The following is a 576,716-nucleotide window of genomic DNA, read 5'->3' as shown; positions in this document are numbered from 1 at the left end:
GACTCACTCTTGAATTCAAACGCTCTACCATATTGGGTTTAAGTCCACTCAGTAACTTGAAAATTCTTTGGTTATACGCCACATTTTGTGGGTATGCATGCAGTTGTGGAGTCTTATTATTAATTGTTTACTGTTGCATCTGAAAAGAAGCAGCAATTTTACCTTGTAAAGGAAAAAGGGCTAGATTCTCCACTCATTCATAATCAGTGGATGGAACACCTGCCGTTAGTAATATTATGTATATTGCCATTTAAACAAAACAATGGTATACTTGTGTGCACACACAAAAGCCTACGGAAAGGTGGAACATTTTAGGAATAGATGGTCATTTGCAAGAACAAGCCCAACCCTTTTTGATTAACATCAATTACAGTTTGCAGACTGAAGTAAACAGTGATCCTAACTGATCTAGCACGCAGCCCCTTTTTGTTAAATAGTAATGCTACAATTACTGTCGGGTAATTCAAATGTGCTGTATATGTATATACTACAACAAAATCACTTCCCAATAAAACCTTAATCCCTGAACTCTTTGACCCCCCTTTGAGAACTGTAGTAACTTTACTGGCCTAAAATAAAATAATAAATGTTTTGTTAATACAAAATATGATTTAAAAATGTTAATGGACAGTGTTTCTTGCCATGATATATAAATATACTACGGGTTCATTGAAAAGCATTATTCCAGGTGTAAATTGATATTGATATCCTTAAAGGAATCCTTCAGTGCATCCACTCATGAAAACATGACCACCACAGTACAAGCAGCATAACCTGTTTTATTATGGCAATAGATATGTCCAGCCCTTTGAGGGTTGCAATAATAACTACTGTCTATAGCAAATCTGCAGATGTAACATTGTCTTTAGATATATGTTAAAAATGACGTGAGCTAGAAGTTTGGGTTTGTGTATTTCTCTTTCTATCACATTCAATAGAAGGGTACCAGAAATCTTCAATGTATATTTTATATGAAAGAGAAAAATTATATATTCCATTGTGCACAGAATTATGAGGACAATAGCTTACACTATACCAGAGGCATGCTAGCTACTCTACAGAAAGTCAGAGATTTTTGGGGAGGTGACACAAATTGTGAAAAAATTGATCGTAAATAATCTTGGACTAAAATGTAGATTAAAAATGGACCTTGCTATAGAAGATCTTGTAGGTTCAAATATTCTGGCATGTACTTTACATGTATAATAAAAGGATAGACTTGTTTATCATACAACTGCACAGAATAATTTTGCAGATGAAAACATTTTACTTAGTATTTCAAATGACCAAAGCGGATTTTCAGGGGTGTTAGTGTCTTGGACCACCATTGCAGTTCTGCAGGAATTGGTGGGACATGTTTTCCTGCTTCATTAGTTCCACACTTCTGTGCAAATCCTAGTACATTGGGGCAGGAAATTGGTGGACTTAGCATCCACTTGCAGTGATCTCCCTGGTTTCTGGGCGGTCTCCCCTCCAAGCGAGTTTGATGGAGTCCTCCCACCGGCAGGGACAGAAGACAACTGGGTACTGTCCGTTGGTGTGCACCGACGTGCAACGCCCACAAGAGTCCTCCCGCCTGCTGCATTGCCAGTTTGGTCCGGGCGGTCCTCAGCTCCAGCAGTGGAAAAGACTGCCGCATGGAGGCAGGTCTTACCTCAACGGTAAGTATGAAGACCTGCAAAAAAAAAGTTAGTCCACTTTTTTTTTGCAGGGATTTAGGTGAATGGGGCCCCCTGAAGGATTTCTGGTGTTTTCTTTTTAATATTTAGAATTTTTTTTTATTTTATCAGTTTTCCGCCCCCCCCCTCCCTGGGTCCTGGGTACTTTGCCAAGGATTGCATTTGCAGCCGAGAATGGGAGCTGCCACCGGGTGGTCTTTCCCAGATTTTTTCATGAACCATCCGCCCAAAGTACTGTCAGGATCTTAGCGGTTCTTTGGACGGTACTTCGGCAGAACTTAGCTTTCGCCAATTTCAAGCCCATTGTTTCTTTAAAAAAAAGTTATATGAATGTTCCTTTGATCTCCATTCACACTAATGACAGCAGGGATGGGGGAAGGGGAGGAGGGAGAGTAGGAATAGCGATATTGCAAGCAATGCAAAATCGAGGACAGTCTTAAAAAAAAAAAAATGCCAGAAAAATATTCAGTTAGTAAGACTGGAGATGAGAAGCCCAAATTTCAGCTTGGATATCCCAAGGATTATGTAGAACTTCAGCAATCTCGACTTCCTTTGAGCTTTCAATTAAGGTTTCAAGACCTATCCTCCACACTTAAAAACACTGCTGGAATAATTCAATTTGCAATACTCCAGTTAATATAATTTGCCTATTATCATTCATTTTGCCTTTCAGTACACCAACATTGTTGAATATTAATTTTAAGAAAAAAAGAAACTGGGTTCCATCAGCATCAGTCTTATTTTTCATAAGTATACTCTCATTTAATAATCATTGTTTAGACAAAGTGATTCTGTTGATTTCACTAAAAGACTACTTTAGATGTGAACGCCTGAGCTAAGGGTTGATATTTTGTGCAAATAAAACTTTGTATTATACGACTTAATCCCTCAATGCTTCTAGAATCATAGAAATTTACAGCATGGACGGAGGCCATTTGGCCCATCATGTCTGTTGCCGGCCAAAAAAGAGCTATCCAGTCTAATCCCACTTTCCAGCTCATGGTCCGTAGCCCTGTCAGTTATGGAATTTCAAGTGCATAGCCAAGTACTTTTTAAATACCATGGGGGTTTCTGCCTCTACCACCCTTTCAGACAGTGAGTTCCAGACCCCCCACCACTCTCTGGATGCAAAAAGTTCTCCTTAACTCTCCTTTAAATCTATGCCCTCTGATTATTGGCATCTCTGCAAGGGTTAATAGGTCCTTCCTAACCACTTTATCTCGGCCCTTCATAATTTTATACCTCTCAATTAAGTCTCCGCTGAGCCGCCTCTGTTCTAAAGAAAACAACCCCAGTTTATCCAATCTTTCCTCATGGCTAAATCGTAAATATCCTCTCTACCCTCTCTAGTGCAATTTTCTAGTATACAGATCAGAAGATAGTGAAGATAGAAATTCTCCCCCTCTCCACTTTTGTGTTCGCATCTTCTGAAGCATTTAGTTCGTACTTGGGTATGGTTCTAATATAGTTCACTAATCTTCGTGTGTGAGCGTAGGGGTAAGTGATAGGTTATCTGACTGTAGAGGTGACATAACCACACTGTCTGAAGTTTACATAAGCAATGACCACTGGACAGTGATCAGGAGGGAGAACTCTGGCTTTTTTTTTTGTCTCCCTGGCTAATTTTGTTTCTCCTAGCCAAGGATTCTAAGGTCAGTTCAAGGCTGCCAAGGACACTTGGCGATCTCCAACCAATGTCTTTCCTGTTAATTAATTACAGACTAATGATCTGATGTGATACCTTTCTAACCAGTGAATGTAATGTATTTGGACTTCCAGAAGGCATTTGACAAGGTGCCACATAAAAGATTATTGCACAAGATAAAAGTTCACGGGGTTGGGGGTAATATATTAGTATGGATAAAGGATTGGCTAACTAACAGAAAACAGTGTCAGGATAAATGGTTCATTCTCTGGTTGGCAATCAGTAACTAGTGGGGTGCCGCAGGGATCAGTGCTGGGACCCCAACTATTTACAATCTATATTAATGACTTGGAAGAAGGGACCGAGTAACGTAGCCAAGTTTGCTGACAATACAAAGATGGGAGGAAAAGCAATGTGTGAGGAGGACATGAAAAATCTGCAAAAGGACATCGACAGGCTAAGTGAGTGGGCAAAAATTTGGCAGATGGAGTATAATGTTGGAAAATATGAGGTCATGCACTTTGGCAGAAAAAAATCAGAGCAAATTTTTATTTAAATAGAGAAAGATTGCAAAGTGCTGCAGTACAGTGGGACCTGGGGATACTTGTGCATGAAATGTAAAAGGATAGTATGCAGCTACAGCAAGTGATCAGGAAGGCCAATGGAATCTTGGCCTTTATTGCAAAGGGGATGGAGTATAAAAGCAGGGACATCTTGCTACAGTTGTACAGGGTATTGGTGAAGCCACACCTGGAATACTGCGTACAGTTTTGGTTTCCATATTTACGAAAGGATATACTTGCTTTGGAGACTGTAATGTCTGTAAGCTTGTAATGTTTGTAGCTCCACACTGTGGATGTGGACGTATTGTGTACTGCAACTACAGAGTTAATAATAAACAGAACCAGGCATGTTCCGGAGGCTTCCGACAGAGCTGCCTGCCATGTTAGAAGCTGTGTGTGTGCGCTGTGCTGTGAATATATCACATTTGGTGATGAGATGGGATTTTTCGGATGATTTAAAGCTGAAATTTTGTTGAAGGATTCAGCCAGCCGACAGCGATGTTGGAAGCTTCTGTCTTTGGAAAAAGTGACAAAATCCGAGGTAAAATAACGCAAACTGTGTGAACGGCTAGAATTTAAAATGGCAGCACCCGTAGGTGTAATGAGACATTTGGGTGAATATAGACACGACCGGGAACGTTTTAAAGCGTTCGGCTAGAATTGTATTTCACTACAAATAACATAATCGAAGTTCCAGACGGTGCAGTCCAGAATCAGGCGATACTGGAACGGAAGCAAGCTATTTTCTTATCTGCAGCTGGACCTGAATTGTTTGAAACTCTTGTAAATCTGCTTGTGCCTGATGAGCCAAAGGACACACCGCTTAAAGAGATTTTACTGAAGCTGGAGCATCACTATAACCCCAAACCATTAGAAATTGCTGAAAGCTATTGTTTCGGGATACGGAATCAAAAGCTGATGAAAGTATCAAGGATTACATTGGAGCATTAAAAAAAACTAACTAATCACTGTAACTTCGGAAACTTTCAAAACCGAGCATTGCGGGATCGTTTTGTTTGTGGGGTGAAAAATGATGCGATCAGAAGGAAGTTATTGACGACAGATGACTTGACTTTTGAGATCGCTTGTCAGACAGCGAGGTTGATGGACATGGCCAAACAATATTCCTGAGAATTTCATAATAGTTACGGTCGTCAGTCAACCGAGGTGAATCGCCTGCAGGTTCAAAGTAAAAGACAGTGGGGGCCCAAAGTCTCAAACTGGAAATTCTAACAGAGCATCGAAGTCGTGCTATAGGTGCCTGGGACATCACATCGCTCAAAGTTGTCCATACGTGAAGGCAGAGTGTTTTTTCTGCTTTTTAAGCTATGAGTCCAGCGTTCAAAGCTCAATAGAAATCCCCAGAGACTACATAGCATGGAAGAACAACAACAGGACTAGGAGATGTTTGAGTTACACATCATCAGGAGCACGAGGTTAACGGACAGCGATTCGGAAAGTATCAAAACCCACATAGATGTTGCGGGATTCAAGATATGAATGGAAATCGACACGGGTGCATCCGTGAGTGTAGTACCGGAGTCGCTATACAAATTGCGTGATTTTCCATAGGAGAAAGCCAAGATAGAGCTGCGAGGCTACTCGGGAGAGAAAATTCCTGTGGTCGGTCATCTCTCCGTACCGGTGAAATATAAGGATCAATTTCAGAACTTGCCTCTAATAGTAATGAAAGGAGACAAGCCTGCCCTACTAGGAAGAAATTGGTTGATATCACTGAAGCTGGATTGGAGTGAGATTTTCCATGTGGAAGAGAGATTTTCATCAACGGATGAGGTTATCAAGAAGTATCCGAAGATGTTCTGTGAAACGGGCAGTCCAATCCAAGGCTTCAAGGCGAGTGTCAGGGTACAGAAGGACGCTAGATCGGTTTACTACAAGCCATGTTCTGTACCATATGCACTCAAAGAGAAAGCTGAGCAAGAACTCAAAAGACTAGAGAGTGAGAACATTATTTGTAAGATAGATCGATGTAATTGGGCTACACCCATTGTTGTTGTACATAAGTCCGACGGTCAGGTAAGATTATGTGGTGATTATAAAGTAACCGTAAACCAGGTTCTAGAGGGTAATCTCCCCAAAACATTGCCGAATATAGAAGATTTGTTCACAATACTGACAGGTGGTCAGATCTTCTCAAAACTTGATCTTACGAATGCCTACTTACAGCTTGAACTAGATGAGGAGTCCAAGTCATGTTTGACCATAAATACGCATCTAGGCCTATATCAATTTAATAGGCTACCATTTGGTATGTCTTCCACCCCTGCCAAGGGGTGATGAATCAGATTTTGCAAGGTATTGAAGGGGTAGTATGTTATTTGGATGATGTACTAATTTCAGCACCAAATAGGCAAATTCTTCATAACATATTGAATGAAGTCCTCAAACGGCAAGAGAAAATCAGATAAGTCTGAGTCCGAGTTAGGAAAACAAACAGCCTGAAGTTAGTGAGTTCAAATGAAAATCAAGGAAATTCCGTGGAGGAAAACATTCAAGATGAGCCTCGAATGAGTGTTAATTTGACACCATGTTTGGAAGGTTCTGTTCGCAAGCAAAGGTATCCTCTTCAAAACAGAAAGCAAGTAGTTAAGTTAAATTTGTAAATATGGAAAAAATAAGTCTATATCCTGTTACGTATAAACATGCAAGTTATGTATGATGTTTGTTATAACTTCTTCATTAAGAAGGGAGAAGTGTAATGTCTGTAAGCTTGTAATGTTTGCAGCTCTACACTGTGGATGTGGACGTATTGTGTACTGCAACTATAGAGTTAATAATAAACAGAACCAGGCATGTTCTGGAGGCTTCTGACAGAGCTGCCTGCATGTTAGAAGCTGTGCTCTGTGAATATATCACCGAGGCAGTTCAGAGAAGGTTCACTGGTAGATTCTGGAGATGAGGGGGTTGACTTATGAGGAAAGGTTGAGTAGGTTGGGCCTCTACTCATTGGAATTCAGAAGAATGAGAAGTGATCTTATCGAAATGTATAAGATTATGAGGGGGCTTGACTTGGTGGATGCAGAGAGGATGTTTCCACTGATAGGGGAGACTAGAACTAGAGGGCATAATCTTAGAATAAGGGGCCGCCCATTTAAAACAGAGATGAGGAGAAATTTCTTCTCTGAGGGTTGTAAATCTGTGGAATTCACTGCCTCAGAGAGCTGTGGAAGCTGGGACATTGAATAAATTTAAGACAGAAATAGATAGTTTCTTAAACAATAAGGGAATAAGGGGTTATGGGGAGCGATCGGGGAAGTGGACCCGAGTCCATGATCGGATCAGCCATGATCGTATTAAATGGTGGAGCAGGCTGGACGGGCCGTATGGCCTATTCCTGCTCCTATTTCTTCTGTTCATATGTTCTAATCTATATACTTTCGTATTGCACTAGGTAATGTATTTGGCCTATGAGCCATTGGCAGAGCCCATAGAAAGATTTATGTTTCAAGTTAAAATTTGAAATAATGCTACACCTTTTTCCAAAATGTGCTTTCTTCTATTGCATCTTCTATGTGGAAGCAAACTCATGTATGGAAAAATGCACCTCTAATTGAGTCTCGACTACCATTACACATTAAAAGAAATATGCATAAATAGCTTTGGAGATTAGGACCAAATTGTTCATAATGAAGAAAACTGTTGCTGATTTGCAGCTGGTGTGCAGACTGGTGAATTTCTACAGTTCATATTGCACGTTTTATAAAAAAACTTTACATTTTAGTTTGCACTGTTACTTTTTTTTTCTTATTTTTAGTTGTATTCACTGATAATTTTTGCAGCATGTCTTTTGAATGTTCTCCCCCTAATAGTCTTAAAAATGATAGCTTGACATAATATTTAGCTCAACAAATTAGGAAACGACTGATTAGTGTTTTATTTATGATTAAAGGGGAGGACCAACCTGGATTACAATGGTCCTTCACTAATATGGGTTTGTAGTACCCAACAAAATCTTACACTTACAACATGTGACTTGCTTTTTAAAAAAAAATATTGACTTTGCATGGATTTGAATGAACATAATCTTGTCATTTAATTATCTGTTACATTTATGGCAGCAATTTACTTACCTTCTGAATTTTTATATTTCAGTCTTGTACTCATTAAATTATTTAAACTGATTTGAATGAGGTGAGTGCAGTTGTGCCAGTTTATTGCAATTTAATGTTATAGCCATGTTGTTTTCTTCCTGTGGTAGAATAACTAATTTGTTTTTGAGTGCTTGGAAGTTTGATAGTTATTGTACATTACAACAGTTTCCTTGTGGTGGGTTTGCTACCTTCCACTGACCCTTAACCGCCATCTGGTATGAATTCAGAGTACTTCTGTCATCTGCAGCTAATTACTGTCACCTGCACATTGCGTTCACCGCAATACTTTGATATTGTGTTAATTACTAAAATGAGTAATTTATCAGCTTGTTTACATGTACTAGTTTTTTTAAAAAGGGTTAAAACACAAGTTTAAAATTTAAAATCTGCTGCATAGCAACAGCGTACATATCAATTCTTGATTTCATCTTGAACCTAGGGTTTTGGACATCGTCCCCAGGAAGCAGGTTAAAGAATGTAATTTTCCTTGAGTAATTTTTTTTAACGCATACGAGTTGCACTATTCTTATGTACGTCTGGTAAACTTCAGCAAGGGCAGGGGCTACAAGTCCATGTACGTATTGTATTAATATATTTTGGCCCTAATTTCAAGAAACTGAGGACTATCCTGATTTATGATTTAAATTGTCCCCAGTGGCACTTGCACAGCTGACAATCGAGAACTGGAAAGATGTGTATACAGAAGAGTTTACAAAATGAAGCCAGCTGTGTTTCCCTACATACTGTGGCTTCCTGACATGCATCATTAAACCTTATTAGCTACTTCCTTTTGCAGAGATTCTTGTAGACTCGAACCCTGCATATTAGCAGTTTCTGTCTCTCCAACTGGAAATTATTTCCTTTATTGTAGAGTGTCACCCGCTATAGTTTCTGATGTGTAGTAATTGGTACTTTGGAGTATAATCATAGTGAAATACCACTCCATGCATTTCTTTATTTGAAAATTAATACAGACCTCTTTACTTTATCTGTCAATCTGTGCAACTTTTCCCATAAGTCCAAATGTTAGGATTTCATATAAGCCATTAAGTATGAAATTGATCATCAAATGTTTCATCGGAGCAAGAGTAACGTACACCAAAAATAACAAAACAAAGTTGAAATTAAACTATTTTTTAAGTAAATGAATTTGGAATAATAAACTGACCTTTAAATGAGTTGACATAAAGGACTAATATTGGGAAACGAGCAATAAACTTTCATCAATTTATAATGTGTGGGATAGATTATTAAAGTTAGGATTTGAAAATAATCACATAGTTTAGATGGTAGTGATTTTTTTGAAGTCATGAGAGGAATTGCACAGTGTGAACACAAGATACTTACAGTCCTGTAATATGTAATTTGTATGATCGGTCTACAATTATAGACTAGTTATAAATAAGTAAAGAAAAGTTATGGGGTCAGCTACAAATGTCAAGTTGTTATTGCTCTCCTAGTTCAGAATTACCAATCTTCAGTTACAATTATGCAGACTGTGTTACTCTGAACTAAATGTTATTGCAGGCAGCCATACTGAAATGCATACTGAAGTGTAACGTTTTTACTTTTGAAGCCAGCACAATGTTTGAATTTATTTCTTGTATATCTTAATGGTAAAGGTGAATGTGTACTCTCATGTGAAAACTTCAGCTTTAAGGTGCTTGTGACTGTGAATAACATAGACACTGGAATTAGAGAACCTGCCTGCATCTATCATGGTTTTTTTTTTGCCATATTTCTATTCTACTGGGTGGTCTAGTAAATACTTCTTAGAATTTATAATTTTCCAGGCAATAGGAATTTAGCAGAATAAGTGATTCAGGCATTTCAGGTTTGAGTGCATTATTTGGGGGTATTCTGGAGGTGTCATTAGGCTCTTTACTCGTGGTTAAAATAGAAGCTTGTTTCTCTTTCAAGTAATCTGCACAATTTAATATAGTGGTACTGAAGTACATGATAGATGTGGCAAGTAGGATTCTGTCTTTTGTTTAGTGCCTATCCTTGACCAGATAACAATGTAATTGTTCCATTTAATCTGGTTGCATTGATTTGAAGACATGAACAGATTTCAATAAAATGAGAAACCAAGGTTCACACCATAGTAATCGATAAAGAAAGGGCATTTTGTAGAAGACTATTATTGCTTGAGGGTGTATGTGAGATTATTACCTTTAGTTCAGAACCTGATTATACAGTATAATGTAGCGATGAACATTCTGGTTTTGGAATGTGTAAAATTCAATTCTTTATGAAGCTTCATCCTGATTGCTTCATGTTGATACACTAGCTCATGTAGAAATTTATCTTCCCACCATTTTACTTCTAGGAGATATTAAAAGAAATTCACTCACAATAACAACTATATCTCTAAAGGTAAAGGGGCCAATTTCAACCGAAGCTGCCAGTCGGGAAACTGACGGGATTAGGTGCAACGCTGGTTGTACACCCTGCCCGATTGAAGTCAATGAAGAGCAATATTGTGTGGAATGTAAAACCAGCATTCCACTTGATCCCGTGGATTTTGCGCCTGATGAGTTAGGTTCAAATTACCCCCAAAGACCCACTTCTAAAATATGGAGTAAGTTAGTGAAAATGGAAATATTTAATTACTCCTCTTCCCACTGCATGACTTCAAAAACAAACTGCAAATTTAGTACTCACTGAGGAATGTTAACGTTGGAATTTTTGATCATTTTTGGACTATCCGGCAGTGACTATTTTGTATTGTGGGCTTCGAACTAGATCGACACTGCTCAAACTCAATTAGCAGCCAGCAGAGAGAATAGACTTTCATCCCATCTGTTTCTGCTTTGTTTCAGTTGAACCCAGTTCCAGAGATGAAAAGGCTGCACGTAACCTAATGTACCATCTTTCCTCTTCTGTGTATTTCAAAACATTTTCTCATTCTTTTTGAAAAACTAAAAAGGCATCGAGTTTTTGCTGTGTCACGAGCTAGAGAAAAAGTGGCGTGGTTGCTAACTCCTGGATGATGAGGGAAACTTGTGGAGTAATAGGTGAAATAGTAGTATGCACGCATGCGGAACATTTGGTTTCTTTGCAAATTGTTGACATGATTTACAGAATAAGGCACAGATACACCAGAATCTAAAGCGCTTGAATTGAACAAAATTTGAGTCTTCAAGTTTGCAATATTTATGGCTCAGAATTTAATTTTGATGCTCACTTAAGATAAGATTATAAAATTGCATTAACTTCTAGCATAAAGATGTAATGTTGAGACACAAAATAAAAATGCCCAGTCTCTGCAATAAATAATGCTATCAATGTTTCATTAACTAGCCTGACCAAATGTAAAATGCCAAACTGAAACTCCAAGCAAAAAGTTAATGTAGTGCAGTAAAGCTAGTGTCCTTTTAACTTTGCATTTTCCCATGCACTACAGTGTATCTGATTACAGCCAGGGTTTCAGGAAATGGTAGCCAGTGTTCAAATGTAATTAGTGCTACATTAACATGGGTTATTGTGTATATAGTACATTTTGTTCACAGGCAGTTTTGTTTTTATTTTATTTAATATGGTGTTTTACTGTATTTTTGTCAGATTATCATTGTTGCCTATTAATTAAGTGCTGACATGAGTATGGCTTGTCATGGAAGCCTCCATTTACGTTTTGTGTTCAATTCTTTCTTGCTTTTGATGAACCAATTACAAATCAGATGTTTTCGTAGTGTGTAGATTGAAAGTGATGGTTACACTGTGTGGGAAAGGGAAAATTGTTATGCAACACTTATTTACCAAGAATTGTTTTTCTTTGTTGTAATAGAGCAGAACTTACCATATTTATGAGGTGGCAGTTCATTGGAGCCGTGACTTTTTCCAAGGGAACAGTAGTATTCTTTGCTGAATTTTCTGTATAGAGTTTCACAGTTTTTTCCGCTGTTATGATGCAGGGGTGAACAGTCTCAGTCAGTAGTTATGCATATTGTGAGACAGTGATTCTTTATTTTATTACAAAAAAAGACCAACTTTAGACGGCCAGATTAAATCATTCCTTTCACTTTTAATGGGATTTAGATGAATAGAGCAAAATATGCACTTTGCATTCATTGATAGCATCTTTAGGTTGAGGTAATTGAGTCTTTTTTCCTTGACTGAATGAATAATGACTTCATCTGATCTGCAGTGAGGCCTGAAACTTAGACTGCCATTGTGAATCCAAAAAGATCTGGTCTTTGAAACGTGCTCTGCTTCTCTGGCTTAATTTTTCTTCTTTTTAATCCCAAAACCTATTTTTCTCGATAATTCAAGCATAAACCACATATTAGTAGAAACTGTGGAAATTGCAAGATATTTGCCTTAGTTGTGTTACTTTTGTGTCGCTGATAAATCAGTTTGCTGTCGTCTACAGAATCTTAGTTCTCGGAGGAAGAGAAAGGCAAGCCTTCAGAATGTTTGAATTCTTCACAAATATTTGGGTGTTTCTATAATGAAGGGAAACATTTGTGTTTGTGTTTGTTTCCCATTTTACAGTGTCATAAGGTTTTTGAAAAGAACTGCTGGAAAGTAGTAAGAGGAATTCTGTTGTGATGCCCCTTTACCTTACGGATTTTATTGACTGATGCATTCAACAATGAACAGGGAAAATAGACAATGTGAGGCACCAGAACTTTTGAAACCGATTCAATGATCAGCAAAATCTTAAATGAATTGGACAAAAACAAGTTGCTGAATCTGTATTAAAGGGCAGTGTAGATATAATTATGATGAATAATTTGGAAAAATTAACTTTTTTTCTGGTTGTGCAGTGCAATTGAAGGGAGGAATTGGAGAGTAAAGCCTTTCCGAATGATTTTTTTCCTCATTTGTGATGTCATTGTGGATAACAAGAAAATGAGCAGAATTATTTCTTTAAAAATGTAATTTCAATTAACAGTTAATTATATGAATCCTCTTGAATGCAACCACCAACATATAAATAATTTTTAAGACTATAAAAAACTCCAGGAAGGCATAATCAGGTTAGTGGAATAGGCAGAGACAGGTGGGAGATGGGGACAGGAGAAGGCCATTTAAATTCCCAAGCCTGTTCCGCCATTCATTTATATCATGGCTGATTGATCTGTGACCTAATTCCATATAACACCTTTGCCCCATATCCCTTAATACCTTTTGGTTAGCAGAAATCGATCAATCTCAAATTTAAAATTAACAATTGACCCAGCATCAGCTGGCATTTGGAGAAGAGAATTCCAAACTTCTACCACCCTTTGCAAGTAGAAGTGTTTCCTAACTTTACTGTTGAAAGGCCTGGCTCTAATTTTTAAGTTATGTCCCCTAGTCCTAGATTCCCCAACCAGCGGAAATATCCGTTCCCCTTAATATCTTGAAAACTTCGATCAAATCGCTCCTTAATCATCTTAACTCCAGAGAATACAACCCTAGTTTGTGTATTCCTTCTTCATAATTTAACCCTTGGAGTCCAGGTATCCTAGTAAATCTTCACTGGACTCCTTCCAAAACAAATATATCTTTCCTAAGGTGATATTTAATGTGGATAAATGTGATAGTTTTTCCTCCCAATATGTATCACTATCATGGGAATATAAACTCGATGGAAAGACTTTGAAGGGTGTGGAGGAACAGAGACCTAGAGGTCCAAATATATAATTCCCTGAAAATGCGGGTGCAGGTAGATAAAGCCATTAAAAAAAAAAGCCAACAGCTTATTGGGCTTTATAAATAGGGCAGAATACAAGAGTAAGGAAGTAATGATAAATTGGTACAAAGCATTGATTAGGCCACACTTTTGAATAGTGTCTGGCATTTTGATCACCTTGTTACAGAAAAAACATTAAAGCTATAGAGAGCGTTGAGAATAGATTCACCAGGATGATGTCAGGGATGGGAAACTATAGATAGAAGGGAGACTGTGATTATTTCCACTGGCACAGGGAGCGCGAAGCAGCGACTTAATAGAGGTTTTGAAAATTATGAAGGGATTTGATAGAATGAATGGAGAAAAGCTATTTCCTCTGGTTGGGGACTAAGTGACAAGGGGTCATCGATTTGAAATTGTCACAGAATGAGAGGAGAGATTTTGCAGAGGATTGTTGGAGCATGGGATGCATTGCAACAGGGAATAGTTGAAATAGGGACTAACTTTTATGAAAAAATTAAATAAATATTTGAAGAAGAGGAGATTATACGGCTATGAGGAGAGTGCGGGCAGTGGGTTTCATTTTGGACTCCCATGAGCTGGCACAGGTTGAAATGGTTTCCTTCTGTGAGGTAAATGATGTCTATGGCTTTTCTGTTGAAATGATTGAGTTTTCTATTTTCTTTTTACCTCTATTCCTTTAGTCATCAAATTACTAATTTCCTAATTGCAAAAAGAAAACCTCTCTTGCTCATTCATATTAAACCTATACATAATGGCCCAAAATTTGCAGTGGGTAATAACGGTGAACTAACAGCGTTCAGTGTTATTACACCTTTGAAACTGATCACAACTTCAGGATGTAACGCATGCGCATCTAAACGCAGAAATCCTGAAGTTGCAGCCGGTCATTCAATGCTTCTACGCTGACTGCGGGATTGAGAGATCTTTGTGGGTAGCTTTCTTCAGGGCCAGCAGTGAATGCCTTTGCTTCACCGCTGACAGCATATTCCAGGCCAATGTATCAGTAACATTTTGGGCAATAGATTCTACGAAATTTTTACCATGGAAACTTGGGACGTATGTGTATTTTTGGATATATATATGGGAAATAGAAGTGCTACAGTTTAAACTTTGCTGCCAATTAATGAATATATGGTGAACTATTAAAAAGATTGAACATTTTGCAGCTGCCTCTTTTATACCCAGGCCACACTGGGAATGTGATTTTATTTTTGACAGTGACGCTGATCATACCACATGACTTAATCACACATTAATTATTGTCAGCTTTGAGTGGGATATAAATCATACTGTATGTTAGGCCACTTTTCCATCATTTAAAAAAAAAAGTGTACTCATTTTTTGTTGTCATCGCTCCCTGCTCAATAAAAAGTCACCCTTCACCCCTCTGTCCTTGCAAACTACCACCCCCTCTCCAAACTCCCTTTCCTCTCCAAAGTCCTTAAATATGTGGGCCTCCCAAATATGTGCCCGTGTTTCCCAGAACTCCATGGTGGAACCTCTCCAATCAGATATCCGCTCCTGCCTGTTAGAAACGAGAGATACCTTAAAATATATGGTTATGCGACTAATACTGTGACGCGAAGAATGCTGTGTTTACATGATGGTGTTGGATCTGGAGACAGCAAGACTCCTTAGACTAGAGGGATGCATAGAAGTGCTAACGTTTTGGTTCATTACTGATAATAGCATTCTGCACAATGACAGCCATATACAATTACCGGGTATCTGTTGTTTTCAAGTTATGACTTCAACTTTGTTTATGTCTCTTTAATTTAACCAACTAAGCCCTATATTATTAGTAACCAGTTATAATGCTATGGTAGGAATTGGAGTTAGTTTAACAACTGCTTGTGAAAATAAGTAAAAGTTAACGTGTTCTAGAAAGACTTAGAATGGAAGGAAGGTAGGGAAGTTAACATAAGCAATATCTCAGAATGGATTAGTTTGCTAGTTCATAAAGACAGGTAACGATCGATGGTTGAAAGAGTACTGGGCAAGGCCTTGTATTAATGGTACCCGAGATGATGGGGACCAGGAAGAATAAGACATGAATTCCAATGAAAAAAAATCCTGAAAAAAAATATAAACCGGAAAGACGTGGACAAGATTAGGAGACATCTTTAGGGAGGGCGTTGTTTCAACAATCGAGACAAAGAACTCTAAGCCCCATTGGGTACTGAGTTTTATAGAGAACCTCTATAGGCCAAAAGGTCTTGCCCACCCCTAAAATTAGAATAAAAGCAACCTCCTGGGGGCTTGTCCTCACAGACGGAGGAGGAGAGGTATAAGCTGTCGACGAAAGGAGGAGCAGCTACTCCGAGAACTGCTCACCTGTACCAACCGTCTGTCCATTCGGATCGGTATCAGCTACTTGTCACGGTCGTATTTTTTGCTGCAAAGCTAATGTGTTATATTCCATCTTAAACTCTGATTAAACGCAAGTTACCCACCATATTGGTTTGCACTCGAACTTGATTATTTAAAGTGGCCAGAGATAGCCATAGCCATAGCACTGAAACGGCTTTATTCAAAGTCACAAATGTCATCCTCGGTGATTGTGATTGTGACTGTGCTGCACTCCACTATCCATCCTCATTGGTCTCCACCTTGCTGCAGCCTTCAATATGATCAACCACACCATCCTCCTCCAATGCTACTCCTCAGTTGTCCAACTGAGTAGGAGTACCCTTGCCTGGTTCCAATCTGACCTATCCAACGTAGTCAGAGAATCTCCTGCAAATGCATTTTTTTCTGCTACCGTACCGTTGCCTCTGGAGTCACCCTCCTATATCTTACCTACATGCTGCCCATTGGCGCCATCACCCGAAGACGTGCATAATTTTTCACCTGTACTCTGATGACACCCAGCTCTACCTCACCACCACCCCTCGTGGCCCGTCCACTGCCTGTTTATCAGCTATCTTGGCTGACATCCAGTCCTAGATGAGCTGTAATTTCTTTCAGTTAAAAGTTGAGAAGATCAAAGCCATTGTCTTCAGCCCTCATCACTGATTCCACCCCCTTCTTTGGCCATTATCTCAGGTTGAACCAGACGGTTTGCAATTTCAGTGTCCTATATAACTCTGCTGAGTTTCTGATCCCATATCCTTTCCATCACACACACCAACTAATTCCACCTATGTAGCATCTCCTGGCTCTGCCGTTGCCTCAGCCTAACCTGCTGCTGAAACCCTCATCAATGTTTTTTTTAACCTCCAGTCTCGACTATTCTAATGTTCTCCTGGCTGGCCTCCCATCTTCCATCCTCCATAAACTTCAGCTCATCTAAAACTCTGCTGCCCATTTCCTAACTCGCACCAAATCCCGTTCACCTGTCACCCAGGTGCTCGCCGACTTCCATGGTTCCAATCCACCATCGTCTCATATTTAAAATCTTCATCCTTGTGTTTAAATTCCCCGATGGCCTTTCCCCTCCCTATCTTCAGCCTTACAACCTTCCAGCTGCTCTGCGTTCCCTCAACTCTGACCTTTTGTGCATCCAACACTCCATTTACCCCACCATTGTTGGCTGTGCCTTCAGCCATATCGGCCCTAAACTCTGGAAGTTCTTCCCTGCCTCATCACCCCTCTCTCCTTTTAAGATGCTCAATAAAATCTATTTGATCAAGCTATTAGTAACTCTTCTTAATATCTCCTTCTTTAGCTCAATCAATATTTACCTGATTACGTTCCTGTGAACTGCCTTGGGATATTTTCTGATGTTAAAGGTGCTATATAAGTGCAAGTTGTTTTGTAAAAATCAAAAGTTCAAACTGTAGATATGTGACTTTAATGGTCTTGCTCCAATTTTTGAGCACAACCATTTTCCCTGACCTAAATACAAATCTGGGGTAGAAAATGGGTAGCAATTGGCTCCTATCATTATTGGAGCACATGTAAGTTTTAATATTTTTTAACTAAGTGATGTTGCAAACTTGTGAGGAATGCAAACTGCATCATAAAAATGACAATTGTGATAAATATTTTCAAAAGGCAAAGCTTTTTTCAAGTTTTTTAATGCAACCTGATTAATTTGTGCTAAATTATTTTTATTTCTTATAGGTCGGATTGCTGGACCTGGAGCTAAATCGACTGACAAAGGCTTTGTTTTTAGCTCTAGTTGTGCTTTCGGTGGTTATGGTAGCTTTGCAAGGATTCGTAGGCCCTTGGTATCGTTACCTATTCCGGTTCATCCTATTATTTTCCTATATCATCCCCATCAGGTAAGATATTTTTTTAAATGCTGCCCAAAGCCACTGAATGTGAATGTTGAAATTCATACCTAGTTCTAATTGTGAAGGAAACTGATCTTTATCTTGAAACTGTCGCAGCAGAGGCAGGAAAATGTGATGGTCCCAGAAGAATCATACTGCTGTGAACAGCCTGTCTACTTGCTCTATTCCTGCCATTCATTTATTACTGCGGTTTTAGTTTCACAGTACTAACAAGTAACATAAAGCAGTTATTGGAATAATTGGCAAACAATGCATTGAGAAGAAAAGTTGTAATTCCCTAATAATTCTAATGTAAAATCCTGTTCTGCTATGTGCCCTGCTCATCTCAGGTTCCTTATTTTAATAGTCTTTTTTATTCTTGCCAGCTGCGTTAATGTATATTTTTAAAAGCAATTTGAATTATTTTTCATGTGCTCCTGACATTCTTGTCTCGCTCCCATTTCTTATAACTTAGTCACGGATGGAATTGCTTTAAATGTTTGACTTCATCTTGTTTTAATTTACCTTGGATCATCTGTATTTTAAAAAAAAATGTACTGACTATGAAAATTGAAGTGCTGACACAGGTTGATATTACTAACAACATTGGACTCGGGCCTTAAGGCAAAGCTTGAATAAGTTGAAAGTGTTAACTTCTCTCTCTCCTGCTTGTTTGTACAGTTTGCGGGTGAACCTTGACATGGGAAAAGCAGCCTATGGTTGGATGATCATGAGAGATGATAATATTCCAGGCACAGTGGTCCGGACAAGCACAATACCAGAAGAACTGGGACGTTTAGTTTATTTATTAACAGATAAGACAGGTAATGTTGATGTCCTCTCCTGAGCTCATGACATATTTCTGATGTTTTGTATGTTTCTAACTTTGCATGAAAGATGTTATTGCATTGTTCTAAAATGCTGTCTGACATTTTGAATGATATTGATGAAGTTCAGTGAGGTGAAACAGTTGGTAATTTTGTGTTGTGGACAAATTGATGTGTGCACCAAAAAATACATTATTAGCTTTACATCTTACAAATTTCCCTTAAAGGAATTTTTAAATGCATTTAAACTGTTTGTGGCAGATTTACCAAATCTGAGCTCAATATATATTTTTTTTAATGAGAGGTACAATGGGCTCAATTTTCCCAGGTCATTTGCGCCATTTTTTCGGCGTGCGTCGTTTTTTCTGGCGGAAATATTTAATTCAAAGTTTCCCCCTGGAATCTGTGCCGGTGTAACTGTTTTAGTTACAATTTTTCTAGGTTGGTTTTTTTGATGTCATATTTGATGTTCCTTCATGTCTGAACCATTTTTCACATTTTGCCCAAATTTTTTTAATCCTAGGTCAGCATATCTGGCCACTCCGAAAAACCTTCTGTTGAGCTAACAGAAAGTAGCGCACATTGAAAAATAGGCGCTGAAAGACGCCATTGTTTTTCATCAAACTTTTTGGAAGGAGTCGCTAACACTTGAAATATCCATAATAAAGTTCAACTTTTTTTTACCTTTTCAATGGAAGTTTCTTTGATTTCTGAGGTTTTTATTTTTTTTTTACTCGTACGCCACCACCGAACGTCTTCAAGCAGGGCTGGAGAGGGGAGGGTGTGGGGGAATTGGAAGGCTTCTGCACTGAGCCCGGAGAGGGAGGTGTCAATCAGAACGCTGCTGCACTGAGCCCGGGCGGGGAGGTGGCGACCGGAAGGCTGCTGCACTAGGCACAAGACTGCAATGAGTTTGGGGGAAGAGGGGAGAAGTCACAAGACTGCAGTGAGTTTGGGGGAGGGAGGGGAGAAACCACAAGACTGTAATGAGTTGGGGCGCTGCAGCTCCGATTTTTCCAATGCCCTCACACACCACTCAACGTTGTCACACACACAACTGGCTCTTTAAAAATGGCCGATTGCCAACCTGGATTGCGCATGCGCGTTCATTGAAATTACGTCAAAAACGTCATTATTTTTCCCGCGCAGGCGCAGAAGGTGCGGCATCGTTTTTTCGGCGCAGACAGCAGGCTCCACCCCCAGAGGCGACTGGACACGCTGTAAGGCGCCAAATTTGAATTATACATCGGGAAAACTTTGGCAAAACATTTCTGGTGCATTTCAGGCCTAGAAAAATGGGCGTAACTCTGGCAAAACGCCAGAAAACAGACTTAGGCAAAATTGAGCCCCATATGTAGAAACATAGAAATTTACAGCACAGAAGGAGGCCAATTTGGCCCATCGTGTCCATGCCGGCCGACAAAGAGCCACACGGCCCTTGGTCAGCAGCCCTAAAGGTTACATATAAACCTATGAACAATGACGGAAGGGCAAAGAGCACCTAGCCCAACCAGTCCGCCTCACACAACTGCGACACCCCTTATAGTGAAACATTCTACACTCCACCCCAACCGAAGCCATGTGATCTCCTGGAAGAGGCAAAAACCAGATTAAAAACGCAGGCCAATTTAGGGAGAAAAAAATCTGTGAAAATTCCTCTCCGACCCATCCAGGCGATCAAAACTAGTCCAGAAGATCACCCTGGCCTTATTCGATTCCTCACAGTACTTACCATTATATCTGCGCCATCCAACAAAAGGTCATCCAGTCTAATCCCAATTACCATCTCTCGGTCCGTAACCCTGCAGGTTACGGCACTTTAAGTGCCCATCCAACCAGCTCTTAAAAGTGGTGAGGGTTTCTGCATCCACCACTCTTCCGGGCAGCAAGTTCCAGATCCCCACAACCCTCTGTGTAAAGAAGCCCCCCGCTAACTACCCTCTAAACCTTCAACCAACCACCTTAAAACTATGCCCCCTCGTAATAGACCCCCTCCACCAATAGAAATAGGCCCTTACTAGCCGCTATGTCCAGACCTCTCAATATTTTGTACACCTCAATGAGGTCTCCTCTCAACCTCCTCTGTTCCAAGGAGAACAAACCCAGCCTATCCAATCTGTCCTTATAACTAAGATTCTCCATTCCAGGCAGCATCCTAGTAAATCTCCTCTGCAACCCCTCTAGTGCAGTCACGTCCTTCCTATAATACGGCAACCAGAACTGCACGCAGTACTCCAGCTGTGGCCTAACCAAAGTATTATACAATTTAAGCATAACCTCCCTGCTCTTGTATTCTATGCCTTGGCCAATAAAGGCAAGCATTCCATATGCCTTCTTAACCACCTTACCCATCTGGCCTGTTACTTTCAGGGATCTGTGGACAAGCACTCCAAGGTCCCTTTGTTCATCTACACTTTTAAGTGGCCTCCCGCTTAATGTGTATACCCTTTCCTTATTAGCCCTCCCAAAGTGCATCACCTCACACTTCTCTGAATTAAATTCCATTTGCCACTGCTCTGCCCACCTGACCAGTAAATTGATATCCTCCTGCAGCCCATGACTTTCCTCTTCATTATCAACCGCACAGCCAATTTTAGTGTTGTCTGCAAACTTCTTAATCATACTCCCTATATTCAAATCTAAATCGTTGATATATACCACAAAAAGCAAGGGACCCAGTACTGAGCCCTGCGGAACCCCACTGGAAACATCCTTCCAGTCACACGAACATCCATCAATCATTACCCTTTGCTTCCTACCTCCAAGCCAATTTTGGATCCAACTTTGCCCTGTATCCCATGGGCTTTAACCTTCATGACCAGTCTATTATGTGGGTCCTTATCAAAAGCTTTGCTAAAGTCCATATATACTACATCGTATGCGCGACCCTCTTGGTTACCTCCTCAAAAAATTCAATCAGGTTCGTCAAACACAATCTTCCCTTAACAAATTCACACTGACTATCCCTCATTAATCCTTGCCTTTCCAAATGTAGATTTATCCTGTCTTTCAGGATTTTTTCCAGTAATTTTCCCACCACTGTGGTTAGGCTGACAGGCCTGTAATTACTCGGCCTATCCCTTTCTCCCTTCTTAAACAAGGGTACTACATTAGCAGTCCTGCAATCCTCCAGCACCATGCCCAGATCCAAAGAGGACTGGAAAATGATGGTCAAGGCCTCTGCTATTTCCTCTCTTACTTCGCTCAACAGCCTGGGATGCATTTCATCTGGGCGTGGGGACTTAACTACTTTCAAAGCTGCTAAGCTTCTTAATACTTCCTCTCTCTCTATATTTATTTCATCCAGAATATCACACTCCTCCTCGATAGCAGTATCTGCATTGCCCCCTTCCTTTGTGAAAACAGATGCAAAGAATTTGTTAAGAACCTCATCAACATCTTCCGCCTCCACACAAAGATTACCCTCATGGTCTCTAATGGGCCCTACCCTTTCTTTAGTTACCCTTTTACTCTTAATAAATATATATATCTATATATATATATATATATATATATATATAGCAGTTTCCTTCATTTTACTAGCCAAGAATTTCTCGTGCTCTCTCTGTGCATTCCTAATATCCTTTTTAATTTTGCCTCTTAACTTTCTACATTCCTTTAAAGATTCTATAGTATTTAGCTGTTGGTATATGACATAAGTATCCTCCCCTGTAAGTCCCTAGACATCCAAGGGGCTCTAGAATTATTATTCCCAATCTTTTTCTTTAAGGGCACATGTTTATCCTGCGCCTTCCAGATCTCCTCCTTGAATGCCTCCCACTGTTCCAACACTGATTTACCCACAAGTAGCTGTTTCCAGTCCACTATGGCCAAATCACTCCTTTACTTAGCAAAATTAGCTTTTCCCCAATTCAGGACTTTTATTCCAGGTCTATCCTTGAACTTAACCATAACCAACTTGAATCTGACTGAATTATGGTCGCTGGCACCCAAGTGCTCTCCCACTAATACCCCTTCAACCTGCCTAGCTTTATTCCCCAAAACTAAATCGCTCTCATGTTGGGCTAGCTACATACTGACTAAAAAAGTTTTCTTGAATGCATTTCAAGAATTCTGCACCCTCTATACCCTTCACACTAAATTTGTCCCAATCAATATTTGGATAGTTAAAATCCCCTACTATTACTACCCTATAGTTTTTGGACTTCACAGCAATTTGCCTACATATTTGCTCCTCTATCTCCCTCCCACTGTTTGGGGGTCTATAATACACCTCCAAAAGTGTGATCGCCCCTTTTTTATTTTTCAATTCGACCCATATGGCCTCATTTGATAATCCCTCCTCACTGTTGTAATAGTTTCTTTAATCAGTACCATGGCACCCCCCCTCCCTTTTTTTTTTTTACCCCCCTCTCTATGGCCCCAAGTTTCCACATGATTTGCTCCTGATTTTTAGGAGCAACTGGTGTAGAACGGAGTATCTTAGAAATCGGAATTCTCGTCATTTAGTTTGCTCCAGTTCTAGTCAATTAGAACAGTTTCACTTTGGAACAGAATTTTATTTTCAAAAGGGGGCATGTCCGGCCACTTACGCCTGTTTTCAAAGTTTCGTCAGTGAAAACTTACTCCAAACTAACTTAGAATGGAGTAAGTGAAGATTTTTGTACGCTCGAAAAAACCTTGTCTACACTTTAGAAAATCAGGCGTAGGTTACAAATCAGGCGTAGAGAATGGGGGTGGGGGGGTTTAAAGGGAAGTTTACAAACATTAAACACTTCAGTTTTACAAATAAAGAGCCATCATCAATAATAAATAATAAATAAATACATCAATAAATCAACCAAAAAAAATTAAGAAATAATTTTTCTTTTAAAAATCAATAAATAAGACATTTTCTACTTACCGACTGCAGCACCGGGAGCCCTCCAACAGCGTGCTGGGATACCCCCCCCAGTGAGTCTCTGTTAGTGTCTCTATCTCTCTGTCTGTGTGTGTCTCTCATTCTCTGTCTGTCGGTGTCTGTGTTTCTGACAGCGAGAGGGGGGAAGCAGATGGGGAAGAAGGGGGGGAGAAGGGGAGAAAGGAGATGGGGGGGGGGGGGAAGGAGAAGGGGGGTGGGGAAAGGAGATGGGTGAGGGAGGCTGAACGGGCAGGGCCCGTCCCCAGCACCAGATTTACAGGTAGGTGGCGTTGGGTCGGGGGGGGTGGTGGGAGGGAGGGAGGGAGGTCGGTTCGGGTCGGGGAGAGGGAGGTCAGGTCGGGGGGAGGGAGGTCAGGTCGGATCCAGTCCGGGGGGGGGAGCAGGAGTCGGAGCGGGGGTCCGGTCCGGTCTGGAGGCGGGAAGCGGGAGTCGAGTCGGGTCGGGAGGAAGCAGGAGCTGGCCGTGGGAGGAGCCTAATTCACGCAGCCCCAGTGAGGCCATTCGGCCAGGGCTAGGGGCTGCGTGTTTCGGGCGCCTGGAGCTACTGAACATGCGCGCCCACTGTAGCACGCATGTGCAGAGGTCCCGGCACTGTTTACAGCGCAGGGACCTGGCTCCGCCCCCTACAGTTCCTGCTGCGCCGCGCCGAGGGCCGGAAAATCTGGAGGTTTTTTTTTAGGCGCACTTTGTGGCGCGAAAAACGGGCGTCCAGGTCGGGACTGCGCCATTCTAGGCGCGGCTCAAAACTTCGGCCCTATATCTTGTCTAAAAATCCTATAATCAGGAATATTGATCTGCCAAACCTGCCCCTTTTTCAACCATGTTTCTGTAATGGCTATAATGTCATACTCCCAAGTGTCTTACCTATGCTCTCAGCTCATCCGCATTATTCGCTATACTCCTTGCATTAAAGTATATACCATTTAGCACAGGAAGACCTGCTTGCTTACTACTTACTAAGCCTTGTTTCCTCTCTCAACAGATTCGCTTTCTAGATTCTTGCTATCCAATTTCTGCTTTACTTCCTTCCTTCTTGAATTTGTTCTCGGGTTCCCATCTCCCTGCCAAGCAAGTTTAAACTCTCCCCAACAGCACTAGCAAAGCTCCCCGCGAGGATATTGGTCCTGGCGCTGTTGATGTGCAACCCGTCTGGTTTGTACAGGTCCCATCTCCCCCAGAAGTGGTCCCAATGCCTCCAGAATTTAAAGCCCTTCCTCCTACACCAATTTTCCAGCCACATGTTCATCCTCTCTATCCTATTCTTGTACTCATTAGCATGTGGCACCGGTAGTAACCCGGAGATTACCACCTTTTGAGGTCCTACCCTTTAATTTTCTTCCTAGCTCCCTGAATTCTGCCTGTAGAACCTCACCCCCCTTTTTACCTATGGTGTTGGTCCCGATATGGACCACGGCCTCTAGCTGTTCACACTCTCTTTCTCCCCCACCACCCCCCACCCCAGAATGCCCTGCGTCCGCTCTGTGACACCCTTGACCCTGGCACCAGGGAGGCACAAAACCATTCAGGAGTCACGTCTACAGCCGCAGAAATGCCTGTCTGTTCCCCTAACTATAGAATCCCCTATCACTAGGGCTCTTTTTTGTTCTTCATCCCTCCCCCCTGTGCAGCTGAGCCACCCGTGGTCCCTTGGAATTGGCTCTGGCTGCACTCCCCAGAGGCACCATCGTCCGTACCGATACTCAAAAGTGAATATCAGTTTGAAAGCGAGATGGACTCACAGGGAGACTCCTGCACTACCTGCCTCGCACACTTACTACGTCTGGTGGTCACCCACTTCCCCTCTACCTGTATGCCTTTAAGCTGCGGGGTAACCACCTCCTGAAACATGCTATCCACGTAGCTCTCAGCCTCGCGGATGCGCTGTATTGACTCCACCTGCTGCTCCAGCTCCGAAACAGGGAGCTTGAGCAGTTGAAGCTGGAGACACCTCCTGCACACATGGTTGTCTAGGCTGTGCGAAGCATCCAGGACTTCCCACATGCCGCAGGATGTGCACTCCATGGGACTGAGCTGCCCTGCCATCCCTCTAGTTAGACTTATCTAGTTTAAAATCAAATTTAGAAGAAAGGTAGTTACCAACTCACCTCACCGATCTCTGTGGCCTCCTGAACGCACCGACCTCTGCGCCCCCCCCCCCCCGAGCTCACCGACCTCTGCGGCCCCCCGGAACACTCACCCAGAACTCCCGACCTCTCCCGCTCTCTGTGTAATTAGAAATGTTACATGGTGATGGCCTTTGTTTTAACTGTCTTGTGACTGTTTTAAGATCACATCTGAACAGCCAGTAAACCACAATGCTTTTTAAAGTGTTTAAAAATTTGTCTTAAAGTATACACTTTTTCCTCATTCCTATTAACATTAACTACTGCAAATAAAATCTTACTGCTTTTTTAATTACTGGTATTTAGTGTAGTTTATTATGGGTACAATCCTGTGTACCTTTTTATTTAACAGTTGTGTAAAAGTAAACTGTCTCTCTTGGCATTCTCCACTAAACACATTGATGCACTCATCGATGTCCCCAGATGAGCAGCAATCCCAACGACCCCATCCTACTCTCTCGCTGACCTTCCTGTCCCACCTGCTTGCTGGGGACTAACCTCACCAACCTCCTTCCCACCCCACACTCTGTCTTTACACCCCAGGACTCTGGCAGCTGATCGGCAATCACTACCCATCTCCGCATTGCCCTCTACCAATGTCTGTTCACTTAAAAACCAGGAACTTGCCATTTGCAATCTTGTAGTGGATAATTGCATTGACATCTTGGCTTTGACAAGAATTTGTGTCTCAGGTGGTGACACCCTGCCCCTTACTGAAGCATCTTGCCTGGCTACACTTTCCACTACCTGTTCAGCCCATGAGGGCAGTGTGGCACTTTCCACTAAATCACACATTTTTCTTGCTCCTACTGCTCTGGCACCTTCTCTTTCAAGTATCTCATTTTGTTCCACCCCTCTTGCATTTCCTTTAAAACCTTTATTGTCTACTACTTTAAGTTTCTCCTCATGGCCTCTCTACCACTGTAGTCTCGATCACTTACACAGCCAACTCTGATCACTTCCTTGTATTGCTCACAAAATATACCCCCTAACAACCCTATGTTATTCTGTGTCTTCCCCTGGAAAGAACTGTTTCCCCACCCCTTCCCCCACCAATGTCACTTGCAAACTGCTCTGCAATTCTCTACTGCCTTATCTTTGGCCCTCCATTCACAACAATATCGCTGCAGCTGTCTGTTTGTTCAACCACTCTCTCACCTCCACCTTTGATAACCAGCAAAATCTTCAGTGTCATTTAGCCTGGTTGTTTCCCTGGTTTGCCTCCCATTTCTGCTTCAAATCCAAAGTCTCTCTGCCACCAGATCTGGCTGGACCACATCAAGCTCTTTCGGGACTCATTCTCCTTTGCCAACAGTGCCTACAACTCTAAAACCATTCTGCACATCAAAGATAACACCTGCTTCTGTTCTGCCCTACCAGCCACGCACCTTTTCTTGGCCCCCATACCAGCTGACATTGTAAGTGGATTCCTCTCCTCAGGTACACTTCCTCCTCCTTTTCAAATCCACTGTCATCAACCCTTCCTCAAATAACTCACTCTCAACCCCTCTGTCATTGCTAATTAGCAACCCATCTCCAACCTTATTTTCCTTTTCAAAGTTCTTGAACAAGGCGCCATCTCCCACATACCATGCAAATCTTTTTTGAATATTTGTTTTCGTGATTTTGGCATTACTGATGATGCTGACAATGCCAAATGCTGCGGTTATCGAAGAGGCATAAGGCACCATAGTCACAGTCACAATAAATGTTCTTTTGGACACCTCCTGTAATTCCTTATTTGAATCTTTCCACTCAGGTTTGCAACCCTGCTACAGCATCAAAATGGCTCTAATCAAAGTCAGAAATATTTACTGAGACAATGGTACATTATCACTCTTTTTGGCCTCTCTGCAGCTTTTGACATGATCAGCTACACTACCCTCCCCAACGAATCTCCTCGACATGGTTCCACTCTTATCTATCTGATTGTAGCCAGAGCATCTCCAGCAATGGCTTCTCTCTGCACCCCTGCACCGTGACCTTGAATATCTCCTAAGGATCAATTATTGGCCCTTCTTCCTTTTCATCTACATGCAGCCCCTTGTCGCCATCAACTGTTAACATGGCAATTAGCTTCCACATGTCCACTTGACACCCAGCTCCAGCTCTCTCGACCCCACCACCACTGCCTCTGTATTGTCATCCAATTGTGATGAGCTGCAATTTTCTTCAATTAAACATTGAAGTAGAGCGAAGACATATTCCATCTCCCTCCCCAGCCATAGTCTCAGGCTGAACCAGTCAGATGAAATCTTGTCGTCCAATTCAACCCTGAGGTGATCTTCAGAACACATCCTCTATCACAAAGACTACTTACATCCACCTCCGTAACATCGCCCACCTCCATCGCTACCTCAGCTTATCTACTGCTGACACCTTTATCCCAGCCCTTTCTCCAAGACTGGACTGTTCCAACCTTTTCCACCCTCTGTATACTTCAACTCATCCAAAACTCTGGTGTCTGTATCCTATCCTGCACCAAGCCCCTCTTGCTTATCACTCCTATACTCGCTGATCTCTGTTAGCTTCTACTCCTGCCCACCCCCCAGCCATGGCTCAGATTTAAAATTCACATCCTTATGTTTAAATCTCTTCATGGCCTCACCAATCTCTGTAACCTCCCCAAGCCCTATAACTCCAACTCCCCAACTCTCCATTCCTCTGACTCTGGTCTCTTGTGCATCCCCCTCCACCATCCCCAAATTAGCAACCGTGCCTTCAGCTGTCTAGGCCCCACTATCTGGAATTACCTCCTTCGACCCCTCCACCTCTCTCCTCCTTTCAGACCCTTCATAGGACCAAGCTTTTGGTCACCCCTACTAATCGCTTCTCCTTTGGCTCAGCATCCATTTTTTGATTACACTTCTGTGCAGCACTTTGGGTGCATTTCTGTATTGGAGGTGTTATATAAATACAAGGGCCTAGAAATTCGTCTCTGGCGGTGGTCCAAAACAGGCGGTATCAGATCGCCCATTGTACACAGCGCCTGGTATTCAGTTACATTGACTGCAACGGAACTGAACATCAGGCGCTGCTTCTAACTGGCAGCTGATCTGATACCGCCCGTTTTGCACAACCGCTCGAGACGAATTTCTGGGCCAAGTTGTTCTGCTATTTGTGAGTTGTTATCATCTCCTGTGTCGTCAATCCAAATATTTTCTTTTGTGATAGCATCTGTTCCTTTGATGATAAAGAAATCTTATTTATTTGTACTATAATTATTTCCCAGTTAATGTATTAATTTTCCTGCAGAATGTTTCTCAGGGCAGGTATTAAATTGCAGCACATTTTTTTTAGTGTTGTCTACGTCTTGTTCTAGTTGGTCAAGAGGGAAAGTCTGGAAACTTCTGTTTGAATTTCATGCAGCAGTGCATTTTCTACCTTGTTTATTGACCAAAATGTATGTTGGTTAGAGCAAACACCTGTTAAATGGTGTTTTGCATTATGGTTTTCTTAAGCTTCAGAACAGAAATCACCTTTAGTAACTATATGGAACTTAAGTTGTTGGGTTTGAGGAACGTTGCAATCGATCTTAATTGCAAGGTAGTCCATTGTATGACTGCAAATTGGGTTTATGCTTCATCAGTAAGCATTCTGACAAGAAGCGTCCATCACTTTGGCTTGCTCATTTGCCACGACAGAATAGAAAATGAAGTGTCCCAATAATTACATTATAGTTTCCTTATTGTAGGACAAGAAAGCAATGTGGTATAATTAGGTTTGATTGGAGAGCATGTTTCCGGTAAGATCTGAAATTAATGACGTTGCTATAGTGACACATCTGCAACCACCAGTGCGTGAAACATAAAGTAATTCATTTGACAAGAGAAGACATCTGTTAACTGTGAGGGTGCAGAGCATATTGACACTGACCTGAAATACTAGACGTTATGTGATAAATGAATAAATGGTGCTGAAACAAGAGGACAGATAATTTGTACTTAATCTGCAAGTAGAGCTTTAATCTTCCCACTGCTTGCTTTTGATAATGCTATTGTTTAAGAACAATACAGTGGAGAGCTCATAACTTCTAAATGGTATCTGTGGATGAACCCTAATGATGCAATAAATTAATCCCAGTGTCAATGGAATTTATCTCTATTATATTATGAAGTCGTTAGTGGTACAAACAGCTGGAACAACTTTTTGATAAATAGATATTGTAAGCAATAATTATACCTTGGTCTATTGAAAATGGACATTCTTTTACAGGTGGCAGCACAGAAATGTGCTTCATATACAACATTTAAAGTGTTTTATCTTGATAAATAACTAACATCAAGGGAATTCTAATGGAAAGGCTAAACTGCATGTTGGTGTAGTGATCAGTTAAGTGATTCATTGACTTGATGTTCAATGCTATATTTAAGTCATTTTCAGTCAAATGATTAATATGGGTTCAGTTCATTAAATAAATGTGATGGTTAGTACATATGAAAATGTCACAGGAAAAGACCAGCTGGTCCATCTAACCTGTCCCATACAGTTGTGATGCCTTATACATCATGATACAGACAGTCCCTAAACAGGATAAACAGTGACTGCTCTGTATGAGAATTAATTATCAAACTTAAAACTCTACAGTATGATGTGTACAGCATTAATATAATAATTCACCAAGTTGATCTTTTGCTACCCTTTAATGTGGTTGATCTTGTAATAGTTTTTCCTTTTGCCCAAAATTGCATTGATTTGTATTGTTGTGACTTACATAGTACGTGATTGTAATTACAAGTTTAAAGATGAACACTTATTGAACTGTTGCCTGATACCAAATTGCTCTTTTGTGGAATAATGTAAACCATGTAGCCAAGAAATTGTAGGGATGAGCTCACTCACAAAATTCCCTCCCAAAAACTTGGCCTGCAAGATAAAATTAAACCTATCCTTCACGATTCCCTAGTTAGCAGCTTTATACTGCATTGGAAAATAAACTTGACAGTGCAACTTGGTTGATACAGCAAACATTGGTGAATTGGAATTCTTAATGCATACCTTCAAGTATTCTGTGCTTCCATTCTCACCTTCAGTCAGAAGGTTGTGGACTCAAGTCCCACTCCAGGGACTTCAGCATATAACCTAGGCTAACATTTAATTGTAGCTGTGAGGAAGTGCTATCTTGTCAGAGATACCATCTTTAACATGAAATGTTAAACTGAGGCCATGCCTGTTCAGCTGGACACCAATTCTTCAATATTGCCAAAAGATCTTAAGGGGAGTTCTCCTGGAGTCCTGGCCAACATTTATCTCTCAATCAAAACAGATTCTGTTCTGACGAAAGGTTATTGACCTGAAGCGATAACCCTATGTATCTCCTTCCACAGATGCTGCTTGACCTGCTGAGTGTTTCCAGCATTTTCTGCTTTTTTTTTAACTAGTCAATTATCTGTGTGCAAATTGGCTGCTGCATGATCCTTCATAACAGTGACTACACTTCAAAATAATTGATTGACTGAAGTGTTTAGTGGTGTCCTGGGGGCATGAAAGGTGCTATATAAACAGCAGTTCATTTATTTATCAACAGCATGACTTCCTGTATGATCTGCAACAGAGATTCTGGAGTTTCTTTTGTTAACTGTACAGATTTTTCTTGGGCCCTTTTTTAAGATTGCACATCTGAACTCAGTAATATGCTCTGAGGGAAGTTGCAAGTGCAACTTTACCATCTTGTAGCACATCATATTGGCTTTGTAATGGAGTGGTCACCACTGTGTGCCAGATGTAGGCTAAAGACTTTGCATTTAGAGCAGGAGGAAATTTCCTGTAATAGCTTTGGGAATACAACAGAAATCCATCTTCGATACACTCCTCATAGAAAGGAGCAGGGGCTTCAGTACTATGGCTCGCTTTTGTTTGTTGACTCAATCGGAAGGGCTGGTAATTGCTAGGAAGTCTTCCAAGAGGAGGAAATCTAGTAACTACCTATGACTGAGGCATAATATTCAGATGTGCAAGCAAATATTTTAGAAAGGGTTGGGTCATTAATGCATGCAATTATTGCTATGGCTTTTTTCATCGTAAATTGTACTTGCCCTCATGTTTAACAGCATATTAGAATAGGTGTATGCATTTGGAAAATATTCAGTGGAGGATCTTTTTTTTAAACTGACCCGTTAGTATGTATTCATAATAGAATCTGAAGCCTAACTTTCTTTCATACTTAAATTAAAAGTGTATTGTTACAAATTTGGATCTGCCATAGATATCATCGTGGTTCATTGGCTCTTCTAAACAAATTTGAGAATCTTACTTTTATTTGAATTAACTCTCACTTCCTGTATCTACTTATTCAGTAGCATGACAGAGCATGTAACAGTGGCATTCCCTTGTGACCTAGGCTAGATATTTGTGTCTTTCGCACATGCTTCTTCAATCTCTCCAAAGGCGTGTCAAGCATACACTTGGTGAGGCGGTGCCAGATACAAATGTTAAGCTGCCTTATTTCACGTACAGAACAGCTGTTATCATCGAACTCCCTTAATTCAACCTGCACAATTTATCTTCGTGAAATAAAGAAGAATGAAAGTTTAGTTTATTGCAGTGCTTTCACAGTCTCAATGCCCCAAAACGTTTCACAGCCAATAAATTACTTGTTTGAGGTGTAGTCACTGTTGTTACAAAGACAAATGCAAGAACCAATTTGCACACAGCAGGGTTCCTTAAATAGTAGTGAGATAAATCATCAATTAATCTGTTTTTGCTAATGTTGTTTGAGGGTTAAGTTTAGCCAGAATACTGGGAAAACGCCCATGCTCCTCATTGAGTAGTGCCATGGAATCTTTTGCATCCTCTATTCACTAAGGAGGACACAAACAACCTTCCGGATATAAAAGGGGTCAGAGGGTCTAGTAAGGAGGAGGAACTGAGGGAAATCCTTATTAGTCGGGAAATTGTGTTGGGAAAATTGATGGGATTGAAGGCAAATAAATCCCCAGGGTCTGATGGACTGCATCCCAGATACTTAAGGAGGTAGCCTTGGAAATAGCGGATGCATTGACAGTCATTTTCCAACATTCCATTGACTCTGGATCAGTTCCTATGGAGTGGAGGGTAGCCAATGTAACCCCACTTTTTAAAAAAGGAGGGAGAGAGAAAACAGGGAATTATAGACCGGTAAGCCTGACATCGGTAGTGGGTAAAATGATGGAATCAATTATTAAGGATGTCACAGCAGTGCATTTGGAAAGAGGTGACATGATAGGTCCAAGTCAGCATGGATTTGTGAAAGGGAAATCATGCTTGACAAATCTTCTGGAATTTTTTGAGGATGTTTCCAGTAGAGTGGACAAGGGAGAACCAGTTGATGTGGTATATTTGGACTTTCAGAAGGCTTTCGACAAGGTCCCAAACAAGAGATTAATGTGCAAAGTTAAAGCACATGGGATTGGGGGTAGTGTGCTGACATGGATTGAGAACTGGTTGTCAGACAGGAAGCAAAGAGTAGGAGTAAATGGGTACTTTTCAGAATGGCAGGCAGTGACTAGTGGGGTACCGCAAAGTTCTGTGCTGGGGCCCCAGCTGTTTACACTGTACATTAATGATTTAGACGAGGGGATTACATGTAGTATCTCCAAATTTGCAGATGACACTAAGTTGGGTGGCAGTGTGAGCTGCGAGGAGGATGCTATGAGGCTGCAGAGCGACTTGGATAGGTTAGGTGAGTGGGCAAATGCATGGCAGATGAAGTATAATGTGGATAAATGTGAGGTTATCCACTTTGGTGGTAAAAAGAGAGACAGACTATTATCTGAATGGTGACAGATTAGGTAAAGGGGAGGTGCAACGAGACCTGGGTGTCATGGTACATCAGTCATTGAAGGTTGGCATGCAGGTACAGCAGGCGGTTAAGAAAGCAAATGGCATGTTGGCCTTCATAGCGAGGGGATTTGAGTACAGGGGCAGGGAGGTGTTGCTACAGTTGTACAGGGCCTTAGTGAGGCCACATCTAGAGTATTGTGTACAGTTTTGGTCTCCTAACCTGAGGAAGGACATTCTTGCTATTGAGGGAGTGCAGCGAAGGTTCACCAGACTGATTCCCGGTATGGCGGGACTGACCTATCAAGAAAGACTGGATCAACTGGGCTTGTAATCACTGGAGTTCAGAAGAATGAGAGGGGATCTCATAGAAACTTTTAAAATTCTGACGGGGTTAGACAGGTTAGATGCAGGAAGAATGTTCCCAATGTTGGGGAAGTCCAGAACCAGGGGACACAGTCTAAGGATAAGGGGTAAGCCATTTAGGACCGAGATGAGAAGAAACTTCTTCACCCAGAGAGTGGTGAACCTGTGGAATTCTCTACCACAGAAAGTTGTTGAGGCCAATTCACTAAATATATTCAAAAAGGAGTTAGATGAAGTCCTTACTTCTAGGGGGATCAAGGGGTATGGCGAGAAAGCAGGAATGGGGTACTGAAGTTGCATGTTCAGCCATGAACTCATTGAATGGCGGTGCAGGCTCGAAGGGCCGAATAGCCTACTCCTGCACCTATTTTCTATGTTTCTAAGCAGATGGTGCCTTGGTTTAACAGCTTATCCAACAATACGGTAGTCCTGCCATGCTCTACTAAAGTATTGCCCTAGATTATGCGCTGAAGTCCTGAAGTGGGCTTGAACCCATGACATTCTGACTTCGAGGCGACAGTGCTATTACTGAACAAGGATCAAAGGACTTCCCAAATCAATGGGTGTGAGATGTTTTTTTGATTGTGTAGACAACTACATGACTTGCTTATTGTTTAGCCTTTTAGGAAAACAAATTCCATTTAGTAAATTAACTAACCTTTAAAAAAAATAAAACACCCAAAATTAAAAGTAGTTATTTTTTCAAGTCCTCTGAGTAATAATTTTACAAATGTGACACATGCTTGCGAGAATAGATCAACATAGAGTTCATATTCAAAATGTAGTTATTTAGTTAGCATTTGATATTCAGCAATTCACTTGTTTTTAGTATCTTGCACTCATTCATGTTTTTACATATGAACTGCTATAGTCTTAAAATGATGGATTGATAAAAAGATGACTAAATACAAATGCATTGTTCATTTATTTAATAGAATCTCTGAATAGAAAAGCCATTGACTTGTCATTGCTTTGTTGTATTAAAATGTTATGACCGTTATCCCTAGTTTTTACTAGTTTATCAGAGTGGAAGCTAATTCTTTCCTGCAGAGAAAGCAGGGAAATGGTGTGACAAGATGAAATAAAATTATGAAATCACTGTCCTGCTGTTGTGCACCTCCTAGCAACTGGTTAGAGAGACACTGGTAGGTTCCTGGGATTAATTTGCTTGAATCTTTTTCTATTCAAATGGGAGTGTGAAGCAGACCTAAAGAATTACCGGAGGAGGAGGGAATTCTTAAAAACAAATGTGGCAGCGGGAAGCTGCAGTATTTATTTTCTGCTTGTATTTCTCCTCTTTCATCATTTTATTTCATCTTGATGCTTATGGGAAATTCTTAACTCTTGACACTTCAGGGACCTGCTGCCGATTGTAGTCATGACAGCTAGTAAACCCTCAAATAAAACAGCCAATTAATTAGATATTTTAATCACGTGGCCTTGGTCCTCACTTTGATTGACGGGGGTGTTTATTTACAAGCTATTTTGGTGACCAAAGTTGAAATAGTGAAGATTTGAACTCTGTGCTTTGGTTTACAATAACCGCTCCCCACCTCACTCCCATCAGAAAAAAAGGGAAAGAAAATTAATGACTTGAGAAGGACATTTTAAACGTAGGGTGCTATAATAAATTTATTTTTAACCACTCTTAAGATTATCACACCAGATCTGTGAACATTACTGCTGCTATTCATATTTAGTAATGCCTCTTCTATCGAGTGTAGATGTGTTTCACTTACTTTCCAGAATAGAAGATCTTTTGTTTTTATCTCGGCTTTATGAAAATATTGTCTGCTGTGTTGCAGCTGCTGCCACCCAAGAGAGGCGATGTCTGCCCAGCTTTTCTGACTTAGGGACTCATTCCCTTTGTCCACTTCTAGCTTTCTTCAATAATTCTACTTTACTAATCTTGGTTCATTCAAGGATCATTTCAGTCATTCAGTATATCATTTGAAGTTGAATATGTTTGTCTATAAGCATTATGGAAAGCAAGTTAAATATTAAAGCAGTATATTGATAAATCCTTATTTGTTAAACAAATTCATATTTGAGTTGTAGGTTTAAAAATTGACATTCATAATGAAAACAACTGGAGCTGGTGTACATTATTCCAAGCAGTTATTAATATAAGTGTATGACTGTTCAAGTTTAAGTGTGAGTTCCTCATTGAAATGTAATATGATTCTGCTGGTAAATTTAGACAATTGTTGTACCTATACTCTTTTCTCTGCTGTGCTTATTGTAGGAACTCTTACACAGAATGAGATGATTTTCAAGCGTCTCCACTTGGGCACTGTGTCTTATGGGACAGATACAATGGATGAAATTCAAAACCATATCATTGGCTCCTATACGCAGGTATATATTTCAAATCTTCATTTAAAGCAAATTATTTCAATTGTGTATTTAAACGTGTATAGAAATGATAGTTTTAATGGAGTTGTAGTTTATTTAAATTGAATGGAAAGTATCTGAAATTCTATTGCAGCATTTGCAAATTTTGTTGATCAAGATTCTGTAGAATGTTTTAATCCACTGAAAGCAAAACACAAGCCTTCCCAACGGTCCATAGGTAACATCCCTGTTTGTGAGCCATATAACCCAAGAAGGTCGTCAGTTTAGTGCCCAGTCCCAGTTAGCTGATCACAATTGTGGTACAACACGCCTGGGTTAGGGAAGGGATAAGTTGACTTAGGCAATATCTTCTGGACACAGTGTGTGTGGACTTTGCTGTAATACCAACCACCGACACATACTGTCTAGATTCATAAGAACATAAGAAATAGGAGCAGGGCGTAGGCCATTCGGCCTGTCAAACCTGCTCCGCCATTCATTAAGACCACTGCTCATCTGATCTTGGCCTCAACTCCACCTCCCTGCCCATTCCCCATAACCCTTGACTCCTCTTTCGTTCAAAAATCTGTATCTTCACCTTAAATATGTTCAATGACCCAACCTCCACAGCTCTCTGGGGTAGAGAATTCCAAAGATTCACAACCCTCTGAGAGAAGAAATTCCTCCTCACTTCCATTTTAAATGGACGACCCCTTATTCTGATACTATGCCCCCTAGTTCGAGATTGACCCACGAGGGGAAACATCCTCTCTGCATCTACCATATCCAGCCCCCTCAGAATTTTATACGGTTCAATAAGATCTACACCTACAAGTATAAAAAATGGTCATTTGTGCAATATACCAGAGGGTGCCCAGTGGCTTTAGAACTGTACCCCAGTAAGAGTGAGTATCTTCGAGAGGGGGAAAAAAAAAAACGATGTAACTTAAAGTTACAGGTGAGCTGAAATAAACCTGCAAAAAAATCAGGTGGTATAAGCAGGTAATAGTTTTCTGCTTTCAAATCTCTCTGAATCATATACATAATTGTGCTGTGTTTTGATGTGTGTTTAACATAGTTATTTAGTAGTAACTATAGTCTTATTCATCACTGGTTGTGTTGCATGGTACAATTATTTATTAAATTATATTTACATCATAAATACCTTGCAATACTGTTGGCATAGTTAAAAGTCTTTGCCAAGTCTTTGCTGCTAATGTGAATGGAAATAGCTGCTGTGCATACAGACAATGTTCCCTTTGAGCTGTGAGACCGCACAGCAATCTGGAGGTCCCGTGCAGGCTGCTTCGTGGCTTTTAAACGGAAAATCCGTGCATGCGCGGAAATTTGAATGGACAACACAGCCCATTAAAGGGGCCATACAGCCCCTCCCCCAAAAAATTAGCGGGAATATTGCATACAAGTATACCCGGTTGCTTGTGGCCACAGAAGTATAGAAATAGTGCAGGGAATGGATGACTTTTCACTTTTCACTTTTCAACAAGTGAGAAATTATATTCCAGGTTTTTGAAATAATTTGCAGAGTTGTAAAGCTTGGCTTTTATCATGTGATCTTTTATTTCCATTGAAAAAAAAATACAGCAAATAAATACAGCAAAAGTATTTAACTCGCATTCACTGAGATTTTTTTGAGTGGTGAGTTAGATGGTGATGTATAGACTGTTGTAGGAAGGCCTATGGTTTGTGTGGGCATGGGTAGCTTATATGTTTGTATATGGATTTTGAATGTTCATTCAGATCTAAACAAACAAATGTGTAAATTCATACCAATTTGAATTCAGATTATTAATACATCTAGTTACTGTGGGCTCAAAATTGGCCAGGAGTTAGTTTTTTTTGAAGCAACTTGATTTTTCTGGAGTATCTTAAAAATCCCCATTTTGCACATTCAATTTGCACAAATGTAAGTGAGTTAGTTAGGATTTTTTTAGTTTCGTTTTTTTTTCCCAAAAGGGGGCGTTACCAGCCACCTACACCCGTTTTGGCCATTTAGGCCACTTTGGGCAGCTAATAGTTACTCCAAACTAACTTAGACCAGCGTATGTGGCCATTTGTGGCCGCACAGAAAACCCTTGCGGAGAGTTAAGAAATCAGCGCAGGTAGGTACTTCGGAGACCATTCGGCCAGAGATAGGGGCGGGAAGGGAAGCGGAGAGGACCTTGCAAAGCACTAAACAAAGCACAACGAGTAGTAAGCATTCAAGAAGACACAAAAACATTCAAGAAGAAATAAAAAAATAAAACTAAGTCCTACCTTCATATCAAAACTCAGCCCGGGAAGTCAGCGGGCCAGCCGGTGCGGGAGACCACACGGCCGGGGATAGGTGTGGGACGACTGGGAGAGCACAGGGAACTGCCCGCCGACATTGAAGCAGGCACAGGCTGACTGCAGGAATCAACCTCACGGACAGCGAGCCGGCCAGTGCGGGAGCCCACCACTCGGCCAGGAATAGGTGCGGGATGACCAGGAGAGCACAGGGAACTGCCCGCCAACGTCGAAGCAGACACAGGCTGGCTGTAGGAATCAACCTCACAGACAGCGGGCCGGCCGGTGCGGGAGGCCACTCTGCCGGCGATAGGGGCAGGACGTGCACACAGAGGTGCTGGGGGCGCGTGGAGCTACTGCGCATGTGGAGACTTGCCGGCACTGTTTCTGGCGCAGGGCCCTAGCTCCGCCCCCGAATCGACTGGCTACGCTGCGCCAAGCCCCGAGAGATGCAACACAGCAGCCAGAATCAGAGGACATTTTTTCGGCGCCCTTTTCATCCTACAAAAGCGCACAACTCCGGTGAGTGCACCAAAAATCTGCAGGGGCCAATTTTGAGCCCTGTAACTGCAGCTTGAAGATTTCTTCAAATGTATCACTGGAATCTGAAATTACATTGTTGTCAAAGAATAGCAATGGTCCAAAAAGTGGAATTCCAGTTCCAGTTACAAAATCTAAATTTTCTGTCTCCTTGTAATGTTCATGATGTATTCCTACAGATAGGACAGATACTTGCTTGTTTGAGAAGATTTCAGAATTTTTGCTGCTAGCTAAATGATACACACTGGAACTACATACAAGGTTCATGTATTATTATATGTGGCTATAGAACTAAGAGACTGATGTATGGCTGTATAATTTTTTAGCTATAGATATTTTGTAAAAAAATAAAAATTCCAAATGCTGGTGCTTCTGCCTTGATATTTTAAAATATAACTTAATATAACTGCAAAAAAAAGACGCATTGTTTTAAGGATCTTTGCGGTGAAAATTGATCCGGTTTTATGAAATTATTTTTGTTCTGGCCTCCCAATTTCACTCCTTCTCTCAAAAAAAAATGATACTGTCATTATTTTGACTTTCCCAGATGAAATTAACTTCCAAAAGAAAGTTGTGTGGAATTCCCAAGTGAAATTTGATGAATCTGGTGAAATCTGTCGACGTTTTTTTGTTTACATCTTCTAATTTTAGGACAGCGAGACAGATGAATGAACAAGGCTATCATTAATTGGGATGAGAATTAAAAGACCATCTGGAAAAGCTAGTTACAATCTGATTAAAGAATCTTAGTGAGATTTATAGCAAGGAATGTTACAAGCCAATTACAGCCAATACTACCATCCTAGTCAGACTGATGACCAAATACAGTATATTGTATACATTCTTTAGCAGGCTAAATCTTAATGCAACAATTCTGATGGACTGGACTGTGAGAAGGTACTGTTGTGGCTCCTTTCAGCCCTTGAGAAAGGGAAAAGAGAAGTTGGCTATATGATGTAAAGGCGTGAAGCGTTCTGTGGAGGGGGAGAGAGAAATGTAGAAGGCACAGCACTGTTGTAGTTACTAACTTCTCATTGTAACTGATTATTATTAAACGCATTCTGTTCTATAGACATAACCATGTTTGGAGCTTTTTCTGGAAGAAGCTGTTATCCATTGCTTACTTATCCTGGTCTTAACATTAGCTTTCACTGCATTAAAATTAGACAGTAAGCCTCAATTAAACATGTTGCATAAATCTACTCAGATTTAAAAATAGTCGTTAAGTAGACTTATGAATCAGATTTTACAGTTGGTCTATTATTTAGTAAGTAGTATTCTACAAGTGTCCCGATTGAATAATATCTACTAAGTACTATGATATGGGTCACCTACTTGGTGACTATGTGAATGTTCGACCACATCTCATTGTGCTGTTATTCCACTGATGCAGGTAGCTATATTAAAACATTTGTGTACCTGCATGAGATAAATAGTATATCATGGTAGACCACCTAGAATATCTCACCAGTAGCCTGACCTACATAATAGATACATTAGTTGTGGATTAAGAAGTGACAATAATGTGAATTTTGTGTTCCTACAAAAACATCACTGGCAAAACTGATGAGCATATAGTGAAACCCAAGAAAGACTGAGATGTTCGTACATTCAGTAAGAAATTGCTGTGCCAATTTTTTTCTGAAATTGTCAATATAGTATAATTTAAGAACAAGATGTCAATGACTATTTATAATTTACTACTTCTGTTTATGTCCAACTTCAGTCTCTATTTATCACGAGAGTACTGCCTCCAAGTGTCATTTACTAAATAAAGAGCGCTAGCACTGCTGCTGCTGTCTTCAATATAATTTTGTATAATAAATTGCCCAAGTGACTTCCACGTTAACCCAAGGTCAATTTGCGATACAGTCTTGTCTTCAGGATTTTATGAAATAGAATATTGCATTGTATTCTGATTGCATTCTTAATTTTGTACAGACTTGATCTTGCTAAACTGTTCCCAAATGAATCTGGACTTGTTAGTGTAGTGTGTACTAATTTGGAAAGAAAAACTAACAAAAGATGACTTTTGAAAGATGACTTACCCCAGAAAATGCACACTTGCATTTATAAAGTGTCTTTCATGTCCTCGAGACATCCAAAATGCTTCAAAACTGATTAAGTACTTTGAAGTGTAGTCACTATTATAATGTAGGCTGGCAATCAATTTGCTCAAAGCAAGGTGTCACAAACAGCAGTGAGATAACTGACTAGACAATCTGTTTTAGTGATGTTGCTTGAAGGACAAATGTTGGCTAGAACACTGGGAGAACTCTCCTGCTCCTCTTCAAGTAGTACCATGGGATCTTCTACATTCACATGGTTTTGGTTTAATATCTCATCCAAAGGACAGTAGCTCTAACAGTACATCACTCCCTCAATATAGCACTGGAGTGTCAGATTATCTTAAGTATCTGGAATGGGGCTTGAATCCATGACATTCTGACATGAAGCAATGTAGCATTTCTGCATAGAAATCCAACAAGATTAAGTTCTGTGGTTTATTCTAAAAACACTGTAAATTAAGAGTCTATGGGCCCGAGATTGGTCAAACCTAAGTTCCGCCCATGTACTGTCGAAAGGACCACTAAGATCCTGATGGTACTTTGGGCGGAAGTTTGGTGGAAAAATGTGCAAAAAAACTGTCTGGTGGAAAAAATGGGCCTTACACGCCGATTCTGGACGACAGCGGGCAGTAGGTCAGATTCTGGGGGGCAAATGTGGTCCTCGGCAAAATAACGCTGCGGATAGAGTTGGAGCATCGGGAGGGAGGGGGGGGGGGAAAAAAATTCAAAAAATGAAAAAAATGTCCAACTTCTTCAGAGGACTCTCTCCACCAAAATCACTGCAAAAGAAATGAAGAAAACAAGTGCACTAACCTTTTCTTGCAGGTCTTCATACTTACCGCTCAAGTAAGACCTGCCTCCACGCAGCAGTCTCTTCTGCTGCTGGAGTGGAGGACTGCCCAGACCAATCTGGGGAATGAGCGGGCAGGAGGACTTGTCGGCATTGCACGCCGGCACTCACCAGCGGACGCTCCCCAGCAGTCTTCTCTCCCCGCCAGCGTGAGAACCTCACCAAACTCGCTCGGAGGGGAGAGTGTCCAGAAACCAGGAAGACCGTCGAGAAAACTTGGCGGCAGCCAGTGGTAAGTCCACCAAACTTGGGCCCTGTATCTTTTCTAAAAGGTTACTATATGGAACTGTACAGAAATTGCTTTTGCATGTCTTATGTGAAAATAAGTGTGCTTTGAGATCTAAAGATATCCTGCAGTGTTCAAAAGTGCTAAACATCATAAACTATTCGTTAAGTGGTGCTGCCACCAAGGAGTATTCAATATTTCTAGTAGCTATCGGAAAAGATAGCTGTTGCTTTGCGATTGCTCCACCCCTCAACTAAAATTCAGTGTAGAGGAAGAATAGGGGCACTAGGAAAAAGTGCTGACTTTTTACTTTTCTATCCAGGGTCCCATTTAAGATGCTGGTATGTGTGTGCCATGTGTGTTGTGGTTTGGTGGGGAAGTATTGTTGTCCTTAGTGACCCTTGAAATACATGAATTGCACTGGCTAATTTCAAGACAATAAGAAGCCAACATCAAATTTACTAGAGCTGGCCTCCACTGCATCAAAGTGAGCACCTCTCGTTACTTACAAAATAACATGATGTCTGTTCTTATTGACCTCAATAGTGGCACCTTAACAGAAAGTGAGCAATGTCATTAAATTCAGGTCTTGGATATATAGAGGAGCAAAATCGCCTGGTACAAAGGGGTCCGAAGGCATGCTGAAACCAAGAGAAAGACCAGTGGAGTTCTCCTTGTACACCCTGACCAATATTTATCTCTGAACCAACTGGTCATTTATCTCATTGCTGTTTATAGGACCTTGCTGTGCACAAATTGGATGCTGTTTGTCTACATTATCAATAGTGATTATACTTTAAAAGTACTTCATTGGCTGTGAAGCACTATAGGACTTCTACTCATTTGGGTCAAGTTTCGGCCTGAGTTGCTCCTATTTTTTTTGGAGCAACTAGTTTAGAATGGAGTATCTTAGAAATTGTAATTCTCGGCATTTAGTTTGCTCCAGTTCTAGTGAGTTCAAACAGTTTCATTTTAGAACAGATTTTTTTTTTCCAAAAGGGGGCGTGTCCGGCCACTTAAGCCTGTTTTGCAAGTTTTGGCAGCGAAAACTTACTCCAAACTAACTTAGAATGGAGTTAGTGTAGATTTTTGTAAACTCAGAAAAACCTTGCCTACACTTAGAAATCAGATGTAGGGAACGAGAGATTGGTGGGGTGGGGGAGGAAAGTTTACAAACATGAAACACGTCACTTTTACAAATAAAGAGCCATCAATAATAAATGATAAATAAATCAACCAATAAATCAATCAAAAATTAAATTAATAATTTTTTTTTTAATTAAAAAATAAATAAAAAAAGTTTCTACTCACCGACTGCAGCACCGGGAGCCCTCTAACAGCGTGCTGGGCTGGCCCCCCCAATGTCTCTCTGTCAGTCTCTCTCTCTCTCTCTCTCTCTCTCTCTCTCTCTCTGTCAGTGTCTCTCTGTCTGTCAGTGTCTCTGTGTTTCTGACAGCGAGAGGTGGGGAGGAGAGGAGGCGGGGGGAGCGGAGCAGGAGCGGACCTGAATGGGAGGGAGCGGCAGGCAGCGGACCTGAACGGTGGGGGGGAGCCGGAGCCGGAGCTGAAGCTCAAGACGAGGGAGGTCCAGTCCGATCTTCGCTGCCCCACTGAGCCCATTCGGCCAGGGCTAAGGGCAGCGTGCTTCGGGCTCCTCCCACGCAGCCTCGGCGGTCTGGAGCTACTGCACATGCACGCACACTCTTGCGTGCATGTGCAGAGGTCCCGGCACTGTTTTCAGCACCGGGACCTGGTTCCGCCCCCCACAACTTGTGCTGCGCTGCGCCAAGGGCCTGGAACGTTCCAGCAGCGGGGAGAATACCGAGGTAAGTTTTAGGCGCGGTTTTTGTTCTAAAAAGTCGGCGCAGCTCATGGAGTTGCGCCGTTCTAAGCGTGGGGGCAAACTTGGGCCCATTGGAAGGACTGGAATGCAAGTGGTGATTTTCTTGCAGGGAGAAACACTAATTCCATTTGCAATAAAGCAGTTTTGTTTCATTCTTGCGTAAAGATCCAGAAAAACCTGCATCTTAAAAGTCTTATCGCTCTAGGTTCAGCATCATTGCAACAGGAGAAGGCCATTCACCCTCTTGAACCTGTTCTCCCATTCAATTAGATCAGAGCTGATCTGTATCTTAACTCCATAAAGCAGATAGCATTTGTTCCATATCCCTTGATACCTTGACCATACAAAAATCTATCAATCTAAGTCTTGAAAATATTAAATGAACCAGCATCCAAAGCCTTTTGGGGGAGTGAGTTCCAGATTTCAACTACCCTTAGTGGGGGAAAAGTGCTTCTTGATTTCATTCCTAAATGACCTAGCTCTAATTTTAAGATAATGCCCTCTTGTTCTGGATTCCTCTGCTATCAAATGCCATTATCATTTTAAAGATATTGGTTCAATCACCCCTTAACCTGCTAAACTCAAGGCAATACAAGCTAAGTTTATTCACATTGTCCTCATAATTTAACCCTTTAAGCCCTGGTATTGTTTTGATAAATCTGCACTGTATCCTTTCCCAGGCCAGTATATCTTTCCTGAGCATTGGTGTCCAGACTGAATGCAATTCTCCAGATGGGGTCTGACCAAGGCTTTGTCCAACTGAAGCATCACTTCCTCACTTTTGTGTTGCAGTCCCCTTGAAATAATGACCAATAATCCATTAGCCCTTTGGATTGCTTTTTTGTACCTGTGCACTAGCTTTTAGCGAATATTGTACATCTAATCACCTTTCTCCTCCACAGCTCCTAGACTCTCACAATTAAGAAAATAGTCCAATTCATCTTTCTCGGATTCAAAGTGGATGACCTCACCCATTGAACTGCTTCCGCCATAGTTTTGCCCACTCACTTAGTCTATGTCCATTTGCAACTTTGTGCTCCCATCCACATGCTGTGCCCCCTAACTTGGTGTCATCTGCAAACTTGGATTATACAATTCTTTATTCTTTCATCCAAGTCATTAATACATATGGTGAAAAGCTGAGGCCCAAGTTTGATCACAGTGAATTCACCAACATTTTATTGTTCCTTGCTGTCTCTACATGTAAGCTGCGTGCTTCGGGCCCCTCCCACACAGTTCGGCGCCTGGAGCTATTGCACTTGCGTGCCCACTGTAGCGCGCATGTGCAGAGGTCCCGGCACTGTTTTCAGCGCAGGGACCTGGCTCCGCCCCCTATAGCTCGTGCTGGCTGCGCCGAGGGCCAGAGGACCTGCAAGTAGGTGGAGAATACCGAGGATTTTTTTAGGCGCACTTTGTGGCGCGAAAAACGGGCGCCCAGCTCGGAGGGGCGCCCTTTTTTTTCTTGTGGAAACTTGGGCCCATTATTCTGTGTCTCCAGGCATGAAAGCCTGATGGAACTTCTCCCGTCTTTACCTGTCCATTAACTGCTCAAGAAATATATTTTTCACTGCTAATTAGGACAGACTTGTAATACTATTCTATCTACTTTTGCATTAATGGGCCCAAGTTTCGGGCCGAGCCTAGAACGGCGCAGCCCCGCCCTGGACACCCGTTTTTTGCGCCACAAAGTGCGCCTAAAAAATACTTACCTATTCTCCGGCTCCCTGCAGGTCCTCTGGAGCTGGGCGTGGCGCAGCACGAGCTGTGGGGGGGCGGAGCCAGGTCCGTGCTCTGAAAACAGTGCAGGGACCTCTGCACATGTGCGCTACAGTGGGCGCGCATATGCAGTAGCTCCAGGCGCCCAACACTGTGTGGGAGGGGCCCGAAGCACGCAGCCCCTAGCCCTGGCTGAATGGCCTCACTGGGGCTGCGTGGATAAGGCTGCATCCCACGCCCAGCTCCTGCTTCCTCCCCACCGGACCTGACCTGACTCGACTCTCATTCCCCCCCCAACCCGTCCCGACTCGACTCTCATTCCCCCCCCAACCCGTCCCGACCCGCGCTCCCTCCCCCCCGTCCCGACCTCTGCCCCCCGCCCCGGACCCGACGCCACCTACCTGTAAATCCGGTGCTGGGGGTGAATCCAGTCCAAAGTCTTGGCCCGTTCAGCCTCCCTCTCCTTTCTCTCTTCCTCTCCCTCCCTCCCTTCTTCCTCTCCCTCCCTCCCTTCTTCCTCTCCCTCCGTCCGTTCTTCCTCCGTCCGTTCTTCCTGCCCCCTCCCTCCTCCCCCTTCTTCCTTCCTCCTCCCTCCCTCCTCCCCCTTCTTCCTTCCCCCTCCCTCCCTCCTCCCCCTTCTTCCTTCCCCCTCCCTCTTCTTCCTTCCCCCTCCCTCCCTCCTCCCCCTTCTTCCTTCCCCCTCCCTCCCTCCTCCCCCTTCTTCCTTCCCCCTCCCTCCCTCCTCCCCCTTCCCTCCTCCCCCTTCCCTCCCACCCTCCCCCCACCTTCTCCCTTCTCCCCCTCCCCCACCCTCCCTTCTCTCCTTCTATCCCTCCCTTCTTTCCCTCCCTTCTCTCCCCCCTTCTCTCCCCCCTTCTCTCCCCCCTTCTCTCCCCCCTTCCCTCCCCCCTTCCCTCCCCCCTTCCCTCCCCCCTTCCCTCCCCCCTTCCCTCCCCCCTTCCCTCCCCCCTTCCCTCCCCCCTTCCCTCCCCCCTTCCCTCCCCCCTTCCCTCCCCCCTTCCCTCCCCCCTTCCCTCCCCCCTTCCCTCCCCCCTTCCCTCCCCCCTTCCTTCCCCCCTTCCTTCCCTCCCCCCTTCCTTCCCTCCCCCCTTCCTTCCCTCCCCCCTTCCTTCCCTCCCCCCTTCCTTCCCTCCCCCCTTCCCTCCCCCCTTCCCTCCCCCCTTCCCTCCCCCCTTCCCTCCCCCCTTCCCTCCCCCCTTCCCTCCCCCCTTCCCTCCCCCCTTCTCCTAAACTAACTTAGGGCAGTGTATGTGTCCACTTTTGTCCGCACAGAAATATCTTACTTAGTTAAGGAATCGTTGCAAGTAACTACATTTCAAGCACCAAACAAAGCACAAGCAGGAATAACAATTCAATAAAAAATAAAGAAGTGAAGTAAAGAATTAAATTAACAAATAAAAGTACTGCATCAAATCCTACCTTAAACTGAACTATGCAGCGGCTGGAATCGGTTCAGCTAGGGCAAGGTGCGGGACACTGGCAAACCCTTCGGCCAGGGCAAGAATCGGGAGAGCGCAGCATACCGGGGCTGCAGGAGGGAGGGATATCAACGCGGCAGGCTGTGGGGAGGGGGCGAGTATAAACGGAGAGCATGACAGGCTGTGGGGGAGGGGGGAAGAGTGTAAACGGAGAGCACGACAGGCTGTGGGGGTGGGGGGGGGGAAAAGAGTATTTAACGGAGAACACGACAGGTTATTTGGGGGGAGATTGGGAGGGTATAAATGGAGAACGTGGCGGGTGGGAGGGAGGGAGAAGGCTGAACTTTGCGGGGTGGGGGGGGGAGGGCAGCGGGGGTGCTGACGAGGAGCAACAGAAGTCACATGACTGAAGGGAGGAGGGAATAAAAGACCTTTGGGTTTCTTACCTTATTTTGGGAGTGAGAAGAGCTGGGCTGTGCTGCCATTTTGCACTTTCTTTAATCTTTGAAAGTTTTAATTTTATTTTAAGGATAGGTGCATCAATCTGAATGCCGTGGATTATTCAATGGTTATGTGCCACTGTGCTACGTAGGAGAGAATTGATTAGAGCTCATCGCATCAGGAACATCAGAGCCCATAGGCTGCTGGGCAGGAGGCATTACACACCTCACAGATTTCGAGTCAGGTGTTCCGACCTGGACCTGAGTGAGGTAGATTGTGTCAGAAGGTTGCGTTTCCGCAAAGAAGTTGCCCGTGAGATCTGAGATTTGGTGAGACTGCAGTTGCAGCCGAGAATCAGCAGGTGGACTGCCTTGTCTGTTGAAGTGAAGGTTACAGCTGCACTTTCCTTCTATGCCTCGGGATCGTTTCAAGGTACAACCGGAGATGTGTCCGCCATCTCTCAAGGTGCAATACAGGTCTCCATTCGCCAGGTCACGGCTGCACTATATGCACGGAGAAATGACTTAATCAAGTTCCCAATGACCGCACAAGCAATGCGTGACAGGGCTGTGGGCTTCTGCAGGATTGCAGGCTTCCCAAAGGTACAGGGGCTGTATTGATTGTACCCACATCGCCTTGCGAGCACCTGTGGAGGATGCCGCACAGTTCAGGAATAGAAAAGGTTTCCACTCCATTAATGTGCAGCTCGTGTGTGACAACATGCAGCGCATCATGTCAGTCGATGCAAGATACCCTGGCAGCACCCATGATGCGTTCATCCTACGCGACAGCATTATATCTGACATGTTTGAGCAGCAGCCAGAAGGGCACAGCTGGCTACTGGGAGACAAAGGGTACGGCCTCGCCATCTGGCTCATGACGCCCCTACGCGTAACCCGGACAGAAGCTGACCATCAATACAACATGGCGCACATTACAACGCGCAGCATCATAGAGAGGACCATTGGCATCTTGAAACAGCGTTTCCGATGCCTGGACCATTCCGGAGGCCACTTGCAATACTCTCCTCAGATTGTCGGTCACTTTACTGTTGCATGCTGCATAACTTAGCCATCATGAGGCAGCAGGAGCTGGTAGTGGAAGAAGGCGGCCTGATGATAATGAAGTGGAAGATGCAGGTGACGAGCAGGAGGAGGAGGAGCTGGAGGAGGATGATGACGAGGATCAGGAGATCATGCAAGTTCCTGAGGCCGGAGCACGACATCGGAGGAGGGCGGACCATCGTGCTCCTTTAACAGTTGCTCGAGCCTTGCGCCAGCAGCTCATCCGTGATCGCTTTATTGATGCCTGAGGGCTCAGCGATAACTATTCCACTTTGACATGTTTATTTTTTACAGCTGTTCCTAAATGTGTTGTGTTAATGGAACATGATTCAGTTTCAATGTAAAAAATATTTTATTGAAAATTTTAGAATGTACTTCACTAGTGCAATAAAATAATTTTTTTTTATCAAACTGTACTTTAATACTCTAAGATCACTTAAAAACTTTAAAATTACTTATAAACTTGTAAAGTTACAAAAGTTGCAAAACAATTTCAATGTGAAAAATCTTATACTCTAAAATCACTTAAACTTCAAGATCACTTTTTAGGTGCGAAATTAAATAATTTGCAAAATGTGAACATTTACACTCGAGATCACTTAAAAATCCTAAGATCACTTGTAAGTTGTAAAGTTACAAAACTTACAAAACAATTTCCATTAGAAAAAACTTACACTGTAAGATCACTTAAAAACTTTAAGGTCACTTTAGTCTTGTAAAGTTACATCACTTACAAAACAATTTACATTTGAAAACAGTTACAAGAGTAAAATCAACAAAAACAACAGCAGCAAAGAAAGGCTGCACCCATCTCAGATCCACATCTTGGTGAATGTGCACTGTTTCATGGGTGGGGTGGGAGGGCTTACGGTTTGGATCTCTGCAGAGACTAGTGCGGGGATTGCCGTGGGAGTGGCAGTGGGCTGGCCTGGCTGTGTTCCCTTATTGCAGCAGCTACCTCCCTGATGGCCTGTGCCGTCGTTCCCGCTGCCTCTGAAATTCCCTCCCAGATGGTCTGTGCTGTCGTTTCCACTGCCTCTGAAATTTCCTCCTTCATGTCCTGTGACAGTATTGCTATTTCTGCCGTCAGTGTCGTTATCTCATCACCCCACTCACGGTGTTCACGAGTGATCGGGTAAGCTCATTGGTCTCCACACCCAATGCCATCACTTGAGCCACATCTGTTGCACCTTCCAGCATGGTACATTTCTCCTTGGCCTCGCCCTGGATCTGTATAGCGGAATCCCTCCAGTCTGAGGCGCAGGCTGGGACGGTGTGGCCATGGGTGTTAAGGCTGCATTCCACCAGCATTGGGAGTTGCAGGCTGGGACAGTGGGGTCCTGGGTGTTCCATGCTGCATTCCAGCAGGAATGGGACCCAGAACCTCGGACGGCGAGACACTAATTGTTCCATACTGCATTCCAGCAGGAGTGGACCCAGAACCTCGGGCGGTGGGCTTCTGGTTGTTCCATACTGCATTCCAGCAGCACTGGAACCCGCAACCTCTGGACTTTTGAAAGCATCCAATGTCGGACCAAAACTTAAACCACTATGCAGGGACTGGGATGAGCTGAAACCACAATGTCGGACCAGACCCTAAAGCACTATGCAGGGACTGGGTTGAGCTGAAACCATGGAATGTCGAAACAGACCCTAAAGCACTATGCAAGGACTGGGACGAGCTGAAACCACAGAAAGTCGAACCAGACCCTAAAGCACTATGCAAGGACTGGGACGAGCTGAAACCATGGAATGTCGAAGCAGACCCCAAACCACTATGCAGGGACTGGGCTGGGCTCAAACCACGGAATGACAAATCAGAAATCATGGAAGTGCTTGGCAACACAAGGTCAAGATTCTCCCCTTCATACTTCTCCATGGCCACCCCCTCACCCCTACAAAGTTGGTCCGGCTCGCCCGCGTCTGAATCATCTTCTGTATCTTCAGGATTGGCATCAGGTTCTGCAAAATATAACAAAACAGTCAAATGGTTAGCAGCAGAGGAGGGGGCAGGATGGGTGGCATGAGTAGGCTCACACGTAGCAGGCCAGGCAGCAGGTTGATTTGAAGGGCCACGAGTAATTTTCAGTACCTATACCTCTCCCTCGTGTGTGAGCCCAGCTTGTGCATTTCTGATTGCTTTTCTCCAGCTAGGCCCCATCAAAGCAGCGACACTCTGTTCCAAGGGTGTCACTGGGTGCAGATTTGGCGGGCCACCTCCTGTTCGAGTTGCTTTGCTTTTGTTGTGGGCCAATTTTCTCTGTAAAGATGAAAACATAACTTGTTAGAGAGGGTGTCTTTCTGCTGGGTGGGACCTATACAGGTGGTCACATTTACAGATGCAATTCCATTGACAAATGAAAATATTACTTACACTAACTGCTTGACCAAGATCCTGCCATTTCTTTTTACACTGCCTTCCATTTCTCTTGGTATTCACCACTGCGCAGTTATCTTCAAATTTGTTCCGGCATTTATTCATTTCTTTGGGTGGCACTTTTGTGCGACCTCTGTTGCTCATATCCAGCTCCTGCCATCTTTCCTCGATTACATTCACTAGTACCTCCACTTCTTGATGCGTGAAATTCTTTGTTCTTGGAGCACGGTGTTGTATTGCTCCATTGAATTGACACTCAGTGATTTTTTTCAAAACGCAAAGTCTTTATTTTGCTTGCAGCAATGAATGATTCTCACCTATGCAGCACTCCTTGTGGAGATTTAGCAGCTCATTTCTTGCAGAGTACTCCAAACAACACTCATAGCTTTCAGAACATCAAACAGGCATCCAAAACTCAGTCCGAGATTCTCCCTTTAAAAATGGGCAATTGCCAATGTTATTGCCCCACTGAGCATGCGCGAACTCTGCAACACGCATGCGTGTGCTGCCGGTGCTCTCAGGCACTCCGATCAGGCTCCGCCCCCCCTGCCAGCTCTGCGCGGCTAGCGCAGATCTAGCTCCGCCCCCCCCCCCCCACCGTGTTCTGTGCCACGCCACCTCGACAGACGGCCCGAGAATCGGCCGTAACTGCTTTACAATGTCGACAGGAGGCTCGGAGGTGCGCCGAAAAAACCGAAGGGCCAAATTTGGGCCCAAAGAGTTTTCACTTTTTTTTCATCTCTTTTGAAAGCAAAAATTTGTAGGGATACAGAATAATAAACCTGTAGTAGTTTACTGCTGTATTTTGATGAGGATTTAGGTATAAACATGTGATATACCCATAGCTCTTGCTGTTAAAAGAACATCTGATGCAGACTATGCATGTAATATAATTAATTCTAATATAATATAATTGCCAGTCAGTTAGCATGGTTTGGCGTTTTTGATTTGCCATTGATTTCATCCACCTGAGTTTTTTTATATAAATATGGTAGTCTAATAGGTCTACAGTAATGCAACACTCAAATCTATTGTAAATTGATTATATTTCCCTACTGGAAACATTTTGTGACACAGGGCATAATCTTTAATGGAATTTGTGTGAAATTAAATTATACCAGCATCAATACACATAACATAAAGCAGAATGAGAAAAATCAGCTTAATTTATTTGCTGTTAGAGTAGCATCGGCATTGGAAGAATACAAATGCTGCCTTATCCCAGAAACTGAAGAGCTGTCAGATGAGTAAAAAGTTAAACCTTTTATTAGGCAACACTGTAATTTGATGGGCAGAAAGTTCACGGTTCAGTGATTTAGCACACCCAGGCAACAAGAGACTGGTTAAAATGGAATGAGGTAAGGTCAGCTTAAAGTTAACAGAAAAGTGGTTGATAGAGATGGTGGGATCAGGGGTGTATGTCATTTCACATCCTGGCCTGAAGGCCTTCACTGGGTAGGAGGTTAATAATGGAAAATGATCTGCTTCACTGGAGGAGATAAATTCTGTCAGAAGCAGCTGGATCTTATTGGAGTTTTAGCTTATATACATGACTGTGCGGAGTTGGTGCTTGTAAAAAGACGCAGCATGACTCCCAACGATCTAATGTGACACAGGAGTTATGGAGGATGTGTCATTTATGCTATTTTTGCTTGTTGTGTACTATATATCGAGAAGAGAGATAAAATGATTTTTAAGTTTCTGTCAAATAAGGATGTTTATGTCTACAATTTATGTAGAATTTTCACTGACTTTTTTTATTTGCATATAATGCTACTTTTAAAAAAAAAAGAATAATCCCTTTCTGTACTTTCCAACTAATTGTAATTCTCCTTCAATGGAGGATGGTTTTGGGCTGTAAATTTTGCTCTGGCTGTTGGTGAGTTGTCATGCGCTGAGTGTCTCTGCTGTTTTTATTTTCCATTCCCTCCCCAAACTGCACAGCTGGTCTGAAGTTGCTCTGTACATCAGCTCAACCAACCAGTAGAACTTGCTCAAAGTTTGTAGGCAAATTTAAACTGAGGTTGCTCTCCTGGTCTAATATAGCTACCAATCTTTGGTTTAATCTTTATATAATATGTTATAGCACTCTTGCAATTATATTTATCCTAATTGCTTTTAAACCATGGCTGTTGTCCAACCCTGGCTGCCAATCACATTTTTAAATCTAATTTGAGAAGGTGTCCCTTACTCCATTATCAATAGAAATATTTTGTCCATTTAAGATAAAGTGAGAGAAAGAAAAGCAATGAAATGGGACAAGAGCATTCTTAAAAAAAAAGGTAAGATGCTGATTTGATGCATGTTGTACTTGCAAGTTCAAGATTTAGCAGTATGACACTCCAGCATGCTTACAATGTACGAGAGTTTTGGCAGTTCCGTTGTGCTGTTGATGAGCTTTTGAACGTTGGAAGATAGATGGAAAATAGTGCTCAGTATTCATCTTGAGGGAGAGATGCGTTTTGTTTTTAAAAATGTACTTGTGCCTTGAGCTGGTTGTGTATACCCGTACTATGGTTAATGTAGAATTGGGGATTGACGAGGTCTTTGTTTTTGAGGTAATCTAATATGAAAGAGAGAAAAATAATCATGTGTTGTATAGTCTTATGTATTCAGTTAATAATGTGTCAAAATACAGTATGCACATTTCACAGCATTCTATCAAAATAAGGTCATGTTAATCTAGCGCAGTTACACATCTTGGACTCGGTGTTTTCTAATCAATCTAATCCATCTCTTGCCTTTCGTGCAGGGACATTTTGACCTTTGCCGACAAAGTCCTAAATTTGGGTAGAGGTTAACAATGTTTTTGTCACTAGGATAAGTGTGAAATGTGTGTACTCTAGCCATTTGTTCTGTGAAAAATGCCCATTGGTACTAATTTTGTCATAACAGACCTGGGTTATATTTACAGAGAGCTGTATAACACCAAGGCCTGTTACAGGTCTGTTAGTATTGGTGGTGTTTATGGTGGGAGCAACATGACATAAATTAAGAGATGCAGATAACATTGGCACACATTTTCTCCTCCCGAAACCTTATTGGTACCAATATGCTAAATAAACCTTGCGCCAACACTGCAATGGGATTGTATTGTCTGAACGATGATGGGAAATGTGATTACGTGCATTTTTTTTTTCCTCTTAAGGGAACTAGTTCACACAGTCATTCGACAGGAAGTAGTGCCAGTACTACCCCATCTAGCAAAACCACTTCATCTGCTCCAAAAGTTCGCAAGTCTGTCCACAGTCGCATACATGAAGCTGTAAAAGCCATTGCTCTGTGTCACAATGTTACACCCGTCTATGAATCACGTGCAGGGGTGAATGGAGAAACAGAATATGCCGAGGCTGACCAGGATTTCAGTGATGAAAACCGCACATACCAAGCCTCCAGTCCCGATGAGGTCAGTTTCTGCATTACTTAGATCATTTATATTTCTGAAGTTGGGAAAATTATGTGATATTGCAAATGTCTGCAATTTCAAATATTTGAATGGATCTGCATTCTTCACTACTGCAGGCCTTGTCTTTTTTTGTTAAGATAGGAAACAAATTGAATTAAATTGTGACCGGATTACACACTGCAGGCCTTTGCGTTGTGTTTTCTCAGTGGATTCAAAGGAGAAACAAAAAAAGGCCTTTTCATAATTTTAAGGACCCATATTGATGCAGTGTACACTGAAATTACATGCATTGAAGTCCAAGGGGAAACATCTAAGTGGATCATTATTTAACTTATTGAATATTTTTGTACTTGGAATGATAGATGATGCCAGTGTTTCACAATCACTGAAGAACCATTCTAAAAGCATATTTTATTGAAAAAACTGCTTTCACTATTGTGCCCTGGAGCTTAATTTAGCAAAATTGTTCGGTTGATGTCTCCCTCTTAAATCATTGAGTATTGGCCAAATGAGGGTTTTCTCAGTAAGCAACATTATCTCAACAGAGAAACCATTGGTACCCATTTTATTTTCAGTGTTGACTGAAGAACAACTAACAATCTGCATGAGCCTGAGGTGCAACTAAATCCTTTCAGTATTGTAAACCTAGCTGTAGGTTTATGCACAATACCTTCCAGCTGGCATCAATTTACATTTTGATTTTTCTGTGACTTTTTAAGTCAGGCAAAGCTTTGCTACTTTGCAATGTAAGTTTGAATTATATGTTAAGTGCATTTTCTGTTTGGTATTTTTGTGAAAGAAAAACTTGCATTTATAAAGCACCTTCCACGACCACAGGACATCCCAAAGCGCTTTACAGCCAATGAAGTGTAGTCACTGTTGTAATGTAGGAAATGCAGCAGCCAATTTGCACACAGCAAGGTCCCACAAACGGGAATTTTTTTTTTTAGCAATGTTGGTTGAGGGATAAATAGTGACCAGGATACTAGAGAGAACTCCACTGCTCCTCTTCGAAATAGTACATGGGCTCTTTTATGCCCACCTAAGAGAGCAGATGGGATCTTGGTTTAATGTCTCATCTGAAAAACGGCACCACTCCCTAGCAATAATTTGAAATTATGCCCCCTGAAGGAAAAAAATAGCTTGTCCTAAATAAATTGTAACTGTGCCTTTTGCTCCCTGAATCACAAACTAAAACCTACATAACAATTGGCTTTTTCTTAACTCTCCTACTTTCATTCTTTTTTTCTAGTGTTACCTTCACATGGTTCTTTTATTTGTACTTTTCTAATTTATTTTCTCTTCAGTTTTCCTGATCATTTTAATTAGGTTTTCCTTTTCTCTCAGCTTTTATTTCATCTTTTGTTTTCCCAGTTGTACAAAATTTCAATTTCAATATTCTTTTTATGCTTTAATTTGTGTGTGTTTATTTTTTAAACAATATTCTTCCCTCTTGCCCTGTCCCAAGACCACAGTGAACGACAGGATGAGATTTCTGTCAGTAAGCAGTTTCTTAATGAGTTGTCCAGCAGTGATGACTACTTACTGAAAATTTCAGTTGAGAGAATTTCTTGCCATTGCAGGGAGCAAGAATAGCAAAGTCAGAAATGGGATTATGTTTGAGGTCTATTGCAGACAGGGGACATATAGAAAAGATCAAAGTTAATGTAGCAGGAGTAAAGGTGTATGCCAGATTAACATTATTGCAAGTAATATATCTGATGGCCCCCATGTGTATAATACTGTTATGATTTATGAGCTGTGGGATAGGAGGATGCTAGGATTTTTGTGTGCAGTTCTAGCTTTCAGCTTTGACATCAATTTTAACTTGTTCCAGGATACTTTGATCACCTTGTTTTGAAACCTCAGTTATCATATGAAAACCCATGAGTAAGAAAATGTAATGTTAACACTAACAACCTAACTGCATTGTTATGAGGGTAAGCATGAAAACTGTGATCTGGTAAACAAGTAGAAATAGTTATATCTGTGATCTATCAACATAGAACACTTTTTTTTCCAACCTGTGCATAAGGATAAAATTAGAAATATTTTATTCTTGTGCAGCTTTTTTCTCATTTGCATTTTACGTTCAAACATTAACATTCATAAAGACCAGAGCTAGAAATATTTGTCTATTAATATAAACCCAATTTAGATTATGCAAGCTTTTGAAAAACACAACCATTTAGCAAAAATTGAGTGTACATGAATGCTACATTTTTATAATTTAAAGCTTATGTGCTTATTGGTTCAACAAAAATAATGTTTTCAGCATGAACTATAGAAATTAGTTTAACGCACTAATTATGTAATTTGTGAATTTGGAGTCACATCTCTGGCCTAGCTTATGTTTGTCTTATTTCCTAATGTAAAATCTTGCTGTTTTGTATTTCTGATGTGATCAATATTTCATTTTGTTGTCTGAGTGCAGGAGCTGTAGTAGTACGGTGTTTCGAATTGAGCACACAATGTCTCCAAATAAGCTACTATAGGCATTGACAAAACAATATTATAGTCAAGCTTGATGGTCTTAAATATATACCCATTGAGCAGAATCCATCATTTTCTTCAGATACAGAAAGGTACACTGACCTAATGTAAAGGACAAGCATAAAAGGAGATAAACTAAGTGGATAGGCTGATGAAGTGCAAAGGTCACAAGCCCAGTAATACAAGGGCATGCTTTGAACAGTGCCTCTGAAGACCTTTGAACCTTTTTGGTCAGAGGGGAATGATTGGTCATGGTCTTTAATGACTTGGTTATTCTCATAAACTAGCTATTTATTTTGTGAGGAGTGATCTAAGGTTTTCCATGTTGCCAATAACTTAGATGTGTTATTAGATTTTTTTTAAAAAGCATGTGTTTTTTTTAAATGTAAATAGTGTGTACATAATGGTCATATTTGTGATGAGTTAGCAATTTTAGCAATGGCTATTGCTTGCATGGTTCTATGAATAAGACTGTAGATTCTGTTTTTTTCTAAAGTATAATACACTTTACACACATTAAAAATGAAGTTGCTCTTTAATATGGGGTGTGCTTTATTTAATACATATAGTGATAACAGAAACAAGACCAGTCACTTGTTTTGCGTTGATATATTTGTCACACAGAAATCATTGCCAATTGCATCGAATATCCCAGGAAAATAAAGGTTGAACAGACTTTCTATAATGCTGTAGCCGTTTTGAAAACTAATTCTAATAAAGATATTTGTATCCCCATACATTTTGAAATATTGTCAAAAGCGCAATATTTTTGACTCAAAAATAATAACCTAAAAAGAATTTTCTGTACACATTTTACAGCTGAAAAATATACTTATCCATCAGTGATTTTAGCTACTTGAACAATAGCTGGCACAGGGTTCACATTAAAACTAATATACTGCTGCTCCGTTGCTGTAAAAGCAGTATTTAACTGTAAATCATCAAAGTATTGAGGCTCATTGTAACTAAGGAGGTGGTAATGCAAATGTTGTACTAATATTTGTCTCAAAATATCTTGGGATAGATATTTGATAGACTACTGTTGGCACTTGTAATGAAATTATGTTGACAAAATTCATCTTTCAGTAATAATTACTGGTGTAAAATTTAAATCAAGCACAGCTGTTTTCTCATGACATCGTGTATAAAATGAATGAATTATTGAAAAACATTTTTTGTCCTTGTGCCCACACAGGGTTAGCTGGCACGAAATTGAAAAGGGACTTTAGGCACTACGCAATAGTTTGAATTATAAATAGTCCCAATATTAGTTGCAAATAATAAGGATTTAAATGTTGTATATGTTTTACAACTGTGTATCAAAGTAGATGCATAACCGCCTTACATTTGCCAATTAATATATAGACTTAGACTTTAATGTGTTATCCTAGCACCATGAGTTATTGATACTGACAAAAATATGAATTTTAGTTCTATTCCATATTGTAATGGATTTAGAATATTTTTTATAAATCATTCAGCACACCCTACCACTTTACTGTCCTTTGGAACAACATAAACTGATTTTTGCAGAGCTGCAATAAAGTCGCCATCTAGTGTCTTCTGGGGAACAGGAACTGCTGTGAAATGTTTAGTAATTAATGAGTTAATAAAATTAACATTTTTGATGTTGAAGCTAATGTTGCAGATGTCAAGAACCTGAAAGTTTAAATGCCAACTGGTATCTGAAAATGTGTGTAATTTTTTTAAAACATTGCATGAATGAGCAACTGTTAACCTTAAATTATGATTTCCATATCATACATAATAAGCTAAATTCTACAGATGGTTAACGGAAAATACATATTGGGTTGTTTTGAAGACTTTTATGCAAATGTTTCAAACTACTTAAATAACTTCAGAGTAATTTCACTCCTAATTATTTGAAATTCAAAATTTAATTTCCAAATTACATTTAGAATTGGGTTTTTTTTGCAATATCTTGTATAATAAGTACAGTGTTATTTATATTAAAGCCTGGATTTTTTTTTGCATTTTCTTTCACTTTGATATCTGAGTAACAGCCCACCTTACTCAGTTATTGATTTTAAATCTTGTAGCACTGAGAAGAGTTGTGTAGAATTACAATGAAGTAGCAGCACTTTACATATAATTTATGAAGCAATGTTTTAAGGAACCCTGGACAATACTTGGAAAGTGGGTGGTGAAGATGCCAGCTATTCTGCTGGGAATCATTATTGTAAAATGAATTTGCAGGGTCCACAATAGCTCAGTGAGTTTATCCAGTGAATAGCTGGACCAGACAAACGGCGCAAGCCTCAGATCTGATTCCCTGAGCTGATTGCAATCTGAGTAGGGGTAGGGCATGCGACACTTGACCCGTGCATTAGGGAGTTGAGAATTGACCAGGGTTTCCAATCTTGATCGCTATCCAGTGAAACCTGTCGGATGTGCTCATGTGGAGGTTGGGGGAAGAAGTGATCAGGCTCGGCTTCGATGACTGTGTGCCGCCAATTAGCCTGCCAACACTTGCTGTCAAGGTTCACATGTTTAATGGTTAGTTGAGCAAGATACCATAGGATAAGCAGCTCCAAAAAGCAGTTCATGCCTTCAGGTTGGGAGGGATAACGTTAGTTAGGTGGAGAAAAACGAATTTACTGATGTTCTTGTCTTCATTTTATTAATATGTTTAATCAATTTAAATTTTTCAGATTAATTTTTTCTCTAATAATTGATCCAGAATTGACTTATACTCTTTCTGCTGATTATTAAAAATATAATAGTGGGTTTGAAATCGGCTCATTGGGAATTTGTTCCTAATAAATATCTGGGCCCATTTTAAAGGAGCACTTTTTTGCAAAAAAAAAGTTTAGAATAATTCTCTATTTGGTGTAGAGCACAGCACCATTTATGTCCTAACAATACCATGTGCAAGTGACACATTGATGTGTTTTAATGCAGATTGCATTCACAGTTTACTGAAAGCTTTTTCAGGAAAATAATGTCACTGAACCAGAACTCTTGGGGTGAGGTGGGGGGGAGGGAGAGAGAGCGAGAGCACAATCAAATATTTGCAATGCACAACTGATCAATTGCCTTCTGAGAGTAAAATATTAATATTTTGTGGAAAGCTGAACTGTTCTAATGTAAGGGTCTCATGAAATGGGGCTTCCTATGTGAGGAAATAAAATTGCCTTGTTAACTCTGCTTCATAGTGTTTAAAGCTCACTTTGTCAGACTGTTGTCACAAATATTTTCAGTCGAGTATCCCGCATTTGGGGACATCGCAGGCGTCAGCACACCCGAAGTGCAATGGGCTAGCCTCGTCCTGGGAAAACCACCTTCTTGATCATGGTTACTCCCCTGCCAGGTCAGACTGTTGCCACATCAAATCCCAGTTTCCCACAGCTGACTGAAATTTGAAGCCATCACCGACACTTGTGACGTTTCATTGTTCGAAGTCAAGCCAGCAGATGGACTGCCTCATAACTAGAACAAACTTACACAAGTCATCTGAGCTCCATATCAAGCACGTCTCCTGTCAATTCAACACACAGCCCCTTTGCCATTGATGTCATGCAGGAAATCCACAGCTAAGACACGAGTTACAGAGGGGGATGAGGGATTAAAGTGAAATAAAAGTCAAAAGTAATTTTCTTTAACATATTGTGTGTCAATATATGAACACGTTACTTAGCTACAACAAATTTTAATAGAATTATAAAAGGCGTAGTCATGAGAAGATAATAAACATGATGAAATCGGCACAGTTTATAAATGACCTCTAAATAAAAGATAATGATCTACCTCACAGAGGTCACCAGATACACCAAAGATAAAACATACAATGAGATTTCTGTGTATAATTGTTAGAGGGCATTTCTATTATGCTTGCATATATTTAGGTAAACATATTTATAAAAATTGGAAGCAAAGGGAAATGGAACTTGTGTTTTAAAAAAAAAAAAATCTTTTGTTACCAAATAACAGTTGTTCACAAAACATCTTCAGGAGTCATGTTTACATTGATCTCATCTCATGTTTACACGTCAGTATATCTTTAATCCTTTGCCACGTACATACCTGTTATGTTTTACTTTCAAAGACACATTTTTAAAACAAACAAGAATTTGGGTAATGGCAAATAATGATATCTATTCAAAGGAATGTTTCGCACTAAGGCTTTGTAATCACCTTAGCCCAGAGTATTTCTTCTTGAAAGTATAAATGGCCAAGTTCCAACCATCGTTCTGTTGCCGCATGCGATCGCTGCAAGGAGCGGACATCAGTGCTGCATTATCGGACTATACTTAGACTACTACCAGTTGGCAGGGAAGTATCTTCCCCAAAAAGTTTAGGGCCATTCTTCATGCATGGTTAGTAGGCTGTGGCCAAAAAAAAACCTGCAAAAGAATTTCACCCCTAGTAAATTACTCCTGTTTAGTGCTAATCTTAAGCAGCATATGGGGTGTCGAGAATAAAAAATAGCTCACCTAAAAGTATGCAATATACAATTTCACAACAGCACCCCAATATAGATAGATGTATCATCACTGAGATATGGTAGACCCGTTTCCATGACCCTTCTAGAAATGGTGCTGCTTCTGACTGCCTCAATAATAGTGAAAGCATATAAATCATTACTTTTATAGAACACTACTTCCTTAACACAGATTTTGATTGGCTCCTATTTGTCATTAGAATCATAAAATATTACAGTAGAAACTGACCATTTGGTGTATCAAATTCACGTGTTTTTCTCCATATAAGCCATCTAGTCTAATATCACTCTTCTGCTTGCTGCCCATACCTTTCATATTCCTATTTTTCAAGCAATAATCTAATTCCTCCAAGTATTTTTATGAATATTACTTTAATAGTTAATGGCAAAGAATTCCACAATTTTAGCCACTCTCAAAGGAAATCTTTTTCTAACCTCACTTTTAATTCTCTTTGTGATCATGTTAAATTTATACCGCCTTGTTACTATCTCACCAATCAGTGAAAACAATCTATCACTAAATATTTTATTACCCTTCATAGTCTTCGGGAAGAGTGACCATAATAGGATAGAATTTTACATTAAATTTGAAATTGATTCAGTTAAATCCGAAACTAGGGTCTTAAATCTAAACAAAGGAAACTACGTAGGTATGAGGGGAGAGTTGGCTAAGGTAGATTGGGAAACTACATTAAAAGGTATGACGGTAGATGAGCAATGGCTAGCATTTAAAGAATGAATACATAATTTACAACAAACATACATTCCTTTAAGGCACAAAAACCCCATGGGAAAAGTGGTCTAACCGTGGCTAACAAGAGAAGTTATAGATAGTATTAGATGAAAGGAAGAGGCTTATAATGTTGCCAAAATGAGCAGTAAGCCTAAGGATTGGGAGCATTTTAGTATTCCGGAAAGGACCAAGAAATTGATAAAGAAAGGGAAAATAGAATAAATTAGCGAGACACACAAAAACAGACTGTAAAAGCTTCTATACCTATGTAAAAAGGAAAAGATTCCCTAAAGGCTGAGACAGGAGAAATGATAATCGGGAATAAAGAAATGGCAGAGAAATTAAACAAATACTTTGTGTCTGTCTTCACGGAAGAAGACATGAAAAATTTCCTGGAAATAGTGGAGAATGAGGAACTGAGAGAAATTCGTACTAGTAAAAAAAAAAATAGTACTGGAGAAATTAATGGGATTGAAAGACGATAAATCCCCTGGACCTGATGACCTACATCCTAGGGTTCTAGAACCGTTGCCGCAGATTAGAAGGTAGCTCATGTAACCCCGCTGTATAAGAAATGAGGGAGAGAGAAAATGGGGAACTGCAGACCAGTTAGCCTGACATCAGTAGTAGGGAAAATGCTAGAATCTATTATTAAGGATGCGGTAACAGGGCACTTAGAAAATAATACAGGTGTGACGTCCGAAATCCGGAAACCTCGAGACTGAGGCTGTTCCGGATTCCGGGTATTTCCAGATTTCAGAACGTTTTTGTCTGGGCCGAGGTAAGGGGGGGTGGGGGAAGGTCGAGTGGCCGAGGTAAGGGTGTGAGGTTGAGCTGCTGAGAGCCAGGACAAGGTCGGGCCTCAGGACTGGGGCGAGGTCAGTCCGCCGAGGTAAGTGGGGGGGAGGCGGTAGGGTCGCCAAGGGCCAGGACGGGCTTGGGCCGCCGAGGTAAGGGAGAAAGGCTGGGGTGAGATCGGGCCGGCGTGGTTGGGCCGGAGCGAAATCGGGCCACTGGGGTGAGATCGGGCCGCCGGGGTGAGTTCAGGTTGGGCCACCGAGGTAAGGGGGGACAGGCAAAGTATGGCCGATAAGGGGGGGAGGTGATGTCGGGTCGTCAAGGTTGGGGGGGGGGGGAGTTCAGGCCGCCAAGGCGGGTGAAGTCCGGATTTCGGAATGTTTTCTGGTTTCCGGATGACCCCGCCACGGATCGGTCTGAATTTCGGAACTCCGGATTTCCAACTTTCAACCTGTGATCGGATTGGGCAGAGTCAACATGGATTTATGAAAGGGAAATTATGTCGAGTTTTTTAAAGTTGTAACTAGTAGAATAGACAAGGGTGTGGTGTATTTGGATTTTCAGAAGGCATTAGATTAAGATGCCACACGAGGTTATTGAACAAAATTAGGGCTCATGGGATTGGGAGTAATAATAATAGCATGGATTGAGGATTGGTTAACGGACAGAAAACAGAATAGGAATAAATGGGTCATTTTCTGGTTGGCAGGCTGTAACTAGTGGGGTGCTGCGAGGATCGGTTCTTGGGGCCCCAGCTCTTCACAATCTATAATGATTTAGATGAGGGGACCAAATGTAATATATCCAAGTTTGCTGATGATACAAAGCTGGGTGGGAATGTAAATTGTGAGGAGGATGCAAAGAGACTTCAAGGGGATATAGACAGGCTAAGTGAGTGGACAAGAACATGGCAAGTGGAATGTAATGTGGAGAAATGTGAAGATATCCACTTTGGTGGGAAAAATAGAAAAGCAGAGTATTTTTTAAACGGTGAGAGATTGGGAAATGTTGATGTTCAGAGGGACCTGGGTACCCTCACTGAATCACTGAAAGTTAACATGCCGGTACGAAGAGCAATTAAGACAGCAAATGGTATGTTGGCCTTTATTACAAGAGTAAAGATATCTTACTGCAGTTATATAGGGCTTTGGTGAGACCGCACCTGGAGTATTGTGTACAGTGTTGGTCTCCTTACATAAGGAAGGATATACTTGCCATTGAAAGATTCACCAGACTGATTCCTGGGATAGGGGTGGGGGGCTGTCCTGTGAGGAGAGATTGAGTAGACTAGGCCTATATTTTGTAGAGTTTAGAAGATTGAAATGTGATCTCATTGAAACATACAAAATTCTTACAGGGCTATGCAGGGAGGATGTTTCCTCTGGCTGAGGAGTCTAGAACCAGGGGTCACAATCTCAGAATAAGAGGTCGGCCATTTAGGACTGAGATGAGGAGAAATTTCTTCACTCAGAACGTTGTGAATCTTTAAAATTCTGTACCTCAGACGCTGTGGAGGCTCAGTCTTTGAGTACATTCAAGACAGAGATCGCTAGATTTTTGGATATTAAGAGAATCAAGGAATATGGGGATAGTGCAGGAAAGTGGAGTTGAGGTAGATCAGCCATGATCTCATTGAATGGTGAAGCAGGCTCGAGGGGCCGAATGGCCTACTCCTCCTAATTTGTATGTTCTATAGTCTCAAACACCTCCAACAGGTCACCCGAAGCCTTCTCTGCAGTATAAAGTCTTGGCTTTTCAACTCTCTTAATAACTACTCCCACTTCCAAGGTAACGAAGTGGTGAATCTACACTGCACCTTTTACATTGCTCTACATCCTTCCTATAATGGGATACCTAGAACTGTAAATAATACTCTCGTTGAAGCTTAATGTAGGCCGTGGGCAAATTGTATATTATCTCTTTTTTGTATTTTGTGCCTCTATATACAAAACCCTTTTTTGAGATATATCAACTTGTGTTGCTAGTTTTAAAGACCTGTGTATTTGCATGCAAGGTCCCTCTGCTCTGCTACGTTCTTACAATTATGGTCTGTTTCTTTCCCCTATTACTTCAAAAATGTATTGCTTCATATTTCTCTAGATTGAACAAACCTGCCATTGATGTTCATCCTATTTTCTTGCCAATCTTCTGGTGGTTTTTCACAATTCGTATCAGTTTTCCAAATCCCCAGTTTGGTGTGATCAGCAAATTTAGCTATACTTCCTCAACTCTGAAGTCATCATCATGTGTTTATATACATAAGTAAGAGCAGTCTCAATGCACATTCCTATGAAACACCACTCAGCACATCTTTCTTGTCCAAGAAACTTCCTCCCCACCCCACGGGTCCTAACCACCCACCCAAACAAACTGTTTGTGCCTCTGGACTTTTGTCTTTTGTGAATCTTCCCATCCCTTCACCTTACCATGACGACTATGCCTTCAGCCAACTAGGCCCCACACTCTGGAATTCCCTCCCTAACCCTCTCCCCCCTTTAAAACCTTCCAAAAGCCCACATGTATTTGATTTGCATCCTTTTTATTATCTGTTTAAATACTTTCCATTACTGATCTGTTTGCCAATTTCTCCATTTAATCAAGGAAATGCTCCTCTTTGTCATCATATAAATTGTTTTTCTCTATTCAAGCATCCTTGTCCTTTACTTTTCTCTTCCCTTTTTCTGTTCACACTTCACTCTTCTCTCCAAATTCTCTCTCTGTGTTGTGCCATCTTCCAGAGAGCCTCACCCATCTAATCCTGGTACCCACCTCCAACAGTTGATGCTGGCTGGCATCTTCCTGCACATTTTTTGGCTTTAACAAAGACAGGACTTAAAAGTTCACTACATCAATAAAAGAAGTACAGTTTTGGTCTCAATTGCCTTGCCTTGGAGGGAGTGCAACGAAGATTCATCAGACTGATTCCTGGAATGAAAAGATTGTTGTATGAGGAGAGATTGAGGAGACGAGGCCTATATTCCCTCGAATTCAGAAGAATGAGAAGTGATCTCATTGAAACGTACAGAATTCTTACAGGGCTTGACAGAGTAGATGCTGGGAGGATGTTTCCCCTGGCTGAATCTAGAACCAGGACTCTCAGTCTCAGAATAAGGGGTCAACCATTTAGGACTGGGATGAGAAATTTCTTCACACACACGGTTGTGAATCTTTGGAATTCTCTACCCCAGAGGGCTGTGGATGCTCAGTCGTTGAGTACATTCAAAATAGCGATGGATAGATATTTGGATATTAAGGAAATCAAGGGATATGGGGATAGTGCGGGGGAGGTGGAAGATAAGCCATAATCTTATTGAATGGCGGAGCAGGCTCAAAGGGCCGAATGGCCAACTCCTGATCCTATATCTTATGTTCTTACAGTAAGAAAAGTGTAGTGACAGCTATACAAAAGGAAAAAGAGTGGATGGTAAACAAAAGTGAGAGCATGCAAACACATATATGAGTGCCAAAACAGCAGTGAAACTGTTCTTGAAAGATACAATTATTGCCATTGAAGATCAACTATATTATGTTTTTTTGTTATAATGTACCTGTCATCATAAAACACTACATTCACTGACTTATTACTAATGACGTCATGGAGACCCGCCAGGGTACAGTAGCCTAGTGGTTATGGTAGCAGCGTAGAATTCAAAAATCCCAATGTGGCAAGTTGTGCATTTGAATTCAGTAAATCTGATAATTCATCAGCTTAATACCAGGGAAAATGACCACAAAGGCTGATGGGTTTGTTCATTAATGCCCTTCAGTCAAGGATCTGCCATCTTTATCTGGTCTGTCCTAGATGTGATTCCAGCTCTTCAGGGCGACATGTGATGGACACCCCAAGAAGAAAACTAAATAAAATATTAAATGAATTAATGTGGCATCATATATAAATATGACTTGCACTTAATTGTGGTATTCTTGACTAGCTTATTTGATGTAAATGGAAATCTCCAAATTTTGATCAGCAACCTATACTCATTTGTGAAATAATTAACTATCTTGTCTTGTTTAAAATGAATATTGCAAATATATATATATATGTATGGCCATTTGTACTGTGTATATTTCTGCTAAGGTAACTTATGATTAGAAATAGTGCACATTTATCAATTCTTACCACATAACAAATTAAAATTCCTTAGTGATACTTTGTTTCATTTCAGCAAAAAGAGATTAGATTTACTGTGATTAGTTTAAAACAATATTGCTCCCAAATAAAATCTCATTGTTTCCTTTATCCCTGTAAATATGGTTGTTTTTAGTAAATGTTGGGTTAAATGTTCTGTGTCCCATGTATGTTAACTGGACAATTTTGGATTAAAGTGGAATGCTGCAGCATCTTCGGACAGGTACGACAGGCCAAGATAACTGCAGTGAAAGCTGCTAATTCAGGCAGGCTGTTAAACCAAGCAGAGCTTCAATAATAAACAGATGTGAGTCACCAAATATAGCATGCTTTACTCTTTAGTACAATGGGGCATAAAATTAAATGATAGTGTATTAGCAGAGATACAATTTACAGGTCAAGTTGTAATAGTAACCTTTCACAGAGCAAATTGGAAATGAATCTTTGAGTATTGAATCATTTGCAGCCGACAACATCCTGTGCAAAAGTTATTCTACCACAAAAAATTAGAGTATTGTAATTACAATGATTTTGATGACTAACTTTTAAATGCAAGAATGTGTGTACAAAAATTATTTAAACCTACCCAGTAAGCAAAGTTATATAAAAAAAAAATACAGATCCAAGGACCTTCATCTTGATTGATGTGGCACAAAAATGCTACTTTAGATCTTGGAGAATGATTAAATTATCAGAAAGAAAAGCTTAAAATTCTAACCTTGTCATATTTAGCTGCTGTTTGCAAAAATGCTGCTTTAGGAGGAAGGACACATAAAGTGGACCATTCATAAAGTTAATCGCATTAGCTCAGACATGTTAAGTAGCAAACGGTTTTAAGCATGCTTTTCAGTTTTAATTTTGATAAATACGTTTTGTTGTATTGGAAATCTGAGCCCAGTTCTGGTATTTTGATAGGCTACTAATCAATCTTACTCAATAACCTGCTTATGTTTTTGGGTAAACATATTCTGTGAATTCGCACTAATGTGGCCAAAACCATGCTTTTTAACAAGTGATCTGAGAACATTTCCTTTTCTGTTCTTGTTCTGAACTGATAAATATGTTAAGTGTTCTGTTGTAGGTAAAAATGCTACTTCAGGTGTTTCAGCATAATGGCCCCAAGTTTCGACATGATTTGCTCCTGATTTTTAGGAGCAACTGGTGTAGAACGGAGTATCTTAGAAATCGGAATTCTCAACATTTAGTTTGCTCCAGTTCTAGTCAGTTAGAACAGTTGCACTTTGGAACAGAATTTTTTTTTCAAAAGGGGGCGTGTCCAGCCACTTACGCCTGTTTTCAAAGTTTCGTCAGTGAAAACTTACTCCAAACTAACTTAGAATGGAGTAAGTGAAGATTTTTGTACGCTCGAAAAAACCTTGTCTACACTTTAGAAAATCAGGCGTAGGTTACAAATTAGGCGTAGGGAACGAGGTGGGGGGGGGGGAAGGGAAGTCATTAAATTCTTAAATCAATCCTTAGTTATACTTATACAAATATTATACAAATAAATCCAACCTGAATAAAAATTTATAAGCAAAGAAAAGATCAAATAAACCATGTTCCGACCTATGTGAAATAGCATCAACCTTCGAGCTGCTGTGCTTCAGGCAGGCCTTTCATGTTGGAGACAGTCAGCGGTGTGGCGTTAGAGTCTCGACGGCAGCGGCAGCAAGCTTCGAGCTGAGCTGCAGTGCTTGAGGCAGGCCTTCATTCTCTTCGTGGCTGGCCGCGAAGAAGCAACACCGGACGGACCCGAGGCCATTCGGCCATGAGATATCAGTGGCTGGCCGGCAGCTGAAGAATCGGCAGCGGACCGATGTGAGGCCATTCGGCCATAGGATATCAGCGGCGTCAGTGGCTGGCCGGCAGCCGAAGAATCAACTCCTGACACACGCAGCTCTTTATGGTGCTTGAGGCCAGTCAGCCGCGCTTTAGGGGCAGCGTCAGTGGCTCGACGGCAGCCGAAGATACAGCAGCAGCCTTCGAGCTGTGAGGGGGACTGAGGCCATTTGGACAGGGAGAGGCAGCCACATCGACAGTTTTATATTTAAATTTGCAGAATGGGTGCCATCAATTCACTGCATTGGAGAGAATTGATTAGAGCTCACCGCACCAGGAACGTCGTAGCCCGTAGATTGATGGGCAGGAGACCTTACCCACGTCGACAATATCGAACCAGGCGCTCGTACCTGGACATGAGCGAGGCTGATTGTTTGAAAAGGCTGCGTTTTCGCAGAGAAGTTGTCACTGAGATCTGTGATATGGTGAGAGCAGATTTGCAGCCCAGAAGCAGAAGGACAACTGCCTTGTCTGTTGAAGTGAAGGTAACAGCTGCACTTTCTTTCTATGCCTCGGGATCGTTTCAGGCTACTGGAGATGTGTGTGCCATCACTCAACGTGCAATACATGCCTGCGTTTACCAGGTCACAGCTGCACTTTATACGCGAAGGAATGACTTCATCAATTTCCCAATGACCGCACAAGCGATCCATGAGAGGGCTGTGGGTTTCTACAGGATTGCCGGCTTCCCAAAAGTACAGGGCTGCATTGATTGTACCCACATAGCCTTGCGAGCACCTGTGGAGGAATCTGAGCAATACCGAAATAGGAAAGGTTTCCACTCTATCACTGTGCAGCTCGTGTGTGACGACAAGCAGCGCATCATGTCAGTCGATGCGAGATACCCTGGCAGCACCCACGATGCGTTCATCCTACGCGACAGCGTTCTATCTGACATGTTTGAGCAGCAGCCAGAAGGGCAGAGCTGGCTACTGGGAGACAAAGGGTACGGCCTGACCACCTGGCTCATGACGCCCATACGCGTGACACGGACAGAAGCTGACCGTTAATACAACATGGCGCACATTGCGACTCGCAGCATCATTGAGAGGACCATTGGCATATTGAAACAGCGATTCCGATGCCTGGACCATTCCGGAGGACAGTTGCTATACCCTCCTCAGATTGTCGGTCACTTCACTGTTGTGTGCTGCATGCTCCATAACTTAGCCATCATGAGGCAGCAGGAGCTGGTAGTGGAACCCGAAGACTGATGTGAGGGTCCAGTGCATGAAGATAGTATTACGGAAGACCAGGATGTGGATGATAACGACAATTAGGAAAGCATGCAAGTGCCTGATGCCGGAGCACGAGGTCGGAGGAGGGCCGTCCATCGTGCCCCTTTAACGATTGCTCGAGACTTGCGCCAGCAGTTCATCCGTGAACGCTTCAACTACTGATGCCTGAGGGCTCTGCGACCACTTTTGCATATGGACATGTTTATTCTTTGCAGTTGTTCCTACGTTGTGTTGTGTTAATGGAACATGAAACAGTTTTAATGAAAAAATATTTTATTGAAAAGTTAACGTCACTCTAATAAAATATTTGTTGTATCAAACTATACTTTTTAATATGACTTGAAGAATACTTATAAACTTGTAAAGTTACAAAACACTTTCTATGTGAAAAATTTTACATTCTTAAGATCACTTACACTTCAAGATCACTTTTTAGATGCAAAATTAAATAAGATACAAAAAAATGTGACCATTTACACTATCAGATCACTTAAAAACCATAAGATCACTTATGTTGTAAAGTTACAAAACTTACAAAACAATTTCAATTTGAAAAACGCTACTACAACTACATCAAGAACAAGAGCAAAAGCAGCAAAGAAAGGCTGCAACCATGTCTCATCCATATCTCAGTGAATGTTCACTTCCTCATGGGGATGTCATTTGATTGGCTGGGCTGTGTGCCCTTATTGCAGCAGCTACCTCAACCAGGCCCTCCCTGACGCCTGTGCCGACACTTGCATGCCCCCCCTGACGGACTGTGCCGTCGATTGCACTCCCTCCCTAAGTTCCCGTGTCATTACTGCTATTTCTCCCGTCAGGACCGACAACTCTTCATCTACTGCACTGACGCCACCGATGAGTGATCGGGTAAGCTCATTGATCTCCATACCCAATGCCACAACCTGAGTCGCATCTGTTGCACGCTGCATCTCAGGAGAGCGTGTCGCCAATCTCCTCCTCTGCCTTGTGGCACCGCTACACTGGGAGGCGCGGACACGGACGGTGGGACGCTCGGTGTTCCAGACAGCTGAACTGGAGGGAGAGGCTCGGGCTGGAATGGTAGGATGCTCTGTGTTGCAGACGGCAGTACTAGAGAGAGATGCTCGGGCTGGAACGGTAGGACGCTTGGTGTTCCAGACGACAGCACTCGAATGCGAGCCGTGGGCTGGGATGTTGGAAGAATGGGTGTAAACTGCTCAATGATATCAGCAGCAACACTGGGACCCGAACCATCGGAATCAAAACCATAGGTGGAAGCAGAACCTATGCGAGAGGGAAGCGCAGGCTGGGACGGTAGTGCACTGACTGTAGAATGCTGCATTATACCAGCAGCACCACTGGGACCCGCAACATCGGAAGTGAAACCATGGAAGGTGGAACCAAGACCTATGCTAGGGGTTGAAACTCTGATGCCCCTTGATGGGGGCTCATAAACATTAAATTGGAAGCTTTCCCCTGCAGACGTTTCACTCATCACTGCCATCATCCAGTCTGGATCGTCCGCAGCTGGGTGTACTGGTTCCTGTTCTGCACCCTCAGGGTTGGCAGCAGCAGCATCGTCATCATCATCATCATGTTCTGCAAAATACATCAGAACAGTCAAATGCTTAACAGCAAGGGAGGGGGCCGGGTGGGTGGCATGAGTACTCTCACACATAGCAGGCCAGGCAGCAGGTTGATTTAAAGGGCCACGATGCATTTTCAGGACTTGCCCTCTTCCTCGCGTGCGGGCCCAGCTTGTGTTGTACTGATTGCTTTTCTCCATGTACCACTCATCATAGCAGCTACCCTCTGTTCCAAGGGTGTCAGTGGATGCAGATTGGGCATGCCTCCTCCTGTCCGAGTTGCCTCTCTTTTGTTGTGGGCCAATTTCTTCTGCAAAGAGTAAAATATAACTTTTTACAGAGTGTGTCAGTCTGCAAGGTGGGACAAACAGATAGCCAGGTTACAATTACGATTAAATTAAAAATGGGAAATATTACTTACACTAACTACTTGACCAAGGTCGTGCCATTTCTTTTTACACTGACTTCCAGATCTCCTGGTATGCACCACTGCGCAGTAATCTTCTGCAACTTGGTTCCAGCGTTTCTTCATTTCTTTTGGTGGCACTTTTATGCGACCTCTGTTGCTGGTATCTAGCTCCTGCCCTCTCTGCTCAATTACGTTGACTAATATCTCCACTTCCTCATGCAAGAAATTCTTTGTTCTTGGTGGACGTTGATCCATTGCAAAGTTGAATTGGCACTCTTATTTCTCCAAACACACAGTCCTTAATTTGCATGCACCAATGCAGCACCGGTTCTGCAAGTTTAGCAGTGAAAAGCTGAACTCACTGATTTCAGCAGGTGATTTATTCAGCAGTGCTGCTAAAAGCACTCCCTCACACACAGAAATATCAAAAAAAATTAAATTACAAGCCTTTGCAGGGGTCCAAGAAACAAACCTTCACTTTTTCTGCAGTCCTTTTAAAAATGGCCGAGTGCCAATGTTTGTGTGAGACTATGCATGCGCGCACGCTCCAACGCGCACGCGCAGGGTTGCCGGCACCACGAAGGCTAATTTAAATTGTACCCGCCCCCTGCTACTTAGAAAATAGGCGCGAGTGTTAGGCTCCACCCCCTGCTGCGAAGAGCGCTCCGCACCAAGCAGACATCGAGCTCCAGAATATCGGACTTTTTTTTAAGCGCAGTTTTCGGCGCGAAAAATAGGCACTCAGCTCGGAGGTGTGCCATTTTCGCCGCGCGACGAAACTTGGGGCCAATGAGTCTGAAAAGGATAAACTTATTTTTAGTTCTTCGTACTTCTGATATAAAACAATAATTGATTCCTTTCGTATTGAAAGCGGTTTCTTATAGTTTGGTTATATCATTTTTTAAGTCAAATATTCGTTTGTGTTGTCTTACTCTTTTGTAAATTCACTACTTGTTTATTTTGTATTATCTTCACTTGGATGATGTGCTTTCTGACATTTGACCTTGAGTTTAGATATCACCTTTGACTTTTGTATGGCAGTCTTCAGTGCATTGGACAGAGAATTGTGATTGACTTTGGATCTTTCTTTAGGTGGCTCTTGTACAGTGGACACAGAGTGTGGGTCTGACATTGGTGAGCAGAGATCTCTCATCTATGCAGCTGAAGACCCCTGGTGGACAAATCCTTCCATTCATTGTTCTACAGGTTTTCCCTTTCACATCTGAAAGCAAAAGAATGGGCATCATTGTCAGGGTGAGTTTCATAAATAAGTGTAGACAAAAATAGATCCCAACATTTTATAAAACTGTTTCATCATCTAAATTGGAAATATTTATTGAGTATATGTTATTTCCTATAAAACTACATTGAGATAAAGCTCATTTGCAGCTTTTGGTTAACACAACAAATCATCAGTACCCTTTTCTAACTATTATCACACGTCAAAGATGTGGTGTGTCTACAGCTGCTACAGCTGCATAACTAAAAGTAATAGACATTTGAGAGTCTGCCATAGCTTATAAATAACCTGTGTTGATGAATTGCTGTCGTTTTGCTTTTATAGCTTGTAATATTGTCAAAATCCTTTGAAGTGTTGCAGTCGCGCAGAATTGTAAATCTTTTTTTACAGTAAAATTGTCTAAATATTTGAACATGACTGAAGTAAACATCGATAATGTCAAACTTTTATACCAGCCATCTCTCTTTCCCCCCCCCCCCCCCAGCCCCAGCCCCAGTTTTTCCCTTGTCTCCAGAATGTGCTATTTCATGTTGGTGCAGGTAGCTTTCTGGTACATTACCCAAGTGAACATTCTTCAAATCTGAACCTAAATAGTGAATATCAGCAAGCTATTTGTGGGGATATTAAATCCAAACCCAGTCCCAACATTCCCTGATGTTCCCACACATTTACTTACCAGCAGCAATTACTGGATAGTGAACAGGAACCCTGGTATACAGTAATGAGAGTTCTTGATTTGATTACTGAGTCTTACTTGGATATTAGGCCAGTAAAGATACATTCCATCATAAAGAATGCAAGGTCTACTTATGAGAGTGGTGGGTGACAATCAACCTGAACACAATATCCTGCATAAAAGCCAAAGATGTAACTGGCATTAATGTTCCCTCTAATTTTTTTTCCCTGCGCAGACCCTTTGTGGCTGTACATGTGCGGTATCTCTTTCAGCGGTAGCATCTGGCGACCGAGCGACCTGCGCGGGACCTCATGATCGGTGCACTTCAGCGCACCTTAACGGGAACATTGCCTGACATCATAGGAAATAACAAAGGATCAAAATGCTGATTGAGAACTAGCCCACCTCCAAAACATCAGTATCCGTTGACTACGCAGTAGCAACTAAGCTTTCTGGTTTAGAATTCAAGACTGGAAGTAATGAGAACAAGGTTACTTTTTATGGAGCCATATGCAGCAATAGATGAGGAAGCATTGAGCAAAGGCAAGGTTCTGCTTTAGAAGGGAAGACAGGAGATCATCACTGGTCGGATCTGAGAAGCATTAGTGGAGGACCAGGAGATCCACCATGGTCAGTAAATGGCCGAGGAAGAGGAGGGAAATAAAAGTGATAGTTACTCTTTTTTTTTTTGAGAGATTCTGAATTTACTTTTATATTTTACTTTGACATTTAGGATGATTCTTCAGGGGAAATCACATTCTATATGAAAGGAGCTGATGTGGCAATGTCAAGCATCGTACAGTACAATGATTGGCTAGAAGAGGAGGTAAGAACTAATTAAACAATTAGACATTGTAGAAATTAGCGCAAACTGGGTGTAGGGAACAATCCTTGCGCCTGAAGAGGTGCAGTCAATTTTGGGCCTTGGGTTCACTTAAATGAGACCGGTGAGGTGTAGACACCTAAGCATCTTCCAGCAGCTAGCCAGCAAAGAGGCGTACAATTTTGGGCCACTGTCACCAGCAGTAGCCCTCGTTAAAGGGGATTCGATCGGTGGGGGATGGGAGCTGGTTGGAGTTGACCAGTGAAGGGATTGCGATCAGGAAGGGGATAGGGGCGACATCCGGGAATGGGAGAGTGATCAGGAAGGGGGCGATCGGATGGTAGGGTTGAGTGGTGTCTTGTAGCGGCCCGCAATTTTAATGTGGATTTGGGAGCAGCAGCCCTGCTCTTCCCGGCTCCATATTAAGGTAAGTATTTTATTTACAAGCTTACCTTTTTGGTAGAAGCCTACAGCAGCCCCTTTAAGGACCCTTGTTAGGCCACAAATAAACCTGGTATTCCTAAACGCAGCCAGCCCGATGCCAGCTGTGTTCAGGACAGCCCTGTTTTGCACAGGGTCCCGAAACAGTCATACAGCCCCTTTATTTGCATATTCCTGTTTTCAGGCATGGGTCCTGGACGCCTACTTTTTTGTCTATACTAATGATTGTTGACTGGGGGGGGTGGGGGGGCTGTGCTGTGTGGCGGGGTCAGGTTGGTGGAGGACATTTGTCTTACAAATGTTTAGTGTAAGGCCCATGCTTTCGTACGCATCAGTAAAGGTGTTGACTATGACTTGGAGTTCAGTCTCTGAATGTGCGCAGACGCAAGCGTCGTCCACGTACTTTCGTTCAGCGACAGAGGTTGGGACGGTCTTGGATCTGGCCTGAAGATGACGAAGGTTGCACAGGTTCCTACTGGTTCTGTAGTTTAGTTCCACTCCAGTGGAGAGCTTGTTGAGTGTGAGGTGGAGCATTGCTGCGAGGAAGATCGAGAAGAGGGTTAGCTCGGCCATCGACAACGTGGACCATTTTCTATACCTCGGGAGCCTATTATCAGCAAGGGCAGACATTGACGACGAGGTTCAACACTGCCTCCAGTGCACCAGTGCAGCCTTCGGCAGCCTGAGGAAAAGAGTGTTCAAAGATCAGGCCCTCAAATCTGCCACCAAGCTCATGGTCTTACAGGGCTGTAGTGATACCCACCCTCCTGTATGGCTGAGATGTGGACCATATACAGCAGACACCTCAAATCGCTGGAGAAATACCACCAATGATGTCTCCCAAGATCCTGCAAATCCCCTGGGAGGACAGACGCACCACCGTTAGTGTCCTCGATCAGACCAACGTCCTCAGCATCGAAGCACCGACCACATTCGACCAGCTCCGTTGGGTGGGCCACATTGTTCGCATGCCTGACACAAGGCTTCCAAAGCAAGCGCTCTACTCGCAACTCCTATATGGCAAGCGAGCCCAAGATGGACAGAGGAAATGCTTCAAGGACACCCTCAAAGCCTCCTTGATAAAATGCAACATCCCCACCGGCACCTGGAAATCCCTTGCCTAAGTGGAGGAAGTGCATCCGGGAGAGCGCTAAGCACCTCGAGTCTCGTCGCCGAGTGCATGCAGAAAACAAGCGGAAGGAGCGTACGGCAAACCAGTCCCACCCACCCTTTTCTTCAACGACTGTCTATCCCACCTATGACAGAGACTGTAATTCCCATATTGGACTATACAATCACCTAAGAACTCACTTTTAGAGTGGAAGCAAGTCTTCCTCGATTTCGAGGGACTGCCTATGATTATGAATATGATCGGGTGGCGCATATCCGGCTCAAAATGAACGCGCGCTTCCTGCTCACCATATTGGAGGCTTAGGCGCCCGTGTAGGCCTGAAAAATGGGCATGATGTCATCAAATTTATGGCCATTGATTCCTTTGCTCTGTTTCATAACTTAAAAGAAACATATTCAGAAGAGAGTACAGAATTAGAAAAAGATATTCAGACTTTGATCCTTGCACAGACCATGAACAATTTACATTATTATGGCTCAATAGGGCAATCACAGTGCATATATTCTCAGTAGTTTGCTATTGGAAATATTCTTCAGTCTACAGGTGCTGTCGGACAGTTTGTTTCAGTCAGTGGCATGCTGTCGAGATCCATTAAAATTTCATAGCCATATTAATTTTAATATCCCCTAGTTTGATTAGCTAGCAATTACGAGGTCATATCACTGAAATACCCTATAGCAAAATAAATCGAAAGAGCAGGTTATTGCCGGTCTTTTACATAAAAATAAACAAAATTGATGGGCAGGAAAAGACAAGCTGGTCCATCAAGCCTGCCCCACACCCATGATGACCGCACCAACATGACGAAACACTTCCCCCATAAAGCCCATCAACTGCTCCTTCAGTTCCCTTTCAATCTAGCTGCTGCTACCCTACTTCCATTTTTGACCCCATTCTTACCGGCATTTTCTTTATCCTTTCCTTTACTAGGAATGGAAATAATACATTTAAGTGCAAATATTCAGATTTGCAACATGCATGGGATAATGTAGTCTATACTGACTGTTCTTTGAACAAAGATAGGTATTTACGCAACATATGCTTGTCACCTCGAGGCTCTAGAAAAATCTATAGTATTTATGATTAAACAACTCTCTTCATCATTACCTTCACAGTGTGGGAACATGGCTAGAGAAGGACTACGGACACTTGTTGTGGCCAAAAAATCCCTAACAGAAGAACAGTACCAGGATTTTGAGGTATAATTGTATATACTGCTGCAGCAAACATTTTCAAATAGATCTCGATCATCAGACTCGTAATAAAATAACCTCTGTAGTTCCAGTTACTCAGAGGAGATTTTCTTGAGCCCACTTTGAAAATGAGATGTACTTAAAGCAGAAGTTTTTTTTCTCTCTACATTAACAGCCTAAAGTCTTTCCTATGTGTATGTTTTCCTTCAGACTTTTAATACTACAAGCCCATGATCCAGAACAGAAAGCTACTGAAGTTCTTTTTCAGGTTCCTGGATATCAGAACAGTACCCTTGGACAGTTTGTCAAGTGTGGGTCACCCACAAGCTTTGAGTGGAGAATACAATGATCATTTTTGTGATCTGATGGTCTAGAAAGGGTAGCTTATTGGACCTTCTGGACCATTAATATCATCCAGTCAGCAGGACTTTCTGATCTAGATGAATGGTATGATATTGACACAGTGGCCCCAGAACTTCTGACTAAAGACTTGACTCTTGAAGATGATGCTCGAATGTTAGAAGTTAATAGTTTTACTACTAGCGACATTAACATAGATAAGCATTGTTTTGGAAATAATTAAGCACTTAAAAATAGATGGAGCAGCAGGGCCGGACGATATCCACCCGAGGGTCTTCCGGATGATGGGACATGTGCTGTGCGAGCCTCTGGCCTGTATTTTTAATAATAACTTTTATTTATATAGCGCTTTTAACGTAGTGAAACGTCCCAAGACGCTTCACAGCAGTGTTAGAGACAAACACATCAGTTTGACACCAAACCACAGAAGAAATTAAGGCAGATAATCAAAAGCTTGTTTAAAGAGGTAGGTTTTCATGAGCTTCTTAAATGATGAAAGAGAGGTAGAGAGGCATAGAGGTTTAGGGAGGGAATTCCAGAGCTTAGGGCCCATGCAGCTGAAGGCACGTCCACCGATGGTTGAGCAGTTATAATGAGGGATGTTCAAGAGGCTAGAATTTGAGGAGCGCAGACATCTTGTGGGATTGTGAGGTTGAAACAGATTACAGAGATAGGGAGGGGCAAGTCCATGGAGCGATTTGTAAACAAGAATGAGAATTTTGAAATTGAGGCGTTGTTTAACTGAGGTCAGAAAGCACAGGGGTGATGGGTGATCTTGACTTGGTGCAGGTTAGTACACGAGCTGCTGAGTTTTGGATGACTTCAAGTTTAATGTAGTGTGGAATATGGAAGGCCGGCCAGGAGTGAGTTGGAGTAGTCAAGTCTAAAGGTAACAAAGCCATGATAATAGCTCACTGCACTCTGGAACCGTTCCTACAGATTGGAAGGAGGTTAATGTAGTCCCCATTTTTAAAAAAGGTGGCAAGGCAGACCTGGGTAACTACAGGCCCATAATTTAACATCAGTAATAGGGAAGATACTTGAAAGAATCATAAGGGATGCAAAATATGAATACATGGATAGGGTGGGACATATTTGGGGCACCCAGCGTGGCTTCATAAAAAAGAAGTTATTTTTCACAAATCTAATTGTATTTTTTGAAGAAGTTACAAAGTTGGTGGATGAGGGGAGCCCAGTAGACATTGTTTACTTAGATTCCCAAAAAGCTTTTGACAAGGTAACGCAAGGAGGCTTCTCTATAAGATCGAAGCCTCTGGTATTAGTGGAAATATAGTGAGCTGGATACAGAACTGGCAGGACGCAGGCAGAGAGTAGTTATCGATGGATTTGGAGACCAATCACCAGTGGTGTCCCGCAGAGATCAGTGTTGGGACCATTGCGTTTTACTATTTTTATTAATGATCTGGATTCGGGGGTTGGTGGCACAATTTGCAAATTTGTAGATGATATCAAGATCTGTGCGAGTGCTAGAACTGTAGAAGAGGCTCGCCTGATTCAGGCAGATCTTAAATGTGTTGGGAGACTGGGCTCATGACCGGAAAATGATGTATAACTTAGATAAGTGCAGTGTTATGTATGCGGTCAGGGCAAATGTTCAACATTCATACACCCTCCAGGGAAAGGCATTAAAGATGGTGGAGATAGAAAAAGATTTGGGCATTCTAGTGCATACATCCTTAAAAGTACGCAAGCAATGCCGTGCAGCGATAGCTAGAGCAAATAGGGTGTTGGTGTCTATCCATAAGGCAATTGAGTATAAGACGAGGCACACTGTTTTGTCCTTGTACAAGACCTTAGTCAGGCTGCACTTGGAATACTGTGTCCAGTTTTGGTCTCCTCACATGATGGGTGATATTGAGGCTCTGGAAAGGGTGCAGAAGAGGCCACTAGACTAATTACAATTCTAAAGCATTTTAGTTATCAAGATAGGTTAAAAGATTTGGGACAATATCTTAGAGTAGCATAGACTTATGGGGAATATGATTGAGGTTTATAAGATGATAAAGGGAACGGACAGTTGTCCAGCTGACCGTTTATTTCAACTAAACGATCAGGTTTGGGCAGAACCAAGGGACACAAATTTAAGTTGTATAAGGCTAGATCTAGGTTAGATGTCAGGACGTGTTTCTTTTCTCAGAGAATAGTAGACCTCTGGAACAAGCTGCCCTCTCATGTGGTGGATACAGATTCACTGAACTCCTTGAGGCAAAAGCTGGATTTGTTTCTGGCTGTGGCAGAGATTACTTCTTATAGAAGGTAGGTACTGCACGGAATTTAATAGCCAGAGTGATCTGGACTAGCTTCGATCGCTGAGATGGGTCGGAGAGGAATTTCCCAGATTTTTTTCCCAAATTGGCCTGGTTTTTTAAATCTTTTTTTGTCTCTTCCAGGAGATCACATGGTCACAAGGTTTCAGGTGGGGAGGAGTGTCTAAATTGTAATACACAATTGTGTGGGACAGGCTCACTGGACCAGATGGTCTTTACCTGCTTATTTCATTACTAATCTCATCATCCAATGTCATCTCCACCTGTTCTATCACCCTGGTAAATAGTGAAGTAAAGTAATTATTTAATATCTGCCATCTATCTATTGCTACCTGTGGTATTATCTTGTCCATTCCTTAGTGGCCCTATTCCCATCCCGACCTTCCTTTTTTTATTTACGTGCTTGTAAAATATTTTGCTATTTTGTTTTATGTTCCTTGATTTAATTTCCCACATTACAACAGTGACTACAATTCAATAAATACTTAATTAGCTGTAAAGCGCTTTGAGACATCTGGTGATTGTGAAAGGCGCTATATAAATGCAAGTCTTTTTTTTTATTTCATCGTTTCTCTTTGCCTTCCTAATTGTTTTTTGACTTCTCTCCTAATCTCTTTGTATTCTCCCTTATCATGCTCTCACCTGCTGTCCATGTACTTAATGTATGCCTCTTCTTACGCTCAATTTATCCCTTTTGGCTTTATTCATCCATGGTGTCTCATGTTCGTTTGTTCTTGTTTTTCAGCAGAATATATTTTTCCTGGACTCTGTTGAGCATCATTTTAAATGTTTCCCATTGCTGTTCTACGTCACTGTTGCCAATATTGTTGTCCATTTTATTATGTCTCATGTTCAGGTTTGAATTATTTCACTAACGTTTGTACTGTTGATGGTCTTTCTTTAAAACATTTATTCTGTCTCTGTAACCTCCTCCACCCCTACAACCCTCCAACATATATTTGCGTTCTTCCAATTCTGGCCTCCTGCGCATGCCCGATTTTAATCATGCCACCAATGAAAGCCGTGCCTTCAGCTACCTAGGCCCTAAGCTCTGGAATTCCCTCCCTAAACTCTGGAATTCCCTCCCTAAACCCCTCCGCTTTTCTCCTTCTTTAAGACGCTCCTTATTTTGGACCAAATTTTGGTCATCTGTCCTAATGGCCCAGATTTTGCAGTCAGCTGTGAAGGGACAGCACATGCCACTGACCTCAAAATGCTGGCCACAAAGATTTAGCGGACACTAGAGCATCTATTTTCCCTGTTTCAAAGTGACTTTGAATCTGGTGCCATCTATCGGGATTCTGTGGCGTCCAGCAACAGTGAAGTCATGAAGCAGGCTGATCAGGATTGAAGAATTCTCTCAGACAGCAAACCAGGAAGTAAAAAGCACAGATTACAATTTACTTTTTAATCATTTTGCAGAAAGCGAAACAAAGATTGAGACATGCACATGGGATTAAGGTGGAAGTTGAAATATCAAATTTAAAACAAAATAAAAATTATTTATTATTTTAAAAATCATGGAATTTTTAAATGTGAGGGAATGACACTCCACATTTGTAAAATTAATTTCTCCGGGCCAGGGAGGTTGTTCAGCAATTATGATTTAGTACACGGTTTAAAAACTCAGTGGCACATCATTCAACAAGGCTTAATATTTTTAATAGTTTTTACCGCGAGAATAGCGTGTAAAAAATTTAATTTCACATCAAATCACAAATTCTGCATTTTACACAGTAATGACGATGAGCGCAGTCAGTTTCGTTGTCATTACAACCGTAAATTCGGACCAGTATCACCTTATGCGGCTCGGTGTCAAATGTTGTTTAATAACGCTCCCGTGAAGCACTGTGGAAAATTTTACTATGTTAAATGTGCCAGATAAATTCAAGTTGTTTTTCTTCTCGTGGTAAAGGTGGCAGTGGGTTATGAACGCATCAATAGTAAACCACGTAATTCGATGTAGTGTGGCCAAACCAGGTGTGGTGGCAAGTCCCTTCCTTCAATTAGTGAACCAGCTGAGTTTTTACGATGATTCGGCAACTTTCATGGTCATTTTTGTCTGGTACCAGTCCACAAATTAACATATTTGTTGAATTCTGTTTCACAATGTTCTATTATGTGATGTGAATTGATAACCTCTGGGTTGCTCATCCAGCACATTAACAGGGAGTTACCATTCTCCTACAGGGGTGGCCCCTTAAGACTAATTTCAATTTAGCACATTTCCATGTGGAAAATATGTACACTCTTTCCAGGTTCTCTTTAATATTACTTGAAGTATTCTCAGCTACTGAGCATGCCTCCAAGAACTCGGGACTAACCCGAAGTGAACTTGTAAGCTGCAAGGGAAGGATGAGTCAAGTGATGCATGACCTCAAAAACTTAAAAACTATTGAACTAATCCTGTGATACATGAAGAATAACCATTAAAGCATGAAGACAATCTATCTTTTACTTGTGTCGGAAATTAGCAGCTGAATTAGATACATTAATGTAAGCATAGGGAATTTGCCTGCAATAATTTTGTATCTACAAATCCCCCACCACCAGGGCAGATTTAATTCTGTCCTACAGCAAAATAAAATGATTTATTGCCATGTAATTAACCATGGGATTACTGACCTATAATGTGTTTCAGCAGGTTAAGATGTTTAGTGCAGAAGGAGTCACATGTTATGTCTTTTTAAATATTTGAAATCAAATTTTGGAACAATTAGACGTGCAGCAAAGTTAGAAAAAAATGAACTTTTCATTATGTCAAATATGTCACTGCTAGAAACTGGCAATCCTCACCTCTTGTTCAATGAAGTTTTTTACCATCATATGGTCATTAGAAACATGGACAAAGTCTGGCTATTGCAACTTGTAGTGAACTAGTCTAGAATGATAACCATAAAGTCTGATTTCACTTGATCTCTATAAACACCAAACACAGGCTCAAGCCGAATTACTTGTAATAGTGCTGGGACTGTTGTTGGTATTTCATATATAGATGCCTTCTGAGACGGATTTGAATTTACTTTATTTCCAATGGAATGTGTATGAACTCTGTCTTCCCACTGCAACAGATTTTCCCAGTAATATTTTCTGCCACTAATGAGATGTTAGCTTTTCTATGTAGAAGTCTGTTATGTTCACACTACTGTGATTCAGATCACATCAGTGGGCTTTTAATGGAATCTGAACTGGCTATTAAAACAGGCTATTAGTCATACCTCTATTAACTTTGACCCATTTAGTGTACTCAAAACTATTGGACATGTTCACAGTGAGAACAGAGCAAGTCACAGCATGTTTTGGGTACTGTGCACCAGAAAAGCTATGTGGAATTTCCCTGAGTTTTCTGCTTTTGATCAAAACTAAATCCATTTAAATCTTTGTCACTTATTTAAATCCTGTAAATAGAGGATCATCTTGTTGACAACTAAGTTTAGAATGACATAGTTTGGCCCCTATTTTCCCCAGGATTGGGGGCCGATTTTTTGGCACCCAGCGATCTTTCTGGCATGGATGGATATTTCAAAGTTTACCCAATATTTGGGCGCCGGCGCCAACTAACAGCACCAGAATTTTTGGCGCCATATATTCTGGCGCTGGTGTACGGTATAAAGCTGATTGACCAGAAGCGGTGCATATTCAGGCCACTTCCCCAACAACGTTTTTTTTTTTAAAACCTCGCACAGACACATTGAATACTGTTTGGAAAAAAACATACCTACACTTAACGAAATTGGCGCTGGCCCGCTCCTATCCCTGGCCGAAGGTCCGCCATGGCTTTTTCTAACAAATTACTGCAGTTAAAAATAATTCAGCTGAAATAAATCTTATTTTTAAGGCTCCTCCTTGGTTGAGAAAACTGCAGGCAAATTAAACACACATCTTCCCCACTCGCCTTATTCCTCGAAGTTCCAACTGGATACAAATCGCCAAAGATAATCCAAGGTCAAAAATGCAGAGTAGCCTTCTAATAAACGGCAGGCAAAATCACCATATCAAGAGGAGGCATCCTTCAGCAAACATATAGGGCAGCCTTTTCCTTCGCCGATAAACTCTTCAACGCAGCCAACTTGTCCCGCTGATATCCATGGCCGATGGTCCTCCACGCAAGACAGTGCAACACACTCCAGGCACATTGGAAAGGATCAGTGAATTATATTAAAGACTGGACATTTAATTTTCTTTTAAAATAATCCCCCTTAACTTTTCAATGTTTTAATAGTGTTGCAATGCTTAGGTAGACCTGAATAAACAATAATACATTTGAAGGGATATTTAATTAGCATAAAAATGTTTTTATCCACTAGATTATGGTCTGATCAACCTCATAAGTATGTTTCATGCCCTTGTATTGAAGCCTACCGCCACTCTTGCTTTAGCCCATCTGTTGAAACCCTAATGTGTGCCTTTTTCATTTCCCAATTCAACTATTGCAATGTTCTTCGAGCTGGGCTTGCAACCTCCACCTTCCTTAAACTTTAGCTCATCCAACTCTGCTGCATATATCTTATCCCACATCAAGTCCTGCTGATCCATCACCCCTGTACACGCCGACCTACATTGGCTCCTGGTCCACCAACAGCTCCAATTTAAAATTCTCAGCCCTATGTTTAAATTCCTTCATGACCTCTGCCACCCTAACACTCTAACCTCCTCCAGCCCTAAAATCCCCCCCCGAACTCTACATTCTTCACTCCCCTGACCCCACCATTGGCAGTCGTGCCTTCAATCGTCTAGGCCCCACATTCTGGAATTTACTCACTAAACTTCTCCGCCTCCCTCTCCTTCTGTAAGACCCTCCAAAACCCATCTCTTTGACCAGGATTTTGGTCACCCCTCCTAATAGTTCCTTTCTTGGCTGGTCTGATTACACTTGTGAAGCACCTTGAGACATTTTTCAATGTTAAAGGTGTAGACTTGTTCAGGATCACTGATACATGTACCATGGTCCTGCATTGCATGTATCAATGATCCAGAACAAGGCAGGATCCATGAACACCTTAGTACTGGAATCTGCCCCTGTTTCATTTAAACTTATAGGTTAGAAGGAATGAGACCATTTGACATGTTGAATCTGTGACATTATCCAAAAATATTTTATAGTGCTGAATTAAAAAAATAATGTGCAGGAGTCAGGTTAAAAGTCTAAAATAAATATGTTTATTAAACATTTGCACAGCACAGTTGTACTTAGCTTAACTTATCTTTTACTTTAATAACTTTATTAAATTTCATGTCAAACTTTTAAATGAACAACCAAACAAACAAACAAACAAGCCATCTACCCTCGCCCTTAACGCTGTGCGCCAATCCTGCCCCAGTTGATGCCGCTACCCCTGCGCGTGCCTGTTGTTGCAGACTTCTGCTTCCTCGCCCTCGCCCCCCCCCCTCACCCCAAGGTTTATTCTGGGGTTTTTTCCGACGGGCCATTTCTTGTTGGGTTATGACAGGGGCAGAGCTAACATGTGGAAGGCCCGGGTTCCTCTTCGGAATCATCCTCAGCCTGTGGATCAACCCCTGACTTTTGACTTGGGGTTAGAACGTTCCTGACAGCAATGACAGCTTAGGTGTGTGCCCCCTTATTGCTACTACTACCTCTGTCATCTGTCCCGAAAGTCTTACCATCTCTACTGACAGTCCTGCAATTTCTCCCCTCACCTCACCTATTCCTCCAGCCAGTGTTGCTACTTCATCTCTCAGCCCCGTTAATTCTACCCTCACCCCACTGAAGGTTTCCAGGAGCAATCTCAATTGTTGGATGTTCTTCCCACTCAGTCCCACGAGATGTCCTATGTTCTCTGTATCCTGTGTTTCTGCTTCAGCTCTCCCTTCCACCCTCCTCTGACGTCTCACAGGTGTGGCTTACTGCAACACACTGGGACCCGCAACCTCAGATGGCACACCAAGAAATGCCCTGTCGGTTGATTCGCTCAGGAAAGGGCTTGGAATCCTTGAGGGGTTCACCATCTCCAAATCCAGTGTAACCATCTCATTATTGAAGTCTTCCTGCTGCCCTTCATTCTCCTGATGTAGAATATCTGGAATGGTAGTTTCCTGAACGTGCTCTTCTTCTACTTCAGGTGCACCTTCTGTCTCCTCCTGATGCGCAACGTCTGCAAATCCTAACAGGGATGCTTGGTTAGCAGCATTGAGGAAGGAGAAGCGTAGGCAGCACATGCAGTACGTAACACTTAGCCAACCCAGACTGCAATTCACCGGGCTTACCCTCGGGAAACTGGGCCCAGCTTCCACGTTGATGGTTGGTCTTCTCCTGTAAGATTTAATCATATACGCTATCCTCTGCTCCACGGCTGTTAGTTGCAGTTTATTTGCCGGACCTCCTCCAGTTTGTAACCGTTCCTGGTTGATCTGTGACACCATCTTCTGCAAAGATGAAAATGGAACTTTTTAAAGAGAGGGTCCTTCTAAACACACACACACGAATCACATTTACAGATGTTGTTGCAGTGTATAAATATAAATATAGTTAAAAACGTAAATAAATTTAAATTATTACACAGTCACTGCTTGTCTGATGTCCTGCCACTTCTTTTTGAGCTGTGCACTGCTTCTCGGGGTAATGGACATTGCATTAAACTCTACTGCGACCTGGTCTCAAACTTTTGCGAGTACAGAGGGTTCAAGTTTCTTTTTACCGAAGCTCCCCTTGTTTTCAAGAACTTTCCATCCACTCTCAATTATGTCTACCAGGGGCTCAACTTCTTCCGCGAGAAATCGCTTGGCCCTTACAGCTTCCCCTTCTCCGTTTCTGATCCTTTCGCCTTCTCTGCGCCCTTCCCTTGCATCCATCTTTTGATTGAAGCTATATTTCCTACCTGCAAATTCATCTCTGCCACCAATGGATTTCACTGGTGATCTAGGCAGACTCTACACGTGCTGATTTTTTTTTTTTTTACAGTGCTTGCGCAGAAGGGTTTTTTCTGCGCATGCGCAGAGTTTTTTTTAAAGCACATGCATAGTGCATTTTAGGCGCGCACTGTTAGCTCTGCCCCCCCCCCCCCCAAGATGGACTCGAGTAGCGCGGCGCTACATTTAGCGTTTGTTTCAGGGAAACTAGTGGGGTTTTTTTCGGTGGTGAGAAAAACATGTGTACAGGTAAGTGGATGCCAGAAATCTTCATTGGGGAAAATAGGGGCCAAATGCTTAAAAATAAGTGGCTTATGCAACTTTTTATTGTACTTTACCTAAAGTGAAAAATTTAGACTTTTTCAGTAAGATTCCTGTTATATCTATGTGTGTAATTATGAAGAGTGACATTTATCTATAATTTATTGAAAATGGTACACCAGTACTTCAGATGTCTAATTCAAAATTCTGACATTTAATTCAAGAGGTAGAATTTTGTTTTCATCAAGGTGGAGGATGCTGGTGATGAGGAATGAAAACTTTCCATTTCTGGCACAGAGACATTCCCAGGCCCGGTATAGCGCAGCTGGTGCAGAATAAAGCTTCCTCTACTCTGCCCCAAGAATGTTCCTCAGTCCTAACCTCTTAACCCACTGAATCAGTGTGGCAATTTTTCTAATTGTTCTTATCAATCGTTGTCAATCCTATCTGAATGTCTTTGCCCATTAGTAGTGTGAAATTACAGGCAGTTTTGTTCTGTAAACACATTCTCACTAGGAACGAGATGATCAGCCCAAACTGATTTCACACAGTACCATACAGAAGGGGTGGATTTGAACAGGGTCCAGAGGTGAAAGGTTCACTGTGCCACCCAGTCCCCCCATCCGCAGCTCCGTAATTGACCTTCCTATAAACAAACTTTGATTCTCGCAGCGTGATCTATAACTGATGGAAGTGCCATTTCTCCTCCATTCACCTCGGACTCGTTTGCCAATTACCTTACGTCTGTGTCCTTTGGTTACCAACCCTTCAACCAGTGAAACCAGTTTTTCCTTATTTACTCTAACAAAACCCTTCATGATTTTAAATGTGTCTATTAGATCTCCCCTTAACCTTCTCTGCTCTAAGAACAATCCCAGCTTCTCTAGTCTCTCCATGTAACACATTCCCAGTATGATTCCAATAAATATACTATGGACCCTCTCCAAGACCTTGACCACCTTCCTAAAGTGAGGTACCTAGAATTGGACCCACTACTCCAGCTAATGCCTAAGCAGTGATTTATAGCGATTTAGCATAACTTCCTTACTTTTGTATTCTATTCAGAATGCCAAGAATGCTGTATGATTTTTTTTTTATCAGCCTTATCGACAGAAGATTCCTCTTCTGCAGCCAGGCCAATGTGCCAAGCAAATATGTAAGTGGAATTACGATGGGATTATGTCAGGTCTGCTAGCTGCCATTTGAGTATTGGATAGTTATATTGTGTACACACCAATCAGGAAGCATCTTTTCTGTTATAAACTTGTCCATGTCAAGTTGTGCTTAATCAAATATGTACAAGGCACTGTGCGGGTTGGTGTCACACTAAGAATTTCTCTGCCCAATCTCAGCAATATTTTCCGCTGCAACTTTTATCCGTACAGTCAGTTTAAAAATACTTCCTTGTACTTCTTACAGAACCGATATAATCAAGCAAAGCTAAGTGTTCATGATCGCTCACTAAAAGTGGCAGCTGTTGTGGAGAGTCTTGAACGAGAAATGGAACTTCTCTGTCTCACTGGAGTGGAGGATCAGCTACAAGCAGATGTGAGGCCAACACTAGAGATGTTGAGAAATGCTGGAATAAAGGTCAGAATTGAGTTGTCTATTACAATTTTGATCGGTCATAATTTATTACTAATTTAAGGGTATTGCACTGAAAAACATCAAAGGATATAAATAAAGTGGCAGGGTACTTACCACAGTTCTCCACCACGCAATATTCCCCACCCATGTCCTGTCCTACACTAAATATCAATTGTCCATCATCCCCTTCCTTACTGGCACACATTGGCTCTGTTACCCGCATGTTACATTTTTAAACTCCTTGTCCTCATCTTCAAATCCCTCTGATCTCTTCTAGCTTGAAATGCTGGCACACGCTTAGATGCTCTGACATTTTGTGCATCCTACCGGTCATTGCCTCACCATTGGTGGCTGAACTTTCAGCCATCTTGGCTCCACTCTCTGGAACTCCCTAATAAAAACCCTATTGATTCTTCACTTCTCAATCCTGCTTTAAAAGACTTCTCAAAATCTATCTTTTTGAACCGAATCTTTTGGTCACCCCTCCTAATCTATCCTTCATTGCTTATCTCCCCATCCATTTCAGTTGTGTAGAACCTTGGGCCTTTTTTTTGTTAAAGGCAAGTATATAAGTGCAAGTTTCTTCTGTTGTAGCCATAGTACAACATAACCGTGAAGTGATCAAGTGAAGTATACTGTGGAACATTATAGGCGATATAAGTAAAGTTGATCGTGATAAATCAGGTACGCTGATTTTTACCATTTATTATGTAAATTAAGGTAGACTCTTTAATTGAAGTCATAATTGAAAAACATTGCATATGTTCTGATTGATGGAGGGCCAAAACTGAAGCACACTTAATGAGAAAGATGTGTATTCAATAGTACCTATTCAATTTTAAATTGAAGTAAAATGCATACATAAGAACATAAGAAATAGGAGCAGGAATAGGCCATACGGCCCCTCGAGCCTGCTCCGCCCTTCAATAAGATCATGGCTGACCTGATCATGGAGTCGGCTCCACTTCCCCGCCCGCTCCCCTTATCCCCTTATCGTTTAAAAACTGTCTATTTCTGTCTTAAATTTATTCAGTGCCCCAGCTTCCACAGCCAGCTCTCTGAGGCAGCGAATTCCACAGATTTACAACCTTCTGAGAGATGAAATTTCTCCTCATCTCTGTTTTAAATGGATGGCCCCTTATTCTAAGATCATGCCCTCTTGTTCTAGTCTCCCCCATCAATGGAAACATCCTCTCTGCATCCACCTTGTTAAGCTCCCGCATAATCATATGTTTCGATGAGATCATCTCTCATTCTTCTGAATTCCAATGAGTAGAGGCCCAACCTACTCAACCTTTCCTCATAAGTGAACCCTCTCATCTCCGGAATCAGCTTAGTGAACCTTCTCTGAACTGCCTCCAAAGCAAGTATATCATTTCGTAAATATGGAAAACAAAACTGCAAGCAGTATTCCAGGTTTGGCCTCATTAATACCTTATATAGCTGTAGCAAGACTTCCCTGCTTTTATACTCCATCTCCTTTACAATAAAGACCAAGATACCATTGGCCTTCCTGATCACTTGCTGTACTTGCATGCTATCCTTTTGTGTTTCATGCACAAGGACCCCCAGGTCCCGCTGTAATGCGGCACTTTGCAATCTTTCTCCATTTAAATAATAACTTGCTTTTTGATTTTTTTTCTGCCAAAGTGCATAACCTCACACTTTGCAACTTTATACTCCATCTGCCAAATTTTTGACCACTCACTTAGCCTGTCTATGTCCTTTTGCAGATTTTTTGTGTCCTCCTCACACATTGCTTTTCCTCCCATCTTTGTATCATCAGCTACGTTACACATAGAAACATAGAAAAGAGGTGCAGGAGTAGGCCATTCGGCCCTTCTAGCCTGCACCGCCATTCAATGAGTTCATGGCTGAACATGCAACTTCAGTACCCCATTCCTGCTTTCTCGCCATACCCCTTGATACCCCTAGTAGTAAGGACTTCATCTAACTCCTTTTTGAATATATTTAGTGAATTGGCCTCAACAACTTTCTGTGGTAGAGAATTCCACAGGTTCACCACTCTCTGGGTGAAGAAGTTTCTCCTCATCTCGATCCTAAATGGCTTACCCCTTATCCTTCGACTATGACCCCTGGTTCTGGACTTCCCCAACATTGGGAACATTCTTCCAGCATCTAACCTGTCTAAACCCATCAGAATTTTAAATGTTTCTATGAGGTCCCCTCTCATTCTTCTGAACTCCAGTGAATACAAGCCCAGTTGATCCAGTCTTTCTTGATAGGTCAGTCCCGCCATCCCGAGAATCAGTCTGGTGAACCTTCGCTGCACTCCCTCAATAGCAAGAATGTCCTTCCTCAGGTTAGGAGACCAAAACTGTACACAATACTCCAGGTGTGGCCTCACCAAGGCCCTGTACAACTGTAGCAACACCTCCCTGCCCCTGTATTCAAATCCCTTCGCTATGAAGGCCAACATGCCATTTGCTTTCTTAACCGCCTGCTGTACCTGCATGCCAACCTTCAATGACTGATGTACCATGACACCCAGGTCTCGTTGCACCTCCCCTTTTCCTAATCTGTCACTATTCAGATAATAGTCTGTCTCTCTGTTTTTACCACCAAAGTGGATAACCTCACATTTATCCACATTATACTTCATCTGCCATGCATTTGCCCACTCATCTAACCTATCCAAGTCGCTCTGCAGCCTCATAGCATCCTCCTCGCAGCTCACACTGCCACCCAACTTAGTGTCATCTGCAAATTTGGAGATACTACATTTAATCGTCTAAATCATTAATGTACAGTGTAAATAGCTGGGGTCCCAGCACAGAACCTTGCGGTACCCCACTAGTCACTGCCTGCCATTCTGAAAAGTCCTCATTTACTCCTACTCTTTGCTTCCAGTCTGACAACCAGTTCTCAATCCATGTCAGCACACTACCCCCAATCCCATGTGCTTTAACTTTGCACATTAATCTCTCATGTGGGACCTTGTCGAAAGCCTTCTGAAAGTCCAAATATACCACATCAACTGGTTCTCCCTTGTCCACTCTACTGGAAACATCCTCAAGAAATTCCAGAAGATTTGTCAAGCATGATTTCCCTTTCACAAATCCATGCTGACTTGGACCTATCATGTCACCTCTTTCCAAATGCGCTGCTATAACATCCTTAATAATTGATTCCATCATTTTACCCACTACCGATGTCAGGCTGACCGGTCTATAATTCCCTGTTTTCTCTCCCTCCTTTTTTAAAAAGTGGGGTTACATTGGCTACCCTGCACTCGATAGGAATTGATCCAGAGTCAGTGGAATGTTGGGAAATGACTGTCAATGCATCCGCTATTTCCAAGGCCACCTCCTTAAGTACTCTGGGATGCAGTCCAGCAGGCCTTGGGGATTTATCGGCCTTCAATCCCATCAATTTCCCCAACACAATTTCCCGACTAATAAAGATTTCCCTCAGTTCCTCCTCCTTACTAGACCCTCTGACCCCTTTTATATCCGGAAGGGTGTTTGTGTCCTCCTTAGTGAATACCGAACCAAAGTACTTGTTCAATTGGTCCGCCATTTCTTTGTTCCCTGTTGTGACTTCCCCTGATTCTGACTGCAGGGTACCTACGTTTGTCTTTACTAACCTTTTTCTCTTTACATATCCATAGAAACTTTTGCAATCCATCTTAATGTTCCCTGCAAGCTTCTTCTCGTACTCCATTTTCCCTGCCCTAATCAAACCCTTTGTCCTCCTCTGCTGAGTTCTAAATTTCTCCCAGTCCCCAGGTTCGCTGCTATTTCTGGCCAATTTGTATGCCACTTCCTTGGCTTTAATACTATCCCTGATTTCCCTTGATAGCCACGGTTGAGCCACCTTCCCTTTTTTATTTTTACGCCAGACAGGAGTGTACAATTGTTGTAATTCATCCATGCGGTCTCTAAATGTCTGCCATTGCCCATCCACAGTCAACCCCTTAAGTATCATTCGCCAATCTATCCTAGCCAATTCACGCCTCATACCTTCAAAGTTACCGTTCTTTAAGTTCTGGACCATGGTCTCTGAATTAACTGTTTCATTCTCCATTCTAATGTAGAATTCCACCATATTATGGTCACTCTTCCCCAAGGGGCCTCGCACAACGAGATTGCTAATTAATCCTCTCTCATTACACAACACCCAGTCTAAGATGGCCTCCCCCCTAGTTGGTTCCTCGACATATTGGTCTAGAAAACCATCCCTTATGCACTCCAGGAAATCCTCCTCCACCGTATTGCTTCCAGTTTGGCTAGCCCAATCTATGTGCATATTAAAGTCACCCATTATAACTGCTGCACCTTTATTGCATGCACCCCTAATTTCCTGTTTGATGCCCTCCCGAACATCACTACTACTGTTTGGAGGTCTGTACACAACTCCCACTAACTTTTTTTGCCCTTTGGTGTTCTGCAGCTCTACCCATATAGATTCCACATCATCCAAGCTAATGTCCTTCCTAACTATTGCATTAATCTCCTCTTTAACCAGCAATGCTACCCCACCTCCTTTTCCTTTTATTCTATCCTTCCTGAATGTTGAATACCCCTGGATGTTGAGTTTCCAGCCCTGATCATCCTGGAGCCACGTCTCTGTAATCCCAATCACATCATATTTGTTAACATCTATTTGCACAGTTAATTCATCCACCTTATTACGGATACTCCTTGCATTAAGACACAAAGCCTTCAGGCTTGTTTTTTTAACACCCTTAGTCCTTTTAGAATTTTGTTGTACAGTAGCCCTTTTTGTTCTTTGCCTTGGGTTTCTCTGCCCTCCACTTTTCCTCATCTCCTTTCTGTCTTTTGCTTTTGTCTCCTTTTTGTTTCCCTCTGTCTCCCTGCATTGGTTCCCATCCCCCTGCCATATTAGTTTAACTCCTCCCCAACAGCACTAGCAAAAACTCCCCCTAGGACATTGGTTCCGGTCCTGCCCAGGTGCAGACCGTCCGGTTTGTACTGGTCCCACCTCCCCCAGAACCGGTTCCAATGCCCCAGGAATTTGAATCCCTCCCTGCTGCACCACTGCTCAAGCCACGTATTCATCTGCGCTATCCTGCGATTCCTACTCTGACTATCACGTGGCACTGGTAGCAATCCCGAGATTACTACTTTTGAGGTCCTACTTTTTAATTTAGCTCCTAGCTCCTTAAATTCGTTTCGTAGGACCTCATCCCTTTTTTTTAACCTATGTCGTTGGTACCAATGTGCACCATGACAACTGGCTGTTCTCCCTCCCTTTTTAGAATGTCCTGCACCCGCTCCGAGACATCCTTGACCCTTGCACCAGGGAGGCAACATACCATCCTGGAGTCTCAGTTGCGGCCGCAGAAACGCCTATCTATTCCCCTTACAATTGAATCCCCTATCACTATCGCTCTCCCACTCTTTTTCCTGCCCTCCTGTGCAACAGAGCCAGCCACGGTGCCATGAACTTGGCTGCTGCTGCCCTCCCCTGATGAGTCATCCCCCCCAACAGTACCCAAAGCAGTGTATCTGTTTTGCAGGGGGATGATCACAGGGGACCCCTGCACTACCTTCCTTGCACTGCTCTTCCTGCTGGTCTTCCATTCTCTATCTGGCTGTGGACCCTTCACCTGCGATAAGACCAACTCGCTACACGTGCTACTCACGTCATTCTCAGCATCGTGGATGCTCCAGAGTGAATCCACCCTCAGCTCCAACTCCGCAACGCGGTCCGTCAGGAGCTGGAGGCGGATACACTTCCCGCACACGTAGTCGTCAGGAACACTGGTGTCGTCCCTGAGTTCCCACATGGTACAGGAGGAGCATAACACGTGACCGAGCTGTCCTGCCATGACTTAACCCTTTGATAAGCAACAACAATGCTAAAGTTTACTCACTGTTATAGAAGAGAAAAAAGAAAAACTACTCACCAATCACCAGCCAATCACTTACCCCCTTGGCTGTGACGTCACCTTTCTGTTTCTTTCTACTTCTTTTTTGCCTTCTCCCTGTAGCTGCACCGGCTATGCCTTTTATAGGCCTCTCCACGCACCTCCTCGACGCTGCTCCTGACTGCCGCCGCATTGGGCCTTTATAGGCCTCTCACCGACCCCGGAACTCACGCCTCTCCACGCACCTCCACACGCTGCTCCCGACTGCCGCCGCGTTGGGCCTTTATAGGCCTCTCGCCGACCCCGGAACTCACGCCTCTCCACGCACCTCCACACGCACCTCTACACTCAGTCCCTTCTTCCAAGTCATTAATATAGATTGTAAATAGTTGGGGTCCCAGCACTGATCCCTGCGGCACTGGTTGCCAACCAGAGAATGAACCATTTATCCCAACTCTCTGTTTTCAGTTAGTTAGCCAATCCTCTATCCATGCTAATATATTACCCTCAACCCCGTGAACTTTTATCTTGTGCAGTAACCTTTTAAGTGGCACCTTGTCAAATGCCTTCTGGAAGTCCAAATGCACCGCATCCACTGGTTCCCTTTATCCACTCTGTTCGTTACATCCTCAAAGAATTCCAGCAAATTTGTCAAACATGACTTCCCCTATAGCAGTTTTCTGTATGAGGAAAGTGGGTCTAATTTGAGCAAGGATTAATTTGTTGTTTTGTAGGGTGAACTAAACAGTAAATATGTTATGTTTTATGTATGTTTATAAAAATAACATTGAATGTGGTATTAATCACTAGAAAAGTATTTGCAAAGTGTGTTCTTGATCATTTTTGCCGTGTTCATTTTGAAATAAATTGTGATATATTATGCTTGAGCAATTTTTCTGTATAGATATGTCCTTATTTGAATCCTCTCAATACTATAGTGTCTCCTACCAGGGCGATCTGGTAGGAGACACTATAGTATTGAGAGGATTCAACATTTATGACTTGATGTAGATTAGCTGAGAACTGGCACTCCCAATACATCATCTGTGGAAATGCCTTTGGATGCTCTGTGCCCTTGAAGCACAGTTTGCAGAAAACTGCCTGTCTTGTGTCCACCAGTCCATCAAATCATGTTGCATCTTACCAACTTTTTGAATGTTCCAAGATCTTTGTTATGACCTGGAAGAGTTTAAAAAATGATCTATTTCTCGACACTTTTTAAAAAAAAAAACTTTCTTTTTCCCCATTTTCATTCAATCAGAACTGTTACATCACTTACTAGAAACAGCAGTAAAATGTAAAATACGGACTGGAGTTGAACTGTTTGACTTTCTGCCCCGCCACACACAGATGTAACATGCAATTCCTCAGAATCCCAATTCAATTCGGCTTTTAAATGGGACTTTTCCAGTCTGATTCAGTCTCTTGGCCCTCAATTAGAGCACGTATCCTGTTTCAGTTGTAATCACCTCATATGCAGTTTAATGGGAGCTTTGCTTGGAATTGTTTTCCAGATATGGATGTTGACAGGAGATAAACTGGAAACGGCTACTTGCATCGCAAAAAGCTCACATCTAGTGTCCAGGAATCAGGATGTCCACATTTTCCGGCCGGTAAGTACAACTGACTCAAATTGAGAATCTTTCAGATGTTCTGGTGAAAGCTTTTCAAAGTTTTATAAACATCCTCTTCCACATGTGTAGTAATAAACACCTTTTGCAAGCTGGCCTAACATACTCAATGTGACAAAACATTTGGTTTAAAAAGGTGCAGTTGGGATTGTTTTAGCAACACACATTGTAAAGTGGAAAAGGTTTTGTAAATGAGATAATGGCTGAATTTTCTTGTATACAGATGGTTAATCACTTTGTTAATGCAGTGAAACATACTTCAGTGAATAGACCACATAAACTAATAGCCCATTTAATGAATGAAATTTCCGCACAAATCTTGCCCTTAAAATCTCCGTGTTTTCCAGAAGGTGTAGGTGAATTCAATAGCCTGTTGAAAAGAATTGGATGGTTTGTTGCCTTCTGCAGCTGAATAGAGCCATCGGGCCCCACCTTGAAAGTACAGATTATGTTGTATTTCAAACACCTTATCTGTCAGCTGTGATTTTTCCCATGTCTTTTGCTGCCCTTGCCATCTCAAACTAGTGGAGCAGTCTTCACAACTGGGCTGAACCAAGCTAGCACACTTCGTCACTTGTTTATGTGATCCTGTTGGTTTGACCAATATACATCCTATCACATTGTAACCCATAGAAAAACTTCATGCACTTAGTTCCTTTCAGTATTAGGCAAATTGAAAACTGGAATGTAATGCTCGTTCACATTGAACTATTGACTGGAAATCTGAATAATATTAGAAAATGCCCTACAACGTAATCAAACCCATGTCCAAACCTATTTCTAACTTTATCCTTATATCTTTCTTTAAATTATGAAATTTCCAAAAATGGACGAGTATTTAGCGTAAAACATTCACTGAAAATTAACCTGCAAACAGTATAAAAAGAGCATGAAATTGTTTAACATTAAAATTTATCTTTACAGATGCAATTTTTTTGAAAACCTGGTCAAATTAGTTTAACTTTACCTTGGCAGGATTACTTTTTGTGATATTTTGACTGTTACTTTAAAAGGAGATTTCCACAAGTGTGCATTTTTCGTGAGCTAATGAGTCTAGTTACACAAAAGTGTATCTCCACAATTCTCTGCATTTGTCCTGTAAATTAATTTTTTTTCTATTCCTGATAGATGCTTAAATGCTATTTGGAACTGTTAAGTATTGTTTTCTATGTGAGGTAATGTGAAAAAAGTCAAATGTGTTTGGTTAAAAAAAGGCCATGCAATGGCTGAGCAATGTTATCCGGAGAGAAGCTGAGCCACACAGATTAAGACTCACACCCCAACAAGGATTCAATGCTTTCATTGGGAGAGGAGGAAAGTGAGAGGGAAAAAAAAGTCAATGCACGAATAAAAATCTGAATTAAATCTTCTATCCACTGGAGGGTAGCAGTGAGTCAGCTCTTGCAAAACTGGAGAAATCCTAAAACTATATGTGGATGGTGTAAGAGCCTGAGGGCACGTGCTTATTTAATATCCTCAACAAGCTTATTTTACGTGAGTGACAACTGAAAATAAGATTTCATTTGAGGAAATAACATTTTTCTGTTGCCCACATCATCAGATTGCATTAATGAAACACAGTTTAATTATAAAAGTTCATTGAATCAACTACATTTACTCTAGGTTGTGAAATACTCACTACAGTCAATGAAGATGATCTGCATCTTTATAGTGAAGTAATTTCTGTAGTTATATTTCTCAATAATTTGATCTAAGTTGATTCTTTATTACTAGATATGCTTCTCTGTCTGCCCAGAATACAATGGGCTAGACTTTCCACTTTCTGGCTCAGGCCGAAAAAAATGGGCCTTGTTCCAGCGATGTGGGACCTATCGCCTGTGATGATCGCCGGCTCAAGGCCCATTTTTTTTTTGCGATTTTCCACTCGGCCTTAGCCTAGCGATTTCATTTCTCGGCGATCTCCTAATCGCCCAAAGAAAACGGAAGTGAATGGAAAAAAAAGCTTCCCTAGCAACGCATTACTACGCATGCGCAGTTTGATTTTTTTTTTCGGGTTGATGCTTTTTCCTGCGTTTTGAGAGGTCAAGGGTCTTCACACATGCACAGAAGCTCTGAGTGGGTCTGAGAGAGAGAGAGAGAGAGAGAGAGGGAGAGGAGAAAGGAATTGGGTCAGAAAGTCTTATCCAAATTACAGATAAATTTAAAGAATGGAGGGAGGTGCAGGAAAGAGAAGGGCCAAACCCTTCAGCGAAGAGGCAAATGAGGCCCTCGTAAATGCAGTAAGCTCCAGGTGGGAGGATCTGACACAGGGTGGGCAGGGGAAACTTCCACCCTGTGCATATATCAGGATTTGGTCCGAAATAGCCGACGTAGTCACATCGGCCTCCAATGAAACGCGCACACCGGACCAGTACCGCAAACGGTGAAACAACCTACTGGCAGCTGCAAGAGTAAGTTGATATTTATATTTATGTATTATTTAATGATCTAAATAGTAACTAGAATCTGCAATGTTATTGGGTTACATTTAAACATAACTAAATTTTATGCAACCCAGTTAAATGTTGCAGTGCGAAATATGCAATGTAATGCTAATTTGTAATAGAGCATTTAAATCTGTCAGTCTTAAATGTCTTCAATGTCTTAAATTGCCTGATCCATTTGCTTATGCCATGCAATGTTATCGTATCATTTACAGAAGATGATTTCAATGAATAATCGGGAGCAGCGGAAGACGGGTGGGGGTGCTGCCATGATGCACACACTAAGCCAGTATGAGGAGCTCGCGGTGTCCCTGGTGGGGCCAGAAAGCCGTTCGGTCACATCTTGTGGTGTGGTCGAACCCACCCTTGAGACATGTGAGTAATGAAAAATGTGCATTGTGCAATGTGTGAATCATTAGCAAATATTGAAAATATCGTAGTTACGCATGTAATGTTATGCAATTATAATATAATCTGATATATAATTGTGATGTACTATAAATATTCGAATGAGGTTATGTTAAACCTTGTGATCACTTGTGCATATGGGGTAATGGAAAGCATTGCAATGTTTTCAGTTGGATAAAAATTGTAATATGATTTGAATTGTTAAACATTGTTTATCAAATTAAAGGTCAAGTGGCCGTCGAGTCGATGGAATCCACTACCACCACCACTGAAACTTCGCTGAGATCGCAGGAGACTGAGGAGGAAGGGGAGCCACTGCGGACTCCTGCTGCTGTGGTATATCAGCAGGAGGAGGAGGAGGAGGAGATTGACGAGACGGAAGAAGAGGAAGAGATATTTGTGGTGGGGGGGGAACAGCCTGCGGCCATCTAGTTGAGATGGAAGAAGCACCGGGACCAAGCGATGTGCAGGTGGCGAAGCCAGGGCGCGTCATATTGCAAACGCCGACCCCACGGAGGTCTGGTCAGCGTGGCGAGCAATCGCCTGCCTTGGAGAGCCAGACGGAGAGCTTGATTTCCCTGTGCAGGCCACAGCGACCTTATCCAGGGGTTCGCGGGATTCTCTGCGAACTAGAGCCAGTTTCCAGCATCCTGGAGCGAGTTCTGCCAGAACTTCACGAATTGATCTTCTGAGCAGTCACAGACTGCTCGGGTGACGTTGGAGGCGATTCGGCAGCAGACAGCCGCAACCAATGCCTCAGGCTTCGCTTCCTCTCCGTCACCTCCACCACAGCAGGAAGTCTTGACATCCCACTCTGCACGACGTCTTGGTGTCTGTTTGCGTAGACCAAAACGGGCGAGTGGGGTGCGAACACGGTGGGATAGGATCTGGAGGGAAACGTGGCCGCAGGTAGGGAGGGGGGAGTGCTTCTCTATAGTTCACCTGTTTTAAAATGTTCACTTGTTATTACCAATTTATTACACTCTTGTTATTGTTATTGTTACTAAATTGGCCAATTGTATTCAATAGTTAAATGTTCACTTGTTATCATTACTTAACTGTTCCCTTTCCATTCTTTCTGAAATGGTCACTTGTTGGCATGACTGAAATGGTCACTTGTTGGCATGACTGAAATGGTCACTTGTTGGCATGACTGAAATGGTCACTTGTTGGCATGACTGAACTGGTCACTTGTTGGCATGACTGTAATGGTCACTTGTTATCATGACTGTAATGGTCACTTGTTATGACTGAAATGGTCACTTGTTATGACTGAAATGGTCACTTGTTAGCGTGACTGAAATGGTCACTTGTTATCATTACTTAAATGGCCAGTTGTTCTGTAAAATGTTCATTTCTTCTTGTAACGTTTTGGGGATTTTGAGGGAAGGGTGGGTTGGTGAGAGGGTTGCAGGGAGGGTGTTATTGATTAGTTCCTTGTTAATAAAAAAAACATTTCTACAACTTTTGAACCTTCTCTCTTACTTACATAAGTTTTACAACATACAGTTCTTTATGCAGATTTGTTTGTTTATTCTGTTACCCCCACGGAATATCATTAAATAACTTCACTATGTTAAAGCTATTTAATAAATAATTCCAATATATGCGTAAATAAGGTGATAATACCTATTTATATTCCCTGTCCCAAATTTCTGAGTACAATTTGCATCAATTTTACTCTCTAAATAACTCAGAACAATTCTCCACCATTCCGCAGCGGCTAAAAATGGTGTCCGTAGTGCCCATTTCCCTCTCTAAGGCCCTGGAAAAGCAACTATTTTTGAGCACTCTTTTGGGCCTTGCATCGACCCAGCGAAGTGCGTGCTAAGTGCTGAAACTTGGGATGGGTCTTGTGTGGGTGATCATCTCAGCGATCAAAGTGGAAACTTGGGGGCCTATTTTTCCAGCGATATTTTGGGCCTAGTTTCCACTTTTTGCTCAAAATGGGCGATAGAGATCCATTTTGGGCCATAGATGGGCCTGAGATAGGCGATGTGAAGTGGAAAGTCTAGCCCAATTGGGTATTGTTGTTCTGTTATGTGCCGATATGCACATTATCTTTACTGAGAGTGTCAATGAGAGGTTTGTCCTTGCAGGTAATGAATCGTGGCGAAGCTCATTTGGAGTTGAATGCTTTCAGGAGGAAACATGACTGTACACTGGTTATATCAGGAGATTCTTTGGAGGTAATGGCTTACAGCTTCCTTGTACAAAGACTATACTGAACCCTTAGTATATTAGTGTAATAATGAATTCTTGAGTTAGTACTTGTTTTTTTTTCTCCATTTAAATAATAACTTGCTCTTTGATTTTTTTTCTGCCAAAGTGCATAACCTTACACTTTCCAACATTATATTCCATCTGCCAAATGTTTGCCCACTCACTTAGCCTGTCTATGTCCTTTTGCAGGTTTTTTGTGTCCTCCTCACACATTGCTTTTCCTCCCATCTTTGTATCGTCGGCAAACTTGGCTACGTTACCCTCAGTCCCTTCTTCCAAGTCGTTAATATAGATTGTAAATAGTTGGGGTACCAGCACTGATCCCATTGGCACCCTACTAGTTACTGTTTGCCAACCCGAGAATGAACCATTTATCCAGACTCTCTCTCTTCTGTTAGTTAGCCAATCCTCTATCCATGCTACTATATTACCCCCAACCCCGTGAACTTTTATATTGTGCAGTAACCGTTTATGTGGTACCTTGTCAAATGCCTTCTGGAAGTCCAAATACACCACATCCACTGGTTCCCCTTTATCCACCCTGTTCGTTACATCCTCAAAGTATGATGTGGTCTTTCACAGACTTGTCCATCAGGAATCATTCGCTTCCTCTCTGGTGTCCTCTTGCACATAGTTCAGTATCAGCAGCCCACATTTTCTGTTTCAGCACTCATGGTACATATCAAGAGCACATGTTGGGAAATTCCACACCCAAGCCTGTGTTTTACAATGCTTAATTTTAATTTTTCTGATATGCGCTAGAAGAGCTGCAGGTCAGTATCTCTAATAAAAGTTGTCAGAAACGCTGCTGACATATATTTGACATTGCATAAAAGGTGTGTACATTGTTCTCGAGCTGCTTTCATTTATATCTTAGGTTTGCCTGAAATATTATGAGCATGAATTTGTGGAACTCGCATGCCAGTGTCCAGCTGTTGTCTGCTGCAGATGTTCTCCCACACAAAAGGCTCAAATTGTGAAGTTGTTGCAACAGCATACAGGCAAGCGCACATGTGCAATAGGTAAGCAGGAATCATTCTTGACTCTTCGCTTTTAAACTGTGGAGCAAAATACAAATTCATGACTCAATGTCTTTGTACAGGACCCAGTCAACGAAAATCAGTGCATTCGTCAAAACTTTGCTTGCCTGATGTACAGTTAGGAATTACTTTCTTTGGTGGGATATTGTGCTATTTTTCCTTTTGATTCATGCCCATTGAATAAGAATATAATTAGAATAGTGCTACAGTTAATCTGTAATAATCTTTGCCATCTAGTCAGGTAAAGTATTAAATTCAATAATCAAACCTTTGGAGAACTGGGACCATGAACGTGGGAGGTTTATGTTTACCAACTGTGGCAAACTTATCAAAAATAAATCATTCCTTCCCTTTTATCAAAATTAAAACCAATATAATAACCAGTTCTTTATAGTTTGTATCACTTAGCAATAATGTGCCCATTAGCAATTTCTGCCACTAACATCTCTGCTAGAAAATATTCAACTACATCAGTAATTGGGTTTAGAAGCAACAAGATAGCGGGTTCATCCTTATTTTCAAATAATGTGTGAATTTTGGTTGGTGCACCTAAGTTGTGCTTTTTTCCCCTTTTGTTGTTCGTGCAGATGTAATTTGTTAATCCACTGGGTGGCGATGCTGCTGCAGTACAGGACAAGTGATCGCGAGCACATCCGCAATTTAATCATTATCCATTAAAGGAGCACTGTACAGTGTGCTTGGGAATTTGTTTTAAAGAGTTTATGATAGTTTTTTTTTAAACGTCAAAATCTCGTCATCTGTTTAATTTGAAAATTGACCAACAATTAATGATGCAAAAGCAAAATACTGCTAAGCTGGAAATCCGAAATAAAATCAGAAAATGCTAGAAATACTCAGCTGGTCAGACAGCATCTGTGGCGAAAGAAACAGAGTTAACCTGGCCAGCAACTTGACCGTTTCGGTTTTGAGATTCAAGATTAAGCCTACATGTGAACAAAAAAAAAATGTTGTTTCACTTTTGAAACAGTTTAGCTCTTTCCTTCAGAATAGTTTGATGTTTGTTTAATTATTTTTTTTATTAATAAGCAGCTAAGTGAAAGATTTACTTTATTGATGAATTATTTTACAGGTGATGGAGGTAATGACGTCAGCATGATCCAAGCAGCAGACTGTGGGATTGGAATTGTCGGAAAAGTAATGATCTTTTGTGTTTATACTTGTGACACACAATGTTTCACGTACAACTGAGCTTATTAAATCATAGGTCGTAGATGGAACAAAGAAGTGTGATGAATTTTTACAAATATACATAACCAGTATCTGTTGTGCATCCTGTTTATCACAGAACTAAGTTAAAAGTGTCAAATGTAATTTGAATGGAAATGATATAAACATGGCTATGTTAAACAGAAGGTTAAGGTCCCAATCTTCACCGATGTCTATCTTGATACCTTATCACACTGTAAATTTTACTGAGAACAACTACATAGAATTATATACAATTTGCAGGACAGAAACAGGCCATTCGGCTTTTATGCTGGTGTTTATGTTCCACACAAGCTACCTCCCACTGTATTTACTTCTTCTCACCCTATCATCATATCCTTCTATTCCTTTCGCCCTCGTGTTTATCTAGCTTCTCCTGAACTGCATCTAAGCTATTTGCCTCAATTACTCCATGTGGTAGCGAGTTTCACATTCTAACTAATTTCTGGGTAAAGAAGTTCTTCCTGAATTTTTTATAAGATTTATTATCTTATATGGCCCCTAGTTTTGGTCTCCCCAACAAGTGGAAACATTTTCTTTACATCTATCCTATCAAACCCCTCCGTAATTTTAAAAACCTCTATCTGGTCACCACTCAGCCTTCTGTTTTCTACAGGAACGAACTCTAGCATGTTCAATCTTTCCTGATGGTTATAACCTCTCAATTCTGGTATTATCTTTGTGAATCTTTTTTGCGCCTTCTCCTGTGTCTCTATCCTTTTTATAATTGTCTTCCAAATGACATCTTAAGTGCATCATCAGACTGCAATTTGCATATTTAAAAAGGTCGGTCACCTGAAGCAGGCAGACCCCCTGGCCATTCAGTGGTAGGCCCCCTTTCAGGATGGTGCCAGCCGGATTGGGAGCGGGAAATTTTCCCCATGATCTTTGGGCTGCTTCCGCCCAGTGGAGCCACTGAAGATCTTCCCCCATGTTGTCGCCGCTCACATCTAGGGGGAAAAAATGGTCGTTACTGAAGGGTTTCTAGTGTCCACGTAACTGCAACCAAGCATGGACTTGGCACCCACAGCTTGGAAAGAAGAGTATTGGGAGTGCAGAATGGATGTTTGCACCTTTAGAAGTTACTTTGAGATGGTTGTTGTTTTAAAATTATATACTGTATAAAAGAAAAGTTCGATTACATTTTACGACTGTTATCAGCAGGTGTTGTCGATGTTCTGCATTACCCATAAAGGCCCCAAAATTTCTGCCGCCCCGCTTCTCCACCCACCATTTGCCCTGGTCCTAGACTCTGTTCCAGATCCTACAGTCATTTTCACAGAGGGGCATGAAGCAGGTTCCGGTGCCATTTCCAGCATTCCCTGGGCTTCTGCCCTGCAAAGATCCAGGAATTTGGCAATGGCTCTCTTAATGCTCCATCGGGACATAGACAATTCGGACAACAAGCTTTAAAACAGTTGCGATTTTAAAGTTTCCATTTGCTTACTTGGGAATCGTGCATGTGTGCTTTGTGTTGGAAATGGAACTGCCGGGATTTCTGACATGAAGTCACCCCACCTCTGATAATGATAACCGCACTAAGGCTTTAGGTGCAAGAAGTGTCTTCCCATACAACTGGTGGCATCTCACCATGTTGAAAAAAGGGGCGGAAACCAAGTAGAACAAGGTCTTGCTCCAAATCTGGCCCACCCACCTAGTTTGCGCAGCCACAGTGCCCTTTCAGGCTCAGGAATTTCTATTACACTGAGGAGTTAACAACTGTGGCATCGTTACTGCCTGTAAAATAACTTGAAGATGATTGCTGTGCAATTCTTGGCTCAAAATGTATTCTATATTTACCAGAGAAAGCCACACGAGTACATTTTGCTCTCTACCAATGTTATCAAATAAGTCATAGAATCATAAAAATTTACAGCACAGAAGGAGGCCATTAAACCCATTGTATCTGTGTCAGCCAATAAAGAGCTACCCAACCTGATCCCACTTTCCAGCTCTTGGTCTATAGCCATATATGTTACACCATGTCAAGTGCCGATCCAAGTACTTTTTAAATGAGATGAGGATTTCTCCCTCTACCACCCTTTCAGGCAGTTAATTTCTGGATTATAAAACTTCTCAACTCCTCTTTAATCCTTCTACCAATTATTTTAAATCTATGCCCCCTTTTTATTGACCGCTCTGTTAAGGGAAATAGGTCCTTCCTAGTCACCCTATCCAGGCCCCTCATAATTTTATACACCGAATTATAAATCTCCCCTCAGCTTCCTCTGCTCTAAAGAAAACAACCCCAGCCTATCCAATCTTTCCTCATCACTAAAATTCTCCAGTCCTGGCAACATCCTCATAAATCTCCTCTGTACCCTCTCCAGTGCAATCACATCTTTACTGAAATGTGGTGACCAGAACTGCATGCAGTACTCTAGCTGTGGCCTAACTAATGTTTTATACAGTTCAGGCATAACCTCCTGCTCTTATATTCTATGCCTCTGCTAGTAAATAAAAAATATCCCGTATGTCTTCTTAACCACTTATCTACCTGTCCTGCTACCTTCAGGCATCTATGGACATGCATGCCAAGGTCCCTCTGTTCCTCTGCACCTCAGTGTCCTCACATTTATTGTGTATTTCCTTGCCTTATTAGCCCTCCCCGAATGCAATACCTCACACTTCTTCAGATTGAATTTCTTTTGCCACTTTTCTGCCCACCTGACCAGCCCATTGATATCTTCCTGCAGTCCACAGCTTTCTTCCTCACTAGCAACCACACAGCCAATTTGTGTATCAGCTGCAAACTTCTTATTCATGTTCCCTACATTCAAGTCAGAGTGAGCATAAAGCAGAGGAATACAAAGAAATCACAGCAATTTTAACAGTGAAATGTTTTAATTTAAAGAATGTAAACTTTGCAAAAATAGTCAAGATTTTCTTCTAATAGAGTATAGCATGATTTCCTTATTGCAAATGTTTACTTGCTAGTGATAGAGCAGCTTTTTAATTAATATGTTTTGTTACTTTATAGCTTTATTTTTTTTTAATCTAGGAAGGTAAACAGGCATCTTTGGCAGCAGATTTTTCCATTACTCAGTTTAAGCACATCGGCAGACTACTGATGGTGCACGGTCGCAACAGTTACAAGCGATCAGCTGCACTTGGCCAGTTTGTCATCCACCGGGGCCTTATCATCTCCACTATGCAGGTAATTGCATGCTTGCTTTCTTTAAAGGGCTGAGGCCCACAGTGGACGATAACACAACAATTGAAACAAGTGAAATAGAAGAGGAAGTAAATTAGGAGGTGGTGAATAGATGGTGCAAAGCTTGGGTTTTAACAGCTTAAAGATTAAAGAAAGAAAGACTGCAGGGAGTAGAACATAAGAAATAGGAGCAGGAGAAGGTAATTCGGCCAGTTGAGCCTTCTCTGCCATTCAATAAGATCATGACTGATCATCGACCTCAACTCCACTTTCCTGCCAGATCCTCATATCCTTTGATTCCATTTGAGTCCAGAAATCTGTTGATCTCAGCCTTGAATATACTCCATGATTCACCACCCTCTGAGTGAAGAAGTTCCTCCTCATCTCGGTGCTAAATGGCCGACCTCTTATCAGTTGTAGGTTTTCCAGCCAGGGGAAACAGCCTCTCGGCATCTACACTGTCAAACCCTCAATGTTTCAATCACCTCTCATTCTTCTAAACTCCAGCGAGTAGACCCATTCAACTCCATAAATAATGTTCCATAATGGAACTCCTGGGAAAGAGAGAGTCCAAGCTGTTCAATGAGTCTTGACTTCAACATCATATAAATGTAGGTATGAGGAAGAGTATATATGAGGACTTATCTGCAGCTTAAAGGAGCAACAGAAGAGAAAAGTTCAGAGGAACACTAAGAACTGTGGTATCGATTAAAGAGTTAAGAAAGGATGTGATTGAAACATAGAATAGAAACATAGAAAAACATAGTATGAGAGAGGTTAAATGCTAGAGGTGGAAGAGGGATCACTTAAAAGATGACAAATCTTTTCTTGCATCTTGCCCAGGAATGTGAAAGAGGTATCAGAAGAGCTTTCCCAGATACAAGAGCTACATTCTGTTCTGGGACTGATTTAAACTTTGCAGAGAGTAGAGAGTTCCTGATGGGGTAAAGAAAGTATTTTGTATGAAAGGAAACCAAAAATCTTGGCAGATTTAGCAATGAAGGAGATGGGAACAATGTTCCCTTTTTAAGCTGCGCGACTGTGCAGCGCTCCAGGAGTCCCGTGCAGCCAGTGGGCCGGCTTTTAAATTGGAAAAAAAACATGCATGGAACATTTTATGGGAGTTCTATTTGAGGTCAGAGGGCATAGTGAGGCTGAGAAATCAGACTGATGGCTCCACCCTTTGTCATTCTTCATCTAATGTTGTAGGAATAAAGGGTTGAGATTTAAGTTTATTTCAATGCAAAATGCCTAATTTGGCTCTTGAATCTTCCTACAGAAATAGATTGCATTAGACTCATTCAACTGTTGGCAAGACATGAAGGGCTATTTGCAAGGCAGTTTGAGGTGCAACTAAAATATTCTAGACGTCTTCTGTATATCAAGGATAACAGTTAATGTTAACAGTTAAGTTAAATCATCAACAATACAATAACTCGGCTTCATAATTGCATGAACTCTGTTTTAACATAGCATAACTCGGTTCAAATTTACAGTTCAGTTCCATCTTCCTCTGTGCTAGTTCTGCCAGGTTGTGAGGAAATTGAATTTCCGACCGGAAACAATGGTGGAAGCAAAATACATATAGCTTTTAAAGGAAGAGGATAAATATTTGAAATATATTTTTTTTAATGGTATGGGGTAAGAGTAGGGATAATGAATACCTTTTTGAAAGCCAGTGCAGCTACCTTGAGCCAAATGATTATCTTCTGTGCTGAAAAATTCTACGATTTTGGATACATATTATAGGCCAGTGGAATTGTCTGACCCAAAAAAAACAGTGGCAATTATGGTTTCGGCTACAACTTTCAAGGTGATTGATAATTTGAGAGTGAACTGTGTCCATAAACTACAGATGTAAGGGTAGTACTTGGAAAATTGCTTCCTATGTGCACCCTATTCCTATGAAAAATGATCCCACTTTTCCTTTCAAGGAGAAGGAAAGATGTATTGGAAGATTGAAGAGATGATTTAGGACACAGCTAAACACAAAGGCAAATACTTTTGAGAAAGATGGCCCATTGGGGTCAGAGATTTTATTGGAATACAGGAAGATGATGATTCAACATACCTGGCAGGGTCAAGCCTTGATGTTGGTTCTAATGAAAAAATGGAATGGAGCAATAGAGGGAAGCTTCTTAACAAGGTCATCAAGATTAGAGTTGAAGGGGGAAAATATGAACCACGAAGATCTGATTTATCTTTGGGAGAGCAAGTGTCTCAATCATGAATACAGCTTAGGGTTTGAAAGAAGGAATCATTTAAGTTATGAGTGTCAGTTTTGGCAATGAGTGGAAGGAGTGGCTGATGGAAGGGCAGAAAGAAAACTTGCTTTTAGCAGCTTTCATAGTGGATATATAAGAGGATATGAGCAGAGATGAAGTTGTCTTGGGATGCCTCAGACTGATTAAGATGCCAGATGCAATAAGTAGAATTTTTATGAGACAGCAGATTGAACCAAAGTACAATGTCAGATCTGACAGTAGTGAGGTATGAAACCTTCCATCAATTATTTCACTGGCACAGATAGAAGGATGAAACAACCAGCAGGGAAGAGTGACCAAGAATTTTAAAGGACAGCAAAATTCTAAAAGGACAAAGGGTGTTAAAAAAACAAGCCTGAAGGCTTTGTGTCTTAATGCAAGGAGTATCCGCAATAAGGTGGATGAATTAACTGTGCAAATAGATGTTAACAAATATAATGTGATTGGGATTACGGAGACGTGGCTCCAGGATGATCAGGGCTGGGAACTCAACATCCAGGGGTATTCAACATTCAGGAAGGATAGAATAAAAGGAAAAGGAGGTGGGGTAGCATTGCTGGTTAAAGAGGAGATTAATGCAATAGTTAGGAAAGACATTAGCTTGGATGATGTGGAATCTATATGGGTAGAGCTGCAGAACACCAAAGGGCAAAAAACGTTAGTGGGAGTTGTGTACAGACCTCCAAACAGTAGTAGTGATGTTGGGGAGGGTATCAAACAGGAAATTAGGGATGCATGCAATAAAGGTGCAGCAGTTATAATGGGTGACTTTAATATGCACATAGATTGGGCTAACCAAACTGGAAGCAATACGGTGGAGGAGGATTTCCTGGAGTGCATAAGGGATGGTTTTCGAGACCAATATGTCGAGGAACCAACTAGGGGGGAGGCCATCTTAGACTGGGTGTTGTGTAATGAGAGAGGATTAATTAGCAATCTCATTGTGCGAGGCCCCTTGGGGAAGAGTGACCATAATATGGTGGAATTCTGCATTAGGATGGAGAATGAAAGAGTTAATTCAGAGACCATGGTCCAGAACTTAAAGAAGGGTAACTTTGAAGGTATGAGGCGTGAATTGGCTAGGATAGATTGGCGAATGATACTTAAGGGGTTGACTGTGGATGGGCAATGGCAGACATTTAGAGACCGCATGGATGAACTACAACAATTGTACATTCCTGTCTGGCGTAAAAATAAAAAAGGGAAGGTGGCTCAACCGTGGCTATCTAGGGAAATCAGGAATAGTATTAAAACCAAGGAAGTGGCATACAAATTGGCCAGAAATAGCAGCGAACCCGGGGACTGGGAGAAATTTAGAACTCAGCAGAGGAGGACAAAGGGTTTGATTAGGGCAGGGAAAATGGAGTACGAGAAGAAGCTTGCAGGGAACATTAAGGCGGATTGCAAAAGTTTCTATAGATATGTAAAGAGAAAAAGGTTAGTAAAGACAAACGTAGGTCCCCTGCAGTTAGAATCAGGGGAAGTCATAACGGGGAACAAAGAAATGGCAGACCAATTGAACAAGTACTTTGGTTCGGTATTCACTAAGGAGGACACAAACAACCTTCCGGATATAAAAGGGGTCAGAGGGTCTAGTAAGGAGGAGGAACTGAGGGAAATCTTTATTAGTCGGGAAATTGTGTTGGGGAAATTGATGGGATTGAAGGCCGATAAATCCCCAGGGCCTGATGGACTGCATCCCAGAGTACTTAAGGAGGTGGCCTTGGAAATAGCAGATGCATTGACAGTCATTTTCCAACATTTCATTGACTCTGGATCAGTTCCTATCGAGTGGAGGGTAGCCAATGTAACCCCACTTTTTTAAAAAAAGGAGGGAGAGAGAAAACAGGGAATTATAGACCGGTCAGCCTGACCTCAGTAGTGGGTAAAATGATGGAATCAATTATTAAGGATGTCATAGCAGCGCATTTGGAAAAAGGTGACATGATAGGTCCAAGTCAGCATGGATTTGTGAAAGAGAAATCATGCTTGACAAATCTTCTGGAATTTTTTGAGGATGTTTCCAGTAAAGTGGACAAGGGAGAACCAGTTGATGTGGTATATTTGAACTTTCAGAAGGCTTTCGACAAGGTCCCACACAAGAGATTAATGTGCAAAGTTAAAGCACATGGGATTGGGGGTAGTGTGCTGACGTGGATTGAGAACTGGTTGGCAGACAGGAAGCAAAGAGTAGGAGTAAATGGGTACTTTTCAGAATGGCAGGCAGTGACTAGTGGGGTACCGCAAGGTTCTGTGCTGGGGCCCCAGCTGTTTACATTGTACATTAATGATTTAGACGAGGGGATTAAATGTAGTATCTCCAAATTTGTGGATGACACTAAGTTGGGTGGCAGTGTGAGCTGCGAGGAGGATGCTATGAGGCTGCAGAGCAACTTGGATAGGTTAGGTGAGTGGGCAAATGCATGGCAGATGAAGTATAATGTGGATAAATGTGAGGTTATCCACTTTGGTGGTAAAAACAGAGAGACAGACTATTATCTGAATGGTGACAGATTAGGAAAAGGGGAGGTGCAACGAGACCTGGGTGTCATGATACATCAGTCATTGAAGGTTGGCATGCAGGTACAGCAGGCGGTTAAGAAAGCAAATGGCATGTTGGCCTTCATAGCGAGGGGATTTGAGTCCAGGGGCAGGGAGGTGTTGCTACAGTTGTACAGGGCCTTGGTGAGGCCACACCTGGAGTATTGTGTACAGTTTTGGTCTCCTAACTTGAGGAAGGACATTCTTGCTATTGAGGGAGTGCAGCGAAGATTCACCAGACTGATTCCTGGGATGGCAGGACTGACCTATCATGAAATACTGGATCAACTGGGCTTGTATTCACTGGAGTTCAGAAGAATGAGGGGACCTCATAGAAACGTTTAAAATTCTGACGGGTTTAGACAGGTTAGATGCAGGAAGAATGTTCCCAATGTTGGGGAAGTCCAGAACCAGGGGTCACAGTCTAAGAATAAGGGGTACGCCATTTAGGATCGAGATGAGGAGAAACTTCTTCACCCAGAGAGTGGTGAACCTGTGGAATTCTCTACCACAGAAAGTAGTTGAGGCCAATTCACTAAATATATTCAAAAGGGAGTTAGATGAAGTCCTTACTACTCGGGGGATCAAGGGGTATGGCGAGAAAGCAGGAAGGGGGTACTGAAGTTGCATGTTCAGCCATGAACTCATTGAATGGCGGTGCAGGCTAGAAGGGCTGAATGGCCTACTCCTGCACCTATTTTCTATGTTTCTATGACTGTGGTCATAAGAGCCCACCAACAAACAGATGCAGTGTAAGGATTAAGAGCAGAGGTAAGGGAGATCTCTATTAGATTATCTTCATTACTTGATTCTTGAGGGATATGGGTAGGGTGATTAACAAGCTTCTCGGCCTTTTGGCTAAGATCATGCGTAACTGACCTGACAGGGGAGTAGCCACCATGACCTCCGGGTGGTTCTCCCTGGATCAGGAAGGTATATGCTTGCTTTTTTGGAAACAGGAGGTGGGTGGGGTGGCTTGACCCATCCACCTCCACGGAGGTGTGTGGGGGACCTGACCCATCCACCTCCATGGCACGAACCTGGTATTGCAGTACTTCCAGGAACGGTGCAGTGGCTCTCGGCCTTTTGGCTAAGAGCATTGGCGCAGAGTGATCCTTGGCGTGTGCAAGGTGACCTCTGGCGTTTGTGATTTGACAAAGAATTGGAACGATTGGCTACGAATTTCAAAAAAAAAACAAGCTGTTTGAGATCACTGAAGAAAGGAAAGGACTCTGAACAGTAGTAAAGAAAAACAGAACCATGATGATAAATTCAGGTCACCAAGAATGCTGATCTAAACTGACAATTAAGTGCATTACAGAGGGAATGTTGCATTGTACAGAACAGAAGTACCATCTTTCAAATGGGATGTTAAACCAGGGCCATGCCTATCTACTCAAATGGTTGTAAAGATTCCATGGTGCTTTTTTTGAAGAATGTGAATTCCTCTTGGTACTCTGGCCAACAATTCCCTCCTCAACCACTACTACCAAAAACACAATATCTGGCACCTTGCTGTTTCTCGGAACTTTCGTGCAAAATTGGTTCCTGTGTCTATCTACAATACAGTGACCGCACTTCAAAAGTAATCCATTGGTTGTAATACACTTATGGAACATCCTGAGGACATGGTATGGCATGGACCTACACAAGTGCAAATTATTTTTCTTTCAGTAGAGGGAAAGCTAGAATTGATTTTGATTTTGTGTGACAAATACATGATCAAGGTTCGAACAGCTACTGATTCAGGTGAGGTGAGGGGGAAGAGTTTTACCGACAGGAGATCAAAGTCAGGTACTGCAAGGGAGCAGCAGCGATGGCTGGATGAACAGAAAGTATAAAAGGGAAACTGAAAAGAGGAAGTTAAACTTAAAGGTGAAACTAGACAACCAGGCAGCTGAGAGCAAACCCTACCAAATATGTCATGGGAAAGGTGGAACCATACTCTCCTCTATGCTGCCGAGCTTTGCATGGTCCACACTCGGCTATCAAGCAAAAAACGTTGTTGCTGTCGCTTCAGCCAGTTGAAAGCCCTTTCTCATGACGGCAGAAAAACTACGGAAACATTGTGAAACTGATTTGATACACAAAGGGACATTTTGTACCTTTTTTAAAAAAAATTACAAGGCTCCATTTTAATTGTGAATGAGGCAAAATGTACATATTTGCAAATGAACCTAAAATAACTGACTTTCTGTATCTTTGCATTTTTCGATTGACGTTACTGTATGTCACTAGCCAAAATAAAGGTGCATTGAGTGCACCTGTAATGCAGCCTTCACCATCCTTTACATGTAAACATGTCTAGATTTAATTTGTGTCCAGCTGATTAACTTTGTAGGGGCTAGAATCCATATTCATTTTGAAGATTGCATCACTTAGTTTGTGCCTTAGTTACAAGTGGGGACTTAGCATATGGGAAGTTACTTCCTTGGTTACAATTGGCTGATACAATTAACCCCTGAAATGTTGCTGGCTGTATCTATTTTCTATCTATTCAGGATTTATTGGTGAATACATTTGTTTTTTATAATGGCTTTTAAATGGACTGGAAATACACAAATTATACATAACCAGATTATAACTCTGCTTTGATTATCTTGTCATTTATCGCCTTGCTGTTTGTGAGTTCTTACTGTGTGCAAATTAGCTGTCATGTTTGGTTGTATAACAACGTGACTACACTTCAAAACTAATTCACTGGCTTTTCATATTTCTCTCCTGATGGTTCACTGGATAAAAAATGTCACATTATGCTTACTGAACCATACAGACCAGTGTTGTACCCCTTTATTTTCAACAGCCATTTGAGGACTGTGGTAACATTTTTGAACCAAAATAAAATGAGATGCCAGATTTAGATTTTTATCACCCGTAGCCTGTTTTGATCAGCAATCTCCTTTATGGACCTGCTGCATGCTACTGAACCAGATGTCATGATGTGATACATGGAGCCAGCTCAAGATCAAACTGCCTGGCAGCCTGCTGTGTGCAATTTCACCATGATGTGATGTTCCCAGGTCCCAACCCCTGAATTATTCTCCGAAGGATTTACACAGAACAAAATGGCAGTACGAGTGACTCACCGAGCTCACCCGACACAGGAAGAAATAAAAACACACAAGTGTAAAAACATCTGTTGTCATTCTGAGCCACATGCCAAAACGTGAGCAACAGCACACAAAGGTCAGGATTCCCTACAATTTCCCCTCACTCCGATGGGTAAGATACCTACTCTCTGCTCAGTACCTCTCCGCGGAAGACTGATGAAACTTGCTTCCCATCTCCATTGTGGCACAGTGCCTTTGTACAACAACTTGATGTAGTGCTGCATGCACTGCAGTGGCCAGTATTACTTGTAACTTTAAACTGAATATCTACCATTTCCAGTAATAACCCCTTCTCCCCGCACCTTTAATCATTTATAAATTTAAAGATAATATTTTGAAGCACCAGTCCTTCAAAACTGAGGACATGATTTGACACTATATAAATTCCTTTTTTTTTTGAATGACATCCTATGAGTTTGCAAAAGAGATGTCAAATGAGAGTATGAGCCTGAATATTTGAATGTTGTAATGAAATTGAACATTTCGTAACATTTCTATACATAATCTGAAGCTGTTTCCAACACAACCTTTTAAAGTGCATTTGAATTCTGTCGTTCATTGAGTAATTTCTTGATCTTTTACTAGTGGTTTTGCTTTTGTTCTCTTCCTTAGGCTGTATTTTCATCAGTGTTCTATTTTGCATCTGTTCCCTTGTATCAGGGTTTCCTCATGGTAGGGTAAGTGGCATTTTCTAACTCCAAAAATATCATTTTCTAGTATTGCCGATATATAAAGCTTCACCTTGTCTTTTCTTGAGTGCCATCAAAACCATGTTCTGTTGTTAATTTGATGACTTTTTGCTTTCTGTTCTATTAGGTATGCTACCATCTACACAATGTTTCCTGTTTTTTCTCTGGTGTTAGACCAGGACGTAAAGCCAGAAACAGCAATACTGTATCCAGAGCTTTACAAAGACCTCACAAAGGTGTGTGATATGTTTGAAGATTTGTACACATTAAATGAACACATGAAGATTCAACAAACACCATTTTGGAATAATTTCCATTGCATATCTGTGTAGGCAGTGTGCCAAATGAGAGACCATGCTAATTTTTTAACCAACATGAAAATGGTTTTAAGTGTGTTTTCCAATTGATATTCATTGGACAAAGTGCATTGAAAGAACCTGTTGAGTTGTTGATTGACATAATGGCAAATGACTGCTGTACTTCCATTATTATCCTCTTATTGTAAAATATAACTTAGTTATAATGTGCAAGTTAAAGTTAGTTTGTGCAAATTTGCATAATCTAAGACACACACACAGATGCTTTTCACCTGCTGTTGCTGGAGTACTTGGCATGCAACTTTTCCCCAACAGTTATCGTGGATAATAGGTTTCAAAAGTTTATAGTGGTTTACATATTTATGCATTTTCTTGCTCCGATTTTGCAGAAACATGGACGGTCCTCATGATGGTGAACTGGCAGCGTTCGCCATCATTTCACCTTTGAAACTGACCGAAAGTTCAGGATTTAGGGTACCCCACCCCACCTCAGCCAGCAAACAGTGAAATCACTGATCTGACGAAAATGTCTCCTTTTCCGAACAAATAGCACTGTTAGGAACCCCATAAAAAGTTAGACCCATTCAAATGAGGTGTACATAGATTTTTTTAACAGCGATCTGAGTAATAACTACTGATAAACAACCATTCTAGCCCTGAAAAACAAATGTTATATTGGTGGTTTATCAAATTTCTCCATTAAGTTAAATTATTATTTAAAATTAATTTAATTTTTTAACATTTTCATGGTATTTCAGTTTCTACCTTAACCCAGTGTATGTAATAAATCTTTATTTCGCTCTCTGTAGAAAAAAATGTTAGTTTCTGATTATTAGTGCTTTCTATTCCTGGTTCTCGATCAATGAGAATTCTACATTTTGATTGGCTGCTTAGACAGCTTGTTGGCATCTCACGCTATGGGATTCTCCACTATATTCCATTGATTTCAGCCGCACGTCAGAAAAGCTGAACTTCCCGTCAGCGGCGAACGTATTTGCTTCACCGCTGACCGCAGATTATGAGCTATGTTTTCTTGTTGAAGTTATAAACATTTTGCAATTGCATGCTGTGTAATTGATCGTATTTTTTATATTGCACATTTAAAGTCTTGTTGCCTTCATATATGTAGACATTGACATTCACCTTAAAACTGTTTGATGGATAAAATGGTAATACTGGAAAGGGTTAAACAAAGAACAAGGTGATTTTCTTTATTCTAATTCACAAAGCCATGTGCTCCAGTTCTCGGCTTACATATAAGAAATAGGAGCAGGAGCACGAGTAGGCCATTTGGCCCCTTGAGCCTGCTCTGCCATTTAATAAGATCATGGTTGATCTGATCTTGGGCTCAGCTCCACTTCCCTGCCCACTCCCCATCACCCTTCACTCCCTTATCGTTCAAAAATTTGTCTATTTCCAACTTAAATTTATTCAATGACCCAGCCTCCACAGCTCTCTGGGGCAGAAAATTCCAAAGATTTACAACCCTCAGAAGAAATTCCTTCTCCTCTCAGTTCTAAATGGACGACCTCTTATTAAACTATGCCCCCTAGTTCTAGATTCCTCCATGAGTAGAAATATCCTCTCTGCATCTACCTTGTCGAGGCCCCTCAGTATCTTATATGCTTCAGTATGATCACCTCTCATTCTTCTAAACTCCAATGAGTATAGACTCAACCTTTCTTCATGTCAACCCCTTTATCTCAGGAATCAATGTAGTGAACCTTCTCTGAACTGCCTCCAATGCAAGTACATCGTTCCTTAAATAAGGAGACCAAAACTGTAAGCAGTACTCTAGGTGTAACCTCACCAATACTGTGTACAGTTGTAGCAGGACTTACCTGCTTTTATACTCCATTCCCCTTGCAATAAAGGCCAATATTCCATTTGCCTTCCTGATTACTTGCTGTACCTGCATACTAACCTTTTGTGTTTCATGCACAAGGACCCCCAGGTCCCCTCTGTACTGCAGCATTTTGTAATCTCTCTCCATTTAAATAATAATTTGCTTTTTTATTTTTCCTGCCAAAGTGGATAAACTCACATTTTCCCACATTATACTCCATCTGCCAAATGTTTGCCCAGTCACTTAGCCCGTCTATATCCCTTGCATTTTCTTTGTGTCCTTCTCATAACTTGCTTTCCCACCCATCTTTGTATCATCAGCAAACTTGGTGACATTACACTCAGTCCCTTCATCCAAGTCATTAATATAGATTGTAAATAGTTGAGGCCCCAGCACCGATCCCTGTGGCACTCCACTAGTTACCGTTTGGCAACCGGAAAATGACCCATTTATCCCGACTCTCTGTTTTCTGTTAGTTAGCCAATCCTCTATCCATGCTAATATATTACTCCCAACCCCGTGAACTTTTATCTTGTGCAGTAACCTCTTATGTGGCACCTTATCGAATGCCTTCTGGAAATCCAAATACACCACATCCATTGGTTCCCCCTTATCCCACCCTGCTTGTTATATCCTCAAAGAACTCCAGCAAATTTGTCAAACATGATTTCCCTTTCATAAAACCCATGCTGACTCTGCTTGACTGTATTATGATTTTCTAAATGTCCTGCTACTGCTTCCTTAATAATGGACTCCAGAATTTTCCCAACGATAGATGTTAGGCTAACTGGTTTATGGTTTTCTGCTTTCTGTGTCTATCCTTTTTTAAATAGGGGCATTACATTTGCAGTTTTCCAATCCACTGGGACCTCCAGACTCCAGGAAATTTTGGTAGATTGCAACCAATGCATCCACTATCTCTGCAACCACTTCTTTTAAGACCCTAGGATGCAGGCCATCAGGTTCAGGAGGCTTGTCCACCTTTAGTGCCATTATTTTACCAAGTATTTTTTCTGTAGTGATCGTGATTGCGGGCTTTACTTTTCTCGTGGTCCATGTCAAAACCCACTCCCATTAGCAAGTCTTTACTTCCTGCAAACTCGAGTCTGACTTCATACACTCATAAGAGAATGTAGTGTTCCCCAGGACATCAGATTAGTTAACACTCCAGCAAACCATGTGACTTAGGTTATAAATTATGAATCAGAGTTCTTAAACGATTAATTCATATAGCAGAATTCTCAATGTTCCAGAATTTCTAACCTTTACCTCCTCAGACAAACAAAAATAGAAAAAATGTTATTTACTGACTCTCTTATTAATACTAAACCTGAACCAACATCCATAACACAGAACTACTTTGTGCATGCAGTCTCTCTGACCACGCCACCTCCACACAGGCTCTAGTGCAGTGGTAAATGAAGAACTGATTATAGCTATCTGAAATATGCTTTCCATTCCCTTTGAAGTTCAAGCAGGAACAATGAAAAACAAATATGAATCTTTCATAATTGTCTATCTCTTATCAAACAACTGAGATTTAAAACTCAGAATACCAGCGGCCCAGAGTCTGTACTATCTGGTGTATTAGTCGGTTCAGACTGAATAGTGCAGCTCCATAACCGGGATCAAGTTGAACTGGTCTAATGCTTGAATAGATTGAAAGTCCATTGAACAGTTATCTGACTTGGCTACTTTCAGAACAAAGCAAGCAGGTAAGTATGGTTGCAATTAATCCTTTGGCACACTTGAGAGCCCTTTCATCATAGCCAGTTTGGCTGTAGGAGCACATAGTCTGGCTTACTAAATGCACAGTCCCAAGGCCAAATTATATTAGAATCTGTTTTGAACCTCAGATATTTTAAAGAGAAAAAAAAAATGCATTGTAGATAAAATGCTCCACTAGAAGTAGATGCTTTTGAGAATCTATACCTTTTAATACTAAAGAAGGACTTTTATCAACAAAATATAATCCGTTTTCTAATAATTCAGTTAAATAACGTACTGTATGTTTAGCAGATTCTGCTTATCATTTGCTGAGTGAAATGTACACAAATACTTTGTAGATGTTGGTGGATAGCATGCCTTTTGTGAAACTTGGAAAATATATTTATTACTCGAATTAATTTAAAATATTCTTAATCTCATCTCCGCTTCCCCCTTCCACCCACACACAACTTGAAAGTGGTTGAGACCAATATTCCCATTAATTTTTTTTTGGGTGCGTAGCCCATTCAAATACCATGCCTGTGTGGTTTTCCCTTGAAAAGCTGCCTGCGCGGGATGTCAGCTTCAAGGCAACATGAGTTGAGACTGCATTTTGTACTCCATCAATTCACCGCCAACTATCTTCTACAAATCTCAGAGATCTTTATGCACACTCCTCATTTTTCCTTTGCATTTTTTATATTTTGAGTTATGAGACAGCTACTTATTAAGAGCTGATGCAGGATTCTGAAATTTTATTTTTTCCTGATTTTTTTTTTTGTCCTGCTTTCCCCAATCCTCTCCAGAAAACAATGTCATGTTTGGGTACCATTCCATTGGTGCTGACAGCTCTCCGGTTCCTCATCCAATTGGCCATTTTTAAAGTGAGCCTTGGCGGTGAATGTCAGAAGGTTATTTGACAGGGAGTGGCATTGCACATTTTCACTTTCCAGCGTGGGCGGGTCACCAAAGAGTAATCAAAAGTGGAAATTCTGCTGATAGGAATTGAGCTCATCCAGTACTCAGCTGCCCATTCACCCATCACCCCTATGCTTGCTGACCTAGATTGGCTCCTGGTCCAGCAACGCCTCAATTTTAAAATTCTCATCCTTGTTTTCAAATCCCTCCCTATCTCTCTAACCTCCTCCCACTGTACAATCCTCTGAGATCTCTGCATTCCTCCAGTTCTAGCCTCTTGCGCATCCCTGATTTTAATCGCTCCACCATTGGTGGCCTTGCTTTCAGCTGCCAAAGCCCTATGCCCTGGAATTTCCTCTCTAAACCTCTCTCCTTTAAAATGCTCCTTCAAACATACCTCTTTGGTCACCTGTTCTATTATTTCCTTGTGTGACTGGGTGTCAGATTTTGTTTGATAAAGCTCCTGTGAAGCACCTTGGGACATTTTACTTTATTAAAGGCACTATGTAAATGTAAGTTGTTGATATTCCTCCTCCCTAATCTGGCGACACTCCTATCATTTCCTAATCTGAGATGCACTAATTATTACAGACCATGAATTGAACCTGGTACCTTATGTGTCTGCAATGGCACTACATCAGGCAGTGTATCTAGTCTCTGAACTAACAGGCAGCACACACACACACCGTAAAGAACTGTGTATTAGATCATTGCAGTCATAATGCTGGAAAGGATGTTTCCTCTGGCTGGGGAGTCTAGAATTAGGGGTCACAGTCTCAGAATAAGGTCAGCCATTTAGGACTGAGATGAGTAGAAATTTCTTGACTCAAAGGGTTGTGAATCTTTGGAATTCTCTACCCCTGAGAGCTGTGGATGCTCAGTCGTTAAGTATATTCAAGACAGTGGGGGGGGTTTGGATATTAAGGGAATCGAGGGATATGGCGATAGTGCAGGAAAGTGGAGTTGAAGTAGATCAGCCATGATCTTATTGAATGGTGGAGCAGATTCAAGGGGCCGAATGGCCTACTCCTGCTCCTATTTCTTATGTTATAACATTTATCCAAAAATAAGCACAGTAGTGATTGAATAATTTAAAATATTTTTTTTTTATCAGGGGCGTTCATTGTCCTTCAAGACATTCCTTATTTGGGTTCTAATAAGCATATACCAAGGTATGTCACAAATTTTACATTCTGCGGTAAGAATTTCTGGCTCTTGTAGTTGATAATGGAACAAACTAATATGAGGTCTGAATTTGTTTATAAATCCATATTTAAACAGTTGTGTGTTGATCTTTAATTGGACTCATTCAGATTGCAGTCCAGTTTGGTGACTAGCGCTGTGACTTATAGTTAGGGCTAGTGTGTTGTTACTTGAAATCGCCATTCCATAATTTTCGAATGATGAAACAAAATATTTCCTTAAGATAAAAAATTACCAAAAATGTGCAGAAGATTCCTAGAAAGTGTAGGTCCTACCTTTGATACCATAGACTTCCAGTAATGTTGCCTTTAAGAAGCCTGAATTCACATTGTTTTCCACATAACTCGTCCTTGGATTGAACAGACTGTACTTAGCCCCTAGAACAAATTAAGAAGGGTGCATCTTTAAAACCGCTCATATTTAAAATTAAGGAATGCCTACCATTCAAGTAGCTAATTATGCATCCAAGGGTAGTGTCTGCTCTGAATCTGTCTTTGCTGTGAGAAGCAGGTTTTTTATATCATTAAATGAACAACATTTACATGCTGGCAAAGGGTGAGACCATTTTTAGCACTTTCAGAAAGAACAAAAACATAAAACTCTAAAGAAGTAACTAACCCACTAATTAGAGTATAAAGTCTTTTATTTTGCCAACCTTAAACCGAGGTCCCATCTGCCCCCTCAAGTGGACGTACCAAGGCATTATTTCGAAGAACAGGGGAGTTCTCCCTGGTCGCCTGGCCAATATTTATCCCTCAACCAACATCATTAAAACAGATTATCTGGTCATTATCACATTGCTGTTGGTGGGAGGTTGCTATACACAAATAGGCTGCCACGTTGCCCACATTACAACAGTGACTACACTCCAAAAAGTACGTCATTGATTGTAAAGCGTTTTGGGACGTCCAGTATTCGTGAAAGGTGCTCTGTAAATGCAAGTCTATCTTTCTTTAATTACAATTGCAGAATACTAGATAATAGGATCTTCACAAAGCTAACTACAGCTCCACTTTCTGTAGGCTGCGTGATGAGACTGACGAGCCAAATTACACATTACAGGCTGCTCTACAGCAGGCAGGATCAACTTGCACATTCCAAACAAACTTTTGGGTATGTCTCGTCCTCCAAGGGGACAAATCAGAAATCTGGTGTTGCAAATAAACGCAACCAATAAATGTAGCCTAGTAAAACTGGTATAGTCAATTTACCCAGCAATACCTCCCATTAGCTAATTATTCAGTGACATTGTAAACAATAGTATAAAATCCAATAGTTAGACACTTAGGGGTGATGTGGAAATGAATTATATAAAGACCCTGCATTAAGAAGGAAGATAAAATAAAACTCAACTGCACACATTGAAGTAAAACAAATTTTAAAAACTTCACTTGGAGCCCTCTATTATAAGTTGACTTCATTTAAACTGGAAATTCCCATATTCAGACAACAGACGACCAGATATTGAGTCCGAATATAATAGCAGTAGCTCTCCTTGTTCGAAATCAGGGGTTCAAAATGTATAAAACTGACATGAAGAATGCTATGTTTAAATCGTTGTTTTGAACTGGAGATGAAATGTCTCTTCAGACTAGAGAGGGTGCTTAGAAATGCTAATGTCTTGGTTTCCTGTGGATGGCATGGCTTCTTTGTACTATATACATTCTCCTTGTTGCTAAGCGATTATCTGTTTTTAAGTTAAGACTTGAACCTTGTTTATGTATTTTATGTATAATAAACTAACTTCAATCCCCTATTTTAACAGAACACTTATAGTTCTGTGGTAGGAGTTAACGTAAACATTTGCTATATCATTAAAGAGGTAACACTCTGGAGCAGGTTTCTGGCTTGGGCCTCGTGAGATCAAAGGGAGGATAGGGACGAAAGAGATAAGACACAAATTTCAAAGGAAGAAACCCTGAGAAAGTATTCACAGAAAAGAAATATGGACAAGATCATGAGACGTCTTTAGGGCAGGACTTAACACGAGAATCGAAATAAAGAACTTGATACGGCATTGAATAGCAAGTTTTTAAGGAAACCTCTATATGTCAAAAGGTCTTATCAATATCCCATGTCAGGCCCACCCCTAAAAAGAGAATAAAAATAGCCTGTTCAAGTTTGTCCTCTCAAACGGTGTGAGGGGAGAGCGAAACAGAAATTGGGCTGGTTGAACACTCTTCAAGAGTGATTCCCATGCTTTACCGAAGGAAGCTCGAAATGAAGAGAAAGAGGCTGCAAGCCAGAGAACTGTTTACGTGCGCCAGCTGTTTGTCCGATCGGATCGGTATCCGCTACTTGTCACGGTCGTATGTTTTTGCTGTATAACTAACTGAGTCCATGATCAGATCAGCCATGATCTTATTAAATGGCGGAGCAGCTCAAGGGGCCAAATGGTGGTCTTCTGCTCCTATTTCTTATGTTCTAATGTGTTATATTCCGTCTTAAACTCTGATTAAACACAATATACCCACCAGATTGGTTTACAGTCGATCCTGATTATTAAAGTGACCAGAGATAGCCTTAACATGGCTATTTCTAACAACTTCAATAATCTAATTATCTTGTACATACACATTTAAAAATAATTCCCTGAAACTACGATATTGTATCTGTAGTAAAGATCTGTTAAGCAGATTCTGAGAGAGTGAGATTGCAATTAAGCTTAATTTGAAAATATAATGCTGCATTTCCTTTTTTTTTTAAAAAAAACCAAACGATTGATCCACAATTAGAACCTGTTCATTCAACAGATACATTTTGAATTAGTTTTCTGTTTTATTTGTTCCACTCTCCCTTTTAGGCCAGAACTTACCTCCGAATCATTCCCCATCTGACAATGATATGCATCTAGTCCCTGCCAAAACTACTTTGAGATCATCCACTTACATCCTTGATATATTGTGATTTCAGGCACTATTGATATTCCTAATTGCATGAAAATTAAAGTATGTAACAAGTAAATCTTGCTCATGTCCTGTCACTCAGGAAAAATAGCAATTGTGACTGATGCATTTGATTTATTTCAGGTGGCATTTTAATATATGGGGCATTGGTGCTGTTTGAGTCTGAGTTTGTACATGTCGTAGCAATTTCCTTCACCGCCCTCATCTTGACTGAGTTGCTGATGGTTGCACTTACTATCCGAACCTGGCATTGGCTTATGGTTGTGGGGGAGTTCCTCAGTCTTGGCTGCTATGTGGCCTCCCTTGCTTTTCTCAATGAGTACTTTGGTAAGTTGGTGCAGAGTTTGTCATTTCCTTCTCAAGAGAAACCAAAAGTTCACATCTATTTTACATGTATGGAATATATTTTTGTTCTGGTAATGAGTAGAAAATGTTACTTGTTGGCATATATTAACTATACAGCAATGGGTACATTTCTTTATAACTTAAGTGGATCTGAGAAGGGTTTTGAAGCTAAGAACTCAAAACGCCTTTCAGATACTGTGGTATTAGGTCTAAGATTGTAATGTTTTTATTTCTTTACAAATTGTACGTATGCTTGAGGCACGATTCTCTCAAGCTGACTTTTTTTTAATTTTTCTATATTAATTTTGTTTCTGTAACATCTGCATTCAAAATATTTTTTAATACTAAAGGAGGACTTTATCAGCAAAATGTAGTCAGTTTTTTTGTCTTTTAGTTAAATAAGCTGTACTGTACATTTAGCTAATTCTGCTTAACATTTGCTGTGTGAAATGTACATATACAAAGGGGAGGAGTTTAGAGTTACTGTGAAAGGGTGTTTTTGGTAGGTAGTGGGTGGGGGGTTGGCGGGAGGAGGTAATAAATTACTAATGAGGTCAAGCGCAGGAGTTTTACTGGCATTGCAGGTGTATCACAGTTTATGGAAGAAGATCGCTTCAGGATGCCGCGTGTTCCCACTGTAGGTGCCCCTTACAGTTGCTCCAGTTTGCTTCTTTCCCATTCATCAGCTGTTTCCTAGTGCATCTGCTGATGGGATTTTGTAAGCTAATCCTTTCTGTTTTGTAACATTCATCTGGGGCTTTGCACTGGGAGTAGGAGGTAAGTGTGAGGAAGCCTTCCCAAGTAAAGATCTTATCTCCCCTTTAAACACCTCTGGCATGGACTGGTTGGGCCGAATGGCCTGTTTCTGTGCAGTAAATATTATGTTACCTCATTTGATTCTAGATTTATGGCCTTCTGGGATACTGCATTCCACATTCCCACAATGTTTGCGTGAACACTTTGTTTTCTCTGAATTTGCTTTTAACCATCCTGGTTTGAATTTTAAGGTTGTCCTCTTGTTCAGGATTTCCCTGCTAGATGGAAGAGTCTTTATCTTCTTTAAAAGTGCTTGGTAAATACAAGTTGTTATCCTGTCAATTCCCAGTATTATTAAGTATATTAGGGGTGTGACACCCAGTTCATTTTATTGCTAGAACAATAAATTCACCATTAACTGCTTGTCAAATGCTAAGAAGTATAGATAAGATTAGTTAACTTAAAAGGAACTAGAGGGCACAAAAAAGTTGGCAAATCTCAAGGAGCCTCAAGGTCAGAAGAATTATGTTCCTTTCCACCTCACTTTTCCTGCCTCGTCCAAACACACTGGCCCAGAATTTGCAGTGGGTAATGATGGAGAACTAACAGTGTTCACCATTAGCTCCTCTCTGAAACTGACCACATTTTCAAGATGTGGTGCATTCACATCTACACCCGTACATCCTGAAGTTGCGGTCAGTCATTCACTGCTTCGACTCTGGCTGCGCTGTGTAACCCCCCCCAGCCGTCAATCACAGAAACTGACGGAAACTTGGGTAATATCGCTGGTAAGTACTCCATTAAATGTTAAACCTTCTTGGAATAGGTGTAACTGGGGTTTTAACTGTGTATTGACTACTAAACAAACATCTGGCCCAGAATGTTTTTATTTGTGGAATGACAAATGTCTCCATTATGATCAAAAATTTCAATTTTTAGTTTATTCATGATATTTCAGGTTCTGCTTTATCCCCATGTGAGGGTTCCAATATTTGTTTCACACTCTACCATTTTTTTTTTAAATTCTTGGTTTCCTGTCTTGAAAATTCTGCAATGTGATTGGCTGCTTAGACAGCTTGTTGACATCACAGCAGCATCGCACTAGGGAATTCCCATTACAGAGCACTGAAACCAATTGAACGTCAAAAAAGGCAAACTTCTCACCACAGATTGTGAGATCTCTGGACAGCTTTCTTCGGGGCCAGTCACAAGCGTCTTTGCTTCATTGCTTACAGCAAATTATGGGCCATATTAGTAGATTATGTGGAATTAACTACTATCATAAGCACTTAATTCTTTTTTTTAAATGCTGGTTAACTATCTGTGCTAAGAACATCAGGTTGATTTTATCATGAATAGATGCATTATTAATAAGACATTATTTGGAAATACATGATTCTGGTCCTAGGCATTTATAAAGATTGTCTAGGGAATACATCCAGTCAGTAGTAAGTAATGTAGATTGTAAAGTTAACTTCCTGGTTAATAATTTAAGTAACTGTTGTAAAACTATCTTAAAAGAAAGAAAAGGCATAATTGGATGGTCTGTCTTGCTGGACACTAGGCTCCCATGGTTGAAATTCATTACCAAGTAAATTAAGTTTCACTTGATCCTTTTCAAGGACCAGAGGTAATTTCAGAGTTTTACCTATGGCAATTCTGCGCTCCAAATCTAATAAACTGGGGAAAGTTGATGATGGGTATTAAGGGTTATGGAACCAAGGCGGGTAAATAGTTAAGATACAGATCATCCATGATCTAATTGAATGGTTGAACAGGCTCAAGGGACTGAATGGCCTCCTCCTGTTCCTATGACACACATTTTAGGAGTGGTCTTTCTCTTCCTGTGTTTCATTGCAGTCTGATAACCTTATTAGAGCATCTTATTTTCTCTTTTATCCACTAAATTTAATTTTATATATTTTGTTAGTAATACAACAGTGAAATCTCTTCACATCTAAATGGGTATACATGCCCATCAAATGAGTAGCTGCTGTCCAAATTAATGTGCTTCAAAACACTGGCTTGTTGAATGTCTACTGCCCCAATTTTAGATGTTAAGGATCAGTATGTGCCCTGAAGAACTGACTCTTTTTCCATGAGGTAGATACTGATGTCTGACATTTGCACATTTTAAACATTATTGTACTTTGGTTATCAAACAAAAAATTGAAGATGATAATGTATTTATTTTGTTCTCAAATTGGTCACCAGGTGGAGCACTCCATCTCTGGGAAGGGCAATGGTGGGGAGTAGGCTTGCCAACTTTTCCGGATTGCCTGGGAGTTTCTTGGAATTGAGGATTGATCTCCCAAGTACTCCTGTGAGCATCCCAGGAGAAAGGTTTCGAGCTCATCTGTATCTGGAATTGCGCAGTTTGTTCTTTCCTGGCTCCTTCCCAACTCAGTGCAGCTATTCCCACAGCCCACAGTGCGTCTGTGCATGCGCAGTCGCTCTATGAATCCAATAGAGGGATCTCAGCGGTGTGGAGTATTGTGGGAATCCACTGCCATCATTGCAGTCTCACTTGTTGGTATCCGATAGTCATGTGATCAGACTGTCACATGATCAAATCTCCAGGAATTCATCCAACAAGAATTAGCAGCCCTAGTATGGAGGGAGGAAGAGAGGGAACCTTACTGGGGAAAGCATCCTGCCTGACCACCTTGTGGCATAATCAGTGTGACCAAAGTGTCTGCAACATCTCCTAACTTGAAAAGTCACTGTCTGGAGGTGAGGAGGAATAAATCTGTAAAATAATTAAAAGCTACAATTCAGTTTCATTTGTAAAGAAATCTCAATTTACAGGCTATATAGAATCATGATTGCACTAACGACTGTATTATCTTTTTGTGCTTATTTATTAAGTGTTTTACTTGATATGATATAAGTTGTGCTTGCAAATGTCAGCCATTTTGCTCCCTTTTAAAATTGCATTCACAATAGATGAAACTCATAAAGCCCTATGTTTCATAATATAATGGAGTAAACTTCCTGCTTTTACAGATGTCGCCTTTATCACCACTGTGACCTTCCTGTGGAAAGTGTCAGCAATTACCCTCGTCAGTTGTCTTCCACTTTATATTCTCAAGTACTTGAAGCGCAAATTCTCTCCACCCAGTTACTCCAAACTTACCTCGTAGTGCAAATGTTTTGTTCAATAAGTGACACTTTTGCCATCGCTGCGGAGGGGTATAATCATCCCTAAAAACACTTCACAGGGAAACTGAAGTCTTGTGAAAATGGTCTGTTGACCAAACAGCCAAAAAAAAAGCAATGAAATGCTGCGCATACTGTGTGAAGCATTGAAAGAAAATAACAGCACTTCTAAATAACAGGTACTGAAAAGAACCTCCTGAAATGAAGGAATGTCTTCAAACTTTTCACAGTACTGATGGAGTCAGGGAGAAAATGGAAATAATTTGTCTATCTATCTTTTTTACTTTTTCCCCTTTTTTTTCTTGCTAATTTATGTAAAGATTCAAATATATTTCTGTTTAAACATTTGTTGTTGTACTTTTTCCTGCATAACAATTCTGTAACTAGTTGCAGAATTGTCCGTGAAGTACTAGTTAGCACAATAGTCCAAATTGTGTCGTATAAAAGCTCACTTATTGATGACCTTGTGCATAAAGCAACAAATTAGCACTATATATTTATTAATATTTCAGCTACCTTTAAGTGCTCTCCACTTTAGCATTTGCTATTAACTTGTCTATATTTCCCTGTCTCTAAATTGTAGCTGCGTTTGTGAAGCAAATATGCACTAACAGGGATATGCACAGCAGGCTTTCAACATACCACATCGTCATTAGCATATTGCTGTCTACCTCCCCTTTATTTTCTCCCCAGTATTATCTACTTGTATTTATTTTTGGAGATTTACCTTATGAGCAACCTGAATTTTATGTGAGGCCTTCTACTTAACAAGTTTTGACCTTTTTTTGCAAATAGCCTAAGAACATGCATTATTGTATCATTAAAAATTCCATTTCTACTTTGCTTAGCCAGACCCAAGTCTTCATTCCATTGTGGACTCTAGTCTTGAGAGAATTTAGAAGTTTTTTTTCCCTGAGGGCTTGTGTTATACAATAAACATAATCCAAAAAGCAACTGTAAGGAAAAAAACTTTCTTCAAATCATTGCAAGAACATAATTCCAATTATTCTGGGGCATTGTGCTCCTGGATTGACTCCTTTAGAGTCTATATAATAAAGTGGAGTACAGCAGAAGATGTGGTATTTTTACAAAGAGGATCGACCATTTTTCATGCCAGCAGTTTCCTGGATCCAGCACTGATTTAGAATTTACTGCACTCACTTGAAATTCCGTTTAGAAAGTATATGAAAATCAAATGTCTTGCGTTGTTTAGTAAAGAATCAAAGTACTTCATATAATGGTCTCTGACTTGTGGAAATTAATTTTTATATTCATAACCTATTAAAAAGAAATCCTTTATTGCATTCATATTCTTAGTTAACTAGCATTCTGATTTATCCAATGTATGTATCGAGTAATATGCCTAAAGGGAGTCATACAAGCAAAATCATTGATAGGTTATAATGCTGTTCCTGCCAGTTGTTTTAATTAAACATTTGAACTCTAGGTTCCACGTGATTATACTAAAGTGTGTCCATTTAAAATAGCTTCCCATGGCTGTCCTTAAGAGACATTGTTCTGATGGTGAAAGGAAGTCGTATACCATTTTTGTAAATAGCCTTCAAATAATGGATGCCTGACATCAGATTCCGATTGTTGTTCTATGCTGCAGCTGTGAAGTAGTAATGAAATGAGTAACGGTGAAATGTGCTCTAATGGTCACCTTGATTAAGCAACCATCTGGATTAAGTAACTATCTATTGCCGCACCACACCTATTAATAGAAATGGATATGTTAGCAATATAACGTAAATGGAGCCTGCATCAGGGTCTAGCTACCACCCTCAAACACAGCCACGGTAATTGTTTTCATTAACATACTGTTGTGGTTAAGCCATTGAGTGTCACTGTATATCCTCTGGATTCAAAAGTTTTAAGGAACCACTTGAGTTAAATGGTGAAGGTGACCACTTTATTCAGATTCTACTGTATTGTTAAATCAAACTGGAGCTCCCTCTGCACAATAAAGTGAATTTACATTTTCACAGTAACTTGTCTGTCTCATTTTTCTGATCTTTAGAGATGTGATGGGCTCATATATCACCGTTGATCCATCTATCGCATGTATACATATTTTGAGCAAAGTTATTTAGAAGCATGTTATTTCAGATGTATGTATTTAGAAAACCAAAAGTTTCTGGTTGCTCTAAAATGAATAGATAACTCTCTGTTATTCAGGTTTGTCTTTTTTTCATTTTTGTTCATCTGATGATAGGCCAAAATGGACAAAAGTATGTTTTCACAGTAAAACATTTCATATCTATTTTGCATAAAATGTCTAATGTAGTCTTAATTTGCTCAAATTTTTATAGTTTTTATCTTGGATGTTGAGTGCTAATTTAAGTTTCATTTGCCTTTCTAGTAATGCACTAGGATGTATTGCTTAAGAAAATTGATAAAAGTTCAGGGGCACTTTTTTTTGCATGCTTAACGCCCATTTTACCGCTGAAATGACGTATAACGCCCATATTGGCACAATATGGAAACTGACGGGCATTTTTAGGAAGCTTATCGCCGAGCGTTACTTTCCCCATGTGCTTAACGCCGGGGAAAAATATTACCACCCGCCCACTTTTTTGGGGCGCAATCATCAGAATGGGCAAAATCAACGGCCATAATGTCACCCAGCATTACTTTCCGCACGGAATTAATGCCGAGATTCAATAATACCGCCTGCCCAGATTTTTGTTGTAAAAATCACATTTGGCGAAACCAACGCCCAGGAGATCGCCCACTGTCACTTTCACCACCTCGCGCACACATCGCCCACAATATCGCTCGCCCAAAAAACCGCCCAGAAAAAGTGGAACTGTTCTGAACGAATGCCAGCGGTGTGGCTGGCATTTTTAAAGTCCCACTCTTACATGAGGAGCTGATATGATTTGCCTGAACTGCTATATGTGTGCAGCTCAGACATCAATGGTGCCCATCAGCTTGGTGCCAGTTAAAGTTTATGTTGATTGATGTTAAGTTGTATTTAACCCTTTCATATTAAGGAATCACCAGTGTGTACCAGCTATCTGAGATAATGCACAACAAGGTTATGTTCAATAACAAGAATTTTATACCAACATTGGTCTGAAATCATAAGTACCACAGCCAATAACACCCAACCCATGCCCACACCCCACTTTTACCACCAATGACATCAGTCAAATGTTCAACATGTCCACCAACACAGAATACAAAGGCAAAGCAGGAGGGTGGTCCCCAGCCCCCATACATTTCAACAAATTGCATACACCCAGATGGAGATATAACACAGTCATCACCTGCGGACATGCACCTCACTTTTCTTAAACCCCCCCCCTTCTCTCCACCTCTACCTCCTCCCCTCCTCGCTTCACGGCACCTGGCCGAGGAGCTAATTAGGCAGTGCCTCATTGGGGGGAGGGGGCGGGGTGAAGGCAGATGCGGTTGTTGCACGGGTACGGGAGCGGGGGTTGCCGAGGGGGCAACATTCTCTGATGCAGAAGAGGGATCTTGGTCCTTCCTCTCATCTGTCTTTCACAGTGGTGGTGGGGTGGAGTGCCGCGCTTTGGGACAATTGGGAGGCCATCGCATCCAGGGCCTCCACCATCCGTGGAATGTACTTGGTCATGGTGGCCAGCTGTCTGGATATGCCTCCCAATGCTTTGATGAGCTGGTCACCAATGTCTACAGTCCTCCTGGACAACTGTACCATCTCTCCGCTGTTATGCGCTCGTGAAACAGACCTGCCACATCCACGAGACCTCCGCTGGGTCGGTGCCGTCCTGGGGACAAATGGGTGCCCTGTGGTGAGGTGCTTGAGGCCGGTACCTCCAGAGTGCAGGTGGGAATGACCAGAGGACCACTAGATGGCCTTAGGATGGAATGGCTTCTGGAGCGTGGCGATGCAGATTCCTCGAAGTCAGCGCTCTCATCCGTGGAGAACAGATCCAGCGGATTGACGGGCGAGCATCGGAGCTCCTCAGCACCAGATTTTGGATCGTCCGGAGAGTCGGGCCCCGCGCCCCCATCTTCTGGCCTCTGTGGTCTGGCCTTGGGATGTGCTGCTGGATGAGCTGCAAAACACAAATTCGGTTATTAGAGGAGAAGGGGGTGCTAGGGTCACAAGGTGAGTCCAGCGCTACACACAGCATGTGCACAACAAAAGCATCACCGCTCTCAAAATCATCGCAGACATCATATTTCATGACTATCAACACATTTGCATTCCAATGATTTTCATTAGGCCATCATTATTTCTATGACAATTTTAGAAATCATCTATCATATATGATTGTTCGGATATGAGTGGGCGTGGCATCTATTGACTTTACATCATGCAATGGTATACACTTAACTCAGGGTCACTTCAGCGTCTGCAGATACGTCAGTGGCTGTCCAGGGTGCTTCCCCACGAGTGTGAGCACCCACTCCTCCATCTCAGTGATGTCGCTGGGGACTGGTGGCCCCCCCACCCATTCGCTCTGCCCGGATCTCATCGTCAATAGCTTCTTCTGTAAAAGGTGACAGAACGACAGGGCATGAGATTATTGCATGATATCATTGCTAGGTACTGTCACAGTGATACAACACATAACCGACAGATGTAATCATGATTATTATGATAATTATCATTCTTTACCTAAAGACGTACACTGTGACTGCAGGCTTTGAGTAAAACATTCCTGGTAAAAGTGAAAGACCTCTCATCTGATGATAGTCACTCATGACTGTTACAAATCCAATTCTATAAATACATAAGTACATGTAAATCAATGTAATACTTACTCTTGCGGATCCCACAAGGTCGTTCCATCATTTGCGGCATTGGTTGCCCTCACGAACCTTGTTGGTCGACGACGAGACCACCTCTGTTATCTCGGTCCATATTTTCTGGTATCCCTTTGGGGTGGGCTGCCCTCACTGTCAAATCACCCCAGTGTAATTCGACCTCATGCAGGAGGGAGGCATTTGCCTTGTCCGAGAACCTCCTGGCTTTTTTGCGCCCTCCAATGTGCTCCTCTCACAGCTCACTGCTCTCTCTAGCATCAGTCTCCACGGCGTGCTGTGATGCCTCCGCCTCCTCCTCCTCCTCCTCTCCATTTATAGGCAAAATCTGGGCAAATATGTGGCTGGTAACAGTTAATTTTTATTTGCCTACTTGCTGTGAAGCTCTAAAGTCTCCCTCCTTCCTTCCAAAGTAGCTACACCACACCCAGACACGCCTTCAGTCCCTCTGAGCTCCCTCCCTCTTTCTATCTCCTCTTCTGTGCATGTCATGATGACCCTTGACCACCTGAATCGCAGGAATCAAGCGTTGCCATGCCGTTGCTAAGGACGGCCACACTTTACAGCAAATTTAACGCTACCGGACATTTTATATCGCTCGCGGTAACGCTCATTTTCAAAAATGGAGACTATTTTCTATGTTTCTATCAAAAAGGATTTAGATGTAGTCCTTACTACGAAGGGGAGAAAGCAGGAATGGGGTACTGAAGTTGCATGTTCAGCCATTAACTCATTGAATGGCGGTGCAGGCTCGAAGGGCCGAATGGCCTACTCCTGCACCTATTTTCTATGTTTCTATGTCTAAGTGCTTTGAGAATGGGTGAGAAGCCGGCGATCTGAAAACCCTTTTTTAACGCCCACACTGGAACCACGAAAGTATATTGTATTAAAAGTATTGGCACTGGAAAAATAATTATTCTTTTTTTATTAATTAGCCACCCAAATCTATTGCATTAACAATGATTTGTTTCTAATGTCATGTTGCTTACCTTGCATTGGGTGGAATGAATGTCCTTTGTTTACTTAAAGTACTAAAAGTGGCATCAAAACACAGATGCAATGAAGATGAACGTGGAGTGTATTCACTGATACAAATACTTAAATTTCATCTTGTATCAATTCTCTTCAGCACAGGTCTTGATAAATCTTCAATCTTGACAATCACGTTAGTGTACAGCACATTAGAATCAATTTTCAATTCCCTCCATGGCCACACCCTTCTCTATCTGTACCATCCTCCAACCTTGCAACCCTTCAAGATCACTGCGCTCCTCCTATTCTGGCCTCTTGTGCATCCCCAATTTTAAACACTGCACCACTGGCGGCCGGGCCTTCAGCTGCCTAAGGCCCTAAATTCTGGAATTCCCTCCCTAAACCTCTCCGATTGTCTACTTCTCCTTTAAGACGCTCCTTAAAACCTACCTCTTTGTCCAAGCTTTTGATTACCTGTCCTAATACCTTATGTGGCTCGGTGTCAAATGTTGTTTGATAACTCTGCTGTGGGACATTTTTTTCCTATGCTAAAGGCACTCTACCATTGCAAGTTGTTGGTGGTTATCATGACACTGCCTTAAATGTAATGACTTCCATTTCTTCTTTCACCTGAAAGCTTTTTGTTCAGCGTTCGTATTTTCTCACTGCATTTTCACCACAGTGAGGAAGATGGAAGTAGGCTAGATCGTCCAACCACTATAGGAAGTCTACTTGCTACTAATACAAAAGCAAAATACTGTGGTTGCTGGAAATCTGAAATAAAAACAGAAAATGCTGGAAATACTCAGCAGGTCAGGCAGCATCTGTGGAGAGAGAAACAGAGTTAATGTTTCAGGTCAATGACCATTCATCAGAACAATGAATGATACCTGGGGGTTCTGTGCTCACCTATTAATTATTTAAGCAAGTGTAGAGGCAGGGGAAGAGAATGGAAGAACAAAAGGGAAGGTCTGTAATAGGGTGGAAGGCTCGAGAGATTACATTATATATTTTTTCAGACGGCAGCTATTGCTGCTGATTCTGCTATTCCCATTTCCACCTCCTGTAAACCCATCCTTTGTTTCTTTACTTTTCCTATTACCATTATCCCTTTTGTCATTCAATCTCTTCTTACTATCACAGACCTTTCCTTTTGTTCTTTTCTCCCCTCCCACCCTTTCCCAGCCTCTGCTTAAAACCTGTTACACCTCCAACTTTGTCCAGTTCTGAAGAATGGTCATTGACCTGAAATGTTCACTGTTTCTCTCTCCACAGAGGCTGCCTGACCTGCTGTGTATTTACAGCATGTTTTTTAAATTCTGCTTGCTACTAACATCAGAGATGAAATGATTGTGAATATGCACTGGTATCACAATTTCAGATACATCCGAAGACTTAAGTTTGTCAGTCCATCTGGTGGCGTGTAACTGATGTATGCTGCCACTAGGAAGCAGTCCGAGGACATTGCCAAATTATATGCAACAATTCTGCATTGTCTATGTTACATTCATATTAAAGTGATGCAACTGAGTACTGTATACAATGGGTAAGTGTGACCTTAGCTCCTTTATTTAAACTCGTGTTGGTACAGCATGGGAGGCCTGCTTATATACAGTGCTCCCAAGGGATGCTGGGATCCCTTGGGACTCCAACAAGTAGGCCCTCTAGTGGTGGTATGATACAAGTTACCAAGGGTTACATAGATAACATCACTGCCTCCTAAGGTCAATAGTACACTTATATAGAGGGTGAGATGATCTGGAGCTTTTCACTCCCTTGTCGATCATCTGGGTACAATTGCAGGTGGTGAATTGGTTGGTTCTTTGCTGGGCAGCTGGCCTTGCCGAGCTGCTGGGGATGGTGAGTTCAGCTTTGTGGTCAACCATGATGCCGGTTGCCAGTTGTGTGTGTGTGTTGGAGGGTCGAATTTGGTGGTGTCCTCTTCAGGTTGCTCGTGGCTGTTTGTGAATCGCAATTTGGTTTGGTCCAAATGATTTCTGCACATTAGTCCACTGGCCAGTTTGACCTGAAACCCCTACTCCCTTCTTTGGCTATGACAGTGCCAGCAAGCCATTTGGGACCATGTCCATAGTTGAGTACAAATACAGGGTCATTGACTTCAATATCACGTGACAAATTTGCACGATCATTGTCATGCTTTGTTGATGCTGCCTGCTCTCAATGTGATCATGGAGATCAGGGTGAACAAGAGAGAGCCTTGTTTTGAGCGCCCTTTTCATGAGCAGCTCGGCTGGGGGAACCCTGGTGAGCAAGTGGCGCTTGGTGCGGTATCTGAGCAGGACATGGGACGGGCGGGTCTGCAGGGAGCCTTCTGACACACGTTTCAAGCTTTGCTTGATGGTTTGGACTGGCCATTGGATGAGGGCTTGAACGGGGCAGATGTGACGTGCTTGATTCTATTGCGGGTCATGAATTCCTTGAATTCAGCAGTGGTGAAACACGGCCCATTGTCGCTGACAAGGACATCAGGCAGACCATGCGTGGCAAACATGGCTCATAGGCTTTCGATGGTGGTAGAGGACGTACTTACAGACATTATCACACATTCAATCCATTTTGAATAAGCATCCATAACAACCAAAAACATTTTGCCGAGAAATGGGCGCGCAAAATCAACGTGGATCCTAGACCACTGTTTGGAGGTCCATGACCACAAACTCTCTGGGTGCATTGCTCAGTTGAGAGCAAGTGTTGCACTGGCGCACGCATGACTCTTAAGTCTGAGTCGATGCCAGGCCACCACACATGGGATCTGGCTATAGCTTTCATCATTACTATGCCTGGGTGGGTACTGTGTAGGTCGTGTATGAACGTTTCCCTGCCTTTCTTAGGCAAAACCACGCGATTACTCCCCAAAAGACAGTCTGCCTGTATGGACGTTTCGTCTTTGCGCCGCTGGAATGGCTTGATCTCTTCATGCTTTGACGCTGGACCAGCTCCCATGGAGGACACACTTTTTTTTAACCAGGGACAGTAAAGGGTCTTGGCTGGTCCAGGTCCTGATCTGGCGGGCCGTACCGGGTGACTTTTCATTTTCGAATGCATCCATCACCAAGAACAAGTCCGCTGGCTGTGCCATTTCCACCCCGGTGGTAGGCAATGGTAGCCGACTGAGAGCATCAGCGCAGTTTTCTGTGCCTGGTCTGTGGCGGATTACATAGTTATATGCAGACAGCATGAGCGCCCATCTTTGGATGCGGGCAGAGGCATTGGTGTTAATCCCTTTGCTCTCTGAGAATAGCGTTATGAGCAGCTTAAGGTCAGTTTCTAGCTCAAACTTGAGACCAAACAGATATTGATGCATTTTTTTCACCCCGTAAATGCATGCCAGAGCTTCTTTTTCAATCATGCTGTAAGCCCTTTTGTCCTTGGACAAACTCCTGGATGCACAGGCGACCGGTTGCAATGTTCCCAATTCGTTAAACTGTTGTAACACACGCCCGACCCCATATGATGACGCATCGCAAGCTAGCACTAATCGTTTACATGGGTTATACAGAACAAGCAGTTTGTTGGAACATAACAGATTTCTGGCTTTCTCAAAAGCAGCCTCTTGTGATTTCCCCCATACCTAGTCGTCTCCCTTGCGCAGTCGCACATGTAGGGGTTCTTGCAAGCTGCTTAACCCGGGTAGGAAATTACCAAAATAGTTCAGGAGTCCCAGGAATGACCGCAGCTCCGTCACATTCTGTATTGTCGGCGCGTTCTTGATGGCATCCGTCTTGGCGTCGCTGGGTCTGATGCCATCTGCCGCGATTCTTCTCCCGAAGGACTCGACCTCTGGCGCCAGGAAAACACACTTCGTGCATTTCAACCTGAGTCCCACATGATCTAGCCAACTTAGAAACCTCTTCCAGGTTCTGCAAGTGTTCGATGGTGTCCTAACCTGTGACCAGTATATCGTCCTGGAAATCCACGGTGCGCGGAACCAACTTTAGCAGGCTCTCCATATTCCATTGGAAAATTGCCGTGGCCGATCGAAACCCAAACGGGCAACTATTGTAGATGAATAGACATTTGTGTGTGTTGATGCAGGTGAGGCCTTTCGAAGATTCCTCCAGCTCCTCCATCATGTAGGCCAAGGTCAGGTCCAACTTGGTGAACGTCTTCCCTCCTGCCAGGGTCGCAAATAGGTGGTCTCTCTTGGGTAGCGGGTACTGGTCCTGTAGCGAAAAATGATTCTTCGTTACTTTATAGTCCCCACAAATTCGGACCGTGCTGTTGCCTTTGAGAACCGGAACAATCAGACTGGCCCACTTGTTGGAACTCCACCGGCGCGATGATGCCTTCTCGCTGCAGCCTGTCCAGCTCGATCTCCACGTTCTCTCGCATCATATATGGTACCGTCTGTGCCTTGTGGTGGATGGGCCATGTACCGGGAACCAAGTGAATCTGCACCTTCACCCTCGAGAAACTTCCAATGCCTGGCTCAAACAACGATGGGAACTTGCTCAGAACCTGGGCACATGAGGTGTTGTCGACAGACGAGAGCGCTCGGATGTTGTCCGAGTTCCAGCAGATTTTTCCCAGGCAGCTTCTGCCGAACAGTGAGGGGCCATCTCCTGGTACAATCCATAGTGGGAGTTCATGCATTGCTCCATCATAGGAGACTTTTACTTCTGCGCAGCCAATAACAGGGATCAGCTCTTTGGTGTAAGTTCTTAGCTTGGTATGAATGGGGCTAAGCTTGGGCCTGTGTGCTTTGTTGCACCACAGCCTGTCGAAGGCCTTTTTGCTCATGATGGACTGACTCGCATCCGTGTCCAGTTCCACGGATACTGGAATTCCATTCAGTTCAACTTTTAACATGATCAGTGGACATTTTGTGGTGAAGGTATGTACCTCGTACACTTCTGCCTCCTCGGTTCGAGTCTCTGGTTCAACCTGATCCACCATGGATCGATCCTTCTCTGCAACGTGGTGGTTTGCAGGGTTTGGAGTTCGTCTGCACATTCGCTGGAGATGTCCCATTGTTCCACAGTCTTTGCACGCATAATGTTTGAAGCGGCATTGATGGGCTCGATCACCTTCGCAGCGCCAACAAGGTATTAACTGCCTCACATTAATGATTGATGGCGGACTCTGAGTCATCTGACTCTGAGCCAGCAGTCATGCAACTGCTGGCATGTACGTTCTGCCATATGCATTCCTGCCTGAAAACAATGTTACTTTGTGTACAGTACTAACCGAAACCTCTTTATGCTGTGAAATGTGTTTGGTGTTATCGCTGGTGGACATAAATGCTTGGGCTATCGTTATGGCTTTGCTCAGATTCAGTGTTTCAACAGTAAATAGTTTGCGAAGGATAACCTCATGGCCAATGCCAAGCACAAAACAGTCTCTTAGCATTTGCTCAAAAACTCCATCGAATTCGCAATGTCCTGCAAGGCACCTTAGTTCAGCGAGGTAGCTCACCACTTCCTGGCCTTCAGACCGTTGACACGTGGAGAATTGATACCTTGCCATTAAAACGCTTTCCTTCGGATTTAGGTGCTCCCGGACCAGCGTGCACAGTTCTTCATAGGATTTGTTTGTTGGTTTCACCGGAGCTAGAAGACTCTTCATGAAACCATAGGTCGTTGCCCTGCAGACAGTTAGGAGGATCGCCCTTCGTTTGGCAGCATTCTCATCCCCTTCCAGCTCATTGGTCACGAAGTATTAGTCGAGTCGCTCCATGAAGGCCTCCCAATCATTCCCTTCTGAGAATTTCTCCAGGATACCAACAGTTCTTTGCATCTTCACGTGGTTGTTCGTTATCTCGTCGCCAATTGTTACGCTCATATTAAAGTGATGCAACTGAGTACTGTATACAATGAGTAAGTGTGACCTTAGCTCCTTTATTTAAACTCGAGTGTTGGTACAGCCTGGGAGGCCTGCTTATATACAGTGCTCCCAAGGGATGCTGAGATCTCGCGACTCCAACAGGTGGGCCCTCTGGTGGTGGTATGATACAGGTTGCCAAGGGTCACATACATAATATCCTGCATTGCATCTCCGCCACTTGTGCTTCCCATTTCCTTCCATCCACCTTTCTCCTGAAGGTGCTAAGTCCTTTGCCATATCCAGGAGCTCTCCAGCACTTTGCTCCAGTGGCCATTATTCATGAGAGCACATGGATAGACTAATTATGGGGGAGGGAGGTAACTGTCACAGCTAAACCCAATCTTGTCCTTGCCTGATGACCATGCTTCAGAAGAGGGGGAGAGGTGTTACTGGATAAAAGTCACAAACAGGAGCCCATGTCAACTTTTCCCTTCCTAATCCAGAAGCACAAATTAAGCATCTCTACTGCCATTCAGCTAAAAAATCATCTAATTCAGCACAAACCTGGAACCTTCCTCAGTTTACAGCACGGTTACTAGCTAACTGAACAGGCTGAGCCATGCTTCCAATCATTTGCCCTCTTTTAAACAGCCCATTTTTGTAAACCTAACTGGTACAATAATAATACTGGTTCAGTACTTTCATTTGGATTATTCACATTGCAAATGTGTTGGTTTTATTGTTCATTTGCCCCCCATCCTCTATCAATGTTTTCTGCACAGATATTTGTGTTGGCTGTCTTCTGCTGGATCGTAGATTTTGACCTTCCCTCTGACATAAGATCAGGAGTGGCCCTATTTAGCAATTCTACAATGTTCAGCTTTATTCACAACTTCTCCAGTAATGGAATAGCCTACAGCAGGATCCAGACAACATCCAGGCTTGAGATGACAAGTGGCAGTTAAAATGTTCACCACATAATATGCCAGACAATTATCATATTGAACAAGAAAAGACCCAACCATCTTTCCATGCTCTCCAACAGTACTGCAATCTGACCGCCCACTAGCAAAGGCCAGTCATAACAATACTATGGCTGCAAGAGCAAGGCAGAGTCTGGGTACTCTGCGAAGTGGCTTAATCCTTCTCCATCATCCACAAGGTTCAAATGAGAAGAATGATAGAATGTTGACTATTCACCTAAATGGCTGCAGCTCCAACAAGGCTCAAGAAGCTCGGCGCTTGCCAGCAAAAAGCAGTTAGCTCCATCGGTGCACCGCCACTGAGCCTAATATCCATTCCCTATGCAACCACTGCACTGTGGCTACAGTACATACTATCTACAGATGTCCTACCCCAACTCACTAGGTTTTCTTCGACAGCACCTCACAGCTGGGATGTGGGAGCCCATAAAAACACTCACTGCCATATAGGATTAACCATCCAATTGGCTGATATAAAGATGGTTATAGCCATTGTTAATCAACCTGTGAATTATTCCACTCCTTCGCACTATTCTCTCCAAGGGAAACACTCCAAGAGTGTGATGTGCAAACGGCAGCAACTGGTAAACTATTAGGACCACCATTGCATTCATTTTTTTTAAATTAAACTTATTTTTAGCATTCTACATTTACCTTGCAATGTTGTATATTTTCCTGCTTAACAATTGAGCCATGAAATTTATGATGTAATTTAACTCCAGTAGGTTTTACAGACAAAGCATCAAATTTGTGGGTACATTTTCAAAAGGTCTGTAGGGAGAATTGCTGATCAGATGTAGACTAGTCATTAGAATGTAATTCATTCCCCAAAGGTCTGCAAAGTCTAGGTTCCAAATTGATGTAAAATGTATTTGCATAGAATTCTGGTGATGGGTCAGCAGTAAAATGATCCTTGTACTAACAATGATGATTGAACGGTTTGGTGTTTTGTTTTGAAAATCATATTTTAAATATATTTAAGTTATAAGTTTAAATAAAATTAAGGTTTGTTATGCTTATGGTTAACCTTATAAAACAAAAGTGGTAAACCGTAACACTAAAGTACTAAAACTTCACTAAAAACAAATGCGCTCTAGTAGTGACATAACATCATAAAATACATGGTGCTTGCTAATAGAGAATATTGACCAAATTACAATATATAGTTTAGAAATACAATTGTTCTTGACTAAAGTACTCACTAAAGCCTTCACTATTATTGGAGACAATCAACTGTGGCTAGAGCAAGCCTCAAAAAGCTGGTTAACTTATTTGTTTTGGAGGTTGAAGCAGAACTAGAGTTTTTCTCCCACTCCTTTGGATTTTGCCCCTCTCTTTATAGAATTCAGTCAGATTCTACCTTGGCTAACCACTGACAAACCCTTGATATCTCTACAAACCTAATAGGTGAAAAGGAACTACAAAATATTCATTCCATCTCAAATATCAAATGGTTACTGTGATAACCTGGTATCTAAAACCGTAAGAATAAACAGTTCATGTTAACCCTGGTTTATATGTTCCTATGTTCATTACTAATGATTCAAAATAGGTGACAGGAACTAGCCAGTCACTCCTTTGGTTCAAGTTCAACTCAAGTTTCCCCTTTGGCTGCTAAATTCTGGTAACTTCAACCCAGTAGGGTTCCCAGTTCCAGAATCCATTAGCCCAGACCGGTAGTAAATTTAGCGGGGGTTCCCAGTCTGCAACTTCGGCGGAAGATCTGTGTAAACAATGTAGGAATGGCGTAAATAGCCACCTGTCATTCTCTGGAATTTCCACCAAAGTTATGGCAGGAGATCAGGAGGATCCCCATAAACATTATGGCAGGAATGTGTCCCTTAATTTGGCAATCAATTGAAAATCTTATTAAATGACTTGTGTGGGAAATGGTTGAGGAGAGAGTAGAAGAAACTTGACTTTGCAGCTAACTATACTTAAACTGACGTCAGAGTATTAATGCTGGCCCTGTGTGCCAAAAATGGATTTAGAGGTACAAATATTCCTCACCCTGAACATACAAAAAAAATTAGAAATTTCAGTTTATCACTTTACCAACTGAAAACTATCTAGAAATAACATAATAAAACAAGCATTTTGAAGACTACATTGTGCAATGGTCATTTTCACCACTTAATCAAATCCATTGTAACAGCCAAAAGGACGACAAGTCTTTTGGGATCAAGGTTTCCTGGTAAGGTCCAGCTTAAAGAACAATATCTGTGGCATGCAGATTCATTTGTGCTCCAATTCCAAGTGTGAATTATTGTCAGCTATGGGTTTAACAGTGGCCTAATGCTTTCTACCCAAGAGTGTACGCATTGTTTAATTGTGGAAATTTATAGAACCACTTCTCATAGTCAAAAAATGCAGCTGGGTCCAACTATTAACTCCATCATGTGTCATCTATATGAAATGTGATCTAAAGGTGTAGGCAAACCCTGCCTGTGTACTCACCACTTTCAAACTGAACATGAAACTTTGGATCATAAAGAATTTTGGTCATACAGGAATTTATAGCGAAAACAGGCCTGAAGCAAGTTTGTGACTAGAAATGCCATTTCTTCCAGAGATGTCTTCATTTAGGAACAGGAGTAGACCATTCAATCCCTCAAGCCTGTTCTGCCATTCAGTGAGATCATGGCTGATCTGTATCTTAACTCCATCCATCTGCCTTGGTTCCATATACCTTTATATAAGAACATAATAAATAGGAGCAGGAGTGGCCATTCGGCCCCTTGAGCCTGCTCCACCATTCAATGAGATCATGGCTGATCTTCTACCTCAACTCCATTTCCCTGCACTAACCCCATCTCCCTTGATTCCCTTAATATCCAAAAATGTATCGATCTCTGTCTTGAATATACTCAATGACTGAGCCTCCTCAGCCATCTGAGGTACAGAATTTCAAAGATTCACAACCTTCTGAGTGAAGAAATTTCTCTTCATCTCAGTCTTGAATGGCCGACCTCTTATTCTGAGACTGTTACTCCTGGATCTAGAATCCCCAGCCAGGGGAAACATACTCCCCTCATCTACCCTGTCAAGCCCTGTAAGAATTTTGTATGTTTCAATGATATCACCTCTCATTCCTCTAAACTCTAAAGCATATAGGCCTAGTCTACTCAATCGTTCCTCATAGGACAATCCTCCCATCCCAGGAATCAGTCTGGTGAAACTTCATTGCAGTCCCTCTGTGGCAAGTATATCTGTCCTTGGGTAAGGAAACCAAAACTGTACACAATGTTCCAAGTGTGGTCTCACCAGGGCCTTATACAATTGCAGTAAAACATCTTTACTCATACTCAAATCCTTTTTGTCATAAAGGCCACAATACCATTTGATTTCTTAATTGCTTGCTATACCTGCATGTTAACTTTCAGCGATTCATGCACAAAGACACTCAGGTCCCTTTGAACACCAACATTTCCCAATCTCACCATTCAAAAAATACTCTGCTTTTTTATTTTTCCCACCAAAGTGTATAACTTTACATTTCTCCACTTTATATTCCATTTGCCATGTTCTTGCCCACTCACTCAGCCTGTCTATATTCCCTTGAAGTCTCTTTGCATCCTCCTCACAACTTCCATTTCCACCTAGTTTTGTATCAAACTTGGATATATGTTACATTTGGTCCCCTCATCCAAGTCATTAATGTAGATTGTGAACAGCTGAGGACCAGCCACTGATCCTTGCAGTATCCCATTAGTTACAGTCTGCCAACTCAAAAATGACCTGTTTATTCCAACTCTCTGTTTTCTGTCCATTAACCAATCCTCAATCCATGCTAGTATATTATCCCAAATCCCATGAGCCCTAATTTTGTTTAATAATCTTGTGTGGCACCTTACTAAATGCCTTCTGAAAATCCAAATACACAACATCCACTGGTTCTCCCTTATCTATTCTGCTAGTTACAACCTCAAAAAACTCTAAACATGATTTCCCTTTCAGAAATCCATGTTGACTCTGCTCAATATTATTTTCTAAGTGCCCTGTTACCACGTCCTTAATAATAGATTCGAGCATTTCCCTACTACTGATGTCAGGCTAACTGGTCTGTCGTTCCCCATTTTCTTTCTCCTTTCTTAAACAGTGGGGTTACATTTGGTACCTTCCAATCCGTGGGAACTGTTCCAGAACCTTATAAATTTTGGAAGTTGACAACCAATGCATCCACTATCTCTATAGACGTCTCTTTCAAAACCCACGGATGTAGGCCATTAGCTCCAGGGGATTTATCAGCATTCAGTCCCATTAATTTCTGCAGTACTATTTTTTTTTAGCTAATATGAATTTCTTTCAGTTCCACATTCTCGCTAGACCCTTAGTTCTCTACTATTTCCGGGAGATTTTTTTGCATCTTCCATGAAGACAGGAACAAAGTATTTAGAATCATAGAAATGTACAGCACGGAAGGAGGCCATTTCGGCCCATCATGTCCGTGCCGGCGACAAAGAGCAATCCAGCCTAATCCCACTTTCCAGCACTGGCCCATAGCCCTGTAGGTTACAGCATTCCAAGTGCCCATCCAGGTACTTATTAAATGTGGTGAGGGTTTACATAAGAACATAAGAAATAGGAGCCCCTCATGCCTACTCTGCCAGTCAATAGGATAATGGCTGATCCGCTCAGGGACTCAGGTCCATTTCCCTGCCCGCTCTCCATAACCTATTATTCCTTTATTGTTTAAGAAACTGTCTATTTCTGTCTTAAATTTATTCAAAGTCCCAGCTTCCACAGCTCTCTGAGGCAGCAACTTCTACAGATCCACAACCCTCTGAGAGAAGAAATTTCTCCTCATCTCAGTTTTAAATGGGTGGCCCCTGATTCTAAGATTATGCCCTCCAGTTCAAGTCTCCCCTATCAGTGTAAACATCCTCTCTGCATCCACCTTGTCAAGCCCCATCATAAACTTATACATTTCGAAAAGATCACCTCTCATTCTTTTGAATTCCATGAGTAGAGGCCTAACCTACTCAACCTTTCCTCATAAGTCAACCCCCTCATATCTCGAATCAACCTTGTGAACCTTTTCTGAACTACTCTAAAGCAAGTATATCCTTTCGTAAATATGGAAACCAAAACTGCACGCAGTATTCCAGGTGTGGTCTCACCAATACCGTGTACAACTGTAGCAAGACTTCCCTGCTTTTATACTCCCTCCCCTTTGTAATAAAGGCCAAAATTCCATTGACCTTCCTGATCACTTGCTGTACCTGCATACTAACCTTTTGTGTTTCATGCACCAGGACCCCCAGGTCCCATTGTACTGCAGCACTTTGCAATCTTTTTCAAATTAAATAATAACTTGCTCTTTGATTTTTTTTTCTGCCAAAGTGCATGAACTCACACTTTCCAACATTGTACTCCATCTGCCAAATTTTTGCCCACTTACTTAGCCTGTCTATGTCCTTTTGCAGATTTTGTGTGTCCTCCTCACACATTGCTTTTCCTCCCATCTTTGTATCGTCGGCAAACTTGGCTACGTTACACTCAGTCCCTTCCTCCAAGTCGTTAATATAGATTGTAAATAGTTGGGGTCCCAGCACTGCTCCCTGTGGCACCTCACTGGTTACTGATTGCCAACCCAAGAATGAATCATTTATCCCTACTCTCTGTTTTCGTTTCATTAGCCAATCCTCTATCCATGCTAATGTAAGTTTCTACCTCAGCACCCTTTCAGGCAGTGAGTTCCAGACCACCGCCCTCTGGGTCAAGAAATTTCTCCTCAAATCCCCTCTAAACCTCCTACCAATTACTTTAAATCTATGCCCCCTGGTTGTTGACCCCTCTGCTAAGCAAAATTTGGTCAGGCAAAGCCAGCATAGATTTATGAAGGGGAAGTGATGTTTGACAAATTTGCTGGAATTCTTTGAGGATGTAACGAACAGGGTGGATAAAGGGGAACCAGTGTATGTGGTGTATTTGGACTTCCAGAAGGCATTTGACAAGGTGCCACACAAAAGGTTACTGCACAAGATAAAAGTTCATTGGATTGGGAGTAATATATAAAAGTTCATTGGGTTGGGATAGAAGATTGGCTGCCAAACAAAAAACAGCGAGTCGGGATAAATGGTTCATTCTCTGGTTGGCAATCAGTAACGAGTGGGGTGCTGCAGGGATCAGTGCTGGGACCCTAACTATTTACAATTTATATTGACTTGGAAGAGGGGACTGAGTGTACCGTAGCCAAGTTTGCTGATGATACAAAGATGGAGGGGAGGGTAATGTGTGAGGAGGACATAAAGAGGCTGCAGGAGGACATAGCCAGGCTAAGTGAGTGAGCAAGAATTTGGCAGATGGAATATAATGTTGGAAAATGTGAGGTCATGCACTTTGGCAGAAAAAAAAATCAAAGAGCAAGTTATTATGTAATTGGAGAAAGATTGCAAAGTGCTGCAGTACAGCGGAACCTGGGGGTACTTGTGCATGAAACACAAAAGGATAGTATGCATGTACAGCAAGTGATCAGGAAGGCCAATGGAATCTTGGCTTTTATTGCAAAGGGGATGGAGTATAAAAGCAGGGAAGACTTGTTACAGCTGTACAGGGTATTGGTGAGGCCACACCTGGAATACTGCGTGCAGTTTTGGTTTCTATATTTACGCAAGGATATACTTGCTGTGGAGGCAGTTCAGAGAAGGTTCACTCGGTTGATCCGGGGATGAGGAAAGGTTAAGTAGGTTGGGCCTCTACTCATTGGAATTCAGAAGAATGAGAGGTGATCTTATAGAAACGTATAAGATTATGAGGAGGCTTGACAAGCTGGATGCAGAGAGGATGTTTCCACTGATGGGGTAGACTAGAACTAGAGGGCATGATCTTAGAATAAGGGGCCGCCCATTTGGAACTGAGATGAGGAGAAATTTCTTCTCTGAGGAAGACGCTGCCTCAGAGAGCTGTGGAAGCTGAGACATGAAATAAATTAAGACAGAAATAAGTTTCTTAAACGATAAGGGGTTATGGGGAGCGGGCAGGGAAGTGGAGCTGAGTCCATGATCAGATCAGCCATGATCTTATTGAATGGCGGAGCAGGCTTGAGGGGCCTTATGGCCTACTCCTGCTCCTATTTCTTATGTTAAATAGATACTTCCTATCCACTCTATCTAGGCTCCTCATTATTTTATACACCTCAGTATCATCATCATAGGCAGTCCCTCGGAATCGAGGAAAATTCTTAAAATGAGTCCTTAGGTGGCTGAACAGTCCAATATGAGAACCACAGTCCCTGTCACAGGTGGGATAGATAGTCGTTGAGGGTAAGGGAGGGTGGGACAGATTTGCTGCATGCACTTTCCGCTGCCTGCGCTTGATTTCTGCATGCTCTCGGCGATGAGACTCGAGGTGCTCAGCGCCCTCCCGGATGCACTTCCTCCACTTAGTGCGGTCTTTGGCCAGGGACTACCAGGTGTCAGTTGGGATGTTACACTTTATCAGGGACGCTTTGAGAGTGTCTTTGTAACGTTTCCTCTGTCCATCTTTGATTCGTTTGCCGTGAAGGAGTTCCGAGTAGAGGGCTTGCTTTGGGAGTCTCGTGTCTGGCATGCGAACAATGTGGCCTGCCCAGCGGAGCTGATCAAGTGTGGTCAGTGCTTCAATGCTGGGGATGTTGGGCTAGTCAAGGCCGCTCATGGTGGTGTGTTTGTCCTCCCAGGGGATTTGTAGGATCTTGCGGAGACATCGTTGGTGGTATTACTCCAGCGGCTTGAGGTGTCTACTCTACATAGTCCATGTCTCTGAGCCATACAGGAGGGCGGATAGTACTACAGCCCTGTATACCATGAGCTTGGTGGCAGATTTGAGGGCCTGGTCTTCAAACACTCTTTTCCTCAGGCGGCCGAAGACTGCACTGGCACACTGGAGGCGGTGTTTAATCTCATCATCAATGTCTGCTCTTGTTGATAAGAGGCTCCCGAGGTATGGGAATTCGTCCACGTTGTCCAGGGCCACGCCATGGATCTTGATGATTGGGGGACAGTGCTGTGTGGTGAGGACAGGCTGGTGGAGGACCTTTGTCTTACGGATGTTTAGCATAAGGTCCATGCTTTCATACGCCTCAGTAAATACATCGACTATGTCCTGGAGTTCGGCCTCTGTGTGCGCAGACGCAGGCGTCGTCCGCGTACTGTAGCTTGACGACAGAGGTTGGGCTGGTCTTGGACCTGGCCTGGAGACGGTGAATGTTGAACAGGTTCCCACTGGTTCTGTACTTTAGTTCCACTCCAGCGGGGAGCTTGTTGACTGTGAGGTGGAGCATGGCAGCGAGGAAGATTGAGAAGAGGGTTGGAGCAATGACGCAGCCCTGTTTGACCCCGGTCCAGACATGGATTGGGTCTGTGATGGATCCATTGGTAAGGATCATGGCCTGCATGTCATTGTGGAGCAGGTGGAGAATGTTGACAAACTTTTGGGGGCATCCGAAATGGAGGAGAACGCTCCATAGACCCTCGCGGTTGACAGTGTCAAAGGCCTTTGTAAGGTCGAAGAAGGCTATGTTTAAGGGCTGGTGCTGCTCCCTGCATTTTTCCTGCAGCTGTTGCGCTGCAAAAATCATGTCTGTGTGCCCCGTAGAGGACGAAATCTACACTATGACTCCAGGAGGAGCTCCTCGACCACAGGGAGAAGTTGGTTGAGGAGCACTCTAGCGACGACTTTCCCAGTGGCTGATAGCAGGGAGATTCCTCTGTAGTTGCCGCAGTCGAATTTGTCCCTTTTTTTTTAAAAGATGGTCACGATCACTGCATCTCTGAGATCTCCCGGCATGCTCTCCTCCATCCAGATGAGAGAGACGAGGTTATGTATCCGCGCCAACAGTGCCTCTCCGCCATACTTCAGTGCCTCAGCAGGGATTCCATCCGCACCCATAGCCTTGTTGTTCTTAAGCTGTCTTATGGCTTTTTCTACCTCGTGCAGTGTTGGGGTTTTAGTGAGGTGGTGGCGGGTAGCATGCTGCGGGATGGAGTCTTGATTGAGGAGATCTTTGAAGTTTTCCTTTCAGCGTGCCCTGACTGCCTCGGTGTCCTTGATGAGTGTTTCTCTGTTCTTCGCCAGCATTGGGATGGGGTCTTGGAAGTTTGGACTATAGGTAGCCTTGACTGCGATGAAGAATCCTTGCACATCATGGCTGTCGGCCAGCTGCTGTATCTCCTATGCTTTCTCCATCCACCACCTGTTCTTTAGGTCACGGGTTTTTTGTTGGACCTCAGCCTTGAGATGCCTGTAATGCTGCTTTGCTGCTCCCGAGTTGGGTTGTTGCTTAAAGCTCAGAAATGCCCTACGCTTGCGATCTATTAGCTCTTGGATCTCCTGATCATTCTCATCAAACCAGTCCTGGTGTTTCCTGGTTGAGTGAGCGTCTCTTTGCAGGCACTGGTTAGGGAAGCCTGGTGGGCAGACCAAGCACTATGGGCATTCTGCGTCTCAGGATCATATGCACTTCCTTCTCACTGAGGCCAGCATCGAAGCACTGCCCATGCTCTATCAACTTTGTTGGGCAGGCCACGTCATCCGCATGTCCAACACGAGACTCCTAAAACAAGCACCTACTCGGCGCTCCAACACGGCAAGCGAGCCCCAGGTGGGCAGAGGAAATGCTTCAAGGACACCCTCAAAGCCTCCTTGGAAAAAGTGCAACATCTCCACCGACACCTGGAAAACCCTCGCCCGAGACCGCCTAAAGTGGAGGAAAAGCATCCAGAAAGGTGCCGAACACCTCGAGTCTATTCCGAGAGCAAGCGGAAAGAGCGCACGACAATCCAAGCACCCCACCCACCCGTTCCTTCAACCACCGTCTGTCCAACCAGTGACAGAGACTGTAGGTCCCACACAGGACTCCATCGGTCACATGGGAACTCATTTTTAGTGCCAGGGACTGCCAAAGAAGACTCTAAGGTCCCTTTGTCCCTTCTCAGTGTCCTACCATTTAATTATTTTTGCCCTTACCTTGTTAGCCCTCCCCAAATGCATTACCTCACACTTCTCTGCAAGGGACCCACATTTACTTTCGCTAATCTTTTCCTTTTTACATACCTATAGAAGCTTTTACAGTCTGTTTTTATGTCTCTCGCTAGTTTACTCTCATTCTTTTTTCCCTTTCTTTATCAATTTCTTGGTCCTCCTTTGTTGAATTCTAAAATCCTCCCAATCCCCAGGTTTACTGCTCTTTATGGCAACAGTATAAGTTCTTTGATCTAATCCTATCTTTAACGTCTCTTGTTAGCCACGGTTGGACCACTTGAAAATGCCAACATGAAAATGACCCATTTTTCCCAAGTCTCTGTTTTCTGTTAGTTAGCCAATCCTCTATCCATGCTAATATATTACACTCAACCCCATGAGCTCTTACCTTGTGCAATAACCTTTTATGTGGCACCTTATCGAATACCTTCTGAAAATCCAAATACACAACATCTACTGGTTCCCCTTTATCCACCCTGCTCATTACATCTTCAAAGAACTCCAGAAAATTTGTAAAACATGATTTCCCTTTCATAAAACCATGCTGACTCTGCTTGACTGTATTATGATTTTCTAAATGTTCTGCTACTACTTCCTTATTAATGAACTCCAACATTTGCCAATGAGAGATGTTAGGCTAACTGGTCTATAGCTTCCTGCTTTCTGTCTCGCTCCTTTCTTAAATAGGGGCATTACAATTGTGGTTTTCCAATCTGCTGGGACCTCTCCAGTATCCAGGGAATTTTGGTAGATTACAACCAATGCATCCACTATCTCTGCAGTCACTTCTTTAAGACCCTAGGATGCAGGTCATCAGGTACAGGTGACTTGTCCACTTTTAGTCCCATTAGTTTGCCTAGTACTTTATCTCTAGTGATTGCGATTGTTTTAGGTTCCCCCTTCCCAATAGCCCTTTGATTATAAATTATTGGGATGCTTTTAGTGTCTTCTACTGTGAAGACCAATATAAAATATTTGTTCAAAGTCTCTGTCATTTCCCTGTTTCCTGTTATTAATTGCCCAGTCTCATCCTTTAAGGGACCAATGTTTATTTTAGCTACTTTCTTCCTTTTTATATACTTATAGAAGCTCTTATTGTCTGTTTTTATATTTCTTGCTAGATTACTATCGTAAACTATCTTCTCTCTATTATTTTTTTAGTTGTCCTTTGCTGGTTTCTAAAAATTTCCCAAACCTCTGGCCTTCCACTATTCTTCACAACATTGTATGCCTTTGTTTTCAATTTGATACCATCCTTTACTTATTTAGTTAGCCACGGATGGTTCATCCTTCTCTTAGAGTCTTTCTTTCTCATTGGAATATATCTTTGCTGAGAGTTGTGAAATATCTCCTTCAATGTTTGCCACTGCTCATCTACTGTCTTACCCTTTAATCTATTTTCCTAATCCACTTTAGCCAACTCTGCCTTCATACCTTTGTAATTGCCTTTATTTAAGTTCAGGACACTAGTTTGACATGTAGCTTTCTTACCCTCAAACTGAATTTGAAATTCTACTATGCTATGATCACTCTTCCCAAGAAGATGCTTTACTATGAGATCATTAATTAATCCAATCTCATTACACTTTACCAGATCTAAAATAGTATGCTCCCTGGTTGGTTCCACAGTGTATTGTTCTCAAAAACCATCCCGAATACACTCTATGAACTCTTCCTCAAGGCTACCTTTGCCAATTTGATTTGTCCAATCAATATGAAGATTAAAATCACTCATGATTATTGCCGTGCCTTTCTTACAAGCTGCCATTATTTCTTGATTTCTACTCTCTGCTACAGTGTAGCCAATGTTAGGGGGCCTATAGATTACGTCCACCAGTGACTTCTTTCCCTTATTATTTCTTATCTCCACCCAAACTGATTTTACATCTTGATCTTCTGAGCCAATATAATTTCTCACTACTACACTGATCTCATCCTTTATCAACAGAGCTACCCCACCTCCTTTTCCTTTCTGCCTATCCTTCCGAAATGGCAAATACCCCTCAATATTCAGTTCCCAGCCTTATTCACCTTGCAACCACGTCTCTGTAATGATTATCAGATCATACCCATGTATTTCTATTTATGCCATTAACTCATCTATCTTGTTATGAATGGTGCCTGCAGTCAGATGAAGAGCTTTTAATTTGATCTTTTTACCATTTTTCCCTACTCTGATCCCATTTTCTGATGCTTGTTTATACGCTCTGTCCCTTCCTGTCACACTCTGGTTATCATTACGCCTATTGCTACCCTGCACTATTGCCTTCTCCTTTCTTTTTTACTTCATAAATTTCTGCTCACCTTATCACTCTCCCCCCACCCCACTATTTAGCTTAAAGCCTTAACTACAGCCCGAGTTATGTGATTCGTCAGGACACTGGTCCCAGCCTGGTTCAAGTGAAGCCCGTCCCAATGGAACAGCTCCCTCGTATCCCAGTACTGGTGCCAGTGCCCCATGAATCGAAACCCATTTCTCCCACACCAACCTTTGAGCCACGTGTTCATCTCTCTGATCTTATTTACTCTATGCAAATTTGCTCGTGGCTCAGGTAGAAATCCAGAGATTATTACCCTTGTGCTTCTGCTTTTTAATTTAGCCCCTAGCTGCTCATACTCCCTCAGCAGAACCTCTTTCTTTGTCCTACCTATGTCGTTGGTACCTATGTGGACCATGACAACTGGATCTTTCCCCTCCCACTCCAAGTTTGTCCCCAGCCCTGAGGAGATGTCCTTAACCCTGGCACCAGGCAGCCAACACAACCTTTGGGACTCGCACTCTTGGCTGCAGAGAACCTTATCTAACCCCCAATCATACTGTCCCCTACCACTACAACATTTCTTTTTACTCCCCCCACTTGAATGGTCCCCTGTACCACAGTGCCATGGTCAGTTTGCTCATCCTCCCTGCAGTCCCTGCCCTCGTCAACACAGGGAGCAAGAACCTTGTACCTGTTGGACAAGTGCAAGGGCTGTGGCTCCTCCATCACTACATCCTGGTCCTCATACCTGCCTCACTCATAGTCACAACCTCCTGTCCCTGACCACGGACCAAGTTTGAATTATTTAACCTAAGGGGTATGGCTCTCTCTTGGAACAAAGTGTCCAGGTAACTCTACCCCTCCCTGATATGTCGCTCGGATAACTCGGAGCCGAAGTTCCTCGTGCAGCCAACACTTACTGCAGATGTGGTCACTGTGGATCACACTGGTGTCCACCAGTTCCCACATGCTGCAGCTGCAACACATCGCCCGCCCTGCCATCTCTCATGTATTATTTAATTAATTAAGTTTTCAAGTTTGGAAATTTAAATTATCTATGTTTAGTTTTTAATCCCAGCTCTTAATTTAAAGCAAGCCCAAGTTTAGAAAAAAGAGAGAAATACTGAACAACCAATCACTTATGTGCTTTCCTGTGACGTCACACTTTGAGTTATTTTTATTTCTCTCCTCTCACAGGTCCAATGGCGGTTCTCCAGGCTCACTTCTTTATTCCCATGCTCTGGTCTGATCTTGCGCTTCTTTATCCCCACGCTCTGGTCTGGTCTCGCGCTTCTTTATTCCCACGCTCTGGTCTGGTCTCGCGCTTCTTTGTCCCCACACTCTGGTCTGGTCTCGCGCTTCTTTATCCCATGCTCTGGTCTGGTCTCGCGCTTCTTTATCCCCACGCTCTGGTCTGGTCTCGCGCTTCTTTATTCCCACGCTCTGGTCTGGTCTCGCGCTTCTTTGTCCCCACACTCTGGTCTGGTCTCGCGCTTCTTTATCCCATGCTCTGGTCTGGTCTCGCGCTTCTTTGTCCCCACGCTCTGGTCTGGTCTCGCGCTTCTTTATCCCATGCTCTGGTCTGGTCTCGCGCTTCTTTGTCCCCACGCTCTGGTCTGGTCTCGCGCTTCTTTGTCCCCACACTCTGGTCTGATCTCGCGCTTCTTTATCCCCACGCTCTGGTCTGGTCTCGTGCTCTTTTATCTCCGGCTGCTGGTCCAGATCTCGCGCTCTTTTATCTCTGGCTGCTGGTCTAAACTGAGGTGTTCAGGTGGACATAACAGATCTCAATGGTACTATTCAAAGAAGAACAGGGAGTTAAGAACATAAGAACATAAGAAATAGGAGCAGGAGTAGGCCATACGGCCCCTCGAGCCTGGTCTGCCATTTAATAAGATCATGGCTGATCTGATCATGGACTCAGCTCCACTTCCCACCCACTCCCCATAACCCCTTATCCCCTTATTGTTTGAGAAACTCTCTATTTCTGTCTTAAATTTATTCAATGTCCCAGCTTCCACAGCTCTCTGAGGCAGCAAATTCCACAGATTTACAACCCTCTGAGAGAAGAAATTTCTCCTCATCACTGTTTTAAATGGGCGGCCCCTTATTCTAAGATTATGCCCTCTAGTTCTAGTCTCCCCCATCAGTGGAAACATGTTCTTTGCATCACCTTGTCAAGCCCCCTCATAATCTTATACGATTCGATAAGGTCACCTCTCATTTTTTTGAATTCCAATGAGTAGAGGCCCAACCTACTCAACCTTTCCTCATAGGTCAACCCTCTCATCCCCGGAAACAACCTAGTGAACCTTCACTGAACTGCCTCCAAAGCATGTATATCCTTTAGTAAATATAGAAACCAAAACTGCACGCAGTCTTCTAGTAACCTGGTCGACATTCGTCCCTCAACCAATGCCCATGAAAAATTCACTCATTTGCAGTTTCTCGGACCTTGTTAGTAAATTGGATGCAACAGTAACTGCATTTCCAAAGAAAATGGTTCTGAAGTGCTTTGGACATATTGAAGGTGTGATCAGGCTATAGAAATGCAATTCTTCCATTTCTTTCCTGAGCCTGCTGGATTTCAAACCTTTTGTAATAAATAATTGTTCTTGGCTCTGATTTCTCCTGTGACGATTGAATTCTTGTTGGGAATTTTGACAATATACATATTTTTTATTCTTGGGATGTGGGCATCGTTGGCAGGGCCAGCATTTATTGCCCATCCTTAATTTCCCTTGAGAAGATGGTGGTGAGCTGCCTTCTTGAAGCACTGCAATCATTGTTTTCCCACAGTGCTGTTCGGGAGGGAGTTCCAAGATTTTGACCCAGCGACGATGAGGGAACGGCGATATACTTCCAAGTCAGGATGTTGTGTGACTTGGAGGAGAACATGGAGGTGGTGGTGTTCCCATGCGTCTGCTGCCCTTGTCCTTCTAGATGGTAAAGGTCATGGGTTTTGGAGGTGCTGCCGAAGAAGCCTTGGTGAGTTGCTGCAGTGCATCTTGTAGATGGTACACACTGCAGCCACGGTACGTCAGTGATGGAAGGAGTGAATGTTTAAGGTGGTGGATGGGGTGCCAATCAAGTGGGCTGCTTTGTCCTGGATGGTGTTGAGCTTCTTGAGTGTTTTTGGAGCTGCACCCATCCAGGCAAGTGGAAAGCATTCTATCAGACTCCTGACTTATGCCTTGTAGATGGTAGAAAGGCTTTTGGGAGTCAGGAGGTGAGATACCCACCACAGAATACCCAGCCTCCGACCTGCTCTTGTTGCCACAATATTTATGTGGCTGGTCCAGTTAAGTTTCTGGTCAATGGTGACCTCCAGGATGTTGATGGTGGGGGATTCAGCAATGGTAATGCCGTTGAATGTCAAGGGGTGTTGGTTAGACTCTCGCTTGTTGGACATAGTCATTGCCTGGCACTTGTGTGGCGCGAATGTTACTTGCCACTTATCAGCCCAAGCCTGAATGTCATCCAGGTCTTGATGCATGCATGCATGGACTGTTCCATTATCTGAGGAATTGCGAATGGCACTGAACATATCATCATCATCATAGGCACCTCTGGGCTCTGACCTCTCCGCTTCTCCGTGTCTCGTCCATTCTCTCCTCTCCACTTCCGATCACCAGATCTCGCTGGTTCCAATCTCCGGACCTCGCAAATTGTTGGGGGCAGGACAGGTTAACAAAGCAGATAAAAAAGCATATGGGATCATGGGTTTTATAAATAAAGGGACAGAATTTAAAAGCTAGGAAGTTAAGCTAAACCAGTATAAAACACTAGTTTGGCCTCAGCTGGAGCATTGTGTCCAATTCTGGGCATCAAAGTTTAGCAAGGGCATGAAGGCTTTGGAGATGGTACAGAAGAGATTTACTAGCGGCGTGGAGCGGAGGTCGGAATTGGCGAGGTCTGGAGGTCGGGTCTGGCGAGGTCCGGAGGTCGGGACCGGCACTGAATATTGTGCAGTCATCAGCGAACATCCCCACTTCTGACCTTATGGTGTCGGGAAGGTAATTGATGAAACAGCTAAAGATGGTTGGGTCTAGGACACAACCCTGAGGAACTCCTGCAGTGATGTTCTGGGGCTGTGATGATTGACCTCCAGCCACCACAACCACCGTCCGTTGTGTTAGGTATGACTCCAGTCAGTGGAGAGTTTTCCCATTGATTCCCATTGTCTTCAGTTTTACTAGGGCTCCTTGGTGCCACACTCGGTCAAAGGCTGCCTTGATGTCAAGGGCAGTCACTCTCAACTCACCTCTGGAATTCAGCTCTTTTGTCCTTGTTTGGACCAAGGCTGTAATGAGGTCTGGAGCCGAGTGGTCCTGGCGGAACCCAAACTGAGCATCGGTGAGCAGGTTGTTGGTGAGTAAGTGCCGCTTTATAGCACTGTTGACAACACCTTCCATCACTTTGCTGATGATTGAGATTAGACTGATGGGGCGGTAATTGGCTGGATTGGATTTGTCCTGCTTTTTGTGGACAGGACATACCTGGGCAGTTTTTCACATTGTCGAATAGATGCTAATGTTGTAGTTGTACTGGAACAGCTTGGCTAAAGGCACGGCTAGTTCTGGAGCACAAGTCTTCAGCACAACAGGGATGTTGTCAGGGCCTATAGATTTTGCTGTATCCAGTGAGCTCAGCTGTTGTTTGACGTAACATGGAGTGAATCGAATTCGCTGAAGATTGGCTTCTGTGATGGTGGGAATATCAGGAGGAGGCCGATATAGATCATCCACTTGGCACTTCTGGCTGAAAATAGCTGTAAAAGCTTCAGCCTTGTCTTTTGCACTCATGTGCTGGGCTCCGCCATCTTTGAGGATGGGGATATTCATGGAGCCTCCTCCTCCCTTTAGTTGTTTAATGATTCACCACCATTCACGACAGGATGTGGCAGGACTACAGAGCTTTAATCTGATCTGTCGATTGTGGGATCGTTTAGCCCTGTCTATAACATGATGCTTCTGATTTTTAGCATGCAGTGTAGTCCTGTGTTGCAGCTTCCCCAGGTTGGCACCTCATTTTTAGGGATGCCTGGTACTGCTCCTGGCATGCTCTTCTACACTTTTCATTGCACCAGGGATGATTTCCAGGTTTGATAGTAATGGTAGAGTGAGGGATATGCCGGGCCATGAGGTTATAGATTGTGGTGGAATACTGCTGCTGATGGCCCACAGTGCCTCATGGATGCCCAGTTTTGAGCTGCTGGATCTGTTCTGAATCTATCCCATTTAGCAAAGTGGTAGTGCCACACACCACGATGGAGGGTGTCCCCAGTGTGAAGACAGGACTTTGTCTCCACAATGACTGTGCGGTGGTCGCTGCTATCAATATTGTCATGGACAGATGCATCTGCGACAGGAAGGTTGGTGAGGATGAAGTCAAGTAGGTTTTCCCTCGTGTTGGTTCTCTCTCCACCTGCTGCAGGCCCAGTCTGGCAGCTATGTCCTTCAGGAGCCAGTCGTGATAATGGACATTGAAGTCCCTCATCCAGAGTACATTTTGTGCCCTTGCTGCTCTCAGTGCTTCTTCCAAGTGATGTTCAACATGGAGGAGTACTGATTCATCAGCTGAGGGAGAGCGGTAGGTGGTAATCAGCCGGAGGTTTCCTCGTCCATGCTTGACTTGAAGGCATGAGACTTCATCGGGTCCGGAGTCATTATTAAGGACTCCCAGGGTCACTCCCTCCTGCCTATATAACACTGTGCCACCACATCTGGTGGGTCTGTCCTGCCAGTGGGACAGGACATACCCAGGGGAATGGTGATGGAGGAGTCTGGAACATTGGCTGAAAGGTATGATTCTGTGAATAGGACTATGTCAGGCTGTTGCTTGACTAGTCTTTGGGAGAGCTCACCCATTTTTGCACAGGTCCCGAGATGTGGTGAGAAGGACTTTGCAGGGTTGACTGGGCTGGGTGTGTTGTTGTGTCCGTAGCCAGTGCCGAGGTTGATGCCATGTGGTCCTTCCGGTTTTATTATTCTTATTGTTTTTTGTCGCGGTTGTGTACAACTGAGAGGCTTGCTAGGCTATTTCAGAGAGCAGTTAAGTGTGAACCACATTGCTGTGGGTCTGGAGTCGCATATAGGTCAGACTGGGTAAGGATGGCAGATTTCCTTCCCTGAAGGACACGAGTGAACCAGTTGGGTTTTTAACGACAATTGGGTAGTTTCATGGTCACCATTACTGATACTAGCTTTTTTATTCCAGATTTATTTAATTAACTGAACTTAAATTCCCCCGGTGCCGTGGTGGTATTTGAACTCATGTCTCTAGATCATTAGTCCAGGCCTCTGGATTACTAGTCCAGTGATGTTACCATTATGCTACTGTCCCCTTAAAGTTATTGAAGCCTGCTTATAAAATGTTGAAGACGCATAGATTTTGAGATTATTGGTTCTTGCTAATGTAACTGTTTTATATATGTAAACACGTAATTACCATGTCTAACCACCAGAGGGCTTATCCCGTGGAGTCCCAAGGAGTCCCACAATCCCTTGGGAGCACCTGTATATAAGGAGGCCTCACAGACTGAAGAGGCACTTTGAGATCTGTAATGAAGGACTATGATCACACTTTGAGCTTGCAGTATCTAGTCTGACTCCTTATCCAAGACATAACAACTGACAACGAGATACAGATGACGAACCCCAATGCAACAATGCAGAGAACTGTGGGCATCCTGGAGAAATTTTCGGAGGGAGATGATTGGGAAACCTTTGTGGAGTGACTTGATCAACACTTCGTGGCCAACGAGCTGGAAGGAGAAGCGAACGCTGCCAAACAAAGGGCGATCCTCCTCACCGTTTGCGGGGCACCAACATATGGCCTCATGAAAAACCTGCTCGCTCCTGAAAAACCCACAGACGATGAGTTGTGCACACTGGTCCAGGAGCATCTAAACGTAAAGGAAAGCGTTCTGATGGCGAGGTATCGGTTCTACATGTACAAGAGGCCTGAAGGCCAGGAAGTGGCGAGTTACGTCGCCGAGCAAAGGCACCTTGCAGGACATTGCGAATTTGAAGGACACTTGGAGCATATGCTCAGGGACTTCTTTGTACTTGGCATTGTCCATGAGGTAATACTATGCAAACTTTTGACTGTAGAGACCCCAACCTTGAGTAAAGCCATAGCGATAGCCCAGGCGTTTATCTCCACCAGTGACAAAACCAAACAAATTTCCCAGCACACTGGTGCTGCTGCAAGTACTGTGAACAAAGTAATGTTGCTTTCGAATCGAAATATACATGGCAGGACCTATACGCTTGTAGCTGCACGTCCGCAGATGACTCAGAGTCCGCCATCAAGGGTGGTGAATAAAAGGCAATTAACACCTTGCTGGCGCTGCAGGGGTGATCATCGATTCCATTCATGCCGCTTCAAAGGATACGTTTTCAAGGGCTGTGGAACAATGGGACATCTCCAATGTATGTGCAGGCGAGCTGCAAATCCTGCTAATTCTGCAAACCATCATATTGCAGAGGAGGACAGATCCACGGTGGATCATGATGAACCAGAGTCTCAGACCGAGGAGGCAGAGGTATATGGGATGCACACATTTACCACAAAGTGTCCCCCGATAATGCTGAAGGTTGAATTAAATGGACTCCTGGTGTCCATGGAGCTGGCCACGGGCGCAAGCCAGTCCATAATGAGTAAAAAAACTTTCGCTAAGTTGTGGTGCAATAAAGCTTTAAGGCCAGCCCTGACTCCCATTCGTACCAAACTTAGAACGTACACAAAGGAACTGATTCCCATAATTGGCAGTGCTACCATAAAGGTTTCCTACGATGGAGCGGTGCACGATTTACCACTCTGGGTGGTACCAGGTGATGGCCCCTCGCTGTTCGGCAGCAGCTGGCTTGGAAAGATACGCTGGAACTGGGATGACGTCTGAGCGCTTTCGTCCGTCGACGATACCTCATGTGCCCAGGTCCTAAGCAAGTTCCCCTCGCTGTTCGAACCAGGCATCGGGAAGTTCTAGTGAGCAAAAGTGCAGATCCATTGATTCTGGGGGTGCGACCCATCCATCACAAGGCGAGAGCGGTACCTTATATGATGAGAGAGAGGGTGGAGATCGAGCTGGACAGGCTGCAACGAGAGGGCTTCATTTCGCCGATCGAATTCAACAAGTGGGCCAGTCCTATTGTTCCAGTCCTCAAAGGAGACAGCACTGTCAGAATCTGTGGTGATTACAAAGTAACTGTCAATCATTTCTCACTGCAGGTTCAATATTCGCTACCAAAGGCAGATGACCTATTTGCGATGTTGGCAAGAGGGAAAAGGTTCACAAAGCTGGACTTGACCTTGGTCTACATGATGGAGGAATCTTTGAAAGGCCTCACCTGTATCAACACGCACAAAGGTCTTTTCATTTACAACAGATGCCCCTTTGGGATTCGATCGGCCGCGGCAATATTCCAGAGGAACATGGAAAGCTTGCTGAAGTCGGTCCCGTGCACCGTGGTCTTCCAGGACGACATCTTGGTTACAGGTCGGGACACCGTCGAGCACCTGCAGAACCTGGAGGAGGTTCTTTGTCGGCTTAATCGTGTGGGGCTCAGGCTAAAATGCTCGAAGTGGAGTTCCTGGGGAGAAGAATCGCGGTGGATGGCATCAGGCCCACTGATTCGAAAACGGAGGCAATCAAGAACGCAGCAAGACCACAAAACATGACCGAGCTGCATTCGTTTCTAGGACTCCTGAACTATTTTGTTAACTTCTTACCGAGTCTTAGCACCCCTGCACTCTTTACTGCGTAAAGGAGATGAATGGGTATGGAGTAAAAGCCAAGAAAATCCCTTTGAGAAAGCTAGGAAGCTGTTATGTTCAAACAAATTGCTCGTGTTGTATGATCCATGTAAATGTTTGGTACTAGCATGTGATGCATCATCATTCAGGGTCGGGTGTGTATTGCAGCAAGCTAATGAATTTGGGAAATTGCAACCGGTTGCTTATGCATCTAGAAGTCTGTCTAAGACCGAGAGAGCCTACAGCATGATCGAAAAAGAAGCGTTAGCATGTGTTTACGGGGTAAAGAAAATGCATCAATATCTGTTTGGGCTCAAATTTGAATTGGAAACTGACCATAAGCCGCTTATATCCCTCTTTTCTGAAAATAAGGGGATAAATACGAATGCATCGGCCTGCATCCAGAGATGGGCGCTCACGTTGTCTGCATACAACTATGCCGTCCGCCACAGGCCAGGCACAGAAAACTGTGCTGATGCTCTCAGTAGGTTACCATTGTCCACCATCAGGGTGGAGATGGCACAGCCTGCAGATCTAGTTATAGTAATGGAAGCATTCGAGAGTGAGCAATCACCTGTTATTGCCTGACAGATTAGAATCTGGATGAGCCAGGACCCCTTACTGTCCTTAGTAAAAAAACTGTGTGCTCCACAGGAGTTGGTCTAGTGTCCCTAGAGATGCAGGAAGAAATAACGCCGTACCAGCGGTGCAGAGATGAAATGTCTATGCAGGCAGACTGCCTCCTATGGGGTAATCGGGTAGTTGTGCCAAAAAAGGTGAAGGACACTTTCATTAGTGATCTCCACAGCACCCACCCAGGCATTTTAATGAGGAAAGCAATAGCCAGATCCTATGTGTGGTGGCTCGGTATCGATGCAGACTTAGAGTCCTGTGTGCAAAATTTAATACATGTTCCCAGTTAAGCAATGCATCCAGGGAGGTGCCACTAAGTTTATGGTCTTGGCCCTCCAAACCGTGGTCTAGGGTTCATGTTGACTATGCAGGCCCATTCTTGGGAAAAATGTTTTTAGTGGTTGTAGATGCGTACCCCAAGTGGATTGAATGTGTGATAATGTCGGCAAGCACGCCCGCTGCCGCCATTGAAAGCCTATGGGCCATGTTTGCCACGCTTGGTCTGCCTGATGTCCTTGTAAGTGACAATGGGCTGTGCTTTACCAGTGCCGAATTCAAGGAATTCACAACTCGCAATGGGGTCAAACATGTCACGTCTGCCCCGTTTAAGCCAGCGTCCAACGGTCAGGCAGGATGAGCAGTTCAAACAATCAAGTAGAGCTTGAAAAGGGTAACTGAAGGCTCACTGCAGACTCGCTTATCCCGAGTCCTGTTTAGTTACCGCACAAGACCCCACTCATTCACCGTGGTCCCTCCCGCTGAATTGCTCATGAAAAGGGCACTTAAGACAAGGCTCTTGTTAGTCCACCCTGATCTGCACGAACAGGTAGAGAGCAGGTGGCTGCAACAGATTACATATCATGATCGCGCAAATGTGTCACGCGAAATTGAAGTAAATGATCCTGTATTTGTGTTGAACTATGGACAAGGTCCCAAGTGGATTTCTGGCACTGTTTTGGCCAAAGAGGGGAGTAGGGTGTTTGTGGTCAAACTCGCAAATGGACTCACCTGCAGAAAACACTTGGACCAAACCAAACTCAGATTTACGGACTATCCAGAACAACCCACTATAGACTATCTTTTTCGACCCTCCAACACACTCACAGGTGGCAACCAACCCAGCGGTTGACCACGAATCAAAACCCATCACCCCCAGCAGTCCAGCAAGAGCAGTTGCGCAGCAGCCCAGCGAAGGCCCAACAAACGACTCACCAACACCAGCATTTGCACCGAGGCGACCAACCAGGGAAAGGAAGGCCTCAGATCGACTCACATTGTAAATAGTTACACTATTGACTTTGGGGGAGGGGGTGGGGCCGGATGGTGGTGGGGGGGGAGGGGGGCGGAGTGTTGTTATGTATGTAAACCCATAATTACCATGTCTAACCCCTGGAGTCCCAAGGGGACCCACAATCCCTTGGGAGCGAGCACCTGTATAGAAGGAGGCCTCACAGGCTGGAGAGGCACTCTGAGATCTGTAATAAAGAACTACAGTCACACCTTACTTTGAGCTTGCAGTATTTAGTCTGACTCCTTATCCAAGACATAACGGTAACCTACAAGTATTCAGCCTCGAGAGTCTATTAAATTCTAACCTTGCGCCGAATGCTAGTTTTCACCACTGTAAATGTATTTTAAACATTTCACATTTTACAGGCAGTGACTTATGTAATTTGAGTTGCAAACCTAGTGAATCTGGATAAATAAATAGTTTTTTTTTAACGCCTTGTTGGCCTGCTCATTTTGGGTTTTTTTTTCTTCCCTCAATTCTCCTGAACATATGTGGCCTGCAGCTGAAATGGTGAGTAACTGACCTGTTTCCAGTCCTCTGACAGTTCCACTCTGAGGGTTATGTATGAGTGGCCTGACAATGGCTCTCTCCTTCTAAATTTCCCATCTCCTCCATAGGGGAGGTACTGGTATCTCAGTTCATGTCTGCTGTCTCCCCACAGTTGTGCAGCTTGAGGTGCAGAACTCAAAAGAGTTAAGAATGGATCCCACCCATTCAATAATGAAAAAGATTATTTTACTGCTAAAATGATTGAGTTGATATAAACGGTGATAATAGAAAATTAATTGAGGTTCAATTAAAATTATTCACTGATTCGGTACTTGCATAGAATTGACTACAACATGCAGCTTCCCGTCATCCTTAAAGTACTGGAATATTCATGCTACTGAAGCAGAACGACAACAGCTTCGGCAGATAGTAGCGCATTAGTGCCAAGTGTCCAATCATATTGGAATATTGACATACATCAGCTAGGTGTGAAAGAGATACAAATGAATATTTGGTTTCTCTACGTTACAACAGTGACTACACTTCAAAAAGTACTTAATTGGCTGTAAAGTGCTTTGGAACGTTCCAAGGGCATTAAAGGCGCTATATAAATGCAAGACTTTCTTTCCTTACTAATGTTAACTTGGGGAAATTATTCTAACTTCTCTTAACCCTACCATCTGAAAATAGTTAATTTGGTTTCAAATAAATAAATTGATGGTGTTTCTTATTATTTCTACTCTGATATAAACATTTTTGCAGGGCTACGAGAAGTGGGACTAGCTGAAGTGTTCTTGCAGAGAGCTGGCACCGGCTTGATGGGCCGAATGGCCTCTTCTGTGCTGTAACCATTCTATGATTCTATATTATCTGTAATCAATCAGAAATAATCTGTGTTGCTATGTAATGAATTAAGTGCACTGTGCTTGTTGTTTTGTGGATGGTTGAAGTTTAAGATGCCAAGGCTATCTGAGGTTGTCCTTTTCACTTTAATGCCACATTATTGTTCTCCTTTAGCAAATGCCAAAAAACTAGTCTTAATCTCACATCCCTACAGCAAAACTGGTTTTATTTACATCACTTTTGCAGCTATCCACATCATGCATAATTCGTTAGGGCCATGGAGGGGTCGCTTGCCCCAGGCTGCTTCTAATGCAGCTGTTGATTTTTAATTGGAAAACCACGGCTATCGCCAAGGTTGGAAATGTTTGGAGAGAAGGCGAGGTCAATTGCTAAGTTATGAGGCCAAGCTTGGTTTTAAAACCCTAAAGATTGTACAAGGAAAGAAAGACTGGCTGCATGGAAGGTGCCTGAAGATATGCTGTGGCAACTCACAAATCTATTTCTTCCTCCTTTCAATAGCTGACTCCGCTCTGTAGCTCTCCCGGATGGCATGATTGAGATTAAGAATTTGGGAAATCCCCAAATTAATTTGTGGCTCTGGAATTGCCTTGCTAAACCTCTCCGTGTCTCTAGATCTCTCTCCTCCTGTAAGACAATCCTTAAAATCCACCTCTTTGGTCAAGTTTTTAGTCACCTGTCCTAATATCTCCTTATGTGGCTCGGTGTCAAACTACGTTTGGTAATGTTCCTGTGAAGTGCCTTGGGATGTTTTACTATGTTAAAGGCGCTATATAAACACAAGTTGTTGTTATTAGTCTGAGATGCCTTGCTACAATAAAGCAATGAGAATCCGGGGAGTAGAGGAGGGAAAGTGGTGCTCCTCTTTACAAGAAAACGGACATTTTTTTATTATGAACTGCTAACACAATCTCAAACACTCGGCATTTCTGTGACATCATGAGGATCGGTATGTATAAGGAAAGCCATTTGGATCATCTCAACCAACAGGCAGAAAAAAATCAAACCAGATTCTTGTAAGTCCTTTTTAAAAAAAAAAAAGAGATAGTACTTTGAAAACGATTTGTTTCCCTGCTCCTTCAAGGCGCCCTTTTTAACGGGCAATTTATCAACTTTGTAAAGTTTGTGTAGCACACTTTCATTTTGCTTCTTTGTTGCCACCCCTCCCAAAACATGCGCACTTCCTACCGCAACTTTACAGCCTACATTATTTTCACATTTTATATTACACCCAACATCACACAATATGCAGTATGACTTGCATTCACTGAAAAAGAAAGTTTCAATTTAACTGAAAATGTTGGTCATTTTTCTTCCAGATAGGGCTAGACTTTCCATTTCACATCGCTGGGAGAGGGCCCATATATCGCCCAAAAAGGCAGGCTCTCGCCCATTTTGACTCAAAAGTGGAAAGTTGGGCTGGCACATTGCTGGAAAATTGACGGCCCAACTTTTGGCTCACATCGCCAAGATGATTACTGAGGTGATCACCCACACATCGGCGAGCACAACTTTCAGCACATCGCCCACACATCACCGGGCTGATCGCTCACCAAGAACGTCGCTGGACATCGCTGGAGAAAAGCTACTTTTACCTGGCCTTCCTCACAGAACTCGGCACTACGGATGCCATTTTGAACGTCAGAGGAAGTGAGGAGACTGCATAAACAAGGGGCTTATAATTTGTGAGTTATTTAAGGGTCTTTTACTGATAGATCCACTCACATTTATACATATTTTTATATTTATATTATTTATTTTAGTAGAATGGGTATTTATATCAATAGTGATAGTGATAGTGAGAATAGTGATAGTGATGGTGCCTGTAGCTTCTCGACCATTACTTGTAACTGCTCAATTGCTGGCGTCTGAGGTTAAGTTAAGTAAAGGATTCAGTCAAGGGGCCAATTGAAGAGGTCACAGACTAACGCGAGGGCGGTGGAGGAGACCGTACAGCTGGCGAACTTACAGGAAAAGCAATCTTACCTCAACTTATCTGATAATGTGTGCCTTAGGAGGCTGCGCTTCCGAAAGGAGGTCATCGATGAAATATGCCAGCTCATCAAGAAGGATCTTCAGCCTACCAGCACCATCAGGACCGCACTGTCCGTTGAGGTAAAGGTTACTGCGGCACTATGCTTCGGGCTCTTTTCAGGCTTCAGCTGGTGACATCTGTGTTATCACTCAGCACGCCACACACTGCTCCATCATCATCATCATAGGCAGTCCCTCGGACTCAAGGAAGACTTGCTTCCACTCTTAAAATGAGTCCTTAGGTGGCTGAACAGTCCAATACGAGAACCACAGTCCCTGTCACAGGTGGGTCAGATAGTCGTTGAGGGAAAGGGTGGATTGGACAGGTTTGTCCCACACTCTTTCCGCTGCCTGCGCTTGATTTCTGCATGCTCTTGACGATGAAACTCGAGGTGCTCAGCACTCATCCGGATGCACTTCCATCACTTAGGGCGGTCTTTGGCCAGGGACTCCCAGGTGTCAGTGGACCATGTACAGTAGACACCTCAAGTTGTTGGAGAAATATCAACAATGATGTCTCCGCAAGATCCTACAAATCCCCTGGAGAACAGATGCACCAACATCAGCGTCCTTGGCCAGGTCAACATCCCCAGCATTGAAGCACTGACCACACTGACCGCATCCCAGCAAGTTCTCTACTCGGAACTCCTTCACGGCAAATGAGCCAAAGGTTGGCAGAGGAAACGTTACAAGGACACTCTCACAGTCAGACAGGAAGCAAAGAGTAGGAGTAAATGGGTACTTTTCAGAATGGCAGGCAGTGACTAGTGGGGTACCGCAAGGTTCTGTGCTGGGGCCCCAGCTGTTTACACTGTACATTAATGATTTAGATGAGGGGATTAAATGTAGTATCTCCAAATTTGCGGATGACACTAAGTTGGGTGGCAGTGTGAGCTGCGAGGAGGATGCTGTGAGGCTGCAGAGCGACTTGGATAGGTTAGGTGAGTGGGCAAATGCATGGCAGATGAAGTATAATGTGGATAAATGTGAGGTTATCCACTTTGGTGGTAAAAACAGAGAGACAGATTATTATCTGAATGGTGACAGATTAGGAAAAGGGGAGGTGCAAAGAGACCTGGGTGTCATGGTACATCAGTCATTGAAGGTTGGCATGCAGGTGCAGCAGGCGGTTAAGAAAGCAAATGGCATATTGGCCTTCATAGCAAGGGGATTTGAGTACAGGGGCAGGGAGGTGTTGCTACAGTTGTACAGGGCATTGGTGAGGCCACACCTGGAGTATTGTGTACAGTTTTGGTCTCCTAACCTGAGGAAGGACATTCTTGCTATTGAGGGAGTGCAGCGAAGGTTCACCAGACTGATTCCCGGGATGGCGGGACTGACCTATCAAGAAAGACTGGATCAACTGGGCTTGTATTCACTGGAGTTCAGAAGAATGAGAGGGGACCTCATAGAAACATATAAAATTCTGACGGGGTTAGACAGGTTAGATGCAGGAAGAATGTTCCCAATGTTGGGGAAGTCCAGAACCAGGGGTCACAGTCTAAGGATAAGGGGTAAGCCATTTAGGACCGAGATGCGGAGGAACTTCTTCACCCAGAGAGTGGTGAACCTGTGGAATTCTCTACCACAGAAAGTTATTGAGGCCAATTCATTAAATATATTCAAAAAGGAGTTAGATGAGGTCCTTACTGCTAGGGGGATCAAGGGGTATGGCGAGAAAGCAGGAATGGGGTACTGAAGTTGAATGTTCAGCCATGAACTCATTGAATGGCGGTGCAGGCTAGAAGGGCCGAATGGCCTACTCCTGCACCTATTTTCTATGTTTCTATGTTTCAAAGCCTCCCTGATAAAGTGCAACATCCCCACACATTGCTCCATTCAACAGGTGACTAAAGCCCTTTACGCTCACAGGATGGACTTCATAAGCTTCCCTCTGACCAGGGAGGCACAGACCAAGAGGCATTTGGGTTTCTCGATAATAGCAAACTTCCCCAAGGTTTAGGGAGCAATAGACTGCACGCACATCACCCTGAAAGCACCTTTACAGGATGCAGAGGTGTTTTGGAACCAAAAGGGATTCCACTTCCTGAATATGCAGCTCGTCGTCGACCACAATCAAATTATCATGGCAGTTAGTGCTAAATTTCCAGGCAGCAACCATGATGCGCACATCCTGCGTGAGAGCGCTGTGTCTGACCTATTTAACAGTCAGCCACAAGGTCACGGTTGGATGCTGGGGGATAAAAGATGTGGCCTTGCCAGCTGGCTCATGACCACCCCCCTCCCCACCTTGCGTAATCCCCTGACGGAAGCAGAGAAGCGCCACAATGAAAGCCACATAGCTACACACAATATCGTCGAAGACAATTGGCATGCTCAAGCAGCACTTCAGATGCCTGGACCGGTCTGGAGGCAACCTACAGTACCATCCTGACCAGGTCACTGAGTTTATTGTGGTGTGCTGCATGTTACGTAACCTGACTATAAGGAGAGGACAACATTTGTCAGATGGGGCTGCTGGTCCACCTCAAGAAGGAGGAGAGACGGAAGAGGTAGATGATGAGGAGCAGGAGGAGGAGGCTGGTGAGGACCCCTCCCCCCCCCGGTCAAAGACTGTAAAATCTCCGTGAGAGTTACGCGGCTACAAAGCAGTTGCGCCAGCAGCTCATAATTGAATGCTTTGCATGAACTTACATTGGGGACAGTCGCAGTTACAGTTACGGTTATGGCAAAACAACAGTTGTTTGCATTGAGTTATATTTCATCCTTGCCTGATCTGGCCTGGACATTGTTTTACAACAGTTGCATTCATGTTTTTCCTTAACTTACATTATTAGAATACACTGCACAACAATTGTAAAGTGAAATAAAAATGTTTTATTATATTAGCAAGATTTATTAATTTTAAAAAAATAACACCCAACCACCCACCCCCACAACCCACACCCCAACAGTGAAACGACAATGACAATGACAATAACTATTTTAATATCAGCACCTGTGGCCACGTTTCCCTCCAGATCCTGGTCCCCCCTGTGTCCTAGCTCCACCCACCCGTTTTGGTCTCTGGGTACCGAAAACGATGTTGGCATGTAGCGGGCAACCTCAAGACTCCTGCCGTGGTGGGAGTGATGGTGGCGTGATCGCCTGTTTGGGGGGTTTGGAGGGGAAGACAAAGCTAGGGAATCGACATCCGAGCCAGAAGGAAGTGACTGACTCGCTTGTGTGCTGGAGCTTGTGGTGTGTCCGATCACGGCACCTTGGGGTGCAGCGCCATGCTCAGCCAACAACACTTGCCCCAAGGCATTGGTGGCGGCGATCTGTGCACTCGTCTCCAGAAGCATCTGCTGTGACACCTCTGCTTGGCGAGCAGACGCCCGGGAAAAGTTCTGCATGAAGGCCACAAATGCCTGGAGATGGTCACGACTAATCGTGACACTCTCCTCGCACAATCTTGTCAAGCCCTCTATGCGATCAGGTTAGGCGTGTGCTCACCTCGCTGACCCGGCCTCCGTGGGGTCTGCGAGAGCACTAATGACCGTCTTGGCATCACCAACTGCACGCCACTTGGTCCCGCTACCTCTTTGTTCGAAACCAAACTCTTGGCCGCAGGTCCCCCAGTTGAGGCACTTTGATGATCAACTTCCTCCTTCGTCTCCTCCGGCTCGGTAGTCTCGTGATCGTCTTCTTCATCCTCCTCCTCACCACCCGTGGTCATGAGCACCTCCAGCGGTGCTGGCGCTGTTGCTGGTGGCTCCATTTGCACCTCTGGTGCTGGGTGACCTGAAAAAAACGATTAGAACAGAAGGGTACACATGAATCTTGCGCTGCACTGGCATACGTATGAGGAGAAGCACTACTACAATAAATGTGACCGAGAAACCTTGCAGATTAATGCATCATTTGGTAGTACATCTATGTGGAATTCAGTGCCCCAGAGAGCTGTGGATGCTGGATAAGTCGGATATAGACAGAATGATAAGGGACTGTATGGGGAGCAAACAGAGAAGGGGACAAGGGACAGATGGTCTGCTCCTGCTCTTATGTACTTATGTTCTTATGTTGTCAACCTGAGAGTAGCACAGAGGCAGCATACATAACATGACATCATTCGTATATTATAATTAAATGTCGTTACATTACTTAAACATTACTTTAACACTGCTTAAAACACTGCATGCGTGGGCTCTGCAACACCATGGGTGGTGGCCGAGCAACAGTGAGTCCCCATAAGCGCTGTAGCTCTCTCCTCAATTGCCGACAATTCTTGAAGCCGAGCAGGACCACCTCTGGTGTGCCTCAGCTCCCCCCTGTTGTTAGATAACTTCTTCTGCAAATGTGACGACGGGCATTGCATGAGCTAAGGTACTAAAATGGATAGTCAACAGTTTCCAACGTTATATGCTAATAGGGTTTTTATCCACAATTGATGCACGGTTATAACAAAGATCGTGTTTAGGAGCTAATGCTTGACACTTCATCTTTCTCGACTGCAATCTCCATTGAACACGGCAATGACTATGACAGAAGCTAATGTACAAAAGTGTCCCAGGGCAGACAGTGAGCAAGGGCAGCTCTTCCCCAGTCCATGATGGGTTACTGTGTAAGTGATAGCAGCCAGAGAGACTTAAAAAGGGTGCAGGTTCACAGCCTTGTCCGGATCTTAGCAGGGAATATATGTAAGAATAACAAGTTTAAATTCAATCCAGGAGATTAATTATAAATACAATTTGCATCTTTACAATAAAAAATCCTACTTACACGTGCCGAAGCAACGAGGCTGTTCCAGTGCTTTCAGCACTGGTCGGCGCCCCTCGCCTCATGCGATGCCGAGGAGACCACGTCTTCCTGCGATACACCTGGGGTGGGGGGTTTCCCTTTAGCACCCCGGGTTAATTGGGCCCACCGCGAGTGCACTTCCACTACGAGGACCTCGTTGGTCTTATCAGAGAAAGGCTTGGCCCTCTTCCTCCCCCCACCCCCCCCCCCAACATCACGTATGCTGTGATCTGAGTCAGACATAGTAAAACTGCTTTTTCTCTTATTTTCAATACAACTGTTTTTTCTCTTTTTTATTTTCAGTAATACTGCTTTTTCTATGTATTATTTAACGTGAACCTACTCTTTCTCTCTCCTCTGCCTTCCTCTCTCTCTCTCTCTCTCTCTCTCTCCCCTTCCCTTTGCCTTCTGCGTATGTGTGGATGACCCCTGACCTCCCGAAACGCAGGAAAACCTGTCCACCAAAAAAAAACACATGCGCAGAAGGCCGATGCTAGGGAAGCTTTGCTTTCCACATCACTGGGCTCTCGCTGGGCCCATCTCACATCACTGGGCTCTCGCTGAGCCGAAAGTCGTGATCCTAAAAATGGCCGGTGTTCCAGCGATCATGAAGGCTGACACATCGCTAAGGCTGGAACATTGCCCATTTTGGGGCGATAGAACATAAGAACAGCAAAGTGAAAAGTCTAGCCCTTTAAGGGACAGATGCTCATGTTTTGTGATGAGGGAAGGATTTATTGAATCCTTTAATGAAAAAAACCCTGTCCATTAGTTAACTTTAATGGGCAAGTAGATGCGGTAGTCTGACACTAGGCGGTGCTGTTGATTGTCATTCTTCAGAGCAGCGAGTTTGCAGCTCGGGGGAAGTGGGTGCAATGGGCGTCCTAGGAGAATTTAATGGTCTGCTCGTTTTCTTGCACGAAACCCATTTGACACTATAAGTTAGAACAAGGAAAGGGGCATTTAATGCAAAGTTCTAACTTTTTTTTAAATACTTGATTTCAATTATAAGGAAAATATATGAACACCTATCTCCTGACATTATCAATATACGACTTTAAAATAAAAAGACCAGTTTTAAACTAAACTGCCTCTCTTTAAGCACTCCTTTCAGCCCAGAATAGTAAACAGCTGTTCTGAGTTTATGTCAGTCGGGATCTAATGCACATGCCCTTTGCTGCAATGATGCTTCAAGTTTACTTACACCATAGTAGCTCCACAGTGTCAGGGAAGAGCAGAGTCCTGTGGTGCTTCTTTCAGCAGGGCTTCAGAGCCTCAATAATGCAGGTGACATTTATCAAGACGGGCAAGATATTGACTTGATGGCTGTATAGGACCATTAAAAACCATAAGACTGCTCTGGCACCATAAGCCAAATCCACAACTCACTGTTTAGGCCGCAGTTGTATTGCACATTTTGCATCACTGCAAACACCATGAGCGGATAGGTTTGCTTTAGAAGACACGTTACCTGGTGGATCATAAGATCTGCGTACCTGATTTAACAGAGCACTTTGCGCCAAAGACAAGTAACAAATCAAGGAATAATTGGACCAAATCTTGCTGGCAAAATAACAGTGTTGGAATGATGCAGAGCGTTATTATTGCTCAAATTGGCCAGCAAATTCAGGGGATTAAGAAATATGCCGTGAAAAGCCTAACTAATGGTGTATGTCGCCAGATGCCCCACTCCAGCAAGTTTGGGCCCAATTATGTAGTAAATGTTATGCCCGTTGCAAGTTGCTGCTGAATTTTGCGTTAATATTTGAGTGAGTGCATAATCCCGTCATGTGGCATGTGGCTAATCCATTAACCTGATTTGCTGAAGTTGGATTCTTAAAATTTCTACAGCAATACTTTATATTAGACTTGAGTTTTTTTTCAGCATGCATTGATGTTCAATTCCATTTTGCTCCCTGCATTAATTCCTGTTGCTGCTGGCAGGGTCATTTCCGCTTAAGGCCAGTTTTATCTTTAGCAAGGCCTTGTCCCTAAATTGTTGCTTGCTGATGCAGTTGAATTTTTAGTCATGTTCTGGATGGGAATTCTTTTGGGGATTTCACTGGACTCACCACCATTCTGTTGAGAAAAACGTTAATGCATTATGTCCACACCTGTCAGCACCCCTATAGTTCTGTCTAAATGAAAATATTGTCCAACTCCATCTTGTAACTCCTTACTTGCTTCACCAGACTTGAATCCCCCTCCCCAATCTAGTATCATCTGTGAAGTTGATCATGTTACTTTGCGTTTCTGAATCCAGATCATTTAGAATCATAGAATAGTATAGCACAGAAGGAGGCCATTCGACCTGGCTCCTTCGAAGAGCGGAAAGAGTAAAGGGCTTCACCCCCAACCCCTGGGGAAATCTATTGTGCATTTCCCAGCCAACTTTATTTCCCTAATTAAAACCTGCTATTTCCCTAAGTAAAGGCTGCTTCCTTTCTTTCAGCCTGTTCCTTGTCCACATCCAAGTTTTACCTAGGAAACTCAACTACCTAGTGCTACGTCTATCTGCTCCCCGAGTGACAGGCGCAAGTCTGGTGACAGGCTGCAGGTGTGCAGATATGGAGGTGATATTGTACCATGAGATAGTTCTGTTTTGGTTGGATTCACATAGGAGAATGCAGTGGCCACCAGCGCCTGCCCACTAACTGGCACTGCTGGGTTTTCTAGACATGCCGTTAGTTTGAAAGGAAGTTGAAACATCTATCCTTTCTCCTGCCATGCCCCAGTTGCTGGGCATGCCTGTAGGAAGATAAGCCTCCTCCAACCCTACTTCATCTAACCTTATCAACATATCCTTCTATTCCTTTCTCCCTCATGTACTTATTTAGCTTCTCCTTAAATGTATTTATGCTATTCGCTTCAACTACTCCCTGTGGTAGCGAGTTCCACATTCTAACCACTCTATGAGTAAAGAAGTTTCCTCTGATTTCCCTATGGGATTTATTAGTGACTATCTTATATTTATGGCCCCTAATTCTGGTCTCCCCAACAAGTGGAAACATCTTCTCTACATCTTCTCTACATCTTCTCTCCGAGAGCACACCCTAGGGTATTGCTGAATCCCACTGTCGAGTAGGTTCCTCTTAAAATTGGAGAAGGTGCAAAAATGATTCACAAGGATGATATCAGAACTGAGAGATTATAACTGTCAGGAGAGACTGAACAGGCTATGGCTCTTTTCTCCAGAAAAGAAAAGAGAGATGACCTCATAGGGGTCTTTAAGATTATGAAGGGGTTTGATAGGGTAGACATAGAGAAGATGTTTCTACTTATGGGGGAGATCAAAACTAGGGGCCATAAATATAAGATAGTCACTAATAAATTGAATAGAACATTCAGGAGAAACTTCTTTACTCAGAAAGTGATTAGAATGTGGAACTCGCTACCAAACGGAATAGTTGAGGCAAATAGCATAGATGCATTTAAGGGGAAGCCAGATAAACACATGAGGGAGAAGGGAATAGAAGGTTATCTTGATAGGTTTCGATGAAGTAGGGTGGGAGGAGGCTTGTGTGGAGCATAAGCACCAGCATAGACCAGTTGGGCTGAATGGTCTGTTTCTGCGCTTTAAATTCTATGGTAAAACTGTGATTCAGATTTGCTTTGACTGACGTACAGCATCACAATCAGAATTTATGTGTTGTATGTCAATCTGGGATGGGCAGACTCGTAGGTTGGAAATGACAGTCTCCATAGCTCCAGTCACAGCGATTGTAAGAGACACTCTGTCTCTGAGCTTAGCCACTCTTTCCCCAGGGACCCCAGGCATATTGCTGTGATGTTGCTGCATGCTTCATCGAGCACTGCAGCTGTGTAAATCTTTCACGCCTCTCCGCTGAGAGATCAGAGGTGCACTCCTGCACTGTCATCAATAACCCTTGCAGGGTCTTCAGTGCAGCCCGAGAAGATATCAGGAAGGCCTTTCTGCTCATTGATCACTTCCTTTCTGAAGGTGGCCCTAATAGGTTACCGATCCCTTGCCCCTAGAGCATGGGAGCCTTTGCCTCTGGGTGGCAGCATTGCTCTTATTGAACTGCCAATCTCCAATTGCTCTTCTGCAAACGTGAGGGTTGATTCATCCCTTGCAAACTCACTTTCTAAATACCTTGGGATTTTAAGATCTGTGATGGTGCTCATGCCAGGTGATGTAACCCACTGCGAGCTGCTCACTTGCTGGCTACCAACAGCTGCTACTCCATCTTGGGAGAGCCCTGTAGGAAGAGCATAGGGAGGTGAGTTCCAAGGGTTTCAGGAAGGAGCGCCTTGGAAGAGAGGTAAGATGTCAACATACTGTACGCCACGTTACTGTTGTAGAATGTATGCCTCTGCGCTACTGACTGAGAGAGATAGTCAGTAGGAATAACAAAAAAGGCAGTGGCAGCACACCCAAAACTATCTTCCCCCAATTCTATCCATAGGCTCCCATCATTGAAATAAATACTTAGAAGTTACAACATTGGAAACAGGACATTCGGCCCAACCAGCCTGTGTCAGCGATTAGCCTCCAAATTAAACTGTCAGGAGTGTAGGGTCCAATCCCACACCCCCAGGGGGAGAAAGCGACCTGAACACAAGGCCAGAGACCATGTAGCTATCCTGACTCTGTTACTGATTTTCATGCACTAGGAACCTATTAAAATGAGCAGTAGAGGCTGGCCTCATTAATTCAGTGAGGACCGCCTTCCTTGCTACCAGTGCAGGCCTTTCTTGCCATAGGTGGGTGTAGCTTTGGCATCATAAAATCAGGTCTGAATAGCACTTTGTGATGAACAGCAGTGTTGCCCGTGAGCTCACCAGCAGGGGGCGTTTCATCACCCATCTCACAGGTAATTAGGAAAATGCCATACTTCTGGGGTTGTCGACCCTACAGAATTATCCTGGAGTCTCCAGGAATTAAAGATTAATATCCAGGAGATTGCTGCGAGCAACAAGGGAGAAAAATTATAGGGGCACTAAAAGAAAATGTGTTTTTCTTTCATTTTCTTTGAACACTTTCATTTATTCGTTATAAAAGTGTTGGAGATGGGGAAAAAGGTGCTTTGACAGTCAAGAATCATCCAATCGGGGTTTCCTTCCAATTGGTGGGGAAATAAACCATGAGGATGGAAGTAGGCAATCGATGGTGGAGGAGGGGAAGGGAGGTTGCAGGCACGAGGTCACATGATGAAACCTCCAGGAATGCGTTCAACCAGAGTTGGCAACCCCAACAAGATCAGGCCATCCAAACCAAGACTCGAGACTGAAGCCCATCCCACTCAGTGACAGTTATGAAGGTGAAAATCAATTGGTTACTGAATTTTGCAAACCAGTCTCTCAGAGGGTTGTAAATCTATGGAATTCTCTATCCCAGAGAGCTGTGGAGGCTGGGTCATTGAATAAATTTAAGGTGGAGATAGGCAGATTTTTGAACGATAATGGAATAAAGGGTTATGGGGAGCGGGTAGGGAAGTGGAGCTGAGCCCATGATTAAATCAGCCATCATCTTACTAAATGGCGGAGCAGGCTCGAGGGGCCAAATGGCCTACTCCTGCTCCTATTTCTTATGTTCTTCTGTCCCATTGAGTTCAGTTTATTTAGCATTTGTGTTGGACGTTATGGTCTTTGGGTAGCAGGTTTGGGTGCATTTTAGAAACAGAGGGCATAACTAGAATAGCTAAACATACAATGTATACTTTTGAAGGTTTTAGGTCTGGCAAATATCCAACTTGAGTGAAGGGCATTGGAAAGTGTGCCGAGAGTCCAAATAATGTGAAGCACGCTGATTCGCTCTAATTTCACATTCACTTACAAAAAAGCAACGAGAAGATTCACACTCAAACCCACATGGCACCCTTCTCTCCCTCCAAAAATTCCCATTCACAAAAAATATGTGAGAAAGCCTTTGCAATTTCCATTTTCGAGGAACACAAAGATAACATGGAACTGGCAGGAAAAAGGAGAGAGCAGAAAATAGAGAAGACAACCAGTTACTTAGAGTTAAAATATACACAAAGAGAACTGAGTGAATAGTTTAAAAAGACTTTAGAAGTGAAAAATGCAACATTGGGAATATAGAGCCAAAACTCAGCAAACAGGACACAAAATATGACTGAGATGAGGAGAAATTTCTTTACTCAGAGGGTGGTGAATCTTTGGAATTTTCTACCCCAGAGGTCTGTGGAGGCTCAGTCATTGAGTATATTCAAGACAGAGATCGATAGTATTATGTATTTAACCCTTGGTAACCTGTAGCATACCGCCAGCAGAGGGCCTACCTGTTGGAATCCTAAGGGATCCCAGCATCCCTTGGGAGCACTGTATATAAGCAGACCACCCACGCGGTACCTGCACTCTGGAGTCTTATTAAAAGGAGCGAAGGTCACACTTACGCATTGCTCACAGTACTCAGATTCATCCTTTATTATGAGTGTGTCAATTAGCGATGAAATAACGAACAACTGCGCGAAAATGCAAAGAACAGTTGGTATCCTGGAGAAGTTCTCAGAAGGGGATGATTGGGAGGCCTTCGTGGAGAGACTCGACCAATACTTCAAGCTGGAAGGGGACGAGAACGCTGCCAAATGAAGGGCGCTCCTCCTTACATGTCACATCTGCCCCATTCAAGCCCGCATCCAACGGCCAGGCAGAATGGGCACTTCAGACCATCAGGAAAAGCTTGACACGCGTGTTGGAAGGGTCCCTGCAGACCCGGCTGTCCCGAGTGCTGCTTAGCTACCGCACCAGACCCCACTCGCTCACCGGGGCTCCCCCAGCCAAGCTGCTCATGAAAAGAACGCTCAAACAAGGCTCTCCCTTGTCCATCCTGATCTCCATGATCACGTGGAGGGCAGGCGGCATCAAAAAAATGTGTATCATGACCGCGCAAATCTGTCACGCGATATTGAGGTCAATGATCCTGTTTGTACTCAATTATGGACATGGTCCCAAATGGTTCACTGGCACGGTCATAACCAAAGAAGGGAGTAGGGTGTTTCAGGTCAAATTGGTCAATGGACTAACGTGCAGAATATATTTGGACCAAATCAAATTGCAGTTCACCAATAGTTACGATCAACCCGAAGAAGACACCACCAACTTTGACCCTCCAAAACATACACCAAGTGGCAACTGACATCACGGTTGACCACGAAGCCGAACTCACCATCCCCAGCAGCCCGGCAAGGCTGGCTGCCCAGCAGCCCAGTGAGGAACTAACCAACTCACCCACATCCGCAGTTGTACCGAGACGATCGACAAGGGAGCGAAAAGCCCTGATCGTCTCACCCTGTAAATAAGTGTACTATTAACTTTACGAGGGAGTGATGTTATGTATTTAACCCTTGGTAACCTGCAGCACACAACCACCAGAGGGCCTACCTGTTGGAGTCCCAAGGGATCCCAGCACTCTGGAGTCTTATTAAAGGAGCTAAGGTCACAATTACTCATTGCTCACAGTACTCAGTTTCATCCTTTATTATGAGCGTATCAGATGGATTTTTGAATAGTAAAGGAGGGAAGAAAGAAAGTAAAAGAAAAGAAAAAAAAGAAAGAAACGTGGCAGCCAACTTGTGCACAGCAAGCTCCCACAAACAGCTATGTGATAATCTTTTTTTTTGTTGTGTTGATTGAGGGATAAATATTGGCCAGGATACTGGGGATAACTCTCCTGCTCTTCTTAGAAATAGTGCCATGGGATCTTTTACATCCACCTGAGAGGGCAGACATTTCATCCAAAAGCCGGCACCTCCGACAGTGCAGCACTCCCTCAGCACTGTGCTGGAGTGTCAGCCTAGATTTATGTGCTCAAGTTCCTGGAGTAAGACCTGAACCCACAACCTTCTAACTCCGAGGCGATTGTGCTACTATGAGCCACAGCTGACATGGCGGTAGTATCTGTTGTGAATGGCCATCCATTTTCATCTGTTTCCCTGCGCGCTCCATACATGTAAACGTTGAAAAGGTGCCACATAAAAGTTTACTGCACACGATAAAAGTTCACAGGATTGGGGGTAATATATTAGCATGGATAGAGGATTGGCTAACTAACAGAAAACAGAGAGTCGGGATAAATGGTTCATTCTCGGGTTGGCAATCAGTAACTAGTGGGGTGTCCAGAGAGTGGTGAACCTGTGGAATTCTCTACCACAGAAAGCTGTTGAGGCCAATTCACTACATATATTCAAAAAGGAGTTAGATGTAGTCCTTACTACTAGGGGGATCAAGGGGTATGGCGAGAAAGCAGGAATGGGGTACTGAAGTTGCATGTTCAGCCATGAACTCATTGAATGGCGGTGCAGGCTCGAAGGGCCGAATGGCCTACTCCTGCACCTATTTTCTATGTTTCTATGTTTCTATGTCACAGGGATTAGTGCTGTGACCCCAACTATTTACAATCTATCTTAACGACTTGGAAGAAGGGACCGAGTGTAACGTAGCCAAGTTTGCTGATGATACAAAGATGGGAGGAAAAGCAATGTGTGAGGAGGACACAAAAAATCCACAAAAGGACATAGACAGGCTAAGTGAGTGGGGAAAAATTTGGCAGATGGAGTATAATGTTGGAAAGTGTGAGGTCATGCACTTTGGCAGAAAAAATCAAAGAGCAAGTTATTGTTGAAATGGAGAAAGATTGCAAAGTGCTGCAGTACAGCGGGACCTGGGGATACCTGTGCATGAAAGACAAAAGATTAGTATGCAGGTACAGCAAGTGATCAGGAAGGCCAATGGAATCTTGATCTTTATTGCAAAGGGTGTTATGTTCAGCATAACTCCACAAGACTGTATATTGCAAGCTCAAACTGTTGTGACCTTGGTCTCTTTAATGTAACTCCAGAGTGAGGAAACAGCATGGTCGACTGCCTTTTAGACCCGCTTGCCCAGGGTGTGCAGGTGATCCTTGGGTCTCCCACAGGTGCGCCTCCTGGTGGCAAGTCTTACACATTGATAATGTTTACATACATAACATCATCCCTCCCCCCCCCCCCCCAAAGTCTTAGATACAAGTTGTTTACAAGTTGAGGCGATCCGGGGCTCTGCGTTCCCGGCTTGATCACCTGAGTTGAAGTCCTGGCATAGGTGAGTCGGTCAGATCATTGCTGTGCTCCGGTGTGGCTCGTCTGATCGGACTGTCGGGCATGGTGGGTTCATCCTCGTAGTTGACCGCGAGGTCGATTGCTGGTTGGGTGTGTGTGGGTGGATCATTGATGGTAATGTCCTCTTCAAACTGTTCTTGGTTGTCAGTGAACCGCAGTTTGGTCTGATCTAAGTGCTTTCTCCACGTTTATCCATTCAATAGTTTGACAACAAACACTCTATTCTCCTCCTTGGCTAACGCAGTGCCAGCAACCCATTTGGGACCATGACCGTAATTAAGAACAAACACAGCATCATTAACCTCAATTTCACGCGCTACAGTCGCGTGATCGTGGTACACATGATGCTGGTGATACCGGGTTTCTACATGAACATTGAGATCCGGGTGGACTAGGGAGAGCCTGGTTTTGAGTGCTCTCTTCATTAGCAATTCTGCAGGGGGAACCCCAGTAAGCGAGTGGGGTCGCGTCTGGTAGCTGAGCAGAATCTGAGATAACCGGGTCTGCAGGGAACTGTCCGTCACGCATTTCAAGCTCTGCTTGATGGTTTGGACTGCCCGTTCTGCTTGACCATTGGATGCGGGCTTAAACGGCACAGACCTGACATGCTTGATGCCATTGTGGATCATGAACTCATTGAATTCCGAGCTGGTGAAACATGGTCCATTGTCACTAACAAAGACGTCGGGCAAACCATGGGTGGCGAACATGACCCAGAGGCTTTCAATGGTGGCAGTGGACGTACATGATGACATTATTATACATTCAATACATTTACGCGTCCACTGCTACTCGGAACATCTTTCTTAGACGGCGGAACGGCTTAATTTCATCTTACATTTCCCCGAGAACCGCCGACCAGCTCCCATTGAGGACAGAGCTCTTTACTAGTGATAGCACAGGATCGTGGCGAGCCGTGACGGGTGATCCCTCACTCTCAAAAGCATCCATTACAAGAAGCAAGTCTATGGGTTGCGCCATTTCCACCCCGGTGGTGGGCAGTGGTAGCTGTCTGAGGGTATCAGCACAGTTCTCAGTGCCTGGTCTGTGGCGGATTACATAGTCATACGCAGATAACGTTAGTGCCCATCTTTGGATGCGGGACGAAGCATTGGTGTTAATACCTTTGCTTTCTGAGAACAGCGAAATGAGCGGCTTGTGGTCAGTTTCGAGCTCGAACCGGAGTCCAAATAGGTATTGGTGCATTTTCTTAATCCAGTATACGCATGTTAATGCTTCTCTCTCAACCATACTATAGGCTCTTTCAGCCTTAGATAAGCTTCTGGATGCATATGCGACCGGTTGCAGTTTGCCTGACACATTGGTTTGCTGTAACACACAAACGACTCCATATGAAGATGCATCACAAGCTAATACTAAACGTTTACATGGGTCATACAATACAAGTAACTTGTTAGAACATAGCAGGTTTCTGGCCTTGTTAAAGGCTGTCTTTTGAGATTTACCCCAAACCCAGTCATCACCCTTGCGTGGCAATAAATGTAATGGTTCCAGCAAAGTGCTCAACCCCGGTAGAAAGTTACCAAAATAGTTGAGGAGTCCCAGGAATGAACGCATCTCCGTTACATTCTGTAGTCTGGGTGCATTCTTGATGGCCTCCGTCTTGGAGTCCGTGGGTCTGATGCCGTTCGCCGCAATCTTTCTCCCCAGAAATTCGACCTCTGGCGTCAGGAAAACACACTTGGAGCGTTTCAGCCTGAGTCCCACTCTGTCCAGTCGCTTGAGAACCTCTTTCAGGTTGTGCAAGAGTTCGGTGGTGTTGTGGCCAGTGATCAAGATGTCGTCTTGAAACACCACGGTGCGTGGAACTGATTTCAGCAGACTCTCCATGTTCCTCTGGAAGATGGCTACAGCCGAGCGAATCCCAAAGGGGCACCTGTGGTATATGAACAGTCCTCTGTGCGTGTTGATGCACGTCAATTTTTTTGGACGGTTCAGCCAGTTCCTGTGTCATGTAAGCAGAGGTTAGATCCAGCTTGGTGAATAACTTCCCCCCCTGCTAGCGTTGCGAACAGGTCATCTGCTCTGGATAGTGGGTACTGGTCCTGTAACGAGACTCGGTTGATCATTACCTTGTATTCCCCGCAGATTATGACCGTCCCATCGCTTTTCAACACCAGAACAATTGGACTGGCCCACTCATTGAATTCGACTGGCAATATGATCCCTTCTCATTGAAGTCTGTCCAGCTCGATCTCGACTTTCTCTCGCATCATGTATGGAACTGCTCGGGCCTTGTGATGAATGGGTCATGCATCAGGGATTAGATGGATCTGCACTTTGGCGCCTGTGAAGTTGCCGATGCCTGGCTCGAATAATGACGGGAATTTGTTTAGCACTTGGGCGCATGAGGCATCATCCATCGAAGACAGTGCTTTGATGTCGTCCCAGTTCCATCGGATCTTTCCTAGCCTGCTTCTGCTGAACAGCGTTGGGCCATCGCCTGGTACAATCCATCGTACGATATCTTCACTGCCGCACTGCTAATGACTGGTATGAGCTCTTTGGTGTAAGTGCACAGCTTGGTGTGTATCAGGCTTAGTTTTGGCCTTTGTGCCTTGTTGCCCCACAGTTTCTCAAAAGCTTTCTGGCTCATAATTGACTGACTCGCCCCCGTGTCCAATTCCATGGAAACTGGAATGCCATTTAATTTAACTTTTAACATTATCGGAGGGCTTTTGGTGGTGAAGGTGTGTACCCCATACACTTCCTCTTCAGCCTCGGGTTGAGTTGCCTCCCTTACTTGTTCAGCGTGATCCATGCCGGATCGGTCATCTTCTGCTGACTCTGCCATGTGGTGAGTCACAGCACATCTGCACATTCGCTGGAGGTGCCCCATTGTTCCACAGCCCTTGTACACGTAGTGCTTGATCCGACACTGATGGGCTCAATGATTACCCTCGCAGCGCCAACATGGTGTTAATGGATTCACATTCACACCCCACGGCGGACTCTGAGTCATCCTAGGTCTGGCCTCTGCAGGCATGTAGGCCCTGCCATGTACAGTTCTGCCTGCTGAAGGCATTATTTTTATGCACACTACTTGCCGGTGAGCTTCGATGCTGCAATGATATCTGTTTAGTGTTATCGTTCGTGGACATGAAAGCCTGGGCTATCGTGATGGCCTTGCTCAGATCTAGGGATTCGGCAGACAGCAGTTTGCGAAGAATGACCTCAGGGCCGATTCCTATCACGAAAAAGTCCCGCAACACTTCCCCCAAAAATCCAGCAAATACGCACGGTCCTGCAAGGCGTCTAAGGTCGGCAACATAGCTCGCCACGTCCTGGCCCTCGGAGCGGTGGTGCGTATAAAAGCGATACTTGGCCATCAAGATGCTCTCCTTCGGCTTGAGGTGTTCCCGAACCAGCATGCAGAACTCTTCATTTGTCTTCTCCGTTGGTTTGTCAGTGCTAGCAGATTCTTGATGAGGCCATATATCGGGGACCCGCAAACAGTGAGGAGAATCGCTCTGCGCTTGCCTGCAGTTTCTTCCTTTTCCAGCTCGTTGGCCACGAAGTACTGGTCACGACGCTCAACGAAGGCTTCCCAATTATTACCCTCAACAAATCTCTCAGGAATACCAATGGCAGCCACAACCGTGTGAAAGTTTGCTATCTGTTACTCGTCACCAATTCTTATGTTCAGAATAACTCCACAAAACTGTATAGTGTAAGCTCAAACTGTTGTGACCTTGGTCTCTTTAACGTAACTCCAGAGTGAGGAAGCAGTATGGTCGATTGCCTTTTAGACCCGCTTGCCCAGGGTGTGCAGGTGATCCTTGGGTCTCCCACAGGTGCGCCTCCTGGTGGCAAGTCTTACACATTGGTAATGTTTACATACATAACAAAGGGAATGGAGTATAAGCAGGGAAGTCTTCTTGCTACAGTTATACAGGGTATTGTTGAGGCCACACCTGGAATACTGTGTGCAGTTTTGGTTTCCATATTTACGGAAGGATATACTTGCTTTGGAGGCAGTTCAGAGAAGGTTCACTAGGTTGATTCCAGAAATGAGGGGGTTGACCTATGAAGAAAGGTGGAGTAGGTTAGGCCTCTACTCATTGGAATTCAGAAGATTGAGAGGTGATCTTATCGAAACGTATAAGATTATGAGGAGACTTGACAAGGTGGATGCAGAGAGAATGCTTCCACTGATGGGGGAAACTAAAACTAGAGGGCATGATCTTAGAATAAGGGGCCGCCCATTTAAAACAGAGATGAGGAGAAATTTCTTCTCTCAGAGGGTTGTGGATCTGTGGAATTCGCTGCCTCAGAGAGCTGTAGAAGCTGGGACATTGAATAAATTTAAGACAGAGATAGACAGTTTCTTAACCGATAAGAGGATAAGGGGTTATGGGGAGAGGGTAGGGAAGTGGACCCGAGTCCATGATCGGATCAGCCAAGATCATATAAAATGGCTGAGCAGGCTCGAGGGGCCGTATGGCCGACTCCTGCTCCTATTTCTTATGTTCTTATGTTAATGCCTGGGAGCTGAGCTCTGTGCATAAGGATAAGCAGAGCTCTCTCCTGGCCACTAGGATTCAAATTAGAGGCAGGCAGTATAAATCAGGTACTATCTTGCTGTGACCTATATTGCAGCTACTGCTGTCAGACTGGCAGCTATGTTATAGAAATTAGTCTTTTGTTGTTCTGTCGATCTTTAACATGCACACACATAAATATACACATACGTACACACATGCACACTCATACATACGCACATGCATACTCATACACACATAACAACTACTCGCATTTATACAGTGCTGTTAACGTAGTATAACGTCCCAAGGCGCTTCATAGGAGCAAACAAAATTTGACACTGAACCAAATAAGAAGATATTCAGACAGGTGATCAAAGGCTTTGTCAAAGAGGTAGCTTTTAGAACATAAGAACGTAAGAAATAGGAGCAGGAATAGGCCATGTGGTCCTTCGAGCCTGCTCCGCCATTTAATACGATCATGGCTGATCTGATCATGGACTCAGCTCCACTTCCCTGCTTGCTCCGCATAACCCTTTATTCCCTTATCGGTTAAGAAACTGTCTATCTCTGTTTTAATTTTATTCAATGTCCCAGCTTCCACAACTCTCTAAGCAGCGAATTCCACAGATTTACAACCCTCTGAGAGAAGAAATTGCTCCTCATCTCAGTTTTAAATGCCCTCTAGTTTATGCCCTCTAGTTCTAGTCTCCCCTATCAGTGGAAACATCTTCTCTGCATCCACCCTGTCAAGCCCTCTCATAATCTTATACATTTCAATAAGATCACCTCTCATTCTTCTGAATTCCAATGAGTAGAGGCCCAACCTACTCAACCTTTTCTCATAAGTCAACCCCCTCATCTCCAGAATCAATCTAGTGAACCTTCTCTGAACTGTCTCCAAAGCAAGTATATCCTTTCTTAAATATGGAAACTAAAACTGCACGCAGTATTCCAGGTGTGGTCTCACCAATACCCTGTATAACTGTAGCAAGACTTCCCTGCTTTTATACTCCATCCCCTTTGCAATAAAGACCAAGATTTCATTGGCCTTCCTGATCACTTGCTGTACTTGCATACTATCCTTTTGTGCTTCATGCACCAGGACTCCAGGTCCTGCTGTACTGCAGCACTTTGCAATTTTTCTCCATTTAAATAATAACTGGCTCTTCAATTTTTTTCTGCCAAAGTGCATAACCTCACACTTTCCAACATTATACTTCACCTGCCAAATTTGTGTCCACTCACTTAGCCTGTCTATATTCTTTTGCAGATTTTTGTGTCCTCCTCACACATTGCTTTTCCTCCCATTGTCAGCAAACTTGACTATGTTACACTCAACCCCTTCATCCAAGTTGTTAATATAGATTGTAAATAGTTGGGGTCCCAGCACTGATCCCTGTGGCACCCCACTAGTTACTGATTGCCAACCCGAGAATGAACCATTTATCCTGACTCACTGTTTTCTGTTAGTTAGCCAATCCTCTATCCATGCTGATATATTACCCCAACCCCGTGAACTTTTATCTTGTGCGGTAATCTTTTATGTGGCACCTTGTCAAATGCCTTCTGGAAGTCCAAATACACCAGATCCACTGATTCCCCTTTATCCACCCTGTTCATTACATCCTCAAAGAACTCCAGCAAATTTTTCAAACATGACTTCCCCTTCATAAATCCATGCTGACTCTGCCTGACTGAATTCTGCTTTTCCAAATGTCCAGCTACTGCTTCTTTAATAATGGACTCCAACATTTTCCCAACCACAGATGTTAGGCTAACTGGTCTATAGTTTCCTGCTTTTTGTCTGCCTCCTTTTTTAAATAGGGGCGTTACATTTGCAGTTTTTCAATCTGCTGGGACCTACCCAGAATCAATTACAACCAATGCATCCACTATCCCTGCCGCTACTTTTCTTAAGACCCTAGGATGCAAGCCATCAGGTCCAGGGGATTTATCCTCCTTTTGTCCTATTATCTTACTGAGTACCACCTACTTAGTGATTATGATTGTGTTAAGTTCCTCCCCCGCTATAGACCCTTGACTATCCACTGTTGGGATATTTTTAGTGTCCTCTACCATAAAGACTGATACAAAATATTTGTTCAGAGTTTCTGCATCTCCATGTTCCCCATTACTAATTCCCCGGTCTCGTCCTCTAATGGACCAACACTTACTTTAGCCACTCTTTTCTTTTTTATATACCTGTAGAAACTCTTGCTATCTGTTTTCATATTTTGTGCTAGTTTACTTTCATAGTCTATCTTCCCTTTCTTAATCATTTTTTTAGTCATTCTTTGTTGGCTTTTAAAAGCTTCCCAATCTTCTGTCCTCCCACTAGTTTTGGACACTTTGTATGCCCTTGTTTTGGATACCATCCTTTATTTCTTTAGTTGGCCATGAATGGCTATCTTTTCTTTTACACCCTTTCCTCCTCACTGGAATATATTTTTCTTGAGAGTTATGAAGTACCTTCTTAAATGTATGCCACTGTTCATCAACTGTCCTACACTTTAACCTATTTTCCCAGTCCACTTTAGCCAACGTTGCCCTCATACCTTTGTAGTCTCCTTTATTTAAGTTTAGTACGCTGGTTTGAGATCCAACTTTCTCGCCCTCCATCTGAATTTGAAATTCAACCATGCTATGGTCACTCATTCCAAGGGGATCCTTTACTAGGAGATTGTTTATTAATCCTGTCTCATTACACAAGACCAGATCTAAGATAACCTGTTTCCTGTTTGGTTCCGTTACATACTGCTCAAGGAACCCGTCCCTTATGCACTCTATGAACTCTTCCTCAAGGCTACCCTGACCAATTTGATTTGTCCAATTAAGAAGCGTCTTACAGGAGAGAGAAGTAGAGAGGTGGCAAGGTTTAGGGAGGGAATTCCAGAGCTTAGGGCCTTGGCAGCAGAAGGCATGGCCGCCAATGGTGGAGTGATTAAAATCAGGGATGCTCAAGTGGCCAGAATTGGAGGAATGCAGAGATCTTGAAGGCCTTTAGGACTGGAGGAGGTTACAGAGATAGGAAGAGGTGAGGCCATGGAGGGATTTGAAAACAAGGATGAGAATTTTTAAATCGAGGCATTGCTTAAGCAGGAGCCCATGTAGCCCAGCGAGCACAGGGAGTGATGTGTGAACGATACTTGGTGCGAGTTAGAATACAAGCAACAACGTTTTGGGTGAGCTTGAATTTATGGAGGGTGGAAGAAGGGAGGTCGACCAGGAGTGTATGGGAATAGTCAAGTCTAGAGGTAAAAAATGCATGGATGAGGGTTTCAACAGCAGATGAGGTGAGTAGGGGTGGAGTGGAGCGATGTTACAGACGCATACTTACATCCACCCACACACGCACACATACATACACATACACGCATATAGATATACACACGCATACATACATACGCTTACTCATACACACACAAATCCGTGCACACAGATGCATTCACATACAAACACACACATACATCTTAACAGTTAAGACTATTTCTAATAGTGCTCATTGTACACGATGGAGGAAATACTGCATGAATGTTGACTAGCTGGTCACCCAGGGACTCTCACTCAAGCTACATCTTGATGAACTACACTTACATTGCTAACTACTGCCGCCTCCAAAAGTATTGTTTTCACATTACAGTTATGATCAACATCGTACTGTGTTTGTATAGTATTAATTTAATTGTGCAATGATATTTTTGTTCAATCTCATCACAGTTTCAGTTTTAGAAAAATATGCACAGCATAAATACTATGAATGCAACAATACACAACAAATAACAAACAATATTTAGTATAAATGGTACATTTTTCTACTTGTGCCACATAACCATTTGCAAAGGCACTGGAAAATTTCCAAAGTAAGGTTTACGATGTGATTTTTCAGACATAAACTGTTTAAAAATAGCATTAATGACTGGTTATGATTTTATTTATAAAAATGTCAATAAAAGTGTGTTATTTGTGTTGCTTTATTGGGGAAGGGGTTCATTGCCAAAAATAACTCTTCTGTGCATTCCTGTTGAAGAAATCAGCACTAATGTTCAAGATGGAAGAATAAAATGGCTCAGAAGCAGCCAGTATTTTGGTAGCGACCAAAAGCAAATGGGCCAGAAGCCTTGGTGTCTTTATCTCTAAATTTCGCCCGGCCACTTTCTATATGCAGCAGCAGCAGCAACATCTGGAGCCTTGCTAAAACAATCACAAACAGCCCTGCGCTCTCAGACGCTGGGGAATTGCTGGTGCAGAAAACTCCCTTGGAGTTGGGAAAACTGCCACGGTGTCCAAGGCAACAGGATTAAACAGGAGGAAACAGACTGGGGATTCCGTCATTTCACTGACAGGAAGGAAAAGAGAGAAAAAGAAAGGAAGGGAAAAGCGCCTTCTGTCTCCTAGACTCCTCCCCAGCCTTGCCAGAAAGACACTGGAATACAATATTATTGAAAAGCAATAGGAATTACATGAATAATGCACACAATATATTAAGGTTTTAACAACAGTATGGGTAGTGTAATTAATAATTGAGTTGTCTGAGTGGTGAAATGTTACCTGGGTTATTAATAACCATCAAAATGAGGCAATCTTGTTGCATTACTGAGTAATTAAGCCATATAAAATTTGTAATAGAATGAGAACTGTTCCTTTAAAGTTGAGATCCTAATAGTAATGAAGGAGAAGAGAGGTGGGCGATGATTAGAGGCAAGCAAGTATAGGGTGGTGGTCCAACCAGGCATAGACCTTTATGGAGCCTGCATTGGTAATACAGTGTTGAGTGGTCACTTGCCTCCATACAATTGATTCAATAATTGATCTGGGAAACTTGCCACAAACAGTTGGGGATAGGTTCAACTCACTGGGACAACACACAGAAGCAATCAAGGATATCCAGGCCTTGGAGAGAGTGAAGAAGAGATTTATTAGAATTGTACCAGGGATGAGACACTTCAATTACATGAAGAGACGCGAGAAGCTAGGATTGTTCTCTTTAGAACAGAGAAGGTTAAGGGGAGAGTTAATAAAGGCGTTCAAAATCGTGAAAGGGAGTAAATAAGGAGAAATTATTTCCATTGGCAGAGGGGTTGGTAACCAGAGGGCACAGATTTGAGGTCATTGGCAAAAGAGCCAGAGGTGAGATGAGGAGAATTTTTTTTTACGTAGCCAAGTCGTGATGATCTGGAATGCACTGTCTGAAAGGATGGTGGAAGCAGATTCAACAGTAACTTTCAAAAGAGAATTGGATAAATACTTGACGGGGAGAAAATTGCAGGGCTATGGGGAATGAACAGGAGAGTGGGACTAATTGGATAGCTCTTTCGAAGAGCCGGCACAGTCATAATAGGCTGAATGGTCTCTTTCTGTGCTGTAAGATTCTATGATTAGAAGAATTCAAAAGACTCAGAAATCCTACTGTTCTACACTTATAAATCAAGGGCCTCATGAGTGCATACTCTTCAGCAGTAACATGCATACAAAGCTCAGGAGCAACCAATTGGCCAATACCCATTTACAGGCTCATCATATAGTCTTGCACAAGCACTGGTAGGCACAACTTCATAAAGTACTGAGCCTCTGAGTTGTTCCAGCACAGGGGCCCTATTGCCATTGATACAGGTATATTAGAGAAGTTGGGGATAGAGATGTGGATGATTTGCATTGCTTTGTGTGATCCCATTTATGTCATGATGCATTAATAAGAACATAAGAACATAAGAAATAGGAACAGGAGTAGGCCATATGGCCCCTCGAGCCTGCTCCGCCATTTAATAAGATCATGGCTGATCTGGACTCAGCTACACTTCCCCGCCCGCTCCCCATAACCCCTATCCCCTTATCGTTTAAGAAACTGTCTATTTCTGTCTTAAATTTATTCAATGTCCCAGCTTCCACAACTCTCTGAGGCAGCGAATTCCACAGATTTACAACCCTCTGAGAGAAGAAATTTCTCCTCATCTCTGTTTTAAATGGACGGCCCCTTATTCTAAGATCATGCCCTCCAGTTCTAGTCTCTCCCATCAGTGGAAACATCCTCTCTGCATCCACCTTGTCAAGCCCCCTCATAATCATATACGTTTCGATAAGATCTTCTGAATTCGAATGAGTGGAGGCCCAACCTACTCAACCTTTCCTCATAAGTCAACCCCCTCATCCCCGGAATCTACCTAGTGAACCTTCTCTGAACTGCCTCCAAAGCAAGTATATCCTTTCGTAAATATGGAAACCAAAACTGCGCGCAGTATTCCAGGTGTGGCCTCACCAATACCTTATATAGATGTAGCAAGACTTCCCTGCTTTTATACTCCATCCCTTTTGCAATAGTCCTTCCTACTGAGTTAAGCCATGGTTTTATTGGTAGTCACATAAATGGCTGCATGTATGCAGCCAGCATTGTCGTGCTACCCTACCAGAGTTTAAAATAAAAACTCTCAATGCCTTTTTCCTGGTGATCTTAACTCGATTAGAGATTGGTATGTGGCAGGGCAACAAAATTGCTATCATCTCCAACTGGCATACCATCCTTACTTAGGCACAAGTGATAGTAATTTTCACAAGGGTTGTCTCGATTTCCTGCCGTAACTTGGGTGGCAATCCTGGAGAAACAGCGTAAATGGCTGTTGCCTCCATTTCTCCGAGGCTTCCACTGATCTTGTATATGGGGGAAGATCAGGGAAACCCCTGCAGAAATTCTACCCCACCTGTCTTTCAGCCGAGACGTTAAACCGAGATCCTCAGGTGGAATTAAAAGATCCCACGGCACTATTTGAAGAGGAGCAGGAGAGTTCTCTCCAGTATCCTGGTCAACATTTATCCCTCAATCAATACCACTAAAACAGATGATCTGGTCATTGCTGTTTGTGGGACTTTGCTGTTCACAAATTGGCAGTTACATTTCCTACATTACAACAGTGACTTCATCAAAAAAAGTACTTAATTGGCTGTAAAGCACTTTGGGACATCCTGAGGTTGTGAAAGGCGCTACATAAATGCAATTTTCTTTCTTTCTTCATTACTGATGTTCCTTCATTGCAGCTTGGTTAAAATTCTGGAATTCCCTGCCAAACACCATAATGAGAGCACCATCAGCAGCTAATGAAGGAGGAGGACCACCAAAATCAAGGCAATGAACAATAAAAAAAAATGCAGCTTTATCAGTGTTATCCACGCCCCAAGAACAACATTTTTAAAAGTTACCTCAGTTGCCTGCTCAGTGCAGCAGTGGAGGTCCTGGGAACTGACTCTTGCAATGTCACCTGTGGATGGCTGGAAGGATTTTGTAGCTTAATTGAGGACAGGGGTAACATTGTCACTAGTTGGGCAATTCGGTTCTTCGTACCTGTAGATCTTCACGAGCCATGGAGCAGATGTGAATCACAGTGTCCTTGCTAACAATGCATCATGCACAAATAACAGAGATTGGAGTTATTTGTTCTTTAGGTGGTTGCCTCCTCCTGTGCCCTCTTCACTCATGGTCTGCCTTCTCCCAGAGCTGTTCTGAACTCAGATAGCAAATAACACAATACCTGCGTTTAGGGGCCTGAAAGATGTTCTGTTCAATTCACTTTTGGCAATGATGTGCTGATACATCCACGTTTTCCTTTTCTTCATATGATTAACTCCTGTTCTGAATGGGAGTTCAGGACCCAATTTCCTTTCACTTCCTCCACTTCACTCCCCTGAGCAAAGCTGCATATTTCTCATCCTAAACATTTAGCAAGGCTCTCACAATCGTTAACCAGCCCTTAACAGTTATTTTTCCCCCTTTTATCAAATATTCTCCCCTGCCGTCCTGTTTGTGGAATACATTTCCATGGGTGCCCTCTGGAACTTTTCATAGTGTTTTTGTGTGAACCTTGCCAATGAGTGTTGGCAGGCTGCGAGGAATTGGGCATCACAGGTGAGCCCAAACCTGTCCTCACCCAGCAATGAACATGCGCATTCCAGCAGGGGTCATTGACTTGAAGATCTTGGTGCCAACATGGCTGTGCTCTAAATGGAGCGTGTTCAATTCTGCATGACTGACAGCCTCTATATATTAAGTAGTACACTGACATAAGGGCGTATAAATAATAAATATGATCTCAGAAGTTGATAATGGTCAATGATGAAGTATGTTATTTGAGGTATTATTAATATGGGAATAGTTGCAATATGTTAATAGGGAATTTCTGATGGTTCTAATTTAAATGTTCACAGTATCATAACAATAATAATTAAGGTGCATATAAACATAATGTTATAAGTGAAGTATTGGTATTCATTGAACAGATGTATTGCCTTCAGTTACAAGAAGTGGTGACATTGTTTCAGGCATTTAATCAGGGTGCAACATTGGCTCAGAACAGTGTGGCTGTCACTTAACATTAGTTCAGCTACATACCAATTAATGACTCACATAACACTGTGCTCACAAGCCACTTACAGGTGTACTATTAGAATATTGATGATAATCTGTTAATGTTACCTATAACTAGTATCAGCCATGGTTCAGTGGTAGCACACTCACCTGTGATCAAAAGGTTGTAGGTTCAAGCCCCACTTCAGAAATTTGACACATCATCTAGACTGATACTTCAGTGCAGTACTGAGGGAGTGCTGTGTTGTTGGAGTTGCTGTCTTTTGGATAAAATGTTAAATCTGTCCTCTCAGGTGGATGTAAAATATTCCACTTTATGAAGAAGAGCAGAAGAGTTCTCCCCAGTGTCCTTGCCAATATTTATCTCTCAACAAACAGATAATTAATCTCATTGGTCTTTGTGGGTCCTTGCTGTGCACAAATTAGCCATATTGTGGTTGTAGGTTCAAGTCCCACTTCAGGGACTTGAGCACATAAATCTAGGCTGACTCCAGTGCAGTGCTGAGGGAGTGCTGCACTGTTCGAGGTGCCATCTTTCGGATGAGATATTAAACCGAGGCCCCGTCTGCTCTCGCAGGTGGACGTAAAAGATCCCATGGGACTATTATGAAGAAGAGCAGGGGAGTTAACCCCGGTGTCATGGGCAATATTTATCCCTCAATCAACATTACAAAAACAGATTATCTGGTCATTATCGCGTAGCTGTTTGTGGGAGCTTGCTGAGCGCAAAGTGGCTGCTGCGATTCCCACATTAAAACAGTGACTACGCTCCAAAAGTACTTCATTTGCTGTAAAGCACCTTGAGACTTCCAGTGGTCATGAAAGGCACTATATAAATGCAAGTCTTTCTTTGTATTTCCCTACATGCCAACAGTGACGACACTTCAAAAATACTTAATTGACTGTGAAGCACTTTGGATATTGTGAAAGGCGTGATAGAAAAGAAAGTACTTCTTTTAGAACATGTGTTTAGATCTGGAACCTGAATAATTTGAGGCCAGTCTGTTGTCACTGCTCGTGCTTGTCTTGAATGAACATAACATCAGTGGTTTCTAATCAGAAGCGAAGCAATAGTGTTGCAATGACTGTATCAATAAAACATATAATAATAGGGAGATAGCCATAGAAAATAATGAACACCTGGTAATGATTTCTGGGCAATAATCTCACACAAAAATGTTCAAAAAGTATCAGAGCAGCGATCAAACAGACACAATGAGTAATAGGGCAACATTGCAATGCGAAATTTGGTGGGAATTCAATCAGGTAATAACATTCCATTGGGTGAGTATAGTGCAATTGTCATGTAATGTTAGTTGAGCCCCTCTGTACTTAATGAGTCACATAACATTATACTCGCAGTGCTAGCTACAGGTGTACACCATTATAATTTGTTATATATACAACAGATCTTCTGTGGCATTGCTCACAGTAACTCAGAGAGTAACTCAGAGAGTACACTGTTTTATAACGACAGGAGCATCATTCTATATAACACAGAATGTATTATTCTGCTATTAAGATGTTGCTGTGTGTAACTAGGATATTATTTTAAAGGCACAGGGCCCAATTGCTTTGAATAGGCACATCCCGAGGTCAATTAAAGGTTAACTTCTGTTGCTGACGAAGTGTCTCTAGATTGGCAAATGGTTTTAAATCCCAGGGTTCTCCCCAAGGTCAGGAAAAACAAGAAAGAAATGAATGGCTTTTTTCCCTCTTTTTAAAATAATTTTCTTAAGATGTAATGTATGTATGATGAAGTGTAATGGCTAAAGTATGAATTGTTCATAAAATGGCATGGGGGAAGCAGTTTAATTTACCTTTTATTCTGTTTTCATGGCCTCTCCCATCGTCATCTCTGTAACCTCCGACAACTCTTCCGCAGAATTCTCCATTCCTCCCACTCTGGCCTTTTATGAAACCCCCTCCCTTTGTCCAACCATTGGCGGCCATGTCTTCATATGTTTAGGCCCCACTCTCTGGTATTCTCTTGCGAAACCTCTCCACCTCCCTCTCCTCCTTTGAGAATCTCCTTAAAACCCACTTTTTTTTCATTCATTCTTGAGATTTGTCACTGGCAAGGCCAGCATTTATTCACAATCCCTAGATGCCTGTGAGAAGGTGCTGGTGAGCTGCCTTCTTGAAATGCTGCAGTCTGTGTGGTAAAGGTACTCCCACAGTGCAGTTAGGTAGGTAGTTCCAGGATTATGACCCAGCGATGATGAAGGAAGGAACAGAGATATATGTCCAAGTTGGAATGGTGTGTGACTTGGAGGGGAAATTGGAGGTGGTGGTGTTCCCATGCACCTGCCACCCGTGTCCTTCTACGTGGTGGAGGTCACTGGTTTGGGAGGTGACAAAGCTTTAGGTCACCCCTCATAAAATCTCCTTCCTTGGCTTGACATTGTTTTTGTCTGATTACACCTCTGTGAAGTACCTTGGGACATTTTTCTACATTTGAGATGCTCTAGAAATGCAAGTTGTTGTTTTTGCAAGTGTCACAAAGAGACATTGGCAGGTTACTGTATTTGATACATAATCACAGCCTCACTGAAGGATTAATGATTGTGCTCTACTCACAGCTAGTTTATCAAGTAAGAATCTGCTTCTAATTACCAGAAAATAATGGTCAATACATCTTAAATAGTTACATAATATAAAGCAGTGTTACACTTGAGTACAACAGAATTTATTATTTCTTCATAAAACCCTTTCTTCTTAATCACCTGACCCCATTAATCCTCAGTCTAGCACAATAATGCGTAAAATGCTCATTCTTCCAGCTGTGATTCAGACACCACAGAAAATCTCAGCGGTGTAATGGTAGTAGTTATGGTACACACAGACTCAGACTGGAACAGGTCCAGAATGATAAAAAGTATAAAATTGCATGTATACTAAAAATATAATTTTAAATATAAAATAAAACTTTGGCATTTGTTCATGCTAGAGCACACTGTCGGTGCTTTTAGTGCCTTACTTTTGTAGTTCATGCATTATCTGAACCCCTCAAATTCCCTTCCAACACACTTTCAGCTGTTGTTTATGCTGTATATTCTGACCATGTTGTGTCCCAATTCTTCATTGTGGATTATTGCTTGATTCAGTTGCAGTAGTTATGTCATAACTGCCATGAATCAACTGCACGTGTCTTCTATTACAGTTTATGCTAACAAAGAAAACTATGATTGAGTTGAACAGCCTCCATGAACTTTACAGTATGTGTTATTTTTGACACCCTTGAGTGATTTTAGATTGTAATCTCATCTCAGATTTCAGATGGCGCTTATAAATCATGAAGGTTTATGACATCATTTGAATCCAATGAGACTACTGCTTTGCAGTCACTCTAAGTATCCAGTCCGTATCAATTTAATGCTACATGACCTGAAAAAATATTGGATTTGTCTGACGGGGGCCTGAGGGAATACTAATTGCATCACAAGGCATGCCGTATTGCCAACACATTTCTAACAGTGAAAAGCAAAAATGGCACCTCCTTCTAAATATTTATATATTATATTTATATAGAACATAAGATACTTAGGAGTGTGTTACATATTGAAAAACACACGACGGAGGTGTTACGAATCAATACCTATTGGAAGGCATAGTAAACTGTGTGAGTGAAGTTGAATGGTTTAATAATGTTGTATTAACCCCCCACCCCACCTTCATATGCATTATGCCTTTCAAACATATTCCAACTGTGTTACTCTTTATAATGTATCCAAGTGGCATTCGTGGGAGCAATTTTATTCCTTTTTGGTAAGTTGCTTTGAACTTGGCAGCTTTCTGGTGGGTTTTAATGGGAGTCAGGTTTCTGTTATTAAACCCTATTATATTATATCAGTTAATTTGACATTCAATGTTTAATGTTATTTCACTGTATTTAGGAGAACTGTTCATAATATACAGAATATAGATCATCTTTCGGATGAGATGTTAAACTAGGTGGACGTAAAAGATCCTACGGTACTATTTCAAAGAAGAGCAAGTGAATTATCCTCAGTGTTCTGGCCAATATTTATTCATCGTCAACATCACTAAAACAGATTACCTGGTCATTATCACATTGCTGTTTGTGGGAGCTTGCTGTGTGCAAATTGGCTGCCATGTTTCCTACATTTCAACAGTGACTACACTCCAAAAATGTACTTCATTGGCTGTAAAGCACTTTGGGATGACCAGTGATCATGAAAGGCACTGGTCTTTCTTCTTTCTATTTCCAGCCAAGTGAGATTGATTGGATAACCACAGTTATAACCACAATATGGAAATAAGATTACTATATAGTCCTTAAGATTTACAATTAAAACACCTTTCAGCTCGTAAATTTGATTTAAAGGAGCATTTCTGGAATTGTTCTGTGTCAAGTAAATTCACTGTTTTGGGATGTTGCTTTGTTACTGTGATGTTTTTGTAACTTTGAAAGTGTGATTCTTACTTTCCCATGTGTTTTATAGAAAAAAAATGTTTGAAAAGAAGAAAAACAAAGCAAATTATGTGCCTGTTGGAAAGGAATCTTTTTGAAGAATAAAATGGCAATCAGGAACCGATGGTCAGAAACTAGAATCAGATTGTATCTGTTTGTGTTAGACAGGACTGGAGGTCACTGTATTGTTAGGTTCTCTGTGACATGATGCCATCTATCATAAACTTGTAGTATAGAGACAAATGTTATTTCCCAACAATCTAATGCTACAGGTGTAATATCATCTGGATCTGTCAATTAAATAATTTCTCCGTAATGGTTCCATCAGTAACCAATCTGTTTACTATTCTGTTAACTCCATTATGCTTAATTCTTAGTGCCAGAGGCAGAAATCCATTGCTAAAGTTTAAGCTCAGCCCACCCTAAATTATGTCCAGAACTCTTTTAGCACAGTACTATAAAAGAGCCCACCTCCAAATAATAGTATCATTGTAATTTCCTCTTCAACTGACTGTTGGCTTGCACCTCAGCACCAAATTAACTTCCTAAATCTCGACTTCCTATCAATATTTTTCTGGCTTTCTAACTGGCAACACCCACCTATATGGCCTCTATGACTGAAAATGCAGGAACCATTGAGTCACAAAACCACATGGTTTCTGCCCTCAACTCTTGGAGAATATGTGAAGTACTGCACATGTGTAGTGCTGTGCAGTAAAGCTCCATATTGCTTCATATGTGTGGCCATTATATCTTATCCCTCTTCAATCAACCTGTTCACATGGGTGCGGTGCCAGGAATCAGCACGTATTTAGCTTGCATAAAATAACTTGCATTTCTATAGCATCTTTCACCTCAGAACGTCCCAAAGCACTTTACAGCCAACGAAACACTTGAAGTGTAGTCACTATCGTAATGCAGGAAACGTGGCCGCCAAGTTGCACACAGCAAGGTTCCACACATAGCAATGAGATAATAACCACATAATCTGTTTTAGTGATGTTGAAGAATAAATATTGGTCAGGACACAATGGTGAACATGTAACAACAGAGTCATTCTTTGATTATGAAGATAGTTCTCATCAGCAGAATAAACTGTCGCCCAAGGCTGCTGTGCAAAATCTGCCAATGGTGACCAGGGATATACCCAGAGGGAGAGAAAGAAAAGAAAGAAAATGTAGCTTTAAAAAGTATAAATTTGAGTTCTTCCCCAGTATTAAATATTTTCAAAGCCACTATTTCACAAGATTATCAGATCCAGGTTATTCAAAAATCTTTAGTCAGGAAAATACAATATACCTTTCATTTATAAATATGACAAAAATACTCTACAGAAAGATTTATGGCAGAATGTGAATAGCCTCTGAAAGCTTGCAATATATAAGATTTTCGTGTTACCCTGATTTATAATATATTTGTTAATAGAACTTTTTAAACTTTGTATTCATCTTCAAATGATGATCCTACAGAAAATACTGTGCATCTTAGTAATATGTTTTGACCTGGCCTTTGGCTCGCTGCACAGACAGCCCACACTCAAGCTGGATGTAACAGTTCAAGCGTTCTTATAATGATGAGGCAGTAAAGAGTTGTCCTTTACTGATTGGATGCTAGCTCAGGTAACAGGTAAGGTGGCTGCTGTGAGTTCAGCCTCCAGCTGCAGGCGGGCTTTGCTCACCAATGCACGGCCGGGAGCCCGGGCACCAGAGCAGGAGCCGGAGGGAGGCTGGGTGAGTGCCGGGCCGCTCCGCTCTCCCACTTTGGTTTGTTTGGGCTTTGCCGGCGGAGCGGAGGAGGATATTTTGTGCACGCGCACAGAAGGATTTATGAAAGGTGCACGCGCACCGGATATTGTGTTGTGCGTGCGCATAGAAGGAGTATACGCTGTGCCCGCGCATTGAGGCTCGGAGCTGTGCCCGCGCCGCGAGGGCGTGAACGGTGCACGCACACGACGGGCAAGGGCAGTGCGGCGCGCGCTGGAATGCATGTGCGCGCGCCTCTGCTGAAAGGGTGTTTTCCAGCTTTAATTTGCTTCAAAGACTCCTAGAGTGCGTCAGTTTATGTGGGAGAGAGAGAGAAAGAGAGAGACTGACACAGTCTCCGCTGCTGGCGGTTCTCCATCACATCCACACACATTGCACACCACTGGAGCCCAGCTCCCGCCCGGGAAACTCCTGGCCGTCAACAGCAGCAGGGATACACCCGCCCTACACCCACAGCAGGGATACACCCGCCCTACACCCACAGCAGGGATACACCCACCCTACACCCACAGCAGGGATACACCCGCCCTACACCCACAGCAGGGATACACCCACCCTACACCCACAGCAGGGATACACCCGCCCTACACCCACAGCAGGGATACACCCGCCCTACACCCACAGCAGGGATACACCCGCCCTACACCCACAGCAGGGATACACCCACAGCAGGGATACACCCGCCCTACACCCACAGCAGGGATACACCCGCCCTACACCCACAGCAGGGATACACCCACCCTACACCCACAGCAGAGATACACCCACCCTACACCCACAGCAGGGATACACCCGCCCTACACCCACAGCAGGGATACACCCACCCTACACCTACACCCACACCCACAGCAGGGATACACCCGCCCTACACCCACAGCAGGGATACACCCGCCCTACACCCACAGCAGGGAAACACCCGCCCTACACCCACAGCAGGGATACACCCGCCCTACACCCACAGCAGGGATACACCCGCCCTACACCCACAGCAGGGATACACCCGCCCTACACCCACAGCAGGGATACACCCGCCCTACACCCACAGCAGGGATACACCCGCCCTACACCCACAGCAGTGATACACCCACCCTACACCCACACCCACAGCAGGGATACACCCACAGCAGGGATACACCCACCCTACACCCACAGCCACCCTACACCCACAGCAGGGATACACTCACCCTACACCCACACCTACCCTACACCCACAGCAGGGATACACCCACGCTACACCCACACCCACAGCAGGGATACACCCACCCTACACCCACAGCAGGGATACACCCACCCTACACCCACACCCACCCTACACCCACAGCAGGGATACACCCACCCTACACCCACAGCAGGGATACACCCACCCTACACCCACAGCAGGGATACACCCACACCCACCCTACACCCACAGCAGGGATACACCCACCCTACACCCAAACCCACAGCAGGGATACACCCACACCCACAGCAGGGATACACCCACACCCACCCTACACCCACAGCAGGGATACACCAGTCCCACACCCACAGTACACAGCAGGGATACACCAGCCCCACACCCACAGTACACAGCAGGGATACACCTGCCCCACACCCACAGTACACAGCAGGGATACACCCGCCCCACACCCACAGTACACAGCAGGGATACACCAGCCCCGCTCCACACCCACAGCAGGGATACAGCAACAGTACACAGCAGGGATACAACCGCCCCACACCCACAGTACACAGCAGGGATACACCAGCCCCGCTCCACACCCACAGCAGGGATACAGCAACAGTACACAGCAGGGATACACCCGCCCCACACCCACAGTACACAGCAGGGATAGCACCAGCCCCACAGTTTAACATTCCAGCTGTGGGAATCACGGTTGCTCCAACCAGTGGCAGTAAGCAGCACTGGAAGGAAGAAAGCAAGAGACGCGAAGTGTACTAGAATGCTACTGACTGGATACTTTGTCAATCTCGCACAGACCGCTTTCTAGCTGCGGAATTCTTGGGGCTAAACAAAGAAAGAAAAGTTTTTTTTGTGTGGTCCTCATCGTCTTGTCTCCAAGGCAGCATGAAATCTGCAGAGGAAGGCAAGTCATTATGTTTCTTATTGTACTTGTTAGCTGTTAGTTTTTAATACTGCGACGCGAGTTTGCCTTTGATTTGATGACGTATAGTGAACGCAGGGATCCACAAAGCTGGATTGTTATTATATCTACAAAAGGGTGGATAATATTCAGGACAGCGCTTTGTGGGTGGGGATAGAAAATCCAATTCTTGATGCAGAATTGGAAGGTTGGAAGTGAATTTGGTGAAGGGTTCGAGGCTCCGAGGCGGTGTTCCCCTGGTCTTTCCCAGTGCTACAGTACAGCCCTGTGTAAAGATTGGTCGTTTGCCGAGGTGTCCTGTCTGCACACGGGGAAAGTATTCTGTGCGTCTATTCATTGTCAATAATGCCAATGTGCATTGATTTGTGTATATATATATATAAAGTTTCAAATCTGGTTGAATATTGTTTTATATTAATATTCATAATTTGCATCTATTGCCCTGCAACGAAATCTAATTGATGCCAGTATTTTGAACAGACGAGGGGATTCTTTTTTTTTCTCTCTTGGCAGAAATGGTCAGGGAAAGAGGAGAAAAAAAAGGTATCTGAATGGTCTAATTCAACCGTCTGGGCAATGGCAATCCGTTGCCAAAGTACACATTCTAATTCAAAGCACTTGGCATGTATTCAAGATGTTACACGCGTCTCATGTGATTAATGGGATGTCAACTGGATGTAAAGTGACTGGGTTTTCATAACAAACTGAAATGTCCCACTGCCATATGTAGCCCTTTCAATACCACATGTCGACCCCCGAACTTTCAATCCAACGTCGTTCGCGTGCAAACGTCAGCATTCACTTAAACTGGACCGACTTTGTATTGTGAGCCTCCATTCCTTTTCATTAGACTGATACAGCACAGGAGGAGGCCATTCGGCCCATCGCGTCTGTGCTGGCTCTTTGCAAGAGCCCTCCAATTAGTTTCACTTTCTTCCTCTCCTCCGCTTTTGCCGCAACTCCTTTAGCAGATTAGCTCAAAGAGATGCAGCCTGACATGAGGTTCAAGATGCGAAGCTGGGGAGGAGAGGAAGAGACGAGTTTATTTTTTAATTATATATTTGTGTGTTAGGATTGAATGAGGAATGTCTGCAGAAGTGACAGTCAGTAAACAGAAAGGGTGAGGGGCGGGATCTGAACCACGTGGACATGAAAAGCAGCACATCTCGGCACCGGCCACTAATGGTCTCCCGAGCAAAGACGAACGTTAAAAGTCACTGGCTCTTTGCGATGTAGTCGGTTAAGGCCAGGGCAATTGGAGCTATGGGTTCATGCAAAAATCTAGGATCAAAAAAGTACAAACGCACGATTATATATAGCTTAACAAATAATAAAAATATATCCAGGTGTCATACATGTTTACCCAACCTCGTAACCTTTTGTATGGCCTCACAGTGCTCCAAAATAGATCTGGTTGCTTAAAATGACAGCAGATGTAGCATTCTGACACGTCACTATATCCAAGCTGCACAGGCGATGGGTTTAATCGTGCTGCAGATCTTGTTTTCCTTGACGTCAGCACTGAAGTGTGAATACTTCAGGAGGGAGTCTTATTAGCAGCACTCCTGGATTCATTTAAACATTTATTACTGTTATTTTTTAAAGTTTAAATGACTTTTAGATTGCATGCATTTAAAACAAATTCGAAAGAAAAACTTGCATTTATATCGTTCAACAGAATAATCAAAGCTTCCCAAAGGCCTTCCCTTTACCTCTCCCTTTCACACACACGCATACAAAAGGATCCCTATTAAAAATAGTTTTTTTAATAGTCTACCACTAATAGACTAGTTAATAGATTATTGCCCGTTAGGTGTATCTTGCCCAAGTAAGCACGCTGAAATGTGACCATCCGATGATATACCAACATGTTCAGTTGTTTTCCTTGTCTCTGCTCATTATAATAAAAGCTGCAAGAGATTTGTTGGGGAAAAACGACTTGCATTTATATAGTGCCTATCACAACCTCAAGGTGTCCCAAAGCACATTACAGCCAATGAAGCACTTTTTGAAGAGTAGTCGCTGTTGTAATGTAGGACACGTGGTAGCCAATTTGTGCACAGCAAGGTCCACAAACAGCAATGAGGTAATGATCTGGTTTTTTTTTTAAGTGATGTTGATTGAGGGATAAATATTGTCCAGGACACCGGGGAGAGCTTCCCTGATCTTCTACAAAATAGTACCATGGGATCTTTTACATCCACCTGAGAGAGCAGACAGGGTCTCGATTTAACGTCTTTTTCTGAAAGACGGCACCTCTGACAGTGCAGCACTCCCTCAGTACTACATTGGGGTGTCAGCCTAGATTTTGTGCTGAAGTCTCTGGAGTGGGACTTGAACCCACAACGTTCTGACTCAAAGGTGAAAGTGCTACCATGGCTGCCACGGTTGAGTGGAAACTCGATGCCACAGTTCATGCTGCCTGACATCAAGGACATGTGGCTCAGCCTTCAACAAGATTATGACTGGAGAGGCACCCTAACATGTGCCCGTGTTTAACCCAGGCCTCCATGTTTCTGGCAGGAATGTTAACAGCACTGCTAGTTTCATCTCCACATTCTACATCAGCCCAAAAAACTTACACAAAATACTAAAATTGAAGCTTTTCACAATGTTGTTACTGTCTGTGATACTCTCTCATTGACCATGTCATTGTTTGGAAGAGTGAAGTTTGTATACAGAAGTTCAAATGCAGGGTTAAAAAGCACTTGCTAAACCAGAATTGCCAGACCATGCATTACACTATTCATTGCCCAGTGGTATCCTTGTACAATTTCTTCATAGAATCATACAGCACAGAAGGAGGCCATTCAGCCCATTGTCTCTATACCGGCCCTCTGAAAGAGCTATCCAATTATTCCCACACCCACTGCTTTCCCCAAAGCCCTGAAATGTCTCCTTTTCAAGTATATATCCAATTCCCTTTTGAAAGTAATTATTACATCAGCTGCCACCACCCTTTCAAGATCATAACAACTCGCTGTTTTAAAAAAATTCTCACCCCCCTGGATTTTTTTCCAATTATCTTAAATCTCTGTACTCTGGCTACTGACTCTCCTGCCAGATTTCTCCCTATCTACACTATTAAAACCCCTTGTCTTTATGTTCTTGCAGGAAAAATTGGAGCAGATTTTGTAAACATCTGCCCGGTTATAATCAACCTTAGCTGGCGTCCACTGTCATTTCAGCACCTAAAATAAAAAAAGTAAAAATGGCTGCATGTTTACCTTAAATTACTGATTTTAGCTTGGTTATTGGGAAGAGACTGAGATGAAGTGAGACACCTCAAGGGCGAGGGAGGGGACATCAGAGAGCAAATGAGTCTATTGCCTTTCTCTTGATCTTCCTTGTACTTCATTGACTGTAAAGCACTTTGAGCATCCGATGGTTGTGAAAGGCGCTATATAAATGCAAGTCTTCCTTCCTCCCTTCCTTTCCCTTTCCCTTTCCCTTCCTTTCCCTTCCTCTTCCTTGCCTCCCTCCCCTCCCCTCTCCCTTTCTCCTTCCCTCCCTTTGAAAAATAAGGTTTAAACGAATTAGGGGCCAAAAAATAAAATTAATATTACATTTTATATACACATATTCACATCATAAGATTGAGGAGAAATCCAACACCAAACAAATCATTGTTGCATATTGAAAATTATATTTTTGCACTGCAAAATCGTTTTGTCTATAAAGATGAAATTTTTTTAAAAAAGACCAAAAACTCGGTTGAAGTGACATTTTTAAAGAATAAAGAGCTTGTTTCCAAGGATCTAATGCATTATGTCAACTTCTCTTTTTTTAATAAATTGAAATGACTTTTTTTAGGTTCCACCTATTTCTCAGAAAAACATGTGGAACTCATAAAAGAATGAGTGTATTATCCTGTGGCAACTTCACAGTTATACTCTCCATTTTAAAATAGCCAGCACTTTTAACCTAAGTTATATATGAATTGTTATAATGTGATGGAGAATTCAGCATTACATTGGTTTACGAGCAAGTGATGAAACGCACAAAAAGATTGATATTTCAATAGTGAAACGGAACATTAGTTAAAGGGTAAATTGTTGCCTTGGATGAATCTCAAGTGTTTTAAAAAATGTAATGGACCATTTCTTTCTTTAAAATAATCCCATTTTTAAATCTCCTCTGTGGAGTTCAATCAGTTTTAACTGTTAAGCGATGAATTTAATAGCGAGAACCATTCTAGGCCAATGAAATCCCCTTGGAGCGTGCCCACATCTCATCAAGGTTGTTAGTCTTTGCTAACAGATGGCACAAACCAGATAACAGACTCCCTGCAACAAAAGGCTGATCACACTGACAACACCGATAAGCAGATGTGCACCAACAGGATCCTCTGTCTACATCACTCAAGCTCAAATAGATAGATGCAGGAACCCTGCAAAATACACGACTAGTAGATCTCCCTTGACATGATCATGAAGTGGAGCATTTGGGTGGAGAATGGAGTATGAGGTGGGAGATCAAAGCAGGAAGAGAGCTAGGAGCTCTAATTTTAATGCTCAGTAACTATTTGCGACATGTTCAAAACAAATGTCAACAGATGGTTTGTATCCTGGTTTTAAAAAAAAGATATACAAGTAAAGACCAGTTTGAAAGATTAACATATATAAAGAGATAATCTGTCCTCAGAAATTTCATTGAGTGCTTTGCTTTTTGGAATTCTATCCTGTAAACTAATTGAAATGGTATATTTTGGTATGAGTTATATATTGTTCAGAAGTTTGTTTCATATGTCAAATAATATACCCTCTTTAAAAAAAAATTGACTTCACTAAAACATTATGAAATATGTATTCAGACAAACAATTTCTTGCTAACGATGAATACTGCTGGAGTTTTCATCAATTTCAATAAAACAAACATTAAACATAAAACAGTGTCAATTAAACTAACCAGTCATACTTAAGTGGCAACACTGGAGAAAAAGAGGGACATTACTAGTGGAACAAGAAGGGAACTTTGTCCTTTCTCAGGAACCAGGAAACATCAAATGAGATGCTTTAGTGGGTTTTTCTATCTGAGAGTTTGGGATCAGGTCAAATTAGAATTAGAAGGAAAATACACACAGACTCACAATCTTGACACTGCCAATATCATGTCCCACACCTCCCACTTCAAGTCCCTCCTGGCACTGGGTTCCCCAGCCACAACTCTCGTCACTTACCCACAACCAAGCAACAGCATTGAAACACATTGAATCCTTAGCTCCAACTGGCCTCCCTTTACTAGCATTGATCGAGAGCCCTATGCATCAAACACAGACATTGTGCTCATCGGTAGCCAAGTAGGTTACTAGAAAGCAACATGACAGAACAGGCACATGGTTATTACTGGCAAATCACATTGCTTTAAAGAGGTAGACTGATTTATTTCATTTAAAGTGGTCCTCCTCTACTCCCACTCATTCCCCCAAAATGTAGGACTGTAAGTATCTGAGTCATACAGTCCTATGTTTGATTCATGGTTTGTGCTTGGGGAATTATAGGAAACTACAAGTTAATTGACCTTGGCACCTTGAGTCAGGGAGAGGAAAATTAGGCAGGTTTTCACTCCTGATCAAGATCCAGTGATCCCGAAGGACAGGATTTGGCCTTGCTGTTATGCCTCACTCATTGACTGTGATACCAACGCTCATTGTCGAGACTCGCACATTAAAAATGGTCACTTGAGTGAGGTACAAAGTGAAAACTAATTGCCAATGGAGTCCCACAGGGGTCAGTGTTGGGGATCAGAGTTTATAATTTATTTTATACAAGTGACTTGGAGAGCAGAATATTGTCCTTTGTGTCTAAGGGTGCATTTACATTCCAACCCCAGTATCGATATGAAGTTTTGAGTCACATCAACACTGCAGTTATCGTGTAAAGGCATCCTGAGTCTGGAGTCAGGGCACAACTTGACACAAAGTAGAGTGAGAATTCCTGAAGGAGAGAATCGCATTATTTTTACTTTGGGCCTAAGCACCTGCTTTACGCGATGTAAATTTAGCCTTGGTGCAAATCCAAAGGCACTTTACACTGCCACTAAACTTATATTGTAAATGCACCATAAATTTCTAGATGACTCCAGATTGGCTGTAGTGCCCAATGATGCTAATCAATGTCCGACGACCCAGAGGCACTTGGGTCGTTGGACATTGATTAGTGCATTGGACAGATGAGTGGCAGATGGAACTCAACACAGAAAAATGTGAAGATTTGGCAGAAGTGAGAATGTAAAACGCACTTCATATTGTAATGTACATGACTTAACAGAGCAAGAAAGAGAACTGAGGGTTTTGGTGGCTAGGTCATTAAAAGTGTCAGCTCAGAGATCTTGGGAAGGCAAGAAAGCAAAGAGAATATTAGGATGTATAGCTAAATGTATGGCCTGCAAGTTAAAGGAACTGATGTTGAAAATGTTGATCTGGCTTTGGTGAGACCACATTTGGAGTACTGTGTTCAGCTTTGGTTTCTGTGTTACAGAAAATATGTTTGATTTATGAGGGCTGAGGCTGATTCCTGAACTAGGGGCTTATCCAATCCAGGACTTTACTCTCATGAGGAGAAGACAATGATGAGGGAGACTTGATAGAGGTATTTAAGATTTTCATGGGTAGGGAAAAATTAGTCCTTGGAAAGTTCTAGGACACAGGATTTGGATTAGAGGGTCAAAGTTTAAAATTAAGAGTGACACATGAATATAGGAAATTTAATTCAGTAAGTGTGATAGAATTGTGGAACAAATTAGCAGTGGGTGGTAGAACAGAATATCTTCAGTTCAGGTTGCTCCAGAAACACTCGGCTCCTCATCTCATCATAGCCTTGATCTAGACATGGGTGCAAGAGCTGAATGCCAGAGGAGAGGTGAGAGTACATAAGAACATAAGAAATAGGAGCAGGAGTAGGCCATTTGGCCCCTCGAGCCTGCTCCACCATTTAATAAGATCATGGTTGATCTGATCATGGACTCAGCTCCACTTCCCTGCCCACTCCCCATAACCCTTTACTCCCTTATCACTCAAAAATCTGTCTATCTCTGCTTTAAATATATTCAATGACCCAGCCTCCACAGCTCTCTGGGGCAGAGAATTCCACAGATTTACATCCCTCTGAGAGAAGAAATTCCTCCTCATCTGAGTTTTAAATGGGCAGCCCCTTATTCTGAGACTGTTCCCTAGTTTTAGTTTCCCCTATGAGTGGAAATATCCTCTCTGCATCCACCTTGTCGAGCCCCCTCATTATCTTATATGTTTCGATAAGATCACCTCTCATTCTTCTGAACTCCAATGAGTATAGGCCCAACCTATCTTCATAAGTCAACCCCCTCATGATAGTAAATACCCACAATGGCAAGACAGCATGCGATTACCAAGGAGCCCTAGGAAAACAGATGACAATGGGAGTCAAAGGGAAAACCTTCTAATGGTTAGTGTCATGCCTGACACAAAGCAAGATGTTTATGTTTGTTGGAGGCCAATTATCACAGGGTTAGTACATCACTGAAGAGTTCCTTGGAAAAGTTTCCTTGGCCCAACCATCTTCAGCTGCTTCATCAATAACCTTTCCTCATCATAAGCTCTGGACTGGTGCTGTGCACCGACATTTCCAGTGTTCAGCTTCATTCACAACTACTCCAATAAAATGAAGCTGTTCATGTGAGCCTACAGTCAAATCTGGATAATATTTAGGCTTGGGCTGACAAGTGGTAGGCAACATTTGCGACAAATAAATGCCAGGTAATAACCATCTTTAACAAGAAAAAGCCCAGCAATCTTTTCCAAGCTTCCACGCCCCCCCCCCCCCCCCAAGTTCTCCCACCATCATCATCTTGGAGGTCACCATTAACCAGAAACTTGAATGGACCGGCCATTATCAACACTGTGGCTACAAGAGCAAGGATGAGGCTAGGCAGCTTGTGGAGTGATTCGCCTACTGACCCCTCACAGACTCTCCACTATCTAAGACTCAAGTCAGGTATATGATGGAACACCACTTATCTGGATGGGTGCCATTGCAATTGTACTCAAGAAGCTTGACACCATCCAGGATAGAGCAATCTTCTTGATCAGTAACCGCACCAATGGACCCTCTATCCAGTACCAGCACACTGTGGCTGCAGTATGTATAATTTGCAGGATGCACCATAGTATCTCACAAAGGGTATTGCAGCAACACGTCCCTACCCTGCAATCTCTACCACCAAGGACGACAAGCAATGTCTAGGGAATGCTTCTCATGCAAGTTCCCCTGCAAGTCACATGCTAATCTGACTTGTACATAGATCACTTCATTGTGGCTGAATCAATATCCTGGAATTCCCTAACCAACAACCTCATGAGAGAACAGTCACCACAAGAATGGTAATGGTTTGAGAAGGCCGCTGTCATCTTCTTCGAACTGGGGACGCAATAAATGTGGTCTTATCAGTGTTGCCCACATCCAGAGAACAAATTTTTTTAAATTGGCAGTTTTTAAAACAAGAAAAAGTGACTGGATGGATACTATTAGTAAATTGGATACAGGGCTTTTGGTTCCAGTAAGGAACCTGATGGGAAGTTTGGATGAATAAGCTAGTTGAAGGAAAGATCTTCTGCCAAATGCATTGTGATATTACTACAAACTATGTTTCAGTGGCAGAGAATACTGAAAAACTGAAATGGTAATGGTGTATGTTGCATTCTGCATTAGCCACGCAGGCAGCTTGAATCTCTCAATTTTTTGTTTCTCAAAATGATTTGGCTTTTGGGTGTAAATTTGGAATCTATATAACTGTTTGAAGTTAGTATAAAACAGTTCTTGAAATTAATAACAGAAAATGCTGAAAACATTCATCAGGTTAGGCAACAGCTGTGGAGAGAGAAATAGAGTTAACATTTCAGGTCGATGATCTTTCGTCAAAACTAGAAATAGAGATGTAACAGGTTTTAAGCAAGTGGGAAAGGTTAAATGGCTTAAAACAACAACAAAATAAACGGGAACACATGAAAGTTTTTTTGTGTATAATAGATAGATACCCCCTACCTGCAAAGTTATGTAAACGAAGCATTAATCAGACTTGTATTAATTTTCATATTGGAACCTTTCAGGTCGTGTTTCTAATGGTATTAAAATGTGACTTCTTGGTTTCAGTTTATTAAAACTACGAAGATTAATATATTCTGTAGAGATTTACTTTTTGTGGGTGGGGGAACAGATGCTTATTAAGGACTACTCCCACAATATCTAACGTAAATTCGGAGAAAGTCACATACTGTGTGGCACCTCTCTTGATACCCGGAAGTCGAGTGAGTGCGATTACAGAGGAAATTAACCCGCCGATATACACAGGACAAAACGTTAACTGAGGCAAAAAGACACATAGCAATTGAATGCCGACCCAGAAGAGGTCGGTCGCTGCAGGAGCATAGGCGATCAGTCCCCTTTCTTCACACTCTGAAGAGTGAAGGAAGTGGGAAGTTTGGTTTAATCTTGCAGCCGAGTTTCCTGGATGCAGCGTGTCGAAGGCGAAGCTGAGCGGAGCGCTGCCCAGTCCGCTGTGTGCCTGGGGCGAGCGAGCGATCGCCTCCCTGAAACCCGCGCCCATGACTTCCCTCTGCGAGGACGAGCAAGAGTTTGATTTCGGCTTTCTCTTCGAGTTTAACCAGCGGGATGCCGCCTCCAGCACCGCCGGAGGAGGTTTGTAAAGATCGCTTGCGCCGCTTCCAAGGGAGCTCCAGGAGACCGATATTGGCGCTGTTAGTTGCATCTTGACTTGTTTTCCCGTGTCAGTGGGCTGGTACTACACTAAGTACTTCTAATGACCACGGTCCTACGTGTTTCTGTACTATTTACGTCTTGCTGTGAGGAAGACAGGCGGTAATCGAGTAAACAAACATAGTAAGATTAGAGGTAGCAAAGTAGCACATATTAGATCCCACAATTGTGTTGTAAAGAGGCACCAAACACCCGCCCCCAGAAATAAGTCCAGTACATCCACGTGCTTGCATGTGTATTCTTGTGACAACGCTCAACCCTATATGCACCCTTAATTTCCTATTTTTCATTTGTCATGCTAAACTGTGGCCGTATTTTCAATTTCTCGACATCATTAACTGATTTGGTGCAATTTGTTGATTTCCCCCGTATATAACACAGCGATTGTTTAGAAACTGGCATCAAAATAAGTTGAGGGAGAAAAGCCCGCGTTGGTTATTCTGGAGCCAAATGCTCACGAATGATTTGCCACATGAACTCTTAAAAAGCATCACGTGTAAGAACAATTAGCTTGTGATGGGATGGATATTTTGCACTTAGACTGCGTTTTTCAGCATTAAGTTCAATGCTGATTTGAGTGGTACTGTTTCAGGTGTTTGTCCGGAGGGAGTCAATTGCCAGTTGTAATGTCAGAGAACACTCCAGGTAACACTGGTCAAAAGGTTATTATGCATCTCTGCTGCTGAACAGAGAATAATGGATATTAGAAGCGATGAAAACACAGTCAGATAATTGCATGACCACCACTATCCTGTCCTACAGCTTATCAGATATCGAGTTGTCGATGAGTGAGAACTTTCTTCAGGTTAGCCTAACATTTGTCGTTGGGGAAAATGCTGGAGTCCATTGTTAAGGAAGCAATAGCAGGACATTTGGAAAAGCACGATTCAATCAAGCAGTCAGCATGGTTTTATAAATGGGAAATCATGTTTGACAGATATGCTGGAGTTCTTTGAGGATGAAACGAGCAGGGTGGATAAGAGAGAGGGGGGGACCAGTGGGTGTGTTGTATTTGGATTCCCGGAAGGCATTCAATAAGGTGCCACATAAGAGGTTACTGCACAAGATAAAAGCTCACGGGGTTGGGGTACTTTATTAGCATAGATAGAAGATTGGCTAACTAACAGAAAACAGAGAGTCGGGATAAATGAATAATTTTCTGGTTGGCAAAGAGTGTCTAGTGTGGTGCCGCAGGGATTGGTGCTGGGTCCTCAACTATTTACAGTCTATATTAATGACTTGGATGAAGTGTAATGTAGCCAAGTTTGCTGATGACAAAAAGATGGGTGGGAAAGCAAATTGTGAGGAGGACACAAATAATCTGCAAAAGGATATAGACAGGCGAAGTGACTGGGCAAAAATTTGCCAGATGGAGTATAATGTGGGAAAATGTGAGGTTATCCATTTTGGCAGAAATAATAGACAAGCAAATTATAATTTAAATGGAGAAAAATTGCAATGTGCTGCAGTACAGAGAGACCTGGGGGGTCCTTGTGCATGAAACTTTTTTTAAATTTTTAAAGAGTTTATCTGTAAAACAAAACATTAAACCGTGCCACCCGACCTGGGTGACACACCAGACATTTACAAGGCCCTTTTTTTTTTCTTTCCTTTTTTTTTGTGTTTTTTTTTTTGGGGCACTAAAATCACAATTTTTCCCCAGTGCCCCCTATAAAAGGGAAGGGGGACACTAAAAGCACCGGCAATTAAAACAAATTAAACTTTAAAACGTAAAATCAAATTAAAATTTGGTTGCCGGGCGTGATGATGCACTCCAGTCCCTCCGGTGCCCACCTCTCGCGGAAGGCCGCGAGCGTACCGGTGGACACCGCGTGCTCCATCTCCAAGGACACCCTGGACCGGATGTAAGAGAGGCAGGCAGTCAGGCTGAACGACCCCCTCAACCGCCCGCTGCCTGGACCGGCTGATGGTCTTTGTGCATGAAACTCTTTTGAGTTTACCTGCGAAAACATAAAACATTAAACGGTGCCACCCGACCTGGGTGACACTCCAGACATTTACAAGGCCCTTTTTTTTTGTGTTTTTTTTTGGCACTAGAATCACAATTTTCCCCAGTGCCCCCTATAAAAGGGAAGGGGGACACTAAAAGCACCGGCAATTAAAACAAATTAAACTTTAAAACGTAAAATCAAATTAAAATTTGGTTGCCGGGCGTGATGATGCACTCCAGTCCCTCCGGTGCCCACCTCTCGCGGAAGGCCGCGAGCGTACCGGTGGACACCGCGTGCTCCATCTCCAAGGACACCCTGGACCGGATGTAAGAGAGGCAGGCAGTCAGGCTGAACGACCCCCTCAACCGCCCGCTGCCTGGACCGGCTGATGGTCTTTGTGCATGAAACTCTTTTTGGAGTTCACCTGCAAAACATAAAGACATTAAACGGTGCCACCCGACCTGGGTGACACTCCAGACATTTACAAGGCCCTTTTTCTCCCCCCCCCCCCTTTTTTTTTTTTTCTTTTTTTTCCTTTTTTTTTCTCTTTTTTTTCCTCTTTTTTTTTTGGCACTAGAATCACAATTTTCCCCAGTGCCCCCTATAAAAGGGAAGGGGGACACTAAAAGCACCGGCAATTAAAACAAATTAAACTTTAAAACGTAAAATCAAATTAAAATTTGGTTGCCGGGCGTGATGATGCACTCCAGTCCCTCCGGTGCCCACCTCTCGCGGAAGGCCGCGAGCGTACCGGTGGACACCGCGTGCTCCATCTCCAAGGACACCCTGGACCGGATGTAAGAGAGGCAGGCAGTCAGGCTGAACGACCCCCTCAACCGCCCGCTGCCTGGACCGGCTGATGGTCTTTGTGCATGAAACTCTTTTAGAGTCTACCTGCAAAACATAAACATTAAACTGTGCCACCCGACCTGGGTGACACACCAGACATTTACAAGGCCCTTTTTTCCTTTTTTTTGTTTTTTTTTTTTTGTGTTTTTTTTTTTTTTTTTTTTGGGCACTAAAATCACAATTTTTCCCCAGTGCCCCCTATAAAAAAGGGAAGGGGACACTAAAAGCACCGGCAATTAAAACAAATTAACTTTAAAACGTAAAATCAAATTAAAATTTGGTTGCCGGGCGTGATGATGCACTCCAGTCCCTCCGGTGCCCACCTCTCGCGGAAGGCCGCGAGCGTACCGGTGGACACCGCGTGCTCCATCTCCAAGGACACCCTGGACCGGATGTAAGAGAGGCAGGCAGTCAGGCTGAACGACCCCCTCAACCGCCCGCTGCCTGGACCGGCTGATGGTCTTTGTGCATGAAACTCTTTTGAGTTTATCTGTGAAAACATAAAACATTAAACGGTGCCACCCGACCTGGGTGACACTCCAGACATTTACAAGGCCCTTTTTTTTTTCCCCCTTTTTTGTGTTTTTTTTTGTGTTTTTTCTTTTTTTTTTTTTTTTTTTTTTGGGCACTAAAATCACAATTTTTCCCCAGTGCCCCCTATAAAAGGGAAGGGGACACTAAAAGCACCGGCAATTAAAACAAATTAACTTTAAAACGTAAAATCAAATTAAAATTTGGTTGCCGGGCGTGATGATGCACTCCAGTCCCTCCGGTGCCCACCTCTCGCGGAAGGCCGCGAGCGTACCAGTGGACACCGCGTGCTCCATCTCCAAGGACACCCTGGACCGGATGTAAGAGAGGCAGGCAGTCAGGCTGAACGACCCCCTCAACCGCCCGCTGCCTGGACCGGCTGATGGTCTTTGTGCATGAAACTCTTTTAGAGTCTACCTGCAAAACATAAACATTAAACTGTGCCACCCGACCTGGGTGACACACCAGACATTTACAAGGCCCTTTTTTCCTTTTTTTTGTTTTTTTTTTTGTGTTTTTTTTTTTTTTTTTGGGCACTAAAATCACAATTTTTCCCCAGTGCCCCCTATAAAAAAGGGAAGGGGACACTAAAAGCACCGGCAATTAAAACAAATTAACTTTAAAACGTAAAATCAAATTAAAATTTGGTTGCCGGGCGTGATGATGCACTCCAGTCCCTCCGGTGCCCACCTCTCGCGGAAGGCCGCGAGCGTACCGGTGGACACCGCGTGCTCCATCTCCAAGGACACCCTGGACCGGATGTAAGAGAGGCAGGCAGTCAGGCTGAACGACCCCCTCAACCGCCCGCTGCCTGGACCGGCTGATGGTCTTTGTGCATGAAACACACAAAGTTAGTATGCAGGTGCAGCAAGTAATCAGGAAGGCAAATGGAATGTTGGCCTTTATTGCAAGGAGGATAGAATATAAAAGCAGAGAAGTCCTGCTGCAACTGTACAGGGTATTGGTGAGGCCACACCTAACGTACTGCGTACAGTTTTGGTCTCTGTATTTAAGGAAGGATATACTTGCATTGGAGGATGTTCAGAGAAGGTTCACTAGGTTGATTCCGGAGATTAGGAGGTTGACTTATGACTATAGGTTGAGTAGGTTGGGCCTATACACATTGGAGTTCAGAAGAATGAGAGGTGATCTTATTGAAACATATAATGAGGGGCTCGATAAGGTGGATGCAGAGAGGATATTTCCACTCATAGGGGAAACTAAAACTAGAGGACATAGTCTCAGAATAAGGGGCCGCCCATTTAAAACTGAGATGAGGAGAAATTTCTTCTCTCAGAGGGTTGTAAATCTATGGAATTCTCTGCCCCAGAGAGCTGTGGAGGCTGGGTCATTGAATATATTTAAGGCGGAGATAGACAGATTTTTGAGCGATAAAGGAATAAAGGGTTATGGGGAGCGGGCAGTGAAGTGGAGCTGAGTCCATGATCAGATCAGCCATGATCTTATTGAATCGCAGAGCCTATCCTGCTTCTATTTCTTATGTTCTTATGTTAATAATGGCAAGCTGGAAGCCACTACTGCTAAATTACTGCTACTTTAACTACTGCTAAAATCTCCACATCCTAGCCCCTGGTTCTATCCCCCCCCCACACACCATTGTTCATACAGAACTGAATCTAATGATGTATCGCCTCAGAGTCCTATTTGATCCTATTCTGAGGAAGGACATTCTTGTTATTGAGGGAGTGCAGCAAAGGTTCACCAGACTGATTCCCGGGATGGCAGGACTGACATGAAGAAAGACTGGATCGACTAGGCTTATATTCATTGGAATTTAGGTGGGATCTCATAGAAACATATAACATTCTGATGGGATTGGATAGGTTAGATGCAGGAAGAAAGTTCTCGACGATGGGGAAGTCCAGAACCAGGGGTCACAGTCTAAGGATAAGGGGTAAGCCATTTAGAACCGAGATGAGGAAAAACTTCTTCACTCAGAGAATTGTGAACCTGTGGAATTCTCTACCACAGAAAGTTGTTGAGGCAGTTCGTTAGATATATTCAAAATGGAGTTAGATGTGGCCCTTATGGCTAAAGGGATCAAGGTGTATGGAGAGAAAGCAGGTTGAATGATCATATTGATCATATTGAATGATGTTGCAGGCTCGAAGGGCCGAATAGCCTACTCCTGCACCTATTTTCTATGTTGATCCTCTGATAATCTTCAAATGGTACATCCTAACTATCACTAACGCCACCTCCACACCAACTTCACCCTGCGGCCGCTGGAAGCCTCTGCCGCACCCTTTGCGTCACCACCAGGCTTGATTACTGTGCTCTCCTTGCTGCACCCGCAACCCCTCTCGGATTTCATATTGCATAAACTAGAATTCATCCAAAAATATGATGCTCATACTCAGCGACCTCCATTTGGCTCCCCATTACACACAGGCAAATTGAAAATGCTTGTCCTCATCTACAAATCCACCCGTGGCTTCTTCCTCCATCTCTACAAATTCTTTCAGCTATACTGACCAGCATGCATCCTCTCTTCTTGTGACTCATGCAGCAAACCTGAGAACTGGGAGAAATTTAGAATCCAGCAGAGGAGGACTAAGGGTTTAATTAGGAGGGGGAAAATAGAGTACGAGAATAAGCTTGCAGGGAACATAAAAACTGACTGCAAAAGCTTCTATAGATATGTGAAAGAGAAAAAGATTAGTGAAGACTAATGTAGGCCCCTTGCACTCAGAATCAGGTGACTTCATAATGGGGAACAAGGAAATAGCAGACCAATTGAACAAATACTTTGGTTCTGTCTTCACTAAGGAAAACAAGAATAACTTCCCGAAAATAATAGGGGACCGAGGATCTAGCACGAAGGAGGAACTGAAGGATATCCTTATTAGTCAGGAAATTGTGTTAGGGAAATTGATGGGATTGAAAGCTACTAAATCTCTAGGGCTTGATAGTCTGCATCCCAGAGTACTTAAGGAAGTGGCCCTAGAAATAGTGGATGCATTGATGGTCATTTTTCAACATTCTATAGATTCTGGATCAGTTCCTATGAATTGGAGGGTAGCTAATGTAACCCCACTTTTTAAAAAAGGAGGGAGAGAGAAAACACAGAATTATAGACCGGTTAGCTGATATCGGTAGTGGGGAAAATGTTGGAATCAATTATTAAAGATATAATAGCAGCGCATTTGGAAAGCAGTGACAGGATCGATCCAAGTCAGCATGGATTTATGAAAGGGAAATCATGTTTGACAAATCTTCTAGAATTTTTTGAGGATGTAACTAGTAGAGTGGACAAAGGAGAACCAGTGGATATGGTGTATTTGGACTTTCAAAGAGATTAGTGTGCAACATTAAAGCACATGGTATTGGGGGTAATGTATTGACGTGCATAGAGAACTGGTTGGCAGACAGGAAGCAAAGAGTAGGAATAAACGGGTCCTTTTCAGAATAGCAGGCAGTGACTAGTGGGGTACCACAAGGTTCAGTGCTGGGACCCCAGCTATTTACAATATACATTAATGATTTAGATGAAGGAATTGAGTGTAATATCTCCAAGTTTGCAGATGACACTAAGCTGGGTGGCAGTGTGAGCTGTGAGGAGGATGCTAAGAGGCTGCGGGATCACTTGGACAGGTTAGGTGAGTGGGCAAATGCATGGCAGATAAAGTATAATGTGGATAAATGTGAGGTTATCCACTTTGGTGGTAAAAACAGGAAGGCAGAATATTATCTGAATGGTGACAGAATAGGAAAAGGGGAGATGCAACGAGACCTGGGTGTCACGCTACATCAGTCATTGAAAGTTGGCATGCAGGTACAGCAGGCGGTGAAGAAGGCAAATGGCATGTTGGCCTTCATAGCGAGAGGATTTGAGTATAGGAGCAGGGAGGTCTTACTGCAGTTGTACAGGGCCTTGGTGAGGCCACACCTTGAATATTGTGTACAGTTTTGATCTCCTAATGTAAGGAAGGACATTCTTGTTATTGAGGGAGTGCAGCGAAGTTTCACTAGACTGATTCCCGGGATGGCAGGACTGACCTATGAGGAGAGACTGAATCAACTGGGCCTGTATTCTCTGGAATTTAGAAGAATGAGAGGGGATCTCATAGAAAGATATAAAATTCTGACGGGACTGGACAGGTTAGATGCAGGAAGAATGTTCCTGATGTTGGGGAAGTCCAGAACCAGGGGACACAGTCTAAGGATAAGGGGTTAGCCATTTAGGACCGAGATGAGGAGAAACTTCTTCACTCAGAGAATTGTGAACCTGTGGAATTCTCTACCACAGAATGTTGTTGAGGCCAGTTCATTAGATATATTCAAAAGGAAGTTAGATGCGACCATTACGGCTAAAGGGATCAAGGGGTATGGAGAGAAAGCAGGATTGGGGTATTGAAGTTGCATGATCAGCCATGATCATATTGAATGGTGGTGCAGGCTCGAAGAGCCGAATGGCCTACTCCTGCACCTATTTTCTATGTTTCCATGTTTTCACCCCTCGCTCTGCCTCGGAGCCTTCCACTATCTTGATACCACAGTTTGGAATTCTCTTTCCCCTCCTCCTTCATAATCTTCCTGAAAATGTATCCCTTTGACTGGCTTCCTGTAACCCTTCGCCCCTCTGTCGTCTGTTTTTGCCTCTGGGAAACACTTTGGGATGTTTTATTGTGTTTAAGAGTGTTATATAAATCAAATTGTATCGCAGATTGTAAATGCAGAACTCTAGGTTGATAAATGCCACTCGAATCATAGACTGCAGCCTTGAAATTAGTCCCGAATACTGATATTTCTGTAAATCTTAATAAAGCAGTCATCGCCATTCCAGGTGTGGGACCAGTAATCGAGTGTAGGAGACTGGAGGGCAATGGAAGGGTTTGTGTTAGTCCTACAATCTGAGTGTTTTTGGTAGGAGGTCAGTAAGTGGCAACAGCAGAGGATGGGATATCTATCCAGGACTTGGGAAGAAACAATGGTAAATATAAAAAAGCTTCAGATTACCTGTTGGCAATGTCATGGGAGTTTAACAATTGTAAACAAACATATGATAATGGCAAGAAAAGGCCATTCACCCCATAGAAGCTCAGTCCTCTAGTACTGTAATTTTCCCATTTAAACATCTATAATAGCTTAGATTTTGCGGTCAGTGGAGAAACATAGAAACATAGAAAATAGGTGCAGAAGTAGGCCATTCGGCCCTTCGAGCCTGCACCACCATTCAATATGATCATGGCTGATTATGCACTTCAGTACCCCATTCCTGCTTTCTCTCCATACCCCTTGATCCCTTTAGCCGTAAGGGCCATATCTAACTCCCTTTTGAATACATCTAACAAACTGACCTCAACAACTTTCTGTGGTAGAGAATTCCACATGCTCACAACTCTTATGAGTGAAAAAGTTTCTCCTCATTCTCGGTCCTAAATGGCTTACCCCTTATCCTTAGACTGTGACCCCTGGTTATGGACTTCCCCAACATCGGGAACATTCTTCCTGCATCTAACCTGTCCAATCCCATCAGAATTTTATATGTTTCTACGAGATCCCCTTTCATTCTTCTAAATTCCATTGAATATAAGCCTAGTTGATCCAATCTTTCTTCGTATGTCAGTCCTGTCATCCCAGGAATCAGTCTGGTGAACCTTCGCTGCACTCCCTCAATAGCAAGAATGTCCTTCCTCAGATTAGGAGACCAAAACTGTTCACAATATTCAAGGTGTGGTCTCACCAAGGCCCTGTACAACTGCAGTAAGACCTCCCTGCTCCTATACTCAAATCCTCTCGCTATGAAGGCCAACATGCCATTTGCCTTCTTCACCGCCTGCTGTACCTGCATGCCAACTTTCAATGACTGATGTACCATGACACCCAGGTCTCATTGCACCTTCCCTTTTCCTAATCTGTCACCATTCAGATAATAATCTGCCTTCCTGTTTTTACCACCAAAGAGGATAACCTCACATTTATCTACATTATACCGCATCTGCCATGCATTTGCCTACTCACCTAACCTATCCAAGTCACTCTGCAGCGTCTTGGCATCCTCCTCACAGCTCAAACTGCCACCCAGGTTAGTGTCATCTGCAAACTTGGAGATATTACATCAACAAAGCTTACATTTTCAATGGTTTTTACAGCAAGAATAGTGTGTAGAAAGTTGAAGTTCATGTCAAATCACTGATTCTGTGTTGATTGCATCTGCGAAGACTACAACAGTGCACTCTGTGGTGGAGCAGGGTATCAATGACAGCAACTTCCGGATTGCCAGTTTAACTGCGCATGTACAGATGCCAGATGTTGCTGTCAGTTTTACACAATAATAACAACAAGCGCTGACAGTTTTGCCGTCATTGCAACCGTAAAAATTCCGGGCAAATGGTTTTGTCTTTACTGCCCTGCCTGGCAGGTTATTCCAAACATGAAACACCAATAAGTAAAGAAGGTCTTCCCAATATCTGTTTAAAATTTATTTTCACCAATTAGTGGTAGCAATCCAAGGCTTAAACACATAATCTAGCTGACACTTCAGCACGTACTGAACGTGTGCTGCATTCTTAGATGAGACATTAAACCAATACCTCATCTGTCCTCTCAGGTGGATGTAAAAAATCTCATGGCGCTACTTGACGAAGAGCAGGGCAATTCTAACTGGTCAATATTTATCCTTCCACCAACATCGCTGGTCAATATTTATCCTTCCACACACATCACTGACCAGATTATCTGATCATTTATCTCATTGCTGTTTATGGGACCTTGCTGTGCCCAAATTGGTTGCTGCATTTCCTTACATTACAACACTTCAAAAGTACTGCATTGGTTGTGAAGTGCTTTAGGATGTGAAGTATTGAAAGGCGCTGTATGAATGTGTTCATTCTTTCTTAAATGTATGTTCTCTGTCTTCACTCCCACCTTAATTTTAAATAATATTATGGATTCATTTGGATTGTGAAATATATGATGCAGTTTTGGGTCTATATTTGTATTAGTAGCAGCTGCCATTGTAAATGCAGACATCCAGTAATCCACATATTGTTGGTGTATGATGACACCCATACTAAAGCATTAAGGGCTGAAATGTTATTACATTATTTCCCTACATTGCAACAGTGATTATACTTCAAAAGTACTTCATTGGCTTTGGGACATCCTTATTCATGAAAGGCGCTATATAAATACAAATAATTATTTTTCCTTTTTCTTTCATTCTCTCTTTCTCATTCCTTCTCTGTCTTTCTCCACCTTTCTGTCTGTAATAAATTACAAATATTTTTTACAACCACTATATATTGTGAATACTGTTATTAGCTCCCCAATTAAACTGGCTAATAATAACTATGGGCTCAATTTTCCCCAGTATTTGCGCCGTTTTTTTTCGAAGCAGGCTGCTTTTTCTGGCCTAACTTAAAAATCCCCAGTTTCCCCAATCAATTTTCACCAGCGTAACTCAGTTACGAATTTTTTAAGTCCGGTTTTTTTTCAGCTATAGGGGACATAACCAGCCACCTACATCACTTCTGGCCATTTAGGGAAGTTTAGCCAGCTGAGAGTTACTCCAGTTCTGATTAGGCCAGCGTATGTGGCCTGTCCTGAAAAACCTTCCCTAGAGTTAAGGAAATTGGTGCAGGCAAGGAAAGTGGTGCAGCAGATGCTCAGACACACTGAAAGAATTGAAAAACACATAGCAGCAACTTACCTCCAACCCTACCCGAAGGCAGTCCGGTCCAATACTCTGACCCCGGTTCACACACACAGTCCGGTTCGATACTCGGTCCCCGGTCCCCACACACAAGAAGGCAGTCCGGTCCGATACTCGGACCCCGGTTCACACACACAGTCCGGTCCGATACTTGGGGGAAGAGAGAGAGAGAGAGAGAGACCAGTGACCGAGAAGATCGGACAGCCTTCGGGTGAGGTTGGAGGCAAGTTGGTGCTATGTGTTCAATTCTTTTAATGTGTTGGGAGCTGGCTGTATGCTTCACTATGCAGTGTCAGCTCATTGTGTCCCTCGTTACCATGGCAGCCCAATCTTTTTGGCGCAGATCAAGGCTCCACCCCCCCCCCCTCGGGTTAGACCACGCCAAAATGAAGAGCTCCAATGGGGAAACTTACAACACTTTTTCTTTGGTGTACTTGGGCCTCAAAAAATTGGGCGTAACTCTTCAAGTACACCATAAAAATGCTTTGGGGAAAATTGAGCCCCTTGAAACTATCATAAAATGTTTTCTAGCATATTTTAGTCATAGCCATCTGATTATAACCAATGGATTATGAAATTAATTTTAGCATATTTTAAGAGTAAATAATATCCGAATCAAATCAATTCCCAACTGTTAACATGTGATGGGTTAATACTTTTCTGTGCACAATATTACTGGCACATGTATACATTTTCCAGGATAGTATGAATTGATGGACTGAATTTTAATAGTTTGGCGGGTTGGGAGGTGAGTGAGTGGGGTGGGGTTAGGCAGGGTCGTTGGATCCAGGAGATAAGCGTAAAGGAACTTACCTCCTGGATCCAGTAGTCCTCGCCTTCCATAAACTGATGGGTTTCATGAGGCCTGCAAAACCCAACCAACTAATGTTAAATTTGAAATGAAAGTTAAATTCGAGGCATGGCAGCCTCATTATAATATTTAAATGGATGGCCCATCTCCTGGAAGCGGGTTGGCTGCTCGCCCCCATCCCTGTCCCCATTCCCCACACACCCCACCGTTCCGCCTCAGTTAAAACCAGAGTGGGCAGATTGGAGGTAGTTTCTGGTCAGGATTCAGATTTTTAACATTTTAGCTTCCCACATGACCTCAACCCACTCGTTTTTGGGTTAAAATTCCCCCCTCTATTTGGATTTGCACTATTTGTCTTCTATGATGATGTTAATAAAACTTTAATCAGCAATGAAGATCTAAAAAATTGCATGCAAAATGAATGACTTATTTTTTTAAAGTCAGCATCCAACCAGTTAACCAAAACAACTTGAGGTTCTTGAGGCCAAAAATGCCTCAGAAACTGAACCTGTTGCTTATGTTTCTGGGATCCCAATCTAATTTTTTCAGGAATCTACTGAAACCTTTGACAAGTCAACATTGTTGACTAAAATGCACTTCTTGGAAGTGAATGTGGGTAATTCTGCATTAAATGACTTAACTACTTGGGTCTTTGGTATTGCTAGTTAAATTAGTTAAAAATTAGGAGTCCTGGTCACCAATGCTCTCCTCCCCAATAAATCTAAATCACATCGAATTTATAGCACAGAAACAAGCCATTCTTCACCACTGCAAGAAATGCAGTATATTTTAAATTAATTTTTGTCTCAATAGTTGGTGAATTGCTCTGCTTGTGATGGTGAGGATTGTCAGCGCTGTGAATGAAATGTATTTCTACTTTTTGCATCAACTATCCACATCAAACACTGCCAAATCAGGCTTAGCGCAGCCTATATTCAGAGTAAAGCTCTCCCTAGTCTGCCTCAACAATGTCTGTTAAACCTAACCTTAGATGAGCACCCATACTGTGTACCAGTGTGACACTTCTGTTTCCCATGCCAACAGTTCTTCTCTGAGTGAGAATTATAATTAACATCAAAGTATGGACAATTTGCACTGTGGAGTTGTGCTCACTAGGAACTGGCGCTGCTCTATTTGGATTCTGGGGGTCATCATCTGTGGACCAGCTTCAGGCATTTAAACTGCTAAACTGCATCATCCTGGTGGCTAACCTGTACATCCAGGTTCTCATGGGCCTGTGAGTCTGCCACCAGAGTAAGGGGGCTAGATTGAGCAATGAAAACACCACAAGCTGGTTCAGAGATGCAGGTCTCTTTCAATCTGAGCTAAAACAGCACCAGTATAAAAATGGCTGGAGACTTGTAAGACTGGCTTATACAAGAAACAGCAATGAGACTTTTACCCCCCTTGATCTGGATTGGATTAAAATCCAGGTTATAGAGGTGAATTGACTAAACCACTGTGCTACTCAGTCCCTTTGGAGAAAACCAAGATGCTGCATAGGAAGGGAGGCAAGTGCATGTATTGCTAGTTTATAGAAAGAAAGACTTGCATTTCTATAGCGCCCTTCATGACCACCGGACATCTCAAAGCACTTTACATCCAATGAAGTACTTTTAGAGTGTAGTCACTGTTGTAATGTAGGTAGCGCAGCAGCCAATTTGTGCGCAGCAAGCTTCCACAAACAGCAATGTGATAATGACCAGATAATCTGTTTTTGTCATGTCGATTGAGGGATAAATATTGCCAGGACATCGGGGATAACTCCCCTCCTCTTCTCCGAAATAGTGTCATGGGATCTTTTGCGTCCACCTGAGAGAGCAGACCAGGCCTCAGTTTAATGTCCCATCCAAAAGATGGCACCTCCGACAGTGCAGCACTCCCTCAGTACTGCACTGGGAGTGTCAGCCTAGGCTTTTGTGCTCAAGTTCCTGGAGTAAGACTTGAACCTACAACCTTCTGACTCAGAGAGGCAAAAGTGCTACCCACTGAACCACGGCTGACACTAAAGGCAATACAAATTCTTTCCAAATGTTTTGTAAACAAAACGTGTTCAAATCTAATTGTGAAAACAAATGACTTAAACCAAGTTGGCAGGAAAGATAGTTGAGTTTTTTTTTGCGGTAATAACTGTCCGGATACAAAATTAACTAAACTGATACAGCATCAGAAGTGACCACAAATGGGTATTTTTCAGCTGTAGTGCACATAGGGCCTTGCTGTGTTAATGTATTTTAGAATCTGTTTTGTAAAGAACTTGCATTCAAGTAACAATGTTAAAATCCCCCTAATTTTTAATTTTCAAGCAGATTTCCTGTGACTGTCCTTATCTTGTGAAAATAACTCTGGTATTGTACTAGAACTATGAAAATATTAACTCTAATCAGTGTGATGCCAAAATATAGAATCCTTCAGTCACTGAGGTAGCACTGATGTACATTATTGTGGATTGATAGGAGATGGGTTTGATCGTTTCACTCTGCAGAATTCCCAATCTTCAGGTACACTTCTGTATGGAGGAAAAATTGGCTGCCAATAGCCAGCAAAGAATGGCACTGGTAGAGGCTTGTGAGTGGGTCTTCCCTCATATGATATCTCCACTGCAGTTGGTCCATGACCTGGGAAGATCAGAGTGATAGTCTGACTGTGTGCAGCAATTGAAGAGCAGCACGTTACATAGCAAACAGAATACTGAGCTGCATCGGTAGAATAAGACTGGGGCCATTGTGCTGATGTTGTACCGTGTTCTGGTCAGGCCATGCCTTGTATGCCACATTCAGCTCTGATCACTGAGGCACAACAGAAACATCCAAGGCTTAGGAAATGGCATAGAGGAGAGCCATGAGGCTAATGCTGAACGAGTAAGTGAGTTATAAGGAAAGGTTAGAACATTTTTTAATGGGAAGGTGGGTTGGGGGCGGGGGGTTCTCAGAGGTGGTTGGGTTTCCCGCAGGCCCTGCCTACTAATAGCAAGGCCTAATTTGCATGTGAGACTTCGGTTTCCTGACCACATCCAGCCAGATGGAGAGGCTGGCTGGCTGTGGGAGGGAGGGATTGGGTGGGGGCCAGTGCTGGCCTCTGGAGGATTGTGGAGGGGGGGTGGGAGGGTGTTGATGAAAAATTGCTGACATCGTGTGACCGGCAGGGGAGGGGGTGGGAGCGGGGAAGGGAGGGAGGGAGGGAGGACAGACAGGGGACATTGTTGGACCAGAGTGAGGGGGGAGAAGATTGGGGACATTATGGGGGCAGAGGGAGGTCAGTGACATTGTGGCACTGGGCAGGGTTAGGGAGAAGATCGGGGACATCGAGGGATCGTGGGGGTGCGGGGAGTGGAAATCGCTTTGAGGCCGGCCACCAGAGGATCGTGGGCAGCCTCAGGATGATCGGAGGGTGATGGGGGTGAGAACACTTCGGGGCCAACCACCAGAGGATTGTGGCTGGCCTGATGCTGATTCGTGGGTGGGGGAAGGTCGATCAGGGCTGGCCTCAGGATCAACTTGGGGGAGCGGAGTCCAGGAAGGTGATTGGAGGCCTCATGAGGATGGTAAAAACAAAATGGAGGTTTAAAAGATGGCTTCCAGCCTCATTGTAATATTTAAATTGATGTCCCACCTCTTGGCAGCGGCTTGGCTGTCTGCCCTTGTCCTGCCTGCCGTCCTGTCTCCGTTAAAACCAGAAGTGGGTGGGTTGGAGGCGGGAGCAGGTCGTGAATCCGATTTTTTAAAAACAATTTAACTATCCCTACGCTCCAAACCCACACATTTCTTTTTAGGTTAAAATTCCCCTCTCCTCTCCGCCCTCCACCCCCCTCCATTGGATTCTTCAACTTTAAAAGGAATTGAATTAGAGGGGACCTTTTTATAGAGGTATATAGAATGAGACATTAAACTAGGGCCAGATCTGCCTGTTTGTTCAGGTGGACATAAAAGACGTCATGGCACAGGGGAATTCTTCCAGTGCCCTGGGCAGTAGTTTTCCCACCACCAACAACCACAAACAGAATAACTGGTCGTTTACCACACTGCAATTTATGGAACCTTGCTGTGCACAAATTGATTGCTCTGCTTACTTACACTCTGAAGATGAAAAAGGTGTTGTTATAAAATTTGGTTGTTTTCATTTCTTAGTGGAATGGAAAAAATAAATATTGAGCGTTATTTCAAGTTAAACCACAAACTGGTCAAATGCAAGTTCAGGATTGGGAAGGACTTCGCAGAGTGTCTCAAAGCACTTCACAGGTAATAAATTACTTTTAAGGTGCAGTTACATTTGTTAAGCAAGTAAACAGAGCAATCGATTTGTGCACAGCAAGTTCCCATAAACAGCAGTGTGATAAATGACCAGTTATTTTGTTTGAGTGCCACGAATGCTAAATTCATTCAAAATGATGGGGAGAAATCTTTTGATTTTATAACTTTCAAAAGAAAAACCCTTTCAGTGACTACAGAGATGCCACAATGTAATTTTTTAAAAAGGAAAATAAGTTTTAATATTTTGATATTTAAAAAAATATATATTGAAGTGGCATGACCCTTTGATGTACATCTTGGTGCACGGCAACATGGAATGTCATCTTCAGTTCCCCACAAAATCAAGTGGTAGACCTAGCTCAGGGTGAACACTTCCATCACGGAAGGGAGAAGAAAACATTTGTTGCAGTATTGGCAGGACCCTGAGAGCAAATTCACGGATCCTGCACTGCCGGTAGGGAGCACACCTGAAGTGGAGGTCAGAGCTGTAGCAATGGTGTTGTTCAACCCGTACTCCTGAGTGCAGCTCCAAACTGAGAGCCTGGGATCAGTGATTGAACTCTTTTGTCCCTTAACTGGGAATGGCAGTAGTGCAAAGAAGAAGAATAAATAAATAGTGATTTTCTTCATATAACAGTACTTTTGAATGTTCCTATTATACAAGTTATTTTTTGTTCTGGTTAAATAAAACACTGGTGCAATTGTCATTGCCACTTTCTCTGTATGTTTACTGTGAATACTACAGTTATAGTTTATTATTATTGATGAGAAAGAAAAAAATATCACCAGTGAGGATTTTATACAGCTGTATCGTGACCTTTAGACACGACCAACATTCATATCTAATGCCTGACAGCAAACTATACATATAAGTGGGGTCCACATTTTAATATCCAACTTTAATTTCCTTTAACCAATCTGTAAGGTTAAGCTTTCTGATCAATTGGCAGTTTATGTATGAATGTTTTAATTGGTATTCCAACTGATAATTCGCCTATTGTTTTATTATATTAGTACCAGACAAGCTTGGTTCCTATTCGGATTAAAGACAATATTACCTGTAATTAGTGACATGTAAGTTGGTTGTATGAAAAGTAGCTGAGTTTTGATTTTGATGCTGTCCTTCAGGCAAAGCAAATCTGAATCACAGTTTTACATAGAATTTACAGCACAGGAGCAGGCCATTTAGCCCAACAATAGTCTGTGTATATGCTCCACACAAGCCTCCTCCCACCCCACTTCATCTAATCCCATCAGTGTATCCCTGTATTTCTTTCTCCCTCTTGTACCTATCGAGCTTCCTCTTAAATGTATTGATGCTATTCACTTCACCCACTCCATGTGGTAGCACTTGCCACATTCTCACCACTCTCTGGGTAAAGAAGGTTTTCCTGAATTCCTTATTGGATTTATTAGTGGCTATCTTATATTTCTATAAATATCTTGTGTTTATATTTGTGAAACTTTCGTTCAAATAAAAATACTTAATGGAATTTTTATCGTTCTTTTTTCACAGAAGTCTACAATTTTGGTTCACCACCTATTACAGTCACTCCATCAACAGGTGTGCTAAATCCTTCCATACCAATATCCTGCCATGGCGTACAGTCTTCAAGTCCAGTGGCTTCTATACTACCATCAACAAATCAAATGATGGGATATGGGGGGAACATTGACACTGGAGCTTCAAGCTACTACTTGACTCCTAATGTAAGACCAAATGGTGCTCCAACCCTTGAGAGTCCAAGGATAGAAATTACACCCTATCCTGGCATACACCTTGGCCATAATCAGTTTGCTGGTGAAACTGAGATAGATGGAGTCGAGAATGGTTCTAGTTGTAAGCGCTCCAATTCAGTAGTTACCCTGTCTCTCCCAAATGCAGATGCCTACAGAGATCCCTCATGCTTAAGCCCAGCAAGTAGTCTTTCTTCTCGAAGTTGCCATTCAGAAGCATCTGAATCAAGTTATTCCTATCCTTATGATACCTCTCCACTGACCTCTCCTTGGCAGTCACCATGTGTCTCCCCCAAAGGCACTGCCCATGAGGAAGGATTCCCTCGTGGGCAAGCTGCATGTACCCTCTGGAATTCACCGAGGCATTCCCCGGGCACTTCACCTAGAACAAGTATCACTGAGGAGAACTGGCTGAGCCCACGACCAACCTCAAGACCTTCATCCAGGCCACAGTCTCCATGTGGCAAAAGAAGGCATTCATTCAATGGTGGGTACTACCGCCAGCCATCCTATTCACCGCATCATTCTCGAACTCCATCACCACAGGCCTCTCCTCGGGTAAGCATAACTGAGGAAACGTGGTTGGGGAGTGGAAACCAGTACAATTCTGCTATTCTTGCAGCCATTACAGCACTCACCACTGACTCTTGTATGGATATCAATGACAGTATTCCTGTCAAGTCCCCAAGAAGAACTATACAAGACCAAACCCCTTCCATGTCTCTCAAGCCTGAGCCAGGTAATGACGATCAAAGAGCCTATTCGCCATCTGGAGATCCATTGCAAGAAGAATTTTCTGGGTCTCGGCTCCCTGTCAAAAAAGAAAGTTTCTGTGAACAGTATTTATCAGTACCTCAGCATCCATATCCATGGGCTAAACCGAAATCTGTGTCATCATCATCATCCTTTGCCAGGTATGAAAGATAGAAATTTCTCATTTTCACTGCCAACCAGTGTTAAACACGTAGCTAGCATTACAGCAATAACATTGAAAGGTGGTAGACTTTCATAAAAAGAAAGACTTGCATTTATATAGCACCTTTCACAAACTCAGGCCACCCCAAAGCGCTTTACAGCCAATGAAGTACGGAAGTTTAGAGCAATGATGCGTCGTTGAAAATTATTCTGTCCACCATTAGTATGAAACATAATGACCCGGGTTTGTGCTCACCAGTGAATGCCATTCATTGCACTTACACTTGCCTACAGACTTTCTGAGGGCCTTTGCACCGGAACGTACTATAATTAGAAAGCCATTTTGGTGCAGCGCCCTCTACAGGGGATTTGCAAGCTGTATGAACAGAAAAAGCAATGGTGCATCTCCTTAACCAATTAGATTGAAGAATCCTTACTGATGTACCCAGTCTGAACTAGGAAGTGTCAGTTCGAATCGTTAATTCAATGCCCAATCATGTATAGAAAGCGAAAGAAAGATGGGATTAAGAGAGAGAGATAAAAGAGACAGAATTTAAAAAAAAATGTATTTACATTTTAAAAAATCTCAAACAATAACTAAAACCTGAAGGAATGATACGCCACACTTGTAAAAGTTAAGTTTCAGTGCCAGAGAGATTGTTTGGCAGTAATTAAGACTTATCACACCAATAAAAAGTTTCTTACACTGGAATGGACAACTTTTTCTGGTGAGTTTAGTGTGTATCTATCACGATACTACTACAACTTCACGCCATTCCATGTGTTTCAATGGCAAGTCTCAGAGAGATACCGGTGTAGCGAAGCTTCTGGAGAAGCAGGTCAACTCTGACAGCAACGCCCTGATTTCCGCATTTAGCTGCACGTGTACGGTCGATGGAAGTTGCTGTCCGATTTACTCTTTAATAACAGTGAGCGTTGATGGCTTCACCATTATTTTAACTTCAAAATCTAGGCCAATATCTTCAGTATCTCCTGTCTTTAACAGGTCATTGGGTATTCCTTTGAAATATTGAACTTCTTGTTTTGTAAATAATATTTTCAGTAAATTAATTAAAGTTTGCTGCTTATTTTCTAAGAAGTTTTCCCTTTAATTACAAAGAAAGATCCCTTCAAGATTGTTTCCCCATTCAATTAGATCATGACTGATCTGTATCTTAACTCCATCTACTTGCCATGGTTCTGTAACCCTTAATACCCTTACCAAACAAAAATCTATCAATCTCAATTTTGACATTTTCAATTGACCCTTAACCGCAACAGCATTTTGTGGGAGGAGAGTTCCAGATTTTCAGTACCCTTTGTGTGAAGAAGTACTTCCTGACATAACCCGTGAATGGCTGAATGGCCTAGCTCTAATTTTAAAGTTATGCCCCAATGCAGGATGAATTACTAAGAAAAGCTGCTCAATATTTTACTTTGTAATTAAATAAAAATTACAGGCTATCTTATCAGAAAATAATCAGCAACTCGGAGACCGTAAACTCATTCTAACTATCACAAACTATTTCCCCTCCTGTCTCCTTGAGGATTCTAGAATGTATTCATTAGGTACTAGTTCTCTTGTAGACCGTTTAGAAGATGTATTTCTGCTAGGGTTCTCCTGCTTGCCCACTATAACTTCAAGGGAAGAGCCATGGAAACCCGAGGAAAAATGGTGGAAATGCTGTTGACGACATTTTTTGGGTGGGATTCAGCAGGCTTTTCTGCCAAAGTTACCCTGGGCAATCGGGAAAACCGCCGTAGAAATTCACCCCCTGAATTCGGATATCTATTTGTGTTAAAAGATTCCTCTTCACCCTCCAAATCATCCCCTCCACAGCTCATCCATTTGCTTGTGAATACATAAATCTGGGAAGTTCATTAAAAATGAATGAATGAAAGTTGGCTAAAAGATCACTAGAAATTGAAGGATGAACATGAAAGTGATCTCCTACCTCCCAATTTTTTGTGGTTAAGATTGAAATTGCCATTTCTAAAATTACCTTGATTCCTATCAGACCTTTTCAAAGCTACATTGATGGGCGTATCTTGCATTTTATGGTACAGATATTATTAGTCTTTCTAGAGATTCGATTTTGTGGAAATCTTTCATTAATAAAAATGATGAAACTAGATTGGTTGGAGGAAAAATTAATTTTGCCTTTTCTGGGTGAAAATTCAAGGTGACAAATACTTAGTAAAAACTTTTGTATACCTATTTTCTTTTTGTATTAATTTGTAGAGGTTTATTTTTGAACACATTTTTCTCACAGTTTACTTGATACATTTTAATGGCATTTTAAGAGGAAATGAAAGAATATAAAGTAAAAAGCATCTGATACCATCTCCAAATGTAGTTGAAAGAGGTTTACAGAACCACATTTTGCAAGCCCTACAAAAATCATGTGCATTGTTAAATGTCAATTTTAGGAGCAAAATCACTAAAAACATATTGAGAATCATTTTAAAATCTTAAAAATCTGAATAAAATATCTTGTCATATTTTTACATCAAAGTTTTGAAGTGCATTTTCAATTAGTACCATCATAACGTTGTGTTGGATTTGAAAGGATTATATTCAAATTAATTTAAAATGAGAAACAAATGTGTTTTAAGTATCAATCACACAAAATGAAGCATTCATATCACGAGAATTCTACTTTAAAGGTGGCTGATATTTAAAAACAAAACTAGTAAATATCGAATTTCTCTCTTTCCAACCAATAAAAACATTCCAATAGAAAATGAGCCTGTGCAAGTCATGTAATGAATCAAGGGAGGAAAAGTGAATGATGGACCGTCTCATATTTGCATCATGTTGTTTGTTGATATCACTGCCCATTTTAATAACGTCCTATAGCTAAGATAGAAGTAGCTCCATTGTCTGGTAACTGATTCACTTTGCATGTCTTCAAGTAGTTTGGGGCATTGTCATTTTTTTAAAGAAGTAGGTCGTTTTACATACATTCAGACACAGAGCTAAAAGATCGTTAAGAACAAGTGCAAGATCCATATGTAGAGCAACTATAATCTAGGCTACAGGAAATGAAGTACATAGCAGAGATAGAGCCTCACCTTTACCGAACAATGCAAAGTAGTACTATAGTAAACATACCAATATGATTGAAAGATAACCCTTTATATGCTCTGTTGTAATGGGAAGATCCTTTATAGTTAAAACTGCTTAATACCTAATCAATTTTATTTTAATGTGATACTAATTGTTGAAAGTTTTGAAGAAATCTGATCCCGACCAAGTGTGGTACAGCTTGATGTGTGACTTGTACCTTGTTCCTCAAGTGAGTAAAGCAAATGATTATTTCCAATGACGTTCAAAGAACCTCTGGCCATATATTGCACAAGTGTAGATTAACTTAAATTTGTAATATAATATTGATTATAATCATTTGTATGTAAAATATTTAAGGGTATTTTGACATACGCAAGCTTTATATATTATTTTGGCGTGGTTAAAACAGATTTGTAAGATCACTAAATTTAATTATTTCCTTCTCCTTAGCCCTTCTTTACCTGCCCTTGACTGGCAGTTGTCATCCCATTCAGGACCATATGAGCTTGAGATTGAGGTGCAACCTAAATCACATCACAGAGCACATTATGAGACAGAGGGCAGTCGTGGAGCTGTAAAGGCATCTGGTGGGGGACACCCTATTGTGCAGGTTTGAATGCTATATAAGTACAGCTTCTTTCAGCGTTTGAATAATCTCCAGTCTTCTATCTTGTAAAATATGTTTTCTTAGTTTAAGAGAATAATGTGTAGTACATGGGTTCTGCAAGATGTGTGCAGCAACAATTCCATTTTAAGCAGTGGTGCAAATGCAACCTATATTTGATTTTTAATTATTTCTCGGGATGTGGCTGTTGCTGACAAGGCCGCCAGTGATTGCCCAGACCTAATTGCCCAGAGAAGGTGGTGGTGGGCTGCCTTTTTGAACCACTGTTATGGTTTGATGCAACTGAGTGACTTGCTAGGCCACTTCAGAGGGCAGTTAAAAGTCAACCACGTTGGTGTGGGATGGGAGTCATATATAGGCCAGACCAGGTAAGGATGGCAGCTTTCCTTCCCGAAATAAGGTAAAAGCCTATGAGAGCAGAGAGCACAGCAATGTGAGCTGGCCCACAGAGTGAGCTGGTAACTGGAGTGAGGACTTTAAAAATGGGAACTTGGTGAGAGTGGGAATTGGATGTGGAGGGAAAAGAAGTGGCTAAGTAAATTAACCGAGGATCAAAATATAAGTGTTCAATTATTTACTCTTCCTTTAACACTTACTTATATGGTGCCTTGGTCAGATCCTATCTGAAATACTACAGTCAGTTTTGGGCACTGCACCTCAGGAAGGCTATACGGGCCTTAGAAGGGGGTACAGCTCAGAATCACTAGAATGCTACGGGGGCTTTTAGGTTTAAATTATGAGGACAAGTTGCATAAACTTAGTTTGTATTCCCTTGAGTTTAGAAGGTTGAGAGATGATTTAATTGATGTGTTTACAATGATAAAAGGATTCGATAGGGTAGATACAGTGAAGCTATTTCCTCTGGAGGGGGAATCTAGAACATGGGGGCATCTTATAATGCAGCCACTGTGAATCATTACTGATGCAGGGCACCTCTTCCAGATGTTGTCATGACTGGCACAAATTTCAGCATTGATGTTTATTCGTCCATTAATATTGCAGTTTGTTGTCTGATGAGCAGCACGAGTTTGCTCGTGACTTCAAGTGTTGGTAGAAGTGAGTTGGTGTATCTCTTGCTGTGGCTTGTCTCATCCACAGTCCTGAAGCTTTCGGCTCATTGGTCTCTGAATTAGTTAATTATATACAGTCCTTTACTCAAAAGTGTACATTCAGGTTATGGTCAGGTTAAATGTAATTTATTTGTCTTCATTGTTAAATTAGAAACATTTAAAAAAAGTGCTATATGTGTAATGAGTTTGACATTTTTGACGAATGTGCTGTTCACTTTACTAGATGAAGCAGATGCTTGATGCTGAAAGAAAGTGAAGTTTTCATTTAGATGCACATACTAAGTATATGCAAATGAAATAAATATATTTTCATAAAGGGTCTGTTTAATTAGTCTTAAATCAGGGTTTATATCTATAAATGCCAGTCTTCATTCATTCTCTGATGCTGACTTGCTAAGAAAATATTGTATTCGAATATTTGTTGTATAATTAAAAAAAAATTCATACATGAATTCAGCGTTGCTGGCAAGACCAGCATTTATTACGCAACCCTAAATGTCCTTGAGAAGATGGCGGTGAGCCATCTCTTGAACCGCTGCCATCAGTGAGGTGAAGGTGAAAGTGAAGGTACTCCCACAGTGCTGTTAGGGAAGGAGTTCCAGGATTTTGACCCAGCGACAATGAAGAAATGGCAATATACTTCCAAGTTAGGATGGTGTGTGACTAGGAGGAGAACTTGCAGGTGGTGGTGTTCCCATGCACCTGCTACCCTTGTCCTTCTAGGTGGTAGAGGTCGAATGTCCAATGAAGTTTTTCCAGCTACAATGGCTTGGCATCTTTATAATTCTTCAGCAAGTATAGAGGGAAATGGTAGGTACACTTACTATAAGCATATAATTAAAGGGAGAGATTTGATGGAATTTGTTGCAGCCACAAGTTCAAAAAGCACATTCAAAAACCAGAATGCTGAGTTGGATGAAATAAGTGGATGTATTTTCCTCTGCGTGTGAAGCTAAATAAATATTTTCCCACTAAATTGTAAATGCTTTATAATAATTTGGTCAAATCATTTTTCTCTAACTTTACCCACAGAAGAAAATGTACCTTTAGATTTATGCTGAATTTCATTACTGCCTCTAATTTCAATTAAAAGATATTGCTAAAACTATTAACAGTGGACTTTTAGACTACAAACACCAGTAATGAAGCTGTCCAAGGCTTCACTTGCCATTTGGATGTCAAACACTTGTCGCAGATTGGCCACTGTTATAGAAACCGCCTGATTTTCATTTCTGTTCGAATCTATTGCAGCCCAGTACGCTTATGTTAATGAGGCCCGGCCCTTGAAATGGACCAGGACTCCCGCCAGCACTGTGGGGTGACGGGCCAGTCAGTCACTTGATAGTTAGACTCTGACCCTGATTTGTTCATACCTATTGTCTCTCAGCCTAATTTGAAGGCCCTTATCTTCTGCAGTACACCAGTCAAATTGTGAGTTACAGCTGTTTCAGTGTAACTTCAGCAGCACTGCTAAATAAATTAATCTGATAGTCCAAGACCGGTATTAAAGTAGTAGTGCGTTTTGTTTCAGCTTCTTTCCCTTCTTTCTTGAAGGACGTAATTCACATTGGAATAAAGTTACACAGGCTCAAGCCTGTCCTCACCCAAGTGGTCACTTTTCATATGTGAGCCTGAGCAGTGAGTGCGAGAAGCGTACTCAACCATTAGGACATCACTCCTGAGTCCTGTCGCGTTCCCTTGGCCAGTGTCCACACAGACAGTTTCTAACAGAGTCACTCTATAGTGATCGGGATCAAGAAAGCTGGCTGATTCTCCCCCATGCCTTCCTCCTACCCATCCCAACTTGATGACATTGAGATCAGTTGTGATTTACTCCCCGCTCGCTCCAATCAGGTAACTCGGCACCGCTTTACCAAGTTGTGCATAAGGTCTTTTTTAAAAAAATGTCATGTGATATGATTTATTTTTCTGATGAAAAGCCCACAATTTGTCCCTTGTCAATGATTTGGACTTGGCACAGTGCACTTATTCATTGTGCTACGCAGCGTTAAATGTTGCCCAACAGTCCTACAGCCACGTAGATTCACGAGGGCTCTTTTGATCCCCTTGCATTTGAACTGAAAATGATTTTGAACACAAAAGCTTTTCTTTTCTTTTTTGTCGGTGACATATGGAAAAACTTGAGTTTAAGAGTTGTAATAAATTAAAACGATTACAATCATCTGCGTGAGTGTTATTGATGGAGGATTTTATTTTTAATTGCCAGGAGTTTACGTGGGTTTTGACAGTTGTTAAACTGTGGTCTGCAAAGAGCCAGAGGCAAAAAAAAGTGATTCTGCCTCTTTGACAGACATAACATACATTTTCTCGTGAGCTTTAAAAATGTGGTTTACCAAAATAAAAAGTGTCAGTGTGCAGCTGCTGGAGACCACATCAATGCATATGGCACTAAATGTGGAATCCGTAGCCTTTTCAACAGCAGGAAACACCCTTCTTTCAGGGAGGCAGATGATCAGAGCCACTGGCAGTGCTCAAGTGCTAGAATTATTGGTAATGCTGATCTATTTCTTGTCAGCAGTTTGCAGTTTATTGCTATGACCAAAGTTTTGAGATACGAAGCACCTCTCCTAAGATTAACATCCTGTCGGCTGTTACTTGAGGTTTCACTTCCTAGATGCTCACGCAGTTTTTCAGAAATTGTGGAGCGGTTCATTTTTTTTAAAGCATTCTGCAAACAAATTATACAGTTTATGGCTTGATACAAAATCTGCACTAGCTTTGTTAACATGAATGTTTACAGCCAAGTGTACATTTTTCACTGAAGTGGTAAAAGTAAACATTCTCTATTTTTAAGAATGAAGAAATAAGAATCACAACTTGTATAAGTATATGTTTTTCCCTAAAAGTAGCAATATAACTTCAGGTTGCCAATAAAATGATTGGAAACATTCCGTGGAGTGCTGTGATCAGTTTGGTTAAAGACAGAGGTGGGATAAATTGAATAGAGCATGTCCATTTCAAAGATTATTGCAGAACTTGTCAGTCGGTAATTCTTAACCATACATTTTTATTAGAACTGGATGGAAATCATTAGTCGAGGCTGCAGTAGCAATTTTATTTGCCGTTAAACAGAACTCTTGCTGTCTTTCTCCATCATTGCTCATCTGTTCACTTTTTTCTTCTTAACTATTTCTCTCTCTCCCTCCCCCCTCCTCTCTCCCTCCCCTCCTCTCTCTCTTTCCCCCCCTCTCTTCCCCCCCCTCTCTTCCCCCCCCTCTCTTCCCCCCCTCTCTTCCCCCCCCTCTCTTCCCCCCCCTCTCTTCCCCCCCCTCTCTTCCCCCCCCTCTCTTCCCCCCCCCTCTCTTCCCCCCCCCTCTCTTCCCCCCCTCTCTTCCCCCCCTCTCTTCCCCCCTCTCTTCCCCCCTCTCTTCCCCCCTCTCTTCCCCCCCTCTCTTCCCCCCCTCTCTTCCCCCCCTCTCTTCCCCCCCTCTCTTCCCCCCCTCTCTTCCCCCCCTCTCTTCCCCCCCTCTCTTCCCCCCCTCTCTTCCCCCCCTCTCTTCCCCCCCTCTCTTCCCTCCCTCTCTCCCCTCCCTCTCTCCCCTCCCCCCCTCTCTCCCCTCCCCCTCTCTCTCCCCTCCCCTCCTCTCTCCCCTCCCCCTCTCTCTCCCCTCCCTCCCTTCCCCCTCTCTCTCCCCTCCCTTCCCCCTCTCTCTCTCTCACCCCCTCTCTCTCTCTCACCCCCTCTCTCTCTCACCCGCCCCTCTCTCTCACCCGCCCCTCTCTCTCACCCGCCCCTCTCTCTCACCCCCCCCCTCTCTCACCCCCCCTCTCTCTCACCCCCCTCTCTCTCTCCCCCTTCCCCCTCTCTCCCCCCTCTCTCCCCATCTCTCTCTTCCCACCCCCCCTTGCTCCCACACATTTTCTCTCTCCCTCTCGCTCACACACAATTTCTTCCTCTTTCACTCACACTCATGCTCTCACACACTTTCTCTCTCCCTCTTTCACTCACACTCACGCTCACACACACTTTCTCTGTCTCATTCCTTTCTGCCTTCCCTGCCACACAAGCTTATTGTTTGTCCAAAAATCACTCTTGTTCTTCAGTTGTGTCTTAAGTTTTATAAATTGAGTGAAACATCGCTGTGTGCCATCTTATTATAATCCACTGTATTAAAGACAAAGTGATACATTGATCCTAGGAAGCACAGCACAGAAGGAGGCCAGTCAGTCCATCGTGCTTATGCAATTCTTTGTCTCAATAGCCACTTGTGGTAAAGTACTCCATACCCCTGGTGAAAAAATGCCTCGAACTTTCCCGTCAATCTTCTAATAATAATACTTAATTTAAACTGCTTTGTTGCTAATTTTAAAATAATCTTCCATGCTAGATTAAATAATGAGTATTGAGACAGTATTAATTAATAGAGCTGACCGTGAGGGAACATCTTGCAAACAGTGACCATAACATAATAGAGTTTGACATTAAATTTGAGAAAGAGAAAGTTCGCACAAACCAAGCTTTTTAACGTAAGTTAGGCTGACTTCGAAGGAATGAGATATAAACTGAACATGTTAAATTGGGCTGAACTGTTAACAGGTAAACCTATAGAAAAACAGTGGGACATATTCAAACATATTTAGCAGAAAAAAAGGGCATATGACAGATGTCAGCTTGATAATACAAGGGAGAATCAGGTTGAATATAAAAAGTAGAGGAGCAATGGCAGCCTTTAAAGTGGTGGTGGTTCGGGTACAGTCTAGATACAATCCTACAAGGAGGAAAGAGAGGGTAAATAAAGCCAGAGCTCCTTGGATGACAAAGGAGTGGGAGCGTTGGAAGAAGTAGAAAAAGGGGGCATATGATAGATGTCAGCTTGATAATACAAGGGAGAATCAGGCTGAATATAAAAAGTACAGAGGAGAAGTGAAAAACGAAATAAGAGGGGCAGAGAGACAGTGCAAGAATAGATTGACAGCTAACATAAAGGGGAATTCAACGGTCTTCTATAGGTATATTAACAGTAAAAGATTGTCAGAGGAGCGGTGGAGTCGATTAGGACCAAAATAGAGATCTATTTGTGGAGTCAGAGGGCATGGCTGAGGTAATAAATGAGTACTTTGCATCAGTGTTTACCAAGGAAGAGGACTTTTCCAAAGCTACGGTAAATAAGGAGATGTCGGGATACTGGATGAGATAGAAATAGCTAAATAGGAGGTACGAGAAAGGCTGGCAGTACGTAAGTTTCCCAGTCCGGATGGGATGCATCCTAGGATGCTGAGGAAAGTAAGATAGAAATTGCACGGAGGTGCAGGCCACAATCTTCTAATCCTCCCGAGATACAGTGGTGGTGCTAAAGGACTGGAGGATTGCAAATGTTACACCCTTGTTCAAAAAAGGGTAGAAAGATAAACCAGGCAATTACAGGCCCATCAGTTTAATGTCAGTGAAGCTTTTAGAAACAATAATCTGGGAGAAACTTAACAGCCGCTTTGACAAGCATGGACTAATAAAGGAGAGTCAGCACAGATTTGTTGAGGGAAAATCGTATTTGACTAACTTGATTGAGTTTTTTGATGAGGTAACAGAGAGGGTAGATGAGGGCAGTGCAGTTGATGTTGTGTATATGGACTTTCAAAAGGCATTTGATAAAGTGCCTATTAGGCTTATTAGCAAAATTGAAGCCCATGGGATATTAGTAGCAGCATCTGAGGGATAGAGATCAGAGTTGTGATGAATGGTTGGTTTTCGGTCTGGAGGGAGGTGTACAGTGGAGTTCCCCAAGGTTCAGTACTAGGTTCACTGCTGTTTTTGACATACATTAATGACTTGGACTTATGATACAGGGCACAATTTCAAAATTTGCAGCTGACACAAAACTTAGAAGTGTAGTAAACAGTGAGGAAGATAGTAGTAGTCTTCAAGAGAACATAAACACACTGGTGGAATGGGCAGACACATGGCAGATGAAATTCAATGCAGAAAAGTGTGAGTTGATACATTTTGGTAGGAAGAATAAGGAGAGAAAATACATGCTAAATGATACAATTTTAAAGGGTGTGCAAGAACAGAGAGACCTGGGGGTGCTTGTGCAGAAATATTTGAAGGTGGCAGAACAGGTTAACAACACAGTTAATAAAGCATATGGGATCCTGGGCTTAATAAATAGAGGCTTAGGGGGAGAAATTCACTATTGCCCCTTTTGGGGCACTAATTTTTAAAAGTTTGAAAAGTTAGAATTTAAAAAGAATTTGCCATTTGCACTCCAAGAAGTAAGTGGAGCGCTCCAGTTCCTTGGAGCGCTAACAGAAGCAAGCGGGTTGGAGACCTCAGCAGCGCTGTTCGCTGAGCCGTGCATCACTGCCGCGTTCAAAGGGCCCTTTTCACCCTTAAAGGGAAGGGCCATCGCTGCAGGCTCTGCAACATGAAGGGGCCCTACCTGGACCACCAAGGGAGCGACGAACCCGCTTGATTAGCCCGGCTCTCCAGGGGGCGCTAATGGGAGGTGCAAATGCACCCAAAAGCCAGGAAGTTATGCTAAACCTATGTAAAACACTAGTTCGGCTCCAGCTGGAGTTTTGTGTCCAATTCTGGGCACCACACATTAGGAAGGATATCCACGTAACTGTAATCCCTCATCCCTGGAACTATTCTAGTAAATTTCTTCTGTGCCCTCTCCAAAGCTTTCACGTCATTTCTAGAGAGTCATATATCCAAGTTTGTAGCTGACACTAAGTTAGGGTGGACAGTAAGTAATGCAGATGGGAACAAGAAGTTGCAAAGGGGCATAGACAGATTAAGTGAGTGGGTAAAATTACGACCAATAGATTTCATAGGCAAGTGTGAGGTCATCCAGTTTGGACCCAAGAAAAATAAATCGAAGTATTTTATAAATGGCAAGAAACTAGGAACTGCAGAGGAGCAAAGAGATTCCAGAGTCCAAGTACACAAATCACTAAAAACTAGTAGACAGGTACAAAAAGTAATAAAAAAAAGCTAATGGAATATTGGCATTTATCTCAAGGTGGCTGGAATACAAAGGAGAGGAAGTTATGCTTCAGTTGTATAGATCATTGGTCAGACCCCATCTGGAGTACTGCATTCAGTTCTGGGCACCACACTTCAGGAAGGATATATTGGCCTTGGAGGACATGCAGTGCAGATTCAGCAGGATGATACCGGGCCTTAGAGGATTAAATTATGAGGACAGGTTGCATAAACTTGGCTTGTATTGCCTTGAGTATTGAAGATTTGAGAGTTGATCCGATTGAGTTGTTTAAAATGTTTAAAGGATTTGGCAGAGAAGATACGGTGAAACTATTTCCTCTGGTGGGGAAATAAGAACAAGGGGGCATAATCTTAAAATTAGAGCTAGGCCATTCAAGAATGAAATTGGGATACACAAAGGGTTGTAGAAATCTGGAACTCTCTCTCCCCCAAAAGGTTGTGGATGTTAGGACAGCTGGAGCTTGCATGACTGAGATAGATAGATTTTTGTTGGGTAAGGGTAGCAATGGATGTGGGACAAAAAACAGGTTAAAGTAGTTGAGGCGCAAATCAGCCATGATCTAATTGAATAGTGGAGCAGATTCAAAGGACTGAATGGCCTACTGCTGTTTCTATGTTCTATTAGAACCTTTCATAATTTTGACATTTTTAAGTTTCCACCCTTAACCCTCTCCCAATTTTTAAGCCTTTCTTCATAACTAACCTCTCATTTCTGGTAGGTGAAGAGAAATATTTAATAATGGATGTTTTTAGGCCTCACTTACGAATGTGGCTAATAGATAAAACTTGCTATACTCTATTTGACTTTTAACTTGACGTTTCGTCTTAAGTTATTTATTCTGTAGCAATACTTTTTGTTTTATTTTGTAACCTCTTTTCTATTGGAATCGGTTTTAAAATTTATCAAATAATATATTTTCCTCCCATTAGTTGACAATTGATAATTTTAAAGAATTGCTTAAGCATCTGGTTTATTTTAACCACAAACTGCAAATGTGTTGAGAAAACAAACTTGCATGTGCAATCCTCCCTGCTCTAACATAATTTGCTGCGGCACTTGTTCCTGTTAAGATGTCATTGCTGCTTTTCGCCATTTAAAAACTTGCTACTTTTTATTTTGCTGAGAGCAGTCAGTCTCTATAGAGTTAATAAACCATTTGTTGTTGTTGCTGTACTGAGTAATATGGCGCCTGGAACCTCAGCTCCTTAGGGAGCTCCGCTGACTAACTTCACCTGTGGCCATCCGATGCCCTCTCTCCCCCAATCTCCCAACTACACCAGGTACCTGTCGATGACTGCTGGATGGACCACCGCCTAATTCGCTCCGTCATTAACATCAATATAGTCCCAAAGCAGCGATGGCAACAGAAACATTGCCACAGGAAAACCAATGCCGGGGCACTCAAAGACCCAATTAAGAAAGCCCTTTACAGTCAGTGCCTCACTACCAACCTGGCGACCCTCGAATGGCCCGTCATCATCCGAATGCATGACTTCATCTTTCTTATCTGGAAGGAGGAGAACATGCCATGAGATCTCAGAGATGCCGCCGTATCGTGACCATCTTCAAAAAAGGGGACAAGTCCGACTATAGAGGCATCTCCCTGCTGTCGGTCACTAGGAAAGTCATTGCACGAATCCTCCTCAGCTTTTTTCTCCCTGTGGCTCAAGAGCTCCTCCCAGAGTCACAATGCGGATTCCGTACACTAAGGGGTACTACGGACATTATCTTCACCGCACAACAACTACAAGAGAAATGCAGGGTACAGCATCAACCCTTGTACATGGCCGCCTTTGACCTCACAAAGGCCTTTGACATCGTCAGCCGTGAGGGACTATGGAGTGTCCTCCTCCTTTTCGATTGTCTCCAAAAGTTTGTCACCATCCTCCGCCTGCTCCACAACGACATGTAAGCCATGATCCTGACCAATGGATCCACATCTGGACCGGGATCAAGTAGGGCTGTGTCATCGCACCAACGCTCTTCACGATCTTCCTTGCTGCAGTGCTCCATCTCACTATCAACAAGCTCCCCGCTGGCGTGAAACAAAATTATAGAACCAATGGGAACCTGTTCAATCTACGTCACCTCCAGGCTAGATCCAAGGTCGTCCCATCCTCTGTCATTGAACTACAGTTCGCGGACGACACTTGCGTCTGCGCACACTCAGGCTGAACTTCACCGAGGCATACGAAAGCATGGGCCTTACGCTAAACATCCAAAAGACAAAAGTCCTCCACCAACCTGACCCCGCCACACAGCACTGTCCCCCAGTCATCAAAATCCACGGCTCAGCCTTGGACAACGTGGACCATTTTCCATACCTGAGGAGTCTGCTGTCAGCAGGGGAAGATATCGATGACGAGGTCCAACACCATCTCCAGTATGCCAGCGCAGCCTTCTGTCATCTGAGGAAGAGAGTGTTTGAAGACCGGCACCTGAAATCTGGCACCCAGCTTATGGTCTACAGGGCAATAGTGATACCTGCCCTCCTATATGGCTCCAAGATGTGGACTATATACAGCAGACACCTCAAAGTGCTGGAGAAGTACTTCCTCCACAAGAGCCTGCATATCCACAGGGAGGATAGACACACCAATATCAGTGTTCTCACCCAGGCCAACATCCCCAGCATCGAAGCACTGACCACACTCGACCAGCTCCATTGGGCGGGCCACATTGTCTGCATGCCTAACACGAGATTCCCTAAGCAAGTGCTCTACTCAGAACTCCTACACGGCAAGCGAACCCCAGGTGGGCAGAGGAAACACTTCACAGACACCCTCAAAGCCTCCTTGATATGTGTAACATCCCCACGGGCACCTGGGAATCCCTGGCCCAAGACCGCCCAAAGTGGAGGAAGAGCATCCGAGAGGGCGCTGAGCACTTCGAGTCTCGTTGCTGAGAACATGCAGAAATCAAGCGCAGGCAGCGAAAGGAGCGTGCGCAAACCAGGCTTCCCACCCACCCTTTCCTTCAACCACTGTCTGTCCCACCTGTGACAGAGACTGTAATTCCCATATTGGACTGCACAGTCACCTGAGAACTCACTTTTAGAGTGGAAGCAAGTCTTCCTCGATTTCGAGGGACTGCCTATGATGATGAATAAACCATTGCTTTCACTTCACTCGTCTGCTTTTCTTTGTTCTCTTTTGTACTTTGTAGCTTCAGCTCAGTTATAGCTGATTTGATGATTTAGTCCCAATTAAGACTGCTAATTTCAATGAATTACAACTAATGAGTGAAGAATAGAAGTTTGCCTTGGTAAACAGCCCATTGTCACAATTAGCATCATTGCTAAGCAGCAGGATTGTCAAATCATGCTTGCTTTGTTACAGGAAAATAAACAAGTTTTAAAGATATATAAAAAAGGTACTGTGCTTAGTTCTTGTCTGCATATTACAAAAAGGATATAGAGACACTGGAATAGGTGCAGAAAAGATTTACAAGGATGATGCCAGAATTGATAGGTTATATTTATCTGGAAAGACTGAACAGACTGGGGCTGTTTTCTCTTGAAAAGAGAAGGCCGAGGGATGAACAGATAGATGCTATTAAAATTATGAAGGTGTTCAGTAGGATAGATGTAGAGAAGATGTTTCGACTTTTGGGGAGACCAAAACAAGGGGCCATCAATGGAGGATAAGTCACTAATAAATCCAGTAAGGAATTGAGAGGAACTTCTTTACCCAAAGAGTGGTTAGAAGGTGGAATTTGGCACCACATGGAATAGTTGAGGTGAACAGCAAAGCTGCATTGAAGGGGAGGTTAGATAAACATATGAGAGAAAGCAATAGAAGGATATGCTGATAGGGTTAGATGAAGAGGGGTGGGAGGAAGTTCATGTGGAGCATAAACACCGGCACGGACCAGTGGGCCGAATGGCTTGTTTCTGTGCCGTAAATTCAATGGGCTAGAATTTCCAAATAATCCGCCAGCACCCGATTGCCACCCAAAATACGGCTAAGATTCCCAAAATTATTGCCGGTAAAAAATTCCCCACAAAAAAGAAAAAAATCTGCCCAGCGAAAAGAAAAAATGGGTTTTGCACCCCGATTCTCGGCGAAAATGTGGATTTTTGGGTCAAATGGGCGGTTCTTAAAGAAAATGGGCAATAATGAATACATTTACTAAAAATTTACACCGAGGCTGCGGGTTGGGCCTAGGAGGAGAGAAAAACACAAAATATTTTTTCAAAAAAAATAAAATAAAAAATCATTAAAAAACATTCTCGGGACCATTTTCACTTAAATCACTACAAAAGAATTTTAAAATAATTAATAAAAACCAATTACTTGCCTTTTTCTTGCAGGGCTACATACCTACTGCCCAGCTCTGCTGATTCTCGTGGGCGTTTTTTTTTAATACTTACCTACGGGTCACCACTGAGCCAAAACTTGCGCCATGGTGCTCTGTGGACGGTGCATGCCGCCAGTCCGCTCCCCAGCGGTACTTTGAAACCGCCGACGGAACTCAGCTGGGGAATTTCTCGCCGATCCGGTACTCGCCCAAAACAGCCAATACTGCCAAGAAACCGGGCGGTGAACTGCTGGAAATTCTAGCCCTATGTAATATCAGATTTGCAAGAAAAAGCCTAAGTTGTTCTAGGCCTGGGATGCAGGAAAACCTCAAATGGCCAGTGAGATAAAGATAGTGCTGTGAAGGTCCCATGTAAATTACCTCAATCTGATACTCCATTTAAAAATGCTGTGGCGCCAGGTCCTCATTGCTGAAATAGTGGCCCCTTTTAAGACTGCCGTGATCTTACAATAAATACTTTGAAATTGATTTTTGTGAGGTATTTATGATATAAAATGTTGGTAGAGTGGGTTTGTTTGATGAGTCTGCAGTATAATGAGTCAATACCTATGAATAGCAAATAGGAAAAGGTGGAACACATTGGGATTTTTGTTGCGTTTGAACATTTGATTCCTAGCAAAAGATGTGCATGTTTCTAATGTGTATCTGTAATAAACATTCGCAGTCAAATCTGTTATCAAAAGATCAAGGGAATGTCATCAGCAATGTTATTACCAAGCTAATGCCAACACTATCATGGTATCGTGAACCTGAAATGCAATGGTCTGTATCTGAAAAATGCCACAGTAGATCACCAGATTTATGAAGCTTTCAATAAGTAAAATATAAAAGCTTCTGTTACAGTAAACTGAATACGATATTTTTGTCGTGAAAGTTTTGAATACTGCAATAACATTTCACAATTAGTAGATGGCTGATTATTACTATTGGGCAGACAGTATTCAGATTGAGATAAACACTTTATGACTGGAGACACTTCATTTCTATCAATGCATATTTCACTTCTTGAAGGTAAACGATGGAAACTCAGAATTTCACTCTATCATCATTCATCTGCAATAACTTCCATGTAATGTAAAAGAAAATTATTTGGAGCCATCAGGCTCTTGCACTGGGAAATTCCTCTGAGCTGCTTATTGTTGTTGCCTACCCTACGCTGGCTATAACTTTACCGGAGGTGTGGTGGAAACCCCATTTAAATGTGTAATCTTTCCATGGCCACGCCTCATCCTATCTCTGTGACCTCTTCCAGCCCTACAACCCTCCAAGATCTCCGCATTTCTTCAATTCTGGCCTCTTGACCATTCCTGATTTTCATTGGCAGCTGTTCCTTCAGCTGCCTCGGCCCTAACCTCTGGTATACCCTCCATAAACCTCTGCCTCTCTACCTCTTCCTCCACCGCGAGTGCAGAACTTTGTCCTAGCACAGTATTCTGATGGAGCGTTCACATAGAAACAGAAATTTACAGCGCAGAAGGAGGCCATTTCAGCCCACCGTGTCCACGCCAGCCGACAAAGAATCGCACAGCCCTTGGTCAGCAGCCCTAGAGGTTACATATAAACCTGTGAACAATGACGGAAAGGCAAAGAGCACCCAGCCCAACCACTCTGCCTCACCACAACTGCGACACCCCTTACACTCCACCCCAACCGGAGCCATGTGATCTCCTGGGAGAGACAAAAAACAGATAAAAAACCCAGGACAATTACGGAGAAAAAAATCTGGGAAAATTCCTCTCCGACACATCCAGGCGATTGAAACTAGTCTAGGAGATCACCCTGGCCGTATTCTATTCCCCACAGTACTTACAATTATATCTGCGCCGACCAACAAAAGGACATCCAGTCTAATCCCAATGACCAGCTCTCGGTCTGTAACCCTGCAGGTTACTGCACTTTAAGTGCACATCCAACCATCTCTTAAAAGTGGTGATGGTTTCTGCATCCACCACTCTTCCAGGCAGCGAGTCCCAGATCCCCACAGCCCTCTGCATAAAGAAGCCCCCCCTCAAATCCCGTCTAAACCTTCCACCAATCACCTTAAAACTATGCCCCCTCATAATAGACCCCTCCACCAATGGAAATAGACCCTTACTATCCCCTATGTCTAGGCCCCTCAATATTTTGTACATCTCAATGAGATCTCCTCTCAACCTCCTCTGTTCCAATGAGAACACACCCAGTCTATCCAATCTGTCCTCATAACAAAGATTCCCCATTCCAGGCAGCATCCTAGTAAATCTTCTCTGCACCCTCCCTAGTGCAATCACGTCCTTCCTATAATACGGTGACCAGAACTGCACGCAATACTCCAGCTGTGGCCTAACCAAATTATTATACAATTTAAGCATAACCTCCCTGCTCTTATATTCTATGCCTCGGCCAATAAAGGCAGGCATTCCATATGCCTTCTTAACCACCTTATCCACCTGGCCTGCTACTTTCAGGGATCTGTGGACAAGCACTCCAAGGTTCCTTTGTTCATCTACACTATTAAGTGCCCTACCGCTTAATGTGTATACCCTTTCCTTATTAGCCCTCCCAAAGTGCATCACCTTACACTTCTCTGAATTAAATTCCATTTGCCACTGCTCTGCCCACCTGACCAGTAAATTGATATCCTCCTGCAGCCCATGACTTTCCTCTTCATTATCAACCACACAGCCAATTTTAGTGTCGTCTGCAAACTTCTTAATCATACTCCCTATATTCAAATCTAAATCATTGATATATACCACAAAAAGCAAGGGTCTCAGTACTGAGCCCTGCAGAACCCCACTGGAACATCCTTCCACAAAAACATCCATCAATCATTACCCTTTGCTTCCTACCTCCAAGCCAATTTTGGATCCAACTTGCCACTTTGCCCTTTATCCCATGGGCTTTAACCTTCATGACCAGTCTACCATGTGGGACCTTATCAAAAGCTTTGCTAAAGTCCATATATACTACATCGTATGCACTACCCTCATTGACCCTCTTGGTTACCTCCTCAAAAAATTCAATCAGGTTAGTCAAACACGATCTTCCCTTAACAAATCCGTGCTGACTGTCCCTAGTTAATCCTTGCCTTTCTAAATGCAGATTTATTCTGTCTTTTAGGATTTTTTCCAATAATTTTCCCACCACTGAGGTTAGGCTGACAGGCCTGTAATTACTCTGCCTATCCCTTTCTCCCTTAAACAAGGGTACTACATTAGCAGTCCTCCAATCCTCCGGCACCATGCCCAGATCCAAAGAGGACTGGAAAATGATGGTCAAGGCCTCTGCTATTTCCTCTTTTATTTCGCTCAACAGCCTGGGATGCATTTCATCCGGGCCTGGGGACTTATCTACTTTCAAAGCTGCTAAACCCCTTAATACTTCCTCTCTCACTATATTTATTTCATCCAAAATATCACACTCCTCCTCGATAGCAGTATCTGCATTGCCCCATTCCTTTATGAAAACAGATGCAAAGTATTCGTTAAGAACCCTCCCAACATCTTCCGCCTCCACACAAAGATTGCCCTCATGGTCTCTTATAGGCCCTATCCTTTCTTTAGTTACCCTCTTACTCTTAATATATTTATAGAACATCTTAAGGTTTTCCTTAATTTTACTGGCTGTGAATTTCTCGTGCTCTCTCTGTGCATTCTTAATATCCTTTTTAATTTTGCCTCTTAACTTTCTATATTCCTCGAAAGAATCTATAATATTTAGGTAATATATGACATAAGCATCCCTTTTTTTCTTAATCCTCTCCTGTAAGTCCCTAGACATTCAGGGGGCTCCAGAATTATTTTTCCCAGCCTTTTTCTTTAAGAGCACATGTTTGGCCTGAGCCTTCCAGATCTCCTCCTTAAATACCTCCCACTGTTCCAACACTGATTTACCCACAAGTAGCTGTTTCCAGTCCACTATGGCCAAATCACTCCTTAACTTCGCAAAATTAGCTTTTCCCCAATTCGGAACTTTTATTCCAGGCCTATTCTTGTCCTTATCCATAACCAACTTGAATCTGACTGAATTATGGTCACTGGCCCCCAAGTGCTCTCCCACTAATACCCCTTCAACCTGCCCAGCTTCATTCCCCAAAATAAATCCAAGACCGCCCCCTCTCGTGTTGGGCTTGCTACATACTACCTTTGAGGTCCTACCCTTTAATTTTCTTCCTAGCTCCCTGAATTCTTCCTGTAGGACCTCATCACTCATTTTACCTATGGTGTTGGTCCCGATATGGACCACGACCTCTAGTTCTTTACCCTCCGCCCCCCCCCCCCCCAGGATGCCCTGCATCCGCTCTGTGATATCCTTGACCCTGGCACCAGGGAGGCACAAAACCATTCAGGAGTCACGTCTACAGCCGCAGAAACGCCTGTCTGTTCCCCTAACTATAGAATCCCCTATCACTTGGTTTATTTTGTTCTTCGTCCCTCCCCCCTGTGCAACTGAGCCACCCGTGGTCCCTTGGAATTGGCTCTGGCTGCACTCCCCAGAGGCACCATCGTCCATACCGATACTCACAAGTGAATATCAGTTTGAAAGCGAGATGGACTCACGGGGGAACTCCTGCTCTACCTGCCTAGCACACTTACTAGTCTGGTGGTCACACAATTCCCCTCTACCTGCACGCCTTTAAGCTGCAGGGTGAGCACCTCCTGAAACATGCTATCCACGTAGCTCTCAGCCTCGTGGATGCACCGTATTGACTCCACCCACTGCTCCAGCTCCGAAACGCGGAGCTCGAGCAGTTGAAGCTGGAGACACCTCCTGCACACATGGTTGTCTAGGCTGTGCGAAGCATCCAGGACTTCCCACATGCCGCAGGATGTGCACTCCACAGGACTGAACTGCACTGCCATCCCTCTAGTTAGACTTATCTAGTTTAAAATCTACTTAAAAAGAAATAGAGAAAAGAGAGCTACTTACCAACTTACCTCACTGACCTCTGTGGCCTCCCGAACTCACCAACCTCTGTGGCCTCCTGACCTCTCGGCCTCCGAACTCCCAACCCAAAAGAAATAGAGAAAAGAGAGCTACTTACCAACTCACCTCACCGACCTCCGAGGTCTCCGATCTCCCGGCCTCTGAACTCCCAAGTACCAACCTGATCTCCTCCCCCTCCCTCAACCACCTCCCCCCCCAACCCCCCTACAGAAACGCAGGCACACCAATCCCACATCATCAGTGATTCCTGCTGAAGAGTAGGATTTCTAATATTTGTTTAACTGAAAAATACAACAAAAATCATTTGTACCTATTGAAGATGAACATGATTCTTTTAGTGCTTTGGGTATTAAAAGAAAGTCTTGATGGTTAAGCTGTCTGTAAGCCACGATGTTTGAAGTCATGCGTTAACATAATATGGCACATGCTTTCGCGATTTGGGGTTTTATTTTTTACCTTTAATGATATCTGTTATTTTTGTGACAATTGGCAAGAATCCAGGGATAGATTATGGGGTTCCCCAGTATGTGTAATGCCAAAGTATAAGGAGCTCAACAAAAAAAAAATTCAAAGCAATATCTTAATGAACTTTCCTGCAAGTGCTTAATGTGTTTTAATAACAGCAAACAAGGTGACTTAAATTAAAAAAAAATATTTCTCTTCTTTCATTGTACTGCAAGATTCGGTTCTGGAGGCAACATATTTTAGACCACAATATAATTTGTTTTCATTTTTCTTTTAATTTGGTGCTTTATTTATAACTTCCCCACATAGTTTCCAAATGTACTCATGCCATCAGGGGTTGCCACTGAGCCAGCTTGGGAACCTCTGCACAATCAACACTGAACAAGGCTGGGAACTTCTTCACAGTGACTGAAATAACATTTGGGGTCGCATCATTGCAATCCATCTTTGTACTTATCATAGAACTGATGGAGGCCTTGTTAACAGCTTGTTCACTCTGTGGATGATCTGTGTTGTGAAGAGATCTAAACTGAGCAGAAAATCAAAATAGAGTTTGATGCAAATAGTGATCCACTACATGTAATTGTTACATAGTATTTACAGCAGAGGACCAGGCCATTCGGCCCATACCGTTGCTTATGCTCCACACAAGCCTCATTTCACTCTACTTCATCTCACCTATCAACATATCCTTCTATTCCTTTCTCCCTCATATACTTATCTAGCTTCCCCTTAAATGCATTTATCTTATTCGCCTCAACTGCTTCCTGTTGTTGCGAGTTCCACATTCTCATCACTCTCTGGGTAAAGAAGTTCCTCCTGATATATTAGTGACTGTCTTATATTTATGTCCCCGAATTTTAAACTCCTCCATAAGTGGAAACATCTTGCCTCCATCTACCCTATCATAATCCCTTCATAATTTTGAAGACCCTATATTAGGCCACCCCTCGGCCGCCTCTTTTCTAGAGAAAAGAGTCCCAGCCTGTTCAGTCATTCATGATACCTCTCAATTCTGGTATCATCCTTGTACATCTTTTTGCACCTTTTCCAGTACCTCCAAATGTTTTTTTGTAATATGGAGACCAGAACTGTGCACAGAACTGTTAATAATTGTTATTAAAATGATGCATTTTTAAGAAATCTTTACTTAAAAAAAAGAATTGGAAATTAAAGAGTTAAATGTCTGGTGCGTTGGCAGGTGGCAAAATGAAGTAGCTGCCCATTTCTGTTACAGCTGTCATTAAGAGCAAAACAATACAATAACTTCCTTTTTTATTCACTTTGTAGAAACACAACAGAACATTTTCACCCCAAAGTTACTTCCTCCATTGTAAGAAGTAACTCATAATAAACCAAACTATTTGCACTTAAGTGAGAAGATAAAGGCCTTAATTAGCCTCAGTTGTGTGGGTGGTGTTTGAAAGCGAAACAAGCCCATTTGATGTTTCTCTCCGTTATAATATGCATAAATCATGATGCTTCTCTTAAACAGGCATACCCGATACACCTTACATGTGAGACAATATCTTCTTTTGTTCAGTGCTACACCCCCATTTATATTAGTGAAGCTACATCTTGCTGACAGACTGCATGTGATAAGCACCATTTTGAACAGATATCCCGAAACCTAAGAAGCTGAACTGATAAAGAGCTCACATAGCATCCTAGTGACTCAGCTGAGAACTGGCAGAACGTTGTAACATATTGTGGGAGTTGTCATTAAATAGCAGTGTTGACTCAATTCAAGCAGTGGAAATTCAAGTCTGTTTTTAATTTTTGAAGCATATAACTAAAGGGTTTCAAAGAATTACCTTCATGAAAATAGCAGTTAACATCAATGGTTAACTCAGTTTGATCAACATCACAAGTTGACAACTAATTGCTTTTATTTAGCGCCTATGACATAGTAAAACATCACAAGTCATTTAACAGGAGCATTATCAAACAAAATTTGATACCGAGCCACATAAGGAAATATTAGGACAGGTGACCAAAAGCTTGGTCAAAGAGGTAGGTTTTAAGGAGCATCTTGAAGGAGGAAAGAAAGGTAGAGATGCGGAAAGGTTTGGGAAGGGAATTCTAGAGCTTGGGGCCAAGGCAGGTGAAAGTTCGGCCGCCAATGATGGGGCGAAGGAAATCGGGGTATGCAAGAGGGCAGAATTGGAGGAATGCAGAGCTCTCGGACGATTTTAGGGCTGTTGGAGGTTACAGAGCTAGTATTGCATAGATACATATACATAAATGGTTCATGACTCATTTTCTGTTTATGCCATAGGGGTTATTTTGCGAGGCTCTGCTCCCAATGCAGAGCGTCACTAGTAGCAAGCGTGGTTTGAAAATTTAGGATGGCACATGTCGTAGCTTCATCTTCACTATGATAGTTACTGTTAGCAATCACAAAATTACTGCTATGTTCAGCATGTAATTGAAAAGGGTCAAATTTAGATGCACATTTTCATCTCAAATGGGAACTGAATTGACGAGGAATGTTTTAGCTTCATGGTGTCCACTGTTCTCCATTGTGAACTTATCTACAAAACTACAAAGAAAACCAGGCAGGACATCATCATGTGGTATTACAGTTACTGCCAAGTAGATATCTTTTGGAATGCTATTAAGAAAATTTAGTTTTAAAACTGTGCTGGACATTTATTTTTCCTGCCCGCTTTGATGATGTGAAATAATTGGATAGGTATTTGTGGCCTGCACGCAGCAGACGCGATGAAGTCATCTAATGTGCATTTTCCTGTTTGTTGCGTTGAGTTAAGCTTGCAATGTTACAACTGTGGTGTGTTAAAAATGTGTCTGCTCTTGGTGCTTCACTGCCCAAAAGGATCATTCTTTGAGGCAATCACTAAATCTAGGTGCAAAATGGAGTGGATTTGTACGAATCTTTTTTTAGAAAGCCTGTGTTACTATGTTTAAATCTTTCAAAAGACGGAAATAAATTTAAAATGAGTAAATCTCCAGTGGTTTTGATGCCCACTGTTTCACATCTTGGATTATGTATGAGTTTATTATTTAGGGATGTATTGAATCATTATTTACAATATAGTATTTCTACACTATGGTTTCCTTGATGTATTAAAAATAAGTTAATATTGGTTTGATCGTACTTTTGGACTAGCTTAAGGACAGGATGTTGTCGAGCATTTTGTTTGAATTACACTGAAGCACTGGGATCAGAGTACACGATCCTGAGCCATGCTGAACGTAATGAGAGCCAGCTGATGCTGAACCTGCCATGTATATTAGTGGCGATTTGGCCTTTCTGCCCAGGGAAATGTGTAGCACGATGAGTTGACAGCCTGACTGCTTTTAATTCTGAAAGTTTAGAATGCATCCTCTCATGTAAAAGAATTTATATATTTTTTGCAATGCTTAACGCAAGAATAATACTTCAGATAATAGTACTTTCACTACCTCTGAGACTATGGTTACTCATTGAAAACATACTGGCCCTGAAATCCCGGTTTCTTCTTCCCGCGGGCGTTCGAATAAAAATAGGAGAAAAGATGCGCACTTACCTTTTGGTCAAATGCTTACCAGAAATTCCGGACTCAAGGCCTCCTCTTCTTGCGCAATGGAGCGTGTTCACGTTGGGACGTCCGTAGGAGTCATGTGGGCCTGGACACCCAATCACGGAAAAGTATTTTCTCATTCAAAGTAATAGGAGTTCTGTAAGTCCGAAACTCCTATCACTATGAATGAGAAACACACCACATAAAACATTTAAAAAACACCACACACAAATACATTATAGAAATTAAAGTTGATAGAAATATCTTTGAAAAAAAATTTGCTGATTTAAAAAAAACATTTTAATTATGGTTTAAAATAAAATTACCTGAGTGGGCAGGGTTTTTAACATAAATGTGTATTTTAAAATTTTATTTTTATATGTTTTTGAATATGTTTTAAAACTCTTATGCTGGTAAAAATAGGCTATGCACCTGCTTTTACCAGGCACAAGAGTTTTAAGGACATTTCCAGGGCAAGAGATGTCCTTCTCCCTGAGATGCGTGTGATCTGTCAAGTCAGAAAATTGCCAGATTGGAAAAGCCGGTTTTCGGCGCATGTGCATTGCACGCCATAAAACGGCTTTTGCAATGCCTTCCCAGGTCCGTATACACTCCGTACGGACCTAGGGAGGCCGGAATTTCAGGGCCAATATTTCAGAATTACCTGCACAGTTAACAAAAGTCTACACGTTGATTCTCTTTTTGTGTATTGGTTAGGGTGTAGAACAAGAGTACAATATTTTACATACTTTAAAAAAAATGTGTTATCAAGCCAATATTAATAAAGTTGACACACTTGGTTTTGCAGCAGACATTTTTGCCCAGGAGAAACAGTTTTGATATATTTGTGAAAGATTTTTTAAAATTATTAACTTTCCAGAAATATGTGCTATGTTTATTTTCAACTCCATTCCTGCAATTCAGAGTTTTTAATACTGTCTTCTGCATCAACAGTTGAATCTCTATTCTCATAAGTGTACATGATCCCTTATGATTCAGTAACTGTAACTTCCCTGTACTCTGTCTTCAGAGAGTTAATGTAGATTCTTTTTATGCTACAAAACTCTCCACTAACTACATACAGGACTCCAATTCCACACAATAATCAACAATATTACTCAATTATTTGGAGAGACTAGAGAAGCTGGGATTGTTCTCCTTAGAAGGTTAAGGGGAGATTTAATAGAGGTTTTCAAAACTGTAAGGGGTTTTTATAGAGTAAATGGGGAGAAACTGTTTCCACTGGCAGGAGGTTTGGGAACCAGAGGACACAAATTTAAGATAATTGGCAAAAGAACCAGAGGGGTGATGAGGAGAATTTTTTACGCAGTGTGTTATTATGATCTGAAATGCAATGCCTGAAAGGGCGGTGGAAGTAAATTCAGTAGTAACTTTCAAAAGGGAATTGGATAAATACTTGAAGGGGAAAAAATTTCAGCGTTAGGGGGGAAGAGCAGGGGAGTGGGACAAATGCGACAGCTATTTCAAAGTGCCGGCACAGGCACGATGGCCCAAATGGCCTCCTTCTGTGCTGTTTGATTCGTTGAAAGTTGCAAATTGATATGAAATAAAAGCAGTAATTGTCCGAATTTGCAATCCTGTCCAATAAATAAATGGGGATTCCTGTAAGGCCCACTAATCACCAAACTCGAATTCCTGTTACACGTTCCCGACAGGTGAAGTCCTGCGCTAGGAGTGTGAATTTGTTAAAGTTATCCCCAATATCTTTACTCACAATTAAATAATACAGTTTGAGCGTCCGAAATCCGGAGTTCCGGAATCCGGACATTGGGCCGTTCCGTGGCAGAGTTGTCCGGAAATCGGAAAATGTTCTGAAATCCAGACTCCCCCACCTAGGCAGCCCGACCTTGCCCCCTTACCTCAGTAACCCGACCTCGCCCCTTACCTCAGCGGCCCAGCCTCGCCCCCTTACCTCAGAAACCCGGCCTCGCCCCCTTGCCTCAGTAACCCGACCTCGCCCCTTACCTCAGTAACCCGACCTCGCCCCTTACCTCAGTAACCCGACCTCGCCCCTTACCTCAGTAACCCGACCTCGCCCCTTACCTCAGTAACCCGACCTCGCCCCTTACCTCAGTAACCCGACCTCGCCCCTTACCTCAGTAACCCGGCCTCGCCCCTTATCTCAGTAACCCGACCTCGCCCCTTACCTCAGTAACCCGACCTCGCCCCTTACCTCAGTAACCCGACCTCGCCCCTTACCTCAGTAACCCGACCTCGCCCCTTACCTCAGTAACCCGACCTCGCCCCTTACCTCAGTAACCCGACCTCGCCCCTTACCTCAGTAACCCGACCTCGCCCCCTTACCTCAGAAACCCGGCCTCGCCCCCTTGCCTCAGTAATCCGACCTCGCCCCTTACCTCAGTAACCCGACCTCGCCCCTTATCTCAGTAACCCGACCTCGCCCCCTTACCTCAGTAACCCGACCTCGCCCCTTACCTCAGAAACCCGGCCTCGCCCCCTTGCCTCAGTAATCCGACCTCGCCCCTTATCTCAGTAACCCGACCTCGCCCCTTACCTCAGTAACCCGGCCTCGCCCCCTTATCTCAGTAACCCGACCTCGCCCCTTAACTCAGTAACCCGACCTCGCCCCCTTACCTCAGAAACCCGGCCTCGCCCCCTTACCTCAGAAACCCGGCCTCGCCCCCTTACCTCAGAAACCCGGCCTCGCCCCCTTACTTCAGAAACCCGGCCTCGCCCCCTTACCTCAGTAACCCGGCCTCGCCCCCTTATCTCAGTAACCCGACCTCGCCCCTTAACTCAGTAACCCGACCTCGCCCCCTTACCTCAGAAACCCGGCCTCGCCCCCTTACCTCAGTAACCCGGCCTCGCCCCCTTATCTCAGTAACCCGACCTCGCCCCTTAACTCAGTAACCCGACCTCGCCCCCTTACCTCAGAAACCCGGCCTCGCCCCCTTACCTCAGAAACCCGGCCTCGCCCCCTTACCTCAGAAACCCGGCCTCGCCCCCTTATCTCAGTAACCCGACCTCGCCCCTTACCTCAGTAACCCGACCTCGCCCCCTTACCTCAGTAACCCGACCTCGCCCCCTTACCTCAGTAACCCGGCCTCGCCCCCTTACCTCAGAAACCCTGCCTCGCCCCCTTACCTCAGTAACCCGGCCTCGCCCCCTTATCTCAGTAACCCGACCTCGCCCCTTACCTCAGTAACCCGACCTCGCCCCCTTACCTCGGCGGCCCGACCTCGCCCCCTTACCTCAGTAATCCGATCTCGCCCCGGTCCTCGGCGGCCTGACCTCGCCCCCTTACCTCGGCGGCCTGACCTCGCTCCCTTACCTCAGTAACCCGACCTCGCCTCCTTACCTCGGCGGCCTGACCTCGCCCCCTTATCTCAGTAACCCGACCTCGCCCCCTTACCTCAGTAACCCGACCTCGCCCCCTTACCTCAGTAATCCGATCTCGCCCCGGTCCTCGGCGGCCTGACCTCGCCCCCTTAACTCGGCGGCCCGACCTCGCCCCCTTAACTCGGCGGCCCGACCTCGCCCCGGCTCTCGGCAGCTCGACTTCGCCCACTTACATCGGCTACTTGACATCGCCCCCACCCCGACCCCACCTACCTCGGCCCACGCAAAGACTTTCCGAATTCCAGAAATATCCGGAATGGCCTCGGTCCTGACCGAAGTTTCCAGATTTTGGACGTCGCACTGTAATATGAAGCTCAATAATCAGCAAATAATAAAACTACTAATACAAGCATGCATGCAATGAGAAAGCCCATAGTTGGTCAATCACCCTTCCACAAGACTGGGTTTGGATTGAATTCCAAAATTGCATTCTACGAATCTGTTAAATTAGAGACAGCGGCATGGTGATGGCATGATAATTTCAGTCTTTTCTTCATCTCCTGTTTGAAATGTACTTACCTGAAGGCAGGGCTTGTTTCTCCCAGATCTTTCCATTCATTCAAACAATCGTTGAAAAAACTTGTGTATTATGTAAAACCAAATGGCTGGATTTTTGGTTCTGCTCATTTCGGGGCGGTAATGGCGATGGGGCGGTAAAGTTTTTACTCGGGAACAGTTTGCGCCTCAGTCAGAAAAATTTGTCAGCTGGGCCCTGAGTGTAGGACGGAGTGCCAAGGGAGGCGTTGCACACCTCTTGGGGCACAAGGCCAGCTGAGCAAACGAAAATCGCGAGCTAAACAGCCAGCCTCGGAGCGCTCGAAGAGAGGCCTGGGGGAAAAAAACTCAACCACCAAAAATTTCCCAATAAATAACTCACGTCACCACGACATAAATCGTAAAAAAAACAATCACACTTACCCGAGGTTGACATTATTTACCTCACTGCAGCCACTACAGCTCAGACCGCCTGCTTTCACAGGTGGTCCCAGCAGACTGCTAAGGGTTTGGCGGCAGCCCAAAATCAAGCCAGTGTCACAACCAGGGTCGTTGCACACCAGCTCGCCTCTTTCGGGCAGTAATGCTCCGTCAAAACCGGCACCAACTATCCCGGCAGGGCCCTGGAAGCTGACCCCCCACCCGGAAGTGCTTACCGCCGCCATTGCCGTCCCTTCGGGATGCTAAACCAGCCCAAAGCTTCTATAAATATTGCTGCAGAGACAAACTCAACAATAAATTGTAGCTGTGTTCAATTAATCATAAAAACAGATGTCGGAAATATTCAGGATGATCTGAGCAATTTTTAATGCTGAACTATTCATAATGGCGCATACCTGTTATTTTCAATCAATGGAACAATGGTGCTAATTAAACCAAGTAAACAAACCAGATTGATGTTCTGATTAAAAGCACAATATGATCTATATATAAATTAATTAAGTATTTCAAACTGCAGTATTGTGGTCTTATCTTCAAGCTTTTTTTAAATAAATGCACACTTTTCAATTACATCTCTTTTCATTTTAATATATATAAAAAATGGTCTACCTAGCACATGTAGACCTCACATTCCAGATGTCATACATGGTTAAAGATGCAAAAGAATCCTAACATGCTGGGTGCTTCTTAACTGCTGCCTGACACTGACCACATTTCAATCTGCAAAGTTCCCTGACCATACAATAGTTAAACATTGTTTGGTCTGATCTGCATTTACCAGATGACCAGACACTTATGGACAAGAAAATCTATTTGGCCCATCTTAATTCATCCATTTAGGACAACCCTGCACTCTCCATTCCTGGCAGAGTGCGTCCACCACTCTGCTGGGAAGTCCATTCCAAGTATTGATCACTCCCTGCAAGGAAGAAAAATCTCCTCATACCAACCTAAAGTTCCTTTGTACCACTTTGAACCTGTGCCTCCTAGTCTGAAGCCCACCATTTAATTTAAAACAGCATCCTATCTTAACCTGCACCAAGTCCCACTCACCCAACAAGCACAAGCTGATCGCAATCCAGTGATACCTATTGGAAGATGTGAATCACAGTGAATTGCAGGACTGGGCTCAGTCCAACCTCTCCATGTTCAGATTGATGGCACTAAGCGTGAAGGCTAAGAGGAGATTTGATAAAGGTGTTTAAGATCATGAAGTGTATAGATAGAGTAAATAAAGAGAAACTGTTTCCAATGGCTAAAGGACCGATAACAGAGAAGGACAGATTTAAGATGTTGGCAAAAGAACCAGAGGCAACATGAGGAAAAGCTTTTTGGCGCAACGAGTGCTTAGGATTTGGAATGCACTGCCTGATAGGGTGGTGGAAACAGATTCAATAGTATCCTTCAAAAGGGAATTGGATAAATACTTGAAGGAGAAAACATTGCAGGGAAAGAGCGGGGGAAGTGGGCCTAAATGGAATGCTCTATGAAAGAACTGGCGTAGACTCAATGGGCCGAATGGCCACCTTCTGTGCTGTACTATTCTATGATTCTATGATTATCTACGTTCACACATGAAGAATAGCTACTTTGATGTGGCACTTGGTGGCCGTTCCTGCCTGTGGAGCATTGCACAGCATACCTTCAGACAGGGAAGGCTGAAAATTGGTGGGAGTAAAAACTATGCTACTCATTTTCTGAGGTATTGGTAATTTGAAAATCAAAAACGTTTGCAAGCTGCAAGGTACCAGTACGGCATTGTTCATATGAATGAATTTACTACCGGAAATTTAGTATAGCAGTTACACTGTATGGCTCTGAAATTCCATAGGTGCCAATCTTGGTGGTTGCACTGGGATTGTGCTCACACTGGTGCCATCCTGCACTTCCCCCGACAGTAGCGTGCATGGAATTGGCAGGTGGAAATATCACTTGGAACACTATTTGGCCCCCACCTGCTCCCATTCACCAGGAAACTTTGAGGGCCAGGTAATTAAAAAAAACATCTGGACCCCACAGGCACTTTTGAATCCCACATTCCTCTCAGTGTGCTAGCGATACACCTGGCTCAGGGAATCCCATTCTTGACCTGTCATTTGCATAGTAAGGGGTGGATGGAAGTTTCACCCTTACAAGGTAATGTAGAAACTGACAGAAATGGGCCTGATACGTTATCCTTGTGAATTTCGGGTTTTGAACCGTTTCAATTCCTCCCCAGTTATGAATTATGTTCTGCTGCTTGTTTTTTTAAAAACTCTGTACAAATACAGAAACTTTATTGCAAATAGAGATTTGCATTTTGTGTTTGCATGTAAACGAGCTGCTGACATAAATAGATTGTACAGATGTCTTTCTTCAGGCAAGAGTGCTCTTAGGTTGTTACGTCACTCAAGGAAGGCCTAGAATGATTTTTTCATGTTATTACCAAAGGAAGAAATCCCAAATCATTAAGTCTGCAATCCGATTTCAAATTCTGAATAAGCCTTCAGTCTTTGCAGTTTGACTCTCACTCTTAATGCCTTTTAAATTTTCTTTAAATAAAAATGACCTATATTAAATACTGTTAATATCAATTTTGAACATATTTGAGTTTATTTTATTTAATATATTAAATATAAATGTTTTTATTTAAACTAAAAACTTCATAGATGTAAGAATAATTGGCATGGGGGAGTGTTGGAATTTTACAGTGTAAATTAACATACAAGCAAAAATCTTCCTCTTTTGATGTAGTCATGGTTTGAATGGCTCTCTTTTATAGATAATTTTCCTAAGTCAATTCATTAGTATAGTGCCAGGTGTAGGTTTGGGATGGATTTCCTACATTACAACAGTGACTACACTTCAAAAGTACTTCATTGGCTGTTATGCATTTTGGGACTTTCTGAGGCCGTGCATGACCATACATGAATATAAGTCTCTCTTTCTCTTTTAAAAAAAAGTAGATTCATGTGGGGAAAGGATGAGTGGAACTTAAAGGATAGGAACAATTAACCGGAAGTGTCAAAATAGGGGCCAAAATTCTGAAAGTCTTTGGAGAACTTTGGAAAGCATTGACCCATTAATGATCTTTGCCAGTGATAAAGGCGGAGGGGTGGACAACAGACAGGCAAAAGAGAAGAGAAGGAAAGCCAAGGTGCAAGCATGCGTTGACAGGCAATAGATGGAGCAGCTTGAGCACCTGATCGCTTCTTTAAAGAAGTGGAGATTTGATTTGATTGTGTGCAGGGTGCCCTCTGTGCTATTCCACAGTACCACGTCCATTGATCAGAATGGCAGCATGCCTGGAAGAAAGTGGAACCAAGTTTCGGATCAGAGCTCATCATTACTTTCAGTGCATATGTCAGGCCTAGGCTGCGTCATAGCTTCAGGTGTCCTCACAGCAGATGGCACAGCAATACATCATCTCCCTGTTGACCCAGATCCTGAGATGATGGTTTCGCACAGTCATGGCCAGATAGGTGCACCAGGGTGGTTGGTGGTATAGAAACATAGAAAATAGGTGCAGGAGTAGGCCATTTGACCCTTCGAGCCTGCACCAATATGATCATGGCTGATCATGCAACTTTAGTACCCCATTCCTGCTTTCTCTCCATACCCCTTGATCCCTTTAGCCGTAACTCCCTTTTGAATATATCTAATGAACTGGCCTCAACAACTTTCTGTGGTAGAGAATTCCAAAGGTTCACAATTCTCTGAGTGAAGAAGTTTCTCCTCATCTCGGTCCTAAATGGCTTACCCCTTAGCCTTAGACTGTGACCCCTGGTTCTGGACTTCCCCAACATCGAGAACATTCTTCCTGCATCTAACCTGTCCAATCCCATCAGAATTTTATATGTTTCGAAGAGATCCCCTCTCATTCTTTTAAATTCCAGTGAATATAAGTCTAGTCGATTTAGTCTTTCTTGATGTGTTAGCCCTGCCATCCCGAGAATCAGTCTGGCGAACCTTTGCTGCACTCCCTCAACAGCAACAATGTCCTGCCTCAGATTGGGAGACCAAAACGGTACACAATATTCAAGGTGTGGCCTCACCAAGGCCCTGTATAACTGCAGCAGGACCTCCCTGCTCCTATACTCCAATCCCCTCGCTATGAAGGCCAGCATGCCATTTGCCGCCTTCACCGCCTGCTGTACCTGCATGCCAACTTTCAATGACTGATGTACCATGACACCCAGGTCTCATTGCACCTCCCCTTTTCCTAATCTGTCACCATTTAGATAATATTCTGCCTTCCTGTTTTTGCCACCAAAGTGGATAAGCTCACATTTATCCACATTATACTGCATCTGCCATGCATTTGCCCACCCACCTAACCTGTCCAAGTCACCCTGCAGCCTCTTAGCATCCTCCTCACAGCTCACACTGCCACCCAGCTTAGTGTCATCTGCAAACTTGGAGATATTACATTCAATTCCTTCGTCCAAATCATTAATCTATACTGTAAATAGCTGAGGTCCCAGCACTGAACCTTGCGGTGCCCCACTAGTCACTGCCTGCCATTCTGAAAAGGACCCGTTTATTCCTACTCTTTGCTTCCTGTCTGCCAACCAGTTCTCTATCCACATCAATACATTACCCCCAATACCATGTGCTTTAATTTTGCACACTAATCTCTTGTGTGGGACCTTGTCAAAAGCCTTTTGAAAGTCCAAATACATTACATCCACTGGTTCTCCCTTGTCCACTTTACTAGAATTTTTTGTGGATGTAACTAGAAAATTTGTCAAGCATGATTTCCCTTTCATAAATCCATGCTGACTTGGACCGATCCTGTCACTGCTTTCCAAATGCGCTGCTATTACATCTTTAATAATTGATTCCAACATTTTCCCCACTACCGATGTCAAGCTAACCTGTTTTCTCTCCTTCCTTTTTTTAAAAAGTGGGGTTACATTAGATACCCTCCAATCCATAGGAATTGATCCAGAGTCTATAGAATGTTGGAAAATGACCACCAATGCATCCACTATTTCTAGGGCCATTTCCTTAAGTACTCTGGAATGCAGACTATCAGGCCCTGGGGATTTATCGGCCTTCAATCCCATCAATTTCCTGATTAATAAGGAATTCCTTCAGCTCCTCCTTCTCGCTAGACCCTCGGTCCCCTAGTATTTCTAGAAAGTTATTTGTGTCTTCCTTAGTGAAGACAGAACCAAAGTATTTGTTCAATTGATCTGCCATTTCTTTGTTCCCCATTATAAATTCACCTGATTCTGACTGCAAGGGACCTACATTTGTCTTCACTATCTTTGTGTTAGCTATTGTTGTTGCATGCTTTATTTTACGCGTTACCATTTGAAAGGAGGACATAGTGAATGGGGTGTTTCCTAGGCAGCATCTGACATTTTGTTTAGTAGGTCGTGATGCTATTGGGGAAGGTTAGTTGGTGCTGTTTCCTTTTGAGAGGTGGAGCCTCCACCAGTATTAATCATCTGCAAAGTGAAATATTGTCACCTCTGGCTGTGGGTGCAGATGTGTGGGTACAAAGCATCTCTTATGTAGCCTGCCCTTCATGCCATTGCCCCACACCATCCATGGGTCCTTATTTTCTGTCCGATAAGGAAATTGCAACTGGGAAACTCATTGGTGCTAGTAGTGCTGAATGGGGGAAAAAGTAACTAACTTAGACCAATTGGCACAAAGGCTCAAGAGAATCCAATTGACATAAGAAAAGACAAATCTAAATGAAGAATTGGCTAAAGTATAGTTAATCCTTGTATTACTGTGTCCTTCCAGTGACGTCCATATATTTACTGCCATCGAACAACCTTGGAAAGCCAGTTCATGCAGGCCAGAACAGTGGGAAAGTGCATCCAGGGCATCCCAATGAATAAAGTTAAGTGTATGCCAGAGGTAGCCTCATTTACTGCCACTGGTTTTGCACACCAGAAAGTGAGTTGAGACCCAAATCTGGAGGATTTCTGGCAGGGTGGAACTTCTGCCCATTTTTGGTATCTGCCTGCCATGACGATGCCTGATAATCAGGTAGTGTGCACGAAGAAAATTTAGGCTACATTTGCTAGTATCATGTTTCTGCAGTGCTGGACTCACTATTTGAATGTGTCAATTTAGTGGCATTGCCCATTTATTTTCTGCAGCTTTGCTACGTGCTCATAAGCCTTGAAATTACATTATTGGACACTTGCACATGAACACTTAGGGGTCTCGCCTGCTGAACTCATGATGAAAAGAGGTCTTAAGACCAAGCTATCTTTGGTACACCTGGATTTAAATAATCATGTTGAATACAGAAGACAAAATCAACAAGGGTACCATGATCGCGCAACTGTGTCACGTAAGATTTCTGTTAATGATCCTGTATATGTGTTGAACTATGGCCAGGGTCCAAAATGGATTGCTGGTACGGTCATGGCCAAGGAGAGCAACAGAGCATTCATCATTAAACTCAAGAATGGGCAACACATGGCTCAGACAAAGCTGAGGCACACAGACGAGCCAGAACAGTAGGACGAAGAAACCATCGACGACCAACCAACCAGCAGTCTTCAGAGGACTCAAGGATCATCAGTGAACCCAAAATTTCCACCACAGACCTGTTCAATAAAAATGGACTTGCAATTCCTGACATGGCCACTGCCACTTCCAACAAGTCAGTCATCCAACTATCAGCCACAACAGACTCCGCACACTCACTCAAGGCTGGAATCGAACTGAACCCGGGAGCGCAAAGCACCAGACCGTCTCAACCTGTGAAAGACTGTGATTATATCTCAGAGGGGTATATTGTCATGTATGTACATTCTGTTTGTAGCCATCACATGGTGCTGCTCAGGTATAAAAGGCCAGCCATTTTGAGAGTCAGGCACTTTGGGCCTAAATAAAGCAGAGCCAAGGTTGTACCTTGCTTAGTTAAACAGTACTCAGTTTGAGCCTTTGTTGCATACATAACACGTCTGATCTGCGACATTGGATTTCGCTGCTCCACTTACTGGCATGTCATAATTGCGATCAGCTGAGCAAGTGTTGAGAAGCAGGAAGGAGACACTAGCACGGTATTTAAAGTGAACATCAGCAGTTACTTGCACCTGACATGTTTGTTCAGTTTGACTGGCTCTTTGCAGCTTTCTGCAATCCAGCAGCTTTATTAATTTTTTTTCTAGGTTCTAAGGTAACAGGGAGTGTAGTTGCAAGTGGAGAACACCTTCATTTTTATTTAAGGCTACTGCTCAAAATACTTGCATACAGTCATGGGGTCTGTACTGGCAGTCCTCCTTTTGCTCGAGTATCTTAGGGAGAGGCAGCAAGGAAAATGAGAAGATGGAGGAGGGCCACGACTACTCTGAACAGGGGGCCCAACCCACCTAGAGCCTTCCTACAGCACTTCTACCTTCACTTAAGCGAGGAGCAGTGTATTAGGAGGCTATGCTTCACTAAGGAGATGGTCACAGAACTCTGCCACCTCCTGCACCCAGACCTGCAACCTGAGAGCAGGGCGAACAATGCCTCCCAGTGTCAGTCAAGGTCACTGTGGCCTTCAGTTTCTTTACCAGTGGATCCTTCCAGTCTGCAGCAGTAGACATGGCAAACATCTCACAGATCGCCATCCATCGCTGTATCCGGGAGATCACTGAGGCTCTCTACACCAGGAGAAGAGAGAAGCAGCACGAGTGCGCATGTGGCTTTGCCTGGATACCGTGTTTCCCCATGGTGCAGGGTACCATCAACGGCTTTGCGGGTGCCGTATAACAGCCTTCAGATCTTCCATAACCACTCGCTTAATGTGCAGTTGGTGTGCGACCACACCCAATACTTCCTGATCGTCAATGCCCACTATCCAGGTAGTAGCCATGATACCTTCTTCCTGTGTTGGTCCGGTGTGCCGGCTATCTTCCAGCCACCACAGCAAACTTGAAGATGGCTGCTCAGAGACACTCTGCACCTAGCTCCTGACTCCACTCCACAAATCCACCACTCATTTAATGAGAGCCATACTTCCATCAGGAACATCATCGAGCAGATCATCGGACTTCTGAAGCAATGGTTCTGCTGCCTTGACCACTCTGGAGGAGCCCTCCAGTACATGTAGGAGTGAGTGTCCCATTTCATGGTGGTCTGTTGCATGCTTCACAATTTGGCCATCATGAGGGCGCAGCCCTTGCCACCAGGGATTGTGGGATCACCTTAGGAGGATGAGGGAGGGAGAAGGCCTGGCTGTAGACTGCACCACCTCGGCATGGGCGGCAGCAGTCTGGGCTGGCTGGCTACCAGGCAGCAGCAAGAGCATTGGCGGCGTGACAGTGGTGGGAACAGGAATGCTGACATCTTGAGAGGGGACAGTAGGATCCTGCTCCACTGACCCGGGGTGGAGCCTCAGCATTCCTAGCAATCTATTGTGCAACATCCTGCAAGCCCCGGTTGACGGTGGTAAACCCAGCCACGATGGCAGCAGTCAAAGCATGGGTAGCATCAAGTTACGATTGCATGATACCAGTCTAAACTTGGGAGGCATCATGCTGAGACTACATGCGAACAGTCTGAGCTTGGGTAACACGAAGCAGAGACTGCATGAGACCTGGGGGTACTTGTACAGGAAACACAAAAGGATAGTATGCAGGTACAGCAAGTGATCAGGAAGGCCAATGGAATCTTGGCCTTTATTGCAAAGGGGATGGCGTATAAAAGCAGGGAAGTCGTGCTACAGCTATACAGGGTATTGGTGAGGCCACACCTGGAATACTGCGTGCAGTTTTGGTTTCCATATTTACAAAAGGATATACTTGCTTTGGAGGCAGTTCAGAGAAGGTTCACAAGGTTGATTCCGGAGATGAGGGGGTTGACTTATGGGGAAAGGTTGAGTAGGTTGGGCCTCTACTCATTGGAATTCAGAAGAATGAGAGATGATCTTATCGAAATGTATAAGATTATGAGGGAGCTTGACAGGGTGGATGCAGTGTGGATGTTTCCACTGGTGGGGGAGACTAGAACTAGAGGGCATGATCTTAGAATAAGGGGCTGCCCATTTAAAACAGAGATGAGGAGAAATTTCTTCTCTCAGAGGGTTGTAAATCTGTGGAATTCACTGCCTGAGAGAGCTGTGGAAGCTGGGACATTGAATAAATTTAAGACAGAAATAGACAGTTTCTTAAACGATAAGGGGTTATGGGGAGTGGATAGGGATGTGGAGCTGAGTCCATGATCAGCTCAGCCATGATCTTATTGAATGGCGGAGCAGGCTCGAGGGGCCGTATGGCCTACTCCTGTCCTATTTCTTATGTTCTTATGAAAGCTAGATATGCATGCATACAGCATCAGTAGCTTGAAAGTGAAAAGAGATTTTGGGATGAGGGGAAGTGGGATGTGAGAAGGATTACGAATGAGTATATAATTGTTGTTCCCAAGGATTTCAATCTCGCACGTTGCCACAGCCTCTACGATCTGCCACCCAATTATCTCCAGATCGCTCTCCTCCAGTTGGCTGAGGTCCTGGATCTGCTGCTGCTCATCATGGTTGTGACCACCTTAGCCTACAAGAGAAAGAGAAGTGTGTGAGTGAGTGTGGCGCAATGTGTTTGGGTGATGTTTGGTTGAATAGGTGGCATTGTGTGCAAGTTGTGAGATGTATGTATGAATGTTGCAACAGTGGAAAATTGTGAGGGTGAAATGAAGCTCGGATTGTGAGGTGAGAGTGGTGATAGGTAGGGATTGTTGGTAGGTGACTGATAGGGGTGTGGTGCATTGTGCAGTGTGTGTGGCTTGTGGTGCAGATGGTAGGGTATGGCATTTGCTGAAGCTTTCACTCAACTTGACCACTTGTGAGATCATTAAGCTTCTTTCGGCACTGGATGGACCTTGGCACTACAGTTCTGGCCGTCACATGGCCAGCTATCTCCTGCCTCATCCTTCGGCAGGGGTGTGGCGAGGGCTTCTTTCCAATCTGTGCAAAGAGGACAACCTGCCTCCTCTCTATGGCCACAAACAGTGCATCCAGAGCTGCGTCAAAAAATCTCTCGGCTCTCTTCATTTGAGGATGCACTGCCGTGACTTTGGAAATTCTTCTTCTTCAATCTTAGACTGGTCCCGATAGTGGTCCACCTGTTGAGCATTAAGCCAATGATCAGCAGTTTTAGCGCTATAATCATGTTAATGAGGAATGAACACGAATTTTGCGTGCTACCTAGACCATTTTCAGGTGGCGCAGCTTAACATCCTTTGGCCTTAACACTGCCCATTTTGTAGCTACATCCAATTTTTAGGCCTCAATCCCTTAGACTGCTAACCGTTTCCAAGGTTGGCCATTTTAAAGTTTTCAATTTATACCCTGTGCCACTGAAATAGAATGCACATGTATTCAGAGAGTGCAAGTCTGAAACTTAAACTGCTCAGTGCTCTAGTCAGACTACAAGGTGAGTACTGCGCCAACCTATTGATTCTCTTCCGTCTCGCTGTCGATCAAACCTTGATAGTACAGATAAACTGGCACAGCACTGATCACAGGCAACTCGGAGGGAACTGATTTGGACAGTATCCATCTTCTGTCACTGGAAGCATCTTAAAATGACAAGTTTGCCGATGCACCAGGGTTAATGACTATGCTTAATTTATATTAACTCCGTGCCCTTAAACTGCCTGGTTCAGTAAGTCCTTGAGATCGGTTGCATGTTGAAATATAGATGGGTTTACTCAATAAGTATATGAGCTGATGCCTTTTCCTTTTTGTTACCACAATGTGTTCTTAAATCAAATAATAATCAATAGAAATAGATGGAAAAACAAAATATTAAGTTATAGATGATTGGTGATTGGAACGGAATGATATAGTTAAAGGGTCAAAGACAGTCTTTTGGTTAGAATTAAGGAAAAATAGTGGAGTATATATTATAGGCCACCAATAGTGGGAAGGTGCTAGAGGAGCAAATTTATAGGCAAATTACAGAAAGATGTAAGAACTACAGAGTAACGATAATGGGGCACCTCAATTATCCTAATATAGACTGGGATAGTAAAGGGCAAAGATGGGGAGGAATTCCTGAAATGTGTACAAGAGAGCTTTCTTGATCAGTGTTTCCAGCCAATGAGGAAGGAAGCAGTGCTGGATCTAGTGAGCATAAAGTGGGGCAAGTGGAGCATGTTTCAGTGGGAGAGCATTTGGGGGACAGAATTCATAATATCATCAGGTTTAGAATAGTTCTGGAAAAGTAAAAGATACAATCCAGCATATAAATACTTAACTGGCCAAAGGTTAACTTTAGTGAGTTGAAAAGATATCTGGCCCAAGTGGATAGGAATCAAAAATTGGTAAGCAAAACAGTAATTGAACAAAGGGATGCCTTCAAAGAGGAGATGGTTCAGATACAGAATAGACACATTCCTTTGAGAGGAAAAGGGAGGGAATCCAAAGCTAGAGTTCCCTGGATGACTAAAGAGACAGAAAAAGGAGGATTATGACAAATGTAAGGTTCATAATACAGTAGAGAACCAAGATTAATAATAGAACGTATAGAGGTGATATAAAAAAAGATATTGGAGGGGCAAAGAGAGAGTATGAGAATAGATTAGCAGCTAACATAAAAGGGAACCCAAAAGTCTTTTAATAAACACATAAATAGTATTAGGGACCAAAAACGAGATAATCTTGTGGAGGCAGTGGATATAGCTGAGGTACTAAATGAGTAATTTGCATCTGTCTTCACTAAAGAGGCTGCTACCAATGTAGCAGTAAAGGAGGAGGCAGTAGCGATACTAGATAGGATTAAAAATAGATAAAGAGGGGTTACTTAAAAGGTTGGCAATCCTCAAAGTAGAAGTGTCACCTGCTCCAGTTAGGATGCATCCTAAGTTACTGAGGGAAGTAAGGATATAGTGGTGATGCCAGATGACTGAAGGATTGCAAATGTTACACCCCTGTTTTAAAAAAGGGGAAGAGGGTTAAGCCTGGCAACTACAGACCAGTCAGCCTAACAATGGTGGTGGGGAAACTTTTAGAGAGAACAATCCAGGACAAAATTAATTGGCATTTATAGAGTATGGCCAATAAATGAAAGTCAGCACGGATTTGTTCAAGGCAAATCATGTTTGACTAAATTGATCGAGTTCTTTGATGAAGTAACGGAGAGGTTTGATGAGGGCAGTGCAATTCATGTTGTGTAAAAGGACTTTCAAAAGGCATTTGACAATGTACCTCATAATAGACTTGTTAGCAAAATTAAAGCCCATGGGATTCATCATCATCATCGTAGGTAGTCCCTCGAAACAAGGATGACTTGCTTCCACGCCAAAAAAGGATGAGTTCACAGGTGTTTCAATGAAGGTCCTAATATTCCAGGTTCTGAACTACATCCTGAAGGGTGGAAGGCGCCTGTGCGTGGATTTTTTTAATGTGTGGTGACCGTTGCACACCAGCCACCACACGGGCTTGACAGAGCTAGGTCTTGGTCCAGTGGCAAGGGTTATCCAAGATGACTGGAGACCTGCTGTGCTGCACGGACCTAGTGCGCACACATATCGCAGTGTTACGGCCCAGGAGCAGCATGGAGGCCCCAACCTGTGTGAGAACACCAGTGGCAGATTGGGGTCATAAAAGGAGCGTCGAGTGGCAGCCTGGGACCAGCGTGGCGGTGTACCACTTCAGGGAACAGCGCGAGCTGGTGCAGGGGGGTGACGGCAGCGAAAAGTGACATCATCAAGGTCCATGGGATTAAAGGGACAGTGGCAGCATGGATACAAAATTGGTTAAGGGGCAGTGATGAATGGTTATTTTTCAGACAGGAGGAAAGTATACAGTGGTGTTCCCCAGGTGTCGATATTAGGACCATTGCTCTTTATGATATATATTATTGACCTGGACTTGGGTATATAGGACATAATTTCAAAGTTTGCAAGTGATACAAACTCAGAAATGTAGTAAACAATAAGGAGGATAGTAACAGACTCCAAGAGGACATAGTCACACTAATGCAAAGTGATATATTTTGGTAGGAAGAATGAGGAGAGGCAATATAAACCAAAGGGTACAATTTTAAAGGGGGTGCAGGAACAGAGAGACCTGAGGCTGTATGTACACAAATCTTTGAAGGTGGTAGGACATGTTCAGAAGGCTGTTATAAAAGCATATGGGATCCTTGGCTATCTAAATAGGGGCATAGAGTACAAAAGCAAGGAAGTTAGGTTAAACCTTTATAAAACACTGGTTAGACCTCAACTGGAGTATTGTGTTCAATTCAGGGTACCACACTTTTGGAAGGATGTCAAGGCCTGGGAGAGGGTGCAGAAGAGATTTACTAGAATGTTACCAGGGATGAGGGGCTTCAGTTATGTGGATAGACTGGAGAAGCTGGTGGTGTTCTCCTTAGAGCAGAAAAGGTTAAGAGGAGATTTGATAAAGGTGTTCAAAATCATGTGGGGTCTGGACGGAGTCACTAGAGAGAAATTGTTCTGATTGGCGAAAGGGTCAGTAACCAGGGGATGCAGATTTAAGGCAATTGAACCAGAGGTGACATGAGGAAACATGTTTTTTTACACAGTGAGCTGTTGTGATCTGGAAAGTACTGTCTGAAAGAATGGTGGAAGCAGATGCTATAGTAACTTTCAAAAGAGAATTGGATAAATACTTGAAGGTAAAACATTTACAGAGCCATGGAGAAAGAGCAGGGAAGTGGGATTAATAGGATAGCTCTACAAAAGAGCCGGCAGAGGCACAATGGGCCAAATGGCCTCCTTCTGTGTTATATCATTCTAACCGTTTAATGATTATATGATTCTAACCGTTTAATATTTAAAAGGGATCTTGACTGTGAGACTTCTGGTCTCCCCTCGCCCCGCCCCCATTACTCTTAAAATTCTATCTTTCTCTGGCAGGTGGTGGTATTTACAATCATTAATCGAACCACTATCTTAACTAATGTGAATAATCAAGCCGGGGAGCTTTTAATCTTATCTTAAAACAGCACCAGTGCTGGCAAAGAACCTTGTATTGAAGTTCTGACAAGTCAGTGAAAATTATAATGCTGCTGCAGTCTGAAAATGGGAATCATTGCTTGCGTCAAACGAGTGGGGTCAGGGTCGGGGTCAGATTTTGCATCTAGCAGCATTTAAGGTGCTTGACTACCAAAGCAGAAAAGGGTCTCTAATTGCAACGTGAAGTGCATTGCGACACAGGCAATGTCTCATTTCATTGCTAATAGCTATGGTACTTGCTGATGCTTTTATGAAATAACAACAGGAGTTGAACCTTTTCGGAGACTGATTTAACTTCCAGTAATTAGCTGTAATATCTTGCAGTGTGCGAACATGTCACTGTGAATGAATGGTTCTTAATGTGTTGGGCACTGGGCTACATTATTCCCATGTTCATTTGTGCAGCATTTTCAAATATTTATCATTGTACATTAAGGTTAAAAGTAAATGGTTGGTAAAAGTAGTTTTGCAGTTTTTCAAAATTTGAGTATTAGTTGAGTCAAGTGAAACATTTCCCTTGTATTGCTGAAAAATACTGGAATGTGTTTAAACTTTTTAAGAAAAACACAATTCAGAAAATGTATTTTTTTTTCATCATTTTACCAAGGATTTCTTGGGGTACATTTAAGCAACAGTACAGTCAGTGCAAAGTGGGTTTGATTTGCACCAATATTAGTTACAAGTCCTGATTTTACAAGACTTTGCCAGCAGCATGGAGCCTCACTGATGGGAGCCTAACCTCAGGCATCTAATTCAGTTTGTTGGGTTTTGTGAGGTGTGTGTCATGAGACAGACATGCAGATAAGCAGAGCTCTAATTTAAATGGAACAATAAGTTCATGAGTTTCGAGAAAGCTCTGTCACAGACTCACACTCCTGCTGCTCCCGGCCTCACAGAAATAAACACAAACTTACCTGTCGGCTCCTCTTTCTGGAGTTTAGAATGTTAAGGGGTGATCTGATTGAAGTTTTCAAGATACTAAGGGGAACTGAGAGGGTAGGTAAAAATAATCTATTTCTACTGGTTGGGGAGTCTAGGACTAGGGGGTATAGTCTAAAAATTAGAGCCAGGCATTTTAGGAGTGAAGTTAGGAGGCACTTCTGTAGGCAAAGGGTAGTAGAAGTTTGGAACTCTCTTCCGCAAACGACAGTTGATGCTAACTCAATTGTTAATTTTAAATGTAAGATTGATAGATTTTTGTTCACCAAAGGTATTAAGGGAAATGGGCCAAAGGCGGGTATATGGAGTTAGGTCGCAGGTCAGCTATGATCTCGGTGAATGGCAGAACAGGCTCGAGGAGCTAAATGGCCTACTCCTGTTCTTACGAACCACCAGTTGATGCTGGGCAGAGCATATGCTGTACATTAGCATTCTACAATGACAGTTTTGGGTCCTCGTTACATTATAAGACCTGATTTTCCTTTTAAATGGGCCTACAGCTTGACTCTGGCGGGCAATCCGTCCGCTCAACGGTAAGTCCAGGAAAAGACTGCGGCGGTCACAGTGATGGTGGGAATCATTCCCTGCTTTTTTCGGGGCAATAAGTCCATGTTTTCGCCGGGTGGGAGACCTCAAAATCTAGCCCTTCAATCGTGTATGAATAGAAAGGGTTAATGTTCAGGTGGTTTCCAATCACATTAGCGGCCATTATTAAGGGAGCAGTCATGATGCCCGAATTATTTGAAGGTCCCAAGAGAATGAATAGTTGGCTGTCTGGAGGCCAGGATCACCCTTTGCATTCAAAGCTCATGAACTCGATTTAGAAATTCGCATAGAGCAGCAGAGCACAGCTCAAATACAATGAGGCCCACGCCACCACCTTGCATACCATAGCAATGCTAAAACAATGCTTCCATTGTTTGAATCACTAAAATGGCTTACTGCTGTACAATCCAGACAGGAACGGTCTCTAAGCTCATCAACATCTGCAAGCTGTACAGTTTTGAAGTGTGGGGATACAGAAAGTTGGTTTTAAGGTACCTGGAGCTGCAGGCCCACAGGAAGAGGATGAGGAATAGGAGGACAGGCAGCGAGTTTGATGATCAAGATTTAAAATGTCCGGTTGTTCCCTTATAGATATTTTAGAATATTGCATTCATTTTTTTGAAGTTTCTGCTCTTTATTATGAGCACTGTGATTTGGATTTATTTTTATGAAAAGAAGCAGAAATTGATTGCAATTTTGTTGCATTAATCTGTAGGTATTTAAAGATAAATTCAACAATTCAGAGACAATGGGATCGGGGAATTGTTGCTGTTATGTATTTGATCTATCTCTGACTCAAGGCATGTAGCTCCCTATTGGGAGAATGTGACTTACTCTTTATGTAAAGGCTGTTATGCAACAGATCCTGGTTAAAGACTAATGATTAGAATGATGCTGCTTGGCAGATTGGGTTAAACTGCAGATTCCTTATCATTCTATGGCCAGGGATTTCTGTACATAAAGGTACATAATTCTAATTGTTGGCACTTGACTGCTGGTTAATTCTTAATGTTGATGGGGCCCTTGCCTGACTCGTAATATTGGGCCTGAAATTGCTGTCGGAGGCTTCCCGCAAGCGGATGCCTCCGAACTGCAATAAATCTATGCACTTATCTGCTGGTCTGGGAGGTACGGAGACTCGTGGTCCTGACCCTCTCCGGATACCCGCGGGTAGAGGCCCACATACCCCAGGGGCGCAAATGGTTCATAAGCACCCTTGGGATCATGTGGGCCAGCCCAACCAATGAAAGAAGGGGGATCCCCATTCATAGGGGGATTCTGAGTGTACGGAATCATCGGAATCACCATAGGTATGAATGGGAATACCTCAAAAATACATGTACACTTAAAATAATTTTTTAAAAATCATGCATTTAAAACGAATCAAAATGGCGTTTAAATAAATAATTAAAACAAAACTTAATCTTTGAAAAATTAATTTACATATTTTAAAGGGTCTAAAAATAAACTTACCTTATTTGACAGGTTTTTAAATGTATAAATTATTGGAAAAAAATGATTTTTCTGCCCTTTAAAAGTTTTATGCTAGTAAAAGCAGGCCTTACGCCTTACGCCTGCTTTTATCAATTATAAGAATTTCATGGGCATTTGCTGGGCAGAAGTTGGGCAAATAGTCCAACTCTCTGCCCGCAGAGGCCCTTTTCTCGGGAATGCGTGCGATCTGTCAAGAAGATTCTTGAAAGAGTTTCCAGGTTTTAGTGCATGCGCTTCGCGTGCCTAAACCTGGAATTTGCGGGGTCCCTACGTGCCACAAATTGTTAAATAAAACCAGTTTAGAAAGTTTTTGTGTAGTCTGAAAGATGGGGACTTTTCAAACTTTGCTTTGCACCAGGTGCTGTTATCCCGCAGAGTGCAGTGCCTTCGTGGTCGGGGACTACCTCCCGGAGCTGGCATTACACGCCTTGTCTAAGTTCAGTGCAAGAGGCTTCACATCCAAATGACACATTTTGCAACAAGGCAAAGGCAAATCTGCTTTGTTCTCAATACAAACTATGTAGCACAACTGGCCTAATTGTTTAATATGGTTTGTTTTGCCATTTTAATATGGTAAGAGATTTTAATTGTCAAATCTTTCTGGTGTAAGAAGAAGCTCCAGCTTGTAATATGGTAACGGCCTCCATTGCATTACTTTTGGGGCTGCAGAACTTTGCAGGGCTGATTTTCCCATGAATGCTTTTACCCTGGATGCAAATCACAGGGGGTAAAAAGACGTCCCCCTTTTATGTCACCCTGGAATTTCCAGGGCTGCCCTGAAGATGAGCAAAAATGCCTGGGTCTGCAATAGGCACAGACAAAGGGCACCATGTAATTAAGGTGGGAGAAAGCAATATAGGTCTTTCGCTCTCATTTTGCCCTTATTGTTGCTATGGCAACCCAGATGAAGATGGCTTTGGGAGCTCTGCACCCAGCCTCTCTCCAACTGGAGATGAACAGCCAGCCAACATGGACTCAAAGGTAAGCCTGCGTTATTTTCCTCTTAATACACATTGGGCCAGATGGCCCCAACCACCGCAGTGATTACCACACAGATTCCAGGAGGTGAGTCTGTACATTGGGGCTGTGTAGATGGGCTGAAGTCGCATCCAGATGGGTTCAGGTTTGTCTAGGTGAGGTGCACATATGTCAGGGGGCAGGGGTCACTGGGAAATTGGCACTAATCATGGTTTCAAAACAAAATGTATTTTCTTTCTAGAAATATATTTTATGCTATTTTTAAAAAATCTGTATTCGTCCGTTAAAATGGCAAATGTCAAAAAAATTGCAGCACCTTCCTGTTGGCTTTCATGAACTCGAAATGTATACAACTTGTGTGTAAAGTGCGTTGAATATTAAGAATACTACTAGGCATTGCAGGACTAAATAAGAACAAAGTCAGGTGTTTTTGGGATGTAGTTTCATTCATAATGCAGATTAGACAGAAACCTTTTAGACATGATGGAGAAATGCCACCACAGTTCTCAAAGAATTAACGGTGCCAGTGTTTGAAGCCTGATGGTTCATGCAGAGTTGTAGCAATATCAAAGCAGAGGCCAGAACATTTGTCTTTTCTAGCACATAGCCCCATATTAGGGATGAAGGCAAGGACGGAGTTAAGCTGGGTCTCCAGAGGGCTGAGGCCTAAACGAATTTGGACCCCAGCCATCCGCATTAAACAAGCGGGCTGCGGCCGCCAATCGACTACTCCAAATACAGCTCGCTGGTCAGGGCTTTAGGACCCTGATTTGCATGTGCAGGATGCCCAATGACTATTTCAAGTGGGTGCCATGCCCACCTAGAAGTCACTGGAGTCCAGTTTGGCAGCTAGTGCAGATTGAGCGTATAAATGACAATAATTAAGTTGTTGACATGGGAGAAATTGATAACATGAACCAATCCTGCCGTTTCATTGTTCTGATTTGCATGTATTCTGATTCTAGTAATGCAATAGATGCGTTGGCCTTGAAATTCTGCTGAGGTTCCACAATTCACCCTCTGACATTATGGCAGGAGACCAGTAGAAACCCCACGGAATTTCAGGGCTCTTGTCTTCCTGCAGAGTCAAATTTATAACCTTTGAAGTGGGAGTAATATGGATTTTTATGTTTACAAAATAAAATATATATCTCTTTACAAAAGTGCTTGCAGATTTGCAAGATGAGTTTATGTGGTTGGGAAATATTCACAGGTTTTTTTCTGGTTGCAAATATACTGCAAAATGTGTTGCGTTTAGTAAGTGCTCATTTGCTGGAAACATGCTGGGTTTTTTTTCATTTTTTTTCTTTTATTGAAGATTTATTCCTAGAACATTGACTTGGAGGCATTCTTGGCTAGTTGCTTTTCTTGTGCTTTTTAGCTGTCCTTTGCCAATGTAGAAATTGCCACTTTTATAGGAAACTGAATAAAAAGAGCCATTGGCTTCTGTAAATTGTCTGCAGTTATTTTGAAAGCCATATAGTGCTGGCAGCGGAGCCCGAGCATACTTGACACAAAGGAAACAGTGGAATAGCAGGTGACCTAGAAAGTCCCACGAGAAAGAGGGTAACTTATCTATAAATCTTATTCTTGGACTAGATGGACACTCAGATGAAAAAGTGGTGCGAAACAGAATATTATTAAGTAGCACCAAACTGCCTTGATGAACTCAACAAGATTGTCGAAACCAATACAGCCAGAAATCATGCTTTGGTTAGGCATTTAAAGGTCACACCATTGTCAAGTGCTTTTGCAACTTTGGTTTTTCCAATGCCTAAAGTGCATCACCCAGGAACTTGCATTACACTGCATGGAACTGATTCTTCCCATTCCTTGCAATGTGTGGTCTGCCTGCCATGACCTGAACCCATCTGCATTTACAGATTCATATCATTGTCATGTCCATGGTGCAAACCTGCTCGGTGCAGGGTCTAGCATCTAGAAACTGAGAAGCCATCAGTAGCAGGAATGGCCACTGGCTATGGGCCTTCTGTTCATAGTCCAAGAACAGCAGCCTAAATCCGCCAGGCATGAAAATCTCCCAAGAAGGTTGAAAAAAAAAGGTTTTGCTTACATGTTTACCTAGCCTCGCAGATTCTCTTAACCAAACACTTCTGGCCTCTCTCAGGAAGGGTGCCCTGCTGGAATTGGAGGAGGAAATTGAGGGGAAACCTTCTCCGACTTCATTATTATATCTGCCCTACGTTTGCACCTGCCGTCAACACCATTACTCCGTCCTCCCTCTCTCTCTCAATCCTGGAAATCCTGGGGCAACATAAACTGATGGGGACCCAGTGCTATTGAAGACTATTGCCCTTCTGTGTCAGATGATTCCTGGTTTTCAGTGGAGAAAAATTCTTTGTCTTTTTCTCACAAACAACAACAGCACATTCAGCATATCCTTAACATGCTTGCCTTTCTGTCTGAGCATTGAAGTGGACAGTCCTTACCCATGTTTGCATGTAACCACTGTCCTAGTGGGTTCAAGTCTATCATGATCCCATCCTGGAGTTTGTAACTTAAAGTCTCTAGTGCTGCAATGGGAGTATTCATGAGAGAAGATGTGCTAGGACCATTTGTAACCGAGTGCCCCCTGCAAATGCCACTGGTATTGCAATGTGCTGAATAGCAGACTGCAGTGCAGACAAATGACAAGTGTCAGTCGTGATTCAGTGGGGAGCACTCTCTTGTCACTGAGTCAGAAAGTTGTGGGTTTATGTCCTCACTCCAGAGACTTGAGCACATAATCCAGTTGGACACACCCAGTGGAGTGCTGCACTGTCAGAGGTGCCGTCTTTCAGATGAGACGTTAAGCTGAGGCCCCGTCTGCTCTCTCGGGTAGTTGTTAAAGATCCCATGGCATTATTTTGAAGAAGAGCAAGGGAGTTTTCCTCGGTGTCCTGCCGGATATTTATCCCTCAACCCACATCACTAAAAACAGATTATGTCGCCATTAGCACGTGGCTGTTTGTGGGACCTTGCTGTGCATAAATTGGCTGCCTTGTTTCTTACATTACAACAATGACTGCACTTGAAAAGTACTTCATTGGCCATATAGCGCTTTCACCTTCCATTGCTGTGTTCAAGTAGGCCAAGTGACTGCTCATTACAGTCCCACTGCACTACCACTCTGTTTGAAAGCAGGTATATTAAGGTCTGTATCCCCCTATAGAGAGTAGGAACATTCATCATATTGTTTGTCTGCCCTGTATCACCGGTCCTTCATCAGTTCCTGCCACTGCTTGCTTTTCATCACCAATGTTTGGTGCCACACTGTGATTCCTTCTCAACCTCATTGTCTCCTTCCAGTATATGTGCATCTGTGCAGGTGATTCATTCAAGGGTGAGTAATGACCGTTGGTGTTCTGACAAGTGTCTGATTTTCCTTGATTTGTGAAGAGAGCAGGTGCCACATTACCTGTTTTATGATGTATTTGGGCACAATCACTGTGTTGACACATTGATGCAGTGTATCATGCAAATCAAAAAATTTGAATTGCTTTATATATATCACAAGTTCTGTGCTGTCCTCCAACCTCCATAGATGCCAGGCTTTCCAAGCATCCCACCCAAATAGCTCAACAATAGCTTGCGCATACGCCCTACGAGTCCACCACCTCTTCCAGTCTGCGCCCTTCTATTGTATGCTAGGTTGCCTTTAAACAGAATAGGTGAGATGCAGTTGTTTGGCCCATGGAAACTGCTTCCTGTAGTAGATTCTATCTCCCTTTGCGGCACATATAATATAATTTGCATAGCAGCTAATTTCACTTCTATTTTCTTGCTGCTGCCTTAGTAACAGTTCCTTGTATCAGTGTTTGTTTTTGCATATATGTTTCACAATGCAACTTTTCAGTCAGTTCGTACTCTACTACTGTTACAGTAATATTCATATTTTTCTTTTGTGCTGTATTTTAAGTCATATGATTTGATCTTACTTCCTACCATGTACTTTTAGTCATTAGCACTTAGTTAACCATTACTCCCACACTTGCCTTCTCCCCACATCTTTGGGCTATCTTTACAAAAACAACTTAGCATTTATATAGCACCTTTAACGTAGCAAAAACTGTCCTAAGTTGCTTCACAGGAGCATAATCAAATAAAAATTTGATGCCGAGTCACATAAGAAGATATTAGGATAGGTGAGGGTCAAAGAGGTAGGTTTTGAGCAGTGTCTTAACGGAAGATAGAGAGGCGGGGAGGCTGAGGGAGGGTGCCTCACATGGCTTAGTGTCAAATTTTGATTGATTACGCTCCTGTGAAGTGCCTTAGGACATTTTACTACATTAAAGATGCTATATAAGTGCAAGTTGTTGTTGTTGTTGAGTACCTTTTGAAAAGATTTGTGAAACCAGTCAGCATGCTTCTGTTTGGGACCTTTGACAAATGAAGTGGCTGGAACTAAGAAAAACAGTGCTTGGCAGAATTTACTTTAATGAGAAGTGGATTAAATATACTTTTATATTGTAGTTACTGTAAAATGTGACATACTTAGCACCTGTCAATAATTTTCTTGCCTCGCCTTGGCTCCGGCCTTTAAAAATATAAATTGGTCCTTAGCGCTTTATGTTGTATAATGTCTAGTGAGGCTTTTTTCTGTTTTCTTGCCAGCTCCATGGTTACATGGAAAATGAACCTCTCACTCTACAGCTGTTCATTGGGACAGCAGACGATCGCCTGTTGCGACCACATGCCTTCTACCAGGTTCATCGAATCACTGGAAAGACCGTTTCCACGACTAGCCATGAAAGCATCCTCAGCAACACCAAGGTGCTGGAGATTCCACTGCTTCCAGAAAACAATATGAGAGCAAAGTAAGTCTCCTTCCAAACACTTCTTTAAAAAAAATCTTTTGTTCGCAGTTTCCATCAGTTTGGTGAAATTTGAAATAACGCAGTTATAACCTAGAATCATTCCTGTCGTGAAGTAAAATGTTAATGAAAGTTTTGGAGTTAAAATGATTCTTCCCCTTCCTCATCTCCCACAGGAGAAATCTCCTAGTATACATTATTGATTTCTCAGCTATATCTTCCCTTGGGTGGCAACAGTTTGCCCCCCAACCCCCACATGATTTCCAAATAAGCTGAAGCATCAGAATTAGAACATTTTTGAGGTTAGTTTCAATTTGAAAACTTTTTTTCGGCGCAAATTGTGCTGAAAAAAACAACGCAATCGAATGGAAACTCCAGGCCTATTTATTTTCCTGGAATCGAAAAGACTTGATGTTTAGGGTGATCTCTTGTAAACTTTTTTCCAAATTCTTTCACTGTAAATGTACAACCATCTCTCACTTTCACACCTTGCAGCCCACATTAGACATTATAAACTCATGTCTATTAAAACAGTTTACCTTCTGAATTGCTATGGCAACACCATGGGATATCAAACATTAGTTTGTTCAACCTACAGTAGACAGACACAAGGCGTTGCACATTGAAAAGTTTAATTACTGCAGCATGGATCCAAGGCAAAGCGGTAAGTTGGATCCAAAATTGACTCCGGGGCAGGAATAAAGTGTAATGGTTAATGGATGTTTTTGTGACTGGAAGGCTGTTTCCAGTAGGGTTCCGCAGCGCTCAGTGCTAGGTCTCTTGCTTTTTGTGGTATATATCAATGATTTAGACTTGAATGTAGGGGTTATAATTAAGAAGTTTTCAGATGATACTAAAATAGGCTGTATGGTTGATAATGAAGAAGAAATCTGTAGACTGCAGGACGATATCAATGTACTGGTCAGGTGGGCAGAACAGTGGCAAATGGAATTCAATCCAGAGCAGTGAGGGGTAATGCATTTGTGGAGGGCTAACAAGGCAAGGGAATACACATTAAATGGTAGAACACTGAGAAGTGTAGAGGAACAGAGGTACTTGAGTGCATGTCCACAGATCCCTGAAGGTAGCAGGCCAGGTAGATAAGGTGGTTAAGAAGGCATGCAGTAGACTTGCCTTTATTAGCCGAGGCATAGAATGCAAGAGCAGGGAAGTTATGCTTGAACTGTATAAAACACTAGTTAGACCACAGTTGGAGTACTGCGTGCAGTTCTGGTCACTGCATTACAGAAAGATGTGACTGCACTAGCGAAGGTACAGACGAAGTTGCCTGGACTGGAAAATTTTAGCTATGAGGATAGATTGGATAAGCTGGGATTGTTTTCTATGGAACAAAGGAGACTGATGGGAGACCTGATTGAGGTGTATAAAATTATGAGGGGCTTAGATAGAATGGATAGGAAGGACCTATTTCCCTTAGCAGAGGGGTCAACAACCAGGAGGCATAGATTTAAAGTAATTGGTAGATGGTTTAGAGGGGATTTAAGGGGAAATTTCTTCACCCAGAGGGTGGTAGGGATCTTAACCTCACTGCCTGAAAGGGTGGTGGAGGCAGAAACCCTCACCACATTTAAAAAGTACCTGGATATGCAGTTGAAGTGCCGTAACCTACAGGGCTACGGACCAAGAGCTGGAAGGTGGGATTAGGTTGGATAGTTCTTGGTCGGCTGGCGCGAATACAATGGGCCGAAATGGCCTCCTTCCATGCTGTAAATCTCTATGATTGCATCATTTGCAGGTTCTGATCCCAGCAGTAAGTGGCCACTGAAACTTAACTGAAAATCGATCACAAAGATCACCTAAAGTTACAGCATAGATGGTGTTTTGCATAACACTGCCTTTGGGAGCAGTACATAAGAGCATGCTGATATATGTGAATGAAGAAGCCATTATCTGCAATACCAAGACATTCTGCAGCTGCCAAAAGACAATATGAGGGGTGATTTTTCTGTGTTATTTGTAGTGAACTCGTCAACAAGTTCTTTATGCCATATTTATGATCTTGCTGCAGGTAACAAAAATAAACTCTTCCCACTCTGACTACAATTTAGAGGTCTGTCATGGCTCAGTAGTAACACACTCACCTCTGAGTCAGAAGGTAGTTCAACTCCTATTCCAGATTTTGAGCACAAAATCTAAGCCGACACTCCCAGTGCAGTACTGAGGCAGTGCTGCACTGTCGGAGGTGCCATCTTTCGGCTGAGGCCCTCTCCGATAGATAGATGTTAAAGATCCCATGGCACTCTTTTGACGAAGAGCTGGGGAGTTCTCCCCTGTGTCCTGCCCAATATTTTTCCCGCAACTAACATCACTAAAACAGATTATCTGGTCATTATTATTATGTCTCAAATAAAGCAATATGACTGAGTATTGTAGACTTGAGTAAGTGTGACCTTAGTCTCTTTATTCTGACTCCAGAGTGCCGGCACAGCATGGGAGGCCTGCTTATATGCAGTGCTCCCAAGGGATGCAGGGATCCATTGAGACTCCAACAGATGCGTCCTCTGGTGGCAGTAGAAAGCTGGTTACAAGGTGTTGCATACATAACATCACTACCCCCCAAAGTCAGTAGCACACTTATTTACAGGGTGAGACGATCTGGGGCTTTCTGCTCCTTGTCGATCGTCTTGGTACAAATACAGTTGCAGGTGAGTTGGTTGGGCCTTCGTTGGCCTGATGCATAGCTGGCCTTGCTGGGCTGCTGGGGATGATGAGTTCAGCTTCGTGGACAACTGTGATGTCGGTTACCACTTGTGTGTGTATCGGAGGGTCGAAGTTGGTGATATCTTCTTCAGTTTGCTCGTGGCTGTCTGTGAATCGTAGTTTGGTTTAGTCCAAATGCTTTCTATAAGTTAGTCCATTTGCAAGTTTGACCTCAAACACTCTACTCCCTTCTTTGGCTACGACAGTGCCAGCAAGCCATTTGGGACCATGTTCATAGTTGAGTACAAATACAGGGTCATTGACTTCAATATTGCGTGACAAATTTGCGTGATTATGGGTACATGCTTTGTTGATGCCGCCTGCCCTCGACATGATCATGGAGATCAGGGTGGACTAGAGAGAGCCTTGTTTTGAGTGCCCTTTTCATAAGCAGTTCGGCAGGGGAAGCCCCGGTGAGTGAGTGGGGTCTTGTACAGTAGCTGAGCAGGACTCGGGACAGGTGGGTCTGCAGGGAGCCTTCTAACACATATTTCAAGCTTTGCTTGATGGTTTGGACTGCCCGTTCTGCCTGGCCGTTAGATGCGAGCTTGAACGGAGCAGATGTGACGTGTTTGATCCCATTGCGGGTCATGAATTCCTTGAATTCGGCGCTGGTGAAGCACGGCCCATTGTCGCTGACAAGGACATCAGGCAGGCCGTACGTGGCAAACATGGCTCGTAGGCTTTCGATGGTGGCAGTGGACGTGCTTACAGACATTATTACACACTCAATCCATTTTGAATAAGCATCCACAACAACCAAAAACATTTTGCCTAGAAACAGGCCAGCGAAGTCAATGTGGATCTGAGAACACGGTTTGGAGGGCCATGACCACAAATGTAGCGGTGCCTCCCTGGGTGTATTGCTCAGTTGAGAGCAAGTGTTGCATTGGCGCACGCAATACTCCAAATCTGAGTCTATGCCGGGCCACCACACATGGGATCTGGCTATAGCTTTCATCATTACTATGCCTGGATGGATACTGTGTAGGTCGCGTATTAACGTTTCCCTGCCTTAGGCAAAACCACGCGATTACCTCACAAAAGACAGTCTGCCTGTATGGACATTTGGTTTTTGCGCCGCTGGAATGGCTTGATGCATCTCCGCTGGGACACTGGACCAGCTCCCATGGAGGACACAGTTTCTTTACTAAGGAAAGTAAAGGATCCTGGCTGGTCCAGGTCCTGATCTGGCGGACCGTAACGGGTGATTTTTCGCTTTCAAATGAATCCATCACCAAGAGCAAGTCTTACAGGCTGTGCCATTTCCACCCCAGTGGTGGGCAATGGTAGCCGACTGAGAGCATCAGTGCAGTTCTCTGTGCCTGGCCTGTGGTGAATTACATAGTTATATGCAGACAGCGTGAGCGCCCATCTTTGGATGCGAGCAGAAGCATTGGTATTAATAACTTTGCTCTCTGGGAATAGCGATATGAGCGACTTATGGTCAGTTTCTAACTCGAACTTAAGCCCAAACAGATACTGGTGCATTTTTTTCATCCCATAAACGCATGCCAGAGCTCCATTTTCAATCATGCTGTAGGCCCTTTTGGCCTTGGACAAACTCCTGGATGCATAAGCGATCGGTTGCAATGTTCTCAATTCGTTTACTTGTTGAAACACACACCCGACCCCATACGAAGACTCATCGCAAGCTAGCACTAAACGTTTACATGGGTCATACAGAACAAGCAGTTTGTTGGAACATAACAGATTTCTGGCTTTCTCAAAAGCAGTCTCCTGTGATTTCCCCCATACTCAGTCATCTCCCTTGCGTAGCAACACATGTAGAGATTCTAGCAAGGTACTTAACCTGGGTAGGAAATTACCAAAATAATTGAGGAGTCCCAGGAACGACTGCAGCTCCATCACATTCTGTGGTCTTGGCGCGTTCTTGATGGCCTCCGTCTTGGCGTTGGTGGGTTTGATGCCGACTGTCGTGATCCTTCTCCCTAAGAACTCGACCTCTGGCGACAGGAAAACACACTTCGAACATTTCAACTTGAGTCACACACGATCTAGCCGACTCGAACCTCTTCCAGGTTCTGCAAGTGTTCAATGGTGTCCCGACGTGTGTGATCAATACGTCGTGCTGGAAAACCATGGTGCACGGAACCGACTTTAGCAGTTTTTCCATGTTCCTTTGAAAAATAGCCGCGGCCGATCGAATCCCAAACGGGCATCTATTGTAGATGAACAGACCTTTGTACGTGTTGATGCAGGTGAGGCCTTTCGAAGATTTCGCCAGCTCCTGCGTCATGTAGGCCGAGGTCAGGTCCAACTTGGTGAACATCTTCCCTCCTGCCAGCGTCGCAAATCAGTCGTCTGCCTTGGGTAGCGGGTACTGGTCCTGCAGCGAAAAATGGGTAATCGTTACTTTATAGTCCCCACAAAATTCTGACCATGCCATCGCCCTTGAGAACCGGAACAATCGGACTGGCCCACTCATTGAACTCAACCGGCGAGATGATGCCCTCTAATTGCAGCCTGTCCAGCTCGATCTCCACTTTCTCTTGCATCATGTATGGCACCACACATGCCTTGTGGTGGATGGGTTATGTACCGGGTCAAGTGGATCTGCACCTTTTCCCTAGAGAAATTTCCGATGCCTGGCTCAAACAACGACGGGAACTTGCTCAAAACCTGGACACATGAGGCGTCGTCGACGGACAAAAGCGCTCGGATGTCGTCCCAGTTCCAGCGGATTTTTCCCAGCCAGCTTCTGCCGAACAGTGTGGGGCCATCTCCTGGTACAATCCATAGTGGTAGTTCGTGCACCGCTCCATCATAGGAGACTTTTACTGCTGCACTGCCAATTACAGGGATCAGCTCTTTCGTGTAAGTTCTCAGCTTGGTATGAATAGGGCTCAGCTTTGGGCCTTTGTGCCTTGTTGCACCACAGCCTCTCGAAGGCCTTTTTGCTCATGATAGACTGACACGCACCCGTGTCCAATTCCATGGATACTGGAATTCCATTTAGTTCAACTTTTAACATGATCGGTGGACATTTTGTGGTGAAGGTGTGTACCCCGTACACTTCTGCCTCCTCGGTTCGAGTCTCTAGTTCAGTTTGATCCACCATGGATCGATCTTCCTCTGCAACGTGGTGGTTTGCAGGGTTTGCAGCTCGTCTGCACATTCATTGGAAGTGTCCCATTGTTACACAGCCTTTGCACGCATCGTGTTTGAAGCGGCATTGATGGGCTTGATGATCACCTCCACCGCGCCAACAAGGTGATAATTGCCTCGCATTCACACTTGATGGCAGACTCTGAGTCATCTGAGGTCGTGCAGCTGCAGGCGTGTATGTTCTGCCATATGCATCCCTGCCTGAAAACGATGTTACTTTGTGTACAGTACTTGCTGATGCATCTTTATGCTGCGAAATTTGTTTAGTGTTATCGTTGGTGGACATAAATGCCCGGGCTATCGTTATGGCTTTGCTCAGGTTTGGTGTTTCAACAGTCAATAGTTTGCGAAGGATAACCTCATGGCCAATGCCAAGCACAAAAAAGTCTCTTAGCATTTGCTTCAGGAATCCCCCGAATTTGCAATGTCTTGCAAGGCGCCTTAGTTCAGCGATGTAGGTCACCACTTCCTGGCCTTAAGACCGTTGACATGTATAAAATCGATACCTTGCCATCAGAACGCTCTCCTTCAGATTTACGTGCTCCCGGACCAGCGTATACAGTTCTTCATACGATTTGGTTGTTGGTTACACCAGAGCAAGAAGATTCTTCATGAGACCATAGATTGTTGCCCCGCAGACTGTGAGGAGGATCGCCCTTCGTTTGACAGCATTCTCATTCCCTTCCAGCTCGTTGGCCATGAAGTATTGGTCGAGTCGCTCCACGAAGGCTTCCCATTCATCACTTTCTGATAATTTCTCCAGGATACCAACAGTTCTCTGTATTTTCGCAAATGGTTCGTTATCTATTATTCGTCGCCAGTTGTTATGTCTCAAATAAAGCAATGTGACTGAGTACTGTAGACTTAAGTAAGTGTGACCTTAGTCTCTTTATTCTGACTCCAGAGTGCCGGCACAGCATGGGAGGCCTGTTTATATGCTGTGCTCCCAAGGGATGCTGGGATCCCTTGGGACTCCAACAGATGTGCCCTCTGGTGGCGGTAGAATACTGGTTACAAGGTGTTGTATACATAACAATTATCACTTTGCTATTTGCGCAAGTTGGCTGCCACATTTCCTACATTACAACAGTGACGACACTTCAAAAGTACTTCATTGGCTTTAACATGCTTTGGCACATCCTGATGTCATGAACGGTGCTATATAAGAACATAATAAGAACATAAGAAATAGGAGCAGGAGTAGGCTATACGTCCCCTTGAGTCTGCTCCGCCATTCAATCAGATCATGACTGATCTGATCGTGGACTCAGCTCCACTTCCCTCCCTACTCCCCATAACCCCTTATGCCCTTAACGTTTAAGAAACTCACCGCCGGAATATCGCAGGAGTGGAATTTGCAAAATGGTGACCATTCGACTAAAAATCAGTAGCCATTCCACTCCACGGCATGGCTGCTGATTTCCGGCAGTAACATGCCTTAAGGGTAGGGAAAATTTCGTCCCCTAGCTTCTTATTTCAGAGGATGGTGCCAAAATGTTAAAAATTGTCACGTATTAGTTCTCCCTAGATTTACTGTTAAAATAGTTCGGTTGTTCCACACATTTAATTAATGGAGCTAAAATTCCGGTCGGAGGCTTCCTTCTGACGAACGCCTCCGACCCGAAAGTTTTTTGCAAAAGTTTCTGGTGGTCCTGGAGCTGCCTTTGCTTCCGGTCGGAGACCTTCATTCCATGCGCAGCGTTCGGGGAGAGGACTTCCTCGCACGCACAAAAAAGCTGGAGTCATGTTGGCTTGGACCACCAATCACTCTGCTGTATTCTCATTTATAATAATGGGAACTCCGTTTTTACAAGTTCCCATTATTACCAATGAGAATAAACCCCTAAAACACAGAAATACAACATAATAAATAAATAAAACACCTCCCATATTTAAAATTAATTGAACTTAAAGTTCAATACATAGAGAAAAAAAATATTAAAAATTTTTTTTTTTAATGTGTTTTAATATGGTTTGAAATAAACTTACCATAATGGACAGGATTTTTAACATAAAAATGTGTTTTTTAATTTAATTTTTATATGTTTTAAAACTCTTACGCTGGTTAAAAAGTAAGCTGTGCGCCTGCTTTCACCAGGTGTCAGAGTTTGAAGGACATTCGTTGGGCAAATACTTCCGCGCGAAGGTCCTTCTCCTGGGGATGCGGAGAAATCTTGACAGATGGAAAAGCCGGTTTTCGGACATGTGCATCGCGCCCCGAAAACCAGCTTTTGCGTGGCCTCGCCGGGTCCGTGCGCACTTTGTACGGACCCAGTGAGGCCGGAATTTTAGCCCCAATGTTTAGCTGAACCTCTGTCATTCCTTTAACATTGCAATAAAAATATGTTCTCTTTTTAGTCCGAGTGCAACTAACTTTCTTGCAACAGTTGTACTAGTCAACACTTTACTGAATCAGCGAGCTGATGTCAAGTTACAACTCCGGCTAGGTAAAAGTGGTGAATGGAACAACTGTTGGAAAGATGTTGGACTGGATTTTGGGCATTTTAGATTTCGGGGCGTTAAAGTTAGCAGCCGAAAATAGTTTGCGCCTCAATTGCAAATTTCAGTGTTACAAAACGGTCTTTGTGCACCTGAGCCAAAACTTGCGGCGGTAAAGAAGTTTCATTGTTGTTTAGTGCCTTGCAACATAATGTTGTATATTGTATGGTTTTATTTTGGTGGCGGGGGAGGGCGGTTTGTGACTTAGTTGCAGTAAAATTTATGACTCATCATTCGCCATTAATGTCTTGTGCATCATTCCAACATTCACCGGAGATGTGCCTTTATGGGGCACATAGCATATCCAGTGTTAGCTCCATCTCCATTTAGGAGAGCCAGTCCATTATGAGCTTGCAACGTGTGACTCTTGGTCCGGCAGCATCTCCACGCTGCCTCCCCCGTAGATGGTGTGGCTATCCAATGGGGGCCTCGCCAGGCTCCTCCTCCTCCTGAGGCGAGCATGCAATCCCCATTGGCAATGCCTGGCCCCTCATAATGGCCAAGCTGTGTAACTTGCAGCACACCACAATGAATTCGGATACCTGTTGAGGGTTGTATTGAAGGCTGCCTCCAGAGTGATGCAGGCACGGCCTGCCTGTAGGAGATGGCAATTCTCTGTCAGCACTTCCTTTCGGAAGCGCAGCCTTCGCACATACTGCTCCTCAGAGAGCTGGAGGTCTGAGTATTGGTGCCTGTAAACCCATGGAGGGTAAGCCTTCCTCCCTGGACGTCTTCGGCCTCTCTTCTGTGGGCCGACAGGGCCAAGAGTCCTTCCTCTAGTTTGACACTGCCTGGCAATAGCATGGAGCATGATACGCTGACGAACTAGTAATGCCCCCATTAAATTATCTCACTGAAATTGTAACGGCACTGTAATGGCAGATAAAAGTGAAATTTGCAAGCTGGAGCTTCTCACCGTATTATGTGCACAACCGTTGAAGTCAATATGACCTGCGATGTTGGATCCTCTTCCCTCCGTTTAAAAATGCTGCCAATGCCACCTGCCGTACCCTGGGACCGTCTGGTTTCTTCAGACGTTTCCTGGGGTTGGTGTTAAATCTTGGCTATCATTTTGTGGACATGCAGCTGTCCTTTCACTTTGCTATTCGGTGTGTGATACAATTATGGAGCTCCCCCCCCCCCCCCCCCCCTCAACATCCTGGCTGCTAGTGTAGTGTTGCAAGACGATTGATGACATCATCACACTAAAAACGGATGGCGAGGAGATAAGTTTCTGCGCTGCGCAAACCAATAGCCAAATCTTCCGGCCGGGTGCTAACATAGAATCATAGAAAATAGGTGCAGGAGTAGGCCATTCGGCCCTTCGAGCCTGCACCACCATTCAATGGCAGATCATGCAACTTCAGTACCCCATTCCTGCTTTCTCTCCATACCCCTTGATCCCTTTAGCCATAAGGGCCACATCTATAACTCCCTTTTGAATATATCTAACGAACTGGCCTCAACTTTCTGTGGTAGAGAATTCCACAGGTTCACAATTCTCTGAGTGAAGAAGTTTCTCCTCATCTCGGTCCTAAATGGCTTACCCCTTATCCTTAGACTGTGACCCCTGGTTCTGGACTTCCCTAACATCGGGAACATTCTTCCTTTATCTAACCTGTCTAATCCCGTCAGAATTTTATATGTTTCTAGAGATCCCCTATCATTCTTCTAAATTCCAGTGAGTATAAGCCTAGTTGATCCAGTCTTTCTTCATATGTCAGTCCTGCCATCCCGGGAATCAGTCTGGTGATCCTTCGCTGCACTCTCTCAATAGCAAGAATGTCCTTCCCCAGATTAGGAGATCAAAACTGTGCACAATATTCAAGGTGTGGCCTCACCAAGGCCCTGTATAACTGTAGTAAGACCTCCCTGCTCCTATACTCAAATCCTCTCGCTATGGAGGCTAATATGCCATTTGCCTTCTTCACCGCCTGCTGTATTTGTATGCCAACTTTCAATGACTGATGTACCATGACACCCAGGTTTCGTTGCACCTCCCCTTTTCCTAATCTGTCACCATTCAGATAATATTCTGCCTTCCTGTTTTTGCCGCCAAAGTGGATAACCTCACATGTATCTACGTTATACTGCATCTTCCATGCATTTGCCCACTCACCTAACCTGTCCAAGTCACCCTGCAGCCTCTTAGCATCCTCCTCACAGCTCACACTGCCACCAAGCTTAGTGCCATCTGCAAACTTGGAGATATTACATTCAATTCCTTCGTCCAAATCATTAATGTATATTGTAAATAGATGGGGTCCCAGCACTGAACCTTGCGGTACCCCACTAGTCACTGCCTGCCATTCTGAAAAGGACCTGTTTATTCCTACTCTTTGCTTCCTGTCTGCCAACCAGTTCTCTATCCATGTCAATACATTACCCCCAATACCATGTGCTTTAATTTTGCACACTAATTTCTCGTGTGGGACCTTGTCAAAAGCCTTTTGAAAGTCCAAATACACCACATCCACTGGTTCTCCCTTGTCCACTCTACAAGAATTTTTTGTGGATGTAACTAGAAGATTTGTCAAGCATGATTTCCCTTTCATAAATCCATGTTGACTTGGACCGATCCTGTCACTGCGTTCCAAATGCGCTGCTATTACATCTTTAATAATTGATTCCAACATTTTCCCCACTACTGATGTCAAGTTAACTGGTCTATAATTCCCTGATTTCTCCCTCCTTTTTTAAAAAGTGGGGTTACATTAGCTACCCTCCAGTCCATAGGAACTGATCCAGAGTCGATAGACTGTTGGAAAATCATTACCAATGCATCCACTATTTCTTGTGCCACTTTCTTAAGTGCTCTGGGATGCAGACTATCAGGCTCTGGGAATTTATTGGCCTTCAATCCCATCAATTTCCCTAACACAATTTCCTGACTAATAAGGATTTCCTTCAGTTCCTCCTTCTCGCTAGACCCTCGGTACCCTAGTATTTCCGGAAGGTAATTTGTGTCTTCCTTAGTGAAGACTGAACCAAAGTATTTGTTCAATTGGTCTGCCATTTCTTTGTTGCCCATTATAAATTCATCTGATTCTGACTGCAAGGGACCTATGTTTGTCTTCACTAATCTTTTTCTCTTCACATATCTATAGAAGCTTTTGCAGTCAGTTTTTATGTTCCCAGCAAGCTTCCTCTCACACTCTATTTTCCCCCTCCTAATTAAATCTTTTGTCCTCCTCTGCTGAATTCTAAATTTCTCCCAGTCCTCAGGTTTGCTGCTTTTTCTGGCCAATTTATATGCCTCTTCCTTGGATTTAATACTATCCGTAATTTCCCTTGTTAGCCACGGTTGAGCCACCTTCCCCATTTTATTTTTACGCCAGACAGGAATGTATAATTGTTGAAGTTCATCCATGTGATCTTTAAATGTCTGCCATTGCCTATTCACCGTCAACCCTTTAAGTATCATTCGCCAGTCTATCCTAGCCAATTCACGTCTCATCCCTGAACGCCTGGCATAACGCCCAAGAACAGCATTTAATGCCCCACCGAGGCGCAAATGAGCTGAAAATCCAGCCCGATTTGAATTGTAAATATTTTGCCATTATCCTTTTGTTTTCCATTAGTTAAGTGGATGGGGCGGGGCGGGGTTGCTCCAAAATTGTATTACACACCGAATATCAAAGTGAAAGGACTGCTGCATGCCTACAAAATGATAGTCGCCAAGATCAGATGCAAGTGCAACACTGTATTTTCCTGGAACTTGAGTGTCGCACAATTTTCAATATGTTAGGGTCTCATAGTGGCACTCAATCAACCGCAATGCATCCTGAAACCTCTCTTCAAGCAACATTTGATTGTTTTGTGTTCGATTTTGTTACAGTTCAGTGTGCATTTTCTGAATGAAGCTTCAATCTAGCTGTTTTTCGAATATTGTGCCATTACTTCTTCCTTTTACTTCAGTTTGTCTAACTCAACCTTTTAAAAGTCTGTCTGGTCTATAAGTAATATATCATGCTATGTTGCCACCACTTTCCATATTTTTCATTTTACCATCTCTCTCAATGCTTTAACAGTGGCTCTTGTGGCCTTTGCCCCTATTATTTGGAAGCCCATGTCTATAATTTGCATTAATAATAAGTATTAAAAGTGTAATATCATTATAGCACAACTACAAAGAAAATGGTCAAAATTATGCTTATATTAAATATAGTTTCTGATTTAGTTGAAATATCTGTTTCAAATTGATACAGTTTTTATTATTGTGTGGCAAATTAATTCTCCATTTTGATTTCCAGCACAATCTTCTATATTGGAGAAATTCATGATCCCTTCAGACAAACAGCTTTTCCACAAGATCTGTTTCTAGTTCTGATGGTATCAAAACCAATAGACTTGTGGAAAGAGTTAACTTTCTCATACCCCTTGTAGAATGTTTCCTGAACAAATCGACAATATTTTCTGCGTAAATTCAAATTCGGAACAGTGTCCAGATATAGAACTTCCCATCAAAAATAGTAGATAGCTTTCTCCAAATACAAAGGGGAATGTAGATATCGGTTTTAATGGGAGACAAAAGCAATTTGCAGGTACAAGATGAGTTTAGTTCTCCGTTAATTGTTTCAATGTTGTCACTATCGAACAAAACAGTTAATTGCATCAATAAAGCTATACACTATTTAGAATCGCGATTTGAATGTTACAATATGGAGATAAACAATTCAGATTCTGTCACATTGTAGCTGGAAAAATTATTTAGATATAAAGATCTGTCCTATCATAACAGCAAATGATTGTTTTTGTCATCAACAGTATCGATTGTGCTGGGATACTGAAACTTAGGAATTCTGATATTGAGCTGAGGAAAGGCGAGACAGACATTGGAAGGAAGAATACAAGAGTGAGGCTGGTGTTTCGTGTACATATTCCACAACCCAATGGTAGAACTGTTTCTCTGCAGGTTTCATCGAATCCTATTGAGTGCTGTAAGTATAAGTCACTTAGTGGTTTAGATAAATTAAACATCAGCTCCTGGAACTCCCTGGGAGTTCTTCCGATCAACCGTAGGTCGAAGATCAGCAGAAATCTCAGGGAAACGATGTAAAGGGCCTTGGGGTTTCAGTCAATCTTCCGCTGAAATTCCGGCAGGCGATTGGGAGAACCTTTGCAGAAATTCCAGGCGTATGGTTATAAAGGTTTTAATTCATTATTTCATTTATCTATGTGTGTGCATGTAATCCCTCTTTTTTTACTTTAATTTGGATTGGCCTCCTCAAGGCATCCAGCAGCTATACCAAATGATAATTTAGTTGACCTGTTGTCATAATTCCACCAATTCTAAACTGAACTGGGCACAAGAAGGAGGATGCAACTTTAGGGCAAATTCAGTGCTCCCAGTGGAGGGCCGTGCTCAAGTGACTACAGGTCAGAGGCAGAGCTGCCACGCTGTAGCATTGAATGTCCTACTTGCCCTCACTTTCGGCTCAATTTTGCCCAAGCCCATTTTCTGGCGTATTGCCAGAGTTACGCCGGGTTTTTAGGTCCAGAAATGCGGCAGAAGTTGTTGTACTAACTTTCCCCGATCTTTATACTGCAATCCGGAGTCGCGCAGCGTGTCCAGTCGCCTCGAGGGGTGGAGCCTGCTGTCTGCGCTGAAAAACGCAGCCGGGCCTTCTGCGCATGCGCGAGAAAAAAAACTTACGTTTTTGATGTCGCTGCAATGGACGCGCATAAGCAGTTCAGCTTCGAGTTGGCAATCGAGAGGCCTTCAGACCGGGACCGGGATCTCAAGCAGGCGTAGCAGCTTAAGGTAAGTGCGCATTTTTAAATTTCTGTTCTACAGGGTTTACAGAGAAGCGCTCCCTCCCCCATGGACCCTGGCCCTGAATGCCTTCCCGGTCCGCTCCACTTCCCGCCCCTAGCCCAGGCCGAAGGTGTTACCGGTCTGTCCGCTCCCTCCTCCGCCAACCCTCTCCTGGCCCCGAGTGAGTGCCTTGCTTCCCGCCCCTAGCCCAGGCCAAATGGCCTCCAATGTACTGACCTGCGCCGATTTCTTTAACTCTCTGCAAGGATTTTCTGGAGAGGCTACATACGCTGGCCTAAGCAGAAATGGAGTAACTATCAGCTGGCCAAAGTTCACTAAATGGCCAGAATTGGTGTAGATGGCCGGTTACGCCCCCTTTGGAAGAAAAAAAACTTACTTAAAAAATCGTAACTAAATGAGTTATGCTGGTGCAAATTGATTGGGGAATCTGTGGATTTTTTAAGTTAGACCAGAAAAAGCAGCCTGCTCAAAAAAAATGGCGCAAATCACTGGGGAAAATTGAGCCCTTTGAGTGTAGCTTTCCACTCTGAGCTTGGGAGCACTACATTTACCTCTTTGACTTGCCTCCCTCCTCTGTCAGTAGTGGGCTTGCCACTCGCACAGTTGCATCCCATAATAGTGCAATGCAGATTCAGAACTCGACAGAGTAGCAGTACAAAGTGGGGAATGGGCATGTTCAAACAAAATAAAAATTCAATCCTTTACTTCATCTGATGCCTATGTTTGAATTTTGCACATTAATGCTTTAGAAGGGGTTAGAAAACTTACACAAAAAAAAGGTTTTACATACTGTTTCAATAGCATTGCCTGCAATGAGAATTGTAACCTTACCACTTCCTTCAGATAGGCTGGTGAAAATCACCCTGTAGGAGGCTGCGTGTGCACAATACCATTATGTTGCATTGCATTGCTGCACATCATCTGAGATAACAGAAAGGAAATTGGTTGTCTAAATTTTCTGTCTACAAAAGTTACTAATATAAACACAACTTCTAAACAGGGCTGTGACACGAGCACCAAAATCATTGTTGCCCGTTTCCAAATATTTACACAAATGCTATACAGCTTCTTGAGCCCAAATTTCCACATGATTTGCACCTGATTTTTAGGAGCAACTGGTGGAGAACGGACTATCTTAGAAATCGCAATTCTCCACATTTTTTTTTCTGCAGTTCTAGTCAGTTAGAACAGTTCCACTTTGGAACAGAATTTTTTCTTCAAAAGGGAGCGTGTCCGGCCACTGACGCCTGATTTCAAAGTTTCCACAGTGAAAACGTACTCCAAACTAACTTCGAATGGAGCAAGTGAAGATTTTTGTAGAACTGAAAAAACCTGTCTACACATTAAAAAATCAGGCGCAGGTTACAAATTAGGCGTCCAGAACGAGATGGGCGGGGAAGGGAAGTCATTAAATTATATAATAAATCCTTCTTTATACTTATACAAATATTATACAAATAAATCCAACCTGAATAAACATTTATAAGCAAAGAAAAGATTAAATAAACCATCTTCCTACCTGTGTGAAAGTGCTTCAGCCAGGGAGAATGCTGCAGGCGTTCGTTCCCGCGGGGGGGGGGGGGAGGGAGGAGGCAGCCGTTTGTTCCCGACGGCGGGCGGGGAGGGGGAGGGAAACGGCTGCCTCAACTTTCTGAGGCTTCCTGCAGCCTTCTCAGTGCTGATGCGCTGATGGCAATGTGCTTTTATTAAAAAATGTTCAAAAATTAAACAGCTACAAAGAACTACAAAAATGGCCGAGTGCCAATGTTTCCTTCACACTGCACGTGCGCGAACGCTCCAACGCGCATGCGCAGCGTTGCCGGCAGGAAAAAAACTAATTTAAATGGTACCCGCCCCCTCCCACTTACAAAATCGGCGCGAGTGTAGGCTCCGCCCCCCTGGGCGCCGCGCCAAACAGACAAGGAGCTGCAGGGCGCTCCAGAATCGCACGTTTTTTTTCAGACACCGTTTTAGGCGCGAAAAATGGGCGCCCAGCTCGGAGGGGCGCCCGTTTTTTATCGTGTGGAAACTTGGGCCCCTTGTGTTTATTTTTTTTCTAAATATATTTCCCTTTCAATGTTCTTCCTCTCCTGAAGGTATTGACTGCTACTGGGATATTGTTCTCCAGTTGCCCTCTGGAAGCTGCCCTAAATTGTATATAATCTGCATATATGAGCCTAGACAATGAGTGGTTCTGGATTATTTGTCCATGTGGATCAGCGCAACTGAGCGCGATCCTGTCCGCACTTCCCAACAGGGTTACCAGGTGCCATTCGGGAGTGGAAACTATGGATGAGCTTTCCCTTCCTAGCCCTGGAGCTACACAAGTTAATTATACCACCACAGTTGGAGTGGATGGGATCATCTAATTCAGTACAGACTGCTGATATAAGTTGGAACACAACTGATGTGTGTGGCTCAACGCCACCCCAGACAACGAACCATCAGAGAAACTAAATCCCATAACATTTCTCATGCCAACAGCTTTGTTCAGCTGAACACAAAAATAACGCTATTGTGAAGAGGCATTTCACCTAATTATGAGCTGGGTATAGAGGTTGTTGCCCTTTTAACTGAATTACGCATTAATTTGCCTTGCATTTATCAAGACTGCAATGTATAGAAACGTATATTGAGGTTGACTGGGTGCAGGCACATGTGCTTTGTGTGTGGTCTCTGGTACTGAGTAATACCATCCATTGAATCTAATTTTAGCCAAGATAGTTTCTCAGTGGTCTGTCTTCACACAGCACTCCAGCAGATGGTACAATTGACACTGTGATATTCTACACCCTCGGTTCATTCTTGCATATAGTTAGGTCCCCGTACAATGCAGACAAAACCTCTAGTCATGTGGAGCACACCTCCAATCCGTGCCTCTCTATCTCTCTTGTATAGCACACAATTTTACACAACACACAACAATTTTAATCTCTTGACAATTTGAGAGTAGGGTACTGAGTGGCACAGCAGATTTGACATTGGCTTCCCCCTCTGGGACCTGGATTCAAATCCAATGCTGACTGACGGAATTAGATCCTCCTCTGTCTGTATACGAACACATGGAAATGACAATCAGAAAAGGACCAACTTGTCTATTGGGCTGCTCCATCTAGTCATAGTCCAATGGAGCTTCATGATCCCATGCAGACACTTTTAGTTATGCTTTGTATTTGGTCTCTGGTAGAGCTACCCACCAGCAGCCACGTAATCTTCTGGGAATGACAACAAAAAAAATCAGATTTTAATTAAAAACCCTAGGCTAATTCACAGAAAGCATAACTGGGAAATTCTTCTTTGACCCCTAAAGTGATCAAACCGAGTTCCAGGAGAGCACAGCGACCAGAAGGCACATCACCCAATACTCTACCTTTTTACATGCTGCGGTATCAGTCACAGCCAGGAACATGCCCGGCTCCTTTTTTGAATGCTTGCAGTGAATCTGGACTTGCTGCACGAGCTGACAACTTGTTCCAAAGGGCGGTGGCCTTCTGCAAAAATAAATGCCAGTTATGTTACTACTGTACAGAGCTCTGGTCAGACCCCACCTGGAGTATTGCATTCAGTTCGGGGCAGCACACTTCAGCAAAAATATATTGACCGTGGAGGGGGTGCAGCGCAGATTCACCAGCAAGATACCAGGGCTAAAAGGGTTCAATTATGTGGACAAATTGCATAAACTAGGCTTGTAATCCCTTGAGTGTATAAGAGTCAGGGGTGTTCTAATAGAGGTGTTTAAGATGATTAAAGGAGTTGAAAGAGTAGATGGAAAGAAACTATTTCTTCTGGTGGGAGAGTCCAAAACAAGGGGACATAACCTTAACATTAGGGCTAGGCCATTCAGGGCTGAAGCACTTCTTCACACAAAGTGGAAATCTCTCCCCCAAAAAGCTGTTGAGGCTAGGGTTCAATTGAAAGTTTCAAAACTGAAATTGATAGATTTTTGTTAGGCAAGGGTATTGAGGGATACACAACCAAGGCGAATAGATGGAGTCAATGATCGAATTAAATGGCAGAACAGGCTCGAGCAGCTGAATGGCCTACTCATGTTACTGTTCCTATCTAACCTTGTTCTATGCTTCTGTAACTTATACACACATGTCCCCTGATTCTCTTTAACCTATCCAATTCAAATACTCTATCCATGTGGACATAATTTAGTCTCTTTATTTTAAAGATGTCAAATCAATCTCCCAAAGTCTAGGCTTTTCTAAAAAAAAGATCCAGTTCTTAAGCCTATCATGGTAACTAAGGGCATTTAACGATAACAATAATTTGCGTTTATATAGTGCCTTTATTATCGGAAAGAAATCTAGTGTATGGGGCCAAGCTGGCTGAAAACACAATGGTGGGTTGAAGAATGAGGGGGATGCATTATAGGCCAGAGGTGTGGAGGAGCAGAGATCTCTGAAGAAAGTTGTAGGTCTGGAGGAGGTTGGAGATGGGGAGAGGCAAAGCCATGAAGGGATCTAAATATATACACAAATCATTAAAAGCTAGTGTGCAGATACAAAAAAATAATGCGAAAGGCTAATGGAATGTTGGCTTTTATCTCAACGAGGCTGGACTACAAAAGTTAAGAAATTATGCTTCAGTTGTACAGAACCTTGGTTAGACACCATTTGGAATACAGTGTTCTGTTTTGGGCACCAAACCTTAGGAAGGAGGTTTTACAGCACAGATTGACCAGAATTATACAAGGCTTAAAGAGGCCTAATGAGGGCAGGATGCATAAACTTGGTTTGTATTCCCTTGATTTTAGAGAGTTGAGCAGTGATTTAATTGAGGTATTGAAAAGGATAAAATTAACTTCCTATTACTCTATTTCCTTTTGCTGTAACCTTGCGGCACTGCCCATGACCTTGAGGGACTTATGGAATATAACGTCTAGGCCTTATTCCGGTGAACAGTCGCGATACACATTCTTGGCATTAACCTTACCCATGTGCATAACACTACATTTGCGTATATTAAATTACATCTGCCAGCACAGTCCAACTTTCCCCCATCGCATCTAGATTTGATTGTCATCATTCTCAGCCAAAGTCATAGAATTTGGACATATCTTTGTATCATCCAGGAACTTGCGAAGAATTCCCCCAACACCTTCCTTCAATCATTAATAAAGATAGTGAAGAGCAACGGTCCTAATGCCTCTCCTTGTGGGATTCCACTAGTCACCAAGTCTCTAAGCAGAAACCACTCCTGTTTATAACAACCTTCTGGCAAGCAAATGCAACCAATTCCTTAGCCAACCCAAATTCTGCCCTCCAATTTTGCAGGATTATATTTTGCAAAGTAGTGTATTGTGTGACAACTCCATTTACACAACAAATCATATCCATTGTTGGTCAAGTTGATCTAAATGAATTTAAGTATTTTAGCATTACTACAGCTGAGCTGAAATTCCCTGAAGGTTTTCCGGTCTCCCTTTGTAATTATGATGGGAGACCAGTGCAACCCTGTGGAATTTCGGCCTATGTATCAATTCCGTGAACCAAAACTTGGAGCGGATGAAATATTAATTAATAAAGTGTTGAATATGTTGTGCTTCTATTTTTGATTTTGGACAGTTTCTTACTGTAGTAACGTACAGCTGGTGTTGAGCATTTTGCCAGGAATCATTTAAATTGTGCAGTGAAGATTTCAACCATTTGATTCAAATCGATTTGCATTGTTGGTATGAAGAGGTGATATGGGACTGAGAGATATGTAAATACCCATCAAAAGTGCATTTGATATACAAGCTCTTGCCATTCACAATTACCTGCATGGTGATTTTTAAAATAAAGGAATAGATATCTAAGAGTGGTTACAAGGCAGCTATCTAAATTAAGGATGCGGGTGACATCATAAACTGAGTGAAACAAAAGCACTATATCCATTTTCTAACCCCAGTGTTTAGGTTGCTAACTCAAAGTGTGGCATCTTGTGTGCTTTATACTGTTGGAATTTTAATTTTAATTTTTCTCTCCAATTTTTCTCTGTAGTTCATGTGTGTAATGATTAAACAAGCAAATTAACAGTTGCAGCACCATTGCTGCATGCTGCTTAGGAAATACTGTAATATACAGTTGATCATCAGGAAATTCTATGCCCAATGTATATCATTGTTCATTTGTTTCTTTGTTCTCAGCTCAAAGGTCTGCACAGGAGTTGCCACTGATAGAAAAGCAAAGCATTGACAGGTATCCTGTGATTGGTGGAAAGATGATGATTTTAAATGGTCACAACTTTCTCGCAGAGTCAAAGGTCATCTTTGTGGAAAAGGCAGCAGGTACGTTGAAAGGTGCTTGGCATTTTATCGGACTCCTGTTCTTAAAAAGGAAGAAAGATGCATTGATGTATTTTAGCTTTTCGATTGAACATAAGAATTAAGAGCAGGAGTAGGCCATGCAGCTCTCCGAGCCTGCTCTGCCATTCAATAAGATCATGGCTAATCTTCAACCTCAACTCTACTTTCTCACCCAATCCACATATCCCTCGATTCCCCTAGAGACCAAAAAGCTAGCTTTCTCAGCCTTGAATATATTCAAAAACTGAACATCCACAGCCCTTTGAATTAGAGAATTCCAAAGATTCCCACCCTCTGACTGAAGAAATTCCTCCTCATCTCAGTCTTAAATGGCCAACCCATTATCCTGAGACAATGCCTCCTAGTTCTAGACTCTCTAGCCAGGGGAAACCACCTCTCAACATCTACCCTGTCAACCCCCCTCAGAATCTTGTATGTTTCAATGAGATCACTTTTCATTCTTTTAGACCCCAGAGAGTATAGGCTCAATCTATTCAATCTCTCCTCATAAACAACCCTCTCACCCCAGGGATCAATCTAGTGAACCTTCGTTGCACTGTTTCTAAGGCATTATGTCCTTTCTCAGATAAGGAGAACAAAACTGTGCACAGTACTCCAGGTGTGGCCTCACCAAGGCCATGTACAATTGTAGTAAGACTTCCTTACACTTGTATTCTAACCCCCTTGCAATAAAGGCCAACATGCCATTTGCCTTCCTAATTGCTTGCTATATCTGCATGCTAACTTTCTGGGCCGAAATTCACTGTCCCCGAAGGGACAGCTACCGTGGGGTTTGGGCGGCTAATTGAAAAAATCGATCAGCCGTCGTGGTCAGATGATTTTCCCTCCCCGGGGGAGGGGGATTTGAGTGGAGCTCACTTCCGCTGGACGTTCCAGCAGTGAGCTCTGCAGCGTGCGGGCCGCTGGAAAGCGGCAAGGACAGGGGTTTTCAGCTACAAAAAGATCAGACTTTTCCCAGACTTTGCCCTCGTGAGGTATTCGATGCGTGTTCAAATGGGATACCACTGGAGTGTTACCGTGATCTGGGCACTTTGGTCGGGAAATAATTTTATTCATTTTAGTGTTTTTATTTCAGATTCCAGCAGCCACTGTATTTATCTTTTCATAATTTTATTAATTATTAGTGTTTTTATGTCAGATTACATCATCCACTGTGTGTAACTTTTCATATCGTTTTATTAATTTATTTGGCTCCATTCAACCTGCTGAGTGCTGCTCAGAAGTTTGCACATACTTTTATACAACTGCCAGGTCTGACTCTTTAGTGGAGGTCTGTGGGCTGCAGAGACTGCTTGGCAAGGTTTACCCTGAGGAAGGGGGGAGTGTTGCGGGGTCGACATCTGGTACACCAGCACAGAAGCAGGGCAGCACGCAGGAGAAGGCATTGTCATCAGCACCGTGCAGAGAGGCAGCGGGCAAGGGAGGCAGCAGCCGTGATTCGTTCATTCTGCGCCAGGCCAGTGTGCCCGCCGTTTTGACCGGCCCGAATCAGGATTGCGGTTGGCTGCTTGGGGACAAGGGATAGCCCTGTCCACTGGGCTGCTCACTCCTCTGCAGAACCCCAGGACAGCGCCAGAGCATGCATACAATGACGCTCATTGTGCCACCAAGTGCATCATCGAGCAATGCATAGGCATCCTTAAGCAGAGGTTCCGGTGCCTGGACCGCTCTGGTGGCACCGTGCAGTACTCTCCTCAACGCGTCTCCATCATTGTCGTGGTCTGCTGCATGCTGCACAACCTGTCCATCATGAGGGGACAGCCGCTGGAGGTCGAGCCAGCAGTACCACATGATGATGAGGAGGAGGATCCCCGTTGCTCCAGAGCTAGGAGGCATCGACCCATCACCGCCCTAGAAGGGCCGGGTGCAGACTGGCCAGCACCCTCCTAGGTGGGTGCATCCTCATATTATGGAGGTGCTTGACACCTCCCCTGCAATCTCCCTCCATGCATCATGTACTGGGGGTCAGCCAGGTCTCCCCACTTCAGGAAACAGTATTCTTCTTCTGTCCTCCACGCCATCCATCAGTGTCTCCAGCTCCATAGCAGTGAACCTCCTTGCACCTCTTACACCAGCCATCCTTCCAACCTCCTTCCAAACTCCTCCTCCTCTCAGGGCCTTGCTCAAACCCTGGCCCGCAGTTGACTCGTTAGAAACCCTTACCTGCATGCTGAATTTCTCAGTGGTCATAACGCTCAAATTAAGACAGCCACACCGCTGAAAAATCCATTTTGGAAGGGTTCAATAGTGCTGGAACCCATTTGCTCACTTTTGGAGCTGAATATGGGGTGGCCCAGCCACGAAAAGATGTTGGCGCTAATGACCACGAAAAGGTGGAGGGAGCACCAGCTTTCCAACAGTACTGAATTTCGGGCCCTCTATGTTTCCAGCATTTTCCCGGCGACTGATTTTAGGCTAACTGGCCTGTAGTTCGCTCCTTTCTTGAATAGACACTTACTATCTTCTAATCCACTGAGATTGTACTAGAAATTAGAGAATTCTGGAAGATCACAACCAATGCATCCACTATCTCTGCAGTCACCTCTTTTAGAACCTTAGGATGTAGGCCAACAGGTCCAGGGGATTTGTCAGCTTTTAGTCCCATTCATTTCTCAAGTACTTTTTTCTACTGATATTAATTACTTTAAGTTCCTCACTCTCATTAGCCCCTTGGTTCCCCACTATTTTTAGTATTCTTTTTGTGTCTTCTACTGTGAGGACAGATGCAAGTTGAACCTCCCTTATCCGGAACCCTTGGGACCTGACCTGTTCTGGATAAGGGATTTTTCTGGACGAGGGGTGGTCACGTTAAATTGGGTGGTACAGGTACTGAGTAGGGGAAATCGGGGCTAGCTGGCTTGGGGCTGGGAGTGTGGCAAAGAAATCATTGGCGGGGGGTGTGGTGGATCGCGGGGTCAGTCCAGCGATTGCGGGAGTCGGCAGCGAGGAAGGACTTCAAGTTGTTCATGTTGGAGCAGCCGGGTATGGTTCTGGACAAGGGGTGGTTCCGGATAAGTGAGTTCTGGATAAGGAAGATTCAACCTGTACTAAATATTTGTTTCAAGCCTCTGCCATTTCCTTAGTCCCCATTATAATTTCACTTGTTTCAGCCTCTAAGGGACAAATGTTTCCTTTTTGCTACTCTCTTCCTTTTTACATACTTGCTGAAAAATAAATCTCCCTGCAAAGAAAGGGATTGACTTTACCAAATTGTTGCTTTCACACTTTCTTTTATAAACACATTATTAGCAGTCAATTGCATTCCTTTTATTGTTTATATTTTACATTTTCTGAATACTTTGGCTGAAAAATTTCTTTTCCCCATAACTCTTTTTTGAAAAATGGGTCACTGCAAATGTTTTGGATTGTAAAATATATGGTTTGAATTAGAAACGTTTAAATAAGATGTTGAGTTATCAATCGCAGATAAAATGGACCTGTCTTCCACCAAGTTCTATGAGTTAAGTATAAATACTCCATTGCAGGCCACAGGGACCAGTCATGATATAAGGTATTATGTAACAGATTAAGGACCAAATATACATTAAAAGAAAAGACCAAGAAAGTCTATTTACACAGCTGCTTTCTGAATAGTTTTAGATTGGCAATTGGCTTAAGTATCTGTATTGGATTTGTGGGCTCTTGCAGTAGCAATTCGCAAATAGAACATCAAGCAATTTTAAGTATATTATTTTTACACGTTTGTTTAAGAATTGATCCTTGCCCTCTCTTTGCTTATGTTTTTATCCTAAAAATAAACACGTTGAATATGAGTTTTTAATCCCAATTTGTAACAGCTTTCCATTTATATAAGGTGCTTGCTTTGGAAACTGTATTTTACATGATTCTGTAAGGTTATAGACAGAAGAAAGAACTTGCATTTAATAACACCTTTCAAGACTTCAGGACATCACAAAGCATTTCACGGCCAATGAAATACTTTTGAAGTGTCGTCACGGTTATAATGTAGGGAAATGTGGCAGCCAATTGGTACGCAGCTAGCTACCTCAAACAGCAATGAAATAAATGACCAGATCATCTATTTTATTCATGTTGGTTGAGGGTTAAATAACAGGAGAAATTTCCCCTGCTCTTCTTCCAGTATTCATAGAATCATAGAAATTTACAGCCCAGAAAGAGGCCATTTCGGCCCATTGTGTCCACGCCGGGATACAAAGAGCTATCCAGCCTAATCCCACATTCCAGCACTTGGACCGTAGCCCTGTAGGTTACGGCACTTCAGGTGCACATCCAAGTACTTTTTAAATGTGGTGAGTGTTTCTGTCTCTACCACCCTTTCAGGCAGTGAGTTCCAGACCCCCACCACCCTCTGGGTGAAAAAATTCCACCTTAAATCCCCTTTAAACCTCCCCCCAATTACTTTAAATCTATGCCCCCTGGTTGTTGACCCCTCTGCTAAGGGAAACAGGTCCTTCCTATCCATTCTATCTCGGCCCCTCATCATTTTATACACCTCAGTAAGGTTGCCCCTCAGCCTCTTCTATAGCTAAAATTCTCCAATCCAGGCAACATCCTCGTGAATCTCCTCTGTATCCTTTCTCGTGCAATCACATCTTTCCTGTAATGTGGTGACCAGAACTGCACGCAGTACTCTAGCTGTGGCCTAATCATTCTTTTATACAGTTCAAGCATAACCTCCCTGCTCTTGTATTCTATGCCTCAGTTAATAAAGGCAAATATTCCGTAAGCCCTTTTAACCACCTTATCTACCTGGCCTGCTACCTTCAGGGATCTGTGAACATGCACTCCAAGGTCCCTTTGTTCCTCTACACTTCTCAGTGTCCTACCATTTAATGTGTATTCCCTTGCCTGGTTAGCCCTCTCCAAACGTATCACCTCACACTTCTCTGGATTGAATTCCATTTGCCACTGTTCTACCCACCTGACCAGTTCATTGATATCTTCCTGCAGTTTACTACTTACTTCTTCCTTATTAACCACACAGTCAATTTTTGTATCATCTGCAGATTTCTTAATCACACCCCCTACATTGAAGTCTAAAATTATTTATGTATACCACAAAAAGCAAGGGACCGAGTACTGAACCCTGCGGAACCCCACTGGAAGCACCCTTTCAGTCACAAAAGCACCCATCAGCCATTACACTTTGCTTCCTGCCTCTGAGCCAATTTTGGATCCAACTTGCCACTTTGCCTGGATTCCATGGGCTTTTACTTTCGTGACCAGTATGCCATATGGGATGTTATCAAAAGCTTTCCTAAAATCCATATACATTACATCAAACGCACTACCCTCATTGACCCTCCTTGTTACCTCCTTAAAAAATTCAATCAAATTAGTCAGACACGACCTTCCCTTAACAAATCCATACTAACTATCCTTGATTAATCCGTGTCTTTCTGAATGAAGATTTATCCTGTCCTTCAGAATTTTTTCCAATAATTTTCCCACCACTGAGGTTCGGCTGACTGGCTTGTAATTACTCCCTTTTTAAACAAAGGTGCAACATTAGTAGTCCTCCAGTCCAACGGCACCACAATTTTAGCCAGAGTGGATTGGAAAATGATGGTCAGAACCTCTGCTATTTCCTTTTTTGCTTCTCTTAACAGCCTGGGATACATTTCATCCGGGCATGGGGGATTTATCCACTTTCAAGACTGCTAAACCACTTAATACTTTCATCTAATATTTCACACTCCTCCTCCCTGATTACAATATCTGCAACAGACGCAAAGTACAGGTACAACATTTCAAATCCAGCAACCTTGGGACTGAGACCGTGCCGATTTTTGGATTTTTCTGGATTTTGGACAAGAAAATCAAGAGTGTATGTATGCTACCAAGACAGACAAAGTACTAATGGTGGTGTGGGTCAGGTCAGGCCGGGTTGAGGGTCATTCGGCAAGGCTCGGACCGATCGCATGCCATTTAAAACATAGCAGTGAAGCCGATAACTAGTCTGGCCTGCCGGTTTTTGGACAATAATTCCGGATTTTATTTTACTGAATATAAAATGGGATTTTTTAATCAAAGATATCCGGTTTTCGGACAATGCCAGCTTTCGGACGTCGGATTTGAATCGTTGTACCTGTATTCATTAAGATCGATACATCTTCCGTCTCCACACACACATTGCCTTTATGGTCTCTAATAGGCCCTACTCTTTCTTTAGTTATCCTCTTGCTCTTAATGTATTTATAAAACATCTTTGGGTTTTCCTTGATTTTACTTGCCGACATTTTTTCAAGCTCTCTCTTTGCTTTCCTAATTTCCTTTTTAATTTGCCATGGGATCTTATGAATACAGCAGACAGGGCAAACAGGGGCCCTGGTTTAGTGCTCATCTGAAAGATCACACCTCCAATAGTGCAGCACTCCTTCAGTACTACACTGAAGTGTCGACCTAGATTATGTACTCAAGTACTTGTAGTGAGGCTTGAACCCATGACCTTCTGACTCAAAGGCGAGAGTGCTACCACTGAACCAAAGCTGACACCAAAAAAAATGCCCTTTTTATGTAAAAGCGCAGAAAGATGTTTTCTGCTTATGTCAGCTAATGGTATTCCTGCAGAGCACACCTGCTGACAAGCATCAAATGAAGTGTATTTTGTTTGTGTGTTCCCAACAAGGATGGTTTCCTATTATTCTGGAAACAGACCAAATGCACTTGCTTTGGTATTTGATTACGATCGTGGTCTGTGGAGTTTCACCTGGCTGATACCATCACAGAGCTTTCCTTTGGAGTTCTTGCAGCTTTTTCCCGACCTCTACAGAGGGACTCTACAAAGTATGGTTTACAAATGAACACATCATAAGAAATGAAAAACCCATTATGTTAATATCAGTATAAATCCCGTGCAGAATTGTCTGTCAGCTTCTTCTTTATTTCAATAAACGTTTTACAGAGTAACCAACATGAGCTGATAGCAGGACTGTCGTAAATGTTATTTGATACAAACACCTGGAGATCATCAAATTGATTCGGTCAGGGGTTAATTTTCTCTTGCCTTGAGATCTTTAGTTTTGATTACAATGCTGATTGAGTTAGAACCAGGAAAAAGTTTGTCATAACATAGACATTTCACTTTTGTTAGGTTGAAGTCTCGGCGCGTATTTTATGAAGAACGCTCATATTTTATGGATATCTTTCAAATACCTATTCCTTCACAGCGACAGTGTTAGAATTTATGAGTCATGAGCATGACCTGAATGGGAGGAACCTCTTTTAAGGGTTATTGTTTTGGAGGGTTTCCCTGATGCTGGCGCAAACTATAAATTCCACAGCTGCCTGTGGAAACCTTCTGAACTATGAGCCATCAACTGAACATCATAGTACACATCCACTTCAGAGCCCTTTTAGTCGAGCTTGACGTTATGTCTGACAAAAACTTGAGTCTAGTCATCTTCACATCGAGCTTTTTTGGACAAACTCTCGTTAACGTCAGTTAATGTGCGTGTGGGGGACGGGAGATTTGTTTTTTTTTTCTACAAATGACTCAGAGTAAGGGGAATTCCCCTATGGATGGTAATTTTTCAGTCTGGATTGATTGGACAAGAGCCTGCAAACTTCGAGGCAGCAGTAGTTAGTGCTTCTGGTAAGTGCTTCAGTAAGGCCAGAATATTTGATAGCAGCATGCATGAAATCATTCACTACCCTTCCTCTCCATTAAGTTTGTACATTTAATCCGCTGAAAATTAGCAGCTTTGGAACAGCTGTTTCCCTAACAAGACACGACCAGATGATGACCATTCTGTCAGGCCCTGACAACGTGTCAAAGCAATGGATGCTAAGTCCCAATTTAATAACTTTCGATAACAATAGGGTTATTGTAAGAACAGGTGTATTTGGGGTTCCCAACCCTCCAGGATTGTCCTGGAGTCTCCAGGAATAGAAGATTAATCTCCAGGAGAAAAATCATAGGGGCATTTAAAAAATGTGCATGTTTTCATTTCCTTTGAACACCTTGGCTTATTAGTTACCAAAATATTGGAAGGTGGGCGGGGGAAGGCTGTTTGACTGACAGGCAAGCCTCATCCAATCAGGTAATGAAGAGTCTGTTTGCTTTCCTTTTTCCGTGGAAAGGCGGGGCCTGTGAGGATTGGCATGGCATGTGACCAATGGCTGGAGCGGGGGTTGGGGCAGTTGGAGGCGGGTGTTCACGTGATGAAATCTCCAGGAATACATCCAATCAGAGTAGGCAACTCTAGGTGTATTCCAAAATGTTCATTAAAAATTCAGTTTCAGTAAAACCCTCGGCAAATAAAAGATTTGCACATGGTATCCAAGTCATGCGTGGTATCCGGTGCTGCATGTTGCAGAATGTTGTCATTTTCTTTCAAAGTTATTCTATATTTGCAAGTTTAGAATACCACCACAATTTCTTTATAACTCAAAATAACTTCTAATATTTGCAACCAAATAGATAATTATTAGATAATTGGCAAGTTTTTTTGTTTGAAATAAATTCTATAAGTCCCCTTCAACATTTCAACTACAATGTGGGCGATTTATTTGTTTTTTGGTGATATTGATTGAGGGATAAATATTAGCTAGGATGCAGGGGATAACTCCCATGCTCTTCTTTGAAATAGTGGCATACGTCCACCTGAGAGAGCAGACCAGGCCTCAGTTTAACATTTCATCTGAAAGACGGCGCCACCGACCGTGCAGCACTGCACTGGAGTGTTAGCCTAGATTTTTTGTGCTCAAGTCTCTGGAGTGGGATTTGAATTGGCCACCTTCTGACTCAGAGGCGAGAGTGCTACCCACTGAGCCACAGCTGACACACCATTGAGACGCAACCTTTTTTTTTTAAAACTCGGGCCTGACTGGGGAATCTACTTGGAGTTAAAATCAGGACCCTCTGGGAGAAAAATACCTAAATATTGAAATGCACAATTTTCAGTTTTTACAGGATCGTTGCTTTTTTTTTGTGTTGTACCATTTCATTGATTCTTAAGTTACCAACGAGCTACATATAGCAAAGAACTGGCTGCATACCACAGATGTTCAATGGAAATTTTCCTTGTTACCAATCCTAAGGCATATTTTAATATAAAAGGGTAACCTGCATGTTAGCAAGAACCCTAAGCCGTCAGATAGTGAGAAAGAAATTGGCCTTTTTCCTGTGGGATAATTTTCCACTCCCCCCTTCCCACCACTTTTTTCCATTGCTCTTTTTAAAAATTTAACAATGTAAACCTGCAAAACATGTTTACCCAAAGAGGCTAATGCAATTGTCTAAGGTTTCCCTCTTGGAGGATATCCCAGTGCGTGGGAGTTGAGATTTCCCTCATGGCCGTCCAGACGTAACATGAGGAATTGTCTGCCTCTTCTGTCTGATGCATAACCACTTGTGCTTCTGTGTTTCTGAAAATGAAGTGCTACTGGCTTTTAATGATTTGTCTTTTCCACTCTTATACATAAGCCAAGAACTTTCTCGGGAGCTTTAGCTAATGCATAACTATCCCTCATAGTTGCTAAATTGCTGTGTAGTTTTATTCTGTAATTAATGGTTATAACTTAATACTCTGGCAGTGCATGTTTTTCACATTCTCCTTCAGCTTGTGACTATATAGGAGTTTTGCTCTGCATTTTGTCACCTAAGGGTCTCACATGGCTCACAAGATGCCTTTGAATGCAGCTGGTGCCCTCTCTGCATTAATATTATGCAAGTGTCCATGACTAAATATTGGCCCGGCCAGCAACAAAAGAATGGAGCTCGCCATTCAAACTTTTTGTGAGTTTCTGAGCGACAACTTATAGTATTTAGAGAGCCCTTTCAGCACAGCGCCCTCTACAGGGGATCAATGGCATGTGTGAGCAGGTAAAGCAACAGCGTGTCTCTTTAACCAATCAGATTGAAGAAATCTCACTGAGACATGCAGAGTCTAAACCAGGAAGTATGAATTAGAATATTTAATTCATTGTCAAATCATGTACAGAGGGAAAGAAAGGTGGGATATTAAGAGAGAGAGAGATAAGAGACAAAGAAAATTAAAATAATTTAAAAAATATCCAACAATAATCAAAATCCGAAGTAATGAGACTCCACATTTGTAAAGTAAATTTTCAGTGCCAAAGAGATTGTTTGACAGTAATTAAGATTTATCACACCGTTAAAATTCACTTACACCTGAATGCACCAGCCTAACCTTTTCTGCCGTGTTTAGTGGGTAACTAGTGGGCAAGTGCTGCAACTTTTGCCCTTCATGTATTTCAATGCCGAGTCTCACAGCAAGATATCATTATAGCGAAGCTTGTGCAGGGCAAATCGGACAGCAACTTTCTGATTTCTGCGTTTAGTTACGCAGGAAGTTGCTGTCTGATTTACTCCATAACAACAGTGATGCTGCTAGCCTTACCGTTATTTGTAATGCAAAATCTGAGCCATTCTCCTCACCAGTAGGTGGTCAGATTGCATTATTCATACAGTTTCTGGATTTCCTGGATGACCAGTCAAAAAATTGGCCTGCTGATAGAAGTAGAATGAAATGACCTATTTTTATATGTATATTCCTTTAACTGCTTTGATTTTGTTCAATTGTAGGTTCAAGCTGTTATTTTCCAGGTAGCAGTAAATTCTCCAATGTTTCCCACCAGGCATGAAATGGGCTTTATGCAGAAGTTTTGTGATTAGAACCAAATTTCAGTCAGTTGAAGTCCTTTTTAATTGGATTAAAACAAAATTCTCAGGTGTTGAAATCTGCAAATTTCAACAGATGTTATCAAGCAGACCCAATCAACTCTCTACCATTGGTGCAATTTAGACCACTGCATATAGTGACACCACTACACCCAGCCAGAATGGAGATGCTTGGGTAATTCCCCCTTCAATCACGCCTGGAGACCGCATTGCTGTAAGTGACTGGGATTGATTTTACGCACATCATTTGTATTGTGTAAATATCTTCCACTCACTGGCTGGAGATATCACCCTTCTTTTACCAGGAGATGTTGCTGCAGTTTCAGTCATGAGTTCTGTTTGCTGTAGTTTGCAGAGTCTCTTTTTAAATAGATTCTGCGGACTGTTTGTTGTAGTGCGTTGTTTAAACAAACTCTGCTGTAAAATAGACTGCTGTGAGTCCTGCCATAGGACCGCCCACCTTCATCTCATTGGGTGACACAAAGGTGTCAATAGATACTTTGAATTTCGACTTACTCCGACTGCAGTGCCAGACAAATTCAGATTTTTTATCTGAAGTATAAATCTCCCTTTGTAATATGCCAGTGATTCTCCTGTGACTTTGCTCACATAAAGTTGGAGCACATGGTCTCTCTGATCTTGCTCTTACTGCTTCTTTCTCTGCCTCTTTACTCTTCAGGTTGCTGGGCTAGTTTCATGGTTCTGTTTAGGGCCACAGGCCAGCTTTTAGGTTGTGGGTAGGGGGAGGGATCTGCCTAGTGTTGCAGGCAGTCTTTCTGCTCATGGATGTGAGGGGGAGGAATCTGGCCAGGGCACAGGGTGGAGCTGGAAACCAACATGAAAGGATGGAGCTCTAACCTCATTGCCCCACACTGGTTCCCTCAGTCCCATCCTTCATCTCCTTCTCTACTCATTCCACTTCATCCCAAACTCTCACTCCAATCGCTTCCTCTATGCATTCCCATTCGCACCTCTCCCTATATCCTCCCTTCCCCATTGCTCTTGTTGCCTCTTCTTCCTTCACCCCACACCCTCCTTTCTATTCTCCAACCCTCCATGAACTCCAAATTGTCCAAAACTCTACTACCTACATCATATCCTGTACTAATCCCTACTTGCCCATCACCCCCTTCCTCACTGAACTAAACTGGCTCCTCGTCTCTCAGTGGCTTGTATTTAAATCTCCTCACGCATACAAATCCCTCCATGGCCTTGCCCCACTCATCTCTGAAACCTTCTCTAGCCTTGCATCCTCTCCAGTGTCTCCCGGTCCCTTGATTCTGGTCTCCCATCGATCTCACCTCTCCCTGCTACACCTTGAGTGGCAGAGCTTTCTGCTTGCTTTGCTCTGCACTTTGGAACTCGCTTCTCAAATCTTTTAAAATTGGTTTCCAAAAATATCTCTTCAACCAAGCTTTCCTGTCCAGTTTCTCCCATATGAACCACCTTGGGACATTATTCTACTTTATCTGATATTATGTGGTTGAAATCATGCTGTGCAGAAATGAAGATATTAAGATATGTGTATTACATTGCCCCTCTCTGTTTTAACAAAGAAGTTCACCTAACAGGATTTCAAGTTTTTAGTCCTTATAGCCATTGTGTCATTACATCACGGACATTTTAGTTCAAACTCAAGTTAGCAATTATCCATTGACACAGATTTTTAAAGGCATTAAATTTGTATTTGAGTTAGTTCTGCACATTATTTATTATCGTGCTTCTGTTTCGGAAGAGAAAATTGGACCCGTTGAATGTGTCCGGAGAAGCTTGACTTTTCATTAACCATTAACCATCTTCAAGCCCCATTGGTTAATCAGGGAACCCTGCTTACAAACAATAGCCTAGGCTTCCAGCCCACATCAGCCTGTTTCTCAGTGAATCTGGGAAGATGGGGCTGGAAATGTGCTTAAGGTTGTGCTCTGCAGTGTCCTTGTCTTAACCGGGGCGGGTCTGGCAGCATAATATGTGCCAACTTGGCTGTGGGTGGACTGTGTGCAAACCATAGTATGATGAGAACACAGACTCCACCGCCTGTGTTCAATTGTCATTAGAGGGTGGTGGGGCGGGGCAAGTGGTTATTCCATTTGCTGTTAGGGTGTGTGCAAATGCTCAGGGTGTATTGCCATTTAGAGGTCCAAGTAGAGGAGCAGAAATTAGTAAGAAAAGAAGTGCTGTATTTTTTTCAGGCAGCACATAGGCTGTCCGCATCCCAAAGCTGTGACAAGCCCCCCTACAATGCCTACCACACCATAACTTTGCCCTCTTTTCGGCCAAGACTCCCCATTAGTGGTTGGTAAACCCGCCTTTAATTTGATCATGGCCTCTACACTAGGGGAGGGGTAACATCTGCATGGCGGGACAGTGTCTTTCAAAATAAATCACGAAGCTTATGTTTTTAGCTTGTACTTTAGCTTTAAAAAAAAAACCACACCCACTTCACCAGGAATTGTGGCGGGGGTGGGAAATTGCTCGACAATTCGGATAACTGTTTCCATTGTAGCATCTGTATCCACTGTTCCACTGTAGGAAATATGCAGAGAAACTAAACATCTACCCTGTGTGCTTCCTGGACAGGTTATGGACTTAACCTCTCTGGTCAGATCACATTGGAGAAAGTGGTTGGATGAAACTGCAGCCACCTGTAAATAGTATTCTAGTCCTTGCTGGCTACTGTTTCTGCTGTGTACTGGTGTTAGACTTTTCTATTGTTCTGCGTATTTTTTCAGCAGAGTTCTGCCAGTAACATTGCTTTGAAGTTGAAGGAAATGTTGTCATTCCTGTTTTTGTCAAGGATGGTCTTCCATAGACAAGCTCAAATTTTCTTTCTGGGCACACCTTGCTCTTTCAGTTTAGAACTGATTGTGAACTTGGATGGAGTTTAATGCAGGGAGGGTTCCCATGAGCATTTCTGCACAAGAGTTTACTTGCTGTGCATGAATCTCCTTTACTGATCATTTTTTTTAAATAAAGCTTTAACCATCTATACAGCTCACTCTTTTTAAGCAGACTACATCACAGTATTTGAGATGAATTCACCCATGAAATATGCGTCATGGAACAGAAACCAATACCATTTTATTCTGTTGAGTAATACACTTAATTCAATGGTACAGAAAAAAATGTTCTTCATATTTCACAACCAGAAATGTCCAGATATTTTCCACTCTCCTTCAAACCTGCCAACAAAGCGCATAGGAAAATATCCCTAATTTTTCACTGAATTTACTAATGAACTTTTTCGCATTTGTTGGTATAAATGCTTTTTGTGACCAACTAGAAATAATAATGAAGAACTTCAGCCTAAAACCAAAACTTGACAGTAATTTTGTTGTGAACCGCTGCCAGTGTTTGAATGTCTGATACACTTACCATGCAGCCCAAATACTTTGCTTTGAGTACAGCAGGAAGTAATGAGACTGTGAAATGGGTGAAAACCACTTTGTTACTTCTCAAAATCTTCTGTAGAGTTTTTCTTGCTTTATTCATCAGCTCTACAAATGCAAACACGATTGTGAACCAGATTCTGAAGATGAATACTGGCTCCTGCCTTCTGCCTTCCATTCTCTACGGTGAATCAAACATAAAAACGCTTTCAAATAAGGACACACTTACGTTTTAGTAATTGGTGGCATCCAAACAAACCACATGTTCTGAATCTAATTTACAGTGGGAGAACATGGACACTCTAGAAACCAATACTTGCTTTACTTGACCAATGAACTTGAAGTAAATGGAGCAGAATGGGACACACTTCCTATTCATTCTCCCCCCACATACCAAAGGTAATGATCTGAAGCCAGGAAAGCAGACAGAAGAAAAAGGCCAGCATTTATTGCCCATCCCTCATTGCCCTGAGAAGGTGGTGGTAGACCTTCTTGACCTGTTGCAGTGTGTATGCTGAAGCTGCTTCCACAATCAGACATCAGATACAGGAGTAGGTTTTTCATCTTTTTATCAAAATACTGTACATCATTGCCACTATTTTTATATCTGAGCTGTATTATGGTAAATAAGTAGACCAAATAACGTATAACTAGTCTGGATTGCCACAGGAGTCCTTCCAAGTTGAATTCCTGACGATATTATGGAGAGGTGCCGAGCAGAGGACAAGTACTTTTAAACTGGGAGAAATTGAAAATCTGAGGGAGAATCAACCTGGAACACTCTCATATATCCGCTATTATGCAGTGGCAGCAGGGAATAGACAGTATGGGGAGGTTACCTGACCTTTTGGCATGCATGCCACTCGAGAAAAGAAATCTGTGGAGAGAGGAAGCAGTGAGAAACAAAAAAAAACTAATGAGATAGTTGTGTTCATCAGTGAGCCTGAACACATGTAAAACACGTGAGTATTTGGGGATATGGTTAAATAGAGCATAAATTATAGTAACCTAACACAAGCCATAGTGATGATGTTTGGAGTGCAGTATGTAGTTTTCACTGGGCTGTCTTTATAAATCCGGCGCAGTAACATTCTAAAAACATAAGAATTAGGAGCAGGAGTAGGCCATAAGGCTTCTTGAGCCTGCTCCGCCGTTCAGTAAGATCATGGCTAATCTTCTACCTCAACTTCACATTCCCGCACTATCCCCATATCCCTTGGTTCCCTCAGTATCCAAAAATCAATCAATCTTTCTCTGTCTTGAATATAGTCAACGACTGAACATCCACAGCCCTCTGGGATAGAGAATTCCAAAGATTCACAACCCTCTGAGTGAAGACATTTCTCCTCATCTCAGTCTTAAATGACTGACCCCTTAACGAGACCATAACCCCTAGTTCTAGACACTCCAGCCAGAGGAAACGGCCTCTCAGCATCAACCCTGTCAATCCCCTTCATAATCTTGTATGTTGTGCAGTGTACAAAGGAAAGAGATCGCTGTGCACTTCATTGCATGATTAGATATAAATGTAACTAGAAATGTACTGTTATTACATACTAAAGGTCTTATCCAAGTGCATTATAATTTTCAAGTGATTATTGTTCAACTTGTATTCTTTTAGTTGCATCCAGAGACAAATTATGTATTGATAAACCTGCATGTACTTCTGCTGTGACTGAAGTTTAATAAAAAGTTCTATTGCTATTGAAATAGGACTGTGTTGTTCTAGTGTTCTGATAGAGATGCAAGTGCACTGACATGGCAATATAGAGACTATAATGGTGTAGCGGGGCATTAGAGGATATACAATGGTGAGCAAAAGATTTGAAACCAATGAACTGTTGAGTAGCATAAAGTAAAAGCACCATAAATCCAAGTGCATTGTGTGTACCACAGCAATGTAGTTTATTTTCTGTAAGTTATTGCTGCAAATTGAACATTATATTAATATTAAATGTTTTGATTTCTGAAGCAGAAATGTAAAAAACAATTTAGGTAAACGGTGTATTGCTGAAGTGCCTACCCATTAATTCTTCATTTCAGTGTCACATGAGGGGTACTGTGGGTGTATTTTTTTTAAACCGAAAACCTTAACGTACTATTTGCCTAAAGTTTGAGAATTTTTATCAATACTTTCAGTTCCTTCCCTGATGGCAAAAGCAAGTCATGCACCATTGCACAGAATTACATGCAACTAACTAAAATACTGTGCAACAAATTTAGATTCCATTCAATAGCATAGGCATACAAAGTCATGTTGCATTTTTTCATCCTTGTTTCTGCTTAGTCCTTCATAGATATTCAGAGGGATTGAGAGCACGACTCTGTCCAGTGCACTCCCCTGACGTTTCTCCATGAAACGAGATATGTTGCCCTCCCTGTACACCAGGACTTAAATACCTTGGCCCTGAATTTAGGATATGCAGTACTAATATATGGACGCCTGACGTGTTTGTCGGAAAGTCCCCTCACCATGTACTTCACTATGATTTATGAATCAGAAGGAGCAATTTTTGTCTTGTCACCGCCCTGTTTACGCCTAAAAAGGAGGGGGGGGGGGCGGAGATGGGAGTAGCAGCATCAAAATCACTTAATGTATTGAACCGCCAACTTACAGCTGGTTGGCTAGCCGTTCCAATTTTCAGACCGATTTGGATTCAAGCAGCCAGAGCTCCCACTGGAAACGGATGTGGGCTTCGTTAATGTAGGCAAATTGGGGTCAAATGATGGCAGTTAAGACCACAATGCCTATTTTCGCCTCTACTTGCGTTGCCAGTTCCTCAGCCTGCCCACAAACGATGGGTGGTACAACTTGGGAGGTGGCAACTTCCAATGGGATCCTCATCTGCTCTTAGTTAAAATGCTGGACAGTTTTGGGAGGCATTTTGTTTCCATTACACTGCAGTTTTTTTTTCATACGTAGACTATTTTGAAAGTGCTTCTAGTGGCAACGTACAACATTCTGAACTTTTATGTGGCTTCTAGCAACAGTTTCTTTTTCTTCCTGGGGGCTCCTTCTGACAATTCCATTCTGGCTAGAAGATGAGGACCAGCAATAGAAGGAAGAACAAACTACAGGCAGACAAAATAGAAGGAGGCATGCGTGCAGGAATCCTCACCCCGCACCCTCACCCAGATTTATAGGCTCAAGACAACATACCTGCAGATCTCTGAGGAGCAGTGCATGAGGCTTTGCTTCACTCGGGAGACTGTTTGAATTTCTAGACTTCCTGCAGCGAGACCAACAACCCTTTGGCACAGCATTGCGTGTTGCAATCAAGACCATTACACCCCTGAATTTGCTTCGCTTCCAACTACTTTCAGGCTTCCACAGTGGATATCAGTAGCATCAGTCAGTCTACAGTTCAAGCATCAAGAAGCTGACTGATTCCATGTGTGCTAGAGAAAACACTTTCATCACTTTTCCCATGGACAGCCTGAAACAGCAGGATAAGGCTCTGGTGTTTGTACAGATCGCAGGTTCCGCCCCAACCCCCCCACCCCCGCCGCCTCTCCCCAAGCCCAGCACATTATCAATTGCGCCGATGCCACCTCCAGGCTCCTTCACATGACCCTGCCCCTGACTCCATGTATCACAAGGGTTTCCGCTCCAGCCACATGCAACTGGTGTGTGGTCACCAGCAGCGCATCGTGCAAGTTGTGCCCACATAAATCTAGGCTGACACTCCAGTGCAGAGCTGCGGGAGTGCTGCACTGTCAGAGGTGCTGACTTTCAGATGAGATGTTAAACTGAGACCCCGTCTGCTCTCTCAAGTGGACTTAAAAGATCCCATGACACTATTTCGAAGAAGAGCAGGGCAGTTATCCCCGGTGTCCTGGCCAATATTAATCCCTCATTTAACATAACGAAAACATATTATCTGGTCATTATCACATTGCTGTTTGCAGGAGCTTGCTGTGCGCAAATTGGCTGCCACGTTTCCCACATTACAGCAGTGACTACATTCAAAAAGTAATTAATTGGCTGTAAAGCGCTTTGCGATGTCCGGTGGTCATGAAAGACGCTATATAAATGCAAGTCTTTTTTTTTCACTTTCATGGCAGCTGCAAGAATGCTTTTATCTTGCGGCAATTCTCCAAACCCCTGCACAGCAAGTGAGAAGCTGTTTGAGACAAGGGCTATCTGTTGCATGCTTGCCTCAGGACCAAGGTTCTCTCTAAGCCATGCAGCTCTCTGCCAGTCCCGTGCAGCCTGGGACCAGCTTTTCCCATGGTAAATTTCGCACAGGCGTGAAATGGTGTATGGGCCGTGCACCCAAAAAAAATCAGGGGCGTAACTTGCTCATGACTTCTCTCAAGACCACAAGCAAGGCAGCCAAACAGTGCTGCAATCAGCTCCATGGCTTACTGCGAGCCCTCGTTGAGCAGACTATTGGCTTCCTCCAGCAACGATTGTGATGCCTGAACGTTGCTGATGGCTTCCTCCAGTATAGCCCATGAAGAGTGTCCCATCTGATAGTGGTTTGCTGTGTGCCCCATCATTTTACTCTGAAATGGAGAGAACACATGTGGCTACCACTGGATCAAGACCTTCCACGTAACGTGGGCGATGACACTGATGACATAGAGGATGGGAAGGAAGTAGGAGGAGGTCCAACAGTGGCCTGCAAGTAGATTTCTTTGGCAGCTTGCTCATTGAAGAGTATTTCAGCTGTGCTCCTCATCAACGGTCATGTTCAAAATCTGTCCCAGTTCTTCCATTTTACAGTGAATTGCATCTGCCCAAAGATCCTCATTGATAACCTGCAACATTAGTTGACCTGAATATCAGCTGACACAGCAACACTCTCTGCACATAGGTTTTTGAAAGTTTTTACTGTTTTACTGCCTTACACAATTACCCAATACTAATGATCACACTGGGGTGAGCCCATGTTGCCTGTCTTACATGATCTCTCACCTACTCCAGTACTCCTATGAGATGCTTCCATATTGGCTGTAGTGTGAGAGGTGGATGGCGTCTGTGGCTCAGACGAGGGCTATTGAGATGCTCGTGGTCGGTGACCTCTAGGAGCTCAGGCCTGAGAGAGGACCTGCCTGTAGACTACAGTAACAATGGGCAGTCTGCCACCAGGGCGGCCATTGATTAAAGGGATTGGCGAGGGTCTAGGTGTGCCATCATCCTGAGAGACGGCACACCTGTTCCACTCCCATTGCCCAACTGCCTCTGGTGCTGGGCTGGGGAGCAGACTGCAGGACATCTGTGATCCAATTAAAGCCCCCTCTATTCAGACTCCCGGCCTGTCTAAGGCGGAGGAGATAGTGAAGCCGAGGAGCCAGTGCGGTCCAACTTTGATCATTCCAGAGCAGAGCCACGGATGGTGCCACAGACTCCTGCAAGTAGATCCCAGCTGCAGTGTCTACTGAGGTGACCATGCGCTCCATGGTTGCCTGCAGGGTGTTGAGACCTTGCGCCAGAAACCCACACAAGTTAGTAGTGGGCTCCTCCACACTCTCCGGCATGTTGCGAAGCTCCCTGGCAGCCAGTCCAAAGTATTGTTGGTGCACAAAAAGCTCTTTACTTTTAAAGGCTAGGTCCCTATATTCTGCAGCTGTGTCCTTCACGGCAGAGCTGCCTGGTGGAACCGTTTCTTGGTCCCGGTTTTCCACCTGCACTTGTTCCTGCACATTTGTGCTCAGCGAGTCACCCAGTGTCAAGCCCTCCAACTCACCATCACTGTCTAACCACCACTGCAAAGTGCACCACCCCTTTAAGGGCCTTCCAGCTGCATTTAAGTAGCGGTGACTCTGCCAGATTTCCCGTCCTGCCAATTGGCGAGTTGCCTACAAGAAGCAAGATTAGCACTGGCACCTGGCCAATTCAAATTAAATGAGGCCCGACCACACGCAGGGTGCTGATTTCTGTGCTGGAGCCTGGAAAGGTATGAACAAGTGACAGTTCATCTTCAGGACGGTTCTCCCCCCTCAGACTGTGCACCTGCAGGGCCAGAGCCATCTGAAAGGCTTAGATAAAGGGTATAGGGACAAGGGTGACCACATAATGGCAAGGTTTAATAGTAGCAGATGGGGAGCGCAATGCAGCACCAGAGTTTTTTGTGGGTGTGTACGCATGTGTTTGAATGTGTTTCTGATGCTGCGTGCCCTCCCTCACTGATATCAACGGCCGTCGCCTCCGTAACTCTGAGTTAGTAGTGCAACGACACCTCCTCCTGTTCTTGTACACTCCCTTCTGTTGTTTGCCAGCTTCCCCTGCAAGATGAGTGGCAGTGTGTTAGTGTGTGCCCTATTGGATGATTTTGAAGCTGAGTAAGGCAGGTTTCCATAGTGTGCATGATGGGAGGAAGCAGCAGGTGTGGCCCAGAGGGGCAAGTAGTTATGAGGGCAGCAGCTGGCTTTGAGGGTAGAATTTCAAGGAGAAGGAGGTGCAGTGAAGCGAATTGAGAGGCGCGAGAAGGGAAAGATTGACGGTGCTGAGCTGACCAGAGAGTAAGAGAGATATGAAGTGGAGTCAGCCCTAGTCAAATCACTATTTGTACTGCAGCCCAGTCCTAGGAACAACATTGCTGGCATTGACTTGATCTGCCACCACTCTCTATTGGTGCTGACTAACTTGACAGGGCATCTATTGCCAATCAGAAGACAATCTCCTTCCTGTTGCTTACTTGCTCTGCAAGCATCTTCATGTCTATATTAGACAATCATGGGGTGGGAGAGGGGGTGGGGGGGGGGAGGTGCAGGATGGGGCGGCCCTGGACAACGTCATGCTGCCTATTGCTTTGGAAAATCCACTTTCCACTAACCACCATTGCAAAGTGCACCTTCCCTTTAAGGGGCTTCAGGCTGCCTTTAACACACAGTCATCCTGCCAAATATTCCACCCTAACAATTGGCGAGCTGCCAGCAAGGAGCAAGACTAGCACTGGCACCTGGCCAATTCAATTCAAATGAGGCCCAACCACATTCAGTCTTCTGCTAACTGCATCGAGCAGAACAGACAGCCCAGCCATTGCCCACCATATATACGCCCAAATCGTAAATCACTCCCAGAAAATCTACTGTGCTACACCTCAGCTGGAAGCGTACAATGCAGTTTCAGGATCCCAAAAATAGAAGACCGTTCTTGTCAGCCGTGGCTAAGTGAGTAGCACTCTTGCCTCTGAGTGAGCAGGTCATGGGACTTGAGTACATCATCTAGACTGACACACCGAGTGCAGTGCTGAGGGAGTGCTGCACTGTTAGAGGTGCCTTCTTTCAGATGAGACGTTAAATCGAGGTCCCGTCTGCCCTCTGAGATGGACATAAAAGAAGAAGAGCAGTGAGCCAACATTAGTAAATCAAAAACAAATTATCTGGTCATTATCACGTCGGTGTGTGTGGGATCTTGCTGTGTGAAAATTGTCTACGGTTAAAACAGCGGCTGCAATTCAAAAGTACTGTATTGGCTGTAAAGTGCTGAGGTCTTGAAAGGCACTAAATAAATTAAATTTTTTCTTTTTTTTAACCAATACATGGGACATGATTCCATGGAGTCAGATAACCAGGCTGCATGGGCCAAAGGCAAGCAGAGTCCAGAGGGTAGATTCTCACTTTTAGGCGGACTTTGGGCGACCGACGGGAAGAGTCCTTGTGCAGTCCACCCGCTTGAAAGCATTTGAGGACTGGGCCGTATTTGGTCAAGGCTGGTGGGCTGCAGGCATTGCACCGCTGCTCATATGCAGCTGGCCAGTCGGGTGCGGGGTGGCGGGGGAAGGGGGGTGCGAGGAGAGGAGGAGGAGGAGGAGGAGGGGGGTGGCAGGAATTCCAGTGACTCCTCTGTGGAACTGAGCTGAAAGTTGCATTTTAAGCGGAAGGGAGCGGGCTGGAGGATTATTTTCATTTCTGGCACCAGGAGAAAGATTCATGGGCTGTTTTCTGAGCAGCCAGCATTGGTCCCTGGTATCCGTTGGCAGAGTGTGGATGGTGCACACTCCACCCATTCATGCCTCAAAATTGTGTCGGGGCTCCATGTTGGTAATAGAAGCATGGTTAACATATTACAAGTCGGCTCCTGCTTGAAATAGACAGGTACAATAGACAAGCTGCCCACATCAAAGACCCCAACAAAAATGGCAGCATTACCATGAACACTGGAGCATTGCCATTTTCAGCCTGCTACTTCTGTGTTCCTATTGGGCAGAGACCAATTCAATTTTTCCCACCAGGCCCCTTCCCACCAAAGATGGGAAGTGTTAACTCCATTGTCTTTCTCCTGATGGCAATCTTGGTGTCATATTTGACCCCGAGATGAGCTTCTGACCACATATCCACGCCATCACCAAGACTACCTATCCGCACCTCCGTAACATCGCCCAACATCAGCTCATTTGCTGCTGAAGCCCTCATCCATGCCTTTGTTACCTTTAGACTTGACTATTCCGACATACTCCTGGCCGGCCTTCCATGTTCTACCCTCCGTAAACTTGAGGTCATCCAAAACTCTGCTGCCCACTTTGTAACTCGCACCAAGTCCTGCTCGCCCATCACCCCTGTACTCGCTGATTTACCTTGGCTCCTGGTTAAGCAATGCCTCAATTTCAAAATTGTCATCCTTGTTTACAAATCCCGCTATGACCTCGCACCTCCCTATCTCTGTAATCTCCTCCAACCCTACAACCCTCCGAAATATCTGCGCTCCTCTAATTCTGGCCTCTTGAGCATCCCCGATTTTAATCAGTTCACCATTGGCGGTCGTGCAGTCAGTTGCCAAGGTTCTAAGCTCTGAAATTCTGTTCCTTAACCTCTCCGTCTCGTTACCTCCCTTTCCTCCTTTAAGATGCTTTGACCAAGTTTTGCCCTAATATTTCCTTGTGTGGCTTGGTGTCAGATTTTGTGTGATAACGCTCCTGTGAAACGCCTTTGGATGATTTACTACTTAAAGGCGCTATATAAATACAAGTTGTTGTGATTGTTGACTTCATTCACACAAGCATCACGTAAACTATTCGAATACCCTTGTATCACATTATTGACTTAATGGGCCCCATTTGAAAGCCTTTATCTGCAAACAATTACACACAGGAAGAGCTTAATTGTCCAGATGCAATAGCGGAACTCAGAGCTGCAATTCACGAGAAAATTCTCTAACCGATAAAAATTATCAATTTATTTTTACAAAAGGTGACATAAACAATACTCATCGTGCATACCTTGTTGCAATGTTGTGTATAGTAAGGCAGTAATAGGAGCCTTTGCCCATGGAATTTAATCAAGAACAATTCTGCCACTGCCGAATAAGACAATTTTACATCTGAAGAACACGTGGCTCTTGATATTCTGATTCCTGCAACAAAGGAATTGGTCATCTGCACCGCCCACTCTTGTGTTGCAAGAATAGTACAGCATAATTATTTTTTAAAAATACTGCTTCTACAAATCAAGATTATTTGAGGATAGGAGATAGAAAGTTCCGATGCTATGTTGGAAATGAACAGATAAGATCCTATCAAGATTAGTTTTTGTAAACCTTAAGAGAAGGTTAAGATATTGGAGATACATGACGTATTTTGAATAAAGTCAGTTATATTCAGAGGGAAAAAAGCACACTGGCTAATGACATTTTCAATAGTATAAGATGAACACTTAATTCTGACAACCATATCACACTGGAGGTACTTGTGCTTGAAACACAAAAGGATAGTAATGCAGGTGCAGCAAGTGATCAGGAAGGCCAATGGAATCTTGGCCTTTATTGCAAAGGGGATGGAGTATAAAAGCAGGGAAGTCTTGCTACAGCTATATAAGGTATTGGTGAGGCCACACCTGGAATACTGCGTGCAGTTTTGGTTTCCTCATTTACGAAAGAATATACTTGCTTTGGAGACAGTTCAGAGAAGGTTCACTAGGTTGATTCCGGGGATGAGGGTGTTGACTTATGAGGAAAGGTTGAGTAAGTTGAGCCTCTACTCCTTGGAATTCAGAAGAATAAGAGGCGATCTTATCGAAACGTATAAGATTATGAGGGGGCTTGACAAGGTGGATGCAGAGAGGATATTTCCATTGATGAGGGAGACTAGAACTAGAGGCATGATCTTAGAATAAGGGGCTGCCCATTTAAAACTGAGATGAGGAGAAATTTCTTCTCAAAGGGTTGTAAATCTGTGGAATTCACTGCCTCAGAGAGCTGTGGAAGCTGGGTCATTGAATAAATTTAAGACAGAAATAATTCCTAAATGATAAGGGGTTATGGGGAGCGGACGGGGAGGTGGAGCTACGTCCATGATCAGATCAGCCATGATCTTATTGAGTGGCAGAACAGGCTCAAGGGGCCGTATGGCCGACTCCTGTTCCTATTTCTTATGTTCTTATAAAATAAATCTATAATCTTGTTTCATAATATTATGCCTTGTAAATTGAAAAAAAAATGTCACTTCTATTCTGTCCATAAAGTCTCTTGGAGGACAAAGTTAAAGGAAGTTAAATTCACAGAATTCCATTGAAAATATTGTGTTTTTTTTTTCCAGATGGTCATCATGTGTGGGAGACTGAAGCAAAGACAGACAAGGAGTTTTTTAAACCTGTAAGTTTACCTAATCCATTGTATATCTTCTAATGCTTGTGTAGTGAATAGTTATTATAATACAATAGGTATTGAAGAAGTTTTGAATTCCTCATTTTTAAAAATAAAATTGAAACAAGTGGTCATGACTACAAACAGGAGAAATGCACACGGCTAATTATATACTAATGGACTAAAAATGAAATGAGTCTAAACTGTCAAACTATGGACAAGGACCGTTATAAATGAATGGAATAAGCAGTTAGATTGGGAAACTTGAAAAGTGGTTTCTTAAATTAGCCCAGCAAATTTCAAATCTACCAAGATTGCTAAAAATGCCAGATGCTACCAAAACTGTACAATCACTACATTGCCAAGGGAGATCATGTAAAGACCTCAGCCTAGAAATTTGTGCCGCCACGAAAGTCGCCGGTTTCACTGTGGTCTCCAGTTAATGGCCGCTGAAAATGGTCGCGGCGGTTGAAGAGAAAAATTTGGCAGGGGCCTAAAGATTTTTAGCCCAGCAGTAACTCACCATGCAACACCCTCCTGGTGCCATTGATGCAGGTATCGGTCCCAAATGTGGCGTCCAGAAGCAGTGTTCCATCATCCAACAGCCTCTGGAAGCGAGGCAATGTGTTCGCTAGGCATTGTGGGACATTAAAAGGGCAAAGTTTTGTGAATTGATGATAAATAAAGATGAAGTAAAACAAAATAAAGTTTTCAGCCCTTACTGCCTTTTTTAAAAAAAAAACAATTAAAAAAAAAAAGTCCCAAATGGGATTCTTCAGCACATAAAGCTGAATTCCCTCCTGCACCTCAAAAAATTGGAAAAGTGCTTCAGTACTAACACAAATGGTTCAGTAAACCAGGGAAGTGGCACCCAGGGTCTCGCTCACAGCACTAGCTTTGTGCAGGGAGTCAACACTGCAAGAAAGGTCCTTTACCCACAGGGGCGAGGAGGCCCTCCAGAAGGAACAATGTGGGACTAGATCATCGAGGCTGTCACTGCTAGCAGTGTTGCAACCACCACCTGGCTCCAGTCCCTAAAGAAGCTTCATGACCTCAGAGCAGTGGTCAAGGTCAGTGAATGCATCTTCAAAAGCCGTCTCCTACCAACTGAATCACTAGCCTCGCACACTTCTCAATGCATGACTCCCCCCTAATTACTCACCTGCCAGCAATCTGTACCAATAACGAGGCACAGCTCCCATTCCTAGCCTCATCTCACCCCCTTGGATGAGACGGTGCTGGCCAATGGCCAGCAGCGGAGCTGAAAGGATACAAGATGTTGGTATCCTCATATGTTATCCTCCTTCTGGCATGCACCTCTTGCCTTTGCGCCCTCCCTCATCACAACTTCACCTTTGTGCTTTTCTCATTTCACACACCCAAGAAATGCAGCCTGCCCAGCCAGTGGTTGGCCAAGAAGAAGAAACACCGTCACTCGAATTCACACTCCCAGCCACCAGCTCCTCAAGTTCATCCAGCGAGGCTATTTGCAGTGTCCCTCACTGAAAATCAGCAGCCTTCCACCAGCCATGCTGCAGCCACTGGGGTAGCAGTGCATGACATCAGTAGGATAGGCAAAGACACACACAAGACAGTCACTGAGCGAATGCATAAAGGTGATTAGTTGATTTCTTGATGTCATATTAGATGGATTGATGTATAAAGTTGGATTGGAAAGTTTGCTTTGTGGTGGCTTTTATTTCAGCATTTTGACCAAGAGGACGCTGTGATGGTCAGTAACCGAGTGAACGTAAGGTGTGGGACAAATGTTGAAAGGGGAATTGGGGATGTGGTCGGACCATAGGCGGATGATTCCATCCTGCATTTCCTGACCAGAAAGGGGCTGTCTGGGGTGTATCATTCTGTCTGATTCCTCCTCTTCTGTTTCCTCCTCCTCCTTCTGTGAGCGGATGCTGTAAATCTGAAATGACTGCATAAAATTTTGGAAATACTCAGCAGATCAGGTAGCATCTTAACCGGAGACGTGAACTCTGAGTCTATCTCCATGGATGTTGTCTGACCTGCTGAGTATTTGCAGCATTTTCTGTCTTCTTAGAGTCTGCTGAATGCTGGGTTTTCATGGCAAGCTTGGGACCCAGTGCAGAACTCAACACTACAGTCCAAATTCGCCACGGTGACGTTAAGTCAGCGTTGCATGCTGACTTAAGGCACCGCTCCCTCATTTTAATTTTCAGGGCCAGCGCTCTTATCAGCGGCGGTACTGCGCCACAGAAACTGGTGGATATCACGGGACCCGCCACAAGCTGACGAAAGAGCGGCGGCCATCCTCATTTTGCTACTTTGATGGTAATGGGTGGCGTAAAGACTCCCGAATTTTTAGCCACTCATTCTTTATTCTTGCTGTTTACAAGTAGAAGCTTACTAAACAATTCGAGTGCTGGGGACCGACGCTGAACTGTCCAAGTGAACTACTTTTAATTGTCAAGCAGTTGCAAATAAATAGCTTCTAAATCTTGCGAAGAGCTACCTTGACTTCAAATAGCTGGCACTAACTACACTGCCTACTTAAATGGATTAAATACTGAAGTGTGCACACTAGCTGGTACCCACTTAACACTGCCAGGATTATGCCAGATCAATTACCCTGATCATGTGGCAAATTATACTGATGTGAAAAAACATCTAGATGTAGATATCATACCAGGCATAAAACTGAAGTTACTGTGGTATCTTCAATCCCAAGTGCATTCAGAATATTAAACTGGACTAATGTCCCACTTGACAGTAACATGCAAAGGGTCAACAATGTCCGTGTCTGATGTGTTCCTAGCCCACATGCAATGGGCATTGCTATTTCTAAACTGTTACATATGCATGCTTATATTGTTATATGATGTCTGTAACACTGAATGTACCTTACACTGTACACACCTTACCTGTACACTAGAGGGTGCTGCTGCTGGAGACTTAAGAGTTACCTGCACACTGCAGGTAACCCAGTATAAAAAGGAGCTCACAGTTTGGTGTCCTGACTCGCGGAGCTGCAAATAAAGGACTACAGTCTGCACAGATTAAGTACCATACCCTGCCTCGTGGAGTCATTACCAAAGGTGCCTACATACACAATAACTCGGCGACGAGGTCACAAACTACATGCTCAGCATGTCGAATCTCAGCTTTTTTCAGCAATTTATCGATGGGGAAGATTGGGATGCTTTTGTAGAAAGATTGGAACATTTCTTCATAGCCAACGACCTGGATGGGGACACACCGGCTACACGACCGAACAAGCGCAGGGCCATCCTGCTTAGCAGTTGTGGGCCCACCATCCATTGTTTTGTCGGGGACTTGCTAGCCCCGGAGAAGACAACAACCAAGAGCTATGGAGAACTTCTAACACTAATACAGGAGCAACTAAAACCAAAAGAAAGCATCCTCACAGCCAGGCACCGGTTCTACACTTAGCGGCGACCCGAAGGCCAAGAAATTACTAAGTATGCTGCACATTTAAGAAGACTAGCTGCACCGTGTGATTTTGGAGCTCACCTTAATGAAGCACTAAGGGACATATTTGTTGTCGGAATCGGCCACGAGGGCCTCCTACACAAATTGCTCACTGCAGACATCACAGTCACCCTGCAGAAAGCAGTTCAAGTGAGCCAGGCTTACATGGTTTCGGCCAGCGACTCCAAGCGAATACTGACCCAGGACTCTAAACCGGTGAGCGCAGTGCACTGCATGGCTACTTCTAAAGGCAGAAATGCTGCCCGCAACCCTGAGTCCGCCACATGGGGTAAACTGGATAGCCCCGTGCTGGCGCTGTGGAGGAAACCACAGGGCCCATCAGTGCCGCTACAAAGACTATGCATGCAAAAGCTGCAAAGAAAAAGGGCACCTTCAGAGAATGTGCAGAAAAAGCTTTACTCACCGCGTCACCGAAGAGTTGGCTGATCACCGGGGCTCCGACACAGATGAAGATGAAGCTGCTCAACCCCTGGAAGAAGAGTATGGAATTTATTCCTGCTCCACTGAAAGTTCTCCGTGGACAATGGAAGTAGACATCTACGGGGTCCTAATTTCCATGGAGATTGACACAAGGGTGAGCCAGTCTGTGATGAGCCAAGCAACCTTTGAAAAAATTTGGATGAATCCCGCCACTCGACCAAAACTGTCTCCTGTCCAAGCGAAGCTGCTCACCACACCAAAGATAAAATCCAAGTTGTTGGCAGCGTGGACGTCCAGTTCTCTCAGGGCAGCATATTGAACAGACTCCCCCTGTGGGTTGTTGCCGGCGATGGTCCCACGCTGTTGGGAAGAAGTTGGATGAACCCGGTCCAAATCAGTCGAAATGTCGATGGCCTCTGGGCTCCAGCAATCGACATCGAACATGGATCCATCGCTGCATCTAGAGATCCCACTGTCCAGCTCGACTGCGCAGCGAAATCTCCAGGACCGAAAACCCAATCTTCTTTCCTGGCCGGGGCAGGAATCCAAGAGGCGAAAATCATCGAGAAAGGTGGACTCCTGACGTCCATGGCCGAACCTGAGGAAGAAAAGACCACCATAGCCTACCTGAAGGAGAGCCAGAAGATGGCGGCTGCACAACGAGGAGAAGAACCTGCAATCAAAATGGCTGCGACCAAACCCTGAGGGGCAGCATTGGAGGAGCAGCACGTGACACCGAGCGGCCAATCGGATTGGAAGGCTCCCTTAAAGGAGACCGGTAACCAAAAACATTTAAAGGGACAGTTTCAACTTAAAGATGACAGGGACTTTAAAGCTGAAAATGCAGTAAAAGGGTGCAAGTATGATAATGTAACCATGAATTGTGATGCTGGTGTAACTAATGTGAAAAATGAAATGAATGCTTGTGTAAGTAAGGTTAAGAACAAGCTTGTTATGTGTGATGATTATGACAGAGAGTTTGAAATGCCTAATGTAACCATGTCTGGTGAGACCATGATACCAAAAAGTGATGCAAATGCTGTTATTAACAATGTAAAGGCAGTCAATAAGTAGACTCGATTTATGTATGACCAGAGCCATGGTGTCATGTATACAGGTAGAACACTGTTAAAGGACACTGGATTCTACAGGGGCCATGCAAATGTGATGGAATCCCCCATGGGAGACCCCCAGGTCCAGCTGGCTACCAGACCATGTAGCTTGGACCTTTGGAACCAGTGTGATGCCCCAGGAAGGACACACACACACCTAATGGGAGCAGACCCACTACAGGGACAGTGGCCAATGGGCAGCACAGCCACCACCACTGGCAACCTGCCCCAGACCAGCCCTACACCCCATGGCCACGAGGACCAACACCAGGAGCGAGAGGCCAATACCCTCCAGCTTCCCTGGCAAACCCTGGGATGACCAGACCCTCATCCCAATTGGAGGACAAGGAGCCCACACAGTTCTGTGGCTCTGCCCACCACGACACAACCACCCATTTCAGAGTATGCACCCTACCCACTGCTGCAATGGCTACCCCACTGAGGGATCCCACAGCAGTGATACCCACATGGTCTGTGTGTGAGGGGGGTGGGGGGGAAATGTATGAGGCCAGCCTCAAGTACAGGGACCACACCTGGCACCACACAACCCTCACCGCAACCTCTCATAGCCCACTACTGATCACCTCCCCACAATAAGGACTTGAAAAATGCTTAGGGGGGAGTGTTGTTATGTATGCATGCTTGTATTGTTATATGATGTCTAACACTGAGTGTACCTTACACTGTACACACCTTACCTGTACACCAGAAGGTGCTGCTGCTGGAGACCCAAGGGTTACCTGCATACTGCAGGTAACCCAGTATAAAAGGGAGCTCACAGCTTGGTGTCCTGACTCGAGGAGCTGCAAATAAAGGACTATAGTCTACACAGTTTAAGTACCATACCCTGCCTCGTGGAGTCATTACCAAAGGTGCCTACATACACAATATAAACGTCCCAGCAACACATTTTTTAAATCATTAGAGGCAGTCCCTCAAAATCGAGGAAGACTTGCTTCCACTCTAAAAGTGTGTTCTCATGTGACTATACAGTCCAATATGGGAATTACAGTCTCTATCACAGGTGAGACAGACAGTCGTTGAAGGAAAGGGTGGATGGGGAGTCTGGTGTGCCGCATGCTTCTTCCGCTGTCTGTGCTTGTTTTCTGCATGCTCTCGGTGATGAGACTCGGTGTTCAGTGCCCTTCCGGATGCCCTTCCTCCACTTTGGGCGGTCCTAGGCCAGGGATTCCCAGGTGTCAGTGGGGATGTTGCACTTTATCAAGGAGGCTTTGAGGGTGTCTTTGAAACGTTTTCTCTACCCACCTGGGGCTTGTAGGAGTTCCGAGTAGAGTGCTTGCTTAGGGAGTCTTGTGTCGGGTGTGCGGACAATGTGGCCTGCTCAACGGACTCTTGTCGTCGAACTACAGTATGCTGATGATGCTTGTGTCTGCGCACATTTAGAGGCTGAACTCCAAGCCATTTTCTAAATAAGAACAATCTGACTACAGTGTTAGGGTTCATAAGAATGTTAGGATGCTAGTCTTGGATCCATCTACAGTATAAGACTACTTGAAGGAAGAATTGTTAGAGCAGGTGTTGGTCAAGCAGTCCTAATAAAGTAGAACTCCCCTGAGATATCACAGTGCTACAGATGGTAGAAGAGAGGAAGTGGGTGAGAAGCATTAATCAATGGGATTGAAACTCAATATAAAATTAGGGGCAGACTAAAATCCAATTAAAGCTCAAGAGGACTTAATTAAAAAAATGGGGAACTTTAAAAAGGAGTGAGAAAGGAAACTTTAATAAATTGGATGAATATGATAGCCATTTAAACCTTAACAAAAATAATGTATATCATATTTCTGTTTATACAATGAAAGCAAATTTGTTAAACTACCTCTTGGATCTTATTATGATCAAAAACTGACGAGTCGTTTTTGGAAGCTCCAGAAAAGCTTCAACATTGGAGAGTTAATGTTCTGTATTATTTGCAACAACAACCAATGGCTCAATTATCATCAGTGCTATTTTGATGTTTAAAGCATCAGCAAGAGCATTGCTTTTTATATTCTTGATCTTTATCAGTCGTCACATATCATCAGTTATTTTTGACAACTGATGAGAATAGACTATTTGAAGTGGAGGATGCCTAACTTCGTGCCAAATGGTATAATGATTGTCTTTAGCATCTATTACACTCTGGGTTTTGTTGCACCCTTTGCTTAATTTGCATTAAGCTTAATACAGCTGGTTATTTATTGTGTTTACACCGGACCTAATTCAACTTGACTATTAAGAGTCCAGTTTGCGAGCTATACAATTATGAAGGTCCCCGGTTCAATCCCTGGGGTCTCTGCTCTCAGGCAGGGACCCCATGGTATGTGCACTGGGTTTGGTAGTGTAGTGGTTAAATTACTTGACAAATAATCCAAAGAATGCGAGTTCAAATCTCATTAGTTTGAGAATTTGAATTCAGTTTTATTTTAAATCTGGAAATAAAAAGCTGTATTTTTTTTTTAAATGTGAAGCTATCAGATTGTCATAAAAAAATAAACTGGTTCACTAATGTCCTTTAGGGAAGGAAACCTGCCATCCTTAGCCTTGGCTATATGTGACTCCAGGCCCACAACAATGTGGTTGACTTTTAATTGGCTTCTGGAGTGACCTAACTAGCCACTCAGTTGTACAAACCTTTCAGACTAACAAGGGATGGGCAGTAAATGCTGCCATTATCAGCGACGCCCTGAGAATGAATAATATAAAAAAACTATATCTATCCTTATCCTTTCTGGACTAGGAAGGGTATTCCCATTCCTGTTCATTATCCAGTGGCTTTTGGTAAAGATGCATATATGGAACGCAGATGAGCAGAGGATTTGCCTGTAATAACCACTGTCTAGCCTCACATGTGAAGAATGGTCACTTGGTGAGGTTGGAGGATGAGCAGCATTGTGGAGCACCACTCCAGCAGGAATCGATGCCTTTTGAAAATTCAAGGGTAAAGAGTGAACTCTATGGGGCAGAAATTCCTCTGGGGGTCTTCCCACGGGCAATTGCTTCCTCGCTGGAGATTTTTTACAAAAGTACCTGGTGGTCTAGGAGGCGCCCTGAATTCCGATGAGGAGGCCTTCTCCTCCTGCGCTGTGAAGCACGCTCCTGTCCAGAAGGTTCCCACTCAAAAGATGCAGTCATGTGTGACTGCTCAGCCAATCAGGTAGGTAGTTCACAGGTTCCCATTATTAGCACTGAGACTCGCATAACTACAATTTCTCAGTGCTATTAATGGGGAAAAAAAACAAACACACACTAATAAAAAATAAAAAACAGACCTCACATAATTAAAATGAATTGAAATTAAAGTCAATAAATGCCTTAGAAAAAAACAATATATTTCCGATTTTTTTAAAGTTTTATAATTCGGGTTAAAAATAAACTTACCTTAGTGGGCAGAATTTTTATCAATAAAATGTGTTTATTTTATTTAATTCTATTGTGTTTGTGTGTGTTTTTAAACACTTGCGCCTGTAAAAGTAGGCTATGCGCAAGATTTTTGAGGACATTTGCCGGGCAAGATATGTGTAAATCCTGCAATCTTGCCCATACAAATGTCCTCGCTCCCGGTCTGTCTAGGATCTGTCAAGCTCCAGCTCCAGCTTGACAGATCGGAAAAGCCGGTTTTTAGCGCATGCGCATTGTGCGCTGAAAACGGGCTTCACTGATGCCTTCCCGGGTCCGTAGACACTTCATACGGGCCTGGGACGTCGGAATTTTTGGGTCGAATATCTTCTAGAACTAGGTTCATAGTCTCAGGATAAGGAGCTAGTCATCGATGTGTATCTGTAAAGCATGCACTCCCATGTTCCGCCACCAGGGATTGCATCCCCGAAGTCCCAAGGGATCCCAGCATCCCTTGGGAGCACTGTATATAAGCCGGTCCCTAAGGCCTGTTCCTCACTCTGGAGTGTCTTAATAAAGACTGAGGTCACTGTTACTTTAACCTCCCTGTGTGCAGTCTCATCTGTGTCAGGAACACAACAACTGGCGATGAGTATACGAATCCAACGCAAAGATACAGCAAACTGTGGGCATCCTGGAGAAGTTCTCGGAGGGTGAGGACTGGGAACCCTATGTCAAACGGCTAGACCAGTACTTTGTAGCCAATGAGCTGGACGGAGAAGGAAGCGCTGCAAAAAAGAGAGCGGTCCTCCTCACAGTCTGCGGGGCACCGACCTACAGCCTCATGAAGAATCTTCTGGCTCCGGTAAAACCCACAGATAAGTCGTATGAGGAGCTGTGTACACTGGTTTGGGAGCATCTTAACCCGAGGGAGAGCGTGCTGATGGCGAGGTATCGGTTCTACACGTGCCAGTGATCTGAAGGTCAGGAAGTGGCGAGCTACGTCGCCGAGCTAAGGCAACTTGCAGGACAATGTGAGTTTGATGGCTACCTGGAGCAAATGCTCAGAGACTTTTTTGTACTGGGACCATCCTATGAAAACTTTTGACTGCAGAGACATCAACCCCCAGTAAGGCCATTGCTATAGCACAGGCGTTTATGTCCACCAGTGATAACACCAAACAAATCTCTCAGCACACAAGTGCTAGCAATGTTCATAAATTAACTGGAACTGTGTTTGCGAGCAGAAATGTACCGGGCAGAAACCACGAGTCTGCAACTGCCAGCAGGTCTCAGGTGACAGAGGAAGATCGGTCCATGGTGGACCAAAGCAATTTCGAGCCTCGGAGAGAAGAAGCAGATGCTGAAGTACACGGGGTGCACATATTTTCGACAAAATGTCCACCTATAATGCTAAATGTAAAATTGAGTGGCTTACCCGTAGCCATGGAACTGAACACTGGCGCTAGCCAATCCATCATGAGTAAAAAGATGTTTGAGAGACTGTGGTGCAACAAGGTACTCAGACCAACCCTGAGCCTCATCCACACGAAACTGAGAACGTACACCAAAAAGCTTATCACTGTCCTGGGCAGCGCCATGGTCAAGGTCACCTACGAGGGCACGGTGCACAAACTGCCACTCTGGATTGTCCCGGGCGATGGCCCCACACTGCTTGGAAGGAGCTGGCTGGGCAAAATCCGCTGGAACTGAGATGACATCCGAGCACTATCACATGTCGGTGAGGCCTCATGTACCCAGGTTCTTAACAAATTTCCTTCCCTTTTTGAGCCTGGCATTGGAAACTTTTCCGGGGCGAAGGTGCGGATCCACTTGGTCCCAGAGGCACAACATATTCACCACAAGGCGCGAGCAGTACCTCACATGATGAGGGAGAGTGTGGAAATCGAGCTGGCCAGGCTGCAATGCGAGGGCATCATCTCCCCAGTGGAATTCAGCGAGCGGGCCAGCCCGATTGTTCCAGTACTCAAAAATGATGGCACGGTCAGGATTTGCGACGATTATAAAGTAACTATTAATCGTTTTTCGCTACAGGACCAATACCCGCTACCTAAGGCAGACGACCTATTTGCGACGCTGGCAGGAGGCAAGACGTTCACCAAACTCGACCTGACTTTGGCCTACATGACGCAGGAGCTGGAGGAGTCTTCGAAGGGCCTCACCTGCATCAACACGCACAAGGGACTGTTCATCTACAACAGATGCCCGTTTGGAATTCGGTCGGCTGCAGCGATCTTCCAGAGAAACATGGAGAGCCTACTCAAGTCGGTACCACGCATGGTGGTTTTTCAGGACAACATATTGGTCACGGGTCAGGACAACGTTGAGCACATACAAAACCTGGAGGAGGTCCTCCAGCGACTGGATCGCGTAGGGCTGCGGCTGAATAGGTCGAAATGCGTCTTCATGGCAACAGAAATGACGTTTTTGGGGAGAAAGATCACGGCGGATGGCATTCGGCCCACAGACGCCAAGACAGAGGCTATCAGGAACGCACCCAGGCCACAGAATGTCACGGAGCTGTGGTCGTTCCTGGGACTCCTCAACTATTTTGGTAACTCCCTACCGGGGTTAAGCACCCTCTTAGAGCCCCTACATGTGTTATTGTGTAAAGGTGAGAACTGGGTATGGGGAAAAAACCAAGTAATTGCTTTTGAGAAAGCCAGAAATATTTTATGCTCCAACAAGCTGCTTGTATTGTATAAACGTGCCAAAGACTTGTGCTAGCATGTGACGCGTCGTCGTATGGAGTCGGGTGTGTATTACAACAAGCTAATGTTGCGGGAAGTTGCAACCTGTCGCCTATGTCTTCAGGAGCATGTCTAAGGCTGAGAGGGCCTTCATTGGCCAGCATCATTGAGAAAGAGGCATTAGCGTGTGTGTTCGGCGTAAAGAAATTGCATCAGTACCTGTTTGGCCTCAAATTTGAGCTGGAAACCGATCACAAGCCCCTCATATCCCTGTTCGCTGAAAACAAGGGGATAAATTCTAATGCCTCAGCCCACATACAAAGGTGGGCACTCGTGCTATCAGCATATAACTATACCATTCGCCACAGACCAGACACCGAGAACTATGCGGATGCTCTCAGTCGGCTACATTGCCCACCACAGGGGTGGAAATGGCGCAGCCTGCAAACTTGTTGATGGTGGCGCAGTCCGCAGACTTGTTGATGGTTCTGGAAGCGTTTGAAAATGATAAATCACCTGTCACGCCCCGCCAGATTAGGACTTGGACCAGCTAAGATCCTCTGCTGTCCCTAGTGAAAAATTGTGTACTGCATGGGAGCTGGGCCAGCATCCCGTTGAAATGAAAGAGCTAATCAAGCCGTTCCAGCGGCGAAAGGACGAGTTGTCCATTCAGGCAGACTGACTGTTGTGGGGTAACCGCATAGTGCTACCCAAAAAGGGCAGGGAGACGTTCATCTCAGATCTCCACAGCACACACCTGGGTATAGTAATGATGAAAGCGATAGCCTGATCCCACGTGTGGTGGCCCGGTATCGACTCTGACTTAGAGTCCTGTGTACGGCAATGCAGCGTCTGTGCTCAGTTGAGCAACGCGCCCAGAGAGGCACCACTAAGTTTGTGGTCCTGGCCCTCCAGACCATGGTCAAGGATCCATGTCGACTATGCGGGCCCGTTTCTTGGTAAAATGTTCCTGGTGGTGGTGGATGCTTTTTCAAAATGGATTGAATGTGAAATAATGTCGGGAAGCACCACCACCATTGAAAGCCTGAGAGCCATGTTTGCCACCCACGGCCTGCCTGACATACTGGTCAGTGACAACGGGCCATGTTTCACCAGTGCCGAATTAAAATAATTCATGACCCGCAATGGGATCAAACATATCACCTCGGCCCCGTTTAAACCAGCCTCCAATGGGCAGGCAGAGCGGGCAGTACAAACAATCAAACAGAGCCTTAAACGAGTCACAGAAGGCTCACTCCAAACCCGCCTGTCCCGAGTACTGCTCAGCTACCGCACGAGACCCCACTCGCTCACAGGGGTGCCCCCGGCTGAGCTACTCATGAAAAGGACACTTAAAACCAGACTCTCGCTGGTTCACCCCAACCTGCATGATCAGGTAGAGAGCAGGCGGCAGCAACAAAATTTAAACGATGGTCGCGCCACTGTGTCACGGGAAATTGATCTGAATGACCCTGTGTATGTGCTAAACTATGGACATGGTCCCAAGTGGATCGCGGGCACGATGATAGCTAAAGAAGGGTGTAGGGTGTTTGTAGTCAAACTAGACAATGGACAAATTTGTAGAAAGCACCTGGACCAAACGAGGCTGCGGTTCACAGACTGTCCTGAACAACTCACAGCAGACACCACCTTTTTCGAGCCCACAACACACACCCAAAGGATCAACGACACCACCCCGAACCAGGAAATCGAACCCATCATGCCCAACAGCCCAGCAAGGCCAGGCTCACCCAGCAGCCCTGCAGGGCCAACAACACGCCAGCCCAGCGAGGGCACAGCCAACACACCAGAACAGACATTTGTACCGAGTTGGACAACCAGGGAAAGCAAGGCTCCCGACCGCCTCACCTTGTAAATAGTTTTCACTTTGACTTTGGCGGGGGAGTGATGTGTATCTGTAAAGCATGCACTCCCATGTTCCGCCACCAGGGAGTGCATCCCCTGAAGTCCCAAGGGATCCCAGCATCCCTTGGGAGCACTGTATATAAGCCGGCTCCTAAGGCCTGTTACTCACTCTGGAGTGTCTTAATAAAGACTGAGGTCACTGTTACTTTAACCTCCCTGTGTGCAGTCTCATCTGTGTCAGGAACAGAACAATTTAGGACTAAGATGAGAAGAAATTTCCACTCAGAGGGTTGTGAATCTTTGGAATTCTCTATCCCTGAGGGCTGTGGATGCTCAGTCATTGAGTATATTCAAGACAGAGATTGATTGATTTTTGGATACTAAGGGAACCAAGGGATATGGGGATAGTACGGGAAGATGGAGTTGAGGTAAAAGGTCAGCCATGATCTTACTGAATTGCAGAACAGGCTTGAAGGGCCAAATGGCCTACTCCTGCTCCTGTTTCTTATGTTCTTGTGTTCTTCTGTTGTGTGTTTCTGTGTCATTATGCAACTATAGACTAAAAATTGTTTCCACATGACTTCAACATGTCAGTAGGCTGTTACACCGATTACTATTCAAACTGCTGAGTTTTCATTGTACAATCATGTTTTTATTCATTTGATTAAAAGATAAGTTGAAGCACTTTTTCGCATTTGATATTTTACTATGTGAGACCATGTAATTTTTTTTACTCTGTTGCAGAGTACACTCGTAGTTGAAATTCCACCCTATCGCAACCAACGCATTACCAGCCCTATTCAAGTTTATTTCTACGTCTGCAATGGGAAACGGAAGAGGAGTCAAAGCCAGCGCTTCTCCTATCTACCCGCTAATGGTAACTACTTACATTAAAATTATTACATAGCCAAAAGGTGTACTGTTCAAACCTGACATACCTGTGCCCAAACTGGGAATTTCATCATTTGGCAGAACAATCCTTAATTAATGCTTAATTGCACAATTAAGATAAAATATTAGAAAGTATTTAACAGTTCAAGTCATCAGAAAGGAAATTATGCTATTTTTTAATTAAAAAAATAGAAAAGTCAGAACTTATGTCTGTCAGATTTTGTTAAATGAAATTCTGACGGGTAAAATGATTTTTAGTAAACAGTTGTGGTCATGCAGCAATGTACTGTGGAATAGAGGCGGTAGGACGTTGAGTTTGAACTGGCAGCTCTCTACTTTAATACTGTTGTTCAATATTTCAGCTATGCTGTCACGGAGAGGTAAAATTGAGGTTTGCATTTTTCTACAAGTAAAAGGACAATTGGAATTTTAAAAAAAATCTCATTCTTACATACTTTTAAGTGAGTGATTACAGAACACAACTGAAGTGAATACTGCTGTGATACATGCCAAAAGAAAATTAATCTTTGGTAATATGTACAGGTTGTACCTCTCCAGTCCGGGACTCTCTCATCTGGAAACAGCCATGGTTCAGCATTAGTTGGGCCTGAGGAAATGGAGGGTTTCTTTTTTTTTTAAAGTTTTCATCGGCTGCAATGGCTGCCATCAGTGTGTTCGGCGATCGGCTGAGAACAACTGTCAGTCAGTGAGTGCATGCACGGGTTAAAAACAACAAAGCTACAGGAACGGATGGAATCCCTGCTGAGGCACTGACGTATGGCAGAGAGGCACTGTTGGCACGAATACATGACCGCATCTCTCATCTGGAGGGAGGAGAGCATGCCAGGAGATCTCAGAGATGCAGTGATCGCGACTATCTTTAAAAAGGGGACAAGTCCGACTACGGCAACTACAGAGGAATCTCCCTGCGATCAGCCATTGGGAAAGTCGTCGCTAGAGTCCTCCTCAACCGTCTTCTCGACAGCTGCAAGAAAAATGCAGGGAACAGCGCCAGCCCTTATACATGGCCTTCTTCAACCTTACAAAGGCCTTTGACACGCTCAACCGCGAGGGTCTATGGAGCGTCCTCCTCCGCTTTGGATGCCCCCAAAAGTTCATCACCATCCTCCGCCTGCTCCACGACGACCTGCAGGCCGTGATCCTTACCAACGGATCCATTACAGACCCAATCCATGTCCGGACCAGGGTCAAACAGGACTGCGTCATCGCCCCAACCCTCTCAATCTTCTTCGCTGCCATACTTCACCTCACAGTCAACTAGCTCCCCGCTGTAGTGGAACTAAACTGCAGAAACAGTGGAAATCTGTTCAACCTTGGCCGTTTCCAGGCCAGGTCCAAGACAACCCCAACCTCTGTCGTCGAGCTACAGTACGTGGACGATGTCTGCATCTGCGCATATAGAGGCTGAGCTCCAGGACGTAGTCGACATATTTACTGAGGCGTACGAAAGCATGGGCCTTACGCTAAACATCCATAAGACAAAGGTCCTTCACCAGCCTGTCCTCGCCGCGCCGCACAGCCCCTCAATCATTAAGATCCACAGCACGGCCCTGGACAATGTGGACCATTTCCCATACCTCGGGAGCAGCTTATCAACAAGAGCAGGCATTGACGACGAGATCCAACACTGCCTCCAGTGCGCCAGTGCAGCCTTCGGCCGCCTGAGGAAAAGAGTGTTTGAAGACCAGGCCCTCAAATCTGTCACCAAGCTCATGGTCTACAGGGCTGTAATAATACCCGCCCTCCTGTATGGCTCAGAGACATGGACCATGTACAGTAGACACTTCAAGTCGCTGGAGAAATACCACCAACGATGTCTCCGCAAGATCCTACAGATCCCCTGGGAGGATAGACGTACCAACGTTAGCGTCCTCGACCAGGCCAACATCCCCAGTATTGAAGCACTGACCACACTTGATCAGCTCCGCTGGGCAGGCCACATTGTCCGCATGCCTGACACAAGACTCCCAAAGCAAGCGCTCTACTCGGAACTCCTTCATGGCAAACGAGCCAAAGGTGGGCAGAGGAAACGTTACAAGGACACCCTCAAAGCCTCCCTGATAAAGTGCAACATCCCCACTGACACCTGGGAGTCTCTGGCCAGAGACCGCCCTAAGTGGAGGAAGTGCAACCGGGAGGACGCTGAGCACCTCGAGTCTCATCGCCAAGAGCATGCAGAAAACAAGCACAGACAGCGTAAAGAGCATGCAGCAAACCAGTCCCACCCACCCCTTCCCTCAACGACTATCTGTCCCACCTGTGACAGAGTCTGTGGTCCCGTATTGGACTGTTCAGCCACCTAAGAACTCATTTTAGGAATGGAAGCAAGTCTTCCTCGATTCCGAGGGACTGCCTATGATGATGATGATGCATGCGCGGGTATTGAGGGAGCCGCTCACAGGCTGCAAGCAACGCACTTACAGGAGCCTGGCGCTGCCCATCAGTACCAATACGCGAGACCTCCCGTGGTTCGGGAAATTCTGTGTTCCGGAACCAGTCAGGTCCCGAGGGTGCCAAAGTGGAGAGATACCACTCTATTACATTTTAAGTATTGTTCCAGTAGCACAGCATGGTTCGTATTTCACCTTAATATATATAAATATATTTGACTTTCTACAGTGTGAAGTGAGTTTAAAATAATCTATATCTGATGTTTGATTACCTAAACAAAATGACATGCCATGAAGGTGATTTTGCAATAGGAGTGATGTATATAATCATGTGACAGAGGATTTGTGGTTGCCCCTGAGTACTTGGTACAGTCCTACATTACTTGTGGTTGATTGAGCTGATTCCCGTAAAACAGTACTGCTCATGGGACTGTGAGCTCTATATATAAAATGTCTGAGCTAGAATAGCTTTGTGACTGCTGACCAATGACAGCAAGGGTGGTCACTGACCCTCAACTGATTAGCAAATGATTGTTATTCGGATATTGCAATATTGGTTCTGATTTTAAGTGCAAAATCTTTATAAACTTCTTTCAATGTCTGTCCATCTTCTTCGTTACTGTTAGGAATCCAATCACTGGTAGGATCCCACAGTGTCGATCAAATGCAGTATCTGTAACCTTGTACAAGAAGACAAGAAAGCATTAAATGGGAAAAATGGTATTTGGCCTATTAAGCTCGCGCTACAGAATATAAATATTTGAGATTTTGTTGCATTTATACAGCAGCGACCAGTCTCAAACTGGTCCAGAGAGGGAGCTCCTCATGTGTTGTTTCACACGCACAGAGTTCCTCGCCCATTGATTGAAATGTAAATATTTAGAGAGAGTAGGTGGCAGCATCAGCACTCTCTCTCTCTTTGAACACTTAAATTAACTGCAGGGAAGTTTTAAAATATATTCAGGATATCCAAGGAGCCCTTGAGCACTTTTAAACCTAGTTTGACACTCCATTGGAATTGCACTCAACTGGCATCAAACCCAAGTGGGGCGAGGCTGCCTCCTGCAGGGTACTTCACACGACTTAGATAGAATTACAGTACAGCACAGATACAGGCCATTCGGCCCAACTGGTCTATGCTGGTGTTTACACTCCACATGAGCCTCTCCCACCCAACTTCATCTAACCCTATAAAGATATCCTCCTATTCCTTTCCCCCTCGTACTTATTTAGTTTCCCTTTAAATGCATCTATACTATTGGCCTAAACCACAACATGTGGAAGCACATTCCACATTCTCACCATTTCTCTGTGTAAAGAAGTTTCTCCTGAATTCCCTATTAGATTTATTAGTGTCTATCTTATATTTATAGCCCCTAGTTTTGGACTCTCCCACAAGCAGAAACATTTTTCTCTACGCCTATTCTATCGAACCCCTTCAGAATTTTAAAAACCTCTATTAGATTACCTTTCAGCCTTTTCTATTCTAGAGAATAGAACCCCAGCCTGTTCAGTCTTTCCTGATAGTTATAGCCTCTCTGTTCTGGTATTATCTCTAAAGTTGATCCTTAACTCTATTTTATACTGCAACTTTAGCATATATCCTCTGTCACATGGTAATGTATATTAATGTGAAGTAGAAATCGCTTTACAATGCTGCTGAGGTTACAGTATAAATGCGCCCTTAGATTAAGCGGGTAGACCCCAAAGCTTGGATCTTATGCTTGACTGTAACACTGGTAGAAGGGTAGTGACATGGGACTGCCAGCACCCAACAAATTCCCAGAGTCAAAACAAGAGTGTTTTGAATAATTTTAGCAAGCTCCCCAGTTACCAATGGTGAGACTGCCTGGGGGAGGATGTAAGCAGAATGGCTGTGGCAGGTGACCTGTGTGTGCTGCTGAAAAGTTTTTTTTTAAATGATTAATTGCATGGCCTTTTTGTACCTTTTTGAAATTTAAATATTCTCTTAAAAAATTTAAGTAACTCCCCCACCCCACCTCATGAATAGCCATGTTAGGTCCCAGCCACGAGCAGGTTGCTATGATGTAAATGATGGGTAACTACGTTGGATGGCATTTTTTCATTTGCATATCAATACAATAATCTCAATATCTACAAAAGTGGGCAGATATAAATGGGCTGGATATTAACTCGCGAGGGGAGGGGGTGGTGGGGGGCTGAGATCGGAGGCTGGAGCTGGGAGGAGATCGGAGGCCAGCGGGAAGATTGGAAGCCCGGGTCAGGGGCCGAGGAGGGTGAAACCGGATGAGATCAGAAGAGTCGAGCTTGAGCGGTTTTTGCATTGTAAAGCAGGTTGCACGGGATCCTTGGGGCGCAGCGTGGCTGCACAGCTTACAGTAAAAATTGGTTGAGGGGTGTCCGATCGCAGGGGGTGGGTGAAGCAGGTACACTGGGTCCAGCAGGTAAGTGGAAAGGCACTTACCTCCTGGATCCTGCATTCCTCACTTTCCTTAGCCATGGGGTTTCCTGAGGCCCAGAAAACACGGCCAGCCAGAGTTAAATTTAAAATGGTGGTTACATCTGAGGCATGCAACCTTTTTTAACATTTAACATTCAGATTTTTAAAATGTTAACATCCCACCTGACCCAGACACACCCGTTTTTGGGGGTTAAAATTCCCCCCATTGTATGCCACCTATCACTTCTGGCAGGAAATCAGACCACCATAAAAATGGGCATTTTCCTGTCCTCAACCACTCTGACTGCAAGTATACACAACATTCTTTCGCTCGTATTGACGGAAGAAAGACACAAGTCCACAAAAACCTAAAGGAGAAATGCAAAAGTTGAAAACAAAAAACTGATGCTGCACTTCCAGGGGACAGCAATTTTATAGATTGTTAGATTTTTAATCTTACAAAAAGGAAAAATAACGTGAAATTTGGGTGTTCCACAGACCAACAAGACTATCACTTACACAAAAGTTGCCTCTAACCTCACTTTCCCACAAGCAAACACATCCCACCCCCAGCCCACCAACCTAGTCTCCAAAGACATTTTACCTCTTCTAGACCTTATTCATAAGAGACACTTCATCCAAATCCCTAACTATTACGACACCCAAAAACCTGTCTGTATCGGAAGTACAGGATAGGGTAGACTTTCATCTTTACCACTTGGACAGTAATCTGGCTGGGGTGGGGTGGGTCACATGACCTTTATCGACCCCACTCTGATTTTTATTCTATTTATTCCAATATAAAGGTGGGTTCTATTAAGGGCATGAAATCTGCCCCTCTAGATTACCGCCCAGGTAAGCGAAGATCTACCCCAATCTGTACTATAGCCAACTGCTGTCATTCTTGGGGAGGGGGGGAAGCAGAATTGTTGATCCTATGGATTTAAGAGACAGCAGCACTGACGCAAATAAAAGCATTGTACTGTTTTTTTTTCTCTTATTCTTACACTTGTGTCTTGTAAAAGCATATTTTGACAGGAGCCAGTTACTGACACACTAAAAGTAAGTAGCTGTTACTTATTCAGTACCGCTGTTGCTGTTTCCAAAAATGTAAAAACGTCCACCCAGACACCTTGGAATGGGCACAACTTCAGAGTGAACAAAATATACGTTTGAGTTTCCATTGGGTCAGCACTGGAAAAATGCTTTAAAAATTACTCACCGCTTGGCCAGTAAGACATCTTTCTTTGGGAAAAAAATGGTGAACTTCTTAATTAACTTTTCAATCGCCAAAAACAATGTTACTTGAACTTTAATAGGAGGATATGAAATACAGTTTTGAACCATAGAAGTTTACAGGGAAGAAGGAGGCCATTATCCAAAATTAATCCCACTGGCCCAAACTTTCCCCGTGGCCCAGCATCTTCCTTTGCTGCAAATATTTATCCAATTTTTTTTCTTAAAAGATGCAGCGGTCTCTGCCTCAACCACTCCCTGTGGTAAAGCATTCCATGGTCCAACAACTCTGCATTAAAAACAACATTCTACCAGCATCTCTCCTCACTGACCATTTTAAATTGTCATGGATTCCCCAACCAGAGGAAATAGTCACTCGATCTAAGCTATTCATGATTTTTAAAATCTCAATGAATCTCTTATTCTGTTCCAGTGAAAAAGATCAGAGACCTAATTAAGTTTTGCTGAACCTTTATAAATCACTGGTTAGGCCTCAGCTGCAGTCTTGTGTCCAATCCTGGGCACCACACTTTAGGAAGGATGTCAAAGCCTTGAAAAAGGTAAAGAAGAGATTTACCAGAATGATACCAGGGATGAGGTACCTCTGTTATGTGGAGAGACTAGAGTAGCTGTAATTGTTCTCTTAAGAGCAGAGAAGGTTAAGGTGAGATTTAATAGAGATGTTCAAAATTGAGGAGTTTGATAGAATAAATAAGGAGAAACTGTTTCTGGTGGCAGGAGAGTCGATAACCAGAGGGCACAGATTTAAGAGAAGAATGTTTTTACGCTGCGAGTTGTTTTACGAACATACGAACAATGATGAACAGATTAAAACCATCTGGTCCATTGAGCCTGTCCCACACAATTGCGATACCTTGTGTATCACAACTTATACACTCCACCCCACCCCAAACCCTGTGACCATGTGATCTCCTGGGAGAGGCAAAAAAACAGATTTGGGAAAAAAATCTGGGAAATTCCTCTCCGACCCATCTAGGCAATCGAAGCTGGTTCAGGAGATCACTCTGGCCATTAAGTTCCGTGCAGTACCTACCTTCTGTAAGAGTTAATCTCCGCCGCAGCCTGAAACAAATCCAGCTTTTGCTTGAAGGAGTTCAGTGAATCTGCATCCACCACATGAGAGGGCAGCTTGTTCCAGAGGTCTACTATTCTCTAGGAAAAGAACCACCTCCTGACATCTAACCTAGATCTAGCCTTATACAACTTAAATTTGTGCCTCCTGGTCCTGCCTAACTATTTAGTTGAAATAAACAGTCAGCTGGAACATTATCCATTCCCTTCATTATCTTATAAACTTCAATCATATCCCCCCTAAGTCTACACTGCTCTAAGGTATAGTCCCAAATCGTTTAACCTATCTTGATAACTAAGATGCTTTAGACTTGGAATTAGTCTAGTGGCCCTCTTCTGCACCCTTTCCAGAGCCTCAATATCATCCATCATGTGAGGAGACTAAAACTGGGCACAGTATTCCAAGTGCGGCCTGACTAAGGTCTTGTACAAGGACAAAACAGCATGCCTCGTGTTATGTAATACTTGCCACCAGAGGGCGTGACTGTTGGAGTCCTAATGGTCACCTGCACACCCGTGCAGGGCCAGTATAAAAGGTTAGCTGCCATGTTGTTTAGGCACTCTGGAGTTGTAATAAAGACAAAGGTCACACTAAGTTTAGCTCACTGTACTCAGCCTCGTGGAGTTCTATATACAACAATTGGTGACGAGTAACAGAATACGAACCTTCACGGAACCATGGCTGCTGTTGGAATATTAGAGAGATTCATAGAGGATGATGATTGGGAAGCCTTCGTTGAGCAGCTCAACTAGTACTTCGTGGCCAACGAGTTGGAAGGAGACACTAACGTGGCCAAGTGCAGGGTGGTTCTCCTCAACGTCTGTGGGCCTAAAATATACGGCCTCATCAAGAATCCGCTTGCACCGACAAAACCAATGGAGAAGGAATATACAGAGTTGTGCACACTGCTTCGGGACCACCTCAAGCCGAAGGAGGGTATCCTCATGGCCAGATATCGTTTATAGACACACCATCATGCCGGGGGCCAGGACGTGGCGGATTATGTCACCGACCTGAGACGTCTCGCAGGACCTTGCGATTTTGGAGCTGTGTTGCGGCAAATGCTGCGGGACTTTTTCGTGCTGGGCATTAGCCACGAGGTCATTCTTCGAAAGCTGCTGGCTGCCAAAATCCTAGAACTGAGCAGGGCCATCGCGATCGCCCAGGCATGCATGGCCATGGACGATAACACCAAACAGATATCTTCTCAACATCGAAGCTCACCGGCAAGTACTGTGCATCAAATGACGTCACTAGCAGGCCGAACTGAATATGGCAGGGCCTATACGTCTGCGGCTGCAAGACCTGTGATGACTGAGTCCGCCATCGGGGGTGAATGTGAATCTATTAGCACTGTGTTGGCGCTGCGGGGGTAATTATCGGACCCATCAATGTCGATTCAAGCACTACATGTGCAAAGGCTGCGCAACGATGGGGCACCTCCAGCAAATGTGCAAACGTACTGCGACATACCACGTGGCAGAGGATGATCGATCCGGCGTGGATCACGCAGCACAGGCAACTCAACCTGAGGAAGAAGTGTCTGGGGTACATACCTTCACCACCAAGAGCCCTCCTATAATGCTGAAAGTCAAATTAAATGGAGTTCCAGTATCCATGGAGTTGGACACAGGTGCGGGTCAGTCAATAATGAGCCAGAAGGCTTTCGAGAAACTGTGGGGCAATAAAGCACAAAGGCCCAAACTGAGCCCGATTAATGCAAAGCTGCGTACCTACACCAAAGTGCTCATACCAGTCATAGGTTATGCATAGCTCTATCATACAATACCTTCACTGCTGCACTTCCAATCATTGTGGATTGTTCCAGGCAATAGCCCAACGCTGTTTGGTAGAAGCTGGCTAGAAAAGATTAGATGGAATTGGAACGACATCAAAGCACTATCTTCAGTGGAAGACGCTTCGTGTGCTCAAATGCTGAGCAAGTTTCCCTCGCTATTCGAACCAGGCATCGGCAACATCACGGGCGCCAAGGTACATATCCATCTAGGCCCCGATGCACAGCCCGTCCATCACAACGCTCGGGCGGTTCCGTACATGATGAAGGAGAAAGTCGAGATCGAACTGAACAGACTCCAACGCGAAGGAATCATATCGCCAGTCAAGTTCAACGAGTGGGCCAGTCCAATTGTTCTGGTGTTGAAAACGATGGCATGGTCAGAATCTGCGGAGACTACAAGATAACGATTAACCAAGTCTCACTACAGGACCAGTACCCGCTGCCCAAGGTGGATGACCTGTTCGCAATGTTAGCGGGGGAGAAGTCATTCACCAAGTTGGACCTAACCTCCGCCTACATGACACAGGAGCTGGCTGAATCTTCGAAAAGACTGACTTGCATCAACACACACACAGGGCTATTTATAAATTACAAGTTCCCTTTCGGGATTCGCTCGGCTGCAGCCATTTTCCAGAGAAACATGGAGAGTTTGCTGAAATCTGTTCCGCGCACCGTTGTGTTTCAAGACGACATCCTGATCAGTGGTCGTGACACCATCGGACATCTACACAACCTGGAAGACTTTCTAAGTCGCCTAGACAGAGTGGAACTCAGGCTGAAATGCTCCAAGTGTGTTTTCCTGGTGCCAGAAGTCGAATTTATGGGGAGAAAGATTGCAGCAGACGGCATCGGGCCCACGGACTCAAAGACAAAGGCCATCAAGAATGCACCCAGACCACAGAATGTGACAGGTTCGTTCCTGGGACTCCTCAACTATTTCGGTAACGTTCTACCTGGGTTGAGCATGTTGTTCGAGCCTTTGCACATGTTGCTACATAAGGGTGACGACTGGGTTTGGGGCAAATCTCAAGACACAGCCTTTGAGAAGGGCAGGAACCTGCTATGTTCAAATAAGTTACTTCTACACTATGACCCATATAAACATTTAGTGCTAGCTTGTGACGCCTCATCGTACGAGGTCGGCTGTGTGTTACAGCAAGCCAATGTATCGGGCAACCTCCAACCGGTTGCATACGCATATAGAAGTCTGTCTAAGGCTGAGAGAGCCTATAGTATGGTCGAGAAAGAGACGTTAGCATGTGTATATGGGGTTAAGAAAATGCACCAATACCTATTTGGACTTCGGTTTGATCTTGAAACTGACCACAAGCCGCTCATTTCGCTGTTTCCAGAGAGCAAAGGTATAAATACCAATGCTTCGTCCCGCATCCAAAGATGGGCAGTAACATTATCCGCTTTTGACTGTTACCCGCCACAGACCAGGCACTGAAAACTGTGCCGATGCTCTTAGCCAACTACCATTACCCACCACTGGGGCTGAAATGGCGCAGCCCACAGACTTGCTACTGGTCATGGATGCTTTTGAGAGTGAGGGGTCACCCGTCATAGCGCGACAGATGAGGACTTGGACCAGCCAGGATCCTGTGCTGTCATGAGTAAAGAGTTGCATCCGAAATAGGAACTGGTCGGCCGTTCCCGGGGAAATGCAAGATGAAATTAAGCTGTTTCACCGACACAAAGATGAAATGTCCATCCAATCGGATTGTCTCTTATGGGTTAATCACGTGATTTTGCCCAAGAAAAGCAGGGAAACGTTTATACACGACCTACGCAGTACCCACCCAGGCATTGTCGCGATGAAGGCATGTTTGTTGGCCCAGCATTGACTCGGACTTGGAGTCATGCGTGCATCAGTGCAACACTTGCTCGTAACTGAGCAATGCACCAAGGCAGGTTCCACTGAGTCTGTGGTCATGGCCCTCCAAACCGTGGTCCAGGATCCACGTAGATTTTGCCGGCCCCTTTCTAGGAAAGATGTTTTTAGTAGTTGTGGACGCTTACTCCAAATGGATTGAATGCGTAATCATGTTATCCAGCACAGCCACCACTTAAAGCTTCCGGGCCATGTTCGCCACCCATGGCTTGCCCGACGTCCTTGTCAGCAACAATGGACCATGCTTCACCAGTTCAGAATTCAACAAGTTCATGACCCGCAATGGCATCAATCATGCCAGGTCTGCTCCGTTTAAGCCCACGTCTAACGGTCAAGCGGAGCGGGCAGTCCAAACAATCAAGCAGAGCATGAAACGCGTGATGGACGGCTCCCTGCAGACCCGCTTGTCTCGCATTCTGCTTAGTTACCGGACGTGACCCCACTCGCTCCCCGGCAGAATTGTTAATGAAGAGAGCCCTCAAATCCAGGTTCTCCCTAGTCCACCCGGATCTTAATGATCACGTGGAAACCCGGCGACACCGGCAGAACATGTACCACGATCGCGCGGCTGTTTCACGTGACATTGATGTTAACGACCTTGTATTTGTCCTGAATTATGGTCATTGTCCCAAGTGGGTTGCTGGCACTGTTTTGGCCAAGGAAGGGAATAGGGTTTTATAATCAAACTGTTAAATGGCCGAACGTGCAGAAAGCATTTAGATCAGACCAAATTGCGATTTACTGACAACCAGGAACGACTTGAAGAGGACATCACCATCGACGATCCACCAACACACACCCAAGCAGCAATCAACCTCGCTGTCAATCACGAGGATGAACCCACCGTTCCTGACAGTCCAGTCAGACCAGCCGCGGTGCAGTGCAGCAATGGTCCGGCCAACTCACACACGCCAGGGTTTGAACTTAGACAATCAACCAGGGAGTGAAGGGCTCCGGATCGCCTCAACTTGTAAATAACTTGTACCGAAGACTTTGGGGGGTGGGGGGAGGAAGTGATGTTATGTATGTAACTATGTAATACTTGCCACCAGAGGGCGTGACTGTTGGAGTCCTAATGGTCACCCTCACACATGTGCAGGACCAGTATAAAAGGTTGGCTGTCATGTTGTTTAGGCACTCTGGAGTTGTAATAAAGAAGACTAAGGTCACACTAAGTTTAGCTCACAGTACTCAGCCTCATGGAGCTCTTCTATATACAACACCTCGGCTTATACTTAATTGTCCTATGGATACACCTCAACACCCTATTTGCTCTAGCTATCACTGCACGGCATTGCTCATGTACCTTTAAGGATGTATGCACTAGAATGCCCAAATCTCTCAATCTCCACCATCTTTAATGCCTTTCCCTGGAGGGTGTATGAATGTTGAGCATTTGCCCTGGCCGCATACATAACACTGCACTTATTTAAGTTATACATAATTTTCCAGTCATGAGCCCAGTCTCCCAACACATTAAGATCTGCCTGAATCAGACGAGCCTCTTCTACAGTTCTCGCACTCGCACAGATCTTGGTATCATTTGCAAATTGTGACGCCAACCCCCTGAATCCAGATCATTAATAACAATAGTAAAAAGCAACAGTCACAACACTGATCCCTGCGGGACACCACTGGTGACCGGTCTCCAAACAGATCCAAACCCATCTATAACTATTCTATGCCTGCGACCTGTCTGCCAGTTCTGTATCCAGCTCATTATAATTCCACTAATACCAGAGGCTCCGATCTTATAGAGAAGCCTCTGTGCGGTACCTTGTCAAAAGCTTTTTGGGAATCTAAGTAAACAATGTCTACTGGGCTTCCCTCATCCACCAACTTTGTAACTTCTTCAAAAAATACAATTAGATTTGTGAGACATGACCTCTTTTTTTATGAAGCCATTGTGAGTGTCCCGAATATTCCCACCCTATCCAAGTATTCATATATTGTATCCCTTATGATTCTTTCAAGCATCTTCCCTATTACTGATGTTAAACTGATGGGCCTGTAGTTACCCAGGTCTGCCTTGTCACCATTTTTTAAAATGGAGACTACATTGGCTTCCTTCCAATCTGTAGGAACCATTCCAGAGTGCACTGCCAGAATGGATAATGGAAGCAGATTCAATAGTAACTTTCAAAAGGGAATTAGATTAATACTTGAAGGTGAAAGATTTGCAGAGCTATGTGGAAAGAGCAGGGAAGTGGGACTAATTGGAAAGCTGTTTCATAGAGCCTGCAGAGGTATGATAGGCTGAATAGTCTTCTTCTGTGCTGTATGATTCTATGATCTTAAATCTCTCATCATAAGTAAAGTTCCCTATCGCTGGAATTAGCCTAGTGAATCTACATTGTATGCTATCTATTAAGTGGGGTGGGGGCAGAGGTGGGGGGGACAAAACTGCACAAAGTGCTCTAACTGTGCCCTAACCAATGTTTTGTTCAAATTTTTAATTACTTCTTTACTCTTGTACTCTATGCCACTATTTATGAAATCCAAAAGAATTTTTTTTTAATTCTTTCCGGGATGTGGCCAGCATTTATTGCCCATCCCCAATTGTGGTGAGCCGCCTTCCTGAACCGCTACAGTCCTTGTGGTGAAGGTACTTCCACAGTGCTGTTAGGGAGGGAGTTCCAGGATTTTGACCCAGCGATGATGAAGGAACGGCGGTATATTTCCAAGTCAGGATGGTGTGTAACTTGGAGGGGAACTTGCAGGTGACGGTTAACCTGATATCAGTAGTGGGGAAAATGTTGGAATCAATTATTAAAGATGAAATAGCAGTGCATTTGGAAAACAGTGACAGGATCGATCCAAGTCAGCATGGATTTATGAAAGGGAAATCATGCTCGACAAATCTTCTAGAATCTTTTGAGAATGTAACTGGTAGAGTGGACAAGGGAGAACCAGTGGATGTGGTGTATTTGGACTTTCAAAAGGCTTTTGACAAGGTCCCACACAAGAGATTGGTGTGCAAAATGAAAGCACATTGTATTGGGCGTAATGTACTGACATGGATAGAGAATTGGTTAGCAGACAGGAAGCAGAGAGTCGGGATAAACGGGTCCTTTTCAGAATGGCAGGCAGTGATTAGTGGGGTGCCGCAGGGCTCAGTGCTGGGACCCCAGCTATTTACAATATACATTAATGATTTAGATGAAGGAATTGAGTGTAATATCTCCAAGTTTGCAGATGACACTAAGCTGGGTGGCAGTGTGAGCTGTGAAGAGGACGCTAAGAGACTACAGGGTGACTTGGACAGGTTAGGTGAGTGGGCAAATGTATGACAGATGCAGTATAATGTGGATAAATGTGAGGTTATCCACTTTGGTGGCAAAAGTACGAAGGCAGAATATTATCTGGCAGATTAGGAAAAGGGGAGGTGCAATGAAACCTGGGTGTCATGGTACATCAGTCATTGAAAGTTGGCATGCAGGTACAGCAGGCGGTGAAGAAGGCAAATGGTATGTTGGCCTTCATAGCTAGGGGATTTGAGTATTGGAGCAGGGAGGTCTTGCTGCAGTTGTACAGGGCCTTGGTGAAGCCTCACCTGGAATATTGTGTTCAGTTTTGGTCTCCTAATCTGAAGAAGGATGTTCTTGCTATTGAAGGTTCACCAGACTGATTCCTGGAATGGCAGGACTGACATATGAGGAGAAACTGGATCGAATGGGCCTGTATTCACTGGAGTTTAGAAGAATGAGAGGGATCTCATAGAAACATATACAATTCTGACAGGACTGGACAGGTTAGATGCAGGAAGAATATTCCCGATGTTGGGGAAGTCCAGAACCAGGGGACATAGTCTAAGGATAAGGGGTAGGCCATTTAGGGCTGAGATGTGGAGAAACTTCTTCACTCAGAGTTATTAATCTGTGGAATTCCCTGCCGCAGAGAGTTGTTGATGCCAGTTCATTGGATATATTCAAGAGGGAGTTAAATGTGGCCCTTACGGCTAAAGGGATTAAGGAGTATGGAGAGAAAGCAGGAATGGGGTACTGAGATGAATGATCAGCCATGATCTTATTGAATGGTGGTGCAGGCTCGAAGCGCCGAATGACCTACTCCTGCTCCTATTTTCTATGTTTCTATATTTCTATGCTCCCATGCACCTGCTGCCCTTGTACTTCTAGGTGGTAGAGGTCGCGGGTCTGGGAGATGCTGCCGAAGAAGCCTTGGCGAGTTTGTTGGTCTGTTTTTTGTTAAAGGCTTTATCTGCTGCAGTTGCACTATCAAGGAATTATGTATTTGAACCTCATGGTCTTCCTGTTCCTCCACACTTTTCATTGATATTCCTATTCCTTGTTTTCATCCAAAATCTATTACCTCACACATCTATATTATGCTGCATCTGCCACCAGTCTGCCCATTCTGCTAACCTAACTGTGTAGCCCTGAAGTCTATTATAGTCCTCCACAGTATTTGCAATATTCTGTTGTCTGCACATTTCTAAATTATGCTCCCTATGCCCAAGTCCAAATCATCCGTATTTCGAGGGCAAAAATGAAATCAGCATTTGACCCTGGGGTACACATCTTCCATCTCTTATTAATGAACAGCATCCATTCATTTAAACTCTGATTCCTGTCCATCTATCCATGCTGCTTTATTCTTGTATCATATGCCTGAATTTTTCAAACCAGCTTCTTGCATGACAGCTTATTCATTACCTTCTGTACTCATTCAGGCGACATCTACTGTATTCGCTTCATCAATCCAGTCGATCACCTCTTCAAATAACTCAAGTAAATTTGTCAAACATTTCTTTGCCTTTAAAAAACCTATTCAAAATACTCAATAATTTTATCTCAAATTACGGAACCAGAAAGTTTGCCCACCACCAACGTTAGACTAACGGGGTTATTTTGACTTTCCCTGCCCTCTATAACAAAGCTGTCGCACTCTCCAGTCCATGGCACAATTAGCATACCAAGAGGGATTGACAAACTGTAGCCACAGCCTCCGTTATCTTGCTTCTTTCAACCACCTACAGTGCGTGACAACAGACTTCTTTAACTTGAAGTTCAGCTATGAACCAATTCCCTTTCCTCAGATTTCTCTTAACAAGTGTTCCATACCCTTATCTACTTCACCTACATTTTCACCATCGTTTGTAATGCTTTTGCCAGTACCTACATTGGGCTGTTAGACAACCTCCACCTCGACGTGGAGCAGTAACAATGCTGGACAGCTACTTTATGGGGGAGAACTTGGAATTAGGCAGGAAACAAGTGTACAATTCACAAAATTGGATGTTTGACATCAAGACATTATTACATGTAATTTTAATTTGCCTGCCCAAGTTTGCTCCTTCATGCTGACATAACTTCCAAGAAACTTTCAAATGCAATTTTGGGGATGGAACTCTGGCACAATGTCAATGTGCTCTATTTTGTGCTCCAGCCCACCCAAAAACTGACTGAATTTGAGTGTGAAAATCAAAGGCACATTGTCTGCACTCTCTTAATTGATTGCTACACCAACAAAGCCTTATCTCCATTGAATAGCAATTAACCTTAAAATTAATTTAATCAGTATTTACATAACTTCATTCAACTTTGTACCATTGAAAGGTCACAGACTTGGCTTATATGGAGAATCATACGATTTGCATTATTATGGCACAATGCTCGTATCTCGTATTATCTGGCTTGTTGTGAGTAATGCTAAACCCCAGGAGGGTCTTGGGATGGTGGCAGGTGGTGCAGCTGTGCCACCTGCCTGATGTCCTCACTGTGAGGCCCGAGCCACTCTGAGTGCCGGACCACATTGACATTTGCTTGGTGATCTGCAAGCATTCGGCCAGCACACAGAGGCAGCTCGCCGATTGAGGTGGGCGGCAAACTGGGTGGATCCAACACAGAGCTGAGCCAGCAATGATATACGTAGGCAATTGTACTCCCCCTGGCTCCACAAAAAACCTTTGGAGGTGGGTGGGTTGGGGTGGGGAAACAGAAACCTACATTTAAGGGTCGCTGGTTAGGCCACTCAACGCTGGGTACCAATGGGTAAAGCATGTACGATGCATGCTCTGTCCATTCATACCTCAAAATTTGCGGTGGGGTCCAATGTATATCATTGGACCTGATTACCATATTGGAATTAGGCTCCTATATGAAATAGGCACCTGTGCCACTCATGAGAAGGCTCCCGGCAACATTGTAAGCAGGAACAAAAACAGTTTGCATCTATATGGCGCCTTTAGCATTGTAACACGTCTCGAGATGCTTCATGAAAGCTTTATCGAACAAATATTTCACACCAAATAATAAGACATTCGGACAGGTTTGGTTAAAGAGGTATGTTTTAAGGAGCATGTTAAAGGAGGAGAGAGAGGTAAAGAGGTGACGAGGTTTAGGAAGGGAATTCCAGAACTTATGGCCCAGGCAGTTGAAGGAATGGCTGCCAATGATGGGACAATGGGAAACAGGGATGCGCCAGTGTCGAGAATTGGAGGAGCGCGGATATCTCGGAGGGTCGTAGGGCTGGAGGAGGTTACAGAGAGAGGGAAGGGTGAGGCCATGGAGCGATTTCAAAACGAGAATGAGAATTTTAAATTGAAGGCGTTGCCGGACTGGGTGCAAATCTCGCGAGCGCAGGGGTGATGCGTGAATGGGACTTGGTGTGACTTGCAATATGGCAGCAGGGTTTTGGATGAACTGAAGTATTTGGAGGATAAAAAGTGGAAGCTGGCCAAGAGAGCATTGGAATAGTCGAGACTGGTGGTAGCAAAGGCATGGATGAGGGTTTCAGTCGTCAATGGGCTAAGGCAGCGGTAGAGACAGACAATTTTATGAAGGTGAAGGTTGGCGATCTTGGTGATGGAGAGGATATGGTGTTGGATGCTCAGCTCTCGGGGTCATCAATGGTACATCAATGTTGTAACCAGTGTGATACAGCCTCAGACAGTGGCCGGAATGGGGAAAGGGCTGGAGTCTCTGTCTAGGGAATGGAGTTGATGGTGGGGACCGAAGATAATGGCGATATCTATATCCCTGATATTTCTGATGCACTACCACCAACATTCCTTATATGTGGCCACGCAGCGCTCTCCTGGTCCCCCGTAGCTGGGACCAGCTTTTTCAACGTTAACACAAAACTGTGAATGGATCACTAGCCCCTTGAAAGGGCCACGCACACAAAAATAAATGGGGCCAACATTGACCAGCACCCCATTTCCACCGAGAGGCAGTTAAAGTCGACCCCACTGTATGCCTACATGCATTTCCTGTCTCACACTTCAGATGACGCACTTTAGCAGCACACACTGATATCACACTTTGGCCCGAAGTAAAGCAATGACAAATTAGAAATTAGTCGTTTACCAAAATCCGGTCAGAGAACGCCCACAGATATTCAAAACATCTGTTTTTTCTCTGTCTGACAGCTGTTAGCAATTCGAATGTGCGCATTTTCTGCATAATAGGTGATAATCAGGTGTGATAATTAGAGGCTGTTTGTTTCAAAGTGCAACTAATTCTCTTTCTGAAAAATAAAGCAAATACAATTGGGAAAGACTCTCTCTGAGCTTAAAGTACTTTTGAAACTTAAATAACAAAAAACAAAAGGGGTCTTTAATCAGCAGTCTCTTTTTCCAGACTCTCTCCCACTCTCTTTCTCTCACACACACGCTCTCTAGTGCTCTCCCCTCACTCTCCATTTTTAAAAAAGCACTCAATTTAAATTTAACCTAAATAAAGATTTTGAAATTTGCCTCCTAGCTTCTTTCAAATAAGTTTGAAAAACATCTAAGCAGAAGCTGTTAGAACATAAAGAAAAATATTCACTCCGAGCATTTGAATGAAATGGAATGACGCATCCTGGACAACTAGCTATCACTCAGTCTGCACAATCCACATTCTGCCCGCAACCCTGGGCAAAAATATCAAGTCCAAGCCCTGGCCTTTGGGAGAGGCTGACTCTATTAAAATACTGGCAAATGCCAATTAAAAGTTAAGCATGTGCCCCCTTTTTAAAAGGGCACAACCAATAAAGACTGTAAGTGAACACATTTTAAATAAAACTTAATAAATCAAATTAAAATGTTGCAGAAGCCCTCTAGTGTGCTGGTATTTGGGAGAGGCTGAGACCTATCAGTAAAAACTTTAAAGGAAGCATTTAAAGACACAAAAGCCAATTCAATTAATAAATGTAATCAAATGATTAAAATTCTATTTTATTTCATTTAAACTCCTATTTTGGACAATAGTTATTTCAATTCTTCTGAAAAACATGATAATGAAAAACTTGTCAGAAGTATTTTGAGGGAATTGTGGGAATCTGGTGGCCAGAATTTGCAAACGGAGTGATTAATTTACATAAGCAAAACCCTTTATAAATGTGAATATAGAAATTCATAATGAGGAAAAGTTGACATTTGTGACAAAAAAACACAGCAGGAAGTGAAGTGTGTGCAGACATAAGATTTTAAATATATGTATTAGTGGATCTCCTGTAATTTAGTCATGGGATTCACATTCACAATAACATGTACACGCAATGCATGACATCATCTGCAGATCCTCCACCCAGTAAGGGTATGGGGGCAGGCCACTGTAGGTTTTTTGGGCGCTCTATGCTGGGGCACCCAGCTAATATTGATTCCTGAATCTGAGGGAGGAGGCTAGAAATGCCTTCTCCTGCTTCATTTATATTTTCTAATTGGCCTGTGCCTACATTATGTGCAGGCCAAATTCCACCTCCCAGGAAAGCCCCAGCAGAACCGGAACAATGTAAAAGGGATGGGGACCCTACAATTGAGACCTATGTCTCATTTTGCCCACATTTTCACCTGGAAAACTGGGTTTTCCTTCCAGGGCATGGATCAGGAAAATTAATCCTAGTATTTCTTGACTGGAAAGGGGGGGGCGGTTGGTGGAGGCATGTGACTAGGTTGTGTGATATTGCTCACATATCAGTCTTATATTGGCCACTGAGAGAAGTACATGAAGAATCCAGTTTGACGGCACCTCTTTCTCTTCATTTGGAACATTCTTGGGCATCCAGACTAGGATATGGAATGTCACGGAATTCTCTATGGTAAGAGGCTATCCGGAAATTATTGGATTTTATTTATAAATTGCATTTAGTGTACCTGTTATTTGGTGTAAGTGCCAGCTGTGGCTCAGTGTCTCTGAGTCAGAAGGTTGTGGGTTCAAGTCCCACTCCAGGGACTTGAGCACAAAGATTTAGGCTGACACTCCAGTGCAGTGCTGACCGAGGCCTGTCTGCTCTCTCAGGTGGACGTAACAGATCCCATGGCACTATTTTTAAGAAGAGCAGGGAGTTATCACTGGTGTCCTGGTCAATATTTACCCCTCAATCAACATAACAAAAACAGGTTTTCTGGTCATTATCACATTGCTGTTTGTGGGAGCTTGTTGTGTGCAAATTAGCTGCTGCGTTTTCCACATTACAACAGTGACTACATTCCAAAAGTAGTTAATTTGCTGCAAAGCGCTTTGAAACGTCCGGTGTTCATGAAAGGCGCTATATAAATGCACTTCTTTCTTTTTCTTTCTGTTTGCTATATTGTATTATGTTGCACCACTTGGTAAGCAGCACTAACTTATATTCAACTTGTAATATGGCTATCACTGCACTTAGACACCAAAGATCATATTTTCATTTTCATTAAATAGTACAAATGATTGCCACATACTGGAGGTAAGTTTGGGACCACCCATTCCCCATTCCTATAAATATTCTCTTTTTGCCAAACTTTATTACGTTTTTGGGGAGGGGAGAGTTCAACTGGACATTGTTTTCAGGACTCTTGTCTTATTTATCTAACCATACTGCATCCAGTGTTGTTGGGCATAGTAGCTATTATCTCAAGATGTTATCTTATAAATCTTGCAGTATCTTGTCTGAGGATGTCCACAATTCACTGACATAAAATGCATATTTTACAAAAATTCTGTGCAAGACACATTTACAAAAAACATGATCAAGTGTCCTTTGAGAGATGCAATGCTTGAAAATTGGCCTCTTTGTTTTTGACTTCTCAATAAGTCCAAGTTTCAGAGGAATCTTCAAGATCTGTTATTGAAACACTATTGAACTGCAGATTTTCAGCCATAGTTTGGCTAATTCATAAGTAGTACTTTGTATCGACCTTTTTATGTGCAGTATGTTTTGTGCTTTTAGATAACTTTCTTCTTCTCAAATTTTGCAGCGCTGGTCGATATCAGCTTCATCTTCAATCAGGTTGCTGCACTTTAATTCCTTGTAAATTATATATATTTTATTGAACATAAGAAATAGAAGCTGGAGTAGGTCATTTGGCCCTTCGTGCCTGCTCTGCCATTCAACAAGATTATGGCTGATCTTCTACCTCAACTTCACTTTCCTGCACTATCCCCATATCCCTAAATTTCCACAAATTGACCAACCTCTGTCTTGAATAAACTCAATGACTGAGCATCCACAGCTCTCTGGTATAGAGAATTCCAAAGATTCACAATCCTTTCGAGTGAAGAAATTTCTCCTCATCTCAGTCCTAAAAGGCCAGCTCCTTATTCTGAAACTGTGACGCCGTGTTCTAGATTCCCCAGCTAAGGGAAACATTTTCTCAACATTAACTCTGTCAATCCCCTTAAGAATGTTATATGTTTCAATTAGATCACCTCTCAATTTTTCTAAACTCTAGGGAATATAGGCCTAGTCTACTCAATCTCTCCCCACAGGGCAATCCCCTCAATCCAGGAACCAGTCTAGTGAACCTTCGTTGTACTCCCTCTAAGGCAAGTATGTCTTTCCTTAGATAAGGAGACCAGAACTGTATACAGTACTCCAGGTGTGGCCTCACCAGTACCTTGTATAATTGTAGTAAGACTTCTTTACGCTTGTACTCTTAATACCTTTGTAACTAAAGTTAACATATCATTTGCTTTCCTAATTGCTTGCTGTTCCTGCATGTTAACTTTCTGTGATTCATGTACAAGGACACCCAGGTCCCTCTGAATGCAAACATTTCCCAGTCTCTCACCATTCAGAAAATATTCTGCTTTTTTGTTTTTCCTACCCAAGTGAATAACTTCACATTTCCTCATATTGTATTCCATTTACCATGTTCTTGCCCATTCAGTCAACCTGTCTAAATCTCTCTGCAGCCTTTTTGCGTCCTCCTCACAGCTTACTTTTCCATCTTACTTTGTATCATCAGCAAACTTGGATACGTTACACTCAGTCCCTTCATCTAAGTCATTAATACAGATTGTAAATAGCTGAGGATCCAGCATCGATCCTCGCTAGTTATAGCCTGCCAACCCAAAAAAATCCCGTTTATTCCTACTCTCTTAACCAATCTTCAATCCATACTACTATATTACCCCCAATCCCATGTCCTAATTTTGTGTAATAACCTCTTGTGTATCACCTTATCGAATGCTTTTTGAAAATCCAAATACACTAGGTGATGTTTCCCACTGGTTGACTCACTTGAAATTCAGAAAAAGCACCAAGAGAGTTCCTCAAGTAATCTGCTCTATTGATTCATTCCTCTTCAATTTGTTTTAGATACCAATGCTGCTTTTAAGCTGCCACACAAAAGATGTTTTATTATTTTGTGACAAGTCCATTGTCAATAATTTGCACCTACTTTTATTCAGAAAATGTATAAATATTCCTGTTCCCATAGAATAAGATATTATACTAAAAAAGGCCATTTTAAATAGTGAGTTGAATTAGAACAAATGGCTCTTTGTAATTGATTCCAAATTTTAAAAATAGTAAAGTAACAACATGAATCACAGGAAATCAGAATTTCCTCATGATTGCAAAGAATTTGCATTTTGTTAGTAGGCTGTGTTGAAAATTAGAGTTCATACATTGTTTGGATTTGAAATAAGGATTGTAGTAATGCAGAAAATACTGAGACTAGCTATCGTCGTGAGTTTGCACCTTTTGGAAGAACACAGTAGATGCAATACTTCCAATTAAAAAAAAAATTAGAAGTAAGTAACGTTGCCAACAGTTTGTGATTATAGGGGGTGGGAGGGAGACAAGAAAAGAGAACATTTGCACAAAGATTTTTGTGAAGCTTTCAGTAAACCTCTGCATTTATAGTACAGCTATTGTTTCAAACCAGTGCAGAATGGATTCCAGGCAGGCAGTACCCTATTTACACACGCTGGCTGAAACTCTGACTCTTGTGCTTAGGAGAAAGCTCTGCATATGCATGGTTATAAACATGCACAAAGCTTCTCTCTCGGTGATTAAAACATAAAACATGTCAAAGCTACGGGTGACCATACCCGATTTTCTTTAGATATTGAAATTAATTCCAGGTAGATTTAAAAAGTGCCCAGTATGGCCAAGGGACCCCGAGGCACTATATAAACCTGGTCTGAATTCACAATGGCATTACACTTCACACAGTGTTGAATAGAAGTGCAGTGTGATCAGCCCCTTCGGCACATATTCCACCTCTGGAATCTGGGCAGGCTTTGGCTCTAGCTTTGCACCACAACTCTTAATGTACTTACACGATGTGTAGAGCACATAATGATGTTAACATCTTTTCAGTGTTTGAAGTGAGATTATTTCCTGAAATGTGATTATTGTTGATCATTCATTCACTTTAATGGCTGCTGATGAAGATCGAAGTTGGAGCTCAAAAGTATGCTGAAATAATCTCACTTCAAAAAACAAAGCAGAAAAGTTGAAATGGTGGAGAGTTTTCAGTGTACAGGGAAACTTTGTGTTCCATAAATGTATGTGCGCAGGTACAAGAAGTCATTTTAGGAGTCTGAGCAGCTGACAAGGGGCCTCACCCACCTGCAGTGAGTAACAGAAATTCGATTGACCAGCTCACAATTTTCCGACCATAATTTGCACCCAAATTTGAGATATGTGCTGCCAGTGGTCGATATTCCTCGCTGGCAGTGCAGACTTGGGAAATTATTCACTTAATGAGAGAGATTTATGCAAATAATGGCTAAAGATAACGGGTACAAGTTAACCATTGGCCCAAGGATTTTAGAAGTAACAGAGTAATATTCTGTTTAATGCTGGAGCCGTGATAGTATTGTTGGGAATGGAAAGCCACTTTGTAACCTTACGGCAATGCAGAAACTGTTATTTTGAATATAATCTAGGAATTTATTTTTAAAATAAAAGATCATTGCAGAGAACAAAGGACCAAGAGGAACCCAGGTTCTGTCAATCCTGACTCCTGTGCAGCAATCAGTAGTTGAAAATTAAAATTAGGAATTTTCACATTGTAGTGATCCATGCTCAATGGTGATATTGATACTTCATGCTAATACATCTCGATGGCTTTTCACCCCTTTGTTTAAGCTGGTATCTATCCTTTATTGTGCCTAGATAATTGTCTCTATTCCCACCGGAGTGTCAGTTGACACCATTGTGACAGCCAATATGTTGGAGATGGGATTTACGGCAGGATTTAAAGCAAACTAGTGTATTTTACAGCAAACAGCAAAGCAAACAAAGTCTATTTACAGAGTCTATTTTGAAAAGAGTCTCTACAAGCTACAGCAGACAGAACTCATGACTGAAACTACAGCAAAATTGCCCCTCTCAGAAAGGCCTATTAGCGCCTGCGGAATGCACTAACGGGACGCTAAAGGGTTTTCACCCGGGTGCAGCTGCCAGAGTTACCCCTCGGAATTGACCTGGGGCTCAGTCGGTGAAAAGTGGTTTGGGGCGCACCCTGCGATTAGCGCAACCAGTGCGGTGTATGCATGGCAATGACGTCAGTGCCATGCGCCTCTTTGCGCCCTGCAGGGGAAATCGGGGTGAGAAGCTGTGGTTGCTGGGGCGCCCCGGCCACCCTTAAAGGGGAGGTAGTAGTGCAGAAGCCGCTGCCTTTTTTTCTGTCGGCCGACTTGGCCCGACAGTGGCAGCCGCTGGTGCAGCCCACACCCTCTTTAGTGGCCCAGTGGGTGCCCCTAAAGTGGTTGCAGAGCTCGCAGTGGCCCTCTCCTTTAAAAGAAGGGGAGGGACGTTGTGACGGATCAGCATGACATGGCATGTCCGCGTCACACTGACATCATCAGTGCTGCGCTGCACGAATGCCCCGTTACCGCCCCCAACATTTGTTTTACTCAAAGAAGCGAATTCTAGGCTAGTGGCGCCGCTAAATTGTCACTTAATTCGAAGTGACCGCCAAAAACCTAGCACGGGACAATTTCGGCTCCAGGTTGTTTTCTCCGGCAAAATGCAATAAGTGGAAGATAGTTACACAATACAAATTATGTGCATAAAATCAATCCCAGTTACATACAACCGTGCAGTCTCCAGGTGTGATTGACAGTGAAAGTACCCAATCATCTCCATTTTGGCTGGGAATAGTGGTGTCACCAGCGAATCGGCAGCCCTATTTAATATCCCGCCCCATTTTCTTTTCCATTGACTTCCAAACTCACCACATCATCCCATTTTGATTAATTTGCTTTCTTCTTTCCAACCATTGCTCCATCCATGTTGTCCCTTAAATTCTTCTGCCGTTATCTTTGCCATATCTTACCAAATGCATTTTGAATATTGATATGAACTGCATTTCCCTTATCTGTAGAAATCTGTACTGAGTGGTTTTAATTACCTCATGTTTCTCTAGGTTACTAGCAGTTTTATCTCACGTTAATAGATTGTAATTGTTTATACTAAGAACTGAAGAATAACTGGCCGTTAATTACCTGTCTTATCTCTGCTTCCATTTATTTGACGATGGATGTGCCACGTTTGTCACATTCCAGCCTGACCTATAATTTCCTGGCCTATTGGCCTCTCATTTCCTTTATAAAAGGCAGCATATCAAGGCATCAGTTCATTTTCATAAGAACATAAGAAATAGAAGCAGGAGTAGGCCCCTCGAGCCGACTCCGCCATTTAATACGATCATGGCTGATCCGATCATGGACTCAGGTCCACTTCTCTGCTTACTCCCCATAACCTCTTATCCCCTTATCGTTTAAGAAACTGTCTATTTCTGTCTTAAATTTGTTCAATGTCCCAGCTTCCACAGCTCTCTGAGGCAGCAAATTCCACAGATTTACAACCCACAGAGAAGAAATTTCTCCTCATTTCAGTTGTAAGTGGGCGGCCGCTTATCTGAAGCCCACTCATAATCTTATACGTGTCGATAAGATCACCTCTCATTGTTCTGAATTCCAATGAGTAGAGGCCCAATCTACTCAAACTTTCCTCATAAGTCAATCCCCTCATCCCCGGAATCAACCTAGTCAACCTTCTTTGAAATGCCTCCAAAGCAAGGAAATCCTTTCGTAAATATGGAAACCAAAACTGTACACAGTATTCTAGGTGTGGCCTCACCAGTACCCTGTATAACTGTAGCAAGACTTCCCTGCTTTTATACTCCATCCTCTTTGCAATAAAGGCCAAGATTCCATTGGTCTTGCTGATCACTTGCTGTACCTGCATAATAACCTTTTGTGTTTCATGCGCAAGTACCCCCAGGTCCCGCTGTACTGCAGCACTTTGCAATCTTTCTCCATTTAAATAATAACTTGCTCTTCGATTATTTTCTGCCAAAGTACATGACCTCACACTTTCCAACATTATACTCCATCTGCCAAATTTCTGCCCACTCACTTAGCCTGTCTATGTCCTTTTGCAGATTTTTTGTGTCCTCCTCACACATTGCTTTTTCCCCCATATATGTATCATCAGCAAACTTGGCTACGTTACACTCAGTCCTTTCTTCCAAGTTGTTAATATAGATTGTAAATAGTTGGGGTCCCAGCACTGATCCCTGTGGCACCCCACTAGTTACTGATTGCCAACCCGAGAATGAACCATTTATCCCGACTCTCTGTTCTCTGTTAGTTAGCCAATCCTCTATCCATGCTAATACATTACCCCCAACCCCGTGAACATTTACCTTGTGCAGTAAACTTTTATGTGGCACCTTGTCAACTGCCTTCTGGAAGTCCAAATACACCACATCCATTGGTTCCCCTTTATCCATCTTGTTCGTTACACCCTCAAAGAATTCCAGCAAATTTGTCAAACATGACTTCCCCTTCATAAGTCCATGCTGACTCTGCCTGACCGAATTTTGCTTTTCCAAATGTCCAGCTATTGCTTCTTTAAAAATGGACTCCAACATTTTCCCAACCACAGATGTTAGGCTAACTGTTCTATAGTTTCCTGCTTTTTGTCTGCCTCCTTTTTTAAATAGGGGCATTACATTTGCAATTTTCCAATCTGCTGGGACCTCCCCAGGATCCAGGGAATTTTGGTAAATTACAACCAATGCATCCACAATCCCAGCCGCTACTTCTCTTAAGACCCTAGGATGCAAGCCATCAGGTCCAGGGGATTTATCTTCCTTTCATCCCATTATCTTACTGAGTACTACCTCCTTAGTGATTATGATTGCGTTAAGTTCCTCCTCCCCCCTATAGCCCCTTGACTATCCACTATTGGGATGTTGTTGGTGTCCGCTACCGTAAAGACTGATACACAATTTTTGTTCAGAGTTTCTGCCATCTCCATGTTCCCCATCGGAGCAGGCCAGGGAGTGGAAGGAGCAGTGTGGCAGCCTAGCCCAGCATTCTGCGCGGCCCCCGGCCTGCGAGAGACCATCGGAGCAGTCCGGGGAGCGGAAGGAGCAGCATGGCAGTCTACCAGTCCAGGGACAAGCACGTGCTGGAGCAGGAGAGCAATGGCAGTGAAGAGTGATGTCATCAAGGTCCAGGTCAGTGATTGGAGTATAAGCAGATACAACAGGAGCGGCGAGGTCTGGGCGAAGGAGCGGCGAGAGATTATAGAGGGACGTGACCGGGGCCCAGGAGACGTGCGAGTTTGGGGTCCAGAAGAGGCAAGGGCCCAGGGGCAGCACGGGCCAGCCCACACTGCGATATGTGTGCGCACTAGGTCCGTGCAGCAGAGCAGGTCTCCAGTCGTCTTGGTTAATCCTTGTTACTGGACCAAGACCTAGCTCTGTCAAGCCCGTGTGGTGGCTGGTGTGCAACGGTCACCAGATGTTAAAAAAATCCAAGAACAGGCATCTTCCACTCTTCGAGATTTAGTTCGGACCTGGAATTTTAGGTCCATCATTGAAACACCTGTGAACTTTTTGACGTGGAAGCAAGTCATCCTCGGTTCGAGGGACTGCCTATGATGATGATGATGATGATGTTCCCCATTACTAATTCCCCGGTCTCGTCCTCTTAAGGGACCAACATTTACTTTAGCAATTTTTTCCTTTTTATATACCTATAGAAACTCTTGCTATCTGTTTTTATATTTCGTGCTAGTTTATCTTCCCTTTCTTAATCATTTTTGTAGTCATTCTTTGCTGGCTTTTAAAAGCTTCCCAATCTTCTGTCCTCCCACTAGTTTTGCCACTTTGTATGCCCTTGTTTTTAATTGAATACCGTCCTTTATTTCTTTAGTGAGCCACAGATGCGATCTTTACTTTTACACCCTTTCCTCCTCACTGGAATATATTTTTCTTGAGAGTTGTGAAATATCTCCTTAAATGTATGCCACTGTTCATCAACCATCATACACTTTAATCTATTTTCCCAGTCCACTCTAGCCAAATCTGCCTTCATAGCTTTATAATCTCCTTTATTTAAGCAGAGTACGCTGGATTGAGATCCAACTTTCTCACCCTCCATCTGAATTTGAAAGTCAACCATGCATGGATTTATGAAGGGAAGTCATGTTTGACAAATTTGCTGAAACTCTTTAAGGATGTAACGAACAGGGTGGATAAAGGGGAACCAGTGGATGTGGTGTATTTGGACTTCCATAAGGCATTTGACAAGGGGCCACATAAAAGGTTATTGCACAAGCTAAAAGTTCACAGGGTTGGGGTAATATATTAGCATGGATAGAGGATTGGCTAACTAACAGAAAACAGAGACTCGGGATAAATGGTTCATTCTCTAGTTGGCAATCAGTAACTAGTAGGATGCCACAGGGATCAGTGCTGGGACCCCAACTATTTACAATCTATTACGAGTTGGAAGAAAGGACTGAGTGTAACATAGCCAAGTTTGCTGATGATACAAAGATGGGAAGAAAAGTAATGTGTGAGGAGGACATAAAAAATCTACAAAAGGACATAGACAGGCTAAGTGAGTGGGCAAAAATTTGGCAGATGGAGTATAATGTTGGAAAGTGTGAGGTCATGCAATTTGGCAGAAAAAAATCAAACAGCAAGTTATTATTTAAATAGAGAAAGATTGCAAAATGCTGCAGTACAGCAGGACCTGGGGGTGCTTGTGCATGAAACACAAAAGGATAGTATGCAGGTGCAGCAAGTGATCAGCAAGGTCAATGGAATCTTGGTCTTTATTGCAAAGGGGATGGAATATAAAAGCAGGGAAGTCTTGCTACAGTTATACAGGGTATTGGTGAGGCCACGCCTGGAATACTGCGTGCAGTTTTGGTTTCCATATTTACGAAAGGATATACTTGCTTTGGAGGCAGTTCAGAGAAGGTTCACTTGGTTGATTCCGGAGATGAGGGGATTGACTTATGAGGAAAGGTTGAGTAGGTTGGACCTCTACTCATTGGAATTCAGAAGAATGAGAGGTGATCTTATCGAAACGTATGAGATTATAAGGGGACTTGACAAGGTGGATTCAGAGAGGATGTTTCCACTGATGGGGGAGACTAGAACTAGAGGCATGATCTTAGAATAAGGGACCGCCCATTTAAAACTGAGAGGAGGAGAAATTTCTTCTCTGAGGGTTGTAAATCTGCGGAATTTGCTGCCTCAGAGAGCTGTGGAAGCTGGGACATTGAATAAATTTGACAGAAATAGACCATTTCTTAAACGATAAGACGATAAGGGGTTATGGGAAGCGGGCAGGGAAGTGCAGCTGAGTCCATGATCAGATCAGCCATGACCTTGAATGGCGGAGCAGGCTCAAGGGGCCGTACGGCCTACTCCTGTTCCTATTTCTTATGTTCTTATTGTTACGCTCATAATAGAGATGCAACAGAGTACTGCAGACAATGAGTTAATGTGACCTTAGCTCCTTTATTTAAACTCCAGAGTGTTGATACAGCATGGGAGGCCTGCTTATATACAGTGCTCCCAAGGGATGCTGAGATCTCACGACTCCAACAGGTGGGCCCTCTGGTGGTGGTATGATACAGGTTGCCTAGGGTTACATACATAACATCACTCCCTCCCAAAGTCAATAGTACACTTATTTACAAGGTGAGACAATCCGGGGCTTTTCGCTCCCTTGTCGATCGTCTCGGTACAAATGCAGGTGTGGGTGAGTTGGTTGGTTCTTCGCTGAGCTGCTGAGCAGCTGGCCTTGCAAGGGTGGTGGGGATGGTGAGTTCAGGTTCATGGTCAACCGTGATGTCGTTTGCCACTTGTGTGTGTGTGTTGGAGGGTCGAAATTGATGGTGTCCTCTTTGGGTTGCTCGTGGCTGTTTGTGAATCGCAATTTGATTTGGTCCAAATGCTTTCTGCACGTTAGTCCATTGGCCAGTTTGACCTGAAACACCCTACTCCCTTCTTTGGCTATGACAGTGCCAGCAAGCCATTTGGGACCATGTCCATAGTTGAGTAAAATACAAGGTCACTGACTTCAATATCGCGTGACAAGTTTGCGCGATCATGGTACATGCTTTGTTGATGCTGCCTGCCCTCGATGTAATCATGGAGATCAGGGTGGACAAGAGAGAGCTTTGTTTTGAGTGCCCTTTTCATGAGCAGCTCGGCTGGGGGAGCCCCAGTGAGTGACTGGAGTGTGGTGCGGTAGCTGAGCAGTACTTGGGACAACCGGGTCTTCGGGGAGCCTTCCGACACACGTTTCAAGCTTTGCTTGATGGTTTGGACTGCCCGTTCTGCCTGGCCGTTGGACGTGGGCTTGAACGGGGCAGATGTGATGTGCTTGATCCCATTGCGGGTCATGAATTCCTTGAATTCAGCACGAGTGAAGCACGGCCCATTGTCGCTGACAAGGACATCAGGCAAGCCGTGCGTGGCAAACATGGCTCGTAGGTTTTCGATGGTGGCAGTGGACGTGCTTACAGACATTATTACACGATCAATCCATTTTGAATAAGCATCCACAACAACCAAAAACATTTTGCCTAGAAATTGGCCCGCAAAGTCAACGTGGATCCTAGACCACGGTTTGGAGGGCCATGACCACAAACATAGACCGCTTTCTGCCCGGCAGACGGCAGCATAGTTGCCTGCGATTTCAACCGGTTTGACTCCATGGGGTTCACGGACTTCCAGCCCGCTCCGCTTCGGGTTGGCCTACACGAATGTGGTAGCGGTCAATACCGCTTGCCTTCCACTTCCCTGCGCTGTGCACCCGACGAGCGCAGGTGGCTGACCCGCGGAGATAGCCGTCGGAAAGCCGTCTCCAGCCAACGGCTGCACCTCCGCCGGGCAAAGAGCCAGCCGCACGCCATCGCTGGCCCCCTGTGCGGCCCGTCCGGCCGCAGCCGACGATCTTTACCCGATGCCTCTCTGGGTGCATTGCTCAGTTGAGAGCAAGTGTTGCATTGGCGCACGTATGACTCTTAAGTCTGAGTCGATGCCGGGCCACCACACGTGGGATCTGGCTATAGCTTTCATCATTACTATGCCTAGGTGGGTACTGTGTAGGTCGCGTATGAACATTTCCCTGCCTTTCTTAGGAAAAACCGTGCGATTACCCCACAAAAGACAGTCCGCCTGTATGGACATTTCGTCTTTGCGTTGCTGGAATGGCTTGATCTCTTCATGCATCTCCGCTGGGACGCTGGACCAGCTCCCATGGAGGACACAGCTTTTTATCAGGGACAGTAAAGGATCCTGGCTGGTCCAGGTCCTGATCTGGCGGGCCGTAACGTGTGACTTTTCATTTTCAAATGGAATCCACCACCAAGAGCAAGTCTGCAGGCTGTGCCATTTCCACCCCGGTGGTGGGCAATGGTAGCCGACTGAGAGCATCAGCGCAGTTCTCTGTGGCTGGTCTGTGGCGGATTACATAGTTGTATGCAAACAGCGTGAACGGCCATCTTTGGATGCAGGCAGAGGCTTTGGTGTTAATCCCTTTGCTCTCTGAGAATAGCGATATGAGCGGCTTATGGTCAGTTTCTAGCTCAAACTTGAGACGAAACAGATAGTGGTGCATTTTTTTCACCCCGTAAACGCATGCCAGAGCTTCTTTTTCAATCATGCTGCAAGCCCTTTCGGCCTTGGACAAACTCCTGGATGCATAGGCGACCAGTTGCAATGTTCCCAACTCGTTAGCTTGTTGTAACACACACACCCGACCCCATATGACAACGCATCGCAAGCTAGCATTAATTATTTACATGGGTTATACAGAACAAGCAGTTTGTTGAAACATAACAGATTTCTGGCTTTCTCAAAAGCAGCCTCTTGTGATTTCCCCCCTACCCAGTCGTCCCTCTTGCGTAGAAGCACATATAGGGGTTCTAGCAAGGTGCTTAACCCAGGTAGGAAATTACTGAAATAGTTGAGGAGTCCCAGGAACCACTGCAGCTCCATCACGTTCTGTGTTGTCGGCGTGTTCTTGATGGCTTCAGTCTTGGCGTTGGTGGGTCTGATGCCGTCCGCTGCAATTCTCCCCAAGATCTCGACCTCTGGCGCCAGGAAAACACACTTTGAGCGTTTCAACCCGAGTCCCACGCACTCTAGCCGACTTAGAACCTCTTCCAGGTTCTGCAAGTGTTCGATGGTGTCCCGACCTGTGACCAGTATATTGTCCTGGAAAACCATGGTGCACGGAATCGCCTTTAGCAGGCTCTCCATGTTCCTTTGGAAAATTGCCATGGCTGACCGAATCCCAAACGGGCATCTCTTGTAGATGAATAGACCTTTGTGCGTGTTGATGCAGGTGAGGCCTTTCGAAGATTCCTCCAGCTCCTGCGTCATGTAGGCCGAGGTCAGGTCCAACTTGGCGAACGTCTTCCCTCCTGCCAGCGTCGCAAATAGGTCGTCTGCCTTGGGTAGCGGGTCCTGGTCCTGTAGTGAAAAACGGTTAATCGTTACTTTATAGTCCCCACAAATTCTGACCGTGCTGTTGCCTTTGAGAACCGAAACAATCGGACTGGCCCACTCGTTGAACTCCACCAGTGCAATGATGCCTTCTCGCTGCAGCCTGTCCAGCTTAATTTCCACTTTCTCTCGCATCATATATGGCACCGCCCGTGCCTTGTGGTGGATGGGTCGTGTACCGGGAACCAAGTGGATCTGCACCTTCGCCCACGAGAAACTTCCAATGCGTGGCTCAAACAACGATGGAAACTTGCTCAAAACCTGGGCACATGAGGTGTCATCGACAGACGAGAGCGCTCGGATGTTGTCCGAGTTCCAGCGGATTTTTCCCAGGCAGCTACTGCCGAACAGTGTGGGGCCATCTCCTGGTACAATCCATAGTGGGAGTTCGTGCACTGCTCCATCATAGGAGACTTTTACTTCTGCGCTGCCAATAACAGGGATCAGCTCTTTGGTGTAAGTTCTTAGCTTGGTATGAATGGGGCTAAGCTTGGGCCTGTGTGCCTTGTTGCACCACAACCTGTCGAAGGCCTTTTTGCTCATGATAGACTGACTCGCACCCGTGTCCAGTTCCATGGATACTGGAATTCTGTTCAGTTCAACTTTTAACATGATCGGTGGACATCTCGTGGTGAAGGTGTGTATCCCGTACACTTCTGCCTCCTCGGTTCGAATCTCTAGTTCAGCACGATCCACCATTGATCGATCTTCCTCTGCAACGTGGTGGTTTGCAGGGTTTGCAGCTCGTCTGTACATTTGCTGGAGATGTCCCATTGTTCCACAGCCTTTGCACACATAGTGTTTAAAGCGGCATTGATGGGCTCGATGATCACCTCCGCAGCGCCAACAAGGTGTTAACTACCTCGCATTAACGATTGATGGCAGACTCTAGGTCATCTGAGGTCGTGCAGCTGCCGGTGAGTACGTTCTGCCATATGCATTCCTGCCTGAAAATTATGTTACTTTGTGTACAGTACTAACCGAAATCTCTTTATGCTGCAAAATTTGTTTGGTGTTATCGCTGGTGGATATAAGTGCCTGGGCTATCGTTATGGCTTTACTTAGATTCGGAGTTTCAACTGTCAACAGTTTGCGAAGGATTGTCTCATTTCTAATGCCCAGTATAAAAAAATCTCTTAGCATTTGCTCAAGGAATCCATCGAATTCACAATGTCCTGCAAGGCACCTTAGTTCGGCGACATCACTCGCCACTTCCTGGCCTTCAGACCGTTGACACGTGTAGACTCGATACCTTGCCATCAAAACGCTTTCCTTCGGATTTAGGTGCTCCCGGACCAGCGTACACAGTTCTTCATAGGATTTGGTTGTTGGTTTCACCGGAGCTAGAAGATTCTTCATGAGGACAAAGGGTGTTAAAAGAACAAGCCTGAAGGCTTTGTGTCTTAATGCAAGGAGTATCCGCAATAAAGTGGATGAATTAACTGTGCAAATAGATGTTAACAAATATGATGTGATTGGGATTACGGAGACGTGGCTCCAGGATGATCAGGGCTGGGAACTCAACATCCAGGGGTATTCAACATTCAGGAAAGATAGAATAAAAGGAAAAGGAGGTGGGGTAGCATTGCTGGTTAAGGAGCAAATTAAGGCAATAGTTCGGAAGGACATTAGCTTGGATGATGTGGAATCTATATGGGTAGAGCTGCAGAATACCAAAGGACAAAAAACGTTAGTGGGAGTTGTGTACAGACCTCCAAACAGTAGTAGTGATGTTGGGGAGGGCATCAAACATGAAATTAGGGGTGCGTGCAATAAAGGTGCAGCAGTTATAATGGGTGACTTTAATATGCACATAGATTGGGTTAACCAAACTAGAAGCAATACGGTAGAGGAGGATTTCCTGGAGTGCATAAGGGATGGTTTTTTAGACCAATATGTCGAGGAACCAACTAGGGGGGAGGCCATCTTAGACTGGGTGTTGTGTAATGAGAGAGGATTAATTAGCAATCTCGTTGTGCGAGGCCCCTTGGGGAAGAGTGACCATAATATGGTGGAATTCTGCATTAGGATGGAGAATGAAACAGTTAATTCAGAGACCATGGTCCAGAACTTAAAGAAGGGTAACTTTGAAGGTATGAGGCGTGAATTGGCTAGGATAGATTGGCGAATGATACTGAAGGGGTTGACTGTGGATGGGCAATGGCAGACATTTAGAGACCGCATGGATGAACTACAACAATTGTACATTCCTGTCTGGCGTAAAAATAAAAAAGGGAAGGTGGCTCAACCGTGGCTATCAAGGGAAATCAGGGATAGCATTAAAGCCAAGGAAGTGGCATACAAATTGGCCAGAAATAGCAGAGAACCCGGGGACTGGGAGAAATTTAGAACTCAGCAGAGGAGGACAAAGGGTTTGATTAGGACAGGGAAAATGGAGTACGAGAAGAAGCTTGCAGGGAACATTAAGACGGATTGCAAAAGTTTCTATAGATATGTAAAGAGAAAAAGGTTAGTGAAGACAAACGTAGGTCCCCTGCAGTCAGAATCAGGGGAAGTCATAACGGGGAACAAAGAAATGGCGGACCAATTGAACAAGTACTTTGGTTCGGTATTCACTGAGGAGGACACAAACAACCTTCCGGATATAAAAGGGGTCGGAGGGTCTAGTAAGGAGGAGGAACTGAGGGAAATCCTTATTAGTCGGGAAATTGTGTTGGGGAAATTGATGGGATTGAAGGCCGATAAATCCCCAGGGCCTGATGGACTGCATCCCAGAGTACTTAAGGAGGTGGCCTTGGAAATAGTGGATGCTTTGACAGTCATTTTCCAACATTCCATTGACTCTGGATCAGTTCCTATGGAGTGGAGGGTAGCCAATGTAACCCCACTTTTTAAAAAAGGAGGGAGAGAGAAAACAGGGAATTACAGACCGGTCAGCCTGACATCGGTAGTGGGTAAAATGATGGAATCAATTATTAAGGATGTCATCGCAGTGCATTTGGAAAGAGGTAATATGATAGGTCCAAGTCAGCATGGATTTGTGAAAGGGAAATCATGCTTGACAAATCTTCTGGAATTTTTTGAGGATGTTTCCAGTAGAGTGGACAAGGGAGAACCAGTCGATGTGGTATATTTGGACTTTCAGAAGGCTTTCGACAAGGTCCCACACAAGAGATTAATGTGCAAAGTTAAAGCACATGGGATTGGGGGTAGTGTGCTGACATGGATTGAGAACTGGTTGTCAGACAGGAAGCAAAGAGTAGGAGTAAATGGGGACTTTTCAGAATGGCAGGCAGTGACTAGTGGGGTACCGCAAGGTTCTGTGCTGGGGCCCCAGCTGTTTACACTGTACATTAATGATTTAGACGAGGGGATTAAATGTAGTATCTCCAAATTTGCGGATGACACTAAGTTGGGTGGCAGTGTGAGCTGCAAGGAGGATTCTATGAGGCTGCAGAGTGACTTGATAGGTTAGGTGAGTGGGCAAATGCATGGCAGATGAAGTATAATGTGGATAAATGTGAGGTTATCCACTTTGGTGGTAAAAACAGAGAGACAGACTATTATCTGAATGGTGACAGATTAGGAAAAGGAGAGGTGCAACGAGACCTGGGTGTCATGGTACATCAGTCATTGAAGGTTGGCATGCAGGTACAGCAGGCGGTTAAGAAAGCAAATGGCATGTTGGCCTTCATAGCGAGGGGATTTGAGTACAAGGGCAGGGAGGTGTTGCTACAATTGTACAGGGCCTTGGTGAGGCCACACCTGGAGTATTGTGTACAGTTTTGGTCTCCTAACCTGAGGAAGGACATTCTTGCTATTGAGGGAGTGCAGCGAAGGTTCACCAGACTGATTCCCGGGATGGCGGGACTGACCTATCAAGAAAGACTGGATCAACTGGGCTTGTATTCACTGGAGTTCAGAAGAATGAGAGGGGACCTCATAGAAACGTTTAAAATTCTGACGGGGTTAGACAGGTTAGATGCAGGAAGAATGTTCCCAATGTTGGGGAAGTCCAGAACCAGGGGACACAGTCTAAGGATAAGGGGGAAGCCATTTAGGACCGAGATGAGGAGGAATTTCTTCACCCAGAGAGTGGTGAACCTGTGGAATTCTCTACCACAGAAAGTTGTTGAGGCCAATTCACTAAATATATTCAAAAGGGAGTTAGATGAAGTCCTTACTACTAGGGGAATCAAGGGGTATGGTGAGAAAGCAGGAATGGGGTACTGAAGTTGCATGTTCAGCCATGAACTCATTGAATGGCGGTGCAGGCTAGAAGGGCCGAATGGCCTACTCCTGCACCTATTTTCTATGTTTCTATGTTGTTGTCCCACAGACGGTAAGGAGAATCGCCCTTCGTTTGGCAGCGTTCTCATCCCCTTCCAGCTCGTTGGCCATGTAGTATTGGTCGAGTCGCTCCACGAAGGCCTCCCAATCGTCCCCTTCTGAGAATTTCTCCAGGACACCAACAGTTGTTTGCGTTTTCATGTGGTTGTTCGTTATCTTGTCGCCAATTGTTACGCTCATAATAAAATGATGCACCTGGGTACTGCAGACAATGAGTAAGTGTGACCTTAGCTCGTTTATTTAAACTCCAGAGTGTTGGTACAGCCTGGGAGGCCTGCTTATATACAGTGCTCCCAAGGGATGCTGGGATCCCTTGGGACTCCAATAGGTGGGCCCTCTGGTGGTGGTATGATACAGGTTGTCTAGGGTTACATACATAACACATATGATCACTCATTCCAATGGGATCCTTTATTTGGAAATTATTTATTAATCCTGTCTCATTACACAGGACCAGATCCAAGACAGCCTGCTCCCTGATTGGTTCCGTTACGTACTGCTCAAGGAACCTGTCCTTTATGCACTCTATGAACTCTTCCTTAAGGCTGTCCTGACCAATTTTATTTGTCCAATCAATATGGAGGTTAAAATCACGCATGATTATTGCTGTTCCCTTTTTAGAAGCCCCCACTATTTCTTGGTTTATGCTCCGACCAACAGAGTTGCTACTCTTATGGGACCTATAGACTACGGCCACCAGTGACTTTTTTCCCCTTGGTCCCGGCTCTGTTGAGGTGCAACCCGTCTGGCTTGTACAGGTCCCACCTCCCCCAGAAGCGGTCCCAGTTCCTCAGGAGACTAAAGCCCTCCCGCCTGCACCATCTCCTCAGGCACGTATTCATCTGCTCTAGCCTCCTATTTCTGTACTCACTAACTCGTGGCACTGGGAATAATCCGGAGATAACTACCTTTGAGATCTTGCTTTTTAATCTCTCCAAGCTCCCTAAACTCTGCCTGCAGGACCTCAACCCTCTTTCTACCTATGTCATTGGTCCAGATATGGACCACGACCTCTGTCTGTTCACCCTTTCCCCCCAGAATGCCCTGCAGCCACTCAGTGACATTCTTGACCCTGGCACCAGGGAGGCAACATACATCCTGGAGTCATGTCTGCTGCCGCAGAAACGCCTGTCTGCTCCCCTGACTATTGAATCCCCTATAGCACTTCCATTCTTCTTCCTCACCCGCTGTGCAGCTGAGCCACCCGTGGTGCCGTGGATTTGGCTCTGACTGTACTCCCCAGAGCCACCATCGCCCTCACCAGTATTCAGAACAGAATACCGGTTGGAGAGAGAGATGGACTCAGGGGACTCCTGCATTACCTGCCTAGTCCTCCTCTTCTGTTCAGGGATCACCCAATCCTCTCTGCCTGCACACTCTTAAGCTGCAGGGTGACCACCTCTAGAAACATGCTACCTACGTAGCTCTCAGTCTCACGGATGCACCGCAGTGACTCCAGCCGCCGCTCAAGCTCCAAAACACGGAGCTCGAGTTGGTGCAGCTGGAGACACCTCCTGCACATGTGATCGTCCCGGCTGCACAAAGAATCCAGGATTTCCCACATGCCACAGAATGAGCAATCCACGGGACTGAGCTGCCCTGCCATCCCTCTAGTTAGACTCAGAACTATCAAGTCGAACTAAACTCTCAACCTTAGCAAAACACACCCTGCCACTACTCAGCAAACAGCTGATTTAATTAATTAGTTCTCCTTAGATAATAAAGATCACTTATCTATTTGATTGCAGTTCCTAACTTACACCAATGCCATGTAGTGAATCCATCACCTTCATTCGCATTCTCCTCACACTGCAGTAGGATAATATTTGGAATAATCTCCTGCCTTTAATGCAAGTGAGAGACTATTTTGGGTAGGCTGAGTCCTGATTGGGAAGCAGATAAAATAAGGTAGGCTCAGAACGAGGCTTTTAAATCACTGACTATATGCTGAAATGAATGCCACATTTCTTTTTCCAAGAAATGAATCTGAAATCACAGGAACTCATAGGTTCAAATAGGTGCATATTTTTAGTAAAATTAAGTTCAGCTTCCAATTTAGAGCTAATGGACATAGACGTGGGCATAATTTTCAGCTTGCCTTTTGTGGAATAAAATGCCAACAATGAATGATCCCCTAATGAACCAGAAAATAATGGCTCACAAAAAGCTGAACTGGAACAACTTGAACTCTAATAGAACTAGGCTTCAGCCCAACGTCAAACAAGTATTCTATGTAACACAACGTAGAGTTAACATCCTAAAGTAGATTTAACAAGCTCCCAGCACGGAGCCTCCTGTGCTGGGAGTACGTATCAGGAATTTTGGCACAAAGGTCAGCAGACACAGATTTCCACCCGTAACAAAATGCAGCAGCTTAAAAAGTAGGAATGACCAAAGAAAAGGTAGGGGGGTAGTTGAGGAGGTCCTGTGTTAAGAGAACTTAGATTTGATGGGAATGGCTGTTGGTGTTGGCATGATGACATAGCTTCGAGATGCACAAGATGTCACATTCAATTTGGAGACTATAGTAGCAGAAAAGCACGACATGTCCATGTCATCTTCATTCCACAAATGGAAGCTCGAAGCTTCATTGGAGTTAAACAGAGAGGAGATACAAAGGGAACTGGTACTGACATAAACTTGGGATGGGAGTTAAAATTATAAAATTCATAGAATTATAGAGACAGAATTTTACAGCACAGAAACACAGGCCATTTAACCCAACAGGTATATGCCAGTATTTATGCTCCACATGAGCCTTGCTTCATCTAACCCCATCAGCATATCCTTCTATTCCTTTCTCTTTCATGTACTTATCTAGCTTCCCCTTAAATGCTATTCTATTCGTCTCAAGCACTCATGTGGTAACAAGGAGTTGACATGAGCTGAAATATTTGTAATGCTGAAGAGTAGTGACAGTTTATCTGGAGCAGATTATTGAATAGAAACTGAGCCAGAAGAAATAACTGTGCTGTTTATTATTGGTAATTTTGATGAGGAGACAGCTGTTGGAGTAAATTCAGAGGCTGATAGTAGGATAAAATGTCAGGAATAAATTAACTCTAAGAGCTTTTCATAGTTTTTGGAAGATTGAAGTTGGAGAGCCATGTCCTTATGGGTATGGCATAAAAATCGTTAATGTTGTGCTCCAAAGGTAGGCCAGGTTAGGCAATCATTAGAAGTGGGCGCTGTCATTCCTTACCATGCTTAAACCTTGTAGTTGGATTTGACTAAACCGCTGTGGCATTTTTACTGGTTGTAGCTTCTTGCTCTGTTAGTATATTCTTCTTTCTGTTCCCAGAAGGCAGGTGGACTGATGAAAAACCTATGTGGGGGAAAAACTTCTCTACTTAGGCAGGCGCAGAAGTGAAATGTTACCAGGTAGTGAAGGATACAATAATGATGCTGACGAAAATAAAATGTCACTGAGGTACTGGCCGACTTTTATAAGCGGGCATGAACAGCCTAGTTGCTTAGCAATAATAAGCTTTATGATATCACATGCCACCGGTTGAGCATGTGACTCCCCAGGGCGAGTAGGACAAGTAACAAGACTCCTGTGGTTTATGGATAATGTGAAACAAAAAGGAATAGACGTTCTAAAGAAAATTTTTATATGGGTTGACTATTGGTGAAGAAGCCATAAGTGAACTTGTGCTACATCAGAGAACGTGATATATTAGAGTGTGCTGTTGTGAGGGCAAGTGTACTTTGGTATAAATCTGGGTTTATAAAGAAAGAATTGCATTTATATAGCGCCTTTCACGACCTCAGGACATCCCAAAGCACTTTAAAGCCACTGAGGTACTTTTGAAGTGCAGTCACTGTTATAATGTAGGAAATGCAGCAGCCAATTTGCGCACAGCAAGCTCCCACAAACAGCAACATGATAACCTGTTTTAGTGATAAATTTTGGCCAGGACACCGGGGATAATGCCCCTGCTCTTTGAATACCGCCACGGGGTCTTTCATGTCTACCTCAGAGAATGGGCCTTGGTTCAATGTCTCATCTGAAAGATGGCATCCTCGATAGTACTCCCTCTGTACTGCACTGGGAGGGTTGGCCGAGATTATGTGTTCGAGTCTCTGGAGTGGGGACTTTAACCTACAAACTCGGAGGCGAGAATGCAGCCCACTGAGCCACGGCTGACATGGTCATGGACACTTCATTGCCAAGTTGATTGCCGTGTCCATTCCAGTGTCACCTTGGGGGTATAGCCTCAGTCACCCCACCCACAAAAGCACCTCAGGCGTATGCCTTATGCGTTTCAATAATTGGTAGCATGGCAGTATTAAGGCAAGCTGGCTCTGACACCAGAGGGAGCCTTTGATCTTGCTTGATGAGATGGGAGCAGTATATGCTAGGATGTTATTGTTGTAAACAATGCAAAAGATTGACCCCAGAAGTGTCACTGATAGACATTTAAGCAGAACAGTCTTTTTAAAGAAAAATAAAATGAAGGTCAACAAGACAGACGACAAAAAATGACAACACATTTTCTTCAATTATATCACAGTATTTTATGGATTGTAGTATGAGGTAAAGCAGCTTTAAATTGATCAGCAGCCACTGAGACTGGTGTCAGGATCCACTTAAAGGCTCATAAATTGTACACTTGAAAGCCTGAGCTATTTCAACTGCAAGCCAAAGAGAAGCCGTGGTGTTATTAATAATAATCAGGACTGATGGCATTTTAATGTGCTTCTGAATTGCATTAGGATATACATTACTTGCATTACTCAAAAAAACAATGTTGGAACCCGATTGTTCAATCCCAGTCTCTATATGCAGCCCTGACTGTTGTGTGTACACAGATAAATGCTTGATTGCATATTATTACAGTCACCAGATCTAAGCAACTACTACTTCAAGAACAAAACTAGTAGCATTTATTATCACATGCCACTGCTATAAGAACATAAAAAATTGTCCTAAATAGCCGATCCGTTATCTTGAAACTATGCCCCCTAGTTGTAGACTCTCCAGCCAGGGGAAACATTCTCCATGCACCTACCTGGTCAAGCCCTGTACGAATTTTATGCGTTTCAATGAGATCACCTCTCATTACTCTAAACAATGTCATCAATTCAATAAACAAAATCAGTAAACATTTTTTTTTAATTGCTTTTTAAACAATGGGGCCAGAATTGCCCCCCTCAAAGACCCCGTAGCACCTCTGGCTTCCTCTAACGGGCGCAAACGGGGTCTTTGCCTGGGCATGCCGGCCAGAGGCGCGCCCCCCGCCCCTCCCCCCGCCTCCCCTGAATTGCTCCCGGGGCTCTGCCGGCGAAAGTGATTTGTGCCATGCCCCGCGATTCGGTCACCAGTGTGACGCACACACGGCGATGATGTTATCGCTGTGTGCGCTGACCCCTTATCGCCCCGCGTCGACTCCTCCGAGGTCGGCATGGGGTGATGCCATCGACATCTCGGTGCGAGAAGCTGTGCCCGGCCCGGACGACCTTAAAGGGGAGGTGGTAGCGCGGCGGCCACCATCTTTTTTCAGTCGGCCCGACAATGGCAGTCGCTGGTGTGGCCGGGCTGCCAGCATGCAGACCAGCACCCCCTCTTGGGTGCTAGGCTGCTGGCCCGGCCAACGCCCTCCCTGGTGGCCCAGTAGACACCACTAAAGAGGTCGCAGTGGCCCTTCCCTTTAAAAGCAGGGGAGGAACGTTGTGACGCGTTAGCGTGACGCGGCATGTCCGCATCGCGCTGATGTGCTGAGCGTCATGCCTTGCAGTGCTGCTCAAACACCGCGCGAACGTCCGTTAGAAACATTTTTTTTCTCAAAAAGGCCAATTCCGCGGCAGGGCCGTGTTTCCTGCACAGACAGAAAAAAAAATCTAATTCAAATTGACCGCCCCAAACCCAACACTGGGCAATTTTGGCCCCAATGTGTTTTGAGTAACCTTATTGAAAGCTGAAGGTAGTAGCAGGTGGACATCAAAACTAATCACTGAATAAAATGGTTGAAAAGTTTACTACAGTATTTTAACTTGGAGCACAAGTTCAAGACACCAGATGCCATATTTTGTGATTGTGCAAAGCGTTTCAAAGTGACATACTTTGCTACAAATAAAAAAACAATTAAAAAAAAAGAAAGCCAGTCATTTATTGTTGGGTCTTTTTGACCTAGAGCAGACCTTTGCAAGCACCTACAACCAATGTTCCCTCTAATTTTTATTTTCGTGCACGATCCCTTTAAATTTTCTGTGTGGTATCTTTCCCAGCAGCAAAAGTTGGTGAGCAGCTTGTGCAGGACCTCCCGATTAATGCAAAGCCACGTGGCCGCACACTTTAGGGGGAACATTGCTTGCAACTCCCTTCTGACTGACCTCAGCAGTTAACAAGCAACTAAAATTTCTTATACTTGCCTATGTAGACCACATCCTACTTGAGCAATGGGCATAAAGGAACAGTTCAGATTAAACACAGCTCCATTTAACAGCCACATGTCGTAGCTGTACTAAGCAGAAGCAATGGTATGGGAGATCCAACAGTACTCTGAATACTTCAATGTAGATTTAATTTCTACCTGCTGATTTTTTATTTTCAATTTATTGGTAACAGAATATGTCCCTTCATCATTTCTTTTTGTCTTCAAAAGCTGTGGTGTTCAGTAATCAATGAAGAGAAAGATTGAATGAAATAATGAGTGTTATTTGCAAAAAAATTTACAAAAGGTGTCAGCCGTGGCTCAGTTGGTAGCACTCTCGCCTCTGAGTTAGAAGGTTGTGGTTTTAAGGCCCACTCCAGAGACTTGAGCACAAAAATCTAGACTGACACTTCCATGCAGTACTGAGGGAGCACTGCACTGTCAGAGGTGCCAGCTTTCAGAGGAGACATTAAACTGAGGTCCTATCTGCCCTCTCGGGTGACGTAAAAGATCCAATGGCACTTTTCCAAAGAGGAGCAGGGGAGCTCTCCTAGTGTTCTGGATGAAATTTATCCCTCAACCAACATCTAAAATAGTTGATCTGGTTATTTATTACATTGCTCTTTGTGGGACCTTGCTGTGCACAATTTGGCTGCCACGTTTCCTACCTTACAACAGTAACTATGTTTCAAAAGTATTTCATTGACTGTAAAGCACTTTGGGACACCCTGAGGTCGTGAAAGGCATTATATGAATGCAAGTCTTTCTTTCAAAACCCACCTTGTCCTGCACAGTGACTAAGATCAAATAAAAATGACTGTCTAACTTTGACCTTCCAACAGTTTTCGTTGGTACTGATCTCATGACTGGTTGGCAGGCATTTCATCTCTGGAGAATATAAACAGCTTCAGCAGCTTCATATTTCTATGCACACAGCAAAGTTTGATCTGTGTGTAGAATCTGTCACTATAACTAAACTTTAAAATTTGAAAGCAATTTAGTTCGTAATTATGTGAAGTTATAGTATTGCTCCTAGACCATTAATGTTTATTTTGTCTGAGGCGTAGTTCTGTTTAACCATCAATGCCTGTCTTGTTAACTTCAGTTGAACGTTTTGGACTAATTGGTATAAAGTCAGGCTATATTTCATTCTATATAGTTTCACTTACAGACTATTAAGATGCTGTGAAAAATTCAAATAACTCATATCAAACAGCTATTTAAGAGGCACGTGTAAAAAATAAGTAGTGCGGGAAACCCATGATTCAGTACATTAGCCAGTTTTCCACTTTTTTACACACCTTTGGTCATTTTCTGCAGTTTCCCATTTGCAGAAATGCATCATGTTTGTGAACAATGAAATGATTAAAGTACGAGCAAGTCTCCCTTGACATTGTTTATGATATGTCAGAGTATACATCTATTGATAGTGTGTCAGCCAATGGCTTAGTGGGTAGCAATCTTGCCCTTGAGTCAGAAGGTTGTAGGTTGAAGTCCCACTCCAGAGACTTGAGCACAGGAGTCCAGGCTGACACTCCAGTGCAGTACTGAGGGAATGCTGCACTGTCGCGTAAGTACGTAATAGGTGCTGGCTTTCAGATGAGACGTTAAACCAAGGCCCCGTTTGCTCTCTCAGGTGGACATAGAAGATCCCATGGCACTATTTCGAAGAAGAGCAGGGGAGTTATCCCCGGTGTCCTGGCCAATATTTATCCCTCAATCAACATAACAAAAACAGATTATTTGGTCATTATCACATTGCTGTTTGTGGGAGTTTGCTTTGTGCAAAATTGGCTGCTGCGTTTCCCACATTACAATAGTGACTATGCTCCAAAAGTACTTCATTGGCTGTAAAGCCCTTTGGGACGTCCGGTAGTCGTGAAAGGCGCTATATAAATACAAGTGTTTTCTTTCTTTAATGGCAGTGTTCCACCATGGAACGCGGTGTATTGGTACATAATACAGTGGATCTGTGGCTTTGCTCATTGACAAAAATTACAGAAACTATTATCTCCTTGTAGCCATCTCCCACTATCCAATTCCTTTACTTTTGTCTTATCTCCCTCTCACGCTTTCTCTCACATATACTTTTATTGTTGTCTGGGTTTGTCTCTCTTTTTCCCTTTGTGTAATTTTCTCCTTGATTATGTTTCACCCCTTACAGGCCCCAAGTTTCCACACGCGGCAAAACAGGCGCCCCTCCGAGCTGGGCGCCCGTTTATCGCGCCGAAAACGGCGCCTGAAAAAAAATGTGCTATTCTCAAGCGCTTTGCAGCGCGATGTCAGCTTGGCGCGGCGCCCAGGGGGCGGAGCCTACCACCCGCGCCGATTTTGTAAGTAGGAGGGGGCGGGTACCATTTAAATTAGTTTTTTTCGTGCCGGCAACCCTGCGTGTGCGCGCACGTGCAGTGTGAAGGAAACATTGGCATTCGGCCATTTTTGTAGTTCTTTGTAGCTGTTCAATTTTTAACATTTTTTAATAAAACCACATTGCCCTTCCATGATCAGCACTGAGGCTTCTTGCAGCAGTGAGAAGGCTGCAGGAAGCCTCAGAAGTTGAGGCAGCCGTTTCCCGACGGGCCCGACTTCTGAGGCTTCCTGCAGCCTTCTCACTGCCTCCCACCCCCCCCCCCCCCCCCCCCCCCGCTGCCATCGGGAACGGCTGCCTCCACACTACCTCCTCCCCCCCCCCTGCCGTCGGGAACGGCTGCCTCAACTTGTGAGGCTTCCTGCAGCCTTCTCCCTGCCTGAAGCACTTTCACACAGGTAGGAACATGGTTTATTTAATCTTTTCTTTGCTTATAAATTTTTATTCAGGTTGGAATTATTTGTATAATATTTGTATAAGTATAACTAAGGATTTATTGTAGAATGTAATGACTTCACTTCCCCGCCCCCCCCACCTCGTTCCGGACGTCTAATTTGTAACCTGCGCCTGATTTTTTAATGTGTAGACAAGGTTTTTTCAGGCCTACAAAAATCTTCACTTGCTCCATTCTAAGTTAGTTTGGAGTACGTTTTCACTGGAAACTTTGAAATCAGGTGTCAGTGGCCGGACATGCCCCCTTTTGAAAAAAAAATTCTGTCCAAAAGTGAAACTGTTCGACATGACTAGAACTGCAGAAAACTTAAATGTGGAGAATTGCGATTTCTAAGATACTCCGTTCTCCACCAGTTGCTCCTAAAAATCAGGAGCAAATCATGTGGAAACTTGGGGCCACAGTTTCTGTCTCTCTGTAACTCTCATTCTGTGTGTTTTTTCTTCTTCCTGTATCTCTGGTACTCTGGTACTCTTGTCTTGTTTCTCCACCTCTCTTCCTCTCTCTGGTGCATGTTTCATGCTCTCCTATTCATCCCGGCTGCCACAGAAACCTGGAGCCAGCCTTTAGGCTCCTATCCTGCAATAGCTATCGCAGTGATCATGGGCCCAAGTTTGCCCCCAGAGTTAGAACGGCGCACCTCCGTGTGGTGCGCCGACATTTTAGAACAGAAATGGCACCTATTATTTACCTTGGTATTCTCCCCGCAGTCCGGTCGATCCAGGCCCTTGGTACAGCGCAGCAGAACACATGGAAGGCGGGGCCAGGTATCGGTGCTGAAAACAGTGCCGGGACCTCTGCACATGCGCGCTAGAGTGTGCGCGCATGTGCATTAACTCCTCGCAGCCCAAATCTCTGCAGGCTGTGTGGGAGGGGCCCAAAGCATGCTGCCCCTAGCCCTGGCCGAATGGGCTCCTCCGATGCCGCGTTCATGTGAGCAGTCCCTCAATGGCCCTAGCAGCATTATTTCAGTGGCTGTGCCTATGTGTGGGCACACACTTTGATTTAACGTATCTTAAATATTTTATGACAAGATTGGGATCTTCACAGCATAACTTGCCGAAGGCATTATTGTCAACCAGCAAGTCAAAGGCAGGAGATGCTCGGCAACAGGGTCAATGTGTGTGTGGGCCACATGAAGCATTCAGAGAGCGGGGACGACTTCATGCGGCGTGTGAAAGTGAAGGAACAGGCCAAGAGGGGTCGAGGCAGATGGGGACCAGGCTCGAGCTGAATTACCAAGCTGGCTGAGGCCACAAAAGCAAACTTTGAACAAACCAAGGCAAACAACCAACAGCTGCTGGCACCAGTCCAATATCGGTTCGTGGCGTTATTTTGTTGACCAAATCGAATACATTTTGTGCGGTGTGTGTGTCTCTCTCTCACTCAAAAAATCCCCCCTCCCCCATTAAGATGCCGTGTTCGCCACCCATCATGCCCAGCCCCCCCCAGCCTGCCGCATTGAGCCTTCTCCCTCCCCCCCCCCCCCAACCCCCCGTTCAGATGCCGCGTTCTCCCTCCCCTATCCCACGCCGAAGGGACTCTCACACGGCCAGCCGCTGCCAAGTTTAGTTGAAGGTAGGATTTACTTCAGTTCTTTATTTGTTAATTTAATTATTTATTTCAGTTCTTTATTTTTTAAAGAATGCTTATTACTATTTATGCTTTGTTTGGTGTTTGGTGGTGCTTTAAATGTAGTTACTTGCGCCGATTCCTTAACTCTAGGTAAGTTTTTCTGTGCGGACAGTTAGTTTGGAGCAACTATTTGCTGGCCAAACTCGCTTAACTGGCCAAAACAGGCATAAGTGGCTGGGAACGCCCCCTTTTGGAAAAAAAATAAAACCTAACTAACTCACTTACACTGGCGCAAAGTAAATGGCCAGAATTGCAACTAAAAACATACACCAGAAAAATCAAGTTGCTCCAAAAAAAACGGAGCAACTCCTGGGGAAATTTGGGCCCCATATCTCTGTCTGGGAGTGAACAGCTCAGTGTGTCATCTTGTTAAAGTTGTTTGGAGATGATAGGAGCCAGGGCCTGTGTTAAGCGGGAAGCTAAAACCTGCCATTGGCATAAGGAGAGAACAGGAGTAGAGCTTAGAATATAGCTATTGCTGCATTATTAATTAATGGCCCAGAAATCTCGGTCGGTTGCTTCCCGTGGGCGAAACAGGGACATTTTTTTTAAAAGATGCGCACTTACCTGAAGTTGCTGTGCCCACCCGAGTTCCCAGTCCTGAGGTCTTCACTCACTGCGCGTCGCAGCGCGTGCACGTGATGACGTGCACAAGGCTGGAGCTGCCATCACATGGCTCTGGGCAGCCAATCAGGTAGCTAACTCCGTAAGTTAGTTCCCATTATTATGATTGAGAACCCCTTCCCCCAACACCCAAAACACTAATAAAAATTAGAAAAAATACCCCACATATTTTTATTAATTTAAATTAAAGTTATTTATGTGTTAAAAAATATATATTATTCCGATTTTTAAAAAAGTTTTTAAAATTAGGATTTAAAATAAACTTACCATAGGGTTTTTAACAACACAATGTGTTTTTATAACTTTATTTTAAAATGTTTTTGCGTATTTTAAAAATCTTATGCTTGTAAAAGTAGGCTATGCGTCTGCTTTTATCAGGCGCAAGAATTTTCAGGACATTTGCTGGGCAAGATATAGGTAAATACCACAATCTTGCCTTTGCAAATGTCCTGGTTGCCGAGATGCAGAGAATCTGTCAAGCTCCAGCTTGACCGATCGCAAAAGCTGGTTTTCGGCACGTGCGCATTGTGCGCTGAAAACTCTTTTTTCCAATGTCTTCCCGGGTCCGTACACACTCAGTACAGACCCAGGAGGCCGGAATTTCTGCCCCAATATTAATGCTGCTGTTCCTGGCTGCTATTTGTCTTTATCTTCTGTGATTGTTACTGGGCTGTTTGTTTGGCAGTATTCATTATATAGTATTAGTGACTCTCCTGCGTTGCTGCACACAGGGACTCAAGAGTTGCATTGGTTTAAAAAAATGTCTCCCCTAAATACACCTCCATGACGAGATGATATCATTCCTTAAATCAGCATAGAATTCAGTCGGAACTGAATTACTTAATTATATTTATAAAATCAAGAGACGTTTCACCAAAAGAAATAACTTGGGACTAAAAGTGGGTGGGGTGGAGATTAATCATTATTTGACATAAACTTTTATTTATTTCATTATTATTATTAAGGGGAAGCATATGTTATTAGAATCCATCACACACTGGGCTCACGAGGCTGGGACAGAATTATTCAGCTATTTTTATAAAATCAAGATAGGTGCTTAGCAAAAGAATGAACTCAAATGAATTTGAACTAAAAGTGGAGGGAGTTTAATAATGATTTGAGGGAGCTCTATCGCAAACTTTTACTTATTTCTATTATTTTAAACGGAAGTACATCAATTTGGCCTCCTTAATGCAGTAGCTTGATGGGGTTAGGCCGAGATTATTTATTGACCATTATAAAATGAAGACAAAGGAATGAACTCAACATATTTCAAGTAAAAGTGGCGAAGTTTAATTATAATTTGCATTAGCTCTCGAACAGACTTTTATTTATTTTATTCCTGGTCAGGGAATTAGGTCTAGATCCTCACTATTTTCCTCCATATATGTTGAAAGATATCAATCAACTAACAGAGTCACACCTCTGGGGAAAAAAATATTGTCCTCTCACTGCATTGACACCACATCCGTTTTACAGGCATCCAAGGATACAGTATGCTGGGCGGCGAATGCACGCACATCTCAGGCTGGAAATGCACCGGCCACCATTTTGGTAAAGGCTGAGGTATGAGCGCCCAGAGACTGCATCTGAACCGGGCTTTAGGCTCTTTGCATATGAAAATGGGGGGCAAACACCTGCTTCAGAACTCCTTCCCAAAATTGGACTGCCCTGAATGCAGCTGGCTCCAGGCCCGGTATGTTAAAGAAAACCAAGTCTACATAAGAACATAAGAAATAGCAGGAGTAGGCCACCTGGCTCCTCGGGCGTGCTCCGCTATTTAATAAGTTTATGGCTGATCTACGTATGGCCTAACCTATGGTCCTTAAAGGGACCGCTGGAGCCCGGCATCAAAAAAGTACATTTTATGAATGCTCCTCCCGGCTCTACAGCAGTTCCAAAGATTATTCCCGGCTCCTCCTGATTGACCATCTTGGCCCCCCCCCCCCCCGATTTACATGAGGGCCACTCTTGGCGACACAGCGGCAAAAAGTCTACATCCGCTTTGCTGGCGAGTGGCCTGAGGGGTACCCAATTGGCAGCATTAGGCCTACTCTATCCAATTTCAGCCTCAAGACATCGAAGACAATGCTTTGGAGAGGCTGAAGCTGTCAAGTACAAAGTTTGGTGAAGGTACACACAAATACAAAAGACCATTTTACAATTCGATTTAATCATGTTAATCCGAAACATTTAATTTAAGGTCTTTTAAACATTTTGGACATTAGAAATTTCTGTTATTGTGGAAAAAATAATGGTGGATGAAAATTCTTTCAAAAAGTGATTTAATTGGTTCAGCTTCTTTTCTTTTATTAAGAGGTTCCTCTTGACTGGGCATTTTCATACGTCCTTAGTAGTTTCGCACTGGTAATTTTCATGTCACTTTCCTATCTTTTGATTCGTATTACATAGGATTACATAGAATCCTATGTAATAGGACATACACTCTGCATGTTCCCTACCTTTTCAGTTATGAGTTTTACTTTGAACCAATATACAAAGTTTAATGGGAAAAATGTGACATTGCAGGAGTACGTGGTTAAGGAACAGGAAGTATGTGCAGATCCAATATATGAAATATATATTATGAGTGGGATACAGATTTACCTGTATTTATTATTGCTATAGTTCACCTGTATTATGGCCAAAGTCTGATCTGGGATGAGTCTGTGTGGGTAACGGAACTGGGGGCTTGAATGCAGTACAGTTCTTGTTGAAATAAGTCAATACAAGGAGTTTGAGCGTGTTAAATGTTTCCTCTGGTGATAATTTTGAAACTGTTACACTCATAATAAATGATCAGACTGAGTACTGTGTGTAATGAGTAAGTGTGACCTTAGCTCCTTTATTAAGGTTCCAGAGTGCAGGTACCTTGTGGGTGGCCTGCTTATATACTGTGCTCCCAATGGATGCTGGGATCCCTTGGGACTCCAACAGGTAGGCCCTCTGGTGGACAGGTGTGATGCAGGTTACAAGGGGTTAAATACATAACAGAAACAAATTGTGATAATTCCCCAGAACAGTACAAAAAAAGTATTTTATTCAGTGCAGTCACACACTCTGTTCCAAACCAGCTCCATTACAGTTACTACTCAGAATGTCCCAAAAGATGCCCCCAAGCAAAATCTATATTAGTAGACTAAACACTGCATGGTATTGCACTTTACCACAGTGCCGCAAGTCAGGTTGCAAGAACTCACAGCTTTATTTTTAAAACATTTTTTGCCGCAGTGGAGAGAGATTTTGCCCGAAATAAAATTGAAGTCTCCTAACTATTACTGGTTACGAAGAGGTGGGGGTCAATATTCCCCCTAATTTTAAGTTTGGGTGCGCGGTCCCTTGAAGGGGCTGCACGGCCCATTCAAAGTTTTGAGCATGCACAAAATTTTATATTGTAAAGGCTGGTCCCGCAGACAGCTGCGTAGCCATGCAGCTTCGAGGGAACGTTGGTGGGTTTTGTGACATATTGATAGTTAAGACCTCTGCAAGTATCGGGAATCGAACAGATCATCAGCTGCAAGCCCCAGAGGAAGGGCAGCACTGAGCAAGACATTTTTAGAGAATTCTAAGATCAAGTACTAAGTTTAGTGATTTATTTCATTGTTTAAAATGTGTTTAGCATGCTGTAAATTTAAATTTACAAATACATCAGCAGTTGCTCAAAAGGCAACATGATGAAGTAAGGAGAGGGTTGATAAGAGTATTGCGGCTGATGTTGTGTGTATGGACTTTGAAAAGGCGTTCGATTAAAATACCATATAATAGACTTGTTAGCAACATTGAATCCCATGGGATTAAAGGGGCAGTGTCTGTGTGGATACAAAACTGGCTAAGGGACAGAAAGCAGTGATGAGCAGTTGTTTCTCAGACTGGAGGGATATGTACAGTGGTGTTCCCCAGGGGTCAGTGTTGGGACCACTGCTCTTTATGATATATATTAATGACCTGGACTTGATATACAGGGCATAATTTCAAAGTTTGCAGATAACATGGAACTAGGAAATTTAGTAAACAATGAAGAGGATAGTAGCAGACTTCAGGAGAACACAGACAGACTAGTAAAATGGGCAGACACGCAGCAAATGATATTTAATGCAAAGAAGTTGAAGTGATTGATTTTAGTAGATATAATGAGGAGAGGCAATATAAATTAAATGGTACAATTTTAAAGGGGGGTGCAGGAACGTAGAGACCTGGGGGTGTACGGACACAAATCTTTGAAGATGGTAGGACAAGTTGAGAAGGCTGTAAGAAAAGCATACAGGATCCATGACTTTATAAATAGAGGCATGGAGTACAAAAGCAAGGAAGTTATGCTAAACCTTTATAAAACACTGGTTAGGCCCCAACTGGAGTATTGTGTCCAATTCTGGGTACCACACTTTGGGCTAGAAATTCACCACCGCAACAATCGAATTAGCAACATTTTTTGGCGTTGAAAGTATTTTTTGGTGCTAAATAAATTTAAGGCCATTTTGCTAGTTTCGCCAATGATGTAACGCCGTCGTTTAAAAAAAAATAAGGGCCGATATTTTTTAGAACCGTTTTTGTGACGTCACTCGGTGTCAAAACCAACGATAACGCCATTTTTGAGAGTTTCCCCAATAAGAACATTTTTAAGGACAGTGATAAATAAATTTGAAAAACCTGGTCGAGTCTGATCGAAATTGGCGTTAACTGCGCCATCTTGGGAAACTGAGCTTCTGCAGAAATGTACTGAACAAACTCTCGTGGTTTTGAAAAATCATTGTTTTTTTTTTAAACACACATTTCCAACAACTCTAAGGTGGGCCTCACATGTAACACATATTTGCCTTTTTTAAATAAAATCTACTCTAAATCATTGGAAGAGGAAGGCAAGACTTACCCGAATGCCCGTGCACCGAGACCGGGGAGTAGAATTTACTTTTAAGCAGTGCGTTGTAATAATCTGAAATTCACTGCCTAAAAGGACATAAGAAGCAGATTGAATAACTTTCAAAAGGGAATTGGATAAATATTGAAAAGGAAAAATTTGGAGGGCTATGGAGAAAGAGTAGTGGAGCAGGACTGATTGGACAGCCCTTTCAAAGAGTCAATACGGGCTCAATGGGCTGTTTGGCCTCTTTCTGTGCTGCATCTTTCTCTGATTCTATAAGGTTTTTTTTGTGATTCATTTGATCAGTTTTATGGTACTTGCTGACTTGTGAAACTCTTTTTGAGTTTACCTGTGAAAACATAAAACATGTATCCGTGCCACCCGACCTGGATGACACACACAAGACATTTACAAGGCCTTTTTTTTTTTTTTTTTTGTGGTTTTTTTTTTTGGGCACTAAAATCAAATTTTTCCTTTTTTCCAGTGCCCCCTATAAAAGGAGAGGGGGACACTAAAAGCACCGGCAATTAAAACAAATTAAACTTTAAAACGTAAAATCAAATTAAAATTTGGTTGCCGGGCGTGATGATGCACTCCAGTCCCTCCGGTGCCCACCTCTCGCGGAAGGCCGCGAGCGTACCGGTGGACACCGCGTGCTCCATCTCCAAGGACACCCTGGACCGGATGTAAGAGCGGAAGAGAGGCAGGCAGTCAGGTTGAACGACCCCCTCGACCGCCCGCTGCCTGGACCGGCTGATGGCACCCTTGGCCGTGCCCAGGAGCAGTCCTACGAGGAGGCCTTCGGACCTACCCGCTCCCCTCCGCACAGGGTGCCCAAAGATCAGGAGAGTGGGACTGAAGTGCAGCCAGAATTTCAGGAGCAGCCCCTTCAAATAGTGGAACAGGGGCTGCAACCTCGTGCATTCAATAAAAACATGGAACACGGACTCCTCCAGACCGCAGAAATTGCAGGCGGCCTGGGAGTCCGTGAACCGGCTTAAAAATTTATTGCACGGCACTGCTCCGTGCACCACCCTCCAGGCCAAGTCCCCGATGAATAGTGGGAGGACCCCTGCGTAGAGTGCCCTCCATCGGGGACCCCCGCCTCCTCCGGACGGCAAGATGGTACGCCATGGCGTGTCCGGACGGCCGGCGAGGATGGCAAAGTTGAGGGTGTGCAGGAGCAGCCCGTACAGGAAACCCCTCCGCGCGGAACTGAAAGGCACGGAGGGGATTTCCCCGAGGCGGCTCAAGTTGTGAGGCGCTGACTTGTGAATAATAGCTTTGGAAGAAAAACCTGAGCAGTTTGATTGCCCCGTTTCATGCTGGTTACTCTTTCCTCATTAACACTTGTGCTACCAGTTGAGTGACTGGTTTTGATTCATTCACAATTGGGCAATCAACTATTTGATTGGCAGCTTAACAGGTAATGGTTGATTGAGTTTTCCAAACTTGTGACTCTGTTGAGGTGAGATGCTTTTGAAGTGTGAGACCTCAGATGCCACAGTTTGTGGTGTAATATTTTTAGAAGGTGTGACACTGTGGATGTACGTTCAGTGTAATATTTGTAATTACGCGGTAAATTTCCATCGTTAGCAGTCCTGGCGCACACAGATTCATGCACTGGAGACGCAGATCGTGAATTCACGCATGCGTCCGGTTTGCGGGAAACTGATCCGTCCATTCAAAGATGGATGGAAATTCGGGGAGCCACGAATCTGATGCACACCAGATTCCTAATTCGTGCTTCAGGTACATGAAGCTCTCCACAAGGATCCCCTAAAGAGAACATTTGCCCCGTGTAAGTAGATAGATCCTGCTCTGTAGTCAACAGTGCACAACTACAAGTAAGCTGGTAATATTTTAAAAGGAAAGAGTTTCCAAAAGATATCCCCAAAAGTAGTTGAGTTTTTTTCTGTTGGAGAAGGTAATTACCTGGCAGTTATGTGAAACAAACGTTAGACGTCACTTGTCAGCCCAAGACCAAATGATGTCCAGATTGTGACCGGGTGAGTTGAAGCGGAGTGGGAGGAGGTGCGTGTGGAGCATAAACACCGGCATGGACCAATTGGGCCAAATGGCCTGTTTCTAATTCGATAAAACTCGATGTGATTCTGCTGTAGCCTAGCATGGCTGCTCCATTATTGGACGAACAGCTGAGAATACATGTCCCAACAGGGACCGAGAGAAACATTCATTTTTTTTTGATTTAAATGGCAACATGATAACTGCACATCAATGTGGAGGGCAGATGGGGAAATGCATCAATAAACCCATGGCATTATTTAGTGAATGCATGTCATTTTTGAGGCAGTTTGAGGTGGTAGACAATACAAAGGTAAAATTGTAAGGGTTCATTCTTCATTCCTGTTTTCCATCCAATGGTTTATTGACATTTATTTTCACTGTAAATTCAAGAAAACCTGTAGCTATCAAAACACTGTTACGGCTTTTAACACACTAAGGTTGCTTTTAGGTAGAAATAGAAATGAAGAGTAATTTAGGGTTGCATATACTGAAATTGCCACACACCTTTTTGAGTTCATTGTTATCATTAAATTGAGATGTTTGTGTAGCATTTTTATTAATGTTCCTTTGATATCTGTATTCCACCCACCCCCCCGATCTCGCAGTAGTCGCTGTGACAGGAAGTTCTGAAACTGAGCCAGATTGAACTTCCAAGTGTTTTTCAAGTGATTGGTTACAAATCACTACACTAACTGGTACGTGAACACAGCTGACAACTAGCAGTCACAGAGGTGAAGGGTGATTGAATGGCTGTGAAGAATAAAAGGGGAGGGGGGAAAGTAAGAGGAAAATTGGAGGTTAAAGATAGGTCTGAATGATCAGATTTTAGACTCTGGTTCTGATCAATTCGTGTCTTGTGTTTCACTTCCACCACCATGGCCGCAGTAATAGTACTCTTATAATAATTTTAGATGGTTATCTTTGCCAATTGTCTTCATGGGATTTTTTGTTTTACCATTTCTTTTTTTTCAATGTTTGAATTTAAACAGTCTCAATCCAAATAATTAATGTTAACTTGTGGAGGCTTTGGGCCTCAGGCCTCTGTTGTACTGCAGGCCTGTAAAAATGTGTTTATACAGTACATTTGTGGTGAGGGTGATTCCAAAAAAAATAGTGTTTTCAATATGAGAACCAGCTGCGACTTTCTTGTGCACATGACTCATCCATTTTTTATTGGGTGGGAGACTGAGGCCACTGACATAGAGAGACTGATTGAGAATCGTGTTTATTTTGCAGAGTATCCTAGCCACAGACCCACACACACTTGAACATCTATCGTCTTGTTTTTTTTCCCCCTCAGTTCCTGTTATAAAAACAGAACCCGCCGACGACTACGAACCTGCCTTAGTCTATGGATCGCTTAATCAAGGGATGAGCCCAGTGTCCCGGTCTTACTACTCCCAACAGGTCATGACACCCGAGATGACACCGGATCCTGGTTCCTGCCTTGTAAGTAGCTTTCCCTCTTGTCAGCAGAGGAACACTGGGTTATCATCCTCCCCAACTACAGGTCACAAGCAGCATGAAATTACACCCGTCACTTACACCAAATGCGTCAGCAGCACAGCCAGCGCTCAGCTCAGTCACCAGCAGTCTGGAGCAACAGTGCCCACTGTTCAAGAAGCACATAGATCTGTTGTAGTGCATCCAAGTTCACCCACTCATTCAGCACACGTTATGATGCAGCCCCAGATGAGTCAGCAGCTGAACAGTAGCTGTTCCCATGGTTTCCAGCAAACTCTGTATCCCAACAATCTTTCTCCTCAAGGCCCTTCCGCTTCCCCAGAGGCCGCTTATGTGCAGCCCTTCCATCCAGATAACTCAGCAGCCATGGGTCAACAGCAGCAAGCTCAGAAACCTCCAAGAAATGGATCTCAATCTAATCAATCAATGATGCCGCCAATGCACCAAGAAAACAGTCAGGATTTGACTCCCTTGCAAGTTACCGTGAAGCAGGAGCCTCAAGAACTGGATCAATTGTATCTCGATGATGGTAGGTGCATTATTATCATCATTGTTTTTGTTCCAAAAATTAGGCTTAAATTTGAAAATTGCATTGACTCATTCCATTTATTACAGGAGTTAATAATTGACCTTGGTAATGGTTGCTCGTTACATCTGCATCCATGGGTTATTTTGTCACAATCTTTCGCTTTTGCACAGCAAGTGATTAAAATAAATAAATCACATGTATCAGCAGCAGTCTTGATAGTAAGAAAGTCAATTAGATAATGATCATATCTGTGGCCATGCTAAACCTTTCAATTCTTTTCACATTGCTATATTTAATATGATTCCGTAAGCATCTGTACAGCTATTTGTTGAAACCATCTGGTTGTGTTTTCTTCTTCTGTGGTCCTTGGTTACTGGGTGACTACCAAATCACATAGAGTGTTAGACCAACTTGCACAGTGCTCTGCTGGATTAGCGCTTAGATGGTAGACCGCCTGGGAATACCAGGTGCAAAAAGCTTTCTGGGCCTGGCCAACTTGGCCATCCACAGGTCTGAGTTAGACGTGGCCCATGGGGGGATGGTCCCTCTGGCTGCCTGCCTCTCTTCCGTGGTCTTCTCAGTGCCTGGGTGGCCTTGAAGAATGAGCTGATACACTTGAGGCCTTTTTTGACCGGTGGGACCTCAGGGCTGGAGTATGTAGTGGACAGTAGTAACAATATTATATTATTATTTAAGTTTATAAGCTTCCTTTGTTTTTTATTATGGTTAAGCTTTTTATTAGTTGTACCCCTCTAGAAATGGGGTACTTTTGTTTGGTTTTTGGTTGATGACACTGGAGCAACCCAGTGGTCACTTTAGAAAAGTCATACTCAATGTTAATTGCAGACATTCGGATGCATTTGCCTCCCAGCTTCAATCAGAGAGAGATAAGTAGGATACTAAATCATATTTGATATATAATATGCATTGTTTGCCTATTGAAAACTGGTGGTGGGGGGGGGGGAAATGGTGGAGGAGAGGGAGGGGTGTGTAAGATGGTTTCAAGTATGAAGTCAATTTTTTAGTCATTATGACTTTGATTATTCAATTTAGACCAGAGGTCTGACATCAAATATTATGTGAAAGCTTTCATTTTTAAAATTATTTATTTTGAATGGCAAATGTTATTAGCTCGGATAACATTTTAATACTCTCCGTGATCTGCATTTTGACCTCCTCTTTCCAGAGCTGTCTGACCAGCGTAATGAAACAGGGACTTAACCAGCCCAATATACTGGGGCTGATTTTCATTATGCAAGTGCGGTGGACCTTCTGCGTGAGGTCAGGACTCATTTGCATCTGATTGGCGAGCTGTGAATGCTAATTCGACACTCATAGGCAATTTGCCAATAAGGGGGTGGGGTGGGTGAACCGAGCCGCAATTACAGACTTATAGAGACGGGGAGTCAATCTGAGTGGCGGCGGGGGGGGGGGTGGGCGAGGAGTGGAGGATGACATGAAATGACCAGCCATAGACTGGAAAGTTGTGCTCTGCCTGGCCTCACTAAAATCTGAAGACTTAGCTATGCTGTTTCTGAAGCGGCCTGCAACTGTCCCTTGCAGAACACACTCAGCCCATTCGTACCTGATAACTGGATTGGGGCCCTATGCGTGCCATAGATCCCCGACATAAACCTTAGAGAGGCATCTGCCACCCAGTTCCAGGACCGGTTGTAAATGGCGACAGCAGTATAGCGCCATGGGTTTCAGAGCACTATCACCCCATTCCTGCCCAGTGGAGGCAGTGAAAATTGGGCCCACTGCGTGCATCAATTTGTTTCATAGTTAAATGAATGTGTATTATGACCTGTGAGCCCTGTAGTGCCCCAGGTACATCGGACCAATATCAACCACATCCACTCTATCTTGCATTTGACAAGCTGAACTATTTCTCAGGTGATATTGGCTTCTTCTCTACAAGGCATTGTGAGATATTTTTGGACTCCCGTGCTTCCTGTTTTTCCATTCTGCTCCTAATACAGGGCTTGGTGTGGTATTTTGGAGTTTTGAATTCTAAGCACATGACTGAGGAACATTTACTCCTTTTTATCATCTACATGCTGCCCCTCGCCGACATCAACCGAAAACACATCGCAGGATCCACATGTATGCTGGCAACACCCAGCTCTACCTCACCACCACCTCTCTTGATGCCTCCACTGTCTCTGATTTGTCCCACTGCTTGTCCGACATCCAGTACTAAATCAGCAGAAATTTCCACCAACTAAATTGTCTCCGGTCTCCACCGCAAAATCTGTTCCCTAGCCACGACTCCATCCCTCCCCCTGGCAAACGTCTGAGGCTGAACCAGATTGTTCGCAACCTTGGTGTCGTATTTGACCCTGAGATGAGCTTCCGATCACACATCTGCACCATCACTAAGACCGCCTACTACCACCTCAGTAAGATTGCCCGGCTCGACCCTGCCTCAGCTCAAATCATTATAACATTGAAATCCTGATCCATACCTTTGTTACCTCAAGACTTGACTATTCAAATGTTTCCCTGGCTCGCCTCCCAGCTTCCACCCTACATAAACTTGAGCTCATCCAAAGCTCTGCTGCCCGTATCCTAACTCGCACCAAGTCCCATTCACCCATCACCTCTGTACTCGCTGACCTACATTGGCTCCTGGTCCGGCAAGGCCTCAGTTTTAAAATTTTCATCCTTGTTTTCAAATCCCTCCATAGCCGTGCCTCCCCTCCCCATCCCTGTAACTTCCCTCCAGCCCTACAATCATCCGAGATATCAGCGCTCCTCCAATTCTGTCCTCTTCTACATCACCGATTTTCATTGTTCCACCATTGGCGGCCGTACCTTTAGCTGTCTCGGCCCTAAGCTCTGGCATTCCCTCCCTAAACCTCTCCACCTCTCTACCTCTCTCTCCTTCCTTAAGATGCTCTTTAAAACCTACCTTTTTGTCCAAGCTATTGGCCACCAGTCCTACTATCTCCTTATGTGGCTCTAGGTCAAATGTTTATTTGATAATGCTCCAGTGAAGCGCCTTGAGATGTTTTACTACTTTAAAGGTGCTATATAAATGCAAATTGTTGTTGTTTACCTGTTCAACTTATACTAAGTATCTAGCAAAGGCATTCAGTGTTGAAAGTGCCATGTTCTTTCTTTATAACCTATGCAAGCAAGTTTCAGTGTCATATTGTAGACATTACTATTCTATTTATATATCGCCTTAACTTAGTTTTGAGTGATAGTTAAGTATTGCTTAAAAACATTAGCTGCTTTGTTAATTGATGGCTCTCTTCCAATCTTATCATTGCTGATTATCTTGTACTCCAACGATGGGTGATGTGGCTTACATTTTATATGTATCTCCTATAAGTTGATGTTGAAATTCCTGTCACCTGTCTCAGGTGTGCAATTTTGTTTTTGTTTTCTTCTGTGACATCCTTCATCTGATGTGCAATTTTGTTAACAATGTACATTATTTGCATTTCGTGTTTCTGCAATGTCAATCACAAAATCTCAATCTCCAAGTGCTTGCTGACTTCTCCTTTATTTGAGTCTACTGTCCTCTTCTCTTTATTCATCTGTGATCCTGTGCTTCTAATGGGGAGCTGTGATTGTTGGAAAATACAGGCACATAGCCCATGATTTATTTGTCCACTCACTTTAATGGGTGCACATGGCTAAATTCTCCATATGCGCTCCAAGCAGCTGAGAATCCCTTCAGCGAGCAAAGTTAGATAATTACCCTCTCGTTTATTCATTGTTTTCTCCCTTTGTATCTTGCATCTTTCTATTGCTTCTGCCCCAATTCCATGTCTGCCCTCAACAAATACATCCTCTTCATGAGCCCCACCAAGTGCTCTCTTGACCCCTGTTGGACCAATGCTTGCTGATATCAACTGCTCCCTCTCCTCTGATACTGTTCAATCCTCTTCAGAACTTGTGTAATCCCTGCACTCCTTAAGAAGCATACCTTTGATCCTTCTCTCCTCTCCAACTACTACCCTATAACCTCTGTTGCCCATGACCTATCCCTTACAAGTTCCATTCACCAATCACCACTGTCCTTGCCAATCTCCACTTGCTTCCAGTCCTCAGTGTATCAAATTCAAAATCCTCTTCCTCGCTTACAAATCCCTCCATAGGATATTGCGTACTTCTGCAACCTCCTCCAGCCCTATAGTCCCTCTATTCTTTCAGCTCCGCTCCAAGTGTTTCCCCACTTCCATCTTCTCTGCAAATGGCATAACCTTCAGTCATCTTATTCCCACACTCTGGCACTAATATCTCCACCTTGCAACATTGTTCCCACCTTCAAAAACCTCGGTAAAACTTACCTCTTAAACTATGCTTTCAGCCTCCTGCTATGATTTCCCTCCTTCTGCTGTTCACCTATGACCCCCATGAAGCAAACTTGGGACATTTTTATAATAAAGGCATTGTATAAATGTAACTTCATCTTGAGAGCTTTCTTCCATATGGTGTCTTCAAGTTCTGCCACTGTTCTCGGTTTATCTTGCCATTCAAATTTGTTCAGAAATTGATGAACATATTCGGTCCATTGTTTCATCTTGTTATCTTGTGTACTCAAAGTCAATCCATTCTTACCTTTTTACAGGCAATCTTTGTCCTTTTGCATTTGATAGAAACGTTGTTATCTTGTATGCAATCTTGGAGTCCCCTCTGTGTGCTACTTGCTTCACATTTTTTCCGCACTACTACTTTTATTTTGTAATTTCTTTCTTTGGCTTTATTTCAATATGCTTTGTTTTATTTCCATTCTTCTGTTGGAACCGGCATCTTTAGCTTCCATGTTTGCTTTTATCTACCAGCTTCTGAGGGTTATGGGTACTGGGTCGGAAAGTGGAGTTGAGGTCAAAGATCAGCCATGATCTTATTGAATGGTGGAGCAGGCTAAGTTTGACCAAGCATCTTGATGTTACTGAGTTCAGCCAGTACTTGAAAGCAATTCGGTATTTCCAAAACAAAACTAATGCTCAGTTTGGTGTGACTAGTCAGTCGTCAGTTTTTCCATTCTTTCCATTTGCATGCACTGAGTTTTACTTTAAGTTTGCAGATCACAGTTCACTCCTATTAGTTCAGTGATTTTTTTTTTCTAGAGGAAATAGGAAAAATATTTTCTAGGAACTATCTTGAATTATCTAAGTCAAACAAAGCAATCTTAACAAAAACAGAACCGGGGTTTTTTTTTTGCTTTCTCAGAGTCAAATTAACAGATCATTCAATTCAAGCAAATTCAGTCGGAGCTGTAGACTATACTAGATAATGGTCATATTTGTACCTCTGTATGATCTAACTTTATTAATTACTCTTGCCCATCTGGGACTTCTGTGCCAGTTTACATGCATAAAATGTACATTCTACCAGTAGGTTGCTGATTTCCCAGAACTTGCTAAACACTCTCCCATTTTCAATCATTATACTTTTCTAATTGCCAATATTACATCATGCTCTAGAATATTATTTATTATACCTCAATTTCTAGCAAAGTACATAATTAAAAAAATATTTTTACTGCCTTCTGTAGGCACTTAACATTGTACGGCAGCATGGTGAGCCTGAAAGATCTCTCGCTGAATGGCTTCCATTCTGTCACTGTTATATTTGCAACTGGACAGAGGGAGGGGCTACACCTTACCTATGAATATTTCTGCCAATACAATATTATTGATCCCTCAATTTTAATCTTATCTGCTCTAGTCCATTGCGGTTTGCTTATGCCAAGTATGCTATTTCTACACTTAATAATTTCTTTCACTAACTGATTCAGTGTGATGGTTCATAAAGAGTACACACATTCCATATGTGATTCTACTGATTTACTTTGTCCAAATAAAGTTTCTCGAGCTGATGGCTTCCAAGTGGTTTTCATCGCCAGATGTTGTATTGTGTACCAAAAGCATTCATTTTACCACAGGAAACGATGTATGTCTGTGCGAGGCTGGTGTTGGATTCTGTAGCAAGATGATGTTAATCATAGCACCACTGGCTAGATTGCTAATGCAACTACCATCCTATACCATAGGAACAGGAATAGGCCATTTAGCCCCTCAAGTCTGTTCTGCCATTCAATGAGATCATGGCTAATCTGTGATCTAACTCCATATACCCACCTTTGTCCCATATTCCTTCCTACCTTTGGTGAACAAAAATCTATCGGTGAGATTTAAATTTAACAATTGATCTGGCATCATTGTTATTTGTGGAGGCGCGTTCCAAACTTTTACCACCCTTGGTGTGGAGAATTGTTTCATAATTTCACTCCTAAACGTCTGGCTCTAATTTTTAAGCTATGTCCCAACCAGCGGAAATAGTTTCTCTCTATTTAACCCTATTAGTCCCCCTTAATATCCTGAAAACTTTGATCAAATCACCCCTTAACTATCTAAATTCCAGGGAGTGCACCCCTAGATTGTGTATTCTCTCATTGTAATTTTACAATTGGAGCAAGGTTCCCTTTTTTGGGGGGGATGCATGGCCCCTTTAAGAAGCTGCAAGTCCCATTCAAAATACTGCGCATGCACGGTTTTTCCCATTTAAAAGCCAGTGAGTCAACAGCGCAGGAGCTACAGAGCGCTTAAAGGGAACATTGCCTTGAAGTCCAGCTATCATTCTTGTTTTGTTGGGGGGGGGCGGTGCGGTGCGCGATGGGGCAGTTAAGCTGGTAGATGACAAACACAGGCAGAAGCAAATGCAGTCGTTTGTACTTATTTTGTAAAATAAATAAATGATAACTTTGCATCATTACCGGCTAATTGTTTCAGGACAATGTTGCATTTGACAAGTTGGCTGTTAGCTATGATTCTGAAGCGCACTGGTAAAGTTGCAAAGGCAACTTTTAAATTTACACATGATGCCCATTAGATTGTAAACCAGAAGTTTAAACCTGTCCTGTGACAAGTTACTAAATTACTCAAAAATATTGTGGCAAATTTTGGAGTGTTAGTAAATTTCAATACCTAATTTGTGCCAGACAGAATGTTGCAGGCTAGGTGTCAAAGGTAGTTTGAACATTGTTTGTGCTACTGTTCTTGAGGGTTAGGGCATACCAGTATCAGCATTGAGGAACATTTGCGGCCAATTGCACAGTCCCATTGTAGTGCTGCATTTGGCTAGTTTCTGGTTTGTGTCTCCACATTGGGTTTACCAACCTTTAGGTTGATCAAGTAATCAGCAAAAGATGGGCTCTAATAGACAACACTTTCAGTGAAATCTATGAGACAACCTATTAGAGACCACAAAGGAAATCTGTGTGTGGAGGCAGAAGATGTGGGTATGAATACTTTGCATCATTTTCACAAGAGAGAGGGGTGATTCAGACTTTACAATTGGGGAGGAGGAGTGTGAAATATTGGATGAGGTAAACATAGTGAGAGAGGAAGTATTAAGGGGCTTAGCAGCTTTGAAAGTGGATAAGTCCCCAGGCCTGGATGAAATGTATCCCAGGTTGTTAAGAGAAGCAAAAGAGGAAATAGAAGAGGCTCTGACCATCATTTTGCAATTCTCTCTGGCTACAGGTGTGGTGCCAAAGGACTGGAGGACTGCTAATGTGGTAGCTTTGTTTAAAAAGGGAGAAAGGGATAGACTGAGTAATTAAAGGCCTGTCAGCCTAACCTCAGTGGTGGGAAAATTATTGGAAAAAATCTTGAAGGACAGGATAAATCTTCATTTGGAAAGACATGGATTAATCAAGGACAGTCAGCGTGGATTTATTAAGGGAAGGTCGTGTCTGAGTAACTTGATTGAATTTTTCGAGGAGGTAACTAGGTGGGTCGATGAGGGCAGTGTATATGATGTAGTGTATATGGATTTTAGCAAAGCTTTTGATAAGGTCCCACATGGCAGACTGGTCATGAAAGTAAAATCCCATGGGATCCAGGGCAAAGTGGCAAGTTGGATCCAAAATTGGCTCAGAGGCATGAAGCAAAGGTTAATGGTTGAAGGGTGTTTTTATGCCTGGAAGGCTGTATCCAGTGGGGTTCCGCAGGGCTCAGTGTTGAGACCCTTGCTTTTTGTGGTATATATCAATGACTTGGACTTGAATGTTGAGGGTATGATTAACAAGTTTGCAAATGACACTAAAATAGACTGTGTGGTTGATAATGAAGAAGAAAGCTGCAGACTGCAAGAAGATATCAATGTACTGGTCAGGTGGGCAGAATAGTGGCAAATGGAATTCAGTCTGGATAAGTGTGAGGTAATGCATTTGGGGAGGTCTAACAAGGCAAGGGAATGCACATTAAATGGTACGACACTGAAAAGTGTAGAGGAATAAAGGGACCTTGGAGTGCAGGTCCACAGATCCCTGAAGGTAGCAGGCCAGGTAGATAAGGTGATAAAGAAGGCATATGGAATATTTGCCTTTATTAGTCGAGGCATGGAATACAAGAGCAAGGAGGTTATGCTTGAACTGTATAAAACACTGGTTCAGCCGCAGCTGGAGTACTGTGTGCAGTTCTGGTCGCCACATTACAGGAAAGATGTGATTGCACTGGAAAGGGGCAGAGGAGATTTACCAGAATGTTGGCTGGACTGGAGAATTTTGGCTATGAGGAAAGATTGGAGATGCTGGGTCTGTTTTCTTTGGAACAGAGGAGGCTGAGGGGAGACTTAATTGAGGTGTATAAAATTATGAGGGGCCTGGATAGACTGGATAGAAAGGACCCATTTTCCTTGGCAGAGGAGTCAACAACCAGGGGGCATAGATTTAAAATAATTGGGGGGAGATTTAGAGGAGATATGAGGGGAAATTTCTTCACCCAGAGGGTGGTGGGGGTCTGGAACTCACTTCCTGAAAGGGTGGTAGAGGCAGAAACCCTCACCACATTTAAAAAAATACTTGGATTTGCTCTTAAAGTGCCTTAACCCTGAGGGCTACGGGCCAAGAGCTATAAAGTGGGATTAGGCTGGATAGCTCTTGGTCGGCCAGCACGACACAATGGACCAAAATGGCCTCCTTCCGTGCTGTAAATTTATATATAGGGCTAGAAATTCGCCAGGTAAACACATGTTTTAACGTGATTTTTTTTTTGCGTTAAAAGTGCTTTTTTGTCATTAAAAGAAACCTCACAAAATTCCCCAAAGATTAAGAATGGCGGTTTAGAAATATCGCCAAAAAGCGGATCGCCAAGGTGCAACGCGCAAAAAAACAGCACCCCTTAAATTTGGCCGTTCGGCGAAGTTGTAGTGTGAACAAACAACATGAGAAAAGCAGGCGTTGAAGCCTCAGAAATGTCGGTACGTAGCAAGACCTACAAAAAAGGTAAAATGAAGTTTTTATTTTTAAATTCTTTTTCAGTGATTCATTACTTAAGTGTATACCCGCCCTCCTTTATGGCTCAGAGACGTAGACCATGTACAGTAGACACCTCAAGTCGCTGGAGAAATACCACCAGCGATGTCTCCGCAAGATCCTGCAAATCCCCTGGGGGACAAACGCACCAACATTGGCGTCCTCGTCCAAGCCAATATCCCCAGCATTGAAGCACTGACCACACTTGATCAGCTCCGCTGGGCAGGCCACATAGTTCGCATGCCAGAGACTCCCAAAGCAAGTGCTCTATGCGGAACTCGTCCACGCCAAACGAGCCAAAGGCAGGCAGAGGAAACGTTACAAGGATACCCTCAAAGCCTCCCTGATAAAGTGTGACATCCCCACCGACACCTGGGAGTCCTTGGCCATGGACCGCCCTAAGTGGAGGAAGTGCATTCTGGAGGGCGCTGAGCTCCTCGAGTATCGTCGGCGAGAGCATGCAGAAATCAAGCGCAGGCAGCGGAAGGAGCGTGCGGCAAACCAAACTCCCTGCCCACCCTTTCCCTCAACGACTATCTGTCCCACCTGTGACAGAGACTGTGGTTCTCATATTGGACTGTACAGCCACCTAAGAACTCAAGCTAAGAGTGGAAGTAAGTCTTCCTCGATTCCAAGGGACTGCCTATGATGATGATGATAATGATGATGTATTGTGAATGTTTTCTGATTTTTGATTTTTTGATTATTGCAATTTTTTTTGTGTTTTCTCCCCTCCCAGGGCCTGTATTTTTGGCATTGATAGGTCTCGGGCTAAAGTTGGAGTGATCGCGGTTTCCACCGCGAATCCTCATGCAATGCTGATTTTTATCGATATGCATATTTTTGTGCCAATTTTACCCCCTTAAAAAATGGCGCCATTTTTATTATATTTTGTCCCAAAAATGACATTAAAAACCAAATAATGACAAAAACTGAATTTCTAGCCCTATATCTGTGATAACCAAAGCTGCTTGTGCCCAATACCGTAACCAAATGAAGCATTCCCTCCATTTCCCGTAGGCATACATCAGGACCCATGAATACAACAGCATTTCTTATCAACTACCTCAGCTTCTCACATACCAGTGAAATATGTAGGATCCCAATTTTAGTCTGCTCTAACATTTTATGGTGCATGTCTATATGGAGTGTGTTCCTGCCATTTCCCCATCTTTACATTGGCAGCAAAGCTTTGAGGGAGAATGACGACCCCTTTGGCTGCCTCCAGTTTACTGCGCCTGGTCCTTGTGTACTCCCAACGCATCATGTTGTGTGTGCAGCGATTGCCAGGTGAATTTTGTAATGAGCTGATCTTGCATTATAGCATGAGGCCAGCTCAGTTCAAGCCAGGAACATGCAGCACCTGAAAAGGAACAGTCCTATCGCAACTGTGCCTGGACCATGTTATTTGCTCCAGTGTGTTTAGATTAAAAAAAGCAATGTGGTCTCATCTGGCTTCACTGTATGATGGCGACGGTTGCTAATGTTCATTTATTTCCCAGCTGCAAACCTTTTCTTTGTAGTTTTAACATTGCTGCCAGTGAGGTTTAGTTAAATAAGCTTGCCTATGGTGCACTGTTACTACAATTTGAGACCTTATGTAAGCTGTAAATAATGTTAACCTGTTTATATGGTCATTCTAAGTACGTTCTCAAAGCCTGTTTGTGCGTGCGAGTTTAAAAGCCACAATTTGTGTTAGCTTTCCTTTGGAGAATTCTTGTGTTGGCCATGGTGGGAGATGTCAATGCTTGACAAAAAGGTCTTTCCACTTGGGAGAAAGTTGTAGAGGAAAAGAAGACAAAGTAGTTTTATCTCTCGGGTTTCACATATCAGAACGCATGCAGCCCATCCATTAAGATTTACCCCTGATGGATAAGGAAATGTGTAGACACAGAATCAAGCTCCCTATACTCTGCTCCAACATAGTCCTTGTAGCAATGAGCTATTTCCACATCTGCCCTCTCGGAGTGAGATTAGTTAATGCAGTGAAAGTAATGCAGCATTGTACATGTTTTAGTCCTCTGGACTTGCAACTATTAAGAATTGGGTTTTGGATACAGAGTTGAGGTAGGATCCTTGACCAAATATCTACCTCTCTGCCAACTCAATCAATCCAGCGTGTATTCAAATGGTCTGTCCCACAGGTAAAAGGACAACCCACTGTGCTAGTTAATGCTGCAGCATATATGTTTCTGCTTACCTTTGTAAATGTGGATCAGGCACAAGGGTAAACCTTCCAATTGGCAAAATTCACTTGCAAATGCTAAATGCACTCAAACTACATCCCTGTGTGGGCCAATTTTAACGTGTAATTTAAAGGAATATAGTCCGCACGCTTTAATAATTCATACGTAAACTTCACCAATCAGAGGTTCTACCTTACAATTTCCTATACAGTAACATTTCAGTTTCATTTACAAAATTGCGATATTTTTCTTTACTTTTCATTAATAAGAGTGTGGAAAACAGCGTAAAGCCATTACTTTTAATTTAGAAGCCAAATAAAATAATTCTGCTCTTTTACAGTAAGACGCCAAGACGTGTTCAAGTCTTTGCCAGAGTTGAGTTGAGTTTAGTCTGCAGTTTTGTGTGGGGTTTTGTGGTTTTGCTGGAGTTCATACCTGCCTCCTTATTGGGAGGATGCTCTGGGCTGTATTTTCGGGTTTGCTGTTTTCGGGGCGAAAATGGAGGCAGGGCGGGAAAGTTACCACCTGGGTAACGCTAGCGCTGTGTGGAAACATTTTTGCCATCTGGGCCTGCAGCGCAAAGGGAGGTGTTGTACAACTTTTGCGGCGCAAAAATGGGAACCTCGCCAACTAAAGTGCGCTCCGAGAGAGGCTTTGGGAGGGGAAAAAAACCTAAAAGAAAATACACAAAAACATTCCAAAAATATTGCTCACACCCTTATAATACAAATCGCTACAAAAAAGAATAAACACTGGAACGTACCTTTTTTGCAGTTTATCTACCTCACCACCGGCGGCAGGGCTGTGTTTTCCCTGGCGGTCATCGCGGGGCGTGTTTCGGGGCATATGGGTCGGGTGTGAGTCGAAACTACTGGCGATGTCGCAACGAGAGCTGTTACACACCCGGTGCAGCTCTTCCCGATGGTGCTTCTAAGCGCGGCTGCAAAACCTGACCAGAAGATTGCAACCGGACGCAAAAGACCTCACCGCCCCATTTTTCGCCGCGGAGAGTCAAAATGACCCGAAAATCCAACCCGTTGTTGTAAAGTTGACCGTACTACAGGAATTCAACAAGTTCATGTGTAGCAGTAAGTGTATGGTTCAGTGGCTTGGCTCAATTGGCTTAAGTTACTCAACCACATCTAACATAAAATTAATATTAACCCCGCCTACTCACCCCCTCGAAAACTAACGCAAGTCATTAAGAAGATTTTCAGTCCGCATGTGCGGTTTAACTGTTAACCCTCCAGATCAATGGCAGTGCCATCTGCCCCTCTCCCTACACCTGACCTGTCAGACTCTTTGGGGTCATCCTAATTATAGTGTTGTGACAGACTCCCATCGATATTACTTTCTTTGGGTGGGTGGGGGAATTGCACCTAATTTACCGACTGGGGCGCAAGTGCGGGCGTTGCACCAGGACTGCACTGATCGTCAGCAGACTTCCCACTCTTCCTTGTTACCTTCTGATTGCGGCAACCATATCAGTTCATTTTTTCGTAATTTAAATAGTTTACTCAGGTGTGTAATCCTTTGCCATGTGCTCTGAATTATGTTCTGCCTGTTAATTGAAAACTTGAGTTTGTAACTTGCCATGCTTCACCATCAGAGGAACCCCATTGTTTCATATTTGTACAGTGCACGGTAACATCTTGTAGCCAGTTATGCTCTTCACCTATGGAGAATTCATTTTAGTTGACAAAATGGATATTTATTCATTTGGTGATGGGCTGCAGTTCTCTTGGTTTAAAGCAGGATGGTTGAATCTATTCAGTAAACTTATAGAAATGCATTAAGCATTAACTAATTATATTACATTTGAGTTATTTTAATCCAAGCTACATTTTATGCATAAATATATGTCTACATTGATATGTAATTTTTTTGTAATCACCACTGTAAAACTGAATTCCTACTAACTTGCAGTGTTGTTCTGCAATACACAGACATGGTTGGACATTATTTGAAATGGTTTATTAATCCTCTGGGATATTCGATAGGGTAGACGTAGCGAAGATGTTTCCACTTGTGGGGTAGACCAAAACTAGGGGCCATAACTATACGAGAGTCACTAATAAATCCAATAGAGAATTCGGGAGAAACTTCTTTAGTTAGAGAGTGGTTAGAATGTGGAATTCGCTACCACAAGGAATAGTTGAGCTGAATAGCATAGATGAACGTAGGGGAAGCTAGATAAACAAGGAAGAGAAGGTTATGTTGATAGGGTTAGATAAAGAGGGGTGGGAGGAGGCTCATGTGGAGCATAAACACCGACATGGGCCAGTTGAGCCGAATGGCCTGCTTCTGCGCTGTACATTCTGTGTTATTTTCGTGCATAACCATCGAGCACTAGCTGGCTACAGTGATGGTAACAGTACCAGAATGCATTGCATCCCTGTTGCACTTCAGATCACGATTGAATGACCTCCTGAGAGGATGTCGATACATATGGATGATTGGTGAGGTCAGGATCGGGCTTGTCATTGATGTGTCCCATGGTAAAATGCCTAGAGCCTGGGCTCACACATGAAGAATGGCCACTCATGCAATTTACCAGAATGCTGCCAATGTCTGTGGAATTGTTCCTCAGCCTGAGCAAGTTGAGTTAATACCTTCGAGAGAAGAGGGGGAAGCATTTTTTTTTTAAGAATACATTTTTTAAGAGCTGAGCAATGCATAACAGCTTGCAGGAGATTGTGTACCTGATTGAAGTATTGAAATAAAAAACTATTTTGAAATTCAAAATGGTAACGCAAGGCAGAGATTTTCAGTCATCTTTGGAAAGTACAGGGTACTACCTTTATCACTTTTGAGAAAAAAAGCTACTCAGACTAATCTATCATAAAGTGTTCAAGGTTAAATACTTTAAAATAGTTTACATTATACATTCAATGAGAATAAGAAATGTGATTATATAATCTCATTGGTCCATGATTTAACACTCAGCATTATGTGTCCCAGCAGTACAGTCAATCTTATTCATAATGTGATACATGAACTCCCTTAGAGTATGGTAATAAAACTTATTATAGATTTTATGAAGCTGAAATGTATTTTAAATGTCTCCATCCTGAATTAGTAAACTATTTCAAATAATGGGTGAACATGCCTTTGTTGTGCTGAGTGAGACTGAAGAAGTTCAGTTTCAGAGTGGCAATTCTAAAATATAAATGTGTACAGGTAGAGCGTCCGAAATCCGGAGTTGCAAAAACCAGAATGTTCCGAAAACCAGACATTTTTTTACAACAGTGATATAAACGGCATAAATTGAAAGTAGCAAAATTTCAGAAATGGATATTTGGTATTCTGATCAGTATTCTGTAAATAATCCACTCCACCCCCCCCCCCCACGCACAGACACACGCACCAAAAAAAAATTGTAAAATATCGCAGAACATTCACAAGACACTTAACTATCAAATCGCTGCGAAATAATTAAAAAATTAACAACTTTAACTTACCTTTTTTGCAGGTCTTCATACCTACCACTATTCCAAGGGCTGTAACGCAGGTTTCTCCCAGACAAATTTTTCTTCTTAAGTACGGGTGCGCTGTGAGCCAACTTTTTGGCAAATGCGCTACTTTGAGTCTTGCACGCCAGCAGTCCTCTCCCAGCGGTACTTAAAAATCGCCGGTGCAAGACTTCTCTGAATCAATGGTAATCCAAAACAAGCGTAATGGGCTAGAATTTCCATTGCATCGTCGCCTGGTTTCTTGGCGGTATTGCTCGTTTTGGGCGTGAACCGGATCGGTGAAAATTTCCACAGCTGAGTTCCGCCGGTGGTTTCGAAGTATCGCTGGAGAATGGACCACCAGTGTGCATAGTCCATAGATTGCCATCGCTCGATTTTTGGCTCAACGGTGATCCGTAGGTAAGTTGAAAAAAAACACCCACAAGAAGCGTGGAGCTGGGCGGTAGTTAAGTAGCACTGCAAAAAAAGGTAAGTAAATGGGTTTTTACTAATTATTTTAAAATTCTCTTGCAGTGATTTAAGTGAAAAAGGTCCTGAGAATGTTTTTCTGATTTTTTTAATTTTATGTTTTTGAAATAGCCTCGGTGTAAATTTTAGTAACTATCGCCCATTTTTTTTTTTAAGAACCGCCCAATCGGCCCAAGATTCCATTTTCCACCGAGAATCGGGGTGTAAGGTCCATTTTTTTCGCTCGGCGGATTTTTTCTTTCTTTAATGGAATTTTTTGCCAGCGATAATTTGATAACCTTAGCGATATTTTGGGCGGCAATCTGGCGATTGCAGATGTTTTGGAAATTCTAGCCCAATAAAACAATTTTTTTTAAATCACCCCTGCAGCCATTGTCCCTGCCATAATCCGATTTTGAATCACCCACAGCCGCTGTCCCTGTCTCCAAAATCCGGAAATACCCGAAACTCAGCCCAGGGGTTTCCAGATTTGGGACGTCTGATTTCTGTTCCGAAATCCGGAAAAACTGGAATGGCTTCAGTCCTGAGGTTTCCGGATTTCAGAGGTTGTATCTGTATCTATATGAGTGTGTCAGAATTATTCCACATGATTGTGGGTCGAATATTTTCCTAGTCTTAAAAAAAAACAAGAACTTTTTGTAAATTTTCATTAATTTATTGCCATCATTATCCTTAATTGCGTTGGATTTCCACAACAAAGCATATTAAATGGTCCCAGTTTTTAAGGTCTTCTCGTGACTGAAATAAAAATAAAAATTACACTATTGAATTGATAATTTATTTTTGTTAATTATAGTTGTGACCTTTAATTACAAAAAAGGTATGTTTTGACTGAGGAGCAAAGTTTGGAACCTCACATTTCCGTTGAATACATGCCTTCATGACCAATAAACTTGATTACTTCAATGATCTCTATTAATCTGCAATTCTCCACCATTCATAAACTGCAACTAATCAAAAACACTGCCACACAAATCCAGTTGCACACTAAATCTCATTCACCCATCACCGCTGATCTCGCTGACTTACATTCACTGAGGCCACACCTAGAGTTCTGTGTACAGTTTTGGTCTCCGTATTTAAGGAAGGATATTCTTGTATTGGAGGCTGCTCAGCGAAGGTTCACTAGGTTGATTCCGGAGATGAGGGGGTTGACTTATGAAGATAGGTTGAGTAGGTTGGGCCTATACTCATTGGAGTTCAGAAGAATGAGAGGTGATCTTATCGAAACATATAAGATAATGAGGGGGCTCGACAAGATGGATGCAGAGAGGATATTTCCACTCATAGGGGAAACTAAAACTAGGGGGCATAGTCTCAGAATAAGGGGCCGCCCATTTAAAACTGAGATGAGGAGGAATTACTTCTCTCAGAAGATTGTAAATCTGTGGAATTCTCTGCCCCAGAGAGTTGTGGAAGCTGGGTCATTGAATATATTTAAGGCGGAGATAGACAGATTTTTGAGCAATAAGTAGAATAAAGGGTTACGGGGAGCGGACAGGGAAGTGGAGCCGAGTCCATGATCAGATCAGTCATGATCATATTAAATAGCGGAGCAGGGTCGAGGGGCCAAATGGCCTACTCCTGCTCCTATTTCTTATGTTCTTATGTTGTTATGTCTCCCAGTGCATTCAATTTAAATTCCTCATCTATGTTTACAACACTCCATGGCCTCACCCCAACCTAACTCTGCAATCTCCTCTAACCCGAATCCCATACTCGAACATTCTCCATTCCTCTGACTCCAATCTTTGCGCATCCCTCCTCCCTTTGCCACATTATTGGTGGCAGAGCTATCAGCCATCTAAGTCTTACATTTTGGAATTTCCTCCCCAAACCTCTCTCCCTCTCTTTCCCCCTTTTAAAAACCTTTTCAAAATGACCAAGATTTCAGCAAACCCTCCGAATCTCTCCCTGGCAGAGCATCCATTTTCCTTGTGTCGATCTATGAAGCACCTTGTGCCTATCTGTGACATGGGGTGGCCGTTGCACTCCAGTTACCACATGGGCTTGACAGAACAAAGTCTTGGTCCAGTGGCAAGGGGATCAAAGACGGTGGGAGACCAGGCTCTGTTGCATGGGCCTAGTACATACACACAAACATACTCCTACTGTCCTCCTTCCTCTTCTCGATTTTCCTTGCTGCAATGCTCCAACTCACCCTCAGTAAGCTTCCCGCTGGAGTGGAGTTAATCTACAGAACAAGTGGGAAACTGTTCACCCTCCAGTCCAGATCCAAGGCCATCCCATCCTCTGCCATTGAATTACAGTGCACAGACGACGCTTGCCTCTGCGCACACTCAGAGGCCGAACTCCAAACTATTGTCAACACTTCACAGAAGTGTACGAGAGCAAGTGCCTTACCATAAACATCCATAAGACAAAGGTCCTCTACCAACCTGCCCCCGCCACACATTCCTGTCCCCGATTATCAAAATCCACGATGAGACCCTGGACAATGTGGACCATTTTCCATACCTTGGGAGCTTATTGTCAACAAGGGTAGATGTCGATGACAAAATCCAACATCCCCTTCAGTGTGCCAGTGGAGCCTTCAGTGGTCTGCGGAAGAGAATGTTTGAAGACCAGGACCTCAAACCCGGCAACAAGCTCATGGTCTACAGAGCAGTAGTGCTACCCGCTCTCCTATATGCTTCAGAGATATGAATTATGTATAGCAGGCACCTCAAAGCACTGGAGAAGTACCACCAATGCTGCCTCTGCAAGATCCTGCAAATCCATTGGCAGGATAGGCGCACCAACGTCTGTGTTCTCGCTCAGGCCAACATCCCCAGCATTGAAGCATTGACCACGCTCGATCAGCTCTGTTGGGCGGGCCACATCGTCTGCATGACCGATACGAGACTCCCAAAACAAGTGCTCTACTCGGAGCTCCAACACGGCAAGCGAGTCCCAGATGGGCAGAGGAAACGCTTCAAGGACACCCTCAAAGCTTCCTTGAAAAAATGCAACATCCCCACCGACACCTGGGCACCCCTGGCCCAAGACTGCACAAAGTGGAGGAGAAGCATCCGGGAGGGCACTGAACACCTTCGCCAGGAGCAAGCGGAGGCCAAGCGCAAACAGCGAAAGGAGCGCTCGACAACCCAAGTACCCCACCCACCTGTTCCTTCAACTACCGTATGCCCCACCTGTGACAGAGACTGTAGGTCCTGCAATGGACTCCTCAGTCACCCGAGAACTAATTTTTAGTGTGGAAGCAAGTCATCCTCGACTCAGAGGGACTGCCTAAGAAGAAGTAGTAGAACATTCACTCCCCGTCTCCCAGTGCATTCAATTTAAATTCCTCATTTATGATTACATCTCATCTAAGTCTATACCCATCCTCGAACATTCTCCATTCCTCTGACTCCAATCTTTGTGCATCCCCCCTCCCTTTGCCACATTATTGGTGGCAGAGCTATCAGCCACCTCAGTCTTACATTCTGGAAGTGCCTCGCCAAACCTCTCCACCTCTCTTTCCTCCTTTTAAAAACCTTCTCAACATGACTAAGGTCCCCATATTGGTGGCCTTGCCGCCAACTGCCGCCGAGTTTTGCTGCCATTTTCCTCTCACTCCCAGTTTCCACTTGGGTTGGAGCAGGTGGGAGGGGAACACCGCCGGGAACCGCCCGCTGACGTCTTCTGGTGGCCAAGTCGCGTAAGTGGCCTCCTGCCTGCCGAGATGCCGGATTGGTGCGGGCGGGAGTCGGCGGCAGCAGGGGGAAGGACCTCTGCATGGAGGCTGTTCTTACTCCAATGGTAGGTATGAAGACATGAAAGACAAAATTAGTGAACATCTTTAAAAAAATAATTTAAAAGATTTTACAGTGACTTACCTGGATGGGGTCCCCGGAAAGTGTTCCGGTGTTTTTTTTTCCTTTGGTAATGTTTTTTTCTTTTCAGAGTTCCCCCCCTCCCTGGGCACAACTCCATCCTCAGCGGCACTTGGACAGCAAGCTCATTTGCCGTCAAGATTGAGAGCTCCCACCCAGATTAATGGCGTAAGCCGCTATTTTGCCACCGGGCAGTACTGCCATTTCTTTTTAGAGGAATCTTTCAGGAAAAGTACCGCCCGGTCTCTTGGCGGCCATCGGCGGTCCTTTGGGCGGCAATTAGGCTAGCCTTGCAGCTCATGAAAAGCGGGGCCCAAGATTTCAGCAAGCCCTCCGAATCTCTCCTTTTCTGGCAGAGCATCCATTTTCCTTGTGTCTATCTGCGAATCACCTTGGAATGGTTTCCAGGTTGAAGGATCTTTACAAATATAAGTTGTTGCATCTTTATTTAATTATGTTGAAAATATCCAATCTGTATAATCTGAGTAAAATCTGTGCCAAATTTCACCACTGTCATCAATGCATTACATCACAGTTGATTAAATGTATTATTATCATCATCATCATCATAGGCAGTCCCTCGGAATCGAGGAAGACTTGCTTCCACTCTTAGAATGAGTCCTCAGGTGGCTGAACAGTCCAATACGAGAGCCACAGTCCTTGCCATAGGTGGGACAGACAGTCATTGAGGGTAAGGGAGGGTGGGACAGGTTTGCTGCATGTTCTTTCCGCTGCCTGCACTTGTTTTCTGCATGCACTCGGCGATGAGACTTGAGGCGCTCAGCGCTCTCCCGGATGCACTTCCTCCACTTTGGCCAGAGACTCCCAGGTGTTGGTGGGGATGTTGCACTTTATCATGGAGGCTTTGAGGGTGTGCTTGTAACATTTTCTCTGTCCACCTTTGTCTCGTTTGCCATGAAGGAGTTCCAATTAGAGTGCCTGCTTTGGGAGTCTTGTGACTGGCATGTGGAGAATGTGGCCTGCCCAGCGGAGCTGATCAAGTGTGGTCAGTGCTTCAATGCTGGGAATGTTGGCCTGGTTGAGGACACTAACGTTGGTGTGTCTGGCCTCCCAGGGGATTTGTAGGATCTTGCGGAGACATAGTTGGTGGTATTTCTCCAGCGACTTGAGGTGTCTACTGTGCATGGTCCATGCCTCTGAGCCATACAGGAGGGCGGGTATTATTACAGCCCTGTAGACCATGAGCTTGGTGGTAGATTTGAGAGCCTGGTCTTCGAACACTCTTTTCCTCAGGCGGCCGAAGGCTGCGCTGGCGCACTGGAGACGGTGGTGAATCTCCTCTTCAATGTCTGCTTTTGTTGATAAGAGGCTCCCAAGGTCTGGGAAATAGTCCACATTGTCCAGGGACGTGCCGTGGATCTTGATGACTGGGGGGCAGTGCTGTGCAGCGAGGGCAGGCTGGTGGAGGATTTTGTCTTCCGGATGTTTAGCGTAAGTCCCATGCTTTCGTATGCCTCAGTAAATACGGCGACTATATCCTGGAGTTCAGCCTCTGAATGTGCGCAGACGCAGGCGTTGTCCACGTACTGTAGCTCGACGACAGAGGTTGGGGTGGGGGTGGTCGTGGACCTGGCCTGGAGATGGCGAAGGTTGAACAGCTTCCCACTGGTTCTGTAGCTTAGTTCCACTCCAGCACGGAACTTGTTAACTGTGAGGTGGAACATGGCAGCGAGGAAGATTGAGAAGAAGGTTGGGGCAATAACGCAGCCCTGTTTGACCCCAGTACGGATGTGAATTGGGTCTGTATGGATCTGTTGGTAAGGATCAAGGCCTGCATGTCTTTGTGGAGCAGACGGAGGATGTTGACAAACTTTTGGGGGCATCCGAAACGGAGCACGCTTCATAGACCCTCGTGGTTGACAGTGTCAAAGGCCTTTGTAAGGTCGAAGAAGGCCATGTATAAGGATAGGTGCTGTTCCCTGCATTTTTCCTGTAGCTGTCGCGCTGTAAAGATCATGTCCGTTATGTCCCGTAGGGGACAAAATCCGCACTGTGACTCTGGGAGGAGCGCCTCGGCCACAGGGAGAAGACGGTTGAGGAGGACTCTAGCGACAACTTTCCCAATGGCTGATAGCAGGGAGATTCCCCTGTAGTTGCCGCAGTCGGACTTGTCCCCTTTTTAAAGATGGTCACGATCACTGCATCTCTGAGATCTCCCGGCATGCTCTCCTCCCTCCAGATGAGAGAGATGAGGTCATATATCCACGCCAACCGTGCCTCTCCGCCATACTTTAGTATCTCAGCAGGGCCATCCGCTCCTGTAGCACCTTGTGTGGCACCTTGTCACATGACCTCCAGAAAGCATTTGACAAGGTGCCACACAAAAGGTTACTGCACAAGATAAAAATTCTCTGGGTTGGGGATAATATATTAGCATGGATAGAAGATTGGCTAACAAACAGAAAACAGAGAGTCGGGATAAATGGTTCATTCTCGGGTTGGCAATCAGTGACGAGTGGGGTGCCGCAGGGATCAGTGCTGGACCCCAACTATTTACAATCTATATTAACAACTTGGAAAAAGGGACTGAGTCTAACATAGCCAAGTTTGCTGATGATACAAAGATAGAAGGAAAAGCAATGTGTGAGGAGGATACAAAAAATCTGCAAAAGGACATGGACAGGCTAAGTGAGTGGGCAAAAATTTGGCAGATGGAGTATAATGTTGGAAAGTGTGAGGTCATGCACTTTGGCAGAAAAAAATCAAGGAGCAAGTTATTATTTAAATGGAGAAAGATTGCAAACTGCTTCAGTACAGCGGGACCTGGGGGTACTTGTGCATGAAACACAAAAGGATAGTATGCAGCTACAGCAAGTGATCAGGAAGGCCAATGGAATCTTGGTCTTTATTGCCAAGGGGATGGAGTACAAAAACAGGGAGCTATACAGGGTATTGGTGAGGCCACACCTGGAATGCTGCGTGCAATTTTGGTTTCCATATTTACGAAAGGATATATTTGCTTTGGAGACAGTTCAGAGAAGATTCACTAGGTTGATTCCGGGGATGAGAGGGTTGACTTATGAGGAAAGGTTGAATAGGTTGGGCCTCCACTCATTGGAATTCAGAAGAATGAGACGTGATGTTATCGAAACGTATAAGATTATGAGAGGACTTGACAAAGTGGATGCAGAGAGGATGTTTCCACTAATGGGGGAGACTAGAACTAGAGGGCATGATCTTAGAATAAGGGGCTGCCCATTTAAAACTGAGATGAGGAGAAATTTCTTTTCAGAGGGTTGTAAAACTGTGGAATTCGATGCCTCAGAGACTGTGGAAGCTGGGACATTGAATAAATTTAAGACAGAGATAGACAGTTTCTTAAACGATAAAGGGATACAGGGTTATGGGGAGCATGCAGGGAAGTGGAGCTGAGTCCATGATCAGATCAGCCATGATCTTATTGAATGGCGGAGCAGGCTCGAGGGGTCATATGGCCTACTCCTGCTTCTATTTTTTATGTTCTTATGTAGCCTTGTTGTTCTTGAGCTGTCTTATGGCTTTTTCTATTTCGTGCAGCATTGGAGTCTCACTGAAGTGGTGGCGGGTCGCATGTTGTGGGATGGAGTCGAGAACACTTGAGTCAAAGGCAGAGTCTCGATTGAGGAGATCTTCGAAATGCTCCTTCCAGCGGGTCCTGACTGCCTCAGTGTCCTTGATGAGTGTTTCCCCATCCTTGGCCAGCAGTGTGGTGGGACCTTGGGTGTTTGGACCGTAGGTGGCCTTGACTGCGATGAAGAATCCTCGCACATCATGGCTGTCAGCCAGCTGCTGTATCTCCTGTGCTTTCTCCATCCACCACTTGTTCTTTAGATCCCGGGTTTTTTGTTGGACCTCAGCCTTGAGATGCCTGTAATTTTGCTTTGCTGCTCCCGCATTGGGTTGTTGCTTAAGGCTCAGAAATGCCCTGCGCTTGCGATCTATTAGTTCTTGGATCTCCTGATCATATGACAGTATTGAATGTATGTACTTGTTTCATCAACCCCCTGCCCCCAGAGTGGAGCACTCGGGCATTCAGCGATGACAGGGTGCTCTGTCTAGCAACCTGGCAAGGATCAGTAAAACTGATCTCAAGGTTTAGTTGGAATAGTGAGTGGGGGCATTACTGGTTCAAATCAACATTGATCAATTCCCAAATAGAGTGCAAAATAAGTGTCAATATCATTCAGGGACACCTGGGATGACTGGTATGAGAAATGGAAATGTCATGTTAGTGCAGTAGGGCATTCGTCTGAGGTTAGGGTTGATGCACGTTGTTGGGATGAAGCAAAGCTTCCCTCTGCATCTAACTGTGCATGAGAGTGCTGGAAACTGACCCAGGCTCCCTGAAATAGAAATTATTCCCTTCTGCAGCACTCGCCTTGATGAGCACAAAACACCTGAAAAAGAAGTACAGGTAAAAGGCAGAAAACCCCAAAGATCTAGAGAAGAGCTAATCTGTTACATTAATCAGACTGTTACAAGACTGCAATGAAACAAATGTTCTACCAATTAAGTGTATATTAAGAGAATGATATTTTAAAGCTTTATTTAAGCTGGTTATTCACTAATTTTGTGACCTGACTATTACAACACAACAAGTTGGTGACTACCTAAAGCTGTAAAGAACATCCACTGAAGTATTTAGAAAAACATAACCAATCCTTAAGAATTATTTTCAGAATAACTCAGCTTCTGAATCTGTGCTGTGTGTGTGGTCTGTGGAGTCCCTGAATGCCCTCCATTGAATACCACCTTTGTTGGGGTAGCTTTAAACAGTCGAAGCTCAAGGCTCCCACGGGTGCAGTTTAGGATATTCATGTAAAAGCTATCATCTGTGCACCCACAGCTTCCGAGACCACACATCAAATCCCATCCTGCTGTGCAACAGACCATAATGTCTAAGAGCTATTTGACAAAACAAGTATGAAAACTAAAATGTCACTGAAGGTGTCAAGCGAAAATAAACTTGCCACAAATTATTAAACGTGCTTAAATACTTCAGATGCTTTATTTTGCTGAAATTGCTGAGATTTAAAAAAAATGTTATTGAGTGCAATTGACATTTAAATATTCCCCCACTTGTCAAAAATAATTGCAACAAGATCATTTTAGTTGTATTTTGTTTGTTTTCTTCTGAACTGGAGATATCCCATCATAATTAAATCCTGCATACTTCTAACTAAGATGTCCAGACCTGCAATCCACTGAAGGGGCTATCAGATTGACTGACTGGAATAGGAGTAAAAAGAAAGACATGCATTTCTATAGCGCCTTTCATGACCTCAGGACATCCCAAAGCGCTTTACAGCCAGTGACGTACTTTTGTAGTGTCGTCGCTGTTGTAACGTAAGAAATGTAGCAGCCAATTGGCGCACAGCAATAGCACATCACTAATTGAGGAAACTATCTAATTTGGTAATTTGCTCATCTTCCCTTCCCCCCCACTCCCCCCCCCTACCCCAACCAACACTCCACATTGGCCTCAATTTAGAGGAAGGGTCAGTCTGGCATTCTGACCCTGCCAAAGTCGTAAGAATATGATAACATAAGAAATCAGAGCAAGAGCAGGCCATTAATCCCTTCGACCCTGCTCCACCATTCAATAAGATTATGGCTGATCTTCTATCTCAGCGCTACCTTTTTGCACTATCCGCATATCCCTTGATTCCCTTAGTATCCAAAAATCTATCAATCTCTGTCTTGAATATATCAATGACTCAGCATCCACAGCCCTCTGGGATGGAGAATTCCAAAGATTCACAACCCTTTGAGTGAAGAAATCCGGCCACATATCTGCGATATAACTAAAACTGCCTTTTTCCACCTCCGTAACATTGCCCGCCTCCGCCCCTGCTCAGCTCTTCTGCTGCTGAAACCGTCATTCATGCCTTTGTTGCCTCTAGACTTGACTACTCCAACTCACTCCTGGTCGGCCTGCCTCATTCTACACTACGTAAACTTGAAGTCATCCAAATCTCAGCAGCCCGTGTACTAACCCACACCAAATTAAGATCACCCATCACCCCTGTGCTTTCTTGCCTGCATTGGCTCCCAGTTAAACAATGCCTCGATTTCAAACTTCTCATCCTTGTTTGCAAATCACTCCATGGCCTTGCCCCTCCCTATCTCTGTAATCTATTTCAGCCTCACACCCCACAAGATGTCTGCAATCTTCAAATTCTGGCCTCTTGAACATCCCTCATTATGACTGCTCAACCATTGGTGGAAGTGCCTTTAGCTGCTTGGGCCCTAAGCTCTGGAACTCCCTCCCTAAACCTCTCCGCCTCTCTTTCCTCCTTTAAGATGCTCCTTAAAACCTATCTCTTTAAACAAGCTTTTGGTCATCTGCCTTAATTTCTTCTTTTGTGTCTCGGTGTCAAATTTTTCTGTTTTGTCTTGTAACACTGTTGTGAAGCGCCTTGGGACATTTGACCTTAGGTATTGATTGAGAGATAAATATTGGCCAGGACACCGGGGAGAACTCCACTGCTCTTCTTCGAATTTAAAAAAAATTAATTCATGGGATGTGGGCATCGGTGTCAGCAGGGGCGGATTAACCATGGGCCAGATGAGACTGCAGCCCCAGGCCCACCAAAGAACATAGGCCCACCAAATAAATGTAGGAAAAAAAATAAGGCCTCCCAAATAGGCTGAATAGAATAGACAATAAGAGAGGAAAAACAAGACCAAGGAAAATATTATTTATTGGCCTAACATGTACATACCTATTTTTGCAGAGACAAGATCTTTACTATTTATCTGTGTTATTATTTAACTGTGCATTATATGTATATATTATATGAATATAGTAATTTGTTATATTTATACGTAATGTAATGAACATGAACAAACATAACTATAGGCCCATTTGGATCAGTTTGCCCCAGGCCCATCAAGCTCTTAATCCAGCCCTGGCTGGCAAGGCCAGCATTTATTGCCCATCCCTAATTGCCCTTGAGAAGATGGTGGTGAGTCGCCGTCTTGAACCGCTGCAGTCCGTGTGGTGAAGGTACTCCCACAGCTAGGGAGGGAGTTCTAGGATTTTGACGGTAAAGGAATGGTGATATATTTCCAAGTCAGGATGGTATGTGACTTGGAGAGGAACTTGGAGGTGATGGTGTTCCCATGTGCTTGCTGCCCTTGTCCTTCTAGGTGGTAGAGGCCGCGGGTTTGGGAGGTGCTACCGAAGAAGCCTTGGCGAGTTGCTGCAGTGCATCTTGTAGATGGTACACACTGCAGCCACGGTGCACCGGTGGTAGAGGGTGTTAATGTTTAAGTTGGTGGATGGGGTGCCAATCAAGCAGGCTCCTTTGTTCTGGATGGTGTTGAGTCTTGAGTGTTGTTGGAGCTGCACTCATCCAGGCAAATGGAGAGTATTCCATTACACTCCTGACTTGTGCCTTGTAGATGGTGGAATAGCTTTGGGGAGTCAGTAAGTGACTACCCAGCCTCTGACCTGCTCTTGTTGCCATAGTGTTTATGTGGCTGGTCCAGTTAAGTTTCTGGTCAATGGTGACCCCCAGGATGTTAATGGTGGGGAATTCGGCGATGATAATGCCATTGAATGTCAAGTGTGGTGGTTCGACTCTCACTTGTTGGAGATGGTAATTTCTTGGCACTTGTGTGACGCGAATGTTACTTGCCACTCATCAGCCCATACCTGAATGTTGTCCAGGTCATGCTGCATGGACTGCTTCATTATCTGAGGAGCTGCGAATGGCACTGAATTCTGTGCAGTCAATCAGCGAACAACCCCACTTCTGAACTTATGATGGAGGGAAGGTCATTGATGAAGCAGCTGAAGATGGTTGGGCCTAGGACATTGCCCTGAGGAACTCCTGCAGTGATATTCTGTGGCTGTGACGATTGACCTCCAACCACCACAACCATCTTCCTTTGTGCTAGGTACGACTCCAGCCAGTGGAGAGTTTTCTCCCTGATTCCCATTGAATTCAGTTTTACTAGGGCTCCTTGATGCCACACTCGGTCAAATGCTGTCTTGATGTCAAGGGCAGTCACTCTCACCTCACCTCTGGAATTCAGCTCTTTTGTCCTTGTTTGGACCAAGGCTGCAATGAGGTCTGGAGCCGAGTGGTCCTGGCAGAACCCAAACTGAGCATCGGTGAGCAGGTTATTGGTGAGTAAGTGCTGCTTGTTAACCGATTGTAACAATATGAGGTTACATATTGTGGTCAACGACACCTTCCATCACTTTCTTGATGATTGAGATTAGACTGATGGGGCGGTAATTGGCCAGATTGGATTTGTCCTGCTTTTTGTGGACAGCACATAACCGGGCAGTTTTACACATTGTCAGGTAGATTCCAGTGTTGTAGTTGTACTGGAACAGTTTGGCTAGGGCGCGGTTAGTTCTGGAGTACAAGTGTTTAGCACGACAGCCGGGATTTTGTGGGGGCCCATTGCTTTTGCTGAATTGGATGCGCTCAGCCGTTTCTTGATATCACATGGAATTAATCGAATTAACTGAAGACTGGCTTCTGTAATGGTAGGGACCTCACAAGAGACCGATATGGATCATCCACTCAGCACTTCTGGCCGAAGATGGTTGCAAATGTTTCAGCCTTGTCTTTTGCACTCGCATGATGGGCTCCACCATCATTGAGCATGGCAATATTTCTGGAGCTTTCTCCTTCGTGAATTAGCTAGGATAGACTGCCGAATGATAACTAAAGGGCAGACATTTAAAGATCATTTGGATGAACAACAATTGTACATCCCTGTCTGGCATAAAATTAAAATGGGAAAGGTGGCTCAACCGTGGCTAACGAGGGAAATTAGGGATAGTATTAAATCCAAGGAAGAGGCATATAAATTGGCCAGAAAAAGCAGCAAACCTGAGGACTGGGAGAAATTTAGAATCCAGCAGAGGAGGACTAAGGGTTTAATTAGGAGGGGGGAAATAGAGCACAAGCTTGCAGGGAACATAAAAACTGACTGCAAAAGCTTCTGTTGATATGTGAAGAGAAAAAGATTAGTGAAGATTAATGTAGGTCCCTTGCAATCAGAATCAAGTGAATTCATAATGGGGAACAAAGAAATGGCAGACTAACTGTACTTGGGTTCTGTCTTCACTAAGGAAGACGCGAATAACCTCCCGAAAATAATAAGGGACCGAGGGTCTAGCGACAAGGAGGAACTGAAGGATATCCTTATTAGTCAGGAAATTGTGTTAGGGAAATTGATGGAATTGAAGGCCGATAAATCCCCAGGGCCTGATAGTCTGCATCCCAGAGTACTTAAGGAAGTGGCCCTAGAAATAGTAGATGCATTGGTGATCATTTTCCAACATTCTATAGACTCTGGATCAGTTCCTATGGATTGGAGTGTAGCTAATGTAACCTCATTTTTTAACAAAGGAGTGAGAGAGAAAACAAGGAATTATAGACCGGTTAGCCTGACATCGGTGGTGGGGAAAATGTTGGAATCAATTATTAAAGATGTAATAGAAGTGCATTTGGAAAGCAGTGACAGGATCAGTCCAAGTCAGCATGGATTTATGAAAGGAAAATCATGCTTGACAAATCTTCTAGAATTTTTTGAGGATGTAACTAGTAGAGTGGACAAGGGAGAACCAGTGGATGTGGTGTATTTGGACTTTGAAAAGGCTTTTGACAAGGTCCCACACAAGAGATTGGTGTGCAAAATTAAAGCACATGGTATTGGGGGTAATGTATTGACGTGGATAGAGAACTGGTTGGCAGACAGGAAGCAAAGAGTAGGAATAAACGGGTCCTTTTCAGAATGGCAGGCAGCAACTAGTGGGGTACTGTAAGCTTCAGTACTGGGACACCAGCTATTTACAGTATGCATTAATGATTTAGACGAAGGAATTGAATGTAATATCTCCAAGTTTGCAGATGACACTAAGCTGGGTGGCAGTGTGAGCTGTGAGGAGGATGCTAAGAGGCTGCAGGGTGACTTGGACAGGTTAGGTGAGTGGGCAAATGCATGGCAGATGCAGTATAATGTAGATAAATGTGAGGTTATCCTGGTGATAAAAACATGAAGGCAGAATATTATCTGAATGGTGACAAAGACTTGGGTGTCATGGTACATCAGTCATTGAAAGTTGGCATGCAGGTGCAGCAGGTGGTGAAGAAAGCATGTTGACCTTCATAGCGAGAGGATTTGATTTTAAGAGCAGGGAGGTCTTACTGCAGTTGTACAAGGCCTTGGTGAGGCCACACCTTGAATATTGTGTACAGTTTTGGTCTCCTAATCTGAGGAAGGACATTCTTGCTATTGAAGGAGTGCAGCGAAGGTTCACCAGACTGATTGCCGCGATGGAAGGACTGACATATAAAGAAAGACTGGATCGTCTAAGCTTATGTTCACTGGAATTTAGAAGAATGAGAGGGGATCTCATAGAAACGTATAAAATTTTGACGGGATTGGACAGCTTAGATGCAGGAAGAATGTTCCCGATGTTGGGGAAGTCCAGAACTAGGGGTCACAGTCTAAGGGTAAGGGCTAAGCCATTTAGGACCGAGATGAGGAGAAACTTCTTCACTCAGAGAATTGTGAACCTGTGGAATTCCCTACCACAGAAAGTTGTTGAGGCCAGTTCGTTAGAAATATTCAAAAGGGAGTTAGATGTGACCCATATGGCTAAAGGGATCAAAGGGTATGGAGAGAAGGAAGGAGTGGAGTACTGAAGTTGCATGATCAGCCATGATCATATTGAATGGTGGTGCACGCTTGAAGGGCCGAATGGCCTACTCCTGCACCTATTTTCTATGTTTCTATGTTAGTTGTTTAATTGTCCACCACCATTCACAACTGGATGTGGCAGGACTGCAGAGCTCTGATTTCATAAGTTGGTTGTGGAATTGCTTAGCCTTGTCTATAGCATGCTGCTTCTGCTTTTAGCATGCATGTAGTCCTGTGCTGCAGCTTCCCCAGGTTGGCACCTCATTTTTAGGTACCCTGGTGCTGCTCCTGGCATGTTCTTCTGCACTCCTCATTGAACCAGGGTTGGTCCTCTGGCTTGATGGTGATGCTAGAGCAAGGGATATGCTGGGCCATGAGATTACAGATTGTAATAGAATACAATTGTGCTGCTGCTGTTGGCCCACAGCACCTCATGGATGCCCAATTTTGAGCTGCTAGATCTGTTCTGAATCTATCCCATTTAGCATGGTGGTAGTGCCACACCACACGATGGAGAGGGTCTTCAGTGTGAAGACGGGACTTTGGCTCCACAATGACTGTGCAGTGGTCACTGCTACCAGTGCTGTCATGGACATATGCATCTGCGGCAGGGGTAGATTGGTGAGGACAAGGTCAAATAGTGTTGGTTCTCTCACCACCTGTCACAGGCCCAGTCTGGCAGCTATGTCCTTCAGGATTCGGACACTCTTGGTGATGGGCATTGAAGTCCCCCACCCAGAGTACATTGTGTGCTCTTGCTACTCTCAGTACTTTTTCCAAGTGGTGTTCAACATGGAGGAGTACTGATTCATCAGCTGAGGGAGGGCAGTAGGTGGTAATCTGCAGGAGGTTTCCTTGCCCATGTTTGATTTGAGTCAATGTTATGGACTCCCAGGGTCACTCCCTCCCGACTGTATAGCACTGCGTCACCACGTCTGGTGGATCTGTCCTGCTGGTGGGACAGGACATATCCAGGGATGGTGAGGGAGGAGTTTGGGGCATTGGCTGAAAGATATGATTCTGTGAGTATGACTACGTCAGGCTGTTGCTTGACTGGTCTGTGGGACAGCTCTCCCAATTTTGGCACAATTCCTCAGATGTAAGTGAGGATATTTTGCAGGGTCGACTGGGCTGGGTGTGCCACTGTAGTGTCCGAAGCCAGTGTCGAGGTTGATACCGGGTGGTCCATCCGTTGTTATTCTTATTGTTTCTTGTAGCGGTTTGTTACAACCAAGTGACTTGCGAGGCCATTTCAGAGGGCAGTTAAGAGTCAACCACGTTCCTGTGGGTTTGGAGTCACATATAGGCCAGACCCAGGTAAGAACGGCAGATTTCCTTCCCTAAGGACATTAGTGAACCAGTGAATGGTGCCGTGGGATCTTTTACGCTCACCTGAGAGGGCAGATGGGGCCTCGGTTTAACGTCTCAACTCAAAGACGGCACCTCCGACAGTGCAGCACTCCCTCAGCACTGCACTGGAGTGTCAGCCTAGATTTTATGCACAAGTCTCTGGAATGCGACTTGAATCCACAAACTATTGAGGCGAGAGTGGTACCATTGAATAATTAAGTAAATAATATGTTGCTTACCATTTGTATAATAAACACTCATCCCCATATTAATGTGACGTGTTTGTATTCACCACCATCAAACTGATTTGTACAGTCAACTTGTACGAACACAAGGATAAGATGCAAGCTCAAAATACTGAGGCATTTTGGAAACTTGAACCCAGTTAAAATCTAATAAAAACTGGTCCTCAAAATTAAAAACACACGGTATAAATATAATGTCCAGAAGAGCATTTCAGCTGTTGTTGCTTCACTACATTTCATTATTCGTGAGTTATAAAAATGGGTCACTGATTATTTTTGTGATCTTTGAGTAGGCAGTGAATATCCTTTGTTGTGTAATTAGGACAGATTATTGCAGTTAACGGTAAATATCTCCAAATAAGTAAATCTTTCTAAGTAGGTGTTTTGTTTTGCAGAAAAGTTCAGTACCTGGCTTGTCTCCAGTAATTTTCAAATCTTGAGAATTAATATGAAAAATTATTCCAATATAGAAATCAAGCGTATTCTAAGACCCAGTAGGTTTCAAGTATTACACAGCTGACACTGACCATTATCATAAGGTTCACTAGTCATTTTGCAGCAGGGGATTTATAAAGGTTGATATTAATATTTTGAGTGCGTTCCAAATTATGTCATGAACTTAACTGGTGAGGTTACTTTCCATCACTTCCCACATTCTTGTGTGGTGGTTGATCATTTTGCAATGGGATCAATGAATGAGAACACATAATGGTGGCAGCCTTACCCCTTCAATGTGCCTACACTCTGGTAACAGACCCACGACTGCACCATATGCAACAGTTCAAGATTTGGCACTAAAATAAAGACCTGTATCTGGATCAAATCAATTCACTGGTATACAAACAGAAATAAGGATCCTTTGAAATAATAATTCTGTTTATTTTTAATGCATTTTGGGAGGGGAAGGTGGAACGAAGTTATTACACAGAATTTATGGTACAGAAACCGGCCATTCAGCCCAACAGGTCCATGCCGGTGTTTATGGTCCGCGCGAGCTTCCTCCCACCCAACTTCATCTCTCCCTATTCATGCTTTGCAAACTTGGCAAGCTCTGAGTAACACCTTTAGATTGGAAATTTATCAGAAATCTGATTTTTTTTTTAGCATAAACAGATTATCCAAAGCGAAGTGCAGCTTTATTTTTAAATATTCAGAGCTGTAAATTTCTGGCATTATTGGGTTGACAAGCTGGTTAAAATAGCAAACAGGGGCATGTCATAGAATTGCACTCAGCGTTTGTGTGTTAATATAACAAACAGTAACTTCCAGGCTTTATATTTTTTAACTAATTGATACCAGAGGTATATTGAGTTGTTCATATCAGTTCTCATTGAACACAAATGTACAGTACAACATTGATACTGCTTTAGTAGTTTCAACTGCACTTGAGTCCATACATGTGTTGCTCAGTGCAGTATATGTATTTGTGTATAAGAATCAATGGAAAGAGCTGGCCGGTCAAAGTCACTGCTTTGCAGCCAAATGATTCTCAAAGATGCAGGAAACTATAGACCATTTAGCCTAACATTTGTGGTTGGGAAAATGTTGGAATCCATTATTAAAGAAGCAGTAGCACAACATTTGGAAAAGCAAAATTCGGTCAGGCAGAGTCAGCATGGATTTATGAAGGGGAAGTCATGTTTGACAAATTTGCTGGAGTTCTTTGAGAATGTAACGAACAGGGTGGATAAAGAGGAACCAGTGAATGTGTTGTATTTGGACTTCCAGAAGGCATTTGACAAGGTGCCACATAAAAGGTTACTGCACAAAATAAAGTTCACAGGATTGGGAGTAATATATTAGTATGGATAGAGGATTGGCTAACTAACGGAAAACAGAGTCGGGATAAATGATTCATTCTCTGGTTGGCAACCAGTAACTAGTGGGATGCCACAGGGATCAGTGCTAGGACCCCAACTATTTACAATCCATATTAACGACTTGGAAGAAGGGACTGAATATAACGTAGCCAAGTTTGCTGACGATACAAAGATGGGAGGAAAAGCAATGCGTGAGGAGGACCCAAAAAATCTGCAAAAGGACATCGACAGGCAAGTGGGCAAAAATTTTGCAGATGGAGTATAATGTTGGAAAGTGTGAGGTCATGCACTTTGGCAGAAAAAAATTGAAGAGCAAGTTATTATTAAATGGAAAAAGATTGCAAAGTGCTGCAGTACAGCGGGACCTGGGGGTACTTGTGCATGAAACACAAAAGAATAGTATGCAGGTACAGCAGGTGATCAGGAAGGCCAATGGTATCTTGGCCTTTATTGCAAAGGGGATGGAGTACAAAAGCAGGGAAGTCTTGCTACAACTATATAAGGTATTGGTGAGGCCACACCTGGAATACTGCGTGCAGTTTTGGTTTCCATATTTACGAAAGGATATACTTGCTTTGGAGGCAATTCAGAGAAGGTTCACTAGGTTGATTCCAGGGATGAGGGACTTGACATGAGGGAAGGTTGAGTAGGTTGGGCCTCTACTCATTGGAATTCAGAAGAATGAGACGCGATCTTACCGAAACGTATAAGATTATGAGGGGGCTTGACAAGGTGGATGCAGAGAGGATGTTTCCACTGATGGGGGAGACTAGAACTAGAGGGCATGATCTTAGAATAAGGGGCTGCCCATTTAAAATTGAGATGAGGAGAAATTTCTTCTCTCAGAGGGTTGTAAATCTGTGGAATTCACTACCTCAGAGACTGGAAGCTGGGACATTGAATAAATTTAAGATGGAAATAGATGGTTTCTTGAACGATAAGGGAATAAGGGGTTATGAGGAGCAAGAGGGGAAGTGGAGCTGAGTCCATGATCAGATTAGTCATGATCTTATTGAATGACAGAGCAGGCTCGACGGGCCGTATGGCCTACTCCTGCTCCTATTTCTTATGTTCTTATGATGTGGCTGAAATTGCGCCTCTCAGAAAGGCCCGTTAGCGTCTCGTTAGCACATCCCGTACGCGTTAACAGGTTTTTGCCCAGCCCCGATAGCGCTATTGAGACTACACTATAAAGTTTGTAAATGGCTTCATTTGCAAACATTCATAATGGTGCCTGATGGTAATATCTCATCTTTCGGATGAGACGTTATACGTCTGCCTTCTTGGGTGGACATAAAAGATCGACAGCACTATGTCGGAGAAGACAAGGGGAGTTCTCCTGGGTGTCCTCGCCAGTATTTATCCTTTAACCACATCACTAAAGTAGATTAACTGGTCATTATTACATTGCTGTTTATGGGATCTTGCTGTGTGTAATATGGCTGCCGCGATTCCTACATTACAAGTGTCTGCACTTCAAAAGTACTTTGTTGGCTGTAAAGCGGTTTGGGACATCATGAGGTTGTGAAAGGTGCTACATAATGCAAGTTTTTCTTTTAAAACCTGTATCTATACAATGGTGGAATATTGTAGCCTATTTTATAAGCTGCACACAAAAGTCATCTCATGCTGTAGGACTCTCTGTAGTCCAGTCATGCAGTGCAGTGTATTTGATATGGTTGGCCTACTCCTTGCCAGAGCAAAGGCAATGACTTGGAGGAGACAACTTAAAGTGTACATTTGCAATGAGGGAGTATCAATGGATTTAAATTACCTGTGCTTCGGGGACTGATAATGTAGCTCCCCGAAGTGCGAGAAATTTGAATCTGCTGATTTACTTCTAACACGAGCACGCAAGCTGCTGGATGGCAAGTTTCATCCTAAAGAGCCAAAGGCAGTCATCTTAGATTAGGGCAGCAATTTTGTTCCCACTGACCCCAGCAGCTCCTGTGTGTCAGAGCCAAGCCTCTCCAGCACTGAACAGTTCTGATTGGAGCAGCACCGCAAGGCTTAAACCAGACACCCGTGTTTCTACCAGCAAGAGAAACACGAGACCTGCTGCAGCTGCACAGCAACATGCTGTGTAAAGTAACGTCAAAACAACTTCAGCGAAAGCCAGCTGCAAAAACCTCATGCTCTGCCTATCCGACCTACGGGATCCTCTCTCGGACACTATCATCACCAGGTGGTCCTTACTTTATATTCAACAGCTTCAATGCAGAGTTAATCTCTTGAGCCATAGCTGCTGAGGCATGTTTTTAGATCATGGGAAATCTGTTGCACTTGAGTAACCCAATTCAATTTCCCAAACTCTTCCTGTGCTCCCATTAACCAGTGGGATCCATTTCATGTGATATGGTGAGCAATATATTATCAGGGCCATTGCTTTGTGGTGAATAAAATAAGTGGAAGGGAATGGCAAAGTGTTGAGGTGTGGGAATATTGGGGAGGGGAAGCCATGTGTCTGACAATAGTGGGAGGCGATTGTTGGTGTTTGGGAGTGTCAGGAGTGAGATGGTGGGAGGAAATTGCTGAGAAGATGTGGCAATGGTTTTGTCATGTATGTAGACCATGTATACTAACTATATAGTCACAAGATGTTCCACCTGAGGGTCACCTGCATAGGTGTGCAGGGCCCAGTATAAAAGGCTGCCCACCATGCTTGTGCCTTACTCTGGAGTTACAATAAATGGGACTAAGGTCACAACAGCTCAAGTACAATACTCGAGCTCGTGGAGTCATTAAAGACATAACTACCGGCGACGAGATTATGAACTTTCACGCAAAAATGACTAACGTTGGTGCATTAGAAAAGTTCTCAGAGGGTGAAGATTGGGAAGCCTTTACGGAGCAGCTCGACCAATATTTCGGAGCAAACGACCTGGTAGGCGATGATCCGGCCACGCTGGCAGATAAGCGCAGAGCTATCCTGTTGACCAGTTGTGGGCCCACGGTCTACGGCCTCATCAGGGACTTGCTTGCACCAGAGAAAACAATGACCAAGTCATACGAGGAACTGAAAGTGCTAATTCGGGATCAACTCAAACCGTAGGAGAGCATCCTCATGGCCAGGCCTCGATTTTATACACACCGTCGCCCCGAGGGCCAGGAAGTACGCTGCCGACCTCAGGAGGCTGGCAGGACCATGTGAATTTGACGCATCCCTCGCCGATGCATTGCGAGATGTCTTCGTAATTGGCATCGGTCATGAGGCCCTTCTTCACAGGCTACTGTCTGCCGAAACCACGATCACGCTGCAGAAGGCCACCAGCCAGGCGTTCATGACCTCAAGCTGCAGTTCCAAGCAGATGATGACTCACTCTTAGTTCTCAAACCCGGCAAGTACTGTAAATAGAATGGCACCTTTCACAGGCAGAACTGTTGAACGTGAATCTGCCCAGAGCAGAGCGTACAGGCTCCCGAGTCCTTTAACTCAGAGTCTGCCGTGGGGTGCAAAGGTAAGTTGAGTAGCACCATGCTGGCGTTGCGGAGGTAATCACAGGGCTCATCAGTGTCGGTTCAGAGACTATGTGTGCAAAGGCTGCAGCACAAAGGGCCACCTCCAACGAATGTGCAAAAGAGCTGTGACTCACCACGTGGAAAAGGAGTCAGCAGATGCCTGTGAATCCAGCACGGAGTACGAGGAGATGGCTAGAGAGGAAGCTCAGTCCCAGGACGAAGTGTATGGAGTATATACCTGCACCACAGATTGTCCTCCAGTGATAAATGGAAGTCGAGATAAATGGCGTTCCAGTCTTCATGGAAGTGGACTCGGGGGCGAGTCAGTCAGTAATGAGCCAGGAAGCCTTTGAGAGGCTATGGAACGATCAAGCTGAATGACCCAAGCTGGTCCCAGTTCAGGCAAAGCTACGCAAATACACCAAGGAACTGATATCAGTTGTTGGTAGTGCGGATGTAAGTGTATTCCATGATGGCACGGTGCACAATTTATCATTGTGGATTGTTTCAGGTGATGGACCAACGCTACTTGGAAGAAGATGGATGGGGAAGATTCATTGGAACTGAGAAGACTTCATCCCTCCAGCGATCGACGTCCCCCGTGCTCAGAGGCAGAGAAAGACCCACTTTCAGTTGGACCAGGCACCGGAGAGCAGATCCGCGCAGCCCCTGAGGCACAGACCGCTCTTCACGACTGCGTGGCGATGATCCGGCCGAGACAACCCGAACACACCTTCCCGGTTTCAGTGGCAGGACTCCTGGGGAGGAAGATTGGATCCGACGGTGTCTTCCCAGCTTCAGTGGCAGAATCCCTGGGAAAGAAGATGGCGGTAGTTGACATCATGGACAGGGAAAAGATGGCATCCAAACCACGAGGTGCAGCGCTAATGGAGCAACGACATGTGGTTCCACGCAAGGAAGACGATTGGGGTAAAAGTAGTAAGGCCATTTTGAAGGAGGCCAGCAAACCGCCATGTTTGAATGAACTGCTTGAAATTGGTAACCAATGTAAAAGTCCAGCTGTAATGAGCAAAATGTTGTTGAGCGATGTCGGGTGCAAATTACAATCAGCCAATGTAGCAGGCGAACATCTAACGGTCGTATACAGGTCCAGCGGGCTACCCAATGCTGTAGCCTACGTCCCCGGGACCAGAACAATGTATCATAAAGTGTCCCCACAGCTGACAGAAGTAGACAAGCTGCAGTGTAAATGATCCCCGGAGAGCAGAGGCACTGGTAGTGATACCCTGCCTCAGATCGGTTTAACATTGCAGGCACCCAATGGCATGAACCGCCACGGACCAGAAACAGTAAACTGCGCCTATGCTCGCAGTCGGCTACCATCGCCCACCACTCGGGTGGAAAAGGCACAGCCCACAAACCCACTCGCCACCATGGCAATGTCCAAGAGCGAAAGATCACCCACAACGGCTCCTCCGAACGGGACCTGGACCAGCCAGGATTCCAGACTAGAGAGTGCTCACAACGGTGCCCTCAAGGAAAGCGAGTCAGCAGTCCCCTGCGAACTGTTAGACAAGACGAGGCAGCCCCACAGTCGTTTAGTCGAAACGCTCACTCGCTCAGACCACTTCCAAGGAGCAGTAGCGACACTGCAAACAAAAAGGACAGGGAGGTCACAGACACATCAGCTGTCTTTGGGCCTGTCAGACACTAGGAGTAACGGCAAGAGCCCTGAGCACCAGCAACTCGAGCAAAATGAGCTCACCTCGCCCACAGACCCACTAGCATGGGACGCTGCACCGCCACCAGATGACCCAGATCTCATCCGGCCGTGCTGGAACTAGACTGTCCTTGTGTACCTGTACTGATATACCTATACTGGTATACCTGTACTGATCATGTAAATGTACCACACAAAAAGAAACGCAACTGTAATCCACCCAACAAATGTACCAAGATGTAAATGTAAAACCCATGTGATGAACTTGAATGCAACTTGCATGTATCGGGCCATTAACATGATCTTTGTATGTGGGGGGAGGGGGAGAATGGAGTAGTCATGGACTCACAACCAGAAACCACGGGGACCTCCACTGGTAACAAATCTCACTACCAACCCACCCAAGCTAGAAGCAACCCTCCAATGGTCAACCAGGAAGAGCAAAGACCAGGTCACCGTCAATGTACAAGTCAATTTGCATTAAAGACTTGAGGGGAAGTGATGTCATGTATGTAGACCATGTATACTAACTCTATAGTCACATAAGGTGTGCCACCAGAGGGCACTGTGGTGGGAGACTCGATGGTCACCTGCATAGGTGTGCAGAGCCCAGTATAAAAGGCTGCCCACCATGCTTGTGCCTCACTCTGGAGTTACAATAAATGGGACTAAGGTCACAACAGCTCAAGTACAATACTAAACCTCGTGGAGTCATTCATAAGAGTATTAAAGACATAACAGGTTTACAGCGGGAGGGTATGTTAGGGGGTGGGAAAGGTTGAAGGGGGCTAGCGGGCTCTGGGAGTGATAAATCAGGAGTCTGGACAAAGTGGGGATGGGTGGTGTGGTTTTGGGGGCAATGGAAGGATACTGGGCTCTGGGAGCATTTGAGGAAGGGAGTGCATGGGTGTGGAAAGACTGGGAGTGAGTGATGCAGTCTGGGACCATTGGTTGAGGGAGATGTGGGAATAGAGGGTTGCTGTAGAGAGCAGAATTAGTTGGAGGGTGTGAGGATCTTGAATAATTAGGAAGAGGGATCTGGGAGGATTGAGGACATGCAGGGGGGAGGGGGGGGCGATCTTCGACATCAGCCCAGAACAAAGCAAAGTAATCAGTGGTGCCCGAACAATATTCAATGCAGGCCTCATTTAAATGCCTACAGTACTGCTCCCAACCACAACTGAAGAACTTGCTTAAATTGTTTAAAGTATCTACTTCACTTTTACTATCTGAAGCAAATGGCACTGCAGATAACAGCTGTACTTGCCGTGGAGGTGGAGCTGAGAGAAATCAGTGAGAGTGAGTATAATCTATTTACACTATATTAAAAAATGTGGTGCCTATGTCCACATTTATAATGGAAACTGCCCATCTAAACTTATCGTACTGTAATTACATACTCCAACCAGAGAAGGCACTGAAGTGCCACCACTGGGCAGGGTGAGCGGGGTTGGGAAGTGAGTATTTACAGCACGACAAACTTATATAGGCATTTCCCATTATAAATACAGACAAAGGAATTTATAATGCAAGTATAAAAATCATGATTGAATGTATGACTTTAATATGGGACTGAATTATGTCCGGGCATCCTGGTGCAATTATCCCTGTCCCTCTCACCCTGCTTCATCTGAAGATTACACAGGTCTTGGCTTCCCATCTAGAATGCAACTATTAATTCATTAAGTTTTTAAGGTATGATGGAGAAAGTGTGACAGTATGATACCATGGAAAGCGTCACAGGAAGTGACGTACACAAGCAGGAAGTGCAGACTATATGCAAGTCTTTTAATATAGATAGATGTGTGTATATTATATAGTAGGTTTATCAAATCCCAGTAGTCTATAATCAAGCTTTAATGTGGTTCTTTGCTGAACACGTTTAGCAGTTTGCGGAGTTTTACCTTACGAGTTCCTAATAATGCAATAATCAAAAAAGAAAAGTGCTTGAGACAGTCATTGAAGTTTACAAATACCATCAATACTGTCCAATCATGAACCATACCAGTGATCTATTTAAAGTGAGTGTGTCAGTGTGCATCAGTTTCCCAACTCTCTCCCCAAGATGGAATGCCTTCTCTTAGTACAGCGCTGCATCCACTAACTTGGTCAGAAACTGAAACTCTCCCAACCAAATCAAGCAAGATAAAGATACAGTCCTGGGACCCAAACCTTTCAGCTGGGAGTTAGGCAATTCTGAACTATTGCACTTAACATTCCTTCAAGCTTTAATTCTACGGAATGGCATAATCTTAACATTAGCACAAGCATCTTGGTATTTTATAGTCTACATAGGGCTTAATTTTCCCCAAAGCCATTTTTTGGCGTACATGAAGACTTACGGACGTTTTTTTGGGGCCCAAACTACGCCAAAAAAAAAATCATCCAACTTTCCCCGTTTAAATTGTTGATTTTGGCACCGCATAGCTTGTCCTTTAGCATTAGATTGCGCCAAAAAGATCGGGTTGCCAGGGTAACGAGTGACACACTGCGGGCTGAGGCTGGAACGTGAAACATACAACACATTCTGGCCAGCTCACAGCAACCTTCACAAGCACCTTGGACATTGCAGCAACTTACGAACATGAAATTATTAAAAAGTGTATCCCTCCCTCACCCCCCCCCCCCCCGGCCCACCCTCCTCCCAGGCCGGGTGCCGCGGCTAGCCCTGGCCGAAAGGCTTTCCTCCTCCTGGTGCCAGGTGTACCATTCCTAACCCTGGCCGAAAGGCCTCCCCCCCTCTCTCTTCTCTGCCCCCCTTCTCTCCCCCCACCCCCTTTCCCCCCCTCCCCCCCCTTCTCTCCTCTTTCCCCCCCCCACCACCCCCTGCTGCTGCTGTCCGGGCCGTGGAACTGCATCTGCTGCACTGATTCTCTTACCTCTCCGATTTTGTTAACTGCCCAGAAGGTTTTTCCAGAGTGGTCACATCCGCCATCCTAAGAAAAATTGGAGTAAATAGGAGCTGGCCAATCTTGCTTCAATGGCCAGAATTGGCACGGATGACAGGTTATGCCGCCAATGAGGTAAAAAAAAATCGTAGCCTAAAAAAAACCGACCTAAGTCAATTACGCTAGAGCAGAAACTTTGGGGAAACTTAGAGGTTTGAATTTACTCCAAAAGAAAACGGTGCATGCCAAAAAAAGGGCACAGATAATTGGGGAAAATTGTGCCCTATGTATTGACAACTTGAAATACAAATTTATCTTCCTGTATTACCTAAAAAGAAAGTGAAGAATATTTCTGAGGTATTTAGTTAAGTATTTCAAACAGTTAAGTTAATTTTGAATACCAGAGTAAACAGCCAGATATGTTTGCTGCAGTCAACATCTCTAGACCAAAATAATTTATATCCCGGTTGAAAAAGTAAAAAAGACTTAATTTCGATAGTGCCTTTCACGACCACCGGACGTCCCAAAGCGCTTGACAGCCAATGAAGTACTTTTTGAAGTGCAGTCACTGCTGTGATGTAGGAAGCGCAGCAGCCAATTTGTGCACAGCAAGCTCCCACAAACAGCAATGTGATAATGCCCAGATAATCTGTTTTAGTGATGTTGATTGAGGGATAAATATTGACCAGGGCACCGGGGAGCATGCCCCTGCTCTTCTTTGAAATAATGTCATGGGATTTTTTTATGTCCACCTGAGAGTGCAGACGGTTTAACGTCTCATCCAAAAGACGGCACCTCCAACAGTGCAGCCTCAATTTATTGCCTCAATTTATATGAAATCAGTTCCATTTCCTATATTGAAACAGTTTTTAAGGAATTAAAGTGCAGCAAATGATTGTGTTTGCAAACTACTGTAATGTTTCTGCTGACACCACAGTTTTGGCTTCAAAAATCTCTACTTTATTTTTGGTACAGTAAACTTTGCTCAGTAGTCCAGATGTGAGAGATATAATAGGTACTGTGCAGGTATGCCACTGAGTACAGAGATCAGTCTCCCCACCAGTCTAGCCAGTTAAAGTTTCCTTCCCCTTAGGAAAACAAAAGGCTTTCCTCATGGAAACTTTTATTAATCTGGCACTCTGCCCAGCTTCAAGCCTTTTGCGTTTGAAACAACTGAAAGGAACTTTACATGCAGGGATAAAACCTGCTGAGTTGTTAACAGTTTGGCTGTAAATTATGAGTGATGACTAATTGGAAATCTAATTAGCCAGCGAGTGTCAGAAGAAAATGTTGAGCTGCCAATTAATTGGAATTTCAAAAAAAAAGTGGTTTGCAACATTTTCATCTTGAGATGCAAGTAATCTTAAACGTGGATCTGTTTTTACTTAACCTGGTCTCCGAAGCAGTGAAACCTCAGACTGGATTGTAGAACAGAAAATATTATCATTTAGTCCATTACATAAGCACAGATGTAGGTGAGGCCATGAAGCAACTGCCCCAACCACGGGTACTTTTAAGGTGCCATGCATCTCCAATGTGTGATCTGCTATCAATCTGCAGACTTGTCATTTGGTACTGAGAAGCCTTGAGCTCCTTAGTGGCCCTCCAGCACAGCTTGCAGTCTGAACTCTTGGTTCACACCGCAGCATTGGAAAGTGGAACTTTAGGAATAATGGGGCCGAAATTGGTCGACATACCATCCGCGTACCGCCCGTATACCGCCGACATACTGCCCAAAAATGCAATTTTGGTCAAAAAACACCTACATATCACTGACATACCGCTTGGCGGAATATTTATCATTGACATACCGCCGAGCAGTATGCACACCAACCGCCATGCAGGATCGCCCACATACCGGCCAAAATGTCCGATTTTCATCACATACTGCCGCCATACCACCAGAGCTGCATATTGTCCTGGAAAAGGTGGTTTTATGCGATGGTAATTGGGCAGGAATGGGCAGAGTGCACTGATCCGCCATTTTGGAAATCGGCAACAGTCAGCTAAAGCAGCACCTCTGTATCTCTGAGGTGAACAGTGATTTTACAGTGCGATTTTGATTGGAAAAGATATATTACTGAGTAATTTATTAAGATAGAAAGGCATTTTTGTCTTTTTTTTTTCATCAAAAAATATTGTGGAGATTTAAAAAGAATGGGGCCTGTATTATCTCAGCCTGTATTGCTGACAACCTGTCTAATGGAGGAACCAGATGCGAGAAGGTTTATTGAGTGGAGTTATAAGGATAATGGAAGAGGTTGCAGAATGATGATGATGATGAGGAGGAGGAGGCCTTACCTGCAAAGGATCTTCAGGGAAAAGTTTGACACTGTGGAAGAGTGCTTAAATTCAATTCAAACATTTATGTAAAAATGTAAAAAATATACAACAATTTTAAAACTTTGTAAAACTTATAACTATATAACAACTTTAATAACAATTTTAATAACAACTTTAACAAAACTTTTACAACTTTAATAAACTTTTACAAATAAAACTTCAATTACAACAAAAAGACCCTTTACTTTCCCCACCCACGCCCTCTGCCCCTTCCACGTCCATGTGCTACACCACCCTTGGGACTATTCCCCCCCCCCTTTCTTATTCCTGACCTTCCCTTTCCCAGTGCCCGTGGGCATGGACCTCCCTGTGTTGATACCAAGCCGGCGTGCAGCGCCACACCCCAAGTGTCGTTGGGGGGGTTAGACATTGCAGGTGCAAGGAATGGGGCCTCAGGAGAAGCTCGCGATGTGGAAGGCGAGGCTTCAGGGCTGGAAGATGATGTCAGCTCCCCACCCTCAGGTGCTGTCGACCTGACTACTATGGCACGGGGGAATTCCGTGCCATGTCCCGATCCCGTCGATTGCTGCATGGCTTCAACAGTATCGGCGGTTCACTCCATCGCGGTGATCATACGCGACATATCCTCCAACTGCCGTTCTGATAGAGCCACGATGTTTGCGGCTACCGTAGTCATGGCTTTGCGCAGCTTTCAACCTATGTCGACGCTGGCCTGTGACAGATGCACCATGTCCTGGTACACGCCTAGTGCAGCAACTGACCTTTTCTGCACAAACCTCTGTCGCTGCGGCAAAAGCACTGCAACACTGGGGGTGCCTTGCTGCGCACCACTTGGCCCCGCAGAATCAGAGGAGCCATGGGGGAATCCCCTGAATACAGACTCTGTGGTGGAGGATGTTCCAGCTGGCCCACATGGAGCTGGTGTATCCTCCTCCCACCTCCACCTCCACTGGCTCCAGGATCAACGGCTCTTCCTCTTCGTCTGTTCCTCTTCGTCTTTCTCGTTAGGAGAGTGCGGGGTGACGCCAGAGTTGGAGGCAATGGGTCTGTGTCACTGTGGTCGGCATCATCCAAGTCTGGAAGTAGAAAATAATATTTTAAAAAGCTTTGCACCAGGGGAGGGTTCAAGGTTACATGAGTACATAGTACAGTGACTTATCGTAGTCTTACTTAAATGTCCACCACTGCTGCAATACTGCATTACATATCGCAGACAGAATACATATATGTATTGCGTTACATGTCCCCAACATTGCAGTACATCACATGAGGCCAACATTACAATGCAATAAACTTACATTACATCAGCCCAACATTACAGTTACAGTTACATTACATGACACGAGAGGACCGCAACACAGACTGCATTTTATTCAACTTACCATCCTGTGTGAGTGGGTCAGCCGGTGGTGGCACGGTTGCTATCCCCAACCAAGGATAGGGCTCGGATCTCAATATCAGTAAGAGGCTCCTGGGTTGTGGGTCCTCCCCCTGGTGCAATGCTGATCGGCTGCTATTGCAGATGTCTCCTTCTGCAGAAAGTAAAGTAAATCAAAGTAAAAATCTTCAATCCATTTAACATCGCCCAGACACAAACATAAAAAAGCATTGCGTTGATCCTCTTGTCATTGCCTGAAAAGCATGAATTGCCTGAAAAACGCCATAACCTTAAGATAAATAATATCATCCGTGTGACACTGAACCTACATTTACATAGCATAAATAAAATAATTTCTTACTCTTGCTACCCTCACCAGGTTGTTCCACCTCTTACAGCACCTTTCCCCGGTGCGTACCACCGTACTTTAAGAGGACACAGCCTTCCCGATCTCGTCCCATATTCGATTGTACTCCTTTGGGGGGGCTTTCCACGACCACCCTTGGTTAGCTCAGAGTACCTCTCTGCTATGTGCTCCAGAAGGGCAGGTAACTCCATCTCATCAAAGGCAGGCACCCTCAACCTCTCCTCCTTTGCGATGTTCCTGCGCTTTGATGTCTTTTTTAACATTGCCATAATCTTTTTACTGGTATGAATTGTGGTTTGTTAAATGTCCCTTCTTGTCTTCAAAGTGAAGAATTATTAGTTGTTATCAATATATTTCCACTGTGCTATGTATTTTAAAACTCACTGCCCATCAACTACCTTGCTGCTCCTTCTCACTCTCTCCTCTTCAACTCACTGCGCATGCGCGGGTGACCCCGACCCCCGAAATCGCGGGTAAAATGCTTTTGTAAAAATAAAACAGAAAAAAATTAATTGCATGTGCGCAGTTCCGTGCCTCACCGCCCATCGAACTGAAAGTCAATCTGGATCAACTACTAAAATACATACCACCCAATGCAGACCGCTGACATACTGCCAAAAAAGTTTTGACCAATATTGTCCTCTTCGGTCTCAGTGGCTTGATCTTGCGCATCGACCAATTACGGGCCCAATGAGTTAAATGACTATTTACTTTGTTTGCAACTTTGCATACAGCCACTTTGGAGTAGAAATGCAAGGCACACTCAGTTGGCATGTGACAGCTATAGACGCCCGCACTTCATTAGACTGACTAAATGGGCATATGGATGGTAAGGAGTCAGGAGTTAGGGGTCAGAGCTGCTCTCTCATAAAGTTGCTGTGAACAGGAACAGACTAAATGGTCAAAACAAAGAAATGTATATTGTAGTAGAGGAGCTGTTCTGTGCTTAATCAGGACTCGAGTGGGATGGGGCAGTGGGCCTCAAACATGGCTAAAGCTGAGAGAACCTCTATGAGGGAACTGATGCAGATCAATGGGACCTGCTTTCAGTTGAGCAGAGATATTAGGGCAGAATTATCTGACTCTTGCCCCTAGGGGATGCCCATTTTCTCAGGCACAAAGGTTGCCCTAGGATCTCCAGGGATTCCTGGAGGGAGGACATGAAGCTGCTCATGAGTTTCAGTAGGTGCTGGCCCATTATATCCACACTAAAATGGCTCCAGCTTCGAGATCTCCAGTTCGGCCTGCCTCCAAATCAAACCCTCTGGATGGTGGGGGTGTCGGGGGACAGGCTGAAGATTAAAAAACTGCCAGTCATTTAAAAAAAAATGTAAATCCCCCACCAGGATGTCTAGAGACAAGTGGAGCTTTCCTGCTTTTGATCTTCATTGACAGCCAGAAGGCTTGATATCAAAGGCCTGGGGCTACAGTGTATATTACCTACAGGATGCACTGAAACAACTCACTGGCTTTCACGGAAGCATCTCCCCTACCCATGATCTTCACCACTTAGAAGGACAAGTACAGCAGGTGTGTGGGAAAGCCACCACCTCCAAGTTCCCCATCCTGACTTGGACATATAATCACCGTTCCTTCATTGTCGCTGGGTCAAAATCCTGGAACTCCCTCACAGCACTGTGGGAGCACCTTCACCACATGGACTGCAGTGGTTCAAGTAGAAGGTCCTGCACCACCACCACCTCAAGGGATGGATAATAGTGAGCATCTGACTTCAGGTACAGGGAGGGGGGTGGGAGCGGGGTGGTAGGGGGTGGTGGTGTTGTCAGGAGAACCTGTCCTATTCTAAGTTTCTAACATGGAGGGAAACAGCATTAACCTTCCGTTAACTCTGGTTTGCCATTGATAGGAATATTAGATATGTATTACCTTGCTATAGCTGATGCCAGGCCTGCTCTTCTAATGCACATTGTTTATATTTTAGGTGGCAAATAAACCAACTTACTTACAACATGGTACAACAAGGGAATTAAGGGTTACGGGGAGAGGGCGGGTAAGTGGATCTGAGTCCACGGCCAGATCAGCCATGATCTTATTGAATGGCGGAGCAGGCTCGAGGGGCTAGATGGCCTACTCCTGTTCCTAATTCTTATGTTCTTATGTTAAGGTGATATTTTATTAATTGAGGTAGTTGATGAGGAGAATGCGCATTTTTTCTAATCTTTGCACCAAAATATTTGGTTAAGTACTCGGGTCTAAATGGACTTGCGACTATAATGCTATCAGTTTTGATTATTGAGACCAGTTACAGGTATCTATTCCATGAATAGGATTTTACAAGCTCTTATACAAATACAAATACAAATATATCGCCATTCTGGGCCCTTTGACGTGATGGAAAGGGAAAGAGAGCCTGGCAGATGATGATGCCTTGAGTTCTTGACACTCCAGGGTTGACATGGGTAGCTCCCCCAGAAACCCTGTTACTCCTAAGATGCCTCGCAAGCATTGAACTTTGCTTTAGGAAACCTTGCGTGAATTGCTGGCCATGCAAATGGGGATTTGAAATTTACAAAGCATTATACCAATTCCGATGTAAAAATGGGAAATGCTTGAAATACTCTGCAGGTCAGGCAGCATCTGTGGAGAGAGAAACAGAGCAAATGGTCTGAATTTTAGCACATAAAAATGGGTGGGTTGGGTTCGGGTCTGATGTAAAAAAGAATTAGATCGAAACCCAACCCAAACATGCCCATTTCTGGGTTTAACAGAGGTGGGACAAGGGGCGAGTAACTAATTTAAATATTTTAATGAGGCTGGCAGCCTTTGATTTAACCTGATGTGCAGGTTTTATAGTGGGCGGACAGATTTCCCAGGCCTCGGGAAACCCGGCAGTTAAAGTGAGGCGAGGACAGCTTCAGGGAAAAGGTAAGGCCACGGTACTGCTTGTGGGCCAGGAGGAGCAGGAGTGCTTCCGCCTGTCCCCCAAGGTCCAACCCCCATTATCCCCCCCCCCCCAATAGAAAGAAGGCCCCCCCCCCCCCGGGTCAGAGATCAGACTTACGTGGTCCTGTGGCTTGTTCTGGAATGCTCCTCGCCTGAGTGGAAGCAGAGTCTGCCAATCAGGCTGACTTCCGGGTGGGAAACCTGGAAAGATGCATGCTGTGGAGTTAAAATTCCTCAGCGTGCAAGGTTTCCCGTCTGAAAGTTCGCCCCCTGCGGCTACACAACCTGCCTGTTAATACCAAGGCCAATGTTTCAGGTCGTGGACCTTTCATTGGAACTGGCAAAGTTTGGAGACGTAGCAGGTTTTAAGCAAGTACCGAGGCAAGGAAAAGGGGAGGGGAGGAAAGAACTAAAGGGAAGGTCTGTGATTGGGTGGAAGGCAGGAGTTGGTAGCAATGTGAAAAGTGACAGTGGGGCCAATTTTGGTCGTCTTGCCGCCACGTTTGCTCTCACAAACTGGGCGGTAACAGACGGATAATCAAGTGTCAGTGACTTATGCCCAGTTAATGCTGCTTGCAGAGCTTGCCTGATTTCCCCAAAAGCTCCCGTCTGAAACAGTCAAGAGCCTCATCAGTACAGTGAAATCGAGGGCAACACGACTTTCCAACTTTAGGGCCTGATTAACTCCATTTCCTCCTCCAACCCATAAGCCATGAATGAGTATTACAAGTTCTGAGGTGGACATACAGGGTAACAGCTGTAAATTTACTTCATACAAATTTCAGTTCTTCTCTTGAAAAATTAGAAAATAATAAGTCGCCTCTCTTTTCTGGACGAACTTATCTTTTTTGTCATTATCTCTTTTTCTAGACAATTTCTAATTACAAAACCCTGACGAACAAAATAGTGACACCTCTTCCTATCCCTTGTCTGTGTTCACGCATGCACAATGACCTTTTGTTATGCAATACATCTTTTAAAATCACTTTTTTTAAAGTTTCTTTCTTAAAAAAAATACATATAATGATTAACCTCCGACACTAAACCCTTTGTCGTAAGAAAAGAAAAAAACGTACCTTCCTGTGCCTCTTCTGCCATTATCCTGCTTACCATCAGCTTTCACTTTGGGGCCCAAAAGACATGGTTCCACCCAGGCTTTTAAATATTTGACTCACATTCCCCCCCCGAAACTCGGGAGTTAAAATAGCAATTGGTGGAAGTGCAGCACAGATAGTTAAGTATTCTGTCCTTATTTTTAGCACCCATATGCCCCATTCTCATCGGGCTTTAAAATCGGGGCTTTAGCCTTTATCTGAAAAGTGTCTTTAGAAATGCCAAAGTAACACTTATCCTCAGACCAATGCTCAGCTGTGGCCAAATGATATTGCAAGTGTGACTGGGTTCAGTGAATGATGGGACAGCAAGAAATCTCTCCACAATTTAAAAATGTGTCTGTCAGCCGTTGCTCAGTGAGTAGCACACTCGCTTCTGAATCAGAAGGTTGTGGGTTCAAGTCCTACTCCAGAGACTTGAGCACAAAAATCTAGGTTGACACTCCCAGTGCAGTGCCGAGCGAATGCTACACTGTCATAGGTGCTGTCTTTTGGGTGAGACGTTAAACCAAGGCCCCATCTGTCCTCTCAAATGGACGTAAAAGATCCTATGGCACTATTATCCCCCAGTGCCCTGGCCAATATTTATCCCTCAATCGATATCACTGAAACTGATTATCTGGTCATTATCACATTGCTGTTTGTGGGAGCTTGCTCAACACAAATTGGCTGCATATTTTTTACATTATAACAGTGACTGCATTTCAAAAGTATTCATTGGCTGTAAAGTGCTTTGGGACGTCCTGAGGTCATGAAAGATGCTTTTTAAATGCAAGTCTTTTTTTTCTAAAAAAACCCAGTTTATCTGGTCATTATTACATTGCTGTTTGTGGGAGCTTGCTGTGCACAAATTAGCTGCCGCGTTTCCTACATTACAACAGTGACTACACTTCAAAAGTACTTCATTTGTGCTTTGGGACATCCTGAGGTCATGAAAGGCACTATATAAATACAACTCTTTCTTTTTTTTTCATGCTGAAATCAGCAGTGGGAGATCGGATTGACATCCGGAGTGAAGAAAGAAAGTTGCAATTTCAGTATCACACGGCTGGAAGAGTGGAGCACATTCCTATCGTCCTTCTTACTGTTGGTTGTTGCTCTACCCAACTCCTCCAGCATTGTGATTAAATGGTAACTTTCCATCCCAACTCCAGACCTCCTGGGTTTTTTTAAGCTGTGATTCTGTATTTAAATGACAGTCTTCGCTCACAATTTAAAACTTGATTGACTTCTCACAGCAGTGCCCTGTTTGCTTTATAATCATCAGTATCCCATACACTGAGTGATGAATCCCTGTCTATAATTTATTTGCTTCAAACTCTACTATAGAAGAAACATCAAGAAGTACAAGCCTATTTGTAACTAGATTTTTGACGGATCCTGACTTGAAGGTAGATTTTAACTTTCGGGTGAAGCATGTTAGTCGGTCATCAAATCCTGCCAGTGGGAGGCCTGGTCCTCTTTGAGGGCGGGGCCTCATTACCATGCCACCAGCAAGTTATGGATACCTCATGAGCTGTGACTCGCCGGCTCTGCTCAGGCACAATATCGAGCAGCCCGGAGGCTAAAAGGTAGGTCATGGGGTGTGGGTGTGATCGTGCAGGGCGGGTAGTGGGCAGGTAGAGAATGCCTGGGGCAGCAGCAACCCACATCATTGTTGTGGAGCAATCCTGCTCCTCGTGACCCACAAAATACTTAAATATACTTGAAGGAGAAAAAAATTGCAGGCATTTGGGGAAAGAGCAGGGAGTGGGACTAACTGGATTGCTCTTCGAAAGAGCCGGCGCAGACTCGATGGGCCGACTGGCCTCCTTCTGTGCTGTAGTATTCTGTGATTCTACAGCCCACAAAATAATTTTGACGCAGGCCTTCTTGAGCCTCTTCTGCTGCACTGCAGGTTTTACTGAGTGGAGCATCTGCAGTTCATGCTCCACTCAGTAGACTGCTAAAATTGCATCATAGGACCCTGATTTGTATAGATTACCAAGGCTCCCACCTGATTCAGATGGGTGCCTTGGCCACTCAGCAGTTGCCCTCGGGAAACAATGGCAGCGGAGCGAGGATTGGGCAATAAATCCACTGCTTCCAATTTATGGAGTTAGATGTAGTCCTTACTACTAGGGGGATCAAGGGGTATGGCGAGAAAGCAGGAATGGGGTACTGAAGTTGCATGTTCAGCCATGAACTCATTGAATGGCGGTGCAGGCTCGAAGGGCTGAATGGCCTACTCCTGCACCTATTTTCTATGTTTCTATCTCTGGTATCTCCCAGCTTCTGTCAAACAGAGAGAGTTAAAATCTCCCATCAATCTGCTTTGTGACTTGGGTGACTCAAATCTTCCCTGTAACCTCATTTGAATATTTTTAAAGATATACCACCAACAAAGCAACTATGTACCAGCATAAAATGCAAATAATAATTAAGTCCCATCTATGAATGACCTGCAAAAAATATTTCATAATTATATTTCTTTTTGGACTATTAAAATTGGAATCTGATTTCAAATTAACAAATATAGGACCAGAAATTCATCATATTACCACCCACTTGCTGCCCAGAAATGGGAATTTGATCAAAAAAAATCAATTACTGCCCACTTACCGCTCACATTCCCCCTCCAGCAGGAAATTCGTCAGATATTTACCGTCGGCAGTAGTCTACACTGCTCGCCCATCGGAAAAGGCCCAAAAACGCAAATTTGATCACTAAGATCCATTTACTGCCCGCCCAAAATACCATCCTGAAAAATAAGGTCTTACCTGATCTTAGCCGATCATCAGCGGATGGTAGTAGTGTGCCATGACAGCACCCCCCGCCCACCTTTGTCTGCCCACTGTATGGAGACTGTTACCTTCATTTTCTAAAAGTTAGACACTGTACAAGACTGGTTAAATTCAATAAAAAGATTTATATAAAATTGTAACACATTCAAAACATTTAAAACTTGGAAAACTTTCAGAACTTTCAAAAATGTCAACAGTTTAAAACTTAAGTTATTTTTAATAATTTCCAATGAACACTAATAAAATTTTAAATCAAACAACTACATATAAAACAAGAACAACATCAACAACATGTACAAAAATGACCAACACCCAATCATCTAGCCACTCCCACTATGTTCCCCACCCCCCCACCCCTTACCGTCACCCCTCCTCTTCTTCCCGTTTTGCCTATCCACACGCCAACCCCCATCCCTGCCCCTCCCCGCGCTGGGACCAGGACATTATGCAGCACTGCATCCGGAGCGCTGCTGCCATCGTTGGTGGGAAGACAATGGCGGTATCATGATTGGACTCACAGCGGAGCAGCTCAGAATGTGGAAGACCTGGCTGCTATGGCACGGGGCGGGGGGAGGTGGGGTTGCGTGCCATATCCCGAGACCATCAATTGCCGTATGGCATCGACGGACTCGGTGTTTCGCTCCACCGCAACAATCGGCCTTGACATAGATGACTCCTGTCGGTCTGAAAGTTCCACGATGTGCCCAGCTATAACAGCCATGGCCTGGAGGAGCTCTCGACCTATCTCGACGCTCATCCTTGACAGTTCAACCATCTCCTGTTGGGCAGCCCCCTGTCTTGCAGCATTCCCTCTTTTCTGCATCAACCTCCGTGGATGTGACATAGTGGCTTGAACGCCAGGGGTGCATTGCTGCACACCGCTTGGTCCCGCTTCTTCGGAATCATTTCAAAACCCTTAAAACTCCGACCCTGATGCAGAGGTATTCATGCCCACAGGTGCAGACACAAAGATTAAAACAATGGACTGCTCCTCCTGCCCCCTCCACCCCCCCCCCCCTCCAACCCACCTCCAGTTGAAGTGCTGAGACAGTGCCTCTTGTTCCTTCTGTTGTTGGTCTCCCTGGGTAGTGGAGGCAGGGGCTCTCGCGGAGGTCGAGGCGGGGAGGGGGGGGGGCGGTCTGAAGGAGCTTGAGGTGAGGGGTCTGGCAGAGGCTCTTCGGGTGCCAGAGGTTGAGGTGGTTTCTGGTTGAATGCCGGAGGCCGAGGCGGTGGCTACCTCGGTGTCATCCAAATCAGCATCTGCAAATACAAAACAAAATTTCAGTAGTTAGCAGCACGAGAGGGATCAGGGTGACATGAGTACCGTCACGTAGCACAGTCTTATTGCAAGGACCACCACTGCTGCATTACTACATTATATATAGCCGATAGACAATACATTAAAATGCATGACATTACATTACATGACCCCAACATCACAAGACATATTATTTTGAGATGACATTATATGACCGCAATTTACCATGCTGTGGCAAGGGATCAGCACCACCGTGGGTAATTGCACGGTTGTGCCCACCCATCAAGGCTAAGGCACGCTGCTCCAAGTCACTTATCTCTCGCACCTTTGGTGGGCCTCCTCCCGTACGCCGCTGCTCGGAGGCATTGGTTGACAATTTCTTCTGCAGAAATTAAAGTAGCAATCTTTAACCGATTTGTACATGCGACACACATATACACACACACATAGACAAACACAAATAGCCATCAAAACACTAGTCCTTAGTTTTATGTCCCATTGATCCCATTTAGATTTACATTGTAAGTAGTAAGAGAGTGGTGCATCAATAAAATCACTACTTACTCTGGCTGCGGCTACAATGTCATTCTACCTTTTGCGACATTGGTCTCCATCCCTCACGATTGCCCCCACTGCGGACATGGCTTCCGCAATTTCCTTCCAGATCCGCTGGTACTGGACCAGGGTGGGTTCCCACGATCATCCCTGGTAAGGTCCCAATACCATGCCTCCACGCAAAGACAAGTGCGTCCAGCTGCTCGTCTGTAAACCATGGTGCCCTCAGTCTCTGCCCATCTTTTACTTTTTTCTGGGTCTTCTTCTCACTCATGATTTTATTTAAGATCGTTAATAAATCTTGCACAATTATAATTTTTTTTTCTGACTTTTCCTGCTTTGTCCTTTGTCTTCAATACTTTGTGTTCTCTCTCTCTCTCTCTGTCTCTCCCTCATCTTCCCACTGTCTTCTCTGTCTTTCGAAGTCGCTGTCCCTCCCAAACTGTTCCACGCATACGCGGGCGACCCCCAATTGCGCCAAAAATGGAGTCGATGTCAAAAAAAATCGTGCATGCGCAGAACTCTGCCTCCGATCTTTGCTGAGTCGAATGGCCCGCACCACCAGCCAACGCCTGCTGTACCTCGCTGCCACCCGCTACATTTCCATGAAATTCGCACTGGAGGATCGCAGCAGGCTGCAAAAAATGAAGGGCCGCCCAAATACCACCAAATACCACCATCGAGAGGCAGCGGCCTATAAAGGCTCAGCAGTCGGGCAGTCCGGGGAGTCGACGAGAGGCGGGAGCAGCGTCGAGAGGCAGCAGCCTATAAAGGCTCAGCAGTCGGGGAGTCGGCGAGAGGCGGGAGCAGCGTCGAGAGGCCTACCGGTGCAGCTGTAGGGAGAGAAAGCAAAAAAGAAGTATTAAGAAATCGAAAGGTGAAGTCACAGCCAAGGGGGTAAGTGATTGGTAAGTAGTTTTTCTTTTTCTTTTCTATATCAGTAAGTAAGCTTTTAGCATTGTTGTTGCCAATTTAAGTGTATCTAAGGGTTAAGTCATGGCAGGAGAGCTCGGACACGTGTTATGCTCCTCCTGTACTATGTGGGAACTCAGGGACGCTTCCGGTGTCCCTGATGACTATGTGTGCGGGAAGTGCATCCGCCTGCAGCTCCTGATGGACCGCATTGCGGCACTGGAGCTGCGGGTGGATACACTTTGGGGCATCCACGATGCTGAGAATGACGTGAATAGCACATTTAGTGAGTTGGTCTTACCTCAGGTAAAGGGTACACAGCCAGATAGGGAATAGAAGACCAACAGGAAGAACAGTGCAAGGAAGGTAGTGCAGGGGTTCCCTGCAGTCATCCCCCTGCAAAACAGATACACCGCTTTGGGTACTGTTGAGGGGGATGACTCATCAGGGGAGGGCAGCAGCAGCCAAGTTCATGGCACCGTGGCTGGCTCTGCTGCACAGGAGTAAAGAAAAAGAGTGGGAGAGCGATAGTGATAGGGGATTCAATTGTAAGGGGAATAGATAGGCGTTTCTGCAGCCGCAACCAAGACTCCAGGATGGTACGTTGCCTCCCTGGTGCAAGGGTCAAGGATGTCTCTGAGCGGGTGCAGGACATTCTGAAAAGGGAGGGTGAATAGCCAGTTGTCGTGGTGCATATAGGTACCAATGATATAGGTAAAAAACGGGATGAGGTCCTACGAATTGAATTTAATGAGCTAAGAGTTAAATTAAAAAGAAGGACCTCAAAAGTAGTAATCTCAGGATTGCTACTAGTGCCACGTGCTAGTCAGAGTAGGAATCGCAGGATAGCTCAGATGAATACGTGGCTTCAGGAGTGGTGCAGAAGGGAGGGATTCAAATTCCTGGGGCATTGGAACCGGTTCTGGGGGAGGTGGGACCAGTACAAACCGGATGGTCTGCACCTGGGCAGGACCGGAACCAGTGTCCTAGAGGGAGTGTTTGCCAGTGCTGTTTGAGAGGAGTTAAACTAATATGGCAGGGGGATAGGAACCTATGCAGGGAGACAGAGAGAGAAATAAAATGGAGTCAGAAGCAAAAGATAGAAAGGAGAATAGTAAAAGTGGAGGGCAGAGAAACCCAAGGCAAAAAACAAAAAGGGCCACATTACAGCAAAATTCTAAAGGGGCAAAGTGTGTTAAAAAGACAAGCCTGAAGGCTCTGTGCCTCAGTGCGAGGAGTATTCGGAATAAGGTGGATGAATTAACTGCGCTGATAGCAGTTAACGGATACGATGTGGTTGGTATCACGGAGTCATGGCTCCAGGGTGAGCAAGGTTGGGGTATTCAGTATTTAGGAAGGATAGACAGAAAGAAAAAGGAGGCGGGGGTGGTGTTGCTGATTAAAGAGGAAATCAATGCAATTGTAAGGAAGGACATTAGCCCGGATGATGTGGAATCGATATGGGTGGAGTTGCGGAATTCCAAAGGGCAGAAAACCCTAGTGGGAGTTGTGTACAGACTACCAAATAATAATAGTGAGGTTGGGGACAGCATCAAACAAGAAATAAGGGATGTGTGCAATAAAGGTACTTTAATCTACATATTGATTGGGCTAACCTAACTGGTAGCAATACGGTGGAGGAGGATTTCCTGGAGTGTATCAGGGATGGTTTTCTCGACCAATATTTCGAGGAACCAACCAGGGAGCTGGCTATCCTCGACTGGGTGATGTGTAATGAGAAGGGACTAATTAGCAATCTTGTTGTGCGAGGCTCCTTGGGGAAGAGTGACCATAAAAAGGTAGAATTCCTTATTAAGATGGAGAGTGACAAAGTTAATTCGGAAACTCGGGTCCTGAACTTAAGGAAAGGTAACTTCGACGGTATGAGGCGCGAATTGGCTAGAATAGACTGGCAAAGGATACTTAAAGGGTTGACGGTGGATAAGCAATGGCAAACATTTAAAGATCACATGGATGAACTTTAGCAATTGTATATCCCTGTCTGGAGTAAAAATAAAACTGGGAAGGTGGCTCAACCATGGCTAAAAAGGGAAATTAAGGATAGTGTTAAAGCCAAGGAAGAGGCATATAACTTGGCTGGAAGAGACATATAACTTGGCTAGAAAAAGCAACAAACCTGAGGAATGGGAGAAATTTAGAACTCAACAGAGGGGGGACTAAGGGTTTAATTAAGAGGGGGAAAATAGAATACGAGAGGAAGCTTGCAGGGAACATAAAAACTGACTGCAAAAGCTTCTATAAATATGTGAAGAGAAAAAGATTAGTGAAGACAAACATAGGTCTCTTGCAGTCGGATTCTGGTGAATTTATAATGGGGAACAAAGAAATGGCAGACCAATTGAACCAATACTTCGATTCTGTCTTCACGAAAGAAGATACAAATAACCTTCCGAATGTATTAGGGGACGGTGGGTCTAGTGAGAAGGAGGAACTGAAGGATATCCTTATTAGGTGATAAATTGTGTTAGGGAAGTTGATGGGATTGAAGGCCGATAAATCCCCGGGGCCTGATAGTCTGCATCCCAGAGTACTTAAGGAAGTGGCCCTAGAAATAGTGGATGCATTAGTGATTATTCTCCAACAGCCTATCGACTCTGGATCAGTTCCCATGGACTGGAGGGTAGCTAATGTAACATCACTTTTTAAAAAAGGAGGGAGAGAGAAAACGGGTAATTATAGACTGGTTAGCCTGACATCAGTAGTGGGGAAAATGTTGGAATCAACCATTAAGGATGAAATAGCAGCGCATTTGGAAAGCAGTGACAGGATCGAACCAAGTCAGCATGGATTTATGACAGGGAAATCATGCTTGACGAATCTTTTGAGGATGTAACTCGCAGAGTGGACAAGGGAAAACCAGTGGATGTGGTGTATTTGGATTTTCAAAAGGCTTTTGACAAGTTCCTGCACAAGAGATTAGTGTGCAAAATCAAAGCGCATGGTATTGGGGGTAATGTACTGACGTGGATAGAGAACTGGTTGGCAGACAGGAAGCAGAGTTGGGATAAATGGGTCTTTTTCAGAATTACAGGCAGGGTCTAGTGGAGTACCGCAGGGCTCAGTGCTGGGACCCCAGCTCTTTACAATTTACAATAACAATTTAGATGAAGGAATAGAGTGTAATATCTCCAAGTTTGCTGATGACACTAAACTGGGTGGCGGTGTGAGCTGTGAGAAGGACGCTAAGAGGCTGCAGGGTGACTTGGACAGATTAGGTGAGTGGGCAAATGCATGGCAGATGCAGTATAATGTGGATAAATGTGAGGTTATCCATTTTGGGGGCAAAAACACGAAGGCAGAATATTATCTGAATGGCGGAGGATTAGGAAAAGTGGAGGTGCAACGAGACCTGGGTGTCATGGTTCATCAGTCACTGAAAGTGGGCACGCAGGTACAGCAGGCAGTAAAGAAGGCAAATGGTATGTTGGCCTTCATAGCTAAGGGATTTGAGTATAGGAGCAGGGAGGTCTTAACGCAGTTGTACAGGGCCTTAGTGAGGCCTCACCTGGAATATTGTGTTCAGTTTTGGTCTCCTAGTCTGAGGAAGGACATTCTTGCTATTGAGGGAGTGCAGCGAAGGTTCACCAGACTGATTCCAGGGATGGCTGGGCTGTCATATGAGGAGAGACGGGATCAACTGGGCCTTTATTCACTGGAGTTTAGAAGGATGAGAGGGGATCTCATAGAAACATAGAAGATTCTGACGGGACTGGACAAGTTAGATGCGGGAAGAATGTTCCCGATGTTGGGGAAGTCCAGAACCAGGGGACATAGTCTTAGGATAAGGGGTAGGCCATTTAGGACTGAGATGAGGAGAAACTTCTTCACTCAGAGTTGTTAACCTATGGAATTCCCTGCCGCAGAGAGTTGTTGATGCCAGTTCGTTGGATATATTCAAGAGGAAGTTAGATATGGCCTTTACGGTTAAGGGGATCAAGGGGTATGGAGAAAAGGCGGGAAAGGGATACTGAAGGAATGATCAGCCATGATCTTATTGAATGGCGGTGCAGGCTCGAAGGGCCGAACGGCCTACTCCTGCACCTATTTTCTATGTTTCTAAGAATCGAACGACAGCGGGACATGATGAATTTCGAGCCCAAAATATTTACTATTTAATTGTAAAATTTGATACTTCACATTATTGATGTATGAGGCTTTTCTAGTACAGACAGCTGCAGGCAGCATGTGCTGAACTTCTGAGGATATTTAAACACAAAATGCAGACCACCCATGTTGCAATAATGAAAAGAAAATGCGTTGCATAACTTTGCAAAGTGGGATGTTACAGAATGAGCGACAGAGAGATGTGTGAGGAAAAGTGGCATTGTATTGGCATGATGTTAAAGAATAAACAACTCTAAAGGAAGCTTCCAATGTGACACACTGCAAGGGAAATAGTTAAGAAAACGTTCTCTGAGATACTGCTTCTTTACAGAAAAAAATACTGTGGGGGGGGAAAAAAAATTGTTGTCAACTTTTTAAAAAGTACCCATGAAATTCCATGTTGCGAAAGTTTATGTGAACATTCCCAGCAGCCAGGTTGACAAACCCAAAAGTGTATCCTTGGAGTGGACTGTTCCAGGAAGCTGCCTGCCCCAAATGCACAAAAAGGATGATAATCAGAAACTATAATGAAAATGTTATCATTAATGTGCTTTATTTCTTTAAATGGGCATTGCAACAAATTATGATTAACTTTAATCACTTTTTTTTGCTTTTGTCTCAGTTGATAGCAGTCTCTCCTTTGGTAGGAGATTGTGGATTCAAATTCCATTCTGGGATTAAGCACCCAATCTCGGCTGATATGTTAGTGCAGTACTGAGAGAGCACTACATTTCCAGGAGTACTGTTTCTCAGCTGAGATGTTGAGACAGGGTCTCATCGGCCTGTTTGGGTAGACATTATAGATCCTATGCTACTATTCAAAGATGAAGGTGCTCTACCAGTGAGCTGACTGACCAACATTCCTGGTTCAGCTATACCACCAAAAAAGAAATGAACTGTTCATTCATTTCTTTGGTGTTTGTGGTATCTTGTGTGTATAATGGATTTTGCTGTTACATACCTAACAGTCGCTACAATTGAAAATAGTTCATTATATGTAGAGACATTTCTAAGAGACACTATCAGGCGCTATATGAATGCAACTTTTACATAATTATTTTTTGAGCAATATTTTTGTTGTTTTAAATCGTGATTGCCAAAGACCTCATTAGCAATTTGACTAAGAAAAGATAGTGGTTGTATCTCTACTAAAATCATTTAGTTCCGTCCAGGGGTCAAGCACAATTTTTCTTACAAGTGATCGAAAGCAGTCACTATGCATATTTAATAACATGTATAAGACAGCATTATTTTTATTAAATCATAACACTGAAATACTTTTATTTCCCCTCCCCCCCCCCACTCTTTTTATTTCTGTTGACTTTTTTGAAAAGATATTTTGACTAAATTGACCTAACTAGAGATGGTGCTTGGCAGAAGAGACACTGGGCTAGAAATTCGTCTCAGGTGGCCTGTTATATGCAGCATCTGGTGTTCAACACCAATGACTACATTAAGGTACAAAGTAGCCATTTGCCCAAGGTCCTTCAGTTGTGTTCATTCATTTGGCTTTCGCAAACTGCTGGGCTAAGAGGGAACCCTGGCCAATATTTATCCCTCAATCAACATAACAAAAACAGATTATCTGGTCATTATCACATTGCTGTTTGTGGGAGCTTGCTATGCGCAAATTGGCTGCTGCGTTTTCCACATTATAGCAGTGACTGCACTCCAAAAGTACTTCATTGTCTGTAAAGTGCTTTGAGATGTCCGGTGGTCGTGAAAGGCGTTATATAAATGCAAGTCTTTATTTCTTTTCTTTCTTTCCTTGCCAGATCTCACAATAATCAAACCTGTTCAAAAAAATAAGATAGAATGTAAAAATGTGTAAAGCTAACCAGTATTGTTTGTTACAATTAAAACAGAAACTCTTGATGTGATTGCCTTTCTATACCTTAGTTAAGTTTCCCAAAAGAATTGTTAATAGGAAAGGAAATCTATAGTGGATGAAACTGAATTAGGGATAGGATAATAGAAAGGGGGAACTACAAAGGAGTGGAGTAGAAAATAATCTAGAGACAGGTAAACAATCTATTATCCTATCCCTAACAGCTTTTCTTGTGAAAACTCTGAAGCCTAATTTATCCTATTTGTGGACATGGCAATCTAAAGATACTGAAGAGGAGTAGAGAGTGGAATATAATACACAGCCAGTATTGATTGCTTGTTTAAAAATGAGGCTGTCTGTGAAGTTATTGAAAAGAAAACACAACTTTTAAAAAAAGATTGAATAATCACTGCAATTCAAAAGGAAAAATATGCCTTTTAATCTACTGTAGATGTCTAGGTACAAGCCTACAAAAGCAACAACAACAGGTAAAGGACTGTTACAGTTGGAATTCCATTTTTCTCCTCCCCCCCCCCCCCCCCCCACCCCCCCTCGCCCACACCATCATAATCTGTGGAGGGAAATTCCATCTTGCAGCTTTAAATGTGCAATGAGTCAGATAAGTGAAAACCTAGGCTTATTCAAACTTTAGTGGTTCAGTGAACTGAGCCAGACCCAAGCTTCATAAACTTTGCTCTCACATAAGCTCTTTTCTTCCCTCCCCTCTCAATATGATGAAATGGAAACTTGAAGCTGAGCCAAATTTTTACCTTGTTATTGAGCTGGTGGAGGAAATGGCACGATTAACTATTCAGATTTAATGCAGATTTGAAGGCAACCATTTGCTCATCCCTAGCAATAATATTGCCACTTATTACAGAAAATGAACACCCTTGCAAAAAATGAACTCCCTTGCTCCACTTCCATATTGCATACGAAATACCAGATTAATGTACAGTATATCTATGATTTGGGATTGTATCCCTATCACTAGAATTCAGTGTTTTCTTTCACAGTATGTAGCACTGATTGTGTTTGACATTATCTTTTTGTAAATGTGAACGTGATATGCTAAATGTTATCAGTTCCCTAATAAGTAGCATTTTCCCATCCCATCTCTCTCTGCGTATTTACCATGGGATTCCTTTCTATCAAAGCGCTGCAGCTGGTGTTATTTTAGATATGGCAGGAAGTAAGTTCCGGAAAACAGTAAGCATTTGCAGCAAGCTCGAAAGAAAAATCTAGAAATGCCTAAGCCACCAGTTCCAGCGAAAAAAAAATCTGGTTGCACTACTCAGCAGACTGCTGTCTGGCTGTGTCTGATAGAAGTGAATGCAACCAATCTGCTTACCAGGGAGATATGCTTGTCGTTATTTGATACCACTCTCTATAAATCCTGAAGTAGTACTTGGCTCTAAGTGACTCCTAACTGCAATTAAGGCAACCGTACAGCTGACACGTGTGCAGAACAGTCAGAGAGAAGCCTTTGTGTTTGTTCGTTAAAGGAGTCAGAAAACACGTCCAATATATCAGAGAATTTCAACTAGAAATATGTGTTATTGAAAGCCATATTTGGATGAGAATTTAAAAATTAATTACTGGCCAGAGGAAAGGAAAATGAAGAGAATTATTATGGAAATATGTTAAATACATCACTGATTTAGTGCTGATGCCTCTATCTTCTTTTGATTAACCAGTCCACTATAGTTCTACAGTGAAGACATCACTGTTTTTTAAAAAAAATGCAAATCCTGAAGCAACCGCCTTAGATATTTACTTGTAAATAACTCTTCAGGAGTAATTGTAAACAGTATTGAAAAAAAAGAAGCACTACCTGTCTCATTCATATGTAAGAAATCTTTCCCTTTGAGACTGAAGGTCAACATGATTGGCTGTGAAGCATTTGTTAATTCATTAATCCTGACTATTTAGAAGCATGATAAAGCATATAATCTAATTTATGTTCATCGACATCACTGAAATAGATTATCTGGTCATGAATCTTTTTTGTGGGAGCTTGCTGTGAACAAATTTGTTGCTGCGTTTCCCTACAATACAACAGTGACCACACTTCAAAAAGTACTTCATTGGCTGTAAAGCGCTTTGTGATATCCTGAGGTTGTGAAGGGCGCTAGAGAAATGCAAATCCTTTCTTTCTTAATTTGAAATTAATAAAAGCCTACATTTTGACTACATTTTTAAGGTGTTTCTTATTTTTAATCAGACTCCAGATGAAATTTGTTATAGCGGTGAAATGTGATCCATAGCGACGGATGTCAGTAATGAACAGTAACCAGCCAAGCAGGATGGGGAAAGCCATGCTGTTTGCTGCTTTTGGCACGGGTCCCTGATTTTCGCAGCTTAAATCTTTTGGGCAGTCTTTGAAAGCACTATTTTTCACAGCGGCTCCTGCAAGTCAGCAGCAAACTACGAGATATTACCCTGATTCACGTGCTGAATTTTAGTACAATTTATACTCTGTTGACATTAAAATGAAGGTTAAAATATAATCGAGCACTTCTGGAGAGAATAAAAACACTTAACTGTCTTTATGGATTTTAAACTACTTGAAAGACTCATCTTGTGTGCAACAGCTCAATGTTTGCCAGACTCCCATTACAGGGAAGCTATTTCCTTTTGGCAGCCCACTACTGAAAACTCTGAATGGAGAAAATTATGTGGCGGACACTGTTCTGAGACTGAGTGAGAGGAAGCAGTGTCTCCCCATCACCTGCAAGGTTTACTGTACCTCTTGGCAGAGAGCACACTTGCTTATGAAAAACAGGTTTTGAATCACTGAAGAAAGCTAGAACAACATAAATATTTGTGTGCAGGCTACTTAAAATTGCTGAAGAAGAGGTTTTATTTTGGATTGGAAAAAAAAGTATCAATTGCTTACTTTTCTTCCATGGCCACATACCACCTATGTTTAAGGCCACATATGGGTGACCTCTTACCAGACCACTGACAGTACTGTTCTGAGCCACCACCAGGAGGCGGGCAACCGCACACCATAGACGATTCATAGAATTGAATTCCATAGAATATTACAGCATTCGGCTCAACTGGTCTACGCCATGCTTAAGCTCCACACAAGCCTCCTCTCACCTTACTTTATCTTACCCTATTAACATATTCTTCTATTGCTTTCTCCCTCATGTACTTATCTAGCTTCCCCGTAAATGCATCTATGCTATTCACCTCAACCACTCCAAGTGGTAGCGAGTTCCACATTCTCATCATGAATTCCTTATTGGATTTATTGGTCACTCTCTTATATTTATGGCCCCTAGTTTTGGACATCTCCTATATATCTCTGTTGCTTCTTCTTGTAGGTTACAACATTCTTGCAACACTGTCTTACTGCCTTGCGACATACTTCTCTCTTTATGTTTCAATGTGGGTAGTGTGAGGGCCTTCGGAGAGAAACCTTCTATAAGATGGTCCCTCCGAATTTTCCACTCCCCTTGTTGGGAGGAGCCCAGCCTTTGCTTCACACGTTAAACAAGAATGTGACTTGAGTTCAGCAACCTGCCAGCGTGAGAATCAAACTATACACCCTTGGCCCCACTGCCATGATGCTACATACTGGAGCTCCCCTACATTGTATCACTGCACTGCTGCAGTCAACATGTGAGTGATTTTCACAAAGCACCTGGCAGCAGTTAGTAGCTGCTTTAGAGAGATCGGTAGTGCCCTTTTGCTCGTAGATTGTAATAACACACTGTTTGCTAACAAGTTAAATAGATGTTATAAAAACAGAAAATGCTGGAAATATTCAGCCGGTCAGGCAGCATCTGTCGTGAGACAAACAGTTAATGTTTCAAACGTTCAGATTTCCAGCATCCGCAATATTTTGCTTTAGATATAAAGGATAAGTTTTCCTTTTTTAATGGAATATAAGATGATCATTAACATTCAGTAACTCTTCTTTGATTGCCAATAATGATATTCATGAATTTAAAAAAAGCCTCCCTATGCTTTAAATGGTTTTACCCATTTAAAACCGAAGGTCCATTAAGGTGCATGGTATCCTCCCTTCCTAAAGGGGAATACAGGCGACTTCTCATTATTCCAAGTCCTGTTTCACACTAAGAATTGAATATCCAATAATTTAAATAGTCAACAACATTGAATTTAGTGCTTAGTGAGACTAATTGGATAGCTCTTTCAAAGAGCCGGCACAAACACTATGGGCCGAATGGCCCCCTTCTGTGCTGTATCATTTTATGAAAATTGAATTATCAAATAATTTGAATTAAGCGACATTAAATGAAAAATAGACTGCATGTATGTGAGAAGATACTTTAATTGTACAGTATCTACCCTTCTGTGTATATGTGTGCAGTATTAAATATTAATTATATTCTACAACAGATATATTCTGTTTATGTCAAATGCTGTTTTGGGCCTTTGTGGTACTTTCTGTTGTTAAATCTGATAAACTCTTGATGTAATTCTAGCAGTAACAAGGTGGGACTCTTTATCCTCTTTCGCTCTAGTTAATGGAGATATTCATCCTCAACGCCCCCCCCACCCCCCCCACCAATTCATGCTGGTGTTCTTCACCAAGTTTGTCGGATTTATATAGGATGTCATATAGCCCTATTGCTTTTATGTGGAGGTATAATAGGATATTGTACAACACTGACCTCTTCTGCTCTTCTCAGTTCTTCCCTTCGCCCGCACCTGTTGCTGTGGGACAATTGAACCTCTGCTGCAGGCTGTGGGTAGAAATTGCTGATTTTGCGATTGAACTGCAAGATGCAGAATTCCTGCCCACAGCATGTAGTAGTGCTTGATCCCCAACCTTTCCCCATAGGACTGCAAGATCAGACAGGGAGAGGGGAGTGGTGCTGATTTTCATCCGCAAACAAGAATCAGCAAACACCGCGTGTGCCTGTCCAATTTGGACAGTTGGCAAGGATGATCGAACCTATTGTGGAAAACAAGTTACATTTCCACCACATTGCTTCACACCCTCACCAATGGGGAGACTTCCTCTGTACACGAAAAACATAATGGAATCGTAAACCCATTTATAGAGAGCTGGTTTGTGATTCTGTTGCACCTAGCACACACAAAACAAAATGATTCCCCTCCCCTCATGTCACCTCTCCCTCTTTTAAATAGCTTCTGCTACAAACATCTTCAGAAACTATCTTTCTATTCTCTAAGCAACTTTGCATTTTCTTTTTCAATTTCCACTTTTCACCAGGATAACCTTTGTTAGCAGTCTTTCATTTTAGACACATTTCAAACTCCTTTCTTTTCAGTTTTCATAACCTTTAAAATATTTCTATTTATCCACAGTCCATTTTTAACTTCCTTGCTTAGTCATTTGAGGTCTCAGTTTGGTGTCGTTCTTCCTCCCATAGGTAGTCTTAAATACATTCCATGTTTCTTTGGTGTTTCTGTCCTTGATTATTTTTTTTCAGTTTCTCCTCTGAGTCAAACCATGTGGATTGTTAATCGGTACTTCATTTTTTTAAAAACCTTTTGTCCCTACTGTATAACATCGCGGCGTTTGGCATACCCAAACTATCAAATTCACTTTGTCCCTTGTTTTCAGCTAATCAACAGCAAGGGTTTGAAGTTTTCTTCTTTTTCACAATTCCTGTTAATCATCTGTGACAGGAATATGATGAGCTCAACAGAAAAAAACACTTCAAAATGGGCACATCCTTCTGCATGTATCAGTGTATTTTTTTGTACTTCATTAAAGTTGCATTTTCCGTGGTCAGTAACTTGAAGCTCCTCCAACTTGCTCATTTAAATCTTCTTTGCTGTGCGCAAATTGGTTGCTGCGTTTCCTACATTACAATAGTGACTACACTTTAAATGTACTTTAATTGGCTGTAAAGAGATTTGGAACGTCCTGAGGTCGTGAAAGGCGCTATATAAATGCAAGTCTCTTGTTCTTTATCTTCTCTCTCCCCCATTAACTGTGCAGTGATTTATTTGGAATAGTTGTGTGGATTTGTGACTTTTGGTAAGAGGTCAATCAGACTGCAAATGGCACTTTTATAACATTTTGCGAGATGAAGTGTTGATGACAGAATGACCTCCAGCATTTTGGAAAGTTTTTTTTTGAAACTAGGCCCTTAGTGCTGAGAACCAGTTGTTGGAGTAATACTGCTTGGTGTTTGGAACCTGATGAGAGATTTTATTGTTGCAGTTAAGTCCATGCAGATTTTGTATGAACTTTCATGCTGCTCCTTAATTGTTTCCTAAATGTGATTTTCTGTGGAGGCATTTGTTCAAAATTCTCCCAGTTAAATTTCTGCATGGACAGCATGTTGCCATACATTATTCAATCCAATGCATAGAATGGTAGTGCACAGTTTTGGTGAATGTGGTGCTTAACATCAAGTTCCCAATCTCAGGTATTCAGCTCGATGGAGATGCTGAGTATTTGATTGTGTGTTCTGTTTCAGAATATTCTTCTGACATTTTCTTGATGAAAATCGAGATACTGCATCATGTCTTGTGTTTAAAATATAAGTGACCTTCATGTCATAAGGTTAGCAGCAGTACATGTATCATATAGGAGCTGTAAATGGTTTAGTGCAACAGCTGCCCACTACTTGTATTGGAGCGTCACACTTTTTATACGGCTGCAGATTCATAATGGTGATTATGGGCTCATTTTTCCCGAGTTATCTACGCCGTTTTTTTGGCATGCGCCGCTTTTTTTGTGTGTAAATTAAAATATCCAAGTTTGCCCAAAGTATCTGTACCAGCGTAACTCAGTTGGTTATGATTTTTTTTTAGGTTAGTATTTTTTTGCATCATAGAGGGTGTAATCTGATGTCTGCGCCAGTTTTTCACATTTATGCAAGTTTGGCCAACTTACATTTTAACTAGGACGGCATATGTGACCACTCCCAAAAAACCTTCTGGGCACTTAAGAAAAACCAGCGCACATAAAAAAATTGGCGCAGAACGATGCCATTGTTTTTAGTCGAAGTTTTGGAGGGAGTTAAGAAGACGAAGAATATACATCACGAAGCTCAATTTTTTTTCAAAGTCAAATGGAAGTCGATTGCAATTCTTTAATTTTTGATTTTTTTCAACCACCGAATGTCTCCTCACCTGGCTCGAGGGTCGGAGCGTCGGCCGGCAGAATCACTCCCTCACCCGGGCACACGGACTTGGGGCTCGGCTTCAAAAGAAGCCCGGGGGGGGGGGTGGGAGGGGGTGGGGGTAGAGGGGTGGTGGGGGTGGAAGCTGAATTGAAGGCACGAGAACCCTTAGATATACAGCAGCTTCATAAGAAGCCCGGGAGGTGGGGGTGAGGGGTGGGTTGGTGGACGCTGAGCTCTTGTGTCCGGGCGAAGGAGCAATTCTGCAGGCTGACCCTCGAGGCTGATCAGGAGACGTTCAGTCGATGGTGGGGTGGTACTTTGAAAAAAATCAAAAATTAAAGAATTGCATTAAACTTTGTTGCCCCAAATGTCTTCATTGAATGCTGGCTTCCCGTTCTAAGCAAGCCTATTGTGCATGCGCAGACCAGGGTGTGGTCCATTCGAGGGCGTCGACCTTGGGGAGAAAGAGAGCGAGGAAAGAGGATTTGAGTCCTTTGTCCTGCTGTTTTGAGCTTCTTGCAAAGCTACAATTTAATTATGGGGGCAATATTGACAATGCCATACCTCGTGCAAGCCTTCTGCATGATGGTGCTGTGGAGGAGACAACTGATTAGACATCATCGCATGAGGAACCTCAGGGCACGTAGGATGATGGGCAGGAGGCCTTACCCACATCGGGTATATCGAGACAGGCGTTCATACCTGCACCTGAGTGATGCAGACTGTGAGAGGCTGCGTTTCTGCAAAGAAGTTGTAACCGAGATCTGTGTGTTAGGGAAAGCAGACCTGCACCATAGAAGCATCAGGAGGACAGCTTTATCAGTTGAAGTAAAGGTTACAGCTGCATTTTGATTTTATGCATCTGGATCATTCCAGGCCACAACTGGGGATGTGCGCCATTTCTCAACATGCAACATATATTTGCATTTGGCAGGTGATGCTGCACTATATGCCCGGAGAAATCACCAGCACCTCTTCCAGAGTGAGTACAACAGTGGGGGCTTCATTCCACCCCCCCCCCCCCCCCATATGCTCTTGGTCTGGAAGGTGGGATTGGAAGATGTTCTCCTCTTCAGGCTCGTCCGCGTCTGAATCTTCTTCTGCATCGGCTTCAGCCTCATCAGGGTTAGCCTCAAGTTCTGCAAAATATAACAGAACAGACAAATGGTTAGCAGCAGAGGAGGGGGCAGGGAGGCATGAGTAGGCTCACACAGCGCAGGCAACAGGATCATTTGAAGGACCACGATGAATGATAGCATGTTGCATCAACTGAAGCGTAGCTGACGGAGACATCCCCATGAACTGAAACATGGCTAGCCCGCGCAGTACTTGACTTTTAGCAAAGCCAGAATGTGGAATTTGCAGGACTTACTCTCTCCCTCAAGTGTGGGCCCAGCTTGTGCAGTGGTGGTTATTTTCCTCCAGGCAGGACCCATCAAAGCAACGACCCTGTCTTCCAAGTGTGTCAGTGGGTGCAGATTTGCCGTGCCTCCTCATGTTCGAGTTCTTTCTCTTTTGTTGTGGGCCACCTTCCTCTGCAAAGATGAAAATACAACTTTTTAGAGAGGGTGTCTTTCTGCTGGGTGGGACATACAGATGGTCACATTTACAATTGCAATTTCAGTGAATAAATGAAAATATAACTTACACTAACTACTTGACCAAGGTCCTGCCACTTCTTTTTGCACTGGCCTCCAGAACTTAGGGTGGTCACCATTGCACAGTAGTCTTGTGAAAGTTGGTTCCAGCGTTTCTTCATTTCTTTTGGTGAAACTTTTATGTGACCTCTGCTGGTGTCCAGCTCATGCCATCTGGCCTCAATTACAGTAACTAGAAACATAGAAACATAGAAAATCGGTGCAGGAGTAGGCCATTCAGCCCTTCGAGCCTGTACCGCCATTCAATATGATCATGGCTGATCATGCAACTTCAGTAGCCCATTCCTGCTTTCTCTCCATACTCATTGATCCCTTTAGCCGTAAGGGCCACATCTAACTCCCTTTTGAATATATCTAACGAACTGGCCTCAATAACTTTCTGTGGTAGAGAATTCCACAGGCTCACAATTCTCTGAGTGAAGAGGTTTTTCCTCATCTCGGTCCTTATCCTTAGACTGTGAACCCTGGTTCTGGACTCCCCCAACATCGGGAACATTCTTCCTGCATCTAACCTGTCCAATCCCATCAGAATTTTTATACGTTTCTATGAGATCCTCTCTCATTCATCTAAATTCCAGTGAATATAAGCCTAGTCGATCCAGTCTTTCTTCATATGTCAGTCCTGCCATCCTGGGACTCAGTATGGTGAACCTTCGCTGCACTCCCTTAATAGCAGGAATGTCCTTCCTCAGATTAGGAGACCAAAACTGTACACAATATTCAAGGTGTGGCCTCACCAAAGCCCTGTACAACTGCAGTAAGACCTCCCTGCTCTTATACTCAATTCATCTCGCTATGAAGGCCAACATGCCATTTGTCTTCTTCACCGCCTGCTGTACCTGCATGGCAACTTTCAATGACTAATGTACCATGACATCCAGGTCTCGTTGCACCTCAACTTTTCCTAATCTGTTACCATTCAGATAATATTCTGCCTTCCTGTTTTTGCCACCAAAGTGGATAACCTCGCATTTATCCACATTATACTGCATCTGCCATGCATTTGCCCACTCACCTAACCAGTCCAAGTCACCCTGCAGCCTCTTAGCATCTTCCTCACAGTTCACACTGCCACCCAGCTGAGTGACATCTGCAAACTTGGAGATATTACATTCAATTCCTTCGTCTAAATCATTAATGTATATTGTAAATAGCTGGGGTCCCAGCACTAAACCTTGCAGTACCGCACTAGTCACTGCCTGCCATTCTGAAAAGGACCCGTTTATTCCTACTCTTTGCTTCCTGTCTGCCAACCAGTTCTCTATCCACATCAATACATTACCCCCAATAGCATGTGCTTTAATTTTGCACACTAATCTCTTCTGTGGGACTTTGTCAAAAGCCTTTTCAAAGTCTAAATACACAACATCCACTGGTTCTCCCTTGTCCACTCTACTAGTTACATCCTCCAAAAATTCTGGAAGATTTGTCAAGCATGATTTCCCTTTCATAAATCCATGCTGACTTGGACCGATCCTGTCACTGCTTTCCAAATGCGCTGCTATTACATCTTTAATAATTGATTCCAACATTTTCCCCACTACCGATGTCAGGCTAACCGGTCTATAATTCCCTGTTTTCTCTCTCCCTCCTTTTTTAAAAAGTGGTGTTACATTAGCTAGCCTCCAATCCATAGGAACTGATCCAGAGTCTATAGAATGTTGGAAAATGACCACCAATGCATCCACTATTTCTAGGGCCACTTCCTTAAGTACTCTGGGATGCAGACTATCAGCCCTGGGGATTTATCGGCCTTCAATCCCATCAATTTCCCTAACACAATTTCCTGACTAATAAGGATTTCCTTCAGTTCCTCCTTCTCACTAGACCCTCTGTCCCCTAGTATTTCCGGAAGGTTATTTGTGTTTTCCTTAGTGAAGACAGACCAAAGTATTTGCTCACTTGGTCTGCCATTTCTTTGTTCCCCATTATAAATTCACCTGATTCTGACTGCAAGGGACCTACATTAATCTTCACTAATCTTTTTCTCTTCACATATCTATAGAAGCTTTTGCAGTCAATTATTATGTTCTCTGCAAGCTTACTCTCATACTCTATTTTCCCCCTCCTAATTAAACCCTTTGTCCTCCTCTGCTGAATTCTAAATTTCCACCAGTCCTCAGGTTTGCTGCTTTTTCTGGCCAATTTATATGCCTCTTCCTTGGATTTAACACTATCCCTAATTTCCCTTGTTAGCCACGGTTGAGCCACCTTCCCCATTTTATTTTTATGCCAGACAGGGATGTACAACTGTTGAAGTTCATCCATGTGATCTATAGTGCCTCCACATCGTCCTGTGAGAAATTCTTGGTCCTTGAGCCGCGTTGCTTATTGCAACTCCGATTTTTCCACTGAAGTTCTCACACATAACTAGCTCTTTAAAAATGGACGAATGCAGACCGGGATGTGTACTGGACATGCACACCCATAGCAGTCATGCACAGAAGTTCTTTTGGCACAGACATTAGGCTCCACCCCCCCCCCTAAGCTAAAGGACAGGCTGCGTGGCACCAATTAAAAAAATTAGAACGGGGAAACTTGCAAGTTATTTTTGTTGGAGTAGTCGGGGTCAAAAAAAATGGGCGTAACTCTTGAAATATGCCAAAAAAACATATTGGGGAAAATTGAGCCCTCTATGTTGAGTATTTACCTAGTTTACAGCAATCATGGAGCTACAAGTGCAGAGCAGAGATCAGTACCTTTTATAAACAAAACCTGTAGTTCAGGATCTTAATCTCTGCTACAAAGATGCCAAAATTCTTCCAAGTGGCTGAGTCACAAATTTTGTAAATAGCATAAAAACATTACACATATTTGCAAGTCTGTGCAGCTTTAATTATAATTAGTGCATTTTCTTGTAGAATGAAACCTAAGCTTCGTGATTATTAGACTGTTAGTTATTAATCAGGTATACAGTTGCATGTTTTCTGCATAAATAATGTTATAATCATTCTGTTACTGCCTAATTTTTCTATTTAATAATTGAAAGATCTGCAGTGTAAAATCAGATTGAATATCTGCTTAATCATGAATGCATGATTTTTGTTATTTGCATTTCAAAAGGTAATAAATAAACTTTGATTATTTGATTGCATGCATACATTAACTTTGCTCAACTTTTGATCATGTTTTACAATTAACGGCAGGTTTTTATTTGAAACAATATTTCAATTTATTTTCGCCTGGAATTTGATCATGCAATTTGTACATGTGTAAAGGCATTTGATATTCACGGCAACTGGATAAGAGCATTACGTTTGTGCTGCAGAGTTTTGCTGTTCTGTATTTGCTTGGTGTGCAAATTTTCTCTTGCAAATGCATTGATGAGACTTTGTGATATGATCGGGAGTCTTGTACAGCAGATAACCCATTACCTCGGATCTTTTACCTGGATGTGGTTTCTGGAAACTTCCCAGAAGTTGGGACATTGAGAACGCAATTGTCCTACTTCTTGTTAGCCTCGGTTCAGTGGTAGCGCTCACACTCATTTACGAGGTTTGATAACTAAACCAGGCACTCGATCTTTCTGCAAAAAACACCTACTTAGAAAGATTACATTTTTTGGAGACATTTATCTTTAACTGCAATAATCCGTTCTAAATATAAAACAAAGGATATTCGCTGCCTACTCCAAGGACACAAAAATAATCAGTTACCCATTTTTATAACTCATGAATGATGAAATACAGTGAAGTGACAACAGCTGAAATGCTCTACTGCTCTATTTATACCATGTGTTTTTAATTTTGAGGACCAGTTTTATTAGATTTTAACTGGGTTTAAGTTTCAAAAATGCCACTGTATTTTGAGCTTGCATCTTATACTTGTGTTCATATAAATTGACTGTATTCACCACCATCAAACTGATTTGTACAAATACGCCACATGGAGTGTTTATTATGCAAATGATGAGCAACATATTATTTACACAATTATTTTTAATTTATTTATTCATGGGATGTGGGTGTCGCTGGCCAGGCCGGCATGTATTACCCATCCCTAATTGCCCTTGAGAAGGTGGTGATGCGCACCCTTCTTGAACGCTGCTATCCTTATAACTTTATCTTATCAGCTTGGTACAACTGAGTGGCTTCCTCGGCCATTTCAGAGGGCTGTGAAGAGTCAACCACATTGCTGAGGGTCTGGAGTCACATATAGGCCAGACCGGGTAGGGATGGCAGATTTCTTTCCCTAGTGAACCAGTTGGGTTTGTACAACAATCCAGTAGTTTCATGGTCACCATTACTAACACTAGCTTTTTAATTCCAGATTTATTTAATTAATTGAATTTAAATTTCCCCAGCTACCGTGGTGGGATTTGAACTCACGTCTCTGGATTAACAGTCCAGCCCTTTGGATTATTAGGTGTGGTAACATAACCACCACACCTACCATACCCCTGAGCACTATCGCCTCTGAGTCTGATATATGTGGGTTCAAATTCCACTCCCGAGACTTGAGCATTAATACCAGGCTGATACTCCAGTGCAGTACTGAGTGAGTGCTGCAATGACGGAGGTGCCATCTTTCGGATGTGACATTAAACCGAAGCTCCATCTGCCGCGTTTCCTACATTACAACAGTACCTACACTTCAAAATTATTTTACTGGCTGTAAAGTGCTTTGGGACGTCATGATGTGGTGAAAGGCGCTATATAAATGCAAGTCTTTCTTTTTTCTTCTCTTCATTCCTCCTGTCCAGTCCTCTAGTTCGACTGGTGGGTTCCTGAGGGGAAACACCATTTCTGGTCTATCAGGATGCAAGTTAAGAAGACAATCAGGTGGAGCTCCAGAAATCTGGATTATTACTGTGAAGAACAATATAGAACATTTTATTTGAAAAATAAAGTAGCGATGGTCACAACTTAAAACTAAAAATTATTCAACTATGAAATGGATTGTTTTTCTGTTCATAACTCTTGACACAGGCCCTTACTTAGTCTAAACTGAGGCAGAATATGAGGCTGCATTGACATTCTGGGGCTGAAATTCAGGGTCCGGATAAGGCCCGTTACAGTCGTTTTGCGGCGGCCATGCAGTGGAATCGAGTGGCCGCCGCGTTGCAGTCGATTGGCCGCCACGATCCAAATTCAGCTCGGGGATTTTTCGGGTGGTCCCCACTTCTGCCCCACTGCTGCTGACCACCCCAAGCGGGTCATCAAAGCGCGCAGCGCCAATCTCCTGCACCTCCATCCCACTCCGCGCGAAATTTACCGTAAAAAATCGACGATCCGCTACACGGTGCCCCCGTCAGCTGAAACCCTCCCTGGTGGCCCTGTGGCTGAACCTAAAAATTCGCTGCTTCTCTCCCCTTGAAAGGGAGTGACGTGGTGACAAACGCGCACTGACATCACCATCGCTCCGCCGCTGAGTGACATCGGCGGAGATTCCGTCCCGCCCCCACTTCCGCTCCTTACCAGCACTTACCGCTGCACTTCCGCCCCATTACGACTGGCTTCTGGTCCGATCCGAAAAAAATAGCCAAGTGGAGAAAATTGATCGAAAGCCCTCCTCCTTGCACCCGACGGTAAAAACATTTAAAAAAAGGAAGGTGCGCCAGTTTTCTGGTGGGCCTGAATTTTGGCCCCTCTGTTTCCTACTTAACACTATTCTAATGAATATCAATTGTATGGCTGCAAAAGGCATGTTTGTGGTTGAGAAATTAGAGACATTGAAAAGGCAAAGAAGCACAGTGGCCAAAATAGATGCAGATGTGAATTATAAGCCAGAATTGGATGAGAGAATAAAGGCCAACATTTTAGCACTACCCCCCCCATCTCCAGTTTCAATTTTTTCATAAATCAAAACAAGGAACAGGGATGGGCACCAAACTGAATTCCTAAACTAAAATAGCCCAAAGAAGTGTGTCAACCATCATGCCAAGTGGGAGTTGAGTGGAGAAGTTCTTTGTTTAAAAAGTCCAATAGTAGGGATTCCTGGTGGGTGAGGTCATAATGCCACAGTAATGAAGAAAACTATGAAGGAGATTTGTGTGGCATTGATGGGCATTATGATGGAGTCTTTGGATACTGGGTATTGAAAAAGTCCGACAAATCAAACACAGACAAATACAGGCCCATTAATCTTCAATCCTATGCAAAATAAAGGGATTGATTTACAGGTGTAAATTTGAAGAGTTTCTGTACAACATATAACTTAATAAACAACAGTTAATGTGGACTTATAAGGGACTGTGGCCTGCTCAAGTTCTTTGACGAAATGGTATTCTAAGTGGTCTGTATATGACCTACAACATGCTGTGCCCAGATTTCCAGAAGGTAGTTGACAAAGTTTTACACAGCAAGTCATTAGTTAAGCTCTAAACTGTGGGGACTCGGGGTAAGACTTCGGTAAGGATAAGAAATTGGCTAAACTTGGAAAACAACAGCTCCACTTCATGCCAACATGCTGGGATTGGAGGAAGTGCAGAATGTAATGCCCCAGGGATCAGTGTTGGGACCGCTACTGTTTCTAATTTACATCAATGGCTTGCACTTAGAAACCCGTTGAAATTGATCAAATACAAAACTAAGAGGGGCAGTAGAATCTGAGGAGGCAGCACCGAGGTTACAGAGTGAAAAATGTTAGTGGGTTGAATAATGGCAGGTGAAATTTAATACAGACTTGTTAACGTACTGCATAAAGGAAAGAAGAATGGGAAGCATACATACTGCATGAATATTGTTGAAATAGTAATGATGAAGGTACTAAAGACTCTGGCGTCTTGGGCTTAACAATCAATATGTCCAACCCATGCAGAGCAGCAATTGGAAAATCAATAGAGTGTTGAAGTACATAGCCAAATCAGTAGAATACAAGTCAGAGGAAGTCATGATCAAACTGCAAAGTGCTTTTGTCTGACTGCACCTTGAGAACTTTGGCCAGTTCTGGGACACAAGGAAAATATTCAAGAATGGAAAGTAGTGCAGAGAAGAGCCACAGAGTCTGAATTATGAGGAAAGACTGGAGAAACTTGAGCTCTTCAGCCTGAAGAGGAAGGCGAGAGTAAGATAAGAGGCCACAGTTTCCAACTAATAAATGGCAAATTTAGGATTATATCAAGAAGCTTTTCTTCACACCGATTGATCCATGGACTGGATTTCTGCTTAGAGCAGTGAAGGTGAACACCGTGGAATGTTAATACCCCAGAGGGCTGTGGATGCTCAGTCGTTGAGTATATTCCAGGCTGAAATCGATAGATTTCTGGGCATGAAGGAAATCAAGGGATATGGGGATCGGGCGGGAAATTGAGGTCGAAGATTAGCCATGATCTCATTGAATGGCAAATTAAGCTCCAAGGGCTGAATGGCCGACTCCTGCTCCTAATTCTTATTTTTTTATGGAATAATTTAAGAAAAAATTGGATACCGCAGTGAGGGGAATTTAGGATCATTCTGCATAAATAAGCAACGATGAGATGAATGACTTTCCTCATCCGTGATTATCTTGTGATCATCTGTCAGTTACATGAAGAACAAATTAAAGTAGTAGAGGTAGCCATGCTCTTTGGCTTATGTGAAATTATTGGATAATTCCACTAAGAGCCACCACCATTTTTGGCTGAAGTGCTGCAGTGTTAAACTCAGAATATCAAACTCTGAATTCTGAATAAACCACACACCCATTCCTAATGTGGGGGTGGGGTATTAACTTAGCAGTTAGGGTAAGTATTCATGACCCCAATTCTAGTCTACAGACTGTAGCCTTCAGGCATCATTTTATTTGAGCCACGTTTGCATTCAATGTATGCGTAAGCTCCTTCCAGACCTTTCGGACCCTCCAGTATTTGGAGATTTAGTTTTGCTTCTAAATATTTGTTACTCCCTCTCACCCCCACCTCCCCCCCCCCCCCCCCCCCTCTCCTCCATCCATCCATCTTATTTATATTTTCTTCCAATGTTTTTGCTCTCTCTTAGCCAAGTGCTGGGCAGGGGAGGACATTGATTGAAACTACTTTAATCGTGTATAATGCTTTTTGTTTCTGCATCAACTTTAAAGGAGAGATTATCAATTCAAAGCCAGTCTATTGCCCATTCAACTCTGTTTATGGGATACTTGGAGCTGCTTAAACCGCAATGGCACAGTCAAGATTGGTAACTCATTATACAGGGCAATACAACTATGAGCCCACATCGCAGCAGTCTATTGTACACCATTTGGGAAACCAATAAAATGCATTCCTCCGATATTTTTTTTTAAAGCTTCCTCTTCTGTCAGTTCACATCCTTGTTTTGAAATTCCTCCATGGCCTCACCCCTTCCTATCTCTGTAATCTCCTTCAGCCTCACCCCCCCCCACCCCCGCCCCCCAAAATATCTGTGCTCCACAAATTCTGCCCTCTTGAACATCCCTGATTATAATTGCTCAACTATCGGTGGCTGTGCCTTCATCTGTCTAGGCCCTAAGGTCTGGAATTCCCTACCTAAATCTCTCCACCTTTCGACCTCTCTTTCCTCCTTCAAGATGCTCCTTAAAACCTACCTCTTTGACCAAGCTTCTGGTCACCTGCCCTAATTTCTCCTTATGTGACTCAATGTCAAATTGTTTTATCTCATACTATTCCTGTGACGTGCCTTGGGACGTTTCACTGCATTAAAGGTGCTATATAAACACAAGTTGTTGTTGTTGTAATTCAGCTGCTTTGTCTAAAGATGTTTCTTTCCTGAATTTCTCCCCCGCCAGCAGTAAAAATGGAATATTTGCTCCTTTTTGCCCTATATCTAGGATGAATTGCATATTGCTACAGCGTTCGCTATCTCATTAAGCGAGCCTTTGCATGAGATATCTAAGTGAGTTGTACATGTGTAATTTGTGTGTGATCTTGAAGGCAAATATTGATTTTGGAGCCAGGCTAGCATTTGCACGCACACTGGGGAAGAATTGGAGATATTGTTTATATATCAGCATAAGCACTGCGAGCAATCTAAGTAGCAGTCTAAGAAAGCACAGAAAGCAATCCTTGGGTATCACATGTAGCTTTGATCATAAACACTGTATCCACAGATCTATACAGACTCCGGCAGCAAATCTGTTAGCACTGGGAGTCAAATAAACTGGTGTACATCCAGTTATAGCTCAGTTTTAGGGGCATTACCTCATGCTCAGATGAAGGGATCTTTCAGCACTACATCAGACTGAGTAGCTATTTGGTTTCTACTGTCTAGCTCATCAAACCAGATTTTGGCTACCTTTTGACGTGGGTTAAAAAATCTAATAACCTGATTAATCCTGATTTAATCCTATATAAAGTTTTTTTTATTTCCTGTGTAAAGTTTTAAAGCTGATTTTACTTAAATATAAATCTAGGCTGACACTCCATTGCAGTGCTGAGGGAGTGCTGCACTGTCAGAGGTGCTGTCTTTCAGCTGAGACATTAAATTGAGGCTCCAACTGCCCCCTCAGGTGGACGTAAAAGATTCCATGGCACTATTTCGACGAAGAGCAGGGGAATTATCCCTGGTGTCCTGGTCAATATTTATTCCTCAATCAACATAACAAAAACATTATCTGGTCATATTCACATTGCTGTTTGTGGGAGCTTGCTGTGCGCAAGTTGACTGCCGCGTTTCCCACATTACAACAGTGACCACACTCCAAAAGTACTTAATTGGCTGTAAAGCGCTTTGAGACATCCAGTGGTTGTTAAAGGAGCTATATAAATGCAAGTCTTTCTTTCTTTAAATACAGTATTAAATTAGGCATTTGTGCTAACAGTCGCTTAGCTGTAACAAAACTGTTTTTATGTAAGTGATAATTCCTTTGTGAAATGTTATCTGTGGCTCTCTTTATTCTCAGTTACATTTAGAGGCACTAACTTTGTGGAAACCAGCCCATTTGTACTGCAAAGCTGGTTCTCTCAACAGGAGGGTGAGAAAATATGCCCACTGGCCATCTTCCATTTCTGTTCTGGCTGTGATTGGGATAGTCATAATGGAACTTGCCTTAAATTGTTTCTCTTGAAGGTTTCTGCACTTTCAGGTAAAAGATTTAAGGTCGTTGCCAAAAGAACCAGAGGCGAGGGGAGGAGAGCTTTATTTCCCCACAGTGAGTTGTTATGATCTGGAATGCACTGCCTGAAAGGGCGGTGGTAGCAGATTTAATGGTAACTTTCAAAAGGGAATTAGATAAATACTTCAAGGGGAAACATTTGCTGGGCTATGGGGAAAGGGTAGGGGGAGTGAGACTAATTGGATAGCTTTTTCAAAGAGCCGGCACAGGCACTATGGGCCGAATAGCCTCCTTCTGCGCTTTATTGTTCTATGATTGTTTGATTCATTGAACACTACTACCATGGTGAACAATATGTAAAGTAAATTCCACTGAAGTGCTTTGACGTGTTGGCAAAACAGAAGCATGAGCCAGGTGAGCCGGCATGTTAATTCGTTGCCACAAATCTGCATCTGCAGCATCTACACTTGTGGTTGCTGCACATCTGCAAGGTTCAGATGGAGCAATATCCACCAAATGGGAAGTTTTCATTAATCCCAACTTCTCTTGTTTTGTCATGCTTTTGGTGGGGGTGGCATAGCCAACAGTATGTGTGCGTGAGAGAAGGGGTGTCAGGGGGGTGGGGGTGGGGGGAGAGGGAGTCGGGAAGGATTGTGATGGGGATAATAATTGGCACAGCAATGAATGGTTATTAAAAAAAATAGACAAAAGCCAATTAAAGTATTTCCCTTAAAATACGGCCCCTATCAGAGTGAAAACAAGAGTGGAAACAAGGATTGTCAAAAAAGAAACTATCATTATTGGCAAGTATGAACTGTGTAATGCCTCATTTATCAAACATTTCTCAGCCTCCGTGCATTATTTATGAGAACATCACAGAAGCTTTGCTTACGAATTGAGGTTTCTGAGAATTTTTTTATATTCCCAACATGATTAAGTACATATACTTCAGAACTATTGTAAATCAGAATCACTTTCTTTTAGCATTCTGTATATTGTCTTTATATTTTTGACCACATGACTCATTTCCGTTATTATCACTTCCCCTATTCTTAAGGTGGTATTGTTTAGTCTCGAATCGAGCATCAATGTTGAATGTATTTTATGTTTGTGAAGGAAACCTGCTATTAATGGTGCAGTTCCTGAAGCAGCAATGCATGCGTCTCTGATATTATCAACAACAATATAATCACCGCATGGAGATCTGTGTAAAGTCTATTGTAAATTATTTGGGCGTCAATAAAATGTTCAAAGACCCGTCTTTATTCAGCCAAAGCCAATATGCCAGTCACACAATTGTCACATATCAGGTGATTGATACTATGACAAAATTCAACCAATCAGAGACCAACACATTAGCCCAGGTGTATGTGACACCCAGTGACTCAACAATAAACCACCAAGGATTTAAAATAGATTGCTGCTGGAGCACTGGTAATGTACAAAAACACACACACACCGCACCATCTGTTTAAGCACAGAGTACAAACAAGTGCAGAAACTGTGCCATTGCAACAAATAAATAAGAATAAGGGCATTCCAATTGGTAATGATAGTGATAATATTATTGTGTTTGGCTTGGTGTAATAATTGCTGGCTCAGCTTGAGTTTATAATGAGCACCATGAGAGATGGTAATGATTGTTCTACTGTACCCTCCTACCTTATGTCACTCGTGTGTTATTTACTCTGCCTCTAAGCAGACTTTTCAATATTTTGTGCAATTTTGATCATTTGAAACAACCTTTTAATTTAAGCTTGCAGAGCTTAATCTTGTGGGCACTGTAGCTTTAAAATTCAAACTTTTATCTTTCTAAAAGTAATATATTTGAATCTAAAATTTCACCTTTTTTAAATAATATTTTATCCTCCAATTATCTTCTTGCTTTGGATCTTGTGCTCAACCCCTAGCTGAGGCAGCAAGAGATTAAATGACCTTCTCCGAAGCTCCCACTAGTGCTGCTTCGAGCTAGTCAACAATAATATCCCAGGAGTAACACATCTAATTTCCCTCACTCCCTATGGAGACGCCTAACTTCACATTGTCTCAACTGAGATGCAAATTCAGCAAGGACAGTAGTTTGAAACGAGTGTCTCTTTTCCACACCACTGCTTCACCAAGCTGCTTGCACTTGTGCTTATTGAGCACACGTTGTATAATAGCTCCTTTTCTGTAATTCTATCTTGTGGGAGCATTATAACTTTTTTTGTTTTACATGATTTCTTTAATAGTGTGTAAGACAAAAGGATCTTGTGTCAGGGGTCACCATACAGCAGAGATCATTCTAAAGATAGGCTACTGTTGATGTAGTTTATTTATGCTTCTAACAAATAGACATTGCTGTTATGGACATTAGCACCAAAAATAAAACAGCGTTGCTAGAGTAGCCAATGCTTTAACTCCGTGATTGTGCCAAGATGTATTTATTTTAGAAATATAAAACTGCTGCAGCTGCACCTCGCCTTATTTCATTCCAAAGGGTCCACACACAGTATCAACAGCATAGGTTAATAGTACAGCAACTCCTGCCTGTTGAATTCTTTCCTGGTGTCATTGTTTGCTGAAGCAAAGTTGTTAGTTCATGCATTCGGCCGTGAGAAGGCCCTGGTTTACGTAGGAACTCCAATCAAATAATTTGACACCTTTCTGTACGCTCTCTGCAATAAACAGCATCAGTTCGATCTGTCCCTTCCACAATTGTACCATGCTTTATGGCACCCAGTACAATTTCTGGGGGTCTCTCCGAGGCATCGTCTCATGATCAGCATCATTGGACTCCCCTGTAAATGGATCCTGCGTCCATTATGATCAGGGCTTTACCTGTACAATGAGACCCCCCCCTTGTTATACAAACAGGATATTGTAACCTTGCAAGTGCTCTCATATGCTTTTCCAGCTTCCTGAAAGGCAGAGCCTATAGCGAATAGAGGCCAGAAACAAATCTTTGAGCTTCTTTATTTTATAGTCGGCAAATAACCGTACATAACAACCATTACAGAGAATTTCACTATCCTCTAACTTAATTTCAATCCCTCTTCATAACAAAGAAAATAATTAAACATACCACATTATCGCTATTAGTGGACTAAATAACACTTTCTTTTAGTCCATCCATTCACTACCTTGGACAGCAATAAACAACAATTTTCTCTATAAACAAATCCCTTTGTTTTCTTTTCTAACTGCCAGTAAATAATCCATGATCACAGGTGTTCCTGTTAACAAGTCCTGCTGTTAGCAGGTGTCGTCTGTTGTTAATATATTTAAACAAGTGCTAAGCTTGCCTCACATAAAACTTTGAATATTAATCTCTAGTTTGTTTTGAAATCATTTGGAAAAGTAAGGAAACTGTCCACAGGATGAGGAAACACACCATTCTCTAGTTAATGCCTAGTGATGCACAGCTTGCATGCTGGGACATTCTGCAAACTGCACATTCTCTGTGCACAGATGTGGTTGAAAGCTCTCGCTACGTGCTGTGAAGTTGTCAAACGCCACCTACGGCAGGCTTACAGTGTCATTGGCAAAGGTGTCAGCTGTGGCTCAGTGGGTAGTGTTGTGTATGCAAGCACTCTAATAACGACTCCACGAGGTAAGGGTATAGTACTTGAACTGTAGTGACATTAGTCCTTTATTGCAGTTCCTGGAGTGAGGACACCAAGAGGTGAGCTCCCTTTTAAACTTGGTTACCTGCAGTGTACAGGTGACCCTTAGGTCTCCAGCAGCAGCACCCTCTGGTGGTACAGGCATAGTGTATACAGGTTGAAGGTACATTCAGTGGTCTAGTGTTACAGTACATATATTAACATGCATACATAACAGGTAGCAACCTCACCTCTGAGTCAGACGGTTGTGGGTTCAAGACCCACTCCAGAGACTTGAGCACAAATATCTAGGCTGATACTCCAGTGCAGTGCTGAGGGAGTGCTCCACTGTCAGAGGTGCCGTCTTTCAGCTGATGTTAAACCGAGGCCCCATCTGCTCTCTTAGGTGGATGTAAATGATCCCACTATTTCGAAGAAGAGCAAGGGAGCTCTCCCCGGTGCCTAGCCAATATTTATCCCTCAATCACCATCACTTTAAAAAACAGATTGTCTGGTCATTATCACATTGCTGTTTGTGGGAGCTTGCTGTGCGCAAATTGGCTGCCGCATTTCCTACATTACAACAGTGACTATACTTCAAAAGCACTTTGGGACATTCGGTGATCATGAAGTGCTCTATACAAATGCAAGTCTTTCTTTTAAAGACCAAGGGTTAGGTTGCCTGGCTGGCTGAGGTAGATGGAGTAACTAGGAACAAACATGAAGGGCTCAGATCTGCACAAAAAAACAAAAGAAGAGTGATAAAGTATCTGTTTTGCTAATTTTATGAAAAACAAATATTCACCAACTTTCTTATGCTGTGATTTTGATTCATACAAGAGACTCTGTGAAGTTGGGACTGGCAAGTCATGCAACATCAAATACGTTTACTTAATGTAGATTTTTATTCATAAAATAAATAAAATACTTCAGTATACTTACATTGTTCATGTATGAGTCACATTTTGTTCAACAAACCTAAACACTGAAGAAAACTGTTAACGTCTGTGGTGGTTCTATTCCACAGCTGGTAGTTATGTATCATACAGTATACTGATTGATGTGTGGATATCACAGCATCAGCAGCAAAATTGCTCTTTTGCATGCCTCACTGAGTTGCATTTTTTTGGTTATTTTGAAATTCTCTCCCTCTTTTTCTCTTGTAATAATCGATCCTGGGTATTAATGACCTTAGTCTAGGTAAGAATTGGGGCCTTTCGAAAGACCTGAAAGATGTCTCAGTAGGTGTGCGCTTTCCTCACACTCCCCCTTAATGAGTAGTTCCCTCTTCCCATAATACTGATTTTCTTTAATGGCCCCCTGTGGTATAATAGTAAAAGGGGAAGGTAAGCACAGCGGGACACTAATAATGTGAAGTGCTAATCCATTTTGTGGTAAGTAAGCAACATATCTGTTTTTTCAAAAAGACTGTTTGTCACAGATGTTCAGACTTTTGGTATAATTTTCCCTCCCTTTATAGAGATCAATCTTATCTCCACACTCAGAAAAGAGTTGATCAGCTGATGACGTCTGCAATACCTGTCAGTAATTGGCTACATAAGAAGTTAGCATTACCTGGCATCCTTCCCAATCCCAGATGCTGGCCTAGAGATCTTTGAGTTTTGGCCAATGCACATCTGTTGTTTTGTAGTCTTTCAGTACTGAAGTTTTCTGATTTGGGCTTTGTTTTTTTAAAAACAAATATTTTTACTTACCAAAGTAGGGAGGGCGGGGGGGGAGATTGTGTAGGGTGGAGAAGTAAGGAATGTATGGATCAAAAGCAAGGAAAGCAGCTGGAAAACTACCAATGAAAAACTACTAAGGACATAGGAAAACAACCAATTCAGAATGTTGAGTCAGGAGAATTTAGGTGAACCATTTGAATCACTCATTCAGGTATTTGTTTCTTTTAGTAACTGAGATTTTAATGTCCACAATAACATTTTAAAATGAGGACATGAAAAATAAATTTTTTTTTTACAACATGATTAACTTTATTCATTGAAGGCCTCAGCCTCTCCCAAAAACCTGGGCTTGGGATTGATATTTTTGGGCAGAGTTATGATTTAGAATCAATTAGTCAACATTAAGAAAATTACTTTGTAACGACCATGTTTCAGGATTATTTTGAGCATTTTTGAAGAAAACCTCACATCTGTTGCATTGGAGAGCCTTTTAATCTCTACCTGTGCAGAAAGAGAGGAAAAAGGGAGACACCATGGCTGGAATGTTCCCTAAAAAAAAAACGGGTGGGTTTGGAGTCAGTGGGGGCAGTTAAAGTGTTAAAAATGGATTCCCGACCTGATCCCGCCTCCAGCACGCCATCTTCCGGCTTTCACAGGGTGGGGGGATGGGGGGGGGGGCGACCAACCCGGAGCGGAACGTTAATTTAAATATTATAATGAGGCTGACAGCCTCTTTCTTCCCCTCCATATTGAATGTAACTACATGTGGACGGGTTTCCACAATTCGTGCTGCATCCAGGAGGTAAGTGACTGGATCCAGGGACCCTACCTAACCCGCTCTGATTGCCTTCCCAGGCCTCCAGTCCCCACCATGAGGCCTCCACAAGCCCCCCCCCACCCCCAACCCTACTGATGATGCTGAGACCAATCACAATCCTCTGAAAGCCGGCCCCAATCTGATCTTCCCCACCATTGCCTGGCTGACAGCCCCAGCCCTGTCACGCCCCCGCGATCCCCAACCCGCCCTCCCGCGATCCCCAACCTCCCTCCCGATTCCTCCCCTGCCAATCCATGACTGAGGCCAACCGATCCCCGAACCCCCTCCCCTGCCGATTATCGCCCTCTCCTTCCGCCCCCTGTGATCCCACCTCTGAATGACCCCTCGCTCCCTCTCCGCAACTGAGGCCTACCCGCCCGCCGGGCAGCCTCTCAATCTGTCTGGCTGTGGCCGGGAATCCGAGGCCTCACAAGCAAATCAGACCCAGCATTGGGCGTGTGGGAAATCTGGCCTCCTGGGTTTCTCGCCCATTTCAGAGGCCCCCCACCCGCAACCCGTCTACCTGGAGAAAATTCCGGCCTACGACTCACTAAACAAGCTTTTGAAATGAAATGGCTGCAAAATTTGTTGAAAGGAAAGCTGAGAAGGTCTTCACTGAGGTGAAAACATTTGCAATGTTAAGGATGGCTATTAGATACCTTGTTTAAATTAAATAAAATGACCCACTGATGTAGGGATGTGTGGTATATTTATTTTTATATCATTATGTGAAGATATGTTATACTGACAGATCTAAGTTAATCTGATTGTAACTGTTTGTTTATCTGCTGTTAGATAATGAGTCATATCAAGCCTTGACTCACTAATTGTTTCCTGGGTTCACCTTTGGAGGGATTGAAGAAAGTATACGTGTACAAGACATGAATATTCAGTTCGGGTCGTGACTGAGTATTGTTACCCTGCGGTGTTACGCTATTATACAAGTATATATAGGGCAGTGCAACTCAGCTCCCATAACTTATGTCCTAATCACTGGGACTTGAGGTAAACTATCTATATTGGCAGTCACCGCATAATTGGCTGTCTCATCCTTTAGGAGCTTAACAACAACTTACATAAGAACATAAGAAATAGGAGCAGGAGTAGGCCATATGGCCCCTCGAGCCTACTCTGCCATTTAAGACGATCATGGCTGATCCGATCATGGACTCAGGAACACTTCCCCGCCCGCTTCCCATTACCCCCTTATTCCCTTATCGTTTAAGAAACTGTCTATTTCTGTCTTAAATTTATTCAATGTCCCAGCTTCCACAGCTCTCTGAGGCAGCAAATTCCACAGATTTACAACCCACTGAGAGAAGAAATTTATCATCTCAGTTTTAAATGGGCGGCCCCTTATTCTAAGATCATGCCCTCTATTTCTAGTCTCCTCCATCAGTGGAAACATCCTCTCTGCATCCACCTTGTCAAGCCCCCTCATAATCTTATACGGTTTGATAAGATCACCTCTCATTCTTCTGAATTCCAATGAGTAGAGGCCCAAACTCCTCAACCTTTCCTCATAACTCAAGCCCCTCATCTCCGGAATCAACCTAGTATATCCTTTTGTAAGCAGCATGGAGGCTCCGACCTGCTTGAGAACACCAGCGGCAGCTCAGGGTCATAAAAGGAGCGGCGAGCGGGTCCTGGACAGCATGGAGGCATACTACTTCAGGGAGCAGCGTGAGCTGCGACAGCAGCAAAGAGTGACGTCATCACGGTCCAGGTCGGTGATTGGAGAGTGGGCAGATACAGCAGGAATGGTGAAGGAGCGGCGAGAGACTGTAAAGGGATGTGATTGGGGCCCAGGGGAGGCGTGAGTTTGGGGCCAGGGGCAGCTCGGGCCAGCCCGCACTACAATATGTGTGCGCATTAGGTTCGTGCAGCAGAGCAGGTCTCCAGTCGTCTTGGGTAATCCTTGCCACTGGACCAAGACCTAGCTCTGTCAAGTCCATGTGGTGGCTGGTGTGCAACGGCCACCACATGCTAAAAGAAATCCACGCACGGGCATCTTCCACCCTTGAGGATGTGGTTCGGGTCCTTCATTGAAACACCTGTGAACGCATCCTTTTTTGATGTGGAAGCAAGTCATCCTCGCTTCGAGGGACCTTATATGATGATGATCCTTTTGCAAATATAGAAACCAAAACTGCACGCAGTATTCCAGGTGTGGCCTCACCAATACCTTACATAGCTGTAGCTAGACTTCCCTGCTTTTGTACTCCATCCCCTTTGCAATAAAGGCCAAGATACCATTGGCCTTCCTGATCACCTGCTGTATCTGCATACTATCCTTTTGTGTTTCATGCATAAGTACCCCCAGGTCCCACTGTACTACAGCACTTTGCAATTTTTCTCCATTTAAATAATAACATATAAAATTCTGACGGGATTGGACAGGTTAGAGGCAGGAAGAATGTTCCCGATGTTGGGGAAGTCCAGAACCAGGGGTCATAGTCTAACGATAAGGGGTAAGCCATTTAGGACCGAGATGAGGGGAAACTTCTTCACTCGGAGAATTTGAACCTGTGGAATTCTTTACCACAGAAAGTTGTTGAGGCCAGTTCGTTAGATATATTCAAAAGGGAGTTAGATGTGGCCCTTACGGCTAAAGGGATCAAGGGGTATGGAGAGAAAGCAGGAATGGGGTACTAAAGTTGCATGATCAGCCATGATCATATTGAATGGTGGTGCAGACTCAAAGGGCCGAATGGACTACTCCTGCACCTATTTTCTATGTTTCTATGCTCTTTGACTTTTTCTGCCAAAGTGCATGACCTCACACTTTCCAACATTATATTCCATCGACCAAATTTTTGCCCACTCACTTAGCCTGTCTATGTCCTTTTGCAGATTTTGTGTTTCCTCCTCACACATTGCTTTCCCTCCCATCTTTGTATCATCAGCAAACCTGGCTACGTTACACTCAGTCCCTTCTTCCAAGTTGTTAATATAGATTGCAAATAGTTGGGGTCCCAGCACTGACCTCTGCGGCACCCCACTAGTTACTGATTGCCAACCCGAGAATGAACCATTTATCCCGACTCTCTGTTCTGTTAGTTAGCCAACCCTCTATCCATGCTACTATATTATCCCCAACACCGTGAACTTTTATCTTGTGCAGTAACCTTTTATGTGGCGCCTTGTCAAATGCCTTCTGGAAGTCCAAATACACCACATCCACTGGTTCCCCTTTATCCACCCTGTTCATTACACCCTCAAAGAATTTCAGCATATTTGACAAATATGACTTCCCCTTCATAAATCCATGCTGTCTCTGCCTGACCGAATTTTGCTTATCCAAATGTCCTGCTACTGCTTCTTTAATAATGGACTCCAATATTTTCCCAACCACAGATGTTAGGCTAACTGGTCTATAGTTTCCTGCTTTTTGACTGCCTCCTTTTTTAAATAGGGGTGTTACATTTGCAGTTTTCCAATCTGCTGGGACCTCCCCAGAATCCAGGGAATTTTGGTAAATTACAACCAATGCATCCACAATCCCTGCCATTACTTCTCTTAAGACCCTAGGATGCAAGCCATCAGTTCCAGAGGATCTTGCATTTATGTAGCACCTTTAATGTAGTAAAACATAATAAAATGTCCCAAGGCAAAATGGCAGAAATATGAAATAATTATTTTGCTTCAATATTTACCAGGAAGACAAATCAAGTGGACATGACATCAGAAGATGAGATTGGAAATTATATAACTGCATTTAAAATAAAGAGGAGAAATATGAATTAAACTAATCAAACTCAAAGAGGATAAAACCCCTGGTCCAGATGGATTATATCCGCGCATTTTAAAAGAGTTTAGAGAAGAGGTAGCAGAGGCACTATTACACATATTTAATAATTCATTAGAAAAAGTTGTAGTACCGGAGCACTAGTGGATAGCTAACATAATACTTATATTTAAGAAGGGAGATAGAGCATGCCCAGAGAACTATAGACTTGTGAGTTTAACATCGGTATCAGGAAAGTAATGGAATCCCTAGTAAAGGAAAAAGTAGAAGAACATCTGGGTACCAAAAATATAACTATAGTCAGCATAGATTTCAAAAGAGAAAGACTTGCTTGACCAACCTCATGAAATTCTTTGAAGAGGTAACAGAGAGAGTAGACATGGGTAATGCAGTAGATGTAATTTATCTAGTTTTCCAAAAGGACTTTGATAAGGTGCCACATAATAGACTAATGAATAAGGTTAGAGAATGCGGAGTCAGGAAACAAATATCAGAATGGATAGCTAGCTCACTTCAAGACAGAAAGCAGAGAGTAGGGGTTAATGGTAGCTATTCACAGTCAGAAGGTGGCAGTGGGATCTTAGAAGGATCAGTGCTAGGACCACTGTTGTTCACAATTTATATTAACGATTTAGTCTTTGGAATCAAAAAATCAATTTCTAAATTTGAGGATGACCCCAAATTGAGGCCGGGTTAGGGAGGGCGGCGACATAGTCAATACTGAGGAGGACTGCAACAAATTACAAGTAGGCAGTAATAAACTTGCAGAATGGGCATATAATTGTCAAATGAATTTCAACACAGATAAATGTTCTTACATGTTTGTAAGAAAAATAAGGCGGTCACATGTTACTTGGAAAATAAGAATCTAAATGGGGTAGAAGAGCAAAGAGATCTCAGAGTAAAAATACACAGATCACTAAAAGTAGCAACACAGGTTAATAAGGCCATAAAAGTAAAAAGTAGAGAAGTTATGCTAAACTTGTATCGAACCTTGGTTAGACCACACTTGAAGTACTGGTCGCCGTATTATAAAAAGGATATCGAGGCACTGTAGAGGATGAAAAAAAGATTTAGAAGGATGATACCAGAAATATGAGGTTATACCTATCAAGAAAAGATGAACAGACGGGGTCTTTTTTTTTGTGAAAAGAGAAGGCTGAGGGGTGAGCTAATAAATTTCTTTAAAATAATAAAGGTTTTGATTGGGTAGGCACAAGAGAGAGTGTTTCCACTTGTGGGTTAGAGCAAAACTAGAGGCCATCAATATAAGATAGTCACCAAGATATCAAATAGGGAATTCAGAAGAAACTTCTTTACCCAGAGAGTGGTGAGAATGTGGAACTCGCTACCACAGGAATGGTTGAAGCGAATAGTATAGATGCTTTTAAGGGGAGGCTAGATAAGCATATGAAGGAGAAGGGAATCGAGGGTTATGCTGATAGAAAGAAAGATTTACATTTATGTAGCGCCTTTCACAACCACCGAACATCTCAAAGCGCTTTACAGCCAATAAAGTACTTTTGGAGTGTAGTCCCTGTTGTAATGTGGGAAAGGTGAGGAAAGATAGGAGGAGGCTCGAGTGGAGCATAAACGCTCACATGGACTGGTTGGGCTGAATGGAATGTTTCTGTGCTGTATATTCTATGTAACAGGAACGTTATCGACCAAAATTTGACACTGAGCCACATAAGGAAATATTGGCCCAGAAATCGCGACCTTCCCAGTACGAAGTTTCTACGGACCCGGGAAGACATCAGAAAAGCCTGTTTTCAGCGTACAATGCGCATGCGCTAAAAACTGGCTTTTCCGATCTGTCAAGCTGGAGTTTGACAGATCATCCGCATCTCGGGAGCGAAGACATTTGCCACGGCAAGACTGCGGTATTTACCCATATCTTGCCCAGCAAATATCCTCAAAATTCTTGCACCTGAAAAAGCAGGCGCATAGCCTACTTTTACAGGCGTAAGAGTTTAAAAACATACTCAAATATAATTAAATTAAATAAACACATTTTATTGTTTAAAAACTCTGCCCACTAAGGTAAGCTTATTTTTAACCCGAATTACAAAACTTTAAAAGAAAATCGTAAAAACATTGTTTTTTTCCAAGGCATTTATTAACTTTAATTTCAATTAATTTTAATTATGTGAGGTCTGTTTTTTATTTTTTATTAGTGTTTTTTCTCCCATTAACAGCAATGAGAACTCGTAGATACAGAGTTCTCATTGCTATTAATGGGAAAGCTGTGGAATACAGTACCTGATTGGCTGAGCAGTCACACGTGACTGCATCTTCTGCATGAGAACCCTCTGGATGGGAGCGCGCTTCGCAGCGCGGGAAGAGAAGGCCTCCCCAACGGAATCGCAGGCTCCTCCCGGACAAACTAGTAATTTCGTAGAAATGTTTCAGGTCGGAGGCAATTGCCCGCGGGAAGCCTCCCACTGCAAGTTCCGGGCCAATAAGACAGATAAGCAAAAGCTTGCTCAAAGAGATAGGTTTTAAGGAGCATCTTAAAGATGGAAAGAGAGGTGGAGAGGTTCAGGGAGGGAATTCCAGAACTTGGGGCCTAGGCAGCTGAGGACATGGCCACCAATGGTGGAGTGATTAAAATCAAGGATGCACAAGAGCCTAGAATTAAAAGAGCACAGATATCACGAAGGGTTGTGGGGCTGGAGGAGATTATAGTGAGAGGAAGGGGACGAGGCCATGGAAGGATTTGAAAACAAGGATGAGAATTTTTAAATCGAGGCATTGCTCAACCAGGAGCCAATGTAGGTCAGCGAACATAGGCTGATGGGTGAATGGAACTTGGTACGAGTTAGGATACAGGCAGCTGAGTTTTGGATGACCTCAAGTTTACATCCTGGGAGACCAGCCAGGATGCATTGGAATAGTCAAGTCTAGAGGTATCAAAGGCATGGATGAGGGATTCAGTAGCAGATGAGCTGAGGCAGGGGTGGAGACAGGTGATGTTACGGAGGTGGAAATAGACGGTCTTAGATATGGCGTGGTCGGAAGCTCATTTCCGGGTCAAGTATGACACCAATGTTGCAAATGATCCGGTTCGGCCTCAGACAGATGCTAGGGAGAGGGATGAAGTCGGTGGGTAGGGAACGCAGTTTGTGGCAGGGACCGAAGACAATGGCTTTGGTCTTCCCAATATTTAATTGGAGAACATTTCTGATCATCCAGTATTGGATGTCGGACAAGAAGTCTGACAATTTAGAGACCGTGGAGAGGTCGGGAGAAGTGATTGGTGGGGTAGAGCTGGGTGTCATTCGCATTGTTGTGTATGTAACCCTTGGAAACCTGTATCATACTGCCACCAGAGGGCCTACCTGTTGGAGTCCCAAGGGATCCCAGCATCCCTTGGGAGCATTGTATATAAGCAGGTCTTCCATGCTGTACCAGCACTCTGGAATTTAAATAAAGGAGCTAAAGTCACACTTACTCATTGTCTACAGTACTCAGTTGCATTACCTTATTATGAGCATAACAACTGGCGAAGAGATAACGAACAACCACGCATAAATGCAAAGAAATGTTGATATCCTGGAGAAATTCTCAGAAGGGGATGATTGGGAGGCCTTCGTGGAGCGACTCGACCAATACTACGCGGCCAATGAGCTGGAAGGGGACGAGAACGCTGCCAAACGAAGGGCGATCCTCCTTACCATCTGTGGGGCAACAATCTATGGCCTCATGAAGAATCTTCTAGCTCCGGTGAAACCAACAACCAAGTCCTATGAAGAACTGTGTACGCTGGTCCGGGAGCACCTAAATCCAAAGGAAAGCATTTTGATGGCAAGGTATCCATTCGACACGTGTCAATGGTCTGAAGGCCAGGAAGTGGCAGGCTACGTCGCTGAACTGAGGCGCCTTGCAGGACATTGCGAATTCGATGGATTCCTTGAGCAAATGCTAAGAGACTTTTTTGTGCTTAGCATTGGCCATGAGGTTATCCTTCGCAAACTATTGACTGTTGAACACCGAATCTGAGCAAAGCCATAACGATAGCCCAGGCATTTATGTCCACCAGCGATAACACCAAACACATTTCGCAGCATAAAGAGGTTTCGGTTAGTACTGTACACAAAGTAACGTTGTTTTCAGGCAGGAATGTACATGGCAGAACGTACACGCCGGCAGCTGCACGATCTCAGATGACCCAGAGTCCACCATCATTCGTTAATGCGAGGCAGTTAACACCTTGTTGGCGCTGCGGAGGTGATCATTGAGCCCATCAATGCTGCTTCAAGCACTATGCGTGCAAAGGCTGTTGAGCAATGGGACACCTCCAGCGAATGTGCGGACGAGCTGCAAACCCTGCAAACCACCATGTTGCAGAGGAAGAACGATCCATGGTGGATCAGGCTGAACTACAGACTCGAACCGAGGAGGCAGAAGTGTATGGAGTACACACCTTCACCACAAAATGTCCACCGATCATGTTAAAAGTTGAACTGAATGGAATTCCAGTATTCATGGAACTGGACACGGGTGCGAGTCAGTCTACCATGAGCAAAAAGGCCTTCGACAGGCTGTGGTGCAACAAGGCACACAGGCCCAAGCTTAGCCCCATTCATACCAAGCTAAGAACTTACACCAAAGAGCTGATCCCTGTTATTGGCAGAGCAGAAGTAAAAGTCTCCTATGATGGAGCAATGCACGAACTCCCACTATGGATTGTACCAGGAGATGGCCCCACACTGTTCAGCAGAAGCTACCTGGGAAAAATCCGCTGGAACTGGGACGACATCAGAGTGCTCTTGTCCATCAACGACGCCTCATGTGCCCAGGTTCTGAGCAAGTTCCCGTCGTTGTTTTAGCCAGGCATTGGAAGTTTCTCGGGGGCGAAGGTGCAGATCCACTTGGTTCCCGGTACATGACCCATCCACTACAAGGCACGGGCGGTGCCATATATGATGCGAGAGAAAGTGGAAATTGAGCTGGACAGACTGCAGCGAGAAGGCATCATTTCGCCAGTGGAGTTCAACAAGTGGTCCAGTCCGATTGTTCTGGTTCTCAAAGGCGATGACACGGTCAGAATTTGTGGGGACTATAAAGTAACAATTGATCGTTTTTCGCTACAGGACCAGTACCCACTACCCAAGGCAGACGACCTATTTGCAACCCTGGTTTGAGGAATTACGTTCACCAAGTTGGACCTGACCTCGGCCTATATGACGCAGGAGCTGGAGGAATCTTCAAAAGGCCTCACCTGTATCAACACACACAAAGTCTGTTCATCTACAATAGATGCCCGTTTGGGATTCGATCGGCCGCGGCAATTTTCCAAAGGAACATGAAGAGCCTGCTAAAGTCGGTTCCGCGCACCATGGTTTTCCAGGATGACATACTGGTCACAGGTCTAGACACGATCGAGCACTTGCAGAACCTGGAAAAGGTTCTAAGTCGGCTAGATCGCGTGGAACTTGGGGTGAAACGCTTGAAGTGTGTTTTCCTGGTGCCAGAGGTCAAGTTCTTAGGAAGAAGAATCGCGGCAGACGGAATCAGACCCACCAACGACAAGACTGAGGCCATCAAGAAAGCACGGAGACCACAGAATGTGACGGAGCTGCGCTTGTTCCTGGGACTGCCCAACTATTTCGGTAATTTCCTACCCGGGTTAAGCACCTTGCTACTACGCAAGGGAGACAACTGGGTATGGGGGAAATCACAAGAGGCTGCTTTTGAGAAAGCCAGAAATCTGTTACGTTCCAACAAACTGCTTGTTCTGTATGGCCCATGTAAACGTTTAGTGCTAGCTTGCGATGCGTCTTCATACGGGGTCGGGTGTGTGTTACAACAAGTAAACGAATCGGGAACATTGCAACCGGTCGCTTATGCATCCAGGAGTTTGTCCAAGGCCGAAAGGGCTTACAGCATGACTGAAAAGGAAGCTCTGGCATGTGTTTACGGGGTGAAAAATTGCATCAGTATCTGTTTGGTCTCAAGTTTGAGCTAGAAACCGACCATAAGCAGCTCATATCACTATTCTCAGAGAGCAAAGGGATTAACACCAATGCCTCTGCCCGCATCCAAAGATGGGCGCTCACGCTGTCTGCATACAACTATGTAATCCACCACAGATCAGGCACACACAACTGTGCTGATGCTCTCAGTCGGCTACCATTGCCCACCACCAGGGTGGAAATGGCACAGCCTGCAGACTTGCCCTTGGTGATGGATACATTTTGAAAACGAAAAGTCACTCGTTACGGCCCGTCAGATTAGGACCTGAACCAGTCAGAATCCTTTACCGTCCCTGGTTAAAAAAAAAACTGCATCCTCCATGGGAGCTGGTCCAGCATCCCAGCGGAGATGCATGAAGAAATCAAGCCGTTCCAGCGGCACAAAGACGAAATGTCCAAACAGGCGGATTGTCTTTTCTAGAGTAATCACGTGGTTTTGCCTAAGAAAGGCAGGGAAACATTCATATGCGACCTATACAGTACCCACCCAGGCATAGTAATGATGAAAGCTATAGCCAGATCCCATGTGTGGCGGCCCAGTATCGACTCAGACTTAGAATCATGCGTGTGCCAATGCAACACTTGCTCTCAACTGAGCAATGCACCCAGAGAGGCACCGCTAAGTTTGTGGTCATGGCCCTCCAAACCGTGGTTAAGGATCCATGTTAACTTTGTGGGCCCATTTCTAGGCAAAATATTTTTGGTTGTTGTGGATGCTTATTCAAAATGGATTGAATGTGTAATAATGTCGAAGCACATCCACTGCCACCATCGAAAGCCTACAAGATATGTTTGCCACGCACAGCCTGCCTGATGTCCTTGTCAGCGACAATGGGCCGTGCTTCACCAGTGCTGAATTCAAGAAATTCATGACCCGCAATGGGATCAAACACATCACATCTGCCCCGTTCAAGTCCACATCCAACGGCCAGGCAGAACATGCAGTCCAAACCATCAAGCAAAGCTTGAAACGTGTGTCAGAAAGCTCCCTTCAGACCCGCCTGTCCCGAGTCCTGCTCAGCTACCACACCAGACCCCACTCTCTCACTGGGGTTTCCCCCAGCCGAGCTGCTATTGAAAATGGCGCTCAAAACAAGGTTCTCTCTTGTGCACCCTGATCTCCATGATCACATCGAGGGCAGGCGGCATCAACAAAGCATGTACCATGATCACGCAAACTTGTCATGCGATATTGAAGTCAATGACCCTGTATTTGTACTCAACTATGGACATGGTCCCAAATGGCTTGCTGGCACTGTCATAGCCAAAGAAGGGAGTAGGGTGTTTCAGGTCAAATTTGCCAATGGTCTAATGTGCAGAAAGCATTTGGACCAAACCAAACTGCGATTCACGAACAGCCACGAGCAACCTGAAGAGGACACCACCAACTACGACCCTCCAACACACACACAAGTGGCAAACAACATCACGGTTGACCACGAAGCTGAACTCACCATCCCCAGCAGCCCGGCAAGACCAGCTGCCCAGTAGCCCAGCGGAGAACCAACCAACTCACCCACACCTGCATTTGTACCTAGACGATCGACAAGGGAGCGAAAAGCCCCAGATCGTCTCGCCTTGTAAATAAGTGTACTATTGACTTTGGGAGGGAGTAATGTTATGTATGTAACCCTTGGCAACCTGTATCATACTGCCACCAGAGGGCCTACCTGTTGGAGTCCAAGGATCCCAGCATCCCTTGGGAGCACTGTATATAAGCAGGCCTCTCATGCTGTACCAGCACTCTGGAGTTTAAATAAAGGAGCTAAGGTCACACTTACTCATTTTCTACAGTACTTAGTTGCATTACCTTATTATGAGCATAACAAGCATACATATGGAAATTGAGGTCGTGTTTTCGAATGATGTCGCCGAGGGGCAACATGCAGATGAGAAATAGGAGGGGCCAAGGATAGATCTTTGGGGGACACTGTAGTGTCTCTGCACTGTACTATAAAGTCACACGAGGCATATATTGCAGACAAGGCCACTACATGACCTGCACCTTTATTCCCAGGACCAAGGAGTCTGAGCCTGCGTGGAACCTCCCTTTAAGTACCTGACTGACCAGGTAAGGAGTGTCTCCACAAGTTCACCCCCGTGGTCAAGGTGTGTATTTCACAGTTGTATACAGTGTACAGTGTTGTTACATATTGGTTACAGTTATGTGAAGGTTCCAAACATGACATCACCTCCCCCCGAATGTCTTTGGGTCAAAGATTGAGTCTTTCAGGCGGTCGACGCTCTCTCGTGGAGCGCCGCAGTTGTGGCTCTGGTGGTTGAGCCTTGGCATGCGTCTCTGTCGCCTGAGTTGGATCCGGCCTGTCCGGGCTGGCTGCAGGGACTGTGCATGCTGTTTAATGTTCTTATTGCTCGTTCACTGGCAGTGGTGTGGTTGACATCCCATGGTCTTCTTCAGGTTCCTCAGTGTCCATGCTGAACCTTTTCTTTACCTACATAAGAACATAAGAATTAGGAACAGGAGTAGGCCATCTAGCCCCTCGAGCCTGCTCCGCCATTCAACAAGATCATGGCTGATCTGGCCGTGGACTCAGCTCCACTTACCCGCCCGCTCCCCATAACCCTTAATTCCCTTACTGGTTAAAAATCTATCTATCTGTGATTTGAATACATTCAATGAGCTAGCCTCAACTGCTTCCTTGGGCAGAGAATTCCACAGATTCACAACCCTCTGGGAGAAGAAATTCCTTCTCAACTCGGTTTTAACTTGGCTCCCCCGTATTTTGAGGCTGTGCCCCCTAGTTCTAGTCTCCCCGACCAGTGGAAACAACCTCTCTGCCTCTATCTTGTCTATCCCTTTCATGATTTTAAATGTTTCTATAAGATCACCCCTCATCCTTCTGAACTCCAACGAGTAAAGACCCAGTCTACTCAATCTATCATCATAAGGTAACCCCCTCATCTCCGGAATCAGCCTAGTGAATCGTCTCTGTACCCCCTCCAAAGCTAGTATATCCTTCCTTAAGTAAGGTGACTAAAACTGCACGCAGTACTCCAGGTGCGGCCTCACCAATACCCTGTACCTAGTCCAGATCTTTGCGGCATATCTGCCCATTGTTTAGTCTGACCACTATGACCCAATTCCCCTCTTTGCCTATTGCAGTGCCCTCAAGCCACTTGGGTCCCAATGCGTGATTGAGAACGAATACAGGGTCATTGATTTCTATGCATCTCCCCACTGAGTTTAGAAAATGGCACTCTATTTGGGACTGGCGCTTGCCCTCAACAATGTCCGACAGAGCAGGATGAATGAGGGACAGCTGCGTTTTAAGCGTGTGTTTCATGAGTAGTTCCGCGGGCGGGACTCCCATGAGCGAGTGCGGGCGGGACCTATAGGCCAGCAGGTGGCGCGATCGGCGGTACTGAAGAGAGGGTCCTTGAATCCGGAGCATGCCCTGTTTTATGATTTGAACCGCACGTTCCGTCTGGCCATTGGAAGCCGGCTTGAACGGCGCTGTCCTGACGTGTTTGATATCATTACCCGACATAAACTCCTGGAATTCATAGCTAGTAAAGCACGGGCCATTGTCGCTAACTAGGATGTCTGGCAAGCCGTGGGTCGCAAATACCGTGCGCAGACTCTCCACAGTGGTGGATGTCGTGCATGAATTCAATATGATGCACTCGATCCAGTTCGAGAATGCATCGACAATAATCAGGAACATTTTCCCATAAACGGGCCCGCGTAGTCTATGTGAATGCATGACCATGGCTTGGTGGGCTAGGGCCACGGGCTGAGGGGGGCCACCCAAGGGGCATTTCCCAGCTGAGTACACGTCGTGCATCTGCGAACACAGTGTTCCAGGTCTGAGTCAATTCCCGGCCACCATACATGTGACCGGGCAATGGCCTTCATTTGCACGATGCCTGGGTGCTCGCTGTGGAGTTCCCTGATGAAAGCTTCCCTTCCTTACTGCGGCATATCTGCCCATTGTTTAGTCTGACCACTATGACCCTATTCCCCTCTTTGCCTATTACAGTGCCCTCAAGCCACTTGGGTGCCAATCGGCTTGGATGGAGAGCTCGTCCATCCGTCTGTGAAACGGTCTGACCTCCTCAGGGCACGCTCCATGTGCGGGCGCCCAATCCCCAGTTAAGGCACATTTCTTTATCAGTGATAGGAGGGGATCTCTGTTGGTCCAGATTTTGATCTGGCGGGCTGTGATCGGGGAGCCTGCGGTGTCGAAAGCCTCAATGGCCATGACCATCTCCGCGCTTTGCTCCGACGCCCCCTCAGTGGTTGTCAGTGGGAGCCTGCTGAGCGCATCAGCGCAATTTTCGGTGCCTGGCTGGTGCCGTATGGTGTAATCATATGCAACCAGCGTGAGAGCCCATCGCTGTATGCGAGCTGACGCATTGACAGCCTTGCCGTCGGACAACAGGGATATTAACGGCTTGTGGTCCGTTTCTAACTCGAACCTTCTGCCAAAAAGGTACTGGTCCATCTTTTTTACCCCATAGACACATGCGAGTGCTTCCTTTTCAACCATCCCATATCCCTGTTCTGCCTGGGAGAGCGACCTGGAGGCATAAGCCACAGGTTGAAGTTGGTCCTCATCATTACTCTGCTGCAACACTCACCCAACCCCATAGGATGACGCAACACAGGTTAAAACCAGTTTCTTACAGGGGTCGTACAAGGTCAACAGCTTATTAGAACAAAGCAGGTTCTGCGCCCGATTGAAAGCCCGTTCTTGACAGTCCCCCCAAAACCATTCGCAACCCTTATGCAAGAGCACGTGTAGTGGCTCCAACAATGTACTTAAGTTCGACAGAAAGTTCCCAAAGTAGTTTGAGTCCCAGGAATGACCGCAACGCCGATGTGCTGCCGGGCCGGGGCGCATGACGGATCGCCTCCGTTTTGGATTCGGTAGGCCGGATCACGTCTGCGGCAACCCTCCGGCCCAAAAACTCGACCTCTGGGGCTAAAAGCACACACTTGGGCTTCTTTAGTCGCAAGCCTACTTGATCCAGTCGGCGTAGCACCTCCTCCAGGTTGTGGAGGTGTTCCTCGGTATCGCAACCCGTGATTAGGATGTAATCTTGGAATACGATTGTGCCAGGAATGGATTTAAGCTAGCTTTCCATGTTCCTCTGGAAGATAGCGGCCGCTGAACGAATGCCAAACGGACACCCGTTGTACACAAATAGCCCCTTCTGCGTAGTGATGGTGGTTAGTAGCTTGGATTCTTCAGCCAGTTCCTGGGTCATGTAGGCTGAAGTGAGGTCCAACTTGGTGAAAAGCTTGCCCCCTGCCAGCGTGGCAAAAAGGTCCTCCGCTCTCGGAAGCGGGTATTAGTCCTGTCGTGACACTCGGTTGATGGTGGCCTTGTAGTTGCCACAAATCCTGACCGAGCCATCCGCTTTAAGGGCAGGGACAATGGGGCTTGCCCAGTCACTGAATTCAACAGGCGATATTATGCCCTCTCTTAGCAGCCTGTCCAACTCAATCTCAATTTTCTCACGCATCACATACGGCACGGCTCTGGTTTTGTGGTGCACTGGTCTGGCATCCGGGGTGATGTGTATCACTACTTTGGTGCCCTTGAAAGTCCCAACCCCAGGTTGAAATCGTGATTCGAATTTCTGTAGGACCTGTGAGCATGAACTTCACTCCACAGATGAAATGGCGTGCACATCTCCCCATTTCCAGTTCATCTCTGCTAGCCAGCTCCTCCCCAAAAGTGCGGGACCATTCCCCGGGACAATCCAAAGTGGCAGCCGGTTCTCTGATCCATTATGTGTGACCACCAAATTTGCACTGCCGAGCACTGGGATGATCTCTTTGGTGTACGTTCGTAATTGCATCTCAATGCGTTCTAGTTTGGGTCTGCTTGCTTTGAGTGGCCATAGTCTTTCGAATTGTTGAACACTCATAAGTGATTGGCTGGCCCCTGTGTCCAGCTCCATGCGTACCGGGATGCCATTTAATAGAACTTTCATCATCATGGGTGGCGTTTTAGTGTATGAGCTGTGGATGTCTGCCACGTGAACCCGCTTCGCTTCAGCGTCCATGGCTGTGCCCCAAGTATCCAACTGCCTTGCAGACTCTTCGTCTGGTTCCTCTGCCTCGTAAACTAACCTCGCTACAGGTTTTCTGCACATTATGGCCAAATGTCCCTTGAAATTGCAGTTTTTCCGGATAAATTGTTGAATCCTGCAGGTTTTCGCATTGTGTCTGTCACTGCACCTCCAGCATGAGCTGAGATTGTTGTGGACAAAGGGACTGTTACCAGGCATTCCTCTCTGATTTTCTCTTTGATTACTCCTGATCACTCTGTTGCTGTGTGTCAATGGTCCCATCCCGGGACGCATTGTCCCTTGTGATGGTGTGAATTGTCGATCCTCCTGCCATTGTCTCTGTTGCTGTCCCACCCTGGAACCTGTTGCTGCCTGGGTGGTGTCGAATTGCCCTTGCCTGCCTGGGCAGTGTCGAATTGCCCTTGCCTGACTGCGGGGTTCTGTATCGCTTTTACAACATTAACTCCCTGGTTCATCGCCACATTGAAACAGGGCTTTGCACATAAATTATCTTGATCTCCTCTTCCCCTGCCATGAAGGTCTGAGCTATCAAAGCTGCCCTTTCCAAAGTCAAGTCCTTGGTTTCAATAAGCTTCCTGAAAATCCCAGCATGACCAATGCCCTCAATGAAGAAATCCCTTAACATCTCCCCCCTGCAGGCATCTGTGAACTTAGAGGCTGGCCAAACGCCGAAGGTCCACAACAAAGTCTGGTATGCTTTGTCCCTCCCGGCGTCTGTGTGAATAGAATCGGTGTCGGGCCCATGTGTACGCTGCTCGCTGGTTTGAGGTGCTCACCGATCAGTTTACTGAGCTCCTCAAAGGTTTTGTCCGCTGACTTCTCAGGTGCGAGCAGGTCTTTCATCAGCGCGTACGTCTTAGGCCCACAGCTGGTCAGTAGATGCGCCCTTCGCTTGTCGGCTGCTGTCTCTCCCAGCCAGTCCTTCGTGACAAAGCTCTGCTGGAGCCTCTCAACGAAATCGTCCCAGTCCTCACCAACACAGTACCTTTCATCTGTGCTACCGGTGGCCATTCTCGTGAGTCGTTGATTCCCGTTTCCCGTCGCCAAATGTAGTGTCTCTGCACTGTACTATAAAGTCACACGAGGCATATACTGCAGACAAGGTCACTACATGACCTGCATCTTTATTCCCAGGACCAAGGAGTCTGAGCCTGCGTGAAACTTCCCTTTAAGTACCTGGCTGACCAGGTAAGGAGTGTCTCCCACAAGTTCACCCTCGTGGTCAAGGTGTGTATTTCACAGTTGTATACAGTGTACAGTGTTGTTACATATTGGTCACAGTTATGTGAAGGTTACAAACATGACAGACACCAGAGGTAATGATGCGAGAGTGGGAAGAAAAGCCATTGCAGTTTATGATTGGAAAGATAAGAATGGAACCAGGTGATTGCAGTCCCACCCAGCTGGTAGATGGTAGGGAGTCATTGGAGATGGATGGAGTGGCCAGCCATGTCAAAGACTGCAGACAGGTCGAGAAGGACGAGGAGGGATAGTTTACCTTTGTCACACTCACATGAGATATAATTTGTGACTTTGATAAGAGCCGTTTCGGTACTGTGGCAGGGGTGAAAACCTGATTGGAAGGATTCAAACATGAAGTTCTGGGAAAGATGGGCACAGATATGGGGGGCAACAATATGTTCAAGGACGTTGGAAAGGAAAGGAAAGGGAGGTTGGAGATGGGGAACTAGTTTGTAAGGACGGAGAGGTCACAGGTTGCTTTTTTTGAGGAGCGGGATGATGATGGAAGATTTGAAGGAGAAGGGGACAGGTCAGTACCTGAGGAGAGAGAACCATTAACAAGGTCAGCTAACGTGGGAGCCAGAAAAGGAAGTTGGGTGGTCAGCAGATTATTGGAAATAGGGTCAAGGGAGCAGGAAGTGGGTCTCGTGGACAAGATGAGCATGGAGAGGTCTTATGGGGAGATCGGAGAGAAACTGGAGTAAGCTTCGAGTTCAGGGCTTGGGCAGAAACTTAGAAGTTTAGAATACCAAACATAGTGTGTTTAAGCATTTGCAAGATCAGAGAAGATTCTAGCTACATATTAAAGCTTCTTAAAAGCAACATAAAATAAAGGCCAGCATTGAATGAATTTCATCGAGATAAATTAACCATCAAACTGCCATGGCCTCTGCAATTTAGAGAGTCAAATGAAATCTTTCAAATATGAAGTAGGTTTACTTTAATCATGAGCTAATGGATAATAAAAGCATAATTACTATAAAATAAATGTCTTGTTTATATTTTCTTGATCCCTGCAATGATACTTTAACTAACATTCAGCCTGTTCGTGAAGCTGTTAAAAAAAATATTGATTATACAATCAATAGTAAAATTGAATTTAGTCTACAGGATCTGATTAAGTCCTGAACATTATGTTGTAATTCTGTACTGCTTCAGATATTTCTTGAAGTGCTGAGTTAGTCTGAATAGACCACAGCCTAATGTAATGTAGTGTCTCCATTTAAATTGGCATCAAAGTTCGAAAAATGATGCCATGTTACTGGCTGGTGTTGCGTAGATGCTGGGACTCTGTTAATCTAGCTCATCTATTTCGTTACAAATTCTTCTCTGGCTGTCAGTTAGTGACTCCACTCCCATCGATATATGGCACTCCTCTGCTTGATGATTCTCTCTGATTGTGTGGGTATAAAAATAGATTCAGGTTGTAACTGTTTGAACGGCACTGTAACACCTGTGGTAAAGAAAATGACATGTTTTTATGAAATAGGTGAGTTTTTATTTTCCATTGTTCTACATACAAAGTGTTTCTTGTGGTTTGCAAGGCAGTGGCTCTTAACTCTGCAGATTGACAGTTATTTCGAAAATACATTATTCAAAGCTATAATTAGAATTTCCAGGCCTCCATTCGTGACTTTAATTTTTTTTGTCCGAACCTATTCACATACTATTTTGAAATACCTATTGTACAGAATAGCAGAGGTTTAAACACCACCCACAGATGATAACAGCCCCGTGTGACAAACAATGTGATGTAAAAGTATAACAGTATCTGTGGATGTTTTTGTCATCAAATCTATGGAATTCTCTGCCCCAGAGAGTTGTGGAGGCTGTGTCATTGAATATATTTAAGGGGGAGATAGATTTTTGAGCGATAAGAGAATAAAGGGTTATGGGGAGCAGGCAGGTAAGTGGAGCTGAGTCCATGATCAGATCAGCCATGATCTTATTAAATGTTGGAGCAGGCTCGAGGGGCCAGGTGGCCTACTCCTATGTTCTTAATTTGTTCAGCGTATTCAGAAGAGTCCAGTTATGTGAAGTGTACTCATATTTGTGCATAAATGTTATCTTACACAGAGTACAATTATATATATTCAAATCTCTTTTGTTGAAAGAAGGAAGACTTGCACAGTACGGTACGGTAGCATAGTGGTTATGTTATTGGGCGAGTAATCAAGAGGCCTGGACTAATAAGCCCAGAGACATGAGTTCAAATCCTACCACGGCAGCTAGGGAATTTAAATTCAGTTATATAAATTTGGAATTAAAAAGCTCGTGTCATTAATGGTGACCATGAAACTACCGGATTGTCAGAAAAACCCATCTGTTTCACTAATGTCCTTTAGGTAAGGAAATCTGCCGTCCTCACCCAGTCTGGTCTATATATATGACTCTAGATCCGCAGCAATGTGATTTACTCTGAACTGCCCTCCGAAATGGCCCAGCAACCTACTCAGATGTAGCAAACTGCTACGGCAAAGTCAGCACTGTGCGAGTGTACCTTCAGCACAAGGACTGCAGCAGCACAAGAAGGCAACTCACCACCACCTTCTCAGAGGCAATAAACGCCAGTCTTGCCAGCGATGCCCACATCCCAGGAACGAATAAATTAAATAAAAACATTTTATATAGCTCCTTTCACGACCTAAGGACATCCCAAAGCACTTTTCAAATGATAGTGCTTTTGAAGTGTCGTCACTGTTGTAATGCAGGAAGGCAAGGGCTGGATTTTCGGCTTGCTGCTGCCTCCCTTTTCACCCCAGAGGGGTGGCAATGGTGGCAGTGAGCTCTTCCAGGCAGACGGCCAGCTTCCAGCACCCCACTGGGACTTTCGGTGCTGCTTTCGATGGGGCGCGGAGCATTACCGCCCGGAAGAGGCGAGCCGGTGTGCAACGCCCCTGGTTGTGACACCGGCTTGATTTTCAGCTCATGCCCAATCCGTAGCGCTCCAGAGAGCGCTGTGCTGGGACCGCCTGTGCAAACAGGTGGTCCGAGCTGTAGCTGTTGCAGTGAGGTAGGTAATGTCACCCTCAGGTAAGTGCGATTGTTTCTTTCATTTTTTTGCGATTTATGTTGTGGTGGTGAGAGTTATTTATTGGGAATGTTTTGGTGTTTTTTTTCGTTTTTTTTCCTCCCCAGACCTCTCTTAGAACGCTCTGAGGCCGACTGTTTAGCTCGGGATTTCTGCCTGCTCAGCAGGTCCAGCACCCTAAGAAAGGTGTGCAACGCCTCCCTTAGTGCTCCGCCCCAAACTCAGGGCCCAGCTGCCCAACTTTGCTGACTAAGGTGTTCCAATCGCAAACTTTACCGCCCCGCCTCCAACATCATCATCATAGGCAGTCCATCGGAATCGAGGAAGACTTGCTTCCACTCTTAAAATAAGTCCTTAGGTGGCTGAACAGTCCAATACGAGAACCACAGTCCCTGTCACAGGTGGGCCAGATAGTCGTTGAGGGTAAGGAAGGGTGAGACAGATTTGCTGCACGCTCTTTCTGCTGCCTGCGCTTGATTTCTGCATGTTCTCGGCGATAAGACGCGAGGTGCTCAGTGCCCCCCTGGATGCACTTCCTCCACTTAGGGCAGTCTTTGGCCAGGGACTCCCAGGTGTTGAACTTTATCAGGGAGGCTTTGAGGTTGTCCTTGTAACGTTTCCTCTGCCCACCTTTGGCTCGTTTGCCTTGAAGGAGTTCCGAGTAGAGCGCTTGCTTTGGGACTCTCATGTATGGCATGCAAACAATGTGGCCTGCCCAACGGAGCTGATCAAGTGTGGCCAGTGCTTCAATGCTGGGGATGTTGGCCTGGTCGAGGACGTGAATGTTGGTGCATCTGTCCTCCCAGGGCATTTGTAGGATCTTGCGGAGACATCGTTGGTGGTATTTCTCCAGCGACTTGAGGTACGTGGTGCATGTCCCCGAGCCATACAGGAGGGCAGGTATTACCAGAGCCCTGTAGACCATGAGCATGGTGGCAGATTTGAGGCCCTGGTCTTCGAAGACTCTTTTCTTCAGGCGGCCAAAAGCTGCACTGACGCAATGGAGGCGGTGTTGAATCTCGTCATCAATGTCTGCCCTTGTTAATAATAGGCTCCCGAGGTATGGGAAATGGTCCACAATTTCCAGAGGCCGCGCCGTGGATCTTGATGACTGGGGGGCAGTGCTGTGCGGCGAGGACAGGCTGGTGAGGACTTTTGTCTTACGGATGTTTAGCGTAAGTCCCATGCTTTCGTACGCCTCAGTAAATATGTCGACTATACCTGGAGTTCAGCCTCTATATGTGCGCAGACGCAGGCGGCGTCTGCGTACTGTAGCTCGACAACAAAGGTTGGGGTGGTCTTGGACCTGACCTGGAGACAGCGAAGGTTGAATAGGTTCCCACTGGTTCTGTAGTTTAGTTCCACTCAAGCGGGGAGCTTGTTGACTGTGAGGTGGAGCATGGCAGTGAGGAAGATTGAGAAGAGGGTTGGGGCGATGACGCAGACCTGTTTGGCCCTGGTCCGGACATGGATTGGGTCTGTAATGGATCCGTTGGTATGGATCGTGCCTTGCATGTCGTCGTGGAGCAGATGGTGGATGTTGACGAACTTTTGGGGACATCCGAAACGGAGGAGGACACTCCATTGACCCTCGCGGTTGACAGTGTCAAAGGCCTTTGTAAAGTCGAAGAAGGCCATGTACAAGGGCTGGTGCTGTTCCCTGTATTTTTCCTGCAGCTGTCGCGCAACAAAAATCATGTCCGTGTGCGCCGTAGAGGATGAAATCCGCACTGTGACTCCGGGAGGAGCTCCTCGGCCTCAGGGTGAAGACATAAGAACATAAGAACATAAGAAATAGGAACAGGAGTAGGCCATACAACCCCTCAAGCCTGCTCCGCCATTCAATAAGATCATGGCTGATCTGATCATGGATTCAGCTCCACTTCCCTGCCCGCTCCCCTTAACCCCTTATTGTTTAAGAAACTGTCGATCTCTGTCTTAAATTTATTCAATGTCCCAGCTTTCACAGTCTCTGAGGCAGTGAATTCCACAGATTTACAATCCTCTGAGAGAAGAAATTTCTCCTCATCTCAGTTTTAAATGGGCAGCCCCTTACTCTAAGATCATGCCCTCTAGTTCTAGTCTCCCCCATCAGTGGAAACATCCTCTCTGCATCCACCTTGTCAAGCTCCCTCATAATTTTATACGTTTCGATAAGATCGCCTCTCATTCTTCTGAATTCCAATGAGTAGAGGCCCAACCTACTCAACCTTTCCTCATAAGTCATCCCCCTCATCTCTGGAATCAACCTAGTGAACCTTCTCTGAACTGCCTCCAAAGCAAGTATAGCCTTTCGTGAATATGGAAACCAAAATTGCATGCAGTATTCAAGGTGTGGCCTCACCAATACCCTACATAGCTGCAGCAAGACTTCACTGCTTTTATACTCCATCCCCTTTGCAATAAAGACCAAGATTCCATTGGCTTTCCTGATCACTTGCTGGACCTGCATACTATCCTTTTGTTTTTCATGCACAAGTACCCCCAGGTCCGCTGTACTGCAGCACTTTGCAATCTTTCTCCATTTAAATAATAACTTGCTCTTTGATTTTCTTTCTGTCAAAATGCATGACCTCACACTTTCCAACATTATACTCCATCTGCCAAATTTTTGCCCACTCACTTAGCCTCTCTATGTCCTTTTGCAGATTTTGTGTGTCCTCCTCACACATTGCTTTTCTTTCCATCTTTGTATCGTCAGCAAACTTGGCTATGTTACACTCAGTCCCTTCCTCCAAGTCGTTAATATAGATTGTAAATAGTTGGGGTCCCAGCACTGACCCCTGCAGCACCCCACTAGTTACTGATTGCCAACCCGAGAATGAACCATTTATCCTGACTCTCTGTTCTCTGTTAGTTAGCCAATCCTCTATCCATGCTAAGATATTACCCCCAACCCCGTGAACTTTTATCTTGTGCAGTAACCTTTTATGTGGTGCCTTGTCAAATGCCTTCTGGAAGTCCAAATATACCACATCCACTGGTTCCCCTTTATCCACCCTGTTCGCTACATCCTCAAAGAATTCCAGCAATATTTGTCAAACATGACTTCCCTTTCATAAATCCATGCTGACTCTGCCTGACCGAAATTTGCTTTTCCAAATGTCCTGCTACTGTTTCTTTAATAATGGACTCCAACATTTTCCCAACCATAGATGATAGGCTAACTGGCCTATAGTTTCCTGCTTTTTGTCTGCCTCCTTTTTTAAATGGGGGTGTTATATTTGCAGTTTAGCAATCTGCTGGGACCTCCCAGAATCTAGAGAATTTTGGTAAATTACAATCAATGCATCCACAATCCCTGCCACTTGAGGAGGACTCGAGCGACAACTTTCCCAGTGGCTGATAGCAAGGAGATTCATCTGTAGTTGCTGCAGTCGGAGTTGTCCCCTTTTTTAAAGATGGTCATGATCACTGCATCTCTGAGATCTCCCAGCATGCCCTCCTCCCTCCAGATGAGAGCGATGAGGTCGTGTTTTCACGGCAACAGTCCCCCTCCACCATACTTTAGTGCCTCAGCAGGGATTCCATCCACTCCCGTAGCCTTGTTGTTCTTCAGCTGTCTTACTGTCCCGCCTCCATTACCACCCTGAATTGAGCAAAGCCCAAAATCCAGCCCAAAACTTAAAGAAAAAAGATGGGTTGACATTTGTCAGCAATTAGAGGTTTTAAGACAGTGTAGAATGCAAGTTAACATTCACTTAGCACGCATTTGTTGGCATTTTCACATCTGCAAAACAGTGTTTACATTTGTATGGTTTATGTGTGAAAATAGACTGCTGATGAGATGGGGGTTGTAGAGCGACAGACTTTACTCAAAAAATACCACAGTTGCAGCAGCCATAGAACTTAACTGTTAGTGTTCCTCACGTAGCGTTTAATAAGAATAAAGTCCTATAAAAAGGGAAGTTTCCAAACATACACACAAATGGGGCCAACCTTCAAGAGGCCACTTCCATCGGGTGGGATTGGGCTGAGGGAACCCAATGAAATTGGTCGGCGGGCAGAATCATTTTCATGGTTGATCCTAATTCGTATTCTGCCGGTGCTGATCAGAGGAGGTGGAAGATCTGACCACTCCACTGTGGATCCCAGCTGGTGCAAATAAGTTGGGGGTTGTGGGGAGGAGGCGACACCAGGGTAAGGGCATGGAGGTTTGGGTATCGGGGTTGCGAGTTATGTGGGGCCAAGAGGAGCTCCTCCTAGCACAACAAATGTTTTATTCTTTTTTTTTGAGTGGCTTTTAAAAACTGCTGGTTAAGCCTCTCAATGGCAAGTATTAATGGGCAGGGCATGCACAGCACATGCAACATACCCAATAGTACTTCAAAATTACATTAACAGCAGCATAGGCTAATGAGGCTCCCATCTGTTTCCATCAGGTGCATGGGATACTCATTTCAAGGTCCCACAAAAGTGGTGGTGTCCTAGACATCAGTGGGAACAGGGCGATGGAAACTTAGAAAATAGGAACAGTATTAGGCCATTCAGCCCTTCAAGCCTGCACCGCCATTCAATATGATCATGGCTGATCCTCTATCTCAACACCATATTCCTGCTTTCTCCCCATAGCCCTTGATGCCTTTTGTGTCTAGAAATCTATCTATCTCCTTCTTAAATATATTCAGTGACTTGGCCTCCACAGCCTTCTGTGGTAGAGAATTCCACAGGTTCACTGCCCTCTGCATGAAGAAATTTCTCCTCATCTCAGTCCTAAATTTCCTACCCCGTATCTTGACACTGTGACCCCTTGTTCTAGACTTCCCAGCCAGGGGAAACATCCTCCCCTCATCCAGTCTGTCAAATCCCTTCAGAATTCTATACGTTTCAATGAGATCCCCTCTCATTCTTCTAAACTCTCTAGTGAATACAGGCCTAGTCGACCCAATCTCTCCTCATACGACAGTCCTGCCATCCCAGGAATCAGTCTGGTGAACCTTCGCTCCACTCCCTCTACGGAAAGTATATCCTTTCTTAGGTAAGGAGACCAAAACTGCACACAATACTCCAGGTGTGGTGTCACCAATGCCCTGTATAACTATAGTAAGACATCCTTGCTCCTGTACTCAAATCCTCTTGCAATGAAGACCAACATACCATTTGCCTTCCTAACTGCTTGCTGCACCTGTATGTTTGCTTTCAATGCCTGGTGTACAAGGACACCCAGGTCCCTTTGTACATCCACATTTCCCAAGCTATCACCATTTAAATAATACTTTGTCCTTATGTTTTTCCGACCAAAGTGGATACCTTCACATTTATCCACATTATACTGTATCTGCCATGTGTTTGCCCACTCACTCAACCTATCAAAATCACCTTGCAGCATCTTTGCATCCTCCTCACAACTCACAATCCCACCTAGTTTTGTGTCATCAGCAAACTTGGAAATATTAAATTTGGTTCCCTCATCCAAATCATTTATATATATATTGTGACTAGCTGGGGCCCAAGCACTGATCCCTGTGGTACCCCACTAGTCACTGCCCGCCACCCCGTAAAAGACCCGTTTATTCCTACTCTCTGTTTCCTGTCAGTTAACCAATTTTCAGTCCATGCCAGTATATTACCCCCAATCCTATGTGCTTTAATTTTACACACGAACCTCTTATGTGAGACTTTACCAAAGGCCTTCTGAAAATCCAAATACACTACATCCACTGGTTCTCCCTTATCTATTCTATCAGTTACATCCTCAAAAACTCCAGTAGGTTTGTTAAATACGATTTTCCTTTCATAAATCCATAAATCAAACTACCACCACTTTCCACCCAATAGGTTGAAAATTGGCTCTAATGGTTCAAAGTGTGATACTAATACCCAGGCATTTATTTAATTTGAGGAGGGGGTGAGGAGGTTCCCATTCCATGGAGCCCCTGATTATTGCCCTTCTTTGCCAAGTTTTGGTGTTTGCAGTTAAACAGAGTTTCAAGCTAAATGAGGGGTGGCTGGCAAACAAGGCGATAGTGCCTGACTGCAAACGAGAAAGAAGTTTGCTGGTATCAGAAGGAAGGTACGATAAATTTGCATAAGAACACAAGAATTAGGAACGGGAGTAGGCCATCTAGCCCCTCGAGCCTGCTCCGCCATTCAACAAGTTCATGGCTGATCTGGCCGTGGACTCAGCTCCACTTACCCGCCCGCTCCCCATAACCCTTAATTCCCTTATTGGTTAAAAATCTATCTATCTGTGATTTGAATATATTCAATGAGCTAGCCTCAACTGCTTCCTTGGGCAGAGAATTCCACAGATTCACAACCCTCTGGGAGAAGAAATTCCTTCTCAACTCTGTTTTAAATTGGCTCCCCCATATTTTGAGGCTGTGCCCCCTAGTTCTAGTCTCCCCGACCAATGGAAACAACCTCTTTGCCTCGATCTTGTCTATTCCTTTCATGATTTTAAATGTTTCTATAAGATCACCCCTCATCCTTCTGAACTCCAACGAGTAAAGACCCAGTCTACTCAATCTACCATCATAAGGTAACCCCCTCATCTCCGGAATCAGCCTAGTGAATCGTCTCTGTACCCCCTCCAAAGCTAGTATATCCTTCCTTAAGTAAGGTGACCAAAACTGCACGCAGTACTCCTGGCGGGCCTCACCAATACCCTGTACAGTTGCAGCAGGACCTCCCTGCTTTTGTACTCCATCCCTCTCGCAATGAAGGCCAACATTCCATTTGCCTTCCTGATTACCTGCTGCACCTGCAAACTAATTTTTTGGGACCCGCATGTCCCTCTGCACCGCAGCATGTTGTAATTTCTCCCCATTCAAATAATATTCCCTTTTATTGTTTTTTTTTCCAAGGTGGATGACCTCACATTTTCCGTCATTGTATTCCATCTGCCAAACCTTCACCCATTCGCTTAACCTATCTAAATCTCTTTGCAGCCTCTCTGTGTCCTCTACACAACCCGCTTTCCCACTAATCTTTGTGTCATCTGCAAATTTTGTTACACTACACTCTGTCCCCTCTTCCAGGTCATCTATGTATATTGTAAACAGTTGTGGTCCCAGCACCGATCCCTGTGGCACCCCACTAACCACCGATTTCCAACCCGAAAAGGACCCATTTATCCCGACTCTCTGCTTTCTGTTAGCCAGCCAATTCTTGATCCATGCATTTCCTCTGACTCCGCGTACCTTTATCTTCTGCAGTAACCTTTTGTGTGGCACCTTATCGAATACCTTTTGGAAATCTAAATACACCACATCCATCGGTACACCTCTATCCACCATGCCCGTTATATCCTCAAAGAATTCCAGTAAATTAGTTAAACATGATTTCCCCTTCATGAATCCATGTTGCGTCTGCTTGATTGCACTATTCCTATCTAGATGTCCCGCTATTTCTTCCTTAATGATAGCTTCAAGCATTTTCCCCACTACAGATGTTAAACTAACCGGCCTATAGTTACCTGCCTTTTGTCTGCCCCCCTTTTTTAAACAGAGGCGTTACATTAGCTGCTTTCCAATCTGCTGGTACTTCTCCAGAGTCCAGAGAATTTTGGTAGATTATAACGAATGCATCTGCTATAACTTCCGCCATCTCTTTTAATACCCTGGGATGCATTTCATTAGGACCAGGGGACTTGTCTATCTTGAGTCCCATTAGCCTGTCCAGCACAACCCCCCTAGTGATAGTGATTATCTCAAGGTCCTCCCTTCCCACATTCCCGTGTCCAGCAATTTTTGGCATGGTTTCCACTGTGAAGACCGAAGCAAAATAATTGTTTAAGATCTCAGCCATTTCCACATTTCCCATTATTAAATCCCCCTTCTCATCTTCTAAGGGACTAACGTTTACTTTAGTCACTCTTTTCCGTTTTATATATCGGTAAAAGCTTTTACTATCTGTTTTTATATTTTGCGCAAGTTTATTTTCGAAATCTATCTTTCCTTTCTTTATTGCTTTCTTAGTCATTCTTTGCTGATGTTTAAAATTTTCCCAATCTTCTAGTTTCCCACAAACCTTGGCCACCTTATACGCATTGGTTTTTAATTTGATACTCTCCTTTATTTCCTTGTTTATCCACAGCTGGTTATCCCTTCTCTTACCACCCTTCTTTTTCACTGGAATATATTTTTGTTGAGCACTATGAAAGAGCTCCTTAAAAGTCCTCCACTGTTCCTCAATTGTGCCACCGTTTAGTCTGTGTTTCCAGTTTACTTTAGCCAACTCTGCCCTCATCCCACTGTAGTCCCCTTTGTTTAAGCATAGTATGCTCATTTGAGACACTACTTCCTCACCCTCAATCTGTATTACAAATTCAACCATACTGTGATCACTCATTCCGAGAGGATCTTTTACTAGGAAATCGTTTATTATTCCTGTCTCATTACACACGACTAGATCTAAGATAGCTTGCTCCCTTGTAGGTTCTGTAACATACTGTTCTAAGAAACAATCCCAAATGCATTCTATGAATTCCTCCTCAAGGCTACCCCGTGCGATTTGATTTGACCAATCGTTATGTAGGTTAAAATCCCCCATGATTACTGCCGTTCCTTTTTCACATGCCTCCATTATTCCCTTGATTATTGTCCGCCCCACCGTGAAGTTATTATTTGGGGGCCTATAAACTACGCCCACCAGTGACTTTTTCCCCTTACTATCTCTAATCTCCCACAATGATTCAACATTTTGTTCATTAGAGCCAATATCGTCTCTCACAACTGCCCTGATATCATCCTTTATTAACAGAGCTACCCCACCTCCTTTCCCTTCTTGTCTATCTTTCCAAATTGTCAGATACCCCTGTATGTTTAATTCCCAGTCTTGGCCACCCTGCAACCACCTTTCAGTAATGGCCACCAAATCATACCCATTTGTAATGATTTGTGCCGTCAACTCATTTACTTTATTTCGAATGCTGCGTACGTTTAGGTAGAGTGTTTTAATACTAGTTTTTAAACCATGATTTTTAGTTTTGACCACTCCTGCAGCCCCTTTATATTCATACATATTGTCCCTTCCTATCACCTTGTGGTTTACACTTACCCCAGTGCTACTCTGCTCTGTTGCCTCCTGCCTTTCGCATTCTTTCTTGGGGTACTGTTCATCTGAGCCCTCACCCACTCTAACTAGCTCAGTGCCTTCTCCTGGGTTCCAAATACTCCTCGCATTGAGGCACCGAGCTTTCATGCTTGCCTTTCTATTACACTTTGACCCTTTAGAATTTTGCTGTACATTGGCCCTTTTTGTTTTTTGCCTTGGGTTTCTCTGCCCTCCACTTTTCCTCATCTCCTTTCTGTCTTTTGCTTCTGTCTCCATTTTGTTTCCCTCTATCTCTTTGCATCGGTTCCCATCCACCTGCCATATTAGTTTAACTCCTCCCCAACAGCACTAGCAAACACTCCCCCTCGGGCATTGGTTCCGGTCCTGCCCAGGTACAGACCGTCCGGTTTATACTGGTCCCACCTCCCCCAGAACCGGTTCCAATGCCCCAGGAATTTGAATCCCTCCCTGTTGCACAAAGCCACGTATTCATCTGAGCTTCCCTTTGCACACGTTTCTTGTGGAGCTCAAATTGGGAACTCCCACACTCTGGAAGTTACCACTTGAAGCATTACGTACACCCGTTGGGAGTGAGGCCTCGGCCCACCCTTACGTCGTCAACGTGTGGCAGAATGGGGCTGTGGTGTGCATTCCTTATAAAGGAGTCCCTGCGCCCTGGCCCTCAGTCAGGGCTGGGTGTCCTAACAGCAGAGGTACGCCTAATCTCAAGGCATACCTCCCCGACACCTGACTGAAGTGGAGCCCACCTGAGAGGAGGAGAGGTAGAGAGGGTGCGTAGGAGAGGGTGAGGGGCGAGGGGGTAGCATGGGAGAGGGTGAGCGTGGACAGGATTGAAACCACCAAAGATCAGGCCCACAGAATTTTTATTTTTAAAGTGGCCCTTTGACACAGAGCCACAGGAGGCATCATCCTTCCCTTTCCAGTGGGATGAGCAGTCCCCTCTTTCCCCCCTCCTCCCTCTCCCACTCACCCATCTCCCTCCCTCCTTCTTTCCCCCTCCCTTCTCCCACCTCATTCCTCCCCCTCCAACCCTCTCCCACTCTCATGCTCCCTTCTCCTCTCACACTCTCACCTCTCCCATTCTCTTACGCTCCCTCTCCCATCTCACCCCTCCCCCTCTCCCTCTCTCACACTCCCCATCTCCTCTTGCACGCTCACTTCTCTCCTGCTCTCACTATCACCTCTCCCCCTCCCCTCCCCTTCTCCCACGCTCACCCTCTCCCACGCTACCCCCTCGCCCCTCTACCTCTCCTACGCACCCTCTCTCCATCTCCCGTTCTCCCCCTCCACTCTCCCATGCTCTCCCTCTCCCCTCCCCTCTCCCATTCTCCCCACTCCCCCTTCACTCTCCCTCCCCCCTCTCCCTTCACTCTCCCTCCCCCCTCTCCCATTCTTCCCCTCGCCTTTCCCACACTCCTCCTCCCCCATCAGCTGGGATTTCTGGCTTCTTTGGGTGGGTAGAGGGAAGCTTAGCAAAGTCATCCCCAAACTGCCAAAGGTCCAGTCTCCGCCCAATCCGTTTAGTTCAAAGGCGAGAGCAATCCCAACAAAAATGTCAGCATCACAATCGCCAAGCCATTGTGTCATTTACATTTTCTGTACTTTTACTTAAAACAAAGGAACAATTGCATATTTCAAATCCTAAGAAAACATTTACAGGTACCTGTTCTCTCTCTTAATGCTTATAGCATTCTATGAGTTCCATTTTACAGTGTTTAATTTAGAATTCAACCAACTCATAATGCCCACGGGACTTTAATTTAAAACTGGAGAAAATGAAAATTGCCCTATTCCCTTTGCACCTTCCAGTTCTGTAATTGGGCTCTTACCAGAGCTGAAAGAGCCAGAAAATCTCAAGTTGGTGCTGTCCAATTCAGTAAAAGCCATACTGTCTGGCAACTTGGTCCTGTCACTCTGACTTTACAAAATTTGTCACAGTCACTTTTTTTAAAAACTAAACAATAAAATGGGCAAACAAGTGTTCTCACTTTATGTATGATTACTGGACTGGTAATTTTGCAGCCATGAACTTTCAAGGTTCATAAATCACTAATAATTTCGTACTTGCTTACTGTTAAAAGAATCACTGCTTGATTACTTTCCATGTTCTGGAATCTCCTGATCATTTAGTCTTAGTTACTGAAGCAACACTGAATTACCATACACCGCTCACTTTGTTTAAATGTGTTAAGTATTTATTTTCAGTTCTAAAGGGTAAGACATTCGCTTCATGATAACTTTTAAACATGGCTCCAATCATCCAAGTACAGTACCTGTATATCGTTTTGTGATGGATAAAATCATCCTCCTTTCAGCCAAGAATTTCAATGATAATCTGTCCTGCAATGTGCTTAAAATAAGGGTGAGTTTCACTTAAAATGGAGAGTTTTCCAAATTCCCAATATGTTGTGTTTTGTTTTTGTTTTTTGTGAATGGTTATTGTTAAGCAAACTCCACCAGTTTAACTGACACCTCGTAATTCAAATCCAAGTCTGGAGAGTGTGACTGTCACACTTTGAAATGCTTCAAATATCCTTATTGTACATATGGAACGACACTGTTTCTCAGCGGACTTGTGTTCTGTCTGTCTGTCTGTCATGTTCTTCAGTGCACTTGTGATTAGTATAAAAACTTGTAGAAAATCAGCTGTATGGTTGAGAAGAATGCATTATAAGTTATTACTGGCTCATCACAGCAAACATGAATAATGGTAGCGTGAGTAGATTTGAAGGAGTGGACCGAGTATTTTAATTTTGATCCTGCTACATTTTTCGATAGAAGTGATTTGACTGCTTATTATCAGTGCTGCGAGGTTAGATTTTAGTGCTGAAGTTTACCAACAAGCACTTCCAGGTTCGATCTAAGGTAAAGCTCCCTCAACATAATGATGCACCCAAACCCCAACCTCACGAGAGCATCCCCAATGCTACAATTTCACGCTCCAGCCATTTTGATGGCTTATCTGAGTAAGATTGCCAAGTTAGCATGAAACACAGCCATGTTATGGATAGTTTTGTACTACAGACTGGTGCCCTCCAGAGAGTGCCCGCGCACATTTCGTACTTGCAGCCAATACCGAAAAGTGACTTGTTCCATCATTCTGGGCTGGATCAAAACCCAGGTCCCAGATGTGAAGCGGCAATCTGCTAATGCACGGCATTACTCTATTTGATCGACCTAGTTTTTATGATTTGACTGAATAGTTCTCGGAGGAATTATGTGTTTGGTGACACACGAAAAGCCAAGGGGCTAAAAAAGATAATGCAAAAATAAATCAGTTTTAAAAATCATTTTTTTTAAATGACATTGTTGACTAATGCAGCTTGGTATACCTTCATGTGTTGTATTGCTGTGCTAATTAGCAACCGTCACTTATTTGTTTGTTAATTTTGCTCAGCAGCTAATCTGAAGCATACATTTAGTGCATGGCATGGGCGGGCGGGGCTTGCTGAAGTTTTGCAATATCTTTAAAGTCTGGGTGCACTATAAAAGTTGAAATATATTGTCACCATAATTAGTATATCGTGTTTAAAAAGTATATAAAATGGTGCACTGACTGAAAAGTGATTTTTGTTGCTCAGTACTAAATTTGTACCATTACATAGAATGCTCAGCACAGAAACGGGCCATTTGGCCCAATAGGTCCATGCCGGCGTTTATGTTCCACATAAGCCTCCTTGCACCCCTCTTCATCTCAACTTAATCAGCATTACCTTCTATTCCTTTCTCCCGCATGTGTTCAGCTTCCCTTTAAATGCATCTCTGCTGTTAACCTCAACCACTCCTTGTGGTAGCAAGTTCCACATTCTAACCACTCTCTGGCTAAAGAGGATTCTCCTGAATTCCCTATTGGATTTATTAGTGACTATCTTATATTTATGGCCCCTCGTTTTGATCTCCTCCACAAGAGGAAACATCTTCTTTATGTTCTACCCTATCAAACCCCTTCATAATCTTGAAGACCCTATTAGGTCGCCCCTCAGCCTTCCCTTCTCTAGAGAAAGGAGCCCCAGGCTGTTCAATGATTCCTAATGGGTATAACGTCTCAGTTCTGGTACCGTCCTCAAATCTTTTTTGCACCTTCTCCAGTGCCTCTATATCCTTCTTATAATATGGAGACCAGGACTGTACACAGTGCTCTAAGTGTGTTCTGTACATATATTTATGATTTCAATGATGGTATATTTACAGTGGTTTATTTCTCCAACAAGTTGGTGGATCAGTCCCACTTTTTTTAAAAGAAAGGTGATATAAATTGGATAAACAAACTGTGAGATGTCATATAAACACAAATCACAGCACGTCATTGGGCTCGAGGGTTATGCAGCCTAAAGTTACTGCACGGTTTATTTTTCAGTGGACCATCTGCCCTCTATTTGTTATTTAAGACTTTTTTTTACATTTCACAGTTTATTGAACTGCAAAGATTTCTCGTAACAGCACATTGATTTTGACAATGAAATCTGGTAGCTGTGCACTGTGTAAGTGTAAAGCATCTGTTCAGAGACCAGAGGCTTTTTATGTAATATGAAAGGAATTTAAGAAGAATTGAACCCCTAACCCTTTGTCTCTTTAAGTCACATAAAACAACTTGCACTATCTCAGGAATCTATTTGATTGAGCTGTGCAAGATGATAGGATCAGCGTAAGGCTACTAAATCACTAAATAAGGGAGGGTGTCTTGGCAGTGAAGAGAGATTTCCGAAAGTCTGCTGTTAAAAAAAAGAATACATGCGTAGTGAAAGTAATCTTGTAAGGGTTTTATGCCCCCTAGCGTTACACTATGAAACTGGAGTGATCTAGTTTTATATACATTTTAACATTTTGTATAATTCAGCATGATGAAACTCTGGTTGTAAAAATGCCTTCTTGTTCATTTTAGTTTCATTTTATACACAGTGCACACTTTTCCAGTGAAATCTTATTGTCGAGGTGCGACTGACAAGTTGATGAAAGCTGCAAATTCAAATTCAATTACAGCAACCAGCTTGGCTTGACTATGCTGCACTCTCGATCCTCATTCAAAGATGTTCTAATTCAAAAAATGTGCTACAGTCTTTCCCAGCCTGATCTGAAATGGCCTTGACATCTTGCAAAACTGATGAAGAATGTGATTAAATTGACCCTTTTAAAAAGAGTAAAATGATTCATTCAGTACATGGCTTAAAGTTCAGGCATTTTATGATCAAGAGCAGTAAACAAGTCAGCTGCATTGCATTGCTCCTTTAAATTTACCAGTCGACTATTGCGATTTCGGGTATCACTTTAAATGTATGATAATTTCACTAAATGGTGCAACTCTGTTCAGTTAAATGGCAGGTGAGTTAGGAACTTAGGGCTGGAAATTGCCCTGCGTCCCAATTGGGGGTGATAACCTTGCGGGGCCGGGACTTCAAGCACCCGGCCCAGATGTCCTGCCCCAACATGGAATTGGGCCAGGCGTCCCTCAAAGGATGCAGAGCATTGTCTCTGGCGCTACTCTTCCTTGGAGGGGTGCTCCCGGGGCGGCAGCATGGCGCTGAGTCCAGTGCCAGAGGTTTAGGCAGGGAGCTCCAGAGCTTGGGGTCGAGGCAACAGAAGGCATGGCCACTAATGGTTGAGCCATTATAATTAGGGATGCTCAAAAGGGCAGAATTAGAGGAGCGCAGACATGTGAGGCTGGCAGAGAGTAAAGAGATAGGGAAGGGCAAGGCCATGGAGGGATTTGAAAATAAGGATGAGAATTTTGAAATCGAGGTATTGCTTAACCGGAAGCCAATGTAGGTCAGAAAGTACAGGGTTGATGGGTAAGCGGTACTTGGTGCGAGTTAGGATACGAGCAGCCGAATTTTGGATTACCTCTAGTTTGCGTGGGGTAGAATGTGGGAGGCCAGCCAGGAATGCATTGGAATAGTCATGTCTAGAGGTAACAAAAGCATGGATGAGGGCTTCATCAGCGGATGAGCTGAGGCAAGGGCGGAGACGGGCGATGTTATGGAGGTGGAAATAGGCAATCTTGGTTATGCTGCGGATATGTGGTCGAAAGTCATTTCAGGGTCAAGTATGACACCAAGGTTGTGAACAGGCTGGTTCCATCTCAGACAAAAGTTGGGGAGAGGGATGGAGTCAGTGGCTAGAGAATGGAGTTCGTGGCGGGGACCGAAAACAGTGGCTTCGGTCTTCCCAATAGTCAATAGGAGAAAATTTCTGCTCATCCAGAACAGGATGTTGGACAAGCAGTCTAACAATTTAGAGACCGTGAAGGGGTCGAGAGACGTGGTAGTGAGGTGGAGGTGGGTGTCATCAGCGTACATGTGGAAACTGACTTTCGAATGATGTCGCCAAGGGGCAACATGTAGATGAGAAATAGGAGGGGGCCAAGAATAGATCCTTGGGGGACACCAGAGGTAACAATGCGGGGGTGGGAAGAGAAGCCATTGCAGGTGATTCTCTGGCTACGGTTAGATCGATAAGAATGGAACCAGGCGAGTGCAGTTGCACCCAGCTGGATGACGGTGAAGAGGTGTTGGAGAAGGATAGGGTGGCCAACCATGTCAAAGGCTGCAGACAAGTCAAGAAGGATGAGGAGGGATAGCTTGCCTTTGTCACAGTCACAAAGGATGTCATTTATGACTGATGAAAGCTGTTTTGGTAATGTGGCAGGTGCGGAAACCGGATTGGAGGGATTCAAACATGGAACTGTGGGAAAGATGGGCACGGATTTGGGAGGTGACAACACGTTCAGAGACTTTAAAGGGGATGGCCGCTGCATACTCTGCAGGCCCTTTGGTGGCCGCTACTGGACCACCAGAGAGGCGATTGGCCGGACCAGCAGCCCGGCACCCAAAACAGAGTCAGCCGACAAATAAAAATGGCGACCCGGGGCACAAAAGGAGTCCCCTTTAAGGGGCGGCCTGGCGGCGGATGTCCACCAGCTTCGCAACCCGCAAAGCTGCCGTTGACATCTGGCCATGCCAGCCTCACAGACCGCAGGGCAATTTTCCCCCGTGAGGCGCAATAGGGGTCGGCGCAGGGTGGGTGAGTGGTCGTTGTGCACTGTAATGCCGTCATTGCCGTCTGCACGCTGACTCGGGGCAATAACTATGGAGTGCGGCGCTGCCGGGACAGTATCCCCAAAACCTCCAGGGAAATTTCCCAGAAGCGCCCCTCCCAGGGCAAAAACGGCATTGCACCCCATTAGCATCCCCCCGCCCCCCCCTCCCCGAGGTGCTAACGAGGCTATAAAAAGGGGCAATTTCACCCTCTTAGACTTGTCCATTATAAACAAGCGGCCTAGAAATTCGACTCAGGAGGTGGTGCAAATTGGACGGCAGTTAGACTCAGTGCCTAATATTCAGTTACATTGACTGCAATGGAACTGAATATCAGTCGCTGCGTATAACTGGCGGCTGATCCGATACCGCCCATTTTTGGCGCCACTGCCCGAGATGAATTTCTAGTCCAGTATGTAATTTGTTGCAACAAGTGTTAGTACTTAGATTACCTCTGAATCCGGCATTTTCACTACTGCGCCTCTAAGACTCTTCACGCGAATGTACGTTAATGTGACTGCAAATCGTGCTAAGCAAAGCAAGTGTAGAAACTGGCATGGCTTGTCATGTGATTATCTCTTGCACTTATTATAAGTGAGATTTAACTATAATGGAGTTCATTATACGCAGGTTTTGTTATATTGATAGAACAATTAGCCATTTCTTCATTTATATTCGGGTTGAATAGAAATGGGCACATTGATAACTCAACAATAAAAGGAACATGTCAGCAATTTTGGAGCAAAATAGTCCAGATGGGCCACGCATTATTATCAGATACAATGGATGTAATCCCGTTAGTTATCTATAAATAACAGGAAAAAGCTTGCCTAATCACTCCTTTCTAAGCTTCAATAATCTAGAAATATAATACATTAGAGTTCGATACCTACATAAATTGAAAGAGGGACATTATTTCCCTGGATGCCAGCAATTTCTTAACTTTCAAAGTATCTGTGAAATGGGAAGTGGCTCCTTGAAATCTCTTACTTACTAGGTCCATCCAGCAAGGCACAAGTCTAGATTAATATTCAAAGGGCTGTAAATCTTACGATGGTCTTGTTTCAAGGCAGTTGTGTCATTTCTGATTACTCTTCACAAGTCACTTACTGCAATTATATCGGGCCTTGGTGAGACCATACCTGGAGTACTGTGTACAGTTTTGGTCTCCTTACCCGAGGAAGGATATACTTGACTTAGAGTGCAATGGATGTTCACTAGACTGATTCCTGGCATGAGGGATTGTCCGATAAGAAGAGATTGAGTAGACTAGGCCTATATTCCCTAGAGTTCATCAGAATGAGAGGTGATCTCATTGAAACATATACATTTTTTAAGGGGCTTAACCAGGTAGATGCTGGGAGGATTTTTTTCCTGGCTGGGGAGTCTAGAACTAGGGAGCACAGTCTTAGAATAAGGGGTCAACCACTTAGGACAGAGATAAGGAAAAATTTCTTCACGCAAAGGGTTGTGAATCTTTGAATTTCTCTACCCCAGAAGGCTGTGGATGCTTAGTCGTTGAGTATTCAAGTTGGAGATCGATTGATTTTTGGATACATAGCAAGCGATTTGGGGATAGGGCGGGAAGGTGAAGTTGAGGTATAAAATCAGCTATGATCTTATTGAATGGCAGAGCAGGCCCAAAGGGTCGAATGGCCTTCCCCAGCTCCTATTTTTTATGCTCTTGTGTTCTAGGCCCTTTAAAATCCAATCTAATGGTGCGGTCGGTCATGTGTTGAAACCTCCAGTTATGCATCCAACCAAAGTTGGCAACCCTAATGAGGGGAAGAAGGGTAAAGAAAACCCATGCATCAATACTGTGGCATAATACATCAGAGTACTCAAAGTTCAAGGGGTTTGGGTCCCTTAAAAGTAAACAAGGCCTTTTCAATAGTTATATAGGGGCCGGATTTGGTCAAGGCCTCTACTCGCTCAAGTGCCGCCAATGGCCGCCGAGATATTTGACGGTACTTTCGGCGGGATATTCATGAAGAAGGTGTCTCGAAGGTTGGCGGGCGGCAAATGAGGGATTTACACTGCCAATTTGGGCGGCAGCTGGCTGGAGCTCTCATTTCGGCTGCAGAGGTGCTTGCCGCCCAAGTGCCGCCGAGGATGGAGTCGGCCCTACGGAGGGTCGAGACCTAAAAATAAAAATCATTAACAAAAAATAAAAAAACAATCGGAAGACCTTCAGGGGACTCCATCAAAGTAAGTCGCTGTGGAAAAACCAATTAAAAAATGTTCACTAACCTTTTTTCAATGATCTTCCTACTTACCGTCGGGGACAGATCAGCCTCCAGCCAGCGGTCCACCCCCGTTCTGCCGCCGATTCCCACCCGCACCAATCTGGCATCTCGGCAGGCGGGAGTCTACTTACACCACTCGGCCATCCGCTGACATCAGCGGGCGCTTCCCAGCGGTTCTCCCCTCTCACCCACTCCAGGCCATGTTGAAAGTGGTACTGGGCGGATGTTGCAGAGGAATATGGGCGGCAGTCGGCGGCAAGTTGATCAATTTCGGCCCCATAGATCCTATGGAGCATTATATTTTAGTCGTAAGTGAACAATGGAAACTTGGTGCAATATCTATCAACTTATGAAAGTTTGATGAAGCAATTAGACTTGTCTATTTCAAAGAAAATCAGACACAAAGTAAATTTGATATGTAAAATCAGAATGTAACATATTTGTACCATAAGTTCACCAGACAATACATTTTGAAATGTGCTCCCACCCCAAGTTATTACAAGCATTACACTGACTAACTGTTTTGACAGATTTCATCCTTGTACCTAAAAGTGAGCACTGAATTTTGTCCTTTATCACATCATGCCCTTCTAATTATTTGTACTGTTAGTCCTTATATTTGAAAAAAAACTCTGACACATGGGGTGAATATTTACCTGAAGATCTATGTTTTGTATTTGTTGGTATCTGTGGATGATGCGCTACTTTATAATGACAGGGTCTTGTACCATATAATGCACGCTATATTATTCTGTTACCGCTTTGGCCTCTTCCTACGCATGCCTTGCTGCAATCTTTTGAGAAGGATGGCCCCTTTGATCCATAAATAACGATCCTTTTTTGTGCCACCTCCCGCAGCATTATCTGCAGTTCTCTCCCTCTGCCCTGGCTATTTACACATACTTAACATGTTCCCCTTCTAAGTTTTGATCAAGAATTGTTGGATCAGTTCTACACTGGTCAGTTCCTCTCTAAGGCGAACTAGCAGCCCTTTAAATCTGGCATTGTACTGGATATCCCACCTTCAGTGGAGTGTAAAATTGGGTAGGGTGTAAAACGGGCATCAAACCTGCCCCGTTCCCATCGGGTGGGTAGGTTAAAATCAAGGTGTATGTCCCGCTAATTGGAGGCACTACATTGCTTGAGGCAGGAGGCATGGTGAGATCATTGCTGCCTTAGTTGCATGGCCCTTGAATGTTTGCACATGCTCCAGGCACAGTTACTTGACCGGCCCTCGGGGTAAACACAGGAAATACAAGGGCTGTGGAGTTCGGCAAAAAGCTGTTGCGGCTGGGGGTCAATTGAAAATTTCAAAACCGAGTTGAATAGATTTTTGTTAGAAAAAGGTATTAAGGGTTACGGAACCAAGGCTGGTAGATAGAGTTAAGATATAGGTCAATCATGATCTAATTGAATGGTACAACAGTCTCGAGGGGATGAATGGGTACTCCTGTTCCTACATGTCTCTGTTCCGTGGCTGCAAATCAGAGCAATATTGGTCCTTGTTTTTTCTGTATTCTGCTAGGACAAAAATACTGGTATTACTTCAGTGTCATTTGATGATGATGTCAGCTGTGACTCAGTGGCAAGCACTCTCGGCGCTAAGTCAGAAGGTTGTAGGTTTAAGTCCCACTCCAGAGACTTGAGCACAAAAATCTAGGCTGACACTCCAGCACTGAGGGAGTGCTGCACTGTCGAGGTGCTGTCTTTCGGATGAGATGTTAAACCGAAGCCCCATCTGCTCTCTCAGGTGGACCTTGAAGAAGAGCAGGGGAATTATCCCCAGTGTCCTAGCCAATATAAATCCCTCAATCAATATCACTAAAACAGATCATCTGGTCATCATCTTTTTCTTTCTTTCCATCCTTCCTTTCCCAGTTAAATATACGATTAACTTTTAATTTACAGTCCTACTTATTACCTTTTCACCCATAGTTACTATTTTTTCCCCCACTGTCATTGTTTTGACATTCAAAAATGTTTTTCCTCCCCCTGCTAATTTTTCTACTTCTGTTTCCTGAAGGTGCTGACACATGCTCAAGCATGGGAGCATGGGTGCCAGGCACCCTCCAGTTCCTCATGCACATAGCTATTCTGCACGTGTAGGCTAGACTGAGAGTGTTGGTAGTCTACTTGGCTGTGCAAGGGCTTCATGAATGCACTTTACAGAAGGTGAATGTCAATCAGCGGTGAGGCGTCTCGCTGGTTTCTCCCCGAGCTAACCCAGAAGCACTGAAGCCAATTATAGTGTCGCCTTTGAGATCAGCCAATTCAGGAAAGACTTGGGCCTAGAAATTCGTCTCGGGCAATGGCGCAAAACGGGTGGCATTGGCTCCACTGCTGGTTATACGCAGTGCCTAATGTTCAGTTCCATTGACTGCAATAGACTATCAGGCGCTGCGTATAGCAGCGGCCGATTCAATACCACGTGTTTTGCGGCACAAGTTGAAACAAATTCCGAGGCCTAGAGGTCCAACCTGGTAGGTTACTGTCTTGTATGGTCAGCACTACACTGGGAAGTGCCTTTATAGTGTCAGTTGAGCTGTGGGATTTGAGCTTTGAGTGCAGTTAGTCCGGTTGAATTTGAATATTTCGGACTTCTGATCTGTAAGTGTTTGTTTGGTACCATCTCTTCCCCTGTACACATGGGCCTCTTGTAGGCGAACGGCCTACAAGAGGCCTGTCAGCGAGCAGTCCGGGGAGCGTCGAGAGACGGGAGTTCAGTAGGCAAGCGGCCTACAAGAGGTCTGTCAGCGAGCAGTCCGGGGAGCGTCGAGAGGCGGGAGTTCAGTAGGCGAGCGGCCTACAAGAGGCCTGTCAGCGAGCAATCCGGGGAGCGTCGAGAGGCGGGAGTTCAGGAGGCGAGCGGCCTACAAGAGGCCTGTCAGCGAGCAATCCGGGGAGCGTCGAGAGGCGGGAGTTCAGGAGGCGAACGGCCTACAAGAGGCCTGTCAGCGAGCAGTCCGGGGAGCGTCGAGAGGCGAGGTCTGTCAGCGAGCAGTCCGGGGAGCGTCGAGAGGCGGGGGTTCAGGAGGCGAACGGCCTACAAGAGGCCTGTCAGCGAGCAGTCCGGGGAGCGTCAAGAGGCGGGAGTTCAGGAGGCGAGCGGCCTACAAGAGGCCAGCCGGTGCAGCTGCAGCAGGGAGGCAAAAAGAAGTAGAAAGAAATCAAAAGGTGACGTCACAGCCAAGGGGGTAAGTGATTGGCTGGTGATTGGTAAATAGTTTTTCTTTTTTTTTTCTTTATCAGTAAGTAACATTTAGCATTGTTGTTGCCAAATTAAGTTTATCTAGGGGTTAAGTCATGGCAGGAGAGCTCGGTCATGTGTTATGCTCCTCCTGTACTATGTGGGAAGTCAGGGACGCTTCTGGTGTCCCTGATGACTATATGTGCGGGAAGTGCATCTGCCTGCAGCTCCTGATGGACCGCATTACGACACTAGAGCTGCGGATGGATTTACACTGGAGCATCCACAATGCTGAGAATGACGTGAATAGCACGTTTAGTGAGTTGGTCTTACCGCAGGGGTAAAGGATACACAGCCAGATAGGGAATGGGTGACCAACAGGAAGAGCAGTGCGAGGAAGGTAGTGCAGGGGTCCCCTGAAGTCATCCCCCTGCAAAACAGATACACCGCTTTGAGTACTGTTGAGGGGGATGACTCATCAGGGGAGGGCAGCAGCAGCAGCCAAGTTCATGGCACCATGGGTGGCTCTGCTGCACAGGAGGGCAGGAAAGAGTGGGAGAGCTATAGTGATAGGGGATTCAATTATAAGGGTAATAGATAGACGTTTCTGCGGCCGCAATCGAGACTCCAGGATGGTATGTTGCCTCCCTGGTGCAAGGGTCAAGGATGTCTCGGAACGGGTGCAGGTCATTCTGAAAAGGGAGGGTGAACAGCCTGTTGTCGTGGTGCATATATAGGTACCAACGATATAGGTAACAAATGGGATGAGGTCCTACAAGACAAATTTAGGGAGCTAGGAGTTAAATTAAAAAGTAGGACCTCAAAAGTAGTAATCTCGGGATTACTACCAGTGCCACGAGCTAGTCAGAGTAGGAATCGCAGGATAGCTCAGATGAATACGTGACTTCAGGAGTGGTGCAGAAGAGAGGGATTCAAATTTCTGGGGCATTGGAACCGGTTCTGGGGGAGGTGGGACCAGTACAAACCGGACGGTCTGCACCTGGGCAGGACCGAAACCAAAGTCCAAGGGGGAGTGTTTGCTAGTGCTGTTTGGGAGGAGTTAAACTAACATGGCAGGGGGATGGGAACCTATGCAGGGAGACAGAGGGAAATAAAATGGGGGCAGAAGCAAAAGATAGAAAGAAGAAAAGTAAATTATAGGGCTGAGAACCTAAGGCAAAAAGCAAAAAGGGCCACATGACAGCAAAATTCTAAAGGGGCAAAGCTCTGTGCCTCAGTGCGAGGAGTATTCAGAATAAGGTGGATGAATTAACTGCGTAGATAGCAATTAATGGATATGATGTAATTGGCATCATGGAGACATGGCTCCAGGGTGACCAAGGCTGGGAACTCAACATCCAGGGGTATTCAACATTTAGGAAGGATAGACAGAAAGGAAAAGGAGGTGGGGTGGCATTGCTGGTTAAAGAGGAAATTGATGCAATAGTAAGAAAGGACATTAGCTTGGATGATGTGGAATCGATATGGGTGGAGCTACGGAATACCAAAAGGCAGAAAACGCTAGTGGGAGTTGTGTACAGACCACCAAACAGTAGTAGTGAGTTTGGGGACAGCATCAAACAAGAAATTAGGGATGCATGCAATAAGGGTACAGCAGTTATCATGGGTGACTTTAATTTACATATTGATTGGGCTAACCTAACTGGTAGCAATGCGGTGGAGGAGGATTTCCTGGAGTGTATTAGGGATGGTTTTCTAGACCAATATGTCGAAGAACCAACTAGGGAGCTGGCCATCCTAGACTGGGTGATGTGTAATGAGAAAGGACTAATTAGCAATCTTGTTGTGCAAGGCCCCTTGGAGAAGAGTGACCATAACATGGTAGAATTCTTTATTAAGCTGGAGAGTGACACAGTTAATTCAGAAATTAGGGTCCTGAACTTAAGGAAAGATAACTTCGATGGTTTGAGGCGTGAATTGGCTAGAATAGACTGGCAAATGATAGATACTTAAAAGGTTGACGGTGGATAGGCAATGGCAAACATTTAAAGATCACATGGATGAACTTCAGCAATTGTACATCTCTGTCTGGAGTAAAAATAAAACTGGGAAGGTGGCTCAACCGTGGCGAACAAGGGAAATTTAGGATCGTGTTAAATCCAAGGAAGAGGCATATAAATTAGCCAGAAAAAGCAGCAAACCTGAGGACTGGGAGAAATTTAGAATTCAGCAGAGGAGGACAAAGGGTTTACTTAAGAGGGGGAAAATAGAGTACGAGAAGAAGCTTGCCGGGAACATAAAAACTGACTGCAAAAGCGTCTATAGATTTGTGAAGGGAAAAAGATTAGTGAAGACAAACGTAGGTCCCTTGCAGTTGGATTCAGGTGAATTTATAATGGGGAACAAAGAAATGGCAGACCAATTGAACAAATACTTTGGTTTCTGTCTTCACTAAGGAAGACACAAATAACCTTCCGGAAGTACTAGGGGACCGAGGGTCTAGTGAGAAGGAGGAACTGAAGGATATCCTTATTAGGCGGGAAATTGTGTTCGGGAAATTGATGTGATTGAAGGCTGATAAATCCCCGGGGCCTGATAGTCTGCATCCCAGAGTACTTAAGGAAGTGGCCCTAGAAATAGTGGATGCATTGGTGATCATTTTCCAACAGTCTAATAGCTCTGGATCAGCTCCTATGGACTGGAGGGTAGCTAATGTAACACCACTTTTTAAAAAGGGAGGGAGAGAGAAAGCGGTAATTATAGACCGGTTAGCCTGACATCAGTAGTGGGGAAAATGTTGGAATCAATTATTAAGGATGAAATAGCAGCGCATTTGGAAAGCAGTGACAGGATCGGTCCAAGTCAGCATGCATTTATGAAGGGGAAACCATACTTGACAAATCTTTTGGAATTTTTTGAGGATGTAACTAGTAGAGTGGACAAGGGAGAACCTTGTTTGATAAGGTCCCGCACAAGAGATTGGTGTGCAAAATCAAAGCACATGGTATTAGGGGGTAATGTACTGACGTGGATAGAGAACTGGTTGGCAGACAGGAAGCAGAGAGTCGGGATAAAGGGGTCCTTTTCAGAATGGCAGGCAGTGACTAATGGAGTGCCGCAGGACTCAGTGTTGGGACCCCAGCTATTTACAATATACATCAATGATTTAGATGAAGGAATTGAGTGTAATATCTCCAAGTTTGCAGATGACACTAAACTGGGTGGCGGTGTGAGCTGTGAGGGGGATGCTAAAAGGCTGCAGGGTGACTTGGATAGGTTAGGTGAGTGGGCAAATGCATGGCAGATGCAGTATAATGTGGATAAATGTGAGGTTATCCACTTTGGGGGCAAAAACGCACGAAGACAGAATATTATCTGTATGGCGACAGATTAGGAAAAGGGGAGGTGCAGTGAGACCTGGGTGTCATGGTTCATCAGTCATTGAAAGGTACAGCAGGCGGTGAAGAAGGCAAATGGTATGTTGGCCTTCATGGCTAGGGGATTTGAGATAAGGAGCAGGGAGGTCTTACTGCAGTTGTACAGGGCCTTGGTGAGGCCTCACCTGGAATATTGTGTTCAGTTCTGGTCTCCTAATCTGAGGAAGGACGTTCTTGCTATTGAGGGAGTGCAGCGAAGGTTCACCAGACTGATTCCTGGGATGGCTGGACTGACATATGAGGAGAGACTGGATCAACTGGGCCTTTATACATTGCAGTTTAGAAGGATGAGAGGGGATGTCATAGAAACATATAAGATTCTGACGGGACGGGACAGGTTAGATGCGGGTAGTATGTTCCCGATGTTGTGGACATAGTTTAAGGATCAGGGGTAGGCCATTTAGGACTGAGATGAGGAGAAACCTCTTCACTCAGAGTTGTTAGCCTGTGGAATTCCCTGCTGCAGAGAGATGTTGATGCCAGTTCATTGGATATATTCAAGAGGGAGTTAGGTATGGCCCTTATGGCTAAGGGGATCAAGGGGTATGAAGAGAAAGCAGGAAAGGGGTACTGAGGGAATGATCAGCCATGATCTTATCGAATGGTGGTGCAGGCTTGAAGGGCCGAATGGCCTACTCCTGCACCTATTTTCTATGTTTTCTATGTTTTCAACTGCATCCAGAGGCTTAACGCAGCAATTTGCCAGCAGGTAACATTCAACCACTTCCCCTTGTGATATCTAGTACAGGGTTAGCTTGTGGGGATATTTTTACAGGTAGATAATGGCTAATGACAACTGTGCAGCTTTTTGTTTTGCTATTGCTTTATGCCAATGGAAAAACTGAATGAGAAGTCGGAAATAATAATAAGCACGTTCTATCATTAAATGTGTGGGTGTCAGTGAAAATCACTCCTTTCCACTTTACAGTAAAGGACACAAGTTCCCAGATTTGCCAAGTAAGTGAAATGTGCTTTTTCTTGACAGTTAAAGGCTGCACTTTTCAGTGTTGAAATCTTTTTACTTCAAATCTTTGCTACGACTTACACGCACACAGATTGATAGACATATGGAATAAGTTAGCAGGGAAGCAGATTGGATTAATTCTACAGTGGCTTCAAGAGAAAACGATGTGTTTCTGGAGAAAAAACGGATTGAGGGATATGATGAAAGGGTGGGAAGATGAGATTGAGATCAAACAAAATGGGTTGGGCTTATTTTGCATATAGCCTTTACCTCTTTCCAAAAATGATGCGCTTCCTAATTTTATAGGTGCAGTTACTTATCACACTAATTGATAACTGCCAGCGACAACACCCCCAGCGGCTGATAACAGTGAGACTCCTCTGCAATAACCGCAGTAGGACCTGATCTATTACAGACCCAATCCACGTCCGGACCAGGGTCGGGCAGAGCTGCGTCATCGCGTCAACCCTCTTCTCGATGTTCCTCGCTGCCATGCTCCACCTCGTACTCAACAGGCTCCCCGCTGGAGTGGAACTAAACTACAGAACCAATTGGAACCTGTTCGGACTTCATCGTCTCCAGGCCAGATCCAAGACCGTCCCAACCTCTGTCGTTGAGCTACAGTAAGCAGACGACGCTTGCATTTGCGCACATTCAGAGACTGAACTCCAGGTCATAGTCAACATCTTTCCTGATGCGTATGAAAGCATGGACCTTACACTGAGCGTCCGTAAGACAAAGGTCCTCCACCAGCCTGTCCCCGCCACACAACACTGCCCTCCCGAGTCATCAAGATCCATGACGCAGCCCTGGACAGCGTGGACCACTTCCCATACCTCGGGAGCCTCTTATCAGTAAGGGCAGACATTGACGACGGCATTCAGCACCGCCTCCAGTGCGCCAGTGCAGCCTTCGGCCACCTGAGGAAAAGAGTGTTTGAATATCAGGCCCTTGGATCTGCCACCAAGCTCATGGTCTTCAGGGCTGTGGTGATACCTGCCCTCCTGTATGGCTCAGAGACGTGGACCGTGTACAATAGACACCTCAAATCGTTGGATAAAATATCACCAACGATGTCTCTGCAAGATCCTGCAAATCCCCTGGGAGGAGAGACGCACCAACGTTCGCGTCCTCGACCAGGCCAGCATCCCAAGATTAAAGCACTGGCCACACTCGACCAGCTCCGCTGGGTGGGCCACATTGTTCACATGCCTGACACAAGACTCCCAAAGCAAACGCTCTACTCAGAACTCGTTCACGACAAAAGAGCCCAAGGTGGGCGGAGTAGGCATTTCAGGGACACCTTCAGAGCCTCCTTGATAAAATGTGGCATCCCCACCGACACCTAGGAGTCCCTGGCCAAAGACTGCCCAAAGTGGAGGACGTGCATCCGGAAGGGCGCTGAGCACCTCGAGTCTCGTTGCTGAGAGCATGCAGAGACCAAGCGCAGGCAGCGGAAGGAACGTGCGGCAAACCAGTCCCACCCACCCTTTCCTTCAACAACTGTCTGTCCCACCTGTGACAGAGACTGTGGTTCTCGTATTGGACTGTTCAGTCACCTAAGAACTCATTTTTAGAGTGGAAGCAAGTCTTCTTCCATTTCGAGACATTTTAATAATTCTGTGCACATAAGCAGATATAGGCCTATGATTTCTTCCATTACCTCCGACCCATATTTGACTGTTTCGACTTCCACTTGAAAGCCACTTGGGATGAGGCATCAGAACCACTGGTGTCCATGGGTTTATACCCAGCAAGGTTCACTGCTTATGGAAGAGGTGAACACAATAAAAGAAAAGTGGAGGAGAAAATTCACAACCATGAGAAATAATAATGTAATTAATGCATAATTATCACCTGTGACTGACAGCTAGTCTTACAAACGCAAGGGCCCTATTTATATGTATGCTGCAAACAGTGAATACTTGTCTGGATTAACACGTTTATTACAACATTTAGAGATGCGATAACACAAACAGGCGTATTCTTTGAATCACATAATGGTCTCAAAGAACTATGTGCTGCCAAGTAAACAACAACAACCACTTGCATTTATATAACACCTTTAACATAGAGCAACGTCCCAAGGCACTTCACAGGAGCATTATCGAATAAAATGTTGACAAAAATGCAGCGCAACAGGATTAGATATCATCAAACTGACACTCCTGTACCTAGGGAATTGATAATAGAATACATGCCAATCTGGAAAACTAGTAAATGCTGATGAACAGCTTCAAAAAATCTGGCACAGGGCTCAAAAAGTGGGCAACTCGAAACGGTCTTCAACATATGTGTAAAACACGAAAATAAGTAAATCGAGGGGCTTTGTCACTAGGTATACCCAACATTCCTTCACTTGTATTGAAGAGAAAAAAATATGCTTGAAAGTATGAATATAAATGTTGATGCCACAAAATTGGTGGTGCATTTTCAAGGGGGTTCAGGAGCATGTTCATCTGGAAAATATTGCATCTTATTTTAAAAGTAATGCAATCTATACTTTCATACTTCACAATTAATACAAAGAGTAAAACAAAGTTACCTTTGCAGACCAGCATTTGCCCCAAATGTGTAATGAATGTAATGACTCAAGAGACTTGTTACTGTAAACTGCCTCAGGTGTAAACCTGATCCAACTTTATTCACGCCCAAAGTAACCCGCATGACATGGTACCCGCGCTTATATACCAGTGACCGCACACGTGCGCGTTCAACCTGATGACCTCTGACAGTGGCGCCCCCTGGTGTCTGGTGACCCCAAGCATAAATACATAACATGTTACTTCAACAATCACTCTTCCAAACCCAGCACCCTACTCTAATTCGCAGAGGCTCTCTAACTTCATCGTAACCAATTCCCTGTACCCTATCCAACTCTCCAGCCTTTCATATAGATATTTTCTCCTTTTGCCAACCATCTCAGTTTATAATGGCACTCTTCTCCCTCTCTTCCCCTCAAAATTCAACCAGTCACATTACTCTCCCTTCAAACCAGTTCATGCTGGTACTACTGTTTTATCTCCCCCCCCCCCCCCACCCATCATTAAAGTTGGCTTCCGTGTTTTCCGTCCATCCCTCACATTCAAACTAGCACTCTTCTTGCTACTCCTTAGCTCAAACTTCTTCCCCACCCCCCACCAACCCCTTCTGCCTTCACTGCATGGTGACACTCTTCTTCACCTCAGTTAATTATGCTACACTTTTTCTGCACCCTTCTCTTAACCCTTAATTCTTTTTTCCTCTCTACCTTTTGGTGCTGTCCATTACCCCTTTCCTCTCCCTTTTGTTATCATGCATTTCATCTATTTGCACTCCCCTTCGCGGTCATCCATTTACCTCTTCCCTCTTCCCCCGACATTTCCATTCCCCTTCATTGCCATTTGTCTGTCCCTCTTCTCTCACTGCTGCTCCTATTGGAGTCCTGCTGCTAATGGAAGTGATTTCAGGGATTACATACTATAGGCAGGAATTGGAAGCTTTCCTGTAATAGCCAGAATCAATTCCAATAGGCACAGGATTTAGGAGCGGCATTGAAGGAGGGAGCTAGACCCAATCCACGCTAATGTTTATCAGCAAATGTTGATACATGGACCAGGCCTCCAAAATGCTGAATGTCACCATATAACATCATCCGGAAACACAGCGCCAGTTTCCACATGTACCTTGATGACACCCAGCTCTACCTCACTACCAGTTCTCTCGACCCCTCCAAGGTCTCTAAATTGTCAGACTGCTTATCCAACATCCAGTTCTGGATAAGCAAAAATTTTCTCCAATTGAATATTGGGAAGACCGAAGCCAATGTTTTCGGTCCCCGCCACAAACTCCGTTCCCTAGCTACTGACTCCATCCCTCTCCCCAACTTCTGTCTGAGGCTGAACCACACTGTTTGCAACCTTGGTGTCATATTTGACATGTGTGAGCTTTCGACCACATATCTCCAACATAACTAAGACCGCCTATTTCCACCTCCATAACATTGCCCGTCTCCGCCCTTGCCTCAGCTCATCCACTGCTGAAGCCCTCATCCATGCCTTTGTTACCGTTGGACTTGACTATTCCAACACACTCCTGGCTGGCCTCCCACAATCTACCCTACGTAAACTAGAGGTAATCCGAAACTTGGCTGCCCGTGATCGAACTCGCACCAAGTCCCGCTCACCACTCACCCATCACCTCTGTGCTCGCTGACTTACTTTGGCTTCTGGTTAAGCATCACATCGAATTCAAAATTCTAATCCTTATTTTCAAATCTTCCATGGCCTCACCCCTCCTTATCTCTGTAATCTCCTCCAGCCCCACAACCCAGCAAGATATCTGCGCTCCTCTAATTCTGCCCTCTTGAGCATCCCTGAATATAATCGCTCAACCATCGGTGGCCGTGCCTTCTGTTGCCTAGGCCCCAAGCTCTGGAACTCCCTCCCTAAACCTCTCCGCCTCTCTTTCCTCCATCAAGACACTCCTTAAAACCTACCTCTTTGACCAAGCTTTTGGCCACCTGTGCTAATTTCTATTTATGCGGCTCGGTGTCAAATTGTTTTATCTCATAATTCTCCTGTGAAGTGCCTTGGGACATTTCACTACTTTAAAGGCGCTATATAAATACAAGTTGTTGTTGTTGTATGTAGTAGAGCAAGTTCAACCATAATAATGCAGTCTAAACCCTCTGTTTGAATTCAGACAAAGATGCTTGCTCTGTTATGTTCCATGTTCTTTGAAATCAATAACAACCGTGAAGAACAACCCTTAAATAATTGAACTGTGCCTCATACAGTTTTGTAAAGAACAAGCAGTGCGATAGGGACATCAGTAAAATTTGGTTTCACATGGAATCAACCAGTGATGCCAATTGTGGCTTCAGAGTTCAGTTGTCTCAGTGTGGTCTTGTTGGGACTTAATTAAATTGTAGGAGTTCAGGCATGACGCCAATCATTAAATTTCCAAATCAAGGGATTTTCTATTGAGTGTCATTTTGTAGCAGAAAGACATATAGACAGATTTTGCTGATTAAACTAGATGACGTGAGATAAATTTGATAACGATTTGCATTAGTTTGTCTGTTATATCTGAGGCAGCAATTTAAGTGAAATTGCCACCTTTTTAATTCCACAGATAGTAAGTGTTGATTATTATGATAAAAGCTGTGAAGAAATGAAGCTTCTATACTGCATTTGTTAATCTGAATTGAAGTTGGATTTATATGACATTTTGCTAAACGTAGTGACCCTGGAACTCCATTGGGTTCTCCCGATCTACTACAATAATAGTCTAACCCTTTATGCTGCTTTGTCAGGGGTTTCCTTCAATCTTCAATTGATGATACAGCAGTAGATCGGTTCCACGCAAGCATCTTTTGAAATACTAAATGACCCAAATTCAACCAGTGCACCTAGACTCTAAGTTGGTTTTCCCTGCTCTCCCAAGCTGACTCGTATCCCAACACAATAGTTCCCCTCCCTCCCCCCACCCCCCACCCCCTTCCGAATAGAAATTGCCCTCTTCTTTATAACCTGTCATCACCTCTAAGTATGCAGGTACAGCAAGTAATCAGGAAGGCAAATGGAATGTTTGGCCTTTATTGCAAGGGGGATGGAGTATAAAAACAGAGAAGTCCTGCTACAACTGTACAGGGTATTGGTGAGGCCACACCTGGAGTACTGCGTACTGTTTTGGTCTCCGTTTTTAAGGAAGGATATTCTTGCATTGGAGGCAATTCAGAGAAGGTTCACTAGGTTGATTCCGGAGACGAGGGGATTGACTTACGAAAAATGGATGAGTAGATTGGGCCTATATTAATTGGAGTTTAGAAGAATGAGAGATGATCTTATTGAAACATATAAGATACTGAGGAGCCTCGACAAGGTAGATGCAGAGAGGATGTTTCCACTCGTGGGGGAATCCAGAACTAAGGGGCATAGTTTAAAAATAAGGGGTTGCTCATTTAGAACTGAGATGAGGAGGAATTTCTTCTCTCAAAGAGTCATAAATCTGTGGAATTCTCTGCCCCAGAGAACTGTGGAGATATATTTAAGGCAGAGATAAACAGATTTCTGAGCAATAAGGGTTATGGAGAGCAGGCAGGGAAGTGGAGCTGAGCCCAAAATCAGATCAGCCATGATCTTATTGAATGGTGGAGCAGGCTTGAGGGGCTGAATGGCCTACACCTGCTCCAAATTCTTATGTTCTAATGGGGTGGTAAGGTCTTTCCACCCGGGGGCAGGTGGTGGGGCTGACCCATCCGCATTTGCTCCCGAGCCGGGGGAAGTGGGAATGGGTTTCTGCCATGCCTCGTGTTTCCATCCTGCCCGATGTGCCGACCCCTTGGCCCACGGCAATGAATCCTTAACACCCCGCGGGGAAAATTGAACCACGGGAGCGCAGCCGCTGCCGATCGATGCTCCCAACCGTTTCACAAGACGGGAAGCTGCCAGTGGCTGGACGGTGCGGCCGCCCTTACAGAGGAGGGTGCACTGCCGCGGTCGCCATTTTGTTTTAATTCTTGGCCGATTCCTGAATCAGCCCGACAATGGCGGTTGGCAACCCCTCTTGGCTGCCGAGCTGCTAGCCCAGCTGAACCCCTAATGGTGGCCCAATGGGCCTCACGTCAGCCTCGCAGCGTCCCTCCCCTTTAAGTGAAGGGGAGGGACGTTGTGACCTGTCAGCGCGATGTAGCATGTCCGCGTTGTGCTGACGTCATCACCACCGTGTTGATCTGGTCAGTGCATTGGTGATGGACACCACCCCGCTCCCGACCCAAGCCCACCCCTACACTGCCGAAAACAGCGCCCCAAAGCGTTGGGAGGTGGTGTCAGAGTTCATGAGCTCCAATTTCCGATTCTTCCCTCTGTCTCCTGCCGGGCGCTAAATTTCCAGTTAATTCAAAGTACCCTCCCCAATTTCCCGCTGAGGGCAATTTTGGCTCCCTGCTGTTCATGCATATTCTGCAATTCTGTTTTTATTTTGCAAAAGGTAAGTGGAGTAATGGTTCCTCGAGTTAGAAGACAGCTATAGGAAAGTAGCAATAGGCGAGGGGATGAGGAAGTCCAGATTCAGGAATAAAACTCATGACCCTGTTCAATTGTCATTGAGCATCTGAGCTCTAAATTGGCTCAGGTTTCAGCCCAAGGTCTGAAGTGTGACTCAGCCAAGTGCATTTGATCAACTTATAGGTCGTTGGATTTGGGAAAATCAGCAAATAAATCACACCACTTTCTCTAATAATAAGTTGTTTAAAAAATAAATCCAAAACCAACTGATTTTGCTCAGTTCCTTTTTATTCAAACTCCAGTATTGGCAGCTCCATTTCAACTTTCTCGACAAACACTCGTTACCACTCAGTGCATGTGTACGACGTGCCAAGAAACAGAAGTACTGAGATTCCATCTATCTCAGCACATAGAAATGTGTCTCTTCCAGCCAAGTCACAGAGTGGTTTTGACATCAATAGTAGCAGCATTAGTTTGCAACCCAATCAGAACCACATTTCCAACTGAGTGAAAAAGAAATAAGTTAAATATGATGAAACACACTCAAATGGATACTTTATCATTTCTGTATGGATTTATCACTATCACTAAAGACGTAGTACTCAGTAAAATAATGGGACGAAAGGTGGACAAGTTCCCTGGACCTGATGGCTTACATCCTAGGGTCTTAAAAGAAATGGCTGCAGAGATAATGGATGCATTGGTTGTAATTTACCAAAATTCCCTGGATTCTGGGGATGTCCCAGTGGATTGAAAAACTGCAAATGTAACGCCCCTATTTAAAAAAAGGAGGCAGATAAAAAGCAGGAAACTATAGACCAGTTAGCCTAACATCTGTGGTTGGGAAAATACTGGAGTCCATTTTTAAGAAAGCAGTAATGGGACATTTGGAAAAGCATAATTCAATCAAGCAGAGTCAGCATGGTTTTATGAAAGGGAAATCATGTTTGACAAATTTGCTGGAGTTTTTTGAGGATGAAATGAGCAGGGTGGATAAGGGGGGAACCAGTGGATGTGGTGCATTTGGAATTCCAGAAGGCATTCGATAAGGTGCCACATAAAAGGTTACTGCACAAGATAAAAATTCATGGGGTTGGGGTAATATATTAGCATTGGTTGACGATTAGCTAACTAACAGAAAACAGAGAGTCGGGATAAATGGGTCATTTTCTGGTTGGCAAACAGTGACTAGTGGGGTGCCACAAGGACCCCAACTATTTACAATCTATATTAATGACTTGGATGAAGGGACCGAGTGTAATGTTGCCAAGTTTGCTGATGATAAAAAGATGGGTGGGAAAGCAAATTGTGAGGAGGACACAAAAAATCTGCAAAGGGATATAGACAGGCTAAGTGAGTGGGCAAAAATTTGGCAGATGGAGTATAATGTGGGAAAATGTGAGGTTATGCACTTTGGCAGAAAAAGTAGAAAAACAAATTATAATTTAAATGGAGAAAAATTGCAAAGTGCTGCAGTACTGAGGGACCTGGGGCTCCTTGTGCATGAAACACAAAAAAGTTAGTATTCAGGTACAGCAAGTAATCAGGAAGGCAAATGGAATGTTGGCCTTTATTGCAAGGGGGATAGAGTATAAAAGCAGAGAGGTCCTGCTACAACTGTACAGGGTATTGGTGAGGCCACACCTAGAGTACTGCATAAAGTTTTGGTCTCGGTATTTAAGGAAGGATCTACTTGCATTGGAGGCAGTTCAGAGAAGGTTCACTAAGTTGATTCTGGAGATGAGGGGGTTGACTTATGAAGATAGGTTGAGTAGGTTGGGCCTATACTCATTGGAGTTCAGAAGAATGAGAGGTGATCTTATTGAAACATATAAGATAATGAGGGGGCTCGACAAGGTGGATGCAGAGAGGATATTTCCACTCATAGGGGAAACTAAAACTAGAGGACATAGTCTCAGAATAAGGGGCCGTTCATTTAAAACTGAGATGAGGAGGGATTTCTTCTCTCAGAAGGTTATAAATCTATGAAATTCTCTGCCCCAGAGAGCTGTGGAGGCATTGAATATATTTAAGGTGGAAATAGACAGATTTTTGAGCGGTAAGGGAATAAAGGGTTATGGAGAATGGGCAGGGAAGTGGAGCTGAGTCCATGATCCGATCAGCCTTGATATTAAATGGCGGAGCAGGCTCGAGGGGCCAGGTGGCCCCTATTCCTGCTCCTATTTCTTATGATCTTATGTTCTGAAGGTGGGTTACCTAATGAAAAGAGCCAATTACTAATGTCGTTTAGGTTATTTCCATTACATCTTTTAAATATTTAATGACTCATTCACGCAAGATTTATTTATCCATTTGTTGTCAATCTATCAAAATATGTTTTGATGGAAATAATTGAATGACTCACAGAGCATTCATGGCAGTGGTGAGGGAGCACTGCACTGTCGGATGTGCTGTTTCTCAGATAGGACGTTAAACCAAGGCCCCGTCTGCCCTCTCAGATGGACGCAAAAGTAACACAGCACTATTTCAAAGAAGAGCAGGGGAGTTCTTCCCGGTGTCCTGGGCCAATATTTATTCCACAAGGGACATCACTAAAAAAACAGATTATCTGAACAGTAACACATTGCTGTTTGTGGAGCTTGCTGTGCGCAAATTGGCTGCCACGTTTCCTACATTATAACAGTGACTGCACTTTAAAAGGCAGGCAGCAATCTGCTAGTCCCCTTGGCTGCTAAATCATTCAAGGCCTTGGAAGACCTGGGAAGGAAGAAAAAAGATTGTGTGGGTTTTAATGCAAGTCATTCTGAATCTTTGACTGCCAAAAGCATTTCTGCACTAAAGGTTAAAATCAAGTACATATTTCAAAAACAGATTTCACTTTTAAAAAATATCTGGGTCAAGTATATTGACAGCCTGAAACCAACATTTAGAAGAGGCAGTGTGCCTCTGTCATGTGCACAACCCACAAACACTGCTGCAGATTTGTGCTGTGAATCACTGTCACTTTTGTTTTAAATGGTGTCGGGTATATTCCAAGACCCGTTGCATTGGGTGAGCAGGTGCACAACTGGTGCAGAGGGAGAATTTGCAGAGTATGTCCTGCGGCAATTTCTTTCTGGACCAAGTTGCCTTTAATATGACTTGATCGCAATACTTTTAGTATTGTAATATTTTCCCCCATTTCAATGTATGTATTGTGCCAAACTTTATCTTCACAATTCAAAAGGTAACACTAAACCACAGCAGCTTGAACATCTGTAAAATTGCTCTGAAAAGCTTTCTTGCCCTCGTCCAAATTTCCATCTGATAACCTGCTCCCAACTTTGGTCATTTCAATATTCAAAGACTAGCACAAATTGATTCTCACTCTTATTTTAAGAGTTACATCTGCCCTCCCTCTGAGGAAATGCCTAACTGCTACTCTACCACTCCCCCAGATAGACCAACTGAGATCAGTAACTTAGCATGCAGAGATAACATGGGTCCAAACCATTACCTATTACCTTACACTTCAGGAGTTTGATAGGAGGTCTGTTCATAGATTTGTGGTGCATAGTATTAAAGGGAATGTGACAGGATAGAAAACAAGTTGACTAAAAGACAAAAAACAGAGGGATGTAAATATTGGTGTGCCCCAGGGGCCAGTGTTGGGACTATTCTTTTTGTTCACAGTATGTGGGCAACATTGGTAGGGCTGTAGATATTGCTCATTCCCAGTTGCCCTCACAATGTGGTGGTGGGCCTTCTTAAACTACTGCAGTTCATGTGATGTTGATTTCTCTCTCAATGGTGTTAGCCAAGGAATTCCAGGATTCTGACCCAGCGACGATAAATGTCCAAGTCAGGATGAGCTTGGAGGTGATGGTATTTCCACAACATTGCTGTTCTTGTCCTTCTTGGTGGTGGAGGTCACATGGGAAGGAGGTGATTTAAAAGTTACCTTAGTGATTGCTGCAATGCATCCCATAGATACTATAGCTACAGTGCACCAGTGATGGAGGGGTTGGGTTTTGAGTCCATCGACAAGGGCACCGATAAGTGAATTGCTCTACTCTGAAGGGGTTGAGCATTTTGCAGCTGCATCCATGTAGGCATGTGGTGAGACCTCCATCGTACTCCTGTCCTTGTTGATGGAGGAGAGGCTTTGAGGAAGCAGGAAGTGAGCCACTCGTCACAGAGTATACAGCCTTTATCTTGCGCTTGTAATCATGGTGACAACATGGCTGGTCCAGTTCAGCTTCAGGTGGCCTTCAACGTGTTGACGGTGGGGGATTCGGCGATGGTGCTGCCATTGAAGGTCAATGGGAGATGGCTCGACTTTCCCTTGTTGCAGATGATCATTACCTGACACTTATGTGGCACAAATGTTACGGTACCGCTTATCAACCGAAATCTGGTTGTTATCTAGATCCTGCTGTAGGCTGGCACTGGTTATTTTGTTGTAAGAGGAGATGTAAACAGAGCCGAACACTGGAAACGTCAGCAAACAGCCCTAAAAAAAAAGGGTATGTGAAAATGACTGAGATGGAACTAAATGGGTAGCACTTTCAGGGAACAGGGACAGCAGGATGGGCTGACAGGCTCCTCCAGTCAATACTTTCTTTACATGCGGTTTCTGTTTTTTTTGTGAGGGAACTACAGTGCAAATTAACCATTGTTTTGCACATCTTCAGTCAACTGCAGCTGTTATGGTGCTAAAAGTCAATCAGGGTCTTTAAAAGTGCTGCTATCTCTCTTTTTTCAGATGGAGATGGGGAAAAAGAATGACACCAGCTGTATCAGAAATGCCAGTACATCTTCCTATGCTGGTTCCATGATGTGGTCGTTCTAGTACACATTCAAAAATAAAACTATTTTAAGTAACTGCTAGAAGTGCAAACAAGTGACATCTTCACTGACATTTTGGTTATCACAACTAAATCAGAGCAGGAGATATGAGGTTGTTTATGTGGCGTTAACTTGAGCCTGCCACGTTTAGTCATTTCCTTTTTCGCCTGCCAAAGAACACAGAAAGATAAACGGGCACAATCTGAGTGTGGGAAATGAGCTGTGGTGACAATCGGCAGGAAAAGTGGGGCTTTTATTTTTTTTAAATAATGAAGGAAAATAGTCGGTGGATGAGCAGTTTTGTGAGCTGATATTAACTGATAAGGCAGTACTGCTTCAAATAGTCTTAAACTGCTAAAATGTAACTGGTGTTTTCTGAGTCACAGAAGAGGTGGAAAATAGGTGCCATGTTCTTTCCATCACAAATACAGAATTTAACCCAAGAAGGCAAATAACGGTCTGTGAATACTTTGCTATATTTATACCTGGTGTTTTACCAACAATCTTTACAAGTTTTATTTTCTTTTGAAAGTGAAACGAACTTCGGTTGATCCAAACATTCTAAAATCTGAGCCATTGCTTTTATGGGGCTGGTTTTCACTGTGGGTGGATGTTGTGGCCGGGTGGCCCGCCAGATGTCCTCAGCGAGAGGCCCAAGCCACTTTCATGGCCGGGCATTATCTCTCTAATGCTGGAAATACTCAGCAGGTCAGGCAACATCTGTGGAGAGAGAAACAGAGTTAACGTTTCAGGTTAGTGACCTTTCGTCAGAACTGGAAAAAGTTAGAGATGTAACAGATTTTAAGCAAGTGCAGAGGCAGAGAAAGGGGGGATGTAAGGAAAGAACAAAAGGGAAGGTCTGTGAAAGGGTGGAAGGCAGGTATGATAAATGACAAAAGGTATGATATTACAAAGCCAAAGGGGATGGTAATGGGACAAGTAAAGAAACTTAAGATGAGGTGTAAATAGGAATGGCAGAATCATCAATAGCTGCCATATGAACAAATAAGGGCAGAGATTGTGGTCTGAAATTGTTGAACTTGATGTTGAGTCCAGAAGGCTGTAATGTGCCAAATAGAAAGATGAGAAGCTGCTCCTCGAGCTTACGTTGAGCTACATTGGAACAATGGTAGAGGCCGAGGACAGAGATGTCAGAGTCAGCCTCCCCCAACCCTGCCCCTGCCCAGGCCTCTGATTCCAACGACCCCAGGCCTCTGATTCCATCCCTATCCCCCTCCTCCCTAAGGCCAACAATCCTCCCAGGCCTCCCCCGTCCTCCCTCACCTCTGGCACTCCCCGTACTGCTCCCAGCCCACAATCCCTTCAGACCACCTTCCCTACCCCCCCGCCCCCTCATGTTTCTCCCAGCCCACGATCTTTTTACGATGCCCTCCCCCTCCCCCCTCCACTACTGCCACCCCAATTGTCATCGGACCCACCCGCTGCTGCCTCTTTCGGTCCCCAGGCGATCACTCCCTCCCTCCCTCCCTCCTCTGCGCGGCCTAGTGCCACAGGCCTACCTGCCCAGAACGAGCCAGCCTCTCAATCTAAGAATCAAACTCTAGTTACTCACTTCACAAAAGTATTACTTATAGAAAATATATCTCTCAATTTCCGGTCCTCACCCTGTAGCTTCAGGCCAAAATGCTCCTACAATATTGTTTTTTAAATTGGATAAAGCTTCTTCCATTAAATCCTGCACCTTAGTCTTTCACCATCAATAAAAAATACTTCATTTTTGCTGGAATCGCTGAGGCGGCCCTAATATGTCACATTGATGTTACGCTCTGGAAGTCCAACGTAATGTTCCATATCAAATCACACGCCACAGACAAAGCAAAACATGTCTTCCATTAGAAAATAGTATCCAACATCTTTAGCAATGCTGTAAAAGAACAAAAGACTATGAAATTGGGCCCACTTTTTGTGCTTTTAGGCTTTTGTTTATACTGGTCTTCAGAGATGTTGCTTGTAATAATGTCCCTGCATTATTTAAACTTGGAGACTATTGGCAGAATTATGGGTATGGTGGTATAGTGGTTATGTTACTGGACTAATGATCCAGGGAATGTGTGATCAAATCCCACCATGGCAGCTTGAGAATTTGAATTCATTTTAAATTCACTGTTTGGATTTTCATTAAAAACCCCACATGAATGGTTCACTAATGTCCTTTAGGGAAGGAGACATGTCTAACTCGCACCAAGTCCCTCAACCATCACCCGTGTGTTCACTGACCTACGTTGGCTCCTGGTTAAACAATGCCTCGATTTTAAAATTCTCATCCTTGTTTTCAAATCCCTCCATACCTCTCTTATCTCCTTTACGACGCTCCTTAAATCCTACCTCTTTAATCTGCCCTAATATCTCCTTATGTGGCTTGGTGTCGAATTTTGTTTTATAATGCTCCTGTGAAGCACCTTTGGACGTTTCACTAATTTAAAGCCGCTCTAGGTTGTTGTTGTCCTTACCTATATATATATATATGACTCCAGTCACACACCAACGTGGTTGACTCTTAACCAGCCTCGAAGTGGTCTAACAAGCCACTCAGTTGTATCAAACCGCTACCAGTGGTTCAAGAACTAGGCCCAGCACTACCTTAATAAGCAATAAATGGCAACATTGCCAGCGACACTCTCGTCCCCAGAATGAATTTTAAATAAAGCATCTTCAGTAATGTAAAAAGGAATGTTGTGCTGCACAACATTGTTACTGTCTGTAATTACTCTGTAAAGTGTGTGAAAGAAAGAAAACTTTCACTCCTGGGCAATAAGAACATAATAAATAGGAGCAGGAGTAGGCCATATGGTCCCTCGAGCCTGCTCCGCCATTCAATAAGATCATGGCTGATCTTCTACCTCAACTCCACTTTCCCGCCCGATCTCCATATCCTGTGATTCCCCTAGAGTCCAAAATTCTATCTATCTCAGCCTTAAATAAACTCAAAGACTCAGCATCCACAGTCCTCTCGGGCAGAGAATTCCAAAGATTCACAACCATCTGAGTGAAGAAATTTCTCCTCATCTCTGTCCCTTATCCTGAGACTATGCCCCCTAGTTCTCGACACTTCAGCCAGGGGAAATAATCTCTCAGCATCTACCCTGTCAATCCCCCTCAGAATGTTGTATGCTTCAATGAGATCACCTCTCATTCTTCTAAACCCCAGAGAATATAGGCCCATTCTACACAATCTCTCATTGTAAGACAGCCCTCTCACCCCAGGAATCAATTTAGTGAACCTTTGTTGCACCGCCTCCAAGATAAGTATATCATTCCTTAGATAAGAAGACCAAAACTGTGCACTGTATTCCAGGTGTGGTTTATTGAAACAAGCTTGCAACTACAACTGGTACAATATTCTTTCTAATATGAGTAAGTTATTGTGTCGTCCTGATGTAATTTTTAAGCAAGTGCTGCTGTGGCTGAATCTGAGTATCTCGTGTCTCCTCCAATTCGTAGCAGGTTCCGACCTAATATTGGGGAGAAAATTGTGATTGTGCCTATTGAATGTATTGGATTTTTCACCTCCATTGTTGGTGCTTTTACAGATATTGTATAATATCATATTTAATAATTTGCCATACAATAGATGTTAGAATTGCAAGGTTAGTACGTTGGTCGATTGGTTGATTTTTTTTTTAATGGAGGTGGAGGAACATCCCAGCAGTGTTTTCAGATGTTAACAATATGCAAATTTTTCAGTCTGTAATTTCACATGCAGTTTTAATTGAAAGCATGCATATGCCACTTTTATTAGTTTAGAAATTCAACATGGGGCAGCAAACTTTGTAAATTAAAGCTGTTCAACCAGTTATCAATCAAGATAACCGTCATACATCTGTTAGTTCATTTATTGCACAGTAGGACTCACGCACATGCAAAGTCTGAATCCATGCAGTGCAAAGGATTTGGTTTCAGGAATGCCCTGGGACCAGGGACTGTTCTGAGAATGATATCAAATGACTTTTGTTGTAGTGACAGAGTAAAGTGTAGTAAAAATAACTCCGGAGAGCTTCATATGGACTCTTTGTGATAATTTCTCTTCTGTTTCTCCTCAGTAAATGAAATCATACGAAATGACCTCTCAAGTGCCTCTGTCCATGGACATTCATAGTTAAAATTAGCGCCAAGACCACGGAGAGAAAAAAGATGGTCCATTACCGTTGTAAAAATGTCGACCATGTGAATATCACAGGCCACGTTGCCTCGAAGGAAAATCGTCAGATGTAAAAATCGAGTTTTTATTTCTCTTTCCAGAACTAATTCACTTCAGGTAACAGGACAAAACTGACAGAGCGTTTTCTAATAACTCAGAGCGTCGGCAGGTGATCAGTCACCGCTCCCAGTGAACAGTTGTTTGGATGAGTTCTCAGTTTCAGCAAGAACTGTCTTCCCAAATCATTCCAACAAAATTCACGTGAAAACATTTAAAGAAATTCCAAAGAATCAATATTGTTGTGAAAGAACACATGCAGTAAAACTAGTTAATTTAGATGTTCTAAAGTATGCAAATAAAAGTGCCTTATGTTTACTTTTTGTTACAAAAGAGGGTTCTTTGTATTGTACTTCTATTAAAAGAATCACAATTATAGAAATGAATATTAAAGCGTGCTCCTTGTAGGAATATTTTATTAGCAAAAAAATTGTAAGAAAGCAGAAGATTAATGTGAATTAGTAGGCATATTACAATATTTGTGTTCACTAAGGAGTTTATGCTATGCTCTTCAGTGAAAGGAGGGGATCCAACAATATGTGTAACTGTACTGTACAATGCATTTCAATTCAAAGCAACTCTTCAATCCATTCAATGACTCCACTAAAAGTATCAACCACTCCAATGAGATTTCCTGGTTTCAACTGCTCAATTCATAGCCCAGACCAGACTGTAATGTCATCCTTTCATATCATTTGAAATGAATTAAACCTCACAAGTACACAGAAATTCCAAAAGACCCTGGAGATGGCCTTATAGAAATACAATCAATACCTCCAGAGATACAGAGATCATAGTAAGGTGTCACTATATGCTTCTTTGGATTAAAGAATTTATTTTTTAAAGTGTGCAAAATAAGTGACTAGATATTTCATTTTTTTTCTGTGTTGAATTGTTTGCTTGCTGCTCTCCTATGTACATTTCACAAGTATGTTGAAACCTGCCATCTTTTCACTGGTTGTACTTTGTGTTTTATATATTATAAACTTAAAAGGATGGGTCTATAATGATCACTTTTGCAATGCAAATTAGGAAATATGTCACGAGAAAAGTAATTTCAGACTCTATGCGCACAAACGTTGAAAGGAAGAAAGTCAAAGTTTCAGAACATTAGTGGAGATTGTCCTCGTTTGTTTCCTGTCCACTAATTGCAGTAACTATTGGTGGAACACTCAATGCACCATCAGGATCTCAGTCCATGCTACCACACATTATCATCCAGTTACCAGTTTGCTTAATACCATGAGGTTTCTGGACCAGTTAGAATAGTAGATACTTCCTCTCTCAACTTAGAAAGATAGAATATGCAGACTAGAAGTGCATTTCCGTACCTAAAGCACTTTAGAAAGTACAATACGAGACAGTACAAAGAAATCTGCCTCAACAGGTGGCTTTAATCTTATGTTTTTAAAATCTCAAGTCAAACTTAGACTTCTGAGCTCGCTATGCTGTAGAAAGAAGTTTAAACATTATCTTAAATGCAAGTAACTGCGACTGGACTATTGCATTAATGGTATGTTAAATCCTTAAATATTGTGCTCTTAAATAATAGTTGATCATAGCTTGGTAGCTAACGTAGAATATCAGACTGTATAGCTTAACTAGAACTAAATAATTGCTCTTTTAGGTTATGTTTCCATTATAGATTGAGTCTGATTTCATACAATAACTATGTTAATTGTTTCCTCCAGTTTGAGTGCCTTAACCAGTAGTGCCCTCTATAGGTTTTACCCAGGAATTGCATAGTTGTATTTCTAGGTTTACATGTGGTTCATTTTCACAGTACAGAAGACAAATGTGAGGTGTATAGCCACACACATTATTCAATCAAAACAGTAAAAACAAATGGCAACAGATTAATTGCTCAGCTCATGCCATTGCCTTATTTGATCTCTTACCACAAAGCCACACTAGTAGATTACTGTGAAGAGTTTAGGACATATTGGGGTAAAATGAACTTCCTTAAAAGTTATAAATAGGGCAAGTTCCAGAGAAGCCCACTTTCCAGAGGACGGTTATGCTTCCCAGTTTTGGGGTGTTGTAAAGCGATGCAACCCATCTGCTTACAAGTAACGACAGACTGTCCCTTCATTTGTTAGATTGTTTAATGTCTCATCTTCTTTCCCTGATACCTCTGATCCAATGTAGCCTGTTGCACCTATTTATTTGTCCACTGCCTAGATACACATCAGTGCCACGTGCATTTGACTCTGTTTAGAATCAGGTTTGTCTGTTTGCTATTGAAAAAGCAGCTTTTGGCAAATAAAAGTTAAGTTAGGCTAGCTTGAGAAGTGCTACTCACACGAGTAACTTAGAAGAAAAATGGAAAAAAAAAGCTCAGTCGTGTGTGAGGATAAACTCATGCAATTTCTCCATTCTATTAAAGCTGTTAATGTAGGGTTACTAATTTTGTTTTATAAGATTACTATTACCCCTAAGCCTGTTATATAGAAATATAATTAGGAGGAATGCTGAAATGGTTGTTTATACAACTTATATAGCAGGATGACCTTATTCTACTCATGCTTGGGTGGAAAGCACTGCAAGCATGATACAAGAATGCAAAATAATTGCAATGTTGCTTTCGTCTGCTGGCATAAACTTGTAAAAAAAAAGTTTTGAAAAGGCGGCTTATTGTTGCCAATACAATTGCATTGCGTTATCAGTGAATACTTGCAGTTTTCTACGCTGCACTATTCTGTTTCTAGCCAACAGGCCCTTGAGGAGTTGCAGCCATTTCTGATCTCCTAAAATGCCAGCTGCCATTTTTTTTTCTTTTATATGTATATCTTTCTTTTTTGAATTTGTATTTGTGTTGCATTTTATAGGGAAACAAACATTTCTGCTTTCTATGAGCTGTTCCCAGAAAGAAACCAGAGGAAAGGCTGGACTAGGATTCTATGTTAGAATGTATAATAACTTTTGTGTTACTGGTTAAAAATCTCTTGGGCAAAACACACTTCACGTTTTCAATTCATTTCAGGAATGGCTCTTAAGTTAAATAGACAAAATTCCTGTGTTGTGTGTTGTGTCTTTCATGTTCTCCAAAGCTTTGATTTTCCTGTATATTTGTATCCGTGTTTTTTTTTCCCAATCTTGCTGTTAGTGTACTCTGTTTAATGGAAATTATGCAAATATTTTCTACATGTAATATAAAATAAAAGCACAGTTTGAAATATTTCATTGTTCTTCCTCTTTTTTTCCTCTTCTACTTTGAAGATACTGATGGCATAGATTCTCGACCGGTATGGAATTATCCATGTTGTGCTGGATTCATATCTTTACTTAAAACTCACCTGTTAAAAATAATAACAACACCAACTTGCATTTATATAGCATCTTTCACATAGTAAAACATCCCAAGGTGCATCACAGGAGCATTATCAGATAAATATTTAACACTGAGCCAAAGGAAGAGATATGACAGGTGACCAAAAGCTTGATTTTAAGAAGCATCTTAAAGAATGAGAGGTTTAGGGAGGGAACTTCAGAGCCTAGGGCCTAACCTATGATGGGGCAAAGGAAGTGAGGGATGTATAAGAGGCTAGAGTTCTTGGAACACAAAGTTCTTGGAAGGTTGTAGGGTTGGAGGAGGTTAGAGTTGGGAAAGAATTGGAACATGAGGATGAGAATTTTAAAATTGAGGCACTGGTGGACCAAGAGCGAATGTAGGTCAGCGAGTACAAGGGTGATGGGTTAACGGGACTTGGTGAGAGGTAGGATAAAGGCAGCAAAGTTTTGGATGTGCTCCAGTTTATGGATAGTGTAAAGAGGGAGGCTGGCCAGCAGAGCATTGGATTAGTCAAGTTTTGGGGTAACAAAAGCATGTATGAGCGTTTGAGCAGAAAATGAGCTGATGCAGGGGCGGGGACGGATGATATTACAGGGGTGAAAGTAGGTGGTCTTTGTGATGGAGAGGATATGGGGTCGGATGTTCGGACATGAAGGACTCTAAGGTTGTGAACAATCTGGTTCAGCCTGAGACTGTGACCAGGGAGATCAATAGAATTGATGGATGGGAGAACAGAATTTGTGGCGGGGTCCGAAGTCAATGGCTTCAGTCTTCCCAATATTTATTTGGATGAAATTTCTGCTCAACTAGGACTGGAGTGGAGAGGTTGAAAGAGGTAGTTGTGAGTTAGAGCTGGGTATCTATTGTCAGCATACATGTTGAACCTGAAATTGGGTTATGAAGGTATCACTGAGGGGCAGCATGTAGGTGAGAAATAGGAGGGGCCCAAGGATAGAGAAGCCTGATTGAATTTTTTGAAGAGGTGATTAAAAAGTGGACAGGGGAATGTGTATGGATGTTATTTATGTGGACTTCCAGAAGGCATTCGAGAAAGTCCCTCATAAGAGACTAAAGTTGAAGCTCATGGAATTGAGGGCAAATTATTGACTTGCTTAGGAGACTGGCTGAGCAGCAGGAAGCAGAGTAGGGATAATGGACAAGTACTCTAATTGGCAGGATGTGCCTAGTAGTGTCCTACAGGGATCTGTGTTGGGGCCTCAACTATTCACTGTATTTATTAACGACTTAGATGATGGAATAGAGAACCATATATCGTAGTTTGCTGATGACACAAAAATAGGCGGCATCGTAAGGAGTTGGAAGCATAAAATTAAAAAGAGATATTAATAGATTAAGTGAATGAACAAAACTGTGGCAAATGGATTTCAGTGTTGGCAAGTGTGACTTTGGACCTAAAAAGGATAGAGCAGGATATTTTCTAAATGGTGAAAAGCTAGAAACAGTGGCAGTCCAAAGGGACTTGCGGTTCCATGCACATAAATCATTAAAATATCCGTACAGAAAATAATCCAAACGTTTAATGGAATGCTGGCCTTTATATCTAGAGGACTAGAATACCAGGAGTTAGAAGTCATGCTACAGCTATACAAAACCCTGGTTAGACCATACCTGGTGTACTGTGTTCAGTTCTGGGCATCAAACCTTAGGAAAGCTATATTGGCCTTGGAGGGAGTGCAGCATAGTTTTACCACAATGATAGCTGGACTCCCAGGGTTAAATTACGAGGAGCCATTACACAAACTGGGGTTGTATTCCCTGGAATTTAGAAGATTAAGGGGTAATTTGATTGAAGTTTTCAAGATTTTAAGGAGAACTGATAGGGTAGATAGAGAGAAACTATTTCCGCTGGTTGGGGAATCGAGGATGAGGGGTCATTGCTTAAAAATTAGAGCCAGGCCTTCCAGGAGTGAAGTTATGAAACACTTCTACACAAAGAGTGGTAGAAGTTTGGAACTCTCTTCTGCAAACGGCAGTTGATGCTGGGTCAATTGATAAGTTTCTGTTAATCAAAGGTATTTAGAGATATGAAGCAAAGGCGGGTATATGGAATTAGGTCACAGATCAACCATGATCTCATTGAATGGCAGAACAGTAGGCTCGAGAGGCTAAATGGCTTACTCTTGTTCCTATGTTCCTAGATACTTGGCGGACTCCAGAGGTAATTATTATGTCTTGAATAAAGAGTCAGACTAGATACTGCAAGCTCAAAGTAAGTGTGACCGTAGTTCTTTATTACGGATCTCAGAGTGCCTCTCCAGCCTATGAGGCCTCCTTATATTTGGTGCTCCCAAGGGATTGTGGGATCCCTTGGGACTCCAGGGGATAAGCCCTCTGGTGATTAGACATGATAATTACAGGTTTACATACATAACAACACTCCCTCACCCCCCCCCCCCCAAAGTCAATAGTCTAACTATTTACAATGTGAGTCAATCTGGGGCCTTCCTTTCTCTGGTTGATCGTCTCGGTGCAAATGCGGTTGTTGGTGAGTCGTTTGTTGGGCCTTCGCTGGGCTGCTGGGGGTGATGGGTTCTGCTTTGTGCTCAACCGCTGGGTTGGTTGCCACTTGTGTGTGTGTTGGAGGGTCGGAAAAGGTAGAGTCTATTGTGGGTTGTTCTGGATAGTCTGTAAATCTGAGTTTGGTTTGGTCCAAGTGTTTTCTGCAGATGAGTCCATTTGCGAGTTTGATCACAAACACCCTACTCCCCTCTTTGGCCAAAAGAGTGCCAGCAGTCCACTTGGAACCTTGCCCATAGTTCAACACAAATACAGGATCATTTACTTCAATTTCTCGTGACACATTTGTGCGATCATTAAAAGTATTCTGTTGAAGCCGCCTGCTCTCTACCTGTTCGTGTGGATTGGGTGGACTAACGAGAGCCTTGTCTTAAGTGCCCTTTTCATGAGCAGTTCAGCGGGAGGGACCCTGGTGAGCGAGTGGGGTCTTGTGCGGTAATTAAACAGGACTCGGGATAAGCGAGTCTGCAGTGAGCCTTCAGTTACCCTTTTCAAGTTTTGCTTGATTGTTTGAACTGCTCGTTCTGCCTGACCGTTGGACGCTGGCTTAAATGAGGCAGACGTGACATGTTTGACCCCATTGCGGGTCATGAATTCCTTGAATTCGGCACTGGTAAAGCACGGCCCAATGTCACTTACAAGGACATCAGGCAGGCCGTGCGTGGCAAACATGGCCCGTTGCTTTCAATGGTGGCAGCGGACATGCTTGCTGACATTATCACACATTCAATCCATTTGGAGTACGCATCTACTACCACTAAAAACATTTTTCCCAAGAATGGGCCTGCATAGTCGACATGAACCCTAGACCACGGTTTGGAGGGCCAAGACCATAAACTTAGTATCGCCTCCCTAGGTGCATTGCTTAACTGGGAATGAGTATTACATTTGTGCACACAGGACTCTATGTCTGCATCGATACTGGGCCACCACACGTGGGATCTGGCTATCGCTTTCATCATTACATTTCCTGGGTGGGTACTGTGGAGATCACTAATGAAAGTGCCCCTGCCCTTTTTTGCCACCACTACCCAATTACTCCATAAGAGGCAGTCTGCCTGTATAGACATTTCATCATTGCGCCACTGGTACGGCTTTATTTCTTCCTACATCTCTAACGGGACACTAGACCAACTCCCGTGGAGCACACAGTTTTTTTACTAAGGACAGTAAGAGGTCCTGGCTCATCCAGGTTCTAATCTGTCAGGCAGTAACAGGTGATTGCTCACTCTCGAATGCTTCCATTACCATAACTAGACCTGCAGGCTGTGCCATCTCCACCCCGGTGGTGGCCAATGGTAGCCTACTGAGTGCATTGGCACAGTTTTCTATGCCTGGCCTGTGGCAGATGGCGTACTTGTATGCGGACAACGTGAGCGCCCACCTCTGGATGCGGGTCAATGCATTCGTTTTTATCATCTTATTTTCAGAAAAGAGGGATATAAGCAGCTTGAGCCCGAACAAATATTAATGCATTTTTTTTACCCCGTAAACACACGCTAACACTTCTTTTTCGAACATACTGTAGGCCCTCTCAGCCTTAGACAGACTTCTGAATGCATAAGCAACTGGTTGCAATTTCTCAAATTCATTAGCTTGTTGCAATACACACCCGACCCCGTATGACGACGCATCACATGCTAGTACCAAACGCTTACATGGATCGTACAACACAAGCAATTTGTTTGAACATAACAGCTTCCTAGCTTTCTCAAAGGCATTTTCTTGACTTTTACCCCATACCCATTCATCTCCTTTACGCAGTAGAGAGTGCAGGGGTTCTAACAATGTGCTAAGACCTGGTAAGAAGTTACCAAAGTAGCTCAGGCGTCCTCAAAACGAACGGAGCTCCGTCACGTTCTGTGGTCTTGGTGCGTTTTTAATTGCCTCCGTCTTCTGGTGGTTAGACATGGTGATTACAGGTTTACATACGTAATAGTAATAGTGCAGGGGTGGGAAGAGAAGCCATTGCAAGAGATTCTCTGGCTATGACTGAGTAGGTAAGAGTGGAACCAGGCGAGGGCAGGACCACTCAGCTCGAAAACTATGTGTTTGAAAGTCTAATTATTTATTCATCTTGCATATAAGCAATATTTATAGGTCAACATTAGGGTTGACCGTTGTAATTTTATTTTCATATAAATACAATAATTAACATGTGTAAACAAAAGTGCAATGATCAGCACTAATGTTTACTTTTAAATATTTCTTATATGCAAGATGAATAATTAGACTTTCAAATACATACTAAAAAAAAATATAAGATAGTCATTAATAAATGCAACAAGGAATTCAGGAGAAACTTCTTTACCCAGAGAGTGGTGAGAATGTGGAACTCGCTACCACAAAGAGCAGTTGGGGTGAATCTCATTGTGCATTTAAGGGGAAGCTGGATAAACACTTGAGGGAGAAAGGAATAGAAGGATATGCAGATTGGGTGAGATGAATTAGGTTGGGAGGAGGCTGGTGTAGAACATAAACACCAACATAGACTAGTTGGGCCGAATGGCCTTTTTCTGTGCTGTAAATTCTATGTAAATCTGAGCATGTCCAGAACAAATTAATTACTTCCAAGACAAATCCTTAAAATTTCCCATTTTTATAAATTGACATCATATTTTATATTTTACTATGCTGCTAGATAATACTTCTGTGAGAGATAGTGTCTGGCCTCACATGTTAATGTCGTATAATCTTGTTTATATTCATAAACTCAACAAAGTGTCCTTATAAGGATAAAACATTCCTTAAAGGAACTAGTAAAATCTTAAAAGGTTATACTGTTAAAAGAAAAGCGTGGATAAACATTAGATACCAAAAGAACGTCCACATTCAACAGCTGATTTTCTCTCGTGTAAACGACCAAACTTTGATGACCAGCTATACCTGTGCTTTACTGTAGAAGAATATCACAAAAGTGCAGGTGTTAATTAATATCCAGTGCATCATTTTAATTATCCACCTAAATTGTTTTTAGACACATGTGAATTATTTGTCCATTCATATTCTAATTATTTGCACCACAGTAATTCAAATAATCCACAGATACCAAATATGAAACAAGACTACCTTCAAATGAATGCAAAACTCCAAAATTATGAAATAATCTTTGTCAGTACATTTCATCTATATTTTTTATATTTTTGTCAATTGGTTCAAACTCCAATGGGCAGATATCTACCCACACTTGAGCAAGTAATATGATGCAATACAAAATATCTAGTCTAAAGACAATGCGATCGGAGGCTTCCCCGTGGGCAAATGCCTCCGACGTGCAAAATATCTACGATTTTACCTGGTGGTCTGGGAGATTAGTAGATTCGCGCTCCTGGGCCTTCCTGGGTACCCGCGAGTAGAGGCCCACGTATCCCAGGGACGCATGTGGTTCGCAAGTGCCCCTGGGATCACGTGGGCCGGTCCAACCAATCAAAGAAGGAAATCCCCATTCATACATATGGGGTTTCCTTTTGTACGGATCTCCCATAAGTATGAATGGGGATCACTTAAAAAATACACAAACACATCAAATAAATATAAAAAATTACATATATTAAACAAAAATAAAAGTTTTGGAAAGGAAGATTACAGAAGTGAAATTGCCCCTTTTTGTAGCCCTGTTAGCGTCTCCTGGGGGCGCTAATGGGGCACAATGGCATTTTTGCCTGGGGAAGGGGGTTGCTGCGGTCTCCCGGGAAATTACCCCAGCAGTCTGGGGGGGGGGCGTTGTCCCAGCAGCATCGCACCGCCCAGGGCTGGCTCTCAACAGGCGATGACATAATCGGCGTGCACGCAAACCCCCCACTGCCCCGCACTGACCTCTTAATGCCCCGTGGGGGAAAGTGCCCCATGGGCCACGAGGCTGCCGCAGGCGGATATCGATGCCAGATTTGCGGGTCGCAAAGCTGGCAGTCATTCGCCACCGAGGTGCCTCTTAAAGGGGAGGCCTTTAGCGCACCGGGCCGCCATCTTTATTTGTTGGCAGACTCTTGGGTCGGCCTAACAATGGCGGCCCCCGGCCGACTGGGCCACCATTGTGCATTCCAGCACTCCGTTTTGGTTGCCAGGCTGTTGGCATTGTCGATCGCGTCCCTGATGGCCCAGTGGCGGCCATCAAAGGACCGGCAGAGTGCGCAGCACCCCTCCCCTTCAATGGAAGAGGAGGGATGTTGTAACATAAAAGTGCTATGTGGAGCATTCACATAGCGCTGGCCTGCTCCACACGCCGCTGGACTCTGCGCCGTGCTACTGCCCCGGGAGCACCCTTAAAAGGAAGCGGAACGCTGGAGACAGCGCTCTACTTCCTTTGAGGGGCGTACGGCACAATTCCGCGTCAGGGCCGGGACTTCCAGGCAGGGTGTTGCAAGTCCCAGCCCCAGAAGGTTACCGTCCCCAATCGGGACGAAGGGCAATTCTAGCTCTATATGTTTTAATGGAATAAAAATAAACTTACCTTATTGGACAGGGTTTTTAATGTATAAATTAGTCATAAAATGTAAGAATTTAAAGGGCAGTTGCTGGGCAGAAGCCCAACTCACCGCCCGTGAAGGCCCATTGCTTTCGGATTCGTACAATCTGTCAAGAGGATTCTTGGCAGATTGCAAGTTCTGGGTTTCGTTGGATGCGCAGCGCCTGCCTAAACCCGTAACTTGTGGGGCCCCTACGGGCACGTGCACACCTCGTACACGCCCGTAGGGGCTGGGAATTCAGCCCCAATGTAGCATAATGGCATGATCATAGTCTTCAGAGATCTCAGTACAAGGAGTTTTACTGGTACACATGCACATACAAAGTTTTACCACCATATGAACAATCCCCAGTTATATGTAGGGCAGCTGTCAAATAAGAGCATCATCTACACCAAAGATTACTTGTCAGACCTTTTTCATGCATTTATAACCATGATACAATGCTGTAAATCCTACTGAAATGGATTGTCACACACACCTCTCTAGCGCTTCTTTCCCAAACAAATCAGTTTTGCCAAACACTTTTTCACAAAGTCAGTGCCCTTTACACTGATCATTTCAAGAAAGCAGATAGACCATTATGTTCAGTGAAAATAAACTTAGGCACAAGTAGAATGACCGATTATTTGTTTAAAAAAATAATTAGCCACTAGCAAAACTCATGAGCAATATTATTATATTTACAAATTCTATTCATTGGCCACGTAACTTATTTGACAATTTCTGAGTACTCTTTGATAGCCTAAACATTCCATAAGTGTCTCTATTACCTCAACAATAAACCAAACAAAAAAGGAGCATTGCATTTTAAGCACCAGCAGGACAAAAGAAAACATTGTGCTTAGGAAGGGAATTCATAGCAACCATTTAGAAATAACAAATACCCTATCTATACAATTATATGACCAATTTATTTAATGAGAAACAATTGGGTTTAAAAATATATAATTTCACATTCTTTCAAATTTCTTGCCAATTTATGCTGATACCAAGAATCACATTAAATGAAGCGCAGTTGATGAAACATTGCCTTTGATGTTTTGTCCCAAAAGCAAACATATATTTAGTTGTCTAATTATTTCAGTCTGATCCAGACTGATCACTCCTCCAATATTTTGTACCTCTGTGCAATAAAGTATGGAGCCTCTGCTTATAGCTTTCAAACATCATCACCTAGATCAGCTTAGTGTGGAAGTGAAGGCACAAATTCAAGTGGGACACTGAGTTGGAACCCAGTGCTGCCTTCTAATAAAAAATATTAACGATGATTTACAATTTCATCTTTCAATTCACTCACTTTATTTGGGCCAAGACATGCTCCATGTGTTACTGAATGAAGCAGGGCACTTTGCAGACAATAATTAAATCAATGTGTGGGATTAATTTTCAAAATACTGAATGATCAGACATTCTGTTCGAAATGTACAGAGGCATCCTGAAGTGCAGGTTTATCCAAACGTGGCTTGGCCTGTACAATCAGGCCAAGTTCTTTAGCATCGAGCAAAAGGAAGGAAGTGGCATTTATCAATGTTTGGATTTTATCAGGGTTTGGCTCAGATTTGGCTTTAATTCCTTCATAGGGCATTTAATCATCCCTATCATTTGATACTGGATGTTCCTTTCGCAGCAACCTATTCAGTGAACAAAACACAGCGTAATCATATTGTTTTCAAGTAACTTGGTGTCATCTCGAAGCCGAGATTTTGTGGTTATCGTGCACATCTGTAAAACAAACTTGGTTAGTGCAGAGTGATACCATGTGACCCAGAATGCATAAGGGAAAGAATACAGTCTCTATATTAAAGGAAAAGAAGCATATGATTTTAAAGGATAGAGTGATGATTATGGTTTGAGTGTAGGCCATAAAAAGAGCTAAAGAACAAGTAATTAGAAATAACATACAAATTCCTTATCCATACAATAATATTTTCACTTTATTTAATCAGAAATAATTATTAAAAAAGACCAGCTTTACATTTTCCAAAATTACCTGTTACACTGCCAATACCAATACTATTAAATGAGTCTAGCTGTGATAGCATTTACTCTTGTATTGTGTTACATCAGTTTCAAGCGTGCCTACAAAGTCTAAACAAGTTTCATTCCAACCCAATTGAGGCAATAATGAACAATAAAGTGTGAGTTTATTTAGGCACTTGCTGTGTCAATGATGGAACGAGACCTTCCAATTTCTCGTTGCTATTAGATCACATTTCCATTTCAAATATTCTTTTATTCCTAGTTTTCTCCCCTCCAGTCTTGCACTGCTGAAGCTGCCGACTGCTCGATAGATCATAGAATCATCGAATCATAGACATTTACAGCACGGAAAGAGGCCATTTCGGCCCATCGTATCCGTGGCGGCCAACAAAGAGCTATCCAACCTAATCCCACTTTCCAGCTCTTGATCCGTAGCTTTGCAGGTTACGGCACTTCAAGTGCATATCCAAGTACTTTATAAATGTGGTGAGGGTTTCTGCCTCTACCACCCTTTCAGGCACTGAGTTCCAGACCCCCACCACCCTCTAGGTGAAGAAATTTCCCCTCAAATCCCATCTAAACCTCCTACCAATTACTTTAATTCTATGCCTCCTGGTTGTTGACCCCTTTGCTAAGGGAAACAGGTCCTTCCTATCCACTCTTTCTAGGCCCCTCATAATTTTAAACACCACAATTAAGTCTCCCCTCAGCCTCCTCTGATTCAAAAAAAGCCTATCCACTCTTTCCTCATAGCTAAAATTCTCCAGTCCAGGCAACAACCTTGTAAATTGTACCCTCTCCAATGCAATCTCATGTTTCCTGTAATGTGGTCACCAGAACTGCACGCAGTATTCTAGTTGTGGCCCAACTGGTGTTTAATACAGTTCAAGCATAACCTCCTTGCTCTTGAATTCTATGCCTCGGCTAATAAAGGCAGGTATTCCGTATGCCTTCTTAACTATCTTATCAAGCTGGCCTGCTACTTTCAGGGATTTGTGGACATGCACTCCAAGGCCCCTTTGTTCCTCTACACTTCTCAGTGTCCTACCATTTAATATGTATTCCCTTGCCTTGTTAGCTGTCCCCAAATGCATTACCTCACACTTCTCAGGATTGAATTCCATTTGCCACTGTTCTGCCCACCTGACCAGTTCACTGATATCTTCCTGCAGTCTACAGCTTTCTTTTTCATTATCAACCACACAGCCGATTTTTGTATCATCTGCAAATTTCTTAATCATACCCCCTACTTTCAAGTCTAGTCTAAATCAGTGGTATACACCACAGATTTGGCTTCCCATTTGTGATCTGCTTCAGAGTGGCACAGCCAGCTGACACTCACAGTCTAGGCTCATACATGGAAAATGGCCACTTGGACAATGTGTCTGAGGCCAACCCGTGCCTGTGGAACCATACCCCAGGGACATACAGGGAAGAATAAAGAAAAAAAGGGAGGCTTATGACAGAGACCGACGGCTCAATACCACAAAAGCAAGGGACCTAGTAATGAGCCCTGCGGAACCTCACTGGAAACAACCCTCCAGTCACAAAAACACCCTTCAGCCATTACACTTTGCTTCCTGCCTCTGGGCCAATTTTGGATCCAACTTGCCACTTTGCTCTGAATCCCACGGGCTTTTACTTTCATGACCAGTCTGTCATGTGGGACCTTATCAAAAGCCTTGCTAAAATCCATGTACACTACATCAAATGCATTGCCCTCATCAACCCTCTTCTATACTACCTCAAAAAATTCAATCAAGTTAGTCAGACATGACCTCCCTTTAACAAATCCATGCTGACTGTCCTTGATTAATCCGTGTCTTTCTAAATGAAGATTTATCCTGTCTCTCAGAATTTTTTCCAATAATTTTCCCAACACCGAGGTTTGGCTGACTGACCTGTAATTACTTGGTCTATCCCTTTCTCCCTTTTTAAACAACAGTACCACTTTAGCAGTCCTCCAGTCTTCTGGCACCATACCTGTAGACAGAGAGGATTAGAAAATGATGGTCAGAGCCTCTGCTATTTCCTCTTTTGCTTCTCTTGACAGCCTGGGATACATTTCATCCAGGTTGGGGGATTTAGCCACTTTCAAAGCTGCTAAACCCCTTAATACTTCCTCTCTCACTATGGTTATTTCATCTAATATTTCACATTCCTCCTCCCTGATTGCAATGTCTGCATCGCCCCTCTCTTTTGTGAAAACAGACGCTAGAAGTATTAATTAAGAACCATACCCACATCTTCCGCCTCCACACACACATTATCTTTATGGCCTCTAATGGGCCCTACTCTTTCTTTATTTATCCTTTTGCTCTTAATGTGTTTATAAAATATCTTTGGGTTTGCCTTGATTTTACTTGCCAACATTTTTTCATGCTCTCTTTTTGTTTTCCTAATTTCCTTTTTAATTTCACCCCTGCACTTTCTATACTCCTCTAGAGCTTCTGCAGTATTGAGCCCTCGGTCTCTGTCATAAGTCTCCATTTTTTTCTTTATCCTTCCCTGTATGTCCCTGGGGTATGGTTCCACCCTGCTCTGGGGTATGGTTCCACAGGCACCGGTTGGCCTCAGTCACATTGTCCAAGTGGCCATTTTCTACGTATGAGACTAGACTGTGAGTGTCAGCTGGCTGTGCCACTCTGAAGCAGATCACAAATGGGAAGCCAAATCTGCCCTCACATGCTGTCCAGAGATGCACTTCCAGCAGTGGTTGCTGTACAGTGATCAGGAGTAAGAACAATGCCCTGACATCCTTCCCCTAAGCCATGCATCATTCACCAGGCCTTTGCCAATTCTGACTCTGATTTGGCAGCATGCAAGTGCATGCAAGAATAGTAGGAGATGACGTTGCCCAATATTTCCCTTGCTCCTTCCACTCCTCCGAATATATGCACATTTTTGTAAGTTAGCTTCCCTTTAGAGCTCTGTGCACTATTCTCAGCCAAAATTACTTTTGAATAAAACCAGAGGATGTACTCAAGAATGGCCCAGACTGACATACACTTTGATGCGTCCTTGCTTCTCAGGATAAATGCCTGGCTTCTGTACATCACTTCTCCTTATGTGTCCTACCTTTACCTTGAATCTGCTCAGGGGCCCAGTAGTGTAGTGGTGGGACATTGCTAATTCTCCACATGGTACACTTTTCCAAACTCAGCTGGATTAGCTGAGTGTATGCTAACTGGAAACAAAGGCTTGTATATTCCTCTTGCTGGTAACTGCATTGCTAATTTTTAATGTATCTTTACTTCGTGCCAACTGGCAGGTAAAAAGCTTTGTTGTTGGTATTAATTTTAGTTACTGTTGAAGAGATTGAAAAGGAAAACTAGATAGGAATTACCAGCCCCTGCCTGCTTTCCCAGTTTTTCAATTGCAGTGGAGATAATCTGAGTTTCTTTTATTTTTTGAATGGCCCAGACATCATCACTCCTGTGTCCTGAGTGAGGGGGGGATAGTCCTCCAGCTGTGTGTTCCAATTCAAGTGGCAGTGTGTGTGGGAGGGGTGGAGTGGGGGGCGGAGGGGAGGGGGCAGGGGAGGGAAGGAAAAGCTGCCACAAAAATAGTTTTTTATTGTTACCTAATTCCTACTTGTCTGTTCTGCTGCCACCCTCTGGTCACCACCAGTGATGGCTACATTTCTGGTCTAATCACCAACAAGCATGTCACTCAAATATTTGAAGGCTACATATAATGACACTACATTCCCAACCAGAATGGAGATGATTGGGTAATTTCCCCTTCAGTCACGCCTGGAGGCCGCACTGCTGTAAATCACTGCGATTGGTCTTGCGCTCATCATTTGTATTGTGTAAATATCTTCCACTAACTGCATTTTTTCTGAAGAAATAACCTTGCTATTAATTGGGGGATTTTGCTATAGTTTCGGTCATGAGTTCTGTTTGCTATAGTGCGTAGAGACTCTTTTTAAATAAATTCTGCTGAGTAAATAGACTGTTTTCTATAGTGCACTGTTTCTATAGACTCAGTTCATAAAATCATAGCATGGTTACAGCACAGGAGGCCATCCAGCCCATCCAGCCCATGCCAGCTCTCTGCAAGAGCACTCCAGCTAGTCCAATTCCCCTGCCCTTTCCCCGTAGCCCTGCAAAATGTTTTCCTTCCGGTACTTATCCAATTCCCCTTTGAAAGCCACAATTGAGTCTGCCTCCAACACCTTTTCAGGCAGTGCATTCCAGATCCTAACCACTCACTGCAGAAATGTTTCCTCATGTCCCCTTTGGTTCTTTTGCCAATCACCTTAAATCTGTCCTCTGGTTCTCGTCCCTCCTGCCAATGGGAACAGTTTCTCTCGATCTACTCTGTCTAGATCCCTCATGATTTTGAACACCTCTATCAAATCTTCTCTCAAACTTCTCTGCTCCAAGGAGAACAACCCCAGCTTTTCCAGTCTATCCACATAACTGAAGTCCCTCATCACTGGAATAATTCTCGTAAATCTTCTCTGCACCCTCTCTCAGGCACATCCTTCCTTCCAGAATTAGGCACAATACTCCAGTTAAGGCCAAACCATTGTTTTATAAAGGGTCATCATAACTTACTTGCTTTTGTACTCTTTGGCTCTATTTATGAAGCCTAGGATCCCGTATGTTTTTTTAACTGCTTTCTCAACTTGCCCTGCCATCTTCAATGATTTGTGCACATATACCCGCTGGTCTCTCTGTTCATGCACCTCCTTTGGGATTGTACCCTTTAGTTTATATTGTCTCTCCTCGTTCATCCTACCAAAATGTATCACTTTGCACTTTTCTGCGTTAAATTTCATCTGCCTCTTGCCTGCCCATTTCACCAGCCTATCTATGTCCTCTTGAAGTCTATCACTAACCTGCTCACACTTTACTGTTTGCTGAGTAAATAGATTGTTTTCTGTAAAATAGACTATTTGCTGCAAGTCCTGCCATAAGTCCTGCCTTGCCTCCAACTCATTGGCTGACACAGTGATATCCACACTCACTCAATATTTTAATTGGGTATTTACTGCCAGTTATTTAGAATGCACCGTGTGAGTTGGTGCTACTGCAGTCCCAGAAGACTATCCATGTTCGAATCCTTCTCTGAGTGAAGAAATCAGAGAGCAAGTCACCCTTTGTTGCTCTCACACATTTTCTGACAGCAAAGACAACAAAGCAGAGGTCTGGGAATAGATTGTTTTTCTGCCCTCTCAGTCAGTGTATAGTGTAGTTATAGAGAGATCTAAAGAGCCAGGAAGTAAATAACTCACAAAAAGGGAGAAGATAATATTTATTTTTGATTTTTAAATAGATAAGCTCGGAATCATCCATCTGTCCTGGCCACAATTGTAAAATGTGACATGTCACCTATTAACTTTTAAAACTGATCTTTGGATTTTTCCCAAACCTAACAAGCAACTTCCTTTCCTTATTCCTTATCTTCTGCAATCATGTTTTGAAAACAGACTTACTGGAAATTGTCAGTGGGTTGGACAAGCAGCTATAAATACATACATCTATACTTTCTCATCAAATTCTAGCTTCTTTTGATATGAGTTGTTGAGAACCAAACCTGGCTGTCGTGGTGCCGATTCCCCTCCCACTGATGTTGGAAGAGACAGCCTTCTCAAAGGCACTTCCCACCTTCCCCACCCGGTCCTAATTCTTTCTCAATTAAATTGCGAAAAAGAATAAAAGCATTGTTCTTCCCTTTCGCCCCTCATTAGCACCTCTGTTTGAAGATTTTCAAGGCTTACACAGATCTTTTTGAATATTTATCATTTTTCAAATTAAATACATAAGAAACAAGTAGATGCATATTAATATGGGTTTGGAATATAGCAAAGATATTGACCCACTGACAAAAGAAGAAAAATCGTATGATTGTATTCATGGGGCATCGGTCCAAAAGACAGAAAGATCTATGGTAGCTAGCTGAAAATGTGTATCATTTTACGATCTATAACAGATCAGTCTTTCATATATAAAAACATGTCAAAGTAAGCTGTGGGCGCCTGAAGTTTGTATCTCTGTTCTCTTCTACATAGCAAGCATGTGAGTTGACCATCTGGATAGCTCATTCATTTGTCTCCTTTGCTACTGAATCATAGAATCACAGAAATTTACAGCAGAGTAGGAAGCCATTCGGCCCATCGTGTCCGTGCCTACTGACAAAGAGCTATCGAGCTTAATCCCACTTTCCAGCTCTTGGCCCGTAGCCTTGTAGTTATGGCACTTCAAGTACACATTCAGGTACTTTTTAAATGCTATGAGGGTTTCTGCCTCTACCACTCTTTCAGGCAGTGAGTTCCAGACCCCAAACAGCCTCTGGGTGAAAAATATTCTCCTCAAATACCCTCTAAAAACTCCTACCAATTACTTTAAATCTATGCCCCCTGGTTGTTGACCCCTCTGCTAAAGGAAATAGGTCCTTCCTATCCACTCTATCAAAGCCCCTCGTCATTTTATATATCTCAATTAGGTCTCCCCTCAGTCTCCTCTGTTCCAAAGAAAACAACCCAGGCCTATCCAATCTTTCCTCATCGCTAAAATGTTCCAGTCCAGGCAACATCTTCGTAAATCTCCTCTGTACCCTCTCTAGTGCAATCACATATTTAATGTGGTGACCAGAACTGCACGTAGTCCTCTAATTGTGGCCCAACTAGTGTTTTATACAGTTCAAGCATAATCACCTTGCTCTTATATTCTATGCCTCAGCTAATAAAGGCAAGTATTCCATATGCCTTCTTACCCACCTTATCTACCTGGCCTGCTACCTTCAGGGATCTGTGGCAATGCACTCCAAGGTCCCTTTGTTCCTCTACACTTCTCAATGTCCTAACATTTAATGTGTATTCCCTTGCCTTGTTAGCCCTCCCCAAATGCATTGCCTCACACTTCTCCGGATTGAATTCCATTGGCCACTGTTTTACCCATCTGACCAGTCGATTGATATCTTCCTGCAGTCTACAGCTTTCTTCTTTATTATCCACCACACGGCCGATTTTTGTATCATTTGCAGACTTCTTAGTCATACCCCTTATATTCAAGTCCATAAGCTTGGTGCCAGATTTGAGGTCTACAGGGCTGTAGTGATACCCGCCCTCCTGTATGGCTCAGTGATGTGGGCCATATACAGCAGACACCTCAAATCGCTGGAGAAATACCACCAATGATGTCTCCGCAAAGTCCTGCAAATCCCCTGGGAGGACAGACTCACCAACGTCAGTGTTCCCGATCAGGCCAACATCCCCAGCTTTGAAGCACTGACCACACTCGACCAGCTCTGTTGGGCGGGCCACATTGTTCGCATGCCCAACACAAGACTTCCAAAGCAAGCGCTCTACTCGAGGAACTCCTACACGGCAAGCGAGCCCCAGGTGGGCAGAGGAAACATTTCAAAGACACCCTCAAAGGCTCTTTGATAAAGTACAACATCCCCACCGACACCTGGGAGTCCCTGGCCATAGACCGCCCTAAGTGGAGGAAGAGCATCTGGGAGGGCGCTGAGCACCTCGAGTCCCGTCACCGGAAACATGCAGAAAACAAGCGCAGGCAGCGAAAGGAGCATGCGGCAAACCAGACTCCCCACCCACCCTTTCCTCCAACGACTGTCTGTCCCACTTGTGACAGAGACTGTAATTCCCGTATTGGATTATACAGTCACCTGAGAACACACTTTTAGAGTGGAAGCAAGTCTTCCTTGATTTCGAGGGACTGCCGATGATGATGATGATTCGTCCAACTCATTGATATATACCACAAAAAGCAAGGGACCTAGTAATGAGCCCTACAAAACCCCACTGGAAACAGCCTTCCAGTCACAAAAACACCCGTCGACCATGACCCTTTGCTTCCTGCCTCTGAGCCAATTTTGGATCCAATTTGCTACGTTGCCCTGGATCCCATGGACTTTTACTTTCATGACCATTCTGCCATGTGGGACCTTATCAAAAGCCTTGCTAAAATCCATATAGACTACATCAAATGCACTACCCTCATCGATCCCCCTTGTTATCTCCTCAAAAATGCAATCAAGTAAGTCAGACACCACATTCCCTTAACAAATTCATGCTGACTGCCCTTGATTAATCTGTGTCTTTCTAAATGAACTGCCACCTGTACCTGCTCATTTGTGCTCTGTGCATCATCTGATTCAGTCCTCTCTAAGTGGTGTGGGCTGTTTATTTCTGAGCTGGTCCTTAGCAGGGTAAAATTGAGTCCGAGTGCACCTTGATCAGGGCTTTCTATATCAGTCTCGCTAGCCCTCACATATGAGTCATTTGTCTGACCTAGGGAAAGAGGAGAGAGAGAGAAACAAAGATTGTGATGTAGCTTGGATGGCATGGGCCTATCAGATCACTTTCACAGCTAGGCCAGACAAAGTTGGAATTTTCATGAGCTGAGGAGTTAAGCCATAATTAAAGAAGCAAGGCATAAAAAGAGATGGAAAAGTTATCCACAAACCCGAACCTGGGACCAAGCATCCAGCTTCATCATCTCTGATTTCGAAGGAGTTGTCTCTGCCCAGGATTTTAAGGCTAGCCTCTTCGGAAGTGATGATAGTCTAGATTTTGGAAGTTCCTACCCTTATGCAGCTTGTCTCCCTCTTGTTATGGCCAATGTCCTCCTGCAAATGAGTGCAAGGGTTAAATAATTGCTGCTGGAAAGAGCTTTCAGCCATTGTCATGTATCAGCCTGCTGATCTTTGTGTGTATGATGGCAGGCCGAAGCATCAAGCTTGGGAAAGAGGTAGAAGGATTTGTGAGAGGGAATGGCTTTTCAGAGAGTAAGCAAAAGCAGAAAGTAAGTGGTGAAGTTTGTTCTTGCTGTATAATGGGCAACCATAGCAAGCAGGCAAGGAATTGATAGTTTGGGGATAGGCAAGGGGAGGAGTCATGCCTACAGAGCTGAAACAATGAGAGAAGGGGAGAAGTTTCCTACCCTGGTACATCGGGTAAGATCATTGATTTTTCTGCATTGTGCCCTGCTAGCAATGACATGCGCTACATCCTCCTGCCAAACATTTCCTAACTTGTTGTGAGACATGCTCAACATCTGAGGGAAACAGGATATCCTTTCTCTTCTGAACTTCATCCATGAAAACATCGACAACCATGTCCATGAGGCTAGGTGCCCTGCCAGTCTCTAAGGACTGCCAGGACTGCCAACAGACATGTTCCTCAACCATGTGGATATAAAATTGGTTAAGGGACAGAAGGCAGAGGGTAGTGGTGAGCAGTTGTTTCTCAGACTGGAGGGATATGTGCAGTTGTGTTCCCCATGAATGGGTGCTGGGACCACTGCTCTTTTTGTTATATATTAATGACCTGGACTTGGGTGTACAGGGCATAATTTCAAAGTTTGCAGATGAAACAAAACAAGGAAATGTAATAAGCAATAAACAGGATAGTAACAGACTTCAGGAGGACATAGACAGACTGGTGAAATGGGCAGACACATGGCAGATGAAATTTAACGCAGAGAAGTGTGAAGTGATACATTTTGGTAGGATGAGAAGAGGCAATATAAATTAAATGATATAATATTAAAGAGTGTGCAGAAACAGAGAGATATGTATACAAATCTTTGAAGGTGGCAGGGCACATTGAAGAGGCTGTTAAAAAGCATATGGGATCCTGGGCTTTACATAGAAGCAAGAAAGTTATGCGAAACCTTTATAAAATGTTCAGCCATGAACTCATTGAATGGCAGTGCAGGCTCGAAGGGCCGAATGGCCTACTCCTGCACCTATTTTCTATGTTTCTATAACACTGGTTAGGCCTTAGCTAGAGTATTGTGTTCAATTCTGGGCACTGCACTTTAATAAGAATGTCAAGGACTTAGAGAGGGTGCAGAAGAGATTTACTAGAATGCTACCAGGGATGAGGGACTTCAGTTATGTGGATAGACTGGAGAAGCTGGGGTTGTTCTCCTTAGAGCAGAAAAGGTTCAGAGGAGTTTTGATCGTGTTCAAAATCATGAATGGTTTTGATAGAGTAAGTAAAGAGAAACTGTTTCTAGTGGCAAAAGAGACGGTAATCAGAGGTCACAGATTTAAGGTGATTGTTAAAAGAGGCAGAGGCGACATGAGGAAAAAAAGATTTACGCAGCAAGTTATTGTGATCTGGAAAGGCTGGTAGAAGCAAATTCAATAGTAATTTTCAAAATGAAAGTGGATTGAAGACAAGGGAAAGAGCAAGGGAGTGGGACTAATTGGATAGCTCTTTCAAAGAGCCGGCACAGGCACGATGGGCCTATGGCCTCTTTCTTTGCTGCATCATTCTATGATTCTATGTTTTCTATTTTGTTGAGGTGGATAAGTGAATTATTGAAAAACGTGCTGTGCTTTGGTGGTTTAACCTACTCTGGAGAAATAAAATCATATGTACTTGGGAATGTTCGAGGAGATGCTCACAATCTGCTGCCAGAAGTCTGCCACCCACAGCTCACCCGTTCTATTTAAATAGGCCTCAAAATGGCTCTGGCTGCTTCACTCTCAGTGCGAATGGGCTGCCTCTAATCTCCATCAGTCGGGCGTCCAAAAGTTAAAATTAACCCAATTTGAGAGATCCCATATCTCCCACATTTCATTGCCTCATATCCTGCCTTTTAGCCGTAGTGGGTGTTTTTTTTTTAATACCTCAGATTTGCTGTCACCTATATCACTTCGAATGTTTACAAACGCCCCCCACCACATCCCCTCAAGAGTGGATGGAGATTGACAGGTTAATTTTGCTCTGCAAATTCCCTTTTCTTCCAAGTTTCCATTCCATTCCTCAGCTGTTGAATCCACAGTAGATTATGCAATAACTAATGAATTCCAGAAATCATTGGTTAGAAACTATTTCAAACCCATCAGTGGTTGTATGATGACTGTAGGGAGAGGAACTCATTATCCTCCACACCCATAGTCATGTGTCTCCTCCATTTTTTCAGGCTTTTGACTATGATAATGGATTATCCGAAATGTAAAACAATATATTTTTTCTTACTTCTGGCTTATAGCAGTTTGTAAGATTATTGAAGTAAAAGTCTGATGCGACAACACTTAATTTGATTGTAAAAACAATATAATGTGTAATCTGGATAGCTAAGTGTCCACTTACAAAAGTAAACAAAATAATTCAGTTAGCAAAAGAGAACCCACTGGCCCATAATTTGAGGTCAGTGGCGAAGGAAAGGCATTCGCCAGTGGCCCCGAAGTAAGTTTCCCACAAAGATCTCCCGAGCTCTGTGGCAAGAAGTTCAGCTTTTCCAACGTGCGGTTGAAATCATTGTAGTGTAGTGGGAATCCCATAGCATGAACTGCTGTGACATCAACAAGCCGGCTAAGCAATCAGTCAAGATGCAGACTTCTCACAGACCAAGAACCAGGAAATGAATAATATAAGGGTTACAAGTTTCGTGATCAAGGCACAGCAAGAGGCCATGACTAAAATGGTTTAAAAGAAAACCTGTGGGACTGTTGGATGGGAGAAAGAGCACCAGCCTGGGGCAGGTGGTGATTCATAACTGATTAATGCAATTTCTGGGGTCAGGAGCGAGACTAGATTAACATCGAGACAAAGGGTTTTGATACAATCAAGCAGAGAAGCCCATGGATTAATTGGCCGGAGGGGAAAAAACAATTTCCTATGGAGACTACAAGTCTGCGAAAATCCAGGACACTAAAGGATCCCACAAAGCGGCATTTTTGGATAGCGCGACACAAAAGATAAGGAGTAATCTTTTGCCCTGCCGATTCTGTGCACAGAACGAGGTGCAAATTGTGGCCATCCAAACAGATCCAAATCCATCATCACAACCATTGAGACTCATCCAGATGCATTAACTAAAAGCAGCTCAGCAGGAGACTTGTATAATCGAATGGATATATATGAAGGAGTTCACAGAAGTAAAACACCTCAGAACAAAACAACAGGTCAAAGGAACAATGACTGAAGCAAGCAGCTGGGACCCAATAACTACCCTAGGTCCACGAGCCTACAGTCGACAACAGCAGCAACTGGCTGGATGGGTGATTGTATGTCTTCGATCAAATCTCTAAGAATTCGTGTTCTGTAATTTTTAGTTGGTTTTTATGTAATAAACTAACAGTTGCGTTTAAGCCTAAACTTTGCATCACGTGGAGTCCTTCCTATAATTCCCGAGGTCTATGAATCAAAGTAGAGTGGAAAACGAACACCCTACATAAAATAGCGACCGCAACAGGACCTCGGAGTTTGGAATAGGATCACGGACACAAATCAAGAGCAAGAAACCCTGGGGAGGCTTGGTTAAGTCTCAGGTTGGCTAAAGTATCCGGAGGAAGAAGTAATCTCAAAGGTGACTAGGGCAACCAGAGGAGGGAAACAGTCTTGGGTAGGCTGGGTTGACTAGGGTAGCCACCGAGAAAAGTAATCGCAGGTAGTCTGCGAAGGGGTCTCAGGGAGGCCAAAGTAATCTCAAGGGCGGCTAGGGTAGCCAAAGAGCTCAGGCTGACTAGGGTAGCCACCGAGAAAAGTAATCACGGGTAGTCTGCGAAGGGGTCTCAGGGAGGCCAAAGTAATCTCAAGGGCGGCTAGGGTAGCCAAAGAGCTCAGGCTGACTAGGGTAGCCACCGAGAAAAGTAATTGCGGGTAGTCTGCGAAGGGGTCTCAGGCTCAGGGAGACCGAAGTAATCTCAAGGGCGGCTAGGACAACCAGAGGAAGGAAACAGTCTTGGGTAGGCTCGAGTAATCCCGGGTTGACTAGGGTAGCCACAGAGAAACGGCATCGTGAGTATTCTGCGAAGGGGTCTCAGGGAGGCCAGAAGTAATCTCATTTTCAGCCAGGGCAACCGGAGGAGAAAAACAGTCTCAGATAGGCTGGAGTAATCTCGGGTTAACTAGGGTAGCCACAGAGAGAAGCCAGAGTAACAGTAACCGCAGGTCACTGTGAGGTGATCTCAGGGGAGACCAAGATAGACAGGGATAATTTCTCAGCCAGAGGACTGGAAATGGACTCACCACAGTGAAACGCCAATGGTTAAGAGTAGTCGTAGGAAGTCCATGAAGGCTAAGGTAGCTGCATATATATGCAACAAACTGGACATTTCGGAGCCATGGGCACAAGAAATGCTACACTCTGGGGATCCACAGGAAAAAGCGGCAGAGTGGACAGTTACTAGTAACCACAAAGGGTCAAAAGAGAAGGCAATTTGGCTCATGTGCCTGCAGAAGCAAATGCAACTACTAAGGGAAAAGGTAGGACAGCTGAAGGATGAGAGTAGGGAATTAAAAGGTGAAATAAGCCATTTGAATAGAGAAAAGCAGGACCAAAGTATTAAAGAAGAAATGGCGCGTGATCACCTAAAATATTTGCAATGTCAGGTGACCGAGTACAAAAGGCGACAGCAGGCTTACATTGAGCATAGTGAAAGACACATAGAGAGAGTCAAAGAAGCAGAAGAATATCTAAGAAAGATAAAAATAGTATACCAGGTAGCGCAGAAACAGGGTTACGAGAGGGCAGATCACGGACCTTGTAAAGAAAAGATCCGCTAGTTAACGGCAGAGATAGACGGGGCCAAAGGGATGGTTTGTCTTATGGCGTCCAGGAAAGGCGAGGAAGTTTGGGACTCAGAGGGGAAGGAGTCAGACGATGGGCCCCAGTACAGTGAACATCGGTCGGCTCCCGAGGCGCCGGGACCCCCGAGACCAATGTGTCCCTTGAGACAGCAGAAATTCAGTCCACCCCCACCAAATGGTGGTCCGGCACCATTACAGAGTGACTATGTGATCCCATACACGCCGCTTCAGCTGCAGGAGATGCTGACGGCTATGGCAAAATTAAAGCAAGGAGGGGTGCCTCCGTTCGTTTTGCCAATATGGAGCAGATAACTGCAGCGAGGAGAAGATGATGAAGTTAACACTGCTCTTCCTGGAAGGGAAACTATATCTGAGTTTGTCAACAGCCACCAAGTTAGGTGGAGGAACCCCACAGGCCTTAAAGGAGGAAATCTTGGCAGCGTTAGGGTACAGTCAAGGTAGTCCATTCTGGCAAGTGGAACAGACTAGGCAGCAAATAGACGAATCACCCGATAGGTTTGCAGATTTCCTCCGGTGGCCTATTTATTTGAGGGCCACCGGAGGAAATCTGATTCGGGCAGGCTTAATAGGGGAACCCAGAAACTATTGGCTGAGAACCATAATGGCTAACATTTTACCATGGCTCTGAGCAAAGGTTAAAGCATGGTTTGACCCAGACGATCTCCAAAATACTGAGGCAGAGGTATTGAGAAGATTGACTCCAGCATTTAACTTCAGACAAGGGGAAGAGGAGAAACAAAAAGGGAAAGTGCACGAAGTAAGAGGAGGATGTTAGGGCAAAGAGAGAATGGAGACAAGAGGGAGGTAATGCGGGTCGATTCAGAGGGTGTTTTAACTGTAGGAAGTTGGGACAGTGGAGCAAAGATTGTAGGCTCTTGAGAGGAGGGAAGCCAGGGCACGAGAGTGCTGAGGCAGAAAAAGGCCAAAAGGAGGTAGCCAATGACCCAGTACAGGTTTTAGTGGCTGCATTGCAGCACGTTATGGGCAAGGGTGGAGGAAAGCTGTATATTGCAGTGGGTGAAAAGAGACTCAATGCGTCGGCACCCCCACTTTGGCGTTGCACCCAGCCAGAGTACCTGTGTGCACTCATCTACAATGAGTGGGACAGGCCATGTGTAGATGTAAAGGTGGAAGCCATTAGGGGAAGGTATTTGGTCGATACAGGAGCCTCTAGCACGGTTGTCCACTCACCGAATTCGACCACTTTCCCATGGTCGAACAGAGTCCCATTTACACTGGCAGGCTTTACGGGTAACGAACAGGCTGGGGCAGTGTCAAAACCCTTAACCACAGAATTAGGACCTAACACAACAAAGTGGGAATGCATTTTAATGAAGTGGGAACAGCCCAGTTCGGGAGTTCTCGGGGCCGACTACATGTTGGCACACCAGGCCATAGTGGATATGAAGAACAATTGTCTAGTGGGGCTGTTGATGCAGATAGGATAGGGGAGATTGTAGTGATTGCCAGGGACAGTACAGATAAAGGCAGCACCTGCACGATGAAGCCGAAAGGGAGTTATGACTGAGCAAGATTCGTCGATAACATTCCAGCCAGGTATCAAGGGCATGTACGGGAGAATATAGATGCATTTGCAACGCACAAGCATGATTGCGGGAGAGTAACTTGGGTAGAGGTTCCGATGACACCGCCCCAGAAACAGTATAATTTTCCCCGAGAAGCAGAAAAGGATTTGGAAACTGCTATAAATTCCTTGGTGGAGCAAGGTGTGTTAAGAACCATAGCCACACATGTAAACATAGAAACATAGAAAATAGGTGCAGGAGTAGGCCATTCAGCCCTTCTAGCCTGCACCGCCATTCAATGAGTTCATGGCTGAACATTCAACTTCAGTACCCCATTCCTGCTTTCTCGCCATACCCCTTGATCCCCCTAGTAGTAAGGACCTCATCTAACTCCTTTTTGAATATATTTAGTGAATTGGCCTCAACAACTTTCTGTGGTAGAGAATTCCACAGGTTCACCACTCTCTGGGTGAAGAAGTTCCTCCGCATCTCGGTCCTAAATGGCTTACCCCTTATCCTTAGACTGTGACCTCTGGTTCTGGACTTCCCCAACATTGGGAACATTCTTCCTGCATCTAACCTGTCTAACCCCGTCAGAATTTTATATGTTTCTATGAGGTCCCCTCTCATTCTTCTGAACTCCAGTGAATACAAGCCCAGTTGATCCAGTCTTTCTTGATAGGTCAGTCCCGCCATCCCGGGAATCAGTCTGGTGAACCTTCGCTGCACTCCCTCAATAGCAAGAATGTCCTTCCTCAGGTTAGGAGACCAAAACTGTACACAATACTCCAGGTGTGGCCTCACCAATGCCCTGTACAACTGTAGCAACACCTCCCTGCCCCTGTACTCAAATCCCCTTGCTATGAAGGCCAACATGCCATTTGCTTTCTTAACCGCCTGCTGCACCTGCATGCCAACCTTCAATGACTGATGTACCATGACACCCAGGTCTCTTTGCACCTGCCCTTTTCCTAATCTGTCACCATTCAGATAATAGTCTGTCTCTCTGTTTTTACCACCAAAGTGGATAACCTCACATTTATCCACATTATACTTCATCTGCCATGCATTTGCCCACTCACCTAACCTATCCAAGTCGCTCTGCAGCCTCATAGCATCCTCCTCGCAGCTCACACTGCCACCCAACTTAGTGTCATCCGCAAATTTGGAGATACTACATTTAATCCCCTCATCTAAATCATTAATGTACAGTGTAAACAGCTGGGGCCCCAGCACAGAACCTTGCGGTACCCCACTAGTCACTGCCTGCCATTCTGAAAAGTACCCATTTACTCCTACTCTTTGCTTCCTGTCTGACAACCAGTTCTCAATCCATGTCAGTACACTACCCCCAATCCCATGTGCTCTAACTTTGCACATCAATCTCTTGTGTGGGACCTTGTCGAACGCCTTCTGAAAGTCCAAATACACCACATCAACTGGTTCTCCCTTATCCACTCTACTGGAAACATCCTCAAAAAATTCCAGAAGATTTGTCAAGCATGATTTCCCTTTCACAAATCCATGCTGACTTGGACCTATCATGTCACCTCTTTCCAAATGCACTGCTATGACATCCTTAATAATTGATTCCATCATTTTACCCACTACCGATGTCAGGCTGACCAGTCTATAATTCCCTGTTTTCTCTCTCCCTCCTTTTTTAAAAAGTGGGGTTACATTGGCTACCCTCCACTCCATAGGAACTGATCCAGAGTCAATGGAATGTTGGAAAATGACTGTCAACGCATCCACTATTTCCAAGGCCACCTCCTTAAGTACTCTGGGATGCAGTCCATCAGGCCCTGGGGATTTATCGGCTTTCAATCCCATCAATTTCCCCAACACAATTTCCCGGCTAATAAGGATTTCCCTCAGTTCCTCCTCCTTACTAGACCCCCCGACCCCTTTTATAACCGGAAGGTTGTTCGTGTCCTCCTTCGTGAATACCGAACCAAAGTACTTGTTCAATTGGTCCGCCATTTCTTTGTTCCCCGTTATGACTTCCCCTGATTCTGACTGCAGAGGACCTACGTTTGTCTTTACTAACCTTTTTCTCTTTATATATCTATAGAAACTTTTGCAATCCGTCTTAATGTTCCCTGCAAGCTTCTTCTCATACTCCATTTTCCCTGCCCTAATCAAACCCTTTGTCCTCCTCTGCTGAGTTCTAAATTTCTCCCAGTCCCCAGGTTCGCTGCTATTTCTGGCCAATTTGTATGCCACTTCCTTGGCTTTAATACTATCCCTGATTTCCCTTGATAGCCACGGTTGAGCCACCTTCCCTTTTTTATTTTTATGCCAGACAGGAATGTACAATTGTTGTAGTTCATCCATGCGGTCTCTAAATGTCTGCCATTGCCCATCCACAGTCAACCCCTTAAGTATCATTCGCCAATCCATCCCAGCCAATTCACGCCTCATACCTTCAAAGTTAGCCTTCTTTAAGTTCTGGACCATGGTCTCTGAATTAACTGTTTCATTCTCCATCCCAATGCAGAATTCCACCATATTATGGTCACTCTTCCCCAAGGGGCCTCGCACAACGAGATTGCTAATTAATCCTCTCTCATTACATAACACCCAGTCTAAGATGGCCTCC

The 576,716-nt window shown here is 43.6% G+C and overlaps 2 protein-coding genes, 1 non-coding gene and 1 pseudogene across 7 annotated transcripts in view; 3 read left to right on the top strand and 1 right to left on the bottom strand.

Annotated features, from left to right (window-relative positions):
• The window catches only part of atp9b (ATPase phospholipid transporting 9B), a 468,699-nt gene extending 338,019 nt beyond the window's left edge, over positions 1-130,680 (top strand). For 3 of the 5 annotated variants that reach the window (XM_070888575.1, XM_070888573.1, XM_070888577.1), the window contains 18 exons: positions 17,709-17,869; positions 18,542-18,684; positions 36,062-36,174; positions 54,150-54,407; positions 73,172-73,333; positions 74,729-74,821; positions 77,507-77,590; positions 88,780-88,950; positions 96,316-96,414; positions 101,384-101,473; positions 102,385-102,529; positions 103,638-103,702; positions 106,776-106,931; positions 115,456-115,520; positions 115,660-115,768; positions 121,435-121,492; positions 124,553-124,756; positions 128,537-130,680. In XM_070888575.1, the coding sequence (XP_070744676.1) occupies positions 17,709-17,869; positions 18,542-18,684; positions 36,062-36,174; positions 54,150-54,407; positions 73,172-73,333; positions 74,729-74,821; positions 77,507-77,590; positions 88,780-88,950; positions 96,316-96,414; positions 101,384-101,473; positions 102,385-102,529; positions 103,638-103,702; positions 106,776-106,931; positions 115,456-115,520; positions 115,660-115,768; positions 121,435-121,492; positions 124,553-124,756; positions 128,537-128,673 (2,313 nt within the window). In that variant the 3' untranslated portion in view covers positions 128,674-130,680. The remainder of the gene's footprint in view (positions 1-17,708; positions 17,870-18,541; positions 18,685-36,061; positions 36,175-54,149; positions 54,408-73,171; positions 73,334-74,728; positions 74,822-77,506; positions 77,591-88,779; positions 88,951-96,315; positions 96,415-101,383; positions 101,474-102,384; positions 102,530-103,637; positions 103,703-106,775; positions 106,932-115,455; positions 115,521-115,659; positions 115,769-121,434; positions 121,493-124,552; positions 124,757-128,536) is intronic. The other 2 variants (XM_070888574.1, XM_070888576.1) reach the window with 2 other exon arrangements.
• On the bottom strand, positions 60,074-60,239 carry LOC139278517 (U1 spliceosomal RNA). The gene has a single exon (XR_011596289.1). It is a non-coding gene; the product is annotated as a U1 spliceosomal RNA (small nuclear RNA).
• LOC139279673 (U2 spliceosomal RNA) lies at positions 112,572-112,810 on the top strand (annotated as a pseudogene).
• An 81,342-nt stretch (positions 130,681-212,022) lies between the features above and the next one.
• nfatc1 (nuclear factor of activated T cells 1) lies at positions 212,023-546,631 on the top strand. Its single transcript, XM_070888572.1, has 10 exons — positions 212,023-212,127; positions 229,793-230,927; positions 234,449-234,608; positions 282,705-282,907; positions 296,021-296,193; positions 303,169-303,309; positions 327,843-327,898; positions 341,568-341,700; positions 398,512-398,660; positions 546,612-546,631. Exons 1-10 carry the CDS (start codon positions 212,034-212,036, stop codon positions 546,612-546,614), a joined length of 2,247 nt encoding a protein of 748 aa, XP_070744673.1. The 5' UTR covers positions 212,023-212,033; the 3' UTR covers positions 546,615-546,631.
• The last annotated feature ends 30,085 nt before the right edge of the window (positions 546,632-576,716 follow it).

The sequence above is a fragment of the Pristiophorus japonicus genome, chromosome 1 (genome assembly GCF_044704955.1).
Source record: "Pristiophorus japonicus isolate sPriJap1 chromosome 1, sPriJap1.hap1, whole genome shotgun sequence".
Classification (NCBI taxonomy): domain Eukaryota; kingdom Metazoa; phylum Chordata; class Chondrichthyes; family Pristiophoridae; genus Pristiophorus; species Pristiophorus japonicus.
The sequence above is the reverse complement of the archived record's forward strand: the minus strand, read 5'-3'. Positions and strand labels throughout refer to the sequence as shown.

Excerpts from the sequence above, each read along its gene's own strand:
- nfatc1 (XM_070888572.1), top strand. The coding sequence starts at position 212,034 with ATGACTTCCCTCTGCGAGGACGAGCAAGAGTTTGATTTCGGCTTTCTC. Across the intron at positions 212,128-229,792 it reads CTCCAGCACCGCCGGAGGAG|AAGTCTACAATTTTGGTTCA; the intron begins GTTTGTAAAGAT and ends CTTTTTTCACAG. Across the intron at positions 341,701-398,511 it reads CTCCTATCTACCCGCTAATG|TTCCTGTTATAAAAACAGAA; the intron begins GTAACTACTTAC and ends TTTCCCCCTCAG.